Raw genomic sequence first — 504,024 nt, forward strand, 5'->3', positions numbered from 1 at the left:
GGCCATCTGCGACCGCGAGAACCGCGGGAGCATCCAACCAACCTGAGGAGAAAACGCGCAGAACAGGAGCCACGGACGAGCAGCGGGCCAGAACAAGCCCCCTCTACGGGCCCACCGCAGGAAGCAGCAAGTGCAGAGAAACGCACTCTGGAATCCGGAAGAAGCGGCACACGACAACAGAAGCAGACACGGGAGGCACGAACCATCGCCGTCGTCTCAGTCGATGAGCACGGAAAGCTCAAACATGAAACATGGGTCAGTCGACGTGAAGCGGCAAGCATTGAGCTGCCAGCGCAAGAAGTCAAGGTACTCGAAGCATCATTCATCGAGTCAGGAAACAAGTTTGCGTACTACGAAGGTACGCCGAAAAATGCAACAACGGGAAAGATCCCAGACGACTACAAGGGTCACCCGGCATTCACAGCAAAGCATCTTACAGGGCTACCTGATCACGGACCTTGGGACCACGAGATCAAACTCAAGGAAGGAGCCCAGTTGAAGTTCTTCAAGGTGTACCACACCAACGAAAAGCAAGATGCAGAGTTGAGGAGTTATCTCGAAAAGAATCTCGAGATCGGACACATCAGACCATCAACATCTCCAGCAGGCTACCCAGTCCTCTTCGTTCCAAAGAAGGATGGGAAGCTCAGGATGTGTGTGGACTACCGACAGTTGAACAACGAGACGGTGAAGAACCGCTACCCATTGCCACTGATCGCGAGGCTTCGAGATCAGCTGTCAGGGGCACAATACTACACCCGCCTCGACCTCCCAACTGCCTACGCCCACATCCGCATCAAGGAAGGAGATGAGTGGAAGACGGCTTTCCGAACACCCTACGGGCACTACGAATACCTCGTCATGCCATTCGGATTGACCAACGCACCAGCAACGTTTCAAGCCGCCATCGACCACGCAATCCGACATTGCCTCGACAAATTCGCAGTCTGTTATTTGGACGACATTCTCATCTACTCCAAGACACTCGAGGAGCACAAGGAACACGTGCGGCAGGTGCTGGACGCACTGCACGAGCACAAGTTGTCAGTCAACAAGGACAAGAGCGAGTTCCATGTCAAGAAGACAGTGTTTCTGGGTTACGAGATCTCCCCAGGGTGGGTCAAGATCGAACCCGAGAAATTGGAAGCTGTCAGGACGTGGCCGACACCGACGAACGCCACCGAGGTCAGAGGATTCATCGGATTCGCCAACTTTGTCAGGATGTTCATCAAAAACTTTGGCGACATCGCGAGACCCCTACACGAACTTACGAAAAAGGATGCCACATTCCAGTGGAAACAGGAGCACGACCAGGCCTTCCAACGAATCCGCGACGCAATAATCGCCGATCCAGTGCTTATGCTGCCTGACCCCAGCACACCATTCGAAGTCGAAGCCGACGCCTCGGACTTCGCGATCGGAGGACAGCTTGGTCAGAGGGACAAGGACGGCAAGCTTCACCCGGTTGCGTTTTTCTCCAAGAAGCTCGAAGGACCAAGGCTCAACTACCCGATCCACGACAAGGAGCTCCTCGCAATTATCGAAGCATTTCAGGAATGGAGACCATATCTCAGCGGTACGACACACGAAGTTCAGGTGTACACAGACCACAAGAACCTACGATATTTCACCACCACCAAGGTGCTGAACGGACGACAAACTCGATGGGCAGAATTCCTGTCCGAATTTAACTTCACGATCCACTACAAGAAAGGCTCAGAGAACGCACGAGCAGACGCCTTGAGTAGGAGAGCGGATCACCACGACAACGCATCTGAAGCCTCACCACCATTGCTACATCAACAGACAGACGGATCGCTACGGCACGCTTCCCAACCGACTGAAGACTACGAGATCGCAGCGCTTCAGCAGCAGTCGGAAGATCCCGAAGTCAGGCCTCTGCAACCGTTTATAGAATGTTGTGCGGCCTTCAGAGAACAACGACTGGAACGAGATTTCCAAGGAATCATCGCGGACGACCAGCGCGAAGCATGGCAAGAAGAGCCAGAATCCAAGATCGCAGGATTGCGACTTGAAGGAACGAGACTCTGGTACCACGACAAGGCCTACGTCAGGCCCAGCGACCAGAAGGAGCTCATTCGAAAGATCCACGAGTCGAGACTCGGAGGACACATGGGAATCAGCAAAACAATCGCAAAAATCAAGCAGAACTATGACTTCCCAGGAATCAAGCAAGCGACAGAAGAAGTCCTGGCAGAATGTGACCTCTGCGGACGAAGCAAACCAGGACGACACAAGCCATACGGGTTATTGCAACCATTACCAGTCGCAGAAAGACCATGGAGCTCGGTGACGATGGACTTCATCACCAAGCTTCCGACATCCAAGGACTCAGCGACGGAAACGAAGTACGACAGCATCCTCACAGTGGTGGATAGACTCACCAAATGGAGCTACTTCCTTCCCTACAAGGAGTCATGGTCGGCAGAACAACTCGCAGACGTGATCTACCGCAACGTCACCTCGGTCCATGGATGGCCGGAGGAATGGATCACGGACAGAGACACGAAATTCGCATCAAAGTTTTGGCAAGCTCTGATGACGAAGCTGGGCACGAGAAGTAAGCTTTCGACAGCTTACCACCCACAGACAGACGGACAGACGGAGCGACTCAACCAGATCGTCGAACAATACCTGAGGGTGTACGTCAACTTCCAACAGGACGACTGGGTCGAGCTGTTGCCGACAGCGCAACTCGCCTACAACACCACTGTCACAGAGACCACGAAGGTCACGCCATTCTTCGCGAATTACGGCTTTGAAGCAGATTTGCGACAAGGGCCCGATGTTTCGGTGCCCAGAGCGGCAGTCAAAGCCGACAGAATGAGCTCGCTGCATGCGATGCTCAAGGAAGAGCTCGAGTTCGTAAGGACACGAATGAAGAAGTTCTACGACAAGAACAGGCTCGAGGGACCTCGCCTAGAAGAGGGGGGCAAAGTTTACCTCATTTCTCGAAATCTTCGCACGAAGCGACCAAGCAGGAAGCTCGATTTTCGCAAAATCGGACCGTTCAAAATCGACAAAAAGATTTCGGAGAACAACTACGCACTCGCGTTACCCTCAACAATGCGACTACGGACCAACGTTTTCCACGTCTCACTGCTGGAACCAGCACCCAAGAACGCACGGCTAAACAAAGGCGTCGAGGCAGAAGACGAGGAGGAACTCTGGGACGTCGAAGAAATCCTGGATTCGCGCATCACGAAGGGACGAATCGAGTATTTGGTCAAATGGGCAGGTTTCGGACCCGAAGACAATTCATGGCAACCTGCTACAAACTTTAACTGCCCCGAGGAGTTGAAGGATTTCCACCGGAGGAACCCGGACCGACCAAAGGAAACCCCACGGACAAATCAACACCGGCAAGGAAAGGGTCGCCAAAAGAAAAACTAGTACGGTCAGCGAGGGAACAAGGGAGGACGGAGGGGGGACGCACTCTTGCCCCCAAGAAGGGTCAGAAGAGGGGACGGCGGGAACACGCGACGCGGCGGCCTCACGACGCTCTTGTTCAGCCAACACCTCACCCTCCTTGCGGAACATACGAAGGGCCTCCGCCTCCAAGGCCTCGCGCTGGCGACGAAGACGATCCACCTTGGCCAGAGCCGCGCCTAGAGCACGATCGGCCTCACGCTGCTCCTCATCCAATTGACGTTTCCGGGCCACCACACGCTGAATAGACGACTCGTCGTACCCAAAGCAATCGCAAGACCGACTAAGGACGGCGGCGCAGTTGGTGCAAGTATCGTCGCCTTCGGGAACCCGGCAATCGGGGAGTTTCTTATCTTCGCAGCGAGAACAACGAACCATTTCAACGGCAAGGGCGCTGAGTTGCTTAGCACGGTGGCGGCGACGCTCAGTGCTGGATTTTTGGGAACGATTCTTTCGCACACGATTAGCAGGCATGCTGGGCGATGGTGAGGGAAGGAAGCGGGACACTTACCAGGAACAGAATTAAAAAGGCTGTTGGCGCTACTCAAGAAAATTTGGCAAAGGGACGAGTCGCCGGGACGTCGACCTCAGGGGAGGGGCATCGTGTCACGGTTATGGCCGCATGCAGCCGGCCGGCGGGGTACGCTGGCAGTACCCCGGTCCAATCATTGCGTACGAACGCACAGCCAATGAAGGAACAGTCCCGTTGCTCATAAAGGGCCGTGCCAAGGGAATGAGCAGGTGCTCATTCTGCTCGTTAAGGGAACTGTGAGCACCCTGAGCACCTTGTGCTCAGGATGCTCAGAGCTGAGGCCCTGAGCACTTTGAGCACCCTTAGATAGCTAGTATATAGTCACTCGTTCTGGAGAGCTCTGGGAGTTCTCCAGTTAGCAATCACAACTACAGTTCGCTACAAGCTCGCAAGCCTACTGTTGAGACAAGTCTATTGTTGTGCACCCTTTGGCTGCACCGAACCTAAGCATCCTTTGCAGAGATTACCTTCACCGAAGCTGAACCCTAACAGGATAGGATCCTGGAGTAGGTTCGTCACACCCAGCCATCATCGCTGAAGACACTGGGGAACAGGAGTGGCTCATCGACGAGATCCTCGAAGCAAGACAAAGAGGGAGGGGCCACCAAGTGCTGGTTAAGTGGGCAGGTTATGTCCAACCAACCTGGGAGCCATTGAGCGCCTTCCTAGACACGGCAGCGCTGGACAAGTATGAGGCAGGGCACGGGAAGATCACGCAGGACCTTGATGAGGATCAAGATAGAAAATACCCGATCGAAGAAATCCTCGAGGTTAGGAGGAGAGGGAGGGGTAAACAACTCCTAGTCAAATGGACAGGCTATTCACAGCCTACATGGGAACCCCTAGCGAACTTCTTGGAAACGGATGCTCTAGCCAGGTTCGAGGCTGCTCATGGGAAGGTTAGGGACTGACAAAACCTCGAGGAGGAGGGGAGGAGGGGGGTAATGTAACGGGCTGTGCCCGAGGTGGGCCTCGGTAACCCTCGGCCAGCTCACGGACAAGCACGGTCCACCGAACCCCTGGATGAAGCTATTCCCAGTTGCCCCACAGCGCACCGAACATTCTAGCAATGCGCTCGGGCCATCGCGCTCGCGATCATAAAGCAGCCCCACGAGCTGCCAGACTCTCTCATCTTTCCTTTTCTTCTTCAAGCTTAGTGTACTCGTAGAGTCGTCACCAGTTAGTTGCAATATACTCCTGGGACCGTTACACACGTTGGGATACCCGACGTACGACTTGGTGGGCGAAATGGCGATGTTTCTGTCACAAAACAGCTTGAACAGGCGGCTGAGGTGCTTCAGGTGCTCCTCGGCGTTGTCGGAGTAGATCACAATATCGTCGATAAACGCGCAGGCGTAATCCTGATGCGGTTTCAACAGCTGATCCATTATCCGCTGGACGTGCGCGGGCGAGTTGCGGTACCTCATCAAGCATACCTTCGGCTGTTCCAGTCCGCGTGGGCTGATCAGGGTAAATCGGTCTTGATGCGCTGGATGTACGCCGAATTGATAGAAAAACGCTGTTGCGTCAATTGCCGTAATATACCGTTTACCGCGCAGCTTGTTGATAATTTCCGCCTGTAAAGGGAGAGGGTAATTGTCTGGCGATTCAAACCACGCAAATCGATGACCACACGCCCTTTAACCTTCCCCTTAACCGTTCGCCAAACCACGAAGAGTTACCTCGCCCACAACGGGTACAGGCCCTTATACAGCTCTAGCGCGGTTGGTAGTAGTGGTTGGCCGAAATACTCACGGTGTTAATTAACGGGCTCTCTGCCCGCCTGTCCCTCTCGATTCCCTTAGCCCGGGGACCTGGACCAGGACTTCAGCGGTCGGGTCAGCGTTGCTCCGTCGCAGCTAAACTCTCGCCAAGAATGCCGAGGTAAGGGGCTCATCGGGATGGTCTTACACCAGCCCCTGTTACGAGCTGCCCTTTTTAGCAATGGACTGCGCAAAGCATGGTATCTAGTGGAGCAACATGTCCCATTTCACATCGTCGCTGTCACATTTCCAAATCTTACTGAGGGAAATCTCGTCGCCCCAACTATCCGGTCTTACCACAGAACACTCGTTGACCGAGAACAAAATGAGACAACACCTGAAGTGCCGGGTATATGAAGATGGCACACACCCTCAATCTTCCGAACACTCCAGACCACTCGGGGCCGCATTAACTCTCACACCAAAACCTACCACTCGCGATGAAACTCCCTTCCATCATCTTCGCGGCGGCCACCGCGCTCTTGGTGCCCAACACCTTTGCTCTCAGCCCCACCAACTGCAACACCGCGGACAAGTCGCGCACTGGCTCCGACTTTGTCCTCGTTGAACAACCGGATAACGCGAACGTCGCATCGCTGTCCAAAAAGCTGAAGAAGGTCTCCGTGGCTGACGTCTTCAACGATGGCAACCACAAGATGACGACCGACAGCGCAGGCCGCAAGCTGTGGGAGAAAAAGACGGGCTTCAACGACTTGGACACGGAGAAATGGGTGCCTCAGGGCATCTCCTCCACTGCCGATGCAAGCGAGGGCGGCACTGTTGGTGGCAAAGACGGTTGGATCGTGAGCTGGCACCGCAACGACGACAAGAGTGCGCGGGTAACCTTTGTCGACCGCGCAAACGACAAGTACCGCCACGCACTTCTGGTTTACCCCCACGCGGCCGACAACTTCCGCGAGGTCCCCATCCACGCCGGCGGCATCATGTGGTACGGCGACAAGTTGTGGGTGGTGGATACCAAGAACGGCATCCGTGTTTTCGACATGGCCAACATCTGGCAGGTCGAGACGGGCGACCCCGTAGGCAAAGCTGGAAGTAAATACACGGCAGCAGGATACAAATACGTCATTCCCCAGATCAGGCTCGTTTCCCCCTGCCCCTTTGACATGAAACGCCGCTGACGGTTTCTTCAACGCATTTAGATGGTACAAATGGTCTTCCTCATTCCCATTCCGCTTCTCCTACATGGCGCTAGACCGCACCCAGGATCAGCACACCATTCTGGTAGGCGAGTACCAGCCCAACACGACGGTCCCGGTGCGAATGACCAAGTACCCTCTTGATGAGTCGACCGGACGCCTCAAGATGAGCGGCAAGACAGCCAAGGCTACGTGGGCCTACTGTGTCGGCATCGAGCGCATGCAAGGCGCCGTGTCAGCGAACGGCAAGATCTACATCTCGCGGAGTAACGGCAAGAGCAACGGCGACATGTGGGGTTGGGTCCCCGGCAAAGCTGCGTACAAGAACGCCGGCTTCTTCCCTCAGAGCCCGGAGGATCTGAGCTACGATAAGCGAAGAAACGGCCGGGTTTACGGTCTGACGGAAGTCAAGGGCAAGAGGTACATCATCGACTCTGACGCCAAGAAGGTCAAGTTCTCATAGAAGGGTTCGGTTATTGACTCGTCGTTGAGTGATTGTAACTTAATAGCTTGTATCAAACAAAATATTACATTCTCTCGTTTACTGAGCGACTTTATATTGACAATGAAGTCGGCATTAAACTTTCGCTCACTACTGCTAGAATCCCTCTAAGTAACAGGTCCTGGAACAAGTGACGCGAGCCGCACTATCTGGAACGCCTGCTGGAGGTGAGTTGGTAACGCGCCGGGGGGGGGGGGGGGGGATGGGGAGGGCCAGAATAGTGAGCGAACCGCCCTAGCCGGTCTCCGCTGTGCTGTGGCGGCAGGCCGGATTTCTAGGCACCGGCATGCTGATGGAGAGGGGATGGCTCGTGTTGTGCTTTGGCATGTCCATAGGCCAAGTCGATGATAATGTATGCAAGGGTGTGAGAAAAGATGTATATGCGAGACTGTAGGCGGGTCCAGGGACATCTCGGCAACGGCACTTGGGTCTCCCAAGTAACTTCGTCCATAGGATATGCGAAGTATTGTTACATGTTAGATACATCCGGCTCAGGTCCCGAGAGATGATGTCTAAGGAATAGAATCCCAGGATGCGGTTGTCTGGACCTTCAGGATTCCCCACTAAGACGGCAAGACGGGCCGAATTTGCAACAGGTAGCTCGTGAAGCGTCAAGTATCAGCCAACAGGGTAAGGGGACAGCGCCCCTTCATCGAGGGCGCGGATGCAAGAGGGGCTTCCGTTGCCCATCATGCTTTGGCGGCAGGCTCTGGACTTCGAGCTTCCAATCTCTGCCCATTCCCAGTGGCTGGCGTACCTGCCGCGTCAATTAAATACAATAAGGCCTGCAGCCGAGAGCTGCAGGACCAGAAGGATTTTTGTCATCGACTTGCTTCGGCTTTCGACCCGGGCCGAAGATGGACATGGTCGGCGAAGGCTGTCGGGACGCTCGGCGTTGCTCGCTCACCGAGGGATGCACGCCATTTCCTGTTTGGCGGTTGCGAGTCAAGCGAACAGCGGCGGAAGAATGGGCATCCCAGCCTATGCGTCATTCTTCCGCTCAAAAGTCGGAGCTTTTCTTGCGCGGCAGGGTGCCGAGTTCGGGACAAGTGTTCGGGACAAGTCCAGCCAACCAAGAAAGAGTCTTTCATATCAAATGGTTGCGACGTTGTCGGGTTGTAACCGTTCATCGCCACGGAGGAGACGAAAACCCGGTTGCGAACCGTTCCTCATGACTGCATGTCTTCTTCCGCATGGTTCTACCGGGCCCTGATCAGTATCTCTTGGTCTTGGGCTGACCGGCTGCAGCCTTCACCAAGTTGGGAGTTGCCTTGGCGACTTGGCTGCAACCACCTCCCGTTGCGGCCACGAGGAAAGGTGGTAGGGTCTAGAAACACCCTGCGTGTAGGAGCCGTTGGTGGTAATGTAGGATCAGCTGCATGTCTAGATTGGGGTTTGAACCGATGCGACAGGAAGGCTGGTGCCGATGACTTGTCCTGCAGCTCAGGAATCGGCGAAATTGCCATGCAGAATGTTGGGGGAACCAACAATCGGCGGATCGGGATGAACGTGTTGAGTTTCTCGCTGATCCTACGACATGAGAAGCAGACCGCTTCTCTCGTCTGTTTTCCGGTTGCCGCGCTGCCTCGCTTGTGTGCCAATCCCGGGTTTGGCGAGAATTGGCTTAGATTGAATGCCCCTCTTTCCGCCCCATTGGCTTGCTGGAGTGGCATTGGCGAACTCGGTGACAGAAGCTTAGGGCTGGGAAGCGGTTCGCATATTGCCGCAGTGTGACATCGCGGCGCGGGAAGCAAGCCGGAAATGCATGAGATATTGCCCCTATCAGCCGCTATCGGTCGCCGCAACCACGACATCGGACAACTCGAGAGTAGGATCGCGGTCCATGAGATGAATGATAGGAATTTTAATCCTAGCCGCCGGGTGTGGGGGGACATGTTCACTATCTTGGGTGGTGCTACTCTTCACTAGGCAGAGAGGGCAAGACAATCTGCCTGTTTTGGGTGATAGGACCATTGTGAGATGTACCGGGAATTAGATATATGCTCCAAACAAATCAACGCCGCGATCGGATCCTGCGCCTGGAGCAACCTGGATCAAGTAGGTTTAATCATGGGAGGATTAAGGAATCAAGCCATGGTCGCAAGCTTGTAAAAAGAAAACCATCATAAACCCCTTGCCCATGAACCAAGAGGCGACTTAGCCGCAACACACGGTGGCCTCCTTTGACGCGCTGGTTTGCTGCCCACTACCCATCTGTTAATAAGCGTGGCTCAGGTGGCAAGGATGGGGAACACGTACCCGCCCAGCGGTTCCCAGTGGAAGATGAAGCTGCCAATATATGCCCCGAGGAAGATGCAAATGATGATGTAGCCGTTGTAGTACATGGCAAGCCTGGAACCAGTCAGCATGCAAGACTTTTGGAGCAGTTAAGGCAATGGTAAACATGGCAACGAGGAGCACCCACAGCATAACAAAGTAAGCAACAGCGAACTGCACCATGTGAAGCAGCGCACGGATGGCCTGCTCGAAAAAGGTTGGTCGGTACCCCTTGTCTACGAAGGGGGCGCAGTTGGGGGCCGGGCTCCCGTCATCGGATCCGGCTTTTGATGACCTTGCGGCGGCGGGAAGCGACTTGAGGTGCTTGTTGATAAGGAAGCGGTCGTATTCCTTAACAGCGCGGCGCAACATCTCGAGCGAGATGACGAGCAATACTACGCCAATGCAAGAGCCGGCAAAGACTCCATTTGACGTGATCTTCCAAGACGATGCGAGGAAGCAAGAGTCGATGGTGTTCCAGTTCCAAAGCATCTATAACTGGTTCGTTAGCGCTTGGTAAAACAGTGCGCCGTTAGGTCGGGCAACCGACGGAAATCTTGCAACCGTTTCCGCTCCCCATACCGCCCATGCCACCCGTGCTGGCGCCTGTGGCAGCGGCAGCAGCGGCCGATGTCGTTGTTGCCCCCATGGCAATTCCACCATGGTCCATGCCGTCCATGTCGAAATTGGGTCCGGGGAGCGAGTCGAGTGTGAGGGTTCCTGGGATTGAAGAGCAAGGATATGTGGTGCTATCAATGGGGTTGTCGTTGAATGGCCGCGTCAATTGGGAGTGGCACACAAGGCTGGATATAATACTCGGTGAAAAACAGAAACGAAAAAGAACGGGAAGGAGTGTTTCCAGAGGCGCGGATCGGTGGTTTAAAACCCGGGATTGTGCACTGCCAGGTGGAACCAGAAAACTGCAGCAGCTAAGAGGCAAGGCCCTTTCTCGAACGACTGATGCCTTCTCTCTTGATGCGTGTCTTACACCTGCCGTGCCATGCAAGAACGGCGTGGGATGCCTTGGCAAAGAACTGAAAATGGAAAATGGGCTCGCTGGGAAGCTCGTGTCGGTCGTCCCTGCCGCATGGGAAACAAATAGTCGAGCCAATTGCGGGCATTTGAGCAGATTGTGGCGGCGCACAAGATTCGCTCTCCCATCTGCAACCAGCGGCCGGCACCTTGTCGGCTGTTGGGTTTGTTGGGCGGGTCCCGCTGACCATCCAACTTTGCTTCCCTCGTTTCCAGGTTGCTTTGGTTGGCGGCACCGCCTTGGATCGCCGCTGGTGAGACACCGGCACTGCAAAACATCCAAAACACGTATGTGGCAGTCCCTGATAAGACACCATAAGGCGAGCAAACTTGAATACGAATAATGAAGTTGGCGAGCTGCGGCTAAACCGCAAGGTATGCTATCTTCAGCTGGCGACACCGTAGCCAAGTAATTAACTGCCTGGGTGTATGAACAAAGGAACTTTCCCAAAATGAATGCCTTGAGCCCCCAACTCCAGCCTGACTACCCTTGTATGCCCGTCCAAACCCCACCCCCCATTCCTTTTCACCAATGCGTTCTTCCCTGGTGTTGGTGCAAGATAACTGGCTCAAAACAGCGCTATCCCCGACTCCTCTGGGATAGCGTTGAAAAAAGATAAGCTCGGTTCAAGAAATCCGATCCTCTCAAGTCAAATCCAGTGCTCGTCATGCGACCCCAAAATCCCCGGCCCTTCAGACACCACGAGGCCAAAACAGCGACAAGACCCACCGTAGCCTTCCAAACCAGGACCTGTGGCTCGCCGAGCCGGACTGTTTCTCCCCAGAAGGCATGCTGCCCGTGTTGCGCCGGACCACGGCAGCGACAACGGCGCCGGCCTTGTCCGAAAAGGTTGTACGCTTCTGAAGCTTTCCGGGTGTGGGAGGAACATCATGCTTTAACTCCTCTCCCGCCATGACGGTCACCGTAATAGTCACCGAAGTCTTCTTTGCGGCAACCGCCTGCACCGCCTGTTCGGGGACAGTAGGTACAGTAGGCCTGGTCGGCTCGGTAGAGTCAATGGCGACAGGAGTAGCTGTCCTCTCGAGGGCAAAGTGCGCTCTCCCGCTCTGGGCTCCAACCAGCCCGCCCGTCATGTTCCCCGCCGACAGCGCTGCCCTCACGAGCTTGGCTTTGCTTACGAGAATTACGTCGCTGTCGGCCAGCTGCACGACCGAGTTGTGCCATGGCGTGGGGATATGGAGCAGGTCGAGCGAGGTCATGAGCTCGCCGTCCGCCGACAAGGCCTCGACAGCTCTGACCTGGGACGGGTCGAAGAGCTGGATGCCGAACTTGGGGCCGGCGTTGTTGTGTCTGCCGCGGAGGTGAGCGAATTAGCGGGGTTTAGCGGGTCGGGGTGGTCCTGAGCCAGGGTAGGACTTACGCGTGGATGGATAGTCGGACGTGGTTCGGGAAAAGCATCTCCACCAGGTTGGAATATGCTTGGTTGCGCTGTTGCCGAGTTAGTGCCCGTGCAGACCGGTAGTACTCGAGGAAGGACCTACCAGAATCATCTCAAAGGCTACTTTGGAGGATAACTTCTTCTGCTGCGACTTGCTCTTGTTCTGGGTATGGGGGTGGTGCTCCAGGTCCTCCAGCATGAACCGCGAGAAACCACGATAAAGTGCCGTGATGGCTGGGTCCTTTGAGTCAATCTTGGCTCGGACTGCTCCCTTTCGCGGTCCGCATCCCGCCATCAGGATCCGCCGGCACAGCTCTGCCTCCTCGGTCACCTTGGTGTTGACATGATGGTCGATAGCGGGGATGTTGAGTCGCCGGGTGAGGTTGGAGAGCCCCTCCTCTGCACCGACAGTCGCGAGCTGGAACAGGTCGACAAGGGACTTGAAGCCAACGCGGTTGGAATTACCCATACGGGTACCAACAGCATGGTTCATTGCCTTCAACTTCTCGCCATACGCATCGACATCGGCATCGTTGACGCCGATGCAGTCACTGAAGACGTGGCCGTCGCTAATCACCCACATCTTGGCACCCGGCTCGTACACCCGTTCGACGGCCTCGACAAATCCGTGAAGGCGCTCAAGGGCAAGCTCCTCCCCCAGGTCCGGATCAGACCCGGTTACCTTGTCGCCGTTGGACGACTTGCAGGGAAAGGCAGGCAGGCAAAGCTCAATGGGGGCGTTCTGGGTTGTGAAATGGCGGACACGCTCGGTGAAGTAACCCCGCCCGCCCAACGCCCACCTATCGTCCTTGCCCTGATACCTGAGGTAGCTGTCAAAGAGGTCTACAATCTGCTCTGTCACCAGATCGCTTTCCGTTGTCCGTGAGAGCCGGGAGCGTATGCAAAGGTCCGCTTGGTCGAGGATCAACTGCACAAAGAACTCCTCAAACGCCATGTCGTTGGAATGGGGCAGCTGACTGTTGACCATGACGGCGTTGTTGTTGTGCTGGGCCGCCTGACGGTTTTGGTAAATCCTGACATTCGAATCTTGAAGCGGCTGGGAACCGGACTGAATTGCGTTCCAGTTGTCATGAACCCATTGCTGGCGAGGGCCGGTGCTGTGCAGGAGCCTCCCGTCCCTGCTTTGGAGGAAAGAACCTTGGAAACGATGGTAGAATGATTGTCCTTCGTTAGAAAACTCCATGGTAACGGTTGTGAGGTTGCTGAGAAAGCTCGGTGTGCGCCGCTGGAGTATGGCAAGGCAAAAGATATTATGATTAAGTGATATTAAATAGAGGTTTGAAGGTGATGGTATGAATGGAAGTAAATGCCTTTGAGAAACCGTCCATGTGCCGCACTTCTATACCCGGGTGAGCATCCGGTCTGGTATCTTGGGCACCCTCACAGCCCCCACGCAGACTGGGTGTGTCTGGATGAAGGATTCAAGGACGGAGCCAGTGCCGGCAAGGAAACCGCTGGCACGAGCCCTCACTCATGGCCCGGAGAGGAATATTGGTCTGCGGTCTACCAAAGGGGCTGGAGCCGGGCTGGCGCCTGCCCTGTCCTTCCATGTTGCGCGACTCGGTAATCAGACGAGCACCAGCGAAGTCTTGGCCCCTGGCAGTGTATACCTAAAGAAAGCCGCCGTGAGTGCTGTTTCGATGTCTTTGCGTCGAGCATTGCTGCAAGCGGCCTTGTCAGCCATGCTGTTGGACGCACTGCCGCTACTGCGACTCCCATTCGCCCATCCTCCGGGCCACCCCAAATAAAGTTTGACCCTAGTCAGTTCAAGAAGGGCTGAGCATCAGTCCCGGGTTCCCGTGGCGAGTGCTACGCTATTCTTAGTGGGCCTACCCGCGCCAAGGATTTCATCCTGTGTCCACTGTTTCCTTGACAGGTTCGACAGGGGGAACTCGGACAGGGTCGTCTTGCACATCTTGGCGCCGCCGTGCCGACCCGGTTGGCGGTTGGAGGGTGGCTGTGGGTCGGTACATCCCTGACCCGCGGTGACAACGAACCCTTCCTCGGCGTCGTACCGGGTACAATGTGAGACGATGGGCAGCAGTGGCTTGGCCAGCCCCCGAAAGGATGCAACGATGCAGCCGGGCCGGTTGACAACACCAACCGCACATGGCGCAATCTGTGCTCATCGAGATTTAGGGCGGCCGAACAGTGGCGGCATCCTGGACACATGCACCTGCGTCTGACTGATACGAACGACAGCGCCGAATCCAAGAATTTGGGCCCCAAACCGAGGTCAGCACAACAGGTCTGGCCAATCCCGGCTTCCACATCTCGAGGGTTGGCCGACTCGGATGGGGCTGAACTCTGAAGAATGGACTTCCAGGTAGTGCACGTGGGTTTGGGGAGAGGACCACGCTATCCAACTGATCTTTATCGAGCTTAGATCTGCGGGGACTGTACCTATCTCTGGAGTGGTTACGGAACCGAGATTTAGCTGCGATTCCTTTCAGAGCTCGCAATTCGCACCCCATAGCACATGTCCCGAACAAATGGAATTTCAATGGCAGGGGACACAAACCCGACGCGGTGAGTCTGTGGCTGCAACCTGTTGACTAACGGCATCGTACTCGGGTAGTAGGCACCGACTGTCTATCCATCTGCATCAAGCTGACGATCGATAAAAAGCTCGGTCAGAGATTCCTAGAGGTGACACGCCTACCACGTCATGCACCGAAAATATCACAGCTTTGCGTTGGTTCCAAAATGGGACGTTGCCCTCGTTATTATTTGTGATCTAGCTTGTGGGAACTCTCTAATCTCACTCTGGGTCAACCATCCATCCAAGGTCGCGCTTATTCGCCGCCCTCGCTCACTCTAGCAAGAATCCTTCTTCCGCTTTGAAAGTACGAGTCTCAGTGCCCGGGGATATAGAGGCCCGGCCTAATACCCGAATCTCGTTAACAACGCTAGACCGCTGAAGACATACTCAAGCAACGAGGCGGAGTGACTTACGGGTGTCTTTCTATCAACCCAAGTCGGGTCCAATGTCCAACTCCAATCTAGGATAAGGGTAGCCAACGTGATTCTCATCTGCAGCATGGCAAATTTCTCGCCTAGGCATGCACGCCGACCACCGTGAAAGCTAATGAACTCAGCTCTCGCTCTCCGTAGCCGATACTGCTTCTGAATGGCGACCGTCGAGTCTCCCCATCGGCCTGGGTCAAACTCGTCGGCCCGTGGCCCCCAAACAGCCGAATCCCTGTTGGTCGAGTAGCAATTGTAACCCACATACGTTCCCTTGGGTATAACAATTTCGCCGCCTAACAAAACGTTCTCAGCTGCCTTGCGATTAACCAGCTGTCCGATCGGTGGGAACAGCCGTAGACTCTCATAAATCACCGACGTCAAAAAAGGCATCTCTTGGAGAACGTCCGGGTCTAAGTGGGACCGGTCCAGTCCGCTGCTCTGGAGCTCGGTGAAAAGCGCAGCTTGTGCCTCCTGCATGGCCTGTCAGCTGCTGCTGATGGATCCTTAATTGGAATTACCGGGAACCTACCGGGTGTTTTGCCAAGAGGTACAGCGTCGAGATCATGCACAGCTGCGGATTCTCTTGGCCCGCCACGAAGGCAACGGTGAGATTGTCGAGGAGTTGTTTTTCGTCCCACAGCCCGGACTCTCTTGCAGCCAACATCCGCTGCCCGAGGCCGTCAGAAGTCGGGGCTGAAGCCGGTAGGCTGAGGCTGCGCTCCTGGCTCTCTATGAGGGCACGTTTGAGCTCGTTCTTGAACGTGTCTACCACCTGCCGCGCCCTGGTGCGGCTCGGGAACGGGAACCTGTCGAGAACCGGGAAGTTCATGAAAATGGGCTTAAAGATCTCGCGCTTTACGGCACTCTGCAAGAGGTTGATGGGCGCGTTGGCCGACGTCAGAGCCTAGTGACTGGTCAGCGTTGTTTTCTCAACCCGTTTCGCGTCGAAGTCTTACGTCGAGATTGGTTTGCAGCACCACCTCAGAGCAGTTGGCTACCGAGTACCGTTGCAAGAGCTCTTGCACCGAAACACCCCCGTTCCCTGCTCGGAGCTGGGCCTCCTTGAGAAGGCCGCATAAGCGGTCTGCGTTTTGGGCGATCTTCTCGGCCTCGAAGTTCCTCTGTAGCCCGGGCTTGACGACGGATTGGTAGGCTTTCCACACCTCTCCGTGGCTGGAAATGATGTTGTCCCCTAGAAAGTCGGCAAGGACACTGTGCGGGATTTTCTTTTGGTTTCCACTCTTCTGATAAATGCTCTCGTCCTTGAATATCTCAGCGACGTAGGAGGGTTTGTGCACCAAGATGTTCCACTGGGCTCCGAAGAACAGCTTCACGGCGCCATGGGTCTTGAGCGGCCGTTCGATGTACTTGCGGAAAATATCTGATTGGTCAACATCCTTGAAGAAAGGTAAAAGGGCAACCCAAAAAGGAACGGCGGGAATGTTGGTTGGGTATTTTGGCGGTAGGAGGAAGACAAAGTAAATGAGGGCCATAAATAAGGCTGCCAGGATGGCTACTTCGGCCACAAAGACGAGCATCTTGGACCACCTGCTGTTACGATGCGCTGGTCGCGACCGTCACGATTGATCTTGACAGCCCGGTTGTGAACAAATAATTGCCCGTGTCGAATTTGGTCAGGAAACTAAGGTACCTATGGGGATGCCCAAATGGTGGGACGTTTATATCTCGAACCATGTCGCGGAGGCAAGACCGATTCGACGCCGGGAACCTTTGCTCGAGTGCTCACAGCAATTGTGTACCTTATGCAGGTCAGGACCCAGCCGCGGGTCGAGGCCAAGGGGTTTGTCGGCCAGAGCCCACTTCCAGGGGGTGTCTGTAGCTAACCGTTGCGCCGAAAATAGCGACGGAAATACCCAGCACAGTGGCTCGTGCAAAGATGGAGGTGGCCGGGCACCACTTCCAAATTGTCCAGTCCCTGTGTGCGCCAAGAAACAGTCGTCAAGAGCCCGAGTCATGGCCACAGGGGGGCAGGGTTATTGGAGAAGGGACGACGGATGCGGGCGGGATCTTGCTGTGCCCCCCAACACACGGGGTGGATGAATCCTTTCGCCATGAAGCTAGCCCTGGGCAAGTTTAAGTTCTCATGAGGATTTCAGGGTGGAGCATTGGACACCGCCTCATCGGCCTTTGTTGGAGTCCACGGTGGCTGTCAAACCAAAATGCAGCCTAGGCCACCTACCTTATACTTGAGTATCGTTGCTCGTCCCATCTCAAAACTAACCCTCGTCAAGAAGTATTCTTAGTTCCTTTGCGCGCAGATACGAGCAGATACGAGCAGATTTCGTTGTTTCCTTCGCCTCGCTTGACTAATCCTAATTCAACGCAATCGCCCCCCAGTAACTAATCCCTGGGACGCTGACCGCGGATCTGCGTTCTCTGGTACCACACAGGGTCGCTGCAGCTGCCAATCGAGCCCGATTTGTTCAGTGTTGGCTGCACTGCCAACGGGGTCTCACGTATCCGAACGTGGACGGCTGACTCTACCGAAGTCCCTTGAGAGAGGTACATGTACATGTACATGCATCGACCCATCAACCACTTATACCCACCACCATGGCCGACACCGACCGAACGCCTTTGGTGCCGCATGCAGAACCACCCGCACAAATAAATATTCCCGAAAACCCGCTTTCACTGAAGCTATCTGAGAAGCTTAGGCGAGAACACGCCGAAACCAACGCCGTCAAGCAGCCAATGCTTCCTACTAGTACGCCGACGCCGCCGGGGCAACCGGACCCGGAGAAAGGTGCAGACCCAGAGAAGGGCCCGGGTGGCCCCCCGCCTCCGTATTCTGCCTTTGTACCATGGCGACGTCGCTTCATCCTCATCGTTATCACGGTGGCGGGCTTTTTCGGACCATTGGCAGGTGGCATCTATCTTCCGGCTTTGCCAGTGTTGGAGCATGAGTTCCAAGCTAGCGCAACCGCCATCAACATCACCGTGTCGGTGTTTATGTTGACTTTTGCCTTTGGGGTGAGAAAGACAATATATCCTAACTTCTTTCGCGTGCATGGTCTAACAACCACTTGGTTTAGCCCCTTTTCTGGTCGAGTTTTGCGGATTGGAAGGGGCGTCGACCCTTATATCTCATCTCTATCGCCGTCTACATCGGCTCGAATATCTTGCTCGCCGCTGTTCCGGCCAACTACGGAGCGCTAGTGTTTTTACGCATCGTGCAAGCTTTTGGCTCCTCCGCTGTCGTCTCCATGGGGGCGGGCTCGGTTGCTGATGTATGTACGCCCGTGCCTCACCTGCAGAATACCACTCCCTAACGTGACTTAAGACCACCGAACCAAAGGGCCGAGCATTCGCGATGTCCATCTTTCTTACAGGCCCTCAGTGCGGCCCGGTCCTCGGTCCCGTTCTCGGTGGTGCCCTGGCAGAAGTTGACTGGAGGTGGATATTTGGGTTTCTCGGTGTGTTATCCCTGACTGTCTGCTTGTTTCCTGCTCAAGCTCTTGAGGCTAACACTACAATTGCGTACCAGCCATCTCCGGGTTCGCCCTCTGGCTCGTCATTCTCTTCGCACTCCCCGAGACGCTCCGCGCCCGCGTTGGCAACGGCGCTATCTACGAGAACCGTGGCTTCTTCTTCTGGCCGCCTCAGCTGTCATCTCCTCTAGCCCCATCCTGGGCGCGCGGCCCACCACCACCCAAGCCGACTCTCAAAGGATACTGGCGCCTGTTTGTTTACCCTCCCATAGGGATCGTTACCATAAACACGGCCCTGCTTTACTCTACCTATTTTGCCATCGCCGTCCAGCTGCCAACAGAACTTGCGGTACGATATCACTGGTCGTCTGCCGCTGTCGGCGCGGGTTTCCTCGCTGTAGGTGTCGCCATGATCGTTGGATCTCTCTGCGGCGGCCGCTTCTCGGACTGGCGCCGCGCAAGGGCCGCAAAAGCGGCGCCTGATGGCAAGGTCGATCCCGAGTTCCGACTAGCCGATCAAATCTGGGGCGTGCTAGTGTGCGTTGCCGGCTGCGTCATGTATGGGTGGCTGATACAGTTTTCGTGCCATCCGGCGGCGGTGCTATTTGCGACCTTTTTGAGTGAGTTCCATCTCAAGCGCCGGAATTCACGCTGCATCGGACCAATGCTGATCTTTCTTTTCTCAGCTGGCTTCGGCATGAACTGGGTCTTTATCACAACCACCGCGTTCCTTACCGAGTGCGTAGCCCAACAGGCTGCCGGCGCCTTCGCCCTGGGCAACATGCTACGTAACCCTGGCGCCGCCATTGCAGCAGTCATTATTCCCACCCTGGTGTCCAAAATGGGGAGCGGGTGGTGCTTCACCGGGTTAGCAATCCTAGACCTTGTCGTGGTTGGGTCGGCGGTTATCGGTAAGTGCATCATTGCGGTAGCTCTGCTGTGGAAAAGGAGTTATAGGTTACTAATTCTTCCCTTAGTTTTGCGAATTAAGTGCCCCGGGTGGAGGGCTGCTAGGGCTGCCAAGATGAAGGCAGCTGGTGGCAAGCCGAAGTGATCCAACCATAGGTACCTAGCCCCAGGGCCTGATTCATTACCAGATGGAAAGCTCCGACAGGCACTTTAGCCGTTGATGACCTTAGAGCTACTGAGAGGCTTAAAAGGCGTGGCCTCGCGGCATTACGCCAGGGTCCAGCGGTTACCGCGCCGCGTTTATGCTGCAAAAACCACCCACCACAGGGGGGACCTATAGTTCCAGCAGCGATGGCGAACATTGCCGGAGATGGAACAAGCCACATATGTTAGTGGCGTGAAGCAACGTACGAACCCTTTGGAGGTTCTTCAATGAGCGTGTGGTGGTGAAAGTTCGCCTTGGTGTATTTGGGCAAGAGGAATGCAAATCGCAGAAGAAAGGCCCTCTCTGCTTTCAGGCAGGGCGCGGGTTGTAATATAACAAATTAATGTTTTTACCTTGGCTAAGATTTATAATTTAATTCAAAGGGGAATACTCATTATATCAACTTGAACCATGCTACCTCCTAACCCCCTCTTTTGGGGCCTGGATAATCAGTTCTTCTATGCTACTGATGCCAGCCAATGCAGACCGAGCTACTTATGGTCAAGGTTTCATGTTCCCTGAACCACCGGGAGGCACCAGCCAAACCTGCGTTAATACCGAGGTATGTATCGAAACACCTACCAAGGTAGGTACATAGTTACAGAACCCAGCGAACGGAGGCAACACACCTATAAAATCACAAACATGCATGCGTACGTCCGCCTGTGGGCAATAACTAGGAACCCGCCGAGGTCCGTCACTTTATCATCGAGCGTATAGACTTTTAAGGGTGACTCATAATATCGCCTACGTGTACCTAATGAAAGTATCCGGGATCCATAGCGACCTGTCGTTGCAGAATCGCTGTGGGCATTCCTAGCCTGCTGTCAAGAATGTAGCCGAAGGAAGATGAAAGATCTTGAGAGACCGCTGTCATGTGATGCCGCTGTATTATATACGAGCTTGTCTTTGAGAGACAAATTGGCACGGTTTACTGTTCTAGGCAGCCCGGCCGCTATACCACCTCGCCCATGGAAGCGGAGAGATTGGAATCCTTGGTAAAGCTGTGTAAGAAGGAAGAGGCCGGTATATCGAGGAATCCAGCCACCACACTATAACCCCCCGCCCCGCGGAGATAAGTAGGCAAAAGGATCCCTTGACAAGTGTACTGCAATCCTCCCGGGTTATTTCCGCCAAAACTCCAAGATAAGGCAGAGTTTAGGTGCTTTCGAGAGTCATGCCCACTTCTAGGTTGTCGGTCTAGAAGGCGTCCGTTGTTACGCCGATGCCTAGACTGAGTCGCCAAGTCATAGAACGCAAGGAACCATTGTAGATTGAACGAAGGGTTAGAAGAGAATCAATCGACAGGTGTGCTCGGCTTGGCTGCGTAACCGAAAGGCGAAGTAGCCGTGCGCGAGGGCTCCAGTGCTGTCGTCATGACTGCCTTCAGGCCCTACTTTCTCGAGCACGACAAGACACAACTTCGCCACCCCCCTCAAATCCAAACGAGACGATACTCGCTTAGTATGTCCTCATATCCTATCACCTTATCACCCTAACGATGGAAGCTCAGGCAGGTTGGGCTTTGACCTTTTGTGGCGGACGCAGTGCTCAGTGCATGACCAGAAGTTTGTTTTATAACCGGGCCCTTGAGTTGTTAAACGTTTAATTAGCCTTCGAGGCTAGTAAATACGATTGAGTAACGGGCTATGAATCCCCGCGGCACGCCGTCCCTCGGACATGCCAATACACTGTGACAATTATGGACATGTCTCACCTGGGTCGCGGGGGAAAGCACTCCACGGAAGAAGGCGAGCTGCAGCTACAGCTCTCCCTGGTGGACTGTGGAGGTGCAGCAGGCCGCCCGGGAGGCCAGGAGAGCCGAGAGGTTGGCGAAGGAGACTAGGGCAGAGTACTGTTGGGAGGAGCTCAGCGAAAGGCTCAAGGACCTCGCCAGAACAACGCGCGAAGCACGGACGAGGGCTTGGAGAAACAGCCTACAGGAAGCAAGCGAGGCAAAGAAGCCCGATCAGATGTGGAGCTTGGAAAGATGGGCTAGGCTGCGGAGCTTTTTGCCGCCAGAACCACCGAGGCTGCCGGAATTTAAGGACTCTTCCGGACAGGTAACGGCTAAACGCACGACCAAAAGGCCAGCGCGCTGGCCGAGAGGTTCTTCCCGGACCCACCGGCCAACCTGACGGACGTGGAAGACCAAGCCTTTTTGGGCAGCTGGAACCCGGGCTTCGACGTTGTACAAGCAGTGACGCCGACCGAGATCACGGAAGCGATAGGAAGAGCAAGCCCCTGGAAGGCGCCAGGCGAGGATTTGCTCCCGATGGGCCTTCTGAAGGCGTGCGGAGCACCGTTAGCTGAAGTGCTGGCCCTTCTGGCGACAAGGTGTCTGGAGCTAGGATGGTTTCCGAACCGTTTCAAGAGGGCGAAGACTGTAGTACTACCGAAACCAGGAAAGGCTCCGCCGGTGTATCAGACCCCGGGGGGATACAGGCCCATTGCTCTGCTGCCAACCCTAGGGAAGGTAATAGAGTCAGTGGTCGCCAGGAAGGTCACTCAAACTGCAGAAGTCAACGGCCTCTTACCAGATGAACAAATGGGGAACAGAGCACACCGCTCCACAGAGCTGGCTGTCCGGCTAGTAGCAGCCCAGGTCCAGGAGGCGTGGAGACAGAAGGGTGCGGCGTCCCTATTGCAACTGGACATCTCAGGAGCCTTTGACACGGTCAACCACACCCGACTGCTAGCAACTTTGCGAGAAATGGGCTACCCGAGGTGGCTGGTCCTCTGGACGAGAGACTGGTTGACTGGTCGAGAGGCCACCCTTCTTTTCGACGGCAAGACGGCGGCACCGACGGCAATTCGGGCAGGGGTCCCCCAAGACTCACCCCTTTCCCCTGTTCTCTTCATCCTCTATATTTCCTCATTATACAAGCAGCTAAAAGACGAGCACCCTCACTTGGCTATAACGGGGTTTGCGGATGACACCAACCTCCTGGTGTTTGGTCGAAACCCCGAGGCCAATGTCCGGCAACTGGAGGCGGCGTGGGAAACATGCATGCGATGGGCGGACAGTCGGGGGATGAAGTTCGCCCCGGAAAAGAGCGAACTGATCCATTTCAACAAGGGACGACGGCAGTGGACAAACCAGCTGGAACTCACTAACCCAGGGGGAGGCACCAGCCCCGTCAGACCGAAGGAGTCTGCCAGGTTCCTGGGAGTCTGGCTGGACCGGAAGCTCAACTGGAAAGCCCACCTTGCGGCGGTGGAGAAGAAGCTGAGGACCCAGAGCTATGCCCTGTCGAGGCTAGCGGCATCGACGTGGGGACTAGGGCTAGCCAAAGCGCGAGAGGTGTACACAAAGTGCATCCGGTCAGCGCTGGCCTATGGCGCATCGTCGTTCCACATTCCCACGGATGTGGGAGGCGAACCGGTGAAGAAAGGCATCACCAAGGCCCTCGGGAAGGCCCAGAACAAGAGCCTGAGGATTGTGGCGGGAGCCTTTAAGTCTACCCCCATCCGTAACCTCGAGACAGAGACGTGGGTACCACCATTGGACTTATACCTAAACAAACGGCTTGCAGATTTCGAAAACCGACTCCAACAACCCAATATGGACGACGGCCAAGGCGGCAAGAAGACGGCGGGGAGCGTTATCCTTACCGCCTGCCGCAAGATACAGCAGAGACTCAACTCGAGGAGGGGCAACAGGGGCCGACCGCGAACCTTGAGACCTCAAGGGCCCACGGCGGTAGAGAGAGCCGCGGGCACGATCATGCGCTGGACGGGGGGAACCATAGACACGGACAAGGCAGTAGAAGAGGCCTGGAGAGCGAGGTGGTTAAAGGAACGGGACGGCAGAGCAATCACCAGGCCGGCGGACGACTTTGACCATCAGCGGGAGACGCTATTCCGGAACGAAACCCTAAGGAGGCATGACGGTCTCAGCAAGGCGAAAAGCTCACTGCTCATTCAAATCCGGACGGGAGCAATAGGCTTACGGGACTACTTGTTTACACGCGAAGTCCCGGAGGTTCTGACGCCTGCCTGCGAGTGTGGCGAGGGACGAGAGACTGCCGAACACCTGGTAGTGTGGTGTTTGGCCCCACCGTTGACTCGAAGATGGGAGAACTCTGGAATTCGGACACGACGGGACTTTTACTCAGTTCTACACGGTATCAATCCCACGACTGCACGGCTTGCGAGGAGGATCCTCGACTGGCTGATGGACTCGGGGAGGCTGCCGATGTACAGCTTGGCCAGGAGGCTCGAGCTGGGAACGGCGGCCTGAAGCGCCCCCGTTCGGAGGCTAGGAGGCCTCCTCTCTTTGTATACGTAGACTCGCCAGAACGCATCGTTCCTTGATTGTTGGTAGGGGTTTTTCACCCGGCCCGGGAGGGCACGGTTTTCCTGTACACTAAATAGCAGAGGGTCCGGCACGCCCTAGGGCATAGCGGAGTATGAATAATAATTATACTCTAACTGTGGTCCCCGCCCGGTTGGATTATACGTGGTCTGTTGATGACCTCGTCCTCTGGACAAAGTGAGTTTCCCCGGCTACCCGCGCCCGGCAGTTCTAACCCATATTTGCATAGTATCGAGGCTAACTGCGTCCTTTTTGGGGCTTGTATCCCCTGCCTCTTCCCTCTCGTTGAAAAGATATTTGGTGCGTCGGCACTCAGTGGCAGAGCACCACGACACCAAAACCAAGACCAAGGTGGCACCGCCATTACCATCGGATCCTCACCCAAAAAGCGGAGGCAACCCAGGGACCCCTTGGGCCTCTCGCAGCTTGCTACTCAGGACAACAAGAACAAGAACAACGTTATAGAGCAGCGCACACTCCATATTAGCACTACAGAGCTCCGGGCAGAGGACACAGACCAGACAGTTAATAATACTGAACACGGACAGCAGGACCGGGAAGGACATCATGAGGGAGGAGGGGGTCTGCGCCAACCACAACCATCACGCTTCCGCCAGCGATGGCAAGAGGGCAGGCGGATAGAGAGGGAATAGGGGTTAGCACAAAATGTGCCAACTGAAAAGCGTTGTTAGATACTTCGTACAATGGGTTCCTTTCTACCGTCTTCTCGCCTTTTTAATATCCTCTGCCGTAGCTGTCAAATCCAGGGGTTGGGCCATTGCACGTGGGCCGCTTCGCTCCCACGTGTCGATCCTCTGGCGATCATTGACTGTTGGCGGAGATTGGCAGGTTGCAATTTGCCCCACGACCTTGGATGACCAATGATGGGACCCGGTCCCGAAAGCGGAAGGTAACAGCGCATGGGAATCCCACAATCGAGAGATATCAACGCGTGTCGAGCGCTGTGAGAGGTCCGATTTAACCCTTGTTTGTTTTGCCAGCGCCGAACCATCAATGTCTGGGAACAGGAAGAAAAGGAAACGAGAGATAGAGGGAAGAAAATGAGAGGCAGAGGGAGAGAAACAGGAGAGTTACAAATAGGGCAGCCCAATGGAAGTCGAGGTTTTTGAAACCTCCTTGTTTTCCGTACGAATTACACAGATTCGTTTCCCAGTGTTCGCCAAGGTAAAAAGTTCACAGCAGACAAGGGGGGGTGCCGCTGGGACCCGCCCCAGCGACACGGGTCTACGAACCTGGAAGGCGGCAAGCGGCAAATCCATTTGTGAGATCCGAAAGTCGATATATGAACGGGACCGCCTCTGTGGTTACACTGCAGACCAGGACGAACTTGTCTCTGGAGCCACCAACAGTGCCACGTCAAGGCCAGGCGATCTGCTCGCGACATCCAGTGAGCGCTTTACATCTGACGACCTTTGCGCGGCGGAAACCATCATGGCCATGAAGTTTGTTTTTGCCGCTGCCTGCCTCCTCGGCACGGCCTTCGCCGGTCAGGAAGACCACCTCGTCAGCCGAAAGCTGAACAAGCGTTTCATCGACGATGCTGGCAACTACAACATCTCATTTTACCACATCAACGATGTGCACGCGCACCTGGATGAATTCTCGTCGTCTGGCACCGACTGCACAAAGCCGGAGCGTGGCTGTTTTGGAGGCTATGCGCGGATCAAGACGGTGCTAAAGGAGACGCGCCCGTCGCATCCGGACTCTCTACTGCTCAACGTGGGCGACGAGTTCCAAGGCACCATGTTCTTCTCCTTTTACGGTGGGGAGAAGATTGCCGAGACCCTTAACCAGATTGGCTTCGACGCAATGACACTGGGCAACCATGAGTTTGATCGGGGCGATGACCACCTCGGCGAGTTCCTCCAGAACCTCACCTTCCCCATCGTGAGCGCCAACATCGTCTCGGACCACGCGGTCCTCAACCGCACCATCAAGCCGTTCCACATCTTTCCGCAGTACGACCTTGCCGTCATTGGCGTCACGACCGAGACCACACCGGGCATTTCCTCGCCTGGTAAGGGCACCAAATTTACTGACCCGGTTGCGGCGGTGCAAAACACCATCGACCTGATCCACGCAACAACCAATATCACTCGCCTCGCCGCCATTACTCACATTGGCTACGATGAGGACCAGCGCCTAGCGCGGGAGACCACGGGCCTGCATTTCATAATGGGCGGGCATAGCCACACCCCCCTTGGAGACTTTGACGGCGCGGTCGGCCCGTACCCGACCATCGTGGAGAACAAGGACGGCGACGAAGTGTTCATTGTGACGGCGTATCGTTGGGGCGAGTATCTGGGCTACATTGATGTGACCTACGACTCCCAGGGTAAGGTGCTGGCATACCACGGCGCCCCAATTCACCTCACCAACACGACGGCGCAGGACGAAGACCTGCAGGAGCAGATTGACGAGTGGCGTGGTCCGTTTGAAGAATATGCGAAGGAGGAGGTCGGTTTCACCAACGTGGTCCTCGACCAGTCCACGTGCCAGCAAAAGGAATGCCTGCTGGGCGATTTTGTCGCGGAGTAAGTACCTACTATGCCCAGCGAAAAGGCGAAAGTACCCATGCTAAAACGCGCAGTGCATTGCTCACCTATCGCATCAACGCCACCACGCCAGAGGAGACCGCACCCGCCTTCGCCCTGATCAATGCGGGCGGCGTCAGGGCCACGATCGACGAGGGGCCCATCACCCGTGGCGAAGTTCTCACGGCCTTCCCCTTTAGCAATGCGGTGGTTGAAGTGACGCTCTCGGGAGAAAGGCTGTGGACGGTCTTGGAGGGCATCATCGCCCGCGTCAATGTGGACAACGGGAAGGCGGTCACGTCTTACCTACAGGTCTCCCGCGGTATTCGCATCGAATATGGGCCGGCTTCAAAGAACAGCACGAGTAATGTGCTCGTGGCTGTTACGATTGGGGATAAGCCCCTGGACAAAACGGCCGAGTACAAGGTTGTCACCGTGGACTTTGTGGCTGGCGGCGGAGACAACATGTTCGACCCTCCGTTTGAGGATCTAGTGATCCTAGACACCATGGATGAGGTCCTAGTGAGGCATATTGAGTCTACATCGCCCATTGACATCGCATTGGATGGGCGGTTGACGGAGGTGAGCCGGTGCAAGGTGGGGAAGGCTTTGAGAATGGCGAAGGCGCGAAAGGTGAAGCGAAACTAGGAACATATTTCGCTGTTGAATTTTTAGAGATAGATCGTAATGCTATAATTAATCTAGTTCCTTGCCCCATTCCTCATCACATATCAACGTCCTTGTCTATCTCATTGCCTGACGAGAAGAGCAGTCGCATTGGCCATCATAGTTGGATCGTTGAGCAACTGCACGGCCAAATGAGCCAACCCACGAGCAACGACCTCCGTCCGGGTGTAGCTATATTCGGTTCCAGCAACATCGTGGAAGTCCGGTTCATGGTTGAACGCACACTCGCCGTCCGGGGCGCAGATGTTGAAATTTGGATGAAAAACGACCTTCTCGGCGCCCAGGAGTGCATGCGTGTTTGGATCGACGACGGCGTTTTGCACACAGCCCGCGTCGCTAGACGCAGGCGCGAAGGTCGAAATAGGCCAATCCGTCTGCGAACCGAAGTCGGGCGACTTCATTAGGTCAATGAAGAGGGAGGGTATGAAGGACGTCACCTCGAGGGCAGGGTAGACGGTGTCGGTGTCGATGGCTTCTGCCTTGTCGCCGATGGCCGTTTTGACGGCATTGAGAACAGAGCTAATATCGTGCGTGAATCGTGAGCGAATGTCAAAGATGATGCCGAGGGCTCCTAGGGTCGTGTTCCCTGGAAGATAGAACGAGATATCAGGTTGCCCAGAGAGGACGCGGAAAGTCTCGATGGTTAATACGAGTGGGCCCTTGGTGCTCTCCGAGGCGTGGCCGCCAGGGCCGATGGCCGTCAGGTTGACGCCGCCGTCGGCATCGTATGCTGCAGTGAAGGAGACTTCAGGGTAGGTGCTATCGAGGATCGATGACACAGTTTGCCGAACCGCCTCGACCGACGATCCGTTGATTCCCAGCGATATCTCGCCTTGCACCACATTGCACTCAAACATGCCCACCTCCTCGACCGGAACGACAGATGATGATGTCCCCGGCAGCCCTCCAGCGGCCAGGTCGCGAACAGAAACAAGCGCATCGTATGCCTTCCGAACCGCCTCATGATGGGTGGCGGCTCGGAAGTCAGAAAGCGCGTTGATGCGCGCGTTCATAGGCTGCACCGCGTTGGAATTTGTCGGATGTGCCATGAACCAAACATCCGCCTCCTCAAACGCATTCGCTTGCTGCAGTTGACACTTGCCCGCTCCGTTTTCTTCGTCGGGGGTCCCGAGGACTACGACACGGGCGGGGATCTTGAGGTTGATGAGGGCCTCCCGCGCCATGCTCGCGGCTGCCAAACCATTGAGCAAGATCTGATTATGACCGCATGCGTGGCCGATCCCTACGAGGGCATCATACTCAGCCATAAAGCCGATGACGGGTAGCTTCTCGTTAGGTGACGTGGCGGGTGTGCGGAACTCGAACTCCAGTTTCCAAGCTGTTGGCATACCAAAAGCATGTGGCGTTACCTCCCATTCGCCCGGCCGGACCTTGGTAAAGTAGTCGACGACAAGGTCGTGGGCATGGTGTTCGTCGAGTCCGATCTCAGGGTTCTTCCAGACGTCCACTGAAATTGCTTTAAGACCGGGGAAGATGTTCGCCGAGGCAGCCTTCAGATAAGAGGAGAGGGCCGACACATCGGCGGCTACGACGAGGCCACCGGTGTATGCCACGAAAGCCGGCATGGAAAGCAGAGAGGTGCGCATGGTCGCGGTTGCAGTTGGAAGGTCGAACACTGGCTTCCAGCTGCTCTAGAAAGTTAGATACCCAAGTGAATAACATTCCTTCGATCGACTTTAATACTCAAAAGTAACAGGAAACCCTTGCCCATCTTTACCTGCCCACATTCAAGAAAAAGACACCCCGACTATGCCCGGGCCATCCGGGACTACCGACTCGCTCAAAGCGTTGTAAGCAACCCTGTTAGTATCTAGTTGGTACCCTGGGAAATTTGCCGATGAGGGAATAGTGCTGAGGCCGGATGATCCATTATACGAACCACGCCTATAGCGATGGCTGCTCGCAGTCAGCACCCAGAAGCGTTATCCACCCAGCGTTGCCACCTTTACCGGGATCAGCATCTGTCGAGGGGGCAGTAATACTTTCTAATACCCTACCTCATCTGTCAACTGGCTAAAAGTTTATGTCGACAACATTGAATGTTATGCTAAGAGTGTCTAACCCTGCGACATGACCTATGGCATCATTATGGCGAAAGAGTAAAGGCACCTTGCCCCTCCGCTACAGCTGAACAACCGTGGCTGCCTTGAGGCTGTAATCACCCAATGTGACTTTAAACAGCCTTCTCCTTCTCAACGTGCTCGACCGTCTCACCAGACGCCCTTTTTTCACTAGAGTGCGTGAACGGGTCGATTTTCGTTGTCGCGAATTTCCTCGCCGGTACCCGCTGCTCAAAGAGCAGGTCTAACTCGGCATATGTTCGGCCCTTCGGCTCCGGTAACCTGAAGAACACCCAGACGGCGGACAGCAAACATGAACCTGCCCAAAAGAATGCTGTTCGAGCTCCCCAGTTCCACGCGGTAGAGCTAAGTTGGTAGTTGGTCATGACGTTGACAAATATGTTGCTGGCGTTGTATCCTGCGCGCGCCAGCACGATGGTTTTGGCCTTGAGTCGCGTCGATGACAACTCAGAAACGAGGGAGTACGTGACGGGGCCAACGGCGAAGTCATAGACAAAGGTGAAGACAATCAACATCGCACCGATGGCCCACACCGATGCCTTGGTGTTTCCAAACGACAGGCAGCCGACGATGATGAGTAGAGTAAGCTGTGCACATAGCCCACTAAAGTGGATCGTTCTGCGGCCGACTCGAGACATGAGGAACCAGGAGCCGATGGTCCCGATAATGCCCAGCGCATACTGGCAGAGCGAAAGGGTAAAAGAGTTGCTGGCATCCATCCCGGCTTGGGTGCTATCAAAATGGTCAGCAAGGATGAACGTAACAGTTCAATGAGGGGGCAAAGTCCACTCACAGAAAGTAAGCAAAATAGCCCATCAGGTTTTGCCCTCCCAATGTCTGAACGAGCCAAATACCGACGACAATCTCAGTCCGGCGGAGGTCGATACCCTGGAAACAATCACGGAACCGAACGCCCTCCTTCGCCCTTTTTTCAAGTTCGTTGGTATGCTCAATCATGGCGATGGTCTCATCGGCATCGAAGCCGGGCTGGTTGCGCGAGGTTAAGCGCAACAAAGACTTCTTCGCTTCCTCCCTTCTCCCGTGTCTGATGTACCACCAAGGAGACCTGTAAAAATAAATCATCAGTATCTACCCAATTGAGAATAGGGACGGGGAAAGAAACTCACTCAGGGGCGAAGATCATTCCGGCAAGAATGGGGACGGGCCATACCCACTGCACGGCAAAGGGAATCTTGTAGGCGTAGTCGTCGTTCCGCTCGACCGACCCTTTGTTGACGGCAACGGCGAAAAACTGTCCAATGACCCAGCACAGGTTGATGAAAGTGGTGAGGACCGGGCGAAGTGGCAGAGGTGCAACCTCAGAGGCATACGCAGCTGTCACGCTCTGGAAAGCCCCCCACGGAATACCTGAGGGCGTACCGTTAGTTAATATTACGCGTGCATCTGGGGAGGGGTTGAGTTGCTGAGCTTACCACACAGGACTTCGCCGACCACCAAGACTTGGACGTTGGGGGCGAAGAACAAGACAAAAATGAAACAAATCATCAATATCAATGATCCAATGGTGGTCATTTTGTAACCGTAACGATCCGAAGTCCATCCGGCGAAGATGAGACCCAAGATCTCCCCTGCTCTGGCGCCGTTTGACAAGCCGGACTGCCACGCCGCCGAGATGACATATTTTCCCGCCGCCACGTCATATTGACCGAATTTCTTGTTGAAAACAGGCGAGGCGTAGAGGTTCCCAAGCAGAGCGAGGTCATAACCTTCCATGATAATGGTGGACGAGACCAACACCGACCATCCAATGGCTTTCGGGTAAAGCTTGATAGCCTGGAAGAGTGACATCTGATGTTCCTTATCCGACGCATGCTTTGCCTCGACGGCCACGACGCCGTGGTCGCGCGGAGTAGGCACACCGGTCTCATCTTCCGGGAGCGCACCGCCCGGAAGTGGTGATTGCTTGATATCCGTCATGTTGCTGACAACGGTTGAACACGAAAGGACGAGGGCCAAAAAGGTTGATCGAACGGCGAAAGGAGATATCCGAAAACTTGGAACCGTGGAAATGGGCGGGATATTTATCCCTGGGCAGTGTAATGGGATGTCTGTGAGTGTTCATGGCCCAGTCCGCAACTGGCTAAGTAAAGTGTGCTCGGCAACGGAGCAATCAGGGGTGGAATAACCTGCGGGGTTTGGTCAGTCGGGTGTTCTTGTCACTTGGAGCATCACCATAGACAGAATCGACTTAAGTTAGCGTACCAACCCCAGGAAAACGGTCCATCCCCACACCCGGGCATGCGGTTTCTGGGGAACAATCGGCTTTTCACACTCGATTGTGGCCACCGTTGTGACAGCCCTGGCCCGACTTCCACTGGGGAAAGCCTGTCGAATGAACCTGGGGGGGAGAAAAAAAAGGGTGGACTCGGCCGCTTGGCATTGATGCCGTTGCCGAAATACAGGGGCGTCGGAGGCATAGGCGGAGTTTGTTGCACGCCATTGGCCAAAGAAATCTGGGGAACAAGAGAGATGGTGGATTTTCTCTTTTCGTTTTCTTCATCCCTTCTTGTCGTGCCTTCGTTCTACTCATGGAGATCTGATTTTACCCACAGGAACTTCTTTCTCCCACGTGCTTGTACCCTTGCCTGAGTCCAGGCCGTGTCTTACAAAGAAACGGGGCCAGGAGTGAGGCTGTCCCTGTGAAGCCCACGACCTGTGCACTGGGACAAGGGTGTCGGAACCGCACCAACCGTGGGTGCCGGACCTGCCTGCCCGCCCACCTTGCCCTGGGTACGCCTGCGGGGCTGATTCGCGAGGCCAGCCTTGGGGGATGGATATCAACCTCGGTCGCCGCTGTAGGCAGTCCTCTGTCCCCTTTCGGTGATCCGGAGACAATTTCCTTCCCAGCACCTGCTTTTTGTTGGAACGGTGGCCAGTGACACCCCCAAATCGCTTGCTCCGTAATCATGGGTTCTAATATTTTTCATCACCCAAATGGTTGGGTCGGCAAAACGCCTTGGTGGAAGGACGCTGTCTTCTATCAAGTTTACCCGGCAAGCTTCAAAGACTCCAATGGCGACGGGTGGGGAGACATCCCTGGCCTGATCTCGAAAATCGACTATCTTCACCAACTTGGCGTTGACGTCGTCTGGTTGTCTCCAATGTTCGAGAGCCCCCAAAAAGACATGGGATACGACATATCGGACTACCAGGCGGTTTACCCACGATACGGGACTCTCGAAGACGTTGATCAGCTCATTGAAGCCTGTCACAGGCGCGGCATGAAGCTTATCCTGGATCTCGTAGTGAACCACACGTCAGACCAGCACCCGTGGTTCAGTGAGTCCCGGTCGTCCAAAACCAACCCCAAACGCGACTGGTACTTCTGGAAGCCGGCCAGGTACGACAGCGCCGGTAACCGCCACCCGCCGACCAACTGGCGCGGGTATTTCGCCGGCTCAACATGGACCTGGGATGAGCAAACGCAGGAATACTACCTGAACCTCTACGGCCCTTTCCAGCCCGATCTCAACTGGGAGAATGCCGACTGTCGTGCGGCCATCTATGAGGAGGCCATGCGTTTCTGGCTGGATCGGGGGATCGACGGGTTCCGCATCGACACGGTGAATAAATATTCCAAGCGCATCGACTTCCCAGACGCGCCCGTGACCTGCCCGGACGTGCCGCATCAGCCAGCGCCGGAGATGTGGTGCAACGGACCGCGAATCCATGAGTTTATCCATGAGATGCAGACGCAGGTTCTTGGGCCATACAAAGCTGTCTCCGTCGGCGAACTTTCCAACACGCCCTTGCCGGGGCAGGTACTGCCATACGTATCGGCCGCGGCGCGCGAGCTGGACATGGTGTTCGAGTTCAGCATGATCCGCTTGGGAACCGGCAACTTGTTTCACGGCAAGTACATCTACCAGCCGTTCCCGCTGTCGGTCCTCAAGCGCCATGTCGCGACGTGGCAGACCTTCATCGAGGGGACCGACGGCTGGCACACCGTCTTCTGTGAGAATCACGACAATGGGCGGGCTGTGTCGCGGTTCGGGGACGACAGCACACCGAAGTTGTGGGAGGCTAGTGCCAAGGCGATCGCATTGTGGCAAGTCACCTTGACGGGTACGCTGTTCTTGTATCAGGGTCAAGAAATCGGCATGAGAAACATGCCTGCCAACTGGGGCATCGAGGAGTACAAAGATGTGGAAAGCTTAGGTTTTTATAACGAAGCAGTCGAGTCTGGTGACGGCAAGCGCATTCGGGACACGCTCCATGGTTTGCGGATATTAGCCAGGGACCATTCGAGGGTACCGTTCCAGTGGGACGACTCCCCTAACGCCGGATTTACGGGCGCCGGCGTCACGCCCTGGATGAAGGTGCATGATCAGTATCGCGAGCTGAACGTTGCCAATCAGCTCAAAGACTCCGAATCTGTTTTGGGCTTTTATCGAAAGGCATTGGGCCTTCGCAAGGAGCATGCGGACATCTTCATCCACGGGGCGTTTCAGCTCCTGGCCCCGGAAGACGAGAGTCTCTTCATGTATGTCAAGGAAAGTGACTCGGAAGTCAACATTGGCGGGGGAGGGGCAAAAAGAAAGGCTGTAATAGTGATGAACTTCACTAGCCATGCCCAGCAACACCCCGACGTCAGTGTCGCGCTGGGGTGTCGCGCGGGGGAGGAGCACTTGCTTGTGAGCACTCTCAGGTCCGGACAGTCAGCGCCGGCGAGCAACGAGCTGAGACCCTGGGAAGGAAGAGTGTATCTCAACTTCAAACCATGATGGGGAGTAGATAGGGAAATGGGAGAGCGGGAAGGGGCTAGATGTAGATAACTACCAAGTACCTTACACAGCCACGTAACTAGAAGCCCGGATCTTACGATGAAACCAGGCGTTGACACTGCGTGCGTTCCGTCACGTTGTCGACGGGGCTTGGCAGATCCGACGAGTGGAGTGCGTTTTCCCGCAAAAGGTTAGATGGCCCCAAGGTTCCCGCTCTCCGCATTTTGCCCCAGCACTGCTGCAACTCGGCGTGACTTCATCCAGGCACCGGTTTCACAGACCACGGAATGAGCAGCTCGCCCAGGGACGCAACCGCATTAAGAATGGGTACTGTCTCGCGGCCAAAGCGGGCACAGGTCTCGAAAGCATGCCAGAGATGCAAGAGGCTACAAAAGGGCTGCAGCGAATCTCGGCCATGCCAGCGATGCACGCGAGTTGGCCTGGAGGCGGAATGTGTTCGAAACGAGGGACATCTGCAGCAACAGGTCGTGGACGGGAACTGGTCAATCCCGCAGCTACCAGTAAGCCTCTCGCCGGAAGCCGTTCACGCCACTCCGATGGCGACACTGCCGCAGAGGCGAAGCTTGCCCCCCGCCTCTGTTGTCGGGTACTGCTTCCGTCGCTTTTTTGCCGAGCTGCATCCGACTATCCCCATTCTGAGTCCCGAGTATGTTGAGTCGGTGGCGGCCGAGGCGGAATCACTGGGAGGGGTTGAGGCTCAATGTCTCATCACGGCTGTCTGTGCGGTCGTCTTGATACAAGTCGAGGAACCGAGCCAGCACATGTTCGAAGCTGACGGGATCCCACACTCCAACAGAAAGCTCGGGGAGCTCCTTTTCGAGGACGCGATGATGGCTCGCAACCACATGTCTTCGGGATTCAACCCTAGCCTGGAGCGGGTCCTCGCAACCTTCTTCCTTTACGCCGGCCATGCGTCCCTCTTCCACCACAGCCAGGGGTTCTACTTCCTCCGAGAAGCGGCCACCATGTGGCTTGTGTTGCGCATCAACGAAAGCGATATCCTCAGGCGGAGACTGGCCGACAGGCTCTTTTGGGTAATCTTGGTGTCGGAGCGCTCGCACGGAATACGATATCGTCGACCTGTCACGCTACAGGTCACCTCGTCGGGACCCGACCTTGACGGCGGTGCCGAGGCGGATGCAACCATATCTGGCCTGAAACGGTTGGTTGCTTTATTTCGTCCGCTGGATACGGTCTTTTTTGCCCTGCTCAACCAAGAAGACACTGTGTTCTTGCCGGGGCTCCTGTCCCCGTTAGAGGCTGTCCAGGTCGCTATCCGCGGCGCCCTCGAACCGCGGCACGCGGACGTGCTTTGTGAAACGCAGCTCGCCAACCTCAAGGTAACTCAGCTCTGGCTGTTAGTTACCTTGTGGCAACTGCGTCTGCGTCTCGGGTTGTTGGTAGAGGGGCACGGGGTGCCAGGCCACCTGACGTTTCGCTATCCGGTCGAGGTCGGCGAGGAGTTGGCTGGCGTCATCCGGGCCATGTCGCTCGGGAGCATTAGGATACACGGTGTCGGTATCAACGAGAAGATTTTCGATGTTGCCTGCGCGATGATAGATGTACTTTCGCGCGTGCCGGCAACGGATAAGAGTGGAACGGGGTTGGAGAACATCGGGTACTTCAGAGAGCTTATCCGTGAACTTCCTGGGGGAGTCTCGACGTACGGTGCGCTCCTAGACAAGCATATCAGTAACACACTCCCAACACTACTGGAAAGCCCTGGGATAGCGGGGTAAATGTAAAGAAGAATAAAAGAGTCTAATGTTGTAAATTCGTACCTTGCCGGCCACAGAAATGCTAAAGTCTCTCTGTATTTTATAAGGCGGCGACTCTTTCTGGCTCCGAGCACAAGGCGGTCTTCGGTGTGGGAATCGACGAAGTGGAAGGTGTCAATGGGGGGAGGGTTCATTCGGATCTTGATGCGGCGTGTCGCTGACAATTCCGCCTGGATGTGCGAAGATGGTAAGGAGGGATGGATGGGGATGGGCGGGAGTGGGCCCCCCAGCGGGGTTCCAGACACGGCCGGGTGCCAAGGCATTTCCAGATCTAATCTCGTCATCGCACCACCTTTGCTTTTCCAACTTTCTGCCTGTCTCATAAATCGAGTTGGGCATTTATCGCGTCAATTTCTAACTACGCGTGCTTCCAAGTGCCAAAACCACCGGCTTACAACTTCGGTCCCGAAGATCCAGGCTGCGCGACATCGTAACGGTCGAGGTTCATCACCTTGTTCCACGCCGCGACAAAGTCCTTAACGAACCTGTCTTGCCCACTCGAACTGCCATAGACCTCGGAGAGGGCCCGCAGTTCCGCGTGCGCACCGAAAATGAGGTCGGCCCGCGTGCCAGTCCACTTCTTCTCGCCCGTCTTGCGATCATTGCCCTCGAACACCTCGCCGTCGACCGACTTCCACGCCGTACCCATATCCAGCAGGTTGACGAAATAGTCGTTGGTCAGTTTACCGGGTCGCGTGGTGAAGACGCCGTTGGAGGACCCGTCGTAGTTGGCGCCGAGCACCCGCAGGCCACCGACTAGTACGGTCAACTCGGGCGGTGTCAGGGTTAGAAGATGCGCACGGTCAACCAGGAATTCCTCGGTCGACACACGCGACGTCCCCCGGCCATAGCTGCGGAAACCGTCGATATGCGGCTCGAGATGCGCGAACGACTCGACTTCGGTCTGCTCTTGCGACGCGTCGGTACGGCCGGGGGTGAAGGGGACCGGGACACCAGCGGCTTGCTCCAGTGCCGCCACACCACCGAGCACAATTAGATCCGCCAGGGACACCTTCTTGGGCTCGTTAGCGCCATTGAACTTGGCCTGCACACCTTCGAGCGCCTTCAGAACCTCAGCTAGCTGTGGCGGGTTGTTGACCTTCCAGTCCTTCTGCGGCGCCAGACGGATGCGGGCGCCGTTGGCACCACCGCGCTTGTCCCCGCCGCGGAAAGTCGAGGCAGACGCCCAGGCGGTCGAGATGAGCTTAGCAGGCGCGAGGCCAGTGGCCAGGATGTCGCGCTTGAGGGCGGTGACGTCCTGGTCGTCGACAAGCGGGTGGTTAACCGCGGGGACGGGGTCCTCCCAGATGAGCACTTCGGATGGGATCTCGGGGCCAAGCCAGCGTGAGCGCGGACCTAGGTCGCGGTGTAGAAGCTTGAACCAGGCGCGCGCGAACACGTCGGCGAACTGGTCGGGGTTCTCTAGGAAACGGCGCGAGATCTTCTCGTATTCCGGGTCCTTCCGCAACGCCAGATCCGTCGTGAGCATGCGAGGCAAGTGCTTCTTGTTGGGGTCAAAGGCGTCAGGGATGAACGGCTCAGTGTCCTTGGCGACCCATTGGTTGGCGCCCGCGGGGCTCTTGGTTAGCTCCCATTCGAACTTGAAGAGGTACTCGAAGAAGTTGTGGGTCCACTTGGTCGGTTCCTTGGTCCAGATGACCTCGAGGCCGCTGGTGATGGTGTCCGGCCCCTTGCCCGTCGCATGCTTGTTGCTCCAGCCGAGGCCCTGCTGCTCCAAGGGAGCAGCTTCCGGCTCCTTGCCGACGTTGACCGCGGGAGCAGCGCCGTGTGTCTTGCCAAAAGTGTGGCCGCCGGCGATCAGTGCGACCGTCTCCTCATCGTTCATGGCCATGCGGCCAAAGGTGGTACGGATGTCCCTGCCTGCCGCCACAGGGTCGGGAACGCCGTCGGGCCCCTCGGGATTGACATAGATGAGACCCATGTGTGCGGCGGCGAGCGGCGTTTCGAGATTGCGTGAGTGAATGTCCCGATGACCCTTCTTCGACTCGTCACCATCCACGACACCCTGCCCGGCGACACCCTCATTGCCCTCGCCGTAGCGGGCCTCGTTGCCGAGCCATGTCTTCTCACTGCCCCAGTAGGCCGACTCATCCGCCTCCCAGGTGTCAGGGCGGCCGGCCGCGAAACCAAACGTTTTGAAGCCCATAGATTCGAGGGCGACGTTGCCCGTCAAGAGAAGCAGGTCGGCCCACGAGATCTTGTCGCCGTACTTTTGCTTGACAGGCCATAGGAGGCGGCGCGCCTTGTCGAGACTGACGTTGTCCGGCCAGCTGTTCAGCGGCGCGAACCGCTGTTGGCCTTGGCTGCCGCCGCCACGGCCATCGGTGACACGGTAGGTGCCAGCACTATGCCACGCCATGCGGATGAAAAGACCACCATAGTGGCCGAAGTCCGCCGGCCACCAATCCTGGGAATCGGTCATGACCGCCTTGATATCCTCCTTCAGCGCTTTGTAGTCGAGCGACTTGAAGGCGGCGGCGTAGTCAAACTCCTTGTTGTACGGGGTCGACGCAGGCTGATGTTGGCGGAGGATGTTGAGGCGCAGCTGGTTGGGCCACCAGTCGCTGTTCCTGGTACCACCGCCAGCGACGTTGGCATGGTTGACAGGGCACTCACCCATGGTGGCGGTTGGTAAGTAGTGGTGTTATAGTGGACGAAGGAAGTTTGGCACTAGGTACCGGAGGTGTATGTGGCTGGAAGATATACAAGCCAGTTGGGGAGAGGGAAGCAAGGACGAGAATGGGCAACGAGAGGCGACAGATAAATACCAGGTATCTTCGGAGGGGCCCGATGGGCATCTGGGAACGGTACCTGACCAAGCAGAGTACCCCGCTCCCGGACAAGTAATACCGCTGTCACGCCAACCCCGCATCCATGAGGGGCAAGATCGCGACATCCATCTCCTTCCCGCGTCCATGCCGCCCGCATCCGGCCTCACATGGTTCGACAACAAACTCCATGGGCCACCTCCATAACGGTTCCGCGACTGCCGGCATCGATCGATGGGCAAACCAGAGTAGTCGTCACATAACGCGAATATGTGTGGCTGATTCATCCCACATGGCACTGGGGAGTCAACAGATGTTGATGCACCCCCCTTGTGAGGGGGCATTCTTTGAGACGGTTACAACCGGGCAGTTGTGTTGCGTGGCTCTTTAATGTACCCCACTTGATTGGCCACCGCCCGAGTGCGCCGTGCTCGGAGCTTCGGAGATGCGAATCGCCTTCGAAGGCCATTTCAAGTCGTCTTGGGGCTTTTGTTTCGATGACCAGGCCCAATCCGGGCCCTCATCGTCTAGAGTGGGGAAGGAAGATCTCGCTGCCCGGTGTTCCCAGTTCCATTTCGCCATGCCGCGACCAGACCCCACACGGTCTGGTTTTCGGTGGAGACTGGAAGCACGCAAGTACCTTGATGGCAATGGTTCTCTCTCCGTCGACCCTCCGGTGTCACATGTCACAAGATCCTTCGGCTGCCGCAACCGACCCCATATCCTATACCAAGACTCCCGAGCGCTTGTTAGCTCCTGATGTGTGCAGGTCTCGGGCTTCATGAATGCCCAGTGCTCAGGAGACCGCGTCACTAAACGACTCAAGGTCTCGATGCGGCTCTTATAACCACTATGGTTCATCGGATAATGACTCGCCCACGTGGCTCGGAGCTCAGACGAAGATATGCAATGGCTCAGACGAGATTCCACACCAATAAACTAACAGATGCTCGAGCTGAGCATAGTGAAGCAGTTTTCAATTATAATTTTACATTATCCAGTCGAGACTTCCACCGAATCTCGGAGAATACTTAGAAACTACCTCGACTTTTTAACGCATAGTCGGCGGCATTTCTAGCCGTGCATCAGAGGGTGAACAGTCGGTTGTTAAAGGGTTACATACCTAGGTACCTAGGTAGGTATCTAAACCCCGTTTAGGGAGGCTCAAACGGAAACCGGCTCCCATTAGGGGTCCTATCTGGAATGGACTGGAGTGTTGGTATACCTCACCACCTACAATGGGGACTGTCGTTTGTTGCCAGGTCAACGAGCATCTCAAACACTGGCATTTTTGTGGGCGACATCGTCGACCTGTAGGTTCCTAAGACGAAAGGCAGCGCAAGGGGCACTTGCAGAATGCCAGGCTACATGTAACCAGTACATCGGTGTATACATATTATTACAAGGCCAGCTTCCTCCTACCTATCTACCCATTATTATCCATCTATCGCTACTCTAAACACACACTTGGCCAACGTTCTAATCCAAATTTTGTGCCTCGCACATTTTGCGGTACATCCCCCCTAGCGCAATTAGCTCCTCGTGCGTGCCCTTTTCCACGATCTTGCCCCCGTGGAACACACAAATCACGTCGGCATCTTTGATGGTCGAGAGCCGATGCGCCACTGCGATAGTGATGCGGTCCCCGGCCTTGGCCGCCTCAGCCAGCGCATTCTGGACAATCTTCTCGCTCTCCGTATCTAATGCACTCGTTGCCTCGTCTAGTAGCAGGATCTTGGGATCTCGGACCAGTGAGCGGGCAATGGCAATGCGCTGGCGCTGGCCGCCAGAGAGCTGTGTGCCGTTGGAGCCCGCCGCAGTAGCCAGCCCATCCGGGAGCGATGACACAAACTCCCAGGCGTTGGCAGCACGGAGAGCTGCTTCGATCTGCGAGTCTGGGACTGTGGGACCTGTGTTGGCCGTGTAGAGTGCCGATGTGTCGACTGTCGGGTCGTCGATGCCGAGGGCAATATTCTCCCGAATGGAGCCCTGGAAGAGGGTGGGTTCCTGTTGAACAAGGGACACGATACGACGATAGAGCTTTGGGTTGAGTTCGCTGAGGATATCGCCGTCGATATGGATGTTGCCCGTGGACGGATCATAAAAGCGCTCCAACATGGCAACAACAGTAGATTTGCCGCAGCCGGACGCACCGACAACGGCTGCAAACTGGCCCTTTTTGATCTGCGGAGGTCAGCTGGGGTTAAATCGGCGTTCCCCTACGGTCAATCTTACCTCTAGGTCGACCCCTCGGAGCACCACGGCGTCTGGCCGTAAGGGGTACGAAAACCGGATATTGTCCAATGCGATGGGCCCACCAGACTTCGGGCCGTTGTCGCGGTTCTGGTCTGTCTCCCTCACCGACGGCTGTAGCTCGGAGAGCCAGAAGATGTAATTTGCCGCGTTCTTTCCCTTGGTAATGCCTGGGCACAGTTAGCGGTTTGGCGGGCCAGCCCCCCTCAGCTTGAGGCAAATAACTAACTTGTGGAGAACTGGAACATCTGCGCGGTCGCTTGCCCACAGAAAAACACGCCCATAAAGGCGACGAAGAAGTTGTACATCGATGTTTCGTTGAAAGCCATAAGACGGCAGCCATACCTGTATCAAGAGTCAGATAGAGAAACACGGCCATTGCAGAGGAGGTAGAGTGACATACCAGAACCCCAAAGCCATGAACCAATACTCGATGGACTGTGTCAGAGCAAAACAGATCATCACCCTCGTCAGGGGCTTAACCGTGTCTGCTACTGCACGATCCAGCTCAGCCGTGTACCGGGCAAGAACACGATCTTCGATGGCCAGGGAAGAAACTGTGCGGATGGCGGTGATGGCTTCAGAGGCAATCGATGCGCTAACAGAGCTTTTCTTGGAACTGTCGTGGTCCATCTTCATGTCCAACCGAATCTTGAGCCACCCAGCACCGAGCAGTGGAGGCAACCCGCCGAAGACGACCACCAAACCTAGTTTCCAGCTGTGAACAATACCCAATATGCTGCAGGCCGCAACATTGAGCACGGCAATGACGATGAGGCCGACGTTAAACCCCATTAACTCGAATACAGACTGAGGATTCGAGTCGACCCGGCTCGCCAGGGCGCCGGTGTTGTTGTCGGGACGGTCGAAGAATTGAAGATCCTGACGCAAAATGTCGTTGAAGGTCTGCCTGCGGAGGTTGTGGGAGAGGGTCTGTTGAAGAGATTAGTGTGTTTCCCTGTGGCCATCAAGAAGGGGGGGGGGGGGCATGCCTGCGCGACGACGTTCACTGACCAACCCAGAATAAAGTAGAAGACGAGACAGCCTGCTGCTAAAACGATGAACATGGATGCAAAGAAGTTGCCGCGCTCCTTCAAGGCCTCGCCTTCCAAAGTGAACACGTCCATCATCCTGGAAAGTAGAATCGCCTGGCCAGGAAATATGCCAGCTACAATGGATCCTTCGTCAGTGGAAGTCACTTTTTAACACGCGGCGGACAAGAACAAACTCACCGGCGGCGACGCAGCATGCCAGGACGGAAAGATACCACAGCCTCAGCTCTGGGCTGTACTTGATGAGGCGGATGATTACCGCGATCAAGCCTAGGTTTTTGTGGTCATCAAAGTTGCCACGATCCTTCTGGGTGTCTAGGCGGGCTTGGTCTTCAGTGGCGTATCGGGTCATGGTTTTGGTAAGCTCGGCAGGGTGACCTCCTTCATCACCGGCCGTGCCCTCCTCTTCGGCGTCCGACGAGGAGCTAGCAGAGCCAACAGCCAAGTCCTGAATGCTAACGAGCCGAGCGTAAGTGCCGTTATGGGCAATCAATCCCTCGTGTGTCCCCTGCTCGACGATGCGGCCTTTAGACATGACGACGATGTTGTCTGCCTTGCGAATTGTGGCTAGTTTATGGGCAATCACAATGGTCGTGCGTCCCTCGGCCGCGCGGTCTAGTGCTTGTTGTACAATTCCTTCGGCGTGGGGATCAAGGGCGCTTGTCGCTTCATCGAGAAGCAGGACCTTGGGGCGTGAGATGATGCTGCGGGCGATAGCTACCCGTTGCTTCTGCCCCCCAGACAGAAGGCTTCCGCGCTGGCCGATATCGGTATCATATCCGTTTGGTAACGCGGAAATGAAATCATGAGCAAATGCCGTCGTAGCTGCTTCCTGCACCTGGACCATCTGTTCCTCTCGGCTGGCATTTTCCCAGGGTGTACCGACGAGGCCATAGGCAATGTTGTCAAAGACGGACCCCTGAAACAAGATTGGATCCTGGGACACGTTAGGGGACAACGGGATGGGGTTGGCGGGGGAGGGGGAACTTACTTGCTGGACAAGTCGGACATTGTTCCGAAGCCAGTTCAAGTTCAGGTTGTCGATGGGCCGTCCATCTAGCTTAATGGTCCCCGAGGAGGGGGTGTACCATCGCTCGATCAAACCGACGATGGTGCTTTTTCCAGAACCACTTTGTCCCTGGTGAAGTCAGCACTGCTACGTGCTGATTCGTTTATCAAGCTCCTGCACTTACCACTAGGGCTGTTACCTTGCCGGCAGGAACCGTAAGGGAGAAGTTATCCAAGACTGTGGTGCCAGGACGAGTAGGATAGGCAAATGTGACATCCTCCAGCTCGACCAGGCCGGTAATGTCCGACGGTTGTTCACCGGACTTGTCGAACGGGTCGATGGCCGACTGCCTGTCTATAAGCTTGAAAAGCGAAGCGGCAGAGGCAGCTGCGCGAGTGAAGTCGATAGAGTAGGGCGCCAACATAGTGATTTGGATGGAGCCAATGGCGACAGACAGAAGCACACTATTACACGATTAGGACGGGAGCTAAGTAACAGCAACGTGAAGGGCGCCATGAACTCACGTGAAGATCTGGCCGGAGGAGTTAATCTCGCCTCTCGCGAGCATTTGAACGCCCTGCCAAAAAGCAAGGCCGAACCCCAGGTAAATTATGGTGTACTCGATCGAGAACAGGGCGCCAAAAAGGGGCGAAATCTTGTCCCCCACCTTGTGTGCCTCAGACAGATAGCCATCGAACTTGGCCACGAGCCTACTCCGCATCTCGAAAGCATGAACTGTGCGGGCACTGGCAAGGACGCCTTCGGCGAAAGAGTTGGCCTGGGCATGCAGATCAAGGATCTTGGTCTCGTGGCCGGCTTGGATGGTGGCGACCACCCCCATGGTGAGGATATTGGCTGGAGCAATGCATAACGTGATCAGTGTGAGCTTCCATTGCGTAGCGAAGGCAACAGCGAATGCAGTGACGAAAGCGGCCAGTCCTTGAAACGTCAGGCCGAGCTTCTCCGAGATGCCGCCCTGGATAAGTCGACCGTTGGATGTAGCTTGTGTGGCGATGGAACCCCCGGTGCCAAAGTCAAAGTAGGCTACTTCCTGACTGAGAGCGGATCTCACATAAGCATGGCGGATATTGCGCACGATTCGGTGGCTAACGTAGGTCAGGAGGGTGTTATATATGTACGAGAGGGCGAATCTGCCAATTCCGAGGTAGACAAAATAGAGGCTAACAATGCTTGAGTTAGTAGTCTTTCATTGTTTCTCCTGGTAGATGGGACATAACGCGAGGAAAAGTCATACGCGAGTTCCGCGACATCGTCGAGAAATACGTCGCTGGATGTTTTCCCAGAGGCGTAGTCCGTGATGACAGTCACAAATGCGCCAAAAATCAGGTTTTGCAGCGCAATGCCGGCGCCAGAAGCAATGGCGGCGAAGATGGCGATGCCCTGGAGGGTGTACTCAAGAGCGCCGGCGTAGTGGAAGATACGCTGTGCTGCAAGGTCAGCCCCGTCCATATAGTACTCTCAGCGTTCCCAGTTGTTGAGTCGCCATACCTTGTATGCTCCCCAGCCGCCATCTCCCTCCTTTTTCTCCTCGCTTGGGGGCTCGGTCGCAGACTGAGTAGTCGAGTCCTTCTCTGTGTGGTCGAGCTCTTTGTCGGCGTCGATGTTGACAGCCATAATGGCAAGACTGCAAGAGCAGTGTGTGGAAAGAGAAGAGGACGCTCACGCGGGTACCAAGCGAGGCGAGGAGAAAAGGATGAAATAGAGTTACTATATAGGTGCTGCGTCAGACGACGCAAGGTTTACTTTAAAGTTTTGGGTGGATCAAATGGTTCGCTTCCAGATGAACAGGATCCAGCCAGCATACTTGGCGCCAAGTGTGCCATCGCTTCGAGACGCGTAGATTGCGTGCTGGGTCGTGAAGAGCTGGGCAAGACGGGCAAGGAGTTGACCCGATTTCGACGCCGGTGGCCTTGGTGGGTGCCGTAGCTGCTGCAGCTGCACCGTTGAGAGCACCCCGAGGAGCCCTGATGATACGCTGGAGATTCCGGGCGCCTTGTTTCGTGAGTCATTCGCCGGAAGCCAAGCCGTGTCTTCTGTCGGAAATCCAGCTCACCTCTTCCAACAATTCACGAACAACCATCACGGAGACTTCCTGCTGTGAAGCAAACCCCCTGGTTCCCCATTTCTTGGGCCCACAATTGCGGCTCCAAGGGGTCCATGCCAGGTGCGCGGCCTCCTTGCCGAGTCGGACCCCGCGCGTTCCGCGGCATCCGTCTTCTTCCCTTCCGTTCTTTTCCCGTTGAAGAGCCGCCGGCACTGACCACAGGTTTTGGAATTCGGCCACCGAGTTCATTGCAGCCCTTTCAGCTAACCCCGAATCGGCTGATATGCCGGATTGGAGCAGTGGTCCTACAGCGCCCACAATGGAGGACGCGACGGACGGAGCCGAGTCGCAGTCGCCGCCTCCCGCGGGCCCTTCTCAGACCCCTGTCCCCAGGGCTGCAAGTGAACCCTTCCCGCCTTGATGGATGTGCCAAGACAAGCTGAGGAAGACCAGAACTGACCAGCTCGTGATGCGCAGTGTGACGCCTGCCGGGCACGCAAGGTAAGTTTTCTGTTCTCCTCAGCTGCCAACGTGCCAATGGGTTGAACTAAAGAGACACGATAGATCCGCTGCAACAGAGAGTCTCCTTGTGCCCACTGCCTGCATGCCCGGATAGAGTGCACTCACTCTGGAAACAAGCCACGTGAGAAGCGAAGCAGGATTCTGTTGACCCATCAGTAGTGAGTTTCGAAGTTCCGATACCTCTCAAGTCCCAACACCTCGTTCGGTGATGTGTCCGCTATATGTAGCATCTCACATATAGTAACGCGGCTGCGTAGTGAAAAGAAGATTGACCAGATCGACCGTCGTCTGGACGGCGTGGTTCGGCTCCTCGAGGAGCTCAATACACAGCGGTCTCAAGCATCGCCTGTGCTTACAGTACCGGCAAAAGTATCGGTAGCATCGGCCCCGGGCACTGTTGATTCCTCCAGTCCATCCAGCTATGGTGGCCGTAGTAACCAGACCCAAGTCACCGGGACCATGGTTGAGGGGGAGTCTTCCTTGACGGCTCAGTCGGTCTTCGCCAACGATCTGCTTCAAAAGGTTGCGAGCCGAGATTCCAGGCCTGAGATGCATGAGAGGATAGAAGCCCTTCGACACTTGGTCGAAACCTTGAAGAAGCAGCCCGCAGCGAATGAGATGAAGTACCCAAACGCTAAGCCTATGCGGCCACCGGCCCTCGAGGGGTGCGAGCTGCCGCCAATTGATGCGACTCTACAGGTCATCAAGCTTGCCAGATGTGGGTAACTTGCAGTGGCCCGCCCAAGTCGCCACATGTAATGCTAATTCTTCTTGTCCGAGATCCCAGCCAACAAGCAGCTCGGCGTGGCCTGGTTTTTTCAGATGTTCGGCATGGATCGCTTTCCGGAGCTCTGTGTTGGTGTTCACATGGCCGAGGAATATAATGCGGCCCAATTCCTCACTGTGAACATCACGCTGCATTTCTTGTTCCACACCTACGGTTCTTTACTTCCGGAAAAGGCCGAGGAATATTTCCGTCTGTCCCGCCTTTGCGCCGTCAACACCGAGACGGCTCTATCCAACCTGCCTTTGCATTTGCCGGCCACGGACGATGTCATCATCGCCCTATCGTTTGGGGTACGGATACTGCGTGACAATCCGAACCCTACTCGATGTCCCCCGACTGACGCTTTGGCTAGGCGTATTATGCCATCGAGCTTGCGAAGCCTTCTTTGGCCTGGATCTTGTCGTCTAAGGCATCTGACTTATGTCAGTCCCTCGGCTATCACCGGAGTGCGACATTTATCCATGAGTCCCCGGAGAATGCCCAGTGCAAGCAATTTCTCTTCTGGGGCGTATACACTATTGATAAGGGCCTGGCACTTCGCTTGGGACGGTCATCGACGATACAAGATTACGATGTCACCGTACCTAGCCCAGGGGAGGATGCGGTCCCAGTCTCCAGCGATTTCCCCTTAGCATCCTTCTTTGGTCTGTGGGTGATTGGATCTAAAATTCACGGCCAGATCTACGAGCTGCTATATTGCCCCGACGCTATCGCACAATCAGACGCCATCCGGAAATCCCGCGCGCAGTCGTTGCTAGATCAACTGGGGGATCTTGATACACTGACCCGCGACGCCACGGTGAGGATACCTACTCGAACGATTCATGTCGAATGACCCCCCCTGGCCTCACTACCTACCTACTAATTTCACCTCTCTATAGGCAAAATGGGGTCAGTTCTCTCGAGCAACCGCCGGCGAGGAGACAACCGACTTTTTTATTTTGTCAGATCTTGTTCTCCGGCTTTCGACTCGAACCTTGATTCACCGAGCTGTCCCCAACCCCCCGGGCTCTCCGACAACTTTCACGGAGCAGTGTGTCCAGACGGCCAGAGAGACGCTCAGCCGCCATCAAGAGTGCATGGCCGTGGTGGAAAGGAATCCCGTTGGTCTCTTCTCAACATACATGAACTGGTATGTACGCCCTCAAGCAACGTACAATGCACGCACTAACCATGTACCAGGACGATTCTTTTCGCTCCGTTCGTCCCATTCATAGTCCTCTTCTGTCAAGTAATCGAAGCCAGGGATAGAACGGATCTTTCTCGACTTGATGCGTTTGTCGCCTCTCTGCAGCCGCACACCGCAGTTTCAGAGGCCGTGGACAGACTCCATCGCCTTTTTCACGTCCTTCACAGCGTTGCATCACAGTACCTTGAGTCCCAGACAGGAGCTGGTAGAGATGACCAACAGGCGAGTACGGTAGACAACTGTCTAGCCGCCCTCGGGTTTCCATCCCAGCCAGTATCAGGGTTCCAGGAAGCGTCGTACCCAGTGGGGAGTACTGCAGGCGGTGGCGATTCGGCCTTCCAGAGGGGCGTCAATCCGATGATCTGGATGGGGAATGGGGCCCAGCTCGAGGATTGGTTTTACAACAATGAGCAGATGATGAACATATTGGAGGACGGATTCCCAGAAGGTGGCGGTTGGGCAACTGGTTAAGGCCTTTTGTCCAGTCAAGCGCCTGGGAAAGCGCAAGAAGGTGAGATAGCCGAGCTATGAACGTCAGGGTTTAGGGTAGGTAGTGACAAGCTCGCCCCGCCTGTTGCTTGCAGGGCTAGAGGCAAGCCAACCACGACATAATAGCTCTCTCCATTGACCCCTTGTCGTATCCCACCGCCGAGTCCAAGGCCACTTGAACGTGAACTTCGCCCTTGCACTCCGCCAGTACCATATTCTTGCCTTCAAACTCCCGGTAGTCGGTGTCTCTGCCGGCAATCACAGTTTCTGCTCGGACATGGGCCTTGGCAAACACACGACAGCAATCCAACAAGATCTCCGACGTACCGGCAGTGACCATCACCTTCTGGACCAAACCGTCTGGACCCCGGGCGAAGACACGGTTCCACACATCATCTGACCCTTTACCACCGCACAGGTCTGTCCATATTTCGTTCTCTTTCCCCTGAAACGCGGCCATAAATTTGCCCACCTGCGCGCGGTCGAGGTAGTCCTTCCGGCCGTTGATCTCATAAGAGTCGAAATTCCCTGCTTTTGGCGGTAGCCTTACAAACGGACTCACGAACAAGGCAGCCCGGAGCTTGTCGTTAAGCTTTACCGGGGCCGCATAAGGCGATGGCTGCACCACATGGGCAAGCAGCGCCCCAACAAGCTGTCCACCCGCGCTGTCCCCCGCTAGCACAAGTTCGTTCGGACGCAGACCTCTTTCCTCCAGGAGGTATCGGAGTGCCGCAATGCATTGGACGAGCTGCGCCGGGTACGGGTACTCCGGAGCAAGTGAGTACTCGAGAATAGCGGCCTGCTTGGCCCCGCAGGCTGTGGCGCACCGCATGATGAACGGCATGTGGGCTGGGCCGCGGAGTGGGTTGACGAAGCCGCCGCCGTGGAAGTAGAGGAGCGTCGAGCCGTTTCCATCATCGTTTACCGAGGCGGGTGTGAGGAAGTGGAGAGTTGGGTCCGGTATTTCGCCCTGGGTGGCATTACGGGTTATGGTGGTGGCATCAAGAGTGATGGATTTATGCGGAATGCCCTGCTTGGTAGCATATCGAACGATTGCCTCGCTGGTTGGGACCCGTCGGACCAGCCAGCGGAGATAACGGGTTGGGAAACTGGCCCTCTGGGCTTGTAGAAATGCGAGAGCAAGCCGTTGGCGCCAGTGGAGCTCCTTCGTCTTGCGGAAGATGAAGAAGCCAAGCAATCGGACAGCTAAAAAATAAAATTGGCATGTGAATTCACGATTGTTATCACGGGGTTGTGGTTACCGAAGAGCGGGAACAACCCAAACAAAGCCACACGGTCCCATATCGACAACTCCCCAGTCGCTGTAGAAGGATTCTTCGTGCCCATGTTGTCCCGTATTTTGGTTGGTGCCGCGAAGATGTGGCTTTCCTCAGCAATTGATGCATTCGGCGCTTTTGTTCTCGAGAAATCAGGGGTACTTGTTAGCGCGAGCCAGGTGCCGAGGTGAGAGGAGCGGGGCTCCGGCTGAAGTGGAGTGTGAAGGCTAGACTTGTCTTTCGAGGCAGGTAATAACTAGAGCATATTTTGGATTTGTATTGTCAAATGCTCTCTAGAAATGTTCAGACGATTGTAAAAGGCTGTTCCTCAAGCCCCACCATGCGTCATAAGAGCCCCTGAATTGATGCCAAACATGCTGTGCTATAATATCAGTGTCAGACCGTTGAAACCCACCATGGAGCGGAGGACTTCACCATACGTAGGTACCTAGGTAGTTAACGCGCCAGAACCGGCCCTGGGCTCAGAGTTACCAATCCATAACCGAACAAGCACTTTAGCCAGCCCGAGCACCCCGCCATTCCCAACCGAAGCCTCGAAACCATGCCCATGGATAACAGCCCGAGACCAACCTTTTCGTCTCAGTTAACCAGATTTACCCCCGTTTCCCGAATAAAGACAACTACGACGTCCCAATCCGTACTTCGCTACTTACCTACCTAGTGTACTTTACCTACCAGCCTACCTAGCCTTGCTAGGCTCCTAGGCAAGGGCAAGACAAGGAAACACGGAGCCATGACGATGTATACACAAACACCCCCTGTCGAAAATCCCGTTAGCCAAGGACGCTTGTCGAACAACCTAGGAACCTGGGCAGGGATGAATTGACGTTAACCAGCCCCACCCGGCACTGCCGGCTCTTGTTTGCGGTGGTGAGCCGGGAACTTCAACAAGTCGCGCACCGTCCAACGAGAGCGAACACCCTTGCAGGGATCACGGATTGCCTTTCAGATGCCGCTTCGCCCGATTCGTTCTGCCTTTCCGGCTTGCCCTGAACCCGCTTTTGTTAAAGCCAGCAAGAAGTTGGAAGAATGCCATGGTTCAGCATGGTTATTTTGGGAAATGGAGTCTCAGTGCCGCTTCTGGGGTTCAGTGCAACATCGCACTCCGCCGCCCAGGTTCTCCGCCCCATGCTCTTTGCCGATCAATTTCGTACCGCAAGTTAATACGAGATCTGACGGCATCTCACAGGAAGACAGCCGAGCTCCTCCTCAACAATACGAAGTAACGTGGCATTCTCACCAAACACGTAGCACATAGCCTGAATCCGTTGCATCAGCGAATCCGCCAACAAGCTGGGCGCGCTGCGGATGGAATCGTGGAGGATGATTCATCGGTGGGGGCAAGGGGGTTGAGGCCAGGCTATATAAAGAGACAACAATGCCCTCAGCAGGTTCTCTAGGTAGTTAGCCACACCATCACTCTTAATATCGCCGACTACCGCTATCAACCCAAGACCGAATAAAAACCACCCTTCAACCGTCAACATGCACTTCAACACTGTCTTCCTCGGCCTCGTTGCCGGCGCCAGCACGGCTTTCGCCGCCCCGGCTCTCAACTCGCGCTCCGGCGCTGTCTCTGCGATGGCTGAGGTCCCCGAATGGACGATCGAGTCTTTCACCCGGACCTGCAACGAGGATGACACCTCGTGCGATATCTCGTTCGGCATCAACACGCAAACCGCTCCCGTCACCGCCTGCTCCTACACCGTCACTGGGGCGCCCGCCAGCCAAGCTTCCACAACCGACATCAAATGCGGCGCTTACACCCTGAGCTCCAACTGGAGTGGCCAATGGGGCGTCGAGAACGGGTTCACGACCTGGTCGCTCATTGATTGGGACAGCCGCCTCATCACCTGGCCTGCGTACGCCGACCACGAGCTTGTGAACGGGGAGGCCGTCACTCCCGACAAGAGCTACGCTCCCCAGACCTTGGCCTAGATACCTCGCTCCGGATTGAGTGTGCGACTGATGAATAATGGGATGGAGAAATGCGGATTGACTGCGTCGGAATGATGGTTATCACAAATGGGCATACTGTTATCCTAGACATCGAGTAATATTAATTTCGTTTACTCACCACTGTGGTTGACTTGTCTTGCTTCTATTGACGGTATTCAGTTGGAAGTCTGAACTCGCTGAATTGCGTGGTGGGTCTGAGCCTGGAAAATGGCGGTGGAGAGGAGAGGTTGGTTTTCTCGCCCCTAGTATGGTTGCCTAGAGTTTACGGTTTTCGTCTCGACAACAACCTCCAGCAAACGCCGCCACGTCCTTAATCCCGGCCCGCATTTTGTGGAAACACGGAAGCTGAAGACCGAAACAGCACGATGTGCAGTCCCCAAGACGTCGGACAACAGGCAGCCAAGCCATTTTGTTGGTTGTTCCCAACCAACGCCACCATGGAAAAACATTGATTGGTGCATCTCATTGATTTCAAGCGCAAAGGTTTGAGTCGTGGTTAGGCAGCGATGCCCCAAACGGTTGATCAAGCGGAGAGAGCATCACATGGGCGTCGTTGAGTTGTCGGGCCTGCCCTTAAATAAAAGTGTTTTTTTGGGCCAGGAGAACCTACCTAATCTGTTCGACGAACCTCAGAACCTGCACCCCTCTCTCTTCGATAACAAACATCGATTTCCATTCTTGCTTCCCCCCCAAGCCCCAACTCCGCATATCACCATGGAATCCGCACGCCTTGAAACCGCCAACGGCAAGATAACTTCGCTTCTTGAGACGGTCTCTCACGCGCTTGCCGACCAGGCGGATCAGAGTGTTTTCGCCTTGGGTGGGAAGATCGATCTCGGTACAGTCACCAAGGCGTTGTCTAATGCATCCGAGACAAGCCCCCTCGTCATCCGCTGGGACTCGGGCGATACCGACCACTGCCGCAAGGTCTCATTACCAGTGATTGAAAGCGATGCAGATTCCCAGGCAGTGCTTGCCAAGCTTCTGGAAGACTCGGAACCGGCCACGTATGGTGTCGGCAGCGAAGCGGTCTTGGATGAGACCTACCGAAAAGCAGGCAAGATGAACGCAGCCAGGTTCTCAACTAATTTCAACCCATACGAACATGGCGTGATCGATGCCATCGCCCAAGCGCTGACCCATAACGACCACCGTGGCATCAGGGCAGAACTCTACAATCTGAATGTGAGCTGAACTCCCAGGCGCCCCAGGCTCAAGCTGACAGTCACTGGATTTACTCCGGCCCTTCGGGCAAATTCAAAGCCCACGTCGACACGCCCCGCTCTGAGAAACAAATGGGATCACTTGTTGTGTGTTTCCCGCATCCACACCAAGGTAGTCACTCGTCCTTCCGAACCCGTAGTACGCCACCAGGACCTCGCTAATCCCATCTACTCAAGGTGGCCAGTTGGCCGTGAGGCACGGCGGACGCGAGGTGATGTTTGACTGGGCGTCAGAGACTGCCTCAGCCGTTCAGTGGGGTGCTTTCTTCTCTGATTGCGAGCACGAAGTCTTGGAGGTGACCGACGGACACCGGTTGACCCTGGCTTATAATCTCTACTGGACTACGTTTGGGCCAGCATCGATGGCCGACGGTCTCAATATCCTCGAGCCGGATTCTCTCCATTTCTTTGGCGCAATCCGGGAGCTGTTGCAATGCCCCGACTTTCTTCCAAAAGGCAAGTGGCATTCCGCGCTCAGCTTCAGACAACTGATTTTAGTTTATTCGAACTGACTGTTTATAGGGGGTCTGCTGGGGTTCACTTGCACTCACTCCTATCCTCACACTTCCGACTCATCCACCACTACCCTGCAACACACCTTGAAAGGCCTTGACATGCTCGTGTACCAGGCCCTAAAGCGCCTCACTGGTTCCGTGAAAGTGACACATGCCCTCGATGATCACGAATTCCAGGATGATCGGATGGGACACTCGGATGAGGAAAACGAACGCGCAGCCACGGGCGCAACACAACCTTCCTATGCAAGCCTCGCTACCATTGGAACTTCCATCCGGGGCCCCATCGCCTTGGATGGTCCCAGAGATGACTATCCGGATCCTGAGAATCTGCACTACGGCGGTTACTACGCCAACGGCAAATACAGGAGAGGTGACGCGGCGTTTACTCGGGATCACGTCACATGGCTTAACCACCATCCCCAAAAGACAACGCCTCGAGAACTTGCCGTTGCATTTCTGACTGTAAGTGCAATTCCCAAATGCATGATCGACTACGGTTTACACAGACGCTAATGGTTTGCAAAGTATGGGAACGAGCCTGGAATGGATGTGTACTACTCATCAGCGGTTATTGTTGCCGACTTTCGCAAATCATCGACGCCCGAGATCATCGAGGGCAGCGAAGCAAGCAAGCCGGGCGAGCCCACCAATGCCACAGAGGCGGCTGAGTAAGACCACATCAGCGAAATGGACACATGTTGGAGTACTGTGCACAACCGGCACGCGTGATGGATGAGACTACGGTTCGGCGGTTCGCAAGGAAGTCTCTCTTGGCGATGGCGAGATGTCTGGCCAGTTAGCTACTGTCGAACGTATTGGGGACCAACTATTACTTCCAGTCGCGTCGGTGTTTGTTAGGTACCCAGAAAATCTACACGTACCGGAAGAAATAGTTGAACTACGCCCCATCACAGCAGTGGAATTGAGCTCCGCCATCAGCATTTTGGTGTGTCCGGCGTGACACAAATTAACGGCGCAACCAATGCTCAGCCCTATGGTTGCAATTAGGCTACAGCCCGGTTGGCCTTTGTTATTTTTAACCATCAGCTTGCTCGGCCGCGTTTCCGAAGAGACAGGGGAATCGGCGTCATTGTTCGATACTAATACACCACCGACGACCACCTCATCCCCGCTGCCCACATGTGCTTGTCCCGACCTCTGGGCCACTGCATGGAAAGGTCGCCGCAATGCGAGCGCCGGACATCCGCACTCCGATACCTCCTTCGTGGCATACGACCTAGGTACCGAATATGACACTGATGTCTCGCAAATTCTTTTTCTTGCTCGTCGTTGGGGCAATCCCGGCTGCCGCAGCACCATACAATGCCACTGTTCTGCTCACCCAACTCAACTCTACCCTTAATGGCCGGGTTCAACTTTCTAAGCCACTCGCAGCGCCGTGTTTTTCCGAGCCAAGCGGCGCTTCTTGCCTCGCGGTGAAGAAGCAACTCAAGGCGCCACTGGGGTTTTACCACAGCAACAAGTATCAGGGGTTTCAGTACATGCAAGGCGAAGCATGCCTTGCCGATCCGAACGATCAATGCCTCCTCGAACCGGGTACACTCGACACCCCTGGCAACGCTTCCTGTAACCAGGGACTAGTCTCGTCTCTCTACGTCGAGATTAACGAGGCTACTGACGTGCCGAAAATATTCGAATACGCACGAAAGTCAGGTACAACCTTATCCATCAAAAACAGCGGCCACGATTATGTCATGCGCAGCAGCCGACGTGGCTCACTAGCAATCTGGACTAGGGGGCTGCAAGGGAAAAGGTTCCATGCGTCATTTACCCCCGCGGGCTGTCCGAACAGGCACCAAACAACGGCCATCACGTTTGGGGCGGGCGTAAACACCGACGAGGCAGTCACCTTTGCTCACAATAACGGCTTCGTCTTTGACGGGGGTAGCGCCAGTACCATTGGTGTTTCAGGCGGGTGGCTCCTCAACGGCGGCCACAGCGTGCTCTCCAACAATATCGGTCTGGCCGTGGACCGTGTGGTTCAGTTGACTATTGCTACTGCGGACGGGGAGATTCGAATTGCCAACCAGTGCCAAAACTCGGAGCTGTTTTGGGCCCTCCGTGGTGGCGGTAGCGGTTCCTTCGGCGTCGTACTTAACTCCACGTTCCGAGTCGATCCAGAGACCCGTATCACGGCTGCTATTCTGGGATTTGAAGCCAACCCGGATGTCCAAAAACGGTTCGTTGAGATCCTTGCGGAGAACATGCCAAGCTGGGCCCTGGAAGGTTGGGGCGGTCCCGTAGGGCCAAACCTCGCAATTCTCGTCAACCCTCGCAGCGATATGGACGTTTCAACGGCGGGAAAGACACTCGCCCCTTTGGTGGCACACACTTTGGCACAGCATGGAAAGGCGGCTATCACATCATACAACAGTTATTATGACTTCTACAAAGCCGTTATCAACGGCACTCATGCCGCCATAGTCCCTGTGAGTGTGGCTGTCATGGTTACCAGCCGGGTTGTCCCCGAAACCGTCTTCGTCAACGATACAGCGCGAGCGAGTATGGTTGATGCAATTATGGGTTTGCAGAAGTCGGGATTGGTTGTATCCATGTTGTCAACTATGCCATTTCTCTACGGCCGCCGCCAGGCCCAACGGAAGACATCGGTCCATCCGGCATGGTATCGCTCTGTATGGTCTGTGATCGCTTATGCCATGTGGAACGCCGATAGCTCTTTTGAAGAAAGGCAGAAGACAGTCACACTGTTGCAAAAAGGGACTCAAAGTCTGAAGCAACTCGCCCCTGAGGGATGCACCTACGCCAATGAGGGTTATGCTTGGCTTGGGGGCTGGTCGCAAGAGTTCTGGGGCGAAAACTACGGTGCTCTGTTGGAACTCAAGAAACGCTATGATCCATACCGACTTTTGAGTTGCTGGCATTGTGTGGGATGGGACGAATCACACCCGAACTACGAGTGCATCTCCGGGCTGACTCCGAGGGACGATTGATTGATGATATTTGTAGCATGGATCGCGCTGTATGATACCTGGTAGGAGGGTACCAGATATGATACCGTGGACTTTTCTTTCTACATTTAGAGTTTCAGTAACCACGGCCGAGCCACATGTGTTCGGAATCACCAACCCCATATCCGTCGCTCAATCGTATACACGTAGCCACATAGGGCATCTCGGCCCTAGGAAACACAGTATATTGACAGCTGCTACGTTGCCTGAGAAAATCATCAATCGCCCTTAACCCTGCGCTTTCGGAACAAGACATGTGCTTTCATGTCTGGTGCCAAAGACCCATTAGGCATCGAAAACCGCTTGGGCTTCTGCGCTCCCGGTGGCAACTTAATATCGTAGTTCATTAGTAGATGAGAAAGCACAATCTTGAGTGTGTTTCCAGCAAAAGCCCTTCCAGGACATGCTTGCAGGCCATCCCCCCATCCCGGGGAATCTGCTCCGAGACTGGTAAACTGGTGCATGTCTTCTTGGCCGGGCTGCTTTCGAAGCTTCAAGAAACGCATCGGGTCAAAGGTGTGAGGGTCTCTCCACAGGGCCTTGGATATCCCAATGTGATACGCATCGACACATATGAGAGACCCAGCCGGAAGCCTTGGTCCAACAGACAGCTGAACCGGCTGCTTAAGCCTTCGGAAGAGCGTCACTGTGCCAATTGTTAGCCGGAGTGCCGAAGCTGCAAGTAAACGTCACTCACAGTAGCCAAAGGGGTTAACGCGGGATGACTCGCGCATGACACTGTCAAGCTTCTTCAGCTCCCCAAGGCTTGTCCGGGGTAGCCGGCCATCCACCATGTTGTGGGATACTTCTGCTCGGAGTTCCTCTATCAAGGCAGGTCGAATCACCAGTTCAGATAATATCATGTACAGCGTCCCCGCCATGGAAGGTGTCGACTCGAATGAAGCCACGATTAAATCGTGTGCCACCTGTCCCGGGGTAGCCTCGTCGGGCTTGTATCGTGACAGCAGCCACTTGGTCATTGGGAAGCTTCCGTCGGCTTTTGCTGGGATGAAGGTCTTGTCACCATTATCCACGACAGAGCCGTGGCTCCTGAGTTCGTTTCGTATTATGGGTCGCAAAAGCCACTTCATGTAATAGTAAAAACACCATGCCGGGGTAAACACAATTGGCGAGACCACGAGACGAATGATGCTGGGGACGGCGTGGGAGGCAAATATGGCGCCCATAATTGCAATGACGAACCGCTGTATTGCCTTCAACCATCTAAAATCCATCCCGAGCTTTGGGCCGACGAGTCCGGTGGCGTTGGTGATGGCGATTAGGTCGATGGAGGTTTGGAATAGGGGCAAGGTTTTCCACTCCGAACATGGGCCTACCGCCAGTTCAAACGCCCGTCGCGCATGCTGTTGCCGCTCTTGGACTTGTGACGGAACAGCTCTGGCCAGGTCTACCCCGATCGTTTTGTAAAGACTGCTCGACTCATAACCGAGAAACCGCCACCCTTGAAAGAAGACGTGCGTAAACCACTCAATCATGGATGCCTGTGATGCCGGAAGACGTTTGACCTCGTCGAAGCTGGACGACGGGTAAACGACGTATTCATAACCGGAATATGCGAGAATGTATGGAGAGTCGGGATAGCGTCGTGCGCCTTCTTTTAGCAACGCTGCGTAGTCCCATCGGTGAACACCCTTTGGCCGCTCCAAAACGGGCAATCCATGACGGCGAATTGAAGTAAATCGTAAAATAACTTTGTCCAAGACGATAAGTGCACTGAAGGCTGCCACGGCTAAGACGACAAATTGTATTGTTTTGCTGGGGTGGTTTTCCCAGCCCTGCCAGCCCATTCTGACGTCGTGCCAGGCCTTTCGTATTGTTAACAGAGCCAGTTCAGACCTGCTGAGTCGAAGCATGGCCATGGATTCCCGGATCACCCTGTATTGTTCAGAGATTTCGGCATACTTTTCTGCCACTGTTTGCCACATTGTGAGATACTAGTTGTCCCAAGGAAGTCTGGATAGTTGACTAGGTAGAGAGCGAGCGATTATTGGAAAGCGCTAAATATTGGCCATTTGCTGTTGTTGTCAACCGGTCTCGCCCGTGCGTAACCTCAAAGTACAGAACAATCCCCGTCCCAGCTTGCTACAACGTGGAAGCGGTTGTTTGTGCTCCGAGGGCACCTCGGAAACCGCTCCGAGTGGATAACAAATACACCGGCCTTTCGTCTGCCCCCTGGCACGCCAAACATTGGGAAACTTACCTTGACTTTCCATATGTACCTCGAGTGAAAGGTACACCTAGCTTTACTTTTTGCTGACATTTCCGAAATGTGGAAATTACTTCTCGCCCTGGTGGCACTCGTCTTGCCGGGCACCGCTGCTCTTGAATCTGGTGGTTCGGCGGGGCAACAGCCGATCGACCGAGTCTCCGTTAACGATGAGACAAGGTGCAAGGTCAGCCATGTGATGAGATATGACATGGCGAGGAAACGGAACCCTGTATTCTTTTCCACCAGCCCCCTGGATGACCTGGAACAGCCCAGTATCGAGCCGATGAACTCGACGGCTGGGGAACAGTGGGAATTTGACGGGGTCTCGGAAGATGGCATGCAGGCATTCGTCTTTGGGTTCTACCGAGATCCCAACTTCTCCTTCTTCGGAGCTGGCAATTTACGCGTGTACGCCGAATTTGCGTTTGCCAATGGATCTCGTTATGCGATAGTTGACTATGCTGAGGAGTCGACCATCGAGTCTTGTCGGCACACAGGGACGCGCGGGATTTGGAAAACTGACGACTGGGCTTACATGTTTGAGATCTCAGCCGACATGTCGCAAACGAAGATCACCGTTACCAACCCAGAGGCCGAGATCACAGTTCTGATGGCGTCTATTTCGTCTCCACGGTATGCTGACGGCAAGCCGTGGCCATCCGCCAATGCTAGTTTGCTTACGGTACCTCACTTTTACTGGACCGAGCCTGTCCCTGTGGCCGAAGTGGCCGTCGATGCCACGATCCACGGCGAGGCGTTGTCATGGTCGGGAATGGGCGGGCATGAGCGTCTTTGGGGGGCTTTCAACTGGTTTACATGTCTCAACAGCCTCCTAGTGGCTCGTTTACGCGCCGGGCCATTTGCACTTTCCTTTCTGGAGTTTGGCTCAGGGCGGCAACAAGACCTTCTTGTCCCATCCATCGTCCTGGCCGAGAACGGGAAGCATATCTTCGGGACTCGGAGGACAAAGAAGTCTGACACGGAGGATTATGTTCAGGTTCGAAAATTGTATGCAGGCCAGGGGATTACCACCGAAGCACTGGAGGATAAGGTCACCGGCATGGAGCTGGTATTGGTGTCGCCAAGCCGCAACCTTCGGTGGGGATTTGTTCTCACGCACAAAAACCTAGCATTTGAGTATAACTTGGGAAGCGGCCGTGGAGGTACTGCTTACGCCGGTATGGCGGTGGGTGGCGTGACCGGGGAAACCGAGTTCACAGGGCCGGCATTTTCTGAGATTATGAAGTTTCCGGCGCGATCTATGCTCTTGAGCAAGAATTTCGTCTGCTGAATGATATCCTAATACCTATGGTCTCTAAGGCTCAATTTGAGGAAGCGCTGCTCGACTCCCCACCATCCTTTATGTGGTACACAAGCTTTTCTCCCGAGACAGTTCCTTTCCTGAGAATGTCGACTCCTTCTAGTATTGCACCAAACCCGACCTTTTCCCCCACCCTCGCGGGGTGAGGCTCGAGATCACCGTTGTTCAAGAGCCGTTGCGCACACATGAACCAGTCTCTAGCAAAGAGGCGTAGCTCTGGCCTTGCCTTTATGGTATAAGGTGCTTTCCAATTAACGTTCTTGCCGAGAAGGGCCGGACCGAGTATCCAGTCCGGCTTGATTCTCTTTCTGGTGTGCAACTGCTCTGGGTAGGGCTCGAGCGTCGTGTAGCGCCCACCTGCACGGCCTATTGCCGCGTAGCAATATTGCATGCTTGACGCGTCACAGTGGCAGTCAAGAGCGGAATCCAGAGCATTCTTTGTGTACGCCCTGATGTCGGCGGCACTGCTTGGGTCGTGATAGTCAAATGCCTTCTCGGCACCACGGCTCTCGACTAGGGCAAAGTTCTTTGGCGAGCATGTGGTGATGGGTATTAAACCGGCCCTGTCTCGGTCAGTTACACGACAACAGTCATCATGATCGATGGCCACTTACTTGCGTGCTAACTGGATTGCAAGCGTGCCTGACGCGGTGCTGCCGCCATAGACTAGAATATACTGTGGCGTCGTCGCCGGAGAGTCTGGATGTCCGGGTACCTTTAGGGACTGGAATAGGGCATAACCGATGGTGGCAACACCAATGCTGAGGGTTGCGCCAGAGTCGAAGGATATGCCGTCGGGGAGCCTCAGGGCACAGTCGGCAGTGGCACCGACATATTCTGCAAATGCTCCAATCCGGGGAGTCGCGGGATTCATAGGTGTGATGGCGGCGCAAACCCGGTCACCGACAGCGAACTTGCTGGGGGGGACGGCAGAGCCAACTGCAACAACAACTCCCGAGCAATCACTGCCAGCTACAGCACCCTCCACTGCCATAGCCCCAGTGAGCTTAACATCCACGGGATTGACCGCCACAGCTACTGTCCTTACAAGGAGCATATCAGGCTCTACTTCCGGGAGGGGGACGCCATGAGCAACCGCCAGATTCCCCAAACTGTCAGCAATAATTGCTGTTTGGCTATCTGGAAGTGGCATTTCCTTTTCTGTTGCTTTTGAGACTGACACGGAGTATGAGCCGGAGGCACAGATTACAAGACTCCAGAACTAGTATTGTCAAATTATTCGAGTCATGTTTCCGATATTATCATCACGGCGCGGTTACTTGCAAAGTAAGCATGCCTTGCAACTAAGCATGCCTTGATTACACAATGCCGGCTGGTTGTCTCCCATATCCGCTTCGGGGTCGGGATCGGGATCGGGGTCGGAACCGGGGTGGGGCCGGTGGCGTCCGATATCCTAGTCGTGTCCTATCGGATGTCACTGTGCGACCCGCGGTCGGGGTTTGAATACTGTGTAAGCTAAACTGCTTTGGTCGCATCAAGGAATAAATAGTTATTTAGCTAAAGGGTAAGCCGATCGCAGGTCGAGATCTCAGCAGGGAGCATCGAGCCATTGGGGAAAGTGTGTACATATTGCCTCCCTGAATAAAGTGCTGGTCGAGGGACACGTACGTGTACATGCATACATACACGTCCCTGCTACTGTGCTCCATTCCCGCCCACGAACGAAAGAGGAAGAATCGCCGGTTGTTTGCGGCGTTCGAAATTGGCTCATGTGCTGCAGGCTGTGGTTGGATGGCATATTCCGTTGTGACACGGTCAAAAGTGACAGAAGTGAGTGAAAACGAGCACCATGTAAAAACGGGACGCGACTGCCCCGCATTTGGTCAGGAAACACCTTCCTGTGTTGGTTGCCTAGGGCTCTTGTTTGGCGAGTCCCTTGCTGGGACGAACCTGGAAGTTAATGCGCCCGTCCCAATGAAACGGAAGGAGGAATGCTTGATGGGCCAGTGACGGTCACGCACCCTGTGCCACCACCACAAAAGTGAAGGCAATCTGGGTGCCATGGCTTTTCCTCGGTTGCCAGAGGTTTGCATCTGGCACATACACACAACATTGGACCCAACCCGCACTCCACAGAAAGCCGTCCACACCTCCCGAGTCCCGACCGCACACCAAGCTGCAGGATTTCCACGCTAACTGAACCCAACGATGTCCTCTCCGAAAGAGCTCTGGTGGGCAGCACGCAATCCCCCAGCTGACCCTCAAAACCTCGACTTCAAAGACAAGGCAGTTCTCGTTACGGGCGCCAACTCGGGTCTCGGCCATGCTGCCGCCATCAAATACGCCGCCCTCGGCGCCAACCCCCTCATCTTGGCTGTACGATCACAACAGAAAGGAGAAGAAGCCAAGGCCGACATCATCCGTGCTACAAAATGCTCTCTCGATATCTTCGTGATCGAGATCCTCGAGTTGACAACTTTTGCGTCGGTCAGAGAATTTGCCGACCGCGTCAACACCCGAGTACCCCAACTCCACGTGGTCCAGCTCGCCGCCGGAATCTCAACGCCAGGTTTTGAGAAAAGCCCCGATGGCTACGAGATGGGGCTGCAGGTGAATGTGCTCTCGACAACCCTTTTGGCGTTATTGCTATTGCCAAAGCTGCGGGAGACTGCGGTTGCCACCGCTGCCGCCCCGGATGGCTTCATCCCACACATGTCCTTCGTCAACAGCATTGCGCACCTCGAAGTCAAGCCTGAATGGATTGCCGATGGGGAGACCTTGCTACAGCGGATACAAAACGAATCCAAGTTTGACAAAGTGAGCCAATACTATTTGATCAAGCTTGCTGGTATGTTTGTCCTGCGTGGACTCGTTGAAAGGGTTGGGAGCGAGAGGTTGGTGATCAACGCCACCTGTCCCGGCATGTGCAAAACCAACATGGGCCGCAACCACCCGCTCGTCGAGCGTATTTTCATGGCCATCTTCTACGTCTTCCTGGGCCGTTCGGCAGAGCAGGGAAGTCGGTCCATGGTTAGTGCCACCGGTCTGGGTCCCGAAAGCCATGGAAAGTTTTGGGTAAATGACAAGTACCTCCCGTAAGTGTTCTTTCACATTGAACCGGCTCATACTATTCTAATTGTTGCCCCAGACCGAGTCAGTTCATGGAGAGTGAACGTGGCAACGAACTGTACCGAGAGACATGGAGCGAAATTTTGAGCATTCTCCGTAGTCACGTTGGCCCGGATACCATTTAGGGAGTGACAAGGAGAAGTGTATCATCTACCTCGGGTTGTAGGGCATGAGAGAATATTTAGTTTGAAGCTTGAAAATTGGCAATGCCAAACGCTAGTCAAATTCATTCTTGGCTCCGTGACTTGTGTTGACGGTTCCACACACTTCTAAGACAAAAGGCTTTACACCTGCGCAACGATCAAATCTGCGTAGACTACCTAATTCTTCTCCTTGAACAGCAAAGAAAGTCCAGTATTGGGCATGATATTGTGGTGCCGCTCAATGTTTGCTGGCCGGCTGTCCACACCCTCGGGATACTTGAACTCGTAACGCGTCAGAAGCCGTATGAACATCAGCTTCATGACGTCCTGGGCTAAGAATCGACCCGGGCAGGCGTGTAAGCCGCTCCCAAATGGGAGCATGTCTTCTGAGATTGACGCAAAATGGAACTTGTTCGGGTCGATCTGCTCTCTCTTCCGTAGAAACCGCTTCGCGTCGAAGGTCTCAGCGTTCTCATGCAGGTCAGGGTCGAGGCCGATCAGCTCGTTTGGCATCGCGATTTGAGTACCGGCTGGTAGGTGAAGACCATCCTTGAACGTGAAATCCTCTACTGCCATTCGCTGAAGCGTCACTGTATCTCGAGTTAGAGCGAAGCCCTAGAACAGAAATGCCTTCCACTTACGCTGCTGCAACGTGTGCACTCGCTGACTCTCCTTCATAAAGCTGTCCATGATGCGAAGCGCGGCAAGAGATTGACGCGTCCAGCTGCCATATTGTTTCAAGACCTTGGAGATCTCCTCCTGGATTTCTACCAGACATTCAGGCCGATCCATCAAGTCATAAAGAATCGAGAGAGCGGTGGCGGCGCTGCTGTGAATCGACGCAATCGTAATGATGAACTCATCTTGGGCAAGTTTATCCGGGGTCAGAGTCGAGCCGGTAGAATGGTATGCGTCAAGAATCCACTGGATACCATCTTCGTGTTTCACCTTTTCTCCTTTTCCCCGTGCTTTGTACTCGGCTTTTCTCGTCTCCAGGATCGGCCGCAGGAGGTTCCCGGCCCGTTTCCGGTACCTGTAAACGTCTTTGACGTCCCCATCAAAGTACTTTGCCAGCCAGCGAGTCCAAGGATGGTACCGAGCTCGAACGCCATGGGATGCCTTGAAGGCGCTGTTGGTGAAACCAAGAATGATATCCTGCCACTCTTGATTGTCACAGAGCTCAGGCCCAACCAGGGACCGCGCAGTAATGCGAGAGAACACGTTAAGTAGGAACTGGTATGTGACAACTGGAGTCCAGTCTGGTAAATGTTAGCACATGGGGACACTCATGGCTGAGGTTGAGATGGAGACGGGGGTACCTTTACACGGTGGCATCAGTTCCTTGTAGGCTCCAATGCACTTGTCGTTCATGTCGGGTATCAACTCGGCTGTAAAAGCTTTAGGTTCCACGTTTGCGTTGGAGCTGGGAAGTACAAACTTAGCGCCTTGGTTACATCGTGTCGAACCACAAGGATGGCTTCATCCGTCATCTTGGGGCCTCCGATATCATTGATGATGGTTGACTAAAGGCATTAGTCACGCTTTTGTCCGGGAAGTAACAGGGCACCTACTTTCTCGAGCGACAGGGGGAAGCTCAACTTGGTTTGTGGAGCGCTCCTGACCTCCTCTAGGTATTTAGGAGGTAGGATGACGAGCGGACTTTGGAAGTCAACATGGTTGAGCATCGAAAAGGGCTTGCCTTGTTTGATATACTGTTTCAGCGTTAGAGACACTGGATTCACTTTGTTATCGCTGAACATAGCCACCCACCTCGGCGTAACCCTTTCTCATTAAACTCCGTGTGTCGTTGAGATATCTGAGCAACGAGTTGTCGCCCTCAAATTGAAGATAAGGTATGTCAAGCTTCGGACCCGATGCCCGCGCTCTCAATACTAGCCATGCAGCCACCGCAACAAGGACGGTGGAGACAAGAGCTACGGACATGATATCCGAGTACCGTTTGGTGCAGTGTATCCCAGTATTCGAGTTATGGCGAGTCGAAAATTGCGACTGACTTGGCAGTGCAGCGCCCGTTCGCAAAGTTAAGTGAGGATGGGGACGGCGCCGGCGTTCACAACCAGCTTCTTCAGAAACTGGAGATACCAGTACCTTGAGCGCCAAGGGGTCACGGCTCGCAGCTGAAGTAAATGTTGGCTCACTACTTGGCCGAAATGTGCCGTGACACAGTGTGGTGACACGGACGGCGCAGCATCCCAATGGTGCGCGTTCAGACGCAAACAGCAGCCACAATTGCAACCAAATTATGAGTCCTCCCCTCCGATTGGGCCTGACTTTAGGAGGTTGCAGTTGTATTACCATGTTTAAAGGGGCGCCTGCACGTTGGTGCCTTGGGGGGGTGGCGTGGCTGGAGTCATTCTTGATCAACATGGGGTGTTGTGTCCGGCCAATGAACAAATGCAATCGAAAGTCTCTGCGAGGGGTTCACATTGTTGGTGTTGTGAGAGGTACCGGTCGTAACACGCCAGCAGTAATTCCGTTCCTCCAATAGTAAAGAGGGCTCTCGGGGACACTGGCTATCTCCCTGGGAGTTGATAAGCCAGTTGTGTAGTCGGCGGTTGCAGCGACACTAGAAAATTGGCCTGTGGTGTAGTAGTAACATCAGCGGTGCGGTCGGGTTGTTAAAACTGAGATGCGGCGGTCCCCGGTCTGCGTATACCGTGGCCCGGCCTCATCAAGGCCCCTGGTTCGAAAGTGGGAAGTACCACTCGTTTCGTTTTGTTATTTTATATATTTTCAACGTTTTTTTTTATTTTGAGCGAGTCGAGGAAAAGTCGTATTAAAAATCGCCATGTTCAGCACCTGCTCGTTAAGCTAGCCCTTAGGAACGGGGCTCAGGGGAACCGCACCCACCCTCGAAGAGACGGGAGTTATCATATCAACTACCATGGAGACTGTTAACTAACCAGGCTCAAGGACCTTGCCAGAACAACGCGCGAAGCACGGACGAGGGCTTGGAGGAACAACCTGCAGGAAGCAAGCGAGGCAAAGAAGCCCGATCAGATGTGGAGCTTGGAAAGATGGGCCAGGCTACGGAGCTTTTTGCCGCCGGAACCACCGAGACTACCGGCATTCAAGGACTCGTCCGGGAAGGTAACGGCCGAAACGCACGACCAGAAGGCTAACGCACTGGCCGAGAGGTTCTTCCCGGATCCACCGGCCAACCTAACGGATGTGGAAGATCAAACCTTTTTGGGCAGCTGGAACCCGGGCTTCGACGTTGTACAAGCAGTGACGCCGACCGAGATTACGGAAGCGATAGGAAGAGCAAGCCCCTGGAAGGCGCCAGGCGAGGATTTGCTCCCGATGGGCCTTCTGAAGGCGTGCGGAGCACCGTTAGCTGAAGTGCTGGCCCTTCTGGCGACAAGGTGTCTGGAGCTAGGATGGTTCCCGAACCGTTTCAAGAGGGCGAAGACTGTAGTACTACCGAAACCAGGAAAGGCTCCGCCGGTGTATCAGACCCCGGGGGGATACAGGCCCATTGCTCTGCTGCCAACCCTAGGGAAGGTAATAGAGTCAGTGGTCGCCAGGAAGGTCACTCAAACTGCAGAAGTCAACGGCCTCTTACCAGATGAACAAATGGGGAACAGAGCACACCGCTCCACAGAGCTGGCTGTCCGGCTAGTAGTAGCCCAGGTCCAGGAGGCGTGGAGACAGAAGGGTGCGGCGTCCCTATTGCAACTGGACATCTCAGGAGCCTTTGACACGGTCAACCATACCCGACTGCTAGCAACTTTGCGAGAAATGGGCTACCCGAGGTGGCTGGTCCTCTGGACGAGAGACTGGTTGACGGGTCGAGAGGCCACCCTTCTTTTCGACGGCAAGACGGCGGCACCGACGGCAATTCGGGCAGGGGTCCCCCAAGGCTCACCCCTTTCCCCTGTTCTCTTCATCCTCTATATTTCCTCATTATACAAGCAGCTAAAAGACGAGCACCCTCACTTGGCTATAACGGGGTTTGCGGATGACACCAACCTCCTGGTGTTTGGTCGAAACCCCGAGGCCAATGTCCGGCAACTGGAGGCGGCGTGGGAAACATGCATGCGATGGGCGGACAGTCGGGGGATGAAGTTCGCCCCGGAAAAGAGCGAACTGATCCATTTCAACAAGGGACGACGGCAGTGGACAAACCAGCTGGAACTCACTAACCCAGGGGGAGGCACCAGCCCCGTCAGACCGAAGGAGTCTGCCAGGTTCCTGGGAGTCTGGCTGGACCGGAAGCTCAACTGGAAAGCCCACCTTGCGGCGGTGGAGAAGAAGCTGAGGACCCAGAGCTATGCCCTGTCGAGGCTAGCGGCATCGACGTGGGGACTGGGTCTAGCCAAAGCGCGAGAAGTGTACACAAAGTGCATCCGGTCAGCGCTGGCCTATGGCGCATCGTCGTTCCACATTCCCACGGATGTGGGAGGCGAACCGGTGAAGAAAGGCATCACCAAGGCCCTCGGGAAGACCCAGAACAAGAGCCTGAGGATTGTGGCGGGAGCCTTTAAGTCTACCCCCATCCGTAACCTCGAGACAGAGACGTGGGTACCACCGTTGGACTTATACCTAAACAAACGGCTTGCAGATTTCGAAAACTGTCACGGTTATGGCCGCATGCAGCCGGCCGGCGGGGTACGCTGGCAGTACCCCGGTCCAATCATTGCGTACGAACGCACAGCCAATGAAGGAACAGTCCCGTTGCTCATAAAGGGCCGTGCCAAGGGAATGAGCAGGTGCTCATTCTGCTCGTTAAGGGAACTGTGAGCACCCTGAGCACCTTGTGCTCAGGATGCTCAGAGCTGAGGCCCTGAGCACTTTGAGCACCCTTAGATAGCTAGTATATAGTCACTCGTTCTGGAGAGCTCTGGGAGTTCTCCAGTTAGCAATCACAACTACAGTTCGCTACAAGCTCGCAAGCCTACTGTTGAGACAAGTCTATTGTTGTGCACCCTTTGGCTGCACCGAACCTAAGCATCCTTTGCAGAGATTACCTTCACCGAAGCTGAACCCTAACAGGATAGGATCCTGGAGTAGGTTCGTCACAAAAACCGACTCCAACAACCCGATCTGGACGACGGCCAAGGCGGCAAAAAGACGGCGGGGAGCGTTATCCTTACCGCCTGCCGCAAGATACAGCAGAGACTCAGCTCGAGGAGGGGCAACAGGGGCCGACCGCGAACCTTGAGACCTCAAGGGCCCACGGCGGTAGAGAGAGCCGCGGGCACGATTATGCGCTGGACGGGGGGAACCATAGACACGGACAAGGCAGTAGAAGAGGCCTGGAGAGCGAGGTGGTCAAAGGAACGGGACGGCAGAGCAATCACCAGGCCGGCGGACGACTTTGACCATCAGCGGGAGACGCTATTCCGGAACGAAACCCTAAGGAGGCATGACGGTCTCAGCAAGGCGAAAAGCTCACTGCTCATTCAAATCCGGACGGGAGCAATAGGCTTACGGGACTACTTGTTTACACGGGAAGTCCCGGAGGTTCTGACGCCTGCCTGCGAGTGTGGCGAGGGACGAGAGACTGCCGAACACCTGGTAGTGTGGTGTTTAGCCCCACCGTTGACTCGAAGATGGGAGAGAACTGGAATTCGGACACGAGGGGACTTTTACTCAGTTCTACACGGTATCAATCCCACGACTGTACGGCTTGCGAGGAGGATCCTCGACTGGCTGATGGACTCGGGGAGGCTGCCGATGTACAGCTTGGCCAGGAGGCTCGAGCTGGAAACGGCGGCCTGAAGCGCCCCCGTTCGGAGGCCAGGAGGCCTCCTCTCTTTGTATACGTTGACTCACCAGAACGCATCGTTCCTTGATTGTTGGTAGGGGTTTTTCACCCGGCCCGGGAGGGCACGGTTTTCCTGTACACTAAATAGCAGAGGGTCCGGCACGCCCTAGGGCATAGCGGAGTATGAATAATAATGTTAACTAACCACAATATAGCTACCTAAGCTGCCCCCAGCAATCGCGGGAATAGGACACCCCCTCCCGTTGTGGAGCGTTCGAGATACAAAGCCAATAAGGGATCCATGCCCGCGGCTGTTGCGAGTTGTATCCATTCAGAGATTGACACAACCCTGAATGGTTCTCCGTTTCGCCGTCCCAGAATTGACTCAGCGTCATCTGTCGCAATTTCAATCTCTCCCGATTCGTGAAGATACTGAACTTTGGATTCCTGCTTTCCAATGCTTCTGCACATTTCCTCAATGATCATCTGAGCTGTAGTTTCGACCGAGACGAAGTCAAAGTAACCCCCCTTCGCACCCAAGTCGGGCAGTGCATTGGTCTGCCGGGCATATTGAAGGAGGTTGCTCATGAGATCGGTTTTGGAAGTGCCTGATCCCGTGATACTGCTGGGGCGATGTATCCAGACGGGGAGGCCAAAGTCATTGCTCGCATTCTCGAGGTAGACTTCGGATACCCATTTTGAGGCCGTGTAGCCGTCCGCTTCCTGTGACGGAGGATATTGCCGGACCGAACCCGGCCTAAAGATGCTCTGTCCGACCAGCCGCCCAACTGTAGCTGATGAAACGAAGTGGAGTGGAATATTCCGAGGGACACAAAAACGGACGAGTTCCTTTGTTGAAGCCACGTTGATTAACCGAAGACTGGGATATGACTTGAGGAATGACACGTCTGCTCCAACATGCAGGACAACGTTCGCGGTAGAGAAGATCTCCCGGGTCGAATCTTCGCGAAGTCCTAGCTGACGGTCCCCGAGATCTCCAAAGTGCAACGAAACTTTGGTGTTTGTGAAAAGGCTTGGTAACCGTTCCTTGGTATGTCTCACAGCGATGCAATGTATTCGCGTAATTCGCATGTCCGCAATAAGTTGACGGAGGAGTTCTTGGCCTAAAAAGCCAGTTGATCCTGTGAGAACAACTGTGCTGGGAGACGTCAAGTTCCCGGTAGCATGACCAACGGGCCTCCCTACTGCCAATTCGACGACGTCCGCTGAGAGCTGGGTCTCATGACCCCAGTCGATGGGTTGATCTTGCGATTCGCGCGAGGCTCCTGATTGACGGTCGAGAAGCATGGCCATTTGACCAAGCGTCGCTGATTCAAACAGACGATAAATGGGCACTGTGATATGGAGGCGCTCATTAATCAACTTTTGTAAGTCCACCACCGCGAGGGAGTTGCCTCCCGCCTGAAAAAAGTCGGAGTCACTGTGAATTCTTCGGTGCCGTGTAACCTCGTTTGGTATGACTTCTCTCCACAAGCCCAACAGAACCTGCTCCGTTTTGTTGAGGCTGTTAGCCTCCCCTGTCTGGTTATAGGCCGACGATGCCTTGATGAGGATCAAGTCCACCGCTGCTCGGTCAATCTTGCCTGAGATCATGGTTGGGAGTTGGTCGATGACGAGAGTCATGGCGGGGCGCATGTAGAGTGGAAGAGGTAGCTCGTCTGGGAGATTGGCCAAGTAATCATCAGGGGCGGGACCAGCGTCATCGCCAGACAACACCACGAAGGCCACAAGAAACTCTACCCCTGTTTCTGAATCCTCTCTCCGAGATACCACCGACTGAGCCACATGAGGTGACATGGCCTCTATTATGGTGTTTTCAATGTCGACCAGATCAATCCTAACCCCTCGGAGTTTGGTTTGAGTGCTGCCGCCGATCCTGCCATGTAGGAGTAACCCGCCGTTGGGGCTCAGTCGCCCACGATCTCCGGAGGGGTGAAGTGTAACCCAGTGTCGAGACTTTTGGAACTCCGTGGTCCATTGGTTAACAACAAATGCTTTGACGCCCTCCTCTGCCTGATTCAGGTAACCCGCTGCTACTCCAGCGCCGCCGATGAGAATTTGCCCAGGAACGCCAGCAGGGACTGGCTGAAAATCATCGTCAACGACAACCAACCTATAATTGGGCAGGACCGACATCTCCAGATTGGAATCGAGGCTTTTGTGGAAGTCTACCACCCTATCTGCGCATCCGATGGAAGCCTCTGTTGGTCCATAACAGTTTATCAGCTGGAGGTCCGCCTTGGCTAGAGACTTGAATACTCCTAGAAGCGAATTGGTCAGGGGTTCGCCCCCAGTCATGGCGCACCGCCATTGTGAGTCACGTAGTTGCTCAGTGCCATGTTTAGCCCAAGAAAGGTACTCGGTCGGTGTTGCGAATGTCATGGTAACACCTTGCGAGGCAACAAGGTCGCACAGAGCTGTGGGGTCCCGCCGTTTGGTAACGTCCGGGATGACGAGGGTCCCGCCGTAGCAAAGACTGGCGAAGATTTGAAGAATGGAAATGTCGAAGGAGTAGGCCGATTGTTGGAGAACGGTTAGCTCGCCTTCGGTGACTCCCCATCTAGGGAGCGTAAACTCGAAGAAGTTTTGGTAAGAATGGTGCCGAATAACCACACCCTTGGGAAGGCCTGTGGAACCGCTGGTATATGTGATGATGGCTTCGTCGTGTGCCTTGGCTTGGTTTGGCACAAGGGTGTCGTTAGGATGTTGTAAGTTGGAAAGGGTTGACACTTCCAAGATCAGTGCCTTTGAATTCCACACAAGTCCGCTCTGTCCGAAGGTCGATCCATCGACGAGGACAACCTGAGGGATGCAGTCTTGAAGTAATAAGGACAGCCGGCCAATGCCAACGTTGAGGTCCAAGGGCACGCAAGCCGCTCCCGTGCGGAGAACGGCAAGCAAGGAGCACACCCATGCCGTGCCAGGTACCTGGAAAATGCCCACACGAGACCCCTTTTGTACTCCTCGGGCTGCCAACTCACTGGCAATACTGTGGACCTTACGAACCATGTCTGCATATGTGAGGCTTTCTCCGGCGCCATCAGTCAACGCCACTTTGTTGGTGTGCGCTTTTATCATATCGTCAATGCGGTCCACAACTGTTGGTGGCCATCGAGAATCAACCTCAGGGCCATGTCCTTGTGAGATTCCTAACTTGACGTCCTTCTCGGTATGAAGAGGCGGCCAGCAGATCCTAGCTGCAGGGTTATGGGCGAAGGCTTGAAGGAGGTTGAGGTAACTGTTCTGCACCGCTGCGGCACCATCACTGTCGTATAAATCCGCATTGACGGCAACAGTGATGAGACTCCCCCGATCATTACTGTCCACGATGTCCAAGCTAACATCGTAGGCATTCCGGCCGCCCGATACTAATTCGCCCTGAACTTCACATCCGCAGAACGTGGTCGTCTCTTGGATATTCTGGCGGTAGTTCAAAAACGTCTGGAACAATGGCGTGTGGGTAACGGACCGCGGGATGTCCAGCTCGCCAAGGAGCACATCAAAAGGAACACGAGAATTTGTGTAGGCGTTCTCAATAGTCTTTCGGGCATTTAGCAACGCTTTTGCGAAGCTGACATCTGGTGTTTGCCGGAACCGTAGGGGGAGGAGGTTGAGAAAGAGGCCGAGGCTGCGCGTGGTATCGAGATCCTTCCGATTACCATCCGCCACGCCGATACAAAGGTCCTTTGCGAAGGTGTTTGTATAACGAGCGAGCAGCACAGCAAAGACGGCGGCGAAGAAGTGGAACGGTTTGACCTTAAAATGCCGACAGATTTGGAGGATCTGCGACTGCAAAACTTCGTCCAGCCGAGTTCTGACCGAGTATGTCCGAAAGGAGGGCGTGAAAAGACGAGTGTGTCTGTGGGAGACAAATAGTGGGGGTAGAGGTTCGGGGATGGTTGCAAACTGCTGCTTCCAATAGTCGATTTCCTGGGACCATGATCCGTTACGGTACTGTTGTATCTGCCTGAGTGAATAGTCCGGGTATTGGAGAACATCCGATGAAGCTGTGTTCAGGGCACCGCTAAATGCTTTTTCTAGGTCCGAAAAGAAGATTTGGAATCCAATGCCATCTAATATGATGTGATGGTAGCCGAAGATGAGTCGGTGAGCTGTTTCCGAAAAGGAAAGCAGCGCTATGCGGAGCGTTTCTCCCTTTGACACATCGTACACATGTCTCTCAAATTCCTGCACTATTTCCTCGAGCTGGCGCTCTGTCTGAATGGCCGCAGTCTCTAGATGGGGAACCATTGTTGGAAGAATCCCCTGCATATGATCCTTAGTGACTTTGTCGGTGTAGAACGCGGTGCGGAGAGCTTCGTGTCGTTGTCCGACAATTTGAACAGCATTCGTCAACCTTTCGATATCGATGCGACCCTGAAGTTGAACCACCGATGTGATGTTGAATGTGCTGGGATCTTCAGCGAAGGATTGAAGAAACCAAAATCTCGACTGCGCAAAGGAGAGCGGAACCGTTCGTTCGAACATGACCCTCCCGTTCTCGAGTTGAGAGCCTTTGCCTTCCAAGCTTGTATCAAAAGGTTCTGGGGCGTCTTGAAACTCCCGGTTTTGATTATCCGTTTTGGGCGTCATCGTAGGGGAAGGGGGAGTTGTTGCGGTGTTGCTACTTGGGACGGAGGTGGGTGGGCCGCTGGGAGATGATAGCTCGCTTAGTTCTTGGTCCATGGCTGAAGGTTCTGTGATAAGGGTCGTTGAGGTTTCCAATGATAGGTTTTGGGCAACCAAAATGATTTCCCGAACGGAAGGGGCATTGAGCAGTTTCAATATGGGGATCTCCACGTCGAGTTCTGTGCGGAACCAGGACTGGATATCGAGGGCGACGAGTGAATCGATGCCAAGTTCGTCAGGACTTAATTCTAGAATCAACTTTTCTTCGTCGAAACCTAGGATAGTTTGCAGCTTGTTGATGATACCGTCTGTTGCTTGTCAGATAATGGACTGTCAGGAGATTTCTAGGGACTTACTTTTCAGGATTTCGAATTGTTGCTCGCCCGTGGTGGCTGTCGATAGGCGAGATTTCACTGACACACTTGATCGATCCGTACCAAACACAGCATGTTTGTCCGACCCTGTTACCAGATGATGAAACATTGGATTTCTCGCCCACTTTGCCGGGGAGTCTTTAACAGTGTTCTCGAGCCTCAACCCGGTTGAGATTTCGAATGCATCGCCGGAATCTGGCGGACTTGCAAGAACCCCTTCCGCAAAGATCTCGTGGAAATCCGGCTCTGATAGGAAGGAGTACCCGGCCTGATATAATGCCCGCTGTTTTTCGGGGGTCAGCTCACGGGTTATGTACCCAACGCCGACCACGGCGCCCAGATGGATCACTGAAGCAGCAAGGCCCCGCCTCCGCCTCTGCGCGGCTAGGCTGGTCATGAAGGCGTTGGCCGCGGAGTAGGCGCCCTGCCCGGCATTTCCGGCCAAGTAAGCGACTGAAGAGAGGAATACAAAAAAGTCCAAGGAAGGGTCGTCGAAGATCTGATCAAGATGAATACTTCCCTCAACTTTTGGTTTCGTGACTTCTTGCCAGTGGTTGATCGTGAGCTCTGGGAAAATCGCATCTCGCAACACCATGGCCCCTTGGACGACGCCGGCGATAGGCGGCATCGATCCGGTTATTCTCCGGTACACGTTCTGGACGGACCGACTGTCTGTGATGTCTCTGTATCCATGTCAGTTTGATCACGGATCTGAGCCCCTGTAACGTGCGGCGTTACTCACCCATCAAACAATCTCACATTGCATCCCAAGGTGGCCATGGACTTCACCCAACCCCCTTCAATGACAGGGGTCCGGCTGGAGATAGCAATATGCCTGGCGCCGTGTTCCGCCATCCACTTGCAAAGTGACTTTCCCAGGCTGCTTTTGAGACCCACAAGCCAATAGGATTTGTCGGGACGGAAGGCGACCGACTTGCTACTTGGCTGTACTTGGATTTGTGGAGGGGCATCGGACTGCCAGGACACGATAGGCACTCTGTTGGTCGGCATGCGATGTGCTGTGATATCCTGAAGAGTTATGTTGAAGGCATCGGAGGACGTCCATGTCGGCAGCTTCATTGCCTGGTATCCCATCCATGCGGAGCCAAGGTTGTCCGCAACTTGTCGGATGAGGTGTGGTGAGATGTCGGACCGGGCGAAGGCTTCAGTCAGCCCGGGAAGGGGTATTTGTTGGCAATCCGTCGGCAAACATGCCCAGATTGTAGCACCAAGCTCCGTGTTCTCGCCCATGTCCAAAAATATTCCAATGGTCGGTGGAAGTACACGTTTCATCGACCTTTTTGTGTCGAATGGATGGATAAACACCCAAGGGCTCCCAATATTCCCAATCGCCCGGTCAGTGGTGATGAGACCCAAGTCAATACCTCGCGTAGCAGCGATCGTTGCTAAGACATCCCCAAGGTACCGAGGCGGGCTAACGATGAGAATTCCCTTGCCGTCAATTGCCCTGTCGAGGATGGATCGGGCATTGAGTTGTGTATGTAAGGCAAGCAGACAAACGAGCGCCTGATCCATGTCGTTCGGAGCCGGCATTGTCCACGCCGACGGCACCGAGATAGTTGATTTCAGCGAATTCGACAATGCCAACACTCGCTGCCCTGTTTCCGAGAGCCCAACTGAGAGGAAGAAGGCCGAGCCTGCCGTCCACACAGGTTTCATGGCCGAATGAGTAAGCAGAATTTGCCCCCCGAACGCGGAGGCCATCGTCTTCACTTCTTCGACGTGAAATTCCTTGTCCCTACTCACGATACCGAGTGTGCTTTTGGCCGGCGCCGCTTTGGTCAGTTGCCGCCGCACAGAGTTGTACCTTGCATTCCGAGCCTTTGCAAGCCGCATCCGCGGTACCATAACTTGACCATCTCGTACTGTCAACTCCGGTTCAATATGCCAGAGAAAGTCAGCCGGAAGATTCATGCTTTCCCAAAGGCCGTATGCTTCAAGCTGTAAAAGCTTGGTTGCGATTACCTGGCTGTCGATATCCGCTTCTCGTTCGAAGTTAATAACCTGCATCCTGACATGGGGTAGTTCAAGCGCGAGTGTCCTTTGGAGGCCGACGAACATCGCTTTGTTGGGGTTGGTCTCTTGAGCGCCGGCTGTCACCCAGATGGCTATTTTGCTGCGGCTGAAGATGGTTTGCAGGGCCGATAAATCACAACCTTTGAAGTCCCGGAATATCGACACTGCTCCTAGATCGACCATACAGACTACGGTAGATGATAGGGGAACGTTTGCGGTTCCTATTTCATGGAGTGACGGTATCAGATCGACGGTGTTGTAATGCTTGCCGGCGGTCTCGGCCAGTGCCCTCGATGTTGTATGCTCTCCAACTATGATGACGGAACCAAATCCATCTGATTTGAGCGTCGGACTCAGGGGTTCGATGAGAAGCACTACTCGGTCGTCCACAGCTTGTGTGATCATTAACGAGAGAGGAACTGGAAGATCTTTGCTGTGGGAAGCGATGGTGCGGATGCTGGAAAAGCCTGACTTGCGCATAAGATCTCCCCAGGCTGGGATGGGGACGCATGGGGAGAGTTTCCGATCATCCTCGTCTCCAAGCCACCAACCGGGCATGCCTCCAAATATGAGCCCCAATCTCAATGGAGTATTGTCTGTCACCTCTAGTATGATGAGGTAGCCGCCAGGTCGGAGGAGCCTTCTGACATTGGACATGGTGGTCAGAAGGTTACGCGTGGCATGCAGCACCAGCGATGCTACCACCACGTCATAGGCCATTTCGGTAAATCCTTGGTCTGAAACCGGCTTCTCGATGTCGAGGGTCCTGAACATCATTTTCGTTTGATGGGAGGCAAATTGTGCCCGAGCTTCAGGGAAAAAGCCGCTGGAAATGTCGGTGAATGTATACGACTCAATAGCGTGCCCAACAGCCGAGAGGACCGAGGTTGTGGCAGCTCCAGTACCAGCACCTAATCGCGTGTGTCAGCGCGAAGGCTCTGTACAAGCCCAGGGGGGAACTAAACCTACCAATTTCCAAAATGTTGAGGTTAGCAAATCTGTGAGATATATGGTGCATCACACGACTTATCTCCACGAGATATTCCCTCATACCCAAGGCATCTTGGTAGTACTTTCGCAGGAGACCGTTGTTTGTGATGGTTTCGAGAAGGTTCAATTCTCCACGAAGGGCCTTGGGTAAACCTTCACCGACAACCCGAAGAATCTCTAAGTCCGTGTTGGTCGTATGCCTAACATAACATTTGATAAGTAAATTAGCTTGCGGGGCAGGTAGTTCATGTTGTCTCACTTCTGTGCGAGGAGAGAAATACCATCTTCTGTATCCCCGTTCCACTCCCGTCTAACCCACGGGTGTTTGCCACCATTGACACTTTCCAAGCAGTAGTCCGCGTAGTCCAGAAGACGGAGGTGATTCCATGGCAACCCGTTTCTGCTTTCGGCTGGAAAGAGTGCTGCTAACTTTCGAAGATAGAAGTAGGCAACTCTTTCCAACAACAGAGCCAAATCTCGGTAGCTTTGGCAGACAGCGCCGCTCCAATGAGTCTGTAAACCTTGAAGTGTTTCTGGGCCCCAGGATGTTTCAATAAAGAGATTCACATCGTTGTCCAGCGATGGGGGATCCAATGCTACACCGTGAAGACCCTGAAGTTGGAAAATGATACCATTGCCATAGGATGCCTGAATATCAACGTCTCCAACAAACTCCCCGCCGTGGCGAGAGTCGGCGGATGCAGCAAAGGGGAAGGAAGGGTCGGACTGATGAGAGTCTGCCTGCCAGCCGGCCATCGTTACCCTTATCAAGTCGATTTTGATAGGTAGATATACCGAGCGAAGTCTCCCATCACCTGGGTAGCTGTACGCAAGTAGAACAGCCTGCAAAGCACAGTCTAAAACACCAGGATGAGCTATTGCAAATCCATCCTTTCTGGCATCGGGCGGAAATGCGATAGAACCAACCGCCTGGTTCAACTTTCTGCGGGTACCCTTCATGCTTCGGAAGGCTCCTTCGTAACCGTAGCCTTTCTCGCTTGCCCAGTCGTAGAATCTCTCCGGGTTGACGGCCACAAACTCGCCTATGTGTTGGTCCGGATTGGGGACCGGAAGAGACTTCACTGGCCCATGTCGGATCACCCGAATCCTGCCTCTCGCGTTTTCCACCATCTGGTTCGACCTTTTTTCAACAGCCTCAGAGCGGAAGATAAACTCTGCATCCAGCCGTTCGGGATCATCCCCAAGTATTTTGAGAGACAATGCCGTCTCGATTGACGTTTCATTGTCAGGGAACATCATGGCTTTGCCGATGTGAATATCGGCAAGTTCAACCAGTTCATTTTCCTCGGGGTAAAGTTGGGCAATGGCCTCCAGCACAGAGGAAATGTAAGCGGCGGCCGGGAAAACGACCTGGCCTTGGATTCTATGATGTGAGAGCCACGGTTGTTGTCGAGGGCTCAAGTAGTTCCTAAACTTGATCTCCTGCATAGTCCCATCAGGGCATATGGTCCCGAGCAAGGGATGCGGCACATCCCCGCTCTTTAGGAAAGCCTTCGTATACCGCGTCTCATGCCAATATTGGCGATCATGGTCCCACGCGTATGGTGGAAGGCTCTTGAGGACCTTCGGCTGTGCCGCGAATGTACCGTGGACAGATGATTCGAACGCGGCGAAATCGACGGCGGAATCACCGATGATTTTCCAGAGTGATCCCAGACATTCCGCAAGAGCCAGGGCATCGTGCTGATTACGAACCAGGGTCGAGATGTATGGGACGTCGTGCCCCGCGATTTCTCGTAGGGTCTCGGTTGTCGGACGCTGTAGAGCTGGGTGTGGTCCAACCTCTACAACGGCATCAAAGGGACCATAGAGACCCGTTGCATACTCAGTAGCCTGTAAGAAGCGCACCGGTTTGACCATGTTATCGGCCCAGTAGCTGTGAGCCAGAGAGTCCAAACCGATCCTGTCAGCCGGTTCTTTTATCACGGTCGAAATCCAAACCGGGCGATTTCTTGGGGGCTTTTGGACGGATATCTGGGCCGCTTCGAGCGCTTTTGTGTATGGACCAGCAAATTGTTTCATGCGGGGCGAGTGATAGGCTTGGTTGACTTGAAGGACCCGAGCAAACTTTTGTTCGTCTTCCAGAATCTCCTTGGCGTCCTGAACGGCATCCGAATCTCCAGAAAGAGTGACACTCGAGGTGGAGTTGTAAGCTGCTATAGTGATTTTGCCGTGCAACGAAGGCAGCTCGCAAAGCTCTTGGGCGTCCCGGTGGGAAGTGCCAACCGCCAACATTTGGCCTGAAACACTATTCATGTCAAGGAAAAACCCTCGGTAATAAGCGATTCGGATCGCAGACTCGGCCGTGAGATACCCAGCCGCATAAGCTGCGGCAATCTCCCCCGACGAGTGCCCAACGACTGCTGTGAATTTGACCTTGGCAGCCATGAGCAAGTCGACGAGTGCCACTTGCACAGCAGTGCAAAGTGGTTGTGAGATGGCAGCATCCCCCAAACGAGAACTTTCGCGATCTTTGAACAACTCCTCGCATAACCTCCAGCTGGGGGCGTGGTGGGGAGGTAGCGAGTCTAGGGATGCTTGAAGCTTTTGGAAGCAGTTTTGAACAAGTACTGAACCTTTGTAAATCTGCATCCCCATTGTCGCCCATTGTGCTCCCTGCCCGGTAAAAATGGCCAGAATGGAACCGGAAACTCGTGGGTGAGTGTGGGAGTTGAACGGTGTCTCCAGAGCTGCTGCTTTTCTCAACTTCTTCTCGAGTTCGTCTGTTGTTAATGCTGCGAAGGAGGCCCTCGTTAACAGCGTTGACCTTCGAACATTCAAAGTCCATGACAAGTCTCGCAGTATTACTGAAGAGTTGTCCCTGACGAAATCGGCATAGGCAATAAGGTGGGCCCGGAGGGACTTCTCGGACGCGGCAGAAAAGTTGAATGGTGACATCAGAGTGATCTCAGCCTGTGAGCTCCGTACCGATGTGTGAACGGGGATGAATTGCTCCAGAATGGCATGGGAATTTGTTCCCCCAAAACCAAAACTATTTACGCTAGCCCTCCGTGGTCCGCTTGATACCGGCGGCCAGGTTTGGGCCGCCTGAAGGATCTGCAAGTTGCTGTAGAAGGGCCTGACTGTTGGGCTGAGTTCGTTTAGCAGCATGTTGGGAGGTAGAACTCCATGTTGCAACGCAAGAGACGCCTTCATAACCCCAGCAACACCAGCAGCACTTTCTGCGTGGCCGAGTACTGTTTTGATGGAGCCCACGTAGAGCGGTTGTGATCCGCTGTGCTGGTGACTGGCTTGACCGAAAACGGCTTTGTTGATGGCCTCGGCTTCGATTGGGTCCCCAGCAGGTGTCCCTGTGCAACAGTAGCCCGTCAGCGTTGAATATGATCCCCAGCAAAGGAATGGGTGCCACAAACCAGTCCCGTGAGCTTCAAAATACTGTGGCCGTTCAGAGGACCGTGAAAGATCGAGGCCGGATCTTGCATATGTTGTCTTGATAAGTTCGATCTGAGCCTCCGCGCTTGGCATGGTTATGCCTTTTGTTTTCCCATCCTGGTTGACGCCAGTCTCCCTGACAAGGCATTCGATGAAATCACCATCACTTACGGCCCGGGATAACCTTTTGAGGACAAGGACTGCCACCCCCTCTCCACGCCCGTAACCATCCGCATCTTTATCCCACATGCGGCTTCGGCCACTTGGGCTAAAGAGCTTGAGTTTTGTCCCCGCAATGTACTGCTCGGGACTCAACAACAGGTTGGACCCGCCAACAAGGGCGCAGTCCGACTCACCGCTTCTCAAGCTTTGGACTGCTAAATGCAAGGCCACGAGACTTGACGAACAAGCAGTATCGATGGTCATGGACGGCCCGTGCAGGTCGAAGACGAAGGAAACCCGGTTGGAGATGATGCTTCTCGCGGTGCCCGAGGCAAAGTATTGCGGGACGTTTTGAAGGTCCCTCCCAATGATATTGGAATAATCCTCGGTCATGAGCCCAATGAACACACCGGTCCGTGAGCCTTTTATCTTGGGTAGCGGGATGCCGGCGTCCTCGAGGGCGTTGTACGTTGTTTCGAGCAAGAGACGCTGTTGTGGGTCGACGGCATCGGCCTCCAGGGGTTTAATGCCAAAGAATGGTGCGTCGAAGCTGTGAGGATCCTGTGTGAGAAAATATGAATGGCGGACTGTGAATGAGTCAATATCATACGCATACGGGCTTGGATCTTTCATATTGTATTTTAGAAGCCTCTTACCGTTTATCGTCCCGCTGTGGTTCATATCAGGATGGTAAAATTTGCTGGCATTGAAGCGGCTTTGCGGGATCTCGCTCAGAACATCTCGAGGCTGGCGCAGCAGATCCCATAACTCCGATGAGGAGGAAACTCCGCCTGGGAACTTGCAAGCACTGCCGATGATGGCGATAGGCTCGAGAGCTCGATCCCGAGGATCCGTATCATCGAGTGACATGTTTGCAATGGGGTCTACTACGAAATTGGGTTGGTGATAGAGAGGAGTAACGCCGCCGATACAACAACTGTATGGGGTGTGGACCACGCAGCCCAGAAATTGAATAAGACGAAGGCCGTGCCCCTAACGATACCATCCCACAGAGCGACTTTCGTTAATGTTTACTATACCTAGGGATGCAGGAAATCCTCTGCTCACTGCCAGCCTAATCGGAGTTGACATCGGAAGAGCAACCAATCGGCCTGCTCTGTTGAGATAGAATGAAGACACCGGCTGTTTCTGGAGGCCCCACCATGGTCATCCATCGCGCGCATCGTTTGCTTGATTCTCTCTCTCCTTGGCTCGTGAACAAGTTAATAACCATGCATCACTTTTTTCGAAACAGCTTTTTCGATTTCGAAGCAATCCGCCTCCTTGGAACGGCGAGGTATGGAGGTGCCGAGGTCGCCGAGTTCCTCGACGCGGTTGGGCAAATCCAGCAGAACAACGCCGAAAGTTGGGGGGCCGCATGGTTGGAACAGGCACGTCATACCGAAGAGATCGCACGGGAAGCCGAGGCCCATGGACAAAGGGCGGCCGCACGAATGGCCTACCTACGAGCTTCCAACTACACACGTGCCAGCGCGTATATGTTGACAAGCGACGGGTCCGGTGCATCCAACCCTCACATCGTGTCGAGATTACAGAAGACAGCGAGCCTGTTTCGGAAAGCTACTCGACTTTTCGACGGGCCGGTTCATGAGTTGAAAATCCCCTTCGGCGACGATACCTTACCGGGATATCTGTATCTCCCTCCGGGGCCTTGCCGACTTCCCGGTGGAACCCCCCTCGTGGTCAACCTCGTGGGGGCGGATTCGATTCAGGAGGAGATTTACTACACGTTTCCAGCTGCAGGACCGGAGTTGGGTTACGCTGTCTTTACGTTTGAAGGTCCGGGGCAGGGCCTGACCCTCCACGAACATGGGATCCCGATGCGCCCTGATTGGGAAGTCGTGACGGATGCCGCCATGAACTATCTTATGTCCTACGCGGAAGAGCACAGGGGGCTGGATCTCGATTGGGACCGCGTTGCCATCGCCGGCGCTTCTCTCGGCGGATACTTTGCGCTTCGTTCGGCTGCGAGCGTCCGGTTTAGCGCCTGTGTCGCGGTCGATCCGCTGTACGACCTGTACGAATTCGCGACGAAACATGTTTCGAAGCGTTTCTTTGACCTTTGGGACAAGGGTTGGATTTCGGACTGGTTTGTTGACACCTTCATCGGCCTCGGCACTCAGTTGTCCTTCCAGACTCGGTGGGAGATCTTGACAAGTGCCAAGTTCCTTGGAGCAACGACACCAACCGATCTCCTCCGGACGATGCGGCGGTACACGCTTCGTGACCATCTCGACCGGATAAAGTGTCCGGTCCTAGTAAGTGGCGCGGCGGACTCTTTGTACCTGGACGCTGAGGACCATACGGCAGTTCTGTTCCGGGGGCTCACCCACCCTGCCAAGGAGATTTGGGTTGCGCGGAAACCGGGTGAAGGCAGCCTGCAGGCCAAGGTTGGTGCAATGGCACTTTGCAACCAACGTGCGTTCCTCTTTCTTGACAAACATTTTGGCGTCAAGCGGGGGTTGGCCGCAACAATTCGAGAGAATTCGTGAGCATGCCATGAGCAAGCCAAGAAAATGAATGTTACGATTAGCTTGCCTCGCACGGAATGTCAGTCCGCAGCAGCCAACATCGAATAATGATACGTGGAACCCGACAATTCTTACCATCATTGCCATCCTGGGCTTAATATCGTGCCGCCCCGCTCGTTAGGGTCCTCCTAATTCGCAAAGAGTACTTCGCTGTGAACTGAAGGCAAGTCCAACGGCCCAGCCCAGCTTCGACCCACACCACCGTAATATCTGCAACTTTTCGGGTTGGGAACAGTGTGAGAAGCCGGTCGAATGAGCTTCTCCAGCACTTCGTGGACCAGCCCTGTGCCGTACGATCGGCGTGCATTTTACGGCTGGCTCCAGTGTGACGTCCGTCCGCTTATTTCATGTGCAACCACTCCCCAAACTCGCCCGCTGCTGGTTCGTGGCATCCAAACGCTCTCCCCTTATCACAGGCTGCCATTATAGTTCCAGGATGTTATTCCTGGGATGAGAAGCGCAGCGGTGCAACGTCTAACGCAAGGAGCTTGGTAGACACTGGCCCCTGCGGCCGTGAACATGCAGGGAGACCATTGCATTGCATGGGCGGTGACTGTGGCGCGGCAGGCCGCCGGGCGCTCGCTGAGAGTGTCCTCGGGAGTGAGGTTCCAACCGGCCAAAGGCCCCCAAGGTGAACGCGGTAACACGACTGACCATCACATTAGCCAAGTCCCGGCCGTAATCTCAACATTGAAGACTGGCTCCATCTTCTATCTCTGTCCACCATATTCAAGATCATCGGATGTCGTCCTGGGCTGTCAAACTTGAAGCCATTGAGGTGAGGAAAAGTATACGGGGGTATGGAAAAGTCGCGGCATTCTCGAAAGTTTGCCTGCGAGCGCTGCCGAAATTACAAGCTAAGGTGAAGGACCCCGCTCTGAACCCCTGATCTTGAGCCTCCTGAGCTACCTTACTCATCTCATAACCGCCTCAGATGTGAGCGCAGTGGTGCTTCTCCTCGCGGGAATAGCTGTGATCGCTGTCTCCGGACGGGTGCCATGTGCGTTGCTGCAAACAAGACGGCGGAGCCACGCTCCTTGCAACCGTATGCTTCTCCCCGACCTTCGTTTGGTGGAGATTTGGGAACCATCGCGGTCAGGACTCCGCATGCGGCCGCTGTTTCGCTCCCACCCACCGACCGACAACAAGAGACATCAGCAGCTTATATCGAGGTTGAAGGTTTTACCGGTGACTTGGAGGCAATCGACCCAGCCCTCGGCAATACCGTGAGTACCATCCGTGCAAACGCCACACCAAAGCCACTCCCACTCACCCCTACTCATCCCACACCCCTTTCTTACCGACATGCATGAATGCTGACGCAAAGTAGACCCGCCGTCAATCGTCGCTCGGATTTTCACTGTCAAATTTCACCTTTCCCGGCAATACCCAGGAGTCTTCGCATACCCCCAAGCAGGTAGAGCGTAGGGGAAGCAACACTGGGAGTTTGCCGTCCATGTTTGGCGATATGGCCGAGTTGGGAAACTCGGCTGCTGCCGGTGTCCTCCCGTCACCTGCCAGTTTCGACGCACCGCTGACTACGCGGCCCAAACTAAATACACACCGAGAGGCTTTCGAGCTTGGCGCAAGGCTGGCTGACGACTCTGCTGCCCTCACAGAAGGCCAATGTCAGCATCCTGTCACAACGGCCGTCGAGAGGGCACTGGGGGCAACGTCCCAACTCTGTGAAATCCTTCAATGCCTAGCACAGCAAGACGAACCATCTGCTAGAGACACAAACAGCCAGGCGGCTGCGCAGATGGATATGAATGTTTTGGCAAACCCGTTCCTACTTCAAACAGCACCTAGCCGGGCGGAACAGGTAGAGGCATTGCAGCGTAGCGGCGAGAATCCAGGGCAAACGGGGATATCCATTGGTGGCAATGTTTCAACAAGAACGACGCCTCAGCGCAGAGCTCCCGATATATTGCTCGTCACGACGCTAGTAACGGCCTATATCCTTTTAACACGCAACTGGCGGTGTATATTTTCGATTCTTCTCGAACAGCTTGAGTCAGCGTCAGGCGACACGATACGCGCTGGTACTTTGGAGCTCCCAGATGTGCAAATGGGAGGGTTCCAAATCCGCAGCAATCCTACTATCCAGATCCTAGTCCTGCTGGAGTTGACATCCGGTATGCTGTACACAATCGAGACAGCACTGGGACTTACCTACCCGACAAGCTGTTCAGGCGGGAGAGTGAGAGACGATGGCTTAAACTGTTGGGCCGCACTCATCGACCCAGTTGCGGTGTCAGTTCGGGAAACTCTTATGTCCCAGGAGAGGGTACGCACTGGCAGGGAAGAGAGCGCTGGGGGGCTCTCGCTGAGACAAGCCATGGAAAGAATAAAGAGACAACTGGACAAGAATTAGGGACCTGGGTGAGGTATTAGTAGGTAGGTGTCAAAGAACGCACCCAATGGGAAATGGGGTACCCACGCAGTTAACGGAGAAAGGTAACACGGGCAAGGGACTCTCACGTGTTGATCTTACATGCCCGAAATGTCAAATGGATGGGAGGCTGCACGTGGGTAGTTCTTCTACTTGGTATTATTCTACTTCCATATTATCTCAAACTGGCAAGAGGAACGATATATTACGAGCTTGCATGACTGACCTGCCAAGTGATCAATCGGTGGGTGGGTGGACCGCTCTCCGTACCTTACTTTAATGGTGGACCAACCATCAGAATCTTTGTTCCCCAGGGCGGCACGGCAGGGCAACAGCCTCGACCTTCTGGTCTGACGAGCTCAAGCTGAAACGCAGGCAATCATGATGCTGTATTTCGTCCTTGTGGACCCTTGATTTATCTGCCTCGATGGACACCGGTTCCCTTCCTTCTACTGTGCTGCATCTGATTACCATGTCTCCTGGGATTGAGTGCTAAATCTCTCGCGTGGCATGGGGTTGCATCTGGCCCTGAATGCAGGCCGGGAAGGGGGGGCTGAATCCAATTCCGTGTTGGTTGAGACAATCCAGCTTGCGGACTGTCCGGGGCGGTGTCACTCGGAATTCATGCTGTGTATCCAATCTATCAAGCCCGATTGGCGTTTTCGATGTCCGCCAACCGGAGGAGGGGCTGTGCCGCACGCTTCAACATTAAGCGTTACCACACCTCTCCCGTCGTGGCCGTGGGCGTTTGGGGAACACTTGGGGAACACTGACATGGCCGGTGGAGGGCCCAGGCAGAGCAACCTTTTACTGCAGTTCAAACGGACGGCTCAAAGCCAAGATGATGGCAAATTCGAGCCAAATTCCCGGACAGCGCCGCAACACGGCAGCATGCGGAGACGAGGTTTACCACACCTCGCAGGTCCTTTCAGCGGCAATTCGCATTGCTCAAGGCTAACTTGAGACTTACAACTGCCTCACCCATGCTGAGCAGAGCCATACATAAGGTCCAACTCAACCTCCGGTGTGTGGCAGCCCCGCCGTCATCCGTCCAAGCCCCAGATTCCCCAGAATCTCCACAATGTCGACCGTGCCGGCGCCGCAGCCGAATCCCAACGATCCGGGCATTGGCCCCGTGATCTACGGCGTGTCATGGACCTTCACTATGCTCGCCCTCTTCACGGTTTGCTTGCGCTTCTATGTTCGACGCGCGAGCTCCCGTTTCTTTGCCCTTGAGGATTGGGTCATGGCGTTGGCTCTCGCCCTCCAGCTTGTCTATCAGTCTATTCTCCACATCATGTGTACCTACGGCCTGGGAAAGACAGGAGCCAACATCACCCCTGACGAGCTTTTGCATACCCGGAGGTGGATGTGGATTTCGTCACCTATTGCGAACAGCGTTTCGATCTTTGCCAGGTTGTCTGCCATGATACTCCTGGTTAAAATCTTCGGCACCACACACCAGTGGTTCAAATGGTTTTTGATCGGGTTTAGCACCATCATGGTGATCCTTGGCATCATGTCGCCCATTTTTCTGTTCGCCCAAGTGACCCCGACGTCGGCGCTCTGGGATGTCAACGTCGTGGGTCAATACCGGTTCACCCCTTACGTGCAGTACTACACCTCCTTCACTCTTCAGCGCAAGTGCCCCTCTCTCTTTCTCTAAACCACATCTTGCTGACCTCGGCTGTAGTCGTTTTCACCATCACCGACCTCACCTACGTGCTCTTTCCAGTCTGCATCTTGTGGAACCTCAGGATGCCCACACATCAAAAGATCGGGCTCATCCTGGTTATGTCTTTGTCGCTCATTACTATGGGCGCTGCCCTGATCAAGGTGGTGTTGGTCATTATCCAGCTCACCAACGCGCCTGCGGTGGGCCACGGCAATTTGGCCTACTTCAACGGCCTATATAACCTTTGCACCGGGGTTGAGCAGTGTCTCGTCATCATCATGGGCTGCATCCCGGTGCTGCGGTCCATCGCCAAACTCAGCTTCATCAGCACCATCAGCTCCTCATTCAAGCGGAGCAAGTCCAGCATCTCCTCAGGATACTATTTTGGTCATCGCAACGATTCACACGATTCGAACATGACACCTCGGTTGCGGAGGTCCGATGACGGCGAGCACTCGGTGAGGTGCGATGCCGGGGGCGGGGCGAATCAGGAGGGTGAATATATACAACGGGTTGATGGGTACAGCGTGACATACGGGGAACGCGTGCGCGAGAAGGTCTAGTTGGCTCACTTTGGCTGTATTCTTTTGCTTCCACAACCATTCATTTGCCTGCCTTGAGTAGGGCTGCAGGTCTCTTCTTGGTCGAATGTCGCCCAAGGAGAATGATGATTATTTCATGGTATGATGGTGCCTCCAATGGCAGCTCACATCGTGCCAGTCCGCGCTCCGTCAACGTCATGTGGTGGCTTAGTCCACCAGGGCTCAGGCTCAACCCACCAGCCCCAGTCATCGAAGATGAGAAGGGTGCGAGAGATTGAGGAACACGTTCAAGAACAAGCTAAATTTCAGCTCCGTGACAAGTTCAGTTAGTGAATGCCCAGACGGGCTTGCGAGAGGACGACCCAAATTCTTGGCGAAGGCTTCATGCTTGCGTCACCCCCTGAGAAATCGGGTGGGAATTGAGCCGACGGAAGTCATCCTCGCCCCACCACCACCCCTTTGATGGGTCACCAGGAATGTTGTGGCTTTCGCACAGCTGCACGGATAAAGAGGTTTGATGTGAAAAGCCGCTGTGTGCCATCCTATCGCACTCGCACTCGGCTGTGGTGAGGGATGGCGTTGACGAGTCGGTCCCAAATTCAAATTCCAGAATAGCATAGCAACGTTGGTAGCATACGAAAAAGCCTCGAGGCTCTGAACTGAAATTCGTATAAATGGTTTGAGAGCAATGTTAAAAGTTCCAGCTTGTTCTTCAATATCACTGCATTCATCTTGATCTCCCAATACCAAACACACTACACACCCTAACAAACCTTTCAACATGACGACCGATCGACCCCCCGCAAACGCCTTCGTTGCCGCAGCCCGGAAAGTGTATGGCCCTGTCGGCTTCACTAAAGGGTACAACTTCATTTTGTTCTTTATCTTTTGCGGGGCATTCCTGGGCTTCACTCTTGCTCGGTTGCAGTTTCTTGCCCTTGACACAACCTGCATCTCAGGCAAAGACTCAGAAAAGCCTCTCGACTGTTATTATTACACCGAGGGCTCCATCGACAGAATCGGCATCCTTCTGCACCTCGCAACGATTCTCCCTGCGTCACTCCTCACTTGCCTCCAGTTTGTGCCTATCATTCGCCGCACCTTCGTACTTTTCCATCGCATCAATGGGTACCTCATCATCACCCTGACCCTCGTGTCAACCGCAGGCGTTCTCATGCTGGCGCGAAATGCAGTTGGGGGCTGGATGGATGTTCAGATGGGTGTCGGGGTTTTGTCCATCGCCTTCCTCTCCTCACTGGCACTCGCCTTGTACAATATTAAGCGCCTGCAAATTGAGCAACACAGGGCATGGATGCTGAGAGCTTGGTTTTATGTAAGTCAGCATGCTCAACAACGCCGAGGCGAATTCTAACTTCTCAAGGCTGGTTCCATCATCACGATGCGACTGATCCTCATCATATCTGTAATCATCATCAGTGATGACGGATACCTGGTCCCGATGTCCTGCGACAAGGTTTTTAACCTGACAGGTTCACAAAACAAGACTCTCCAACAGCACCCTGACTGTGAGGCGTACTTCTCCGGCCAGAATCCCAACAAGGCCGTCCTTGTGTCCGCAACTATGGACGGGAACGGGAGTAATGCAATGGCCGTGTTGAGTCTTGGTTTTGGGGCTGCGTTTTGGCTTGCCTTTGCCATACATGCTGTCGGGGTGGAGATCTACGTGAGTAATCGAGAACATCATTGAGCACCAGCAATTATCGCTGACGCAATGTTACAGCTACACCTTACTCCGGCCGAAGCAACCCGTTTACGGAACGTATCGTATCAACGACAACTCGAGGCCGGCATGAAGAACCCTGGCCGCGCGGGTCTTACTGCGGATAGGATTGGCGATTCAGCGCTGTGGGAACCCAACGGTCAACAGCACTCGGCTGACAAGGTCGAGGGCGCTAAATGAGGAGGTATAACTGGCACATCCCAACTACGCTAGAGCATGGCTTGGTCTGCACGAGCACGGATATGGGTACTTAGATAATTGCACGGCTGGGGATGAGGGTGAGAAGCAGGGGGGTAAGGAGGTTAATAAACTTGTATTTTGGGCCCCGCGCCACCAAATCGAAATTCATCTACTTTCCATGGAGAAATCCCAGGGATTCGAATTGTCCTTCCTTCCCGACACCAACGGCAAATTCTTTCCACTCGTCCAACAATTGTCCAGCCTTGTCATTTTCCAACTTCAACACCCCCCAGGAATCCGGTCCGAGTGGCACCCGTAGAGGAATAGCTTTCCCAGAAGCTAGAATCGTGTACATGGCTCTGGCCACAGCATCCGCATCAGCCCAATTCTTTGACGCCTCCGGGTCATCCATGTATTGGTCGAGAATCCGTGCGGGCGTATCCGGGGCGCTGTACGCCGGATGTGGCTTGATCTGGATCATACCGCGGCTCAGGTAGTCTGTCTTCACACCGCCAGGTTCGATAAGACAAAAATGTATGTTCCACTCTGGCCGCACTTCCTTTGACACGGACTCGGTGAAGCCCTCGACGGCGAACTTGGCGGCGTGGTAAAAAGCATTTCCAGGGAACCCGGCGCGGCCTCCCATGGAGGATACGTTAAGCACAACGCCGCCTGGTGGCCCATTGAGCGGGTTAACCTCGCGCATCACACGCATCGCATGCCGCGTAACGTGTACCGTCCCCCAAAACATGGTGTCGACTAGATGGCGAGCGGCATCTTCAGTTGCGTTCTCCGTGTCCCCACGCAACGAGTATCCGGCATTGTTGACAGCCACATCCAAGCGGTGGAAATGAGACAAGGCAGTTGCGATGGCATCATCAATAGATTGGCGTGATGTGACATCGACGATGAGTTTGACGACACGAGAGTCATTATCAGGCAAGTATGCCAAATCGCCGAGCTTTCGAGCGGTGGCAGCAACACGACCACCCTCGGAGAGGACAAGCTGTGCAAGAGCTTTTCCGATGCCAGATGAACATCCCGTTACTAGTGTTGGTTGGTCAACAGTGAGACTCCACCACAGCACTTCAAGAGCGACCAATGTGTACGCGCGGTACTTACTGAACCAGACTGCCGCTTCAGGAAGTCGGTACGCTTGTTGGAGAGATCCTTCCATTCTGTGACAGGTAAAATTCAACACAATAAAAACAATATTGTCGCAGTAGAGGCAAGAGAATGGTAGGCACATGAGGTTGGACGGAAAAAATGGCTCCCTTTTATAAAGGAGTTAAGGAACATGGCTAGCTAACTCCGGTCTCCTCAAACTCCGGCAAATGCTACCAACAGGGCAGTTGATATGTGTAATCAGCATAACCAAAACAAGGAACATGCTCTTGATCCTCCTACTCCACAGAATGGTACCTAGGTATCCACACTAGCACATTCCTTCATTGGCAACACGTCGACGGCACGGCCCTGGAATCGTGGAGTGTTTCTTTAAGCCTATTCACTCGTGTCAGCACGTCCCTGCGAAAGCCACTCCACAGGTTGAACTCACGCCAAGGCAATAGTAAACACTCCAGCAGTTGTGAGTGCCATCGTCATAAAGCTGGTGATTGTTGTCGCGGTAGCAGTTGAAACCGTGGAAGCTGTTCTGGCCAGGGCTGCCCATGTTGATCTGTGTCAGCCTCCTCTCCACGATTTTGGGGTGCCACCAGGTTCCTAGACCTACCCGGCATATTGCCCAACGCTATAACCACCAGCGCCGCTTTGGATTTTGGAGGTGAAGAAGGTGTTGGTCGGGAAAGTGCAGGTGATGGAGGAGCCTTCCCACGTCTTCCAGCCACCAGCTCCCGGGTTCGTCACATAGCATTGATTGGAGCTCGAAGGCACAACATTTTGGCTAGCTTGAGAATCGTCGGCGTAGTAAATCATCTTGGAGTAAGGGATGTCGCCAAGGGGCGAGCGCTGGTAACAGTTGGCGAGGTGGACTCCCTCGCCACTCCGCTTGTCGACTACCCCAGCGTTGGCCCCGAGGGCGAGGAACATGAAGGAAGCAAGGGCGTTCAACTGCATCTTGACGATAAGTGACAGATAATGAGCGAGGTGGATCAAATAAGCCCAGAGGAGAAGAGATCTTTGGTATCAAAGGACTAGACTCTGCAAGGGAGATACGGTGGCCATATTATATAATGTTGAGGTCTGATAATATTTGCTTAAATGCTGCTGCGATTCATCTGATGTACCCAACCACTGAAAAAGTGAATATTAATCGGACCCTCGCTAAGGAGCCAGTCGACTACGATTTTCGAGCCGCCAACACGAACGTGGGAACGGTTTAAGGGGGCTGAATAAGGACGTCCGGGAAATGTCAGCGCAATGTGACCTTTTTCGGTCTTTCGCCTAGGCAACAGCCAATATTCAGTCAGCCCTCTGCATGAGAAGGTGCACAAGCGCAAACGGACACAGACTAGTACTCCTAGTCCGTCTGACACCCTCCGTAAACAAGTCCACAGACAGGCCACGGAGCGATCATTAGGTCAACCGTCTGGCACGCGCGCGCGCGTTGGCTCCATTCTAATTTGTAGTTTTCTACCCCTTCATCCTCAGACTAATTAATCATCTTAAGCAAAACAAACAACCCCCTAGCCTGTTGGTGCCCAACCATACACGGTGATCAAATTCTCGAGCGGCATCGTTACTCGTCGTTTATACGTAGGTACCTATGTACTCATCCCCTTTCCCGTAGTCACCCAGATTTGAGGCGAATTAGCCCGCAAGTGGGTATATCTTCTTATTTGGCAGCGGCAGCAAAACTTTTAATCGCCTCAACAATTTTCTCTAATGCTTCATGTTTGGGCCCGGATCCAGGTTCGATTTGGCACAGGCAATTTGACGACCCCCATGTTGAGGTAGCACAGTCTCCAGAGAAGGGGTTGCCATCGATGAGCTGCCAAATATAGGTAGTTTTGGCTCAATAATAACGTACCTAAGCTTTGCATCAGGGCGTATCCAACTACATGTAGGAGACGAGGCGGTAGTAATGGTGTTAGCTAGAGAACCAATCGTCGTGGCCAGATGCTGGCATGGTCGGACAACAACCCGGTCTTCCAGGCTGGGCTGACAGACTAGAATTGAGGAAAGTGTGTTAAGGTACCGAGCTGAGAGCTGTTGGGGCTGCAGCAAGACATACTACGAGTTGTTACTACCTGTAAAGCGGAGAGGACTACTGTGGTCCGGAAGGTACCTAGGTACCCAGGTAGTTGTCGATTGGATTCCCAGTGTATTAACGAAGGCAAAATTCCCCTACAACACAACTTGATTATTGCTGTTTTCTTCCTGCTTTTCTTCCTTCCATTCCTCATTTTATCCCCTATTAATTTCTTAGTGTGGTTTTCTCAGCTCACAAACTTGTGTTTGAACTTGTTACTCGCGATGTCTCCATCCGTCCCAGCTTGTTCTTAGCCACAAGGTGCAGTCGAATAAACTTGTATATTTTTCGGATTACGCTGGAAAAACCCTTGATTTACCAATATTTTTCCAGTTTCCGTTCTATTTAATGTTTCATTGGCCCTTAAACCTTGGTGGCTGAACCACCTCTCCAGCTGCCCAGGCTCCCAGGATACCGAGCATTGGTTCAAGGCCAGGTTGCATTGGTTATCAGTCCTGCGTGGTCAAAACCTGTGTTCAACATTCGCTTGATAGGTAAAATACGGGCCTCCCCGCACACCCTGCATCCGCGGAGGAGATCGGCCCGATCCTATTCGGCAGTGCTCAGATATTTGCTGCATCCTGCACTTGGTGCGTGGCATCAGAAGTCATGAGATCGGACCGCACAAAAGGATTAGTCTTGGTACTTTCAACATGGATCTTTACTCTTCCATCACTCTTTTGTTTTGCCGTGTCGAAATTATAGTACAAGATACAACGCGATGGAATTATTCCTTGTAGCGTACGAGGCTAGGGGGCTGTTGGTTTCTGTTGGCCTAGCGGTCTACCTAGTCTACAAAGTCTGGGTCTACCGTCGACTCAGCGCCTTTAAAGGTCCGTTTAGCTCGGGGTGGTCTGAGACATGGAACTCGGCCACTACAGTTAGCAATAACGCGCATGTTAAGCATAAGGAAGTATGTGACAAGTACGGTACGCAGCGTCCCCGTGTTTACCGCGATGGGCCAGTGTGACTGACGAGCCGTCCAGGGCCCATCTCTCGAATTGGTCCGAACGACTTGATTACCGACTCTATGGAGCTCGTCACTCACATGAGCGCCGCCCGTTCTCCCTATACACGGACTGTCTGGTTTGCGCGGGCGACGCGGACCAAACCGGGGGAAGACCATCTGTTTAGTGAGACCAACGAGAGCGTTCACACCCGTAGGCGGCAGCAAATGGCCCTGGGAGTAAGTCCAAACCACACACAACTATCTTCCGAATAAAGACTTGATACCGGGCTAAACAGTCCCCGAATAGTACTCGGGAAAGGAGAACCTTGAACTTGAGGGTACGATCGATGTGTACATCGGAAAACTGATACACCTGATTCGATCCAAGTACCTATCCACCCCAGAGCTCGCACAACCGTTCGACTTCGGCAAGAAAGTCCAATACCTCGCCGTCGACGTGATCAACGCCATTGGCCTCGGGGTACCCCTCGGCGACCTTGACACGGATAGCGACCAGTACCGATACATCGAGACGACCGAAGTGGGATTCAAGATCGGGAAAATGGCCCTCGCCCTCGGCCTTCTCCCGGTCATACAAAGCCCCTGGGTCATGCGCCTCCTGGCACCGTTGGGGGAGGACGGGCTCCGCTTCGGCTGGCCGCTGCGGCACGCGCGGGCGCGCATCGACGAGCGGCTCCAGCAGGAGACGGAGACGCGGTCCGACATGCTGGCGTCCTTTGTGCGCCACGGCCTGACCCGCGACCAGCTCGTCAACGAATCCATGCTGCAGCTGATCGCCGGCTCCGACACCACCTCCACCTCCATCCGCGCCTTGTTCCTGTACCTGCTGACCCACCGCCGCGTGTATGCGACCCTGCAGGCTGAGGTCGATGCCGCGGTGGCAGATGGTACGGCCCCGCCTGCCCCGGGTGTCATCTCGGAGGCGGGGGCGAGGAGCTTGCCGTACCTGCAGGCGTGCATCAAGGAGGGGATGCGTATACGTCCGCCTGCTGGGGCCCTGGTCCCCAAGAGAGTGCCGGACGGGGGAGACACGGTCTTGATGGATGGGAAACCGGTGTTTTTGTCGGGTGGGACGAACATTGGTGTGTCGATGTTTGCCTTGCAGCTGAATAAGGGGATCTTTGGTGATGATGCGGAGGAGTTTCGCCCTGAGCGGTGGCTGGTCGAGAAGGACGAGAAGAAGTTGGCTACCATGCACCGCGTGCACGAGCTGATCTTTGGCTACGGTAAGTATCAGTGTCTCGGGAAGTCGATCGCATTGATGGAGGTCAATAAGGCGGTTTTTGAGGTACGTCACATCATCTTCAACCTCTGGATAAGGGTGCAGAGCTGACAGGTCGGCAGTTGGTGCGAAACTTCGACATGTCTTTGGCGAGGCCGGACAAGCCGTGGGAAGAAGAGAACTCGTTGGGGGTCTTTACCCAGCGGAATATGCTTGTGACTGCGATCGACAGACTTGGGGATGTGAAGAGCTAAATGGTTTCGGGGGTTGTAATCTTTTCGCCGAGATGGGAATCTTGGAAAAGCCTTCGGACTAGGTTGTAAGTAGAAAGCGGATGACAGGTCTACGAGAGGTACATGTAGCTATGAATGAGGTGGCTTGGAGGACGTAGTTGGGTTGCACTTTTCGTCTTCTATTATTTAACATGCTCTAGACAAAACTTATATCCATCAAGGCAAGCAGGTCAACAGGCTTTGCAACTTCTTCAACACCACAGCCTGCTTCTCCGCCGGAGCCGTCGTCTTGTCGTTGGCATCTCCCACGCTGACCGAAATGTAGCAGCCATCCGTGTCCACGACAGACGTCTCGGTAGGCAGACGCGTCTCTCCACACTGTTCTGTATCCGGAGACGAGAACAGGCCGACGTTGATCCGGCTCAGAACCCACTTGAACTGGCTCGCCTCAGTGCACTGGCCCTCGACCTTGGGGAAGTTCACGTTAAGGAAAACGTCCTCAGGTAGGTACGGCTTGCCGCTCGCGATGACGGCATTGGTGAGCGTCGTGGCCAGCTCTGCGTACACCTTGCTGCGCTGGGCCTCGGGGCTGGCGTACGACAGTGTGCCGTCGGACGCACCGGAGAAGGCGAGGGCAGGAATCTTCTCGTTCTTGGCCGCGTAGACGGCGGCACCGACAGTGCCGGAGAAATGCACGGCCAGGTACAAGTTGCTGCCGACGTTGGGGCCCGACACGGCCAGTTCTGGGGCTTCCCCGTTCCAGAGCTGCGGGCCGATGGTGTCGATGCCGTACCGCATCGACGTGACAGGGAAGGAGTTGACCCAGTTCAGACGCGGCGAGGCCGCATCACGTCCAATGGGACCGCTGTTGGCAGGGCAGCTGTCATACTGGCATGCCGTGGACCTAGGGCTAGGCTCGATATCGAGCGAACCTGCCGGCGTTAGCTCCATGTCCGCCATAAGCAATGACGACTCGTAAATTCTGAAAGCTTACTCGTTCCGGATTTGTTCTCGGCAGGCGCAGACAGGACGGCGTCGTGTCCCGAGGCAATCAAAGCATTATGAAACGACCGGGCGTACTGCTCGGCCCAACCATCATCATTGGCCTGGATGATGCGGATGCCGTGGGCGCCAATCGCGGGCAGCAGCGCAAGAAGAGTCTCGACGCGCATCGTGATGGTAATCTCTGGCCCCTGGTGGATCGAGGACTGCCGTAGTGTGGCTATCTCGGACAAAAAAAGTTCTTTGGGCGTCAGGCTTTATACGAGGAAGACATCGCGACAGGGCAGGTGGTGTTGACGAGAGAGAGGGCGGCGGCATTGATCATTTCGACCATCGTGACCAATCACCTCCCGAATCCCACCCGTGCTCCTGATGCTGAAACCTACGCAGCCACCGCTGGCAGCTCAGCGCATGACCTTCCGCTTTTGATTCGGCCAATCCAACCCACGTGCCTGACACTGTGGGTAATGAGGTCGCCGACGCGTTCAGGGGCACTCCGCCGCGCGTTGTATTCGGTGGCGAAAATGGGGCAACGACCGACCCGCCGAACCGACGCAGACACCGCTTTCACATGCTAAATTCCCGACGAAGGGTAAGGAGAAGCAGAGTTACTTCGTAATGTAAACGCAAAATGCATCGCAAGCCTCGGAGTGAATGTGGATACAATGAGTGACATCCGCCCTATAAGAGTGAGGAAATGTCTTGGATGCGGATAAGGGTCTCGTTTCTCCCTAGTGGCAGGCAGGGTTACGGATCTGGAGCTTCACAGTTCACCTGCTTCCCCCACGAAAGACAGTCACTTATTCTGCTGTTCCCCACCCCGCTTCACAACAATGATCTAATTAGTGTGATCTCAACGTCGTTTAATAACCACCCCCTGCCTCTCTCTTCATGACTGGGGAAAAAAGCCACGATTCCGTGTGTTGTGTTTTGGGAATATCTGTTGAGAGGTTGAGCTCCCCGAACTACACCAGACGATAAAACTCTCCGTGTTGTTAAAAGCCAAGGAACGGAAAGCGAGAACAAAACTCCCGTCTCACCCTGTACAAAAGAAAGCTCGCTAGGTCGTTTTCAGCACAATCCAAACTGTATCGCTTCGAAGGCTAACAGTGCTCTAGCAGTTGCAGTTGTGGGTCTGCGGATCGACACCGGATCTGTTGCCGTTGCTCCAAGTCACAAAGCCGCCGCGACTGTCCTGATTGTTGCCACGGCAGTTGTCAATAAGCCAGATTTCAGCGTTGACACACTCAGAAAGCAGGTCGCCCTCGTTGATGTTCCTCTGCTTAGTATAGTGTATCATCATGGGGTCACCGGCAGAGTTGGACCCAGGGCGTTGGTAAACTCTGGTCAGCCCTAACGCAGTGTTTTCTACACGGTCATTATTAGCGCCCGGCAGGTATAAAGAAAGAAGAAAACTGACTGAGGTAGAAGCACGCTTCTACTACGCTGTCCTTCAGGACCGCCTGCTCGGCCCAAGAACCGCTTCCGTTGCAAGACTTTGACTGACGCATCTCAACCACGGGAGGGTGGGGAGCGAGACGGGTCATAGCATCGGCCCAAACCGCGTTGTCAATGTCGGTCATATTGCTCCTCGATCCATCTGCATTGACAACTCCGTGCCAAACGATCGGCGTATTGGCGTGGATCTCCTCCAAGACGCTGACAAATTCAGGCTCAAGAGGGGTAACCTGGGGGGCTGCGTGGGCGCCCAGCAGCAGTGGCCCGAGACCAACAAGAAACACGAGTCCAACGAGCATCTTGTTTTACTCCGGTGGAAGGAGAAGTAAAGATTTGGGACAAGGGTGTCAAGGCGAGTACTGAAGCGAACAATGAGTAGTGAGAGGACGAGGTTTGAGTCGAGGAGGAATATTGGCATTTATCCAAAACCTTAGCCACAATGTAGCTTTCCAGTTTGTTCACCCTAGACAACCCGCGCCTGATACTAGTCGTAACCATCACAACGTAGCATATCTAGCAAAAGATCACGAAAGAGAGACTCACAGGCTGTGGCTGGTCCAGCCTCCATAGCATGGGTAGCTACGCCCGTTTGCAGAAGTCAGAGATTCCATACGTCAGGACTACCTACTGACGTTGTGGCCTTTTGTCGCGAAGCCAGGCGCTTAGCTATGGCGCCAGGGACTTGCGTAGCGTTGCGACTCTCAGTTCCCAGCGGTGGGAAATTATCCAGGATGGGTTGGAATCATTAGATCGGTAAACATGTATATTTATCGCAAGCCGGCAAGCGAGATGGCTCGAGGAAACGCCCTGGTGAAGACGTGCATAGATACATGATGAACTTCTCTTCCCTCTTACAACAGGGGAGAGTCGCCCGTATTCGGACCTGGACTCTTGGCTAATTCGCGGTGATTCTAGGAACAAATCCCCAGAGCTTCCCTGGTCTTCCTCTACTCAACGCCTAACAATGCCCAGGTCTAGCAGAGGTTAGATGGCGAGGGAAAGAGGGGGAACGGTGACTCAAAGCGGAATGGTCACCAGTCCGTGACCAAAACCTGCTTGTCATGACCAGACGTGTAAGATATCCCAAGTGGGTGACTTGCAGGTGCTAGGGATAGCCAGGGTGTGACACGTTGCTGTAATTGACTACCTCACGGGCATCAATCTGCACGAACTATAGAAGGTGAGTGGCCATCTTACGAGCTACCTATGTATGTCCGGGGGGTAAGGGCCAAATGATGTGACAGCAACTTGACAAATTGACCACAACACCCATATGGAGGATAAGGGGGGGGGCTGAATGGACTCGCGTGCATATCTACCATGCCCAACGGTAGGATGCTAACAGCTGTGAGTGGTGTCGACGATAGTCTGGAGGGGCGGTGCAAGAGAATGAAGCCGCAAATGGCAAAGCTGGTTCCCCAAGCAATATGTGACTGCATGAGCATGCACCCCTTGTGCAGGAAACACAGAGCAGGACGTGTAGGAGCGATTCGATGGAGGAAGCCCATAGGACACATGAACTAGGTAGGTATGTATGCAATGAAACACTCGGGCTTCTAATATTGAGTGCATACATGAGCTGAAAATACGCGTCGATGCAACACGAAACTGAATGTCTGCACTTCACGGCCCCGAAACTCACATATTCCAACCACCTTGTCACACTGCAGAGAGCGACTGCAGGGAGCGGGGTAACGATTGTTATACGGGCAGTGGTGGTGGTGGTCCGGGAAGACTCGGATTGGCAAGCTGAAGCCACGCCAGTCAAGATAAGACTCTGTGTGGCTTTGAAGAGGGGAAACAACATTATATATCTGATGGAACTTCGGTAGCCAGTCTGTGATAGCCCTGACAAACCACATATTCATCGTCAGCATTGACGGCTCAACCGACCGAAGAACAGCTCTCCAGCTTTACCTTATCCGAGAACTAGCTAAGGTCTCTATCTAGCCTGGAGACTGAAACATGTCGACTCCAGCTGTCCAGTTTCTTCCCAGAACGGCCATCGCCGCATTCGCTCTGAGCACGAGCGAAATATACACGTATGCTCAGGGCTCCAACAAGAAGCTCGTTCAAGTTTCTGGGAGCGTCTCCGATGCCAAATATAGCTCAGATGACTATTCCAGCATCAATGTGTCAGGAATGACAACTGCAAAGCTCTTCACCCCTCTGGCGGCAGCTTTCTACCATCACAAGTCGTCCAATGTTGACAGAGTGAGCAACACCCCCTCCCCGCTTATTTCAGATCTCAAGATCAACCAACCTAGTGAAGCGTTATGTATTCTACGTTGACGACAACAACCTTCTCCGCGACGTTTACTTCGAGTCCAACAAGTGGCACCTCGGAAACCTCTCGGATCAGAACTGCATCTGTGCCCCTTACTCGAAACTCGCAGCAATCCGACTCGTAAACCCCGGCGGCTACAATTTTGTCACAGTTTACTACCAAATCATAGGCGATAATGGAGACATCAAGGAGGTCAGCCTGAACAACGGGACGTGGGCCAAGGGTCAGCCGGATCTGGATGACCCCCCTCTCTGCGGCACCTCGCTGTCCGCTGTTTCAGCCGAGCCGGGCATCGAGTCGACGTCAAGCTCGACGAGCGACACAGACAAGGGCAGGCTTCCGGTCATGTTCTTCCAGTACAATACCCTCGGCCTCGGGTCTTCCCAGGATGCCATTGGTAATTTGATCTCGGCCCCCTTGTACCTAGACCGGAAACAGATAGCTGATTACCTCTTCGCAGCCTACTCCAGATGGCCAATCGACGACAACAGCAAATCGCTGTCGAGCCACGCGGCCCTCGCCGCTGTCGATGACGGGACCAACCTTTGGGCCTTCTACACGTCGGATGACAACCAGGTACAGCGTGTCCGGATCGACAAGGACGCGAAGTTGACGCAGCCGACAGCCGTGGCCCTTGATATGAAGCCGATGCCGGGCAGCCCGCTGGAAGCTGTGTTGGTCACGGACAGCAACAACGACTACATCGTCCTCTTCTACCTCCTTCACTACGCTGCTAGCGACGATGTGCCCACCCGCACCGATATCTACGCCACTGCCCTGTCCAAAACCTTGACAGCCGACGCCGATACCTGGTCCACTTCGAGCCGGGTGCTGCTTACGGGCTGAGACTAGGAGTGTGGTTTCAAGGTGACAACCCGCAGGTTGAGGTACTGAGGGTTTACTCTTGAAAGTGCGACGTTGAGTTAGAAGTAGGCTTCGATATCGAACATCTGGTGGCTGTCCCATTCTCTGGCGGATACACGATAAACTAACCGCTTAGCATCGTGGGGAATGACCATAGTCTTTTTAGCAAAAGTCTTGTTATTATGCATCCACAAATTTGCATTGCCTGTTTTTCCTGGCGTGATCAGGTACTCAAGGTAACTAGCAAACGGTGGGTCCATTGCGGCTCGGCTTTCGTTGCCAGGAGGCACATTCGTGGCACGGGACCCATGAGAAGGGCCGGGATATCCCGACTTAATGGGACCCTCTGCCTGCTGCGGTGAGCCCGCATACTTCCGGTCAGTCTCCCATCGGGCCAATCAATCTCTGAAAAAAAACTAAAAAACTAGTTGGTGGCTGACTCCTTTTTCGGGGACGTGAAACAAACTCTGATATTGGCCAACGACTCTATCACCTTGCCCGATGGCCAGCCGGGCCCCGGCCACAGGCCAATAAGAGCGACCCCTTGTTTCATGCCTCTCACTGACAATAAGTTGGGAAGCTGTGCCACCAAATCGGAAACGGGGCCCGGCCATCAAAGAGTTCACAATGACAGGATCAAGTGTCATCAAGCCCAGATCTATAATAACCAGGGCCCATATCGTGTAGTAGACCATGAGTTCCCACAGTTCCCCCAACTAATACCGGATCAAGTACGACCCGTTCCTCTCTTTTATAGGTTACATTCCGCTCCAATAATCACAAGAGCGCCAAGCTAATATGCGTGTATTCCTTGTCCAAACGGCCCATGGTCTGAACGCTCCCTCGGGAGGATACAGATCCAACCTTGGCTTCATCCGTCAACTGGGCGCTTACGGGCACACGGTTGCCCAGACATGCTACGCCTGGGACGACGAAGTGGAGGCAGGAGCGGCAAAGGCGAGGGCAAAGCGGGTGGATCCGGAGGTTCAGCGCCTACCCAACGTTGACCTTGGTCAAGATCCCAAAACTGGGGTCAAGCGGCGACTCCGTGTCACCAAGTTCGTTGACGAAAACCGAATTCTTAACATTGTCATCTCGCGGGCGTTGTGGGAGTTGTATCCCCACGCGGAGCAGGTGGCAGACCACAGGGCATATCTGGAGGTGGGCGCCCTTGCAACTTTCACTGCCAGCAGAATGGGTTTACTTTTCGATGCTAATCTGTTCTCGGTGCACAGCATAACCTTGCGAGCCCCCGTTTGGCAGCCCTCGTGAACTTGTGGTCGAGCCAGATCGCAGACTTCAAGCCCTCGCACGTTGTCTTCAACGACGGCCTTACAATGAGAATCACCCAGCATATGCTGCAGCCCGGGAGTCCATACTCACATATGAAGTTTAAAAGGGTGTGTGTAGTCCACTCTGCAGAGCAGCTCCCCTTTGGGCCCTTCTGCGGCAGCCTCTCTGGACACTGTCTGTCCGCGCCGGCCGAGGACAAAATGCTGAGAGGACTCGACGGGATATGGACCGTGTCGCGTGGTATCCAGGACTACGCGATGAAGCATGGCAACCTGAAGACGACCTTCTTTGTTCACGCGACTTGGACATATCTCGAGGGTGGCAGCATCCCAATGCGTCGGAACAACGTCGACAAAACCGAGGTTGGCCTGGTCAACGCTTGTGCACTCAAGGGCCTCCCTATCTTCATCGAGTTGGCCAAGAGGATGCCGCATATCAAATTTGTCACTTGGAAGAGCTGGGGTACCAAACAATGGCATCTCGACCAGCTTCAGCAGCTGCCAAACGTCAAGTAAGCCTCAGAATCAGTCGCACCAATGACCTCCAAACAACTCTAACCGTCTTCAACAGGGTGGAGCCTTCAACAACAGACACGGAGCGGGATATCTGGGACAGGATCAAGGTTCTCCTCGTGCCCTCGGTGTGGAACGAAGCATGGGGGGCCGTCATCACCGAAGCGCAACTCCGCGGAATCCCCGTGATTGCGTCTGACGCAGGGGGCATTCCCGAGGCTAAGATTGACCTCCCTTACCTCGTCCCTGTGAAGATGGTGACGGGCGAGGTGGACGCCAAGACCGGCGACTATGTTGTCCCTCCCCAGGACATTGCGCCCTGGGAGCACGCGCTCGCCAGGCTGATGGCCAAGGACACGACCGAGTACGAAGAGCTGTCTGACTACACGGCGCGGAAAACGGTGCAGTGGATCCGGGGCCTTGATCAGCGGGCTCAGGAGAAGTGGCTGCTCAAGATGTGAGATGCCTGTTGCACGAGATGTGAGGACTCAGAACAGTGGTGAAGGAAAATGGCGGGGATCTCCAGGGGCAGGGCACAGATCTTATTGTTAGAAGGATATTCCACGGGACTGGGAAGGATGTTAAACAACAGCTGTGACCAGTGGGATCATTTTCGAGATGATGTCAAATGGGGGCGTTTTTGGGCGAGAAAGCTGGAACAAAACACGATATAACTGACTTGGTTAATTTGATAACCTGATATTGGATCTGTGACTGAACACTGCCGGTTAGCTTTACATCTATAATTATAATGAAGCTTCTAGAATGTTAATTCGACAGGGATGAACTCGGCAGTCGGAATTCCAGCCGTGATCTTCCCATGCCACAAGCTTGACACCACAGATTGGCCCCTCTGTCAAGCGCAGAGCCTCCATCGTACTGGACACGTGTTTTCAAGGTAGTAATAAATAACATATTAAGCAAGGATCGGATTGGGAAAGTGAGAGGATGGTTGGTGTTCGGCAATTAGCCTGTAGGGGGTCATGCACCCAAGATCTGGGGCTCGGGAGTTGCCCGGCCTGAATAGCCGGATGGCAAACTCCAAACCAAACATGCCGACGACATTTTAAATACGGCCATCTGGCCATCGTGGTTCTTGGCTTGATCCAATTCTCGTAAGTTTCACGAGTAACCCGCTAGTTATTACGCCTGTGCGAGGCATCATCACCAACCATTCACTTACTCGCTTACTTACCTACACCTTGAACCCCAGCCCCAACACCCAAGCCCAACTCACACTACGATAAACGGGAACAAACAAACAATAAACCCTCCCCCCCAAAATGCGCCCCTCCCTCCTCCTCACCCTCCCCCTCGCCCACCTCGCCCACGCCGCCATCAACTGGGACGTCTACGAGCACGGCGTGGTGCCCAGCTTCCAATGGTCGCGGCCCTTCCCCGAGGACGGCACCGACCCGGGCGGCTTCCAGGTGCTGTGCCGGCACGCGGCGTCGTTTGCCGCGCGCATGTACAAGCTGCGGGACCTGGCGGAGGCGCCCCCCTCCGGGCTGGCGCCGTGGCGCGGCGGGATTGAGGCTTTCCTGAAGGGGAGGGAGTATGTGGGTAGTTGGGATGGGGTGGATCATAAGGGGGAGGATAGGGAGTTGGTGGTGATGGAGTGGGGGGATGTGCCGGAGGGGGTGAGGGCGTGGATTGAGGAGCAGAAGGCGGATGAGAGTGAGGCGAATGAGAAGAAGTGGTTGTTTGGTGTGTTTGACAAGCCGGAGGAGAAGGTGGCGGGGGGTGGGGAGGCGGAGAGTGGAAGGGAGGGGCAACAGGAGGCGGGGAAGGCGTCAGAGGTGGCGAGCGGGGGTAAGATCGTCGTGTTTCCGGCGGGGGCTCTCTACGAGATTCTGCCGTTGTGGGTGGCCAAGGGGAGCGGTTGCGAACGTAAGGATGACCTTGTGTGGCTGACTGGGAGAGGATGAGGCTAACAGTGTAGGCGACCTCAACAACCTGGCCAAGTACAAGCCCCGAGCTGGAGAGGATCACTCGGTGCTCGCGTGGCCCGTCGATCATACCAAACCCCAGCGCGACCTCGGCAAACGCGACATCACGTTTAAGATCGAGGCTCTCTCGGTCGTGGAGACAGAGGAAGGAAAAAAGTCGCGGCTAATGTGGGAGAAGATGCACAGGACCATCAAGAGAAACGAGCGGCGGCAGCAACGGGAGGAGCGCCAGAAGGCCAAAGAGGAGATCAAAAACGGGTGGGTGAGGGATGAGCTATAGCGAGGGAAATCCTCGTTTCGTGTTGATGATTAAGCGTTCTATATCCAAGACTATTTCCTCTATCCTGTTTCTATCCTGCCTACCCAAAACGTACCAGTCTCTATCGGTCATACGGGGACGGTTTCGTTCTTCGTCGCAGAGGGAGGGCTGGGTTCGCCGGTCCCTTCCATACGCGCCGCCCGCTCCTCTACCGTCAGCTCGCTCTCGGCCTTACCGAGTTTGATGGTGGCAAAGATGATAAGGACGACGGCGGAACAGGCGGTGGCAAACCAGAATGCCACTTTGTGACCCTCGGTGCCGCCCCTGTTTTCATCTTCCGACACGGCCAGGTCAGCAAGGCCGAGGAAGAAGCTGATACCGACGAATAATAAAGTGTTGATCAGGGCTCCGGCAATGCCCTGCCTCTCACGGGCCACGTTGGTCGTGATGAAGACGTTGGTGACAAGGAAGGTGATATCGATACCGATGGTGGATCCAATCATGGCTGGGAAGATGAAGGCCCAGTAGTTTGCGTCGATGGGCGCAAAAGCAAAGAGGAGACAAGTGACGATATAGCCACATGCCGAGATGATGAGCAGGATCCGGCCTGGGAGCAGATGCAGGGTGAAGCCGCCGACCGTGGCAAGGATGATACCGCCAGCAGCCATAGGGGCAAACCAGACGGCCGTCTGGAGGGCCGAAGCACCCATAAAGTCACCGATACTAGGAAATGCGTTAGCTTTCATGGAGTGGGGACCGGGGGAGGGTGGCCGTCTTACTGGAAACTGGCGTAGAACAGAAATATGCCAAACACGCCGTAGGCAAAGAACAGGGCAATGGACATGCGACCCATGTACTTAGGCTTGAACAAGTCAAACGGCAACAACGGCTGCTCGGCAACCCAGCCCTCGACGTAGACGGCGGTGGCGAGCAGCAACAATCCCAACACAAACGTGACCAGGATGTAAGGGGTCCTCCAACCGTCGGGTGCGTGAGCGCCATCGGTGATGGCGAAAGTTGTCAGAATCAATCCGGGCACGGTGGTTGCCACGCCCCAATAATCCATCTTGATATGGGCGTTTTCGGCGCGGGTCTGGGCCCGGTCACGCGGGATAGTGATGAAGGAGCACACGGACACAAGAAAGGTGACGATGGAGCCGAGCCAGAAGTACCATCTCCATGACAGATACTCGCTCGTGGCACCTCCGGTGATAATTCCCAAGAAGAACCCGATGGGTGCAAATGCACCCCACAAGCTGAAGACGAGGTTCTTTCGTGGCCCGGGGCGGTAGGTCTTGCCGAGCAGCATGATACTTGTGGGCAAGAAGGCGGCGGGTCCCAAGCCACCCAAAGCGCGAGTTACGATGAGCATCTGGTAATTGACGCTAAATCCCGAGATGAAAGTCCAGATGAAAAACCAGACGATGCCGGCATTAAAGAGGATGTAGGCGCCGTGAATGTCGGCGAGGCGGCCAAAGGGGAGAAGGAAGGAGCCGGTGACCAAGGAAAAGACACTGGCGGGCCAGGTCTGTGAACCCTTGGGGATGTCGAGGGCCTTGGAGACATTGGGGAGGATAATGTTGAATCCCGAGATGAAGAATTCCTGGGTAGGTTGGTCAGCGTTGTGTAAGGGAATGAAAGTGGAAGGGGAAACCCACAGCCATAAACATGGAAACTAGCAAGGAGCTGCAAAAGAGAATCTCATGGACTGCATTCTTGAAGACGGCGGGCCTCTGACGGCCGAGTTGATCGAGGTCGATGGCATCAACCTCCGGGTCCGGACTCGGAATGTCGGTATCTGTTCGGTCATTGTCATCGGATCCGGAGAGAGGGCCAGTAGTGATGCTTTCTACGTCCTTGCGGGTCATGACGCAGGCGCTGCAAGGTGGCGTTAAAGGGAGCGTGTTATTGTGAAGAATGATCAATGATTAGCCCATACTCTCGTGGTTGAGGTTGATATTGTTGTTGATGGGAAGCTTCGGTTTTAAGCCAAAGGCGAAACTGCACTGCTGCAGCAATGGGATTAGTCACGGGTTTCATTTTTTGGATGAAGCGGCGCCTTGTCGAGATCCAGACCCTGCAGCCGTTGATGTTTTGGTGCCATTCTTGGTTAGCGCTGCAGAGCATGGCGAACTCAGGGATCCGCATTGGTCCCATCCGATCTGGGGGTGGCCAAAATAGGAACCATTCTGAATCAATCGGAGAAATATCGATCTGTATCAACAACGTCAACCCGGGAAACGGAGCCGATCCCGCAGGCTGATAAGCAGATGTTCTCGACTCATACCTGCGGATTGCATTTGTCACGCAGGCACGGCCTCAGCTTCTTGAATCAAAAGACAAGTTGATAGATATTCGATTCGTAAGCTGAGGTCTGGGGCGAATGCAGGGTGTGCGATTTAAGTACCGCTTTGAGCCTAGCGCCTCCGGAGTGCCAAAACCGGCGCCGGTGCTTGCCGAAAACAGTGGGGAAGCGGATGCCATTGCCTTCGATTTCGGAGCCGTCAGTTTCCAACACCAACACCAGTGTCACGACTGCAATCCGTACCTACCTTACAGGTACCCATTAAATGCCAGGGAATGAAGACGCCGTCCAAACACCCAACACCTCGATGCAAGGGCTTGAGCCGCTTGACCGTGCACCGGTAGCCGCAAAGCCCCGGGCCTGCCACAACTGCCGTCGCCGCCGTCTCCGATGCGACCGCTCCTTCCCGTCTTGTCGCAAGTGCTCCATCTCCGGTGAGAACTGTCTTGGCTATGGCACCCTATTGCGGTGGGCCAATGCACCGGCTGTCCGCGGAAAGCTAGTGGGACAGTTGGCCGTGACCAAGACCGGGAAGCTAGGACCGAAGCCGGTTTCAGTTCCACCTCGGGCTGTAATCCTAAAGTCAACACTCTTCCTCCATCCATCGCTTCTTGACCCTCTGTTGGATGGTTTAAACCGTCGAAACAGACACTATGTCCACCATTGTAAGCAAACCAGACGAAAACGCTAGGCGTCCTGTTACGTCCCGTAACCCCTGCTCACATCCACAGTCGCCACTGCAGTGTGTCGAGACCTGGTGTCCTTCGATCAGCATGACTGCAACCCTTTCCGCGCCGTCGTCCCTTTACTGTACGAATTTGACTTCCTCAAGGCCGTCATCGTAGCCACAGGGGCCATGCATCTTGCCGCCCTTCATGGCTACCAAAACCTGCCCGAACGGCCTGAGCTGGTCGACGCCCTGGTGGCCAAAGGCAAAGCCATCCGTCTTCTTCGGTCTGCCGTCGACAAAATGACGCCTGAGAACCAAGCCATGGTCCTAGCCGCCACCGTCTTTCTTATCAATCTAGATCTGATCGACTCCGGCAAGGGGGGCTGGCAAGTTCACATGGAAGCTGCCAGTGCTCTCATGTCGTCACTCCGCCATCCAGCCCATGGGCAGCTGGATCAGGGACTCATGGCCTGCGTCGATGCCATCGCTGCCGATTGCCTAACCTATCGAGTCTTCGGGTCAGCCATTAGCGGGGTAACCCTGACATCCTGGGCCGAGCACGACCCGTCCGAGTTCTTGTCCATCCTGAAGCGCGCCGAGGCATTCAGCTACCACTGCTGCCCTCCAGAAATTCTTCACATCCTTCTCTCGGCAAGCAGCTTATGCAGCCGAAGCGACCACAGCCGAGTCGAGGAAGACGCCCTCTCCCTGATTCACCAGGCCCGATCTCTAAACCTCGTCGAGTGGGTGCAAAACATCCATGGCCTCTCGACTGACGATGACCTCGACATCCGCCTTAGCATCGCGCTCGCCCACCGCGCCACGGCGTGTTTGTACATCCTTCTCGCTGTTCCAGAAGTCATTCCCTTCCCCTCGTCCGTCGTTATCCTCATCGAGGAAGTCCTGGGCTATCTAGCGGCCGTGCCCATCGATCATATTCACTTAAAGGGGACGGTTTGGCCGACATTTGTCGTCGGCGCCCAGACCGACGACCCGATGCAGCGCGCCTGGTGCATCGCGCGGATGGAGGCTGTGTGGACAACAAGCCCGTGGATATGTCCGTGGGGTTATATCCGGACCGCCATGCAGATGTTGCACAGTCTGTGGGATGCCAGGGACCGGGAGCCCGCCAGAGAGGGGAGGCAAAACTGGTTACTCGAGTTGAAGAGTATGCGGGAGAAATGCTTGATCGTATGAGGAATATTTCATCTAGATGTTTTTGCCTCGTTCAAAACCCATCCAACACTTTATTTGTGTTCTTCAACTTCGGTCAGTGTCCTTCATGGGCACCCAACAACCTCGCCCCCTGAGTTGTCGTCCCGCAGCTTCCCCGCATGTCACCACGCCAGACCCTGACCCCAATTCTCGCTTCCTGGCCCGGCCACAACCGCCATGAGCTCTCTCCACTGCTGAAACAAAACATCGCCGCCGCCATCACCCAGCCAAACTTGGTGTGTCACGGCCTACCCCAATCCCGGCACCAAGTGCATCTGTCAAGGTTGTCCAACACCGGGAAATTGCTCCGGGCCGCAGTTCCAGGCACCGTGGCCATTGCACAAGTCCGCCCGACGATGACGAGCCCAGCGGCTGTTGCCGTGCTCCGTCATCTGACAGGTGTCTTGGCCATTGCCCCACCAGTTCGCATGCAGCCATAACAACCAGTAGTAGTTAACGGCCGCCGGTTGATATTGCTGCCGCTGCTCCTCTGGACTCCTGCTAGGGATGCGAACTTTCAGCACTTCTTTGTGTGGCGCTGGAAGAAGGAACACCCTCAAGAGAAGCCCGCCAGGCTGTGAGCCCGCGCCATGTTCTCATTCCCGTTCCAATTCTCTGCTCTCGAGGCCCTATATCTGATGACCCAGCAATCCACCCCCCAGCGTTGTCCGCATGACAGCTTAGCACCACACGAACCCCCTGAGCAGCAACCCCACGGCTTGCCCCGCCAATGTGCACACATCCCGCGCCCCCCTCTCGTTCCAGCCCCGGCCCCTAGCCCCGCGGCAACCCGGCGTCAGCACCCACCCCCTCGGGTCGCGCGACCCTCCCCAACTCCCACGATGCCCACCCTCCCAACGGCAGTCGACAGTCACACAGTCCCAATCCTGCCGCCGCACAACTTACCCAGACCCCACCAAAATGGGCAGGTCCGCGACAACAGCCTAGCCGATGCAGACCCAAAATGTACGATGACAACCGTACGCCATCGCCGGTGCACTGCCGGTGTGCTGCTTGCTGGCCGTGTTTCTGGTAAGGGTTCTTCTGCCTTTTCTGGCGCCGCCGCCGGTGTGGTCTATTTGCGTGTGTAGTGGGAAAGGGTCGTCCTCGGTCGGGCAGCGGAGGGGAGGGGTTCTGAGGTGTTGCGGTCGGACTCGCACTCGCATTCGCACTCGCACTTGCACCCGACTGAGGCGGCTTAACTTGGGGTTGGGTTCGTTCCGGTGGTGGCAAGGAGAGTTCTGGCGGGGCTCACAATTGGTAGTAGGTTGAGTGCTGTGATTGGTTTGGTTCCCGAGTTTACCTTCGGGAGGAAGGGTCAAGAGCCATGGTTAGGGAGGGGTGTTAGATGTATAGCTCCTACACAGGAGACACGCAGCGTTAGAGAGGTAGAGAAACACGCAACAGGTTCAAAGTATTATAAGCTCTATGCACGGAGGAGGCAGGAGGGCATGCTAGAGGCACCCTTGTAGTAACGGTCGATTCGGTGCAAACCAACACCGTTCTAACTACCCCCTTCGACAGCCGAGCAAAACAACAGACGCCCTCCCAAGCAAAAGCGAAAGGACACCGCAGCAAAAGTGATGCGACCCTCCTCCTCCCCGAACGTTGCCCACAGCCAGAATCGAACTGACGACCTTGTCATGATCCAGAAATACTAGTGACACGCTCTACCACTGAGCCATGCGGGCATCTGATGAATGATGGATGGATGAGATACGCTGCCCACAGCCAGAATCGAACTGACGACCTTGTCATGGCCTAGGTTTACTAGTGACACGCTCTACCACTGAGCCATGCGGGCTTTGATAGAGCGCGAGAGAGGTATTGGCAGTGATGTGGTGGGGACACGGGTGGAGGTCGTGGTTAGGGCTGGTCCTAAGCGGGTCTGGTGGGCGGGCTGCGGCTCCGAGGCTAATTTGGGATGTGGGCCCCGGGCGGGTGCGGCGGGGGAGGACGGGAACCGAACAGCTAGGACGGTCCGGGATAAGGGTGTTGCGCGGGGAGAGGGAGGGAGCGCGTCACCGGTGCGCTGGCTCCGGTCGCCGTCCGCGGTGGACCTCCTCGTCGTCCCATCTGCAACGGTGTGGATGCCGTTCTCCAGGCTGGACGCGGGTCCGATACCCCCTGTGATGCCGGTGCCCCTCGTCACGCTCCTCCTCCCTTGTCAGATCTACCCTCCTGCTTCTCGACCTGACTTCCTCTGTCCGTGGCGTTGCTCTGCTCCTCGTCGCGCCCTTCTCGGTTCGACGGTCCACTTCATTCACCCCACCCCTTTCCCTAAAGCCGTCCACTCGTCTCTCCCTCGGCGTGTCCCTCTCCCTGGTCTCCATCCGTCCCTCCCTCCTTGTGCTCTGCTGCCGGCTCCGCATACCCTGTTCCAATCCCGGGTGCAGATTCTTCATATTGTGAATGCTAGCCTGCATGTTCGCGAGCGATCCGCTTAAGCGGTCCGCATCCGCCACCAGCGCGTCCCGGACCATGCAGTCGCGGTGCGATGGCGGCGGTGCAGAGTGGGCCAGCCGCCTGATCGAGTCGGACGCGCCCTGCAGCTCCTGGGTGACACTGTCCAGGGCGGCGGACAGCTCTGGGTCGACCGCGCCGGCGCCGGCTTTCTTGTCCCGGGCGCCCCCCGGTTCGCCGGAAACGGACCGGGTGCCGGCCTGCGCGGCAGCCGCAGCGGCAGCCGCCTTTTTCTTGGCTTCCTTCCGGCGCCGGATGAGGGCGCGGATGCCAAAAGCGAAGACGCCGACCGCGAGTTGGCTGACGAGAGCGTGCATGTCACCGCTGTCGCTGCGAGGCAAATCGCGGCTGCTGCCGCGTTTGCTGGCGGAGGAGGGCTCCCGGGGCTTGCTGCGACTGGATTTGCGCTGGGAACTTTGGGATCGGGGTTTGGAAGAGGCCTTTTGCTCGCTAAGCTTCTTTAGCGAGTAGGAAAGGACTGCGCGGCCGAGCTGGTGGAGAATCTCGGGGGGCACCTTTGAGTCTTTCTTCCCCCCTGATGACCCGGGCCGCGGTGAGCGGCGGGAGGATGGCATTTCGAATGTTGGGTGCGTGGTCAGTATTATTCGCTAGGCTCTTGACTTGGATGATGAGGAGATCCAAGGGAACAAATGCGACGAGCTAGGAAAAACAATCTCGGGATGAATGGGTTCAAGGGTGCCAGTGAAGCGGACTGAACTGCGTCCCAGACTTTATTCTGCCCTCCATATCGCTTCGTTCTTCCACGCGATGCGCACAACTCGTGGGTATGAGGTGTGACGGTTATCCGATCAGTCAAGTTCATCGCGTGACCAGGTGACCGAGACAACACCGCCACTACAACCACCCCGCAGATTGACCCATGTGCCCTGTGTCCAACCTTTTGTCAAGCTTGTCAACCACCCGCTCAAATCGCAATAAAATCGCAATAGGCCACAGCACGTGTCGACTAGGTTTCCCTTTCGTGTCGTCGTTGGTTAACTTGTCCTGAGTCACTGCAGGCGTCAGCTTCAGGCAGTTCCCAACAACTCAGCGCACAACGAAATCAGACTTACAGGATGGACAGCTCAATCACACCCTTTATCTTGGCATGCATGGTAATCTCAATGTCCAGGTCCATGTCCAATCTGACTGCAAGAGCACCGCGGCGGTCCGGGTGGTTCTGTGGTGTTATCGCCTCGTCTGGCCGTCGGGTAACCTGGGCATCTCGAGACGGCCTTTGCGCAAGCTGCCGGTGGCGGCTGAGGCTCCGGGTTCTCGGAAGGCCTACATCCTGTTCCTCTAATACTTGATCGTCTTCCGTCTGAGTCCCGCTTTCCACGACCGAGTCACTTGCTCGGCGTTGTCCCATCTCCGGTCGTTTGGAGGAACGTTCAGGCATTGTATTCTTGGATAACGACGTGGGTGATCTCGCGCAATCCGTCAATAGGTCTTCGTTTTATCGTAAGATCGTTTGCTATCGAAAGATCGCTGGTTATCGAGTGGAAAGTCTGAACGTGGTTAGGCGAAAGACAGAAGCGAGGGTTGGCATCGATGGTCCGTGACGCGATCGGCCGATGATGGCGACAATAGGGCCACTGGACATGACGAAGGATGGAGCATTGTCCTTGTGGCATGACATCACCCTGATCTGGGGGCCGATCAGGATCTAGATCCAAATGTCGAGCTAACGTGTTAGCCCAACCATTCCCGCTCAACCCGCAACTAATGTTTTCCCCGTCACTAGCCAGCAGGGACGATGCAACGATTTGCGCGGATTGGGAAACGAAAGGCCGACACCAAGACAAGTGCTCTATTGTCAATATGCCAGGCCTCGACCCGACCCGACAACTTGGTATTCCAACCGCCGACTAACGGGTGTAGCTTGTGTGTATGGCCGGAGCTCTTCTCCCTCCTTTGTCGCCAGTGTAATTTTCCTCTTGCCCTGACTCGCTCGTCCCTAAGCACTTCCTGCGGCGGCCGCGGCGGCCGCGGCGGCTTTCTCCTTGGCGAGTCTCCCCATCTTCTCGACCGCCTGTGTCAAGGTCGGCAGGTTCGCGCCTTGTATCGTAATATTGCCGTTGACGGCGACCTGCTTCCCTTCTTTGAAGAACATGAAGGTGGGCATGGCGGCGACTTGGTACTTCTTGGCAACGGACGCGACCTTGTCGACATCCACCTTAGCGAAGGCGAGGTAACCGGGGATGGAAAATGTCGAGGCCATCCTGAGGAAGTGCGGCGCAATCGTCTTGCAAGGCCCGCACCAATCGGCGTAGAAATCGACGATGACGTATCTCGTAGTCGCCAAGAGCGAGTCGAATTCGCTGTGCGACGCAACATGGATGGGTTCGGCCATGATGGGCGGCGATGTCGGGATGGGACTGTGTCAGAATGGGTGCGAAGCGATGCAGGCTCGCAGGGTGCACTGCGATGGATTAGGGAGATGGGAGGGGCAACTTTAGCAAGGGCTTCGGGGCATTTCCAGGAGGGGCAAGTTGAGCAATCCTCCGACCCCCCACCCAAAGACCCTAACCCTACCAATTGGCCCCTGGATGGAACAACATTCAGAAGCAACAACAACATCAACAAGGAATTTCTACAGTGGAAACCCTCCGAAGGAATCCCAAGTGATCAGGCTCTCTTCACCGCTCTCGTCAAGATGAACTCGGCCCAAGCCAGGTCTGGAACCATCAACCATCAGACCGCTCTGCGTACACTGTGCAAGGGGTGAGGTGAAAATCGGAGGCAGTCCCAGCAATCTGGTTACATGACCAGGGTATTATCTCGGTACCAAGCCCTTTGCTGGCGGTGAAGAAGATCTTCGAGGCGTTTGTTGATCAGCGAAAAAAGAGAAGGGCTAAAGGCCGCCACCAACACCCAAACCAGGTGAGGAAATGTGAGTGCAAGGAAGCGAACATGGGACCTAGTGCCCAAAAGGGTGTCCCAATTCCATTCCCAAACGGTGGGTACCTGGCGCACTTGAGGCAGGGGCGTACCTGCATGTCTTGTGACATGGTACAGGTCAGGGCGCACGCATGGCAGCCCAATGCCCCAATGGCATGGCGGCTCTGCTCACCGCAGCTCGGCTGACTACCTACCGAGCGCTAGTGGAAATACAGGGCCACCGCCCAGGCACACATGGAACCCAGACATTGTAATTCCCAGGTCTTCCACAGTTTGAGAAAGTCCGATCTGAACCAGAAAAGCAAAAGGCACCCAAGATCCTGGATCCTGGATCTACCCGTGCCATGAGGTGAACAACCAGCATGTTAAGAGTGGATCTCTGGATCCTTTCTCCTGCTCGGGTCAGGCAACCTGCAGGAAAGCCTGAAAGCTTGAACAACCGGAAAACATAAACCCCCCCTGCCATCCTTGCCACTTACACCGTGCCAGTCAAACCAGCATCTCTCAGGGACTGGCATCAAAGCACCATGTCAAACCCACGCCTTCCTCCTAGCCTCGTACCCCCCTCTGCCTCCTTCCTTACACGGGTATGGTCGGCAATGGTGGGCCGAAAAGGCAGAGCCGAAAGGGTGCGCTAGCGAGTCAGAGCAGGCTTCAGTCCGAACTATGACGGTCAATGACGATAAAGCAGCTAGCAAAGGGCGGGAAGGAACGATCAGGGTGTTGGGCGGTGAAAATTTGAAGATTCTGGCACACAAAGTGAAAACCCTTTTTGTTTCCATGCAAACCCAAACACTCTTTTCCTTTCCACCACCACTTCTTTCCCCCTTTCGTTCATCCATTCCTGTTCTCCATTTCCCAGCTCAACCATTCCAGCCAACTTACACAACAACTTTCCAATCAAGTGTCTGATCAAGTTCATCATGACTTCTCCTATCGACCCCCACACCAAGTGCTATTCGCACATCAACGGCACCGCCAATGAGCTCAACGACCGCCTTGCCGTCACTGAGCTCTGCAAGGGCTGGCCTGTCTATCGCGATGCCTCCGAGTGGCAGAACTACCGCGACCTCTTTACCGAGGATGCCACCGTCTGGACCAGTAAGTCTGATCTGACATTTCCCCAAGTCAAGCACACTCCCGCTGACCACTCCCACCTTCAATCAGCCTGGAGCGGCCCCCAGCATGTCGACGACTTCATTGCTATCTCCAAGGCCGGCAAGGAGAAAGGCGTTTTCATCATGCACCGTGAGTGCGGCACTCTGGTCGAGCTGGCCAGCAACAACAACCGGGCCATCGGCAAGATGAAGGCCACCATCACACACCGCTTCAAGTTCGACCCCACCACTGGTGGCAATGGTGCTTCCTCCGACACTGAGACCGCCGAGTTCGACGTTGATTGCGACTGTCGCTTCATCTTCTTCTGCGAGAAGAACGCTGAGACCGGGCAGTGGAAGGCCAAGTACGTCAAGCTGTTCTACGAGAAGGACAAGGTCGTCCCCACCGATGGCCGCACTGCTCCCGTCTTCTCCAAGGAGGAGCTGGAGAAGATCCCCACCGGCTACAAGTACCTCGGTGCTGCTCAGGCTCGCCTTGGTTACCAGATTGACCTCGATCTTCCCACTGCTGGTGGCGAGCTGTTCACCCGCATGTACGGAGAAATGGAGAAGTGGCTGGATGGGAAGTCGGTCGACCTCTTCTGGGAACACAAGTAAGAACCACATACCACATGGCTTGGGAGTTCGGGATGGGCAAGGACAACGGAAAAATGGCGAATGGCATGACTTCGGTGACTCACATAGAGCTGAATCATCTCTGTTTTAATAATTAATCACTTCTCTGCTCTCTGCACTACGTACCCAGTCAAGCGTTAAGCGAGTGTTCTTTTCCATGGTCCCAGATCCACATCCTTCACATGGAACAACGTGGTTTGACAAGGATCTCACTGTGGCACCACACCTTCTGGACCTTCTGTGACACCACAGCCCTGTCGTGGGAACCCCTAACCCAGTGACAGGGCTTGCTTTTGGCACAGATTGCAGCCGTTGCCCAAGTTGTGGGCCAACCATTGAAATCAACAATCAACCACTGTGGTACATCAATTGCTTTGGGCTAACATTCTTAATCTCGATCATATTCAACATCTGCACTGAGGACTCGCTGCATGTGTACATACAGGATCAGAAAGCAGCAGCATCAAAGACATTTGCAGTCGAATGCTGACCTGGCATCAACCCATCCGAGCCACAAGAATTAGCCACGAGTTCCAAATTCGATGGGAAATAAATGTAAAAGTGGCCACTGAGTTGGTTGATGTTGGCCCTGAACCACGGACAACTCATGATATTTATGACCCGATTTCTAATCCCACCCCTTTCAAACAACACAACCGCCTCGCCCACCCAAAAACAATCACACACCTTTTCGACATATTTCCGTCTAATTACCCCGGCAATGCTGGCACAAACCACCCCGGACTTCAACGACAACACCCATGTACCTACATGCATGGCCTGCAACCATAATGCATGTTCATGCCCATACATACAGCCACACCGCCTTCAACCCCAAGTCCAACCCCCCCTGATAAACCCGGCGCAGAAAGACGTGGCCACCTCCGTTCCATTGATTCCGCAGCCATATGTACCAGTCGGCATGGTGCTAGTATGTCCACGGAAAACGAACAAGACCGGAGCGAAAGCGTCCGTCGCCGCCAGCCCCCGTGCATCCCGAAGACCCGAAAGGCCCCAGGCTTTGCCTTGTTGGGATGCCACGACGATGCTAAGAGCCCCATAACCGCGATGGATTGCTCACCTGGCCCACTTCGCCGGATGCTCTTCAAGTGAGGAGGGCACACGTGGGGATTATCGAAGTCGACGCGAGCTCAGACCCCGAGCATCGCCGTGTTGATGCTCGGGGGTTGGTGTTTTCTCGTTTGTTTGACGCAGCCAATGGTGACGTACCCGTCGGCTAATTGGGGGAGCCAGAAAGGCGGTCTCAGGTCACGACTTTGATTCGTCGGCGAGTTGACCACTGGGAAGCAAGCCGTGGAAAAAGGCCCATCCAGAATGCAAGGGTGGTGAAGCTAAACTGCTACTGGTGGCCCTGATGGTGGGCCGGAGGGTGGACCACAACTTCACTTCGCTTCAGGGCGTTGAACGCAGCCTCGAGTTCAGGGCGAAGCAAGGCTCGATCGAGCACACATGAAACCACAGCAACACCAAAAGAACAAGACGTAAACGTAAACACCAACATCATCGTATTACACCATTACTCCTATCCCCCATTACATAACCCGACCCCCATTACATGCTACCCGTATCCGCCTCCCTGAGAATGCACCCCCATCGCTGTACATGCTCCTATCCCATCCCCCTTGCGCGCTTCCTCCTCTCCCATGTCATGAATCGACAATGGTACCATCGCCCATCACGACAAAGAGGCTGTGCGCCCAAGACAAGTCTAAACGAAAAATGCAAAAACCGTTACATGATGTCCTTGTACAGGCGGGGCCCACGGGGGGTAATCCCATCATCAGTCATAAAACCAAAGCCAACCCAAAAAGCATCGCTTGAAAAACAGATGTATGCAAACAAAAAGACAAAATAAAAAGTGAAATGATAGACAGGAGAAAAAAGAGAAAACATTTTTGCAAACAATACCACCCAAATGAAGACAAACTGAGAAAATGACGTAATGCCGATTAAGGAAGAAGGAATGCTTCGGGGAAAGTGTTGAACCAGAACAGTAAACGAAACAGGGGAAAAGACAATCGAGCCAGCCCGAAGCACAAAATCTTCCTTCCTTTCTTTGCTGGTCCCCTCCAGGCGATGCGTAAACCCGGGGCGCGCGGGCGGTTACGAAGCCCCGCGCAGATATGGCCGTTTCCAAATCGTGGGCCTCTCCGACTCGAGGTTCCGTGGCGTCCCGTTAGATGGTCTTTTATGTTCCAAATCGGGACGAAGACGCAACCGAATCCATAGAGGTCCGCGGGGTCGAATTGGCGCTTGAGTTCGGGGTCGTGGTGGCGCTGCCGGACAGGGACTTTCTCAGTTTAAAATCGCACCGCCTGATAAGTTGCCTGTTTTGTCGTCCAAAAGCCCCGTTAGTGGTTGATAATCACCGAGGAGGGGGAGGGTCCTGAGAACGGGTGTCGGGGGGCGAAGGGGCGAGGGGGCGAGGGGGGGCGGGGCCGGGGGAGGGGGGTCTCAGATGGCAGCAGCGATCTGGAGCATGACTGACAGAGCGCCCCTGTCGCCGGGGTTCCGCACGACCATGAGGTGTTTGTCCTTTTTGCTCCTACCGCTGCTGCTGTCGCGGTCCTTCTCCTTTTTCTGCGGGGACGACGTGCGGGATCGGCTGGCGCGGCGGGAAGCGGAAGCGAGCTGGTCGACACGTTGTTGGAGGTCGACGACCTGTCCGGTAGCGGTGTTGTAGGATTGGGTTACGCTGTTAAGCGACTCTTGAAGGCTGTTGACCTGTTGCTGAGTGGCGCCGAGCTGGACGGACAGGGCAGTGTTCCCCGCGGTGAGTGTGTTGATCTCGTCGATGCGGCGCGTGATTTCCTGCCCTTTGGCTTCAAGGTCGGCACGGAGGGCCGCAGCAGTGGCGTCGGGGTCTTTGGAGAGCTCAGATTGCAGTTGCGTGATCTGGTCTTCGAGCGAGGAAACCTTGCCCTCCAGGTCAGAATTGGCCGCCTGTAGCGGAGGAAGCTTGCCTGCCTCAGCCTCGACTTCTGCAATCTTGGCTTTGAGGGAGGCAGCCTCCTTCTCAAGATCGGCCACCTTGCTCTCTGTGACTACCCTCTCGGTGAACAGACCAGGGATCTTGTCGGCTTCGCCCTGAAGCGCGGTGACCTTACCACGAAGCTCGGTGATTGTGGCTTCGGACTCCGAGATCTTGCCCTCCAGCTCTACCACTTTGCCGACAAGTTCTGCCTTGGCGCTTTCCAATGCAGGGATCTTTGCAGCTTCGGCGTCTGCGGCAGCCTGCGCGGCAGCCTTTTCGGCCATGAGCTTGGTGATCTCAACCTGCGCGGTGGTGAGCGCGCCACTGACTCCAGCCATCTCCTTCGCCAAGTCGAGTTTCTGACTGGCAATGGAAATGTTGGCATCTTTGGCGCCGGCGAGGTCGGTGCTGAGAGTGTGGATCTGTGCCTGCATCTCGGTCTTTTCGGCGTCGAGGCCCTCAATCTGCTTTTGTAGATCGGCCTTGTCGGATTCGAGGCCCTCGATCTGGATCTTGAGGTTGGCTGCTACGGCCTTGGATGTCGAAAATTCCTCCTCAAGAATAGCGATGGTCGCGTTGAGGTCCGATGTAGACGCCGTAAAAACATCTACCTGGGTGTTGAGCGTGGCAATCTGTCCTTCGGCTGCATCAAGCTTGGCTTGAACCTCAACCTTTTCCTGCTCGACGCGCGCCTTGGCCGTCTCAAGCTCGACCTTTTGCTGCTCCAACTCAATGGCCCTCTTCTTTGCAGCCGCGTGTTCCTCCTCGAGTTCCTCCCGAAGCGCCTTCTTCTCCTGCTTGGCGGCATCCCTGATCTTTTGTTGTTCCTCCTCGGCAGCCTTCCTCTCCTGCTTGGCGGTATCCCTGAGCTTTTGCTGTTCCTCCTCGGCAGCCTTCAGTTCATCCTTGGTAGCAGTTACACGAGCAGTCAAGACACCCATCTCGGTTTGCAACTTCTCGCGGTTGGCAAGCAACTCGGCAATTTCCTTGTCCTTGTTGTCGCGCTGCTCCTGGAGGGCGTCCCTGCTGGTTTCGAGAGCGGCAATCTGGTGGGTCAGGAGCTCCTCTTGGTGCTTGCGGTCACCCTGGAGCTTCGTGTAGTCCTTCTGCAGCGCCGCAAACTGCTCCCCGACCTTGTCTTTGGATGCCTGGGTTTCCTCGCGGTCCTTCTCGGTCTCCTCGATCATGGCCTTCTGCAGCTCCATCGTGGACTTGTATTCGTCAAACACTTGCCGAGTGGCGTCGAGCTTCCCTTGAAGGTCCTTCTTGCTGGCGCGCTCGGCATCCCGCTCCTTCTCGACCTCCACGAGCATGGCCTTTTGTAAGTCGAAATTGCTGCGGAACTCGTCAAAAACGGCCGTTTGCTTCTCCAGCATGACGAGTACCTGCTCCCTACTTCTACGCTCGGTGTTGCGTTCCTTCTCAAGCGCCGCCTTCTCCCGGTCGAGCGTAGTGAGGCGAGTAGAGTTGTCGTCAAGCTCCCTCCTCAGCTTCGCCTCGCTCTCACGCAGCGTCTCCCTGTCGGCCTCGAGCAGGTCGATCCTGTGCATCATGCTGCGCTCCATCTCCTGCTGGTAGCGCTCAAGCTCGCGGGTGTACCGAGACTCGGGGGTCTCGGCAGTGAGGGGGAGCATCTTGAGCTGGACTGACCGGCTGCCGCTCTTGACAACAGTGCGCTCCGTTTCGGAGGGCGGTGGCGCCCGAATAGTAAGGCGTGGCTTGGCCTTGCGGACAGGCGTTATTATCGAGCTGGCGACGCTTTCGGAGCCGATGACGCTGGGTGTGAAGCGGACAGAGGGCGTCGGCTTGGCGACGGCCTCAGTAGGTGTCACATCGCTGGCGCCGGAATCCGAGGGCGATGAGATGATGGTTGTTGCTTCCGTGGTGGAGGACAAGTCAGACATCTCCGACACGGCAGACTCCGTCTCGGGGTCGGTGCTGTGGTAGAGCTTGTCATGGCGGTCGTACGAACCGCGGCGGCCATGGCGCCTGTTGTCGGGTGTATACTGGGAGCTCAGGACCGAGCGGACTGGGGGCACATGGTAGACGGATGGGGTGTTCGGCGAGGAACCCCTCGAGGGTCTCAAACTAATGACTCCTTGACGTTCGGCGGGGATCCCTGGGAACTTGGCCTTGAGGACCTTCCTGGGTAGGGCACTCGAATTGGAGGGGACAGGTTGTGGCAATGACGATGATGCAGCAGACGACGACGCAGCAGACGACGACACAACGGACGACGACGCAGCGGACGACGACACAACGGACGACGATACAACAGACGACGACCCCAGCTCAGAGTCGCTCCCTACGCCGTGGAAGTTGGATGATGTGACGGAGGTGTCAGAGTTGCGGCGTGGCCTGGTCGACGGCCGAACAGTCTTCCTCAAGATGGATTTGACGGGCTGCTCCCTCTCGCTATCATGCTCACGTTGCCTCTCCGGCTCCCACTGGGGCCATTCGGCGGGGCGCCCGGAGGACCGGGTCTCGGAGCCTGGGGTCACGGTGCCCCCTACCCTCGGTCGAAGGTATTGTCGTTCCCTCTCCATCGAGGCAAGACTGTGGTGTTGTGATGTCGTGATGTGGACTAGTGATATTGTGCTGTTGATGTCTTCCAGATGTTGTCTGTGCTCTGTTTGTCTCTCTTTGAGTGTCTCTCTCTGAGTGTCTCTTTCTCTCTGAGTTCTCTCTTCTTAGGAGACTCAAGTCGCTATCGGGTTGTGGTAATGGTGTGGCTTTGGAATAATGTTGACACGGGCGGGCATTTCGGGTGGAATTCTCGAGCTTTAGGGCGAGAATTGTATTTGTTGTGCGCACGAGACGAGCAGACAGGGCGTGTGATGCAGTTCGGGAAGTAGACGAGACAAAGCGGGCTAGGGCGTGCAGCAGAGCATGGTTTTGATGCCAGCACGGGCGGGGGGCATACAGTGGAGAGAGCCGCAGGAGAGCAACACCGGGACTGGCACTGAGTGGCTCTAGCCAGGGCTGTGAGAAACCGGGCGTCTCGCTTGTGTGTGACCTCACCGTCTTGGCCGGCCCTGCAACTACATGAGTCACTCTCAATCTGGCTAGACAGCCTCGCGAAGTGCTGGATGAGGAAAAATCGGAGGGCTGGCATTGGGCATGGACACGGTGAGACGTCGAATCGGGTCGGGCCTCGGAGCGCGTTTTTTTGTGTTTGCACTGGCAACTTGCAGGGCGCCTCATTGGAAAAAAACAGGGCAGGGCAGGGCAGGGCAGAGCAAGCGGAACCACTCAAGCGAGACCTGATGCGCCTAATGTGCTGGAACAGTGGAAAGGAAAGGCCTCAACAGGAGGATCTGGGAATCAGGCGTTCGCAGGGGACAGGCATTGCGTGCGTGCACTCGCACATACTCGGCATCTGCGAGGGTTGATTCAGTTGCCACCCATTGCCAAATCACCAGTGGCGGACTGACAGGGTCGTCTGACGAGCAACTTCGAGGAGTTGGGTGGTGAGGGGGGTTGGTCTGTGGCTGGCTGCCTCGCGTGTTCGAGTTGTCATTCGCAGCGGCGGCAGCGCCCAAAGCCAGAGAAGAGGCGGCGATTGACGAGATTGACGAGATTGACAGGGGCCACGGCCAAGGCTGGCTCAGGCTGGCAATCGAAGAATTCTCTTCAAACCGGTCAAGCTGTGAGGCCGTCAAACCGGGAAGGCGCTGTCAATGAGGCCCGGCCCCGGGGCGTTGGCTGGCGATGGCTCCTTCCGTCCATCACGACCCGAAATAAGCGTCAGCGGCTCCGTGTGTTGAATGCGGGAAGGAACGGGGCCGCCGACCAAGCCAATGAGAGGGGTTGCTGAGTGACATCAACCCCGCTTTCGGGCATCGTTAGGCCACGACATGCCTCGACGTGGTCTTTCACAATTCGCGATTTTCCAACTTCGTGCCTTCCAAAAGCCCCGGTCCGCATACAACTGGACCGCAACAGTCACGCGTTGCTGCCATTTGCTGGAAATCTCTCCTCTGCAAGCCATGGCGAGGCAATTGGCACCTGGGCTTGCACCCTCCTCAGCTGGATCTTCATTGGGGCTTGGGGACCCAACTGCCCGCTGTGACAATGCCGACACACCCATTCCATCGCCGACTGGACTCCAGGTTGCCCAATGGCCCCTAGGCACCATCCCATCACGGACCATCACGCACAATCACCAGCTTCAGAACTTGGAACAGGCCCAGGCTCGCGGTTCTTGAGCCGTTCCTGGGTGCCGCCGCCAATGCACGACTCGCATGCTCAACTCGTCATTCCTACTACCACCGGCGTCAGGAAACACCGAAGCAGAACAGGCCTACGACTCGCCGAGACACGGTGGGCCCCGGTGAGAGACAAGTCAAACAGCCACTTTGGCCGAGCCAGTCAAAAGCGGAACGCGCAATCGCTCGGAGGTAGCGGCTAGACATGGTCAGACACGGTCAGTCATAATAAGCAGCCTCGACCTGCACACTCCGCCATGGTTTGTCTTTTTCCGCCATCGTGTTACCCGTGGTTGCTGCCCAAGCTTGCAAAAGCCCCCTCTCCGGGTCACGGGCTGAGGGGAGGCAACCGATCCCTCCGGCTCCGAGACGCGTTTGGTAAAGACACTCCCAGCCCCGGGACACATCGGCCACCCGGCCCCGGCCCCGCCTATTCTTGGCAGTCCACTAACGGCACAAACCCAGCGGGCCGGCCCTTGTCTGTCCCTGTCCCCTCTCGCTGGAAGAGTCTCGAACTCACTTGCTCCGGATGTGCAGGCCTAGTCCCCACCTTCATAGCGAACGCACGGTCATACCGCCGTTACTCCTCCTCCGCCCCCGTTGTTGTTTGCCTGTCTGCAAGTCAGATTTCAAACATTGTTCCACTCGGCGGTTGGCTAGTGTCCAGGGACGGCTGCCGTTCTATTTGGACGCTGGTATCCGCCATAGCTGCAACAGCCTAGAATAGGAAGCCAGTGGATTGGTAAATACGCGATTTTGAATCTCATAGGCGGGCATTTTGTTCCCAGCACGGACGCGCAACAAATCGAATCGAGTTTCGCGCACAACAGCCAGGCCCCCTGTCTCCACCTCAGGCGGTGAAAGTGCTTGGTTCCGTCCGTCTCCTCCAGACACGTATAATAGGCCCCCGTCCTCCTCAACAGATTGCTTGCGTCTCTCGTGTTTGGACCGAGACACCCCCGCTACCTGCGCCCCGCCGCATCTGCCTGCAAGCTCTTGTCAGGAAGGGTCGATTTATCCGCAAACCGAGGCCAGGACGGCTTGGCTTGGACGCATAGCCGCATGGATGAGAAGCGTCAGATGGAGTCAGGGCAGACTACGTGGACACATCGCCAGTTCAGTCGAGTCAAACCGCTTCCTGGGCGGGGTGGCAAAGTCACGTCAGCTTCTCCTCATGCGGCTCAAGGACGGATGGCTGGGAGCAGGAGCCTATAGATGGCGGGGCCAAGTGAGGGGCTTCTTGACCGGTCGGCGGTGTCAGATCAGGGACAGCCACATGGAGGGCTACGCTAGCGGCGGATGTGGTGCATGACCCGACGATCGATCATGATCTCTGATGAGCCTATCGCCCATCACGAGATGCGAGATGGTGTTGGGATAGATTTCATGCTGTCCGTGCCAACACAGAGCTCAAAAGCAGTGGCACTGCGTTCCGTGTCACAGGATCATGTCCTCGGCGCTCCGGTGGCTTGGATCCAAAAACACTGTCAAAGCCTCGTAACGATGGCTGCTCACAGAGCCACAGGTGGCCGAGTTGGATCTTACACGCGGGACCGTAAGATGGCCTCCTCGAAAGCAGAATCCCTCGGGTTTGTTGTCTGTTGCGAAATGTGTCCCCGCCTCTGGGGTTGGTTCCCCCTCCGTCGCTGTTCGGGTTGTTGCTTTCTCCACCAATACCAACCCGGCGGAAATCGCATGATCGAGTGGAAACCCCAACACGTATCCCGGCCGAAAGCAAGCTCCCACATCTAGAAGAGTCTCCTCCGGCCGGCTATAGCACTCGGCCTGTCTCGGCTCATTCCGTGCGGTCTGTAACACCGGGGCAGCGGAGACGGCTTTCAGCAGCAGCCGAGACTCGAGGCGGTCCGAGATCAGACCAGACTCGGGAGGCTGGGCAGTTCGTTATCAGACCGCCTAGCCCTTGGTCGTAGCTGTGTGTTGTCAAATTGTGTTGATCTCGGAAGCTTCCGGTCGATGTCAATGACCCAGGTCTTGAGTCCATGCAGTCCGACAATCTATCAAGATTGCATGATGAAGAGAATCTGACGAGTCAGGATTCTTGAGAACTCTGAGCGCATCGAAATGTTTGCTGAGTAATGTCCCTCGAGGTCGAATAGCAATCTTGTATAACACCCCAGAATAGACAATGCAGATTTGCCGGCGTGAGTTGTTCAGATTCGGTCAGATTAACGGCCCGTTTGTTTGCTTACTCTACATGAAGCCCATCGTTTTCAACGTGCAAGAGATCGGCGTCCGTACTTTGATTGCCAGCGAAATACCTAATCATTGTGTTTATAGAAGAATGACATCCATTATGCCTCGCGACTAACACCTCCTGCCCATCCCGTGACCTCATTGGCCTCTGTGACGACCTCTACGCCTCGAGGGCTTTTGTACTCGGTATCTCCAATCGGCATTGCCGTCATCCAACGAATCATGAGGCACGCATCGGGAGTGGGCTCGGAGCCCTTGAAGCTAAGGAGCCTAGACTGGCGAATCCCCAGATGTTGACCGTCGTAATGGATCTGAGTAATACGGGCTTGGATGTTGTGCCGGAACGAAAAGATGAGGACCTGTCTCCTTCGTCAGCAACAGCCCAATAAAATACCCCAGCTTTGGCAATGGAGACCTGCCGGCGTGAGTTGCCCAGGTCCGGGTAGAATACTAGCAAGAGGGTGGTTGGCTTACAGGGAATGTGTCGTGGTTGCGATATTGCCCATGGCGAAGCTGATGCTGAAGCAGGCAGATTGCGACATGAAGCTCGCTTCTTAGGACACTGTCTCCCATTGGGTCCTCCGAGTCCGTGACGCCGCAGGCGATATGTGGACGACTTCTAGCTTCGCCTTTCAAAACGAATGGATGAGCTGGAAAATAGGTGTAGGCGGATGCAGACCCAAAACCAACTCTCAGTGGCTCCGTGCAGCACGGAAGGTTAAACCGCCTCCTAGAGACATCCCAATCTGATTTACCAAGAACACCTCGTACCCCAGGTCTCCGGAATTTCAGTCCTCCCCGTGCCAGACACCATTCCAGGTTATGAAAGGCTTCGGGTTCTGCACTACACAAGAGGGGCATTCCGTCAGGGTAGGCTGGCTCTGGGTAGTCTCTCACGTCGCACCCAGTCCTCCATGGCACGCTTTCGCAAGTCTTGTTGTCGGCGGTTTGGTCCACCTCGTCTCGCGAACAGCGCGGGCGAAAATAGAGCGGGCCGAAATCGACAGTGGCTTCGTCGGCGTCAAGCGGCGCGAGCCTCCGAACAGAAAGTTGGGCGAGATCTTCCTCTGAGAGTACAGCGCAATCCATACCCGTAAGGCGTTCTTCCAAGTTGCAAACATGGGCCAACTGCTCCTGTTGGATATGCTGTCGGCCTTCCTCCGGCGTAGACAGAGGCTTGGTTAGCGGGATGTCGTTTAGTAACAGTAAAGGAGCCATGGCGGTTGCTGGTGCCGTGTGAATGCTGAATGCGGGAAGGGCAGCCTGGGTCGTTCTTGTTTTGACGAGTCACAGTGTTAGGTATTTATTTTGCAGTTTGTTCCCACCGAGGACTACCCGCAAGTTGCCAAGCAACCGTTGACAGCAACAATTTTATCTATGACTGAGGTGAACTAGAAATAAAAAGAAAGAAAAGAAAAAAAGATGAAAGAAAGAAAGAAACATGAAAAACAAAAACTGAAAAGAAAATCTTACATGCGAAGAGACCTGGCCCGTGTGTAAAAAATGATAAGAATCAGTTATAGACGAAGTATTAGAACGGAAATCTCAATATCTAAAACACCTTATCGTTTTAGGTCTAGGTAAGCTCACACTGCTATGAAGATGCCGATTTGCAACATCATGAGGTTATCTTTTCTGCCGCTTTTTCCCTTTAAGTGATCTTCTACGGTTGTTTATATATCGGTTCTAGTTCCCCAAACAGCGCCCCGCTGGGGTCTTGTATCTGGCCTCGCTCCATGCCCATGACCAAGCAATTTCTAACTCGGTGGAATATGTAGAATGCATTATTGGTGGGTGTCATCGGGGCTTCAGCAGCCCATATTTAGAAACCCGTTGTCTTGCAGTTTCCACGCGGTAACTGCAGGGCTGAACACGTCCACCTTTACGGAGATAGTTACGGGCGTGCTTTCTTTAGCCCGACGGGAAGGTTTTTCTCGGAGACGTAGTTCCGATTCACTGTCTTTGGTTTGGAACTTCAGATCGGAGGAGATCCTCATCCCTGAAGCCCATATCACTTCAGCTTTGCTGCGGCGAATGAGGAATCCATTCGGCCATTCACCGGACTTCTTGCCATTCAATCTCACCCGATTTGTAAGCCCCAAGGGATGGCTTCACCTTTTGGTTGGCCAGTGTCATGCTGAGAGAATGGCGTGGACGGAGGTAGCCGTTAGTACGAGCCTCGTAGAGATTCCGCCCAACATGGGAACGCCATACCAAACTATCAGCTTTATTACACAAAATTGTGACAATAATCGAGTGTTGCGAGCGCCATGTTCACAATAATCTAATATTAAGTTAATCTATTAATCTTTCATAACTCACATCATCCTCTGTTTTCTGGTTGAGGGTTGGTGCACGTAACAGATGTCGGCAGCTCCTACCTGCATGCCGCCCTTGATACCAACGATCGACTCGGACTTGCGGCGTCTGATATTGGCCCTTGATGGAGCTTATTCGTCTGGCCAGGGGATCTTTACGGCCTCACCTGAGTTTTCAGGCCTCTACTAGCCAGCGAGGGAGAGTATCAGGACGGTGACATGCTACTGGTGGTTCCTTCACCGGCCGAGGCGCTCGCCGACAAGCCCCGGAGGCGGCGGTTGGAGAGCAACTCTACAACCCCCGGCGACACAGCTTGTCTGTCGAGATTACGAGAACACCCACAAGTCATACTAAAGGGATTCGTGCACATCTTGCCCTGTTCAGGCTGTGCCCAGGCTTCCCACCTGCATCGCCAGTCATGTGTCTCAATGGCACGACTACCTGAGCAAAAGAACAAAGAGCACAGGGCGAAAAAGCTATACTAACCAAGCCACAAGGTTGATAGCAGTGCGTCAGACGGGGAGGAAGGATTCCGATTCGTCGGGGCGGCCGCTGGATGGACCTGGAAGGGCCATAACCTGTGCATTCACAACGCTGTGAGGTCTCAAGCATTCACAACGCTGTGAGGTCTCAAGGTCGCAGGGGGATGTCGACGGTTTGGTCTGACATGGGAAGACGGAGTGCCCGGGTGCATTGATGAGCTGACTTGAAGATGCAAGAAAGCTGGGTGTTGGTTCTTCATTGGCTCTGGGAAAGGTCACATAAGAGATGGATAACTCAGCCTGGGCCGTGTGAGGAGTAGCGGCGGGGACGCAAGGGCGAGGGAGGGTGAGGGCTGCACGGAAAGGAGGCAACTTTGATCGACATAACCGAAAGCGCTTCTGCGTTTCGGACGGGGTAACATTCCAGATTGGTGGTTTGGATATCAGAGGATATATTCGTATCGAAGCATGGGTGGCTTGGTGGGGCTGGCACGGGACTGAATGGGGTGTAAGTTGCAAAAGAATGGTACCGCTGGCTCGGAGTTTGTGAATGTGCGACAGACTCAGCGGCTGAGCGCAGGCGAGTTGTTTCGGGTTTGCGGCCAACGGGATTCTGTTGTTGTTGGCGGCGACCTTGGCTTCGCGGCTGTCAGGTGGCATGGAAGAATTCCAATGTTAGACGGGGCGCCTCATTTGGGTGGCCGGACTTTTCGGCCGCGGCGAGATGGACGCCTCGAGGTTTCTCCGGACACATGGAGGCGAGGTGCCATGGGATTCCGATCCCGCCCTCCGAACTCAGCCGGAATGATGCCGGGCCGTGAGTGGGGTGCCGCGCAGTCGTCATTTGGTGGTTCGTTTCCTGCCCCATTGGGGTGGGAGGGGCACAGCAAGAACATGGCTGCTCGCGCTGGGATGCGCGCACATACGAAGGACGCAGTTGGTGATGACGTCCCGCAGGCGGCAGGCGGATTCATGGGGTCGCTGTGCCGTTTTGTTGCATGTGCATCCCCAAGTTTCCTCTAAAAACGGCAAGTAGTGAGACGTCTCAGGAGCAGCAATTAACCTTGGGTAGCTCGGTAGGAAGCAACCTCAGATGTTCAGGTGCTCATATGCTCAGGTGCTCAGGTGCTCAGGTACCAGTGAAGGTAACTATCAGTTAACAAGGAGTTGCAAGACACCAGCGAGCTTGCTCAGAATGTCTGTCCGATTCCTCCACGCAAATGGGGCGGCGACGACTCGCCGATGCGAAGGTTGATCGGGCTCCGGACTGTAACTCTGATCACCCGACGGGTCGTCAGAGCTAGAGTGGCGGGTGATGGCGGAGAAGCACAAAGGTTGCAGCCATGGGGTGACGGCGATACAAGGAACCGAGGGGCAATCCCCGTGGATCGGAGAATGCGTCGTGTCTCGCGACCCATGATTCGCCTTCGTTTGTCAAATAAAATGGAGAAGGCGACTAGCCGTGTGGAAGACCGCCTGTTTGTGACTCGGAGCGGGGGGCGCGGGTGAGGGCGAGGGCGAGGGCGCGGGTGCAGGCGCAACAGCCATCGCGCCTTCATTGATTTTCGTGCTGCGACAGTGTCAGGGCTGGCTGTCAGCAGTTGGGTTTGGTTTGTGGTTTTGTTGGCCCGCCTGGGCGGCATGTGTGGAGGGATCAGGGCGTCTCAGGCAGCCCGTCGTTTTTGGGTATTTGCTGTGTCTGATTGGTCCGCAAAAACACCCATGTGGGTTCCAATGAAGCACGGCTCGTGCAGTTCTGGGCTCGCCGAGACTGGCAATTTCGACACTGTGTGGCGTTCCATGTGGGAGCTTGAAAGTGGAAACGGAGGAAGGCAAGCTCCATCCAAAGCCAACAACTTCCGTTTCCGATAACCATGTGTTACTGATACGGATTATAGCCCGTTACCTCTCAAGCGCGCAACACGCGGCGACGATGAGATAAATCCAGAGTCTCTCTTGATCTTGGGGAACAAGAATGACGGAGTGGAGGAGCAGCTTAAGGCGTTGAGAATTGAATATCAAAGTCAAGCTTCGGCTCGGTTAAACGGCGGTCGGCCGCTGATGTGGGTTCAGCCATGGTTCCTGGCCTGATTGGCTTGAGTTGAGTGGGGAGAATTCCGTTTATCGTTTGCTCAAGCAGGAACGATAGTTATGAGACGTGAACACTCTTGTCAAAGCACTGCAGGCGGCAGCCCCTCCACCTGCACCATATCTCGATCGGAGTGGGCTTGGGAGATCAACATCCAGAGATCAACGTCCAGAAATCTCGACTGCATCGCTTCGTGGCACTGTTCGCTTTTCATCGATCAGACAAAAAGTCGGAATGCAGATGCTTGGAGATGACAACGTCGTCCTGCGCCTCACCAGCCTCGGCAATCCCCTTGTCCTGGAGCTTTGCTCGCCTGGGACATGCTCCGGTCTCCCACCCAATGAGTGTGAGCTCTGCTCCTTGCCGCATCACGCAAAGCTCAGTCAACACAGCCTGGAGTCTCGCTGAATTGATGACGCTGGGACAAGCCATGCAGCAATCTAGCAATCTGGTTTAATTCCGACGATATGCCAATCCCGGCAAAACTCTGGAAACTCGTTTCTCCACCAGGAAAGGCACCGGTGATTCTCTAATCGCTACTTCGTACTTCGGAATCGCTCCTTTTCGGTCGCTTGCAACGCGAAAGGTCACACCGCAAAAAAATAGCAGCGGTTGTGAACTATTCCCACCGTCCGAACCCTGATAGGTTTTAATCACGCCCACTTCGGACGACCTTCCGTTGACCGCTGTCATTGACCGACCTTCGATTACGTCCTATTATATTCGGGACTTTCTCATCCCCACTATCGGACCACACTGCACGACTGCCTGCCTATCTTTGCGACATGCACGCTGCCTGGTGATGGATTGAACGCGGGTTGCAGCAGGAATCAAGTCTCGACGCGGCGGGTTCCATTGTGGGGCGTCAACTGTGACGCTTGAACGCCTGAACTTCAGTCAACCAGCCAGCCAGGCCAACAGTCAACCAACCAATCAGCCAACCAGGTTCGCAAGGTTGGAGGGAGCGCGAGGATGCAAGCCGGTTGGTGATCAGTCGAGGGCTCTCAACGGACGGGGGCGTGGCACCATTGCCAGACGGTGGTGGCCTGCTGTTTGACATCCATCTGTGCCACAAGTTTGTGTGTCTCTTCTGACCGACGGTGTTTTTGCTCCAAAGGGGACAGGGTGACAGGGCCACTATCAGCGGTCGTATTCTCCTGCACGAGGGTGCGCTAACATTAGTCCGTTTTTTCCCTTGGTCGATCGACGCACGACACATGCTCGAAGGAGACTGGGCATGTCATTCCAGCGAGCCATTTTTTGGCCCTTCTCGAGGCTCGAGGTTCCAGAACTGGTTTTTCAATCTCAGCCGCCGCAAAGGACGGCCCCTGAACCGCAAGCCGAACCCAATCAAGGCTCCGAGGGCGGGTCCGCGAATGAGCAAGCTCCGCACACAAGCGAGCAATTCGAGCATCTCTCCAAGGCCGCCGAGACCTCAAGCCCCAGCCTTGCTCAAGCGCTGAGCACATGGCGTTGCCCCACGGCGACCCCCGCTTCGTTATTCGTCGCAGGCTCACGGCGTCCGCGACGACAGCATGCAACTCACAGCCTGTTTGGGACCGGGGCCCGAGGGAGCATCTTGGAGAGCTTCGTATGTCCCAGCGGCGCAGATTCCATGTCGAGCCATTTCGTATGCCGTGTGTCCCGCAAAAACTTTATCCTTGCTCGGGTTTCGTTGTTTGCATTTCCCTGCTGGAGCTCCCTCTCTCGAGCATGCCCAAGCCGCACGGAACGGCGTCATGCTGGGAGACCGACGGCTACGAAGTTGTTCACGAGAGCCTGACCAACCGCATTAGAGAGATGTCCCCTGAAGAAGCGGCTGGGCACCTGGGCCGCGCGGATCCTGTTTGTCAGATTTCGCACTGTATGCCCCCGTCTTTTTGCTGCTGGATTCCTGATGGGGCGCTCTGGAATGGGGATAGGCGTTTGGGCTTGTCCCACACCAGATGGTTGGTGTGGTGGGCCCAAGGTGCGCCCGAATCCGACACTTCAGGCAAGTCGGTTGACATGGAGAAATGATCACGGCCTTCGCACAACGAAGGCAGGGGTTTGCTGTGCGACGCCCGGGTGACGAAGGGCCACCACCGGGGCAAAAGCCTGAATGTTCCCGGTGCTTCCGCCTCGGGCTCCGGGGACCCACAGCGGATTTGGACAGGTTGCGAACTGAGATTGCGCCTTCACTGGCCTTTGACCTCTCACACGACTGACCCGCTTGACTGCATGCCGTCTTTTTAGATGGTGTGTTTCTCCCATTTTCTTCAGACCTTCACACCTGCTCCACCAGGCTCCCGATCCGAAAACTGACAGGCAGGATGCGGGGTTGATGACAAGAGTCAGCGCAACCTTCTTTTGCCACACATGAAGCGTCACCTCCGTGGCTTGACACTTTTTCTGGCCTGGGTCGCATTCGCGAAAGATGACGGGATCGCCTGCTCACCGGCGAGGTTGATTCCGACCCCTCCTTCTGCTGGAGGCGGTTGACGTGCCACAGTCAAGGCAGAGCAAACGCTTGTTCTCCTCAGAGCGGCCGGGGCGGGTTGAAGGGAGAGCCACCGGACTCCTGGCGTACCGTGTCAGTCTCAGCTTGGTGAGGGCTTGGGCCATTGGCCATCCATGCCCGTCCTGCGTACGTCCGTATCATTCGTTCTCCTAGCTGGATCGACCAAATCCGTGTCAGTTTGTTTCTCCTGGCAAACAGCTGGATGATCATTGCACCCAGGACAATCCGGCTCAGGCATGAGATGGGTTTCAGGTGACCGCCGCCCCGAATGTGAGGTGGCTCCGACGACACAACCGAGATCACGAGTTGCTCAGCTGCTGTCCCTGTCCAGCGCCGCTATACTGGGTGGTCGTTAACTCGTTAGTTAGTTAGTTGCTCGCCCACTGCACTGGCGACGACTTTTTCCTTCCCGAGAGCCCTTGACCGTTTCGGGTGCGCCTCCCCGCACTGTCCAGTTGTCAGCCCCTGTGTTTCTCTCCCAGCCGAGAACGGCCGGCAGGGGGCGGGGCTTGAGGAGACCAACAGTGAATCTCCAGTGGAGGGTTTGCTGTGCACGACGTTTCCGCCTTTCCGCGGTTTGACAAGGCCGGTTACGATCAGAAAAAGGCTTCACCTCCGGGCTGGGTGGATTGGATTGGCCGGGCAAAGAGAGGGATGGGGGTCTTGGGTTTGGGCGAGCTGTTCCATTGCTGGGTAGCGAAAGAGGGAAGCACGGCCGCACTGTGCGGCATGATCCAATCCACTCTCGGGGCCGGAAACGTCTCCAAGGGATCCTGCGCCCTGCAGCATCCCACGGCCGGCGGGATTGCTGTGCAATCGTTAGTGTCAGCCATGCGGCGCCTTGTTCCGTTGCGACCTTCCAAAGGCCGCCCAAGCCCGGGCCAAACCAAACATAGTTTCGCAAGCTGCACTTGCTCGGCGGGATCAGCTTCCAACAAGGAACCGAAGTTTTGGCTGGTTCGCTTTTACCAAACCGCATTGGGTAGAGGTCGGTCTCAGCAATGAGACGCCCGCAGTTCCGTTCCCATTCTTTGGCCCCCCCTTTTCCCCCGCAGCTCCCAAGGGATGGACGGCAGAGACATCAACCAGGGCAGCCAAGCCCGAGACGACGCAGATTGACGAGCGCCCCCCTCGGCCGGATCCATGAAGGGGGCGGCTGACGATTGACACTTGGGGTTGCGTGTCTGCGTGTTTTGTGCTGGTGGGAAGAGGTGTGTGAGAGAGTTCAAGGTTCGGAGGGCCAAGGTACCTTGGAAGCAAAGGAAATGGACAAATCCAATCCAACCCACCCCCGAGCCACCCCACGACGCAAACCATCACTCTTTCGGCGCACTATGGAATCAATGTACGCAACACTGTGCAGCATAGCACCCCTGTAATTGCTCCGTTTTTTGAGCGACAAAAGGGTTTTGGTTTCTTGATCCCTGCCGGGCCATTTTCTTACTCGGGACAATCTCACAATCTCACTGCTCAGCAGAAGTGCTTTGCAACTTGCTGCCCCCTTGAAAAGGGTCCCACCGAGGGATGGCGAACGCCGACCCAAGCCATAAAATATGGAGACGAGTGTTTTACTTGTACACAGGACCTTCGGCAACTGCGGCGGGGGGTGTGGACTTTGTTGGGAAACCCACACGGCAGCAGAAATGTCCTTGGTTTCTGGTCTTGGTCTTGGTCTTGTCTGGGGCCGCCCTGGCGTCACCTGTTTCGGCGCAGTTTTGTTGGAAAAAAATGAAATGCTGTTTTGTGTTTTTGTGTTTTTGTGGCAATGCAATGAGGGTGCGATGCGGTGGTGACGACAAAGCAGCCCGCTTGTTATTTGCCTGGACGAATAACTTACTCACGATGGTGCGGGGGTTGATGGCGGCGAGAGAAAGCGCTTTTTGCTTGCTTTGCCTCAAGGCAAATCCCGGGCTTTTCTTGGCTATTCGCTCTCATTCTCGGCGGCGGCACAAGGAAGGGAAAGCTAGCTAACTTAGCACGCCCTGGCCGACGACCCAGCAAATGGAGTTTAGTGGCGAGCGTGCCAATCCCGAGATAGATCCCAAAGAGGCGCACAGCAGCACAGGAAAGGCGGCTGGGCGGGCGAGATAAAAAAGAAAACGGAGCTAGACCGCAAGTGTGTTGGCTTGCATGGGCCCGCCGTGCCCGCTCAATCTTGCAGAGGAATCACAGGAAGGACAGGAAGGACAGAAAGGCCCCGTAAAAGAGAGTGCTGCGCAGTCAGCCAAGAATCTATTGGCTGGGATGGTCCTCTGTGGGTCGGGTTGGTGCATCTGGGAGGCCGGCAATCCTGCACGTCCCTCCGTCCCAGGTACCGTTCAGCAACACGATGACCGCGGCGGCACGGTGACCCACCCTTGCACTGCACCCAGACAACGACATCGACCAGGGACAAAGTAAATTAGCAGCATTTGCGGCGACCGGGACTAAGACGCAGCAACACACCACCCTCCGCAACCGCCTCACATGGATGGCCATTGCCAGGTATGGATGTTTTCAACTGCCTGGGGGTCCTCTCCCCCATTCATGACCTACCTCCATGACTCTTGCCATCGTTGCCATCGTTGCCATCGTTGCCTTTCCTCCATCTCGTCGTCGCCGTTATCGCCATCGCGCCCGCCACCTCCTCCCTCCCCCTCCTCCCTTGGTGACCTCAACGATCCGATCTGCCCGTGGAGCATCCCTCCTTGACCCCTCGTGGCCACCACCCCCGTTGCGTGCCCCATTGAAGGGTCCTCAGCGGAGACTACCCTGATACGATACGACACCCGAGCCTAGCCTGCGGTTACGGCTACGTCGACCCCCAATTCCTGACAAAGACAACAAAGCCCCTCGAGGGCCGAGAAAGCTCTTGGGAAGGCTGAACAGCTTCATCATTGTTGCTGGTGTGGAAGCTGGAATCCCTTGCCTTTCACCTCTCTCGAAGCCGAACTCCAGTGCCCTGTCTCTCCTCCCCACCACGATAAGAAGCCGGGCATGTAGAAGGAAAGAACGATTTTGGATTTTGGCCAAAGCTCTTGAAGCACTGAAGATCGTGGTGGGCAGCTGTGCCAGTGCAGGAAGGAGCGAGGGCCACGCCAACGCCGACGCCAATCCGGAATTCACTGGAGTGCCGATTTTTGTGCGCAGGCTTCACCTGCCTCTGCCCCTCACAAACCGCCATCCCGTCGAAAACTGACAATCGAATTCGCCCGTTTGCGTTTCGTCACCGACCTCAACCCCTCCAAGTCGCCCTCAAAACACCCAACCCCTACTACTGACCAGACGTTCCTCTTCCATGACTTGAACTCCGGACCTCTTCCTCAAATTACAGCGTCCACGACGCTCATCATCTTTCTCTTTTCCCCCACGACCCCTCTACGCGGACTCCCGAGACGAAGATGGCGACGACATACGAAGTGCCGCACATGCCGGCGTGCGAGAACTACCTATTGCACCACCCCTCCGCCTACACTCCCACAATGCTGCAAGCTGATCGCCGGCGGCCGGCTTTGAACGAACGACCAGTGCCAAACGAGCAGGTCTTTAACCTCAGCTCGCGATGCCCCGCACCTCTCGCCAGCCAAAGTCAGACTACTAAACCACCACCAGCCTTCTCTCGATCCGCCGCGCCCTCAACTGCGTCGTCCTCCACGCTCTGCTCGACGTCAGTACCAGAATATACCCAGCGATCCGACAAGATGCGGCAGTCTCAGCGCCCAACGCCGCCCGTTGGAACCTCACCCGCCGAGAGCTTAGCGAAATCGAAGATGACACAACACAGCATGAACATTCCGGAACGGATAAGCCCGAGCGGGGGTAGTATTTCGGACTTCATGGCCGAGCTGGCGGCGCTCTTCTGGTTTGAGTCGACAAAACTGCTGGAGAAGGTGGAAGGGCTGGACAAGCTGGCTCCAGGAGCACCGGTCCCGCCGCTCGCTCCGACGGCGGCCGCGAGCCAGCATTTCAAGAAGTGGGTTTCGACAGTTCTGGCGACCACCCAGGTCACACAAAACGTCGTGATCCTCGCCCTGCTTTACATCCACCGGTTGAAGAAGGCGAATCCCACGGTCAGGGGCCGCCCGGGAAGCGAGTACCGACTGTTGACGGTAGCTCTGATGCTCGGCAACAAGTTCTTGGACGACAACACCTACACGAACAAGACCTGGGCCGACGTCTCCAACATCTCGGTCAACGAAATCCACGTCATGGAGGTCGAGTTCTTGAGTAACATGCGGTACAGCCTCCTGGTCTCCGCCGAGGAATGGGAGCAGTGGCTCGACAAACTGACCCAGTTTTGGTCGTACCTGGAGCGAGCGCAGCAGACCGTGTCTCCCACACCGTCTCCGCTCCTGATCCCATCGCCATCCCACCGGAACTTTGTTTCGCCCCTGCATTCACCAACCGCGACGTTGGCCCCCGGCTTGGCATCGACGACGCATTCCTTCGCCTTGCAGTCGCCTAATTTGGCTCCCATGACGAACGGCAGTCAGAATTGGCTAGCCTCGTATGGTAGCGGCAACGCAATCTCGCCATTGGAGTTGAAGCCCCAACCGTACCTGCACCGGAAGCGGAGTTTCCCCGAAGACGACTCGGTCGAGCCCCCGGCCAAGCGCACCAGTCGGGCCCCAGTCGGACAGGGGCAGCTCCCGTCGCAGGCACCAGCGCAGTACTCTTCAACAGCTTCTCAGGCACAATTCAGCCGTCACAACCTGGGAAATGTGGCTCCTACGCAGCCACGGCCAGTGTCCGGCCTGCCCCAGGATCACAGCCGGCAGCATCTGCCCAGCTTGACGCTGAACACAGCTCAGGCAACCGATATGCCAGTCACGCAGGCCCAAGCATACGCTACTTCAACGTATGCACCGCAGCAGGCTCAGGCTCAGCTTTCACTGCCGCCTCTTGCGTCTGGCGTCCGAGCCATGTCGATGGTGTTCCCGACCACCACATATGCTCCGCCACCATCCCTGCCTGCCACGTGCGGGGCGATGACGCCTACCGCGAGCTTCCCGCCTCTAAATTACGGAACCCCGACGAAGCGACTGTCTCCCCAGAACACGCTGGTGGGCTACCCGAGCTCGTCTCCGCTCGTCATGGGCAACGGCGGCGCCAGCGGACTGCACACCCCGATCTCGCACTCACCCTCCATCTACCTTCAGCAGCGCAACAGCCCGTACAAGCCCGTACGACATGTCAATACGCTGCTCTACCCGCCACCGTCGGCGTTCCTGCAGCAATACCACCTGCCGAACCCGGTGTTGCCCAACCAGATGCACTACCAGCCGCTCGGGAAGCGCAACGAGTACCGCACCGGTATCGTCCCCGAGTTTCTAGATGGCGCTCACCGGCTCGCCGGCTACGCCGTCCCGCAGATGCTGCCGAACCCGCACCCGCACGCCCACCAATCCCGGGGCCAGTATTTGCCCTTCACCCCACGGGCCGGGGCTCCGTACCCGGGCCAGTACTAGGAGTCAACCGCCTGACCCTCGAAGTACTCTTGTCTGTTTGAGTCTTGAGACTTAGTTCTGTACTACTAAAACTCTTTTTTGCGAATTTTTGCGATGCATCTGCATAACCTGGCGTTTAATATCGGTGTTGACTGTGTCTTTTGGGAGGCGAGAATTGTATTATAGCTCACATGGGGTTCATGGGTCTGTGGCGTTTGGTGTCCCGCGACGGGATGGGGATACAGGTCACTTCGCATTCGGGTTTCGATGAAGACGGAGTGGTTGTCCCACCGTCGGGAGTTATGACTGCAAGGGCTTCGGTTTTTTGTTGGCTCTTCATTAGAGGGGCATGCATTCACGAGGGCAGGGTCAGAGGCTTCGAGCTAGTCAGCATTGAGCGAAGTTGAACCAAGCGTTTGATAGCGAACCTGGAGTTTACGGGATGGAACGTCCCCTTTCATGTGGTAATATTGAGAAAACAAGCTTCGAAATGCTAGCGAAGATGTCTGCTTGGGCAGCAATATCCTGCCCCCAATCTCACTTGGTTCCTCCATCCCAGTGCTTGTTTATCCAGTCCCAGTTACATTCACTGAGGGCATACCACCAGAGCAATGTCATCTCGGTGCCCTCAACCCCGGCAAACCGACCTGCATATCACAAACTTTTGGTATGCCCACACTTTCCCACGCCCCATCGCCCATCCACCGGTCAACTCTCAACAGAACCGGCGCCCTGCATGCAAACGGCCGCCGGAAAAAGAAAAGAAGCCTAACCTCCCGGTCGTCCAGCACTTGTAAGTTACAGAGGACCTTAAGCCTGGTCGCAAGTGTATGTTCCACCCTTTGATGCTCGCAGACGTACAATCAATCATCAACCTCATCGCATCTCCCTTCGTCCTTCTTCGTTCCAGGACACACAATCATCACCCTTATCGCATCCCCCTTCGTCCTGCTTCGTTTCACGCCAATTAGACAAACCGTTTCAAGAGCCGACCATCCCTTCCCTTCGCCGTTTGCGGCCCCGTCCCGCCATTGGAAGTCAATGAGTCCTGCTAGCGGGTATTTGTTTCGAGTTTTACAAAACCCCATGGCCAGCCTCAGCAACCCGTGGCGGACAAGTTTCTTCTGGTGGTGCAGAGGGTATGCCGAGACCTGGTCATGAATGATATGTGGGAAACATCCGATACTTCAAAAGCATCAAGCCTGTCGAGAACCCGTCAACATGGGCAAAACCCGCAGCGTCGCCAGACTAATGTTAAGAGCTCTCCAAGCCATCAAAGTTTATTTCTTCAAAGTTTTATTCCGTCTGTAACCGGCCTATGCGGACTGGGTATATACACACCACACCACTCACCAACATCCAACGCTCAAATGCACCCATTCAACCCACCAAGTTAGCCTCCCCAACACTATAACCATGCCACAGACGCCATGCCGCGCAGATGCCGCGTGAAATGCTGTCGTAGATCGTTGAACCTGCTGAACCTGCTGAACCTGTTGAACCTGTTGAACCAGATGAACCTCCCCTGCAGCGCGCGCCATGATGTACCCCGGAACAACTGAGCCACCAACTCCGCCACCAAACCCAAAATGTAACTGAACATGGCATTATCATGATGCATCATCATCATCAACACCCACCCGCCCAAAAGCCCAACAATGTAGAACGCCGCTCTCCCCCCGTCCCATCTAATCTCAGCCAACCCTTCCCTCCCCAAATGCACCTGCACATGCACACCTCCCCCTTACCTCCAACAAACACCAACCTAACAAACACCCTCCCCATACCACCCACCCACACACACTCAACTTAGTTACCCCCCCTCCGCATCAAAACCCCCGTCATATCCAACCTCACCATCGGCCGCTCAATCTCCAAACTCCGACTCGGCACCAGCCTGCCCCCGGGCGTGCGCGGGTTCGCCACATTGACCCGCCCGCCGCGGTGCAGCCTCGCCTGCCCATCCTCCTCATCGTCTTCCTCTTCTTCCTCATCCGACTCCGCATCTCCATCCCCTGCCGCCGCATCCACACCCGAATTACCATCAGCATCGGTCGGTGGGAAGCGCAGCGTACTAAACGGATCCACCTCGGCCGCGCGCGCGTCCGCCACCACCACGGGGGTGTCAACCGCCGAGGAGGAGGACGGGTCGGATGCAGGTGTGGGTTCGTTGTCGGCTGTGTCCGGGCCGATGGTGTTGGTGTCGCTCTCGTTGTCGCTCTCGGCAGCGGTGACTTCTTGCGCCTGGCCTTGGATCGGAATTTGGGTGGTGGCGGTGGGTTCGCCGGTGGTGGTGGCGGTGCCAGCGTTCGCTGAGGCGGGGGGTGTGATGCCTAGCCCGGTGCTGTCTGTGTCGCCGTCAACGTCGCCTTCGTAGGCGGCGAGCCGGGCGAAGTAGTCCGCGAGGCCGTCGACGCTCGGCGTGCCGACGATAATGTCGTAGTGTGGTGGGGGCGTTTGGAGAGGTAGGGTGGGTGGTGGTTGGTCGGCGTCGAAGGCTGGGGGGTTGTGCGACGGGTGGCGGAGGAGGTGGATGGGCCGTTCGGGGTCGACGGGGGTGAGGGAGGTTTCTGGGCGGGCGCCGTGCGAGCTACCCTGCCGTCCGTTGGCTCTCGCGTTGGCAGCGGCAGCCTGGAGGTGGGCTGCTTGCGGCAGGCTCGGGAGGCCTGACGGAAGGGGGAAGTTGAGGCGTAGGCGGTGCCCGTTGAGGCTGATGGTGTCCTCTTCAACCATGGTCAGGGGCCGGGATAACGCTGCCGCGCCCGCGTCCAGTGGGTGGGCGTCAGGGCAGCCGCACGACATCTGTTGTCGTTGCTCGGGGACCGGCCGGTCGCTGCCGCAGTAACGCGGGAGCGCTGTGTTTGCCTGGGTGGCGCGGCAGTCGAGAACGGTGAAGGGGCTGTCGATGCTAATCTCGAAATGGCGGCGGCGCTTCCCTGTGGGATCGTCGGGGTCTGCCCGAGAGATGCGCATGACGAGCTGGGAGGGTTAGCGTCTGGTTTAAAAGAGTCATTGTGTGTGTCAGCCTACCTTGATCCAATGGAAGACATTGACATTCTTCCAACTGCAGTCGGGGTGCAGCCGAAGCGTCTTGTCGCGCGTCATCATGTCACATGTCGGAAGTTGAACGTTCATCTCGATCTCGGTGCTGCCCCAGAAGCTTTCGAGCCCGAGGTCGAGATCGCCTAAAAGATTGTCGCTCGGCTCAGGCAACGGTTGGGCGACGCCGCGGTTCCGAGAGGCATCCCTCATCCTGCGTCGTGCTGCCATCCGCCGAGCATCCTCTCGCTGATCGGGGGCGAGCTCGCCGCCGCTGACCACGCGAATATCGCTCTCCGAGTACCGCTTATCAAGCGGCTTGCCAGCGGCTTTCTCGAGCAGCAGGATTTTGCGACCGGCGTCCTTACGCGTCACATGGCGGTTGTTGGTCCAGTACTCGATGCTTTCCGTTACATACACCTTGAGCTTGTGAACCTGCACCTTGGCCAGCGGCGTGAGTTTGAAGGCAATGGGTATCCTGCCTCCGATAGGGAAGCTCTTGCCGGAGATGATGATGTCGTAGTGCAGCTGGTCCTCCCAGTGCCGGCTGATCGAGATGGGCTCGACCGTCTCAAGCGACATTTGGTCCGGCAAACGAACAATCGACACCTCTTTCGAGCCGTGGAGGTTGGGCTTGAAGGCGCCCGCGCGCTCCACGGCAGCCTCAAGGTCCCATCGGACCGACCCATACGGCAGTTTTGCGGTTTCCAGCTGGCTGTGGTCGAGGGGAAGCTCGAAAGAGTATTCGTAGGTACCCGGGCGGAACACCTTGTACCCTTTTGCCTGGACCGGGTTGATATGGGGGGAATCGCCCTTACCAAAGCTCCGCGAGTTGACGGACTGCAACGAGAGCTTCTTGTACTCTTTGGCGGTAAGGGTGTTGTTGCGACCCTTGCCGAGGATGGGGAGAGCTCCGCTGGAGGCGGTTGGCTGTAGAGCGCCCATCAGGCCAGTGGCCTTGTGAACATAGGTACACTGGCTGCCGTACTCGGTATCCCACATCTCTTGGTTCATGGCCCGGAAGAAGACGAGTGATTGGGTGCGGAGGGTCTGCTCCTCGAACAAGTCTGTCTTCGCCGGGGGGATGCCCTCGGGCCAATTTGTCCTGGCCTTGCCGACTAGTGTCAACGAGACAGACTTGATCTTGACGTTCTTGGACACATTTAGCTGCAGCTTCCCGCGAAGGAGGGCGCTGGTGGTTTGGGCTCCGCGCCGCGTGTTGCTATCGTGGTCGAAGCCGGTCAGGAAAACGTTGGGCTCGGCCAAGAGAATGGAACATGATACGCCGCTACCTGATGCAACCGGCTTTTGGACCTCGGAGACAGACGAGCTCATCATGGTTTTTGCCGAACGTATCGACATCATGTTATTCCGGCTCGTCGACGTGGCGGCCGTGGTTGCGGCGCGGGGCCGGGGAACAGCGGCACCAGTCATCATGGCGGACGGCTCGGCGACTGGTTCTTCAACAACGATCGGCTCTAGAGGTGCTGGTTCGAGCCGAGATAGCCTGCGAGCGAAACTGATGAAGCTGGACGGTCTCGACTCTGTCCTCGGGGTTCGGGTTGGGGTTGCGGATACGGTGGGTGCCGGTTTCGGGGTGCTGGAGAAGGCGGCGAATATCTTGTCGATGACCCTGCCGACCTTTTCGCTGCCCGGTGGTAGGGATCGCAGAGATCGTAGAGATCGCCTCTTCTCTTGGTTTTCCCTGCGCCGCTCTTCCTCCCTCCTTCGCACCTTCTCTTCCCTCTTCCTTTCTTTTGCTTCCTCCCTCTTCCTCTTCCTTTCGTCTCGTTTCTCGTGCCGTGTCGCTTTGCGCCCGGACGGTTTAGGGGGCCGGAGGTCGTGCGGCACAAAGCCAGAGGGGTATGAGAGGATGTTGATCGAGTGCGGGCGACACTGGCGGGACTGGATCAACGGACGTGGGAACCCGCGCTCTGGCTGTCGGCGCGGCTCGTAGTAGACGGAGCCGTCAATAGAGCTGTAGAGTGGCTGGGGTCGCAGACGGTCGTATAATGGATCTACAGAAGACATGGCGGCCCGGTCAGAACGGAATCCCGACAAGTGTGGTATGATATGCAGGTGACAATGGATGCCGTGAGTTAGGGATAGGCAGGGCTGCACCAGGGACCAGAAGGGGCGGACAAGGAAGAGTAAGGGTGAAGAGTGTGTAAATGATGGGACGGATTGGGAAGACAAGCAACCGCGCAGCACACACAACCACCAGGCATAAAGGAATTGGACATGTCCTCAACGTCGAACACACCGAGTCCGGAGACGGCGCTGAAGGCGGAGACTGGCTGGAGCGTGTGGCCTGCGAGATAGTCATGTTGGCGAGAAATGACATGCAATGCGCCCATGGTCGCTGATGAGGCGCTCGGTGGGCCAGACTGGCGACGGTCCCGATGCAGAGCCATAATGAACAGGCATGGTGGTGGTTGCGGTTGCGTCAAAGGGGCAAGGGCATGGCCGGTTGGGGTATGGGGATCGAGACTGACTCGAGAGGGAAAGGGTACCGGTGCGTTGGGGAACGGGTTGGGATGGAAACGGCGAGCTGGTGGGGGGGAGAACAACGGATGCGGTCCGTGAGCACGCACCTTGGACACTTGAATCATATCAGCCCCATTATTATTATTTCTTCCGATCTCCAAATATGCGCCGTGGTATGGTTCGCTTTGTGGTGTTTTTGTACCTGGCTTTGTGTCTCGGGAGCACCAGGGCCTCGAAGCGTCGTGGGATGGAAGGTTTGGTCTAGAACACAAGAGGGTGGAATGTGCGGCGGGTTGGTCGAGAGATATATCAAAGAGCCAACGTCGAGGTCGGTATTACGGGTCGGGTCGTTTTACCGTGCCAGTTCGATGCGGCGCAGGAGATCTGGATCGATTGAGCTCCCTGCTTCCGCGTGCGGCGTGTCAGATTTGCGGGATCTCGAGGATGTCGAGCTCGGCTTGTGGTTCGATCGGTGGTGGTATCAAAGAGCGCTTTCGTCTGGAGTAGCTCGTGAACGGTTGGCACTGCTGTGGCTCGGAGCAAAACGTTTGCGGAATGCGCTAAAGTTGGGAACTATACTAGGTAAGTCGCTGGCGGTGAATTGCTCGCAGTCAATGCGGCAGGCAAAAAAGTCTCAAGTATCCATGATCAGATCGAGGTCCTCAGATGCTGGCTCCTGTTGACCTATCCGCAGTGAGGAAATAGCAAGAAATGGCAATTCGGATGCGTGATCTGCAGCTGCAGGGGAGTGGTGATGTCTTCCTGGACAGCGGACCCCTGCACGCAGCCTGCCACTTCCATGGCGGGGATTGAGGGGTGGCACTGGCAGCCAATCGCAGCTCGTCTGGTGACCGCTGGCCCGCGAGACCACCTGCCCGCTGAGCCATTCATCAGTGGCGGCCCATGCCGAACATCCAGGACCTCTCCTTCTCCTCGGAAGCGCTCCAAAAAGAGTTCCAGCCAGCCGGGTTCTCCGAGCAAGCGGGAAGCAGGCAGTGTAAAATTAAACAACACACAACACAGTATTCGTCACTCCCTTGACTCCCTGTCCTTTCTTTGGCTGACGAACATACCCAATGCGGATGTTGCTCCAACTGCGCCGCATCACAAGCGCTGGCTGCTTGATCCAGCCCTGGGCGAAACGCCGTTCGGCCCGCAGGCTTTTCTTGAGACGCACCAACTTCAAGGCACAGCAACAGCGCCAAGTCTCCACGTGGTTTGCCGAGATCTGACTTCGGGCGAATCATGGTGTTTCAATTAACACACCGTTGGCCTGTTTTCAAAGGCTGTTCCGGTGTCGCCGTAAACCCGACCCAAGTACGACAGGACCGATCAAATCTCCAATCCGTGAGCTGCCAGGAGGACCCTTCTGCGTGCATGATAGCGGCGACGATCCAGAACATGCCTCGCGTATTTTCGCAGACTTCCCTCATGTGGCGTATCTGGATCAGCCATGGGGCGATGATTCTAACGTACACACAAGTACTCCAGCGTACATGTATGAAGTACACCCTAAGGCTTGGGATTTTGAATACAATGGCATGTGAAGGATCTGCTGCACGGTACTTGTTATTTGATGCAGTGTGAGGGCGTCCGGATCCCCGGAGAGCGCTGAAGAAGCAGGCGCGGGGTTGCGGGGCAAGCTCGGCAAAAACAGAGGGGGCAAAACACGTCATAGGCGGGGCTCGCGTTCTTCGCTTTAACAAGTTTTTGATGCATCACTTTCACCGCCTCCGCCGCCACTCCGAGTCACGGGAGATCCCGATTCTTCGAAATTTCCGAACCCGAAGAGGTGGTACGCCAGGGGCAAGATGGGTTTGTGTTTCTGGCCGCGGAGATAACTCAATTCCCATACTATAACCGCAAGATGAAAGAGGAGGGACTGTAGGAGAAATGTCATGGGCACATGCAATCGATGCAATTGAAGTTGACCAAAATCATCAGCCTTAACAACGCCGCCTTATTCCTGTGTTTGAGCTCAAGACTGCGATCAAAACAAACGGCTAAATAAGACTCACTATCACAATCAATGCCGCGCCACACGTGTGACGGGCGCTAACATGCTAGGCTTCCTCTCCTCTTTAACCGCCTATTCTTCTATTCTCATCAGCCATGAACTCTCTCAGAGTTCCAGGCGGTCACCGGGTAGCTGTACAATTGTGGACCGCTTCCGTCTCCCAGTTAGCAAAACAGTAGTGCCCATTCTTTTCACCGGGGAAGCAAACCCCAAAGGGAACTAACAGGTATATGGTCTTGCAAATAGAATCTCACTTCGCAGTTCACCCTGGGCATGACATAAGTGTAGTTGAGCACATAACCAACCAGTCCATCGACATATCTGATCTTGAAAATCCTCCCTAGCACCCTTGGGTTAGTCTGAGCTCCGTCGAAGTTACCGACCAACGGCCCGGGCTCCACTTACGGGGGCAACGGCACTCACGCCGGCATTAGCTCTAGCCTTCCGGGGCTTGGCTTTGGTCCTCCCAACAAGGCCATTCGTTGCCCGGAAGCCTGTGTCAAGGGGGCCAACGGGGGAGCACATATTTAATACACATTAAGCGTTTCGGGGCGCGAGGTTAGGCCCGGCGTACGGGAGTCTTTCTCCGAGCGGCCTCGTAGATCTCCACGGCCCGGTCCACCAGGCGCCAGACTGCCCTCCAAGGTGGGATCAAAGGGATGAGAAATATTTACTATTGATTTTATGTGGTCTCCCACAAGCCCTTCACCTCCTTAACTATCATCGTATGTAACATCATCGACGTTGAACAGCCCTTACCCCTAACCATGTCAACACTACCCAACATCCCCACCCGCCAACTCGGCCGAGATGGCCCTACCATCCCCATCTTAGGTCTCGGCCTCATGGGTTTGAGCTGTGGGTCTCTCACTCTAATCAACCTGTCCACGTCGTCACCAATATTGACACACTTTCTAGCTTTCTATGGGACACCACCTCCGGATGAGGAACGCTTCAAACTTCTCGACCGAGCTCACGAGCTCGGCTGTGTGCACTGGGATTCGGCCGCCTTGTACGGGGACAGCGAGGATTTACTGGGCAAGTGGTTCGAGCGGACCGGAAAGCGGAAGGATGTGCGTGTTCCCCAAGGTCCCGGTCACCAGCGTCGAACTAACAGCCTCTAGATTTTCTTGGCCACCAAGTTCGGTAACTACGTCAGGCCCGATGGTGGTCGCGAGTTTAGAAATGACCCAGAGTTCATCCGCGGCGCCGTGAAGGAGGCGTTGAGGCGTCTGAAGACGGATTACATTGACTTGCTATACTGGTAAGCCAACATCTCGGGGCCAACGTGGCCCACCAAAAGCATATCTAGCAGATACTGACAGAACCAAACAACAGCCACCGCATCAGCGGCAAGACCCCCATCGAAGATGTGATCGAAACCCTCAAGGAGTTTGTCGAGTACGTTCCCACCTCACCCCCCACAACTAGGTACCTTATCCCTCCAAACCCTCCCCATCTAACCAACCACCCTTCACCTCCAGCTCCGGCCAAGTCCGCTCCATCGGCCTCTCCGAATGCGGCGCCGACACCCTCCGCCGCGCCGCGCGCATCCTGCCCATCCGCGCCTACCAGATCGAATACAGCCCCTTCTCCATGGACATCGAACAACCCGGCCCCCCACTCCCAGGAAGCAGCAACAACGACCCCAGCCTCAGCCTCCTGCAAACCTGCCGCGACCTCGGCATCGCCGTCGTCGCCTACTGCCCGCTCGGGCGCGGGATGCTCACGGGGCGATACACGTCGCGCGACGACTTCGCCGAGGGCGATTTCCGGCGCGCGGTGCCGCGGTTCTCGGCCGAGAACTTCCCGCGCAACATGGAGCTGGTGCGCGAGATGGAGCGGGTGGCGGCACGGAAGGGGTGCTCGTCGGGACAGCTGACGCTGGCGTGGCTGATGCGTCAGGAGGGGGTGTTTCCGATCCCGGGGACGAAGAGGGTGGGGTTTTTGGAGGAGAATTGGGGGGCGAATGGGGTGTTTGAGGGGTTGGAGGGGGGGGAGAAGAGGGAGATCCGGGAGGCGGTGGAGAGGGCCGAGGTGTGGGGGACGAGGTACCCCGAGGCGATGATGGGGGGGTTGGTGAAGGATACGCCGGCGAGGGAGTAGTTGCTGGAGCGGGGTGAAAGAAAGGGGACGTTGGCTTGTAGGATGTCGGGACGTCTGCTCGCCTCAATGTCTAGGGTGTGTGTTTTATAGCAATTCGAGCTGGCGTGGTCCCCAATCGGCTCTTAGCCATAAACCCACTTCCCCCTTCTTCGTCAATGTTGTAGATTTCCGGGCTTACAAACGTTCCTGGGTTTGGCCCTCGTCATCTGGAGATGCTCTGGGAGGACTAAGGCCGCTTTGGGACTCCGAGAGTCCGAGAAGAGTGACGTCTCAGGCAGCCTCGGTGGCAACCATCGGGGAGCATGTAATTCAGCAACTGTTGTATAGCACTTGCGTAGGCATCAGCGAGCGCGCGGCCCTAGGCTTAATGGCGATAATTCCTCAAACTCCGGGCATGGTGTTGATCTCCGAAACAGGTTGGGCAATTTAGGTACTCCTTCACAGCCTAGGAATGGCTAAACACAAATTGCTAGCCTTTTACTTGATAAAATTGCATGAGGTTGTCTGAATCTTTTGTGATCACCTAATCAACAAAGTAAGAGAAACTGATTATTAATATTGAAGCTGAATGATAACTGAAAGGCATTGCTACTCTACCTTCTTAACCGATGCAAGTGGACCGCCGGATGAGTAAGGGGCTGCATCGAACTCGTCGCCACTGATTGTGACGTCTTCAATCCGCCGACCTTGGATTGGGCGATCCGGCCCGTTACCGGAAATCGACGACGTCGTCGTCGCTGCGGCGGTCGCCATTGGTTGACCAAGTTCGCACTTGTCTCAAACCATGTGTGTCCTGCTCTCGGGTACTCCATCTTCCCGAAGGAGATACCGGAAACCCCTCCACAAAGAGCATCTGAACGCGGGAGATCTCAAGCCACTGATAGCCAACTTTGAGTGCTTCTTCATTGGCTATCACGGTGATACAGACAGTTAAATAGAACCCCGTCCCCAAAGCTATCCCAAGCTTGATTTCTCCGACACCCATCTTGGTACCTACCTATCTAAACAGCCTCAACCTTTATCCTCTCTCAGCAACAAATCACCTAACAAAACCATCATGTCCTCACTCCCCAAGACCTTCAGGAAGGCCGCCTTCACGGGCCAGGGATCTCGCCTTAGCATCGAGGATGCCCAGCTGCAGCTCCCCGGCAAGAATGAGGTGCTCGTAAAGGTCGAGGCCTGCGGTGTTTGCCATTCCGACACTTTTGTTCAGGGGAACGCCTACGGTATTGGCTTGTGAGTGCCGGTTCCCGTCCAGGGCTGCCCAGCCCTCAGGAGGCCATCCGTTACTAATCCAGCATTCCCCCCTAGCCCCTTGACGCCCGGCCACGAGGTCATTGGCCGTGTCGCGGCTGTCGGCGAGGATGTTGTGGCGTGGAAGGTTGGTGACCGTATCGGAGGGGGCTGGCACGGCGGTCACGATGGTGGGTTCGGATTGCTTCAATGATATGGAATCATCATCAGTTCACGGCTAACCAACGTTGTGGTGAAGGCACTTGCGGAGCCTGCAAGAAGAGCCTTTTCCAGATGTGCGAAAACGAGGCCATCAACGGAGTCACCAGGAATGGCGGGTGTAAGTTCATACGAATACGCCGCACTCAGGGGTAGCACTTGACTAATGACCCACAGACGCGGAATACGTGCTCATCCGCTCCGAAGCGGGCGTCAAAGTCCCTGACGACGTCGACGCCGCCAGCTACGCGCCCCTGCTCTGCGCCGGCGTGACTGTGTTCAACTCGATGCGGCAGATGAACATCCCGCCCGGCGAGACGGTGGCCATCCAGGGGCTCGGCGGCCTGGGCCACCTCGGCGTGCAGTACGCCAACAAGTTCGGCTTCCGCACCGTGGCCGTCTCACGCGGCGCCGACAAGGAGGCCTTTGCCCGCAAGCTGGGCGCTCATGAGTACATCGATACGACCAAGGTTCAGGCCGGGGCCGCGCTGAAGGAGCTTGGTGGGGCGGCCATGATCGTGACGACGAGCCCGAACGCGGAGCAGATCCCGGAGCTGCTGCAGGGGCTGGCGCCGAAGGGGAAGTTGTTGATCGTTTCCCGTGAGTGCAAGATTCGCTTTTTATACTGGCATCTCTGTTGGGAGCGCGGCATGGATAGGATTCACTGACGGTTGGGGACAGTTCCGGGCGAGGTGCCGTTCAACATCACACCGATGGTGAGGCCACTCTAAGACAAGTATTGCAGCGTCGTGGAAGGTTATGCTAACGGTTTCGCAGATCCAAAAGGGGCTGTCCATCCACGCTTGGCCCGCTGGACATGCAACTGATATGGAGGACGCTATCAAGTTCGCCCAGCTGCAGGACATCGGCTGCATGATCGAGAAGTTCCCGTTGGAGAAAGCCAACGAGGCTTATGGTGAGTGTTTGTCCATGTTCTCCATATTTGCTCTGGATTAACTCTGATCTCTGCAGATGCTATGCTCAGCGGCAAGGTCCGCTTTAGGGCAGTCCTCACCTTTGAGTAGGGGGTTCACAAAGGGATTTCGAACCCGATACCTTAGTTGGGTACACATACTAGGGTGTACTGTGGCAGATAGCAAGACTGAGCTTGAGCTGAGATGCACATCGTGATGTCGGCTGGCAAGTAGCTACCTACCTAACGTACCTACATACCGAGGCAGTTATGGAATGTTGATTTTGATCATGAGTCGCTGGGAGTTGAGGCTTGAGGAACAACCGACTCATGTTTGAAAAAAAAAAAAAAAATGAAGGAAAAGGATTCGACACTTGTCAGTGCTAGGATTACATGTAACTACCGGTTCTTTTGTCCCAACCAACATCAATTCCACGCATCTCGAGCGACTCATAGAAACCGAAGAAAAGAAAAGAGAATCAAGGTAACTTCTTTGCTTCTGGATGATGTTTTAACGACAAGTCGAGCATCGAGATACAGGATTACTACTTCCGGCTTTTCCCCCCCAACTCCAGGGAAAACCAAAGTCAGAAGGTTCAGCACGGGAAGTGCAAAAACAAGCAAATACGAGGCTTGGGTTGGCTGCCTTGGCGTGGCCCGATACCCGAGATCACGAGCGGCAGGGGACTGAAAATCGCTTGAAGGGGAGTTGCGCAAATTACGGGTTTTTTGTTTGTGAGCAAACGAGTGAGTAATCACCTGTGAAATACAGTTAGATGGGAATGGAAAGGCGGTGGGAAAAGAGAGTGAAGAAAATCAGAAACACCGGGAGAGAGGTTCCGTCAACCACAAAAAAGCATCTCGAATCTGCTTCCCCTTTCGGCTTTTCAAGATGGAAACAGCTTGGATGCCGCAGATCGCATCAAAACAAATTCAACCCAATCGTGATGTGCTATGCCGCATCAGGCTATTTAGGCGAGACAGTTTCGATGGCCCCCTGTGAGCCTGTTCCGCAGATGATGGGGGCACGGGAAGGCGCTGAGTGGCTCGTGTTGTGCCAACTCGGAAACCCTTGGCTGGGCGGCTCCGCCGCTCTCCTTTTTCCACAGCAACGCATCCCCCAAGCCTCGTTCCGTCGCACACCAACAGCCGAGCAACCAGCCAGACGGACAGGCCCGGGATCATGGCCAGACAGCCCTGAGCCTTGAATGACGACTCGTTGATGCATCCCACTCGTTGATCCCCACCTTCGCCGAATACCAATTATTATTCTCGGTTCGGCGCGACACATTCGCTCGCCCTCCTTCGCATAGCCATCGCATCATCGGGGCCTGCTCTTCGACGTCCAGCTTCGCCCGGTTTCGCACCAACACACCGTGGGCCGCAACACCACCGAATATCGCCCGACAAGGGACACCGCCCCCCCGAACATTCTACCCTTTCGACGGCGGGGTTAGACCGACCCAACCTCCGCAATCATGGGCTTCGGTGACTTCACCGGCCTCTGCCGCATGGCACCGCTGCCCCTCTGCTCCTCCGTGGGCCCGATAACATCGATCGCAAGCGGCGTGGGGATAGAGCCGGATTGCTACGCGCGGAACATTGAGGTGGCCAATACCATTATCTTCCAGGGTGCCGCGAGCGCCATGCACATCATTGCATTGGTCATGACGGTGGTCATGATCTTGCATGTGCGGGGGAAGTTTACAGCAGTTGGTACGTTTTTGCTGTCTCCAGATATCTAGTTATGGGTTTCTTGGGAAGGACCGGTACTGACAAATGGTTCGCTCGACAGGCCGAAAGGAGATTACCACCTTCTTCTACCTCTACATGCTGCTCACTTTCCTATCCCTCTGCGTCGACGCCGGCGTAGTACCCCCGGGCTCGGCGCCATACCCGTACTTTGTTGCCGTGCAGGCGGGGCTTGCCTCGGCCACGGTGACGTGCCTGATGATCAACGGCTTTGTCGGGTTCCAGCTGTACGAGGACGGCACGCCGCTCTCGCTCTGGATGATGCGGCTCTGCTCGGTCGCCGCCTTCGTCATCTCGTTCCTCGTGGCCCTGGCCACGTTTAAGACATGGGCCGGGCTGGGACCCACCAACACCATCGGGCTGTTCGTGGTGCTGTATCTGCTCAACGCGGTCCAGCTCTTCGTCTACGTGGTGCTGCAGGTCCTGTTGGTGATGCGCACGCTGCACGACCGCTGGCCCCTGGGCGACATTGCCTTTGGCATGTTCTTCTTCGTCGCCGGCCAGGTCATCCTGTACGCCGCCAGCGCGCCCATCTGCAAGGCTATCAGCCACTACCTGGACGGGCTGTTCTTCGCGACCACGTGCAACCTGCTCGCCGTCATGATGGTGTACAAGTACTGGGACTCGATCACTAAGGAGGATCTGGAGTTCTCGGTCGGCACGCGCATGAACAACTGGGAGGTTAAGGACCTGCTGCCCGAGGAGGACCGCCGGGCCACCGTCTACCACGACGACCCGTACGGCCAGTCGACGGCGTACGATAACTCGTACTCGCCCAGCCCGAACCGGCATTCGAGGTATTAAGCGCCGGTTTGAAACGGTGAGACGGTCGCCAAGGGGTTGGGGGGCGGCGTTGCTGGCACTATCACCGGGATTCGTCCGTTGAAGGGTTAGCGTGGGGGCCGAAGCCTGTGCCGCAGTCTGTTGGTGGTAGGGATGCGATGCAGTGCCATGATACTTTCTATTTTGTCTCATTCGGTATCAGCGAGTTGGGCGCTTCTTTTCTGGCGTTGGGTTGGGTGTTTTGAGACGGACATAAAATGGTCTCTCTGAGATGAGTGGCGGTCATCAGCGGGGATAAAGTTCAAAGGCGTGGGCCTCGACAATGACATTCGGTAATACACAGCTTTGGACGCATTTTCCCATCCTTTTTATTGTATAGCCGTATACGCTAGTTAGTCTACACTAATATTTCCACCATCGTGATGAGTTCAGGGCGTGTGGGCGAGTAGTGTGGCGAGGTAATGGTTTCAAACTTAACTGGAATCAGTGCATGAGAGAAAGATCCTCACAGGATCAGGTCAGCCACGTACCAACTTTATTTTGTGTCCTGGACAGAACATCTACACCAGGTAGCTTGCAGATGGACGCCCCTATTTTTGACCGCAGCTCAAGCAAGGAACTTCTGGGATCCAAGTTCCCACTTTTCGACCCCAACGGCATCCATGGAGGCCGCGGCGCTGCTAGATGTAACCGACTGAAATCAGCTTGCTCCTCGCATCCGTTCAATTCAAAATCTGACGCCTCATTGGAACAGCGAACTCGGTGCCGCTGAAAATCGGTATTCTGTGCGACCCCATATGCCCGTACCCAACTAGGTCGCTCAGCCTCTTCTGGTGTGTATGCACCTAACCTACCTTACCTAGGTAGGTACATGTCTCGGCGTTTGTATATACCTCTGAAAGTTGTGGGCTTGCAAACAGTCCGAAATCCACCGGTCTGGGCCATCCATCCATTCTCAGCTCCCATCCTTTCCAGGGTGGGCGTCGACCGGGGATACCAACTGAATCAATTTCCTTCACCACCAACCTTCGAATTTCCTGACCTACGGGCCTAGGTAGCTGCGTTATCCCCTTTCACTTCCTTTGTGGACCGAGCAACCAACCGGCACTGTTTATTTCCAAAACTTTCAGTGACTACCTCGTGGCGCGTCACGAATTTCAGTTGAGCCAAGTTTCATGTCAGTAAATTCAACCTCGGAACTGAAACATTACAAACGTTGGCCAGGGTAGGTTTTTGCATTTCCTTTTGATCTGAGCATTCGCTGTTGATTAAATTAGCCACCTGCTGATCGTGACAGGGTCACCTCGAAGCACGCGATTAGGCCGTTTGCGAGAGGACAGACTACCAGTTTGGCAGTTTCGGGCTACCACTGAGCTCTTCCCAAAGAATTCAATCCCACCTATCCGGGCTACCATCGCGATACCACGTGTACGCCGGTCCTCCCTAGCGTTCCCGGCACAACCCGGGGTTTCAGCAGGTCGACCGTCACGTCGCTCAGCCGCGACGAGTGATCGCTCACATCGCTCATCGCGAATCACTGCACTCATCAAGTCCGACAGTCTCCCGCCTTTCGGACATCTCCATCATTCGCGCGTCACTTTCGCGTTGATTCACCGCTTCTTCAATTATTTGCATCTATCGCGCCTGTTTTTTTAAATCGAGACGTGGCCTCTCTTTTACGCCCTCCGCGCCTGCCTGGGCACCTGCCGAGCGCACCGAATCAAATCTCCGTCGGTGGCACTAGGTCGGTTCCTATTTTCTCGGCAGACACTGGCAGGCTTTTTTCCAGGACCTATGGAACCCCGCGCTGACTGAGGAAGCAAAAACACAGCCATCCTTTTTCAATGAATCATCTTACTTCAGACTTCGGATCCCCAATCCGTCGCTGACCGAGCCTACCTTGGAACCCTACCGGTGTATCCGCACGGCACCGACTACCTTGGCCTAGTCATCTCATCCATCCCCGTCTTACTTCAAGGTTTCATTCCCGCTATCTGCTATCCGACTATTCACTCACCATCATCGCCATCATCACATCACCATCAAACGTTGCCACCATGGCACCGGTAACAGCATCCTCCGCGCCAGCGGCATCAGCACACTCTGCATCATCGCAACCCAACTGGAAACCCACCCCCACCGCCACCGCCGCCACCACCACCACAACCAGCACCCCAACCTCAGCAACCACACAAACCACCACCGCCGCCCCGTTACCCGCAACCCCAGCCCGCGCCCCACCGCCATCATCATCAACAGCAGCAGCGGACCCCTCCCCCTGGCCGCAAATCGAGCAAAACTACTTCACCTCGATGCGGCAGCAGCGCGCGCACGAGGACACGGCGCTCGCATCCGCCCACCGCGCCCGCGTCGCGCCCCTGCGCCAGCACCTGCTCGACACCTTCAAGGCCCAGGAGGACCTGCTGCGGCAGCTGCACGCGCTGCGCGCCGAGTGCGATGCCGGCCAGGCGGAGCTGGACAAGGTGGAGAGGGCGTTTGAGGCGGAGCAGAGGGAGAGGGCGGTCAGGAGGGGGCGGGAGGATGAGGAGCGGAGGGGGTGGTTTGAGAGGTATAGACGGGGGGGGTTGGCGTATCGTGGTGGGGGGGAGGGGGAGGTGGAGGGGGAGGCTGGGGATGGGGGTGGGCAGGGTCAGGTTGAGGGGGATGGGGGGAGTCGGGGGAAGGGTGAGGATGAGGCCGAGGGGATAAGGCGTGATGAGGGTGAGAGACGGGATGAAGGTGCGGCGCGCGACGAGGGCGAGCGTGGTTCTGAAGACAATGCAAAGCGGGCGCCGGAGAGCGAGCAGCCCGGTGAGGCCGCGGGTGAAGGGAAATCAACCGACACCAACGCTAATGGCCACGGAAAAGATCAGTCCGCCGAGGCAGACCAGCAGACCCCGTACGCCCCGGCTGTCAAGAATGGGCAAGAAGAGAAGACGCCGGCTGTGGAGATGACGGTTACCGCGGAGCCCCCTAACGGAGAACCCGAGGAATCACGGGCTGCCGATGAGAGCACTGCATCTGGTACGGCGGCCTTGAGTGGGCAACAAGAACAACCCCAAGTCGTGGAGAAAGACATGCCCGACGTGGGCACACTCGGCACCGACGAGCAACCCGAAAACCCCACGGCGGAGAACAACGCGACGGAAACGGCACCCGCTGATGGCGATACGGAGATGGGCGGCGTGGAGGCTGAACGCAGCGAACTGCCTGAGGACGAACGCCCGCCAACAGCTGACCGCGATCCTGGTGTTGAGTTGCCTAAACCGGGCCAACAGATCCACACGCCAGCACCGACGACGAGCCACGAGGCGAGCAGCGCTGAGGAAACCCAGCAGCCCGCTGCACAGGCCGAAATCCCCGAGAACCAGACCGTTGTGCCCAGGCCCACCGCGGAGGATGTTGAGATGGCCGATGTTCAAGCAGCGCCCGCGAACGCCGCGGCTGAGGGCAACCATGAACTTCAGTCCCCCTTGGAGATGTCTCACCCGGCACCCACATACCCCTCTTCATCATCTTATCTGAGCTCGCGCGACACTACCCCGGAGCTGGGTACCCCCGTATCCATGACCGGGGGCGCTATCCCGCCGGCAACGCCAGGCGAAACCACCGCTTCAGATCTCGTTGACGTGCTGGACGAGGCAGGCGACCTGATCGGGCGGCTCCGGGCGTCTGGCACCGGGAACTCTGTCATGGACCGCTTTTCGCGGTTCCCAATCAAGCGGCCGGCTCGGATTCGCCCGGGCCGAAAGTTCACCGCTGACGATCTGGATGCCCTTCCCCGCCCCCCACCGGGTGATGCTCGGCCTAACAAGTTCCTCAGCTTCTTCGTCCAGGCTATGGGTGAGGTGCAGGCACGGCCGTGCCAGGACTGCTCTTCGAATCACGGGCCGTTCCAGGGCTGTGTCATGGTCGGTGGTGACCCGGATTTTGCGCGGTGCGGCAACTGCGAGTGGAATAAGCGAGGCTGTCACGGCAACAGCGTGGAGCGCCCCTCTAGCTCGCGGCACAGTAACTCGACCAAGTCCCCTCTGAAGTCGCCCGGCAAGCCGCAGACACTTGGCACCAGCTTCACGGCTGCTAATAAAGCATCAGCGAGTTATGAAGAGGACCGGACAGGCGGAGACGACGCTGACCACTCGGACACCGGGATAGGTAGCAAGGAGACCGCCCCCAAAAAAGCGCCGCGGAAGTCCCTTCCGGGTAGCAGGAAGCCAACGGCGCCATCGACCCCCGCGGCTAAAACTGCAGAGACCGACGATCTCCCCGAGATCAACAAGGAGGTGCTGTGCCTTAAGCACGACGGGGTTGTCTTCACCGACCCGCCTATGATGCGCGGCGTGCCCCTGGCCAAGATCTCTCCCGAGCATCCGTATTGGGAGCCTGAATGGAAACCGATTGAGGAGCTTGTTGAACCGGTCCGGCAAAAGCATCAAGAGAAGTACGACCAACTCGACCAGGCGGGCTCGACACACCGCGACAAGCACCTGGCGAACCGAGATGCGAAGAGGGGCCGAACTGTACTCAAGTTTCTAGAGGAGGGCGAGTTACACCCGTACCAGTTGGTCGGGAAGAAGTGGATCAACTATCGGATTACGAACTACGACACGCTATTCCGGCTGGCGCAGTTGCTCACAGAAGAGCTGCCCCGGATGGGCCTGGACGTCTCACCGTCGGAATGGCTCCGCCACCGACTGCATGAGCTGTATATGGAGAAGGGCGACAAGTTCGACGTGGCAAGCTGGATAGGAAAGGCGTACCACGATCGGAAGATTGAGCAGCTCCGGATAAAGAATGGCTTTCCCCGCGTCGGCAGACCGCCGGCACACGCGACCAGGGCTGCGGAAGCCAGCAGCAGCACTAAGAAGGCCCCGCGGTCGCTCAAGCGCAAGGACCCGCACCAGACGCCGGAGTCGACGCCGATCAAGTTGAAGATACCCAGCGCAAGCAAGGCATCGGTATCACCGACCGAAACGCCGGCATCAGCATCAGCGTCAGCAGCCTCGGCTTCGGCCTCAGCAACGGCGACGGCAACAGCAACAGCAGCAAGCGCAGCAAGTGGGCAGCAAAAGCCGAAAAGGATCAAGATCATCACGAGCCAGCCCGAGTCCACCAACGAAACCCCATCGTCCGGCAAGCCTAAGATCATCCTCAACAGCCCGTTCCCGCCGTCAGCAACAGGCGAGAAGAAGGCAGCGGCGCACGGCAAGGAGGCCAAAGACGAAGACAAGTCCACAGGGCTCGAGTACGACGGCTACACCTCGAGCGACTCGATCAGCGAGGACCGGCTGCACCCCAACGACTGGCGGCTGCACCAGGTCAAGACGCGGTCGTTCGCGACGCACCCGGGGGTGACGCAGTACTGGCACTGGGTGACGGAGAAGCAGGGCGACAAGAAGGTGATTGAGCACCAGGTACTCGAGTCGGTCCAGCCTATCAAGTGGTCTGTCTTCAAGAAGCCCTACAACTTCCACCTCAAGCTCGGCGACATCCAGGAGGTCTCGTTTGCCCGCGCAAGCAATAAGGTGGTTGTTTCGCATAAGAAGGGCCGTGATGGTAGGGACCTGGGTCCGCGCGGGCATGTCATGGCCCAGTTTAAGCGGGATCGTACCAAGAGGCGGTTTTTGACCTTCTTGAGCCGCGAGAGGGGCGTCAAGATTGCTGAGGTCAACAGGTATGTATTCCATCTTTCTTTACTCTACTGTTGCGCTCTTGAGCTGTGTTTTGCTGACTATCGCCGCAGGGAGGAGATGGAAACCATGTGGAACTCATTGTCCCCCGAGACGCTACCCGGCCCGGACTCAGATTAGATTGGTTGTCTGGTGCCGCAGAGCAACGGCTAGCTGAGCAGTATGACTATGGCGAGGATGGGAAAGTTGTGGGAAGTGAGCTAAGGCCGGGTTTCAAAGGAAAGGGTCGGGGAGGAAAATGTGATGCGGTGCGTTCGACAAGGCAGTTTTGGTTTCGCATAGCCAGTTTTCACCTGCATGCTTTCTTTTGTAGCCTTTCGTTGTTTTTCTTGGTCTTGTTTTTCTCTCTTGATATCTGATGCTATGGTCTGCTACCGGCATTGGCTTCAGGTCGCTCTCATTGCTTTCCATTGGGGTTTGAGGGAGGGAACGGCTTCATCGGGGCTTCGGATTTTCCTTGCTGATTCGGGGGAAGTATGTTGGGTTTGCGTCGTATTTTAATCAGTGGGCCTCGGGCGAGCAATATTGCCTTAGCGGTGAGCTTAATTGAACTGGTTATGTGTCAATAATGCATTGCCGCCGCCTTGTGTTTACTTGGGTGCTTAGAAGCAACTAAATACACACACCACTGGAGTTTGGGAATACCCCACCGAACCTTCAGGGGCTTTCAGCGGGCAGTCAGGGGCAATGTCTTGGCAGGAAGTGAATGAAGGCGGTGAGAGGATTACCTCGGCAGAATCCCGGAAGATGCCGCCAAAATTTCCAAAGCCGCAGTTGACAACCTCGATTGCGCCGCAGCGAAGCCTATCACTCCACGAAGAACCCAGACCCCCGATATCCCACACCACGGCAACGGCAGCCCGACGTCGCCCACCACCAAGATGCTGTACGAAATGATTGGCATTGTGCGTACCCGCCCACCCAACGAACAAGCGAAGATCGAACCCCCCCGCTAACACTCCCCCTCCTGCACCAAGGTCCGCCCGGGCAACCTCAAGGAAGTAAAAGAGTAAGCCGCCCCCTCCCCCATCCCTTCTCCCTCCCGCCCTCACCCCATAACCCACTCAACCACTAACCACCCGCCCCCTCCCCCACCAGAATCGTCCTCACCGCCGGCCAACTGATCCTCCGCCAGGGCGGCGTCATCCGCGACGTCGCCAACTGGGGCGTCTTCCACCTGCCGCGCGCCGTCTCGCTCAACCAGACCCGGCACGTGCGCGGCCACTATTTCGTGCTGCGCTACGATGCCGGCGTCGCCACACACCAGGACGTGGCCCGTACCCTGCGCGTCGATCCCCGGGTGATTCGGTCGGGTGGGGTGAAGTTGGGGGATGGGAAGCTGGAGACGTTGAGTCGGTTTGGGGCGGTGGAGTGGAAGAATTTGGAGTGAGTGGGCTGGTTGAGTTTCTGGGGTTGATCGGGATGGGGATGGAGGCTGGAGATGGGCGTTGTTGTTGTGTATATGGGTGGTGGTTGGAAGGGATAGGGGATGGGCGGGATACGACGGACGTGAGCAACGGACGGACCAACACGCGGCAGGCACTGTTCACGCCGTGGTCCGCCTCGGCGAGGGGTTACACGGAGGGCACTGTCGGTCAGGGAAGGAAGGCGGGCGATATCAAGTGCCGGACAGCTCCCACGGCTACGGCAGTAGTGTGTTGCGCTGCATGCCACAACCCGCAGCTCACCACAAGTGCCGGGCGGCGGGCGAAGGACTGTACGATACATGCTGTACCAGACATCATAGGCATGCGCAGACGAGACATGACCACTCGGTTCTCGCACGGAGGAGTACAGCGGGATGTAAAATACATGACATAAATAACGACATTTCCACAACTACCTGACATACACCACACCGCAGCTGCACTGACAACATGGTACTGGCAGTGACTGGCTCATCTCCAAGTTGCATCAACAACACCATGCCCAATAATACGAGATCTCGGCCCTACTCAGCGTGGCAATGCCGCACCGGTCCGATTCGGGGCCATCAAAAAGCAACAAAAACGCACCGCAGCCGACCAGTCGAACCAGCTCTCCGCCGTTGAGCGTGACCCTCGCCCCGGGGCCCCCTGACGTAACGTGGTATCGCTCTGACCACAACCCCGCCAATGGGGCGTCGTTAACCACTGATTCCGCACGTCAGTCAACCATGACTGATCTAACATCCTGTCGCTCATAAGCCGAGGGAGAAGAGAGCCAAGAGATTTGCATGTACAAGTCTTAAATTCTAGTCCTGTATGCAAGCCGGCCGAGCAATGCAATGCAATGCATGCCCCTAAACCCTCGCTGTAGTAAACGCCTGGGAGTACAGGTACATTATCTGAATGCCACCCGGGGCGACCCGGCCTCCCGCCTTAAGCAGAGGGGGCGCGCCCCTGTTCCTATCCCCCATGCATGCCGTAGCAGCAGTATCTATCTGCCAGCTACGGGCTGTCTAGATACAGGCACGCCGCAGAAAACCACCAGAAACCCTACCGCCTTCAGTCCGCCTCCATGACGTCCACGGGTTCCGTCTCCTTCACGACGCCCTTCTCCCGGCACCACAACACAAAGTCGTCGATGATGCCCGGCCAGGCCTGCTCCTCGGACCAGAAGCCCAACGTCTCGTCCTTCATGGTCTTGATGGCGAAGAGGCGGGTCTGGGTCCAGAGGTCCTTGCTAACCGTCCGCTTGTACTCGACCTCCTCCTCGCCGTCCTCGTTTGTCTTGACGACGCCGTACTTCTCCCGCAGGTACGCCGTCCACTGCTCCAGCCAGTTGACGTGCGCCGACCGCCACGGGTTGCTGTGGGGCTCGTACAGGCCTTCCCAGAAGCTGACGGCGACGGCCATGCCGACGGCCTTCTGCGGCGGCTCGCGGCCGACCTGGAAGGCGAAGTCGTAGAGGGTCTTGAAGTAGTCGTCGTCGGCCATGGCCTGGGCGACGCGGCCGCGCACGTACTGCTGTTGGCCGTCCCAGTCGGGCGTGACCCGCATGCTGCTGTTAGCGTGACTGCTGGTCTCGGCGATGACGCGCGCCCAGCCGTCGACGAAGCCCGACCGCGTGATGGTGCCGATGGACTCGGCCTTGACGATCTCGAGCACTACGAAGAGCTCGTAGTTGGCCATGTTGACCTCGAGGCGCTCGAGGTAGGCCATGGACTGCTCGGCGCCGATCTCGGAAATCGGTTCTGAGCTCCGCGCCTTCTCCTCCTCTAGTGGATGGTGAGTTTTCTGGTCGTGGTGTCGAGGTTGGATGTGGCGGGGCTTACCTGGAATGAGATCATCGAAAAACTTGTTCAGCTGCGCTCTCACTGTTGTGTCCGCCTTATTACTGCTGCCGCCATGATTCTGATTGTCGTTATAATATCTGCAAGGAGCACTGTTGTCAGCTTCCCGGCCCGACTTGAAGCGTAAACGACGAAACAGCTTTGTGAGAGTAGACATTAAGCGACGTGACGTGGGGTCGGACCTTGCCGCCCTTGAGTAGGGTTTGTCTTTGGTCGACTTGGCGGCCTTCTTCTCCTTTGCAGATTTTGGCATTGTGGGTGACTTGGTGGCAGGCGACTGTGCTTCTGATGCCGCCTTTCCTTTTCCCCTGCCCGTGGCTTTCATACGGTCTCGTATTGTGAGCCCGGAGGAATGTGGTGATGATGAATGTGGAGGAGGCACTAGCGTTGCGTCACTGCTGTCCGTCTCGGTCGACCCTTGGAGGTGGGGTGGCGTTGACTCTGGCCTTTTATTGAAACAAGAATTGAAGAAGCGGCGCATCATGTTGTTCGCCGGAACAGACGCTGCATCCAGTGCAGTCATGTGCCAAGTAAAAATAATATTGAACAGCAAAATAAAACAGAAATGGAAAGAACGATGTCCCGAGTATAATGAGATGAAATGAACAATGGGTTCAGCGGGAAGGTGCGGATAAACAAGATGGGGCAATCTAGTTCCACTAGGAGGCTGTTTGAAAGACAATGGAGGAAAGAACCCGACTTTCCGGCAACAGGAGAACCGCGTTGAAGGAGACGAAAAGGCAACCGAGAGAAGCAAGGGATGTCTGGCTCTGGCCACGACGTGCTATATGAGACATGGTGTCGTAATGCCGATCTCATCTTCCAGAACGCTTCCACCGCGGCCCTTGCACAGGGTTGTGCGGGACACAGACGCCCCGGAGATGGCTCGGCCGGAGACACCCCGTCTCAGCCGCCGCCGGCCCACTCGGGGTGTGGGGGAGAAGAGGGAACTCTGCCACTCTGTCGAGGGCGGAGGCTACGAAAGGGTAGGAGAACGAGCGGGAAAATACCAACTTACTGGTTCAACGCGGCATCCAGGTTGTAATTATTGTTCCTCAGGTACTGTCGCATTTCGTCCAACAGTCAGCGTGTGTCATGCAAGGCAAGGATCGCAGGCCCATCGGTATCGGGCCGAAAGAGCACCCCATCGGCCATGCGGTGCGAGAGAGCGCGACGGTAGTGGTATTCGGGAGCACTGCGCGGGGCAGCAAAAGAAAAAGGGGGACAAGAAAATGAAAATAAAAAGCGAGAGATCACCCACTGCTTGCGCGCTGTCCCTGTTCGCTTTTGTTACCGCTACGAACTGCTCGGCGGCTTGGGTTCGCCTCGTCGAGGTCGCCGGCATTTTGACGGGATCCTTCGAATGACGGTACTTCGTAGGGCTAAACAACCGCGGGACGGCGTCGTTAACGATAAGGTAGGTAAGCAGAGAATAGAATAGGTTCAGTCGGAGCGGTCCGAGCCGGTTCGCGGGCGGTTCTTGTGACTCGCAAGATTAGGTCGTGGTTTGGACTTTAGGACTTTAGGTTTCCTGCCAAGGCTGGTTTTCTTGGGCAGAAGAAGAAGTCGGTGTTGGTTGCGGTCGAATCGGGTTGCGGGACACGCGATGGGTGGCGGGCCAGGTGCTCCTCTCTCTGCGCGGGGCTGTCAGGTTGGGTTGGAGCGGGGCGAGGCTAAATGACGCGAGATGAGGACGCCAGCCTCGCGTCGGAGTCGTCGACCGTCGGGTCCTTTTTAATGTTTGGGGGGAGGATGGATATCAGTCGGGCTCGTCCTCTGGACCAACCAGAATGTTCTAGAGCTGGAGAAAGCTATGCAGGCGCGAGGCTGAACAATGTCATGGCGGGGGTTGCAGCAGCCATCTGGAGACGGGCCTGGGGGCGTGGGCCAGAGCTGGACACCGAGATGCAGGCTTGGCATCGCTGGCGGGAAAGTCGTCCAGTTGGTGTTTTGTTTTGGGCTTGCACGATTTTATTACATCTCGAAAAGCTTAGCAAAAACCAAAACATAGGACGGTCTACTGATGGGTCTAGATCTCAAAGCGAACGGCTTGACTATTACCCAGGGTATCGCAATCTCAAACATCCAGCTGCCAAAGGTATCCACTCCTATGTACAGGACAATTTGAATGGAAGAAGGAGAAGAAACGCCGCCAATGATGATACAATAGCGTCCGTATCAAGAAGAAACATGCTGCCGCCGCATCAACCCTCGCCACCAACCCCAACCCCCTCCTTCAAAGGCCTGTTTCGGAAAGGCCCTCCTCAAGCTAATCACCGAGCGGCATCCCCTCGAGGCCGTCCAGCAGGCGGCGCCAGTTGTCGGCCAACAGCTCCGAGTACTTGACCCGCTCCTGGGCCCAGTCCTGGTTCCACCGCGAGACGTTGTACTGGGTGTGCTGGAAGTAGCTCAGCTCATCTCGCACGCACTCCTGGACGAAGACAGACCGGTTGTGCTGGTTGACGATCGACTCCTTGTCCTGTTTTTGTGGTTACCGTTGTTAGTATTAATACGTAAAGGCGCGGCAGTAGTGCGTGGAAGACGTAAGGAGTTGCTCCGGTCCTACCTTGATAATCGCCTCCACGACCTTCTCCACCTCCCCCGGCTTCACCAAGCCCTCGGGTTTCGCCCGCAACGCCGACAGCTTCGCCTCGTTCGACGCAATACGCTTCTCGAGGGAGGGGATATTATCCTTGTCGAGGCGCTCGCGGCGGTCAAAGAGGTCGCGCAGGCTGACGAGGGCGTCGCGCTGGCGCTTGAGGTCCTCGAGCACGCCGCCCTCCCAGGCGCGCGCCTCGTCCTCGATCAGGCTCTGCGCGGTGCGCAGGTGGCGGCTCATGGCCTGCAGGCCGTCGTTGAGCAGCGGCACGTCGTTGGTGTCGGTCGCGTAGGTGTCGGCGCTCGCCTCCGTCAGCGACACGAGCGAGAGCGCCACGCGCGCGTGGTCCGCCGCCACGCCCTCGGACCGCTTGACCAGCCGGTCCATGAGGTTGCACACGGTGATGTACAGCTCGGCGCTGCGCTTCACGCCGGCGCGGGTGCGCGCGAAGAGCTCTTCGAGCGTCGGCGGCAGGGAGTCTTCGAGACCGGGAGGGAGGGGCCGGCCGGCGAATTCGTCTTGCACCGAGATGGTCGCTTGCTTGCGCCAGACGGCGAGTTCCTGGAGATGCAAGTTGTCAGCCGCTATCCGCGCGTCGAGCTTGGATTGAATCCACTTACAGTTGGGACCGTGAGGAACATGATGACGAGTTGTTCCTGGCCAAGCACGGGATGTCGGACGAGCGTGTTGAGGAACCTTGCCAGGCCGCGGCGCCTTTTTTCTATGAAGGCCCCATCGTTGGATAGGTGGTTGCCGTTGACTGGGACTTGTTAGAGGAAGGAGATTACGCATACTAGGATAGGAGTGAACCCACCAGCAACCCTCTTCGGCGGCAACAATGGCAGCACCCGGAAGGGGTACCGTTTGTGCAGGCAGTCCAGCAGCCACACAAAATCGCTGTACCGGCGAACGACCTTGCTTCCCCTCCTCGAACTGGTTACCTCGTAGTTGTGGTGCTGGAAAAAGAACACGCCCTCCTTCTCAGGCATTAATGTCACCAGGACGTGCTCTTCCACAGCCGCGCCGTTCCGACCTCCGCCGATGGTTCTGTTGATGGCTGGCGTGGGGGGCTGGACGCCGGTCGCCTCCTGGGCGATTGCGCTAGGGGGGATGCCGCCAAACGGAGCCGTGGGATTGGACGGCGGCGCGTTGAACTCGGCGGCGGCCGGTGGGTTGGGGTCGAGATACCCCCACGCAGTAGGCGCTTCCGTAACCGAGCCAGCACCTGACGGAGGGACGCTGGTTGTAAAGGTGGACGTGGTCCGGCGCGGCAACGTTGCCTGGGGGCTGGTTCCAAAACCACCCCCGTTCAAAGGGCCAGCCGATGCAGACCTGTCGTGGCCATTCGGTCGCGGCAGCTCGGGGCCGTGGCTGTGGTTCCTGTGCAGGTCGGGGCTATTCCACGGGTCTTCGGGGTAGTCCATGGATGGGTTTCTGGCGCTGCGGTGCCGTGCCGGAGAGGCGGGCTCGGGGGCTCTCGGAGGTGTCGCGGTTCGTTGCGGTGGCTTCGCGGCCAGTTCCTCGATGTGTGGTAGGGCCGGTCTATTCTCGATGAGGCCGTGAAGTGTTGGCTGGGGAAGATCTGGGGATTGGCGCAGCCAGGTTAGCGCCGATAAGGTAACACCTACAAACCAGGGCCCACTCGAGCATTCGGATGCACGGCCGGATCTTGAAGCGGACGAGGGAGCTTGCAGGTGGTTCCGGTAAGGTGGCTCGTGCAATGAGCGCAGGCGCATGGAACTCGAGATAAAATATGGATGAGAGCGGGGAATAGATGTGTGTGTTTACTCACCCCGGCGTCGCTCGTCTACCCCATCGAGACTAACTCCTTCGCCTTCTTGCGCGAGGCCAATCAGGGCGAGCAGCACATTGAATTGATTCCTGTCCAGAGACACTTCGTCGCCGCTGCCGCCCTGCGCAACGATGGCCATTATTCGCGCTTGGGCGTCGGCGCCGAGCTTTGCGGCGGCCAGGGTCCTCGCAACTCCCCCCGCGGTGATGCGCCCTTCGCTGCCATCCTCGGCGACAACCTTGTCAAAGACCACAATGTAGGTATCGGGCACGTCGGAAGAGGGGAGAAGGCGGCGAATAACGTCGGCGCGGGTTTGCTGTCTACGGGGCGGCGGCATGTCCCATGGCGAGTCGGAACCGGGATCGTCGTCGGCGAACAAGGCTGAAGTGGTGGACTTGGTCATTGGCGGCTCGTGGTCAAACAGTGAGGATCTGCTATTGGGGAAGTTGCTCGATCGCAGGTCGGGCGACTCATCTGACGGCGAGCTGCCGAAGAGGGACATGTTGTCGTCCATTATCAATTGGCGATTGGGCTTTGGGAGTTTGGTTGGGGCGATAAGTCTTGTGCTAGAACGATCGCCGCGATGTGCCGTTTCGCGCGACACAGCGGGGGTTGCGGCAGCGGGCGGCTATCCAAGGGTTCCGGTGCGGAGGGGTGTTGCGACGATGCGCACGTCGGGTCGTGCAAGGCGCAGAACAGACAATAGCGAAGACAAAGGGGATGGGAGGATGGACGAAAAACAGTCCAACAGTTTATCAACGCAAGAACGAGACCAAGCAACCAAACGCTTCAAACTTGGGAGTCGTCGGAGATGTCGTCAGCGCGCGGGAAGGCAGGCGAAGGGGGCTGGAGTCAGAAGATGGAACGGCTCCAAACCCCAACAGACAGGGGTAGCTTGCAATTGGAGAAGAAGCGCTCGGGCCCCCATCCCCATGCAGGAACGAGCCAGGGACCGACCGACCGAGCACAACTCTAAGCTGGGAGACTTAATAGTTACAGTGCGATTTGTTTGTACATTGCTGTCTTCCACTCCTTGAGCGTCACCGGCTTTCTCATCTGCTCTAGTGCCACGCTCAAACTGGCCCCCGTCACTGTCCCAGTTCCATGACCACCAGAGTAAGATGCAGTGCAGGTCAAAAACGGAGAACAAGGTGTGCCCTGAAATTTAGAACAACCTCGCTGCCTGCTCGGCGGCCTTCTCCTTAGACTTGGGCTTGCTCGTGATGGCCGTCTTTCCCGGGACCTTGAAGTACAAACTGGGAGACTCTCCCGGCTGCAGCGTATGGCTCAAGTATCCCCTGTGGGCCGGGTCCCGGTAATACTCGATATCCTCACGACCTGTCGGGTCGGGCAAGCGGAAGTAGTGCTTCTTGGTCGTCCTCGCCTTCTCCAACACAGCCTCGACGTGCTCCGGCCCAACAGGTAGCGGCTTGTCCGTACTGACACTGTGTCCGTTGACCAACCGCTTGAGCGAATCTTTCGTGTAGAACCTCGTCGTGATCTTGCCGCCGGCATCCTCGACCGCCTTGATAGCAGAGGCAGACGCCCGGGATACCATGATATCAATTGGCGTCTTTAGCGTCTCTCCGCCGCGAGCGAGTAGCTTTATCCCATCCTTTATCGAGCTACCGATAACGCCCGATCTAATGATTTCGCGGGGGGTGATGGGTTTCTCTGGGTCGAGGCGGCCGGCATCGATCCAGGCCTGGAGTCGGTCGAGGTTCAGCTCCATCATTACAGGCGCACGGCTATATCAATGTGTAAGTAGACTGTTTTCTATGGAGGGGACAGGCTAAACGTACTGGTTCACGAAGCCCATCTTGCCATGGCTGAAAATCAGGGCGGTTTGACCACCCTGGAACCACGGGTTTAGTTTACCACGTTGACCCGTACCCTTGTGACCACGACCAGACGTCTTTCCGTAGCCGGACGAGGGACCGCGACCCTTCCGAATGCGCTTGTTGTAGGCGCCCTTGTTATCGGAGATGCTGGCGAGGATGGATGCGCTTCGTGTCTGCACGGAGAGGGCGGCAAAGAGGGAGACCAAGCTCGTTGGTCTCGCAGAGGCCTCAATCGCTGCAGTGCAGCATCGCGCCGCCTGCGCAAGTGGTAATCTGGGGGGCATGGTTGGGTTTGTGGTTGGAGGGGCAAGTCGGGTCTGGAGGTCGCGGCTCCATCAAAATTTAGATGGCGGCATATCGCACGCATTGGGCCGAACGAAGCACATTGGCCCGTGCACTGAGTGCAATTGCTGAAATCGAGCACAGGCCATCCAAATCTGGCGCATCTGATCTGACGGCTATCCATCCATGTGCCATCTCACTGGCAGCTCCCTGGCAGTAAAAATGAGCCGAGAGAAATGACTTCATCGACCCAGGTAAGGTAGCTAATAACTAGCCAAATACTAAACAACAGCAGCAGGCCAGCAAGATGTTGAAGGTGCTACATACCTACCTACCTTACTTGAAGCGAATGAGAAATCCCCACGGCGGCCGACACCCGTAGCATATAGCCCATGATGGCGGTGCTCATGGGATATGTTAGATTGTAGATGTTTCGGTTGATAATTCATTACCTTTCGATATCCTATGCTCGTGCTAGTAATCTATGACGTATATGTACGCGACTCCGCTCCTTTTTAATGAGGCTGCTCCTGCCCAATGCTCGCGACTTTCTCTCACTCGCCCATTCTTTCCTTTTCAACATCGTTTCATCCAAAACTTTCGTTTCCAATTATCGCGGTACGACGCTGGCGGCGCGGCCGGAAGACATAAACTCAAATCAATTGTTCTTAGTTCCACCTTACTCATAACCATGATCATAACAATCCCACGGTATCATATGCATAGCTTCGCAATCTCTGACGACGACGACAACGACCAATGGTTCAGTATTGAGGTTCAACTCAACATGGCTATCCTCAAAGTCTTGGTATCACTATCAGACTTTTGCAATTCGCCCAAACAAACCTGGAAGTTTCGACAGAGTCACGCGGTTCTTCGTGCCAAGTACAACGGTGATAGTACTTGGCTCAAACACGTACCACTTTCCACTTGCTTCGATTGGGTTGTATTCGCATGTGTCGATGCTTTCAGCAAAGCCTTGCCTACTCTACGACCACTCGAGATTGAAAAGCTCACCCTCGGTCACTTCTTAGTCGCCACAAATTATTTGGAGTGTCGTCTCCACGCGATCAACGACCTCCTAGGTCCAGGGAGAGTCAAGCGTGTGGAAATGGATGAGCATCTCCCCCCCGCCGCGAGCCCTGAGAACCCTTGGACCACCGCCTTCCCGTCTTACACCCCCGACGAGGTGGCAGTCATTGTCAAAAAAGAGGACCAACCCTTCAACTGGTCGCCAGAACGGGTCCGTATCGGCCAGCAAGATCTCTATTTCAGAGAGAGCATAAACCCAGATGACGAAAATGTGAAGTGGCAAGTCAAGACGCACGAACAAATTGCCCGGGGTGACTTCAGATTTGATGTACCAACCTGCCGCCTCCACGGAGTCGTCCGGAACGCGAGGGGCCAGCTTATGGGCTTGCTATTATATCCCGGTAAGAAATCAGATGATCCCCTCACGTTTTTCTCGGGCATACCATGTCTAATGTTGAGAAGAAACGGTGGGCCCAATCAACAAAGAATAAATTGCGTGTTCTGCACCTGGCCGGCATTCTCTGGCAAGACGCCAAACCTGATAATGTTCTCATGAAAGTCGATGGAGATACCTGGGTCAATGAGTGTCGGGGCAACCGAACCAAAGGTTGGACGGTGGCGGGGGTTTGCAACTGGAAGGCTTTGGGCGATTCCTGAAGTTCATGGGAAACGATGGGATGGCATTTACTTTACTAAGGCATGACACCGAGCTGCACATACACCCCCAGAAGATGGGTCATTAAATAACATTAGTCCCATGTCTTATCCTGCCAGTCACCTCGTGGCGTTCAGGGGCCCAGGGCTCTTTGTCGCATTCCTCTTCACTGAATTGGGGGAGGGGGACCGGGGCTTCTCCCTATAATAAAGCGATAGCATGTGATCAACCTCAGGTCCTTGCTCCGAAACTCGCGTTTAACGCCTTCGATCAACAACTGAACCTGCGGTTCTGTGTAGGACCACACTCTGGTAAAGAGGGCCGGGGTATGTGAGGCAACCGACATTTGCATGTGAAGCTGCTCGAAGCGGCCGAGTTCCTTGAGCGCTGGATCCTTGGCCCAGGGCCCGATAGGAATCTGTGAACACAGTCAAGCAGTCAGTCGGTTGATCTGTACGCAGGACACTCCTCGTTGAAACAAAGGTGACGCCAAAACTGGACTCACCCGGATCGTCTTCTCCACCACATCCTCAAACCCGGCATCAATCATCCACTGCTTATGCTTCCTCGCCACGTTAATCGTCTTCCCAAACATGGTACTCGCCCCATCCAACTTCTCCACCCACTCCCTCGTCCACGGCGCCCTCTCATAACTATCATCATCACTAAAAATCCACGCATCATACTCCTGCATCTCACACCAACCCCCGGGCTTCAAGTTCTGCCGCACCTGGCGATAGAAATCCGGCCAGCCATCATTCGCCACCGTCCCCGACAGCGCCCGGCCGTGGATGTAATCGAAGGCCTCGTCGTCGCGGTAGGTCCACTCGTCCTCGTAGTCGTCCACGTGGAACCGGCAGTTGCCCGGCACCCACTCGGGCTGGATTGGTGACAGGTCCACCCCAAACACCGACGCCCGCGGGAACTGGTCCGCCATGTCGATCGCCCAGATCCCCGTGCCGCAGCCGAGGTCGAGGATCCGGAAGTCGGACCCGCTGGTACTGCCGCTGCTGGTGGTGGTGGTGGTGGCGGTGGTGGTGCGTTCGCCTGGTTGGGGGATGTGGAGGGGGGCGGTGTAGAGGGCGCCCTGCAGGAGGAGCCGCCAGATGTGGTGCTGCAGGTCGAGGCGCTCCTGCTCGGCGTCGTCGTTGGGTAGGACGTATTGGCCGGATCGGTAGGCGTGGTAGCGCCGCCCGTTCTCGTAGACGTAACTGGTGATGGAGGAGGTTATGGAGCCGGTGCGGCTCGACCCGGCTAGAGAGCCGTAGGCCGAGTCGCCGTCTGAGTTGTCATCGTCGTCGATGTCGTGCTGTGGGAGGGGGTGGAGGGGGTTTTGTTTAGCGGGATCGTTTCATGATAGGGCCGGTTCTTGGGGGAAGGGGTTCGTGGGTTCTGCTTTTGGTCGGGCTGTCTTGTGCTGGGAGGGTTAACCTACGTCGACTTGTAATGGTACGGGAATAACGTCTTGTTGTTGTTCCTCTTCCGGGTGACCATGTTCATGTCCCTGTGCCACCCCTGACTCCAGTCCTGGCGACGTCGTCCCCCGACGGGCTTGAGGTTCGCTCGTCGTGGGATCGTTAGAGTTGGGGGATGATGCCATGGTTTTTTGATTGTCCACCCCCCGGTTCCTGGCCGAGATCTGTTGACGTCGTGTGCTTCCAGGGATGAGAAGTGGGATGGACCCGGTTGATATGGGCCTGGGGACCGGGGTGGCCAAACCAAGCCTCTGGGTCTCCATCTTAACCAATACTGGGTTCGCTAGGCCAGAACAATCCGAATCCCGCCGAGCTATCCCGAGTCCATGTCGTCCCACCGTCGTACTGTCGCACCCGCCATGCCCGAATGAGAAACGTGTTCCGGGCCCGAGAGATCCGACCCTAGCCCCTATCTTAAGAACAGAAAGCAGGGGTCTGAGGGTATTGGAACGTCCAAACCTAGACTGGGGCAAGAACCCATCAAGGAGGAAAATGAGGGGCTTCCTCGTGGGAGTGGGGCTGGTTGTGCCAGCTCATGGGACGAGATGATGGCCGAGGTGCGCTTTCCCACCTGTGTGCTTATCTCCTCGTAGCACGTACTGTGTGTAGGACTCGGGCCGGTGGTTACATGCATCTATGTTTCAGCTCGTGTAGTTTAACTGGAGCAAGCACAACTTGCGTCGTCTTACAGAGGGCAAATCCAGAACCATGGCGTCACCATTCCACAACACCAACGGCAACACCACCGCCACCAGCGCCAGCAACACCAAGAAACTTGTGGTGGTGGTGGGGGCGACGGGCAACCAGGGCGGCTCTGTAGCCCGGCGCTTTCTCCAAGATTCTCGGTATGCAGTCCGTGGTTTGACGCGCGACCCGTCATCGGCGGCAGCCAAAGAACTGGCGGCACTCGGTGTCGAGGTGGTGCGCGCCGACCTCGACGACGTCGACTCTCTCAAGACGGCTTTCGCAGGCGCCAACATCATCTTCAGCGTCACCAACTACTGGGAGCCCTTCTTCCGACCCGGCGGCCGGGCCAAGGCACAGGAACTCGGCATTACCTGCAGACGGTATGCCTATGATGTGGAGTATCAGCAGGGGAAGAACATTGCCGACGCCGCGGCGACGGTGGTAGATTCACTGGAAGAGAACGGCCTCCTGGCGTCGACGCTGAGCCATGCCGCCAGGTGCAGCAACGGCAAATTCAAGGACTTGTACCACTACGACGCAAAGGCCGATATCTTTCCGGACTACGTTGCGGCGACGCATCCCCAACTAGCGGCCAAGTTGTCTTGCATCCAGACGGGCTTCTTCACGACGAGCCACCGTATCTTGCCGGGGGCGTATTTCAAAAAGGTCAGTCCCCAACCGAATGAGAATGAATAGTTGCTGATTGGGACTGCTGCAACTGCTTAGCTCGACGACGGCACCTTTGAGATGTGCTTCCCCTGCAACGCAGACAAGCCCATCCCGCACCTGGATGTCAACGCCGACACGGGCAACTTTGTCTACGCCGTGCACCAGATGCCCCCGGGCAAGCACTACATGGCCGGCGAGTACCTCAGCTGGTCCGAGTTTGCACAGGTCTGGGCCAGGGTCACGGGTGCCACCATCCGCTACCGGGAGATCAGCTTCGACGAGATGGTGAAACAGGTGCCCGACCGTGATCTCGGCATCGAGGTGGGCTTGATGTTTGAGTACAGCTCGGAGCCGGGTTACGACGGTGGGATGGACGTGCTGAAGGCCGAAGATCTACGCAAAGTTAGTCCTCTTCCCCTACATGCAGCCTCTGTGTTTGTGTCTTTTGCTGACTCGGGTTGTCTCACTTCTACCTAGGCTGGGATCGACTGCCCCATGCTGACTGTGGAGGAGTCGCTGGCGCGGCAAGAGTGGGCGGCGGTATTGAACGGGTGATGGAAGTTCCTGAATACGTTGGGCAGCGGGTAGTAGCTTCCGGTATTCTTGATATTATAAAGCCAGGTCTAGGTAACCTCGGCAATGTGGCTTCCTTGTGTCCTGTTTATTACTTCCATTTTTTTGCTGGCCCCTCATATGGCATTGCATCGCCCAGTGCTCCTACTCGAGTCAACAAGCCTCTCTACCGTGGCTAGCAGCATCTCAAGTTCTTTCCCTTGCGCATTTTCAACCCGTTAATACAACCTTTCTTTTCTCTCTTGATTTCATTATCGAAGATTCAACCCTCCTTCAGTGCCTGTCATCGCTAGTCGCAGTTCGTTTCGGAATATCTCTAGCAACGGTTATCAGATATACGCGACCATGACTCCGTCAAAAGTTCAAGGCATTAAAGATCACCATCCAACCGATAACGCCTACGCAACTATAGGAGTAGCCCCTACCGCAAGCCACCCAAGCATCTTCACAAATTACTACGAATGGTTTCTGGAGGACCCTTCAAGAATGGTCGCGGGTCGTCCTCCGCCAGATGCAGATGCGTCTGTTTGGAAGGTGCATGAGCATTAAGCATACCTATTCCCTCCCTCCCACTTCTTGTCGACAAGCACATAATACTCACTATTAGGTGTCTTTCTTTTATAGGTCTAGCATACCTACGAGATGATACGCAACCCGCTGAACCGCTATAAATACGACACAATGATTGCAAACCAGATGGATGTGCTCCAGAACTATAGAAGGAGGCTGCGACGGCACGTGCTGCAGCTTAACAACGCGGTAGTAACGGCTCAGAGCAATCACGGGGAGGCAGTGAGAACGATGGAAGCAGCCAGGGTGGTTAGTCTTGATGTGCTGGCCCAATTCAGGGTCCCACCCCCGGTACCGGTAGCATACGAATTTGTCTCCGGAGAGGAGTATGCCGCCGCCGTTGGCTCCTTGCCCTGTTTTGCGTCGTGCCAGGCGTTGGAGGAGTACGCCTTGTGGTGGTACGCCCGGGATGAAGAGCACCGGGCAAGGAGCAACGCGTCCCTGACGAGTAACGATTTGGAAGTTAGCCGGATCAGAAGGGACAGGGCAGTCAAGCAGCTCACGGCCATCGACAAAAGAATCAACAACCTTATCAAAGAGCAAAACTCTCAAAGATTATCCATACTGTCTGAGGCCGGCTACAGCGCGGAGAATTACCGTGACATCGAGGCCGACGGAAAGAAGGCAGGTATTCTGGCCGCATTGAAGTGGCTTGAGGGGATAGTCGGTTTCACCACAACAGCTCCCGATGCGGGCGGGGGCCACGCGTCTCCGGGTGCTCTAGGGGGCGGATGCAAGGAATGACTCGCTCAAGCGGTAGTAGTATATTAGTAGGCGAGCAGCGTCAATCGAATACCATCTGTTTGCCTGACGTGTTTCATCGTTCCGATTATGCATGGATGGCGAGACGACGTTCGATGGAAGGATGAAGGCGGACAACGAAATGACGAAGGTGGAATAACTATGTCGTGATGTATAACTACATGGATTATGCTCCCTTCGAGCGCCAGGGGAGCATGTCTGCCGTTGCAAGACTACGTAACCTGGCTAATTATTGGTTAAACAAGATGACAGCTCCCCTGTTACCCGACGTGGCCCCCTACTTTTGTAAGCGCTAGTAACACCAAGTAAACACAACGGACGAATCTGAGCAAGGTAACTGGTAAAGGAATGAGGCACGGATAAAGGGAGGGAGATATAGTACCGGCGACTTCCTGGCACAGCCGGCCGGCCAGCGCTGCACCATAACTCTTTCCAACCGATGCCAAATGGAATTCCCTCATCGGGACCCTTTGGGAGAAAAAAGCCACTGAAAGCTCGGGCAGCGGGAGGGCGGGTCATCTCGCATCCCGGCAGCCACCCGGCCCCAGGGGTTGACGTAGTGGGTGCCAACGCGATGAGGTCATTCGACTCATTCTGAGCAACGCCACTGAGAGTTAAGGATTCTCTCGATCCATCAGATGACGGCCAGTTGCCTGGACCCCCTGGTTACATTAAGGGCGGGGAGTTTTTCCTTTTGTAACCGAGTTGTGCCGCACCTCTGACTTCTCAAGGCTGTGTTGGGGAGCATGGGAAAGACAGGGGGGGCACGGGGGGGGGGGGGGATCGGGGAAGCTCTGGTCGAATACCGGAAACTTAGTTGCGTGAAGCCTGCATTAGTCCACCACCTTGTTGAAGCCAAGGCAGCCTCTGGAGCCAAGAATCAACCGATGAATCAACGGGGTCTTCCCACAACGAACAGCGTCTGCCTACCTATCGTCAATGTTAAACCCTGCTCAGCCCTCCAGCGGTTAAGCAGTCTGGTTACATTGCGCCTAGAAACATCCCAGCCGGCATTGGCGAAAGTCTCCGTGGTCCACCCGAGCCCTCCTGTTGCGGGAGGTAGGGGGAGGGGGGCCTTGTATCCTCGAACCTCAGCCCCCAGTTTCGAGTTCTTGACAAACTACCCATTCGAGCCATGGCGGGCTCTCGGTGTTTCCAAGGATCCCGGCACTTTATATGAATGCAACATTGTACATAATATGGTACGACGGTGGCCGCGTGGCGTATAGGGTTACTACCCGTTGCACTGCGTGCACCATTCGTTATAAAACGCACAACCACCCACCTCTTAACCGTCCTTTTTCTAGGTTATCTTCAGCAGTCGTCCGCTTCTGCGACGCGAAGCACCATTGACAACCACTTTTGCAAAGCCCGAGTCTCTGCAGTAACACCGCCCGCCATGTTGCTCGACACAGCCGTCCAGAACCTCCCCCAGGTCCTCCGGATCCTCCTCGTCGCCGTCCCAGTTCTCGTAGGTCCATCCACTCCAGTCGCCCCCCTCCTCCCCCCACGCCCCCACGCTCAATACCTCCCTCACCACCTCCCTCACACCACCTCCCTCACACCGCCTCCCTCACACCACCTCCCATCTCCTCCCCTAACCCAACCCCAACATGAAGCCCACCAACCACGCCCCCATCACAACCCCTCAACGCAACCCCCAACTAACCCCCACCCCCCACCCCCCAGACAACAGCCTATCTCCTCCTCCTCGCCCTCTACAACCTCTTCCTACACCCCCTACGCCGGTACCCAGGCCCCCTCCTCTCCCGCGCCCTGCCCATCCCCCACGCCCTGCGCATCGCCTCCGGCAGCGGCCCCCTGCAGGTGCACGCGCTGCACGAGAAGTACGGCCCCGTGGTGCGCATCGGCCCGCGCCACCTGTCCTACACCGACCCGCGCGCGTGGAAGGATATTTTCGGGCACCGGGCGGGGGACCATATCGCGCTAAGGGAGAATGGCAAGAGTGATATGTTCTATCGGAAGCAGCTCATTGACCGGGATGGGATGGATGCGCCGAATATTTTGGATGCGGATCGCGAGGAGCATTCCAGGTTGAGGAGGGCCGTGGCGGCCGGGTTTAGTGACCGCTCGATGAGGGAGCATGAACCGATTATTATGAAGTATGTGGATCAGTTGATGGGGGGGTTGAGGCGGAAGACGGAGATGGGCGAGGAGGTGGATATGGTCAAGTGGTATAACTGGACCACGTTTGATGTGATTGGGGATTTGGTGTTTGCGGAGTCGTTTGGGTGTCTTAAGGATGAGACGACGCATCCGTTTGTGGATATGGTGACGGGGTCGGTTTCGGAGGCGGCGACTTTTGTGGCCATGAAGTATGCTGGCATGGGATATGTCCCTGGGTTTAAGTGGACGCTGAACAAGTTGGTCAAGTGGGCTGCTTGGGACTCGTTCAAGAAGATGATGATTATGATGGAGAAGAAGCTGCGGCATCGGCTGGAAATGGACCAGGAGCGGAATGACCTGTTCGAGGGGTTGATGAGCAAACGGGAGGAATGGGTGAGTAACCCCGTGTCTTACCTGCTTTGACTAGGCCTTGCCTTCGCGGTCTGGCCAAGAGAGAGAGATGTTGGGCTGACCAGGGATTTGATAGAACCTCGATCTGCAACGCCTGCAATCCAACGCCACCCTTATCGCCGCCGCCGGGTCCGAGACGACAGCCAGTCTGATGGCAGGCGTCACCTTCCACCTCTTGCAGAACCCCGAGGCCCTGGAGAAGCTGAACAAGGAAGTGCGGTCCGCATTCAAGAGCGCCGATGAGATCACCATCGCTTCGGTTTCCCGGCTGCCTTACCTCCTAGCCTGTCTGAACGAGGGGCTCCGCCGCTACCCCCCGGCTGTCAGCAACCTCCCGCGTGATGTGCACGAGGGAGGCGAGATGATCGCGGGCGAATGGGTTCACGAGAACGTAAGCGAGCAGCAGCGATTTGGAACTTGGCAGAGCGGTGCGATGCTGACATATGAATGCTAGACCATCGTCGAGATCCAGCAGTACGCCATCAACCACAGCTCCCAGCACTGGCGCGACCCCTTCGCCTTCCGCCCCGAGCGGTGGCTGAACAAAATCGATGCCGACCTTGGCGAAGCTAAGGAGCGGGACGAGAAGGATATCGATGGTGACCGGCTCGACGCCATGCAGACCTTTAGTGTTGGTCCGAGGAACTGCGTCGGGAGGAAGTGAGTTGCATCTCTCATCCACCCCCCTTCCCCGTAAACTGAGATCTTGCTAACCCGGCTAGCCTCGCATATGCCGAAATGAGAGTCGTCATTGCGCGCATGGTGTTTGAGTTTGACATGGAGCTCTCGGAGCGGAGCAAGAACTGGCTGAAGGAGGCCAAGGTATACACCATCTGGAAGAAGACGGAGCTTTTCTTGCGCCTCACGCCGGTGAAGAGGTAAAAGAGATTGGGGTGATAGTTGCATGAGCAGGATTATTTTTGTGTAACAATAGGTAGTACAAGCCTTAGCGGCTCAACACATGTGGGGGATATTATCATACAAGCATCGGGAATTCCACAGGGTATCTAGCCGGATTTCCATCTAGTTCTTTTTTCCCGATGTCTTCTTTTCAAACTCTGCGGTCTTGGCCTCAGCCCGCTTGAACCCGGGCTCCTCCTCAAGGCGTTTCAGATATGCCCATAGCTTCGGGAACTTATCCTTCATTGTCCCCTCACCCTTGCCCACGTCGCGCGCGTCCAGTGCCAGTTGTAGCGGGAAGGCCAGGAGGATGTCGGCAGTCGTCAGGTGCGAGCCGCATAGATACTGCCCGTTTCCGGGAGACGATTCCAGCCGCGACTCAAGGAAACCAAGGTGTTTGACCATTTCTGGGATGACAAAAGCTTCAAACAACTTGTCGACGACGCTGGATGTGATGGGGCGGATGAAGAAGGGGATCTTGGGCCCTTTAAGGACTACCGCGCGCCATTTTTAGCAAGTCACGACTACTCGGCTGGAAAACTGGTCTCACTTACTCAACAATATGAGCGACACTAAGATAGGCGGCATCAGACTGCCCTCGGGGTAGTGCAGGAAGTATTGGTAGCGCATCCACGCCTCTGTCTCGGCCCCAGGCTGGCCCTCATGCGCGTCGAGGTATTTCTTGGGGGAAAGGGATGTCGCGCGTCCAAAATTCTCCGTTAGATATGTTGCGATTGCGCCGCTCTCGGCAAGGATGATTTGCTTTTCCTTGGTTGGATCCGTGGGGTCTGGCAGCTTGATGCTGAGGACTGGCGACTTCCCTAAGGGGTGAAGCTTTTCAAGCTCAGGGGGAGCTTGCATGTCTTCATTACGGTAGAAGACCTTGATATCGTACTCGAGGTTGAGTTCCTCGAGCAGCCAGGCGATGCGTTGTGCTCGAGATTCATTGAGCCTGAATGGGCCATGTTAGTGTCCAGGATTGGTTGATTTTAGTCAACACCGTGAACACTGACCAGTAAAGTGTGATCTTGGGCTGTGCAGCCTGGGTTGGCGTATTATCTTGAGAAGCCATTGCGTTCAATGTGTGTTGTTGATGAGGAAAAACAAACCTAAATGGGTAAGCACCAGACGTCAGAGGGGGCCCGGGCGATATGCAGTGTCAGACTTGAGGATTGGAATTCAAATATGCAAGGATATTCCTCCCTGCTGACATTTGTGAGAGAAATGCACTCGTTATTTATCTTCCGAAGTAGGTCGGTTCATTCCGGCCATTTCAGTGGCGGCTCAGTCGGGAATTCGCGGACTCGGATTCGCTTGAGTCCTGTCAGCAAGCCCGAGCGTGATTGGTTTCAAAACCCGTGAATCCCAAAGGATGGGCCGTTGACTCATGGTCCGGGACTCCGGGTGTAACCTAGCGGAAAGATTTGGAATCAGGTTCAGAATCCCAAGCCCAGCTGAGTTCCCCAGCACCATCTGGCCCACCGCGTTTTGGGGGCATCGCAGGATGGGGCCCAGAACGAGCACGAGCACGAGCACGAGTGCGCCGGTGGCAGGGCTGGAATACCGCATGGCTGGCTCACCCGTGCTTACCATGTCGTCGTTGCCAAACACATACCTACCAAGTTATCTGTACTGGATTTCTTATAGAATTACCACAATGACCGTTTCTGGGTAAGCTAAGGTCCATGGCAGTAATGGTAAAATCCAAGTCGGTATGGGTTTGGTGCCACCGGTGCGGAGAAGCTGGCATTGTTGTAAATTAATGGGATTAGACGTTATTTGGGTGTTTCGACTTCTTGATACCTTGAAATGCTTTGTAATGCGTCTAATAATCTTCGAGGTAGGTTCCATTTCGGGCCAACCATGTCAATATTCATGATTTTCACAAGTACCTAGGTAGGTAAACTTCAGCTTCCTCAGCTTGTTGAGGAGAACCAAGTGTGACTTCAGCTTTCTTGGCTCTCCCCTCATGAAAGCGAATTGTTCCCCCTCGCCTTTGGAGAATGGAGAGAAGCGTCCCTTTTTCACCTGCGGCAACAATAAATGCAGAGACTTTTATGAAGCGGCCAATACGCAGCCGCCAAAGCCCAAATCTTTCCTCAATAAAGTTACCTATTCTCGGTGACACGGCGGTCTAGTTTTCGCAGTCAGCCATGCAGTTAAAATCCCACACAATACCCACCGTTCATGTTATGTCTTTACAAGTGTTTGCCAGCCTTGGACTGTTCTGAGAGAAGGTGTTTAAAATCGGAATGGGTTAGATGCCTTGCAGGTCCTTTCATGATTCAGGGGGTGCCTATTAGGATCTTTGGGTAGTTGGACATCTTGGACATTCCCTACCTGCACCATACCAAATAAGATACCTCCCCGAGATGCCGAGTCCCTTGCAACAGCCATTGGAAAGCAGGCAAAATCGATAAAGCTCGTACGTGCACCTATCATTGGACGGGAAGGGGTTCAACTTGAGAGAGATGGGTTACACGACTTGACCCGCCCCTCCAAACCACGGCGAGCCGCAGTCAAAGTCCCAGAGCCTCGCCATGACGCCTGGCGTTCGATTTTCCCCCTCCCCTCTCCCCTCTCGGCCATCGTGCTGCTGCTGCTGAGCCCCCAACTCCCCCAGTTCGAAACCCACATCGTACACACAACCACACACCCCACCCTCCCACCACCTCCAAACAAACAGACTGCACGAAACCTCCACCAACATGGTCCGCGAGTTCGAAATCCCACTCAGCGACGCCAACCTCGAAGACGCGCAATTCCGGCTCGACAACGAGCGCGACGAGAACGGCCAGCCCATCCCCCACCGCGAATGGACCACAGGCATCGACCGCACCGGCTCGGCCGCGCGCATGGCCGTCAAGGGCCGCATGCCCCTTGTCGCGCACGGCTTCGACGCCCCCGCTCCCCCCGGCAGCAAAACGCCGGCCACGCCGTTGACGCTGGTCGTCTTCGCGTGGAGCACCGAGCGGCTGCGGCTCGACCGGCGGTTCCGCGAGGTCACGCTGGAGGTGTCGTTCGCGGCGCATGGGAGTCGTCGGGATGCGGAGCCGGAGGCGCGGCGTTTGAGGGAGAAGGGGGTCGGGCGCCAGTACTGGGACCCGGAGGTGCTTGCTGTTGCGCCCGAGGGCACGGCGTGGTATCACCGGACGACGCATAAGGTGGTGGAGAAGGACGGGGTGGATTTCAGTGTGAACTTTACGTTTGGGGGGGTTGTTGCCGTGGGGCCGAGGGTCTACTGGGAGCGTGGCGATGCCATGAATAGGACGGATGCGATTCAGCTGTCGGGGAGTATGGCGATGGTGGGCCCCGGGCATACCAGGCCTAATGCGGTGCGGTGGGTGATGCTGGAGAATGAGTCGCAGGAGAGTGGCGTGCCTGCTTTCTTGCGCACGGCAGTTCTGCTGAGGCGGCGGCCAAAGGATAATGGGCAGTTTCTGGGCACAGTGAAGGTCTCGTATAAGGTGTCGCCGTTGCATGATTTTAAGGAGACGCTATTCAAGGCGGTGGGCAAGTTGCCGGTTGATACGCCCATTGTTTTTGACCCCAAGGTGGCGACGACGGTCCCGCCTCATGTTGACTTAGCACGCCTAGGTGCATTCGATGTGGGAAAGGAGTTCCAGTTGGTTTCGCTGGAGCCGTTGCCAGCTGCTACGGAGGCTGCGGAGGCTCCTGATTCTGTTACCGTGGAAGCTGCTGAGACCGAGATGTTGGCTACCTAAATAGCTTCCTACCTGTAGTACCTATCTAGCTGTCTAACCACCATCCTATTTCCGACATGCTTAGCTCTCCGCGGGAACCTTTCAGACCACCCCAGCCTAACGCAGTGATCACACTGGGTCAGGTAATCCACTTCGTACAGAGCTTCACCACAGTCTCAATGGTATTGCCTTCCTTGAACAGCCGAGTTGCATCCACCCACTTTGAATCCTTCCCTTTGAGCTTCTCGAAGACTTCGTGCATGTTCTTCGGGTTCGCAATCCGACTGGAGCCGCCCTTTCCGAGCTGCTTCTCAAAACAACACAGGACCAGCGCGGCGAGACCCGAGGCGAGAGCTGTCGCTGCGGAGCTTCCCTTTCGCTTCCCCAGCCCCTCGATCTCCTCGCCCGGAAACAGGTACTCGACTTGCGAGGGGTCCACAGACGTAGAAGCCGCACCGTTTTCCCTCGCGGACCCCACGGCCTTCACGTGCTTCGTGTCTGCCCTCGCCGGGTAGAGCTCCAGGTCACTCCCGTACTGGCCTTGGTCCGCGGCCGCGCAGTACATGATAATTCCCTTTCTGGCAGCCTCCTGGATCTTGCTGTCGAGCATGGCAATTTGCTCTTTGTTTGCGTCCACCTTCACCAGGCTCCAGCTCATTGAGATGATGTGCACATTTCGCCGAATTGCCCAATCTACCGCCTGATAATCGGGGTTCAGGACGTGGTTAGCGTACAGGGAATGAGAATGGGCACCGAGGGATGAGGGTGGGGGGTGGAGTTACATACATTTGCAGCGTTCTCAGCTGTCGATCTCTCTCCCAGCCGTTCTACCCTCTCCTTGTCGGTCCAATCACCCAGCTTGGCCACGTACAACTCTATTTTGGGGCACAGCCTGTGTATCAACTTGGCCATCTCGGTGCCGTGTCCGGCCGCAGATTTGTAAAAGGGGTAACGCTTGCTTCCTGGCTCTAGGACCGGCCAACCCTCTGGACCAAACATATCTGTGAAGATGTCCTGGTTGGCATCTACACCGTCGTCGATCAAAGCTACCTTGACTCGGAAATCCGTCTCGTCTCCGCGGCCACCGTCATACGGGAGCTTGCTGACAAACTCGTCGACGCTATCAAGCCATCGGTGCGTCCTAAGTAATAGAGCGCCCGGTTAGTAGTGGTGTGACGAGTCCAGGGTTTCGGAGTTTTCTTGTCCTCTTTTTTGGGGGGGAGGGGGGCTGCACGTACGTAGGTGAGTCTCTTTCATCAACCTCTTCCAATGCGATCTCTGCATCGTCAACTGTCTTCTTTTTGGGAGGGTCATCCATGGCCACCATAAGCTTAAAATTGGATGCCACGCTGCCGTGGCTCAGCGGAAAGAAGGTGTGATGGTGGCCCTGAAGTGACTTCCCCTGTAAAGGAGGGTACGGGCTTGGCTCGAAGATAGCTGTAGTTAGGTCCTCCATCGTTGAGATGTGGCTCTTTCGCTTGTTTCCAGGGAACTTGATAGACTGCATTCGTGTGTTGAGCCAGTCTGCCACCTCGTGATCCAGCTGTCGGCATTCCTTCGCCGTGGATTCGATCGTGGTTCTGTACCTTTCCATAATCTTCTGAGCCTTATCCAGGTTCTGGGCCAGATAGCCCTCCTCCTCTTCATATACGTCGATCTCCTCTGCTAGCTCGACATCTGACCCAGTATCCGCAATCTGCTCGTCTTTGATCCCCAGCCTGTGAACCTCGTTGCGCTCCGCCCTGAGTTCGGCCAAATGTTCCCGGACACTCTGAAGCTCTCGACTTTCTCTCTCGTGTTGGGTTTCTTCATATACCAGATGGTGTCTGGAGGTCTCCATCTTGCATTGGAGAACCCGCCTAACCCTCGAATCAGCAATGTTTCGCTTTAGCCTTGTGTCGAACGATTGGATGCTCTCGAAGTATTGCTCGTAACTCTCACAGCCCTTTCATAAATAGAGACAAGTGTCAGTATTGTGGATGAAACCACATGCGCGATAGAAGCAAGCCCGGGGCCCGTCTCACCCAGGGTGCCCGTAAATGGAGAGTCGTCATCTATAGTGTAAATAACGAGAGAGCACTTGGTTAGCTCGAGGAATTCTTGAGGCTTATATTGGAAACACCCACCTTATGCAAGTGACAGAGGCCGTCAGTTGCTGACCAACCTTGGAGGACGGCATTCCTGCTGCTGGAGTACAGCCATAGCTCGGCAACCCTTGGAGCCGCGGCGAGGACCGTGTGGGCTGATAAATCTTCTTTCCTCCAGTCAAGGTACCTAACATCAAAGTCACGTATGCAGTCCGCGATTACTTCGTCGCTGCAGGGCCTGCCCGCGTCATCTGTGACCGTCAGCTTCAGGATTTTCTCTACCCCCTTGTCTGCGAGCATCTCGAAGACGCCGCGCATGGCATCCATGTCTTCTTCCCACAGTGTACGAGATAGATTCCTGAATTCTTGCTGGCTCTCTTCAAGCGACCTGTGCGCCGTCTTCGGCTCTTGTGGCCCAGGCTTCGTGACAGGGACGATGAGATCGACCAGCGACATGATCTTGGGGGGTTTCAAAAAGCCATAGCCTTTCTGTTCCCCCATCCCGAGGGCGTGACCTGGCCGAAAGTTTGGATCCTTGTAGTTCTTGTCTGGGTAGGGCCAAAACAGGCCATGTCAGTTCAAATTACCTAATATCTTGACTCCACGTGCCGGTAGGTAGGGAGGTAGGTAATTAGAAAAGCGGGAAACTTACCGCCGACCTTCCCAAAGAAACACTCGCACGCCTTTTCAAAACCCCCGAGCGTAAAGGCGCCTTCGAATAAATACCTTTCCACCTCTGCGGCAATGCTGTCAGATGGAACGGGCTTCGGACATTCTTCTGTTGGCTCGTCAGGTCCCTCCGATCCTCCGTCCTCCGCCTTCAGGGAAGCCTTGGTGTGGCCGCCGAGCAGCTGGTCTGGCTTTGGCTTTTCCGTCTTCGTACCGAACTGTAAGCCACCAGGCAGGGGGGCGTTGTCGGTTCTGGGCTGGGGAAATAACTTCATCCCATCCTCTTTTACTCCAGGAATCGACTGCATGGTCCTCCCCTGGGTTCCGGCGTCAGCATTTCCATGGCTTGTTGCATATGCTTTGGTAGCGAGGTAATATCGGTAAGGCGAGTCGTTTTCTGAATTTGTTATGGTTAAGGCACTCGGGGCCTTTTGGATCAAGTCTTTGACCAGTTGGAGCACCCGCTCTCGCTTCTTCCACATCTGGTGTTCGGCCTCGGAACACTTTGGGCATGTCTCCTGCTCCTTGCAGCGGGCCTCTGCAGTCATGTTCCTCTCGTATGCCACGGCATCGTGCAAGGCGGTATTATTCTGGACACTGCCCTTTTGTTCGGAACGGCGCTGCCGCAAGAGCGTCCTTGGGTCTGAGAGCAGCACCAGGTTGTTGGCGATCTCGAGCTGCCCGACCACGGCGATATGGACACACGTCTCTCCAAAGGAGTTGGTAATGTCGAGCACCTTCTTGACCATAGCATCGCCAGCGCTTTTGCACATCCGGTTTGCAAGTTGCTCGAAAGTGAAGTGCTGATCAGGCTCAGCGTCGCTCGCCATAGTCAAAGCCTTATGCAAGGCGGTATCTTCCTTCCTATCTTTTGCCAGCAGCAGATCGGGCTCAAGTTGTAACGAGAGCTGGACCAAGGCCAGCGAAGCCTCGAGATTCCAGGATTGATCGCCACTCTTGGTGCCGTGATCTGCCCGCCACAGAACCCAGTGAAGGATGGTCCAATTGTCGTCCCGCAAGCATGGTCGGGCCGCCTCCTTGATTTCCGGTTGGTTAGGCCACTCGTTACCGGCCTTCTTGATTTTCTCGAGAAGGTTTACACGTTGCTCGTCCAACGATCGGGTCAGGGCCTTGGCACCCCTCATCCTCCTTTGACGCTGTCCTGGGTGATGCCATGGAAAAGGTTCCGGCCGTTCACTGTCATTGGGTTTGATTGGCGACGCCTGGAAAACCATGCTGGTACTTGACAACGTGGGCTGGTCCTTTCCAGGGTCGGCTGAAGGTTGGATTCTCATGAGGTCGTGTTGCGCACTTTGGAGGTTGAAATGTTGGTTATCTTTCGTAGTGTCATGCTACTTGAACAGGATGGACTGTGAGGCGGGGGGATGGGCAGCCTGGACTAAAAGGGCATGGATGTGTTACAGGAGATGCTCTGGCGCAGGTCGGTCCGATGTCCTATCCGTTCCGACAGGTTCCCTCAGAGAAGCCAATTCCCGTTTTGGGATCCGCGACAGGATCGTTCCCGCGTTGGCTGCACCCAATAGCGAATGGGAGATAATTGTCAAGAATTATTTGCTGCGTGGAGGTGGCACGGGTGCCGCTCCAAGGGCCTCTCATGCGCCCGGACCTGATATTGGGCTTTGTACTACACACCTTTCTGATTCTCTCCGAATGCATGTGGTATTATGCATGACTCCGCAGAGCCTTGTCAAATACTGGAAATCAGGCCTCAAATCCCCTGGCAGCCCGAGTTTGACTTCCCCCGCTCACCAGCAATTCTCAGAAAGTGCAACACGGCCATCTTGTTATCTTAGATTTGTAAACCTGTTCACCTCCTTCGAGTTTCCCAATGGGCCTATCAGACGATGAGGATGGCTCCGGTAGCCAGCTCAGCTGGGATCCCTCTGCCCGCCGCAGTCGAACTCGTCTGTTTTCGCGGCGGCGGTTGAACCGCAACAATGAAGACCGTGACAAGGAAACAACCGTCCTGGATCCACTGATCGACTTCAAGGAACCGGAAGACAGAGTTGGACCACAGCCGGTCGCTCGCTTCGATCAGGACCTGCCAACGGTTTCTCCTCCTTGCAGGGTTGCGTGCGTCACCCCCTAAACACTCACAATATGGCTCATTGGATAGTGGTGAATGGCACCAGACCAGATGTCTAGGGTGTTTATCGCGTGTGCTAACAGATATTTCTAAAGCCTGGTCAACGTCAGCGGTTTGAATGGGCTGGAAGCTGGCTTCGACTATGATAATCTCGCTCATCTTACATCCGTAGAAGCCCTCAGAAAGACGATCGCCACGGCTCTCGACATCGACAAGATAAGCTTTAGGTTTAGGGATGACAGGATCTTGGGTGAAACGGCCACCAAAGACGCGATAGGGAGCCTGGCAGTTGAATTATTGGATCATGTAGCGCGGTCAGTGAACTTTACGACCGAGGATGAAGAAGTAAGTCCAACGTAAACTCACAGCCGCCGCGGACTGACATACCCTGCAGCAGCCCGAAGACATAGTGGTTATCTTTGTAGCTCGTGACTTGGGTGGCTCGGTGCTAAAGCAGGTCCGTAATTTTGCTGGCTCCAAATCTGGGTTACCTGTGATGGCATTCTAAGCCCAACCGGGGCATACTAGGCTCTGCTTGAAGCATCACAGAACTCAAAATACCTGCACGTGTTGCAGAGAACAGCTCTTCTGGTATGTTTATACTCATCTTTCCCTCTTTGCCCGCCCGCCTGAAACTAGCTGTGGCCGATAAAACTGACAAACCATCGTACCAGGTCTTTGCTGGAACACCTCAACGTTGCGGCCAGGATTGTTCATGGACTCATATGCTCTCGAAGCTATTCTACGAACGGTCCACTGCCTTGGACGGCCCTTGGCTCCCACAGCAACTCCAACATCTGTCCGCTTTTCACGAAGACTTGACAGTGAAGTTCAGAACCCTTCTTGAGACGGGCGATTTCGAGCTACTCAGCATTTACCAGGAGCCGCCAGGGCTAGCCACATACGAACTGGTTAGCTCCCTTTTTGCTTCCGCTGGGCCGCTGACTCACTGACCCCGAACCTTACCTAGCTTGTCCCGGAAGCTGCTGCCACGCTGAGCCAGCCGAGAGAAGTACGAATTGGTCTCCACAGGTCTTACCAGTCGTTGGCGGAATTCCGTGATCTCATTACGCAGACGGCTTTTGCAAACAAAGTCCAGGACGTCCGAAGCAGTGCGTGCTCTTTCCTTCTTTACCTGAGCTTATAGCAGCTCCCCACAATCCCTTGCTTGGTGCCTGGGTACGCGTGCTGGGTATGTATGTACCTTCACCAGCACTAACTGCCACTTTTATAGAGCGGCAACCCGAGTATCAGTTGTTTATCAAGCTCCTTTCAAATCACGGGCTTAGCATACCGGCTCGCCACTACAACTATTCGAGACCGGCATTTAGAAACTTTTGCGACTGGCTGCTTCTGGACAGTGCCTTTGCCCCTTGGGTGGACACCGAATTTTCTCTCGAGCTACTCCCTGAGGATTCCGTGGAGCGTGCAGGAACGCTCATTGCAAAGAATGTTATGGTTCTGGAGGTGGGCGAAGCTATCAATGACACCGCAATCCTCGCTGGCTCGCTTGTCGCCTCGATGAGAAGCAAGAGAGCATTGGCAGTCGACCATTTCATCACTCTGGCACACCACCATCCTCAGGCCCTAACTCTGACTAAACCCCAGTTGATGGCCTCTTTGTGTCACCAGATTCTCACCCACAGCCCGCGACTCCTTAACCATATCGGGCAATGGCTTAAACTTGCCCGAGAGGCCCTCCAGAGCCACAATTTCCACTGGAAGGAGGCCGTGTTGTGGCAAATTCTCAAGAGACTGTTCAGCAGCAAATCTCTGCGCCACGTCTGCATCATCATCCATCAGCCGCCGGAGGCGAAGTTCTCCCGGCCCTTCCTGGACCTGCTCACCGACGTCGATAGTTTGTTGGAGACAACCAACATACATTGTAAGATATTGGTGGTCCGGGCCATCTCCTCGAGCAAGGGCCCGCCCCAACGGTGGCCCGTACTGCAAAAAGTCATCAGCCACGGCGACGAAGGTGCTAGAGCGGCCCTCGAGATGGACTTTACCGAGGAGTGGCGCATACATTCGCATAGCGGCCCGGATCCGACCGCACTGCGGGCGAGGGCGGTCAGCGTCCTTCTCCGAGACGGACTTGAACTCGGAAAGGCCCGACTCCTCGCGAACTTGATAGCGAAACACACGTTGTTGTCATTGGAGCTACTAGTGAACACGTCCTTAGGTTGGGAGACAGACGATGGGTTGGCGTCTCTGATCTCCGACCTGATACCCAAAACCTTCAGGGCTTGGGTGGGCACTGGACTCTTATGGATGACCCACGCTGCAAGACCCCTGACCCGGATCGAGTTGGAAGCCGCGCTAAGCCTTGCGTTTGACTCATGCCGGAACTCAACCGCAGCGCCACTACCTTTGTGTTTGGTGGACATATTCGCGGATTTCTTGTGCGGCCTTGTAGAAGTTGACGCCACCGGTGTTGTTTTCTCAACGTGCCCTTACATTTGCGGACGTGTTCTCACCCACATCCGGCTGGGCCAGGATGAACCCAAGCTCTTTCTGGAGACACAGCCAAATATAGGGGCCCCCGATGGGCAGGCTGAGCTGGCTCTTCATTGCCTCCGTTACCTAAGCCAGGATGGTGACTCGATGGAGCAGCCCGCGGCACCGCTATGTCGATATGCCGTAGAACATTGGCTCTCTCACCTCAACCTATCTGAGGACACCACTGTCATCGCTTCTGTCATGGCCGACTTTGTCCTATCAGATCAGGATCGGGCCGGTCGATGGATACAACAACGGGCTCTCTACTGGGCGTCCCATGACGCGGTGGCGTGGCGAGAGCTAGAAGCTTCAAATCTCGCACCCCCAAGCCTAGAAGAGTTGGTTAGCGAGTTTTCTTACCAAAGCGCTCACGGCTCAACGGGAATGATGGAGATAATCGACCTAGCATTTGAGGCTAGCGCCCTTCGAACTGTCCGGGGCCGGCAGATGTGGCATGCCCTAGCGCTGGCTGCAGCCCAGACAGGGAAGTTGGATGCACTCCGCGTACTCGACGGGAGAGGGCACTTGGACGGGGACGGCATCCTGGATGCCATATACGAGTCTGGATCCAGAGATGCGTTGCGCGGCCTCGTGCAAATCAAGCCCGCTTGGGTACGCAAGAATATCCACAAACTCGTACAGCATGCGGTACGGTCTGGGGACCTTGATCTCGTAGAGAGCCTCCAGTACGAGTTTGGCCCCTCCTTCAGCTCTGCCAACTACGAACCGCCTTTGATCCACGACCTGGCTGCGAACGGGCAAATTGTTCCCTCTGACCGCTTGTGGGAGGGGCTCAAGTCTGGGGTTGAGTACCAGTCCCCCGCGGGGCAAACGATTCTGCATGTGGCTGCCAGCTCTGGTCATGTCGATCTGTTAGCCAAGCTCTTGGTGGCAATATCGGAGCCAGCGCTTCGCATTAACCACCACGACGCGTTAGGCTTAACCGCGTTGCATTTGGGGACAGCGAGAGGTCACGTTGGTGCCGTGGAGCAACTCCTTGCTGCCGGCGCCCAAGTTGATCCCCCTGACAAGTTTGGGCAGACTCCCCTGCACATGGCGAGTGCCGGCGGTTATGTCGAGACGGTTCGGGCCCTAATTGGACGCGGCGCATCCATAGGCTTCAGAGACGACGAGGGGAAAACGCCGCTCCATCTAGCCTTGGAAGACAGTCACCTTGACGTGTCGATCGTTCTTCTTGACAAGCTAGTATCGTGCCCGGAACAACGGCGTTCCGTAGATCTCGATGCCGCCGCCAAGGGAAGCCTTACGCCGCTGACACTGGCTGTGAGGAATAGCCTGCTCCCAGCAGTGAGGAGCCTACTCCGTCTCGGAGCGGGCGTTAACACGGCCAATACCAACCAGGATAACATAACTCCGCTACACGCGGCGGTTAAGCATGGCTCGTACGAAGTCGTAGAGGAACTGTTGGGAGCGGAGGGCATCGAGGTCAACGCCCGCGATGACCAAAATATAACACCTCTTCACTTGGCGGCCGAGCTGGACCGTCCCCGCGTGATACGGAGCTTGCTGGACAAGGGAGCAGACGCTAGTGTTCAGGATTGGCGCGGACTGACGCCCCTTTCGGTTGCATGTCTTCCGGGCAATGCCTCTGCAGTGAAGATGCTGCTTCCGTCTGTCCCTCGCGACCAGCTCGGGCTCCCCTATTATTGGGCTTCGAGGTCGGGTAACGAAGAGGTATTAGGCCTCGTCTTGGATGCGGGCGTCGACAAGAATTCAAAGTGGAGTATTGACGGCGCAATACATCATGCGTCCTTCTGCTCGGAGCCCAGGCTCCTGAGGCTACTTCTTGTCCGGCGCGTCGACCTAGAGGTGCGCGACAACAACGGGGCGACTGCATTGATGCGCGCTGTCGAGCAAGATGCGCGTGAGTGTGTCAAGCTTCTGGTCGACGCAGGCGCGAGCGTATCTTCGGAGGATGGGAAAGGTCACACAGTTTGGTTCCGCGCGGCATCCATGAACCGTCTAGAGTGCTTTCGGATATTGCTCCGTTCGTGCTATAGTATGGAGTTCAAGGTACCAACCGGCAAGTCGGTCAGCTATGAAACAGTAGTGGATATGGCCCTGGCCGAGTTTAAACCCGAGATCTTTCGGATGCTGGTTGACCACCTCTCAACCCTGTCGCCGCAGTTCTCGCTATCACCAAGCCCAGACATGGTGGTGCGGTTGGTGTCGCAAGACTGCGATGTGGAAAATATCCGGACCCTACTAGAAAAGGCCAGTCACTGGGACCCCAACGAGGAGGTTGGCCGCCGCGGGACGATGCTTCACTATGCCGCGTATTTCGGAAGACTCCATCTAACAGAAGTTCTCATACAATCCGATCGCGTGGACGTGAACAAACGTAACGACGAATATGGTACGCCCTTGGAAACCGCCGTCCGCGAGCCAGACAGCCCTTCCTGCATAGAGATTGTGCAGAAACTGCTGGACAAGGGGGCCCTCACCTCCATCGGAAGTTCTTACTTCGGCTCGCCTCTACACGCGGCCGCGGCCACACCCAATTACATCTGGATGGACGGAGTAGAGGACCGGTACCTCACCATGGCGCGGTATATTCTGCAGCGCGACCCGGCAGCGATCAACCTTACGGCCGGTTACTTTGGGACGCCTTTGGCTGCGGCGTTGGATCGCGGGACGGAAGCCATGATCACCGAGCTTCTAAATCACTCACCAAGCCTCGTCATTATAGCAAGTATCGTTGGTACCGTTCTCCATGCTCTCGCACGGAGGAAAGAAGCAGTCGGAGGCCTGGTCCCCACCTTGGAGATGTTGTTGGACCGGGCAGCCCCGGGGGTCACGCCCGCAACACCAGACGCGGTCGGGCGTTTACCGATCCACCTAGCGGCGGTTGCAGATAACGAAGCCTTCATCTCGCTCCTGACCACACCCGAAGTAACCCTCCTTTCTAGGGCTGTGGGAGGACGACACGCACTGCACTTCGCTGCAGGGTCAGGTTCGATGAGCGTTGCTGCGGAGCTCCTCGTTCGGCACCCGGAGGCGATTGATGACGTCGACGACGACGGCTGGACCCCCCTGCACTGGGCATGCCGCCAGGACTCCGTGCCCATGGTGGAACTGCTGCTTGAAAACGGGGCGGACAAACACCGCAAGACGAAACGCGGTTGGCAGCCCATCGACGTTGCCATGTATCACGGCTTCCACGACGACATCGTTGAGCTCGTTAGGGTCAGCCCAGAGACCCCAGAGAAGCCCCCGCCGCCGCTACTGGCGGGCGAACAAGAGAGGTCGCCACCGAATGCCGCTGCGTTGGCGATGACGGGAGAGTACCTGTCGTATCATTGCGACAACTGCGTATTGGTGAGTACTTACTTTTCTTCCTACCAGCGATAGGCAGATTCACCATCATCCCGGTGTTCTTGGAATCTGGCGCCAGTTATCCTCTAGGGATTTATATGCCTGTCTCGGGTGTAAAGTTGCTAATTGCGTGACGCTGGCCACCCCTTAGGACATCTACGGGCCGCGATATTGTTGTACGTGCCACGGCCTGGACCTCTGCTTCAAGTGCTTCCGGCTCACGTCGCAACACCTTTTTACGGGCCATCACTTCGAGTTGTTCGATATGCTCGGGAACAGATTGTCGGCAGCGGGAGAAGAGGACACGGATGGACATTAACAATGTGCGACGTTTGGTGTGAAACACTTATAATAGGCAGGCAGGGAGATACTCAACTTATACCGTGTGTGCGAGCAGGGGACAGAGGATTGGAACGGGAGCCACAACTGATCACAAGAGCCGCCGCTGGTGATTATGTGCAAGGCGTGAAATATGTTCCAGTTGACTTCCATACGAATACAAGATGTCACATCCAACACACCGCTTGGGGGTGCCGACAATTAGTTACGACGTAGGGCTGTTGAAGCGGTCGTTCGGGACAATTCCAGAACCAAGCCTGGTCAGCCCCTTGGCAAGCAATCCAATTAATTCACGGAGCCACTCACTCCCCAAAAGAACCAACTGAAAATCCCGGTGGACCAACGCTGCAAACCCCTGAACTGCGCGAGGATCGCCAGCCAGTAAAATTACCCAGCAGCACTCCCGTTTGGACCCCACGATCGCCACCGTTGCATCCGGGCAGATGCACCCGACGCTGGAAAGATGTGAATAGCTGGCTGCAGTGAGCGGGGATGGGAATGGCAGGGCTGAACGGCCCACGCAAGCCAAGCTGTCTTGTGATGGAACGCTGAACAGTGTCTGTCAGACAAGGCGGAACGGAGAACATGGCAGCGAAACCCCTCCTCCCTCCTCCCCATGATCGGGTCACCGTGCGGATTGTGCAACTTGTGCACGCGTGCGTCGGCAGATTCCTGGGCGGCGGAAATCCCCATTCCCCCAGTTAACTAGTAGGTAACTCCCTAAATTACCTCGGACTGCGCCCATCCCATCCATCCTCCATCCCCGTCGTGCGCTCTCCTCCACAACAATAACATCCCCCTTCCCGGGCCATCCTGTCCTATCCACGGCACAGTCAGCGCCACGAGAACCACACCCTCCAGTCCGACTCGAATCCGCTTCCCCAGACTCGACCAACCGACCGACCGAATCCTCCAAACCCCTCAGCGATCCATCTCCCGATCCACCACGACCCCTCTCCCCCTTTGAACGATGCACCTCGACCCAACCCCTCTCCCACCCGCCCTCAACCACATCCTCGAATCCATCACGCGCGTCTCCGCCCTCGTCCAACCCGCCTTCGGCCTCGCACCACCCTCACAATCCCCCTATCACACCCACCACCACAACCGACAGCAGCAGGGGGAAGGGCAGGGACAAGCCGACACCACCACCTCCAATATTTCCCCCGACGGCGTCGCCAACCCCAACAGCCGGCAGGAACGCGGCCACAAGCGTGTGGTGCGCGTGCGCTACGACCTGAACCATGCGCGGTCGCTGGTGGAGCAGCTGAAGGGAGTGTTTTGTGCCGATGCCGGTGAAGGGGGCAGGTGGAATGGGATAGACCGCGGGCGGAAGGGGTTGGTGGAGATGCGGCAGGTGGCGGCGGTGTTGGGGGCTGGGGCGCTGGTGTTGTACTGCTTAGAGGGGGCGTTGGTGGAGTTGGGGCGGTTGTATGACGTGGAGGAGGGGGTTAAGAGGGGGGTGGGGGCTGGTGTTTCTCGGGGGCGGGAGGGGAAGGACAAGGAGGAGAAGGAAAAGGATGTGGATGTGGTGAGGTGGATGAGGCATGAGAGGAGGGGGGAGGTGTGGGATTTGATGAAGGGGGTGAAGGACTTTGGGACGGCCGTTTGGTTCTTGTTGACCATCTTCGAGAGGTAAGTTCTGGGGAAGGGGGTGATGGGTTGAGCGGTGCGGTGGGATGATACTGACAGTTTGGTAGTCCATCGTCCGACGAAGCTGCGATGGGCCGAGCGAACCTTTCGACGGCGGTGGCTGATATTATGGTCAAGGACAACGCGCTGTCGAAAATGATCCACAAATTATACCCGGACTTGAATCCAAGATTGAGCAGTTTGGAGACAGCAGGTGTCTCGACCATGGGCGGCTCGTCCCTTGGAGTAGATACACTTAGATCCAATAGCGGTGCTGTGGTCTTCGGCTCTGCTAGTACCTCTGACAACGCGGCCATCACTTACGATATCGACGACAGTGGGGATTCCGACTCCGACTCCGAGCCCGGGATAGACACCCCTACATCATCCGTGTTTCCTATCTCGGAACCAGACGAAGAAGGACCGGAACTAGGTTACCAGTTAACTCTGGCCGCCATCCTCAACCCCAGTGTCGTCCGCGTGCCGGTCGCCATGTCCGTAAACCCGAATCCCTATAAGTCACGGCCATGGCGCATCACAAACGAACATCCCCCATCCTCCCTCAACTTGAGCTCCCTCCGGGTCCTGACCGTGTCAACCGCCGGCATCGACATCTCTCCACTCCCGGAAGACATCGACACCTCGCTCCCGCCAAGCGCCCCTAACAAAACCCTCTCCGCCGATGCCGTCTTCCAACTCCCCGACATCACCGACGAGATCGTGCTTGACTTCTTCCGCCGCGCGCTGCATGTCTCGCGCTTCGCGGCGCGGTTCGAGAACGGGAAGTTCCCGTACACGGGGTGTGGCGGTCGCTCAACCGAAGAGGAGGACAAGCTGGGGGGGCTCTTGCCGCGGCAGCTACGCGAGCTGTGTACGGATCTCTACGATGAGCTTGTCAGACGGAATGTGGAGGACCAGAACAAGGGCCGGAGGGAGAGCGCGGACAAGGCACAGTTTGTGGAGCCAGAGGGATTCAATGCTAAGAGGAGGCGTGCGAGGGAGAAGTTGGCCGACATGGAAGACGAGCATCTGGTTAAGTTTATTGCACTGGCGCTGAGGGAACTCAATAGGCGGTGCGGTGCGAATGAGTATGATGGCTCGCGGGCCGCCGAATGCCGCGCCGCTGCCGCCCTAAAGCTGGAGGGAGTATTGGGTGATCAGGCGGAGCATCTCCGGGGATGAAGGCGGATTTGGACCAAATGTTGGCCAAAAATGGGTTTCAAGCGTTGTGGACACTATAAAAGGTTACGGGAAGGGATGGATTTGGTTGAGACTGGCTTTCTTGGGTAATTACTGGGGATCCTTACTGACCTCGATTGACATATTATTGATACTACTCGATAGACTCGACAGTGACTTTACCATAATCGACTTGCCTACTAGTATGGTGGTTGTTTGTCCACTCTTCTGGCACGGAAACCCCTTACGACCATGGCCCCTGAATCACACCACGACTGCCACCCACCACAACACACAACTGAGAGAAACGTAACAGGGACTGGAAGGAAAGACTTGGCCAGTGTTCCTGGTAATCACTCGTCACGGTGGCGTGATTGTGTGCTCCTCGTATGGTGATCACCGCTCCATGGCGAGAACGCCCCCCGAGTGACATCATGCCACCCGTGCTCAATCATAAACCTTGGGACTCCTTCAATGCTTACCTTCCACCTCCTATCTACCTACCACAGGACGCTCACCGCTTTTCTAGCATCTTCAAGCGTAAGTGCAATTAGCACAACAACCTTCAACAACATCAATCCCAACAACAACAACAACCCCATCAAAATGGCCGCCACCCTCCTCCCCCACCACGCCCAAACACCGCACTCCATCCGCGAGTACGCCGGGCTCGCGCGCCCCCCACACCTGACCCGCCTCGAAAGCGCCACGCACAAAACGGGCCACGTCGAGCCCCTCAGCATCGACGTCGAGGACTCCCCCGAAGGCGGCTTCGTCCCGGGCTTCCTGCACCTCCCGCCCGACTTCTTCACCAACCCGCCCGCCGACGCCTCCCCCGCCGACGCCACCCCACGCACCGCCCGCCTGCTGGCCACCCTCCCGCCGCACCACCACCGCACCGCCGCCATCCTGCTCTCGGGCGCCGGCGGTGGGCTGGCCGGGCCCAGCTCGATTTACTTGTCGCTGGCGTGTAAGCTAGCGACGCTGGGGCGTGGGATCCCGGCGTTGCGGTTGGATTATCGGTATCCTGGGCGGAGGGAGCAGTGTGTGGCGGATGTGAGGGCGGCAATGGCGTTTTTGAGGGATATGTATGGTTTGGATCGGTTTGTGTTGGTGGGTTGGTCGTTTGGTGGGGCGGTGGTGTTTACGGCGGCGGAGGAGGATCCGAGGGTGGTGGGGTGTGCGACGGTGGCGAGCCAGGCGGCGGAGGCGGAGGGGATTCAGAAGTTGAGGCCGAGGCCGGTGTTGTTGATGCATGGGAGTGGGGATAATACGTTGGATGTGGGCTGCTCGCAGAGGTTGTTTCATATGTATGGGGCGGGGGATCGCATGTTGGAGGTGTTTGAGGGGGATAATCACTCGCTGAGCAAGAATGCGGACGAGGCGGAGGTGATGCTGTGTGAGTTTGTTGCGAGGTGTGCTGGGGTGAGGGTGGATGCGCAGGATAGGAAGGATGTGGTGGGCGCGGAGCTGGTAGAGGAGGGGGAGCGGCATGGCCTGATGGAGAAGGGAGGTGATCTGAGAGCGCCGGAGCGGGAGGACTAACTTGATCGAAGGTGCATGGTGTTGTACGATGTCTGTGATTCATTGCGGTGAGCTGCGTGTAAATTGTAAGTGAAAAGTATGCACATTATATCGTAAGTGTGGAAGACCCAGAGGGATTCAGGGGTTCAGGGGCTTTAGCCGCAGGGACAGACTGAACATAGGACCACCAAATGTAACTTTATTTTCAACGCCACAGCCAGTACATGTAACTCACTTTTATTTACTTTTAAGCATTCCACTATCTTCAACGGTGAATTGTTCGCCACCTTCTACTTGGCGCCTACCAGAACTGCCGGCGGCGCTAGGGAATTAAGAAAACCCACCATTCCGACGCCAAAGCCGAGGGCCAGGGGATGCGGGGAAACGGGGCCGGGCACCGCGGCGTTCCACTTCCCCAGACCTATGCTGAGCTTGAATCGCCGGCCTCCGGGTAGATCTGCGCATTCCGGAACGGGTGAGGCGGTGCCTCGGGTACATGACAATCGCGACTCGCGAGTTCCTGAGTCAGCGCCAGCGACGGCGACAAAATGACCTTAAGAAGCGGTTAGGATCCGTGTTTCACGTCCCGACGTCCCTTCCGAAACCACACCACTCCACACCACCGGCACCATGACACCCGAAGCCGAGAAAGTCGACGTCCTCATCTGCGGCAGCGGCTCGGCCGGCCTGTGTGCCGCCGTCTGGCTCGCCCGCTTTGGCATCAACTACAAGATCCTCGAGCGGCGCGACGGCCCGCTCAAGGTTGGCCAGGCCGACGGCGTGCAGACCCGGACGGTCGAGATCTTCGACAGCTTCGGCATCGCCGAGGACCTGCTCAAAGAGGCGTACCATGTGCTGGAGGTGGCCTTTTGGTCGCCCGACCCGGATGCTGGGGGGATTAGGAGGACGAGGTATGCGGCGGACAAGGAGACGACGATCAGCCACCAGCCGCATGTCATTCTGAACCAGGCGCGGTTGAACGCGTTGATGATGGGGACTCTGGGGGCGGCGCCGCCGGTGGAGTATCAGTGTGAGGTTAAGGGGTTGGAGGTGGACAGCGCTGCGGCGAAGGACCCGGATGCGTATCCGGTGAGGGTGAGCGCGGTACACAATGGGAAAGAGAAGATTTATCAGGCCAAATACGTGTTGGTAGGTAATCCCCTATCGTGATCCCCCCAGGTACACAGCCTAACATGCCCAGGGCTGCGACGGCGCGCACAGCATCATCCGCAAGTCGCTCGGCTTCAAGATGGTGGGCGACAGCACCGACGCCGTCTGGGGCGTGATGGACATCTACCCACGCACCGACTTCCCCGACATCCGCAAGAAATGCGTCATCAACTCGGCCGCCGGCAGCATCCTCATCGTGCCGCGCGAGGGCGACGCCATGGTCCGCTTCTACACCGAGCTCCCCGCGGGCGCCAAGGTCGGCGACATCAGCCTCGACAGCCTGCAGAACCACGCGCGCAAGGTGTTCCACCCGTACACGGTCGACTTTGCCGAGACCTTCTGGTGGTCGGCGTACGCCATCGGCCAGCGCCGCGCCGACTTCTTCCACCGCGACCACCGCGTGTTCCTGACGGGCGACGCCTGCCACACCCACTCGCCTAAGGCGGGGCAGGGCATGAACGTTAGCCTGCAGGACGGGCATAATATTGGTTGGAAGCTGGGCATGGTGCTCAAGGGGCTGGCGCGCCCCGAGCTGGTCGAGACGTATGTGCTGGAGCGGGAGCGCACGGCGACGGAGTTGATTGAGTTTGATCGTGGGTTTACGAAGTTGTTTAACTCTAAGTACCGTGAGGAGAATCACGTGTCGCCGCAGCAGGTTGCTGAGCAGTTCGTCAAGGCGGGGAGGTATACCGCTGGGCAGGCGGTGCGCTACGATCCTTCGGCTGTTACGGCGATCAGTGAGCGCGACAGGGAAGTTGTGTCCAAGGTGACGGTCGGCATGGCGTTTCCGAGCGCGCAGGTTGTGCGGTTCTGCGACGCCAAGGCCATGCAGTTGGTAAAGGGGCTGCCGGCGAACGGGAGGTGGTATGTTGTGGTGTTTGCGGGGGATGTGTCGAAGCCGGAGATAGCGGCGCGACTGGAGAAGGCTAGTTGTTCAACAGTAGCAGGTAAAGCTGTTCGGCTAACCGTATCTCAGGTTTCTCAAGCATTGGAACAAGCCGCTCTGCGGTTTACGCCGCCAGGGGCTTACCCAGATAGCGTTATCGACCGGGTTTTGGTAATTGCGTCGGACAGGGCAAAGGTCGAACAGGAAGAGATTCCGATTTTTTTCACACCTGTAACGGGGACGAGGGGAATGAAATGTAGGTTTCTCAATGCATTCCCAGCGACTATGGGTCGACCACTAACTCGGGCGCGTTGGTTGGTAGGTCTAACGAAAGTGTACGCCGACGAAGAGAGTTACAACTCCGGGCATGGACATGCATATGATGCTTATGGAGTCAACCCCGAGGAAGGCGCACTAGTTGTTGTGCGGCCGGATCACTGTGAGTTGCGCTCTCGCGGTACGTCGACGATGTATGCTAACGATGGGCCAGATGTTGCAAAAGTTGCTACTTTGGGCGAGGTTGATTCGATACAACACTTTTTCGAGGGCTTTCTAATCCAGAGCGGGATCTAAACTGGAAGGAAATATCTCCTTGCCAGCTCAAACATGAAATCGAGCTTTGTTCTGGCATGTCCGTCTGCTCTCTCCTTATTCGTTATTCTGACATCTCAACACGTTGATCCCTTCCTGTGATGGCAAAGGCACCTCCACGTTTTGTGATGACTTCAGCTTCGCTTCTGCCTAATCTTCAAGCCGCCCCTAGCTATGGAGTTGCCAGAATGTGGCCCCTTTGAGCATAGCGGAGGCTGAGTCTTTAACACGGCGCAGCACAGTCACACCTGATGCTCACGCATTGTTTTGTTTACTTTTGCTCACTTCCACCAATGACCAATTAAGGTACGAACTATCTTCTATCATTGGCCTTATCACCCTTGGCTTGGATTAGAAATGGGGTGTCGATGGATACCTAATTTGGACAGGGGGTAGCACGGATATAGACTACTTTTGTCCTAGTCTAGAGGCCCTGTTATGTGTTCAGGAGATAGGTACGCAAGCTCTGGCGGCATTTTACTAATCTCAATGTAGGTAAACGACTGGACCGCAACGCCCCGGATTCCCCGAGTGATGAATTGATCAGCTTGGATCAAGCTCGAGTCAGCTTCTCGAATCATATCGACAAATTCCCGGGGATTCGGGTATTTGCTATTCTTAATTCCGATCCTGTCAGCTTACGTCCGCTAACCGCCTGCCTGCCAAGCCGGTGGCCGGGGAGTTTTTGCATGAAGACCGGGATTAGACGGGCGCAACAAGGTCTGTGGATCTCCTGGATCACAAATGTATTGGGAGAGATCCAAGTTGTCGACATAGGGTTGCTTTTAGGCGGTGCAACTGTCAGCCGAGCTCCGCAATGAAAGGCCCAGGCATGGTTTATCGAACGCGTATGGGTGGTGTGGTTCGGAGGAACTCGAGGTGGCATTGCGTGTTCTCCACAGCGCATCATGAATATAAAACCTCAGCCAGGCCATAGGTTGCTGTGTACTATTGTTTTATATCTCCCATCTCTCATCTCTCATCTCTCATCTCTCTCAACACTGCAACATTGCAAACCAGACACTACCCTACTCTCAATTAACCACCCAACACACCAACCTTCACCATGACTGACAGGCCGTTCCCCCAGCAGACTCAGCTGCACACCGTGGCTGAGCACCGCGCTGCTGTCCTGACGTACCCCGCCAACTTGCGGGAAGCTCTTCGTCAGGCCAAGGAGGATCCTAAGAAGACGCTGCTTGGTGTCGCACAGGGCATCCCCAGTGTTTTTGTCACAAAGGTTATGGCCTCCGCCAAGCCCGATTTTATCTGGATGGACGTTGAGCACGCCATTTTTGACCGCTCGACCCTCTACGAGTAAGTGCACCATCGTCTGGAGGAAGTATTTACAACGGTTCTGACCCCACCCAGCTGCATCCATGCCGCGCAACATCACTCCGAGGGTAAGACGCTGGTCGTGTGTCGTGTCCCCAAGCACGACGAGGTCAGCTTATCAACTGCGCTCGACGCCGGTTGCGCCGGTTTCGTGATCCCCCACACCGAAACCGTCCAGGACATCAAGGACAAGGTCAAGGACATCTTCTACCGTGAGTAACACCGCCTTTGCAACATCCACTTTTGCCATTCTGGCATTGATCACCAAATTAACAACCACCCCCCAGCACCCCTCGGCCAACGCTCCTTCAGCCCCTGGACCTTCACCCCGGGCATCTCCAACCAGTCGCTCTACGCCAACGACGCGTGGAACATGAAGAACTCCAACAACCACATCTGCATCATCGCGCAGATCGAGAGCGTCAAGGGCCTCGAGAACATCGAGGAGATCGCGGCCATGCCCGAGGTGGACGCGCTCATGTTCGGCCCCGGCGACTACAGCGCCGACGCCGGCATCGACTTCCAGCTCGGCGCCCCGCCCCCGCAGGCCTTCATCGACGCCATGACCAAGTTTGTCTCGACGGCGCACAAGTACGGCAAGCCGTTGTTTGGGTGAGTTTTGAGCCTTTTTTTCTGGTTAGGTACATACCTACGGTACGGTGCCGTTGCTAACTTATTTGACAGTGCTGCCCAAGGCCCCGCCATGATCCCGCTCATGCTCCAGCAGGGCTACACCGGCCTGGCGGTGACGTTTGATGTTTGGGGCATGGCCAACATGGTGAAGGACGGCATGGACGAGGCGCGCGCCGTGATTGTGAAGAATGTGGATGAGACTGCTGCTGCGGCCAAGGCGAACGGCTCGAATGGTACCGCCGAGGTGCCCACCCGGGAGGCGCCTTCGTCGTAGAGGAGCACCGGAAGTTATAGACGATACCCTCAGCTCGGTTGTACGATTAGTTAGATCTTAGAAGAGAAGCGTTGTATTTTACTAGAGCTTTACGCTACAATCTGCATACATAAGTGTATGGAATCGTGGTCTGTGGTCCTCCACCCCTGCATGTGTTTGTCCGTTCTACGGCTTTTGGCGCTAGATAGCGAGATACCAGAGAATTGAACTAGGCATGCCTCAAGTCCCTTGTATTTCGATACTACTCATGTTGGTAAGATGCTCATGCATTTTCAGCTATCACTTTCAGGATCCTCTTCCTCCACTCCGAGAGCAGCCTTTAATTCCAACATCCACTGGCGTATCGGCTTTTTGCCCTCCTGCAATTCTCTGTAGAACTTCCTGAATGGCTCTGGCAGAAGGTCGGCATCCAGAAACCCGTCAGCGTCAACGTAAAGCTGTATATAGGCAATCATGGCCATGCCGAAGGAACCGACACGCTTCCCTTGGTCCCGTGCATAGAGTCGCATGTAAGCCTCCAAAAGAGCATGAGACCTGAGAGCGACGACGGCATCTGTGGCCGACTTGAAAACGCCAGCCCCTCGACCTGGTCGCTAGGGCGGGAAAACAAATTGATCGGACGCCAGGGCAAAATACGGCGGAAGGTCGGCTGAGCTGGCCGGAAACAATATCGAGTCATCCAAGCGTGGAAGAAACCAGAGAGTGTCGGATTGGAAGTAGAGGCCAGCCGTAACTTCCAGACCGTCGTCGAGATGGGCGTGGAATACTGGAGGCTGCGAGTGCCGTTCGTTGGAGGTGGCGGGGCATGATTGGGGGTCTGGGCAAGGCACGAGGCCCTTGCATTGAGCGAGGGCCTCCGCCCCGGCTTTCAAGCAGTCATCTGAAATCACAAAGTCGATCGACTTGTACACACAGTTAGTTGTTGATGTTTTGGATTTCGTGGCTGGGGTTCGGGGTTTGGGGGTGCTAGGTACTTACGCCGACGATGGAAGGTACACCGTGGAGACCGAGCAGGCAGTGACCCCACAAGACGCAGGGCACCTGGGCCGTGTTGAGAGCCCGCGCAAGAGACGCTACGAAGGGTTGCGAAAGGGTAGGCATGTTGAATTTGGACTTTGCCGTCTTCGTAAAGTCAGACCGGCGAAGGCTTGAAATAGCTTACCTACGACAAAGTTGCAAGACGGACCAATTTCATGTCACAAAGGGGGTGGGTTTCACGGGTTAGCGCATCAAAGTATGAGTTTATTGGGTAAGATAGGTAGGTACATATATATAAGGTACCTAGGTACCTAAGTATCCATTCGTGCCCGCCCCCATTGCCAACCCAAGTCAGTTAACATTTCCAAACAACGACCTCCGCTTCGCGCTTCGCCCAGGACCAAACCCTGTCATCTTGCAGCCGACATGTCAACGTCCGCATCCGCATCCGCATCCGCATTTCACTATTTCCCTGCATTACCCCCCGAGCTTCGCTTCCTGATCTGGGAAGCTGCCCTCTCTGCCCCGTCTGTCTGGGCCGCTGTTCGCGTACCCCGCCCTGCCTCTAACAGGAAGAAGAGCGTGTTCAACATGGCCTTCGTCGGAACCGCGCCACCTACTGTAGCCCTCTCCTGCAAAGAGGCCTGGCGCCTGCTGAAACAATCTTATCCTGAGCGAATTCACGGCCCGGGTGGTTCAACTGCAAAGACCCGCCCTTATTGGGTTAACCTGCACCACACGGTTGTCTACCTGGGCAGCCCCGTGGACGCCGTAGCGATCCTGGCAAGCTTCGATGCCGACGCCTTGTCTAAATTTCAGCATGTTGCTTTGGTCTGGAACACCAACATCGCCCACTTCGGCGCAGTCGCGAGAGCGTGCCAGCGCCTGGCGACCACTTGCCCCGCTCTCTGTACCATCATTGTCGAATTTTATAGGAGAGTATCTGCTCGGGACAGCGTTAAACCTCTTGAGAAACCCCTGACTCCAGAGAGCGCCGCCTACTACGCTGGAATCCCTGCCTATACGGGGCCTCAGTTGGATGGCCAACTGCGACATCCGAGATATTTCCGTGACCAACTGCTGCGGCTCTTTGGCGCCTCGCCGCCCAGGCTGCATTTCCTCGCCCCGGATGCCGTCCAGGGGCTGCCATAAATACTAAGTAGGGAAGTCAACTATTTGCGACCCCTCCGATCGGCGTGCCATTGACGATTGGGTATGCCAAACCTCCTCCTCAGCTGAAGGCAACCACCACGTGCAAGGCAGCCGCGGCAGGACAAATTAAACCCCGTCTCTTTATACCTGAGTAAAAAGGGTTAGAGGAACGCCAAAAGGATCCCACGACGGCTTTGTTCATCGTCGTGGCCGAGGAAAGGGATTACTCGCTGAGGCTATATCCACGCGAGGTGAGTAAGGTACCAACCCCTCTGGCCACCTGCCTACTGGGTGCATGGATCGGATTACCAGATTAACCGGTCGATGACCCGTCCATAGTCGGATATGCATTGCGACCGCTGCGATGAGACCAACTCCGAGGATTGGTTCCAGAGAAATGACCCCCGAAACTTTCTGAATTTGGACTCCGAGTTTGGCTTCAAATGTATCGCGTCGGAACGGACAGTACAAAGATGCGTGTAGCCGTAATGATAACCTCTTGGCCTGCTGCAGTGGTGAAGTGCTTGGGGAGATGGGATGAAGCCGGATCTGGAGCGTGACTATCGATGAAAGGTTCAAAGATCCTCACAAGAAACACAGAGGGCCATCCACTCCCCAGTCATTTTGACATGGCATTTTTGAAAACCAAGCTATGTTATGTGGACATCCTCGTTGTCATTCGGTTCTTACGGTCACTCATAACATCCACAACATCGAATCCCGTCCGCACTGGCTTGCCAACCAAATGGTTAGCGCCGAAACTCGAACAAGATCAGAAATGGGATGGATGCCTTAGATTTGGATATTACCTAGTTACAAATTCCTCAGCTATCTTCTACACATCTTGGCGGGGTCGGCCGTAGCAACATCCCCTGGAAGTGAAGACACCTGCCGCCCCTGACGTCCATTGACACTTCTGGACATGGTAGTGTTCTTCTGCCCTCGTATAGTATCCTAGGCATACAGCGGGCTATTCTTTTGGCTTAGTGGGAAAGTCGACGTCGGGGAACCAGCGGTCGACATTATATTCTCCGCGCCCAGAAAAGCTGAATTCATTACCCATACTTTGTGTCTGGGAGCGGCACTGTTCCTTTCCGTTCGTCCACGCCATCAAACACCAACTCCAGCCGGCCATCGACCGCCCTGACGCGGACCGTTTGCCGGTGCACGTCGAGGTTCCAGACCCCAGCGCCCGTGTTGCGGAACACGGCCGGAGGCGCCGAGTTCAGCGCCAGGGCGGCCACCTCCGGGGGGGACCCCCACACCGCCGGCGACCATTTCGTCCTGAGAGAGATCGCCACATGCGCCACCACCACGGCCACGTATGTCCCGAGCACTACCATCACAACTAACTGCGTCTTCCCGGACGCGGAATAGGCGTACCCCTTGGCTTTGACCTCCAGCGTGAATCGGCTATTGCCCGTCGTGTTGGTCGGGTCGTGGAATGCCTGCCCCCCTTTCCCGACGCCGCCGCCACGGGGCAGGATCTCGGAAGTCCAACCACCGCCGCGCCAGAGGTTCACCGGGTTGACCGGGTCCTTCAGCAGATCCCAGCGGACTCCCGCGTGGTAGTTGGTTCTCGCAATGCCGTTCGCGATGAGCGTCGTCAGGATGTTCTCGATGATGATCTCGCCGTACCCCGGTATGGCCGGCCCGGACCCGTTCCACATCCCGGCTGAGCCCAGAATCTGCGCGAGCGCGCTTGAACTTGTGGAAGGGTCGGGAGGGTTGAGATAGCGCGCCCAGGCAGGGTCGATCGCTATGGGTCGTTAGGCTTCGTTGAAGATGCCGCTGTTGGTGTAATTTTGCGGCCAGCCGTTCACGACCTTCATATTGCTTGCCCGGGTTTCCGTCGCGGTGTCCCCCAGCGCAGCGGTAATGCTGCAGCCGTAGAGGCTCGCTGCCGGGGAATTCCCGTCTCTCGGGATGGCGACAACGGCTGATATGGAAGCGTTGACGCGCTCAAGCAAAGCTGGGTCGCCGATCCAGAAAATCGACGGGAGGCTACCAGCGCCTGCGCTTGCATTCAACACCAGGCCCAAGTCGTCTCTGAGCGCTGCGAAGCTCGCGAAGCCGTCATCGTAGGACAGGCTCTGTGCCTCCATAGCATGCTCAACCAGGCCAACGACCCTGGGAATGCTGCTGAGTACAGGAAGCTGGACTCCGGGAGCGGTCGGGCTACTTGACTCGCACCTTGCGAACACCATAGGTTGTTTGGTAAAGACATTGAAGATCACATCCAAATTGTGCCGCAGGCGTGACCGTTCTATACGGGCGGCCCTGATCCATAAGCGGAGCAACTCGGCGGCGGCGTCTGCAACAGGAGCAAGCGCAACGGAACTGAGCGTATAGGCATCACGGTATAGCAACTCATTCTGGGTGTTGGCTGGCCCCCTGACCTTGGAGTTCAGGACTCTCTGGGAGTACCGGCTAGACACCTGTACGAAGTCGGGCATCGTTCCCATTGGAGCTACCTGCCCCAGTACGAGAAGTAGAGCTGCCTGAGTGTCTGCCAATCCCCCGCGGGGCAGGTCAGATCGCTTGTATCGGTTAGACAGTGGGAGATGCTGGCCGAGGCGTTCATAGTGGTGGGATAGAGTTCGTCGAGACTCCTGTCGATCCAGAACGACGTCCCCCCAGCTGGCCACTCCTCGGGCCTGGGCTGCATAAGGATGGCTGAAGAGGGACCGACAGTGAAACCAAGAAGAGTGCATAGGACGATCAGCGAGACTAGCGACGCCATCTTCTTCCTGCTCTGCCATTTGTGGGCCACGATACCCCATAGGTCCCGGGACCAAAGATAGCTCATGTCGTGGAACTAGCTAAGAGAAAGAATGGCGGCAAAAGGAACGCCGTCTCCGAACACGAGTTCCTTCCGGATGTACGTGACAAGAATCGATGTGAGCGAGAAGAGCATCCAAAGTTCGTGCACCTTCGCCGCGAACTGCAGGGCGGCCAGCTTCTGGTCATCCTGGTCCTCCCAGCCCGCCAGCTCCCCACCGATGTAGTGAGACGCCCCGTTGAAGGCGAGGAGCAGCACGGCAGCGGCAGCAGGGACGATGTGTATCACACTTCGCAGCAGCACCATGCGCCTTCGTCTGTGCATGACGACTTTCTTCAACTCTTTGCCGTCGGTATCCCCTTTGAATAGTCTGCCGACGAGGAATAGGCCCGAAAGCCCAACATTGTAGCAAAAGTGTCACAGCTTGCTGTGACTTCCGCCGTCCGACTTGGGTACAGAGGAATCTCGGGATGGAGGCTCGGTTGTCTCTTGAGATGGTGGTTGGTCGGAGTTGAGGGAAGGAGGAATGGTGTTACTACTAGTCGTTTGGTGCGGCAATGCAAGATGCTGCTGGGACAGCACGGCAAGCTTTCTGGCGTAGGATTGGCCATCGTTTCAGCGTCAGGGGTCCATAGGTACGGATCTATTGCTTCAAATTGTGCGTCGTTGATGTGTACCTCTCAGATCTGAACCGAGTTCAGACAGAGAAGAGGACAGTGCCATAACTATATTCAGCAGCCAAAAGAAACATGGGCTAGCGCGGAAGGGGGCTCTTGAGTGCGAACTGGATTTAGGTTGGGAGCACCAGAGGTACCTAGTTTCCCTTGAATAACGCGGTTCCTCATCAACGGCCAGGCTGCTGTGCCACTGCAAATGCGGCGATGGACAACAACCGTTCACGTCTTCTCCGACGGCTAATTGCTGTTAAAACCCTTTTAAACTTCCAATCAGTTGACAGCCGCACCGCCATAAGCGACGTGGCTGCAGCAAAGCTGAGCGTCTATGTCTCACCATCTACCTCGAACCCATTGTGGCTTCAGCTAAAGCAACTTGGCGTCTATCAGAGCGACTACTTCTCCGGCAACTAAAGGTAACTAGCCGCCGATAAGCCCAGACGGGGTGCTCCTTTTGCATGTATTTCCGCTGGAGGGCGGCGAGTCCATGGAGTGGTATGCGGTGGTCATTTTCGAGCAAGTCGTCGCCATTCGCAACCAAGCCCTTGCTAAAGACCTTTGCGTCACAGTAGTAGATCGCCTACATGCTGAAAGCGGTGCCGCAGATCAAGATGAAACTATGTTGTATGTACATGGATTCATTGGTAAAGTCTCTTCCTTCTTTTCCTTTATCTTTGCCCGTTTCCGGGTCGTAGAGGCTAGGGTCATTTTATACAAATCTCAAGGTCTCAAACTCAATTGGAGAGCCTTGGCCCTACATTTCGCTGAGCCCCTGGGTATATCTTCTCACGCTGCCATCTGACCATGCTCCTTGGCTCCAGGGGAATGGATGGCTGCGTCACGGTCTGGGTCTGTGAAGAATGCATGTGCAGGTTGGAAACCGAGGAAAATGGAACCAGGGGCCACTGGCCATCCATCCAAGCATGGCTGTAGCGCTGTCTGACAAAGCTGGAATTCGGGATTTGGAGACTCGAGGCAGACTCGTCCCGGTGATGGACGTGTCTGGTGGTCCCATTTTCCCATTTTCCCATTTCCCCATTTTCCACCCGCCAACCGTGACTGCGTGGGCTCTGAGATTCTCGAGAATGCCGCATCACGTTCTTGATCGCTGAACGGTTTTTTTTGTTACCTCGTGACGTGCATGGCTGGCTGTATGGCGCCCATTTTTCTCTATGGAGTTACGAGAGCGAATCGTGAGCTTCGCAGGGGAGTGATAAAAGACTGGGAGCGTGAATGGCGTGACCGTGAGCTTGGAACGGCAGGATCTTCCGGATTCGAACGCGCATCAACTGTTCGGTGGCTGTAAAGCAGCGACAGCTTCAACGAAATGCCCTATTGTGGCTCGTCCGATGATTCGCGCTTTCTGTTCAGCCCCGCCTTTGCTCTCTCGCCTACGGAGCCTCAAAATACGAACGGAACTCGACCGTGAGCAGTCAGACTGTCTTCTCAAACAAATACAGCAACAGACCTATCGGCTCAAACATGGATGGTCTGGACAAATGTCGCGATGGACTTAAATGGGATGACGGGGGTTTTGATCTGAAGCCACGCTGGGCACGAGAGCCCCAGCTTGATGCTGTGACCCAACTTTGCCGAAGGGTTCTAGGTCTCGCGCGTGACGACCACTGTCATGTCACTTTTCATGCAGAGGGTGCGTTCAACAAGCTATATCTGGTCGACGGCCCTCGTGGCAAGTGTTTGCTCCGTGTGTCGCTGCCTGTCGACCCAGCTCACAAAACCCGCGGCGAGTCGACGACGCTACGCTGGATCCGCCGCATGACCCTTGTACCGGTTCCCAAGGTCATCGCCTTCGACGACTCTCGAGATAACGAAATCGGGTTTGAGTGGATCCTTATGGAGCTTATGCCGGGCGTTTCGGCGTATGCGCGTTGGCGGAAGATGTCGATGGCCGACAAAACCCGGCTTGTCGAGCAGATTGTAGATTTCCAGAGCCAGCTCTTTCGCCGCAGCATCGAGGATGCAAAGTTCCAGTCCATCGGAACCCTTTTCTCCGAAAACAGGCCGGCCGATATCGCTGCCGAGCCGGCCGTCTTCGACCCCAAGCCCGGCCGGCTCGTCTCCCGCTTCTTCTGGGGCGACCACTTCCAGTACGACGTCCCGCGAGGGCCTTTCCCGTCGAGCTACGACTGGCTGAGCACCTACCTCGGCATCATCTGCCAGGAGCAAACCGACATCCTCCAAAACGACGATGATGAAGACGTCCGCGAGGACGCCGAGTCGTCCTTGCAAGTGGCGACCAAGCTGACAGCCCTGCTGCCCAAGATCTTCCCGCCCCTGCAACACCCCGCGGAGCGCACCGTTCTCTGGCACGACGACCTCTCACTCAGCAATATCCTCGTCGACGCCGATGGCACCGATGACGCCAAGGTCACGGCCATCCTGGACTGGGAGTGCGTCTCGTGCCAACCGCTGTGGGCCGCGACCGAGATGCCCGAGTTCCTGCTCGGTCCGACGCGCGAGGCGGAGCCGGTCCGGGACGGGTATGCGGACGATGATGGTGATGAGGATGTGGGTGTGAGGGCCGATGATGGCCTGGACAACGAGGGCAAGACGGAGCTGTACTGGATCCACCGGATGGAGTATGACATGACGCGGCTGCGCAAGGTTTATAAGGAGAGGATGGAGCAGCTGGTGCCGTGGTGGGAGATGGAAGTGCGGTACGGGGCGCTGAAGCTGGACTTTTTGGGGGCTGTCGCACGGTGTGCTGCGGGCTGGCATCTCAAGGGGGTGTGAGGTGGATTGAGGCTGTCGAGGGGGGCAAGTACCCGCGTCTGATGGGCGTGCTTGACCCAAACTGGAACGGGTAGGGGTTGTATCTCAACAGTGTCCGGAGGTTCATGTCGTCTTGAACCTGCCGCATCCACATAAAGAGTGATAGAACAACTGGAGTGGATAGAAAGGCCCGCAGAAAGGAAAGTGCTCGGCGGGCGAGAGTGATACACTCGTGACTCGATGAGACAGCCCCGCTGTTTGAGCTCGTTTTGGAGAGCTTGGGACAAATCGTGGATGATAAGCTTGCTGATATCAACATTGACATAGGCAGCCTTTAAGCTTTTGATTGTCACTTGATCAGGTACATGTATTCTTCATCTTCTCTTCGTGACGTATCGCATTATCCTTTTAGCAGACTTAAATCTGTGGATAACAATAGAGGTCGACGGTAATTGTCAACAGGAACGCACAGGTGCTTGGCTAACGCTGAGAGGAGTGGTGCCCTCGAGGCTCGGGGGGCCTGAGACTTGATATGACACTCTTCATGGATAGCCCCTGAAGTGAATTTCTCGCCACACGGGAAGACACGCTTCGTATCCGTCCATCCGCATGGCTGCGTCTGCCGACAGCCTCGTTGCCGACCAACGAGGCCGCCTTGTTTTGTCTGCCTGCCCTCTTGGCGCCGGCCACGTTGGCTGGCCGCCGAGGGAGGGGGCTACAAACGCATCGATTGGATCAAAAGCGCGTTACACAGCCCGACAGTTGGTTCCCGTTGAATGGAGGCTGCTGCCGAGGCTGAACAGTGAAGACTCGAAGGCAACACTCGGTCGTGGGCCTCAACCACAAACGGACGCAGAACAATGCCATCACACATGCACCCATAGTTGACGTCCCCCAAGACTCGTCCTTCAACCTCCATGCGGCTTTGGAATTTTGGATTCTATACATGCCAAGATCCACCGATTTCCCTAGGAAGCTAGATCACCTTTGTTGTTGCACGCGTTGAGTCATTGTGAACATCCATCCGCCTCCTGCAACGCCATCTAAGCTCAACAGCAGCGTTTTCTCCAACCACCATGGCTCCCAAACAGGGTGTGTGCCCGCTGCTGCTCAACGATAGAGTATGTCCCGGTCGAGGCAAAGACTGCCCGTACTCACATAAAATGTCCGCTATTCGGTGGTGGAAAGCGACCGCAGGACAGGGACGGTGCGCTTTTGGCGCAGATTGCTCATATCTCTTTACCGGCAACTGCCTCTGGTCCCACACAGCAAAGGATCGGGCAGCGGTGGACAGGTTACGCAGACGGCGGACGGCCAAGGTGTCCAGCGGACTCGTTCACTTGGAGTCCCTAGCCATTCTGCCCATCGGCATCGATGCTGAGCCTTCCCGCATTACACATGTGCAAGAACTGGCGAGTTTCAACAAGGTCGCAGATGGAGAGATTGTCGTACCAGGTCCGTTTGTCTTCCTTGTGCATCGACGCCCGTCTCTGCGGCATGTCATGTAGAGTACACAGCTGACGGCTCGTGATGCAGGTGCTCCCCCACGTTTCACACCCCTGACGCAGCCGCTGCAAATGAAGGCCGACTCGTACAACAAAACCATCCCCACCCGTTACCCCCAATACGAATACATCTTTGAGCCGCTTCTGCGGTCGGTTGAAGTGATGCAGCCAGGACTGGATATCTTCAGTGCAACCGACGTGATCAGCAACGTCAGCAACCTCCGCAAGCTCTTCGACGTCATCTGTAACAGGTCCTGGGGCACCGAGCGCTGCGATCTCGACATCAGGGAAAACACTCTGCTTCTCTCCCGCTGGAACAGAGACCCCAACCTGTCCTTGAGTCTCGGCTGCGGCTCCGGGTTCGAAAAGGAGACGTGTCGTTACCCCCCGGAGGAAGATCCCGTCCTACAACGCAGCCTAAGCCACCACCGTGTCCTGTCGTACCGTTTCGCCGACCTGCAGCTCGTGGTACAAGGCGAAGTGGACGCCTACCACTGCGCGTGCGACCACACCACCCCGTCGCCCGATCTCATCTCCACCACCCCCCGAACCGACGCCACTCCGACCCCGGCCCGCGGTCCCCCAGCTGGCGACGCCACCGCCGCACCTCCTCCAAACCCTCCGCCCTTGGCCCCTCCCCCTCCCTCGCCTTCGCCGCCCTCGCCCTCGACGACCCCGGCGACAGCCCCAGCTTCACACCCCCCTGCCCCGTCACCCACCCGAGCCCGACCCTCCGCGTGCACCACACGGGGCGCACCATCCCCGCGCCGTGCCTCGTCGAGATCAAGACGCGCAACGCCCGCTCCCCGGCGCTGTCCACCAACGAGGCGCAGTTGTACTTCTCGCAGCGCGCGAAGCTGTATCTGGCCCGCCATGAGCAGGGCTTGTTCACGCCGGGGCCGGAGTTGAGTGTGCGGAAGATGGACGGGGAGTTGAGGGAGTGGGAGGCCGAGGCGCAGCAGCAGGTGACGTTGGGGAAGTTGGCGGGGTTGTTGAGGGTGGTGAGGGATAGGGTCAGGGTGTTGAGGGGGCAGGGGGTGGAGAGGGTGAGTTTGGTGTGTGAGTGTGATGGGACGGGGAGTGAGCAGGGGGTGAGTGTGAGGTTGTGTGAGCGGGTGGAGGGAGAGGGGGGTGCGTTGTTGCCGCCGGTGGTGTAGCGAGGAAGCGCCTTGTGGCCGCCGGTGGTGTCGATCGTGAGGAGGATGTGCTTTCATATGTTTGTTCATCTTGGGGGTCTCGCAAATTTGGAGTTTGAGGGGTGTAATCATGTTAATAATCTAGCGTTTCCTGTCGTCCAGTATCATCTAAACCCGAATCGTCTATCTAAACAAGCCAACCCCAACTACACCCGAACTTCCCCTAATACGTAAGAATCGCCGCCTTCCCAACCCACTCCCTCCCCTCCTTATCCAAGCACTCCTCAAACATCCACTTACCGACATCCTCCCGACTGATCGTATATCCCACCGCCTCCTTCTCCCGCACCCCCTTCACGGGATCCTCCACACCCACACGCACCAACCCCTCCGTAGCCGAGCCACTCGTATAAAAGCTCCCCCTCACCAACGTCCACTCCACCTCCCCCTTCCCCCCCGCCGCCACCACCAACCTCTCCATCTTTTTTTTATCTACATGCGGCGTATGCAACAGCACCTTATACAACCCCGCCAACAAAATCGGCACATCCCGCGCCACCTCCGAAATCCCCGTCGAGCTGACCGCCACCAGCCGCGGAACCTTCCCCCCAACCCTCTCCTCCTTTACGGCCCTCAAAGCCCCCAACAGCACCTCCATCCCCTTCTCACACACATGCGCATCCGACATCCCCCGCAGCGTCGGCCGTGCGCCGATGGAGCTGACAATGATATCCACGCCGCCGGATGGGGCAGTAGAGGGGTGGGTCAGGCAGGCGTGCAGGTCGGAGGGGTTGTGCGCGTTGCCGGTGATGATGTGTAGGTTGGGTGGTAGGGTGGTGGTGTTACTGTTACTGGTGGTGGTGGTGTTGAGCTGGGCGGTGAGGTTGGCGGGGGTCCGGCAGAGAGCGATGCAGGTGTGGCCGGCGGCGAGGGAGCGGCGGAGCGCGGAGAGGCCGACGCCGCCGGTGGCGCCGAGGAAGAGGATTGTTTTTTTGGTGGCCATGATGTTTGTTGGTGTGGTGTTGGTGTTGTGCTAGTTGAGGTGTTGGGATGGAAAATGGACGTTAGTGTTGGGAGAGTTGTGGTGCAAATCGTGGCTTATGGTTTTGCTGTTAGGTATCTGTTCTTATTATGATGCTGGCGATGCTCGTACTGTCGGTGATGCTGTTTCTACTTTGAGATATGTTGTTTTTGTTGTTGTACTACAGTAAATGCTGTCCTCCAAAGAGAGACTGAAACCCTCCCGGATGGGGGACGAAGCCCCTTTTAAAGACCATCATCGGCGTCGTCGGCGGTGACGCGGATCGGACCAACATTCAAAGAAATCTGTCCATTTCCCATAACCATAGCGCCGATGGCGGCCTATGTCGTCAAATCTGGCCGAGTTCGACCTCCGAATCTTTGAATCTTCGGCGGTTTGCCAAGGAGTTCCTCCGCCTGTCCCCGGCCCTCCCCACCGTGGCTTTTTCAAGACATGGCTATTGGACGCCATGGTCTTTCCGGGGCCGACTTGGCAGACGCCACAGGACCAAAGGATCTGCGGGACACGCACGCAATCGATCTTGCCTCGCCCGTCTCGGGGCAGGGGTTGTCCGTCCCCAAGATCCCCTGCAGTGCCACGAGTGCCTGCGTCGTCTTGGTCGTCACCGTTACCCCTCCTGGGCCTCCCCTAACCCTCAGACTTCAAAACCAAGCCCCCTGACCCCTTTTAGGATGGTCTATTCTGGCACACGAGTCTCGCTTCTCCGCGTGTTTTTTTTGGCGGCGAGCGGCAGGGCTTCCGCGAGTGGGCATTTCCTGCATTCGACCGTGTTTGTCCCCAGTCAAATCTCCCCCAGCCACTTTGATTCGCCGCCCGGAATCCTCACGCGGAGCCCTTCAGAGACCAACAGCATCCATCCTGGACCTCTAAGGACTCCAGAACCGGCCGTCCAGCCCTATGCAGCAAAGTGGATTGCCTGTTTGGCCTTCCCGCAGAAAAACCCCTGCAGCCTTTGACTCCACGCCATCGAGTCGAAGGGGGTTCGAGGGGGGGTTCGAGGGGTTCGAGGTTCGAGGGGGTGATGGTTAGCGTGGAATGCGCGTGGTGGGATGCGCCCTGACGCCCTTAGTCATGTCCAGGTTGCCCGAGGTCATGTCCAAATGCGCCCGTCTCCCCGCGTGCTCTGACCTCCCTCCCCCGGTTCATTCCCTCCATTGCATAGTATCACCAACTGACCCTGGGAAGCCTCCCTGCTGCGTGTTGGACTCAGGTTGGTTCGTTGGCGACCACGCTCGGTTCCGACAGCTTGGGAGTGCGATGCTGTCCATGCCGATGCTCATGCCGCTGCCCATGTCCGATAAGATGAGTCTGCGGCACTGTGGCACCAATCTTTCCCCGCCAATCAACCCACGGATCTCCTCGGCAAGTGAGGTGGGTCATGAGGCTATGCTCGGGAAGCCGTGGCACTCGAGATAACGGCCCACGCAGGTGTGGAAGCCACGGATGCGCAATGCTCGCCCGGTTCGGGAGTCGGGATCCTTAAAATGGACATTTTGGACGTTTGTCGAGTCAAAGTTTGGCCAACTGGCATGCCGACGAAGTGCGGTGTCTTAGCCCTGGAAACTGACCATTCGAGAGAAGCTTTCTGATTTGGGAAGCTAGTGAGAGTACTAATAGTACCCTAGACACGGACGACTATGTACGGCCAACGGTGACTGCACGCATCACGCCATCCTTGCGCGAGTGCAGATGCTATTGCGGATACTAATAACAGTTGAGATGGCTGATCATAATGGAAGTCCAATTTTTTACTCCTCAGCCAAAGCCACCATCCTATTCTTGTCGTTACTTCCCATTCCCCTCCCTCCCTCCCCCCCCCCCCCCCCCTACACGGCCCACGGGTGGTTGGATCGATAGTACGGCCGGCAGTGCTATCGCTTGCATGAGGCTAACCTCGAAGTCTCGAACCCCAAATCACACCTCCAAATAGTCCTCGTGCCAATCACCATGCCTCATTTTCGTGCTGGGGAAATTGCCAATTTTGATCACGCTCATGTGTACCACTCCCACGGGTCCCAGCTATATCCGTACAATAGACTTACGCCCTTATGTGGGGGGATAAAACACCCGGCCATACCGTGACCGTCGGACGCTGTTGGGGGCTTTGTTTGTACGACTTCAGCTCACCACACCTGCGCCAAGGTTTCTTTTCCTCTGCCCGCGTCTTCCTTGCGCCGCAGTCATGCAGGTAACAAACAACCATGACGGTCTTTCTTCTCACCTTTGGACTTCAAAACCACGGGACTCCTCCGAAAACACGCGGCTGCGGTCACGGCAACGGTGTCAACTTGCATACCTCACAGCAACCTCTAGAAAATCAACCATATAATGTCCGTCACCGTGCTCAGCTCGCAGCCGCGGGTATCATATCATTCGCTTACATGGCCGGAACCACCATTCTTACCATTCCCCAGCCTTGCCTCCGCCACGCTCCGGAACCTCAGCGCCCTTGAAGGGAGCCAAACCACCAACAAACACACACCACGAAGCGGCAGCATGAGACTAACACGCCCCTCCGAAACCCGCAGGTTCGGGTTGCTGCAAATAGCCGGGGAGGTCCACCACATCCCCGAACACGGCCGAACCATTAGCGGCGAGGCCGGCCCCCTTGTGGACGCCGGCGGGGAGGCCAAGACGGACTACTATTCCGGGGGGGCGCTGGACGCCATCCTCTCCGACATGGTGATCGTGGTGCCCTGCAAGGACGAGGAGCTGTCCGTCATCCGGGGCGTCATCTCGGCCATCCCGGCCCCCTGCCTGGTCATCCTGGTCTCCAACTGCCCGCGGGGGGGCGACGCCGACGAGTACGCCCAGCAGGTGGCCATGGTCAAGGCGTTTGGCGGCGAGCGGCGGCTGCTGCTGGCCATCCACCAGAAGGACGCCGCCGCCGCCGCCGCGTTCAAGGAGGCCGGCATGCCCGAGCTGTGCGGAGCCGACGGGACGATACGCGACGGCAAGGGGGAGGGCATCATTCTTGGTGTGGCCCTGGCCGCGGCGTTATGTCCGGGGCGGCGTTATGTTGGGTTTGTCGACGCGGACAACTTCCGTGCCGGGTCGGTGAATGAGTACTGCCTGGCGTTTGCGGCGGGGTTTGCCATGTCCCCTTCGTCCCGCGACCGAGAGGATACCATGGTTCGGTTGAAGTGGGCTTCCAAGCCGAAGCTGCGCGATAATGGGCGTGTTGAGCTTGTGAAGGAGGGAAGGTGCTCCAGGATCGTCAACTCCTGGCTGAATAAGCTGTTTGCTTCGGGCGACAAGCATGGGACGGAGGCTAGAAACACCAATTTTATCACGACGGGTAACGCCGGCGAACATGCCATGACAATGGGGCTTGCTCTGAAGTTGAGGATGGCGGCTGGGTACGCCATCGAGCCGTATCACTTTGTTGACTTGCTGGAGCGAGCCCATTTGTCTGTTTCTCGAGTCGCCCATGGGAGTACGGGCTACGCTAAGAGCCAGCCGCGCCCCCTGGACAGGCCCGTCAGAGTTGTCCAAATCCGGACCCTTAGCCCTCATTACCACCGTGAAACGGATAATGACCACATCCGGCGTATGTGGGCGGCTGGGCTTGGCTCCGTCTTCCACGGCCTGGCGACTCACCGCTCCCGACCGGGGTCAGATGACGGCGGGATTTTGAAACTGCGACAGGAGTTACAGGACTTTGCTGTCGAGCAGCGCAACGTCGATGCCACAACTGGGGAGCTCCCGAGGCCGAGAATTTACTCGGCCTTGGAAGACATTGACTTGAGGAAGTTCCGCAGGATTATAGAGCCCAGCACGGGTAAAGGGTCGTTGAGAGTGTTTGGGTTTTCCGGCGACAAGTAGGCCTAGGTAGTTACTCTCTTCGGCTTTTGTTTCTTTTGTTTATCAGCATAGCATCGGTTGATTCACTTCAGGATTCGCTTCCATTCTCGGTAGAAAGGGAACGCCGTCGCAAGACATTTTTCATTCAGATGCACCTTAGATAGGATATTAATCTGGCCACATGAATCCGCTCAACGGTTCCAGATTTTAAGTCACTTGCATGGCCTGTTGTTAGAGTGTTGGAAACATACTGAGCCAGTTCATGGTGGGAACAGCTAGGGGTATTGGGGAGGCGGGATGCCTAGTTTTCTAGAGCTAGACGTCACAGGAGGGGTTTTGTCGCGATTGCTTGACCAGAGCGAGTATCCCGCCTTTGTAGAAGCTGAACATCACTGCTGGATTTTGCGAAAAAGCAACGATACTAACAACACACAACCTTCTATAATATTAGCCGCACAACTCGGTTGGATTCCCACAGACCCGAGACGCAGCCGTTTTGCCCGAGAAGACAAAGAATGAAGTTCAGACCATCATAATTGTATTAACTGCCGTACATTTAAAGTGTCATACTCTCACAGCCGACGGAATGGACACTCGACAGACCACCCTAGACTCACTAGCGCCTTCTTCCCTCCCACTCACCGTCCTACTCGGCCTCACAGCGTTCTATTTATCGAAGCAGCCAGCAACCAACCTCTCGATGTCTCCGACAATCAACGGGGAAATCGGGTTCCCCGAGTTGGTCAAGGGGTGCGGTGTCGGCAGCACCTCTGACAGGCTGCCACCATCACAGTACAACCTCGTCTTCGACGAAGAGGGCGACCTTTGGATAAAGGTGAGCGTAGGCGATGGCAATAAGCCCGATGGAGAGAAGATACTAGGATTGAACGACAACGACAGCGACAGCGACAGCGACAGTGATTTCGACTTCTACTGCGACTGCGACCACGACCGTGACAACGACAGCTATGGCGACGGCTATCGCGATGGCTATAAGGACGGCTATGACGAAGGCCATAGCGTCGGCCACCGCGATGGCCATAAGGCCTGGGAATATAATAGAAAGGAGATACTGGTAGGTTCCGGCTACGACAACGGTTATAAAGACGGCCTTAACGACGGCTATAGCAACGGCTATAACGACGGCTATAGCAACGGCTATAACGACGGCTCTAGCCACGGCGTCGACGCCGGTGACAGCAAGTGCACAGATTTAGAAACGACGTTCCGGTTCAGGGTTTGCTCCCGAGCCATGCGACGGGCCTCAGCCGTCTGGAGCGCCATGCTATTCGGACCCTGGCGGGAGGGGAAGCCTGTGGACGGTGGAGAATGGGTCGTGACCCTCGATGAGGACCAACCGTTGCCCGTAGCCTTTCTGCTAGCCATCATCCACGGGCGGTCAAGCCTGGTGCCGACGTGGGATGTAAAGACCCCCGGCGCTCGCGCGGCCATCTCCAGCATCCTCTCCACGGCCGACAAGTATGATGTAGTGTGCTTGCTTCGACCCTTCGTCTCTGTCTTCATACCACTCGCCGCGGTGGACGGCCCAGTCGTCAAATACGACAAACTCGGGACTCTGCACGCCCTGAACATCGCTTGGCACCTAGGGGCCGCCAAGCTGGTGGTAGCAGTTCTCCAGCAAATCTTCTTCTCACTTTCGGAGGACAAGCTGAGCGACCTGCTCACCTACGCGCAGGGCTGCCCGAGCATGGGGATGACTGTGGAGCTTTGGGAGCTTCTGGGCGTGGTAAGAACCCATCGGGAGACAGCGATACAGAGCCTCCTCGACTACGTCTACGAGAAAGCAAAGCCCCGCGACAACAGCCACATCGAGTGGAACTGCAAGAAAACCGTGCTTGGAGGGCCGGCACTAACGGCCGCTGACGGAGACAAACTACCATTTCTGGACCCGGTAGCTACTAGGGAGCTGCAAGAATTCCGCGAAATGCAGCGCCGTCAGTGCGACTCTTTGATGGCTTCTCAGATCTTATACCGCCTGAAGACCTCATATAAGGGCTGGGAGACCGTCCCAAAACAAGCTAAGGAGGTTGGCGAGCCCGCTGGTATGCTCATGGGCAGAGTTAGCCATTCTTTGGATTTGCAGTGTTCTTGGGGCTGGTCTCCCCACCACGCGGTTTTCCTCCAGGGCCACATGGACTGCCTCGGCGGCGTCCACAGTGAATTTAAGAACTTCAAGTCCGGAGGCGAGTTTCGCAACCGCTGGGAAATCCGGCTCGAGCCGAGACCATTCGAGTTGCTACGTAACCGGGGTGAGCTACTAGGGCCAAGAGAGGCCCTAGCTACCTATTACAAATTACAAAAAGCCGGGAAGTGTAAAGACTGCCGCAGACCTTAGGTAACTTCACTTACCTATGCCACACCCCACGAGAGGTGGGCAATGTAGTATATCTAGATACTTTACAATCGTCAAGCATCAAACATGGGATTTATTTAACTACCTACCTAGCCAGCTCAAATAATTCTACTCGGCATGAATTTTGTGCCATTCCCAGTGCCATGACAACGTAAATATCCAGCAGCCACCTGCAACTTGATCTACACTACCTAAGGTAGGTATATAGCGGGACACCACTGCCGCTGGTTGATACCATTTCAGATGATAATATCTCCAACCACCTTCCGGGCAGAATGTATGTCATCTTGATATTAATGAAGACGCTAATCTGTAGGTGGCGCCCTTTTCGCCCCGTCCCCCAGCCATCAGGTCACAGGGATCGTTTCGGCCAACCTCTCATGGATATTTCCCTCGCCAGCGATTCAGAGGGGTAATCTGTACCGATCTATCCACCGTCCGATTTCGGGAATAAAACAAGGGCTGGTTGCTGGGGGGAGCCGGTAGTTTGCCAAGCAACCCCGCTGTCACCCTTGAGGTGGTATCGAAGGTGAGAGCTGACACCCCAACGCGGCCCCCAGTCATCCGGCAACATCACGACATGATCACTTGATTCTCGCTAGTTGGTTCGCTTTTACTTCAGGCCGAGCTCGTTGGCGTTACGTGCCGAATATTGGTTCTCCAGTTTCTAAATGTCTCACTCTCAACCATCACCCTCGGCGGTGTTTGCCAGCTTACCCGAGCTTGTGCGCTGTCTGGCCGAACAGGTGGGTGTGCTGCTCCTGATCATCGGCGATACATTAAACACACCCCCTTTATCATGTTGGGCTAGGTTGGCTCACTCATCACTCTCTAGATCTGTAGCACCCGGGAGTTTACGACACTCTGCCTTGTTAACAAGACCTTCAACGCTGCCATCACGCCTGTCCTGTACCGGCAGCTCACCATCAGCGGGAGCACCGGACATGGCGCTGTCAGCCTGCAGCTCGCACTCGCCAGCACCAAGAAATATGACCATGTCCGAGAGCTCCTTGTCCGCGGTTCCGGCAACCGCGGTAGTTCTGATTTCCAGAGCCTTGTTTCGCAGCTCTTACCTAGCTTGTCGCGATTAAGGACATTCACGCAAGTCTTCCAAACACGCACCATATTAGCCCGGGGCTGAGGACTAACATTCGGCAATATAGATGGCGTGGCGGTTCCAACCCGCTACCGGTGGCCGTCCTTAGCGCCCTCCACAAATCAAGCCCAGCCATCAAGGCCATCCACATTGACTTCCCCAATGACATGGGCCAAAGGCTGGGTTACAGCGATTTCCCACCGCCTCCGGATGTGCAACTAGAGCAGCGCAGGCTTTATGAGAGGCCCGACCTGACCGTCTTTTCGTGCCTCGAGGAATTGACACTGAACAATCTCCACGAAGAGCTGCCTTGGTGGAGGGCACAAGTTGCCCAAGTGCTCCGAAACTCACCGCGTCTCCGGGCGCTAGAGCTATCGCTTGCGGACCAGACACTTGAACACTACAATAAAAGGAACGAGAGAGAGAAATTTGAAGGTTTTTTTGACCAGCTGTGCGACGACTACGGCAAAACTGGGGCCGTGCCGCTGCGCCTCCGGTCACTGCATCTCGGCAACGCTGTGTATCCGTACAGTCTCGACTCTCTACAGAGGCTTACCGATCTCCACTTTCTCGAGCGAGTCCACATCGAGAACGTCGGGGTGTGGCACGGCGGGGTTATCATCAGCATGTACGACGATGGTGACGATAGCGGCATTATCTTTGACGCCTTTGGGCCCGCCCATTGCCCTAACCTACGTGATCTCAGCGTTGCTGGCTACCGAAAAGACGTGCACAGATTCCTGGCTGCTCTAGATCCTCCCTCCGCCAGAAGACTGGCCATCTTGTGCCCGGACATGACCACTGGCTATGAGCCGGCCGCCCTTCTCCGACCTAACCCGATATATCCCTCCCTCCCGCTACATGTGCGTATGCTCGAGATGGAGCTGCGGCGCAATCAGATTCGGCTATTCGATAACGACGGCCGGCTCTTGAACCACGATGAGATCCCCTCCGCCAAACAAGTGCTTGAGGACCTGGTGTCGGGAGATGACGGCACGCTAGAAGGGCTTGCCGTCCACCTGACCGAGAGCCCAGGACCCAAGATTGGTTTTGACGAGTTGGATCTTCTTACCAATGCTCTTCAAAAGCTGGATAATCTTACCCAGCTCGCAGTCAATATCAACGATGAAAAGCGTGTCAAACGCGAAGCTGCAAACAAGGTTGTTCGAGTGCTCGCCACAGCACCTCCGCGTCTCCGCTACATTAGGCTGTACTCGTGGTATTGGAGAGTGTGGCGGGCAGCAGGCGACACCAAGGTTAGGTTAGAGGAGCTGGATATCTCTGAGGTTGAACACGTGGAACTCCTTCAGGGGCTGCCGACGTGGGAGCCCGGATCTTTTTAGGCAAGGCCTGAGATGCTTAGGTACCTAGTACACACGCAAAGGTAGCATCACGGTTGGTTGGTTGAACTAGATGAGCTCGAGCAGTACCACGTAAAATGCAAACAAGTTGGCTTAGCTAGATGCTTATCCCTGCTGACGCCGTGGCCGCAAACTGATGCACATATCTCAACGCCCCCTTAACAACCCTAAACTCAAACACCGTCGGCGCGCCCCCCAACCTCCCATCCCTCGCCAGCACACTCACAGACCCCACCGACTCATCCACCACAAACTGCCTCTCCGTAATCCCCACCCCCTCCTCACCACCACCACCCACCTCCAACCCCACCTCACAACTCTCCCCCTCCCCCACAGCCGTATACACACTCCCCTCCAACCTTGCGCACGGCCGGCCCCAAACCACCACCGTCCCATTCCCATCACCACTCCCCTCACCTCCATTCCCCTCACCCCCCAAAACCCCCAAATACCCCCCTGCCACCCCCTCCAAAACCCCCCTCCCATCCTGCTCCCCCCTCCCCAACGCCCTCCACTCCTCCCCGCCCACCAACCCCTCCAACACCGCCCCGTCCAGCCCCACAGGCATCTTCCAGTCGCCTTCTGTTGCGGTTATTGTGTTCAGTTGTCGTACGATGGCGCCTTGGTTGGGGGTGTAGGTGTAGTGGATTTGGGCGCCGAGGAGGAGGATTCTCTCTGTCCTTTTGTTTTTGGGATGGGGGTGGGGGTGAGGGTTGGGGTTGGTGGTGTTGGTGGTGGTGGTGGTTGTGGGGGTGGGAGTGGTGGGGTAGGCGACGGCTTTGATGAAGGCGGCGCAGCGATCTTGGTCGATGATGCTGTGCGTGACGGAGAGAGTTAGGGGTACTGTGAAGAGGGTGGTGGTGATGGTGTTGTTGGTAGTGGTGGTGGTGGTGTCGGTGTGGGCGGGGTCCGCGGAGGCCGGGAGCGGGAAGGGGAGGGGGGTGCCGTTGAGGGTGTACACTAGCTCGGGAGAGGAGAAGACGACGGGGGTGGTGGTCGTGGAGGATAGGCCGGCGGCGAGGGCTTCGAGGACGGAGTCCGTTGCTGAGCGCAGCGTGGCCCATTGGCAGCGTTGTTGCTGGGCGTGGACGGATGGGGGCAGGAGGGTGAGGGCGAGGGGTAGGAGGAGGAGATACATTGTGGCTGGGGAGGTCGCGGCCTCGGGCTCTGGTGCCGGTGCTGGCGGTGAGAGTGGTGATCGCGGATGGGTGTTGCGGTGTGGGAATGGTGGGAGCAGTGGTTATGGTGTGGCCTCGCACGGTGGCTGCACCGCGGGTACGTGGTCCTCCTGTTGTTGCTGTTGTCGGGCCCGGTGTCTCGGAGGCGGCCACTGCGAGCCAAAGATGTTTTCCATGTAGGAAGCTGGCGGCAAGGGATCGCGGATCTTGTACCTTTTTGGCGGCAGATGCGCGCTTCTCGAAGCATTCTCGCCTTCTGGCGTTTGCATCTGCCGCGGGTCTCACATATTGCCCTGCACGACCCCGCCGGCAGCTCGACCGTTGCGCGTCTCACCCGGACCCGCGGATTGTCCGGGTCCCCAGCCCGCAGTATTATCCAGATATTGTCGGCAAGCTTGTGCAACGACGCAATCGGCATACGTACCGTAACGTACGCCGATGGTTTAGCCGCGGTTGGGCTTGGCTAGCCTCTTCAAGACGCCACGGCGGTTTGAGAAGGTGCATGAGTTTCTGGTGTTTCTGGAAGACTTCCTAATACAGCTGCTTGCGGATGATGCGAATGCGGTCGGCGGGGATCAGGTGTGATGGCGACAAATGGCTGGTGGAAGATACCCCTGACCCCTGAGTAAGTTGGATGGACCTCCTGATCCCGTCATAACTCACCCGCAGCAAGCAGCAAGCAACCCTCCCTCACCGATGTCCATGTTTTCTGAGCGGGATGATGCTGCAAGTCCATCACAAGCCACCGGCAGTCGCAGTCGTAGTGACATGTCGGTTGGTTCGTCGTCGGCGGTTAATGGACCAATCCGATGGCTGCTTTCCGCAACAACGGCCGCAACAACGCCAATGAGCCTCGGGGTGACTGTTTATTGCCGTTGGTCACTTTTTTCATCTTCTTCTTCATTCAACCCAAAATCTCCTGGATCCAACATGTCGAGTGTGGATTCGATTCAGGAGGGAGCTCGAGCTGTTATTTCCCCGGGTTGAACTTGATAAAAGTCAAGTAACTTAGCCACACTGCCACCCCAAATCCATTGGCGGAGAACGTCCGAAAACCGCATGCGCGGGCCGCATAGAGAGGCCGGACTAACTACCTTGGTATCCGCACCACCAAGAAGCGACCACAGACGGGCCAAATCTCGGTCACAGAGCCGGATCTTGATTCTTGGGGGTGCTAGCACCGATGTTGGTTGTGGGAGGCGAAGGCGCAGCCCCGACTCGAGCGATCTCCTGCTGCAAGAAAGCCAACAGCACCCACAGTGCCTCGAAAACGGGTCTAGGCAGAGTGAGGCAGGACAACGCCCTCCGGTCTTGAAGGACCGACCGTGAGTGAGCCTAATCTCGGTTGGTGATGGGGTCATGATCTCACAGAGCCATCGGTGAAGTCCGATGTCCCCGGTTGAGATTTGGAAGCGGTGATGTATCACTTGTGTGTGTCTGGGCATGATAGTTTGAGAGCGTGGGAGTGGAAGCGGATACCGTTCACCGTTCCTGCATGCATAACATCGATGCGAGTACCATGCATAAGGGATCGTGCGAAACACGGACGGGCATGCGGGTGCGGACTAGCGGCGGAGAGCATTGTGGCGTTCAGTGCAGCACTTGAGCAGGTTTAGCCCCAGCTTCCGAGCGGTCTGATGGTACTCTAGGCATGTTACCCATGTTGCAGGTACGTATCGTGGAGTCAGAGAGGGTAGGGCTGAACATGAACATGGGACGATCGACGCATGGGTGTTGGAAACCTGGGGAACCGTCATCTAAGAAACGGGAAGCCATCGGCTATTGGCCAATCCCTCTCTGAACTAAGGTGTATCGTCCGAGGCATCCCGGCAAGGCGGAGCAGGTAGGTATTGAGTGCCTCGAGTGCAAGGCGACCGTGGGTGGCGGCCGACAAGAGTGGTGAAGGGGGGAGAGTGTGGGAGGAAGCTGCAAGGTGCAACCCCCAGCCACTGACTAGGAAATGATGGACATACGATGGTACCGCAGACCGCCAATGAGTAAAACATTGCTAGTTCATCTTCATCCCCGCGTGTTGATCTTCTAGAACACCTTTTCCAAGTGCAGGGTCGGGTATGTGCCAATCAGGGGGTGCCGGACTGGCGAAAATGGGGCCGGCGGTTATTTAGACGCACTGCGTCTGTTCACAGCGCACCAACACATGGTGGCCCAATTGGGGGGCCTGGCAGGGGAACCCGGTCGAGGTTGGCAGTGAAGAGGCCTTCCGCTTTCCGGTGGTGTGTATGAGCAGTTGCCGTGTTGGCAAATGTTGATCTAAGCTTCTTACTCCTTAGCTCCAACGAGACCTACACCACCCCTGCTCCCGCCGCAGCAGAGAGATCGAGCGGGCTTTGTTCCCATAGGACAATGGACGAGCACCATCCCTTACCTTTCACATGCTTAGGGGTTGACATAGCAGGAGTGGAGCCGGATGAATGGGGTATGGTGCTGTATTTCCTGCCCTTGACCGGGGCGTCGAAGAACCCCCTAGCACCCCCATCCCGGCCGTCTGGTTTTCATCGGTCAGGGGCATTGCCGAATGTGTGGCCCCCAGAAGGCGTCCACCCGCAGCTTGAGTGAAGTCACCTGTCGTTCACTCTCGGTGTCTTCCCTTCTGGTACCACTGCCAGTTGGGTCATTCGCCTGAGCCTCCGCCGCCCTGATCGGCCGAGGCGCACTCTTGGTTCATTCTCTTGACTCGGTCGGTATCCTGTCTATGTCGGTATCAGGTTATAAAGCTGCCCCAACCTCATCCAAGTTGACTCGACCTTCTTTCACCACCACCGTTCACCAGAGCAATCACTACCCCCTGCCGACCAACCTGCCCACACGTCATCGTTTCGAGACCTATCCCCTTTACATCCCAGATACCATCCAAGAAAGAGTCAACATCCCGTCGTCCACAATGTGCGGTTGGGAAGAGATCATCTACACTTGTGACCGCAGACACAGCAAGCTGCGGAGGACCAAGTACTCGTGTGATGTCTACAGACGATACGTCTATGGCTTCTGCGAGTTCGACGAGCGGTACGACCGCCGCCGGGTCTCCCAATACCACTCCAGCGGGATGTGCGACGAGTGCAACGCCATCTTCCAATACGTCAACTTCGACTAAGACCAACCCACTACGCCGTTTGCCACGGCAAACCACCGGCCTCTTCGATCACCTCGACCGATTTGTACACACTCTCACGCGGTACGTCGCCAGCATCACAACCAATGTCTGCCATGCTTTTCTAACCACATCGGCAACAGGCGCCGCCTTGTATTAGTACACGATTCAGATCCTTCCATAGAAGGCGCCACGCTGTAACACCACCCGGATAGGGGAGGGAACTCGGCGTTTTCAGCGCCGGACGGGGCTTTTTTAGGGCGTGTCTTTCCTTTGTTTTCTTGGAGTTTATCTTTGGAGAGAGAGGTACGATAGATTTCACAACGGTCATAGCTACCATGGTTCGCCATGGACAGCTGGAGGAATAGATTTGGGCGAGCATCACTGCACTGGAGAGGGATGGTTCAGGTTGCGTTCTAGTTGGATGTTTGTTTCGCACAGGTTTTATTAGTGTCGTGTCCGATAGACTTCACTTCTTGTTACAATAAATAGGGGTATTTTTTTCACTTTCTGTTATTACACCATAACCGCTAGTGACGGCTACATCATCGATCTCGTAATGATTACGACTATCGAAGCATAAATGACGCTCCTTTTTTCTCCTCCTAACATTCTCGCAATGTATGGCCAGTTCTGCACCTGATTGTCCCCGCAACTTCGCCACCCATGGCGTTGTTGCATGTCCATATCTCTGCTCGGACCAACAAACTTTTCGGCGCGCCCCGGAGACCAGGATATCGCTCCGGCCCCGCACGGGGAAGTGGATCCCCCGGACTCGGGCTCCGTGTCATCCCGGGCATCTTCGGCTTCCTCTCGGCGCTTCTCTCGCAACATGATCAATGTCATGATGCAGCAGCATGGCCATTCTCAGGCCATTTTGAAGAAGCGGTATCTAAAGAAGAACCAACAACACCAATACGTAAGTAGATTGGTGACCGGCTCAGAATTGCCAAATGCGGCAACACGGCCAATCAGCAACCCGGGAATCCCCAGAATGGCCGGCAAGGTGCCGAAACACCATCAAAGCCACCTGTGCCGCGCCCCAGCATCAACTTTGGATTCGCCTAACTCGCGAACAGCCGCAGCATGGGACGGCTGAAATGGTGCGGCCAAGACTCATTGAACTCAACGTTGATCCCTGAAAGCCTGTTCGCGTCATACCTATCAAGCCTCGCGACCACCACTCGAAATACTTGACTGTACTTCTGCGGCCGGTGGTTCGGCTGGGGCGGCCGATTTGGCAGCCACTCTCTTAAAATGCACTGTGAGGCGTGCAGGCCGGCGTGTTTGCCGTGCCCCCAACAGCCCAATGGCGCTTGTGCGCTTGAGCGCGTTTAAGCGCCCAAGCCGAGCTGATCACTGATCACTACCACCACCAGCTGCAGAGCTTGCAGACAAGACGCTCTCGGGGCCACCGAGACATGGTATCTCCAGCGCAGAGGTCCCCGGAATGGTTGACATGTGATGGGATGGGGGGCATGATGCAGGGCATCTTCTCCAGAGTTCCCAAGACGAGCATCTTGCATGTGTGCTTGTCGCCAGCTCAGCCAGCCAACGGCGGCATGAACCCTGCACATAGAAGCAGGACAGAACATTCCATGACCCCGAACACGAGGGGGTTGTTGCATCATGCATCAAGCATACACCTACGATGGTGACTTAGACCGAGCTAAACCCTTCCAGTTCCGCCGACTGCCAAAAACAGAAACCCCGGCCGGGCAAACCCAAACCACGGCCGACATGGGAAGGCTGAGCAAAGCCGCAAAAGCTCCGGCGGCGGAGCGGCGGAGAACCACAGCGCCATGCTGCACCCCGCCTCCCCCCCGAGCGCCACTCGATATCCAAGGTTACCATCCCGATTTCGTGAACCACCTTCTCCGATATCGCACACCGCGGCCCGTTCTCATGACCACTGTGCACCGAGGATGGGGAGGCACTGCCCACGCGGCAGGATGGCCCCCAGACCGCAACGAGGACCGCGGTGGGTGATAGCGGGGTTCGCCGACGACGCGGAATCGGAGATGTGATGGGAATGTCGGATGGGATGGGGGTGCGTTGGCAATCCTGCTGTTACTGCGTATCGGGTAGATATCCGTGATTGACGGGAAGGGGGGAGGATAAGTGAGTTCCGATGTGATTTGGACGTTGTGCCGCTCGTTTGGTGTTGTTCCGTTCCGCTACTGGGGATATACGACACACGTTCGGCGGAGAGTGCGGATTCTGGTCACCGAGGATGGTATTACTGGGCCTGGGGAGGGGACGTATGTCCCGAGAGTGTCCTTATTTTGAAGGATGCACGGCTCGTTGGGACAAGCGGTGTGGACAAAGTATTGGTCTAGCCGGGCGCTACCTTAGTTACGCTGTTGGTACCGAGACTGAGTGAAGATTGGGTGATATACGGGTCGTGTGAGGGGAAAGGAACGAAATGTTAAGGGGCTTAAATTAGGGCGGAGGAGGAGCTGTGGCAAGCTACGACAAGCCCTACGCGGCGGCGGTGGCCCTTCCACGGCGGCGGCGACCCCTACACAGTGACGGTGATTGCCACGCGTTGACTTCAATCCCTCCGCGGCGACGGCAATACCTAAGCTTCTGTTCGTATCTCTATCTCAAGAGGTTCCCTCAACTGGCGCTTCGGCCGTCGGTCATCAGATGCCAGCGACGATCCGGACGCAGTAGTTTTCCTAGGGCGCTTGCCGGTCTCTTCGGCAGAGGGCTCAGGAGCACCAGATCGTATAAATCTCACACTCTCGGTTGGCAGTGATGAAAGAGAAGATGCAATTTCGCCCTTTACAACCTGCGGTGGCTGCGGTAATTGCTGCCCTGGGACGAGGCCAGGCTTCGGTGCTGCTTCGCGGCACTGCCTTGCGGTGTTACGAAATGCTGGGTCAATTATCAGCATCTCGTTGGCTAGAAAGTCGGCTAGAACCGAGTCGTTCTCGAGCTGCAGCTTTTCGACGATGGCTAGGCACCACCCGGGGCCTTCCGCCAAGCTTAGGTCTGGGAGGCCAAAGGCGAATTCGTAAACCATGACCCCGAGGGACCATATGTCGACAGCGGTCGTGTAAGGCTCTCTGTTATCCCGCCGAATAGTCGCGTTGGCTTGGATTTCGGGTGCGAGGTAGAGCTCGGTTCCGCACTGCGTTCGCAGCTCGTGGCCATCCTTGGAGTGGCCAAAGTCGGCAAGTTTGGTATGAATAGAATCGGCAGTGCGGTGCTGGACAAGGATATTGGCCGGCTTGATGTCGCGGTGGATAATGGGCGGGTCGAGTTCGTGAAGATAGGATAAGGCTGCGAGACCTTGGTCCAGGATCATGAGTACTTCATTCGGAGAGAATTTGAGCGTTCTGTTCTGCCAGTGCAAAGTCCTTCCCGGAACATATTCCAGATCTAAGGTGGGTAGAAATGACGAGAAGTCGTCGGCGAGCAAACGCACGATATTCTCCTTACTGCACGTTAGCACTCAGGGTTTGCTACGTGGCTAGGAGTCAAGGCTGTGGCCGCTTACATGCGAGATTCTGCGCAATAATCGGGCCTCTTGTCTCCACCTCTCGATGTCGCAGTGCGCGCCATCCGCCGGTTGCTTGCGGGCATAATCGACACCGGTACTCACGTTGGAAAGGCGCGTCACAATGGCAAAAGAGCCCTGACCGAGTGTCTTGCGCCTCAACCAGATAGCGCCTTCGCTGGGTGTTTGGATGCCCGTATCAACACCGGCGGTCGATTCGCCGCCATCAAGGCCGAGGCCCGTCAGCGGGAGCTGCTGGGGGTCCACGGGGGCGCCCGTTAGCGGGAGCTGCCGGGGGTCGACGGGGGCACCCGAACCATTCCGAAACTCTGCCACTCTGGCTCGGTAATCGTCAGAGTGGTGGTCGCGTGGTGGAACGACGGCCCAGAAACAGAGGTTGTCGTGCAGGTAAATCAGGATTTCCTGCCGGCCATCGGGGCGGTCGGTGAAATCAGTGCCGCTGAGGATCCAGGTAAAGTGACGACGTTTTTCACGTCCTTTACCTTGATAGGAGACTGATGTGCCATCTACCCGCTTCCCCGCAGTTGTCCCTATATCGCGTACGTCCTTTAGCACGAGACGGTCGTGCCCGTCGAAGCAAATGAGACACTGGAAGCCACTGATGCCCTTCAATTTCTGGGCTTTAGGCAAGCGGATGTCGCAACCTTCAGCAGTCCCCAGTGTAAAACCAGACCGCTGCTTCCGGGGTTGGTTAAATCTTAGCCGAAGGCCAGGATGCGCCGCCCAGCCAGGTTGCTGCTTCTCAGCAGCGCTATCTTCGTCAGGCTCAGGCGTTTGGGACCAATCGCACTGCGACTGACTTGGACTGCCGGGCGCGTCGGCCGGCCCAAGTTGTTCGGGGACGTAAAATGGAGCATTGTGGGCCATTCGGACTGTCATATCGGCGAAATCCAAGTCCCTATCCACCGTATTCACGGGGTATAAAGTAACGATGATATTGGGGTCGTCCATCTTGTCGTCGAGAAGGGGGAAATTCGCCGGAAAAAAAAGAGAAAAGAAAAAGAAACTCAGATAAAAAGAATATGAATAAGAAGAAATCAAACAGAACAAGACCGATAATTGATAGATGAATACAAAAGAAAACAAGTCAACGAACAAACACCCGAGCGAAAAAGGAAAGAAGAGCTCAGTTAATTAATGGATCGTTAGGCACCCTTGCAGCAAGGGGGGTCTCGCGTCAGCACGTGATCTCGTTTAACAACCGCCTGATGGTGTCCGTCGTTGTCCGCGTCAAAAAAAAACAAAAAAAAAAAACAATTAAGCCAACTACCTAATTGGCTTAGGTAAGAGAACCATGCCCCCAAAACTCTTGCTTGCGGGCGAGGTTGCCGAATTTACGGATGCCGAGCTTGATCAGTACCTCGAAGCAAGTCGCTTGCCGAACGGCGACCGCATGGTCGAAGTCGAAGACCCAGACAATCTTCCCGAGTCTTTCATCCAACGCCTGCGGTTCGAACGAATCTATGCACCCCTCTTGCATGCTGAACCGGACTAATTCGGGAAACAATTTATCAGTGAACGCGCCCGTCCCCAGACCTTCAAGCCCGTCGACCTCGACCAGGTCTCGGCCCGCCTTCTCCAACCAGAGCCGACACGCCGTCGCTCCTCTTCAACCTCAAGCTCGTCGACATCATGCTCGGTAACATCGGAAGAATTATATGAAGAGGGCTTCGAAATGGAGAAAAAGGCTTATCACGAACTCGCCAGCGATGGCGGCCGGCCCTTCTACCCCATCGAGCTGCTCCCAGATCTTTCTCGCCATCCCGAGCAACACCCCGAAATCCTACGCTATTGGAGTCCGCCGTCGAAATATTTTTGGCACATCTTCACGAAACAAAAGATGGATTGGCAGTTCTTCCGTGACTTCCAAAAAGCAAACAGATATGGGTGGAAGGGACAAATGGCCCGGTACCAGACGCGAATGTTGAGATTCCTGGAAAAATACTCGATACAGCCGCCGTCATTTGAATTTAAGGAAGACTGGACGGGACAGGATAGGCTTACGGACTGGATTGAATACGCCTGCTATACATGCTTCGTCATGCGCATGCGGAAATGGGATCCGCTTGGGTACGAGCTGAAGGTCGCGCAGTTAGGCTGGATCACGGATCAGATACCTCTCATCCAGGCTGAAATGAGACAGGAGGCGACTGTTGGCACCAACAGTGTCAAGCGCAACCGGACGGAGGATGACGAAGTGGACGGTGGAGAGCCGTTAACCAAAAAGCAGAAGGCTCTCGATGGCGGGGGAACTGCCACAAACTGCCAGCCATTGGAAACGGTCTCTGCATCCCCGCCGTCCCCCGATGCAGCTCCTTCCGAGGGCCCCCAATCTATCTCACCTGCGCTAGGGCCCAGACCAGAACCTTGAAAGCGCGAAAAGCGGCGAACGGCCGCGGCTACGAACAACCTGGCCCAGATACCGGCTGAGCGCCCAAATTCAAGTCTTTGGGCTGTTGATCGCGCCATGTAACTTCACCGCAGCTCACTACGCCGTAACAAAAGGACAGCCACGTGAGAGAGAGCGTTTTATCCGAAGCGATCCTTAGAGAAGCCCACGGATCAAGACGGTCGTCTGCAACCCGATGTCTCCGCGGCAAAACGGACGAGATGGCCGCTACCCGGTGAAGAAGGGGGCAGGTATGATTGACAGGCGTCACAGTAAGTGTCATGTACAAACCAGGGATTCTTGAGTGGCACCCTGACGCCGGTCTTTGCGTATGTAACCGGAGGAGCCGGAAGGACGAGAAGGAGTTCAAGGAGACCACTAGGTCTCTTCAACGCGGCTGACCAGTCGATTCTTGAGACCCATCTATCATACATAGACAACCGCCCTAGTAAGAACCTAAGCCTGACATGTCTCTTGGTAGTGTCGAGTCACAACCACAGACGAGCGCCGATTAGCAGTTTCCAGAACCCTAGGCTAAGAGCCTAGATAAAAACCGGATGCCGCAACTCTTCACCGCGCCCCTCTCTTCATCCCCTCCAGCCCTCCGATCCACGTACCAACCGTACCCCACCCTTGTGAAAGAAGCGCGATGTCCTATTCTCCAGCCTCCTTCCCGTGCTTCACATCCACATCGCACCCGTCCGCCGCGACCCCACCGCTCTACAAATCGCTACTTTACTCGGGCGTCCCCCCCAGCTGCGCCCCGCGCCCCTCCCCCTCCCGCTGTCGCCTCAACGGCCACCGCTGGCCCATCTGCCTCTCCCAAAGCACGCGATCAATCCGCCCCTCCTTGAGCGCCGCCCCATCCCCGGCATACTTGAACGTCTTCCCCTCCACCATGCGAGTGCTGCTGCCGCCCTGACTCTGGTCGGTGAAGTGGATCGTGCAATCCGTCAAGACGTAGGCGTTCGGCTCGTAATAGCCCAGCTTGTACGCCTCCTCGGCGGACTGGATGTGGTATGTGTAGCCGTCGACGACGGCGGCTGGGTTGCTGCTGTCGATCAGCATGCGGTAGTCGCCCCAGGTGGTGAGCTCGTGGTGGTGGATTTGGGCGGGGTGGAGGGGAGTTGGTGGGGAATCGAGGCCGAGGACGCCTTGGAGGATGTGTGGTTTTGTGAGCGTGCCGTAGAAGAAGTAGTAGATGGGTTGGAAGGGCGGGGGGTTGGGGTTGTGAAGGGGTGGGGCGGCTTGGTTTGTTGGCTGGTCTGGAACTGCCACCGCCTTGCGTGTTGGGGGTTTCTGGGAGAGCGGCGTTGGAGGGAGAGGCGGAGGCGGAGGAGGTGGCGGGGGTGGGGGGCCGTTTTTATGGAGAGAGCCAGGCTCCAAAGGAGGTTTGTGGGATTCTTCCATGAGTGAAATGGAATACTGAGTTGGGTTGGGTTGATTTGCGTGCCGGGCGCCGTTGTTATGCGGTAGTGTAATATGTAAAGGTTGCTAGGTATTCTTGAGAAGGCAGTTCAAGTGCTCAAGTTCATGGGGTTGAGAATGGTCGGTTGGTTAGGCAACAGAGGTGGCCAGGATGGGACAAACAAATTTCGTCTCCAATCACATTTCGAGGTAGTGAGTTGACCCAAGGCTAAAACTCAATACAATCTTACCTGGGAGATACTGGTATTGGATGAAAATGGAGTATCATTGTTATAAAATCTCCTCGTCACGTTCGTTAAATAGGTAGGTATCAAGCAAGGGCTACGCCCTCAACAGGCAACTTGGACGCACCAGAACGAGCTGCACAAAGTCGTTTCCCCCGAGGACAAGATATTCAAACGAGAAGATGAACACAAGCTCCCAGGCGGCGGAACGAAGTGGAACCTGTTTGGGCACGCAACAATACATGTAGATTATCTTATTTCTAGCGTTAAAATCTCACCGACTCGCTCACCATCTCTACTCCAAGAATACGAGTCATAGTAGAGAAAGCGTCGCCATCCCACCCTTTTCATATCCTTTCTCCCGCCCAAACTCTCTCTTACTCCCCTACGCCTTGATCGTCACAGCAAACACCCCCTGGCCGGCCCCAACATAAGCCACATTCTTATCGCCCTCGGCACGGCCAAAGGCACACGACGTCGAGCCTGTGATAGTCCCCACACTAGTAGGCGTGCCCACAGCCGGGTCGACCTCGACCAGCGAATTCCGGCCGTTTGTCGCGATATAGATCTTGCCATTCGGCCCAAAGCACAAATCATCCCCCATCAAGTTGGTCCACAGCGTGGTGTAGGCGCCGGTGGCCTTGGCCGTGGCCGGGTCGACGGCGACCTTGTGAAAGCTGTTGCGGAAGATGTTGGTGTACCACACGACGCCGTCGCGGTACTTGATGCCGTCGATGCCGAAGGGGATGCCGCCCGAGGGGGCCATGCTCGCGTCTTGGAGTGCGATGGCGTACGCGCCCGTGTTGACGTCCAGCTTGAACACGGCGCCCTTGCCCGCGTCGGCGACGAGGACGGATGAGTTGTCGAACACGGCTAGGCCGTTGAGGTTGTTGGCTTCGGTGATGGTCTTGATGAGGCTGGATTTCGGGGGGGTGCTGGTGAAGTCGACTTTGTAGATGCCCTTGCCGCCGATGACGGCGAAGATGTCCGGCGCGTACTCGCCGATGCCGGATAGGCCCGTGGCGCCCGAGACGCTGAGCGCCGTGGTGGAGGTCTTGGCTACGGGGTCGATCGAGTAGAGGTTGGCTGAGTTCATGTTGGTTGCGAGGATCTGGCCGTTGGAGCGGACTGCCACATTCTCGACCGAGCTGAGCCGGACGACTTGCGTGGCGCTCTGGCGGGGGGTGACGGCGGCTGCGTTGGCCAAGGCCGCGAGGAAGGGGAGGACGGCCAGCATGGTGTCGATCTTGGTGTTGTTGGAGTTGCTAGGACGGCGGAGGGAGACTAGAGTTAGGGATGGTGGTCAGGCCGGAAACCGCCGTTTGGACCGTGAGGAAGCCATGGCGCCTTTTTCAACAGCTAGCTCGAGCTAGGGACCTAGAGTGATAGCCCCTGCCGCGATGGCTTCACTACGCATGACGCCAGATGGTGGTATAAATACCTCTTGGCGTCTCCTCGTGAGAAATTAGGGTGACGGCGCCTAAATATTTCGTTGGTGGTGAAGGCTGCTGATTTGGGGCAGCCCCTGGTTGGTAATCTGGCTAATCACAAACGTTGTTCTCTATGGCCGAATAAGGCAATAGACCAGGGCGGCTCTATCCGAGGACGTTATATTCCGGGGCCAGTAATGTAGCCCGACTGCGGGGAATGCCTGGTCCCCTTGTCTCCGATGGCCGTCCAAGAAACGTGGTTGTGGAGCCATGTCGGCAGTGAGGAAGTCGAAGGAAGAAGATGCTTAGGCCGAGACCATGCGGCTGTGCCTCTGATCTTGGAGGACGCCCTTGGCGGAAGAGATGCGGCCCAAGGATCACAAATCCCGGATCGGGAATCACACAGGATTGGAGGATGCTCGTTTCAGTTTCATCGGGTTTACTAAACCTCCAGCTCTCGAAGCCAGAGAGGGACTAAAGATTACTTATTATACGACCCATAATCCTGTTTCTGCGATACGGGGGTACTCTCCAGCTCCGCGTGCGTCGCCCCCGTATCTGACACCTCCTGGGGACTCGTGGGCAGGCCCTTCTCGGGCGTATAACCCTCTATCTCCACGCCGCCGGCAACATACACCGCCCCCATCTGCCCCGGCAACGTTGGGTCCGGATACTGAGCGGGCGCGCCTCCCGACCTAAGTAGCGTCGTCGAGTGCAGCTTGAACCCCGTCCCGCCCCCGCCCTCTTCCCCCTCCGCCGCCCTCCTCCTCCTCCTCCCCAACCAAAACCCCAGCGTCCCCACCCCCGCCGCACCCACCACAGCCCCAATAACCGCGCCCGCGATCCACGCCCTCGACGACGAGGTCTCCGCTTCCCCCGGCTGCTCCCCCCCACCTCCCCCATCCGAAGTAATCGCCGCCGGCGGCCCCCCCGGCGTCGTCGCCGTGGTCATCCCCGTACTCCCCGTCGGCTCCGGCCCCTCAGAAGGCGGCGGCGACGTCGTCATCCAACCCGGCACATTGCGGTAGATGGTGCTAGCACTCCAGGACTTGGCGCAGTTGTAGACGAGCCAGCTCTCGGAGGCGGCCGAGTAGGCGTCGTAGACGGTCATGGTGTAGCACTCGCGGTCGAGGCCGCACGACCAGCGGCCGCCGAACCGGTTGGTGGGCGTGCCCTTGGTGCAGGCCGTCGGGAAGTTGCAGTTGCCGCCGATGCTGCAGCAGCCGGCGAAGGTGCTGGAGAGGGCGAAGATGGAGCTCGTGTCGCAGCTGATGGTCTCGATGGCGGCTGTGGTTGGGGTTGGGGGGTTAGAGCTGGGGTTGGGTTGGGTTGGGGGAAGGGTGGGGGGAGGAGGTTGAGTTGTCCCCTACCCCCCTCCCCTTTAGTTTTTAGGTGAGGCTGTTACGCACCGGGTGCGGTTGGGTTTAGGTAGAGACCCTGGAAGTTGGCGGGGCCATCTGACGCTGGTGTTTGGGCCAGGGTGCGGCCATTGAGGCCTTGTGATAATAACAGAAGTAAACAGGTCAGGTTCCAGATGGGACGACAAGAAAAACACCCTGCGCGGGCCCCCATAGTGAAAGCCAACTTCCCGTGAACAGCTGGCTCGCTAGTCTCGTCTGTATATCATGAAAGGGAAAGTTGGGATGCCACTCGGAAGCTCAAAGGATCAAAATCATGATGGGTCGGCGGTATCTTGAGCGGAGTATATACAAAATACGAATCAGGAACTGTCAGTGGGGAAGAAGGAAGGTATCACAACCAGAAATAGAGATCATGGGCCCCAAGGATCGGCGCGCCGCGTCGCCTGGGATTCGGGAACAGAACTCAAAGCGGGCCAAGGCCCGATGCCTCTTTAATACGGGCCAGTGAGGGCTGTATGTTGTTTGTACAGATTAGGTGAAACGAAGTCTTCGTTAGTCTCCCGGGCGAGGAGGGGGCACAAATGAGACGCAGCAGCTGTTGCTGTCCGTTGTGGCGTCGAATCCACCCGTCCAGTGTGTGAACGTCAACCTCATCGAGAAAATGCCCCGGGCGGCACAGATAGCAGCTGTAACCTAAGCCACGCAGCCAACCACCAATCCCCCCTGTGGGACCCGGATCCCTTAGTGCCCTTCCCTGCGAGGTTCTCGGTGGTGCAACCTTAAACGGCAATCTGCCGTGCAACCTTTATGGGGGATCCGTCCAGTCCTCGAGGCTTATCCTGTTGACACTTTTTGACAGGTTCGATACGGGAGAACGGATTGGAGAACGCATCGACGATCATGCCGCCGATCGAATGCTTCACGAGCTGACGCGAGCACTAATGACGGAACCGCCTCTCCAACGGGATGGCAGTTCTTGTTGTCGGATGCAAGTTGTCGTATTTCGTATATTTGCCAGTGTATCCCGACTGTCCGACCACCTGAACGGTCGGGAAACGGTTTCTGTCATGTCAATGGTCCACTGCTGTGTCTCAAATCCCAGCCGCACCTCCGCCCGCGAATTCGACTCAGCGGCGGCCCCTGTCCCACGATCAGCTGGAAACGAAGCACGTCAAAAGACACTAACTTGGTAAAAAGACGTCAAGCCCGATGAGGGGTATCAACCGAGTCGGACCAGAGAGATGCAAACTCCGGGTGCAACAACCGCTCGAATCAGCACCCCCTTCTTCACTTCGACCCTTTCTCGGCCTTTCCCCTTTGGCGCATGCATGGCGGGTTCCCAACCAACATTCCCTTGCCGCAACCTTGCAGCACCTAACGCCCCCAAATTCGGGTAAGGCCCCGCCCGCTGCCCGCCCGTGCGAAAGAAACAAGGTTCTGAAAGAGACAAGGGGAAAGAAGAGCCGGGCAGTGAACCCACCACATTCGATGCCAGTCGACAGCGGTGGTGGACAAGATGCGCAAGTTGAAGTACGAATAAATAAATACGCCAAAATTCAGGGCGCCCCTTTTCGGATATAATCATAAATAAATACAGAACAAGATGGCGGCTGTAACTCAGCAGCGTTTTGCTTTCGCGACCCCGCCCCAAGAAACTGGAAAACCGAAACCCACAACGCCTGCTTGGAAGCCACCAAAAAGTCAAATCCCGAAACAAAAAGGAACACCCCCTTGGAAAAGAACGCTCTTCCCATGCACCGCCGCTCCCCCACATGGTATTTGTACAGGAAGAAACCAGTCCGAAAATAGAACACCCCAAAAAGACAAAAAGAAATGGCAACCCCTTCACCCTCAATCAAGAAGCTGCCTCCTGTGAAGTCAAGACCGACGTCTGGAACGTCAACGACATGCCCATCCCGCTGCCGCCCGCCTCATCATACCCAAGATGTCCATGATGATGGCCGTGCGAGCAGTACTCCCTCTCCAGCCCCTCGAGATACCCCGGGCTGTGGTGCCGCACGGACGAGGTTAGCAGGTGCAAGCCGCGGCACTGGCTGGCCACGCCTTGGCTGACCAGGTTGTTGATGGAGCGCTCGCTGCCGTCAAACACGTCGTAGGGGAAGATGACGGAGCGCTCGCTGACCAGCTTGCTCTGGTCGAAGGCGCCCTGCTCCAGCAGCAGGACGGCGCACCGCAGGTACCGGGCCTCCATGTGGATGTCGGAGCGGACGTCGGTCCGCTGGATGGCGAATTTCACCAGCTGCAGCGGCGTGTTGCCGCAGTTGTTGAACACGTTGACCGACGCCCCCTTGGCGCAGAGATATTGCACAGCGGGGACGAGTCCGAACTCGGATGCGTAGTGGAGCGCCGTGTTGCCCTCGGTGTCGCGCTTCCCGAGGTAGCCCTGCATGTCGAAGTCGGTCACTTTGGCGGCGGCGTCGAAGATGGTTTCCAGCTTGGCGGTTAGTTCGGTATCCGACAGCCCCGCCCTACCCGCGGCAGCACGCCGGAGGAGTTTCATGACGGGCGTGCGACGGACGCTTTGGGCGTTGCTGTCGTTGGGGTCGGCAGTGCCGAGGCCAAGGATCGGAACTTCGGTCGGGTGGATCGAGATGGAGCTATCGGAGCCGATAGTGGACGTATCGGCGGTTGAGGGGGCTTTGCCCTCGGGGGAGAACTCGGGGAGGTAGCGGCGGATGAACTCTACTTCATCACCGAAGATGCGGTGGAGCTTTGGTGCGGACTTTTCCAGGTTCCGCCGGATGCTGTGCCATAGCCGCTCGCCGTTGGCCGACTTGTTCGCCACGAGGAACCGGGCGGCGCCGTAACCGACCTCCCTAAACACGTAGTACAAAGTCTCGATGGGGAACTCCTTCTTGGCGACGAAGTGGTGCAGGAACGTGTGCTTATCCACGTCCCTGTGGCAGAAATCGAAACCGCGTGACCGCAGGGTTCGGATAAGGTTGAGAAAAGATACCGGCCGCATGTGCGGGTTCTCGGGCGGGTCAAAGACGTGGAGGAACGTCTCGCCGCGGTGGTTGACGAGTTGGACCTCGTCGGTGCGCTTAAGGATCATGAGCAGGATGGAGACGCGGGCACCCCACCTCGCCGCCACATGGAGCAGCGAGTTGCCATACTTGTCAACCATGTTAGCTTCCTCCTCCGTAACGCGAAAGTGCGTAAAGTCATGGCCCTCCGTCTTTTGGGCGTCGATCGCCTTGGACAACCGTTCGTGGACACAGCCGGGCGGGCCACGGCCAACATGGGCCGCGCAACACATCCGGACCAGCGCGGCGTTGAGGTCCTCAGTGGTGGGGTTGACAGTCGAATACTTGGACTTGAACAAGCCACCCATAGCCGGCGTGCCGTTCCCCTTGGTCGGTTTCCGTGGCTTCTCTTGGAGCATGGTCAAGAACTCCTCACGCGTCATCTTACTCAGCGCCGTGTTGGCGCCGGATGCGTTCACATTCGCACCCTTCGAGGATGCCGAGGAAGAGGAGCGTGCCAGGCTGGAGATCCCAGACGAGATACTCGAGAGAACCGAGGCCCATGACCTACGCTTCGCAGACTTTGTTGACGGGGTCGTCGAGGAGGCTCGGGAGGGTGACTTGTCCCGGAGGTAGGTGTCGGAGCAGCCGGTGCTGATAGCCTGCGGCGTTGACCCGGCGGACGAGGATTGTTTGACCGTAGACGGGCTATCGGTGCTCGGGCTGTTGGCGTATAATACGGGCTGCTGCTCGACGTGGGGTTGATCGATGGACATCCGAGTCCCCGGCACGTCGAGCAAATCGTACCCGAACGGATTCCGCGGTTGTGTCTCGCGTCGCCGACGGACTTTCCGGTTCTTAATCCTCCGCTCCGCCCTCAGCGACCTCAAGAATCGCACGCGCACCAACATGGTCGCGAGATCGCGGGGCCTCCAATCATCGATCCTGCGGTCCGGGAGGAGGTTCTTCAGGTGCTTGTGCGAGTTGCGCTGCCTTTAATCGTGCCAAATCAATCAGCAATCGTTGCGCCGACACGTGGGAATAGGGAGGCGGGCGCTATGCGCGCCCTCGTGGGGGGGGGGGGTTGCGCACCTTGGATCAAACGAACCATCTTTGAGGCGTTCAAGGATGCGGACAAGGGGCAGGCGTTCGCTCTGGGTGCAGACATAAAGACGCAACAATTTCTTCTGCTTGCCGGGCGGCCATGGCTTCTCGCGTCTCCCCCGCCGGGGAGCAGGCGGTGAAACAGCACTGCTGGTGGTAGCCACGAGTTCCATCATCAGATCTCAGTCCACTCCGACAATGCGGAGCGCAGATAGCGGTTCGTCTCGAATGGGGTCGGGTCGTGTCAAACGGTTTCGAAGCGCGGGCAACTCCTGGAGGACGTCGGCGGGTGTTCGACAGGCATTTGCTGTTTGTCGACGAGCGGCCATTCAAGGACTCGTCCGATCGGGGAATATTATCGAATATCGACGGTGATTATTATCGGAGACTGCGTGGTGGCATGGTGGCATGGCTGCGGGTTGACGTGAGGCTTTCGGGAGCGGCAGCTGTTTTAAGAGGTCAGCTCCGGGGCCAAACAGTGGTTTCACTGGTTTGGCTGGCTTCTTTTCGCGGGGGCCCTCGCCTTCCCCAATTGGTTCTAGAAGGTGTCGGCGGCCAATCGCCAGGCACCAGGCAACCCGCTCCAACCGGCTCCCACTCGTTCCTCCAGCTCGCCTACCCCGGAAGCAATCCCCAGACCCTGGGTCGCAATTTCCATGCAAAAAGGATGAACAAGCCCTGCTGCTGCTGCCCCGGGCGAGCTTGGGAGTTTCCCTCCTTCCCTCCCGTCTTGTGACGGTCCGAGCGGGCGGCCGTTGCGACGGTGTTACTGTGTAAGAAAGGGATCAAAGGCCTATCGGGAGTCATCACCGGGAAACATAAAATAGGTACTCAATCACTGGGTACCTAAACACAACGCTTCCCTGTTTTGTTTCTGGTGGTCTTCAGGTCTTTCCCGTATCCCATCGGGGACGGTAGTCGACGCACAGTATGCATAGATTTTTGTTTAACTAGTGATTTCATGATTCCACCGGCTAGTTGAGACCGGGAATGGGAACAACTGCCGGGACCATTCGGGGTCTGGTTGAGACCCTCCCTTGCTCCCGTGCCGGACCCAACTGCAAAAAGGGGAAAAGGCAGGAGGGAGGTCCCCGCCTAGCCCGCCCAGCCCACCCAGCCCACCCAGCGCCCCGCAGAAAGCTGCTAGGCGTGCTAAAAGCAACCGAGAATGGTGCAGACTCGCGAGGGGAACATGACGGCAAGTCCGTTGCCCCAGATCCAGATCGCAACGCACCCCCCTTTCCAGGCTGGCTCGGGGCGAGAGATGAAGGAGGGAAAACAATGAGGGTGGTGTTCGGTAAACCCTCGACACACCAGGGTCCTGCCAGCTGCCCGATGGATCTCTCGACGGGGGCCTCTGCGCAGGCTGTCCAATGATAGACACCAAAATGCATTGCTGCGCCCCACATTGCCTGAGCGCAACGCACCGGATCTCTTGCATTGGTCCGTTGTGCGGCTTCTTCCCATTCCAGTTCCCTTTTCGGCATGGGCCGAGTCTCGGCAAGAGCAGCATATTCTGGTTCTCACCACTGCGGCTAACGTTTTGGAGACGGAATGACCCGCATGAATTCCCCCAGCAGCAGAACAAGTTGCAACGCTATTCGGGGATTTTTGTTCTTCTTTTGTTTTGTGGGCAGCCGGATCAGCGCCGATTGTCCCATCTTCTCCATCATCTCGGATCATCCCGATCGTTTTGTGCATTTTAGGAGTCCTCCGCTGCTTCCAGGAATCCAGAGTTGTGGGCTTGTGGGGACAGCTGCTGCCGGCAACCGACAGATGCCAAGCTGGATCGGCCTCTCGATGGTACCTTCTTGTCACTCATCCTCGGCCTGCACTGGTGCAGAAATTGTGCTTGCTTCAGTTTGAGACAACCGGAAGTGGTTCCATTGCGACGGGAAGGATTTGAAGATTGCAAAGTTCCATTTTTACATATTTATATATTTACATCAACCTGGATTCTCTCAAGAAGGAAGAACTCCCTTGGTCCCTATTCGTCGATCTCACGACAATACGAAATACAAACAATGTAGCGGCAGCCTCAAACGCCACGCTCCATGCGGGCGCGCGCGGCGTCGCGGACTAAAAGAACGAAGGAATGTCATTTCCACGCTAGCAAAGCCGACGTCACTCAACACACTGCGGCCACGTTCTTCTTACTGTCCGAGACTCAAGAACTACTGCAAGCCACTTTTCTGCCACTCGGCTTTTGTTCCGAAACAGACCCCGAACGAACCATTCGGTGCGTAACACGACATCTTGATTGAACCGATTAAACGGTAATGTGTGTAAGGAGCCGACGCTAAAGTTGGCAGTTGACGGTTGACGGTTGACAGTTGACGGTTGACGGTTGACGGTTGACGGTTGACGGTTGACGGTTGACGGTTGACGGTTGACGGTTGACGGTTGACGGTTGACGGTTGACGGTTGACGGTTGACAGTCGACGTTGATAGTCAACGTTGGCGAAGCTTGAGGGTCTCGCCATTCCTCAAGCCAACACGAACAACCAAAAGTTTCCGGTTTGGGTTGGTGGAGTCTCGTCCTCATCATGCTGGGCTGAGTGCTGTGTTTATCAGCTGGGTGGTTCCAGCATGACACATCTGTCGTCCTGGGGATCTCTCGACGGCTGTACCCTGTTTTTTTTTTTTCTCAGATACGAGGCCGATTCCACACCATACGGCAACGGGCATCGCATTCGCACGCGAGCGCCGCCAGAACAAGCATGGACCATGTGAAACTCGCCGGATACGGCGTGGCTCGGGGGCAATTGACTCGCGCGCTGCCAGAACCATATCAACCACCTCAAAATTTGCGCCGAGAAACTAAAAATGCAGTGAGGACTTGCGCATGAGATGGTGACGGCACGTAGATGGCCTTCACCCTTGTATCGCTCCCGGCCATGTTCTACCATGCAACGATCGATCAAGGCGCAGGTACCGCTGCCAGGGCTGGAACGATACGGTAGTGGAGATGTCTGGCTTTTCTCGCATGGCGATGGTGGAGTCGCAACGTTTGATGCCGGACCGCCGGGACACAGATCTCGTATTGGGTCTCGCCCGTTTCCTTGATAAAGCTTGTTCGCACTCTTGACGCCGGCCCTTTCTCCCGGTCTTGTCACAACCACACTCGCTTCTTGTCACTCGCTCATCGTCAAACCGGACGTCACACTCGTTAAACACACAAGTATCAAATCCTAGATCTTAGTCAAACCAAAACAGAGACCGCCAAAATGCGTGCCCAATTCGCCACCCTCCTGGCCCTCGCCGCCCCCCTCTACGCTATCAAGATCACCTCTCCTTCCAAGAACGATGTGGTTGACCCCTCCAAGGGCGTCACTGTCAAGTGGTCCACCGTCAACACCGACCCGTCCAAGGCCCACCTCGTGCTAGTCAACATGGCCTCCGGCCACATCCCCTTCAGCAAGGACCTGGGCGAGGTCGACCTGTCCACCGGCAGCTTCAAGGTTTCGGAGAAGGACGTGCCCTCCGACGAGGGTTTCCAGTTCAACTTCGAGAGCACCGAGACCCAGAACACGGGCATCCTCGCCCAGTCGGAGCAGTTCGAGGTCAAGTCGTCGGCCTCGGACAGCGACGATGACGAGGAGAAGTCGTCCTCTTCGGCCTCCGCCTCCGCCTCCGCCTCGACCTCCGCGACGGCGTCGGCGTCGTCGTCTTCTGTGACCCTCACCACCACCATCAGGACCCTGACCCAGACCTTCACCAGCACCGGTTCCGACACTACGGTCACCGGCACCACCGTAACCACTTCTACTGGTACCCCCACCGGCAACAGCGGCACTCAGACCGAGTCCGCCACCTCCAGCACCAGCGAAGGCGCTGCCGCCCCGACCGGCATGGTTGTCCAGGGTGGCAGCCTGCTTGCCCTGGTTGCTGGTGTCGCCGCCGTCCTTGCTTAGATTATGGACTCAGACGGGGTAGTGTAGGATATTGAAGGGACTACATGCAAGTGGGCACAGGTTCGGAACTTTTGGAGGGTGGTAATATTGGACGTCGTATCTTCACGTCACGGTGATAGAGAGATGGGTAGACAGGATTGGAAAAATAGAAGTCTGTGTTAATAATAGTTAGAACGCCTCTTCTCAATTATCGTCGAGCACCGTCCTGTCAAACAGTCGTCTATGAGATTCGAACACAAAATGATGATACCCACGCTTACCAATGTTACTTGGTACTGTACCGCCTATCAACATCCCCGCCTGTCTTGGCTGTTACCATAGCCATGGCTGTGGTTGTTCAACCCTTCAGGGGTGTATTGCATGTTTACAGTGCGCGACTCACGTGTCTCAGTCATCAGGTACCAGTGTGTCGGTGACCAATACTGCATATATAGATCTAGATTACGGTCCTTATTCTTCGACAGGGTTGTGATTAGTCCTGGCTCCCAAGCCACACTAACCACGAGCCCGAAACCCCGAGAGCATAAGCAAACATGATCGGCCAGCCGGGTATCAAGCATATTCCCTAGACGGGGAAACCCCCGACGAACGTCGGGCCATACCTCATTCGAGAGCCAACGCCTCCCCGGCTTTCTTCTCCTTGGCCTGGCCGCATCCTGTTCAGTGGTTTTGTTTGCCTTGCCTAATTCGGTGCCAGACAATGGTTGGTCGGCCCGACAATTGTATCCCATGTCTCGGTCTCCCCGGAGTCACAGGGGTATGGCGTCGTAGCGGCCAGACCGGACCGCGCTCCGTCGCATTCCCTAATACCGAACCATATCGTTAAACTATGAATCCAGTGTGGTGGTTAGCGCAACAGACTATTGACCCCAAATATTGGTCATTGCTGGACTCAAGGGTCGAAAAGGTCCTAAAACATCATGTGGGGATGGTGAGCTTGCTCTCCGTGCCAATAATTCTTACTTCTGCTCCTTGGGGGGTGAGTTCAAGGCAAGCGATACATATTTCACAAGTATACTGAAGGAAATCGTGTTGGGAAGACAGAAACTACGTTTTATTTTGTCTAACAAGATAGCTTGGAACAATTCGAATGCGGTAGCAGGTTGCGATAATACCCAAGAAGGTGAAGCCAATGTAGTTCGAAAACACTGACACAACCTCACTTGGGTGCTGCAACCATCACTCAACTTTGGCTTTGGCTTTGCCACCCAAAAAGCCAGTAACTCGCTTGCTCGTCCCGGTAGCTCCCGTCTCAACAACCACAGGCAGCCCCTTCCCCGAGACCGACGCACGCGGTTGGCCATCCACATCAAACTTGTCCCTCCCCGTGACAGCGCAATCTTCATCCTCTCCAACCCTCTCCACCACCCCCTCCTCAACCCCATAATCCCTCTCCAACACCCGCCGCTTGCTCGTCCCGGTAGCTCCCGTCTCAACAACCACAGGCAGCCCCTTCCCCGAGACCGACGCACGCGGTTGGCCATCCACATCAAACTTGTCCCTCCCCGTGACAGCGCAATCTTCATCCTCTCCAACCCTCTCCACCACCCCCTCCTCAACCCCATAATCCCTCTCCAACACCCGCCGCCTATACAGCGTACTCTTCAGCGGATCCAGCCTCTGCAACGGAAAACTCTCTCGCGGCGTCACATCCCGCACCTCCCACTGCTCCCACTCGCTGCCGGAAGCCATCCCACTCGACCCCCCAAACGCCGACGAGAGCCGATCCCAGCCGCCGTCGTCGGTCCCGGCTGCGGATGCGGACCCCATGCCGTCGGTCCCGGCTGCGGATGCGGACCCCATGCCGTCGGTGGCGATGGGGTGCCGGGCGGGTTCTTCCCGGTGGTGGGGGTCGTTGAAGGTAGTGTGTGAGACGGCGAGTTGGGTGTCACGGTTATGGCCGCATGCAGGGTCCCGATGGGGGCGCACGGGAAGCGTCCCCAGCCAATCATTAAGAATGGGTCCCAGACCAATCAGGAGAGGAACGGGGGGAACGGCTACCGTTCCCAAGGTTCCTATAAGGGAACGAGAGGAACGACCACCGTTCCTCGCGTTCCCCAAGGAAGAGGTACGAAGATACCTAGGATCTAGATAGTATATAGTCGCTCGTCCTGGAGAGCTCTGGGAGTTCTCCAGTTAGCAATCACAACTACAGTCCGCTACAAGCTCACAAGCCTACTGTTGAAACAAGTCTATTGTTGTGCACCCTTTGGCTGCACCGAACCGAAGCATCCTTTGCAAGATTACCTTCACTGAACCCTAACAGGATAGGATCCTGGAGTAGGTTCGTCACATTGGGTCGCGTCGGGGTCGCAGTGGCCGGAGAGGGCGTCGGAGCCCGAGGAGAGGGCGTGGTGGTTGGGGTTGAGGCAGGTGAAGCTGTAGTTGACGAGGTTGAAGGGGGTTTCGGAGAAGGGGTTGGTTTGGGGGTGGGGGTTTTCTGGTGCCGAGTGGAAGGAGGCTGCTGGTGAGTCGAGCGGGGAGGCGAAGGGGTCGGATTGGGATGGTGTGGAAAAGGGGTCGGATCCGAGCGGGCTGGCAAAGGGGTCGGTGTCGAGCGGACTGCAGAAAGAATCGTTGAATGAGTCGTCGGAATAGTAGTCGTCCGAGAAGCAGTCGTCTGCGCTGTCCATCCTTGCGGCGAGTGTGTTTGTAGTACGTAGACTAGATAGGAGGGAAGAAAAGTGTGGTGACGGCTGTTGAAAGACGCACCCTATCAGCCACAATGTTATCTATCCCTTATATAACATGAGTCGTAGCTGTCTACTCGTATGTACAATGCCATTGTTGGGGTTTGAACAACGTCCGCTTCCCGCTTGTCTAAGCATAAAGGAACACAAACTGGAATGCCGACCCGTTTTTTGGCAAAGGGAGCACGGTTAGCGACTCAACCCACCCAGACGCTTTCTCGAAGTTTATTGCGAGCTATGGAATCGCAGAGACAGCCTATGAAATTGCGCGCATAGGCCATAGGGTTCTGCTTGAACACCTTTGGCTTCAACTGCCGCCGGGAGATCTTCAAGGTGCTGAAGCCGACAACACCGATCCCAGTTAAATTCATCTGCTTACCGAAAGAGCAGGTTGATCCAAGCCATTACCCCTTAATCATCATTTTCCAAAGACATCACAAGCCCATGATTCTCCCATCTAACATCAGATATTCACCGATCCCCAGGGATGCTCAGTGCCACCCAGGTGGAGCCAGGGCCATGTGCCTCCCCTTGCCATTAAAGGTCGCTGTCTGCGATAGGGTCACCCTCTCCTTCGAAGTCTCGTGCACTTTCCGAGCCCACGCAGGTGCCATTCGGGCATTGTATTGAGACCACAGCCGAGGCAGGATCTGGGCGTCCTGGGCGTAGTACAGTTTGATGGCATCGCAGAGCGGGCGCTTTGCGAAGACAGTGTAGCTGCCGTCGTAGTCTGGAGCGAATAACTTGACGCCGGCATCCTTCACGGCCTTCCAGGTAATCAACTCCGCTGCCGGCAGACACGCATCTCTCTCGATACATTTCGACAAACCAGTGATGTATTTTTTGGAGAAGGTGCGTGTTGCAAGCTCCATCAGCTGAAGGTCCTGGATTCGCGCAAGGCGGATGTTAAAGTGGCTGTACAATGCGTCCGAGTCGTTCCGGACATCGAAAAAGACCTTGGGGATCCCATCACACTCAAGTAGCTCCCTAAGGGTGCGGCCATTTCCCCCACACGTGGAGAAGGCCGTGTGCTGAAGAGTATGGACATCGACGAGGTACGTTCGACTGCTTGGCAGAACATGAAGTTGGAGAATGGAGACACTTCCGTGCCTCGAGAGATTTTCGCCCTCGAGGTCGAAGTAGAGCGAAGGTGGTTCAGTCGGCAACCCGTCCAGGGTGTCCAACATCTTCGAGAGCTTGGCGGTTGTGTCGACCATGTCGATCATGTCGGCAGCCGGGGTGTCATCAAAATTGATGCTCTGCAGAGACTCGGTGACAGCAGCGACTAGATCGTCTCTAGCACTGTCCGCCTCAGCCGCAATGGAATCTATGATTGTTAGGCTATTTGACTCCTGGTGCCCGCTAGAAAATCGCTACCAGGATTGAAACCACTTACGACTCGTTGAAGATGACATGAAGAGCGTCGAGAATGTCCCGTGGGTGCCTTGCTTGGTTGTTCTTTTCATGAGCGGTAGTGAAGAAACGCAAGTTCATTCCCGGACGGGCGACACCCTCCCCCTAAAAGGTCCGCTTTTAGGGCCAAACTGTACGGGCAGGCTTCATGCAAGCGAGCAAACAACCAGGAATCGACCATGCTGCGCGCCGCCGCATCTTGTATCAAGCCCGAGGGGTTGCAGGTGACTGCTGCACCTGCCCGCGACACATGCCCCAATCAGCTGGTCCCACGCGTCTGTGTGTACCACTCTGTGCTTTACTGCCGGAGCCGTGCAGCTTGTGAAGGACCACCGTCGTGTGTGTGGTGTGTGTGATGTGTGTGGTGTGTCTCTCTGCATAAAGGATAGAATTAGACCACAACTCTAGGCCGCAGTCTTAGATGGCATGCCCGGGCCGACGCGTTGGTCCGGCATGACAAATGACTGGTCCTCGCTCTCACTGGGAGGGAGCCTGGTGCATACGGGCTGAAAATATCATGCACGTTCATGTGCCAACTCTCCTGTGGTACATGAAATCTTGTTAGAGTTCCCCTTTTCCGCCGAGGCAGACTCTGTGGGTGGGTGGGTCGGTGTATTTCTGCTACATTACTATGACGATGTAGTGTGGAGTTAAAAAGCAGCTATTCCCGCTTCTAGTAACGCTACTGCCTGTTCCTTAGTCGCAAAGGACTTGTGGCACGCACCACTACTCTTCTCAACTAGAACCTTTGTGTCCCTGGCCTCTCAGTCTCCGGTTGATAGAGATGGTATCCTCGCCGACGTCTTACCCGTAGGTCTGCTGGATGCCGGTCTCCCGGCCCCTCGCAACGCCATAGAATGCAGGCAGGCCACAGTCAGGATTCGACGGTGATCTCGGCTTAGGGGCCGTCCGCTGGGCCCTAGTCGAAGTGGAATGTCGTATACCCGGCGGCTTCCAAGTAGGTTTTGGCCGCCTCAAATGCCGCAAAGCCTTTGTAGCGGTTCCTACTACACCCATTGACGGGGGCGTGGACCGAGGCCCTGTTATAGACGTGGTATCTGGTTAACATCTCGTCTTCATTGCTGGCGGCCGGCATTTCCTTACTAACATTGGGAGACCATCTCGGGAGTACTTGGATTCTGTCAGTTTCAGTGTATGATCTACACGTGTCAACATAGCCGCTATGTACCCTGAGGTCCCTATGATGCCCTAAATAAGGCCGTCTTTTGTTCGGGGAGGAAGTTACTTATGCTCACAATTGTACAATAATGATAACAGTACAGAGGTTTCAGTTGTTGTCAACATAGAATAATTCTAGAGTACAAGGATTGCGGAGGGGGTAAGAGTGCGTTGTGTATCAAAACTGGAGTATACGGATTTCAGGGTTAATTAGTTGTTGTTGTTGTTTGTGTCAACGCCGTTTATTCCAGTGGTTATTGTCTGTTGTGTCATTCTAGATTATAATTACTTCCTCCAATAGTACTAACTTATCTCCAGAACGATTCCTCGGATGGCATTGCTGCTCCTCAGTCCCAACCTCTACTGCCCCTGAAGGCCCCGCTGAGCATACTTCCACACATCCACCTCACCAATCATCAACTTCAACAGATACCTCTCCCAGTATCCCACCAACGGCTCCTCCGGTAGCGCCAACATCTGCGGCACCCGCGTCTGGCCCTCCCCATCAACCTTGCCATCCCACACCCACCGCCACAAATGATCCTCCTCTCCCACCGGATACATCACATCCAAAGGATACTCCCCACCCCTCCCAACATTATCCTCTCCCCTCCCCAACCTAACCTCTCTCGGCCCCATCTCCAAACCAACCCTAACCGCCCTATCCTCCTCCTCCCCCAACGCCGCCCCCCTCTCCAACCTCCACCCCCCCTTCCCCTTCTTCCCACTCCCATTACCCACCCCAACCCCATTACCCCCCTTCCCATCCCCCCACCCCGTCAACGCCTCACACCCCCACACCCCCCCCTCATCCAACCCCAGCCCCCCACAAACCACCCTGACCCGCACACACGCATGCACCCGCTCGGACGTGCCCACCAACGGTTCCGCCGTGTCCTCGTTGGTCGTCTCGTCCACGCGCAGCACACGGCCCGGGCGCCGCACCGTCTTGCCGGCCAGTGTGGTCAGGCTGCTGGTGGGGGCGCGGATCGTGCCGAGGGACCAGGGGCGCGCGCCGTGTTGGAGGAGGTGCAGCGGGTTGGGGTTGTTGGGGGTGTTGTGGGTGTTGTGGGTGTTGGGGGTGTTGTGGGTGTTGTGGGTGTTGGGGGTGGTGGTGGGAGTTGCGTGGAGGGGGTTGAAGCAGGTTAGGGGGTGGGAGGGGCCGGTGCGGAGCGTGCATTCTTGGCTGTCGCGGGTGGAGGGGAGGGGGGGAGGGGGGGTGAAGATTTCGGGGTGGGCCCAGGGGAGGGGGCCGTGCTGGGTGGTTGTTGTGGTGGTGGGTTTGGGTTTGAGGGAGGTGGTAGAGGCGCGTTTGTTTCCGCGAAGGACCTTGCTGAGGGAGCGTTTGAGGGAGTCGATTGGGATTTTTGGGATGGGGGGCAAGAAGGGCTTGCCGTTGCCGCTGCCGCCTGGGGCGTAGGGGAAAGGATGAGCGGCGGAGAAGCGGAGGGTGTCGTGGAAGAAGGCGGTCAGGCGGGGGAAGTTGAACTCGAGACCGAGGGTTGAGAGCTGGTCGCACATCCCTGGAAGGAGAGATGGTTAGTTGGCTATGGCCCGAGAAGTGGGAAACGGCGGGGCACTTACAAGCCAGGGTGATGTCGGATATCTGTTGATCGTGCCAACCACCACCGACGTTGCCGTGATTTCCCGGGAACCAGACCTGCTTTAGATTCGTGGGGCTTCCGGGGAGGCGCTCCCACAACGACGGGCGAAATGCATACCGCGGCTCGTCGAGGGCGAGCGCCTGGAATGCGTTCTCTACCTTGCTGGAGATTTGGGTGTTGGTGAAGGTCCATGTGCAGGGTATGTTAGTGTCTTCCTCATTACACCTCAGGGGTAAGGACACTTATTGGTCGGCGGACCCGCGAACACCGATCACAGGGGCAGGCGGTATCCCAAGTGTGCCCACAGTATCCCAGACAGCGAGAGCCTTGATTTTGATTTCGGTGACACCATCGTGGTATGTGTCGCGTGTGTATCTCAACTGCGCTGGCTTAGCAAGAGACTCCGACTTCGCCGGACGCGGGAACTAACCTCTCTCAAGCCCTGCTTGTACTTGCGCATACGGGCGTTCTCCCATTCGATCTTGGCTTGGCCATGTGAGCCATCATACTTAGGCAGACCGGGGACAACGTAATAGTCGGCGTGACGGCCCGTGTTGCCCATGTTCTCGTAGTCGTCGAAGATAGCATAAAAATGGTCGTGGCCTTGAGGGGTGAGCAGACCGATGGAAGCGATTAGATCCGCGACAGAGCGGGCTGTGAAGGCGCCTCGGGAAAACCCTATCAATACGATGGCATCACCGTCAACGTAGTTGGCGCAGATAAAGTTATACACCTCGCGGATATCCTGTGGCTGTCAGAATTCGTTGCGGGCAAGGGATAGCCAGGGGACGCACCTGATCCAAACCCATGCCGAACGCACCGCCCATGAAGCGGTCGATGGGGTTGGCAGTGCCGACACCGGGGAAGTAGTTGATGACTTGGTGTGTGCCATCACTGCATGTCCGACGAAAAACACGCGAGATACGGGTGACATTGGATGGTGGTTCGCTTCTTTCGTCAGCGAAGTCATCGGGCTGAGCCGTGCAGAAATTGCTCACCCCTTTGAGCCTAATGAGTCCATCCATGTCCCGTCGCAGCACAAAATAAGGCGTTTTGGCCGACCAGGCCGGGTTATACTGGGGTGCTCTGGGTCTAAGGGGCTTGCCATTGTGAAGGCTCTATTAAGCGTTGAAGTTTCTGTTCCTCAGCTGTCTTCGTTGTCGTCGTTTTTGTCTGCTCTCCACGTTGCAACGGCAAGTTCGGCAACACAAACGAGAAAAAACAATGGGACCGTGTCCGATCGACAAGCGAGGGCCGGTGGTCTTAAATGGCTCGCATGAAGCCTCGTCGCTGCCTCGTTGGCCGCCTCATGACCGCCCTTCTGCAGGTGGTCAGCGATAAACTCGGTGCCAGCACCATTTCGGCTGGTCCCTTACTCGGGTCCGGGATGAGAGGCGGCAGAGATCAACAAGACATCACGCTAAGGGCCCATTGGGCTTAGACGTTCGGCTTCAGCTCTTGGCGAGCCAAGCCCAAGACAATGACGAAAATCGAGAGCCAAGGGGATGGCATCGTGGCGTCGGGAGCTCGGCTCGCCGCGCAGCTTGTGCTGTGCTGAAGCAATGTGACGGCCAATGAGGGAGGTGCTGGGTGACAACAAGGTTACATTTAGAGGGGGGCACAAGATGTCGATCGGGAAAGTCGTACAGAGATCCTCGGAGCCTTCGCCCTGCTCATATTGACTGTCAGGGCAAGCAGTCAGCAAACTACAAGTAAGCCCGTGATCTGACCCAAATCCTGCCGAGGATAAATGGGGGTCATATCGACATACCCCAACGACCCAACCTCAAGCAGCGCATAATGTGTTATTCGGGGAATTTGACTGTAGCTCGCCTTTGATGTGACCGAACTGATAGGTACTGCTCCTCATTATGGGTACGACAAGCACCGCATGCACAGCAATGTGTCAAGGCCTGCAAGGGGCGTGTATATGGCGGCTGCAAGCTGAAGGTTAACCCAGGCATCGCAGCTGAGCCCAGCTCAATATATTGCCAGAGCGCTGGAAGTACGCGCATCTGGACGTTGAATGTGAAAAGAAGTAGAAGTTTAGGTAGTTAGGTAGTGAGTGGCGGATAGTGAGTGGCGGATAGTGAGTGGTGGATTCACTGCATCATAATGTATATATATATTATTCATACTCCGCTATGCCCTAGGGCGTGCCGGACCCTCTGCTATTTAGTGTACAGGAAAACCGTGCCCTCCCGGGCCGGGTGAAAAACCCCTACCAACAATCAAGGAACGATGCGTTCTGGTGAGTCTACGTATACAAAGAGAGGAGGCCTCCTGGCCTCCGAACGGGGGCGCTTCAGGCCGCCGTTTCCAGCTCGAGCCTCCTGGCCAAGCTGTACATCGGCAGCCTCCCCGAGTCCATCAGCCAGTCGAGGATCCTCCTCGCCAGCCGTGCAGTCGTGGGATTGATACCGTGTAGAACTGAGTAAAAGTCCCGTCGTGTCCGAATTCCAGTTCTCTCCCATCTTCGAGTCAACGGTGGGGCCAAACACCACACTACCAGGTGTTCGGCAGTCTCTCGTCCCTCGCCGCACTCGCAGGCAGGCGTCAGAACCTCCGGGACTTCCCGTGTAAACAAGTAGTCCCGTAAGCCTATTGCTCCCGTCCGGATTTGAATGAGCAGTGAGCTTTTCGCCTTGCTGAGACCGTCATGCCTCCTTAGGGTTTCGTTCCGGAATAGCGTCTCCCGCTGATGGTCAAAGTCGTCCGCCGGCCTGGTGATTGCTCTGCCGTCCCGTTCCTTTAACCACCTCGCTCTCCAGGCCTCTTCTACTGCCTTGTCCGTGTCTATGGTTCCCCCCGTCCAGCGCATGATCGTGCCCGCGGCTCTCTCTACCGCCGTGGGCCCTTGAGGTCTCAAGGTTCGCGGTCGGCCCCTGTTGCCCCTCCTCGAGTTGAGTCTCTGCTGTATCTTGCGGCAGGCGGTAAGGATAACGCTCCCCGCCGTCTTCTTGCCGCCCCGGCCGTCGTCCAGATTGGGTTGTTGGAGTCGGTTTTCGAAATCTGCAAGCCGTTTGTTTAGGTATAAGTCCAATGGTGGTACCCACGTCTCTGTCTCGAGGTTACGGATGGGGGTAGACTTAAAGGCTCCCGCCACAATCCTCAGGCTCTTGTTCTGGGCCTTCCCGAGGGCCTTGGTGATGCCTTTCTTCACCGGTTCGCCTCCCACATCCGTGGGAATGTGGAACGACGATGCGCCATAGGCCAGCGCTGACCGGATGCACTTTGTGTACACCTCTCGCGCTTTGGCTAGCCCCAGTCCCCACGTCGATGCCGCTAGCCTCGACAGGGCATAGCTCTGGGTCCTCAGCTTCTTCTCCACCGCCGCAAGGTGGGCTTTCCAGTTGAGCTTCCGGTCCAGCCAGACTCCCAGGAACCTGGCAGACTCCTTCGGTCTGACGGGGCTGGTGCCTCCCCCTGGGTTAGTGAGTTCCAGCTGGTTTGTCCACTGCCTGCATCATAATGTGGATGACGAAAAGGGTCGTCTGTTCTCCGCGTCCACGGTTTCCAAGTTCCAGGCGCCACCCCCACACCGGGAACGCAACCGGACGTATATTAGTGGCCGGGATGGCGCTGTCCGGGGAATGAAACACAACCGGCGTTCCGGGATATGCTTATCCGGACAACACCCTTCACATGCTTCCAGGCTCCCCTTATAAGCCACCGGTCTCGTCTCTTCCATCCTTTTGGCTCGCCACCAGTATTTGGGTAATAAAGACAACATGGCACCACCGGTGAAACTCCCTACTCGAAAGCTGGGCAGAGACGGCCCCGAGATCACGGCCATCGGCTTCGGCCTCATGGGCCTCAGCACGGCGTACGGCTCAGTGGGGTGAGTTAGACAGCTGCACTCTCTCCATCTATGCGATATTGGCTAACCCAACCCTGCACCCTGCAGCTCCGACGAAGACCGGCTCAAAGTACTCGACCGGGCCTGGGAGCTGGGCTGCACCAACTGGGACTCGGCCGACATGTACGGCGACAGTGAGGACCTGCTGGGCAAGTGGTTTGCGCGGCACCCGGAGCGCCGCGACGATATTTTCCTGGCCACCAAGTTCGGGCTCACGGTGGGGATTCGTGAAGATGGGAGCCGCGGGCTGTTGATCGACAGCTCGCCCGAGTACTGCCGGCAGCAGTGCGAGAAGAGTCTGAAAAGGTTGGGGGTGTCATGCGTTGATCTGTATTACATCCACCGCGTGGACAATAAGACGCCGATCGAGAAGACTATGGCGGAGTTGGTCAAACTACAGCAGTATGTACATGTCACCCCCTTTCATCTCCCCCTTTCCTCCCCCCTTTCCTTCCCCCTTTCCTCTCCCCCCTTTTCCTTGCCCTACCAAGCCCAAACTAACATCAACCCCCCACCCCCACAGAGAAAACAAAATCAAACATATCGGCATATCCGCCTGCTCCGCCGCCACCCTGCACCGCGCGAGGGCCATCGCCCCCCTCGCCGCCTATCAAGTGGAGTACTCTCCCTGGGCGCTGGAGATCGAGGGCCCCGAGAGCGACCACACGCTGCGCGCCTGCCGCGAGCTGGGCATATCGGTGTTTGCGTACGCGCCGCTAGGGCGCGGCATCATGACAGGCCGGCTACGTTCGCCCAACGATTTCGAGCCGGGGGACCTGCGCAGGCTGATGCCGCGGTTTAGTAAGGAGAATTTTGCGAAGAATTTGTTGTTGGTGGAGCGGTTTGGGGAGATGGCGCGGCGGAAGGGCTGCTCGCCGGGGCAGTTGACGATGGCGTGGTTGATGGCGCAGGGGGAGGATGTGATTCCGATTCCGGGGACGAAGAATTTGAGGTATTTGGAGGAGAATGTTGGCGCGGTGGGTGTTAGTGTGGATGGGGAGGAGGAGAAGGAGATTAGGGGGTGGCTTGAGGAGGTGGGCATCGCTGGGATCCGGGTGCCGCCGGGGTTGTTGGATGAGTTTAATGATACGCCCGCGCTCTGAGTGTCGAATACAAGCGTATACTAATTAAGTCTGACGGTTTTGTCGGCTTGAGCAGACGGCTTCGGCTTGGAAACTATGCTCTCAAAATCGATCAGTATCACGCCCCCAACTTCCTCGTTCCATAGAAGGTTGACCGGCAGGATATCGCCGTGGACCAAGCCACCCTCCCGACGGCGCTTGTAGCTTTCCCGCTGGAAGATTCGCCTTTTCCGACTAATAACTTTGGTATCTCAATCCGTCCGAGGCCTTCTACGTAGAACAAACCAAGCATCACTCGGAGCTCACATGCAATGGCGAGGGCATGGGGGATTGGGAATCCTAAAACGGCACCTACAGGTAGAAATCACTTGCGGGCTTGTAAAAACAGGAATCGGGTTCAGAATCTTTCGCATGGTTCGCACAGTGAAGTCAGGAACAAAGTACCATGTGCAAAGATATGCAATTTGATGACTTGTATGCCGTATTAAAAACAGAGGTCAAGAAGTTGCCATGATAATTCACCAATGTGGAGACTGAAATTGAGATACCTAGTTAAAACTGAGAAAAAGGTCAAGAAAACAAAAGAAAAAAGAAACTCCTATATCCCCTATCCAGAAGCACCCAAAGTTCCAAACCACCCGTAAAGAAAGTCGTAACCCGTTATCCTTACTTGGTCTCAATTCACAAAACCCTCCTCACATACCCCTTAAACAGTAACCAAACCCAACATCAACGGCTCGCCGTAAGGTCCCCGCCCTTGGAGTTGATAACAAACCCCTGAGCCGCCATGAACTGACTAAACCCAACCTTCTTCGCCTCCCCAAACCAAGCCAAAGTGTCCATAGTCGGCAGAGCCCGCAGCTCCTCATCCTCCTCCACCACACGCGCCAGCTCCTCCACAGGCAGCCTGTGCTGCGCCTCATGCTTCACCACCTCCACCACGCCACTCCCATCCCCCTCACCGGCAGCGGCAGCGGCGACACCACAGCTCGCAAAGATGCTCGCCGCCATATCCTCCGCCACCTTCTCCACCGGCGTGACGTCCACATTGCCACTAATCACAGACAGGTCCGGCCGCGCCCCAACCCGGCGCGCGATAGTCACCAGCTCCTCCAGCAGCGCGGCAGTAGCTGCCGCCGTCGAGTCATCCCCCGCCTCCTTCTCCCCCTCTTCCTCATCACCACCACGCGCAGCAGCAACCGGCAGCGGACGGTGCAGGTAGGCACGGAGGCCATGCGCGGCCGCCGTGTTGCGCAGGACCTGCTCGGCGGCCCACTTGCTGGCGATGTAGCCATCGCTGCCGTTGGTGGGGGGCAACGCGGTGGCGGCGTCATACTTGACCACGGCGCCGGACGAGACGAAGTGCAGGGGCGCGCGGCCGGCGAGGAGCGCGAAGCGGGCGAGCTCGCGGGCGCTGTGGACGTTGACGGCGCGGAGGGACTCGTAGGGCTCGAAGAAGGAGCGGTTGGCGGCGCAGTGCACGATGGCGGAGACCGGGCCGCCGTTGGTGGCGGCGGTGGTGGAGGAGAGTTGGTTGAGGGTGGGCTGGGAGAGGTCCGCTTGGATGAGCTGGACTTTGGGGTCGGTGAAGACTTCGTGGGCGGATGTGGCGGCGGTTGCGTCTCGGACTAGGCAGCTGACTGTGCCGACCTGGGGGTCGGCCACCAGGCGAGCGAGAAGATGCCGGCCTAGATAGCCGGTTGCGCCGGAAAGGACAATCTTCAAGGGGGTTGCCTCTGCGTCAGTGTTGGCACCGTCTGCGGCGCTGCTGGGGGGGATAACCAGCTCAGGGGCTGAGGTCTCTGCCGTCCAGTCTAGGGATTGCGTGATGCGCGACTCGACGACCTTGGTCATGGCACCCAGGGTGTTGCCGTTCATCAGCTCTGCCAGACGGGGCGCCGAGCGGAACTCGGCCTTGATGAGTGCCCGGAGCTTCACCAGGAGGATGGACGTGCCGCCGGCCTCGAAGAAGCCCGTCTCGGGGGTGAGCGCCGCTTGGATACCGTGGGGGATGACCTTGCGCCACAGCGCGGCCAGTCTCGCCTCGGCGGTCAGCTCGGTGGCGACTGTGGCCGGCTCGGTCTTATCCGGAAGCGAGAGGGCCTGGATCGCGGCGCGGTCAAACTTGCCGTGCTTGGTCAGGGGGATATTGTCGATGGGCACGACCACGGTGGGCTGCATGTAAGACGGGAGTGGGAGCCCCGATTCGAGGCGTTGGATGAGGCCGGGGCGGCGGTCTTGTGGGACCTCGGGCCCGAACACGACGTGCGCCGCCAGGAACCGGCCCTCTCCCTCACCACGGACTGTGACGATGGCGTGTGAGAGCGTACCTTCTGCGGCTGTGAGGAGCACCGCTTCCACCTCCTGCGGCTCGACGCGGAACCCGCGGAGCTTGACTTGGTTGTCACCGGCAATACGGCCGACAATGTGGACAGTACCGTTCTCTCGGAGGACGCCGAGGTCGCCGGTGCGGTACCATGTCCCGGTCTCAGCCAAAGACGGGTGGATGTTGGCGCCAGAGATGAAGCTGTTCTGGGTCACGCCGGGAGAGGGCAGATAGCCGCGAGCCACGCCCGGTCCACCGACGCAGACCTCACCCGCGACACCCACTGGCGCCGCCTGCAGCCGCTTATCAACAATGGCCATCCGGTAGTTGGGCAACACGGACCCAACCGGGACTGGGTACTCCAACTTGGGGTCGCTGTGCTTGACCTCTCCCCTGGTGACGGCCACGGTAACCTCGGTCGGACCGTAGACGTTGAAGAGCCGTACCGCGGGGGCTTGTTCACTCGCAAGATCGGCAAACTGGTCAATCAGTCCACGGTGAAGGTGCTCTCCGCCGGCAAACGCTGCTTGCCACGCCTGGCAACGGGCCAGGTTCTCGCGCGCGTAGCTGAACCACGTGTTGTACTCGGACGGCGTGGCCAGGGTGTAGGTGACACCGTGCTCGGCCATCAGCGTGGTGATAGATTCCGGGTCTCCCCGCTTGTCGGCGGGCACCACCACGAGGCAGCCGCCGTGAGCGAGCGCGGCAAAGGTCTGGTCGAGTGACATGTCAAAGCTGTAGATGCTCTGCTGGAGGACTACGCTGGCCAGGGAGGACACGTCGCAGGAGCGAGAGTGTCCTTCGACCTGGGCGCGCAAGTTCTCGTGCGTCAGCAGGACTCCCTTGGGCTGTCCGCTCGTGCCACTGGTGAACAGCATGATAGCAGTCGAGTCGGGCTTTGCCTGGTTGGGAACGGCGCCAGACTGGGCCTCGCCCCCCGACAAGTCGGAAACGACGATCTTCACGGCCTCGGGGAGGTTGAGTCCGTCGGTCTGGTCGGATGTGCTCGCGTCAGTGAGCAAGAAGCCCGGTTTGGCAAGCTCTGCGATGGTGGCGAGGCGGTCCATGGAGCTGCGGAGATCAAGGGGCACGTAGGTCGCGCCGACTCTCATGATGGCCAGCAGAGAGCAGATCCAGTCGGCGGATGGGGTCTGGAAGACGCCGACAGCTGCACCGTCGCCTGCGCCAGCAGAAACGAGGCTGGCTGCGATCACCTGTACGCGGTCCGCCATCTGCTCATATGTTAGGTTGCTACCGAGACCATCCTTCAAGGCCGGCGCGGATCCGTGGGCCTCGACAATCTGATCGATGCGGTGGGACAGAGTGAGAGGCCACTCAACTACAGTTTCCGGTCCTGTAAAACATCGCACATGTTAGTCTCTCTCTAGTTCTCCCGCAACATCACACCTGGAAACTACAGTAACCCTTCCTCTCACCTTTACCGGCCTCGAGGCCCAACTCAATATCCCGAGGAGCATAGGCCGGCAGGTCGGCAGCTTCGCAGTCGACACCCGCCGCGAAGGTCTCAAGCACATTCACAAACGACCGCATCAGGAGCTCGGTGCTTTCCTGGGTGTACATGCCGGCCGAAAGACGGAGGGACAGCCTCGACTCGCCCTTGGGGTTGTCGGTGACGCCCAGCGTGAAGTCATAGCCAGTGCCCGCGTCCAGCCACGACTCGTCGCTGAGCTTGCAGCCTCCAAACGTCGACCGCTCGTGGACGACCTGGTTGTAGTTGAAGAAGAGCTGGAAGACGGGCGAGTGGGTGCTGACGCGCGGGATCTTGAGCTCGTCGAGGACGACACCCCAGGGCACGTTCGACCGCTGGAGGGCGCCGTACGCGGCGTCGCGCGCTCCCTGGATGAGGTTGCTGACCTTGGTGCTCTGGCCGCCGCGCTTGAAGTGGACGGGGAGCAGGTTCAGGAAGAGACCCAGGCTTCCGATGAAACGCCGGTCGAGGCGGTTAGCGTCCGCGATCCCCACGAAGAAGTCGTCCGTCTCGGGGAGCAGGCGGAGCACAAGGCCCTGGATGGCGGCGAGGTAGAGGTGGAACATGGTCGATCGGTTTGTCCGGGCAACTTGTCTGAGTTTGGAAACGAGCTCCGGCTGGAGCGTCGCCTTGACCTCGAACTGCGCAAACTCGCTCACGGCCGGTCGCGTGGGAGACTTGGCAAAGGGGAAGGGCGAGATGGGCGGGCGACTGGTATCAATGATGCCGCGGAGTTCATCGAGCGTGCTCTTCATCCCTCCTGTCTTCTGCAGGTCGATCTGTGCCTGGGTAGCGGCCCGGAACTGGTTCTCGGGGCCAAGAGGGGCCAACGGCTTCCCCGAGTAGGCTGCTTCCAGATCAACGAACAGCACGCTGAAGCTGTAGCCATCCCAAGAAATGTGGTGGCCTCCGGCAAGCAGGAAGTGCGTGTTGTCATCCACCGTCAGGAGGTGAATCTTGGCCGCCTCCCACGAGCCGAGGTCCCATTCGTGGCTGTGCATCTTGTTCAACTCGTCGTACGCATCAGACTCCGCTGCAAGACGCTTGTGCACAAGACGGACGGGAGAGTCGGCCTCGAGGATGCCCTGCATGGCGACTCTGCCGCCCTCCTCTTCGGACGCAAAGTACCTAGTCCTCAAGGCCTCGTGGCGGCGACCCAGCGTTTGCACAGCTCTCTCAAGCCGGGCGACGTCCATGTGCCCGGTGAGCTTGAACATGACTGTCATGTTGAAGGTCGACTTGTCTGTGAGGTAGTCCTGCAGGAACCAGAACCCTCTTTGGCTGTGCGACATGGGGAGTGTCTGTTCCTTTTCGGTACGCGCGGCGGAGGTTGAAGAAGGCTTCTCATGGTCAAGAGAAAGCTCGCTCGAGGTATCGACCGGAGTCCCAGGCTCGGTTGACTGAGTCTCCGGCGTCCGCACTAGCTCTGCGCTGCGCGTGGGACTCATATCGCCGGGGGTTGTCGACTCGGAAGAGGATGAGGTCAAGGATGACACAGAGGCCCGGAGGTTTTCCACGTTCGGCGGCGGAGGTGTGACCGATTGAGGCTTCGGCTTCGGCTTCACTTCGACCTCCTTCATGCTATCCGCTGCCCCAGTGCTAGGGAGGGTGCTCAGGTCCATGATGGAAACCGGCATGCGGCCCACCGCCTCGACGAGCAGGTCGCCGATGGTGCTGCCGCCGAGAATCTTGAGGGTCGGAATATCCACCTCCATCTCGTTCAGGAACCACGAGCGGACTTCGACGGCCATCAAGGAGTCCATGCCTTGCTCGACGAGAGAGAGGTTCTCGTGGACAGCATCGTCCTGTGCAATCATCAGGATGCGCTTGAGCCGGAAGATGAAGGATGCTACGTGCAGAAGCTGCGTTAGCATCGGTTGTCATAAGCAAAACAAAGAATACAAATCGACACTTACCCTTGATCACCTCCATGGCCTCAGCCTGACTCTTCACCTCTGGCAGCTGGACACGGACGGGCAGCGTCACTCGGGGCCTGCCCGACTTGTCGCCAGCACCAGCCCGTTGCATGATGAAGTGGCCAAACTTGACATCGTCACGGAACTGGGCCTTAGCGTCGGTATCCGCGTAGATGGGCACCAACCCGGCCGCGATATCGGCAACCTCGTCGCAGTCCGGCCGACCAACGCGAATAGCCTCGGCAAACTGCTGCTGAACATCCTGCTCCGAGACGTTCTTGGTCCCCAACTTGATGAAGTACTCGCTAGTGAGCGCTTCGGTGCGCTCCACGAAACCGACACCCATGACGGAGCCCAGGGCGATGGCGGAGCCAGCCAGACCACGCCGTTTGCGGTGCAGGGCGACGGCCGTCATGTACATGTTGGCGGCGACGTAGTTGCTCTGGCCGCTGTTGCCGGTGACGCACACCAGCGAGGAGAAGACGACGAAGAAGTCCAGCGGGGTGTTGTAGAACAGGGTGTCGAGGTTCCGCGTGCCGGCCACCTTGGGCTCGAGCACCTTGGTCAGCACCTCAAACGACAGCCGCTCAAATAGCGAGTCCTCCAAGACCATGGCCCCCATCGCCACACCCCCGACAGGAGGCAGCATCTCCACCATCTGCCGGTGGCACTCGAACACAGCCTCCTTGCTCGTCACATCAAGCGGCAGCACCTCCACCCTCGCGCCCATACTCTCAACAAACGCGAGGAAACCCGGGTTCAGCGGCTTGGGCCGGCGACTCGAGAGCACCACATACTTGGCGCCGTGCTCGATCATCCACTTGCAGATGCCCTGGCCCATATTGCCCGCCATGCCCACCAACCAGTACGTCCGATCCGCGCGGAAGATAGCACCCTCGTCAATAGCCTCCACCCTAACCGAAACCGGCCCCGCGGACCACTCCACCACCGTCAGCGGCGCCCCAAACACCGCCTTACCCTGCACATCCCGCAGCGCCAGCACCTCAGGACCACCAACCTCTCCCAAACCACCACCCTGCACAGCACTCCAAGCCCCCACCAACGCCTCAGTCACGCTCTCGGCAGCCAGCCAAGCGGGCGTCTCGGCCGCGGTGCCGAAGACGTCGGCGGCGGCGAGCGACGCGCACGCCGCAGGCAGGCACTTGGCGATGAGCCGGCCCGCGGGCGCGGTGCGCGGGGCCTGGGAGAGGTCGACGAAAGCCGAGAGGCGGGAGGGGAGGAGTTTCTTGACGGCGCGGGTGGAGAGTTTGCTGTGCACGCGGTGCCAGGTGGTGTTGTTGTTGCTGGTGGTGGTGGTGATCACAACCTCGATCTGGGCCGCTGCGGCCTGCTGGGTGAGGGCGGCGGCGACGAGGGCGTCGGGCTCGTGCACCAGGATGGCGCTGCCGGGTTGGGCGAGGGAGAGGATGGTGGAGGCGGCCAGGTGGGCGGCGACGGCGGCGATGGCCGTTGCGGGGTTGGCGGAGGAGGGCAGGGGGACGGTCCAGCCCGCGGGGATGGTGGGCCGGGACTCGGCTGTGTGCGTCGCGGCCAGGACCGCCTTGCCGGTGGCTTCGTCGGTGCCCGCGCAGAGGAACACGCGCGCGTTGCAGGGGAGATTGATGGCCTGAAGCAGGATGTGGGAGACAGAGACGGTGACGGTGCTGGCGGTGGTTGCCGGGGAGGTGGAGGACGGGGCTGGGGGTGGCAGGCGCAGCGGTGACGGGGCCCGGAGGTCGTAGGATTGGCCGTCATCAAGGCTGACAAGAAGAACGGACGTCTTCTGGGGGTCGACCGACTTCATGAGCGTGCGGCGAGCGGTGTTGTAGCGGTCGTTCGCCTCGACGAACTTGTAGAGGCGCGGGATGAGTCGCTTGCCGGACTCGATGGTCACCTCGGGCTCAGCCGACCACAGGATGTCGCTGTCCTTGGCCTCCTTTGCCCACTTCTTCAGGGCTGCTGTGCGGACAAACTCCTCGGCGATCAACTCCGGGGTCTTCGCGTCGAGCACGTCCAAGTCGAGCACCTGCAGCGAGACGTTGGGATACTCGTACTTCACAACGCGGCAGAGACCATGGCTCATGAACGACAGCGGCTCCTCTGCCCTCGCCCTGCGTGTCACCCACAAGACTGTGCCCGCGGAACGCCAGAGCGCCTTAAGACCCTCCAGCTTCGCGGGGGAGATGGCTGCAAACAAAGGCTCGTCTAGTTCGGTGAGGGACAATACAGCGCTCCCGGGCACCATAGCGTTATCGTCGAGGCTTTCGACGGCGTTGACAACGTCGATCTGTTCGAACCGTGACCGCAGAAACACTTTGAGACCGCGGATCGCCCGCCTCACGGCAAGCGTCTGGCCACCCAAGATGACAAGCCGTGGCGCAGGGGTTTCGGGAGCACTCTCGAGAGGGGCCCGGAGCAGTTCGATGCGCTCATCAACTGCCTGGGCAGCGAAGACGGTATACGGGTTCAGCCTGTGGGTCGGGGGTGTATCCGTGTCGATTCCGCCGAAGCCGGAATCGACCAGGAGTTCATCCCATTCCGACAAGCTCAACGCCGGCCCAGTGCCCGCCCACCAGCTCGGCAAGCTACCCATGGTAAGACCGGCGGCGAGGTTGTCGTTGCTGGTCCGTTCCAATGTAATCAAATAGCCTCCGGGCTTCAACAGACGGCGAGCGTTCAAGATGACTTCGTCCGCCTGCGTGGTGCCGTTGAGGACATTGGAGGCAAACACGACGTCGTAGTATCCCTCGGTAAACCCTTGGGCTGCAGGGGCCTGCTCAATGTCGTAGGTGCGGAAGATCATGCGGTTGGAATATTCCCGGAAACGCTCCTGGGCCGCCTCGAACGAATCCTCAGATGCGTCGGTGTAGGTGTAGGTAGAGAAGGCGGCACCAAGGGCATGGAGAACATAGCCCGTAGAATCACCTTTCCCGGCTCCTATCTCGAGGACATTGGCGTGCGGGTAGCGGTGACCAATTTGAGCCACCATGCGCGACAGCTGGCGGTTGGCGGCGTTCCGACCGAAGTCGGGAAGATCATCCTGCACCATGTGCTCGAGAATGCTTGATCCGGACCGCACGGCATCTGGGAGGCTCGCACCAACAGTTTCCAGGAGTCGAAGGTCTGTTCGTTGAGGGTTCCTGATACATTGTTAGCACAGCGAGGTGAATCTTCAAATCAGAGGGTTGTACGTACTTGGCAAGAAGAGCACTGATCGCTTCCTCGGTGTCGTTGGCATACTTTGCTGAAACCGAGGCGTTTCTTCCGCTCTTCACCAACTCAACCGCACGTTCAGCCCAGCCGAGCAGCTGCTGGTAGTGAGGCAACGCGCTGGCCTTCTCCTCCGGCGTTATGGCGTCAAGCAGGCGGCGGAGGTAGTAGAAAGCCACCCTCTCGGCCGTGATAGCATGCTCGACGTCTTCCGCGGACACGGCGCCGTCAGCCGAGGCCGCGAGTTCGCCGTCGGGCTGGTCGACGCGGTACTCAAACCGGGAGAAGAGAGGGGTGTCATCCTCGGGCCGGCCCGGGGTGAGCGGCATGAGCTCGAGGCTTTCGATCTGCACGAAGGTGTGGGCGTCGTCCTGCGAGAACATGTTGACATCGACCGTGGTCCGGGCATCCTTGTAACTCGTGACCACGGACTCCCAAGGGAAGATCTCGGAGCCCTGGCTGCTGCCAGCGATGGAAAAGTGCGGGTTGATGGTGAGGCGCTTGATCCGGGCCGGGATGTAGACGGCCCAGAGGCGGCCGTCTCCAGGACAGCTGAAGGCCGCACAGGAAGCCTGGAATGCGGTGTCCAGCAGGCCGGGATGGATGAGAAGCTGTTGGTCCTCCCAGCTCGAGCCGGATTGGTTCTCAATAGTTCCGATAGCGTACCCGGTCCTACGGTCGATGGACCGCACGCCGCGGAAAGGCGGCGCGTAGCCATAGCCGAGATTGTCGAACTGTTCATAAAAGCGGTCCACTTCAATGTGGCTCAGGTTCCAGTCTTCCTTCTGCACGAAGGGAAGCTGGTCCGCACTCGGCTCCCCGAACACGGCCGTAATGATTCCCTGAGCGTTGAGCAGCAGGGGCTTCTGGGCATCATGGACAGGGCCGGAGGAGCAAGAGAAGCTCGCTTGAATGCTCTGGTCATCGCGCTTGTTCACGCTGACAGAGAAGACGATCTCAATGTTGGAAGCGTCGTCGTTGAAGGCAATACCGCGGTCAATAGAGAGGTCCTCAAGGGTAACCAGGGAGATGCTCAGCCCGTTACCGGCGGCGACGGCCGTGATGGCCTCCACCGCCATGGCCACGAAGGCCGCAGCGGGAACCACAATCTGGTCCTGAAGCTTATGGCCACTGAGCCAGGACAATTCCTTGGGCTTCAGAACGTTACGCCACCGGATTTCACGCGGCGTCTCCTGGTCGGCTTGGCGTTTACCAAGGAGTGGGTGCGGCGGCGCGAGAGCCGAAGCGGCATAGGCACCCGAGACGCGGGTCATGGCCCAGGACGGCCTGGAGTGGTCGAACGGATACTTGGGCAGGTCTGGGAGGAAGCGGCGCGCGCCGAGCTCAGTGCCTGAGACGGCGGCCTCGAAGACGTCGAACAGGACGGACCGTGGACCAAGCTTGGACCAGACGAACCCAAGGGTTTCCGCCATGCAGGTGACGTCGTTACCTCCCCGAGCAAGAGTTCCGGAATAAGGAACCTTGCTTCCCGCTTCTTCCAGCGTGCCCAGGCAGGGTCCCTTCAGCGCCGGATGGGGTCCGACTTCGAGAGCCACGTCAAAGGCACCGCCATGTGTCGCGGCCGCAGTCACAGCCGGAGCGAAGCGCACCATGCCGGTCAGGTTCTCCACCCAGTATTGCGGGCTGAGATCACCGGCCGTCATGGCGCGGCCTCCGTGGACGGAGGAATACCACGTCGGTGCATCCTCAGCAGGAGGCTCGGCCGGAGCGTTGGCCACGGCGGCCTCGAGGGCGGCGAGGTAGGGAGCGGCGCACGGAATCATGTGCGCAGAGTGGTAGGCGACGCTGACCTTCAACCGGCGGGCAAATTTGCCCTCCTCCTTCAGGGCGTCAACAGCCTCCACGATAGCGTCTTCGTCACCCGAGATAGTGACGCTCGACGACGAGTTGTACGCCGCAACCTGGAGTCTGCCGTCAAATGCCTCTTGCCGGCAGAACTCGGCGGCCTCTTCCAACGAGGCTCCGACAGCCATCATGGCACCGGGCTGCCCTCGGGGGGACTGGGCAAACTTGGAATACAGCCCGCGGTAGTAAGCGACACGGATCGCGTCATGGGCCGTGATGAATCCGGCGGCGTACGCGGCGGCAATCTCACCTAGGAGCATGGGTCAGTATGCATGTTTGGAATAAGTTGGAAAGGGGGGGGGGGGGGGGGGGGTTACCTGATGAGTGGCCCACCACAGCCGAGAACTTGATACCGGCGGCGCGGAGCAAGTCAACCAGCACGATCTGCACGGCGGTGCACAGGGGCTGCGACAGGGCGGCTTCGCTGATTCTGGAGCTCGCAGCATCGGCAAGCAGCTCTTCGCGTAGCGTCGTTGCCGGACGGTCATCCACGGGCAGAGATTTCAGGGAGCTGTCAAGCTCCTCCAGGCGGCTCGCGGCAAAGGGCGACGTTTCAATCAGCATGGCCCCCATGCGCGGCCACTGGGCGCCCTGGCCCGTGAAGATGCCGAGCAGGCGCGGGTTGGTAACGCTGCCGTGCTTGGTGCTGAGCTGGTCGGAACGTTCCGGCGCGAGGAGTTGTGTCAGCTTCGCGGCGGCCTCTTCCTTTGTTGACGCCGTTATGAAGGCACGATGGGCAAGCGTCGAGCGTCTCTCCTGCAGGGTATGAGCAAAGTCTTGCAGTGACACTTCCGGATGGGCCCGGAGATAGTCAACGTATGACGATAGGAGGCCACGAAGCGAGCTCTCGCTCGCTGCGGAGATGGTTATGGGGGCGAATAGACTGGCCGGAGGTGGCGTCGTAGGGGCATTCAGAGTGTTGTCATAGGATTCTACGATGGCGTGTGCATTTGTGCCGCCGAAGCCTGTTTGTAAAAGAACAATGTCAGTTTCATGCTCCCCGGATTTGAAGAAATGAAAGGGGTATTACTGACCGAAGCTGTTGATACTCGCCCTGCGTGGCTGCCCCGGGAGGAGTTCGGGCCATGGCTTCGCCACAGTGGGAACTTCCAAACCATCATAAAACGGCTTGATCTTGGGGTTAAGCCCAGTGAAGTGCAGGTTTGGAGGGATCATGCCGTTCTGTAGAGCCTGAGACGTGCCAACAAGACTGGCCAAACCCGCGGTGCCCTCGGTATGGCCGATGATGGTTTTGATAGACCCAACGTACAGCTTCTCGCCGTCCGAAGCGCCCCGGGGATAGAAGGCCTTTGAGATCGCCTCGGCTTCCTGGGGGTCTCCGGCAGGAGTTCCGGTGCCGTGGGCATGGAAGAACTGCGGACGGTCTTCAGGCTTGTTCAGATCAAGACCGGCGCGGGCGTACGTGTCCCGGATGAGAGCAGCTTGCGCTATTGCACTGGGTAGGGTCAGCCCGGGGGTCTTGCCGTCTTGGTTGACACCTGTGGCACGGATGATGCATTCGATGTGGTCATGATCCCGGATTGCGGCGGACAGCGGCTTGAGGATAACGGAGGCGACCCCTTCTCCGCGAGCATAGCCGTCCGCGCTCTGATCCCACATCCTGCTTCTACCATTCGGCGAGAGCATTTGTAGGTTGCTCTCGGCAACATACATGGCTAACCAGAACAATCCAGACGGTCAGCCAAAATCCAAGCATCAAATCGTTTCCCCGAAGAAAACTTACCCGGGCTAAGAAGTAGGTTAGCTCCTGCGGCGACGGCTATTTCGGACTCGCCATTGCGCAAGGACTGGATAGCCAAGTGGACGGCCACCATACTCGACGAACAGGCAGTGTCGATGGTCATGGACGGCCCATGCCAGTCGAAGCAGTAAGACAGGCGATTCGACATGACACTGCGGCTTACCCCTGTGGCAGTATATTTGGGGAGGGCCTCTAGATCCCTGTAGACCAAGCCGGTCCAGTCGTCTCCCATCAGGCCGACCATGACGGCGGTGGAAGACCCCCGCAGACCCTCAATGGTGTGGCCAGCTGAGCATAGTGAATCGTAGACCGTCTCCATGAGCATTCTCTGCTGTGGGTCGATGGCCTCGATCTCGGCGGCCGAGATGTTGAAAAAGGCGCCATCAAAGTTGGCCGGGTCGTCGTCCAGGAGGTACGAAGACTGAACGTTGGTGGTCCCGTGATGGTTGTTGTCTGGGTGAAAGAAGGCTGCCGGGTCAAAACGCCGGGCTCGGTCAATCTTTTCTCGGAGTACATCTCGTGGCTCGCGTAGCAGATCCCACAGCTTGGACGGTGTATCCGAGCCGCCGGGGAAGCGACAGGCGCTGCCGATGATGGCAATAGGCTCCTGGTGATCAGGGTTGGCCATGTTAAAAATGGCTTTGGAATAAACGGAAGCAGTCGAGAACATGAGGAGTTGATGGGGAGGAAGGGAAGCGGACCAAGAATCAGGGTCCTTGATAAGCTGTTAAACTTCAGATATTAAAGGGGATGCAGGAAGGGTGTATCCGGCGTGGGTAGTGAGGACAGGACTGGCAGCAGCATACCTTATTATAGCCATCACATGGAGACAACTGGAGAGACGACTATCGAGCATTCTGTTCAGACTGTTCTACATAGGCGCCATAGTTCGCCATCCACGGTCCATCTTCCCCAAGCGGATTGGTCTAATCCGTAGGTTGCTTTGCAACTTGCTGAGCTGGCCCCACCGAGTCGGCCCGGGCGCTAACTTCGGTGTGGGAAGTTTGAAGCTGGCTATGACGCACAAGGTCTCCGTAGTTAGAACCTGGCGTCAACGTGTACGATGTCTCCCCCATGGGCCCGACATCCGGATGTCGTCTTCTGAAGATCCTCTTGGCAGGACTCAGCTCAGCTGTGTTGAGGACCTGTTGCAGGCGCGTCCGTCAGGCATGCATAGACGATCTAAACCTCCAAGAGCACCTCATTGTGATCCGTATTTGGAGGGGGGGACAGGCATGCACGGCGTGCAGCAGCGGATCGTGACCGGCCCGCTCCTGTGGCGATCCGGGAGCGATCATGACCCTCCGACCCTTGTCAGGCCGCGGCAGCTAAGCGTTTAAGGTTAATGATCCCTGTTTTTCCCTCAGCTTCCTTTCCCAGTCAAGCTCTGACCAAGTCTGGGCCTGTGGCCGGCCAACGGACCAATTGTGGATGGGTGAGCTTCCGTGCAAAACTCCAAGACAATGCCCACTAGAAGGGGGGATGCCAATCGTGATTGTCACATTGTGATCAAGCTGGCTCTGGAGTCTGGCCCACGCTCCCTCACCGCTTTTCTAGCGAAATGATTCCAAGCAAAGCTTGAACTACCTACCTAAGCCAGGATGTGACAGACGTGCAGCGTGCCCAACCAAGTTGGCTTGGCGGCCGAGGTCACCAGTGATCCAGCCTTGATCGGCCTGGAGTCTGGAGATAGTGACGAGGTTTGTTTGTGATTGAATGTTGTCATGAGGGGTGGTGTCTTGAGTCGAGCTTCGACGAGTCCCGCACCCCCACCGAGGGTAGCCCAGGTTGACCAAATAAGAAAGGAAAAAAGCGAGCGACACTGCTGCACGAAGGTCGCGATCCGGCAATCACCGAAACATGCCAACAACTCCTGAACCAAGATGACTCCACCGAGCGCAGATCGCCAGCGAGAGGCAGGAGGGTGCGGTAATTGTTGGTTTTTTTTTTTACTGTGTTTGGTAGTAAAAAGGTACCTAGTCGGGGAGATGGGTTGAGTCGATCTCGACTCTCGAGAAGTGTAAACAGATAGGTACCTACTGTGTAGTTGCGCAGTGGTACCGAGTAAATAAAACTGCAAAAGTGGTGTGTGGTAAGTGGTTTTTTCCCTCGAGATCTGAGATTGTCGAGGGAAGAGCACAAAGATGTCTTGCACAGTGCCGCACGGTGTGAGTTGTTTCGAGCTGTTCAACAGAAGGACCTCTGTGCTTCGTACCCTAGGCACCTGCCTCCCTCATACTTACAGCCCGGCCCCCAGGAGTTGCTGGGTTGCTGCTGGCTTCCTGCTTCCTTCCTGCTGCCTTCCATGAACAGCAATAAACCAAACACGCAGGAAGGCACGAAATAATGGCTTCTACCAGGCCCATCTTTCCTCCAACTCGGGAGCGCAACACCATTCCAGAGCCAGGGCCCGAGGCAAGTTTTCTAATTCCCTAATTCTTTAATTCTCCACTTCTCCAGTTCTCCGGTTTCTCTTTACAAGTAATTCCAATTACATGTAGTAAACTAGTAATCTTGCATGCATGTACCTGCTGAATGGATTTTCCCTTCTAACAAACTGCATTGGAACAGGGCGTGATTAAAGATTCATTCACGCTACCGACTCTCCTCGTCTTCGGAGGTCTCGCCCAAGCCGCCGTGTCGCTCGTCCTCCCTTCCCGCTACGCACTCGTGCCGCTGGCCTTCCTTCTGGGCCGCGCCGTGATTCTCACCGCCCGGGACCTTGCGTCACCAGCTGCGGTGGCCTCCCGGAAAGGCACAGTACCGGGCCGCGTTTCGGCCCACCTTCCGAACGTCAGCTACGACCCCCAGCGGTCCGAAAAAGCATCGCCGTTCAGTCCAACCCCGGCGGATAAGGGAGTGGTCGTGCTGCACCTCGGTGCGCGGTACAACCACCCCCTGGGCATGCTGGGGCCTGGGGCCCAGGAGTTCACCCAGCAGTTTCTGGCCTGCTCCCAGGAGGTGGTGGACCATGCGAAGGAGTATGGCTGCATTAGCTCGACCATGTGGCGCGGCGACGAGGCCTCCTCCAACAACACCGTCCTGGCTATCTTCTACTTCCGGGATATGGAGGGCTTGGACCGCTTCTCCCACGGCCCCCTCCACAAAAAGGCCTGGAACTGGTACAACAGCCAGTTCGTCAAAAAGTGGGGGTACTCGCACATCGGCATCTACCACGAGGCCTTCTGGGCGCCGGCTGGTGCTTACGAGAGCATCTACGTCAACATGCCCCGCGTGCTGATGGGCGCGGGCGATGCCAGCATCAAGAACGAGGCGACGGGGGAGGAAGAATGGGTGCGTACCGTGGTGGACGCGTCGACGCCAGTGTGGCGCACCCAGCACTCACGGTTGGGGAAGCGGATCAAACAGATAGAGGAGGCGGCGGCAGGCATTTGAGAAGGCCTGCTGAACCTGAAGTTAGTGGCACCGCCAACTGTGGCTTGTGAGAGAGACGATTGCTTGTCCTCCATCAATAGCTATGGAAAGATTGGGGCTAGATTGCTTTGTAGAAGCGGCTTGAGTATCCTGGGATGAAAATGGAGTAGACTGGCACGAACAGCAGGTTCGAATTGTGAGCTAATTACGGCTTAACCTATTGTACGGATATACATGGATTTAATTCAATGATTTATTCTTCCTTCCCTTTATCATGTGCTCTCCCGTTTCTCCTTGACATTTTGAGCGTACCTTAGTTTGTCTCTCAATCACGAATAAGATTATTAATTGACTACATGTGGTTAGGTATTAAGGTATTAATGAGACTGACAAATCTGACTTTTTTGTTTTTTTTTCTTTTCTTTTTTTCTTTTTCTTTTTCTTTGGGTTGATTTGCTGCGCTAAACGCGGAAACAAATAAAAACAACTAAACAATTCCAAGTGGAAGCCATCGTCATTGGAAACTTGGCTTGCACGATTGGCAAGCTGTGAGTTGTCGGGGCAGAGTGTCGGTCAGTCGTCCGAGCATGTGCTTGCCGATCCATGTCTCGCAATGTCTGAAGCGACTACCCCTTTTGTTTCTTTCAGCTGCCCCCAAGTACGCCACAACAACAGCAACCCCCCACCCGTTATCTGCCATGTTGCCAGCCATCCAACTATCCCATGTCTATTTGATGTGAGAAACAAACGGCCGCAGCTCCCAAAACTTGCCGTTCTTCTTCACACCGCACCGCACCGCTGTAGCCTGTCCTCTACAATGGCCGAAACAATACGTCAGAGGGGCCCTGAAAGCAGACATGCCCAACCCAGTGATGGGGGCAGCGCCGTCGGCGCCATGTCCGAGAACGGCCGCCCAAGAGAGAGCAAACTGAAGCGTGCAGCCTATGCGCTGCCGCTTCTCGGTCTTGGCTACGCTGCCACGCGGATCATGAACGTGGAACCTGCCGTGGAATGGGCCAAGTCACTCGGCCAGGCCCGTGGCATCTTGGAGCTGCCCTCCGGTTCCGTGCGCGTACTCACCTCATTCTACGGGCTTACGGGCCTAGATAACTTCCTCACCGTCGCCAACGCCTTCTTCTTACCATCCACCTACAACGCCGACCCCACCTCCCGCCGGCAGCTTACTGCGTTTCTGACCGACGGCGCTGTGTTCCTGACCATCTGGATCTTTGAGTCGGCCCGCCACGCGACGAGATGGACCCCTTCCCGATGGTAAGCATTGCACTACCCCCTCCTACCTACATGTATGCCATCATCATCATGTCCCCCTGTCCCAAGAATATACACACTCCACCACGACCTCCACACCATCTCACACACGGGCACTAACTCCCTCCCCCTTCCTCCCTCCCTCCCAGGCCCAACATCTTCATCACACTAGGCCAAGCCCTCGGGATCGGCCCAGTCTCTGTACTCTACTGCTTCACGCACTACGTAGCCTCCCCGCTCGACAGCACCATCACCCCCTCCAAGAACACCAACACCACCCCAACCCCAACCAACACCCCGAATCAATGGAATCAAAAGCAAAACCCAAAGCAAAAACAAAAGCACCGCCCCAACCCCGCCGCCCTCCCCGCCGTGCTCCTGACCTACCTCCTACCCTTCTATCTCACCCTGGCCTGGCCCGACCGCCCCGCCCGCCAGTCGCTGCTGTATGCCTGGCAGCTGCACCCGCTGTGGCTGTCTGTCGGGCTGCGGGCGGGGGGGCGGGTTGTTGAGGATGTAAGGGCGAAGTATGGGGTTGAGAGTGGGAAGGAGGAGAAGGTGAGGGAGGAGGAGGAGGAGGACCGGGCGGTGGTGAGGTGGTCGGTGGGGGTGGCGGCGGCGCTGGGGGCGGGCGTGTGGTGGTGGAGTCTGGCGCAGTTTGGGTTTGGGAAGGTGTTTGTGCCGGCGGGGCTGGTGCTGCCGAGTGATGGGGTGAGGGATTTGACGGGGTATACGGCGGAGTTTCTGCGGTGGGATCAGGTGTTTGCGGCTGGGTCGCATCTGGCGTGGATGGCGTACCTGTTTTGGGATCTCAAGGCGGCGGGGATGCTGAGGGAGGGGTGGCTTAAGGTTGTGGGCCTAGGTTTGGCCAGTGTGCCGCTTGTTGGGCCTGGGGCGACGGTCGGCTTGGGCTGGCTGTTTAGAGAGCATATTTTGGCTACGAGGACGCGCAAGGAGGCGGTGAACTGACTTTTAGGCGTGCTGGGTGGATGTTGCGTGGGGGTATGATGTGGGTGGTTGGTGAGGAAACGAGACGAAATTCAAGAAGAGCAGGCTGCTAAGGATAACGACTGGTTTGATGATGATGAATGCAAAAGGGGATGAGCCATGTTTTGATAGCCTTTTATTGTGTGTGGCTGTTGAGCTGAGGTCCCCTTAAGACTAAATATCAAAGTAGATTATGTGGTGTCTGTAATTCTATATGATGTGTACGAATTTAAGATAATTATACCAGGTACCTTTACAGCCAATATTATATCCCTTCCGAGAATTGAAACCTCCATACCAACAGCTCGTCGCTAGGGATGATCGTTGTTCGAGACGTACCTCGTTTATAAATCAGGTACAGACCTTGCTATTTTAACCGCCGAGCTGCCGTGATAACGGTGTGGACTGCATATCACACTGTATGCCCTGTACGCCAAGGTCAAAAGACAGCTTCAACCTAGGGTTACTTGCGACATTGGTGCTTTGCTGCCTAAACGAACGAAAGATATATCCCTCCTCAGTGTCACGAATATGCCAACAGGTGGGACCACGGGGCGCAGGACGCCCGGACCAATCGGTTGGAAAACCAATCAGGGAGCTAGGGAAGTGATCAGGGTGATCAGTGAGCTCAGCATGCCAAGTCCAGGCTGGACAGACTGAGCACACTGATCACTAAGACCTCACGCCAATCAAAGCACGAAGGAGGGCTCAGTAGGAACAAAGAGACCAGTGAGCTCGGTGCCCACTGATCTCCTCAGATAGACTGAGCACACTGGTCACCCTAGAATCAGACATGTATATAGTCACCCATCCTGGAGAGCTCTGGGAGTTCTCCAGTTAGCAATCACAACTACAGTTCGCTACAAGCTCGCAAGCCTACTGTTGAGACAAGTCTATTGTTGTGCACCCTTTGGCTGCACCGAACCTAAGCATCCTCGAGAGATTACCTTCAACGAAGCTGAACCCTAACAGGATAGGATCCTGGAGTAGGTTCGTCACACTCAGTTGCCCAGTTGGCTCGCGACAGTGACACCACTGATGACCTACCAAGCCACCACTATGGCAACCACCTCGAACATGTTTTTATACTCGCTCACAATCCAACCGCCTACCGCCATCACCCAAGCCATCGTCGGCCTATTCTCGGTCACCAAAGAGCAGCAGATTCTCACGGCTTCAGGCTCCCGGCTCACACTCCTTTGCCAAGATGCGAACTTGGGCAGGTTATCACCGCTGATCACGCAGGACTTGTTTGGCACCATCAGATCTATTGCCGCATTCCGTCTCGCCGGAAGCGCCAAGGGTAAGTAGATGGCCCTATCTAACCAGTCATGTCATCCCTGATTCCCAAGCTAATGCCACCACCAACCAGACTACATCCTCCTGGCCACGGATTCAGGTCGCATCGCTGTGCTCGAGTATCTTGCCGCTCAGAACCGCTTTTCCCGCGTCCAGCTCGAGACCTTCGGCAGGTCTGGCATTTGCCGTGTGGTGCCAGGTCAGTAACTGGCTGCAGATCCCAAGGGCCGAGCCTGTCTCATCGCCTCCATCGAAAAGAGCAAGCTCGTGTACGTGCTCAACCGCAATGCCGAGGCCGAACTCACCATATCCTCGCCTCTCGAGGCCCACAAAAGCGGCACGCTTGTATTCTCCTTGGTAGCGCTCGATGTGGGATACTCGAACCCCGTGTTTGCATCTCTCGAAACAGATTACTCAGGCCTGGACCAGAATGATCCATCCCGTCAACATCCGGATGTCGAGCTCGTCTATTACGAACTGGACCTGGGCCTGAATCACATTGTCCGGAAATGGTCCGAGCCCGTGGATCCAACTTCGTCGTTGCTCTTCCAAGTTCCCGGCGGCAATGACGGCCCAAGTGGTGTGTTGGGAAGAAAGTATCGCATACCGGCACTCCAACCAAGCCTCGTCGGTTTGCGTACCTATTCCCAGACGTCGGGGCGCCACAGAGGATCCCCAGCGGAAGCGCACCATCGTGTCTGGGGTCATGCACAAGTTGAAGAACAGTCCCGAGGCATTCTTTTTTCTGCTACAAACCGAAGACGGTGACCTATTCAAGGCAACGTTGGGTATGCAGGAAGATGACACGGGAAATCTGACCGGGGAGGTGAACTGTATCAGACTTAGGTACTTTGATACAGTCCCCGTGGCGAAGAGTCTCTGCATCCTCAAAAGTGGGTTTCTGTTTGTTGCCAGCGAGTTTGGGAATCACCACCTCTATCAGTTCGAGAAGCTCGGAGACGGGCAAGTCGAATTCAGTAGCGATAAAGACGTCGCTCCTGTCTTTTTCGACCCGCAGCCTTCGGGAAATCTTAGTTTGGTGGAAACCATCGAGTCCATGAACCCCATCTTAGCCTCCGACGTTGTCAATCTGAGGGAAGAGGATGATGCGCCGCAGATCTACTCAGCGTGTGGCAGTGGCGCAAGGAGCTACTTTCGGATTCTGAAACATGGGTTGGAGGTTAATGAGATTGTGGCCTCTGAACTTCCGGGAACAGTCTCAGCCGTCTGGACGGCAAAGCTTACCAACCAGGACAAACACGATACGTACATCATCCTATCCTCATCCACCGATACGCTGATCTTGAGCATCGGGGAAGAAGTAAAGCAGGTGAACGATTCCGGGTTTCTCACATCGGTTGGCACCCTCGCTATCCAACAAATAGGGAACGACAGTCTAGTTCAAGTTCACCCAAAGGGCATTCGCCATATCCGCAGCAGCGGTCAGATCATCGAGTGGCCTGTCCCACAACATCGCTCTATAGTAGCTGCTGCCACGAACCAACGGCAAGTCGCTGTCGCTCTGAGCTCGGGAGAGATCGTCTATTTCGAACTCGACGATGCGGATGGGTCGCTTGCCGAGTATGACAGGAGAGAGGAGATGTCTGGGACCGTAACTTGTCTCGGGCTCGGTCAGGTCCCAAACGGCCGCCTGCGGAGTTCCTTCTTAGCTGTCGGATGCGACGATCGTACCATTAGAATCCTCAGCTTGGATCCGGAATCGACGCTTGAGAGTAGGTCGGTGCAGGCTTTAACGGCGACGCCCTCGTCCTTAGCAATCACACAGATGGAGGACTCTTCACTGGGTCGCTCAAACTCTTTGGGCATGGCGAAAACGACATATCTACACATCGGCCTACATTCCGGCGTCTATCTCCGAACGGTTCTGGAGGAAACCACGGGTTCATTGACGGACACCGAACACAAGTTTCTCGGCGTCAAGCCTGTTAGGCTCTTTCCAGTTACAGTCCAGCAGAAACCATGTGTCTTGGCCCTCAGTTCCAAGTCCTGGATGGGCTATGTTGACCCGACAAGAGGCTTTATGGTGACCCCGCTTAGCTACGAGAATCTGGACTGGGGATGGAGCTTCAGTAGCGAGCAGTGTGAAGAGGGTATTATTGGGGTCCACGGAAACCACCTTCGGTAAGTCCTCTATCTCCGGGCTTTCCTGCTTCCTCCATCACTGGCCGACTCGCGAGGTGGCAGAATATTCTCAGTCGAAAGCCTGTATGACAACCTGACGCACAAGTCGGTACCGCTCACCTACACGCCACGGCACCTAGTCAAGCACCCAAACCAACCGTATTTCTATACGATTGAATCCGAAAACAACACCCTCGCACCCGAGCTGCGTGCGCAGTTGGTAGCTGCAGATACCACAGCGCCAGGCGGGGATGTGAATGAGCCAGGCCATGTTGCAGAGACACTCCCGCCCGAACAGTTTGGGTACCCCCGTGGACAGGGTCGATGGGCCTCTTGCATAAACATTATCGACCCGATCGGCGAAAAGGTCCTCCAGACTATCCATTTCCAAGAGAATGAAGCTGCTACGAGCTTGGCGGTAGTGCCATTTACGAGCCAAGGCGACGAGTCCTTTTTGGTTGTTGGTACAGGGAAGGACATGGTGTTGAATCCCCGACGGTCTTCCGGGGGTTACATTTACGTCTACCGATTTCACGAGGACGGCCGGGACCTCGAGTTCATTCACAAAACTAAGACGACAGAACCGCCAACAGCGCTGGCAGCCTTTCGAGGCCAGCTGGCTGCGGGGATTGGCAAAACGCTGTTGATTTACGATCTGGGCCTGAAGCAACTGCTTCGAAAGGCCCAAGCCAACGACGTGACGCCGGGCCTGATTGTTTCGTTACAGACACAAGGCAACCGCATTGCCCTTGGCGACGTGCAACACGGCGTGGCTATGGTGACATACAGGGCCGAGTCCAACCAACTCATCCCCTTTGTCGACGACACAATCGCGCGATGGACAACCTGCATGACCATGATCGACTACGACTCAGTAGCGGGCGGCGATAAGTTTGGCAACTTTTGGGTCGTATGAACTCCCCAGCAAACCAGCCTCGAAGCCGACGACCCAGGGGCTCACCACCTCCCACACGCCCGCGAGCACCTCCACGGCGCCCCGCACCGCCTCGATTTAACAGCACACTTCCACACCCAGGACATCCCGACGCGTATCACCAAGACCCACCTCGTCGTCGGCGGGCAGGAGGTTCTCGTGTGGAGCGGCTTCCGGGGTACCATCGGCGTGTTCATTCCGTTTGTGACGCGCGAGGATGCCGACTTTTTCCTGGCGCTGGAGCAGCACATGCGCGGCGAGGAACCGTCGCTGTTCGGCCGCGACCATGTAGCGTATCGCGGGTACTATGTGCCGGCGAAGGGGGTTATTGATGGGGATCTCTGTGAGCGATATAGGCTGTTACCTGGGGATAAGAAGCAGAGGATCGCGGCGGAGCTGGATCGCTCGGTGAGGGAGGTGGGGAGGAAGATCTCGGTGCGTTACGCTCAGCTGTCCTTCATCGGGTTCTCTTTCAAATCAAGTGCCTCGCTAACGAGAGAGCCACAGGACGCACGGAGTCGATCTGCCTTTTAGTGGTTGGGTTGCGAAGGAGTTGTGGAGGACGCCTGAAGGCGGTGAGGGTGGAGGAGAGGGAGGGGTGCCATCCGTCCGTGTTTAGGGTCGCAATAGTTACTAACACTCCCTAGTTGACCAAAAGATGGCCTGGGTATATCTACTCAGATTAGCTTCGCAAGGGGCCATTGTTGTAGCGATAGCCTATTCAATTTTGGTTTTGAAGGATGTTTGGAGTGTGGTATTATAACCGCGTTTGAGCGTTTGTTAAGTTAACTGAAACAACGCTTAATAAACGGAACTCAACAGGAACTCAAGCTCCCAATGCTTCATTGCCGAAACATGGACTTAAATCTCATGGTGAGGGCGGGGATCGTCCGATCAGGGATACACAGGCACAAGGCTGAGGGTGGTGCCACCATATGAGACCATATCTCTCCACCAACCCAACTTCTCCGCGGCCCAGTACGCCCCCCTTAGTTCGCAGCTAGCACCACTCAGCTCTTGGAATTCTCGACTGCCTCCTCGGCCGACTTCTGTAGCAATTTGCGTGCCCGATCGGCGGCAATATCGCACATGGCCTAGGCATCGAAGCACATTAGTTTCCCGCCCCATCAGCCACCAACACGACCAAATCGTCAAGAGCGAAGACTCGATATAAAAAGCCAGACGCAAAAACGAACTCACCTCAATAATCGCCCTCTCCTCAGCCCTCACATCGCCCCTCTCAGTCCTCTCCCTCATATCCCTCAACACCTCCCCCCTCGGCCGCCCATTCACCCACAGCACATACCGCAACCCCGGAAACCTTTCCTCATACTCCCGATTCAACCGCCCCAACTCCTCCTCCCCCTCCCCCCCACCCCCAACCAAATGCCCCTGCTCCCCCTCACTCAACACACTCAACCCCCCCACCCCACCACCAACCCCACCTCCCACATTCCCCTTCTTCTCCCCCAACCGCGGATGACTCCCCAACACCCCATACAGCCTCCCCCTCCCCTCCTCATCCCCCACCACCTGGCCCGCCACCTCCAGCAGCTGCGCGCGTAGCGTGGCGATCAGGTCGGGGTAGGAGGCGAAGGACAGCGTGCGCATGGTGGGCAGGGCCAGGGCGTGCAGGTCGGCGGAGGGCTCGAAGAGCAGGTCGAGGGTGGCGGTTAGGGCGGTGGGGGAGAGGGTGGGGAGGGAGGTGATGGCGGGGAGGAAGGGGGTTGCGGTGGGGTTGAGGGGGGGGATTGTTGCTGGGGCCGTGTCGGCTGGAGGGGGGTTGGTGGTGGATGCGGCGGTCATGGTGAGGGTTGGTTGAGTTGTGGTTGTATTGTGTTGGGTTGAGTGAGTCGTGCTGTTGGGTTGGGTTGGGTTGGGTTGTGTTGTCAGGTCGGTTGGGAGGTTGGGAAATAAAAAGACGCAAGATCAAACAGCACCTCTTAAAAAGTGTGTGGAGGAATGGGGACGAGATAAACTTAAAATAAAACCCAGGGCAATCGCATCGTCTTATCTCTCCATCTCGAGGGGTCGCGTGGGGTTGTGGGGTCTGTGTGTGCCTGCAAGCCCCGCCAGGGATACGCCATGCAGAGTGACGTGACCTCAACCCCTGAACCCAAGCTGAATCTAAACAGGGCAGACACGAGGCGGCGAGGTCCGTGTTACACAGCTCGGACATCACAACAACACACCGACATGGATAGCTGTTTTTATTTTCGGCCGTGTATGTTCTGCCTCTCTGCTCTGCTTCTGTCTGTCTTTCTCTCAAAGCCATCTTTTTTTTCTCGCAACACCCAATACCCTCCTCCACTCTCAAGCGCAACACCCCAGACCACTGCTCAACAAGGAAATACACCACGCTCCCCATGCAAAAGCCAAGACTGCCAAACGCGCATAAAATCAGATTGCCTGCCTCCATCCGCCGTGATGCCGCTGATACAAGTAAATATCCTCCCTCCCATCCGCAGCCCCGATGCCGTCAAACTCCAACCCACCAAGACAAGACACGACGAACCAGTAGATACCTACCCTCGCAAAACATGGTTCCGCAAATACCCACCCAGCCATATATCCTTCCCGCCAAAGCCCCATTACCCTCCACCGTGCATAATCCCACTCAAGCAAGTGAACACTCAGTCCAACCCGCCAAGCAAATACCCTCCTCCCACCAGCCCAATGCAACCCCCTCGCCAGCTTCAACTTTAACGAGTTCAGTAAACAACAACGATAAATACCACCACTCAACCCCCACCCCCCCACGGAATCCCATCCAAATCATCCATATAATCCTCAAAACAATCCGCTCCTCCCAACCCATCCCCATCCTCACCCTCCTCACCACCCCCCTCCCCATGATCCTTCCCAGCACCCCCACCCCCACCCCCAAAAATAACACTAAAATCCGCATACACGCCCCCACCCCCCTCCCCCTCCCCCTCCCCATCCTCATCCTCGTCATCATACCCATACCGACTCTCCAGCTCCGACGTGGGAAAGGCCATGCCGTCGTCCGAGAAGGACTCGTCGTACAGCGGCTCGATGTCTTCGAGCGGGATCAGCGGGCGGGTGACGCGCAGTTCGGGCGAGCGGAGAGGGCGGAGCGTGGGGGAGGGGATGCGCAGGCAGGTTTTGGGTGCGTGATGGTGGTGGTGGTGGGGGTGGGGGTGCCCGTTGGCGGGGCCCGTGTGGGTGGGGTGTTGGTGGATGTGGATCGGGCCGTTGCCGTGGTTGTGGTGGTTGCCGGGGCGGAAGTTTGGGTGCGGTTGTGGGGCTCCGGGTGGCGGTGGTCGCCGGTGAGGCGGTGCGTGGGCGGGGTGGTTGTTGGGGCTGGGCGAGGTGATGAGGTAGCGCCCACCGACAAAGGCCGTTGTTGAGCCGTGGCTCTGCTGGAAAACGGCGGTTTTGGCGGCGAGGTCCGGGACGGGCATGTTGGCGCGCTCCGCGGCTGTGGCATATACCCGACTGCGGAGGCTGTTGAGCAGGGCTGCGCGATGGAGCCAGGTTGACGGGTTGGGCTGCTGCGGAGGGGACGGGGCCTGGGGCGAAGCGACCACAGCGCTGTTGAGACGCCGCGCCGACATGATGGCCGTCAGTTTGAGGAACCGTTTGTCGCCGGAAGCGACCGCCTCCCGGTTGAGGATATGGGTCGCGGGGAGAGAGAACGGCTGCGACAGGCGCGAGGTGATGAGATGGCGGAGGAGCCGCCGCTTCTTGTATGTCGTTGACGACGTTCCGGGGCCATCGATGTCCGTATCCGGCCGGCGGCGTTTGAGGCAAGACCCGGAGTGTGAAGCGGGCGCTGCTAGGGGAAAGGTCACAACCGCCTCTTTGGAGGCGGCGAGTCGGGGGAAGGTTAGGGATGGGTCCAGCGTCGAAGGGAAGAGGGATACATCTCTCCTGGTGGGAGTGGCCGGGGTAGATGCCCCAGGTGCGGTCCGCGCCGGCGAGCCCGGAGGTGTGGGCTTCACCTTGAGCTTCAGCTCGGGACGAGCTGGGCTTTGGCTTCCCGACCTGCTCCCTTTTGAGATCTCCAACAGTCTATCACCCAAGCCGGAGATAGTAGCCGTCTGCAAGAGCGCCGCTTCGAGCTCGGCGCGGTGCCCGTCCTCGAACTGGGCGTCCCCAAAGTGCCATGGTCCGTACTGTTCGAGACTCTGGCCGAGATGCTCGAGTTGGACACCCATGTCAGTCTTCTCTTAACCTGCTAACCAAGCAAAAACCCAGTCGAAATCCTCCTGATACTAGGGGTGATCCTCGGTGTCGGCTTAGCGCATATTCAGCGGTTCCGGAGGCCAAGAACCGGGCAGTGGGGTGATAAGTCCAAAGCGGAAAGATTCCTTAGGACACGGGAAGGTAGGGGTGAATGAAGCATGCCGAAGTTGATTGGGGGCGTTGCTCCAGACGGAAAGCCGGGATGAGGTGAGCGGACGGTCCGTCACCTCAATGGAAGCCGTGAAAGAATAACTAGTTACTAAGGCTGGCAGTAGAAGAGGCTTTGTTACCCACGTCTCGACCGGCGAAGGACGCGGGGGTTCCAGGCAGTCGGGAAGGGGCGCGTGGAGGAAAGAGGCAAGCAGAGTGGGATGGGAAACGAGCGCGTGCTCTCAGCCCAAGATGTATTTATTGGGAATGGGGGGGCAGCAGATGGGGAACCAGCCGGCCGGTGTCAAGTGGAGAAGTCGACGATCTGGTTTGAGGGGCGGAACCTGGGGGAGAATGCTCCTCCAAAGACCACTAGCAGGGCGCTAGCGTGGGTGACGTCCAAGGGTGCCCAGTCAGAGGCAGGGTTGCATGGCAGCTGGTCCCAAGAAAGGAAATTCTGGGGATGGAGGTGGGAACTTTCTGGGGTCGAAGGCGAAGGGAAGCTGTGCTGACTGGTTGGGCGGGTTGGTGGCGTAGGAGGAGCTGGACGCCGGGGGCAGGCATTCGCAGTTGGTGTTCGTCCAGTTGGACGACGACAGTGACAGACTGGGAAATCTGGGCTCGGGACTGGACGAGCTCGACAAGGTAGCGGGGAACGGCACTGAACGGGCAGCGGCGGGCGTCGGATGATGAAAAGTGGAAGGGGCCGAAATGCGGAGAGAATGTGCCAAGCCGGCAGAGCAGATTGAGAGCCTCACTGAAGATCGTCAGAAGACTTGCATTGCAGTCCACTCGAACTCGGCAGAAACAATGGTACTTTGTACTTTGTCGATGATGGGGCTTGGAGTGCACGAGTCCTTGTGGGAGGGACGGAAACCCAATGTCACACAATACACTGTTTCATGGCCATAAAAACAGCAAATTGGAAAGAATCAGTAACAAATGAGCGGCAACAGTTGGCCAAAAAGGTCACCGAAAGGGAAGCAACCACTCGTTGAATTGGCTTGGCGTAATCCCAAGGCCAGTTCTTTGCTTTTCTGCTCGAGGAAAAAGCCTCGTGTGCAGTGGTGCGCTTCTGGCAGGAACAGCCTGGATCCCTGCCCCCCAAGGGCCCTGGCTCCACCCGCAAACCGCCCTAAACCTGGAACTGCTTGGTCCATGCACGATGCCCAAATTGTCACAAATTCGCCTCTGGTTCTTTCCCACGAGGAATTTCCCCTTTTCAGCTCTTCGCCTTTGAGAACATTTTTTGTTTAAACTTCTCAGCCAAACTCGTGTGATGGCTGACTGCAGACGGTTACCGGGAAGCCTTCGCCACCCCTGCCGACGCCGTTCAGCGACACGTGGATCACGTTAGTTATTCCCGGCCGAACCAGAATGTTGGGTTCGCCTCGATGCTGAAATGTTGCGCGGAACTTTCCGCCCCCTGAGGAATTGTCCCCAGATCTGCTCGGCTCGAGCTTTGCGGGGAAAGAACGAGCGGGACCACAACAGGGACCACACAGCTGGACTCCACAGGCAGCAGCAGGGCCTCCGCGGAGCTGAAATGAGAGCTCGGACCACAGGTCCCCGCTATGGATGCTGTGTTGTCCTCAGCGAAGCGAAAGGGTGTTGTTGATTGAGTTCATTCGCAGTTCTTAGGTCCCTCTTTCCTGCCGGTTGAGGGCTGCGGGTTGCGACGGCTCTTGTGGCTGCAAGAAGGAGGAAGATGGCCGAGACCGGTCAAGCCCAACTTGGATAAAATAGACTCGGGTTGCAGGGCCAATTCCCTTCTTCAAAACGTGCCGATTCGAGGGCCGGTGGTCACACACTCGCTAAGATCAGCCACTCACCAGGCGCCGCCTAGTTGACAGTCGTGCGCCGCGTGACCCCCCGGAAACGCAACACCCTCGTACTTGGTACGTCAGACCACTTCCCAAACGGCACAACCGCAGAACGAAGGGGCCTGGCTCGCCAACCGTTCTTGCGGCAATTGTTGCACCCGAACGCCATCGGGCAGCAATCTGGACTCAATGTTTCAGAGCGCTAGAGTGGTTGTGGTTGTGGCGTCGTTCCATCGTCATTTTCAAGACTCAATGGAAAGCTGAGTGGCTACTGTGTATGCCAGCGGTGAGTGGTTGAATTGTGACCATTCACGCCACGCTTAGTTAACTGGGTGGCCGATGGTTACGAGATACTGCGAGGACGATGACTGGCCTCGACATTCAGTTCCCCGGGTTGCTCATGAGGAGCCGAAACCGATGAAATAGAAAGGCGATGAGCGTCTTTATTCCGGCCGCTGCATCAAATTGTATGTCTCTCAATGTTTTTGTTGTATTCGTAAAGAGAAATGACAACACTTCAATATCCCCCCTATTGCAGCACATCATGGTCGTTGGCATGTCTGCAACTGACATCCTCCATGTTTCACTTTTGAATTAGCACACCTTCTAGACCCTGTCTATAGTTTCTTCTCCCAATGCGTGAGGTTTATCAAACAATGTAGAGCCAATACGCAGGAAGCAGCCCCAATTAAGCAAATTTAAGATGGGCTGTTTCACGTCTCGGCCATTGATTTAACTCCATCGAAACATTTTGTGCAGGCGAGCACATTGAAAACTCCGAACCATCGGAAGATAATCCATTATTCATGCGTTTCTAGGCAGTGAACCTGAAGCTTCTCGTTGTCTTCCATGACTAGAATAGCACCGCCCCGCGCTGCTCCCAAGCAACAGCATCCCGAGGGTGCCGGTAACCGGAAAACCAGGGATGACACGGCTTGGATCCATGCGAGCGGGCTGCAGCCAGGACAGAACCCCGCTTGTCGTTGCAGTAAAGTAACGGGCGGACCCAAAAGCTCGTGAAACCGTTCCATCAAAGAGAGGAGTTCCATGTTTCTCCAATCAAGCAAATTGTCGAGAGTCTGGTTGAGGCTCACATTTTCCACCACTCACGACTGGGTTAAAATTCTCATGTTGCAGTTGTCCAACCCTCCTTTTCGGATGACGGCCGGGGTTCAACTGGGACCGTGGGGGCCGCGTCTGGGGAAGCTGACCCCCACTATCAAGGATTTTAGATGAGTGGGGCTAAGAGTGTGGGGGTTTCTGCTCCACCACACGAGCCGATGGAGGCTTGGCTCAAACAAAAAAGCAACCTCCACCAACATCGACCAGCTCATTGGACTTAAAATAGCGACTGAAGCCCAGGAGGAAAAAAATTGTTTCGTCCTGCAGAGAGAAAATCACATCTCCGATATCGCGGGTGTCCAGCATCATGCAGGACTCCAAGAGACTCTGATCGCCGTCTTGACCTGCCGGATATAGCCCCCGAATCGGTGGCATCCAAAGCCAAGCAAAGAAAGGTGTGCAAGTGCAAATTCTCGAAATTGATGGGAAACCCACCGCTGCTTTCACAGCCAGCCAGGTTGTTAACAAGTCGTTGGTGTTGCACGACTTCGTACCTGGGACCGCCGGGACCATCACGTGGATGCCTCGGCACAAGATGGAGCCTGGCGCCGTCCATAGCCGGAAATACCGAAGTGGATCCCCGGGCTGACGGCTCTCAACCAGCCTCAACAACAAGCATTGTTGTTGACTTTCGGCCGGGTGAAGTGATCCGGGGTCGATATACACAGTAGGCAACGCTTGTTTCCTGTTTCGAGGTTTCCATTCTCTCAACCTCGCTCAGTCGGTCATTACTGAGACTCATTCTTTTGCCACGCGTAACTTGGGGCGATTGCCGTCAGCCAAAACTCAGGGGCTACTTGGCGCGGAGTACGGCGCTCACCGGGAGGACTCGTCGGGAAGGCCACTTCAATTCACGCAAGTCTCCGTGAACGTAGAAAGGCACGTCATTGCCACGTGCAAATAGCCACAATCACAATGCCCTCAGACATAGGGCCGCCGCTCCCCCTGCAGGAGGCGTTGGAGCTGGTCAAGCTCCCGTCAGTCGGCGAAGCCCGGCGATTCATGGGGACAAGAGCGGCCTACCTCCCGGGATCCGATTTCGACATGGAGGATTCGCCCACCTTCCACAAGGCTGCGTTTGGCGGCCATGTGTATGCCCAAGCCGCGCTGGCCGCCGCCCGCACGTGGCGGGAGCTGGAAGACGAAAAGGGGGCAACGCCCGCTCAGCGCCTCGATCTTCACGTATGTCTCACCACCACCCTCCCCCACCCAACCACAATACATGGGTACTAACCCCCACCTCTCCCCAGACAATCCACGGCTACTTCACGCGGGCCGGCATCCCCACCCGCCCCTTCCTCTACACCGTGACCCCGCTCACCTCCTCGCGCACCTTCAGCACCCTCTCCATCACCGCCCACCAGCCCTCCCAACCTAGCACCAACCCCCTCGGCGACCACTTCCCGCCCACCCAGGACTCTACCCTCCCGCTCTCCCCGCCCTGCTTCACCGCGCTCTGCTCCTTCAAGCTCCCCGCCCCGCACAGCCAAGGCGTCTCCACGCAGGAACCGCCGCCGCAGGAGCGCTTTGCCGAGATCTTGAACTCCCGCCCGCCGGGCGCGTGGCCGCCCGCGCCGCCGGTGGACATCACCGGGATCGTGGAGGTGGCGGGCGCGGATCAGGAGGGGCGGTTCCCCGTGGCGGAGATGCGCAAGGTGGAGATGGGGGCGTGGAATGCGGGGCGGGCGGTGCATGAGCGGAGGGAGCTGTTGCTGTATCGGTTGAGGCGGCCGTTGGGGGCGGCGGAGGCGAGTGCGCATGTGGCGGCGCATGCGTACGTCGCGGATCGGAATGGGTTGCTGGTGGTGGGGAATCATGTGGGGTTTGGGCATGCGTTTGGGAGGGCGGCGAGTTTGAGTTATAGTTTTGTGGTGCATGTGAATGGGGAGGAGGTGGTTATGAGGGAGGGGGAGGATCAGTGGTGGGTGCAGGAGATGTGGTTTCCGCGCGCGGCGGCGGGGAGGGGGGTGGTGGAGAGTAAGATTTGGAGTCCGCAAGGTGTGCATGTCGCGACGGAGTATCAGGATGGGTTGGTGCAGGGGATTGGGTTGGGGAAATTGTAGGTTTGGGCGAGGGCCCGTTGAGAGGCGGCTGGGGGTGTATGTTATCCCGATGCGCAAGGGGAATGGGTGGATGTGTGGTGTGTTGTGCTTCGATCAATAGAGTAATGGTGCGCGACCTGCCGCCTGTACAATATAACAGTGGTTTCCGCAGTCAGTTTTCAACGGAGGACCACCACCTAACTGGGTAGCTCAGCGGTTAGGCGGTGGCCCTCGGCCCACGGGCCAGCTAGTTCACCATCCTCAATATCCCGGCCGTAAGGGGAGGCTCTTGGTTCGAATCATGATGCTACCGTGGGTTTTTCTGGAAGGTATCGGGCCGCCGATAGAGTCCTCCACCGCAGAAATAATCACGCAGCCTGCATTGGCCCGACGGGGCATCACCGGGCTGCAACTGGGCACGAAGTAAACCCCCCGGGGGTTTCATAGCCGGCTACCTCCCTTCGACCGGCGAAGGGGGTTAGCCGGCGAGCTTTTGCTTTTCGGGCCAATGATCTGTGGTAGGAAAGGATAATCTCGATCTTCTTAAAGTCTGTTTTTTTTTTAAAAAAAAAAAAAAGGAATACCAATTCTTATAAAGAACAAATAAATAAACTCACAAGTCCTCATCGGTCTTGTTGTCAAAAGTGGATATCACGTGCCATGTCACATGCAATTTAGCCCAAAACAGCAAGCACCTGCAGCTCGGCTGCTCTGTGCTTCGGGTTGGGCCAAGCAAGTCAGACCATTTCTCAAAACCCGTCGAACCGGCCTCAACCCCTTCCCCAAACCACCCCGACCAATTGACCCGCCACACCACCGACACCATGTTCCTGCAGCGTTCTGCCGTGGCCGTCGCGCGCCGCGCCGCCGTGTCCGCCCCGGCCCTCCGTCGCAGCATCGCCACCACCGCCGTGCGCCGTAAGTGTGCTGCTGCTGCCGAAAAAACAAACCCTCCCGGGCCAAGCGGGCAGGGGGGGGAGCTCCAAAATGTCGCAGGCCTGTGTGCTGCGTTGTTGTCCCGAGCTCCCCCACGCCACCCAATTGAGCCCCGCGACATACCGATGGATGGACTGACGGTCTTGGATGCGTAGGCAACGCCGTTCCCGACCAGCCCAAGATCAAGACTCTCAGCGGTAAGGATATCTCTTGTTTGGGGTGCATGTTGCGTCATGGGTCGAGGGAGCTTCTGACGTCAGTCGATTGGCGTCGGAGTGGGATGTGATGTGATACAAGGGGATGGAATGGCAGGATGGTCGCGGTGGAAGTCATGGTCGGATTCTACGGTCAGACGGCTGACGACTGTCGCAGAGATCAAGTCGGATGAGGACCTTATCGGCCCCGGCGCCCGCGTCGGCACCGTCCCCACCGACATCGAGCAGGCCACCGGTCTCGAGCGTCTCGAAATCCTCGGAAAGATGGAGGGCGTCGACATCTTCGACATGCGCCCGTTGGACGCCTCGCGCCTCGGTAAGCAAACCGCCACTCCTCCGGGGCGTGGGTGCGGGGTTGGCTAACAAGCGGGGCAGGCACACTCCAGAACCCCGTCATGGTCCGCTCCGCCGGCGAGGAGCAGTACGCCGGTTGCACCGGTGTTCCGGCCGACTCCCACAACGTCATCTGGCTGACGGTCAGTGCCTCCGGCCCTATCACGGCCTCTCCCTCCCCGGGAAAGAAGGCGCCGCTAACAGTACACCGCAACCTACAGATGACCCGCGAGCGCCCCGTTGAGCGGTGCCCCGAATGCGGCAGCGTCTACAAGATGGAGTACGTTGGCCCGGAGGATGATCACCACCACTACCACAACCCCTACGGCCTCGAGGAGCCCAAGACCTTCGCCAACTACGTCAAGCCCGAGTACTGGTAAACAGTGGTTTACTGGACAGAGAAGCGGCATCGAGATTAGGGGGCGGGGATGGCACTGGAATTGTAGAATATCCGGACAGCAGATGAGGTTGTATAGAGGACTTTTCTTCTATGTCTTGCCGTTGATGCAATTTCCGGATCAATCTCAGGGCATGGCAGATTTGAGTGGACGCTGTGCGCTTCCCCGATATGCTACCTCGGCTCCGTTGCTTGAGACAATCCAGGCGTTGTGCCGGCCAAACTGGAAACCCCCAACTAGTGAATGGCAAACATGCCTCCGCTTACATGTCTGAAGCCCCGGGGACCCGTCTTCTCGACGCGGTCACGCGACTCATTGAGCTTGTCCCCCGACACTGCGAGCTTTTTTTCCGGGCTTGGGATGAAGTCTTAGAAGCGTTCGGCGTTCGTAGTGAAGACCTAATCTCCCGCATGAGGACTCAGGCACAGAAGCCAATGGCTGTAATGTGTTCATAAGCAATGGCCTGTTCCCCGGGGCGATCATCATTAGGTGCTGTATGAACGCCTTTGGGGCACCAATGCCGAGTTCCTTCGTCTCCGAGGCCTCGACTGATGGGTGGGCGTAGTGTAATCCAAATCGCGCCGACGTGTTCTTAGCCCTCGTCGTCGCCAAAACTGAGCTTAACCTTCTTGGCCTTCTTCTTTGGCTTTGACTTTGCTCCAGCGGCGGGATCGTCCTTCTTTTCTGTCGTACTGGTGTTGCCTGCCTTTGGCCGACTGCTCTTATCGCTCTTGCCGTGCTTGTCCTCTAAATCATCCTCCTCAGCCTCGGCGCCAATTATTTTGCCAATCTTCCTCTTCTTGCGCTGGCCGCCAATATCCGCCAACTTCTCCACCTTCGCGCTCGCCTCCTCAGCTAGTGTATCTTCGGCAGGGCTGGCGTCTGGCTGCGGGTTCTCTGCCGACTCCTTCTCCTTGACGCTACCATCGGCGCCGACCGTGACGTCGACGGCATTGCCCTGGTCGTCCACCACCAGCGGCGCGTCCTCAGCCTCGGCGCTGCCGGATCGCGGTTTGATGGCCCGACGCCTTCCCGCGAGGATCGGATCGGGCCCGTCGCGGTCGGCCCCGGACGGGTGTTCCCCGCGCAGGCGCGCGAGGAAGGGCGGCAGCGTCGTGTTGTACTGCAGGTTCTTGGCCGAGATCTTCTGCGACATGCTGGGTGGTTCGTATGGGGTGGTTGTGGTTGTGGTTGTTTCCCGGTTGGTGGTTTGGCTTCGAGATTGGGAATCCCGAGGGTGTCAGGTGTGCAGGTTCGAGGCAAGCACCCGAGTGGAACGCGGAAGGCGGGCAGCGGTTTTGACGCGGTGGTGTAGCACAACGCGTGCTGTGTCTCTGGGTTTAGCTGGGAAGCTTGTCAACTAAGAATTTCTCCTGGTATGGATGCACCTGCAATTGTTCGCATGTGCATACAGTAAGTAGCGTTACCTCAGCAGCACATTGACGGTGGTGCAGATGTCGGGAAGGGAAGATGCAACGGAAATCTGGGCGGGAAGTGGGGCCGGGCTGACCAAGCAGAAGGGGGAATGCCAGCCGTTGGGTGGTAGCCCTGGCCGCATGCCTGAGGTTCGCGCCATCTTCCATGGGGCCTTCCCTGTGCGTCATTGCAACGGCGCCTTCTCTTAGGGCGACCTAGTGTAGTCGACGCAGACGCACCTTCTACTGTGTAAATCGAACCAAAGGCTCACCATTTCCCATCCCTCTTTTCGTGTCTTACTTCACATCCTCTTCCGAGTCCCAGGCTGCAGTCTGAGGACCTCGGAAGGACCTCGTCAGTCGTCACTGACAACAGCTCACCCCCGATTCAAGCGGCCGTTTTTCTCGGCCACTCCATCAACTTTTTTTATCCTCATTTTGCGCGTTTTCCGCCAGCCTTCTCAACCACCTCATCGGCCACTTCATCAACACGCTGCTCTTAAGAGCCGCACTGACCGACACAGGCCTAAATCCCTGCATCTCGGGCTTCACCGGTACTAGCGCGCTGGTATCTTGTTTTCCCTGTTTTTTCTGTCACGACCAACTACCAATTGCAGTCCATAGCTTAGACAGGGACTTTTGTCTTCTCAAACAAAAGCCCCTAGGCAACAATCCAAATACAGCAACAGCGAAAACCAAATCAGACTTTTAGGAATATGCGGGGTGAGTCGTCATGTCAATCCGCCCGCTCTGTGTGACCTCCAGTTCATCGGCTCCCTTGGAGTGAATATGGCCAACCAACCGGATGAGGCCCCTCACGGTTCACGACTTGGGTTAAGAATTGAAGCCAGTCGCGGAAGCTGTGACCTGCAGACGGTGCCCTTGTTGAGCAGGGTCTTCCCGGCTCCCTATGTCCCAGCTTGTCGGGTCATTTGTTCGATTCAAAGAGCGGAGAGCCCTGCCCTGGAGCCGCATGTCATTTCTCGGCCTCAGATGATGCAGTCTGCAGAGATAGCCGGCGATGGGATCCGTCGGCTAGGGCCGAATGCTTCGGCATGTGCCATGCGGCCAGGCGCAGCACCTCAACCGGTTTCCGTTGTCCTGCCCCTCTTGTATGGTCGGGCGTCGACAGTCGCGAGCGCGACCAGTCTTATCAAGCGGCCACCCCCCTTCACAGCCGCGGAACCCCTCCCCGACAGCCCCCAATCGTCGTAACACCTCGACTCGCACCGGCCCTTAGAACCCCAAAAATCTAGCGGTGAGCGAACGATGACAGGGGGTTTGGCATACGGCTGCTCGAACGGCTGGAGTAGAGCCTCTCCACCTGTTCGCCTGGTTGATTTCCCGGTCTCGGTTCGGCACCCGAGTCACACAGGCTCCAAATAGCCTCGCGCCTTGAGAAGTTGGTTTGTGTGTTCCCCCCCGATTGGGTATCGCGTGGCACGCCTTGCCACGGTGGCTGCAAGTTTCATAGCTTTCCATGGCCTTCAACACTCACCTCCTTCAAGGCGAGATATCAGGCAGAAGAGGGCTCGGGTAGCGGTAGCCGTCATGTTTATGTACCGAATACATTGGCTCGCCGGCTTCCCCATCGTGACTATAAGAGTCATAAACCACTCCCGCTTGAGATGGGTCCGCTCCCTCAAACACTCAAGCACTCAAGCACTCAAGCACTCATCCCTAGAGTTGTCTGTAGACTGCCCTTATCCTCAAACGCCCTTTCACATTTCTCTCTCACACTACGCGCCTCTCGTGCTACTCATATCAACATCCCAAAGGTGCGCGCTGTATCTCTGAGCATCATGCCGAGTGCGGATAAGGCCAAACGTGATTGGGCCCGCCACCGAGAGAAGATCACAAAGCTATGGTCGGAAGATGGCAAGGAACTTCCGGAAGTCATGGAGATAATGGCCAGGGACCATGGCTTTACGGCAAGGTAGGTGTTCTCCTCGCTACTAGGTACTTTATCTTTCGGTACCTTGGCTGACCGTTTATGAAGCGATAAGGGGTATAAGAGACAATTCAAAAATTGGCGCCTGGACCACAAAAATGTCAAGGAAGAGGAGTCGATGGCAATTCTCGGAATTGTCAAGAGACGCAATAAGGCTACGTTCTTCAAGCACTACGGCAAGCTTGTCAAACGGGGGAACGTCCGCCGGTTTCTGAGGCGGCAAAAGAAGGACAATCCCAATTTTTCACCTGACATGCGAGGTATGTTCCGTCAACTAGGTTCCTAGCTTGTTCCCTCCCACAGGATGAGCTAACTCGTGAGCTCAACAGCGGCAACTCCTCCCAACATCACATACGGAACGCCAGAGCCCGATATGTCAAAGTACACACTAACACCAGCGGTCCTGGACTATTCCCCTCACCAAATGTCAAGCGGGGAAGAACAAGCATCGATGGGTAACACCCCCGGATCGCATTCTTTCGATGGAGATATAAGCTCCCAAGCCGGCACCGCCCCGTGGGAGGCATCCCCTGAGTCCTTCTCTGGGCCCAATGCTGATTTCCACCCGAGCGCTGAACAATCAAGCCAGGCCAACATGCCTGCTGACTTTCAGCACACACTATCTGGGCGCCAACAATCATATGGATTGCACGCCTTCCCGCAGACCAATGCGAGTCCCAGATTCGCCCACCAATCATGGGGAGAGCCTACCGAGCCTCCGTCTCATGCGTATCACGCCCCCGGATATGCGCAGCCTTGGGTCCCTCACCCACAGCCGCTGCAGCCGCTACAGCAGGCTATGCACTCGCTTAACCCCGGCTCGAATGCGTTGGACTTCCCGAACCACTGCAGCCCGGGCCTGGGCTACGGAGTGATGGGCGCTACCCGGTTCGATAATGCAAACCTAGGTCAAACAATCATCGGGATTCCCGGAGCGCCGCCGAAGGACATGCTACTGTATGGCGCCGTTGTCAGCGGCGATATCAACCGCGCGGGGGCCCTGTTACTGGATGAGGCGGACCCAAATTTTGCGGCCCATGGCGGCGTCACTCTTCTTCACTGTGCGGCTTATCAAAAGAATGTCGACATGGTCAAGCTGCTAGTAGGCTATTGTGCTAACTTCGAGGCCAAAACGGACAAGGGCCAGTCCGTCTTTTTCTTCGCCGTTTCTGGCCAAGGACAATCGGGCTACATCGACATGCCTGATTACGGCATTCCGACTCAAATGGGAAATGGCCTTCACACAGATGGGGACGCATTGCGGACCATTGGTGCGCTCTTTGAATGCGCGGCTCGTCTTAGGATTCCGCACATCAATGTTGATAAATCGGATAAGGATGGTGTGACTCCGCTGATGGTTGCCGCTGGAGAAGGCTTTCTAGAGACGGCGACCATGCTGCTCGGACACGGGGCCCAGCCTGACCAGCAAGACCACGCTAACCACACTGCGCTCAAGCACGCAGCTGCGAATGGCCACCGCGATATAGTCCGTTTCCTATTGACAGCGGGCTCCGCCGCCTCATACCCTGACGTTTCCCACATTCTGGAGCTGGCCGGCAAGAACATCACCGGAGGCCGTCTCCATGGTGGGGGTGCGCAAAGGAGCTCCCGGGGGCGCCGTTATGATCCTGCCGAGATGCTCATTGCGGAGGAAATAGTGTGGCAGTGCCGCCAGCTCGGCGTGTTGGACCAGCTGCTCAGTCTGGCCAAGCAGAACGGCTACACTGGCGTCCTCGAGTGCCTGCGGCGTGCCATGGCGCAGCCTCGCTCGGGGGGCTCTCGCGCTGCTGGGCCTTGAAAGCCCTAAAAGAGTTAAGACACCCACCCTCCGATGAAAGCTCGTCCTTTAGAACGTGGCCGCGCCGCAGGGCCGCCGAGTAGCCGTGCAGCTTCCCGCGGTGCCATATGAGAAGAAGAAGACGCCATTCAGTTTCGTTTGTCACTACTCCCCCGTCTTGGTTTAATGACAAACGAAAAGGCATAATATTGTGACATCCAGGTATGTCCTCAACCCTCTGCTCACATTACAGCAACCCATTTCGAACGAGGAGACAAATTGCTAATAACTATCATTCAGCTCAACTTCTTTTGGGGGCTGGGTGAAACAGACTGGAGAACTAGGTGCTAAAGGGTGGCTGGAGACGGTTTCGAAGAGCATGATGGATGGATTTCCTTTGTTGAGATTTGATGAATTTCTATTAGTCCGAGTCACTGAATTTTCACTATGTTATGCCCTGCTTGATTGGTGCTTTGTGAAACAAGTGTATCAAGGTCAAATAAGGGGCATCATAAAGGTCGTCCACACACTCCTTACTTGTGTTCTTTTCGTCAACCAATTGCATTGTTGTATCATCTAGCTTAATTTTGTGGGAGATACTCATCCAAGGGTTCAACACCAGGGGAAACTATCTCTCAGACAACCCCCTACTCTACCACACCCCACAATATCAGCCCTATTCATCACCATACTCGGGAACAGGATCCGTCACGTCCCACTCCTGCAGCAAAAGCCGTCCTGTCATCCCATCCAGCATATGCAGCGTCCCCGCAATCCCATCCACCTCACCCTCCCTCCCAGCCAGCTGCGCCGCACGCCGCGCCGCACGCCGCGCCCTCCACTTCTCCGCCGCCTCCTCATGCCTGCGCTGCAACCCCCCGTTATACCCCATCGACCCCAACCTCCTCACCTTCTCCTTAAACCACTCGGCCTCCTCCACCGCCCGCAAAACCACCAACCAATCCCTCTCCCCCTCCATCCCCTCCGGCCACCCCCGCTTGTCATCATACAGCCCCTCGCGCACCAGCGCCCACACCGCCCCATCCATCCGATTCTTCACCACCTCCAGCACGCACGCCGTCTGCGCCTCCACATCCCCCCCAAACGGATACTCCCCGGGCACGGGGCCCCCGAAACACCCGTACTCCTCGGCTTGCATGTCGGCCGCCGCGGGACACAGGTACACCCGCCCGTCGGCCCGCGCCCGGCCCCCCGTCAGGTTGGTGAAGAGCTGCTGGAACATGCGCGCAAAGTCGGCGATGCTGCGGCCCTGCAACGCGTCGACGAGCGTGTATCCCCCCGCGAGGCAGTACCAGATTTGGGTTTGGAGCAGGTTGGGGGTGTCCTGGTGGGGTTGGTAGAGGGGTTCGAGGAGGCGGTCGAGGATGGTCTCGCGCGCGGAGGGGTCGTGGAAGAGGAGCGTTTCGAGGGCGTCTTCGACCATGACCGGGTGGGGGTTGGCGGTGGTGCGGATTTCGGGGAACATTTGGTTGGGGTTGAAGAGCGCGCGGCAGATGCGCGAGCCGGGGGCGTCCGGGGGGACTAGCGGGGGGTTGGTGGCGGTGAGGAGGGTGGTGTAGGTGTGGTGGACGTGGTTCATGAGGGTCTTTTCGCAGCGCTCGCAGAGCTCGGAGGAGACGTGGTGGATGCGCGAGAGCACCGCGAGCATCTCGAAGCGGAACGTGTGGTAGGCTGGGTCGTAGTCGGTTACGCTTGCTTGGGCGGGGGTGCGCGTGGGCATGGTAGCGATGGTGGCAGGCCATTGGGGCCTTGGGCTGATAGGGGGAGAGACCTCCATGGCGTCGTTGGCGTTGTTGTCCTGCATAGTGCGGTGCGTCACGTACTGGGGAAGTGTGAGTAAAAGGCCGAGATAAGGAAGAGAGCTTATATGCAACTGTAGTATGAGCATAGAGGTATGTTCGTCGACCTTGTTCATGAAACATTGGACTGACCGAACAATCTGGGGGCATGTTTACTTATTGCCTAATTAGGAAATCTTCCAGGGGCAAACACCGGGCCTTGAACAAAGCCTATTGTCTAGCCACAAAGCAAAAGTTGAGGCAACAAAAGCCAAAGGTTGGCTATGGAGAAAGAGGTGGTTAGCACAGATCCGTTTCCATGAAGCACAAGCGTGTGGTTGTTGTCAGCAGCTTATTCTTGACGACTTTCGAACGCGCGTTTCCCTGCCCGCATCTCATATCTTCAACATCATAACCCGTGATGCTTGCTACACAAAGATCCTCATATTACAAAAAGTGCAACCAAAAACTCCGCTGCTATCAGGCTTCGTTGTAGTAGGTACCCTGTACCGGGAAGTGCGCCGGGAACGCCTACAGAACTGGTGGGTGCGGCAGTCCGGGGGAGTTCAAATGTCGGTGGTATGATTGCCGATGTCCTAGTTTCGGGCACCTCAGTTGGACTGTTACTGGACGGGGGTGTTGTTAAGGCGGCTTGTTGGCCGGACTAGTGGTGCAGGAGTTAATTGGTGATACATTCCCAAACACAACATGCAATTTTCGAATTGAAACATACAGTTAAGAAGGCTCTTGCGCCAGGGCAGGAACTGTACACGGCCCACGACGAAACATTTGCGGGACGACGGAAACATTCCTCGTCGAGGGACTGACAGATGGCCTCCACAGCCACAATGTCGAGATCACAGCGGCAACTGCTAACCAGGGACTCGGCGGTCGCGCAGTTGCCCATTGTGTATGACCAACTTCTGCACATGGTGTTGGCATCTCCACATGCCTTAAAGGAGTAGATCTCGGTGGCGAGGGTTGGCGTAGGTGTCGTAATATGCTCTGTAGTTCTGGTTCTGCAGATTTTATTCCAAATGGAGATCTGCTTCTCCCCGCTCTCATCATACTCGTCGGTCAAAGCGCAGTTACGCATCTCGGCCTTGCATCTATCCCGCGTGGCAGTTAGACAAATGAGCTCCAGGAACGTTGGCTACAGCCCACCGGGGACCAATAAAATAGTGAGGGTAATACTTGCAGAACCATTAACGAGTATTGATCTTGGTTGCAGTAGCAGGAGTAGTCCGGGGGGTTCCTGGCGGTGACTTGCGGCCCGCAGCTGCTCATCATACTCATTTGTGATAGGCAATAGTGGAAGGACTGGTTTGGGTCCAAGCATGGGCTGTACGCGGTGTCTTGCGCAAAGACATGCTTAGAGAAGAAGGATAATAGCAGCAGCGGAAGACAAGATACTACTGCAGCAGCCCGAATGGCCCGAACGACGCCCATCATGTCAGGATGGAGCAAGAATACCAGCCCAAGACTAGAGGAGCCGGAGTGTGGAATAGACTCTACTTAACTAGAAGTGACGGTACAAAACAGAGAGGGAGAGAGACCCGAGCGATAATGAGATGAACGGCATAGCTGAATCGATCCCTACTGTGTAAGCCCTAACAACAAGGACTAGGGTATGCATACCCCTGAAGCCCAAGCGGATGGTGGTGGCTGGGGCTTGTCAGTTGTCAGTTGTCACCTTGCTCGACCCAGGAAAAATGTCTGTCAATCCCGGCCAGCCAATAGGGCCTCCCGAAGGGGTCAAGCTGGAAATTAAGCTCTCTCTCCCAGAAAAAATATTGTATTATCTCATTGGTCAAGCATCATCTTCTTCGTGACAGTGGAGGGTGGCCGCTGTCAGCGATCGGCAACAAATCCCCCAAAGTGCTCAGCTTGGTATGAATCGGTCGACGCTTTGGGTCAAACTAAGGTACCTTCGCTGAGCCCATCACATATGCTGCGTGCATCACCTCGTTATTCTAGAATAATAGAAAGTGATAACCACCATCGACACATTCCACCCTGATTCACGCCGCTCATACCCTGAGATCGTCCCTCCCCCTCCCCCTGAGTCTATCCTCAGTCACTCCGGAGATATGGGCGTCATTAAATCGTCGCCGAGACGGTGGGAGTATCTAGCGGCGCGGGATCCGTGGTTCTCTGCCTTGGTCGCGGTACATCTCACCGTCATCATCACCATCGCCGTCCTCGCTCACATCTCCGGTCGTCACCAAGGCATTGCCACTCTCCCGGATAGCTCCCTCTCTGACTCGGGTAGAATATGGACGCTCCCGCTACTGTGGACGTCAGTTCCGACCCTTGTCATGACCCTCCTCGCCCTCGCCGTGTCGTCCACTGTCTACGCCGTCCGAGACAGGCAACCCTTCGCCGACATGACCCTCAACGACGGCTCCACGCTCGACAAAATGCTCCTGCTCGACTACCGCACCACATTCGGAGCATTCCAATGGATCAAGGCCGCCCGCAACCGCCACTGGCCTCTCAGCCTATCCCTCCTATCCACCATCCTCCTCTCCGTCGCCGTGCCCCCCCTCTCCGCCCGCCTCTTCACCAAACAACTCATCAACCGCTCAACACCCACCCCCCTCCCCATCACCCACCGCCTCAACCTCTCCATCCTCTCCCCCGCCTCCCAAGCCCTCCCCAACGCCCCCTCCATCGACTGGAAAGTCCTCCTCGACCTCTCCGCCGCCATCACCCTCTTCAACGCCACCCCCTCCGCCTGGTCCGACACCTCCTACGCCTACGAACACTTCCGCCTCCCCCCACCCCCCTCTGCCACCACCACCAGCGCCAACCCCCCTCCCCTCATCCACGCCCCGGTAACCGCCTACACCGCCGACGCCGACTGCCGCCCCGTGCACAACTTCACCGCGGCCCGCAGCGCGCAGCGGGGTGTCTTCTCGCTGCGCGGCAGCGACCGCGGCTGTGTGTTTGCGCTGGAGCAGGCCACGCTCAATGCGGAGCCGATTGTGCTCGGGACGTATGTGGTGCGGCGGTGTGGGCTGGCGGCGGGGCGGGGGCGGGTGGTTGTTGTTAGTGGGAGGGGGAGTGGGGGGTTGGAGGGGGAGGGGGGGAATGGGGAGGGGGGGGATGGGGTTGTTAGGGGGTTGAGGGTGTTTGCGTGTATGACGGGGTATTTGAGCGTGGAGGGGGTGTTGACGGTGAGGGGGGGTGGGGATGGGAGGGTGCCGGAGATGGTGGCGTTTCGGCCGACGGGGGAGGTGGGTGTTGCGACGGGGGTGGGGGCTGGCGCGTGGAGTGCGCACGAGGAGGCGATCCTAGACGTGCTGGCGTTTAATCCGAATGGGCGGTGGCTGACGAGCGGGTTTGGGGGGTTGGTGCTCTCTCGTGCGGTGGCTAAGAAATATGGGCTGGCGGCGGTGCTGGACCCGGCGGTGGTGATTGATGTGCCCGAACAGGACGAGCTGATTGCCGCGGTGAGGGTTGTCTTGCGGCAGGTTCATATCGCTGCCGTGGCGAATGTCTTTATGCGCCCGGTCGAGGAGAGTGTCGATGACGGCCTGGCCAACATGGGGTCTGCGTCGTGGTCTGAGCCGCGGCTGGTGGTTGTACCCTGGGCCGCGGCCGTAGTCCTCGCCCTGTTGTGCGTGTCTCTGCTTTGCTGTCTTTGGTCGTGGGTCTATGTCCGCTGCCACCCTACTATCTTGTCAGAGGAGCCTACGGGGGCTGCTGGGCCACCTCGCCGTGTGGTATCCCACCTTGATAAGCGAGCACTTGCAACCGGTCGACCAGATGATGAAGGATGCGTTTGATGTTGGGCCAGAGGGTATGGTGGCGGGGTGGACGGCTTGAAGGAGGATTGGAATACTGATACGGCTTGTTGCGTTGCCATGGACGACGAGGAGGGCAATGCGGTACTGGTAGTGTCGGGTCTTGACAAAAGAATCACGGCTTCCGAGTCTGAGGGGGATGGGTGTTGATGGAAAAGAAGTCAAGACGATGAATCTAATCCAACTTTTGCTTTCACTTCACCTGTATAGGCGGTCTAAGATGAATCCAACAACCTAAAGCTAACCGATAACCTACCTTGGCCATCACATCCACACCAAATAACCTCATCATCGTGTCCACCGTTATCAACCTAAACATGCTTCATACTCGGTAAGTGAGCCGCAAACCGGAAAAGGGAATGCTTTACAATTACTTCATCGGCTAATGTAGTACTTCGTAACCACTCGCCACCGTCTACGGCGTCTCCTTGGGGTTCTATTCATAGGTTTGCCGCCCTCGGGCTTTAAGCTGGGCTGACAGATAGCAGAGAGTTGCAAACATACCAGCCAACTCAAAGGAGAAAGCCATCAAACAAACTCAGACAGCCTCTGCCTAGGATGCGATCTTTCTTCCGAAAGCGTCGACTAAAAGTGTCACTCGGTCGCCTTGATATCGACATCCCCGACCCAGGCTAGCTGGGACCTAGTCGGCTAGTCACTACCATCGTCAAGCGATCAATGAGAAACGGAGAGCTTAAAGGTGTTTAGTATATGTATGCAACCTGGGGCTGAAACCATCGGTTGAACAGGCCCAAGCGAGAGAGTCTGGGTACTACTATGACACCAGGCCCTTTCCAGAACGTGCTAATCGTTTCCAAGTACCTGCTACGTCCCCCAGCTTTTGCGTGACCGCCGGCTCTACTATAATACGTTCATTGTCTCACAGCAAATAAAATTAGCGGCTGGCCTTGTCTTACGCTCCCTTGACCAGCATCAGCCACATTGCGAATGGAGGACGCGGGCTTATTGTCCGTTCGAGGCTGGACGGCAAGGGAATGGAAACTCGGATGTCGATGGTCAAGTCAAAGTAGCTCTATGAACGGTAGAAAGTATAAAAGGGGGAGCTAAAGTTGGTACAGATACTGCAGAATCAACACTCCATCTTGAACGGGATAACAACAAAACAATTAAGACCCAGAATCCTTGCGAGTAATCATCCAAAAGCACACCGACAAGCAAAATGCCGCGATATACTTCCACGCACCACTGCATGAAATGCAAGACGACGTCAAAGAGCATGTCTAGGGCGGGACATTGCCAAAAACACCAATGGACCTGTGTCAATGGCCACAAGGAATGGTTTCAACTGAAGACGCAGGCGTGCGAGAGATGTGGAGCGGAATATGAGGACTATGGCTGCTACCGGTGCGGGCGTGTAAGTCGATGGCGAGAAAGAGTTTGCAATACATGATAGAAGCTAACAAACGGAAAACAGTAAATACCACTCGGTTCCATCAGGTCATTCCCAGCCATCTTGACAGACTCTCTCCTCCATCCTTATCCACGCCAAGTCCTAAAATTCAAGCCTCCCAATCGGTTTCCATAGTCGATGGCATCTCACACCTCTCTTTCCGCGGTCGTATCGGAAGGCAAGGGCTCGCCTGTCTCGGTGTACAGTTCGGGGGTGTAATCGAGTCGGCCCGAGTAGGCAAGCCCTGTGCCATCTCGGAGGTCTTGCAAGTAATAGGTCGCAGTATGGATAAGATCCTTTTCTGAAAACTTGATCATCATGAATGAGTGCTGAAAATCTCTCAAGATGAAGTTCTTTCCGTTCATGGACGCGATGAATGTTGACCGTGCATCCGAAGTGGGCAGTGCTTCATAAATTGCTTTGACAAAATGGGCGCGTAGGATGGCGTTCTCGGCGTAGAGTTCTTTGAACCAATGTACATCCTGGATGAAGATGGGGTACTCGTAGAGGAAGTGGAGAGGCCCTGTGTAGGCATACTCGAAGTCGATCAGGCCGACGAGTCTGGGCCCTGAGCCACCCTCTTCGGCTTCGAGAAAGAGCATGTTTTGTCCGTCGAAGTCGGCGTGGATCAGGCAAAAGGGTGGCTGGAGATATGCGGCGTGGCGATGGAGGGCAAGGAACCGCCCAAGTTCTTCTTGGATTTGGCCGAAGAGACCCTTGAGCTCGGGCGTTTCGACTGATTCGGCGGGTACGAAGGATCGCAGATATTCTTCGACCGACTGGAACGGGCCCTTGGGGTGTTCAAGACAGGGGCTGATGAGAGGCCCAACACCAGGCTCCGCGTGATGCAGAGATCCGATCCGGTCAAACTTGAGTGAAGCAAGTTGGGCAATAACCGAAGCGACTTGCGAGAGAGCCGATTTCTTGCCTTCCAGGGACAGGTCATCCCACATTAGGCGCAGCTGGCGTCCAGGCATCTTCTCCATGAGCACAAACGGCGCGCCGACATTGTTGTCCGGCTCCAAATCGTGATAGTAGATTTCGGGGACCGGGATCTCGGTGAAGCGCTTGAGGTACCTGGCCGTGGCAATTTCGCTGAGTGACTTGGCCGAGCTGCTGTCTCCACGGGTAAATCGTGCAATGCAGCAAAAGCCTGGGTTTGCGAGGGACCTGGGGGCTGTCGTGGCTTCCTGAAACTGAAGCGTGAAATCTCATGGCTGGCTCCTCGGGTCAGCTTCTTGGCCGTGATGCACTTGGTGTTGAGGGCGACACTGGCACAGCCCATCAGCTTGTCAAGATCAAGCTCAAGCTCGGGCGGTTCATCCGAATCGTAGGATTCGTCGGTGCTGGAATACGAGGACATGGCGTGCCGTTTGTGACTTTTCTCTAGTCAAGCCGAAGCTGTGAGTGTTGGTGTGGCGATGGTGAAAAGGGTGAAGGGCTCCCGGTGAAAGTTATCTTCCGAGTGGTTGCAATCTGGGTCATTCGGGCAATGGATCAAACAGTCGCCCGGGCAGTCGGCGCTTGCTTCTCATGAAATGTGGCTGCGGATCGGTGGGTGTTTGCGCCAACCCCCTTTGTCCAGGCCTGGCAACAAACAACACCCTGTGCCAATTTTGGCGACATATTGCAGTGGTATTGGCCTTTGAGTTGTAGCTGAGATTAACGGCAAAAATCCTCAAGACTTCCAGATATTAATTAGATGTCAAAGTTGACTTCTCCTTTTCTCCTTTTCTCCTTTTCTCCTTTTTCTTTACAAAGTCACAAACAAGCCAAACCCAAGAGACCTCTAGGCTCCAGTCCGGTCATTCCTCACTCATTGAACTAAGGCCCCCCCAACACCTACTCCCTCCTCCCAACCCAGCCCTTTCCTTTCTCTCCTCCCCGTCCCCCCACTCCATACATCACGCAGATCACACCACATCACACATACCCACAACCACCACACCGCCAAAATCACCGCCTCTCTCCCATCACCTGCGTCGGCACCACCGGCTTCTACATCTAATATCAAGTTGGATAGCTGGGGAGGCAGAACCGGTTATTTGGGATGGCCTGGTGCGAACACGAGAGTCCAGATGTCGGCCTGATTCTAAATTTATGCTGGTGAGGTCGCTGGCTTGGTTGCTTGATTCATGATGAAGCGTTTCGCGTTGCGTGTAACATGTGGCTGGAAACTTACCCTGGGCGGCGCTTAGCCTTCGGACATTCCTGGTTTTGTGGTTGGGGTGGCCGTTTCACATAGATACACTGCTCACCATGGCCCTGTTCCATCCGAGTGCCGGTAGTTCTGTTTCGCCATGGTTGTGGGTTTCCTGCCGGCCGGACCGGGCGGCTCGAGGTCGAGGGTCATCTCAGAACACCTAGTTCACACCTTACCTCCCATCATTTGAGGTGGGGAGCAGCGCATTTTCACCAATGGATGTCCATGGAAGCATGTAGGTAGCAAGGTTTCTTCAATTCGTCTCATCTCTGTTTAGGTGACTTTACTCTAATATTCGGAAAATTCCGGCTCCCTGGTGAGAGGTGCATACTGCGAGGCGGCCTCCCCCCTAAACCGCTCTTTCATCCATTGCTGGCAAATCTTATGACAGTCTTCCCACTCGTGCGGTAGCCAGCCGTCGAAATTGCCGAAAAACACGCCCCAGTAGAGTTGTATGGGATTTGGCGGAAGCTTCATGAGCTGGTACGGGTGCTTGCCATCGCGAGAGAGCTCGAATACCGCAGCTATATTGTAGTCGACAATAACAGGCTGTGGCAGGGGCAGGCTGTTGGGTCCCGATGGCGACGAGGTTAGACTGGGCCGTAGAACGACGTTGCGCGAGGCTAGATCCCGCTGGTCGACGCCTGCGTGCCACAATCTCACGGCGCTATCCAGCACTGCAGCGAAAATATCGAGACGATCTAGTTCGCTATAGCGTGAGAGTAGGGCTGCATCACGGCAAATGTCCCGAATACTGGGGCCCTTGATGTTCTCCATAAGCACTAAGCGGACAGACCGCTGTACCTTCTTTCCTGCGTGGGTGACGGGTAAGGTAAAGGTCCAAGCACCAAAATACTTTGGGGCAGACAAGCCCTGACGGCCGCTCTTGCGCATTCCCTCGAGATGGTCGAGTGCGGCGGCCTCGTGGGTATAGTGAACGTCAGCATTAAAGGAGACATCTTCAGCCTCGTGTGCCGCAAACTTGGACTCGAAGGAGTAGTAGAGCGGATCAAAGATCTTTGCGACAAACCCCTCAGGTTCTTGCGGGCAAGAGCTCGGATCGACTGAGCAAACGACTAACTGAGCGCCCCGCCCGTCGCCCACGGCTAGGGGCTTGAGGATGGTGAGGGTGGCCGTGGCGGCGTGAGGTGAGGGCATAGTGTTTTGGCGTTCAAGGGGAGGGTAAGCCAGAACAAGCTCAGTCTGCGTGACTGTCTTAAGGTCCACGTCACTTCGGTCTTGCCATACTCCCGGGCCATAACGGGGAGTGCCAAAGGGTGGAGGAGGGGTGTGAGGCTTGATTTCCACGGCAAAGCCCGCCCGATACGGACACATTGGCTTGTCAGGATCCGGTGGTGGACTCCAGAAGTGTGGAAAAGGGTTGGAAGACGGGGCAAATTGTCGTGGCGCCATCCCGATGGGTACGACAGGCAAAACCGGTGCATGATTCGGTGAGGGCGTCGGCGAGGGCGTCCATGAGGAGTTTGGTGAAGAGTTTGATGAAAGCATCTTGACGACAGAATGCGATGTGGTGTGATGCAGTCGATGTGGTGAGATGGGATGCGATTCATGTGAGTGTTCAGGGAAGGTGGAGGGTCGAAAACTGCCCTTCCATTCATTGCCTTTTTCATTGAGTGTTTGGGTTTGGGTTTGGGTTCGGGGTAAAGTGGGGGGGGTAAGGCAGGGCGTTCTGCGGTAGAAGAAAAGAGAATGGCCAATATAAGTGGAAAAGCTAAAATGATAATAAAAGAACAATATGATTTGAAAGAAAAATAAGAGAAAAGACAAAAAGAGAAAAGGATATTGGATAGATAATTCAGATTGATAACATGAAGAAAAGAAAAAGAGGAAAAAGAAAGAAAGAAAGAGGAGAATATAAACCAGAAATAAAGTAACCTGATCTAGAGAAAATTGAAAGAGAAACAAAGTTGGTCTAATCTTAACTCCCTCACTGAATCCACCTATCTCATTGTCTCTATTGAAAAGAGTAAGCTTGTATCCGCCCTCAACCACTAAGGCGTAATGTTATACGCTCGAACGAGAATCCCGAGGAGGCAGGCCCGCATTTTGTAAGACTCGTTGAATGGGATTATCTCAATCTCCGAGGTTGCGGTCGTGATGTTCTTGATAGCGGCCCTGAACTCGGACCTGCAGACCACGCCGTTGCTTGTCAATAGCGATAATTCCTGGTTCACGGGGTGAAGCAGGTGCAGGGCCAAGGATCGGACAACATCGCCTTCGCTTGCGTGGGACACGACTCGCCTCGTGATATGATGAAGCTTGGCGAAATATATTCGAGGTCCTCGTCCCCAAAAGGCACATGCAAAAGATCATCATGGCCTTCGACTTACAATGGACTTTAATCAAGCTACTTGCCAAGTACATGGGGGTGGGGCCGAGGCATTATCCCATCCAAGGGGAACAAGAAGCCGCTACGCAGTTCATCAAGACACCCAGGATTACCGAGAAAACCTGTTCACAGACGTTCGGTACATGGCCGCCGCTTGTCAGCCACCGTGACCCTTGGCCGAAAACGTCTCAAAACGAGAAGTACGTTGCTCAGGTAAAGACACACATTAAACATTTTCAGTCCTTCCCAAGATTCTCTGTCCATCCCAAAATCTTCTGTCCATCCCAAGATTTGCTGTCCATCCCAACTGGAAGAGTTGCTGTCCTTGCCCCTTGCAACGAATACACACAACACACAACACAACATACACTTACACCAGCTACCTTTTTTCTCACACATCCTTCCTTGCGCCAGGCAACAACAAGTCCAATCCCAGACTCTACATCGCAGTGTCCTCAACGGTCCAACCCAACCCAGTACCCACCTCCAACCTTCCACAAACAGACAGTCAACTCCACTAGCCACCGATACTGTATGTACATACATACCAACAACAGCCGTCAGCTACCACCACTAGATCGGACCATACGACATGATCAAGTTTATGTACACATTGTATGCATCTCATACACAAGATCCATTAACAGCAACGCAAAGCAAAGTGAGGACTGAGGCCATTAACTACTGTCGCCCCCCACCCCCCACCCAGCTTCCACAACGACAGCGCCCTCGGCAGGCCGGACAGACAGGCAAGACACAACATGAGCAAACAAGCACACAGCAAGGTACATACATAGGTACATACATACATACACAGACACAATGCAAAACAACTGAAAAGAAACCAGCGACTCTAGTGTGTGTGTGTGTGGTATGATATGGTATCAAAGTGAATACAAGAAGCTCCAAAAAGAAAAACAGACGTTAGGTAGGTGTTACGCCAGCTCCCGCTCAAGAAAGGCATACCATACCGCTTCGACCGACCGACCAACCGTCCGACCGACATTAGGCCATTACCCCCCAATTAGATCAGACCGAACGCACATCAGATCAGATCCGTCCAACTAAATCAACTCAACGCAGATAGCAGCATATAGATCGGTTTCAAACATGCACGCACATATGCAACCCCCCTTCCCTCCACATCTCACATCCAAAACTGACGCACTCACTCACACTCTCACGCACTCACGCACTCGCCACCTCACAGCAAAAGCAGCGCCGCAAACCCAATCACCACCGCAAACGCACTCCCCCCCAGCGTGCGGTCCACCACCCGAACGCCGTTATTCGAGTTATTGCCGCCGTCGCTCGAGCCCTGCGAGCCGCAGTGCTGGGTAAAGCCGGTGGCCTCGCACGCGGGGGCGTCGTTGCTGCCGGAGCCGCCGCCGTTGTTGCCGGTTCCGCTGCCGCCGCTGTTGCCGGAGCCGGAGCCCGGGTTGTTGGCGCCGGGGACCTGGCCGGGCGGGTTGACGCCGCCGCCGGGGACGGAGTGGGCGGCGGAGGACTGGGAGGGGTCGCCGGACGAGGTGCCGTCGCCCTTGTTCATGTTGGTGCCGGTGCCGAGGAAGCTCTTGAGGATGTGGGGCTTGTCGCTGTCGACGACCGTGTTGTTGGTGGCGGCGATGTTGTTGTAGTAGTACGACTTGCCCTTGTTGGTGCCGGGCGCCGTGTCCGTCTTGTAGCACTCGACCGAGATCTCGGCGAAGGTGGCGAAGTAGTAGCCAAAGTCCTTGATCTCATCGCTGTTCCAGTCGATGGGTCCGCCAGCCCAGTCGACGGTGCCCTTGGCATTGGATTCCAGACCACCGGGCCAGATGGAGATCTGCACACGCGACGGGGTCTGCGGGAACGCCCACTGGTTCGAGGTGGCGTTCCATGTCTCGGACCTTTTCTTAGTGCGTCCAAGCTTGCCATCCACGATCCACTTAATTTCGTCGGGAGTCCACTCGATTTCGTAGTCGTGAAATTCGTCGTATGAGTTGCCGTCCAAAGTAACGTTGCCGCCGTTGACGTCTATGTAAGGTCAGCACAAGATGCAAACAGAATACAGCGGGAGAGCTCACAGTCGGGAATGCCCTGGAAGTAGTAGTTGGTCTGGGAGGTGTGCAGATCCACGCCCACCCACTCGTAGTCGATCTCGTCCTTGACGTCGCTGAACAGAATAAAGGCCGTCACTACGCCGGCACCGCGGGACGTCTTCATTCGTGCCGTGACCTTGCCGTACCACATGTAGGTGGTTGTGGCCAAAACGGTGCCGACCGACTTGGGCGGCATGGTCAACAGGACGTTACCGTTGTACAGGAGCGGCTCGCCCTGGCCCACCCAGTCCACCTTGCTCGAGTCGCCGAGGTACTCGCTGATGTCCTTGTACCGGTCGAGGGAATCCATCTTGTAGACCTTATCCTCGCACACCGGGGCGGGCACACACGAGTCGAGCGAGAACGACATGCGTGGGTCGCAACCCCCGAGGCAGAAGGCACCAACACCGCATTGGTTGTATTCTGCAGGTTGCCGGTGTCAGTGATGTGGTTTCGGCAGGTGAAACAGTGCTCTTGCAGCTCGAGGTTACTCACGAGAACAGCAGGGTGCTTCCTTGGGGCATTTTTTGTCGAGGGAGCACGACGGGGGGTCGACGGCCAGCACGGCGGTCGCGCCAAGGAGGGCAGCGCCCAACGAGAGGAGAGCGCGAACCATGGTGACTTGGGATCGAGTAGACGTTCAAGTCAAGTTGAAGTTGCGCACTCCGAACTTCCGTCCTAGAGGCTCAACGAATGCTGAGACCGGTTGGATCCACTCTTTCCGGTTGCGGTTTCGTGGTTGATGTGTTGGAATGCAAAAAGGCCGGGTCGGTAAAAGAAGCCGGGTTTATTAATAACCAAAATCCCGTTACTTGACTGCCGTATCAAGTACACCGAATCGGCCGGGAAGATGCGTCGAATGGGTTCGAGAGGTTGAAACGATGGGGTAGTGTTACTGGTGGATGGAGCTCACGTTGTGCGGTGGTCCCTGCAGCTGCGCGTTTCTCTCCCAATTATTTTTTAAAACGAATGGACAAGCGGCCTTATCAGGTCCCTCTGAACGAGGCGAAGGATCCTGATAAACGGCCGGCACGGTAAAACGAAGGTTGCTCTCGGGGAGAGTGGGCTCTTGACAAGGCCCTGATGTCGAATGGTCGGGTTGGAAGGAAAGGAGAAGAGAGCACGGAGGAAGCGGCGCGATTGCGAGGGGGGGTCAATTTTAGCAGATGGAGCTCTCTCCTTGCTGGGCGCAGGCCGGGGGTGGGGAGCAGCCAATATCCCAAAACGGAAACCACACACCACCAGCACCGGCTCCCGGGGCATTTGGGCCGTTCGGGGATGGTTCTTGGCTAAAATCAGGAAAACGGCGCCCATGCCGAGACGCAGAAGAGTGGGGATTACAACCTCCTTTTCTCGTGTTGTAATCCGCGACTCGACGCCACAGGACAATCAACGCAGAAAGGTTCGTTGCGCCTCAAATCCTACAGAAGCATTGATGATTGCCTGTGGTGCGGCTTTCCGTAAGCCATCTGCAACCAAAGATCGCACCGCATCAGTCCTCGGTGCGACAATGTACTAGTTAATGCGATTTTGTTCGGCACTCTCGAAGTTTACGCACTTTGCACGGAAAACCAAGCGCCGCCTTGCGGTTTCCAGAGGTTCTATTCCCCAGATTGCCCAACGGCACGCCTTTCCTTTTTGGGGGCCCACAGACGAACATGCGGGGGCTTTGCTGTTCCAGAACCCAACGACTCAATCCCTCCCTAAGTGGGCCGCTTGGAGATGCCCTCCTTGCATTGGCTCGAGATTGGACTTTTGCATGCATGACCCCTCTCGTATTCTTGCCATGGAAATCTGACAGACACGAAACCGTTGACTTATCTTCTCTGTGGAATGGGATATTTGGTTGGTGACCGTGAACGACAATTGAACATGGACGTCAGCGGCAACTCTACTTGCCCGGAGCCCGCATGCGTTCGTCCTCTGCGTTATATTAGAGATTCTCCCTGCTTTGGGATGTCTCGGACAAAACATGGTCTACATGGCAGTTAACTACCTACCTACCTAGTTACGCAGAATCCAGGTCGTCAGACAGAACGGTACACTAGGCCAACACGGAGAGGACGGCAAATACTACTAAAAACGGGTTCTGGTGTTGGGGAGAAGGACGCAGGGTAACATCGATTGCAGCCCACCTGAATCTACGGCGGCTACTTTGTATGAGCCCACCACTCACAGCCAAACAGAAATACGCTTCCTGAGATCATGTAGAAATATTTTCAATTCTTGTCTTGCGACGGGAAGGTTTCATTAACAACCTCTGAAGAAACCATACAAGAACGACTACCACCGACAAATCGTAGCCGTTTCATCGTAACCCAGCTATGGCCAGCCTACCAAACCCAGCCGGCTTGACCAAGGGAGTAGCCGACATCCGAATAGACCGTGAACCCAGTCGTCAGAAGGAAAAGGAACGCCGCCTTCTCGCCAACTGATTCGTCCTTCCCTTGAGCCAGGGAACTTGCTGGGAATCGACCCCCCGGGGATCGTCCCCGAGTGCGAAACCCGTTAACAGAAACCAAATCCAGAGAGGATGGGAAACATGGCCGAGCACATGACCTCAGCCAAAACCACCCGACATTAAAGTCCATGAGATGAGAAAGTACATGACCTGACGTTAGCTTCCATGAGAGGCAAAGCTTTGTCAAGCGAAGCTACGTGCAGCAGCGAATAAACAGCCGTGCTTGATGTCGGCAAAGAGGGGCGACCACCTCCGGGAGAAGTCCGAACTAATGTACTCGAAACTCGAAGTGCGCTCGCAGCAAAGGTATCATACGCCATTTGGGGAACCTCGCAAGACGAAGTGACAGCAGGGGCATTATCTGCCTTTCTGCGCGGGGAACAGATCTAGACGGGCTGGTTAGCTTCCATTGCCGAGATTGTGACAGGGTTCCTAATTATTCTTACCGGGGAAATGCTCCTTCGCGAATTGTTCGCAGGCCTTGGCTGGCTTGCCGACCTTCTGCCCGATGGTCTTCCACTTGTTATTTTCGTAGTCCTTGATGGCCGAAAACAACGCCGCTTTCTAAGGAACAAGTTAGTTCGTGAGATGGTGTTGGGGGTGGGGGGTGGGGGGAAACGCCGGGCGACACGTACCTCATCCTCGGCAAACTCGGCGTAATGCATGTCTTTGTACCAATGCTTCTTTACACTGCCCTCGGTCCGCGCTGGGAATGTCTAGGGATCCTGTTAGCTACTAGTTTAGAATTCCGTCGCGCAAAAGGTCACTTACCTTGGCAATTTCAGCCCAGCTGTTGCCCGCATCACGCATTTGCTTCAGCCGAAGCTCTTCCGCGGGTGTCCACGGGGTATTGGTCCGGCTCTTCTTTGCAGGAGGCGGAGCCGGGGCATCGTCGGTGGAGGTTGCCACGGCCGCAGGTGGTGCTGGGACCGGAGCGGGGGCTGGGGCCGGAGCAGACTGCTGTGGGGGCGGTTGCTGCTGCGGATGCTGTTGGTGCTGTGGGTGTTGAGCATGCTGGGCATGTTGTGGGTGATGCACCGGTTGCGGGTGTTGCTGGTGTTGCTGTGGCTGTGGCTGCTGCTGCTGTTGCTGCTGATGCGCCTGTTGCTGAGCAGGAGGTTGAGCGACCTGGGAGGGTGCCATAGGCGCAGTCTGCGCTGTTTGTTGCGACGGCTGCTGTTGCGGTTGACCAGGCTGAGGAGCCGTCATATGCTGAGGGGGATGTTGGGATGGGTGCTGGGGAGCGTGCTGGGCGTGCTGAGGAGCATGTTGTGGTGCGTGCTGAGGAGCCAACTGAGGGGCATGTTGAGGGGCATGTTGGGGAACGTGCTGGGGAGCATGTTGAGGTTGATGCTGAGGAGCATGTTGCGGCGCGTGCTGTGGAGCATGGGCCGGCGGGTTAGCACCTGGTGCCGGGCGTTTCCTACGTCCCGACGGCACGGGTGCGGGAGCCGGGGCTTGTTGTTTTTGAGGTGGTGGGGCCTGGGCCTGGGCCTGCTGAGCATGGGCCTGCTGGGCGTGAGGCTGCACCGGCGGGGCAGCGTGGTGCTGCTGTTGCGCATGCTGTTGAGCATGCTGCTGCTGATGGTGCGGATGTTGTGGCTGCGGCGCCTGGGGTGGTTGTGTGGGGTATGCTCGATATTCCACAGGTTGGTCGCGCCGAGCCATGTCGGACTGTTGTGGCTGCTGCTGCGGCTGCTGCTGTTGTTGGGTAGGCGGCTGCTGCTGCTGCTGCGGTTGCTGCGGTTGCTGCTGTTGTTGAGCGCCGTAAGGCGATTGACTGTACCAAGCGGCATGGTTAGCAAAGGCATTCGGCGTCTGAGGCGACTGCTGGTGCTGCAGCGCGGGCATCGGCGGTATCGCTGTCGTCTGCAGCGGACGCCATGATGAAACGTTGTTTGCTGTCCGCTGTTTCTTCATCACAAGGTTCTGTGTCTGGAACTGCCTGGGCGTAAAAGCACCAGGGGTGGGACGGCGACAGCCAAGCGGAGCCGCGGCTTTGATATAGCCAGGGGCAGACAGGAAGCGAGGCTAAAGGGCTAGAAAACAGGAGGGATGATGCTTTGAATCTCTGATGTTGTTCTCGAATTCTCCCCACGTGGTAGATCTGCTCTGGGTCCAAAGTGTGCAGGACGTGCTGGGGAGGGAGGAGTACATCGGGTACATAAATGTGGGAGGGGTTGGGACGGGAAGGTTGGGGCGGGTTTTCAGATACGAAAAGGTACAAGGGAACAAGGTACTTACTGGATGTCGTTGGGGTGGTTGGTGGAGTTGGAGTAGAGGTACTCCTGCATAGGAGAAATCGTCCACTGATGCATGGTCTGGGATTGTGCGCCAAAACAAGTTGTCAGCGATTAATATCCTTCAGAAGCAATAAAGAAGTCGACCTAGAGCCCATAAAATGGTGCCAGAAATAATTCGACAAAGAATAAAGAAAGTGCAGGTGAAAAAGGACGCCTCGACGGGTCCGCGTTGCGAGGATTGAGTGTGTTTGGTACGCGGTACCCGTCAATCCTTCAGCCGCGCGACAGGCCGCCGCCGGCTTGACCGGTTGCGTGAGCGGTTTGCGGGTTTGCGGTGCAGCGGGCAGCAGCAAAAGCAGGCGACTGCGTGTCCCATGCAGCAGAAGCACGCGTCAACTCGAGCGCACGCATCGGTCGCGCACAGGCGAATTTGCGAACATCGATGGATGTCGATGGTATATTATGAATGCGAATGCTGGGGAAGATGGGACGAACGGTACAAGGTGGGTGGTACTTACGGGCCGGTTGAGCGAAACTCACGGATGCATCAATCCAAGCGGGCAACACGCTTTTGTTGTGGTGGTGGTAGAAAAAGTACTCGTGAGTGACCCGCGGGCGGCGACTGGGGACGCAGCGTCAGGACATGCGGGCACAAGTACCTTGACCAGCGGCGGAAAAGGTGTCGGGGAATCGGGGGCTGGGGCTGGGGGTGGAGAGAACCTGGGAGGATTCTGTGACCTCAGAGCGCAGCGCGGCCCTGGGGTGGATCGGGTTTTGTGCGAAGACCAGAGCGGGGATGGTGACTTTCGCGGCCAAAACCTTTTTGTCACTGGACCGGGGGCTGCAAGCCACATGCAGGTGCCGAAATATCGTCTCCGGGCCGGCAACACTCTTTTGACGGACCGTCAACGCGTGTTCAATGAGCCAAGCTTCAGCGCTTGTGTCACCAGCCAACAGATAATGACCGTTGGACCTCGAATGCCTGTTCTTGTTGTTGAATCTTGCTTCTTCGGGGTGGTTCTGTGATTCTGAGCTGCGCGGGTCGACGCAGAGGGCGTCGGCAAACCTGCACAATCCTTGGCGACGCCGTCAGCCCCTCAAAGTGGCACTCGCGTTTGTGATTGCCGTCGAAAAGATTGGACGGTGACAAGCAGATGGCGGGGAGGCGTCATGCGCGCGTGGAGGACTTCTCCAATCGCAGGAAAGCTGCTCCTTTGAGGCGGTGACTGTGCTCGAGGCGATGTCGAAGCGGCAGATGAAAGACGCGGAGTGTACTCTGTAAGGAGTTGAAAGAGACCAGAGCGACTATGAGACAATCATCCCATGTTGAGGCTTTGATGCCTTCGCTTCATCACATGTACTTGGCTCGAAAGTCACGTCAGGTCTTGGCTGGCTTGATGTGCCCGTTGTGGTGGGGCCAGCAAGGTGCAGCTTCCTCCAATTCAGTTAGCTTAAGCGGGGCACCCTGAGGTCGTCGACCGCATTCGGACGGTCCATGGATATCGCCAATCGATTCGAGCATTGCAAAAGAAAAAGTCAGGAATATTTGTTCAAAGTCTTTTTTCAACAATTCCCCTCTTTATCCTAACTCGGCCGTTTCTTGAAAGCCATAACCGTTGAAATCAGGTACTTGAGCATACCAAACTCGAAGTAGCAAAACCCAGCACCGTCTTTGACCACCAAGTATCACAGCATGTACCTTCCCTGCTTCCTGGCTTTCCTGGCTGGCTTGGCCGTTGCACTGGGCTCGGGTACTGCACCGTGCCCCGCATTCGCATTAGCGGGGTCGGTGGGTGGGCAGCAGCACAGAACGGGCAGCCAGCCACTAAGCAGAAACAGCAAAGAAGAAAATGCATTGATGGGCTCCCAAGCCAGGCGCCAGGGCAGCCCAGGGAGGTACCCAAGCTTGAGCTACCTGTAGGTAAATTATCCCTGGCCGTTGGTGATGACTCTGACTTTCCGGCCCAAGTGGATTACCGACCATCCCCCCAATCAAGCCATTGGCCCGTGGAACGAGACATCAGCAAACACAATTACCGCCGAGGTACTTGATTCGAGCGGCTTACTGATGTACCGCGCCTGGCTACATAAATCTTCGAGTGCATCACGTCAATCGACCTGCAGCTCGGCCGGGGCTCTCTCGGCCGGCAAGGTCGGTTAAGGTGGAAACCTGGATCGCGGGCCGGCTCACGCCGCGGTCCTCAACTAAGTTATTCGGTACTCCGGACTCGAGTCAGCAACAAACCCCCACGACCACTCAGTGTGGTTATACTCGACGACGTCATTGTGGAACAAATGCGCGAGGGTTGTGAAAAGAAACGCGGCCAGTGCAGAGGGAGTATCTCGACGCCGTAACTGCCTACCTAACCACCCGTGGGGAATTACCCTGTATCGCCGAGTCGGTGGGGGCTGGCTGTGCTCTGTTGGTGAGTCGATGCCCCCATCCGATGGCCGTTTGGCATTCATAACCGAGGCTGCTTAAGGCGCCACACGTATGGTCTAGCGCGCGGCTTAACTCGACCCGGGGAGAGTAATTTCGCTTCGAGATGGGTGCGCGCAGAGGATGATGATTCAAGGTGAACACAAACACCACTTGCAACAGCAGGCGCGATTCGTTGTTTGGACCATAAAACCAGGTTCAGGACCGGCTTGTCGCCGCACATCTCGGAAAGCAAGTCGGCTGCAGGGGACCGGCCCGGCAGAGGGCGTTGCCGGGACAGGGTAGCTCTTCATACCATGCGTTGACTGGTGGAAGTCGATGCCGCCGTTGTTATTCTCCTCCTCCCTTGACCCCAGATCCGTGTTGCTCTCGGAGAGAAAATCGTTGGCGGTAAGGCGTTGCAGGGCACTGGCACTGACCCTTGGCGCGCATCCCCTTCGTCCTTCCGGAGGAGAAGCGAGATTTGGCGAGCCCTACTACCTATGTAGGGTTTTATGTCAGTGTTTTATCAACAGGGGAATTTGTGAGACGCCATCGATGCCGAGGGAGGAAGAGCTTCTGCGCAAAACGAGCAGCCCGTTTTGCCAAACACACGCACACACGACACACCAGCAAGCCGCTCGATGACGCAGCATGTTCATGCTGTCTTACCAAGCTCTGTGGCGGGGGACTTTTGCCTGAAACAGCACCAGTTCCAGCATGTCAACATGGAGTTTGAGACGGGGCGCGCTTCTTGCAGAAAGATGGTGCGGCCTGCGGTCTGTGTGTCCTGCGGCTCACCTTTCTTCGGCCGGGCTGGCTGATTCGCTTATCGGTCACATCCAATGATCAGAACCCTGGTTCCTGGCTTCCCCGGATCTGGGCTTCCCTTCCCCTGTTGGGCTTGGCGGCTTGACCATCTGGACTTCGGCATCGTCAAGATGTAAGGAGTGGTATGAAGTAGGGGCAATAAAACATCACCCTTCCGCTGTCAGTTGTATTTACACTTATGCGGGTCGAGCTTCCGGACCATCCCGCACTCATGCTTGCCCATCATAAGATGTCGAGGTGTGGCGACCGGGCCATCACCGGCGCACACAATGTATCCATCCATATCGGGCGGTGATCGGTTGGTTTGAACAGTGTGTTGAGCCTTATGCAAAGTTGCAAATCCTCGGAAGTGATCATGGTAAATAAGCCCTTTGTTCGTGGTCCGCCCTGTCGCCCATTGTTATCGTGGGGCTTAAGGTCGTTCCAGAAGAGAAGGTACCATTCCGTGGTAGTTAACGGTTCGATGGAACTAGCCCAAAGGTTGGGCCTGGGCTTCGACTCCACCTACAACGGTTGAAACTTAGAAAAGAGCGAGACCGCCATGTTTCCGTGCGTGTCACTCGTTTTGTGAGGCTCTATATCATGCCTACCTTCCCGGCAGTTGTCGTTACCTGGACGTGGATGATCGCAGCGGGAAACAGGTTCGGGGTAAACACCAGCGGAAAACCTCTATCTCCATGATTGCTAAGGGCGAGGGCAAATAAAGAACTGAAATCCATCCATGGCGGCATTAGGATGAATGTGTTATCACATCTTACGACAAGACCTGGCTGAGCTTGGCCTCAACAGGCCAAACAAGTGAAATAAATCTAGTAAACGATTTTATGATAAAGCACTACGCGGGGTATCCTCCAGCCTGGGCAACGGCATGGCGGAAAACCTGGTTGTTGGGGTGTTCGAGACTCACGAAGACCCCACCCACCATTGAGACCACCAACGGCTTGGTGTTGCGATTGTAAAGCAAATATACTCCATTCAGAGACAAGATCGCAGCCGGTGAGTATCATATCAGACGTGACCAGGCAGAGATCCGCGGATCGTGTTCATGCTGATGTGCGATCTTTCGGACGACACCCCTGATCCCCCGCGGAGCGATCCTGCGCGCAGCACGAGGATCGAGCGCAGCGCACTGTTCGGACGGCGGACCAGATGATCGAGAGATGAGATGGACTCATGATGGTCATCTAGAAGGCTTCTCCCGGAAAAAAAAGGAACGGACTTCCGGATGGATAGTTAATCGATGCCCTAGTTACCCGGCTAAGTCAATGCGGCATTGCGCAGATCCCTAAACTTAGGAGATGTTGTTGACGTTGAGAAGACAGGCACCATGTGCTGCTTGGAGGGGGCAGCTTGGTTGCACAAGAAACAAGCCCAACGGTCGAGCACTCGCCATGACGTTGGCCCTATTTTCGAAGATGCATACCATGGTACGCGGGATTCGACCCCCGACCCGGGTACCGTGAGGGCATCAGTCAGTCTGGCGCCTCGACCCTCGCCAGCAATCTTGGCTCGAGGCCGCAGATGGGGTCAAGTGGGTCGATTGAGTTCCGTCACGCGCCTGGGCCCTAAAATATGAATGTGACAGGTCCATCGTCACACCGGACATGCTGGACAGTGGCGACACTGTTTTGCAGCAGCCGTCAAGGCTTGCTGGGGGCTATCATCGGAATCGACCGGGTGGCGGGCGACTAATAAGAAGTGAAATAGGCCGTCGAAGGATTCCACCTGCTGTGAGCCTGCCGCCTCCCTGGGCGTTTGTAAGGGGGTCGTTTTACCGCCCTCATTCCCGCCATCGTCCCGTTCCCCAGAACGGCTCAGGGAGAAATCCTGTTTTTCCTCTGGAGGATCGGGTGAAGCACATCTTCAAACCAAACATATGCGGCACCGATGGAGTGAAAGTTCCGGCTTAAAGACCGTAGAATTAGCTGCAGTACTCTCTCGGGAAGAGACGGGCGAAAACGCGGGCTTGTGTCGTCTGATGCTCGAATATTAAAGTTCGGCTGCAGCGCCTCGTCTGGCAATCTTTCACTTGGGAGATGTTTCGGCCGTTTGTTTGCCGGTCCGGGGTTGGCTGGCCGGGTCTCGTTGCCGGGTCTCGCTGCCGGGTCTGGCGAAGCAGGCGAACGATGTGGCCCGCAAGGCACAGCATCATCGCAGAGGAATAAGAGAATGGATGGTTGTGGTGGGGTGGCTGTGGGTCGGCCTGGACTTCGTGTGGGGAGGCCCGATTTGGCAAGGCCTGAGACACGGCTGAGGATGGCCAACGGTTGGCGAGTTTTAGGGGCCCTCCACCACGGCCGGAACAGATCGAAGCCTTGAAGCAGGGGGAGTACAGGGGCATGTTCCCTGCACAGTTTCTTCGTATGATCGGTTGGAGTTGTCTTTCGACCACCAGTTCTAGGTGCTGAGGTGCTGCTGTTGTTTTTGTTGCCACTGTTCCTCGATCGGAGGTGGCCGGCCTGCGTTTAGAGTTTTGTCGCGTGAAAGTCCTGTGACCAGAAGGCAGTTATGCGCCGCTTCTGGGTTTCTCGATCTGGGGTTCGGTTAGCAGGCCCGAGGAGGTCGTTGCGGTCGTAACTGGCGGTGTCTGTCTGCATGAAGAAGTTTTCCTGCGCCGCCCGTCGAGGGCATTTGCGTGGCCGCTTCAGAGAGCGCGTGGAGCCGCCGGCCACACGCGCCGACCCGAAGGCGTCTCCATGTCTGCACCTACACGCCGAGACTATCTCCATCGCACAGTTCCATCAGTCTGCTACTCGACAACCCCACAAGCGAATTGCCGGGTTCCCGGGCGGAACGAGCCTTCCCAGCATGTGCAGAGATTTTTTCGGTGTTGTCGGTTGTCGCTTACCGACTAACGGTCTCGACAATTGGGTAGAAACATCGCCATGTTTCAACCGCAGAGATGTCAAACCAAACGAATGGAGTGGATGCAGCTGCTCGAGTCCACTGAGGAAAGGGTATCAAGCGCGGGGCAGCGGGTCCCCTACTTGCGTACAGAGCCTCAGGGCTGCGAGAGTGGGGTATTATGGGGCATCATAGCCAATCATGAACGTCGGGCAAGCACCAGGGCGGTTCTGTTACACTTGGCAGGGGCGACCAACAATGGACCTCGTGTCAAACGTTGGACACAGACCTCTTTCCCGCAACGAAAAACTGACTGAAACCTGTACCTCGAAACGACCTCGAAACTACCTCGACGCGACTCGGCAGATGGTGAATTGGATACCTTTTTCGCACAAATTCGTGGCGATATTCAGTGGAGCAATGCGTACCGAGAAGTCGCTTTCTTGTCCCTCCGAACTTTGCCTCCCGATGCTCGCGATCCCCTCCTGCAGTTCTCTGCATTCAAGATGACTGCAAATCGATGGACCCCAAGGCGGCAAACGAAAATGCTTGACCCGGACACGCTCCTCGATAACCATCCCCGCGCGTGGCGAGTCTGCCTCGAACCTGGCCGAATTCGGTCTGTTGCAGCCCCCATACAGAACACAAGACTGGCGGGGGAGTCAGGCCATAACGACAACAAACACGGCGCCTCCCGTGGATGGCGGATGGCGGATGGCTGTTGGCTGTTGGCGGTTGGCGGACTGCTCCCAATAATTGACTGCTGTCGGTTGCGGTTCTTTGCCTCGAGCTTGAGTCAGGCGTCGATATTCCGACTCGTTGCTCCAGCACGGAAACGGGCAGATCTCGTATCTCGACAAGACTCGTTCCTGGCAACAAGCGTTGTCCTTGTGCCGCTGCGGGAGATGTCCAGAAGTTTTGTTCTATCCATTCTGGGCAAGAGCATGACTTGTGTCAGACCCCTTTCGCCCGGAACTGCTCTCAACCGGGCATCTCTGCCTTGGCTGGTGGGTTGACAGGGGCCGAGCGTGATGGCGCATGCTCGTTTCGATTATCCAGAACTGTCGTCTGTTGTTGGGATGATCGCGGCTCCGTCTCCATCTGCGATTCACAAGCAACGTCGAACACAACGCCTGCGCGCAACTCGCTTGCGAACCTGCCCACATGCTAACTAGATTAGCATCATGCCGAGACTTCGCCAACTGAAAACGCTTTGCCATCACCAGCGCCTTGCGTGCGCAGTGCTGACCCGGCCTGGCCTGGCAGGGCCGTTCCGTGGGCCGTGGCACCCCTCCCCTGCACAACTCAACACTCCAGTGTAACCACCATCCCGGCCCCCTCCCCCCCAAAAACGTCTCCACAAAGGTCTGTAACAGGCCGCAGGCCTGGGGTGTGCCCGCCCCCCTGGTCCGCCCTGCGGGACTGGATGAGCCTCATGCCGGACGTCATGCAACCATAACTGCATTATTATCCATTGTCTCTCTTCCCTCCCCCACCGAGGCCCTCTTTTGCCTCTTCTACTCTATCTTCCCTACCTACCCACCAAGGCCGTCTGTGGATATTCCAAACCTATCACTACGCTGTTGCGTGTGTCCCTTTCTTTTCTTTTCTATTTCTCTTCCCGCAGCTGACGTTGTCACTCTTTCACAACTCTTTACCAACTAGCTTGGCTGCCCACATTCTTTTAGGGGAGAAATACTTCGATTCTTGAACCGTATAATCTGGTCTATTATACTTGTCTTATTCGCTTGGTCGAACTTTCATCGAGTAACCCCTCGAAACATCTCGGCTCGTTTGTGTGTCTGGTTCTCTTCCTCGACGACAGGTCTCTCGCTTCCTTCCAACGTGCGCTCACGATATCTCTCCCGGCATTGTTGAAAGGCTGCCAATCCTCGAGTCCTTCATCTGTTCGACGACTCACACCACAACGAGACGACTTCGATTCTTACAGCAGCTAGTTCTGCTCGTTCTTTTTGCGAACAACCATTTGTTACGACTTGCCTTCTTTCGACCGATTCGACGGGGTATTTGGGAAATAGTTGGGACAACAGACACCTGGAAACTGGGTCAGGATGTCTCCGGCGATGCAGATGACAGGGCAGCACGCCCCGTACACACCTAGATCAGACGCCATGGATCGTCACGATTATGGCATTACGAAGAGTAGGAAGACGGCCTCCACAGGCGGTGGACGAGCGTGGAGTGAAGATGAGGTAAGCAGCACGCCTCGTTGACCATGCCGTCGCCAGAAGAGTGTGAGCGTTAACAACCGCCGCGTATAGGAAGCTTATCTTCTCCAAACACGAATGCAAAAGATGCCATATAAGCACATCGCCGCCTACCTGAAGAAGACGGAGCTCGCATGTCGCCTTCATTACCACCAACTCAGCCACGGCAGCAACCGGCGCAAGCGGACCACTTCCATGTCATCGGGTTCCTCAAACAGCCACTCTCCGGTTCTGCACACCTCGATACCCTCACCGATTCACGAGCATGGTGGCGCGCCTAGTCGGTCCGTTTCCCCTCCCGATTCGGCGTATAGCGCAATAAGTCCGGGCGGCATCCAGCTCCCCAGCATCATGTCAGCAACCGCTTCCACCAGCACCTCGCCACGCCTCCCCACCATCCTCCCTAAACCCGCCTCCATGAGTCTCGCCATGTCGTCCATGAACAGCTCCAACTCCACTGGCACCTCCCCAACCGCATCGCGCGGCTACCCCACCCCCCTCCACGACACCCACCCACCCAACATGGCGCCCATGAACCCAACCGGGTACCGCAGCGGCGCGCCCAACCCCCCCGCGCGCGGCACCACCACCGGCCCGCACCACCACGGCCCCGGCCCCGGTCCCCTCCGCCTCGACTGCTCCGCGCTGCCCCCCCCTCCCTCCACCAACGGCCTCCCCGCCCCGCCCGGCTTCGCCGCAAGCCACCCCGTGGACATGGCCCGCCTCACCGCCGTCTACAACGCCCACCGCGCCTCCTTCTGGGCCGCCGTCGCCGCCGACTACGGCCCCGGCGCCAACCCCCTCGTCCTCGAACAGGCCTGGCGCGGCACCTCCCCCGCCACCGCCCCCGGGTGCCCCCCGTCGGGCAGCAGCGCCAGCGCCGCCGCGAGCATGGGCATCGCTGCGCAGACGCCGATTACGCCCGTGGGTAGTCCCGATGATCAGATCTACTCGGCGGGGGTGGCGCATCATCATCATCATGCGGCTGGGCATGGACATGGGCAGCACATGCACCATGGACATGGTGGTGGTCATGGTGGCAAGCCGGATAAGACGAGGATTAGCGCCATTTTGGGGATTGATGCGAACCCGAGGAGTCCGAGTGAGAGGGAGATGGTGAGGAGGATTGAGGAGGAGAGGGGGGCGGTGGGGGTGGGGATGGCTTGATTTGTGTGTCGAGAGAAAGAGAGAGAGAGTGTGTGTGTGTGGTGGGTTTCTTCTTCTTCTTCTTCTTGCCTGTGTTGTGTGTCGTGTCGTGTCGTGTTCTCTTCTTGTCAATCGTTTGTGGTCTGTGTTTTTTTGTGAGTGGTGGTTTGTGGTTCGGGTTGGGTGGCTTGGCTTGGCTGGGGGTGGGTGGGACGGACGGACAGGGGAAACACAACGTGATGTGATGTCTTTGAACCTGCGATGGGTCAAAATGATGGAGATGAAGGGTATGGTTCCTTTTTGGTCATGTTTTATGTTTTTATGCTGTTTTTTGCGTCTTGGCTTATCTTTGGTGTTTATATCGTGTCCCCTGTTATGTTTTCTTCTCACTTCGCTGTACGCAAAGTTTACCCTCCCTCCTCTTGTTGTTGAGTTTTGTTGCCCCTTGGTGGTTTTTGCTGTCGGCCGCTGGAGGAGGGCTGGACGGGATGGGATGATGGATGAAACCACGACATCAACAACTGGGAAATGAACGACGATGCATGAGCACATCTTGGTATGGTGTTGCGAATCCATGATCCATGTCCTTTCTTTCCCTCTCCTCTCTTGGTAGCCGAAAGGTCACATCACATGGGTTTTTAGCGATATGGGGGGATTGGCTTGGGAGGATAGGAACGGCATTCCGGATGGCAGGCGGTGGTCGGGGCGGACATGGGAGGGCGGCATCGTCGTGGTGGGTCAGGGATATAGCGTGCTACGGTGCTACTGGTATGGTAGTAGACTTGCGTGTTGATAGCAATACCATTTTCCAACCTACCCCAAGCGTGCGATATCTACCGGTCCGGTTGAGGTTACCTTTTCCTGCAGCTCGGTTGGGAACACAGATGGATGGATGGCGCGAGGTTGCGTATCTGACCAGACCATTGCATTGGAAATGCATGCAGCTATGACGCATTGCTCCCTGCATCCGCGGCCCTTGTCGGGCAAAGGCAGTGCATCCCGGTTCAGAAACAAAAAGTAGCAGACAGTGGCTTTTCGTTGTCCACTCGGAAGGTGCGCAGTTGCAGTTGCAGGAAACACCCGGGCTGGGCCGCTCCTGCTCAGGAAACTTCGAGTTGTACTTTGCATGCAGAGAGACAGGCTCGGCTTCCCCGAAAATGCAAAACGCAAAATGCAAAAATTGAAACCGGACTGCTGCCTAACTTGGGAATGGAATGGCCCGAGTCCCTTCTTTGTTTCCTTGCGTTGGCCGTCAAGGTTCTTTTCTGAATTTATTTTGGTGGGCTCGGACACTCGACAAACTTGACAAACTCGGCAAACCTGGGCTGAGGCACAATGCCATGGGCGACAGCAACAAGATGACAGGAATGCTTCAACAACACCCCCATGTCGCATCTCTCCCGTGTTGCAATAACGATGCACCATGGCTCGGCTCCTGTCTCTTGGGCCCGCTTGTGAGAATAACCGGACCCATCGCCGTGCGCCGTGCCGCCCCGACCAGATCTTGCTTAGCCGTGCTGTTCGAAGAGGGCTGAACCTACCGATAAGGCACACACACTGCGTTGGCACTCGGTACTTCATACACAGGTATGTAAGGTACTTCAGGTATGTACCCAATGTTAGCTTTTAGCACGTCTTCCTTCGCCATTGGGCTTCCAAGTTGCGGAGTTTATTATAACCTCGGAACTGGGAAGCTCCCTTTTACTACCCCGCAGCCCACAATTGGCAGGCAACTCGAGTTTTCCTGGTTACCGCCTCACGATCCCCAAAACAAGGTGTAGTGACAGTGAAAAGGGCCAAGCAAGTTGCGACACTCGGCCCTGTGGTGGTACCCCTCCAGGGACTGATAAAGCTAAAAGGATTTGACGTCCCTCAACTCCACCATCAATGCACTCTCTCTGCAGGCCGAGCTTGCCCCTTGCCTACCACGTGTGGTGCATATGGGCTTGCATCCATCGCTGACTCTTCTCCCTGGTCCATCTGTGGTCCATCTGTGATGAAGATGCCGCTGGCTCGGCTTCCGCTTGGGCAATGCTGCTGCTGCAAGCCGCTGCTGCAAGCTGCAGTGCACGGCCGACGCCGGCCACCCGGCGCATTCCGCCTGGTCCGTCTCGGAGTTTGGGCGAACATTTCCACGACCGACCCTATTCCCCGTCCCGTTCTGAGATCATCCTGCCATCCTGCAATCTGCGCCTTTCTAGCCTGCCGCGGGGGAGAGGACCAGCTTGACCAGCAAGCCGATCACCAAGCTGTTCCCCAGCAGCTGACCCTCTGATCGGACCGTTACCGGCGCCCATCAACTGCCCGCGTTACTGCGTTGGCCCCAAGTGGGACTTCCACAGGGATTGCTCGATTTCCAGCCGGATTCTAGCGGCCTCCACAAGCCGGACAGCCAATCCCGGCAAAACGATTGCGGTGACGGGCAGCGGTCAAGGTTTCGTCGTGTGTCGTCAGGGTTTGCTCACCGAAAACATTGGTCCCGAGAGAACAGATGGAGCTCGTCATCCGGGGCTCGGTTGTGCTGAGGGGAGTCCTCCTCTCTTTTGCTAGCGGTTCCTGGTCAAGCGTCGCCCTCCACTTCCTGCCATGTGAGGAGGCCAAAGCCACTAGGAGTGCAGACACCAGTGTTCGCCCAGAGGAAATTCTCGCGGTATCCCCGGCTGTGGTATATCTGCCACCGCATTGCCCGTCCCGCTAAGACACCTGCCAACTTTCCCCCTTTCACCCCAACGGCTTACATCGGGCTTACATCGGGCTTTTCTCGTCACTGACATTTGTTTGCCCATATCTACTTTGTTGTCGCTCACCCGTGTGTTTGCCATATCTGCTTTGTCGTCACTCGCCCCTGTCCGGTATATCCTGCCCATAAATCCGTGCTTGACCAACGTAGCTGACGGGCTCAGTCCTCAACATCATCTCATCATCTCATCAACATCTTCTGAATATATCCTCAACATCTGATCAGCATGGCGCCTCACGCAGACGAAACCCCGTCGGGCCGTAATAGTGGCGAGAATGAGCACGGCAACGGTCATAGTGGTGACCGGAACCTGCCCAAAACGGGCGACTACCTCCAATTCGAGTCCCTCCCGCCCGGCGGCCCGCTCAACCGCTGGTCCCAGGTGTTGACGAGAGGCCATGATTTCCCAGGCGCCCAGGTGAGTACCTTATTTTTGGAAGGGCACATCCCAGGTCCGATGGGTTGAACCTGGCCGAGGATGCCTCGAGGGCTTCCGGCTGTGGCGACGATAGCCTGCCGAGAACCCTTCAGGGGTAAAGGGGCATGTGATGTGTTTTTTGGTATTATGCTGCGTTGAGGGACGAGCTGACAGTTATGGCGCCTATCTTAGGCCATGCTTTACGCTGCAGGTGTCCCCGACAGGGACATGATGAAGAACGCGCCCCATGTAGGTATCGCAACCGTGTGGTGGGAGGGGAATCCGTGCAAGTAAGTGCCATAAATGCCTCGCTCTATCACGGGACGAAGCTAACCGAAAGCTGCTAGCACTCATTGTAAGAGATGATCCCCAACTGTTGTCGTTAAGTGCATTTGCTGAACCAGGAGTTAGTGCTCGAGCTGGGCACCATTGTAAAGAAGTCCGTCGAGCAGCAAAAAATGCTTGCATGGCAGTATAACACCATCGGCGTTTCTGATGGCATCACAATGGGCGGAGACGGTGAGTAAACAACCCTCCCCCTTACCCTTGAGCAGGGGTACGGCTTTTACCGTATGATGGCTCACGCCAGGACAGGCATGAAGTTCTCGCTCCAGTCGAGAGAAATTATCGCAGACAGCATCGAAACGGTTACCTGTGCCCAACGGCATGATGCCAACATCAGCATCCCGGGCTGCGATAAGAACATGCCAGGCGTCGTGATGGCGGCTGCGCGCCACAACCGGCCATTCCTCATGATCTACGGCGGTACCATTCGTAAGGGCCACTCCACCCTCCTCGACAAGCAGATCAACATCTCGACATGCTACGAAGCCGCTGGCGCTTTCGCCTACAACCGCCTGGAGGCCAAGTGCAAGAAACCCTCGGGCGCCAACGCGACCCCGAGCGACGTCATGGAGGACATCGAGCGGCATGCATGCCCTGGCGCGGGCGCTTGCGGCGGCATGTACACAGCCAACACCATGGCCACAGCCATCGAGGCCATGGGCTTGACTTTGCCGGGGTCCTCATCCTTCCCAGCCACGTCCCCCGAAAAACGCCGGGAGTGCGAGCGCGCTGCCGAGGCCATCCGCACCTGCATGGAGAAAGACATCCGGGCGCGCGACCTCATGACACGTAGGGCCTTTGAGAACGCTCTCGTTGTTACCATTGTCCTCGGCGGCAGCACCAACGCGGTCCTCCACTTCCTCGCTATGGCCAACTCAGCCGACGTCCCCCTCACCCTCGAAGACATCGACCGCACCTCCAACCGCACCCCCTTCCTCGCCGACCTAGCCCCCTCCGGCCGCTACTACATGGAAGACCTCTACGACGTCGGCGGCACCCCCGCCGTCCTCAAAATGCTCATCGCCGCCAACCTCATCGACGGCACCATCCCCACCGTCACGGGCAAAACCCTCGCCGAAAACGTGCAATCCTGGCCCTCCCTCCCCCCCACCCAAACCATCCTCCGCCCACTCTCCAACCCCATCAAACCCACCGGCCACATCCGCGTCCTGCACGGCAACTTCTCCCCCGGCGGCGCCGTCGCCAAAATCACCGGCAAAGAAGGCCTCTCCTTCACCGGCGCCGTCCGCGTCTTCAACAAGGAACAGGCCCTCAGCGACGCCCTCGCCCAAAACACCATCCGCCCCGACGCCGGCAACCTCGTCCTCGTCGTCCGCTACGAGGGCCCCAAGGGCGGGCCGGGCATGCCCGAGCAGCTGAAGGCGAGCGCGGCGATCATGGGCGCCGGGCTGACCAACGTTGCGCTAGTGACGGACGGGCGGTATAGTGGCGCCAGCCATGGATTTATTGTCGGGCATGTGGTGCCGGAGGCGGCGGTGGGCGGGCCGATTGCGCTGGTGGAGGATGGGGATGTGGTCACCATTGATGCGGTCAGCAATCGGATTGATGTGGTGGAGATTCCGGGGGTGGGGGCCGGGGAGGAAGTGGTGGGGAAGGAGTTTGAGCGGCGGAGGAGGGCGTGGACGCCGCCGAAGATGAAGCCGACGCGTGGCGTGCTGGCGAAGTATGCAAGGCTGGTGGGGGATGCGAGTCATGGGGCTGTGACGGATGTGGGGGGGTCGGCGTGGTGAGGGCGGGTGGTAGGGACGGGGGGAGGGTGGGTGTTGGCGGGTTGGGGGATAAGACTGTTTCTGTATGGTACGGGGCCTAAACAAAGGAGAAGAAAAAGAGAAAAGGAGGCTTGGGGCCAAACATGGTATGGTTTACGGATGTATCAGGTTGGTTGATGGCGGCGATAGACGGGGGTTGGTTTGGTTTGGTTGGGAACGGCTCGAGCAAATAGATTGGATTGGCATTAGAGCCGCAGTTTTTCGTTTATATCTTGGCCAAGTTGCTGCATGTCGGCTGGGTGAGATGTGAGACTTTGCAGGTGGGAGGGCTGTCTAAAACGAGGAGAGCAAGGTATCAACAGAACGTAGACATCAACTCTCGTAGACATCTGACATACAGACATCTGCGCACAGCAACAACTCTATTATGTACATACCACCGCAAAACCAAACTAGAACCCAAAGAACAACACCAAGCAGCAGGAGCATCAGCCAGTAAGGGATTAAAATTCCATACGTATCCATCTATTCCCAACGCACTAAGCTCTCCGATCATAACAACAATGATAATGGCAATATCCCTTCCCGTTACACGCCACCCATAGACACACACGCACGCACGCACACTGACGACGACACGCCACTAACACGCCACCCTGAATACCAAACAAACAAAGCAAGCAAGCAAGCTATTACCAACAGCCGCGCCGCACGCAGCGCAGCGCAGGACAGGGCGATGATATCCTATCCTATGTCCATCCGTATTGCTCCCCCACACTACCACCACCACTACACCACGCATTCATACACTCCACCACGGCCATAATTGTACGTATATGACGAATAACCTTAATAACCTCACGGGCTGGCCCACCCACCAGCGACATCGACCCACTCGGCAAGACAGCTCCCCTCCTTGCCCTCGACGTCCACGATATCCGTGTCGCAGCGGCAGCGGCAGCCGACGCCGTTCTCCTTGGGGGAGTCGTACTCCTCCCAGTACTGGTCCTCCTCGAGGCGCTCGCGCTCGTTGAGCGTCGTCTTCTCGAGCCAGGGCTGGCGCGGCAGCTGGCGCGTGGGCGCGTTGGCCGGGCAGTGCTGGATGGTGGTGTGGCGGTAGCCGAAGTCGCGGAAGTAGTGGATGTCGCGCGGGGCGAGCAGCGCGCCGGCCGCGAGGGAGTGGATCGGGGCGTCTCCCCACTGTTGAGGGCTTTGTTAGTATCGACCGTTTCGAGAGTGAGGACAGGGGGGTAAGAGGGTTGGCAAACGTACCCGCTCCATCCAGAAACCGCCGCTGCGGTCCATCATCTGGAAGAAATCCTCGTACTCCTTGCTCCGGAAAAAGTCGAGCCGGGCAATCTCAAAGTTGGACCAGAAGTGGCACATGTTGTACGACTCGCCCTCCATGCCCTCGGGGTCGACGTTGGGCAGGCGGGCCTGCTCGTTCTCTGGCACCTTCTCCTTCTTCTTCTCGGGCTGCGGCTCGACAAACATCTCCCACAGACCCTGCGAGGAGATGTTGTTGAGGCGCTTGTAGGCCGAGGCGTAGCGGAAAATGTTGGGGACTGTCTCGCGCAGTTCTTTGACGGCAATGGTGAAGCCGTACGTCTTGTTATGCTCGATCATCTGGAGGAAGGGGTCACTGCGGGCAAGTCAGTGGGCGAGCGGGGACGAAATGAGGAAAATGAGGCCGTACTAGGTGATGTCGCAGAAGTACTTGATCTCGGGCTCCAACCGCCAGTACCACTCGTATTTCGCCAGAAGCGGGTGCTTGTAGAAGAAACTGCGCTAGTTAGCATCCGAGGGGGCGCACGGGGAAGCCGGGGCGACGTACCCCGAGTAGAAGCGGCACATGAAATGGTAGCTTTCCATGCCGCCGTACATGATAGCGTTGTCGCCTTGCTTGTTGACGCCCTCCTTGGCGACCTTAGGGTCGATCCAGTCGGGGTATCCCCACATGTCCGGACCGACCTTGCCAAACTCGACGGTGGCGGAGGTGTAGTTCTTGACGGTATCGATGAAGGTCTGGTTGAAGTCGCCGTCGTTGAGGAAGACATAAGGGTAGTTGTACCAGCGGTTGAAGTGGCGCTCAATCGACTTCATTGACTGGATCACGCCGTCGAGCTCCTTGTTCCGGGCGAGCACAACGAAGGCGGCATTGGCGCGGGGCTTGCTGGTGTCGGGCTCGAGGCAGCCCGTGACGAACACTTTGTCGTGTTTCTCGCTGATTTTTCTGCAAAGTCTTCGTCAGCATGGCTATTGCGCAACGGCGGAGGCAGAGGCAGACGAACCTTATCGCCGGCGGTGCGCCGGCGGGCATTAGTATCCTCCCCGATGAACTGGGGTGCCGGACAAACAGCACCAGGATAAGGATGACAACGATGCAGGGAAAGAGAATGACCACCCCCAGCGGCACCGAGATGGTCGAACTGCCCCTTAACCTCAGCGGGCGTCTGAGGTAGGCGAAGCGCGATGCGAGGGTCCTCCGCGGCCGCAGCTTGTCCTTTTCGTCTGAGAAGGGGAGGGGAGGGCGCCTCGCCGGGATGAATCTCCCAGCTCGGCGGAGGAGATCCATGATGATGGATTCCGGCGGAGAGCCAGGTGGTGCCGAGTTATTAGATCGGCCAATGCAGGTCTATCTGTTGTCGCGATGGCGGATGCCGATATTATTGATGGAGAACGGAAGCATCCGTTGTCGCCGGGTGTCGTTTCGTGTTGTCGCTAACTGGCAAAAAGCCAGGCCGCTTCGATTCGTTTCGCTCGTCGATTAAAAAGGCTGTATGCAATAAAACCCCCGGTTCCGTCGAAAGCAATTGAGCTCAAGGCATCGACGCGAAAAGCGAGCGGCAGGGAAAGGAATCTCTCCCTTTGGATGCAAGGCTCCGAAGGTTCTGTTGTCGCTGGGACCTTCCGTTGGGTGAAGCAAGCAAGCAAGCAAGCAAGCCAGCAAGCAAACCCGGAGGATGGGGACACGGGGGCGAGGCGAGACTCGAGTGGGCCAAGACCGCCTGCGTCTTCGAAGGGCCAAACACCTAGTCGAAACGGTCGAACCGTGTCAGGCGAAGACCAAACCAAGATGGCTTGGGGCTGGGCGACATGGACGGGTTTGGTGTTTTGAGGAATCCAACCCGTTCAGAGATGGGGATCGGGAAAAAGGTGAACTCGAAACTGCAAGCAAGTGCACAAATTTAGCGGATCCAGCCAAATGCGTCTTCGTCTGTCTGACTCTCGGTTCCGCTGGCACGCACGCACGCTTGGTTTGCAGCAGAAGAAATATTGGCGCCAGAGATTATGCCACCTAAAGCGGTACGTATATTCTTGGCGCCCCTGGGCCAGACCGTCTGGGCATGATTAGCGGTTGGGGGCTTTTTCGCCTGCTGGCAGCCTCCTGGCGAACAGCTGGCGACGGTTGCACTGCCTTGATTTTCGCGATTTTCGCGGAGCTGGCTGTTTCCAGTTTCCTCCGCACCTGCCTGAGTTGCAGGGTGGCAGCGACGATCAACTCCTTCCATTTCGTGTTTTCGAAGCCTGCAGCAAAATGCAGGAAAGAAAAAAGGCACGGCTAAAAATATTACTTGGCACCTCCAATGCCCCTTTCCACTTGCCTCTGTGCCTTTTCAACGTATCCACCAAACAAAGACGTCCCGTGCAAGCCCATTTCCTGAGCCTCCCAGTCTTGCCAGTATACCCAACTGCGAAAGAGACAAAGCTGTTTCATGTGTTCTATTACCAATCATTGACGTCATCCCGTCGCTGGGAATAAGGCTTCTTTTCAATTTGACAAAACCTCAAGGCGTGGTGGCAGAGTGGTCTAATGCGCAAGACTAGAAATCTTGTTCCTTCGGGAGCGTCTGTTCGAATCAGGCCCACGTCGAAGACAAAGTTATTCTTTTGTCAGTGTCTCTTTTTCCTTTTTGTTCCTCTCTGCTTTTCCATTCCTCCTGCTTGACTGCATACTTCATCTATCTACAACTCGTCATCCGGTATGAATCTTCTCGGGGATGTGCCTGCATCAAAACACTACCTGGTCCTGTCCCCAAGCCTGGACCGACCTGAGCTGGGAAGAACATTGCACTAGATAACTCTAGACATGAGAAACCGCCGCAATGTCACACATCTTATCTCTAGCTCCTTCGACTCTGCAAGTTCACTGTTGGGCAATATCCTGTGAACCCTCACCCGCCCCCGGTTCATATCACACAATTGCCGGCCTCGCCTAAGATATGCCGCGTTATGGGTCCAGGGCCCGGCCAAGTGACCGAGTCGGACTCATACAGCGACGTTATTGGCCGTGGCGCTCTCATGTCGTTAATATCCCTCGTACATGCCCTATATCGACACATGTTGATCAACGCGAACACATTTCCCCTTTGAGTGATATCGTCTTCCACCATTGGCCATGGCGTCAGCGATCTATGCAGGGAGAAAAATGACGTACAGCCCAGACTTAGACGAAGCCTCTATTAAGTGCCGCACCGGAATGGAATTCCATGATTGGTTGTCTGTTGAGGATTCAATATCTCGAAGCTGACGTTACGACTTCGGCGGCAGTTGGACCGGGCTTAGTATAACGGCTAGGGGGGTGGCCAATCTAGCTTGAATTTGAAGTCAGTTTCGAGAAGGCCATTCAAATAGAAAGCCACCCTAGACCCGGGTTGAAGGGTGAAGTGTGCATCTGTGACCGTTCACTATCTTCAGAAACCCCGGGACCTCAAAATCGCCGTCAGCCTCAGCTAGTATACCAGTATGCGAGGAATCCAGAACGCCGTGGGCCTGTCCCTGCTTGCTGGGGCTTTGGCAGGGCCCGTCTATAAGAAATGGGAGTATAACGCGTAAGGAACAGACGTGCCTCTCTCCCTGCCATATCTGATGATAGATCTAGCATTCGCAACCCGGCCTACCCCCTCGACGTGGTCGACAAACTCGAACAGTCCATCATGCCCAAGATCGAGTCCTGGATGGTTAAGCGGGCCGGCACGTCCAACAACTGCACGCTCGAAAATGCCGCTGTCAGGCGGGAGTGGTATGTTGATGCGGCATCTTTTACGTATAGAAGGGTGGCACTGACAACCCAACAGGAGCGACCTCTCAGCGGACGAGCGTAAGGAATACATCAGCGCTGTTCTCTGCCTCCAGTCCAAACCCGCCAAGGCGCCCAAGGACAAGGTCCCCGGCGCCCTGAGCAGGTTCGACGACTTTGTCGCGACGCATATGACCATGGCGGGTATGCTGCATAGCCCAAACAACTTGTTTGCCGCTCACCGGTACTTCATCTATGCCTATGAGAAGGCATTGCGTGAGGAGTGCGGGTACAAGGGATACCAACCGGTAACTGCCCTTAATGGTATAAACAGGCGAAGGAGAATACTAACGCCGCCAGTACATGAACTACGACCGCTACGTCGACGACCCCATCAACTCGCCCATGTTCGACGGCAGCGACACCAGCATGGGCGGCAACGGTGCCCCGACCACCTACGACGGTGTTGCTCAGCCATTCCCGAGGCCCTACAACATGATACCGTCTGCCGGTGGCGGCGGCTGTGTCACCGAGGGTCCCTTCAAAGAGTCCGTCCCCCCGGGGGCCCCGTTCCCATCCCACTCCCTACCCACCCTCGTCACCGCTAACAACCACGCGTAACACAGCATGGTGGTCTCGCTCGGCCCCAAGTCGACCATCGTGCGCGACATCCCCGCCAACCCGCGGGCAGACGGGCTCGGCAGCAACCCGCGGTGCCTGCGGCGTGATGTCAACAAGTACTCGGCGGCGGGGGCGCGGGCCAACTACACGTACAGCGCCATCATGGACAACGCCGACATTGACAAGTTCTACAACCGCTACCTGGGCATGCCTCAGCTGAAGGGCGACGTCAACCCGTGGGGAATCCACAGTGCAGGGCATTATATTATCGGTGGTGACCCCGGCGGTGTAAGTCTTGTTTTGTTTTGTTTTTGCCGTTCCCCCCTTTTCCCTTTTCCGCAGACCCCCTTCCACACCCCCTTCCACATCCCCCTTTCTCGCCCTACTTCCTACCCCCCCCCCCCCCCCCCCATAGCCCAAGCAACCAACCACAACCACCCTCCACCCCCATTAACGAACCCCTCCCCCAAACCACAGGATTTCTACTGCTCCCCCGGCGACCCCGCCTTCTACTTCCACCACGGCATGCTGGACCGCGTCTGGTGGATCTGGCAGATGCAGGACCCCGACAACCGCGTGCACGCCATCCCCGGCGCCGGCGCCATGGACATGAACATGACGCTGGCCATGGACGTGGACATGGGCCAGCCGGCCAACGTGCGGAAGACCAAGCGCGCGGATATTCGTGACGCGGTGGTGGATCTGGGGTGGACGGCGCCGGCGGTGAGGTTGGTGGATTTGAATGAGCAGATGGGGGGGTTGGGAGGGGAGTTTTGTTATATTTATGTTTGAGTTGGTGGGGGGGGGGTTTTGGGGAGAGGGGGGAGGGGAGGAGAAATCGAACTAGAGGTCATTGGATAGGTACTGTAAAAGGCGAATTGGGTGTCGCTGATTTTTTAGTTAACTTTTTTAAGGACTACGGGTCAGCCTATGACGTACGTGGCTTGGCAGGATGCGACTGTCACAGGAAGGTACTCAGTGAGCGATCTCCCACCGGGGCGAAGAGCGACCTAGAAGGAGATTGACATAATTTTGTCCCCTATCCTAACCGAGATCTAAAACGACTTCTTTTATTTTGAGACATCCGGTGGAAGATTTTGTCTTTTCCAGATGCCTGGTGCGGCGCGCGGTGGTTCAAACGTCATCGACGTCATGAGAGGCGATTCCGGAACTCCAGGAGCGGGACAACGCCGCCCCCAGCGAAAGAAGGTGAAGACGAGAAGGGCGATAGAGTCAAAGCTACAAGAAGATATGGACTGGGAAGAGGAAAGCAACATTGAGAAAATGCCGAGAAATCACAAGAATCGCACCATCCGGGTTGCAGCAGCCGATGAGGCGAGGGACGAGACCCGAGAATCAGAACAAACCGTGGATCATGACTTTAACAACAAATTGAACATCATGAAAGCAGAAATTCAGACGGAATTCAAAAAACTTAAGGACCATATGGCAGAGGAGATCGCCAAAATGACGGCCCAGCTGACTCAAGAGCTGGCACAGGCGCGAGAGGAGCTCACTCAAGCCCGCAGTGAGCTCGAGCACACCAAAATACAGCTACACACCATGACTAGAGCTCAGGAGACCCCATCGTGTCGACCGACGTATGCAGACATCGCCCGACGGACCCCTCTGGTCAGCATTCCCACCCCGCCGACCTCCACCGGTCGGCCGGCGACACCGGAACCAGCGTTCTGCACAGTGGACATGTCAAGGGTTCCGGAGGATCATGCCAGTGAAGCTACACCAGTAGCGCTTCGCAAGCTCATTGAGCATGAGATGCGTGCGCCTGGCGACCAACCCAGCTGGCGCTGTGTTGCCGTCACAAGAGATAGAGGAAGCACCAATTGTCTTAGGGTCATCAGTAGGAACGAAGGGGAATTGAAGAAGATCAAAGACATCGTCGAAGCAAAGAAAACGCCGGGTGCGAGAGTCCTTCGAGATCAGCTGTACCCGATCAAAGTCGACAATGTCAACCGTATGGCTGTCCTCGACCGTGAGAGCAAGGTCCTTCCTGGGACCGCGGAAGTCCTGGGCCAGGAAAACGACGTGCAGATTGCCAAGATAGCTTGGCTGAGTCGAAAGGACACTGCAAAAGCGTATGGATCCATGGTAGTGTATGTCACGAAACTCGGCGACGCCAAGAGACTCCTCAATGAAGGCTTCTTCTACGCCGGAGGAGAATCAGGGTATACGGGGGTGTTCGAACGTCGGATGCGGCCGGACCAGTGCTACAACTGCCAGCAGATCGGCCACAAAGCGTTCCAGTACAGAAACCGTCAAGTGTGCGCCAAGTGCGGCAAGGACGGTCACCACCATCGCAGCTGCAGCGAAGTGGTTGCCAAATGCATCCTATGCGGCGGCCCACATGAATCATTTAGCAGAAGTTGCCAGAGGCTCTACCCATCTCGTCATGAGTAGAACACTCCGCCTAATCCAGCTTAATGTGAGAAAGCAAGGTGTGGTGCACGAAAGCTTGATGAACGACAAGGACATTCAGAACGCAACAGTCTTGGCCATCCAGGAGCCTCAAGCACATAGGATTCATGGCCGACTCTTCACAACCCCCATGGGACATCACAAGTGGATCAAGATGGTTCCCTCGACTTGGAGGGAAGGCAGATGGGCAGTTCGAAGCATGCTTTGGGTGAACAAGGACGTGGAGGCGGAACAGGTACCGATAGGGTCACCGGACATGACAGCAGCAATCTTAAGGCTCCCCGGTCGGCGAGTCTTGGTAGCATCGGTCTACGTACCAAACCAGGACCCTCAAGCTCTACGGGAGACGTGCGACAATTTACGCAACACAATCATGGATGCAAGACGAGACGCGGGCACGACGGTAGACGTGGTAATTGCCGGAGACTTCAACCGGCACGACCAGCTGTGGGGAGGAGACGATGTATCTGTGGAAATACAAGGAGAGGCAGATCGTATCATCGACCTGATGAACGAGTTCGCCCTTCGCAGTCTGCTTCGACGGGGCACAAAGACATGGCATGTCGGGGATTACAACGCGACCATCGACCTGGTCCTGGCGTCTGCCGAGCTGGCGGAAACAACAGTCAAGTGTGCGATCCACAGGACGGAACACGGATCGGATCACCGTGCGATTGAGACGGTCTTTGACACCTTGGTCCCAGTACCAAAGGAACGGGACCGGCTTCTGCTCAAGAATGCACCTTGGAAGGAAATCAAAACCGGGATTGCGAGGGCACTAGACGCCACCCCTTCGGGAGGCACTGTACAGCAGCAGACAGACCGACTAATGTCGGCGGTCTTGGAGACGGTCCAAACCCTGACACCGAAAGCGAAACCATCGCCATACGCCAAGCGGTGGTGGACAACCGACCTTACACAACTGCGTCGCATTTACACATACTGGAGGAACCGTGCTCGGACCGAACGACGAGCCGGGCGACCCTTGGTGGACTTGGAGGAAATGGCGAAAGCGGCTGCGAAACAGTACCACGACGCTATCCGGCAACAGAAGAAGAAACACTGGGACGACTTTCTTGAAGACAATAGCAATATCTGGAAGGCTGCCAAATACCTAAAGTCTAGCGACGACATAGCGTTCGGGAAGGTGCCACAGCTCGTCAGAGCAGACGGAACAGCCACGGCCGACCACAGAGAACAGGAAGAAGAACTCCTAACCACCTTCTTTCCTCCCCTTCCAGAGAGGATTGAAGATGAAGGTGCTAGACCGCAGCGAGCTCCCGTAGCAATGCCGCCGATCACCATGGAAGAGGTAGAGCGACAACTATTCGCAGCCAAATCTTGGAAAGCACCTGGGGAGGACGGCTTACCGGCGATAGTCTGGAAGCAGACTTGGCCAGTGGTCAAGCACCGTGTTCTCGCACTATTTCGAGCATCTCTGGAGCATAGCACACTGCCCAGTCAATGGCGACACGCCAAGATCATACCGCTTAAGAAGCCCGGCAAGGACGACTACAGTGTTGCCAAAGCCTGGAGACCGATTTCACTTCTAGCAACGCTCGGCAAGCTGCTGGAGTCGGTCGTCGCCGAAAGGATCTCACATGCGGTTGAGACATATGGGCTCCTCCCGACCAACCACTTCGGAGCGCGCAAGCAACGATCGGCGGAGCAAGCGCTCATACTCCTCCAGGAACAGATTTACACCGCCTGGAGAGGTCGAAAGGTAGCAAGTCTGATCAGCTTTGACGTGAAAGGGGCCTACAATGGGGTCTGCAAGGAAAGACTTCTTCAGCGGATGAAGGCACGAGGCATCCCAGACGAGCTGCTTCAATGGACAAACGCCTTCTGCTCGGAGCGCACAGCCACAATTCAAGTCAATGGATATACATCCGAGGTTCAAAGCCTACCTCAGGCTGGTCTACCTCAAGGCTCTCCCCTATCTCCGATCTTATTCCTCTTCTTCAACGCGGACCTGGTACAACGACGAATCGACAGCCGCGGTGGTGCGATAGCCTTCGTGGATGACTTTACAGCGTGGATCACGGGACCTACGGCGCAGAGCAACCGAGAAGGCATAGAAACCATCATCAGGGACGCCCTAGACTGGGAGACAAGGAGTGGTGCGACCTTCAATGTCCAGAAGACAGCAATCATACACTTCACTCGCAAAATCTATAAGACCGACGCACAACCATTCACGATCAAGGGGCAGATTGTCAAGCCTCAAGACCATGTCAAGGTCCTTGGCGTGCTCATGGACACAAAACTAAAGTACAAAGAACACATTTGGAGGGCTGCGTCCAAAGGCTTGGAAGCAGCGATGGAACTGAAACGCCTCCGAGGTCTATCCCCATCAACGGCGCGGCAGCTGTTTACATGCACAGTTGCCCCCGTGGTAGACTACGCCTCCAATGTGTGGATGCACGCATGCAAGAATAAACTCGCAGGACCCATCAACAGGATCCAGAGAATGGCGGCGCAAGCGATCGTGGGGACCTTCCTCACAGTGGCAACGAGCGTAGCGGAAGCAGAAGCTCACATTGCCAGCGCACAAGATCGGTTCTGGAGACGGGCCATCAAACTATGGACCGACATTCACACCCTGCCATACACCAACCCATTACGCAGAAACACGTCTCAAATGCGAAAGTTCAGGAAAAGCCACCGCTCGCCACTCTACCAGGTGGCAGACGCACTCAAAGACATCGCAATGGACGAGCTGGAAACCATTAACCCGTTCACATTGACACCTTGGGAGAACCGTGTACAAACTGTCACCAACAAGCCGACGACAACACGCCGGAATGCCGACTACGATATTATATGCATCGCCGTAAGCAGCTCGGCGCGAAACGCCCTGGTGGGAGTTGGCGGAGCTGCGACGCTGCCGCCATCTGTATACGGCACCCCAAAACTTGGGACCTTCTCCTCTACGCTTGGCTCGAGGTCGGAACAAAATCCATACTCTGGGGAACTTGCGGCCATCGAACGAGCGTTAGGCACACTGCCAACGGTTAGATCTAGCCGCATCGAGCTCTCAACACGCAACAAAGCGGCTGTTCTCGCGATCCGACACGCTCGACGACAGTCTGGGCAACGGCACATCTGCCATATATACCAATCAATCAGAGAACTACGCAGGAACGGAAACACAGTATCAATACGATGGTTCCCTGCGAGAGAAGAAAACAAGCTTTGGGAAATCGCCAAGGGGAACGCCAAACATGCCACTCGACAGGGCGCCGCTCCAGAAGTACAAATGCCCAGGATGCGGTCGACAACCCTCAACGTAGCACGGTCCAAGAGAGGCAGCAGCAATCACCTGCCAGACAAAGTCGGAGCTCATTCCAAGCGAGTCGACGCAGCACTACCAGGGAAACACACCCAACTGCTGTACGATCATCTATCTCACAAGGAGGCTGCCAAACTTGCCCAGCTCAGAACAGGCATGGCAAGGCTCAACGGTTACCTCCACCGAATCGGAGTAGCACCGTCAGACCAGTGCGCATGTGGACAAGCAAAAGAGACAGTGGACCACTTCCTATTCCGATGCACAAAATGGACAGCATACCGAAGAAAGATGCTCGAATGTACAGACACTCAGAGAAGCAATATTTCCTTCTATCTAGGAGGGAAATCGCCGTCGGACAAGAACGACTGGACTCCTGACATGGCAGCCGTTCGCGCAACCATACGGTTCGCAATGGCGACGGGCCGACTCGACACGAACGAACCACAGGCCGACTAAATCACCTAACCCACCACACCCGACAACACCGACCCCCTCACCTCGTGACACAAATAGCAGGCACCGCTTCAGCCGCCGAAGATAGGACGTTGAACACTTGGAGAATCGCCTTCAAGCCAGCCTACTAACAGCCCTACTAAACCCACGAGAATCCGCAGAGAAATGGTAACTGTCGAAATATGAACTAGAATGAACTTTACGGGCTTCAAAGAGATTAGGACATATCTTGGGAAATGTATCGTCAGATTGTAATAGTTGCCCTTTCGGTTGACCCGCCGGGCGTTAATAAACTACCTACCTACCAACTACACGGCCAGCCAACGAATAGGTAATTCTAGCACCGCAATACAACCCCCAAGATGCCTACACTATTAAACGCAGAACTCCAGGGTTCAACAGAATCACCTCCGTAGCAGAGATCAGCGCTCCCTGCAAAATGATACAGATGACCTCGGTGGCCACGGCGAATCCCATCCCGTCGATGCCCCCGAAATAGCAGTCGAGAACGCCGAGCAGCAAGCCGGTAATGAAAAGAATGAAATAGCCCTGCAAGAAAAGGGCGGCGGAGTAAGGATGAAGACCAATCCAATACGTTATTCTGAGCCTGTCTGAAAACTTGGACAGGTAGTGACACGCGCTGTTGGCGACGGAAGTGAGCATTCTGCCGAGCCAGCCCAGGCACTGCCGGGTCTGGTTGGATAGGGCGGTCAAACGGACCCAGAACTTCCCCGGCGAGACCCTCTTCAACGCCTTTACTATTCTCCGAGTAGTGTGGTCCAGCGCTTCCTTGGTCCAGCCAAAGTATACGCCACCAATGATCCTCTCGCCCATGCAAAACACGAGTAAACCCCTCCAAATATGATACAGCACAAACAAAACCATTAAATACATTATCCCGCTCCCGCCCCCAAACCAATTCACGACGGAATCGGCACCTCGCCCACCGCAATCCACTCCCCCTCCCCCCCACTCCCATCCAACCTCACCTCCACCACCTTCCCACCCCTCTGAAAGAAGCACCTCCTCTCCTCCCTCGCCTCCTCCACCCCCACCGCCTTCTCCGCCGCATTATACGGCGACGACCCCATCGTCAGACACGCAATATCCGTATCCTTGTCCGCGCCCCTCAGCGCCACCGGCGCCGCCGTCTTCCACGCCACGTCGTCCCCCTCCGACCCGGACCCGGCCGCCGAGTCCGTGTACAGCACGCTGATCTGCCCGCTATCCCCACCGCCGAGGTAGAGCACGTAGGTATCGACGCGGCGGTCGGTGTCCCCCGCGCGCGCGACGGAGAAGGCGGCGATGGGGGCCTGGGCGGGGAGGACTATGTCCGGGAGGGTGGTGGGCCAGGGCTGGTGGAAGGTGGCGGAGCGGTTGGGGTGGTTGAGGTCGGTGATGTGGACGGCGAGCTTGGAGGAGGTCTTGTCCTGATAGAAGACGGCGTAGCCGGGCTTGACGGCGATGGTGGCGAAGTCGGTGGCCGTGGGCACGATGGCCAGCCGCGAGTAGGCCGCCGGGGCGATGTCGAGCTCGTTGTTGTCCCATTGGGAGGTCGGGCGGAAGGTGCCGCCGCTGAGGAGGTTGCGTACGTGGTGCAGCGTGCCGGCGCCGTCTTGGTAGAGCGTCCAGGGCCAGTAGGCGCCGAGGTTGCTGCCGAGGCCGGTGTAGATGTCCATGTCGTTGACGCTGTCTTCGTGGACGTTGGGGGTCTCTTGGTCGTTGAGGCTGACGCCGAGGAGGCGGGACTTGACGCCCGTGTAGAAGAGTTCGACCATGGGCTGGGAGAGGGGGTTAGTGCCGGGGGTTGGGGGAGGTGGGGAGAGGAACTGACTTGGTAGAAATCGCCCCAGATGATTGTGGAGGCGGCGAGGCGACTGCCGGCTATGGCATAGGAGTTGATCTTGACTGGTTCCGCCCAGCACGTGGACTCCTTGTCGGTGGTGCGGAGGCTCTTGTCGCACCGTACATACTGCAGCTCGTCCTTTTGGTCTTGGAAGAAGAGGTACGTGTCAGAACTGCCGTCTGGTTTCCTCCACCCTGTTACGGCCAGCCCTGACCCCTTCCGAATCGGTGTTGTAGTTGTTGTGTTTTTGGGTGCCGGGTCGTCGGCTGTGTCTGAGCCCCCTGAACTTCCCGAGTTGTTCCCACCAGTGCCCGAGTTGTTTCCACCATTGCTTCCCGAGTTCTGGTCCCCCTGCGATGCTGATGTGTCCGTTGACGAGGAGTTCGCCGCCCTGCTACCGAATACGCCCCCCAAAACGGCGCCCAGAATGACAAGAACGGCAATAACCCCTCCGATAATGAGCCACAACCGCTTCCGTGATTTGCCCGCCGTGGAAGGTGTGGCAGGCGTGGAATGCGGATGTGAACCGGGCGACGGGTAGTGCTCTGGGTCTACCGAGTAGGCGTACGAATATGGTGTGGCCGCTTCCTTGGCGCTATGGATGTACTCACTGCTCGCGACTTGAGGAAGGGATTGGTCATAGTAACTGGAAACATGCTGCTGGTTGTTGACCACCTCAAGAGCCGGCTGGTCCATTACTTCGAGCCCGGGCTGCCCCTCGAGAGAGTGGTGGGGGAGCGCCATGACCGCGACTGGATTCCGCACGCAGCAGCACGCAGCAGCACGCTTGAGAATGGCCGTCTCAGTCACGGTGAGAGTGAAGGCGAGACCAACGTTGATCACAGAATCCTGGTGGAGTTGGCTCGTGAATGGGTTTTGGGGAATGGCTGGGGGTAAATGCACGGTTCTTGGTAATAGACTTCGGTTAACTCACGCCCATTTGTCAGGCGCGTCAGGGTCAGGGGGGAGGATGAGCCCCCCCCTTGGACATCACCAATGGGAGGGTGAAGCGTGAGATGCCAGGGGCGCTAACAGGGGATCGAATCCTCACAGCTTGGATACCCGCAATATGGCCCCCAATTAAGGCCCGATTCGATTAGATCTTACACGCGGTGCCATTAATATCCCGCTTCTTTTCAGCCCTGGCGGCTGTACGACAGCGCCATGAAGAAGGATGCAACATGATCCCCAGTCTCGGGTCCAGACCTCGAACAAGAAGCTCGGCCGTTGAGTTGACCATCGACTATCACGTTTACTTCTTCATGCAGCCACTTTGATCTCGTAAACGACAACACCTTATGCCACGGAGGTACCGACGAAACCAGAGGTTATGCTCTCAGACGGCGCGGGCGCGTTTCATCACCGGAATCTCCGAGTTGGGGTTCCTCGCCCCAGCTGCTGGGGTGGCAATGGCGCCGGAAATGGCCGCAGCGAGGATGATAAGAGAACAGAAGGCGGCCATGATAGCGATACAAGATGAATGAACAAGCTGGGATGATAGATGATTTGGGCTTTCTAAGCACTGACTGCAAATAACTGGCAACTACATGTACATTAAGCAGCCCAACCAACCTGTTCGAGTATGGCGGGATCTCAAACTGCCTCACCGTCCTGCTGCAAGAGGCAGAGGTACCTATACGAGGTGTTGCGGCAGCCTCCGCACCCAGAATTGCATGGTACCAAGGCCCCGTCGTAGAGAGGGCAGGTTCCGCGGTATTCGGTGGGTTGATCATTGGGTGGGTTGCGAGAGGGTTATCCACGGGGAGTGAAAGTTCAAAGGAGTAGGTTTGATTTCTCTCCCATGTGAGTAATTAGGAGGATGATGAATGTATAGAGTACGACGACTTAGACTTGAACCACCGAACGTACCGTACACTTTCAGCAACCACCAACTAACCCCCTACTTCTTCCCCCCATCCCACACCCAAACGCCATCACACTTCAACTTCCTCCTCGTCCTATACCAGCACCCCCCAACCCCACTCGGACAATTAATCAACAGCGTATCATCATGCACACACCTCTGATACCACCCCTTCGGCTCATACACCCGCGCCCCCTCCCTCGTCGCACACACCCTCCACCCCCCATCATACCCGCCCCCCTCCTCACCACACCCATACATATTCTGCCCCATATTATTCCCCATCCCCGACCCCGCCACATGCTCCCCCTTCAGCGAGCAATGCGTGCCGACGGCACCCAGGTGCGATCCCCGGAACAGCTGGATCCAGTAGAAGGCTGCATTGTCGCGGCACCCGCGGAATCGGCCCAGGTCGAGCTGGCTGACGGATTCCAGCACGCCGAGGAACTCGCCGGTGGGCTCCTCGATGGGTTGGGGTTGCGGTTGCGGTTGTGGGTTGGGCGGCGACGGGCGGGGGGTTGGTGAGGGGGTGGGGTCCGGGCAGACGAGGGAGGTGCCACAGTTGGTGCGTCCGCCGCCGCCGAAGCAGACGGTTGCTGTGGAGAGGGGGCGGGGGCATTCGGTGAGGTTGGGGAGGGTTGGGCTGCCGGGGGTGGGAGTCGGGGTCGCGCAGATGACTTGGTTGTTGCAGACGAGGCGTCCGCCGCTGCCGGCGCAGGTGAGGGTGGTTGTGGGGTATTCGTGGCCGGTGCAGGTTGGGGCGGGGAGGGAGGGGAGATCGGGGGAGGCGGTTGTCACCACCACCGGGGGCTCGCGGGAGATGGTGGCCGAGGCGGTGGGCTGGGGGGTGTGGGCGGGGTCTTGCGGGTCGAAGAAGCCTGGTGGTGTGCCGGCCGGGTTGGCTTCGCAGTAGAATCCGGAGCAGAGGGTGCCGCAGTTTGAGAGGCAGGTTGGTGATGGCGCGCCGACCTTGTAGGTTATGACGCCGTCGGCTGCGCCGGGTTCGTTGGCGGAGCCGCCTGGGGGGTTTATCACCAGCTGGCACTCCCCGCCGGCCTGCCGCTTGGAGATGGCACCGGGGGCAACGCAGCTCGGGGGGTGCGAACCGAAGCGGCGCAGCTTGATGAAGTCGTCTTTAAGTTCCGGCGGGCAACCGGGGAGGCCAGGGTTGACTACACAATTGCCGTTTCTTGTCTCGCCGTTCCAGAGGAAGGGGATCTGCTCGTCCCAGGGCCGGTCCGCGTCCCAAGTGTCGCGATCGTCTTCGTCAGTATCGTCGTGTTCCACGGGATACATCTCATACGTGAGCGGTCGGTGCATGAAGTGCACGAGGGCTTTGACGGCTGCCGGGGACTTTAGCTGCTTTCCCCGCGGATCGTTCTCTGGGAAGAGGCCTCTCCAGTATGCAATGGTGCCGGAAACCAAGGGAGTGGCTGAACGGCAAACGATTAGCACCAATGTCGCAGGTGGCGAGGGAGAAGGAATACTTACCAAATGAGGCGCCACTATCCGAATCATATTCATTATCGGTAAGGGGTTTCGGTACAAGAACATTGAATCCCGGGGCCATCGCTATCCACGGCCTGTAGGGGTTGTCTGGGGAGATAACCGAGTTCTTGTCGACGGCGCTAACCACGATGAGGTTGTCGATCCGGTCGCCTGGAGGCGCGTTGGGGTCGGCCCATCTCGCAAAGAGGCCAGCAACCGAGCCCTTGACCTTGGGGTCTTGGAAATGGTTGTGGGCGGCCGCGACCAGCACGACATCTAGACTGTCCAGCTTCTTCAAAAGTTTGACTAGCGCGGGCCATGGATGTTAGCAGACACGTATCGAAGTCATCTAACAAGGTATCTAGTAATAACTTACACAGCATGTCGTACCAGATTTGGGGGTACTCATCGACCGTGTATGACCCAAGCGACAAATTCACAATCTGTTTGCCTCTCCTATCAGGATTTCGCAGAACATGGTTGAGCGTATAGGTGAGACCGGCTATATATCCCTCGTCAACGATCTTGTCCAGGTCATTGCTTGGTGTACCAGGAGAGGAGCGGGCGAGGATTAGCTGGGCATGTCTCGCCAGGCCGAGGCGCTCGCCGGCGAGTTTGGCGGCCACCACGGTACCGTGGTAGGTGCTCAGGGGACCCGAATGTAGGGGCCCGAAGTCTACGGCGCCAAGCTGCACAAAATCGGTGATCTGGAATTCCTGCCATGATTGAAGTCATACCGTTAGCGACCTGAGGGTAGTCATGGGTAGGAGGGGGATAATAATGGAAGGGAGTTGAGGCTCACCTCATGAAGGTCATTAACGGCATACTCGACAACGTAGATGTCTTGGTCATCGCCAAAGCTTTCGTGCACCGTATATTTGTATTTGTTTCCATGGAGAAAGTCGGTGTACCATCCCATCCGCCAGTCCTCCCCCGGTGGGACAGACATGAGTGAATGCTCCCAAGTCGTATCCCAAAAGGACTGGCGGCCACCCTCTGCTTGCTGTCTAGCCATCAGGGTTGCGTTGCAGTTGTTCCGTTTCCAAATCGGATTGGGGCGTGGCCTGTTTGGGATGCCTTTTTTTCTCGCGTTCATGGCCCGGATTGAGTACATGCCGGCGATCTAGCGCAAGTGAGCCATGTCAGTGTTTGTTCGCCCCTCTCCTCCAAAGAAAGACCGAGAACGGGAAGCTCACCCCTAACTGAGCCTTATCGGCCCAGATATCATCGAAAATGTCCATGGCCAGCTCACGAACGAAGAAAAACGAGGTAAAGTCGTTGCTGACGCCATCGCTGGCGGTGACGGGCTTCGTCCTGGTCATCAACGAGGCGCCATCTTGCATCGTCATGTCAAGGCGCAAGAGGAGGTCCAAGACACTTTCCGGGTTGGCCGGGATGATAATAACATCGTCAACGTAGACGGGAGGGCAGACGGGATCGGGGTCAACCCTCGGCTGCAGGGGCTGCGCCTCGGGTCCCGACATGGACGTGGGCGTGGCCTCGGCCCGGGCAACGATGCCGCTCGTGATGGTTGACCTGGAGCACCTCACTGTCGTGGTCGTCTCCCAGTCGTCGTCCTCGACCTTGCAGCCCATGATGGTGGTGCATGTGGTCCGGGTGTGGGTCGAGGTGGTGGTCCTGTCTTGGGTCGTCTTGATCTCCAGCGTCGTGGTGGTCGCACAGAGATCGGCCCTCTGGGTCGTGCACTGGCCTGGCTTGACGGTAGGATAGGTGAGTTTGTTATCCCATCCAATGGTGATTGGCGGCCACGGCCAAGGAAGCTCGCCCGTCACCGTGATCCCTGGCGGGAACCGGATAGGGGGCGGCGGGCCAGGTGGGCCAGGTGGGTAGATGCCCGGGGGAAAGTTCCAACGCCAGCCACCCAGTTTGATACTGGGCCAGTCGATGCAGATAAAAAAGAACCACAGGTTGCAACTCGACTTCTTCTCTCTGTCATTGCTGTCATCCTCCTCCTCCCAAGTAAGCTCGCCCTCGGGCCAGGTGGTGTAGGTCGGGAGAGGGCCGTCCGTGGTGCGTGTCCCCGTCCCCGTGAATAGCGTGCACCCGAGCGCAAAGCTCACGGTGCTCTCTCCCTCGACTCCTACCGTCTTGGTTGGCGCACAATCTCGAGCCATTGTGGTTGCGGCCCCGGGACAGTCGGTAAGCGTGACATAGGCACCATACTCTGCGATGTACTGCACCGCATAATTCGCTGTGCAGAGAAGAACCATGGGCGGTTGAGTGTAAGGTGGTTCCGTCCAAGTCGATGGCGGTCCGACTGACACGGTCCCTGGCGGCCATGAAACAGACGGAGTACTGCTGATGTCCACCGGGCCGTGGGCGACGTGCGGCCAGGGCGGGAAAATGACTGCTCGCGCTGAAGTTTGCCCAGCACCGTTTGTAACGGTGACCGTCGAAGGGGGGATCACGAGACTGGCCGATGGCTTGAAAGTCCCAGCCGTCTGGCCATTTGTGATCTCGACATTAGATTGGGGTAACGTGTCGATGACAAGAGACTGTACCACGACGGTGATGGTAGTGGTCGTGGCGCGGAATGTACCGCCGACACTGGACCCGACCTCGAGCGAGGTCGTGAAGGGGGGCACTGAGATGGTGGTTGTGCCCGCCAGGGGGATCGGCGGCAGAACCAAGACGCATGGGGGCGGGCATTGGGCTGCGGCGCCGCTCTCGTACACGGCAGGGTCGAGATAAACAACGTTGAGGTCAGTGCATGAGCCGCTCTGGCAACCAGGTCCGCAATGGGTTGGCGTGTTGCCGCACCAACCAGTGGACGAACAGCAGTCGCCCGACGGCCAGTTACCGCAGATGGCATGGTTCGCCCCAGCACCGCATGAGCCGTCGGTCGTCACGGCACCCTGAATACACTTTCCACTGACGCAGCCCGAGCCGCAGTGGCCTTCGGTCGAGCCGCACCATCCAGTGGCCGAGCAGCAGTCGCCAAATCCGCTCCCCTCGCAGACGGTGCCTCCGTTCTTGGGGCCACAGCTTCCGTCGGTCGAGAGCGGCGGGTTGTCGCTCGCCCCCGTGTTGAAATCCACACTCCAGGCCATGGTGCCACCAAAGCCGAGGTTGTTTGCAAAGGCCTTCTTCATAGCTACGGTTTCCTCGTCGTCGTAGCCGATCCACTGGTCATCCCAGACCAGCTCCTTCATCATGGCGCCCTGGAGTAGGCGTGGTGTCAACCCCTTCTCTTCGATGAGGCCCCTGACTTCGTCCAGGGACATGACGCCCGCCGCGTTTGTGCACTTTCCGGGCTTGCTAGGCCCCTTAAACTCGCACCCGAGTGTATTACAGCTGGGAGTTTGGAGCGTATATCCGCGGCCGTACCAGGCGACACCAAAGTTGATCTTGGAGAAGTCCAACTCGGCGTATGCAAGCGGGATAGTGTTGTTGTATATCTCGCGCACGTCGGCCTGGCCCCTGACTATAGAACCCAGGGCCTTGACGTCGGCGCCCCAGAAGCCATGGAGATCGTAGGCCATAAAGCCCATGTGGTCCACATAGGGCTCTAGGCCCTTGACATCGAAATACCGCAGGTACCAGTAGTCGGGCGCCAGCGTCAGGCTAATACCGTACGAGGTCCCATATGCGGCGCGCATTTCCCGTAGCAACGAGACGAAGTTGACGATATCTTCTGGGCGACCGCCACGCTCTTTGGCAACGGGATACTCCCAGTCCAAGTCGACTCCTTGGAAGCCATAGATGTCCATGAAGGTGCGGACAGATGAGATGAAGGCGGCTCGGCGTGCTGTGGTTGAGCACAGATCGCTCCAAGTCGTGTGGGTGGCTGTAGTGTTGTCGCTGAAGTCGTAGCCGCCCACTGCAATCCAGGTTTGGAGGTTGGGCCCTTTCAGTGCCGTGAACTCGGCCATGAGCTGGATGTCGTCGGCATGGGCGGCCACAATGTGAAAGGTCTGCGGGTCGATGGATGCGAAGGCGTAGTAAAGATGGGTGTACTGCTCTTTTTTGATCTGAGACGGCGAAACGCGGTTGCTGTGTCCCACAATGTCAGTCATATGTTTATTCCCTAAACACAAGTATCGAGAGCCGTTCGGGAGCAAGCTTAAGTTGCAGCGTCGGGAGTCACTATACTCCGAGTCCCGAGACCCTAAAGGCGGAATAAATTATTATTATTATTCATACTCCGCTATGCCCTAGGGCGTGCCGGACCCTCTGCTATTTAGTGTACAGGAAAACCGTGCCCTCCCGGGCCGGGTGAAAAAACCCTACCAACAATCAAGGAACGATGCGTTCTGGTGAGTCTACGTATACAAAGAGAGGAGGCCTCCTGGCCTCCGAACGGGGGCGCTTCAGGCCGCCGTTTCCAGCTCGAGCCTCCTGGCCAAGCTGTACATCGGCAGCCTCCCCGAGTCCATCAGCCAGTCGAGGATCCTCCTCGCCAGCCGTGCAGTCGTGGGATTGATACCGTGTAGAACTGAGTAAAAGTCCCGTCGTGTCCGAATTCCAGTTCTCTCCCATCTTCGAGTCAACGGTGGGGCCAAACACCACACTACCAGGTGTTCGGCAGTCTCTCGTCCCTCGCCACACTCGCAGGCAGGCGTCAGAACCTCCGGGACTTCCCGTGTAAACAAGTAGTCCCGTAAGCCTATTGCTCCCGTCCGGATTTGAATGAGCAGTGAGCTTTTCGCCTTGCTGAGACCGTCATGCCTCCTTAGGGTTTCGTTCCGGAATAGCGTCTCCCGCTGATGGTCAAAGTCGTCCGCCGGCCTGGTGATTGCTCTGCCGTCCCGTTCCTTTAACCACCTCGCTCTCCAGGCCTCTTCTACTGCCTTGTCCGTGTCTATGGTTCCCCCCGTCCAGCGCATGATCGTGCCCGCGGCTCTCTCTACCGCCGTGGGCCCTTGAGGTCTCAAGGTTCGCGATCGGCCCCTGTTGCCCCTCCTCGAGTTGAGTCTCTGCTGTATCTTGCGGCAGGCGGTAAGGATAACGCTCCCCGCCGTCTTCCTGCCGCCTTGGCCGTCGTCCAGATTGGGTTGTTGGAGTCGGTTTTCGAAATCTGCAAGCCGTTTGTTTAGGTATAAGTCCAATGGTGGTACCCACGTCTCTGTCTCGAGGTTACGGATGGGGGTAGACTTAAAGGCTCCCGCCACAATCCTCAGGCTCTTGTTCTGGGCCTTCCCGAGGGCCTTGGTGATGCCTTTCTTCACCGGTTCGCCTCCCACATCCGTGGGAATGTGGAACGACGATGCGCCATAGGCCAGCGCTGACCGGATGCACTTTGTGTACACTTCTCGCGCTTTGGCTAGACCCAGTCCCCACGTCGATGCCGCTAGCCTCGACAGGGCATAGCTCTGGGTCCTCAGCTTCTTCTCCACCGCCGCAAGGTGGGCTTTCCAGTTGAGCTTCCGGTCCAGCCAGACTCCCAGGAACCTGGCAGACTCCTTCGGTCTGACGGGGCTGGTGCCTCCCCCTGGGTTAGTGAGTTCCAGCTGGTTTGTCCACTGCCGTCGTCCCTTGTTGAAATGGATCAGTTCGCTCTTTTCCGGGGCAAACTTCATCCCCCGACTGTCCGCCCAACGCATGCATGTTTCCCACGCCGCCTCCAGTTGCCGGACATTGGCCTCGGGGTTTCGACCAAACACCAGGAGGTTGGTGTCATCCGCAAACCCCGTTATAGCCAAGTGAGGGTGCTCGTCTTTTAGCTGCTTGTATAATGAGGAAATATAGAGGATGAAGAGAACAGGGGAAAGGGGTGAGCCTTGGGGGACCCCTGCCCGAATTGCCGTCGGTGCCGCCGTCTTGCCGTCGAAAAGAAGGGTGGCCTCTCGACCAGTCAACCAGTCTCTCGTCCAGAGGACCAGCCACCTCGGGTAGCCCATTTCTCGCAAAGTTGCTAGCAGTCGGGTGTGGTTGACCGTGTCAAAGGCTCCTGAGATGTCCAGTTGCAATAGGGACGCCGCACCCTTCTGTCTCCACGCCTCCTGGACCTGGGCTACTACTAGCCGGACAGCCAGCTCTGTGGAGCGGTGTGCTCTGTTCCCCATTTGTTCATCTGGTAAGAGGCCGTTGACTTCTGCAGTTTGAGTGACCTTCCTGGCGACCACTGACTCTATTACCTTCCCTAGGGTTGGCAGCAGAGCAATGGGCCTGTATCCCCCCGGGGTCTGATACACCGGCGGAGCCTTTCCTGGTTTCGGTAGTACTACAGTCTTCGCCCTCTTGAAACGGTTCGGGAACCATCCTAGCTCCAGACATGTCATGAAATCGGCCACGAGACGGGCCGAGCGGGGCGCAGCGGGGCTGCGCCAGCCAATCATTTACAACGACCCAGGAGGTAGATGATGGTAGACGGGCTATCATGGGCTACCAGGTAGACCATGGTAGACGGGCTACCTTAGACTATCAGCATGCAACATGCAAACTCAGATAGTATATAGTCATTCGTTCTGGAGAGCTCTGGGAGTTCTCCAGTTAGCAATCACAACTACAGTTCGCTACAAGCTCGCAAGCCGACTGTTGAGACAAGTCTATTGTTGTGCACCCTTTGGCTGCACCGAACCTAAGCATCCTTTGCAGAGATTACCTTCACCGAAGCTGAACCCTAACAGGATAGGATCCTGGAGTAGGTTCGTCACACGTTGCTAACTCCCTTTAACTCTGTTACAGTTCAGGATTGAAGGTCAAACGGCACTATGTCCAACCCGGCCAGACCCACGCCCGACTCCGACGACGAAGAGGTCGATAACAACGACCTCAAGCAAGAACTCGAGGGGGTCAAGGCCCTGATCGAGGGCATCTCCAAGCAACTTGACACTGCCGCCAACGCCGCCAAGGTCGAGACTGCATTCACCGACTTGGCAGCCAAGGTCAACCAGCTGAGAACCAAGGACGTGTCGCCCAGAAGGGGCCAGGACCATCTCAAGGTTGCCAAGCCGCCCAAGTTCGATGGCACCAAGAGAGACGAGCTCCAGGGGTTCCTGACGCAACTTCGGTCCTACTTCCGGTTCAACTCATTCAGCGAAGAGGCCGACAAAGTGCTCTTTGCAGCAACCTACCTAGAGGGTAGGGCCCTCGAGTGGTTTGAGCCCACTCAGCGGGACTATCTCGAGCGTATTGAGGACGAACGCAAGAAAGAGACCAACAAGATCTTCGAGGCGTTTGTCAACTTCGAAGACGCCATCACGCAAGTCTTTGGGATCTTCGACAAACGATCCCAGGCAGAGTCCAAACTCATCAAGCTTCGACAACAAAAGTCAGCAGCCGTCTACGCATCTGAATTCCGCCAACAGGCGTTCCGAGTCCAGTGGGGAGAAGACGCCCTGAAGAGACGCTTCTACGACGGGCTCAAGGACGATGTCAAGGACGAGCTGATCAAGGAAGAACGTGACACGCTGACGCTCGACACCTACATGGCACGCGCCATCGCCATCGACAACCGTCAGTATGAAAGACGACAGGAGCGCACCGGCAAGAAGGACGCAGCTTACCACAAGGCTAACGACAAGAAGAAACGCCAGTACAAGAGCACCTCTTCTGGCACCCACTCAGGACCCATGGACGTCGACGCGATCCAAGGAGCAGGAAGAAAAAACAGCGCCAAGGACAAATCAGGCATCACGTGCTATAATTGCGGCAAGAAGGGCCACTTCAAGCGCGACTGCCGCAGCAAAAAAGAATGGCGACCCGTTCCGGGAAAGGAAGCCGCCACCATCGACGAGCTCAAGAAGGAAGTCCGATTCCGAGAGGTCGCAGCGGCCAGCTACACTCAAGACGACCTCGAAGATGACATTGACCAAGCCCTCGAACGAATCGACGAATCAACAGACTCGGATGAAGGAAATCCCGAGGAAGACGTCGACCAGATCCCCGAGCACGAGTATGCGCTCTGCTTGTGGCACGACGAGAGGGGGGAAATCGCACCCCCGCCTCACATCGCAATAACCACAGACAATTGGGGACTCAATCTAGTCCAGGAAGACAACGGACTCTGGCGCACCAGAAGGGATACAGCGGAGATCCCAGGCTCCAATCTAACTTTTCTACGAAGCCGAGTCCTGGACCTGCGAGAAAGGGTATTCCAGCTCAAGGAAGAAAAGAAGGAACTCGAAGCAACCCTTGAAAGAAGGAACGCCGAACACCAGCGCCTCCTTGCGGAAGTAGACATGCTCAGGGACGAAGCACTGTCGACTACGCGAGAACAGCAGCAGGCAGGGGAAGCTTTCGACAGAATGGCCCAAGCAGTGCAAGGACTGCACGACGACGTCCAACAAACTAACAGGGAGGGCGTAACGGATCACCTCCCATGGGACGGGCCGTCGTCGGACTTCGGCGAAATCCACATGGACAGGGTCTGCTTCCCACACTACGCCTATCATGAGGCACAGAGACAAAGGAAAACCCAAGGGCACGACGCCCAGGATTGGGACGACTACTGGTCCCGGCATCAATACCTCAGCAGAGGGAAACCGACCTCAGACCTAGAGACGGCAGGACTGAGAGGGGTGAACGGGAGGTTCCAACTTATGGAGGAGGATCACCCACGAATGGATCCCCACCGAAGGGACCACGCCCACCTACCATGGTTCCAGTGTGTAGCACACGAATGTCGCTATCACTTCCAGACCAAATTCCAGTCAAACCACTGGCCCGTCAGGCCACGAAACGAACGCGGCGAACCGGCGCCCACGACTTGGGTCTACGACCACGGGAGCGCCCCCGCAGCACTACTCTGGAAGGTAGACATGATCCCAGACGGCAGGCTCAGGTTCAGCCCTAAGAACGCCTGGCCGGAAGGATGCAACGACCCCCGCTGGACGAGTCACTGCGAACAGGCGGATTGCCTAGTACACGCAGACGCCAAATTGGAGGAGCACGCGCGATTACAGGCGCAACGCAATCAACCTCGACCCACGCGAACGCAGCGGCGCGAGAACAGACAGCCAATGGAGCCACAGATGATGCAATGGCTCCAGGAGCACCAAACGATCGACGCCGCAAGCCAAGGTGCGGATAGGGACGCCTTGATGTACCACGAGAGCTTGGGAAACGGCTCAGGGCCCTCCGAGGGGCCCGACGATCTCTAAATCCACAACAACGGAAACAGGCCGCGCAGTACAGGAAGAACTGGCGCAAACAAAAGCCTTACATCGATCTCCCAGCAGACGAATACGAAGTAGCTGCTGTACGAAACACCAAGCCGGACAACAGGCTCTGGATCACAGCGCGATGGGGAAAATGCGAAGCCCTCGCGTTGGTAGATGGAGGAGCGCAGATGAACCTTATCTCGCCCACATTTGTGAATCAACTCAGAATCCCATGGAGGATCAAGAAGAAAGAATACATCGTCAAAGGACCATTCGACACACAATGGGCGCGACGAGAGACAGAACCACTCGACATGGAGGTGGAAGGGAAAACCACCCAAGTGGTATTCGACATCGTGGACATGGGACCAGAGAAAGATATGATTCTCGGACGCCCATGGCACAAGGACTACGACCCAGACATCAGTTGGAAGGGGGATGGCCATCTGCGACCGCGAGAACCGCGGGAGCATCCAACCGACTTGATGAGAGAACGCGCAGAACAGGAGCCACGGATGAGCAGAGGGTCAGGACGAACCCCCTCTACGGGCCCACCGCGGGAAGCAGCAAGTGCAGAGAAACGCACTCTGGAATCCGGAAGAAGCGGCACACGACAACAGAAGCAGACACGGGAGGCACGAATCATCGCCGTCGTCTCAGTCGACGAGCACGGGAAGCTCAAACACGAAACATGGGTCAACCGGAAAGAAGCAGCAAGCATTGAGCTGCCAGCACAAGAAGTCAAAGTACTCGAAGCATCATTTATCGAGTCAGGAAGCAAGTTCGCGTACTATGAAGGCGCACCGAAAAATGCAACAACGGGGAAGATCCCAGATGACTACAAGGGGCACCCGGCATTCACAGCAAAGCATCTTACAGGGCTACCTGATCACGGACCTTGGGACCACGAGATCAAACTCAAGGAAGGAGCCCAGTTGAAGTTCTTCAAGGTGTACCACACCAACGAGAAGCAAGATGCAGAGTTGAGGAGTTATCTCGAAAAGAACCTCGAGATCGGACACATCAGACCATCGACATCTCCAGCAGGCTACCCAGTCCTCTTCGTTCCAAAAAAAGATGGGAAGCTCAGGATGTGTGTGGACTACCGACAGTTGAACAACGAGACGGTGAAGAACCGCTACCCATTGCCACTGATCGCGAGGCTTCGAGATCAGCTGTCAGGGGCACAATACTACACTCGCCTCGACCTTCCAACTGCCTACGCCCACATCCGCATCAAGGAAGGAGATGAGTGGAAGACGGCTTTCCGAACACCCTACGGGCACTACGAATACCTCGTCATGCCATTCGGATTAACCAACGCACCAGCGACATTTCAAGCCGCCATCGACCACGCAATTCGACATTGCCTCGATAAATTCGCAGTCTGTTATTTGGATGACATTCTCATCTACTCCAAGACACTCGAAGAACACAAGGAACACGTGCGGCAGGTGCTGGACGCACTGCACGAGCACAAGTTGTCAGTCAACAAGGACAAGAGCGAGTTTCATGTCAAGAAGACAGTGTTTCTGGGTTACGAGATCTCCCCAGGGTGGGTCAAGATCGAACCCGAGAAACTGGAAGCTGTCAGGGCGTGGCCGACACCAACGAACGCCACCGAGGTCAGAGGATTCATCGGATTCGCCAACTTTGTCAGAATGTTCATCAAAAACTTTGGCGACATCGCGAGACCCCTACACGAACTCACAAAAAAAGATGCCACATTCCAGTGGAAGCAGGAGCACGAGCAGGCTTTCCAACGAATCCGCGACGCGATAATCGCCGATCCAGTACTCATGCTGCCTGACCCCAGCACACCATTCGAAGTCGAAGCCGACGCCTCGGACTTCGCGATCGGAGGACAGCTTGGTCAGAGGGACAAGGACGGCAAGCTTCACCCAGTTGCGTTCTTCTCCAAGAAACTCGAAGGACCAAGGCTCAACTACCCGATCCACGACAAGGAGCTTCTCGCAATTATCGAAGCATTTCAGGAATGGAGGCCATATCTCAGCGGCACAACACACGAAGTTCAGGTGTACACGGACCACAAGAACCTACGATACTTCACCACCACGAAGGTGCTGAACGGACGACAAACTCGATGGGCAGAATTCCTGTCCGAATTCAACTTCACGATCCACTACAAGAAAGGCTCGGAAAACGCACGAGCGGACGCCTTGAGTAGGAGAGCAGATCACCACGACAACACATCTGAAGCCTCACCACCATTGCTACATCAGCAGACAGACGGATCGCTACGGCACGCTTCCCAACCGACTGAAGACTACGAGATCGCAGCGCTTCAGCAGCAGTCGGAAGATCCCGAAGTCAGGCCTCTGCAACCGTTTATAGAATGTTGTGCGGCCTTCAGAGAACAACGACTGGAACGAGATTTCCAAGGAATCATCGCGGACGACCAGCGCGAAGCATGGCAAGAAGAGCCAGAATCCAAGATCGCAGGATTGCGACTTGAAGGAACGAGACTCTGGTACCACGACAAGGCCTACGTCAGGCCCAGCGACCAGAAGGAGCTCATTCGAAAGATCCACGAGTCGAGACTCGGAGGACACATGGGAATCAGCAAAACAATCGCAAAAATCAAGCAGAACTATGACTTCCCAGGAATCAAGCAAGCGACAGAAGAAGTCCTGGCAGAATGTGACCTCTGCGGACGAAGCAAACCAGGACGACACAAGCCATACGGGTTATTGCAACCATTACCAGTCGCAGAAAGACCATGGAGCTCGGTGACGATGGACTTCATCACCAAGCTTCCGACATCCAAGGACTCAGCGACGGAAACGAAGTACGACAGCATCCTCGCAGTGGTGGATAGACTCACCAAATGGAGCTACTTCCTTCCCTACAAGGAGTCATGGTCGGCAGAACAACTCGCAGACGTGATCTACCGCAACGTCACCTCGGTCCATGGATGGCCGGAGGAATGGATCACGGACAGAGACACGAAATTCGCATCAAAGTTTTGGCAAGCTCTGATGACGAAGCTGGGCACGAGAAGTAAGCTTTCGACAGCTTACCACCCACAGACAGACGGACAGACGGAGCGACTCAACCAGATCGTCGAACAATACCTGAGGGTGTACGTCAACTTCCAACAGGACGACTGGGTCGAGCTGTTGCCGACAGCGCAACTCGCCTACAACACCACTGTCACAGAGACCACGAAGGTCACGCCATTCTTCGCGAATTACGGCTTTGAAGCAGATTTGCGACAAGGGCCCGATGTTTCGGTGCCCAGAGCGGCAGTCAAAGCCGACAGAATGAGCTCGCTGCATGCGATGCTCAAGGAAGAGCTCGAGTTCGTAAGGACACGAATGAAGAAGTTCTACGACAAGAACAGGCTCGAGGGACCTCGCCTAGAAGAGGGGGGCAAAGTTTACCTCATTTCTCGAAATCTTCGCACGAAGCGACCAAGCAGGAAGCTCGATTTTCGCAAAATCGGACCGTTCAAAATCGACAAAAAGATTTCGGAGAATAACTACGCACTCGCGCTACCCTCAACAATGCGACTACGGACCAACGTTTTCCACGTCTCACTTCTGGAACCAGCACCCAAGAACGCGAGACTCGACAAGGGTGTCGAAGCAGAAGACGAAGAGGAACTCTGGGATGTCGAAGAAATTCTGGATTCACGCATCACAAAGGGACGGATCGAGTACTTGGTCAAATGGCTAGGGTTCGGTCCCGAAGACAATTCATGGCAACCCGCTACAAACTTCAACTGCCCCGAGGAATTGAAGGACTTCCATCGGAGGAACCCAGACCGACCGAAGGAACCCCTTCCGGCAAATCGACCCCGGCGAGGGAAGGACCGTCCAAGGAAAAACTAAGGAACGGTCAGCATAGGCAGGAAAAAGAGACAAGAGGAACGACGTACTTCCGCGCCCAGGTGAGCGGGTCAGCATCGCCAGACGGGATCCCGATGGCCTCCCAGTCCAGTACCCCGAACCCGCCTGCCTGTTGCGCCAGACCTACCGCCGCTTGCAGAGGAGACATAGGGACAGGAGACGGGGGATCTTCCTCCGTCTCCAGGCGCTCCATTCCGCGACGAAACACCTCCGCGCCACGATCGCGCAACAACTTTTGTTGAGCACGCAAACGGGACAAGCGACTCAAAGACTCGGCAAGCGCCCGCTCCGCCGCCTCTATATCCTTCGCTACTTTCTCCTGCTCGGACAGATTCGATAGAACTACAGAAACGTTAGCACGAACACAACACACGACTGCACGGCACTCACGAGTATCGGCCACGTTGGGGCCACTACACTTCTTGCCCATACGCACGCAGTTCGAACACTTCCTCCCGTCCTCCATCATCACGCACCGCTTCCGAGGTTTCGCATCCCAGCAGCGTTGGCAAGGCATGGCCAATTCGTGACCCAAACGATCAATCTCTGATGCAAGAACGGCGCGTTCGCGCTGGATGTCGCGACGAGCACTAATCAAACGATTAGCCATGACAAGAATGAAGGGGAGTTGGGAACTCACAATAGGAAGGGAAGGTTGGCGCGTATTGAGGGAATAAGCAGTCTCTTGGGACAAGAGACCTCGAGGAGGGGCATCGTGTCATGAAATCGGCCACGAGACGGGCCGAGCGGGGCGCAGCGGGGCTGCGCCAGCCAATCATTTACAACGACCCAGGAGGTAGATGATGGTAGACGGGCTATCATGGGCTACCAGGTAGACCATGGTAGACGGGCTACCTTAGACTATCAGCATGCAACATGCAAACTCAGATAGTATATAGTCATTCGTTCTGGAGAGCTCTGGGAGTTCTCCAGTTAGCAATCACAACTACAGTTCGCTACAAGCTCGCAAGCCGACTGTTGAGACAAGTCTATTGTTGTGCACCCTTTGGCTGCACCGAACCTAAGCATCCTTTGCAGAGATTACCTTCACCGAAGCTGAACCCTAACAGGATAGGATCCTGGAGTAGGTTCGTCACAAGACACCTTGTCGCCAGAAGGGCCAGCACTTCAGCTAACGGTGCTCCGCACGCCTTCAGAAGGCCCATCGGGAGCAAATCCTCGCCTGGCGCCTTCCAGGGGCTTGCTCTTCCTATCGCTTCCGTGATCTCGGTCGGCGTCACTGCTTGTACAACGTCGAAGCCCGGGTTCCAGCTGCCCAAAAAGGTTTGATCTTCCACATCCGTTAGGTTGGCCGGTGGATCCGGGAAGAACCTCTCGGCCAGTGCGCTAGCCTTCTGGTCGTGCGTTTCGGCCGTTACCTGCCCGGACGAGTCCTTGAATGCCGGTAGTCTCGGTGGTTCCGGCGGCAAAAAGCTCCGCAGCCTAGCCCATCTTTCCAAGCTCCACATCTGATCGGGCTTCTTTGCCTCGCTTGCTTCCTGCAGGTTGTTCCTCCAAGCCCTCGTCCGTGCTTCGCGCGTTGTTTTGGCAAGGTCCTTGAGCCTTTCGCCGAGCTCCTCCCAGCAGTACTCTGTCCGCGTCTCCTTCGCCAGCCTCTCGGCTTTCCTGGCCTTCCGGGCGGCCTACTGCACTTCCACTGTCCACCAAGGAGAGCTGTAGCCACAGCTCGCCTTCCTCCTTGGAGTGCTTTCCCCCGCGACCCAGGTGAGCCACTCGACCAGGCTGCCGAAAGCTTTATCAAGACCCTCGACTGTTCGGGTCCTGGCCAGCAGCCCGTCCGGTCCCGGGTCTGTAAGTCCCATGGCCTTGCATAGCAGCTCTGATTCAGCCTTCACCCTCTCCCTGTCCATCTTCTTCCAGGCCCAGCCATCCGGTTGGGTTGGTCTCGGCCCATGCCCTTCCCCGACCTCGAGCACTTGTGGGTAGTGGTCTGACTTTCCACGGCATTCTTCCCCGTAGTATACTGAGGCGGAATAAACAACTACTGATTCGACGTACCAGGCTCTGTTTCTGATGTTCCATGACTGGTAGTAGCCGATGGTCCGACCATTTGTCGAGCCAGACGTGTAGCCATACTCCGTAGGGCGAATGACTTCACATTTTCCGAATCCTGCCTGGCAGGGAGACCATTGGTCCGGTCCGATACAGTGGTCAGCAGACGAGCCGCACCAACCCCCTATTCTTGCCAACATGCGTCAGTCGTTATGGTCACCGCAACACACAAGCGAAGAACTACTGACCCCACGAACAGCACAAGTCCAACCCACACTTGACGGCTCCTCCGTCTGAGTGGATGCCACACATGGCTTTGGCATCGCAGTTACTCATGCAGCCGGTGCCGCAAAAGTCCGGACCATAGCCGCAGATCCCCTGAGGGCCACAGCAACTAGAAGGCGGTAGAAAGTCCGGTCAGCAAAAAATGCCATGGTCCGTGAGATCAAATAACCTTACCTGTCGTCGGCGCACGTGCCGGTCGGGCACAACAGCGCTCCTAAACCGGGGGGATCGACTTGACGGCGGAAGACGCTGGCCATGCCGTGGCGAGGGGAGACGGGGGGTGGGCCGGCCCCCACGGCTACTTCGGTCGTGGCATTGCTTCGGAGCTTTGTGTACTCGACCAGAGGGTCGAGGCCCGCATCGGCATGCGGGTTTTGGTGCGTGATGGAGGGTGGTCGTGCGGATACATGTACCAGGCCGCCTCCGAGCAGACAAGCCGTCAGGTACGATGAAAGAGTGACTAGGCGCACCATGATGGGCAATGCGGGATGCGCAGCCCAAGCTTGACGATGCTCCGATGGAGGTGACGCAGGTGAGCCCTGGACGAAAACGACCGCGCCATCGCGCCCTTTATAGCAGAAAGCAGCGCCATCACGGCTGCCCCTTTCCCCTAGCGCCTTGCCAGGCTAGACGGCTCGGTTGGCAATGGCCGAGCAGGAATCGACCTAGGCCCTTGGCAAGACGTTGGCGCGCGTCCCGGCATTCCGTCCCTGGACCTGCCAGGCCCTGGTCATCGACTCATCGCGTGGTGGTGAGGGTGGAATCACGGGCTGAAGAAGCCGCACACGGGGTCCTGCGGCGCCACATTTCAAGCCATTGATTGGGACATCTAGCGGGCTTCTCGGCGTCCATATCCTCAGGTAGTATCGAATGGGTGCCTATCCATGTTGATATCGCGTCAAATACATGTAGTTGGTCGGACTAGTGCTCGTCCTGGGACAAAACCCGCGAGTTTGCGGGTCGATCTCAAGGGTCAGAGTTTCAATCCGTGTCTTTAGGGTCAAGAATCTACACTAGCGCGGCTTGGTGTTTGTTCGGGGACCACTCTTGGAGTCTTTCTTACACAGCATCTCGGCTGATCCACAGGCACGACCCGCGTGTGCAGAGCCAAGGTTCATAGGGCTTACTGGGATCGGGTTTGAGCCAACCATTCGTTAGAGAAATTACTGATCCTGGTATTCTACGCGGAGCCGAGTTCACTTCAGCTGCCCAAGCTCAGCCAAGTCCCGCTACCGTCCAGGCAGCCGTAAACAAGACCAAGTGACCAACGAACGTCGACTATACGGTACGGGCGAGTTGCTAGCCGTAGATGGAGATAAAAACGGTTCCTGAAATTTGCGAGGTGCTGCCAGTGACGTGATGTTTCTGTCAAGAAGGTTGGTGTTGTGGTTGTGGTCAGGAGAACTACATGCACCGAGTGAAACGGGGGTGAAGTTGAACGGGCTGGTAAACTCAGGGTGTCGTGACTTACCTCGCCTTTCCAGTCTTCTAGCCCTCATGTTCCCGACGACGTGCCACACAGAGACGAGGCTTTTCTGGAACACCTTTTCAATAGCGTGTGGTTGGGCATGGTAACACAAGGGGAAATGGTCTCGCACCCAAGTTTCAGTACAGAATATCGTGTCGAGGGTAGTTTCGGAAGGGTGTCTGACAATGGTTAAGCTCACCTGCGGTTCCGCTCACAATCATGGCCCGGGGCGAGGAGTCTGAAAGCCCTGTGTCTTTACAAGGCAACGCTAGTTAGGTACCTAGTGTTTGGTGTATGCCGCAGCAGACACGAAGGAGTTGAAAGACTCTTGCGCCCTGGCTTTCTGAAAGCGAATTTTCGTTGAAGGTATCTAACTTAACACGGCGTATACCGCGTTATTTGGGCGATACCTGTTATTGTTGGATTATGAATACGAGTTGCAAACGACTGTCGACGACTCATCCTAGGCTCCTCTCTAGAGACGAACCACCCTGCGTAATTGATAGACGTGGTGCTGTGCTTGACCATCATTGAAATAAGGCGTTGTGGGTGCAATTATTCAAATGGGTTCGGTTCAAATCCACGGGTGCTTAGCGGATACTAGACACAATGAAGCCTTACCTGAAGGATAATGTTGCTTCCCTTTCTCCACAAGACTCTATGTTTCTCGTCCGTTTTGAACTGAAATAGATCCGCAGAGGATTTAGAAAAGCCGGGAATACGAATGCTACCATATCAATACTAGAAGGAAAGGGCCTGGAACCCGGAACTCGTAATTACCGGAAGGGAGAAGGAAACGGGGCTTGATACAGTGGGACATAGCAGGCCACGCAAGCTGTTGGTTTTCAGCCCGCTTAGCACTCGTGTATAACATTATAAGTGGTCAAATACAGGTATTTCATGTTGGTTCCCGCCGTAGCTACCGATATGGGCGGCAACGTTGCGTGGCAGATACGAGGTGGTATTGTACTACGCAGGTCTTTAGCCGCCGGGGAGGTAAACCGCGGTGATGATCCTTTTTCATATATCTGCTCAGTAATGCCATCTCAAAATAGAACTACTTAAGCCCTACCCAAACCTACCTTTATCAGCCCTGGGCCATTTCAGCCACCCAAGCCAGCATCACAACTCGACCACTGGACCGCAACCCAACACCAGCATCACTACCACAACCACCACCACCGCAACAACAACAACAAAAAACCACCACCACCATGCTCAACCCCACCACCCCCCTCCTTCTCCTCCTCACAACAGCAGCAACCCTCACGACCGCCCTCCCCCCCCTCCCCACCCTCCTCACCCCGTGGCAAATCACCTCCCTAGGCACCCACTCCCCCTCGGGCCGCCCCGCGGGGCACCCCTACTCCCGGCTCGCCTTCTCCATCCACGACCCCAACACCATCACGGTGGGCACGACGCCCTACGGCAACGCGACCTTCCCGCCGCTGTCGGCCAACTGCACCGTGACATGGATGTCGTACGGGCCGGACCCGCGCGAGGCAGGGTTGGTGACGGCGTGCGATGATGGCGGGGAGCTGAAGGGGCGGTGGACGTTTGAGGTGCTGGAGGGGGAGGGGGAGGGGGGCGGGTCGGCGACGGCGGATTTTGGGGTAAGGGTTAGCTTGGAGGAGACGGTGGTTTTGGGGACGGGGGCCGCGCTGAGCTTGAGGTTTGTGGGTGAGGCGGCGTTTCGCGTGGGCGGGAATATGGCGGGGACGTGTGGTGGGAGTGGGGTGTGTAATTGGGGGTTGAGGAAGGAGAGTGCGCCCGTGTTGGTGAAGCAGGAGTTGGTGGCGATGGAGTGTGTGGTGGGGGATTGTGATAAGCAGTGGGATAAGTGAGGGGGAAGAGGGAGTGGAGGGGTAGGGGGTGGTGATGGGATTCGGGGAGGTTAGAGAAAATAAGGTGACTTGTATATGGAGCTGTAGCTGCGACAGGAGGTATATGATTCAATATGGTACTCAATCCGTGTAAGCCATTGCAGATACGGCGCCCTTTTGTTAATGAGGGCCACCCCGCTTCTGTCGAGTGGGGTGGTGAGGTGACTCAAGAATCGCGTCAATGGCTTATAAAGCAATCTCACGCCGTCAGTCCATCACGCAACGCATCTCTACTCACCTACCATCTCTACTTACCTCCTCTGTCCGGTCAAAGTGTCTTCAGGCTTGACCCTGCCCCATAATTGACCTGGCATCCCAAGAACCCCGACAATGGCAGACCTAAGGCTCGACTTCGTCACCCTCGACGTCTTCACCGACACGCGGTACCTAGGCAACCCGCTCGCGGTAGTCCTCGTCCCACCCGCCCTCCAGTCCCGCCTCGACCAGGCCACCAAGCAGCGCATCGCGCGCGAGTTCAACCTCTCCGAGACCGTCTTCCTGCACACGCTCCCCAACGAGCCCAACCCATCCACCACCCGGCAAATCGACATCTTCACCCCCAAGAAGGAGCTCCCCTTCGCCGGCCACCCCACCATCGGCTCCTCCTACCTCATCCTACACCACCTCGGCTGGAGCCACATCGACACGCTGCAGACCAAGGCCGGGCCGATCCGCATCGAGGCGCTAGCTGGCAACACGGGGGGCCGCATCCGCGCGGCGATCCCGCACGCGGTGCACATCCACCAGCACACGCTGGGCAGCCTGCTCAGCGCCCCCTCCACGGCGTCGGCGACGGTCAAGGCCGTGGAGCAGGGCCTGTCGCCGCACGCGGATATCCGCGCGGCTGAGCTGGGCGCGCCTGTTGTTAGTATCGTTCGTGGGATGAGTTTTGTGCTGGTGAGGTTGGAGAGTTTGGAGCAGCTGGGGTGTGCGCCGCCGGTGGCGGATATTGATTTTGGGGGGATTGGGTTGTTGGATGAGGGGGAGTGGCGTGAGAGTCATACTTCGAGGTATTACTATGTTTTGGGAGATGAGGAGGGGGCTGCGGGTGAGGATGGGAGGACTGGTGTCCGGACGAGGTTGCTGCGGATGGGGTACGAGGATCCTGCCACTGGCAGCGCGGCGTGCACGCTGGCGAGTTATCTTGCTCTCAAATCGGGGGTGGTCGACAGGGAGGCATGTTTTGCGATTACGCAGGGCGTGGAGATGGGGAGGAGGAGTGATATTGCTGTGGATGTGTCTGTCCAGAAGCTCGGTTCATCGGGAGAGATCGGGGTCAAGGAAGTTCATCTTGGTGGAACGGCCGTGGTTGTTATGAACGGCAGTCTCTCAGTGTAAGCCAGGGAAGATAAGTGAATGACTTGAGTCGCTCGAGTTGAGACTGGCTGTACTAAAAGTCGGCTACGAGGCATGGATTCTTGAAACTCAGGAGGAGACACTCGGGGCAGAGATGAATGATTTATTGTGTAAGGGTTGACTGAAGTTAAAGTTGGGCAGAGATGTTGATTGCGTGGACTCATCAATTGACGACTTTGAGAACACTTTTTGCCAAACTCACGGTTTTTACAGCTATTTGGCATTTCAATCCAGTTCTTTTTCAGAGAGCTGATTGGCTGCCTGTTTGCATGTGGGACCACCAGGCTTGGCTCGTGCCTCGATGCGCGACAGGTTGCCAGCCGCCAAAAAGTTGGGGAGCTCCTTTGGAAGTCGCATTCAACAACAGACCCATCCAACCACTTCGTCAGAGGAACAGCACCAGACCTCAAGATGTTGTGTGCACGTATGTTTATAACTTGCCCAGTCATGTGCTAGGTGTCGTGAATGCTGACAATTGATGCAGTCTCAGGCGAGGTCCCAGAGGAGCCCGTAGTGTCGCGGAAGACAGGTCCGTCGCATCACCCATCGGCCGTTGCCCATCGCAAACTCTAGATGGGAGTGTCTTATCGTCATACTAACTTGACACCATAGGCACCGTGTTCGAGAAGCGGCTCATCCTCAAGTACATCGAAGAGAACGGGAAGGAGCCCGGCACCGACGAAGAGCTCGACCCCGAAGACCTGCTGGCCGTCAAGACGAGTCGCGTGGTCCGGCCCCGCCCGCCAAACTTCACATCCCTGCCGTCGCTGCTCAAGGCCTTCCAGGACGAGTGGGATGCGCTGGTGCTCGAGACATACAACACGAGGGAACAGCTGTCGCGGACCAGGGAGGAACTCGCCACCGCCCTCTACCAGCACGATGCAGCGGTCCGCGTCATTGCGCGGCTGACCAGGGAGCGAGACGAGGCTCGCGAGGCTCTGTCCAATGTCACCGTTGCGCAAGGAGTAGCGGGGCCTGCGAATGGCGATGCTATGGCTGTTGACAACGAGAGCCTGCCGGAGCACCTGGTGGAACACGTGAACGAGTTGCAGCAACAGTGCGTCGCCCAGATTTCACACTGACCACAACCCGGTGCTGACACATGCCGCAGATTAACCAAGGGCCGAAAGAAGCGCCCCGTTCCCAAGGGCTGGGCCAATTCAGACGACGTGGCCGCCCTCCAGCAAGTCGCCTACACCGATCTGACTGTCTCCCAAGCATCCTCCCTCGATACCGAATCCGAGTACGCGGCGATTGGCGGTCTGGATGGGAAGCTTGATATCTACTCGATCCAGGGCAACACGGTGGAGAGGACGCTCGAGATTGGCGAGCCAGTGACGGCCACGGCCTGGACTGGGAGCAAGGTCATCCTGGCCACGGCGAAGGGGTCTGTTAAGGTGTTCGACAACGGTAGCGAGACGGCCTCGTTCCAAGCACACGCCGGCCCAGCGACGGGCCTCTCCGTACATCCGGGCGGGCGGATTCTTGCTTCTGTTGGCGTGGACAAGAGCTTCGTATTCTACGATCTGGAGTCGCTGGAACAGGTGTCTCGGTGCTACACCGATGCTTGTACGTCTTTTTGTGTCCTCCCCTTCCCCCAATTTTACATTTGCTAACCTTTGCAGCTCTCACCGCCTGCGCATTCCACCCCGACGGGAAACTCTTTGCTGCCGGGACACAGTCAGGGGATATCAAGGTCTTCCAGTCCGACACCGGCGAGCAGGCGGAAAGCTTCAACCTCGGCACGCCAGTGCAGACGGTTGTCTTCTCTGAGAATGGCTTCTGGTTTGCGGCGGCGGGCAAGGGCCAGTCGACGACCACCATTTTCGATCTGCGGAAATCGGGGCCGGCAGCCCAGGTCAAGGAGCTGCAGACGGGCGATGCTCAGGACCTGGCATGGGACTACACAGGCCAGTACCTGGCGACGGCTGGATCCACGGGGGTCACGGTGCAGATGTACTCGAAGGGCTCCAAGTCGTGGTCTGAGCCGCTCCGCACCAGCACGCCTGCTACTGCGCTCCGATGGGGTGCCGAGGCCAAGTCCCTGGTCACGGTGAGCAAGGAGGGCGTGGTTTCCGTGCTTGGGGCTAAGGAATGACGGGACGGAAGAACCGAGCGAGAAGTTCACGGAATGGGTGTGAGGGAATGGGTCTAAGCGAGGCTGTAACATAGATGTTTTTGTCCTGGCGCCTGAAAATGTGATACCTGCATTGGAAGAAGCTTGAGGACGCGAGTCATTTACTTGTTGTTATTTGTGGGCTCTTTGTCTAAATTAGGTTCCCTGGTTTTCTGTGCGGTCCACAGGCAGAAGTACCTTGAGTTAATTACCTTCCTTGTCACCTGACTCAGTTGGGTTGTTGCTTGATCAGGCCGTGCCACGCAGTTGCCCACATATGGTGAAATTCCCTCGTGGGCCCGGAGCCTTGTGCTGCTCGGAACATTCGTAATCTGCCGGTAGCCGCCAGGGGGGGGGCAGAAGCGGCGAATCCCGGCCACCACCGAACGTCCGAGGCCACAGCTGACAACATTCCTTGACTCGCTCTAAACAAAAGGGAAACGTCACTTCTCCTCAAAGGCTGCACTTAGCGCCTGAAAACCCTGCAACGCATTTCGTTCCCGTTCACAATACTTTGTACCGCCTTTTGGTTTTAATCCTCGAACTTGCTAGGTTTAAATCCCACGCACCCTCCCTCGAGGTCCACGATTCCCACGACGAACGATCATCCCTAAGAAGCAAGGGCAGCGCCCCAACTACGATATCCCGCTCGTCGTCATCGCGTTCAATAGACCCAGATACATAAGTGGTGGAATGTGCTCTCGGCTTCCGCGGCAGTAAGCGACGATTCGATTGGAACACGAGCGAGCGAGGCAGAAATGGACAACCGCGACCACCGCCCCATAGACTTGGAAGAGTTGCTGTCTGATCCTCTCGAACCCGCCCCGCCTCACCCCGCGAGCGACTTTTCGAGCTGGCCTGCTGAGTCCTCGCCGGCGCCGGGCGGCGACGAGGGAATGGAGGCCGACGGCTCCGAGATGGTGTTATCGGACGAGGATTTTGATGATGAAGGGCAAAGCGAGGAGGACTATGATGGACGCGACGAAGACGAGGAGGAGGAGGAGGAATCCGATCCCGGCGAGGAACTCGAGGACGCGTTCCTGGCGGATGGTGGGGAGGACGATTTGGGAAGGGACGGCGGTTTTGGGAGCGATTTTGAGTTTGAGTTTGAACCTTGGGCGGCTGGGGAAGATTCGGAAGAAGAAATGTCGGACCACCAACTTTCCCCCGCAGCCAGGGAAAACCGCCAACAGATTGTGGACCTTATTTCCGGTTATCACGGCCGTCTCGAAGACGAGGACGAGGGGCTTTTCGTCGACCAAGGGCCTGGTTTTCTCCCGCCCCTCGAGGAGATCCTCTCTAACGTCAGACGGAACCACGCACGAGCCCTCGATCTGGTGACCGAACTGCATTCTGAGGTGCGCAATCTTGGCTACGGGAGGGCACCTCGCAATTTGCGCAATTTACGCGAGAACCATCGCCATCACCCATACGCCGTACCGCAAGATCCCGACGTGGAGCGTGTCGGAATGAACGAGCACCGAGGCGGCAGCCACTTGCGCGATGAGCTGGTCGAGGTCGAGGTGCGCCCGGCGCGGGCGGTGGGGCGGAATAGGCCTTCTCCTCAAGCGCCGCCCGAAGTTATCGATTTGACCGGGGACCCCGATTCACCAGAAGAGCCACGCGCTAATGGGCCTCCCCGAGGCAGTGCTGCGAACGGTTTTCAAGGCCACATGCCTGGAAGGAACCCGCGGCGCCGATTGTCATTGAACCAGCGCACGCCCTCTCTTTCGCGCAGCGACGGTAGCCTTCTGGGGAACCAGGCTGACGTTATCGATCTCACTTTGGACGATTCCCCGGCCCCAGCCCCGGCCCTTCCACAACTGCCAATACCACTGCCTCGGCGCAACAACCCTGGAAACCCCCACCATCGCCATCACCACAATCAACATCGCCGTCGCCAACCCGCCCGCGCTCAACCCATCGAGCTTGATCACGAAGAAGGAATTAGTGCTAGATTCGCCGGTTTATTTAGGAGAGACTTTTTGAGTTTTGATCTGATCCAGCGCCTTGGTTTTGGTCGCCCGCACGACGTCGAGGTACAAGTTATCGGCGGAGGTCGGCCCAATATGGACAACCCGCTCGGAGGAAACATTCCCAATCTCGATTATCGCGTCAACGGCAACGGTGCCGCGCCCAAGCCCGACCACGTTCCGCCCCCGCCAGCCCGCGAGGGCTTCACTCGCGACACCGGCAACGACGATAATGTCATCATCTGCCCCAGTTGCGAGACGGAATTAAAGTACGATCCGGATGCCGGCATCGACGATAGCTCGCGACCCGCCAAGAAGATCCGCACAAGGAAGGATCACGAAGAGCACCACTTTTGGGCGCTCAAGGATTGCGGCCATGTAAGTTTGTTTGATGACCTGGCGGTTGATCCATCCATCGCCTGCACTTCTTTTTTTTTTTTTTTTTTGTCTTACTGACCCGGCCGTCTTCCTCCGAAAAGGTCTACTGCAGGAATTGTTACGAGAACCGCGGCGTCCGCAAGCCCACGAGCAAGACACCGATGACGCGCTTTCGCCGCGATCCGGACAGTGCCCGCAAGAATCTCTGCGCGGTCGACGGCTGCCCGAGCGAGGTTAACAACAAGTCGAATTGGGTCGGCCTGTTCCTTTGAGTCGCTCGCAGGGGGCTTTTCCTTGGAGTCGCTCGCCTGGGACCTGCTCTGTGGTTTGTGGCAAGGGGCCACGTTCGAGTTTGCATGGGAGGGTTATTTCGGTAGCTGAGCCCGTATATGAGCTTAGAGGATAAGAGTGAGCGTTTCTGGCAGCGCGGTTGGTATTCTGGCTTTTTTTCCCTTCTTTTTCCGTTTTTTTCCCTTTGTCTTGGTTGCCGGCTGATCCTGCATGCCGAACCTGGTGTGTTTTACATCGAGTTGAGTCGGGGCGTGTTGGAACGCGTTCGGCTCGCATCACGGAAGGCCTCTGTTTATACAGCATGGCTGGGCGTTGGGTTAGCTGCTGTGGATGGGAAAGCATGGCTAGGATTATTAGAGGCGTTTTTTCTGTTGGTAGATTTGTGTGTTTTGCACCATTCCCCCTATTGTTGTCTTATCTTCTGCCGTCCAAAGGACCTGTTGCCTTCATCTGACCCTGGTTTGCCTGCGGGACGGGGGCCTGGTGACGGGCGTGGGCTGGGCTGGTACATGGAGACTGGCAGCGATGGGGGAGCGGGCGGTTCCCGGTGTGCATAGGACAAGCTGGACAGCGGTATAGGGATGGATACCCCATTTGTGAGAGGAGCTGACCGCTCAACAGCGGCCAGGCGAGAAGTTATATTGCATTGCATCTGTCCTGTTGGTTTGCCCGTGCTGCAGCTGTGATTCCGTGACGGCCCATGAGAAAAAAACGCCAAAAGTCAACCTTCCAAATGCCAAATATGCCCTGCGTGCCCGTTTCGTGGACCCCGACGTCTCCATCAGCACACAGCACCGCAGACCACCTTACCCATGTCCCCATCCAGCACACCTTACCCACGGCCCCATTCAACGCACCACCTTACCCACCCCATTCGCTCCCACGGCCCGACTCCCATCAAGAAACGACATACCCCCGCCTACCACGCCTTTCCGCCCCCGCGTTCCTCTCCCTCAAGTTCGGCAGCGTGATGTACTGCTCCGGGTCCTGCGGCAGCAGCTGCTTAAAGATGGGTTGCGACCCGACCGACCGTTTCTGCAACTTATCCTCCATCAACTGATGCAGCCGCTTCGTCGTCAAGAACTGCCCACCCCCCACCGGCCCCCCCGCTCCCCCACCAACCACCCCCTTCCCTTCCGCACCCGAACCCACCCCCACCCCCGCCGCATCCGCCGACGCCGCCCTCGACCGCGACCTCGACCCCGACCCGGACCCCGTCCTCCCCCCCACCCTCACCCCCACCACCGTCGCCGCCGCCCCCGCCGCCGTCTCACTCTTGGCCGTCACCAACCCCGGCGGCACCACCGGCACCGGCGGCACCCACTCATCCAGCACCTCGCACAGCGCCGCCGTCATGTCGTCGCTGGTGCTGGACTCGAACCCACACGCCGCAAACAGGTGCTTGGTGTACGCCTCGGCGCCGGGCGGCGGCTGCCAGGAGAGGTGCCGCAGCCCGGCGCCGCCCGCCGCGCAGCAGTCGAGGATCAGGAAGACGTCGCAGGGGGCGGAGAGGATGGGTGTTCGGAGGTGGTCCCATTTGAGGGTGGAGACGGGGCGGTAGCGCTCGCTGGGGGGGGGTTAGTTTTGTGTTGGAGGGGGTGATGGTGGATGGGATGGGAAGGGTTGGGGGCTGGGAGTGGAGGGGGAAGGGGGAGGGCAAAGGGAAGGAAAGAGGAGGAAAGGAGGACGGGAACGCACTATTTCTTAAGTAGTTCCTGGTACTTGTCTCGCCGGCCGTGCGTGGTGCACGCGTCGCCACTGAGCAGAGCCGCGTAGAGTTCCGCCGCCGCCGCCTTGGACCACTCGGCGTTCTCGGGATGGTCGTGACTGTCCGTTGTCAATACCCGTCCATAAGCCACCCGCAAGAGCACCGACCTGCTAAACACCAGCTCATTGTCGTCGTCCATCGCCCCGTGGCCGTGGTAATACACCATCAGCAGCGTGTCATCCGCCGCGTACCGGCAGAACTGCTTCAGCTTGGCCTTGAGGCTCTCCACGGACCGGTGCATCGGGATCAGAAACTCGTGCACGGTGTACCCGTAGCTCTCCAGCGTCGCGCGCAGCCGGGCCGTCTCTTCCTCCAACGAGACATAATCGGCGGCCGGCGGTGCCGTGTAGTCCTCGGCGCGGAGGTCGTGGAACGACCACGTCAGGAGCAGGGCGTGGACCTGGTTGTACTGGGGTTTGATGCCGCGGAATTTGCTGCTGCTGTTAGATCATCCGTCCGGGCCATAAACCCCAAAAACAACCCGACCCAACCGGCAGTCGGTCATCCAGTAAAGGAAGATAAAGTAACTCACGAAGCCGTTCTCCCCCCCACCGCAGAACTGACCGTCTTCCTGCCCGTCTTGACTCTCTCCCAGCTTTCACTCCTCCTGCGCCGCCTATGCCCCGACGGCACCCTCGGATTCGGTAACTTCTCCCTCACACTCCCCACTCCAAACCTCAACTCCTCCCCTCCCACACCCCCACCATCCGAACCCTGCCTCGCATCCACCGTCGCCACAACCTGATACCCCCTCTCATACCGATCCCTCCCAATCCCCACCGCCGAAACCGCCCTCTCCCTCTCCCTCTCCCTCTCCACCGACCCCGGCCGTGACCTCGACCCGGGCCTCGACCCCCCCAAAGGCGGAACAGCAGCAGCACTAACAGCAGCACCAACAGCAACAGCCGCAGCAGGCGGCCACCCATCCCCCAACCCCACCCGCTCATGCCGATAATACCCCCCCACCGCCCCCACACCCACACCCACACCCGCATCCGAACTCAGCTGCCGACGATGCAGCAGCTGCCGATGCCGCGGCGCGGCCGGCACCCGTGGCAGCACACCTGCACTACCCCCCCACCCCCCACCTCCACCTATCCCACCCGCACCCTCCCCATCCTCGTCATCCGCGGCCCCGTCCTCCTCCCCCGACTCAGGCCCATACGACGACGAATCCGAAAACCCACCCCCACCCATACCCATACCCCCCCCACCACCATGCGCCAACCGCCCCAACGACAGGGAGCGCGCACGCAGATGGTGCTGCTGGCGTTGGCCATGGTCGTGGTCGTGCTGGTAGTGCGAGCGCGGGTGGTAGTGTGGCAGATCACGGTCACAGTCACGGTCACGGTCATCGCGGTCGTGGTGGTCGAGTCGCAGGCGCTGCTTGAGGGATTCGTGCTGGAGGTGGTCGGTGGGGAGGGGCAGGCCGGCGGAGTGGGAGGGTTTGAGGGCGGGGCGGAGGGGGTGGGGGTGGGGGTGGGGGTGTGTGTGGTGGGTGTGGGTGGGGAGGTGGTGAGGGGGGGAGTTGTGGTGGTTGTTGTGGTGGTAGGGGGAGTGGGAGTGGGAATGGGAATGGGAGTTGTGGTGGTGGTCGCGGTGACGGGGGGGCCGGATGCGTACGCGGTCGCGGTCGCGGTCGCGGTGGGTGCGGCTGGGGGCGATGTCGCTGTGGTGGGGGAGGTCCCAGTCGTAGGTGATGAGGGGTCGGGCGGTTGGGGTGGGTGTGGTGGTGGTTGCTGTTGTGGTTGTTGCCGTTGACCAGGGGCGGAACTCGAGGTCGCCGTAGCCGATCACGCTGGCGGGGGCTGCGGACCGTCGGCGGGGGCGGCCGAGGGTGGCGCGTGAGTAGTGGTCTGTTGTTTCGACATCGTTGTCGTCGTCGTCGTCGATCCCGATGAAGGTGCGCGTGTCCCAGAAGCTGCGGCCGCCCGTGTAGTCGTACTCGTAAGCGTGGTGAGGGCGGTCGAAGCGGCTCATTTCAGGCTCTCTCCGCTTCAGCTTGCTCCGCCGGGTTGGGATGGGCGTTGTGTGTGTTTTTCCCCGTCTGTCGTCTGTGTGTGCCTGACTGAAAGACGCAAAGGAAAGATGGTGGTGTTACCGCTGGCGAAGGTGACAGGGATAAATCGAGAATGCGGGGAGGGTCTGCAGGGCGGAGAGAGGCACTCTAAAGTGTCTCGTGTCTCGTGTCTCGGGTCTCGTGTGAGAAGGGGGAAAACCGTTAGGCCTCCAAAGTCACAGCCAAAGTCTGGGGCTGACGCACCATGGGAATGACAGGCCGCATTCCGCCGCCCTGGATTCCCGCTCCCGCTCGCCTGAGATTTCCGCATTGCATTTCAGGCCGGCAGGGGTTCGTCGGGCCACAAGGTCCCAAGCCACCGTCGGCCGCATTCCCGCCATGCGCGTCTGGCCGCTCTGGCCTTCAGGGGCCCATTTCTGCCCAATCATGCGTGCTTGGCACCCAAACTTGTGCGCAGCGTCGTGGTGTGGTGAGGCACACTTGGGGTGCACAGAGGCACAGAGCAACATGGCCACGAGTTTACAGGGAGGGAGTCATGGGTATTGTGTCTTTTGGTGAATATGGCTGCTAACTATACGAGATTCCATCTCCTGCGTTAACTCGCCTGACAAACTGCAGCTTGTTACGAATACCAAGAAATAATAACCTGGTTATATTCAGGGGTTGGTGATATCCTAAGACCTCAGGGTTAGGGCTGCATTAAGCAAAACGGCCCAACGACATGCAAACCAAGCGTCGTCGTCGATCCCAGTCGCCGTAAACATCTATCTCATCCTCGTTCATCATGTATGCATAACGTCTTAGCTCGTGGCCGTAACGAGGTCGTCAAAGTCTATCAAGTCAAGCTCTGGGTCGCCGTAGTCGGTCTCCTGAGAAACCGTGATTGTGGGTTCAACCGGGCCCTTCTTGGCCGGGTCCGGCGGTGGTTCGCGCCCATCGTGGCGCTTTCTCTCCTCTTCTTGGTGGGTTTTTTTGCTCCTGTTGAGAGCTAACATCACTTCAACCTCATCACTAGAGCCAAAGAACCTGGGCTTCTCTCGCATGGGAGGGCGTGGTTGGACATCTGTGGGTGGTGTGTCCTTTGCGTCTGGGTTGGCCGGACAGCGAGATGCCCCAGACCTGCTGCCCTGCCGTGACTGCTTATCCGCAAGCGAATAGTTAGACTCTAAACAATCACCTGCTTGCTCACATACAGGCTGCCGTAGCTTGTCCCCATTAACGGGGGGTGGGGGTTGTTTCAGCCCGGGGGTGGGAGGCTTCGGGCGGGGTCGGGGTGTCGTGTGCGGCTGAGCCGGTGTTCGTGGAGCGTGATTTGACAACCGGGACGGGCCCTGTCCGGCCACAGGTGGGCGCCGGAACGGGGGTGGTTTGTTGCTGCTCCCGAGATCTCCGGCCTTGCTGGGAGTTGTCGTGGGCTCCTCGACATCTCGCAGGTCCTGGGAGGAAAAGAGCAGATCTTGAGTAGAGATGAATGGAATTGCGAGAGCCTCGCTCGGTTTCATGGCTTTGGCCGGTACCACCTTCGTAGGACGCGGAGGCGGTGCCATCGGTGTGCGTACACGAGCAACCTGCCGCGTTATCTGCCGTGGGCGGTCACTCTTGAAATCGGCCATGCAAGGTTGCTGTCTGGGGGTAGGCTTCGCTGGCTGGACAGCGGCAGGCGGGTCCCCTTGTAGCTCTCTTGCTTCCTGGGTCAGGCTCGGGCATAGGTCGTCTATGTGAGACATGATGAAGAGCTGGGTGCTCGTGGGGGGCGCCGAGTAGAAGTCGTCCCGAGTGTCCCGTGGCGACGGCTTCGAGAGAGGGGTGGGGGTAGCTGGTCGCGAATGCGTAGCTGAACTACGGAGATGTGGAGGGAGAAATTGAGGCTGCTGTCCTCCTGCGCCAGGGTTCCGCGGTCTGGGCTGTTTGAAGGCGGGAGCTGTCGCCGGTGACTGGCGTTGAGGAGCAGCTCGCGAGGGTTTATGTGGCAGGGCGAACTTGGAAGCGCTGTCAGCGCCAGATATTGGCCGAAGTCGATTCGGGGCATTGGTGGTTTCCTGCAACACTTTTCGAGCCGATGGAGGCTGGGCCGGTGCAGGTTTCGGAGGACGCTGTTGTTGCGGCGGGCGGGCTGCATGAGGTTGGAGGTTTGGCGTTTGAGCTGGCTTGTTGATGGGCGTTCTGTTTGGCGGCGGGTCAGGCGTTCTTATCTTGGCCTTTTCGGGACATGGCGTGCTCTGGTTCGGCGTTCCCAGCCGAGAGGGCCGAGCAGCCGGGGGTTTTTTGCATGTCTTCGCAGCGAGAGGCTCATCAGTGGCCTTTGGGGGGTCTGTGTGAGCCAGAGTCCCAGGTTGGCTGGATCCTGAACCGAGCTTTGAGCCATCCGCACTTGTCTTCCTCCCATGCGTCTTTTTCTCCGCAAGCCCTTTCATCTCTTCCAATTTCGGTGTCTCCAGGGGCTTCTTCTTAGGTGCCGGGTCTTTTCCGTTGTCACCCCCGGTGACTCCCTTGCCGACTCGCTCTCCCGGAGATGCAGAGCCACCGGGTGTCGATGCTTGTCCATCTTGAAGAGCATCCTTCGCCCCCAGCTGCTCGGCTCTCTTGGTAGGCATATCCACCTCCTTGACCTCTACCTTCACTACCGTGTTCTTTTTGCCCTCCTCCATTCCATCCCCCAGCCGCCGCCTCTTAACCTCACTTATTATCCCTGCTGTTTTCCCAGGCGGTATATTCTCATCCACCACCACCTCCTCCTCCCGCACAACCCCCAACCCCACCCTCTCCCCCGCCCCATCCCGCTTCCTCCCCACCCCATTCCCCCTCACAAACCTCGAAATGGTATCCTGACTCGCGCGGGGCTCGACCAGCGGCAGGCCCTTCCTCCTCTTGTCCTCCAGCATGCGCTGCTCCTTCTCCTTTTTCTTGTCGCGCAGGGCGCGGGCGCGGGTGGTCTGGCGGTCGCGGTCCAGCTCGCGGCGGATGCGGTCCTGCTCCTCGCGCTCGACGCGGCGCTGCTCGGCGCGCGACAGCCGCGGCCCGCGCGTCGCTTCGCGGTACAGCTTCTGGGCTTGCTTGGACGTCATCGGCGGCTTGCTCTCGGGCCCGGTCGTCGGTCGCCCCATCAGCCCCTGCATCCCTAGCGGGTTGGGCACCATGGTGAAGGTGTGCTGGTGGTGGTGTCGGGGGGCCATGGTGGCATTTTTGGGGGGGGGGGTGTTGTGGCTGCTACTGTCGGTGGTGGTGCGGGTGGTGTTGGTTGGGTGTCGGGGTGTGTTGTTGGGTAGTGTTCTCGGGCGGCAGGGTCGGGGTTTGGGTGCGGCCGGTACTCGAGTTGGTCGATGGAAATGTTGGGTTCATCAACCGCCGGCGGGTCCCGTCGTGGACATTGCATCCACCAAGTCGGTTTGGTTTCGGTTGACGCGTTGGAGGCGCGTGACAAGTTGACAAGCACCGCAGGTTCACAGGCAACAGGCAAGTGGATCGATGGAGGGGCATTTCTCAGCCCTAACCCTGGTAAGTCGGATCACGAAGTCACATGCTTTTGATCCTGCTATGCAAGGCAGTGCATCGGTTCTAACTTGCAGCCCTAACCCCAAACCAAAAACAACTCCACGCACAGGACCTGACCTCGCAAAACCGCCAGCTTCACGACCCGGTTGATGAGGCAGCTCGTGGAGCGGTAGGCACCCAAGTACCCACTTCTCCGGCGCCGGGCGACCGACATGGCAACATCGCATTACATTCCCCAAGCATCAGAATACCCAAGCCCCGATCCGGCGGTCCCCGGGCGTGTGTGTCAATGAGTGAGTGAGTGATGGTGTCACCTTGGTAATACCCAAGTATCAGGTGCTGTGAATTGCTTCCAGATCGCTTCGTGGAATCGGTGGCACCGTGGCACTCTCGGCACTCTCACAGTCTCAGTCTCACCCTGCGCAATGGCGCATGTCAAAAGATGGAAACGGTCAATCCTGTTTTCCGGTTTGGGTCCGTACATGTACCGACCAGGGCCCAGAGCTGCAGCCAGGCGGCCGTCCCCGAGGGCCCGCATAATATCGGACATACTCTCAGTACCTCTCTTGGGTACCTTGCCGGCTGGGGCGGGTCTGTGTTTCTCCGTCCATATCCGGCCATCTCCGTCCAGATACGATCCTGGTGTCTCACCATGACGGACTTCCAGTCCAAGATTCCAACTCGTCAGTGATCCTTTGCAGAGGCTCGGGCCCGGTGTGGTGACCGAACCGACGGCCGCTTCCGCTTCCGATAGGGCGACTGTTTTGCTCCCTAACGTTGGCTACTTCATCATGCCGCTCCAAGCACCGCAAGGAGTTGGTGTTTTTGGGAAGGCCTTTCGGTGTTAACGACCGATCTTGAAAGTCTCCGATAATCAGATGGCCCCCACGGCCCTTCCTCTGCACGACAGTACACAGTATGCAAGCTGACCGAGAGTCTGGGACACGGCAGGTCTGGATCTCAGCCGCCGCCCTTGCCGATCTTGCACCCATGCTGCCGATTCAACGTCTATTTGCACCGCAGGCTGAGCCGCCTCCTGCAGGGGGTGCATGATGCATGACCATGCATATCTCTCCTCACCACAGGACTACCGGCCTCTGTTTGGCTGTCTGATGAAGCCTGAAGAAAAAACAAGAGCAGCTCGCCAACCCGCACCAGCCAAGGTAGCCCACCTGCACCTCTCATTCAACGAAAGAAATGATGCGTCGGAGAGCAATCCCGTCACGTCACGGTCACGCTGCATAGACGAGCTTTGGGCAGAAACAGACTGACTGCCTGGCATGTTGCTGCCGCTCCATGTCCCGGAATAGATTGCTCGAACGGAGGTGACGCGGCATACTTTCCAATATTCCGGCGGAAGCCATTTCACGGCCTACTACTTTTGTGATATTGAATGCAGTCTCCCGTCTAATCAAACCAGGTGAGCGGCGGCGGTGTGCAGCTCCACACACACCACCAGACCACCGCCATTTCCAACAACACAGGCTCGACAGGTCAGCCGATTCAACCTCTCAATCCCGATTTCTCAGCTTGCAAACGGCCCCTGGCGCGCCCCCCTCCCCACACACATACATACACGGACCGAAAGGGATCACCCAATACGAGGCGCTGCAGATCGCCGTCACACCAGGCACGGCAGAACCGGCCACGCCGGCGTCAATAGTGTTTTCCGCCGTCGGCGCGTCGCCGGCCCGGTCCAGTTTTTTCTTTTTTCTTTTTTTTCTTTTGGTCACGTCACAGGGGCAGCCGCGATGATCCAAACAGCGGCAGATTCCCGGCTTGCGCGGCGGCCGCAGGGCCATTTCCCGTGCCCTTGCCCCTTGCCCCTTGCGCATGTGTGTGCTGGTCACCACCGGGCTTGTGGAGGTACATCCTGTCATCGGGCTTGTGCAGATCTTGCAGAGTGGCGTGGCGTTTTCACGCCATTCTGTGATATGATGCACGCTGTGGGAAGCTGAAGGGAGGAGGCTTGGGGGGGGGTTGGGGGGGTCAGTTGCCTGCACAGTCCGGCCTGCCGCATTATCACGGCCCAGAACCCTGCGTTGTTTGCTTCCTTCCCGTCTCCTTCCACGCGCCCCATTCGCTTTTGGTCCAGAGGACCTGCCTGGGGAGATGGGAGGGCTGGAATTAGTGGAAATGTGACGGGCACCTTGCTCAGTGAGGGAAGCCGAGCCTTCTGGGCGGCTCACTGCACCGCGCCGCTCGCCGTTTCTCGGTCAGTTTTGGGGTAGACGGAGACAAGAATGGTGATGCAACGGGGGGGCCGTCATGGTGGATGCGCCACACCAAATCGCGATATGCGCAGATTGTCGGCCGATTGGGGCGGCGGAGGGGTTCATGGCAACAGGTGTTGTACCGGACAGAGAACTGAGTTCACTTGGAAGGAAGGCGGTGCTCAGTGGTCATTTTTCTTTCTGCTATAGATGTTGCTCACATGAATTGATGAAAGGTGACAAAAGGAACCGTCAGTCATTTGCATGGAGCATCTTCAGCCGAGTTGTCGATGGCATGGCCGTCCGTGGCTTGCGGCTCGCCGTCCTTGCGCCCCTCGACGAGCGGCTGTGGCTTTTGCTGCTCTTTCATCCGCTGTTCTTCAAGGTACTTGCGTTCGTTCTCTTCTCTCACGTCGAACGGAATCAGCTCCCAGCCTTTCTCAAAGCCGGGATAGACGTACTCTCGCGCTTCCTCACCCCCGAATGTCCAAGGCGTGACGACACACATTTTGGTCTGTAGAGTGAATTGGGTGTTTTGCGTGACGCCCTTCAGACCGTTGGCAACGAGCATGGGTTGGTTGACCAGTTGAACGGGACGGTGGAAGCGCTCGTCTGGGTGTTTGGATGGAACCTCACAGGGGTTGTTCAATTCCATCCACACCGGGTTGTAGGGGAAGTCGAACATCTTGCCCGCGTGGGGTCCGATGGGGGTGAACCTCAGCGTATAACCTCCGTTCATGCCGTGAATAAAATACTGCGCATGGCATGCCGATTTAAGTAGGTTTCTAATGGCTACGTCGAAGTGGTCGACCGCACTGGAGACGTCACCAGCACCACAGGGGTCCCCATCGGAAGCACCGTCCGGCATCTTGTCTCGGCGAATGGTGAGGCGACTGATGGATCGTTTAAAGTGCGCCACCAACTCGGCTTGCTCGAAGACCTCCATATCCGCAAGCCCTACTCGGACAAGGTGCTCGGTAATGCGATTCCACACTTGGAGCTGGTGGCGGTAGACGGCATCGTGTGTGGTGGCATCGCGGGCACGAAGAACTGGATGGCGTGTTAGCGTTGTTTGTCGCATCCCAAGGGCTAGGGGACAACGTACCATCGAGGTCCCGTCGTAGAGCCCGGACATGCTCCCACACCGGTGAACGGAGTTTGAGTGTGCCGTCTTGTTGGTTGCCGGCAAAGGAGAACACATAGTCGTCCAGATAGTGCCATATCCAGGCTTGAGGCATGACTTTCTTGTGATCAAGAAAGTCGGACTCCCAGAGCTGCTTGGCAACCGGGGACCAGCTGGCCTGCTCAGCCGGCTTTGGGCTTCGGGATCCAGGCTTTGCCACGGTAGGAGGCCCCATTTTTGAAGGCGTTCCCCTAGCAGCCACGCCTGCGTCCTCAACAGTTGCCAGGAACCCGCCGTGTCCAGACGCTCCGCACTAGGCCCATTGATGTACTCCTCAGCAGCATGTTGATCGAGGATCCAGGCCATGCCCCTTTTGCAACAAGAGGCGACACAGTCCGGGTGAGGACCGGGGGGAGGGCCGAAGAGGGGGGGGGGGCGGCGAAGAATCTTCAGACTCAGAACTGTCTGAGGAAGGAGACGTGCGCTTTTGACGCTTGATCTGAAACATTGCGGAATTCTGGAAGGGATGGTTGGTCGTAACTAAGGGGTGATGTGGGTCAGATGGCAAAAAGGAGCAATATTGTCAAGAGAGCGGATGGCATTCCATAGAGAGTGAACAGAGAGCAAGTACGCGGGTCTTATGGTTGTGGATCGATGTTCCAGGAACGACAGAGGAATAAAGATGCGAGGGTGGCGCCGGCCAGCGTTACAAAGTCACCGCACAAAGCACGGAAACGGGGGCCGCCACTCCAAGCCACGCACAGTGTCCGACTTTTCACTGGCAAGCTCTCCGTTTTTAGTATGAGGTACTACCGTGTGAGAGATACCAAAAAAAAGCTGGAGTATACGTCGGTGATCTACGGACCAACGACCATATACCCAGGTGCCGTCTCTTGGTTGGTACTTTCCGCTCGAACATGCCATGTATCTTCTTTGCATTTACTTTCTGTCCAAGTGCGAGGCACCCCCTTGTGGGCATTTTTTTGATTCATTGGCGCTTGCCTCGTCTCAAGCATCTGTCACCTCCCGCCGCGCCTCGGCACCATGGGTCGCCGGCAGACACGTCAGTATTGCCGGGCTTCATTGCCGGATTGACCGACTGCACGGTGAATCACGTTCGGGCAGCAAGGCCACCTGAAAGTTTCGTGCGGCCAGATGGAGATAGGCAGACAGCAACATTCTTGCCCTCTTCTGTGCTCGTGCTTCCTGCTCTCATTTTGGTCCAGGCAGAGTCACTTGAGGGGGACAGCGGTGCAGCACTGGACATCAACGTTCCCGTTTTGTCACCGAGTGTTTATCTTCGCTTGGCTGGATTTATTGCTGCTCTGGCCTGGCATTCGTATTTCTCCTTCACACTCCTATCCTGTCTATACCGCATTCGCTTTCGCCGCCGACCGCTGAAGTTTTGCTCGACCGTCACGTCCTCAACCAAGCCATGGACCCCCCCATGGGCATTTCGATTGGGATCGATATCGGGGTTTCGTAAGTCCAACCAATGCACAAAAGAAAACCACAAAGCCCCCTCCAGCCTTTCGTCAAACAAGACAAGAGCGGCGGGGGGATTTGGAGCTTCTCGCTGACGACGTTCACATCATTTAGGACTTAGGACGAGTGGTGTTTCGTACTGCTTCGTGGACCGCTTCGGTAAAGCTGAAGGGCCGCCGGCCTCCGTGCCGTTACTCGCCGCCCAAGCACATCTGCAGCCAACAATCCTGTCGAAACAACACAACGTCTGGGGCACGGATGCTAAGCAGTACGACGACAAGCTGACCTTGCTCAAGCTTGCACTGCTTGAAAACGAATTGGAGGGCGAGCCAGAACACATCAGGGCTGTCCAACAGGAGCTTAACAAGATTTCAGCCACCGGTTATGATGCGATCACCATTCTGGCAGATTACATTGGCATGATGTGGGCGGACGCTAGAAGCAAGATACAGCAAGCCGTAGCGTTTCGCCTCGGAGGCCAGAACGTTGGTCTAAAGTCGAGCCTCATTTTCAGCATCCCGGCTGTCTGGAGCGAGAGAGCCGCCGAGCGGATGCAGAAAGCCATCGTCAAGTCCGGAATCACCGTGGACGCCAGCTTTATAGACCTGGTTCTTGAGCCCGAGGCCGCAGCCTTGGCCGTTCTCCCAGGTCTCTCGAAATTAAAGGTGGGTGCGGTGCTATTGACCGTCCATAGCCAGCCACGCCGACCATCGGTGGCTGTTGTCAAGGCGTCTCGGCCGTGATACTAACACACTGCCGCAATAGAATGGTAAAGCCGTTGTGATCGCCGACCTTGGTGGAGGCACTGTGGTAAGTCTGGGCCCCTCGGGATGTTCATGACAGCCCCTCGGCTGGCCTTGGGCGCCGATACCCTAACTCGGTAGCAGGACTTTATCTCCTACACCCTCTCTCCCACCACGGCACGCCGCTTCAACCAGTGTGTTGCAGCAGAAGGCCGGCTCCTTGGCGACATGTTCATGAAAAGCGCGTTGCGTTCCTTCATTGCCGAGAAGGTCGAAGGCAAGCTCAGGATCGACATTGCAAGCCTCCATCAAGCCGGGTTCGAAGCTCAGGTCAAAAAGGTGTGGCGCAACGCGTGCGCTTTTGAGAAGGGGGCTGAGGATCTGCGCGAGTGGTCCTGCCCAGTCGTCACCAACCGACAAGATGGTACCGAGATGCCTGCGGTTACTATCGATGGGTGAGCCTATCCTCGTGTGCCTGGCATCCCTAGCATCCACTAACCACACCATCCACGGCCCCAGCTCCGACATTGTAGCCACTTTCCGGTCCATCACCAAGGGTATCCTGGCGCTCACACACAGTCAAATTGAAGCCGCCGAGGAAAGGCAGGGGTCGCCTCAGGTATGTCAAGTCTACTGTCCTCCATCTTCTTGCTGGGTTTATCCTGACTCTGCTGTCATTTCCAGGGCATCGTCGTTGTAGGCGGATTCGGACTTAACAGCTTCCTGAAGGAAGAGCTGCGAATCAACTTCGACAAGCTCGTCAACTTCACAGACGACGCTGGGTACGTCAGCCCTTGACGCAATTATCTCAATTTGGGGCGTCATGGCGATAAGCTTGACTGCCTTGGTGTTCCCCCGCTAACGATGGCGTCGTTTGCAGACTACTCGCGGTGAAGAACGGCGCAGCCATGTACGGCGTGGCAAAGATGGCCGGCGAGAGTGCTGCCAACCAACAGGACGACCCTGTCGAGGGGTCCGCCCGCATCGACTCTCGCATGACCCGGAGAAGCTACGGCGTTTGGGCCGGCACTGGGCCCAAGGATATCGTGCATTGGTTCATTTCCAAGGTACGTCGGGTCTTGTCTGTTCAGGGACGCCACGGCATCTCCCCCTCTCTCCTAGCTGGACTTCGTCGGCCGGAGTCTTGTGCTAATTTGTGCTGTGTTGATTGGTTTAGAATCAGACCGTGGGCGACCACCATGACCCTATCATTTTGCCCCTCGCCGCCTTCAATGCAAGGATCGACCGCGATCAGCCCTGTGCTCCAATCTACAGCTGCGGGCGTAAAGTGACGGGGTTGAGGAGCATCACGAGCGACATCAAGGTTTACAAGAACCCTTACCAAATCAGGTGCCTCAATCCTCGTGCCGTTGACGGCGTCGAGTCGTTGCACCTCCGGCCATGGTTGAATGATCGCCAGGAAATCGAATTCGAGGTGCAGGACGATTTGAAGGGATTTTTTACAGTAGAGAAGCTGAAGTAACCGCCATGTCCGCAGCGCCCTGCCCGCTTCAGAGCTTGGTGAGAGGGATGGTCATCCGGTTATGTCGGCGGGGAGAGATGGCGGGACGAGATGGCGGGACGGTCATGCAATGGTAAAAGGTCGGGGAGTTGGGCTTTGATGGGAAAGGGTCAGCAGTTTGAGAACACGCCCAGGCAGCCAGGTAGGTAGTTCCCCTCTTTCACACCAACCCATTTCTCTTCGCCTTGCCGTTGCCTCTTGCCCTGGTCCAGTGTCTGGGAGGTGAGCATGTCGGATGTTTTTTTGTCATGTCACCACTCGTCGTTCATCTTCTGTAAGACAAGCCAAATCATCCATCTATCATTATGTTTACTATTACTGCCTAGTTACCTATGCGAAGTTCGATAACGTGGTCCACCCCCAAGCGGCGCACACCCCCAAGCGGCGCATCTTTTTACGCGACACACCTTCCTATCTTCTACACAACTTTTCTCCCCAACCAAAAATGGCAATCCCTTCTAAAGAAAGCCAGATAATCTTGGCGATTGAAGCCATCCGGCAAGATAAAAAGCTTAGCCGTCGGAAAGCCGCGACAATCTACAATGTGCCTGAAAGTACTCTCCGCTACAGAATGAACGGACGAACGCCAAAGCTAGAGTCGCGTCCTGCAGCCCATAGATTGACAATCACCGAGGAAGAAGCAGTTGTCCATTACATACTAGACCTAGATACGCGAGGATTCGCGCCCCAATACGCTGGTGTTGAAGATATGGCCAATTTGCTACTCGCGCAACGCGACGGCGGACGTGTCGGTAAGCACTGGGCCGAAAAGTTCGTCAAGCGACAACCAAAACTCAAGACGCGTTTCAATCGCGCATACGACTTTCAGAGAGCCCTCTGCGAAGATCCAGAGCTTATTGGTGCGTGGTTCAAGCTTGTGCACAACATGAGAGCGAAGTACGGCATTGCCCGTCACCAGGGAAGCTCGCCGACGCAAATTCTCACTGCTGTCGACCAGCTTGCGAAGGGGACGCAGGCGTTGGCGCACTCGGTTGCCCTAATGACGGGTGAGATACGTACCTTACAGAAGGCAAATGAGGCACTGAGCAAGCGGCGAAGGGCCAAAAAAACACGTGTGCGTCTTGGAGGATCACTTACTGTAGGAGATGCACGTGATCTATTAAGCCAGAGAGAGGTGCAGGAACAGGTAGAGCGTGAAACGCGGGAAAATCGTGGTCGGCGGGCTCGAACAGAGACGGCTCCACGGCGTTGTAGCAAGTGTGGAAAGCCTGGGCACAATGCGCGCACGTGTCAGGGAGATGTGGTAATGTCTGATGTATATAACTCTGTATAGTTTCGGTGTATTATAGGCGTTGTGGTGGTGTAATTAATGTTTCTTGTCGTGTGGTTGTGGAAAAGTGCGCCGCTTGGGGGTGGACCACGTTATCCCTGATTTCATCCACTATTCTCCATCATACAAAAAAAGACAACATCCATTCTTCCTATAACTTTCCCCACACCAGCAGTAACCAACGCCTTCAAGAAACCCACATTTTCAAACCTCCAGCCGCCTCCTCACAGCCGCAGCCATCAGCAAAACCGTCTTCCCCACCTTACTCAACCCCCTGGAGATCAACCACCCTAGCCAGCAGGTGCCCCTGCTAAGTCCCAGTGCCACCCGCCCGGGGTAGGAGGTCCAGGATTCCGACACCTTCTTGATGAGCGCCCAGCCGAGGTCGGGGCCAGAGCCAGACGCAGCGGTGGCTTGCTGCCGTTTGTTCCGGTCCCCAAACCACTCGTGATTGGCGATCTGGTCAAGCGTCGCCCGGTCCTCGGGTCGCCACCGGAAGATCTTCATCAGGAGATCGAGCAGCTGGTCGACCTCGTCCATCGGCATTGTATACGTGAACTGTTCTTTGTAATCGAAGGTGCCCTGCTCAAACCGGGTGATGAACCCAGGCATCCGGCCGGGGTCAGCGGCCGCCAGGTCGGCGATCTTGTCGGCTTCTGGTTGCGTGATGAACGTGGCGCACGGTGACCGCATACAGAAACCGAGTAGATTGGGGTGGCCGCGCTCTTTAAGTCGTTCCTTGCGGGATGCCTCTTCGTATCGTGTGGGAACCGTGACCATGACCGACTCGTCTTTCCAGCTGTCGCCGTCGCCTAGGGGATTGCCCTCCTCGTCCCGTGCGTTGACGAACTCGTTATTCAAATCTTTCCAGAGGCTACGGTAGGGTGCCTGAAGCGGGCCTATGATGCGTTCCATCGTCTGCAATGCTTGCATCGGACTGCGGTCATCGAAGGGCTCCAGGCCGGTCCGAACCTTGGTCAGGGCGACGCCTAGAGCCCAAATGTCACGGTGAATACCCAGTCCGTCGTGCCAGCCGAAGATCTCCTCGGGCGCCTTGTATGCTGGGGGGATGATGCCATTACTCTCGGCTGGGGCCTGGGTGACGGGGTATGAAACACCAAAGTCAATGACGGCGATTTGGGACGAGCAGACTCCCTCACGGAATGAAATATGGGCGGGCTTGACAAGGTATCGTGGAATGCCTGGCTCAAGATCGACTTGGGGTCCCTTGACATGTTGGATCTGGATCGTCTCGGGCTCGCCTAGCAGCTCCAAGATGGCTTCCTCTTCCCATTCGTCAACCCCATCAGCCAGCCGAAACAGGACGTTGTGGGGCCGGAAGTCGCCGTGGCAAAGCCCATGTGAGTGTATAAACTTCATAGCCATGACTAGCCGGAAGCAGACGTCTTTCATGAGCTCGGGTACATGGGAATACCTTCTGGCGGCTGTCAGAAGCCTGGGGCCGAGTAAGGGTAGCACAAAGCACAAATGGCGCCCGTTTGACCCTTCAATCCAGAAGTGTTCGAGTGGCAGTTGGACTCCGTTGGCCGCCAAAACTTCCGGACTGATACCGCCGAAGAGTTCGAGAGTTTTCATGTCAGGGCAGTCCAGAGTCGACGCGCACGCTGCTATGATCTTGACAGCGCGCCACTTCTTGGACACCTTGTCGTGGCAGAGCCAGACAGTTGCGAACCCGCCGTAACCGAGTTTGTGAACCACTCGGAATCGCCCACCGTCGCCCAGGACATCCCCGAGAAGGACGGGGTGAAATCCGCCGTCCTCATAATAATTCATATGATCCTCGATATTTGGGTTGTCAATATCTTGGTGTGACAGGACAAGCCTGTAATTGCACAAGTATTCCATGGGGGCATCCTCATCATCAGTGTCGAGGGCGCTTTCTGTCAAGGCCTCGTCGGCGAGGCCAGTCGCCAAGCCGGACTCGGAAGTAGCGTTCGTCGTCGCGTTGCTAGCCGCCACGATGTTGTCGGCGGGGTTGGATACATGTACCGAGCTTGACTCGGAAGAGGTGTTTGTCGTCGTGGTGTTGTCCATTTCTGCTTTGGGCGCAATCCCGGTTGAATACAATTAAAAGGAGTGATAGAAACAGAGTCTCTAATGAGTCCAAAGGAGCCTGCCTGACCGTGCTTGTCGATCAGTTTTGTTATCTGAGAAGATCCTGGCTGGAAAGAGAATCGTGAAAAGCCTACTGAGCTTTAATTAATATTCATTTCCATTTCATGTGCGTCAGGTCCTGGTCTCGGGCTGCAGGGATCCCGTTGTGAGTACAATTTGAACAGGTGGTGTTGTAGAAGGGAACAGCGCAAGATTTATATTCTGTCCTGAAATTGCCACTATTTGTTTGTTCTGCTAACTTCATCTTTGTCCCAACTGCTTTCATGCCCAATAAAAGGTCGCCAGGAGAAGAAAGCGGGATTTCAAAACATGCTGCCTTTATAGAAAGCAATCTAGCCAATATTAATACAACTAAGCTGTCCTCTGTGCTGGTGGAAGCAACTGGGTCCTGGACGTTGACACTGTAATTGTGTGCTTAGGTACATTAGACACCTCTTATTAGAGTATGCAATGCGAACTTACTTCCGAACTTCCCTTCATTATTCCTCTGTGGGAGACTTTCTTTCTGCTGTGTTATTTTAGGAGGATTATTTATATTAGAACAACCGCATTGTTCACAACCTATGGAAACAGATAAAGGATAGATGAGTCCATGCCACCAAGGTTATCAATGCCAAAATTACGACAATATATACAATCGCTCCGCTCCGCTCCCGTGAACTATTGACGCACCATAACCGGACTCTCTAGTAGAAATCCTCCTTTGAATACCAAGTATCCTTTCGAAGACCCTAGACTTTGTCAATCACCAGCAACTAAAGTCCAAGATACGCCTTGCCTTTTGTTAACCGCTGCTCACAGTCTTCCTCTCTTCTGGCAGATATTATAGGCCTGTTCTAACAGGAATAGCACGCCAGTTAACAACACCAACGACTGGCACAATGTCCAGCAATAGAGGGAGCTACTTCAGCAAAGGCCAGGGTGACAGTTGGGGCAACCCCTCCGGTCCCCGTCGCCATACTCAACATAGGCGCCTCACGCAACTGCGGGGTGGCAATGCTAACCCCCAAGCGCAGAATCTCCACCCATCCCAGATGGTCAATCCTGGGAAAGCGTTTGTCCGAGGTATGAGCCTCCAAGGTTGTGGGATTGGCTTCGGCAATAACAAATTCTATCACCAAACCGGCAAGGGCACTCTCGAAGACCCGATGGTGGCCTGGCTTTATGACGAGCAAGAAGTCGATTACCAAAGCAGACAGGCTCATATCAACATTGCCCGCAGCGTTGCCAAAGCTAACAGGTTCCAGTGCGTCCTCATACGCAAGTCAATACACGACAGAGAATGCACCTACAACACGTATGGCAGACGCAATACCTTCCTCACGTCCAACGGCAAGATCCAGAGCGTCACTACTAAATCTGACAACCACATGACGGTGTGGATGGGCGAACATGCGGGGAGGATTTTGGTGGGTGGCCATATCTACCTCGTCGAGACCATGGATCCCTATACGGGCAATATCTATCCGTCGCCTATGACTGACCCCGGGAAGCAGCGGAACAGAGCCCTCATCCAGCCGGGCCGGGGATTGGTCTCGGAAGAGTTTTGGCTGGCTCCGGACACTTGGGAGAGATGCTGATAGGAAAGGAGGAAATGAGCGCCATCGACTCCTTCTCCCTTTGCACCCATCATCATGATAACGAGTAGTTTTGATCATTTCCCTTGGTTTGCTTACGCTGCATGGCCGGAGTTCTGAGATACCCAGGCTGCGTCTTCTTGGGGTCTAAATTACTTCCGGTAAACTCTTTAAATATGAGGCTAACTATCATGGAATTATCGAGTAGAGTTATGCCACTGAATGTGAAAAGGCAACGTGAATACGGAAACACTTGGAAGTAGGATCCTCTGAAATCAGACTTGATATCGTGTAAATGATGAAAAGACCATAACCTTCGTGACTGACATTTAGGGGTTCGTGTAATGAAGACCAAACCTTGAAGGACAAGGGGGGTTGCGGTCCTTTGGTAGGAATTGTAAGGTACTAAACTCAGTCAACCACAACTCACTCTCCATTGCAAGTGTCTTTCATCGCTGTTTGACGGGAACCAAAGATGGAATGAAGACAAACCAGGGCCAGCCAGCCCGTTATGCCCCTCCCTCCCTTCCCGGATCGCCAGGTCCGGAACGGTGCGGCAACTTGGACTGCCGGCAAGCGAACATGAGCACCGTCTCGTTACTGCGTACAGTGTACAGTACGGCATTGAGATGAGACGCCACAATAGCCTTGCCCATAAATATAGCTACCCCCACGCAAACCTCCGACTCTCCCTGTGTTCATTGGCCCCTGACCCGGGATTTCGGAGTACGCTCCCCGATAACGGGAGACTGTGTCGTCGAGATAAGGCCGGCCAAAAGGGAAAGTTCCCCCCGGAGATTATTGCTTTTTGTGACGTGACCTGCGTGATGGGCCGAGTGGCAATTCCAATATCTCGGATCACGGATTTTACACGGACATGGCTGCAGTGATGCCAGATGGGATTCTCAGTTCGCGCCGCCGCTCATGCCCCCTTTCGCTCGTTCAGCTCAGCCCCGTCGGTTCAGCTCGGTTCCGATCCCCGTGTTAAACCAGTTCAAGCCGGCCGGAACAGGGTTCGCGCTTGGCTCTGACGAAGTCGAGCTGAGGTGGATCAGAATGTATTATGATCAAAGCAAGGGATGCGGTGCGGTTCTGACTCCTGAGGCAAGCAAGGGAGCCAGACAAACAATCTCACCATCATGGTGGTCCAGCTGTGCCTGTCTTCGTCGGCTCCCACCATGGCCTCGCCGTGGCATCATGCAAGCACAGATGCGGAAACAAGTCCAGACTTGGCAGACAACAGTGCAAGCATTTCCAGCCAAGCCGGCATTGGGATTGGTCCGGAAGGGGGCGTCAGATCCGGGGATGGAAGGCCAACCTGCCACTGCTTTCCACACAGTGTTCGCGCTAGTTAACGAGCAAACAAGCCAACGCTCCAAAACCTTCCAAACTAAAAAAAAAAGAGCCCCAAACCCAAAACCCACCGACTTGGCATCCAAGAGAAACGTTGTGTGCCGGGACAGGGAAGCCCCCTGTCAATCGGTGGTTCGATATTGAACCGCCAGCCACAGGGGCCCGGTTTTCCCTCGACCCTTGTTGCTCCAGATCGAGCCCATCTCGATCGAGGGGGCCGAGCATTGGCACAGACATGTGGGGGGCAGGAACCAGAAACGCAGGGATGGGAAGAGGGGGGAGGGGGGACGGCGGTGGCTTCTCGAAACAATCGAAACAAAGACGACGGAGAATTGTTTGGTAGCGTCCCCCGGTATTTTATCATGCCGTGTCTTGGGAGGCGGGCGAGGGAGAATTGGGCTTGCTTTTTTTTTCTCTCTTTCGACAGTACCTACCTAATTTCTCCGGCATCTGCATGGAAGGTTGTATTCATACCTCGGGTTGAATCCGAACTTCGGACTTCCATTTCAGGGTCAAGGTGCGGAGTTTCCGAAATTCCGATGCCAAAAAACTAGAGGGAAGGCGCAGATAGGCAACAGAATTGGATCTACACTTTGTAGGATCAAAGATTCGGGCTTCTGTTCCATCGCTCGAAGCTGATCGACAGAAGGTTGGAGTTAAAGCTAGCGGCATGGTGGGGGCTTTCCCAACTGGCGGCCCGATTGTCCCTTGGTACATACCTGGGTATTTATGGAGGATGCTCAGAGGGCAGAGCGTAGGCCAAACCCTATTTGCGACGGCGCGCATTTAGTGCGCGGAATGGAGCCAGCCCAGACAGGAATTGTCCGTGCTCCTGGGCACCTGCCAGAGGCGTCGACCGAGCGACATTCATGCAGTGCCGAGGGTAAGCAGAGCATTCGGAAACCAACCGATGTTCGTATCGATATCGTTCTGGGCATTGTTGTCTTTTCTTTGGCTCCGGTGGGGGAGCATGGCACGATAACAAGTTGTTGGCTGCGGGCTGTTGGGGGGAGTTTGTTGCGAGATGAAAGAGGACTGACCCCGCCGGTGGTTGCATTTCCAGGGTTATTTCCAGGGCTTCTTGGTGACATCAATGGAAGTTTCGTCGGCCGCCAACGGGACCACAGTTCGGCGTGCACCGGCTCCGGAGCAGCGCGCCATTCTCCCTTGGATGCACTGGACACTGGGCACAATGGATGGATGGAATTCTCCGTTTTAATTTATACAGCGACATAAGAGCATGAACAGGGCACTGCACGCACGTTTCACCGCGCTCAGTTAAGCGTTGAGTCCCTGCCAGTTTATGTACATACCGTACCTTACATTTGGTACGACCAATACAACCACGAAACCGAACCCGCCCAGACCCAGACGCACCACTCTTGGAACCGCCCGAACATGGGAGCCCCGAACCAGAAACCCATCCTCATCATCGGCGCCGGTCTCAGCGGCCTTCTCCTGGCCCAGTACCTGCGCAAGACCGGCAGCGTCGTGCCCGTCCTCCTCTTCGAGCGGGATGCCGACCTGACCACCCGCGGACTCGGCTGGGGACTGACCCTGCACTGGTCGCTCCCCGCCCTGCGCGCCTTGCTGCCAGAGGACCTGTTTAACCGGCTGCCGGAGGCCTACGTCGACCGGGCTGCCGTCGAGGAGGGCCGGCCGTCCACCTTCCCCTTCTTCGACCTCAGCACGGGCGAGCTCAAGGCCAAGACGCCCAACGCCTCCGTGTCGCAGCGCATTAGAGTGACGCGCGACCGGTTGCGTCGGTTGCTGGCCACGGGGCTGGATATCCAGGCATGTGACCCTCGTTTTCTGTCGTGCAAAGTGAAACAAAGGGTGAGCTGACCTGTTGTCGGTCCTTTTTTTGGCATTGCAACAGTGGGGCAAGGCAGTCAACAATGTTGAGACCGCCCAGGACGGAACCGTCACAGCGACCTTTGATGATGGCACGTCTTATGAGGGCAGCCTCGTTGTCGCCTGTGATGGTGGCAGCTCTCGCATCCGCGCGTTGTTGTTTCCAGAGCAGCAAAAATACCATATCCCTGTGAGGTTGCTAGGCGTTAAGATCGACTGCACTCCAGAAGAAATTGAGCCGTTGCGGAAACTAGACCCCTTCTTTCTTCAGGGAGCGGCATCTCAAAACGACTCGTTTGTGTATATCAGTGGTAAGTTTTACTCCACCCGCTTGTTGTCCTGTGCTGTGCAACCCCTCCAAAAACTGACATGGATGGCAATTGGAAGTTCTCGATGCCCCCAACAACACCCCAGAAGGCAATGGCGGCAAATACACCTGCCAGATGGTCTTCTCCTGGCCGGTCCGCGAGGGTTTCTTCAACGAGGCAGCGCCCATCGCTAGCCCAGAAACACCCGAGGGCCGCATCGCATTAATCAAAAGGTTTGCCGAAACATGGGCAGAGCCATTCCGATCTCTCGCCCTCAGCATCCCCGCCGGCACCGAAGTCAAGTCGCTCGAGCTTTACGATTGGCCGCCGCCCAAGGGCCTGCGCACCACAGGCCATGTGGCCCTGGCGGGGGATGCGCTGCACCCGATGGCCATGTGTAAGTGTTTTTTTATTTTCCTCACCAAAAATAGAATAAAATAAAATAAAACGACAACTAACAATCCCCAGACCGCGGCGAAGGCGCCAACCACGCCATCCAAGACGTGCTCGACCTCGCCGAACTGGTAATCCCCCAGTTCCAATCCATCGACACCACCACCGCGGACACCCTCCGCACCGCGCTGGACCGTTACGAAACCAAAGTAGTGGCTCGCACGCGCCCGGCCGTCTTGGCGTCGCGCCAGGCGTGCTTGGACGCGCACCGGTGGAGCCGCATCACCGAAACCAGCCCGCTGCTGACCCGGCGGCGGATGGATTTGGAGTTTGACGAGACGGATCTGGAATGATGAAGATGACCAGGAATGCGCGCAGCTAGACGGGGGATGGGGTTTAGTCCCGGAGCGCTGGGACCGTCGTTGCGTTGGGTCGTGGTGTGCGTGCGCCGGACGGCAAAGAAGAAGGGATCGGCGGCGCCGCGGCGGAGTGTCGGGACGCGGTGATCGCCGATCGGGGCTATCTGGGACAGGGGTGTACTTTAACCAGCGCGCCTTACTGGAAGGGGAATGGGTGCGAAAAAGAAGGTCGAGGCGATCGTTTCCACCTTGTCCACTTGGTCGGAGCTTGTTTTGGCTTCGGAGTTTTGAGAAGGTGAACGTCGGACTGAGCCAGGCAAATTATTTTTATTTTGTCTTCGATTGTGGTCGCATCATCGTGAAAAGTATCGGACAGTGTCGTGAAAATAGATATGTACATGTACACATTTCGGGCGCCGGCCCCAGCAGGAAAACAAGACCCCAAGAAAAGCAACCCCCCCCGCCCTGTAAGCCCAGTAGTCCCAGTCCATTACGCCGCCCGCCCTCTGTCACGCCGCCCTGTTGAAGCTAATTGGAATCTAATCGATGTGTAACGTGAGTGAACGCCAAGACACTGCAAGCGCACGCCCATGCAAGCCCGCTCGCCCGCCAGCCAGCCCGTGGATGACGCCTGTCTCAGTCGACCCGCACGCTGTACGTAACCGACTTCATGATGGTGTTCTCGGGTGCATTCTCGGTGCTCGATTTGAGGATGTTCTCTTCGCTGCCGGTGCTCTGGCCTTGGGCGGTGGCGAAGGTGCCCTTGACCTGGCTGGAGATGCTGCTGAGCTTGTAGGCTTCGCCCGACTTGCCGATCTTGCGCGCCCCGCTGCCGTAGTTGTTGCCGCTTCCGGAGTATTTGGTCGTGTACTGCTTGGCCTTGCGCAGGAAGATCGGCGCGAGGAATGGTAGCGAAGAGACCACGTTCTAAGTGAAGGCGGAGCGTAAGCGTGAGACAACTGCACGGTGACCGAGCGAGAGCGGGGGTTCTGAGACATGTGCAGGAAAAAGCGGAACTTACCCCGACGTTGAACTCAATCACACCCCACAGAATGAGCATGGTCGAGTTGCCGTCGCCATACTGGATCCTGTCGATCTGCAGATACCGGAAGACCGAGCACAGCGTCGTAAAGAGACCCAACAGGAAAATGACAATGAGACCAATCTTCTTGCCCATGTTGACCTTAAGCTGCAGAAGCACGGGGATCGGAATGACGGCCACCACCACATCGGACACGATCGTCACGATGGCATAGGCTGTGAATGAGGGACCGGGTGCAAGGCACGTGCCGGGTGTCAACGGGTCCCATGATTTGTGTACCTAGACGTCGTACAATGTCAGCAGCTGGCCACACTAATGTGATGTGATTCCGAAGCGTGGAGTCTCGGGCTCCGACTTACCGGATTGCACGCCAAAATCAAGGTCAGCGCACATCCCAAGTGCCCGGCCACGACGGCCACAATGGCGACCCAAACCACTCGGCGGTAGATGATGTGGTTGGTCCCTTTGAAAAGTCGGAGGTAGCTGATCAACAGTGCCACCTTGAAGAAGCTGATGCCTATCTGGTAGATCGGTCGGCCGGCATAGTTGGAACGGGTGTAAGGGATGAGGTTCTCTTTTGGCCGCAGCTTAAGCGGGAGCCCCAGGCCATACTTCGTTTCTGAAGTTGCGAACTCCGTTAGTCAAAGCCGGGTTTGAAGCGGGTGCAATATTGGTAGTGCAGCGGAGTTGGGGGCGATATGCACGTACGGACAATGCACAGTAGCGAATAAATCAGGGCAAATGCCATTGACAACATCGCCATCCAGTCATCGGCCGCCAACCCGTGGTTCTTGTGCCTGATCCAGACCCGTGCCATCACGATTGCAATCGAAAATGCCGAGAGAACAGTGCAAATGGCGACAATGGTGCGCCATTCCGAGATGGCATCGACCTCGACCGTTGCGTTGTCGACCCAAACCATGTTGGCGAATACAGTCGGGTCAAGCGAGAAATCGGTGCGGTCGTCAAGACCCGAGGGGGCGGTGCGGTGGATCTAGTTGAGTTGCAGGATCGAGTGGGAGATGCGTTGGGAACGGGGAACTGGGGAACGACTGGGGAAAAAGGAATCTCGAGAGCTGATCGGCAAGCACCGCAGCTGGAAGAAGGTGGGCGGGCTCGTGGGAAAAGTGTGAACGGATTCGGCGGGAGATCAACACTGCGAGTCAACGTGGGGACCATGGAAAGTCATCAAGTTTAAACCTGGGGGCTCAGGCCCAAATCTTGCCGCCTCGTGGTAGTTCAAGGAATGGGAATACTCGCGAGCAGATCCAGAAAAAAGAATATCAAGGGTCCCATTGTCCCATCCAAACCGCCCAGGGGGTAATGAGATGTGTGATGAGACAGGAAGGCGACCGAGCCGTGAGTACCCTGACAACCTACATCACCGAGAGTGCGGGAAAAATGGAAAAATGTTCTCAGCATCGTTCCATCGAAGCCCTGCTGCTGCCCTTGCCCGCCCTTGCTGCATGCTGTGTGCCGCCGAGGCTTGGGAAACCAATCGCGGAGCCTGCATCACGCACCTCCACTTTCCTCCTCCGTCCCGGGAGCCTTAACCTCGAACTCGAGCCTCGAGTGGCTGCATCAACAGCTGCGAGAGACCCCCTGATCATATTGTTCGCAGCAGCCTGGTCCTGGGCGGGTTCGGTCAATGCAAGGCGTATCCGTCCTGCGTACCAAGTCCTGTGTGTCTCGCAGGAAGCCACCCCAGGGGTCTGAAAACCCAGGTAGCCAAAAAGCGGCATATCGGGGGCCGTCGGCTCAAGTTGAACCTCTCTCCGAGATGATAGGCTGGCATTGGTGCAAGCGGCAGGTTCGCGGCCATATTCGGGACCTGGTCTTTTTGCTACGATATCTCGGCCTTCCAGTGCTGTGCCGTCTGGGCGCAGCAGGTGCGGACGGGGATGCCTTTCCGACAAGGGAGGAAACAACAGAGCCAGTCTCGCGGCTTCCTGTTGTGGTGGTTTAGGTGGGGGGGTGAGGCAGGGGTCGGGAACACCCTGGAAGGCAAGAGCCATGCAAGGGTGGGGTTGCACCATCTCCACCCTGGTCAGTTCGACCTGAACAGTGAATTCCGCGACGCCCCTTGCCCTCTCACACTGTCTCTGTGTCCTGATCGTGCTTCGTGCTCCAGACCCCGGGCCCATGATTTGTGTTTTGGTTACAGCCATTTCCAGATCTGTCCCGTTATCGACTTTGTTGCATCGCAAGGGGTTCTTTTGTGGTACTTTGTGTTGTGAGTTAGGAAAGTGGCCCCCAACACCCTGGCTGAAATCACCATGGCTCGCTCGTCGGGGCAAGAACCAACAGCATATGCGCGTCGCCTCGGCATCTTTTGCCTTCCCTCCTTTAAACTTGCGCTGCTGGTGCCTGCATTCGGCCCACGTTTCATCACTTTTTATGATGGTGGTTGATCTTCTCCTTCCCTTCTGAATTTTTCCTTCGTTTCTCCCGTGTTCCCTCCGGCACTGCAACCCGTGGCACCTGGCCAACTCTGCCGATCTCCTTCCCAGCCGTTCCCGTCCCCGGGTCTGTCAGTCTTTGGTTTTGTCTGACCGAGATCTCCTTCTTACTGTGCCCCCGGCTCCCGCCCCTCGTCCTCCCTTCCCGTCCGTCCGTCCGTCTTGTCTTCAAATTGATTGTTGGCTTCCCTCCCGCGAGGTCATTGCGCTCTCTCTCGGTTCCTAAACTTTCACCCGCCCGCCATGTCGACGACTTCGGACAAAAACAGCGCAAAGGACCGAGTCGACGTCAATGAGACGGTGCGCGACGGTGCTTCAGGCGAGCTGGATACTGCCTGGAAGTACCTCGACGCCAATCGGGATGCTGATACCAGCGAGCCAATTGATCTCGCGGCCCTGCGCCGCAAGATCGACTGGCATATCGTGCCTTTGATGTTCCTGTGTTACACGCTGCAGTTTCTCGACAAGGTCATCCTCAACGTAAGAGGCTGATCCGATTTCCCATCCACCCCACAGGGCGGCGGCTAATCCTGTATCACCTGCACGCAGTATGCCAATGTGATGGGCCTGCAGAAGGACCTGAATATGGGGGGCAACGACTTCTCGAACGTCGCAACCTTCCTCTTCGTCGGTCTCTTGGTCTTTGAGATTCCCAACAGTGAGACACCCGTCGATCCCATCGGGATGGTGTCACCACGGTGCTGACCGTTCGTGCTTCTAGTCTACTTCCTTCAAGCTGTCCCTGCCGCCAAATGGCTCGGTCTGAATGTCATCCTTTGGGGCACGGCCACCGCGTGCGGTGCTGCTGCCACCAGCTACCAGACGCTTCTTGTCTCGCGTGTCTTCTTGGGTATCTTCGAGGCCACCATTGCCCCGTCGCTGATGCTGATTAGCAGCCAGTGGTATACCAAGTCTGAGCAGGCTCCGCGCTTCTCGTTCTGGTACACTGGCTTGGGAATCGGGCAGATCGTCGGCGGCCTGGTGTCGTATGGCTTCCAGCACATTGGCGAAGGATCCCGTCTCGCCGGTTGGCGGATCATGTTTGTCGTCCTTGGAGTGGTCACCGTGGTCGTCGGGGCCTGCGTCGTCCTCTTCCTTCCTGACACACCGATGAAGGCGAAATGGCTGTCCAGCAACGAGAAGGTGGCTCTGCTGAAGCATGTCAGTGTCAACCAGACCGGGATCGAGAACCGCAAGTTCCGCGGGAAGGAGATTGTCGAGGCCCTGATGGACCCCCAGATCTACTTGTTGCTTCTCTCCGTTGTTTTGGCGAGTACCTGCCCACAAACGCCCGAGTCACTGCAACTTGCTAACTCATATATTTTTTTAGCTGTCCGTTTCCAGCGGTGTTGTCACAACCTACTCCGCCACCCTCATCCGTGGCCTTCAGTATGATTCTAAGCAATCTGCTCTGATGAACACGCCATCGGGCGCCGTCAGCATTTTCTTCACGCTGTTTGTTGGATTCGGTATCCGCCTGCAGTCCCACCGCTGGGCTTTCATTATTGCTTGCATCATCCCTGCGTAAGTGACGGACTCGGCCAGCAATTCCATGGGACTCATCGACTAACTTGACACAAGAATCATTGGCGGCGCGTTGATGTCCTTCCTCCCGGTCACCAACAGGGCCGGCTGCCTGGCTGGCATCTACCTTGTCAACGCCGTCGTTGCACCGCTCGCCATCTTCTACAACGTAAGGACTGCCATTGTTTCCCTGTCGCGGTAGTTTGGTTATTAACATGCTTTACAGTGGACCGTGGCCAATATCGGAGGCGGCACCAAGCGTGCCTTCGCTGCCGCGCTCATCAGCGGTTCGTTCTCACTTGGTAACATCATTGGCCCCCAGACCTTCCAGGCCAAAGATAAACCGGAGTACCGCCCTGCGAAGATTGCTGTCATGGGCACCCAGGCGGGTTGCGCCTTGACCACCTTCCTCCTTTTCCTGTACTACGTCTGGCAGAACAAGAAGCGCACGTCTGAAGGTGAGCAGGAGGAGGCCTACATGTCGCCCGAGGCGTGGGCCAACATGACGGACAAGGAGAACAAGAAGTTCCGGTACGCGTATTAAGCGTGCTGGGACAGCGTATTGGATTGGTCAATTATTGGATATTTCGAAAAGCACCGGGCGGCGTTCTCTTTGCATGGCTTCCCAGCTGCCATAACCCGGTCACCGGCGTGTATATTCCTACCATATAATAGATTCCATATAGCATCTCTGGTAATGATGAATTTGGCAAGGATCTCTCGATATCAGAAAGATAAAAGCAATACAGATAATGCAGTGGGTAGTATTTGACACGGCCCACTTGAAACGGTTGTTGCACAGTATAAGTGGCCAGTCGTTTCGAAACCAAGGTCCTACATGTCGTTCGTTGTATGTGCCCCGATGAGCGAGTTCCTGGGTCGGCTTGTTTTTGGATCATGCCGAACCTGAGACAGGAGTGCCAACGGTGATTCTTGTGCTTCTTGTGCTTCTTCCTGCAACCCCGTTTTAGCCTCTGGTTCATATCAGAATAGCTTGTTGATAGTGAGAGTGGTACAGAGATGCGGCACTTACCGGACCGGGACTGCTCATCCTTCCCGCTGGCACGGTTCAATCCTTTCGAACGCAACCCTGTAATCCCGGGTCTAACGCGGGCCTTTGCCGGACAGATCGTTTTGTGTGCGACACAACACACACAGAAGGGAACGCAAAGAAGTGGATGTAACCACACCCTTTTTCTTGCAGCAGGGCATGGTGGCATGCCAGTGGGTGGGGTGGGGTTGGATGTTACGTCTTGGGATGGGGTGATTGGTGTTTGGGGGGCGTGGGTGGTTTGGCGAGTGGTCGGTTGGTCGGCGAGTGGTTGACGAGTGGTCGGCTCGGTCGGTTGCGAGATTTGAATTCGTTGATCGCTCGTGTCTCGCTTGGGGTTGGGTTGGGGGTTTGGTGTGATGCGGGTTTATTCTACCCACACATAAAAAATTCTGTTGTCTGCTTAGAAAGGTCCAGAACTTGGTTATGAGGGCAAGGAGCGGTAGCCTTGAACAGCAACGAAGACTAAAAGTTGTTGTTTTTGTAGGGAAGGCGAAAGCGTGAATCTCGACGTGGTACTGTTAGTAGTTGACTCGTTTGAAGCCCGTGAAGCAAGATAGAATAGCCCGGGCGACCAACCCAACCACCGGGCCTAGTCTAACTGAAGACCTCACATTTCTCAAATAGCCATTTGGGAGGCGGCCAAATACAGTGTTTCCGACGTTGTCGGCGTTGGATGGGCCCTCATTGTCGGGGACTCAGGCCTCAGAGTCGCCGTACCGAGCGGCACTCTGGAAGAGCTCTCTCCATTCCTCAGCTGGTACCTAGGGAGGTATTGACTTTGCCTAAGCTGTCTGGATACGAATCAACGATAGGCTCCTCCAGTTCACAGTCGCAGAGACGACGAGTCGTGGGTTGGCACCATGACTCTGAGTCTCCCCTGGATAGCTAGATACCGCTTTCTTCGTCCGTTAGGTGGACTATCCCATAACACATGCGATTTGAGTTTGACGCGAGATTCAAGCATCTAATCAACTGCCCGTACAGTGCTTGGCCGCTTTGTGGTTTATTTGCCAACGCCGTCGTGGGACTTTGGGTCATGGGGATTAATATCCCTTTTCCGCCTTTGTCGTTTTGGGCCCGCTGACAGCTGTGGCATGTGGCACAGAGTTCCGCAGGTACGTACGAGACATGCAAGCTGCCAAACTGGGTGTCACGCATCACGAGCAAAGCTTTCCATGATAAGCGCTCCTTACCGCTGGGGAAGAAGGTAAATAGTCGATCGATGGAAGCGTGTTGTTGTGGGGGTTTGGTAGGGTGTTTGAGATGGGAGAGGAGGTGTTCGTCACGGAGCGGGTTCATCGTTGAACGTTGAGTTGGTGGAAAGGGGTAGGTCCTAATAAAGTAGGGAGCATTTGCTACCCAGATGTGCGTTTGTGGTAACGTTGGGTTATCACTTTCTCTCTACTCATATTGCGAGGCTTTCAAGAACTCAAAGGGATTAAGTCAGTGTTAGGAGCATGGGGGAGAACAAGGGCATTTCAACACAGGCTAGAGTGTCACCATTGTGGTTGCATCTCTTTCGTTCTGTTACACTGACGGCTAGATGAACTTGCTTAGTAGGACTAAGTCTAGCAATTTTCGTACCTGGGTAGCACAATCAATGCTGACACTTGCGATCGTCCGATCTAGCCGTTTCGATCGAGTTTCAGTTCACGTTAGACCAGAACGAGGACATAGACACAACTTAAGCATCCGAGACGGACAAGATCAGATCAAGGAGCGGAGAATGGTATTCAGGAAATAACTAACATTCTACACTATCTATTTTGCGCCTTACTCGTAGTTACAAGTGTTTTACACTAACCTAATTCCAACTCGAAGCAAACCCCACCACCCATAGCATCCCTCCTGTTAGCCTTCCACCCAACAACCCAGAATTAACTACTCCACCGGGGTCCCAACCTTCTTCTCCTCTTCAACCACATCACCGGTTTCATCCGCTTTTGGCTGCGGCTTCTTGACGCTCAACCACTCCAGCGTAGCCGTACCCAAGACGGTCAAACAGGTCACGATCAACCCAACCCGAAACACCTCCCGCAGCGCCTCGTTATACTGCACCAGCACCTCCCCACGCACCGCCCGCGGCAACGCCTCCAGCAGCGCCGTCACACCCCCCGACGTCACCAACCCAACCTCAAACCCCGGAAACCCCTCCAGCCGCCGCACCAACTCATTCGTAAACACATTCTGTCCCACCGACACAAACACCGTCGACCCAACCAACGACCCAAAAAACACCAGCGCCATCCCCATCGCCACATCCCCCTGCGGCAGCGCCGCCTGCACCGCCAGATTCGGCGCCTGGAAACACGTCCCCAACCCCAGCCCATACACGACCTGAAACCCAATCCACGCCCCAGCCCCCGACCCAACCCGCAGCGTCGTCAACAGCCCCGCCCCCACCGCCGCCACGCACGACCCCACGATCGCCAGCGGCGTGTAGTAGCCGACGCGCGCGTTGACAAACCCGCCCACCACCGACCCCACCACGGTGGCCAGCATGACGGGCAGCAGGCGGATGCCCGAGTCGACGGGCGAGGACCCCGCGATGGCTTGGAACCAGATCGGCAGGAAGTAGATGAAGAGGTAGTTGCCCGAGTTGAGGCAGATGGTGGCCCAGAGGGCGGAGACCACGCTGCGTTGGCGGATGATCCGGCCCGGGATGGTGGCGGTGGCGGGGAGGGTCGCTTGGATGGTGATGTAGGTGATGAGGAGGGCGGAGGCGAGGGTGAGGAGGGCGATGATCCGGCCGTCGTTCCACTGGGGAGGGGGGTGGGGGGTTAGTATTGTTGGGGGCTGGCGAGAGGGCTTGGAGGGGTGATAGGGAAGAAGTGAAAAAGGGGGAGGGGGGAGGGAAGGAGGGGGGCCAGTGACTTACAGGATATGTTGGACCACCCCACTGCAGTGCCAGCAAAAGACATACTACCCCCGGCACGAGGACCGACGTCCCGAGGAGATCGAGCTGCAGGATCTTTTGGGTCAGGGGTAGCTTTGTCGACTCGCGATCGGGGACCTTGAGGTACAGAGCGATCACCACCATGGCCACGCCGCCGATGGGGAGGTTGATGTAGAAGCACCATCGCCAGGTCACATTGGAAGTAAATGCGCCCCCAATCAGCGGGCCCACGATGGAAGCAATGCCGAACAGGGCGCCGAACAGGCCCTGGATCTTGGGCCGTTGGTGGAGCGGGACGATGTAGATGATGGAGACAATCTGGGATGCGGTGGTCAGCATAGTATCGGTAATTAGGTAGAGACCGGTTTAGAGAAGACTCACGGTTCCGGCGAAGAGGCCCGCAGCACCAACTCCGCAAATGGCTCGCCCGACAATAAATACCACCGAACTGGGAGCCGCGCCGCTGATGGCGGAGCCAATCTCGAAGAGCAGGATGCTGACAAGAAACACGGCCCTGACGGAGAAGACGGTGTAGATCTTGCCAAACAGCAGCTGGAAAGCACAGGATGTGAGGAGGTATGAGCTGCCATACCAGCCGACGTCGTTGAGTGAGCTGAACTCATCGGAGATGGCGGGTATGGCCTAGTGCATCATTAGCATGGACCTATGACTGACAATGTAGGGCGAGAGTGCTGGTGTTAGTTCATACCGTCGAGATAATCGTTCTATCTAGGGAGACTAGGAACATGCTGAGCAGGACTGAGGCTATTAGGAGGATCTTGGTGGCCTTATCCAGCTCAACCAGCTGCTCGCCCTCCGCTTTGGGGGTTTCTAGATTAGAACCATCGGATGCATCGCGGGCGTGTCCCGAGTCTAACGACTCCTCGGGTTTTGAGTCGGGCTTGCTGGGTGTGGGCGTGGAAGGGCGAGCCGCCATGGCGACTGGTAGGTGTGCTTTTTCCTTTTACACGATGAGGGTTGGATTGGTTAATGATGTTGCTTCGTATAGCAACAGTTCTTACGGATACTTGTCGAAGGAAAAGCGTCCTGGAAGTTGTGCTCTTTGGTGATTACACTGGGCTTGGCTCTGGGTCTGGCATTTTTAAAGTATCTATTGGGAACACAGCTCGGGGTTTTCACTCCTAAACATTTTCATTATCCGGGTTTCTGTGAACACGAAATCGGGAGTGGTGTTGATTCTCGGGAGTTTCTAACACCCGAGTCCAAGTGGAGGCTGCTCGGGGAAAGCTAAGTCCCGAGACTACGTCAGCAAAGGACCGATCCGACAGATGGAATACCCCTACTTTGGCGACTTGAGTGGGGTTTATCATTTTCTTTCCTGTGTTTGGCCAGCCCGACTGAGAAGTAATCAACCCGAATAGTTCATTCTCAACCGGAAAGCGTTGGTGTACGAAGTAAGGAGGGAAGGTCAACACTACAAACCACCACCGCGTGGAGCCTGTTGTCAGGTCAGCTCGCCCCTTATTGGTCCAGTCCTCACTCTCGGGGTTGGAACAAGCTTTGCCAAGGCTCTCGGGAACTGCAAACTCCCTATCCCAGTCTTGAACTCTTCTTGTACGACTCTTGGACGGCTGATGACATCAAAGCATGCCGATGGACCACCGGGCCGCACCGCAGTCGGGCCGCGTTGCGGGGAAAGCGCAGCGTGTGTTGGCTTGCCAATTATGCCAGCAGCGCAAGGTCAAGTGTGACCGCAAGTTCCCTTGCGCGAACTGCATCCGCGGGGGCACCCCATGTGTCCCCGCTACCCTTGTCCCACGCCAACGACGTCGCAGGTTCCCCGAGCGCGACCTTCTCGCTCGCATCCGTCATTACGAAACCCTGCTCCGCCAACACAATGTCCCCTTTGACCCGTTACACCCGCCTGCAGCCAATTGTGCCGCCACTGAGACCACAGGCGACTCGTCTCCCATCGATACCGCCACCCCTGATACTCCGCGCACCACTCATTCTGAGGCGGTCAATCAGGAGAAGGCCACCAAACCAAGGACCACGTTTGTCACACTATCTTGGTGTTTACGGCTTACTTAGCTGCTGGAGCTAATGGTTGGCTGTCTCTAGGAATCTCTGGCATGCCTTAAGCCAAAACGTAAATCGATATACACCGCCCACCCTAAGAAGTAATAGGCTAATGTTGCTATCAAGAAACCAGAGACGGAGGACGGCAGTGAGGACGGCCTAGACGATGATCAGCGAGATAGCCGGTTTCTACGCGACGACGATGACATGGGCGACGTCATCAACAATGTGTGGGATCGCACCTACAACAACGCTCCGGAAAGCAGCCACCATCTTCTCTTTGGCTCGCCCGCCAGCGCAATTTCCCTCACTACTATGCACCCCGACCAAGGGAAAATTTTCCGGCTCTGGCAGATCTACCTGGACAACGTGAACCCCTTGTTGAAAGTCACGCACACACCCAGCCTCCAGGGGCGCATCATCGACGTTATCAGCGACCTTTCGAACGTCAGCCCGCCGTTGGAGGCTCTCATGTTCAGTATTTACTGTACCGCTATCCTGAGCTTGGACGAGGAGCAATGCCAGACTCTGTTTGGGTCACCAAGGAAGGATCTCCTGGCCGGCTACCAGTTCGCTTGCCAACAAGCACTGCTCAACTCTAATCTTCTGCAATCGAGCGATCACGACTGTCTCGTGGCTTTCTTTCTTTATCTGGTAACCCCTTTCTTAGAGCACGCACTCCGTGGCGTCGTAGTTCTAACTTACTCGACCAGGTATCTTTGAAGCCCGGCGTGGACCCTCGGTCGCTGTCCTCCATGCTGGCCGTCGCCATCCACATGGCGCAACGCCTGGGCTACCACAAAGAGTTCACCAACGAAACCCGCCTCGTCCTCGAAGCCGAGATGCGCCGCCGATTATGGTGGGCCCTCGTGATCTTCAACAGCCGCATCTGCGAAACGTACAACTACCGGACCGGCATCATGTCCCCAACCTGGAACTGCCACACGCCGCTCAACCTCAACGACTTCGAACTCCTCCCAGACATGAAAACAACCCCCGCCGTGCACGAGAAACCCACCGAAGCCTTGTTCATCCTCGTCCGCAGCCAGCTCAGCAACATCCTCCGCCACTGCGCCTTCCACCTCGACTTCACCGACCCGCATCTCGCCGCCCTCACCGAAGCCAAACACCTCACCCCCATGAACCCCTCACAGGAGGAAGGAAAAGAAAACGACCCCCTCCTCCCCATGCACCAAACCCTCACCCGCGCCCTCACCCCCTGCGACCCCACCATCCCCCTGCACTTCACCACCATCTGGACCGCACGCGCGTTCGTCGCCCGCAGCCGTCTGCTCGAGCACTGCGCCCGCCGGGCTGGTGCGCAAACCTCCTCCTCGGAGCCCAGACAGACCCCGCACAGCGAGCAGGCCGGGGAAGGTGTGATCCCGCATGCGCTCGCCATGCTCCGCTGTGATACCTGTTTGATGGCGTCGCCGCTGACCAGGGGGTTCCGGTGGCATGTGGTGTCGCATTTTCCGTTTTTGGCGTATATCGCGCTGGCGGGGGCTGTTACCACGACTGGGGGTGGGGGTGGCGGTGGTGGGGTTGGGACAGCGGAGGGGGGGTGGGAGGATGAAGTGTGGGAGGCTATGAGCGAGAATTATGAGGCGAGGGGGATGGATGCGCAGGTTGTGGGGGGGGGGTATGAGCCGGTGTTTGGGCTGTTTGCGGGGGTGGTGTTGAGGGCGTGGGAGGCGGTGGTGAAGCGCGGGGGTGGGGGTGGGGGGAGGGAGGTGCCGCGGATTGTGAGGGATATTCAGGGGAAGATGGCGTTGATGAGGGGGGAGGGGCGGTTGGGTTATGGTGGGGTTGGTGGGAAAGGGGGAATGCGGCCTGAGACTGAGGGGGGTTCGATGGCTTGTGTGGTACCGTCGATAGAGATTGAGAAGGGGTTCGGTGGGCAGGCGTTTATGGGAGCCAGTGGTGATAGCTATGTTATTGATATGATCTCGGGGCAGGGTGGGTTGGGGTTTATGGAGATGGACCCGCTGTGGTCCACGGCGGATTGGGGGTTGATGTGAGTGCGTTGGTGAGATCCGATTACAAAACAAGGTTCGGGCTATGTAAGATCTTGAATATCATCTCCAATCTTAGATATCAGAAGCCCCTGAAGTCCCTCAACTTGGCGAGTTGTAAATGCTGAAGTGTCTGCTACCCCTGAGATGGTCACATAGAACAACATCAACAACATGAACGGAATCACCACAGAGAAACTTATTTTGAAACCAGTTCAAATTCCTATGGCACTACCAGTAGCACTCAAAGGTACTAGTACTCGCCCATCCAAGGCGAGGCATTACCTGCCGCCCCAGACTAGCCGAGCACGGGCGGGCAGCAACCGACCCAGCGGTGTGACCATTACCATCCCCATCCCCATCCATCCATCCACTATCCACCCACCCCCTTACTTCTTCCCCACCGCCTTCTTCTTCGTCGTAGTAGTAGTCGTCGACGCACCACCACCACCGCCACCCTTGCCCTCGTCATCCTTCTTCTTCTTCTCCTCCTCCTTGCGCTGGCGCTGGCGGAGCTTCTTGGCGCGGCGGTCGGCGCGGCGCTTGTTGTTGGCCGCCTCGTTGTCGGCACGCGGCAGCACCACGGACCCGCCGTTGGGCCGCCAGTGCAGCACGTACCACGAGTTCTGCGCGCGCAGCGTCGCGTTGGTCAGGCGCACCGTCACGTGCGGCGTCGTGTCGGGGTCGGCCGGGCTGGTGGTCGGGTGCAGGCCGTTGCTGGGGGGGTGGGTTAGTGGACTGGTTGGAGGGGGGGGGGGGGGGGATGTAGAAGCTGGGAAGAGAGTGGTGGTTGAAGAAGTAAAGGGTAGAGTAGAGGGCAACAGAGAACATGTCGAAATGGAACTTACAGAACCTCGGCCTGGTCAAAGGTGATGCCGTGGTGTGTCGCGTTGGCGGCGACGGCGGCCCAGGCAGCAAATGCAGTGCCATAGACGCGCTGGAAGTTGGCATCGCAGTCGCGGTTGTAGCCGACACGGAGAGGCATTGTAGCGGTTGTAGGTATGGAAAAGTAAGATAAATAAGTAGGAAAGCTGTTGAGTTGATGGTTTGATGTCGAACTCAACTCTGAACTACCGAAGCAGATGTCCTCCTTTATACATGATTCTATCTCATGTTCCGATGTATCATGATTACCGTCTCAAAGGTCAGCACGGCACCGCGTGCTCGGCTGCCTGTGGTCTCATCTCAGGAGGCCATATTGGGTCCGTTGGCGTATGGTCGACGGGCTCAGCAACATCTAGCTAACAGCCAGTGACCGAAACTGAAACTCCACGAAACCAGTTCGGTGGAGTGGACTCCAGTTAGCAGCAGCCTCAGCGGTCCGGATACCCCACGGCCCGTGAGCAGTTTGGTCCACTTGTAGGGACGACTTCTATCAATAGGTCTTTACCGTAGTGGAAGCCTCATAATCGACCCACATGCAAAGACCTAGATGACGTCTATGGGGGGCTGGATTGTGGTCGTGTAACTGGGATGTTTGAAGTAATCCACCCAAGGAAACATACTATTACTCCATACAACTATCCACAGGATTCCTCGGGGCGTTTGGGCAGCAGGCTGAAACGGTGAAACCCGAACTCCAGAGTGCGGCCCTGATTAAGCTTGGTGTTACTTACTAGTGCCATTGAGAGTGAGTGTAAACCAGCAGATGAAACTAGGGCTTAGACCCCTAAACGTGCTAGTGAAGGCAACCAGCTGATTGTCGCACCTATCGCACTCGTCATCTGGTCACCCCATGCTATCGTCGGATTTTGATGGAGAAAATCAGAACCGGGTGGTTGGAACCGAGGTCCCGTGGGAAGGAACCGATCAACCTTGGTAGTTACCTCGCGTGGAAGTGGAGTGGAAATCGGGATGGATCACAAAAAAAAAAAGAAAACCTGAAAGTTATGGGACGGTTGACTGCCTTGGCCGAGCTTGGCTGCACCTGCCGAACTGCCCTGAGTTGCCTCAGGTGCCTTTGCCTCTTCCTAGACTAGCCTTGGCTGCCTTGCCCCTTCCTTTCATAGAGAATTGCTTACCCGTGGATCCCCAAGCGTGGGACTTGCCGTAGGGCTGAAGTCGATCAGACCCACTCTCGGCTAGGCATCCTTCGATTCGGCGGGTTGTGGATTTTAGGTTGTCGTGCAGTGAAAACTTGAAACTGCCAAGTTTTGCCTGTCCCGTTCTGGCAATGGCGTCGTGCGTTGTGTTATGTTGTACGGATTACGGTTGTACTCGAACTGTGAAGCACTTCATGAAACCCACGTGATAAATTGCCATTCGTGGGAAGACCAAGGTCTGATTTGCGGCCTTCATTCCTCCCTTCGCACATTGTTTTTGAAAACCTGCTCAGGTGAACAGAACGATTCAACACGCACTGCGCCAAGCACTCGCCCACTGCCCAATCGCATCGACTCCCCAGCGGAACTCCAACCATGGACGACCTCTCGTGCTTCAAGCCGTCCAACCTTCTGCATTCCCAGGAACGAATGACGCGCTATCGTCCGGGCGGCTTCCATCCTGTCAAGCTCGGCGACACATTCAGTAACGGTCGCTACAAGGTCTATCACAAACTGGGTTGGGGCGGCTTCTCGACCGTCTGGCTCGCGAGAGATCAATCGTATGTTGCGATAGCCCCTGAGTTAAACGCAGCCGGGTCACTGACACCAGGCATCATCAGTTCGAATCGATGGGTCTCCCTCAAGATCACCGCAGCCAGGGACGCCAATGTCTCACGAGAGCTAACAATACATCAAAAGTTGCGCCAAGCCCGCGCAGCCAACGGCGTCGTGCAGCTGCTCGACTCTTTCGTTCACACGGGGCCTAACGGGAATCACCAATGCTTGGTTTTCGAGCTCCTTGGGCCCGCTGTGGAGACTGTGGTCCTTGACTACGCCCAGGGCGAGGACCATCTCGACCCCGAGACAATCATTGGCATCACCAGGCAGCTCCTGGAAGCCTTATCGGCCATGCACCGGGCAGGCTATGCACATGGAGGTTTGTTGCCCCCGCCGGTTTTGTCCAGTTTCAGTGATGAAATATTGACTTGGATCGTGATAGATGTCAGCGGGGCCAACATGGCTTTCACCACGGCCCGGCTGGCCACACTGTCCCCCAGCGCCCTATTCAAGATTATCGGGACACCAAAAACGGAGAAGCTCGTGCGCCTCGACGGGAAGCCCCTCGCCCCTGGGATGCCGGAGCAGTTGGTCGAAAAGACCGGATGGGAGGACTGGATCGACGAAGACGAGGAAGACGTCCGGCTTATTGACTTTGGCGAAGCTTTCCCGCACACCGCGCCACCTACCAAGCTTGCCGAGCCGGGTGGCCTACAGGCCCCTGAGGGGATATTTACGGGGAAGTTTGACTACAGGGTCGACCTGTGGCGGGCGGGCTGCACGGTAAGGTTCCCCTGGGGACTGTTGTTCCAGTATTGTACGACCAGGGTCTGACGTAATACGGCCAGATATACTCGTTGGTGACGGCCTCGAGGCCATTCCAGTACCTCGGCGACATGGACGTGCTGGTGGCGCAGATGATACACTTTGTCGAGGACCTACCGGCCGAGTGGCGCCCTCATTGGGAGCGCATGAAGCAGACCACCGGGAGGCCATGGAACGACATTCCAGGTATGATCAAATGTCATTTCCCAGTAAAGGGGACGATCTAACGAGAGAACAATTCTAGCTGTAATGCCGTCACAGTCCAAACTGGAGGAGAGATTTACACGGCATGCCACAGACCCAAGTTTGAGGCCTCTGCTGTCCATTATTAAGGGGCTCATGCGGTTCCGACCCCAGGACCGAATCTCTGCGGACGAGGCGCTGGTCCTGTTGGACGGACCTGGGCCCTCTAAGAAGCTGGAGCCTGAGCCGAAGCCGAAGGTGACAGCAAAGCCAAAGGCAACCTCAACGCCGTTGAAGGCGACACCGGTGAAGAAGGCGACCACAACGTCGGGGGCAACGTCGACGTCGAAGAAGGTACAGGCATCGAGAACGACACCAATTGCAAAAACGGCATCAGCGGTGACAGCGACGGCAACGGCAACGGCAACGGTTAAGCAAACAACAAAGGCAACAAAGGGAGGAATTGCGAAGAAGTAGAACATATCGAGCCTCTGCCGGTAATATCCAAGCCCGCAATCTGAAATGCTCTTGGTTTGCCGAGTTGGATGAACAACAGTGGCATTCTTGAAATATTTCCAAGGACAGAACAATACAATACCATGTTGGCACAAAGATGCAGACAAGAAATCGTCAGTTTCTTTGTTACTCATCAAGCTATGGAATCCCCGCCGCTGCCCAACCTCGCCCTCGGGCGGCATTCCCTCGGGATTCGGGATCCCGCTTTCGATAAATTTTGACGCCCCACTCTGGCAACTCCGAAGGACTCCTCCGCCCCCCAAACAGGCAACCATGAACCCGTCATGGGTTGACGATCCCGTTCGGGAATACCGCTCTGCCAGCCGGAACCAGCCTTGTCAGGTGACCGTGGTAGCATCGCATCTTGCTCTCCTCCTCCTCCTCGGAGAAGACCAAGTGTCGGGTGACACTGGCGGTGTTATGAAACAGTAGCATATCCGGGTATGGCACGGGTGTATTTGGGAAATGATATGATGTGGCCTGTAGCCTAATGTATAGTGTGCCCTCCCGGCCGGCCGTGCGTGGTGTTTCAGGCCGTGTTGCATGGTGGTGGGATACATCCCGAGGAATTGGAACCCACGCCCGCGGAGTCGGAGCCGGGAAGTGTGTGTGCCCTCAAGTCTTGTGTGTGTGTCTGTGAAACTGGACCCCGGAAGGGGTAGTGGTGTGGCACACCAGCTGGCGTGCGGGATGTTTTGTTTGGCTCGGAGAGTTTTGGGGTTTGTCCTAGGTGGCTTCTGGTTTCCGGTGTGGCTTTTGGGTGGGCGAGCCATGTTACGTCGTACAACAGGTGACCAGTGATTGAATCGAGTGTCCGAGGTGTGGCTGGTTGAGATCGTGAAGATCTAGGGTGGTAGGGGCGAGGAGGACGGAGGTGGGATGGATCAACGAGGACGGCACACGGCCAAGTCTAGCCAAAGTAGTAGATTGTGGCGCACAGCTGATCATAATATCATGGCATCATTAAAACTCTACTGCTAGCCAGCGTCTACCCTCTATCATATCACAACCGCTCACTGAGCATCTCTAGCGACAAGATCTCCTCCGGTCTAAGGCTCAGCCCATCCGGGATGTGCACCCGTCCACGTCTAATCACAATCTCCCCGCCGCGCCCACTCATCACCGACACCGTCTGCACCAGCTCCCCCCCAACCTCAGGCTCGCCCCCAGAGGAACTCCCACTCGACTCCTCATCACGGGGCTTCCCCTGGGCGAGCCCCGGACCCCCACCATCATCACCCCCCTTCTCCCCCTCCCCCTCCCCCTCCCCATCCCCAGCACCCCCTTTCCTCCCCCTCCAATACCCCCCCGTCTCCCCCGGACTCCACCAATAATACGGAAACCTTCTCTGCACATTATTCACCAACATGGCCACCACCACCATCAAACAACACCCCAACACCAACGGACACACCAAAAACCACCCCATGCCCGCCACGCGATCATCCAACACCGCCATCAACGCGGTCGCGCCCGCGGGCGGGTGCACCGTTCCCGTGAGGGCCATGAGCGCGGTGGCGCACGCGCAGGCCAGCGACGCGCCCAGCCAGCGCACGGCTTCGAAGTGTGGGGAGAGGGCGAGCAGCTTGCAGATGGCGATGCCGACGAGGGCGGAGATGAGTTGGCCGAGGATGGCGTTGCGGGGTTGGGCGAGGGGGGACTCGATGGCGTAGAATTTGAGGACGGCGGCTGCGCCCTGGGGGGGTGGGTTAGTTGGGGGGTTGGAGGGAGGGAAAGGGGGAGGGGTTCATTTTGTTTGGAGGGGAAGGGAGTTGGAGAAACGAGGGGAAAGACATACAAAACTCCCAATGATGGTGGGCACGCCCTGGGCTTGGAACGACGGCACGGCCAGCACCACGGCACCGACGATGGCCAAACTCGCAAACACACCGATGACAGCCCAGAATATCATGATCAGGTTGCCCAAGGGGCGCGCCGGCGCGTGGGTGCGGTACCCGAAGAAATGGGCGATGGGGGCGGGCATCATGGGCAGGGCGGACGGCGCGAGGAAGGGGTTGAGGTGCTTGTCGATGTCGAAGTGCCAGCGGGACAGCCCCCGCCGGGGCTGGTCGGGCGGTATCATGGCGGTACTCTCGTCTCCCTTTTCGTTGTGTGTCCAAGGTGTATTTGCAAAAAGAAAGGGTAGTGATGTTGGAAGCGTCGAAAGGTCGATGCCGTGTCTAGGACATTAGGGTGCGTCGTTGCGGGCTGTCCGGTTGAGGTGCCGAGGTGGGATGTCGACCTGGATATCGGGGCTGCGGATGCCCGATGCGGATGCCCGGGGAACTGGTGGAAATGCCGAATAGGGACCAAGTATGTACAAGAACACCTAAATTAAAGGCCGTGGATGCCAAGTAACGGCAAGAACGATAGAACAATGCTGCCGAGGGTCGAGGGTCCAGAGGGTGCTGCTGTTTCCTCAAGCGAAGCGAATGGTCGCCGAATCTTCTTCTGCCCTTCCACCAGAGGGAACCTGAACCAACCCCAAAAGATGGGAATCGACAAAAGGAATGGGAATTTGCTGTTTAAATATGGCTTGGCCCCGGCATCTCGATTTAACCCCGAACAATGGCCTAAGCCCGTTCATGGATGTTGCCATCCGGCGGCGCGGTGGCACGACCAACATCGAAGTGGCTCAGTGGCAGGAGCTTCGGGTGCGCCCTCACGCCCTGTGGGTGTCACTGGGTTGACGACGAGGTGCGTGCCCCGGCTTGCCAGGAAACAGCCAAAACTCGTGACAAAGGCTCTGCAGCTGTGAGCCAACGGCAGCCCCAGGATTTACGTCAGATTTGCTAAGAGAAATTCCCGATCTGGTATAGCGTCGGGAAGAGTGCAGCGCCAGGAACCTTGGCTCGCTTGGGGCGCAGAGGCCCCTGGAGCGTCGGAATGTGTGAGGAAGGTAGATTTCCGCGGAGAAAACTCGCTGCTTCTTTTCTTGACCGTTTCATGCCGTCGTTGCGGCCCCTTGCGCGGGAAAAAGAGGCTGAAGATGGCCTTTTGGAAGGCACGGGGAGCATGCAAGATCTCGATCGTTCCCGGTTGGTGGGCTGGATCCACTCATCATCAACCATTGGCAGCGAGAATTTTAATTTTTATTCTGGCAGGCACTTCCATTTTTTGCACTCTCAGCACTTGCCTGCCGGATCGGGCCTGCTTGCTCTCCCACATTCCCGCGTCGATCCTGATGCACGCGACCATGGCATGGCCTGGGAATGCGGAGCGGCCGCGCACTGCCGCTCGCACTGGAACCATTCCACAAAAGCTTGACTTTCCAGGCGGGAAATGACTTCCGAGGACCTTGATGGGTTCAGGCTCAGGTTCAGGCTTTTTGTTTGTTTGTATTTCCGACTCACCGCTCGCATTTTTCTCGCCATTTCCCACACTTTTTGGAATATCCCAATACCAATCAGTCACTGGGGTTGAGACATGCAGAGCTTCATCAGGCCGCTGATTCGTCGGGGTTGCGGCAACACGGGCATGCTCGGTAAGGTGGGCTCTATGCAGTCCACGCCGAAACGCGAGAAATTTCGCGAGGGGAGCGGGCTCGAGGCGGGTTACAGTAAGAATTCCGAAGAAAAAACTCCCCGATCCCTGACACAGCGCCCTTCGTTGCGCCGAGTGAGACGCCGCCTGTGTTACGTCAATGAGGGCGGCGTTGGTGGACTCGGAGGATTGGGTTCCTAAGTGCCTACATGTACCAAACAACCTCGTCACCCCGGAATTGGTTATAAGGTAGGCATCCCGGTGCATCCGGACTGAACACGACACTGGGCAAATAGGGCGCCAAACCGAACGGCTCACCTTGCAACGTGAATTAGGGTGCCGACATCATGACGAATAGCGCCACAATGAGTCACTTTTTAGTTCTCTCCCGGCATCGTGAAGCCGAGGAGAAGTTCCGTCTCTGGATAGCAAGATCTGGTGCGCATTTTAAGATTTACGTACCAGGCTGCTGAGACTTGACCACGATAGTGACGCGGCTCAGACGGACAATATCCGACACCCGTCGGTCAGTTTTTACTCGGGATGACGGCCGGAACTACCCTTTCTTTCTTCAACGGATGTTTCGAGGATGGCAGGTTCTGCAGGACCCTATGACAACCGGCGTGGGACATGAAGTGATTAACAAGAGCAGTGTTTTGCTTCTCTGGTCTACCACCTGCGGTAACTAACCTCACACAAAGGGCAACAGTCCCATCCATATATCCCGAGTCCACACCTCACCGAACCCGAAGCTGCCCGGCCTGGAACGTCTCATCCCGCGATTGCTTCAAGAACGGCAACAATGCCGTCCCTCCGGTGCCGGTCAGCTCTCCACCAGCCGTTGGCGCCGGCCGTCTCCCTTCCGGCGCCCCCGTGCCCGTTAACCTCGACGAGGCCGTCGCTAAATTCACCCCCTGGTTCGGGTTCGGCTGTCTTGATGGAATGATGATATACCGCGTCACCATCTGCAGATGCTTGTTCCTGAACTCGGCCAACGCCCTCGTCGCCCCCTCAAACGCCTCCCGAACCGCCATCAGCTCCTCCTTCGACCCCCCCGTCCCATCCGCTACCAAGTCCCCCACCGCCTTCCTCATCCCCCCCGGATACCTCACCGCCACATCCTCCAAAAACCGCCGATGCGGCTCCGGCATGTACCTTCTCACCTCCTGATGAAAGCTCTCCCCCCCAACCTTCGCCGACGACGCCACCGAATCCGGACTGCTATTCCCCATCGCCTTATGCTCCACGCCCAGCACCACATCCAAAAACTGCACCAGCGAACTCTGCCCATTACTCCCCCCCCTCAACTGCCGCCACTCCCCCACCCCCTCCCCCCCATCATAAAACACCCCCCTCGGCAGCCCCGCCGCCGCCATATTCTTACTCCCCGCCAAAAACGGCCTAATCCGATGATAAAACACCATCGGATCGCACCGCTCATCCATCCTGTCCAACAACCCCCCCAGCTCCCCAATCCCCGCCGCCAGCTCCCCCAGCCCGTCCGCCACCACTTCAGCCCCACACTTCCCCACACGCGCGGAAGTGGCTGCCTCTAGCGTGCGCAGCATCGCGGGCACGAGGTAGGCGCCGCGCGCTTCCATGGCCACCGAGACCATGTAGAACCAGGACTCGTCGGGGGTGCCGGTGAAGGTGTGCAGGGCGGTGAGGGCGTCGAGGTTGGTAGGGGCGGAGGGGGGGGAGGGGGAGGCGGGGGAGGCGGGGGAGGTGGTGTTGAGGGGGTGTTGTTGGTGGAAGTTCCAGAGGTTGACGCAGGCGTAGGTGGCCACGGGGGGCATGCCGAGGTGGGTGGTGATGGTGAGGAGGGGGGTTGTTAAGGGGGGTGGGAGGATCTGGGCGGTTGCACGTGTTAGTGGGAGGTGGTTTTGGGGTTGAGGGGGGAGAGTGGCGGAGGGGAGAGAAGGAGGGTATGGTATGGGAAGGGGGGGTGAGAAAGGACTCGGGAACGCACCTCGGCTGCTGTCTCGCCGCCCCAGATGTAGCCGTGTGTGAGAAAGGCTAGAACGACACAAGCTCGTCGCCATTCCGGCTCTGTTGTGAGCCGGTCGGTTGAGAGGACGGGGAGTTGGTCCACCTGTTGGCGTAGTGTTTGCTCTGCGATGGAGGTGGAGAGGGTTTCGACGAGAGACTCCCAGGGGGCGTAGTATGGGTCTGGCAGCCTCCTCAGCGGCGGCTCCTCTGGGAGGAAGCCGTTAGAAGTGACAGCATAGTCTTGTAGTGATAGCGGTGATGTGTCCGTGTGGACGCCCTTGCTAGGGAATACTGGGGTTTCTAAGGGTGACATCGCGATTTGTGATGACCCACGAACAGAGAAAGGGCGTGAAGTCCAGGACTGATACAATTTGCGATGGATGTGTCTGAGTTCAAAGATACACAACATGAAGGTGGGAGAATCATGTCCAGACGAGAACCTTGGCTGAGCTTGGGTTTAGAAGTATTCAACATCACCGCCAAGTTATCCGCTCCGTGACGTGCTTGTCTTCCGCTGTTTACCGCCATGTTGGACCGGTCATCCGCCGTTGTTTGATGTCATATCCGCACGTGGCCTTGGACGGGGGTGTAAACGGGATTGCCCAGCAAGGATCTATCTACCTTAGCGGGGTTATGGGGGGTTGAATAAGGCTTGCGCAGGGCTTGTTAGGTGGCATATCCTGCTGGGTTTATGAGTCTATTAATCAGAGAGTGGCTTGCGCAGGAAGAAAGTACCTTGCTGGCAAAAAGTACCTTGCAGATGGGGCCCTATAATGTACGCTACCTACCCAGTGGACTGACAAGGCGCAGCATGAATGGCTAGCACGGAGGCGGAAGGCGGAAGACGGAACGGTTGTGAGTGGATGCGAAGAGTGGGTTCCGGTGTTAGCCGCGGCCCACCCAGAGAGCAACACTGGAGTCGGGCTCGGGGCTCAGGGGTAGTAAACAGAGGATGATGGTGTGTTATAAAGTATCTCAACAGTGGGAAGTCGGAAGGCAGCTTGGTATCTTGGAGCAATACATGCAATCCTCGTTCTCTATTACACAATGGACACAGAATACCCATCCTTCGTCGAGACCCTCCGGGCTGGGCAGAAACCAGAGTTTCCGGCCCACGCAAAGACTATCCAATATGCAAGAGAGCTTGATGCTCACGATAAGTTGAGTCACCTTCGAGGCAACTTCAACATTCCAACCAAAGGCTCTTTACGGAAAAGGGCCCTCGATGGCGCGGTAGCGGGTATGTGAGCCCCCGATCACGTCAAGACCGTCTTAGTGTCTGACTGATGCGTTAGGGGAAACGAAAGAACCAAAAGCGCACAACGGTGTCAGCCCTGTTACAAAGCCAAACTGTACCACGAATGGCAACTTGAAGAATGACGAAGCCTCCATTTACTTTGTCGGCAACTCGCTCGGCGCCCAGCCAAAATGCATTCGGCAGTACATCGATGCCCATCTCGAGACATGGGCATCCATCGGTGTCAACGGCCACTTCACCTCGTTCGACAACTCGCCCCTGGCATACTGGCAAGACATGGCGGCGGCCTGCGCAGCCCAATCGGTTGACCTCGTCGGCGCCAAGTCCGCCAGCGAGATCATCTACATGAACACCCTAACTGTGAACCTGCACCTGATGATGGCAAGCTTCTACCGCCCAACCGCCAAGCGCCACAAGATCATCGCCGAATGGAAGCCCTTCCCCAGCGACTCCGTACGTCCCCTCCTCCCATCCACCCATCCCCTAACCACCAAACACCAAACACCAAACACCACACTAACCCCCCTCCCCCCTCTAGTACGCGATCGCCTCCCAACTGCACTGGCACGGCCTCACCCCCGCAACCTCCCTCATCGAAATCCACCCCCCCCACCCCAACCCCACCTCCTCCTCCTCCCTCACCCTCCCCACGTCCCACATCCTCGCCACCATCGACGCGCACGCCGACAGCACCGCCCTGCTGCTCCTCCCCGGCATCCAGTACTACACGGGCCAGCTGTTCGACATCGCACGCATCACCCAGCATGCGCGCGCGCGCGGGATAGTGGTGGGCTGGGACCTGGCGCATGCGGTGGGGAACGTGGAGCTGGAGTTGCATGCGTGGGGAGTGGATTTTGCGGTGTGGTGCACGTATAAGTATTTGAATGCGGGGCCCGGGGCGGTGGGGGGGGTGTTTGTGCATGGGAGGCATCATGCTCTTCTTCGGGGTGGTGGTGGTGGTGGGGATGTGGCTGGGGGTGGTGTGAATGGGGAGGGGGAGGGGGATGGGATGGGGCTGGGGTATAGGCACCGGCTGGCGGGTTGGTATGGGGCGGATAAGGCTGTGCGGTTTGAGATGGAGAAGGTGTTTTGGCCGGCGGAGGGCGCGGCGGGGTGGCAGGTGTCGAATCCTAGTGTGGTGGATCTTGCGTGTGTAAGGGCGACGCTGGGTATGTTTGAGCGCGTGGGGATGCGGGCGTTGAGGGATAAGGCGGTGCTGTTGACGGGGTATTTGGAGTGGTTGCTGTTGGGGCTGCTGGCGGACGGGATGGGTGAGGGGAAGGATGGGGAGGCCGCGTTTAGGATTATCACGCCGGGGAATCCGGTAGAGAGAGGGTCGCAGCTGAGTTTGTTGTTGAGAGGGGGTTTGTTGGAGAAGGTGAGTCAAGAGTTAGCTGATGGGGGGGTTGTGGTGGATGTGAGGAAACCGGACGTCATTCGGGTGGCACCGGTTCCTATGTATTGCAGGTTCGAAGACGTTTGGGGGTTCATCATGGTGTTCAAGAGGGCGCTCGACAAGTGTACATGATAGCATCACAAAATGATAGACCCGAGAATAATTGTACAATCATAATACCGTGCCCGGGCTGACTGTTCCCTCCCTGCCACCACCCCCTTCCCCAACTCAGTCTTTCTCTCCATTACTCCGTGCCCTGGGGAAAGGTTTCAATAAACACCCCCAGCTTCCACCGTGAATCAAGCCTCCCCTCGTATCGGGTCCAGGGCGACTGTGGCTCATCCTTCGTTGTTTGGCGTTGTAACCCAGATCCTCAAAATACAATATACCATGTGAAAAATCATTGTTCTCTTGACCGCGGCGTTTAACACAAAGCCTTGTTCCAAGGTAAGTGATGTGCGTGGCTGTCCGTCTTCAGGGGAGATCTGGGAGGCGAAGAGTTGCTCAAGGCCTGGACTACCACTGCCTTTGATGAGACGGCACCATGGCACACTGTCGGTCAATGTATGTGTTCCGGATTTCGGTACCAATCCAAACATCACAATTGTCGTGCGCTGGTCTTCGGTCCCGAATCCCGACTCCTCGGCTGAAAACTTGAGGCGAATACGAGCCACCCCGGCCGTTATTGGCATCTCCGGTGTCAGTGAATCAGAGTCGTTCCTAGGGCCCCAGGATACCTTGTGAGAGCCGCAATCCCACTGGTTACCGGGGAATACATCCATGACCGAGATCGAAATATTTGAGCCTTGGTCTGCGAGAGGGACCAACCAGAACGGGTCACGAAAGAGGCTTCCAAACGTCATCGGCCGGATATTGAACTGTTTCGGGGGGTTCTCAAACTCCTCATCGTCCACACCAAGGGGCCGACAAGTAGTCAAGTTTATTGTCACACGCTGCACCGGGAAGCTTTCCCTCGTGGCCCCTGGGTCTTAACTCTGTTGTCAGCCCTTGGGAATCCAACAAGTGGCTGCCGGTTATTCGGTAAGAAGCGCGATAACCAGCAACGCTAACACTTACGGAGTAGACCTTTGACCGTAGCCATTAGCTTTAGAGGACCGTCCACAGGCGCGGAAGGGGACCTGTCTATTTCTAGGCCGAACCGACTGATGGTTGTAGTGTTCAGCGCGGCCTCGGCCAAATGGGACTGATAGGTGTAGAGAGAAGTCTGTGAGACAACGCCGGGGTATAGAGTCCGGCAGTAATACTCCGGGTGTTCGGGGTCCTGAAGCAACAGCAAGGTTGGAAAGGTCCCCGGGACTGGCCCGATTTCGCATTGGAGGATAACCTCGTAATCGACAAGACCTCCATCTGGGGCTCCAGGTTTTAGGACGGCCGTGAACTCAGTCATGAGACTTGTAAAATTGATCGGTCCTAGTCCTCCCCCGCTCGCCCACGAGCTGAGAGAGGACGTGATATTCCCCGACAGGGAAAAGCAGCTGGGTGAGGATGCGTAACAGCTGAGGGCAGATGTAGGCATAGCGGTCTTGGCCATGTGCTCGAGTGGGTGCAAGCGAGTCACACTTGGCTCGCAATACCACGCTAGGATGGATTGGTCGTGTGTGACCTTGCTAATTTCCTGCTGAAGACGGAGGAATGCCTTGTTTCCTTCACCATAAAGAAGTGGCATGTTGACGTCAAAGAGCCCCATCATACAGTAAGCCTCATCTTCTCGCCGGGTCGTTTTCCGATTCGAGGCCCAATACATTTTTTTAGCCACGCTCATCTCACTGAGACGGGCCTCGTGGGATAAGACGCGCTCATCCACGAGGCTTGCGCGGGATATCGTTGGGATGAGGTTGGGGTCACATTTATCCCCGAGATAACCCCAGTCTGCTGCATAGAACTCCACCCGGCGGGGGGCGATGAGCTCCTGTAACGTCCAGCCGCGAGTGAACCATCTGCTGTCACCGATCTGACTCGGGCTTTCCACGTCACTCAGGTATGCATAGCACACCCTGGCTTGTCCGTACCACCTGTACATGGAATTGATGGCCTCGGACAGTTCGGCACTGCTGGATTTGTCGATGCAGCAGGTATCGATCCAGATGTACTCGTACTTTTGCTTTGCCGCGAGATGGCACGCACCCTCCAGCTTGGCGAAGCCCTTTTTTGCTCGGGCCTTGCCGAGGTCGGTCATATCGGAAAAGAGGACCTCTTCCTTCTCCCAAGTATGTGAGAGGATGGCATATCCGGGGGGGAAAGTGTCAAAAAATTCCTCTAGCTGGAGGGTACACGTGTTGACTAGTCGCATGGTAACGATCTTGAGATAGGAGCTGTATTGGGTTCTTATGGCGTCGATGATGGGATCCAGGAAAGAGAGGTGGTGCTGTAGTCGTTCTTATAGTAGCTGTAATGCCTGTTGTATGAATGCTGCTCGCTCGTCCACTTTGAAGAGTTGGACTGAACCGTATTTCCCCGCACATGTAAAAGGAGGGGAAGTTAAAATGTCTTGGGTTGTGCGAGGTCTCAATGTTTCTCCGCCGGATTGGTTCGTAAGGTACTACTATCGTCCTCGTGTAAGGTACCAAGGTACATAGGTACCAACCACGTTCTTTAGTAAGATATGAAGGCCTCGATTCGGGGGAATAGAGTTTTGTGTTGTGCTTCTTGAACAAGTAAAGTAACGTGGGGCTAAGAAGCGACGGATTATAAGGGTCTGCGTGACATGGGACAAAGCATTACTTCGGACTCGGGTTGTTCACGCCACGCTACATGTCGTTTCTCTAGCTGCCTAGTAGTCGACAGTTATTATTATTCATCGATGCAGACCCATTAGACATATGACTGTGACAGCCCGGGCCGTGACAGCCACGGTCCCTGCCTTTTCACCCGGCTGTGCGACCTAGAGTGTTGAAAGAAAATATACACTTTTGTGACATTAGTGATCTCTGAACAGCGGTGTTTAGTACACAGCCGTGTTTGAGGGTGTGGTCTGTGTGGCTATTCGTCTTCGGCGGCGATCTTGGAGGCGAAGAGCTGAATCAAGGAACCTGACTAGCCCCCCTGGTGGGTAGTCAGATCGCCGATTCAGTAAGTCTAACGAGAATAGTCATGCCAGCCAAAGTTGCCGCGCCCATATGATTAAGGTGTGGCTCGTATGCCAGAGCCCCTCGCTTGTCGGTAATGGCCTCCTTTCGTCATTGCGAAATGACAGATCAGCTGTCACTTGGCCGCTGTTCCACCCCATCCCCTTCCTGGGAACTGCGCTCCTCCAAGTACTCCAAAAGTATCACCAATTTGACCTAAAGGTCAACTTGACGCTGGAAAAGCCTTAACATGTCGGACAGTCCAGATGTCGGCAGACCTTCCAACGGACAGGTCATTTCACAGCCGGACGGGTTCAAGTTCACCGACGCTGATTCTAGATATGGGGATGACTACCGCAACAGGCTCACGCCGGCGAAGCAAGCAGATCCGCCATTGGGCATCCTCGCCGCATTAGAAGGAAAATGTTTCCGAGGACCGGGGATCAACATGATCTTCCGTCCCAACAATGGCCCACCTCCTGGCACCGACTTCCCCCACCCCGTCAACCCTCCGCCCCCAGATGGCACGAGCGACAACGTCCTCGAGATCAACTTGTACGAGGAGACACTAAGCTTTTCAAAGGGCGTTGGAAGGGTCCCCAACCGCGGATCGCAGAAGCAGCCCGACATCGACCTCAACGCCATCATGTACCTGCAGTCCATCAACGATGTGACGAACCCCGACACGGGCGGCGCCGACGGCACGCCTGTTTCAATCCACATCGAGAACGGCATGTTCATGCACGTCCCCAGCAGCGACGTAAACCCGCAGATCGGCACGACCATCGGGAGATGCGGCACCATCCCCCATGCTGTGGCCATCCACCTGCAGGGCTTCGCGCCCTCCTCGCCATCCACGCACAAGGCCGGGCCTCCTCACATCCCTTCCACCAGCACAACACCGTTCCAGACCAACAGTCCAAGCACCAAAGTCACCTTTCCCTCGCTCATGGCCGCCAACCAGGACACGCCCCGCATCCCACAGGACCTGACAAACTTCATACAACAGGGCACCATCACGCAGTCGATCCTCAACGACCCAACCACCATCCTCCGCGCCGCCAACAAAGCACGCAACATCCTCGCCACATCCACCCTCCAAATGTCCTCCACCCCCACCGCAGGCATCCAAACCGGCGGCGGCGTCCTCGGCAGCGCCTTCCTCAACGGCGCCGCAACCCCCCCAAGCCCAACCAGCAGCCCCAACGCAAAGCCCCTCTCCGTCGACTTCACCCTGTGGATCGAGACGGTCGAGTACGCCATCCCAATCCCGGTGTTCAGCCCCGCTCCCGCTCATGGCCCGCTGGAGGTGCTGCACCAGGCCATCAAGTTTGTCGTGCACCCGCCGCAGAGGGCTGTGCGCGAGCCGATGGTGCTGAGGGTGCGGACCGTGGAGCTGCAGTACCTGCAGGTGGTGCTGCTCGAGTTTGATGGATTGTCGTGGCCGCACCCGAGCTGCGCGACGCTGAGGCCGGAGTGGGTGGTCGTGCCGCGGGAGCATGAGGGTTGGGGGTAGAGAGGTGTGAGGTGTGAGGTGTTGGGGGGGGGGGGGGGCAAAAGTTGAGGTGTGATGGGTGGCTGGCGCTTACTGAAGGCGAGTTTGTTCACATAATCTAGGTAGTTGGGTAAGGTTGTTCTGGGATGAACTCTAAAGAATGGTAGTGTTGCATCATAGGTGGTGGATTGTGACCGGAAGCACGCGTTCCGTGAGAGTTTTCAGGAGGCGCAGGTGCGAAATGTCCTCCTTTCTATCCTTCACGATCGATCAGATTGCAACAGAATGATATTACGACATCTTGAAAGCTCTGTATAGTGGCCTGTGCGGTTCCCGGCCCTGGTCGAAGAATAACAGAAGGGTGGCGTGAAAAGTCCAACCTTCACCCGCAGGAGGATAAGGCTTGTATGTGATTGGGACATCCATGACATCCACGGAGGAAAGTGGAGGCCGAACAAGCTCAGTCGGGGTTGTATCGTGCCAGCCACTGGATGGGTGCACCCCGACATCAGTCCGGTTAAGGCGGCCGGGGCATTGCCAGAGAAGGCGGTGTTGGAGAAGAGGAGATAATCCGGCGGACATACATCCCTCAGCATTACCCAAGCTGGCCATATTGACGGTAGTATCAAGTGAGAGAGGTATGTACATTTGAGAGAGGTAGTGTTACCAAGTTCGTGTGACTTCATGGTGACTGAGGGCTCGACGGTAGCACACTATCACTATGATGAGGTACATGTATTCTACACATCCGCCCGGCCCCCTCGCCCCCCCCCCCCTCCCTCCCTTCCCTCCCTCCCCTCCCTCTATCCCTCCCTCCATCCCTCCCTTCTATCCCTCCATCCCCTACCTCTATGCCTCCCTCCCTCCTATCCCTCCCTCCATCTCCTCCCTCCCTCCCTCCCTTCCCTCGACCCCACTTCCCTTCTTCATCATCATGTTCTAGTTACTGATGGCAGCTCAAGCCTGAGGGTAGAAACCGGAGACGAGGTATCTCACAGACCAAACCATCCACTTCCCCTCATGCTTCCGTCACACACTGCGCACAGCCCAGTCCCGGCTTACGGTGATGTGTCTGTCTGCGTTGACGTCACCAGGATCGGTGGCTGCGAGGGGCTCGGCGCAGATGTTGGCGGGCTCCATGTCGTCGTCGAGCCGTTCAGGGTCAACTGCCCGCGGGTAGAGATCTGTATGAGTTTGCGGCGCCCAAGGGTTCTGCTCTCCGATGAGCTGCTCCTCCCTCTCCTCGGTCTTGCTGCTAGGATGAGAGTCCTGGGCGGTTTGGCGGCGAACCATCTTGAGGATGGCCAGTCTAATGAGTGGGAGGCAGGCGCTCACGACGCCAAGCGTGGGTTCCAGCACGGAATAGATGGCGCCCGGCGTGACTGTGTACGTCATGTCGGTCAGATCCCAATTGTGAAGCCAGATGATCCTCAACAGTGAGATAATGCAGATCCTGGACGTGAGTATGTTAGAGGTGGAACAATAAGCAAGCAAAAAGGAAGGGAGGGGAAAAGAGACAGAGAAGAGGGGTGGGGGGTGCTTGAAGAAAGACTTACACCGCTCCCAAGCTGAACATTCCGATGACGCCCAACCGCCTCCGCAGCGACATGCGGAGCCCCCAGAGCATGGGCATGGGCATGGCAACCACAAAACGTCAATAACGAGGTTTGTGATGCCCGAACGAGGTATGCTATGTTCTGTCCCTCACAAGTGCCGGCGATTGACTTGTCCCAGTTGAATTGGACAGGTTTGCACAGCACGAAGGTCTCGAGTAAAACCGAGATGAAGAATGCCGAGGTCGCCACCATGGTGGCGTAGCAAAGCAGAAGAAATCGGTAGCTGGGGAACAGGGAAGTGTACAACGACAAAATCGAAATTTTGACGCAGGTGTTGGCGGCCGCCCAGAGGAGTTGCGCTGGCACGAAGAACTGTGTTTGATGACCTCGTGCTTAGTTGTCTTCTCAATCTCCATCGCCGCCCACCTCACAGTATTGAAGGATGAAGGTACCTTGAAATAAAGCGGAAAGATAGCTGGGTTGGTCGCCAGGATATAGTCGGCATGCAGTCCCAGACCTGCCGCAAATCCGGCAGCGAGGAAAACAGAAACGGCACCCGCCGCGAGCACCATTGCAACGCAAGCCATGTAGTCGTGAAGGGCCATGCGGCGGCACTGAATATTCTTTGACCATAGTCGTAGCGCTAGGGCAACGATGGACAGAAACGTCGCGATGAACGACACCACGGCCAGTTGAATTGCGCCTGGGGGCAGGGCCATTGTTCTTCTTCGTTTCTTTCCGTCGTTGCTTAGGTTTATCGGGGGTGCGAAAGTAAAAGGCAGGAGCTGAAGAACGAGGTAGGTTTAAGGGGATCTTCGACCGTGATGGTTCTGGAACAGCGTATGTCGAACGGCCACTGATATTTATGTCACTTGGGACTCGTGGCGCAGTGAAGTTGAGGGACCCAGGGGGGAAGGGGATGATGTCTCGGTGAGAGTGTACGTTTAGGTACCTCTGCAAATGGTGCATGTAAGGATCAGTACTACAGCGTCGTTGGTGATACCTGGGCGGTAGTGTCACTTCAGCTTGCGGCCGGCATTTGACCAATTACCCATCCAGGTACGTATCTCATCTTGTTAATTCCCGATGAGTTCTCAGGGCAACTTCTGTCGTACTGAATCTCGGCTGCACCTATCGACGGGAAGGGCCCGGCGTTGCATGAAACGGTCAAGTCCGCCCCTTCGCCGGGAGGGCCCGGGGGTTTCTCAGAGAACCTGGAACGGCAAAGCAAACAGGCCCAAGAGCCACAGCGGATACAACTTCCACGTGAACGCATCCCCAAGCTTAGTCCTGTCTCTGTCTCTAAACAGATTCGCGACAAGAAGCGCAGCCGGCGCCCATACGCCCATCCCGGCCTCACAGATCCCAAGACCAATCACCCAATACCAACACAACACGGCAGTCCAGATGGCAAAGCCGGCGTCAGCCACCACCTGTATCCCTGATTGCAATGGGTACCGTTCTGCGCCCAGTAGCCTTGCCGCCCTCGAGGTCCCGGAAGTCTTGAGTATGACAGAGTATCTACCGTCGTGGTGATGGCCGCGGCCAGGATGGCCAGCCACCGGGCTGCCTCGCCCCGTCCCGAAAGCACGGAATAGCCCGTCGCCGCCCCGAAGGGTCCGGGGAGAAAGCAGCCGAAGCCAAGGCCATGCAGAAGGTTTTCGGTGAACGGGTGAGGCGCATCTTCTAATTTCTTGTACCACGCAAACATTGAAAGTACGGTCTCAAGTACCCACGGACCAAGCCCGCCCGTCGCGCCCATGCATAGCATGACTGCAGTGGCTTGCATCGGTGTTCTCCGGCCAGACGGCAGCGGTCTCCAAGGTTTATTCCGGGCATCCTTGGCAACCGTCGATGGGCGGGGTTGATTGTGAAGGTTGAAGAGGAAAAGGTTGCACCACGACCAGGGTACCATTCTCGGGGTTGCCGCGAGGATCTGCGTCCAAGATGATGAGGGACCCATGGCGAGGCTGGCTGCTGCCCGACCATGGAGGGGCCGAACAAGACGCCCGTGGCGATTATTTTCTTGAGATTGTTGCTGGTGAGGAAGGCCGTCTTGGCGTGGTCGACTACGATGGACGTGGCCATGGTCCGGGTCACCCTTTCAAGCGCAAGAAAACCTTGTATAAAAGGCAGTCACAGTTCTAGAGAAAGTACCTTGGCGTGAAGATGCTTGCAATGGTGTTGAGCAGAGGTCAACATTGAAGCCCTGTCGGACTATTCGCACTGTTCAAGAGCCTGAAGCGCTCATTTTGTTGAAGCCGGTCCCTTCCAAGCCGTTCCTCCCCCCCAGCCGTTTCTTTCCCCAAGCCGTTAACAGTTTTTCAGACTCGGCATGCGGCCGTAAGGTATTCAACGATGGGACGAAGGCACGAAGTTGCGGAGTCGCACCTTACCGCCCCATGCAGAGTGTGAAAAATTAAGCAGGGGAGGCTGACGGTGTGCATTGTACATACACCCCTTCCCTCGAGCCGATAGCCAACCGCTCCTGCCTTCGAAAGCGGTTACTCTCCACCTTCGAGGAAGGAACGGTTTCAACAAAATACGCCGTTCAAGTTTCGTGAACCGAAGAGAGAGGGCTCGTTGCCCGCTTTGCACCGCCAAGCACACTTCCTCCCAAATTCGCAGCTCCTAAACATGGGCCAGCTGCACAGACAGAGTGAGTTGTTCTGCGGCTGTCGAGATTGCCGTGTAACCGACACTTGCAGCGCTGCAGGCAGGTACCAATGTTGCGTATCTCGTTGGTGCCGTGGCAGCGCGATCTGATTGCTAAACTAACATTCCGGTATTGGGAGGTGGCGAGTTTCTTGCGTAACAGCTGAGATTAGTGTTTGTTGCTTCCCATCTGGAGTCCCAAGCCTCTCCCCAGAGTCACCTGTCCACTGCGCAAAGTCCGCCGCATGTGGGCTGCTGTGTGACTGTTGTTGGGGCCCGGACGAATCGATAACCATTGACCCGTTTCAACTGCAGGCGGATCCAGAGTAGGTCCAGTCGGTAAACCGCCATGGCCTACCCTGCAGGAAGTCCAGTACTGATTGACAAGATGCACTTTGGGAGCCGACCGCATTCTCGGCCGAGTCTGGCGGGTCCGCGTTTCGCCGATACTGACGGGACGCACGAGGGAGAAACGACCCGGCCCCCTGCGCAGGACGGTGAGTACCTACAGGACGTGGCTGGAAGCCGCACTCCCCGTTCCCCCTCCCCGCACCCGCAGCAGCCTTTCAAGGTCATTCCCCAGGGCGCTTCGACAACCGTCACGAAGCATATTGGTCTGTGGACACGGGGCCGCTAAGAGCCAACCAGCAAACGAAAAGGAACAAGCTGAACCACGTTCCCTTCTTGTCTACCGCCGCACCTTGCCATCCATCCATCAACTCGCCAATTCCTGAAATTGAACATGACTGCCACTACTGCATCGTTCGACTATGAAATTCTCGGTGGCGGTACCGTCGGCCTCGTGGTGCCCTCTCTCTCGTCTCTCGGAAAGCCCGCGCTATCGGGTCCTCGTACTTGAGGCGGTCGTGCACTGGACAATAGCGCTGACACCCGCGTGCAAATCCCGGCCTTGTGCTCTGCAGTAATGTCATATCACGGACGCCGACTTGGGTTTCCACACCGAACCACAGCCCCGACTCAACGGGAGAGAAGTTGCCATCAACCAGGACAAGGCGCTGGGTCGAGTGCCACCAAGACGCCCGTCTTTGTCCCACCAGCAAGGAGCCTAGTGGACGCCTGGGAGACATGAGGCAACCAGGGCTTGAAGTTGACACCTACCCACCCGTGTCGGCCCGAGGCCAACAAGAGCTGCGCGATCTTCCGAGGAGTAACCCCCTCCCCGACGAGAGCAGCACCACCACGACCAGCCAGTTGTTGCCGCGCATGCGCTACACAGCATCGCCAAGAAAATGCGGCTGGGGCCCCAAACCTGTCAGGGGCTCAGGGACCTACCTAAACATCACATCACAGACGCCCCCGCGCGTCCGATCCCCACAGCCCCCCTCCCCGTCCTACGGCGCCAGCAATACCAGCGAGGCAGATTCCTCACCATCATCAGCACCACACACCATCAAAACCCCCTCCCCCGCGGCAACGTGCAGTGCACCTGCAATCCCACAACCCCCTCACCGACCCGACCCGACCCGACCATCAACCCGCGCTTACCCACCCACCCCTGGCACCCCGCGCGACGAGGAAAAAGTCCCTCGCGCCGCACCTCCTGCACATCGGAACCGCCGCGGCTAGCGCACCGCCTGCAGCAGACAGCAGCAGCAGCCGGTGGCGCGTCGGGACCGGGCCTGGGCCGCGCATAATACCCAATTCTGGCAGACAGGCTTGGATGGCGCTTAATTAGCTAAACGGTTACGTGCGCACCACGGGCATGCCGACGTGGCATGATGCATCCTGCGGGGAGTCGTGCGGATGCTAGCCCGGGAGCGTTGAGCGGTGGTGGGATGCGTGCGGGTGCGGTGCTGGTGGTGAGTGAGTGAGTAAGGCGGATTTGCAGGCGAGCGACGGTGCATGTGTTTGTGTGGAGAGGGCCGTGCATTGCATCTGGTCACTCACTGGTGAGGAGGGGTGGTGAAAGAGGGGGGGACGGGCTGGGGTCTGGAGGAAGGAGATGACCTGCAATATGCAAAGGGGGAGGGGGGGAAACATTTCTGCTTTGTGGGTGAGATGAAATTGCTCCTGGGAAATGGTCAAGATGAGAGCTGTGTGGTGGACTTGACTGGCGCTGGGTCACGGACTCACGGACCTGCTTAGGCGGTGACATCGTGTTTCTAACCCCCCGTGGAGGTACTTAGGTTTCAGATCCACCCGGGTCGGTCTATAAGGGACACTTAAGCAGGTATCCATGATTGAAGATTCACAAATGTGGCCTGGCCGTTTCATTGTTTTGTTGCCTGAGCTGTGCCTCCTTGCCCCTTTCCGAGCCGGCTTCGCTTGGCGCCGACCCAAGAGACAGACCACACTTGGCGACAATGAGTATCAAAAACTCGCACTCTCACCAGATAATTGCGCTTTCATCACATAGCGTCTACTTTCCTCACTCAGAATTTCCAATAACCGCCCACTATCGCTTACCATGTCGTCACGCACCCAACGCCCCCCTGCTCCGCCTCCGGCTGCCGCTCCCAAGAAGACTCGCAAAGTGGCTGACTCTAAGGTCGCCCAAGCCAACACCGGAGCCAGCACCGGAGCCAGTACCGAAAAGGCCCAAGCTAGCAAGGACAAAGTCAGCAAAACAGCCAAAGCCCAAACTAGCACCGCAAGCGATGAAGGCACAGGCTGTGCCTTTCTTTATGGTACGTAGAAGCTACCCACCCCTCCTCCATGTGGTTGACGCTGACAAATTCCACGTGATAGGCACACTGGTATGGCATTGAGCCTGTCATCATGGCTCCGCACTCTAGATCCCAAGCAGGACGCTACTGACCAACCACCACCGCGTAGATGATGCCCGAGGTCTTCTACAAAACCATATACGGAACCACAGACCCCCCCGAGGCAACCCGCAAACTCCATCCCTTCCAACCGGCCATGCTCGACGGCTACCAGCGTCTCCGCGTCATGGACGTTGTCTACCCGGGCATCATCCCGCTCAAGGGCCGCAAGGTCTATGGCACTCTCGTGTCGGGGCTCACCAAGGCCCACATCCAGAAGCTGGACAGATATGAGGGCGACCAGTACGACCGCAAGTCTGTCACTGTGAACCTGGTCAAGAGGCTTGGAGGCGGGAACCTCGCTGATGCTGGCAAGGCGGTGGCCGACGTTTATGTCTTCAAGTTCCCGCAGGAGCTTGACACGACGGATTGGTAAGCAACCCTGCTTTCTAGTTCCAGCACTGAGTATCTCCTCGCTTTTTGTTGGGGTGGGGGGGGTCTTGGAATGGGCACGGGACAGTACCCAGACTAACAAAACAATCGTTTAGGGATCCGGTGGAGTTCCGCCGTGAGTACATGGCGGACTGGACGCGTTGAGTTACAGCAGGAACAAAGGCAAGCGATGTTGCCACAGCGCTATTGAAGCTTAGGGGTAACATTGGTATTTTAAACCGTCACAAGAGTAACTTGCATATTGGAGGCCGACCTTTAAGAGCACTGGGGTAAAGGGGGACAAACGAAGTACAATATTGTGAATAAGAAGAAACTAAATCCGTATTGGGTAACGCTGAAATGGGCAACGAAGTGAAGTAATGTAGCAGCGACTTGGCAAGCAAAGGGATAAGGGAGGGCAGGGGGGAGGCAGAGAGTACAACAAGGAAACAATGAAAAGGAGTGCTGCCTGTATTCATACCAGACGGCGGGCGCGGCGGGACCGTACAAGGAGGCGAATCTAACGAAGTACCATCCCCGATTCGGAAGGCCGCCATTTCCGGATGCAGCGACAGCATGCTCTACATCACAAGCGAAAGTCCGAGTCCATACTCGAGTCCCCATCACTATCGCTACTGTCGTCCGACGACGCCTGCCCGCCCTCATCCGTCGGCTGCGGTGGGAGACCGAGTCCCAGCTCGGAGATATCGCGGTCCCGTTCCCCGACATGGATGCAGCTGCTATTCCTATCGTAGTAGAGGGGCAGGCTCAGGACACTCTTGGTGGCAAAATGGAGCGGCACAGTTTCGTTTCGCCGCCACAGCTGCTCGAGCTCGAGCGTCATGCGGTCGTCAGAGCCGTGCAGCGCAAGGCGAAACATCAAGGGCCCTTGTTTGCGCTTGCCGAGGTAGACGAGGTCGTAGGTCCGGCTTGCTGGGACGCGGAGGGTTTCTTGTTCGTCGTCGGGCAGGCTGGAGAAGAAGGGATCGCAGATTAGGCGGAACTCGTCGCTGCTCCTGGCGGAGTATTCGACCGTGTACTGGCCGTCCTGTTTGTATGGGGCACCATGGCAGTTAGCCTTTGCCTTTCCATTTTGAGAGAGAGAGAAGGAGAGAGCCTGGAAAGACGGTGCAGTCATATACCTACTCGGTAGGTCAACTTACCGTATCCAACAACAATTTGCCCCAGTCATCCCATTCTCTGGGTTCCGTCTTTGGTTTGCCTTGCTCCCGCGCTTGTCGCATTTGTATACCAATGGCGGCCCCTCGCCGAAAGAACTGCTCGACTGTGAGGGTCTCGCTCACAAGGTAGGCTGCAGCCATTGCGACCTTGGCTGAACTGTGAGATGAGGAGCTAATGTTAGAGCAGATGCTGTGGATGAAGGGAACCGGGCGGTTGCTCGGGCACGGAAAAGGGAAGTAATCACTCACTCATATGCAATAGGGACATTGAACTCATCGGTGAAAACCGTAGACACCCCTTTTACTTCGCAGAGGGATAGCAGGCGTGATTTCACGGCCGGGTTGCGGGCCGTGCCGCCCGAAATAACGACGAGAGGCCGTTCGACGATGCCTAGTTCCATCCTCTCGACAAGGCGCGATATCTCCCGTCCGGCAGTACGGAGCGGTCCATGGAGACCTCTCCTCCAGGCGTCCTCCATGTCTGTCAAGCTCATGTTCAGTCGCCAGGTCCCGCTGCCGTCGGGCCGGGAAACGTTCATTCCGATCGGCCTGCGCGAGGCCGCCCGCTTGTTTTTCTGGCCTCGGAACAACATGAGAATGCCATCGAGTTCATGTGGAGGTATGGGAACCTTTGTGTCCATGTCTCGGGAGTACTGGTCGGAAAACCACTGGACGACGTGGTATTCCCACTGCTCGGATCCGCCGCCAGCACCTGCACAGGGGTCTTGATATCAGCAACGGTGGTAAATGGCAATAAAGGTTGGCGTGTGCCTTACCAAAAGGACTACCGACCCTGAAAAAGCCGTTTCCGTCTGGACGATCGTGGTCGTGAGCAACGCCAAAGAGACAGCCGTTCTGTTTGGACACCAATGGCATTAGCTCATTTACAACTCGTTCAAGAGTGGGAAAGTGGCGTCTGAGACTTACCATGTTGTGGCCTCCAAAGTCGAGGAAGAGAACAGCATTGTGCTGGTTGCCTGGATCGAGTTCGTGGCCATGGTGCTTGTACAGATATCTCGACAGCGCCTCTGTCTCAGTGAAGAAGTGGATTTGCCCTGCGTTAGGCATATCAAACACCTCCATAACGAGACTCCGGTAGACAGCCTCAAACTCGAGGTCCCATTGCACCGGTATGGTAAGGCCAATCCTGACGATGCGGAGGCCATGTTCGCGGCACAGGGCGTAGGCGGCATCTCGGAGAACGGAGAGCAGTGCTATCAGGCCCCTGCGGAGCTGGGCACGGAATGCTGGGTCGTCTTTCCTGTTGGTCAGGTGGTGGACCGAGGGATATTGCTCCAGCAGCTTGTCCGACGCATTCGCGAGAGGATAAAAGACATATTTTGCAGAAACGCATTGCCGACTGGGGAACTCGTCGTCGGTGAAATAGACGTCCTCGGAGACGTCATCAAAGACGTAGAGGGCTGAGGGAAAATCACAGGGTGTGTGAGGGCCTGTGAGGACGTGATACGTTCTGTTCTCGACAACGATCTGCTTCGTGGTGCCCAGTATCCGGATACAGGCGCGGCTGCGGTGGCTGCCTATGTCTATGCCCAGACAGCTGTAGGTCAACCCTATGTTAGTAACGGTAAGAGAATTACAATATGATGGGGCGACAGATTGGGCAGATGAAATTGATAGGATTAAGAGGAGCTGAACTCACGCATCATCGAGACTTTTGGAGGTCTCTTGACCATGGCGGCTCATAGGTTGACTTGGAGAACTCCAGCTTGCGGGAGGCATCTTTCGAGGCTAGGGGATCGAATAATGCCGGGAATAGCAAGGCTGTGCTGACGACTCAAATTTCAACGTTGAGCTGATCAAGAGGGTCAGGCGTGCGGGCAACCAGTCGATGCTGGCTCGATGCGGTTTTGAGGCGAAATACTGGGATATCCAAGTATCATGGTTCAAAGGAGGGGAGAAAATAAATCATGGCACGTACAAAACACACGCGGGAGGCTTGGCACTGCCTGCAAAAAGCAAAGCTGCCCGGCATCGATATTGGTCCGAAGTTGGTTGGGGCAGGGGAGCGCGCAGCCTTGCGCGTCGACACGCCACATGACAAGCGATCGGCGAGCATCCGATTGACTGATTCATCCAAGGGCATTCTTGACCTCGTCGATTGGTTATTACCGATCCCCTTCGTGTTGTGTATTTCACTGGACGTACGCGACTACCACCTACTATTGATCCTATTCCGCAACGCGACGCGGCGACATCATGGAATCCATGTCGCCGCCAGGCCGTGACGCGCCCGTTTCCGATGCATCATATGCACCTCTACCCCCTCCCCCCCCGGCAACTTCCGATCTGGTCCTCGAGGCCGTGCTGAAAGCAAGGTTGGAAGAAATAGAGCAACAACGAGATGACGAGAGCGCAGCGATGAGCGACAGGCTCCATGCTCTAGTCAAGTTATACAAGAGGAGGGACCAGTCCTTAGTCGACCGGTACACTGAGTACTTGGAACAGGCTTCCCGCCTCCCCCCTGCCGCCAGCGTACGGCCCTGGCTAAAGCCCTGCCGCGGGGTTGTTGACCATGAGATCTTCTATGAGGCAGGGGTGATTGTCAAATTCTGCCCTGACCCAAGCCGACATCTTCTGCGCGGAGACGATACCGATGAAGAGACTGAAGCCCCCCAGCTATCAGAGAAGACTGCCACAAAGAATCCAAGGAGTTCGCCGAGAGCCCCGTCGTTTTCACCGCTTTCCAGTCTCGGTTGCTCGCCCGAGCCCACGCCCAAACCCACACCCAAGCCAGCTTCCCGTCCCTCCGAGCCACAGCCCCGTAAGCGCACCAAACGGCCGCCGTCGCCAGACGAGTTGGCACTGGATTCGACCCCGTCTTCCTCTGTCGGTTCTACCAGCCAAAGGGCGGATGGGTCTCTGTCTCGGACGTCACACATACAGCCAAGCCGCAAGCCGTTACCCACCTACAAGCCGTTATCCACCCACAAACGCCGGAAGCAGACCAGCCACCGCGTCTCGGCAACCATTATGACGACTCCTATCACCGCTACCACGGCACAGACATCACCGCCACCGGCATCCTCATCGCCCCTATCCTCACCGTCCCCCCCATCAACAACAGGAAGCACCCCACCCCAAGCCAAGCCCACCCCCATTCCCATCCCCATTCCCGCCACCCTCAACTCAAACGCAGACCCCGACCCAACCTCAGCCTCAGAGGTAGCGAACTCAGACTCAGACTCATCCTCATCCTCAGCCTCAGCCACAGCCTCAAACCCCAACCTCACCCCAACCACCAAAACAAACCCACCCCCCCCAAAACCCAACACAACCAAAACCAAAACCAAACCCCAAAACACCATCAACCAGCGTCGTGGTGGGAGCAGTGGCAGCAGCCTGCCCCCTCCCCTTCCCGCTCCCAGCCCATCCTGCCTCGAGTGCCGGCGGCGCAAGGTGCGGTGCTCGCGCGACAGGCCGCGGTGTGAGTTGTGCTCACGCTTTGGGCGGGATTGTGCGTATCCTGGGGTTTGAGGGATGGGTGGGTTGAGGGATGGGTATTTGGGTTGGGGTGGTGGGTGGCGGGTGGTGTGTTGTGTGGGAGTAGGTACTTGGGGGGGCTGAGTTGCATGGGAGGGGGAGGCGGCTGTGAAGTGATGGGGGATGGAGGGTTGGCTCTCTTCTTCTTTCAATGTGCGCGGGATGGGCTGGACTTGTCCACCAACGTTGGTTGGTACATACCTACCTACTCGGTTTGGCTGGTTGGGGGGTTGGTAAGGCTGTTGGCGGATTCGGGGATCAGGGGATGGAGAGAGGCGGTGAGCATCCATTTGTTACCTAATATTAGCGATGGGTTGGGGTTTGAAGAAAGAAGCCAAGGAATCGGGGAGATAAAGAGACGAATAATGGCTGGCCTGGGTTAGTCGGAAACGTAACTTCCGACTTAGTAGAGAGAATGGGTTGTGTTATGCTATATGTGCACCGGGTGGTCGATCTATCTACAGGTAGCATATCAAACTGCCCGCCTTACTGCAAAGACAGGCTGGATCTGGAAATGGTCAAGTCTGCGTTGGATAAGCGGTTCTCGCAGCCTGCTCTTGGCAGTCTCCCCGATCTTCTCATACAGAGCCTTGTCACTCACGTCCTCGTTTCCGCCGTGAAAGTCAAACGCTTCATTGTCTTTGTTCCAAAAGAATGATGGTCCTTCTGTGCCCTCCAGCTCCCATCGCCACGGCCCCGGAATGCTCCCAAAATCCGGCTGTGGACCTATCACAACGAGAAGAACCCGGAAGCCATCGTACCACATCTCCAATTCCGGTATCCAACTGATGGCTTCGCTCTCAAAAAAGAAAGCCTCAGATATAGCAATCTTCACCAGTTCCGAATCAAGGTCGACATTTTGGTCGAGGAGGTCGGGCTCGAACATTCGATCTGTGGGTTCGCGGCAGAATTCCTCCCATTTATCGCGCGTGACGTATAACGCATCGAGCTCGGGGTTGAAAGGGCGTACGAACAGGGGTCTGTCATCTGTTGGAAGCTGAATCTTGATGCCCTGAGAAAGAATTGAGTCAACCTAAATACATTGAACTATAACCAGAACCCCCACCCGGACACATGGGTTGCTGTTCAAACCAACCCCGAGGACCAAGATGAAGCGCTGTACTCACCTGCTCCTTCAGCCAGCCTAGCGCGACTCTGCGGGCCTCGTGATTGACAAAACAAAGCGGCAGGTCAAACGGGTGGTCATGGCCCAATCGATCGGTGAGAAAATCGAAGCCCAATTGATCCCTGCCGGCGATGTAACCGGGGTCGCCCTTTACTAGTGGCCGCGGAACCCAACAGCCCTTTCCTCGAAAAAAAAAGAGAGTGAGGCTGGGGGTTTCCGGTAGGGCGTTGTGCCAAATTTGATCGCGCAGCTCAAAAGGAAGGGCCGGGAAGGAGGGGAACGCTGCTGTCGTTGTCATGATTGGTGATCAATTGCCCCGGTCGCATATGCTTGGTGTTGGTGTGCCGAAAGGAGGAAAACGGCAGAAATGAAGCTGTCCGGGAAAGTGGCGAAGTGCTCCAGGAAGGGAGCAAAGAAGAGCGGAAACACCGTTGTTGCCCTGATTGTTTGCTTCCAATGTTGCTTGGTCCGTGTTATCGACAGAGGGAGATTGAGGTGTGGGTTCCAGGCTTCCAAAGTCCGATTGGGGGAGCGGCAAGGACCAAGTCCTGAATAAGCTGTCGGCTCCGCGAAGTATCCAGCGTCGGTTGCGAATGATGCGTCACGGGTTACACCTCGTGACCTTGGACGACCTTGGTACTTGCCTACGTGGAGCTTTCCAGTTTCACCCACCTTCCCGTAACTGCTTAACAGCCCATCCGAGACAATCCGGTCTTTCCTTCTTCCCGTCGGACCGATGTAGTCTGGTAGGACTTGAAGTAACGCAGGTACATGTAATTTAGCTGACATCCAATCTATTCTAGGACTGGAGTCTTGCCCGTTTAGTTTGCGTGATTTAGTTTGTGTGATGGTGATGTGTGTCCCGATTTTGCCGTCACCGTACTCCTAAGTGTCGCCAGCGGTGGTACTGTCATCGTCGTCGTCGTCACCCTCATCTTCACGCTTCGGGATCTTGGGATCGGCTGCAACGTTGGTAACGGCCCGGGGCTGCGTATACGTACACATGGTTTCCGTCCTGGTTGTATGACGGTCACTTAGCCAGACAGCTCAATATTTATTTCCACAAAGTGTCACACGAATACACGCCCAGAGGAGACTCATGGTACCGAGAAATCTGTCAGTGCAGAGCAATTCTAAGTACCATAAATACCTTGACGAGATGGCACAAGGACACCTGGGAAAACCACCAGACAAGCAACAAGTACCGAAGAACACAACCCCCGCTCAACAGCCACCTGCCCATAACAATGTACAAGCTTAATCCCTTCCTCTTCGCGGTCGTCGCGCTCTTTGCCTTTGGCGCCATTGCCGATGTGACGGGGAAGTTCAACATTGTGTCCAAGTACAAGGTCGAAAAGGTTGACAAGGACGGCAAGAAGAGGACCGAGGTGGAGCGCAACACCGTGTTGTACCAGAAGAAGGGCCTCAAGAGCGACAGAACACTGGACAGGATGGTTGCCGATTTTGGTCAGTGGTCTGATGGCGAATTCAGGTGTTATAAGGCCAATATCGGGAGCATGTACAATGTCGAGGCCACCGCCGTCTTTAGCAACAAGGACAAGTCCGTGGCCGCCAACACTAGGGCGAAGCGAATAATCAACAACCACGCGAACGTGGAATAGAGCCGTGTGATGCTTGGCATTTTGAGCCAACTGCCGAGGCACAGGGTGCGAAGCGCGAGGGGACCTTCCTTGTGGAAACTGGGGGTGGAAGGGGGGGGGTGGAACCCGCAGGTGTGGGGAAACGGGCGAAGATGGGTAAAGCCAGATTGTGTTTGATGGGAAGGTGGTTGGAGGGCTCTGTTACATGTATGTTTGGGTCGCAACTTTGCTCGGAGGTGGGTAGGGGGAAGGGGGGAGGGGGAGGGGGTGAGGGCAATTTAGGCCCTGCTACCAACTCTCTTTTGGACACATATTGAGTCTCTTACTTCTGGTTTGTTGACTCTCTGCCTGGATCGACTTGGGATAACAGACAATCTTGTTGACGGTGGAAGTAGAGCCAATGTCTATCTGCTTAACCAACCTTCTTTGGATTTGGATTCAGGTCATCAAGACTTCTGACCCCCGCTGGGGTTACTTGCAAACTTGCCAGCCCACGCCGTAGACCGATTACCGCTCTTTGGGTCATCCTCCTTTCCTTTCTTTCTCTTGAAGGATGGTAACATGGCGAGGCCAACGCCCTTTTGCCCACCCCTGTTGTCACGCCCCTGCCTGCCCCCAGCAGAGCTATCCTCATGCGGATCCAGAGCGACGTCCACACTCGTGTCGACACTCGCCCCGCCATCCTCAGAACTACTGGCCGCAGTCGGTTCATTAGCCTTTCTGCGCCATCGCCACGGTAGCAGCCCAGAAACAATCATAGTCGCGCCCCTCGACCGCTTTGGTTCTTGCGTCCTCCGTCTGCGCAATGGCCCCTCCGGCATCTGCCAGCTTTCCTCCGTCCCCGATGCAAGACTGTCCCGCTGCGTACTAGGTCGAATGGAATTCTCCTTTGCCGCACCCCCTCCTTCCTCATGCTCCCCAAATCCGTCCCCAAAGACCTTTTCCTTCCCACCTCCTGAATCCTTCGACGCCCAATATGATACTTCCCTCGCCGGCAACAGTGCCGACAACCATGACGGCGCGACGCTGTCGAGCGGCTTCAAAATATGGTCATCCACAAAGTACGAGACCAACGTCCGCGCCCGACGTAGAGGGTAATCCAGCCTGATCGTCGGGTCGAACCTCGGCGGCGGGACCCACCGCGGCGCAAATTCTTGGTCACCCCAGCTGGTCAGCGACTGCACGCTGGGCGGCCGGTTATGGGCGTAGCCGTCATTATAACCGCCGTCACCACCATCACCGCCATCACCAGCGTAATCACTGCCACCCCCGTAACCGTCACCACCACCGTCACCACTACCATCATCATCACCACCCAATCCGGCAGCACCCCCATCCACACCCCCATCCCGCTCCACCCCATCCCCCTCCACCCCAACCCCAGATGTCGACCCCGACCCCGACCCCAACCCCGACCCAGCCCCCGACTCAGACGAAGGCGGACCCAAGCCCCCAAACGGATCTACGATGCGCACCCTGACACGGTAGTAGCGCCAGCGCCAGAGGTTGCGCACCAGGGGGATGTGCGCGTGGAAGTGCCAGCGGCCGAAGAGCGGCGCGTACTTTTGGCGTTTCGGGTCCAGGGTGCTGCGGCTGTGGGGGCCGTGGTGGTGGTGGTGGTGGTGGTTGTGGTAGTGGGGTGGAGGGGCCAGGTGGGGGCCGTTGTTGGGGTTATGGGTGGGGAAGCTGGAGCTGCTGGTGGTGATGAATGTGTTGGTGTTGCTGTTGGTTTTGATGTCGGAGTCGGAGTCGGAGTCGGAGTCGTGGTGGTGGTGTTGGTGGGGGGGGTTGTTGGGGTCGAAATTGGGGTCTAGGACCACAGCTCGGGGAGGCTTGGTGGTGCCGCCGAAGTATTGAGTGTAGATTTGGGATATGCGGTTGATGTAGAAGCCGAAGAAGGCTACGAGGACGATGGTGCCCAGGGAGAGGCCGACTGGGAATGGGGGTGGTTAGTGGGTTTGGTGGTGCTGTGGCTGGGAGGGAGCGGAAGGGGGAGGGAGCATACAAAGGAGACCCATGACGTCTCTCAAGGGCCAGTTTACCTCTCCTGTCTCTGCGTTGTGGGGGAAGGCGTCTATTTGGATGGCGAACACGCTGGACATGAAGGAGAGGGGCAGCTATTGCAATGTAAGCGTCGTCTTAGGCATTTTATTTGATGTGCCTTCTTAGGGTATTACTTACAAACAAGACGGTGACGGCGGTGAAGACAAGCGTAATCTATATCGGGATTCTGGTTAGTCGTTCCTTTCCCGTCCGGATGGCACGGTCTCTCCTTACATTGCTCTGGCGCTGCGTGTGCTCTGATCCCTCGCGAGCAAACCTAGCTTCCCAGGCATTGGCCTATTTTTGCCGGTGACTGAGTAGCCCGTTGATCTAAGAGCTGGTTAGATCTCTCTCGCTTCTCCTTTTGGTTGTCCCCGACTAGGAAGACGGTAAACGGCAGAGTATAACTCACCTCTATCCGAACCTTCTCCGCGTACGTGGTCATTTCCCTGATGGTGGTAATGTTGGACTCGACGAGATGCAAATTTTCCTCGGCCTGGTTACGGGCCTTTGGGCGCTGGTATTGGGCTCGTTCATCGGCAAACCGGACATTTCGTCCCACTTTTGGCCTGCCCCCTTCCCTATGCAGAGCTGAATGGAGACGCATTCTCTCTCGGTGCAGATCTGAAGACCCACCCTCATTATCCTCGAAGAATGGATAACCCAACGGCGCTGACTCTGGGGTATTGCTTTCCACAATGTCACTCTCGTCGTCCGCCCGGTTCCGATTCTGCCCGTTATCCTTGGACATGAGCTTGGCAAATGTCTTGAGGGCATCCCTCTGCCGAAGGAAGACCTCGTGAATCGTCTTGAGCTCGTCTTGTATGTCCATAATCTCCGCCAGTAGACGTGTCTCGGTGGTGAACTGGAAGAGGTCGTTGGTCAAAATTGCCCTTCTTTGCACGTCGATTCCATCCTGATTCAGATTCCTGACCAGGCCTTTGAACTTTTCGAATTGTGAAGCTTGACGTTCCGCCTGCACATACGTAGGTACACACGTCAGTTTGTACCTGGCAACGCGGAGGAAAAACGAAGCTTTCCCACTCACAACAAGTGTAATACTTGACTGGAAGCATTCAATAAGTGTAACGCCGAGAGGGCCAAGCCGGTTTAAAAAGTCGACACTAGGTCGGATGATGGAGTTGGCGAGATCCGTGCAATCCTTGATCAACGGTCGGTCGTCATTGTCCATCAGTTCCCGCCGCATAATGTGTCGCACGAGGTTGTAATCTTCAGTCGAGTCCCACGTGTCCAGGAGGCTCGTAATCACGGTTTGCTCATCCTCGAGAATCCAGAGCCAGAGCTGGGCGACCATCAATACCGGCAGATGCCCTCCGTCGCGTCGGCGCCTTGGTGGCTCTAACATGCGGTCTCGCATATCCTTGTCCACTTTGTCCAGCTCTTTTTTGGTCCACCTGGACATGACTTGGGTATTGTCACGCCTCTCGGTGTCGTCCAACATGTGGTAAGTGAATTGGTCCAGGGTCCGGCGGCAATGCAACGGGCGGTCAGGGAAGTAGGCGCCTATCAAGAGCGCAGTTTCATCATTACCAAAAGACTTTTGCCCTTTCATTGCCGCGGTCAACTTCTTGCGGTTCCTGTGGGTTTCATAACCGAATACGGGTATCTTGATCAGGCACAACGGTCAGCTGCTGCCTTGGGCCCATACCTGTCATCGTACCAACTTACAAACAAGGCCGTCACCGTTTTTTTGTGGGTGCCAATCCCATCACCGGATGTGTTACTGAATATCGAGGGCGAGGGAACGGGGGTGGGCCCATTTTCAGGATGAGGTACGTAGGTCTGTAACTGTCAGGAATGATGACTACACAGGGAAAGACATCGGAGCATCGAGCGTACCTGCTTGTATCTAAGGGCACCGGGGATGATGTGCCGGTTAAACGGCGCCGTCCCTGAGATAGACATCAACACTGACTGCGTTGGGAAAGCTGGGAGATTCAGGGGGTGGGTCGGATGAAACGAACCTAGGTGGCGTCGGGGAGCAGTAGATTTGTCGAGGCGACGTAGTTGCTCGGAAAAGAGATGCTAAGAGCGGTGTCCTCGGGTTAACCATAATGACTCTGGCGTTATATCTCCCCGTAGCGGTCACTAACGAATGGCCATAGCTCCTGCATGGTACTGTTAGCGTATCTGGCCTTGCAGTTCCTGACGGCTGTCCGAGGGACAGTTCACGGCAGTGCTCACTCACGTTGTTGGCAGGGAGGTAAACCCAGCGGCATGTTGCTCGCTTGTCGTCATCGCGGCGGAGATTCCTTTCGAACAACCTGCCCATCCCGCGCAAGTGGTCATAAACTACTGCGTATACATTCTGTCTCTGGAACTCGAGGAAGTCACTGGTGCCATCGTTGGAAATGTAGAACTGGGCGAGCGTAGCGCTCATCCTCAAGCAAACGTCCTCTTGCATCGCAGTGAGTCGGAACCTCGCGGGAAAGATTTCCTCAGGCTGTGCCGCTCGCGCACCGTTGAGCAGGAACTTGTTGTTCTCTCTCAGGTCCAGGACCTACTGATGGTTAGCCGCAGATCTGTGAACTGAAATATAATACCATGCCGAATTGCCATCGGAGTCCTTGATCTCCTCGTCGTATTGATTTTCGGCCATGGCAGAGAGCAGCTTCTCTATCATCCTCATGTATGAGGGCTTTTCGGCCTCTATCCTCCTGGGCTCACACTTAAGAACACGAAAGATGACTGCGTGAAGCGGAGTCGCACCGTTTCCATCCTTCTCAATCACGAGGCTAGGACGGGCGGTGACCAGGCGGGCCACGGCCGCATCGTTATCGCGCTGAACTGCGATGTGAAGTACACTGCGTTTCTTAGCGTCTTTGACCCCGAGATTGTACCTTTGATCAATACAATGTATTAGGAGTTCTTCAGAGTCCCAGAACCTCGAGGCGATGAGCACGAGGCACCGTCTGAGCTGGCCCACGAAAGAGAGGTAATTGGGGTCAACCGGCCCTCTGAATCTGGACGGCAACCGGCCGATCGAATGTTTGGCTGGGGGTAAGTCTGTGAGCATCACAAAGTCTACGCCAGCTGCCAGCAAGGATACACCCTACGCGTGTCAGTTCAGATGCACGGTCACAATGGGAAAGGAGAAGGGGGGGGGGGGCGGGTTGTGAGTACCAACATTCGGGTTCGGTATTTGAGCTTGGTTATAAAACCAAACCACCGGCACCTCGTGTTCCTTGACCACAGAATGAAAATCTTCCCATAAACCCCAGCTATCGATCGCCTTTGACTCCAAAATAGCCCTGAGCTTATTCGCGCGAGTGGAGTTTCCTGGTGCTGGAAAGGTTGGAAGCAGCGCGGTTGGAAGCGGCGCAGTTGGAGGAGGCGCGGTTGGGCCGGGCACGGTGCTCAACTTCTCTGTCTTTGGCTTCTCTTTCAGGATGGGGCTTGGAGGGTCGAAGAATAACACAGTGGGTTGCCAATAGGGCTGGTGTGCCACAGCCGGGGAAATAAGGCGAATGAACTGTTGAACGATGAGGCACCCAAAGCCTGTGGCGACGAAGACCTGAGGGCAGTAGCGGGCTATTTGTTGGACCACCGATGACATGAGAGCTTCCGCTGTTTCACGAAGGTATTTGTCGTAATCAGCCTTTCTCCTGGCTGGGTTGTCAACGAATTGTGTTGTTTCGAGAGGCTTGTAGTCAAACCCCCAGACTTCTGCTTGTTGTACATCGTAGGGGAGCATCGTCCGGTCGGTTAGCCAGTTCCCGGATTTCCCACCCTTGTCCTTTTCTGAGGGTGGCTTTGACCCCTTCGCAGAAGACGGCCGGTTCGAGTGACGAGAGGTTCGGTCATCGGCATCGGGTTTCTTGCCAACCGTATCGCCCGCCGAAGAAACCCCGAGTTGTTGCGGAGTCAGGGGCCGGCGTCCTCTTTGCGCGTCTTCAGAGGCGGTATTGTCGCCGCCGTCATCCCTTCTCTTCCCTTTGTCCACCGGCGTTGGGTCCTCGGGCGGGGTGGTAGGAAGCTGTTCGGGCGCCTTGACATCTATCGTGTCCATCCACCCCCTGAATGCGACCCCTGGCGTGTCCCTCGCGCTCTGCACGGGAGTTGCTTTCTTCTAGGGCCTTCAATCCAGCCCTGAAAGATGCTGCGCCCTTTGGAGGGGCCTGAAAACCGGCCTGGGCAGCTCCCGAAGTTGTGTCTGCTGAAGCCGGTGGTTGTGTCGATGAGGCACCAGGCCGCCGAGCATAAGCCTTGTCGGCGGTGTAGGCCCATGCTGTTGCCAATGGCTGGCCAATGTCAGGGATCGCGACGATCGTGAAGTTGGGGGGCAGAGACAGCGGCGCAGAGAGCTTCACAAGTTTGGGACGCTCAGGCGGGTTGGCCTCGAGTTTCGCGGGCCCAGCTTTCCCTATTTCGGCTGTCTTTTTCTGGTCACCATCGTGAGCTAGTTTGCTGTTGTCCAGCCCCGAGGCTTCAGGTCGTTGCGAAGTTGGTGCAGTGGAAGGCGGTTGTTTCAGTCGTGTAGACCCAGTCTTATTCTTGACATCGATAACTCGTTTACGCCATGCCGGCCCGAGCACCGGCGTCTGTGGCGTCTGTGATTGCTGCGCTGCACGAGGGACATTGGTTTGAGATTGGGTCCCTGGCTCTTGGTTGGGCTCCATGCGCAGAGCCGTTGTTTCCAACTTCAATGGCCTGACTTGGGGCCCGCCAGTGGGCTTAGCTGAGGGGAGGCGACTGGGAGGCGTGTTTTCGGGGTCGGGGTCAAGTGATCGCGTTTCCAAGCTGGCGTCCAGGGTCGACGGGTCGAGACCCGACTCCAACACCTCCGTCGGTGGCAGCCCTGGCGGGCCAGGGGTCTCCTCTTGTCCGGCTGACCCCGGCGGCGGTAGAGAGGCCATTGTTCTTGGGGGTGGGACTGGCCCTCAAGTCGTGGCGTGTGGCAGTTGATGGTTGAGGCAGAAGTCTGGGAAAAGAAGAAGAAAGAGGAGTTCAAAACTTCACCCAAGGCTCGTTGCTCATTCTCGCGTCGGCGATCACTTCCCCGGGTCCCCACCTGCATGGGCTCTAGCGTAGCATCTATGTCTCGAGTGTGGTTGTTGGTTCTGCATGGCGCGTATCGATGGCTGCCATTGGCTTCGTCAACATGCAGCTGAAATTGTACCATCAAGCGAGCCAAATCGAGTGCCCTGGGCTTGGCACGCATGGCCCCCTTGTGCTTGTAGGCAGACTTGATCAAGACTCGACGAGTCCGCTGGCCACAACGGCCACTGTGTGGTTGGTATTGTAAAGCCATAACAGTCTAATACCTATTTTACGTGGCATTCCTCCTCATTCCTCGATCACAAGCTCCCTCGGGCGGAGTCCATGGCTCCCCTGGCCATCAGTAAACTGACTGCCCACATAAGCGAGCTCAACCTGTCTCTCCGTTGCCTCAGCACCGGCATGCTCGCCCCGGCTTAATTCGACGCTCTTTAACTTGCAGCCCGACCCAGCAGTCGCGGCAGCCGAAGCTAAGGCGCTTGAGACTACAGTTCTCCAAACTGCTATTTTAAAGGTCAGGTCAACTATGTTCTCACAGGAAGGTAGTCGATTGACGCGTGGGTTGCAGGCTTACAGTTAACGCCAGCATCCATTGTGTGCGCGGGATTTATCGCGTGGCTGAGCATCAACTGGAGTTGTTGGTCGTTAGCTACGGTAAGTATTACCCCGGCGTCAGGCGTCAAAGCAAAAGACCACGTTGATTACGTCGCCTTAATTCGTGAGTACCTTACCTTGGGTTTGATGGAATGCGGAAAAGGGAGCAGTGATGGCTGGGCAAAGAGCTGAAATATACTACGACAATGACAATCAGAAGGAAAGGGACGGCGATTTATATCTGTTTCGTGGATGCTGCACATGCATGCTGCACATGTGTGTACGCATAAGGTAGAACCGCCGCGATCCCGCTCTTAGATATTGTTTCTTCCGTTAACTATGCGTCCCCATAACAAATGGTATCCTCTCAGAGCCTCCATCCGGCACTTTGTATATCTGTAGGTAGCTAGTCGCCGTGGCCGTGCTGCCAACACAAGGATTCATGGAATCATGGCAAACATTGATTGTAGGGCTTTCGACTCTTCGAGATGCATCTAACTTTGTCATTGGGTCCAAATGTGAAATCAGCCTTACGTTCAAGTCTTGGGGGGGTACTCCGACAAGCTCCCTGTGCCAACAACTGACGTTTACAACTATGGGCTAAGCCCGCCCTCTCGCATCGCGCAAAAGATTCAATTATTACATGTAGGTTAGGTAGGTACCTACATACCTCTGTGCAACCTCAACCACAGGGGTGGCTGTGCGAATAACTACATACCACTAAATTGGCTTAGCGTGCGCATAGGGGAACGCCTCATCCCCTGGTCGTCCGCCGAGGCTTATCTTCGTCAGCCCTTGCTTCTGAACCGCATGTTGGCGTCGGGCTCTTCCGCGTGCGATAGATGACGCTTTGTCTCTACGAATTTGAAATCATCATATTCACCGGGAGGAACTTGAGGTTATAGCGGGACACTACCAAGGCCTTCATTCTCCTGGTTGCGTATTTCCTGCCAGACGTATGCTACAATGCAGTGAATGCACACCAGGTGCGTTCACCATACGCTTGGGTATAAATGACTGCCAGCTCATTGAGACAAACCCGGGCTAATAAAACATGGCGCTGCAGACACTCTCCAAGCACGTACCATGCCGAACCCGAACCCAGAGTCCGGGGGTCCCCCTCGAAGCACAGGACCGCCGTGTCCTTCTCGGCTTGGCAGCGAGTGGTCGGAGTGGATATCCGGGGCCCAGGGTGAGCCATATTATGCGTACGTTTCTCAGTATAACCCAGCTATTGTTCCCAGGTGTATGCGCCGTAATGGGGCGCTTGGCCGTTTGCATGTGGACCAGGTGACTGACTCGGGCTCCAGAGGATCGCGGTTTGGGCCGCCTAGCAACCTGACCTTCTCGCCAAAGTCGGTATTCATGCCGGGGCGAGGTGCGTCGACATCATCAGTCCGCAGCGCCGGCGCGTCACCAATCATGTTTCGGGGTCATGGACTCGGAATATCACACTGCACGTTGCCGGAGGGTAATTTAAGCCTTGCCTCACACCAACTTCCGTGGTTACCGGTTGCTGGACAACCCACCACCACAACCAGTACATGTAACTGCACTGAAAAGCCTGACACCACCCGCGGCTTAGTAGGAACCTGGAAGAACACCGAACGTGACTCTGTCGAGCCCAGGCGCGGTGCCCAAAGGATCCATGTTCCGTATTTAGGACGGCTATCGAAGCTGCCGTGGTACATGTAATGAAAGCGACCAACGGAACGGCGTCTCCAGCCGCCACCCCTGACATGGACGGGTACCGCGGGACTACCTGCAACTTGGAGGCGAATCTAGAGGTACACGAACAAAACCACCAACCTCAAACTGCCACGCGATTTACTTCCCCAGCTTCTGTACTTTCCGCGAACAGCGCCGACAGCGGCTCTGTATCAGCCCTGGACGTGCCTCTGTGGCCCCGCTCATCACATGCAAACACCCCGACCTCAGATGCGGGAACCTCGTCCTTCTTGGCCGAAGATATGCTGCTCGGCTTTTGTGATATGCCGTTGGCAAGAACACAATTGGAGTGTGACGAAGTGACTACGTCCAGTGATGCGTATCTTGGTAACGGGCTGAAGGATGGGACCGGCTTCGTGGAAAGCCATATCCCCTCCACCATATATATACCCTTGTTCCCCTCGTGGTCTTGAATTTCACGATAGCGTTAACGGGGCAATAACCGCATAGGAACAATGTACCATCTCACTGGCAACTGAACAAATGGCAGGAGGCTGTGGACGACTGGGAGCGCCTTTTGGTCTTCAACAATTTGCTACCGAGGTGATAGCAGAGTGTCAAGGCCGCCGTGGGGATAGTGAGGACGCCGACGACGAAATTGGAACGGCTCAGCGGCCTGCCGATAACGACAGGGAACAACATGGTCAGGAAGACACCCGCAGTCCCAGAACAACCGGAGCAAGCTCAACGAATAACCAGACAACACATACCGTAGGACAATCATTCACAGGCCATTCAGCCAAAAGACCAAGAAGCAATGACGATAGGGACAACGAAGACAGCCGGTTTCCAAAAAGGCGAGACGCCAAGCAGCTACCAGACAGCGATGCGAGTCCGAACAAATTCTACGCCTACCAATACCACAAGCGCAACCCCTAGCAAAGCCCATTCTGCGGTATGCCCCACGGATCGAAACGGGATTTTAACTGGAATAGCGTTTCTCGTGTGAAGTTCGTCCCTGTCTCCGTTGTATCATAGTCTGTCTATGTCTTGTTAGTTCACTGGTTGACAGCATTCATTGGACCACAGACAGCATCTGCTCGAAAGCCACGGGTTAGACCATCACTGCCGGAACTGCTGGAAAGCATACAAGAAAGTTCAAGACGCCGAAAGCTGCCACAAAATAAGGAAGTGCGTACAGCGAACCGCTCCGCCGAAGCATTGGCTATCTGAAACACAAATCGCACACCTGAAAGCCGAAAGAGTCACCAGCCAGAGCGACGAGGCCTGGTATCGAATCGCCGACATCCTGTTCGGCAGTGAGCGAGACTATAGCCCGGAAGGTTTCCGCGCCGAACACACACCGTGTAAGTGAGTAGGTGGAGTTGTTTTCGCACCTCCTAACTAACCTGCCAGACCACGACCAGGTAAACCATGTCAAGCGGTTCCCAGAGGAGCCCAGTCCCTACAGAAGCCCCGACAGCATGTGGACCCCGATCAGTGACTCGACCAACCCTCCCGGATCGACCCCCATGCCAGGGGATCAGAACGTTGCGCCAGCGATAGATTCGGCCGAAGACGGAGCATCTGCGCTAGCTACAGACTCTCTGCCCTACCAAGAAGCGCGAGAAGATTACAATCAACCAGGCCCCGAAGCTGCCATCACGGGGATTAACGAAAACGCAGGGCCGGTGGTGGACCACCCGGAGATGGTTGCTGTTCCCACGTGCACCCCCGCCCACGACTACCCGCCACCGCCAGAGACAGGTTTCTTCCTGCCAGCGCCGCCGCTGCTGTATGAAACACCACACCAGGACTTCGAAGCAGCCGCAATGGGCGGCCTGGAGCAGTTCTTCGACCTCGAACCCGCCGTCGCCACCGACCCTACCACTACCTCAACGCCCGCCTACAACCCCGACATGGCCCTACACCACCCCACCGCCATCATCACCGCCGCCGCCAACCACCCGCCACCACCAACCTGCACCTGCGGCTACACCCCGTGGTGCGTGTGCCGGCTGAAGAAGCGCGTGGCCGACCTGCGCCGCGAGAACGAGACGATGCGGGGTGCGCTGGGCGGGCTGCGGCAGATGCTGGACGGGCATGAGGAGTGGTTGCTGGGTGTGGAGGAGCAGGGAATGCTGCCGGGTGAGGTGGTGGGAGGGTTGTGGGAGTGGCTGGATCAGGTTGGGGGGGTGGTTAGTGGGGGTGGGGATGGGAGTGGGAGTGGTAGTGGTATGGGGTGGCGGTGATGTTGGTGAGCCCGGCTTCAGACATGGGGCGGCTAGAAGTTGTGTGTGCCCCTGGTTGCACTCAGTACGATGGATGTATGGACCGCGCCCACGCGTGGAACCCTACTTGAGCTCAGCAACACCGCCAAACCACCACATACGACCATACCTGCCAGAAAACACGGGATCCCGTCCGCTCTCCCCTAGTTAAACTCGCAAGGGCCGGATCAGTAGTTGGGTCGGTGACGACCAGCGAATCCCCGGTGTTGTATGTTTTTCTTGTTTTTTCCACATCGAGTCTCTCTCAATCGCATTCGCCGTGTTAATCGAGTCTTTCTTGATGCTTTCTGATGTCAAATTCCTGCGACTCTACCATTCACTGTTTTCGGGTAGGTACCTCACTTTGCGATATCGACATTACACCAACTTTCTGGGGCGAGTTCATCGCCATGCGCGTTGCCCCACTATCTCTTCAGCGCAGCTATTTCAGAACTTTCAGCCCGCTCAAGGGTGCTTTTTCTCCACGACATGCATCTCTCAAAGCTCTCTCTCTACATTCCCAAGACCCTATAGACTCCACCACCCTGGCGCTTTAAAAATGAGCGAATTTGATTCCGGCGATGATCTTTTCGACGGTCTAGATATGGACCAGATACTCGCCAGCCAACCGCCAGCTTCCACGGGCAACTTGAAACGGACGTGCGACCGCGAAACCGAGGCCAACGACCGCGACAACCGGCTCAAAAAACAACGGAACAATGGCCGCGATATCATCAACCAGAATCTCTTTCCCGATGATGGCGTCTTGAAAGAACTGCAACCTGAGAATTTGGCTCAGATGGAGGTCGCCCAGAAGTTGCTGACCGAGACATTCGGGTATTCATCATTTCGTCACGAGCAAGCGGGCGCCATTGGACGGATCCTCGCTGGCGCAAACGTCTTGACTGTGTTCCCAACCGGCGCGGGGAAGTCCCTCTGTTATCAGGTCCGTCCGCCTCGCAACCCATCTCCCAAATATCTTGATTCGTCCCCTGACACGTAATCAGATCCCTGCCACTGCCTTCCCGCAACTGGATTTGCAGGATGCTTCGAGGAAGCCCGGCGAGCATGGCATTACCATTGTTGTCTCGCCGCTCATCGCCCTGATGAAGGATCAAGTTGATGCCCTCAAGAGAAAGAAGGTGCCTGCCGAGTGCATCGACTCGACAAAAACCTGGGAACAGCAACAGGAGATCTACGCCGCCCTGCGAGAAGGGAAACTGCGTATCCTGTATTGTGCCCCAGAGAGACTGAACAACGAAGGCTTTGTCGCAACGATGCGCCACGTCAGGGGCGGTGTGCGCCTCTTGGCCGTCGACGAGGCTCACTGTATCTCGGAATGGGGACACTCGTTCAGGCCCGAGTATCTCAAAGTTGCCCGCTTCGCCGACGAGATCGCGGCCGAAAGGGTCATTTGTCTTACGGCCACGGCGACTCCCAAGGTCGTCGACGATATTTGCAACGCCTTCAAAATCCCGGCAGAAGGCGTGTTCCGCACATCGGCCTATCGGCCGAACTTGAACCTCCACGCCCGGGCCGTGAAGACCAAGCACGACAAGTATCCGCTCCTTTTCCAGTTCTTGAACGAAAACCCAGGACCAACACTGGTCTACGTCACTCTCCAGCAGCAGTCAGTCCTGCTAGCGGCTGATCTGCGAGAACACGGGTTTGATGCCGAGGCATTCCATGCCGGCATGAAGGTGGATGCAAAGACAGAAGTCCAGGACAAGTTCTTGGCCAACCGCATCCGTATCGTCGTGGCAACGATTGCCTTTGGCATGGGCATCGACAAGCCCGACATCCGCAACATCGTCCACTTCGATCTGTCCAGCACCATTGAAGAGTACTGCCAGCAGGTGGGCCGCGCCGGGCGGGACGGGAACACCGCCAACTGCATGTTCTACATCTGCCCCGACGACCGGTACATCCGCGAGAACTTTGCGCGCGGCGACCTCCCCTCGCGCAAATCCCTCAAGGGGCTGCTGGTTGACATCTTTGGCGAAAACGCGGCTAAACCTGTGGGCGACACCTTCAAGACCAGCCACTACGTGCAATCGCGAGATTACGACATTCGCCAGAGTCCTCTCGCCATCATCTACGCGGCGCTGGAGCTGCGCTTCGGGCTCATCCGCGCCATCACTCCCGAGTACAGCGAGTACAAGTTCACCGCAACTCCGTCATACTTCGCCCGGATGAAAACGGACCGCTCCCCCGTCGGCAAAGCCATCTACGCCAACGCAACCAAGAAGAGCATACTCCACCACGTCGACCTCACCGCCATCATCTCCCGCACGGGCCTCCCCCGCACCGACCTCGTCCGCGCGCTCAACGAACTACACGACACAGGCCTCATCGAGCTCAAAGCCGGCGGCATCGAGCAGAAATACCGCATCCTGCAACCCCTCCCGCGCCCGGACACCCCCGCCCTCGCCGCCCTCGTCGACGACCTGCACGCCGACCTCGCCCGCCGCGAGGCTGACGCCCTGCGCCGCACCCAGCAGGTCGAGGACCTGGTCACGGGCGACCGGTGCTTGGCGCTCGCGCTGGCGCAGCATTTTGGTATGGGTCTGCCTGATGGGAAGAGTCAGTGTGGTCATTGCTCGCATTGCCTGACGGGGAGGCGGGTGGTGATGCCGCCGAAGCAGGTGAGAGAGCCGGATCTCGCGGGGATTAGGAGGATCTTGGCTGCGTGTGATGTTAGGGATGATCCGAGGTTTTTGGCGAGGATTGCGTTTGGCATCAAGAGTCCGAGGGTGATTCGGTTGAAGATGCATAACCATCCGGTGTTTATGACGCTGGCCGATCATGATTTTGAGGTGAGTTTGTGCTGCTTTGTGCGATGTCCTGCTGGGGGTTTGGAGAGTTGTGCTGATCGTTGCTTTGACTGTAGACTCTGATACGGGAATTTGAAAAGGCGTGTGACGGAGTTGCTGAGTGACTGGGCGGAGGTAAGAGCTGGTGAGGGTATAGAATTGCATTCTGTACGGAAAAGGGTTCAGTCGGATTGAAGGTAAACAAAGGTGCTAGATTCAGTGTAGCCAAGAGGTGCACAACAATGATTTGTCTCAACAGTAGGCTTCTCGGTTCTGAGCTTGTAGCTAGCTGTAGTTGCGATTGCTAACTGGAGAAGTCCCAGAGCTCTCTAGAACTATTGACCATACAAAGTACTATCTAAGGCCTGTGTGCTTAGTGTGGTCAGTCCTTCAAGATCAGCGACCACACATATCGCTCTAAATGGCAAACTTAGTCCAAGAAACACAAACTCGCAGAAATGAAGAGGTAAGCTACTATCGAGCGAGCTATGTAACCGGACGGGAGTTCGAGCCGGGCTAAGCACATACATAGGAATTTAGTACCTCCCTCAAGCTGGGTGCCACCCAGATCCAGGGGCAACAACTAAACAACAAACTCTTTGTTCCTTTTTCTTCCACCCAGCAAAGCCCGCTCAATACCAGGGCACTTACCATTGAGCCACAATATGAGGGCCATGAGCCGGGTACGGGATGCACGCAATTAACGAGATCGGCACGTTGACTCCCTGTTTTGCTTCTCGAACACTTCACTCGGTCATTTTTCTACCCCGCGCACCAAAGATCGAGCAAATGGTGGGCAAGAGCACACTGACCGGAAAACCCGTGGACACAGGGGAATAAGGTACGGGACGGGAACGCAATAAGTCGAAGGCATTTAGTTGGCCTGAGATTACCGATATCTGCAACCAATCTTGGACAAGAGAGGTGCAGTGGTAGCAGCAGGTAAAACAACAATATGAAGGTAATATAATTTAGACAACGGGAGTCAGCGCCACAGTAACGGCATATAGAAGACGGGAGCTAATGATATGTCCTTCTCCCTCAAAACCGAGAACACCCCCTGGGGCCCTTCTTGTTCGAGTTTGTAGTGGGGTGAACAAGCTCTCTGCGTCTCCCTCAAAGGCTGACATCGAACATAAACGCATTTTGCCAACAATGCAGTGGAAAGCTCTTGCCCTAGCTCTCCTTGTCAAGCATGGCGCCGGCCAGGGATTCCCGGTGCCCTCTGGGATACCAGCCATGCTGCGTTTCCAATGCTCACACCTCGTCATCGAACGCCTAGACCCGCTCGTCAGCCCCGGCTCGATCCCATCGCCCCATCTCCACCAGATCGTTGGCGGCAACTCGTTCAACGCGACCATGGACCCGAGCACGCACGATCTGGTCAAGGGCTCCACATGCACCAGCTGCACCTTCACCGAAGACTTCTCCAACTACTGGACCGCGGTCCTCTATTTCCGCGCCCGAAACGGCACCTACAAGCGGGTGCCGCAGCTCCCCAACCTCGGCCTCGGCGGCAACGGCGGCGTGACCGTCTACTACATCCCGCCACACGACGGCAAGACCAAGGTCACCGCCTTCAAGCCGGGGTTCCGCATGCTCGTGGGCGACGCCGCCCTGACCGCGCCCGGCCAGGACCCCAAGGTCTGCCACCGCTGCATGCCCAAGGAGGGGGACAACAGCAACCTGAACTGCGCCGCGCCGGACACGCAGACCCTGCCCGCGAAGCCGTGTGTGGGTGGTATCCGTTCGGTGATTACCTTCCCCACGTGCTGGGACGGCGTGAATACCGATACCCCGAACCATAAGAGCCATGTTGCCTATCCGACCAAGGGGACTTTTGATACCAACCAGGATGGTGGTCCCTGCCCGGAAACACATCCGGTAAAGATCCCGCAGGTCATGCTGGAGACTATTTGGGATGTAGGCATACCTGATTCTTAAACCTGCCCCGTCCCTTGACGACCACTACGATAGCTTTCTCGATCCTACGAAGGGGCCTGGGTGGCTTTTGTTGCTGACTTGCATACAGACCACCCCCTTCAACGACGAAGAGCTCTGGCCCGAGGATGGCTCGCAGCCATTTGTCTGGAGCACTAACGACAAGTAAGTTCCTCGTTTTTACCAGATGCAGCTGGGGGTCTTAGAGCGGGTTCTGACAAAAGGCCCGCAGGGATGGCTACACCCAACACGGTGACTACGTATTTGGCTGGAAGGACGACTCGCTCCAACGCGCGATGGATGCCCGCTGCACGGGAGATGTCTGTGAGGTACTGGAGAACCAAACCTTCGAGGAGTCGATAAAATGCACCCTCCCGCAGACTGTCGAGGATGATGTCAATGGATGTAAGTCGAATTCCCGCCGAAAACCAGTCTTCTAGGGTGATAAATGTCTAATCATCTCACAGGGGTTGCGAATATCCCCGGTCAAAACATGGCTGACTGAGCGTGGTATGAGGGTGTTGAATGTCTTGGTGATTGGCCAGGTCGGACAGATGAGCGTTGGGGGTTGGATTTCAGCAGACAGCTCCGTCTTACAACTTAATGGCAGGTATTTCTTCGTTGTAATCTTCAAGGATTAGGACATGACTTCCATCTGCAACAGTGGAGCTGTTGAAAGGACGACGTGATGACTCTGTACTACTAACACCATTTTGATCGCAAACTCAACGCCGTCATAAGCTCGTACCAACCAACTACCGCATTACGCTCCGTACTGCAGGTCGCAAATCTCCACCTAAGAATCATCGCCGGGAAGATAAACAGACATCTGCAAACCACCAGAATACGGCACCTCAGTCGTCTTGAAGCCATTCGCCGGGTCGTGGATATAGTCCAGATACTCCCCATACAAGGACCTAACCATCGTCGTGTTGTCGGCCAGCACAATTGCGCCCTTCTTCAGCCGGGGCTGGACGATCTTGAGCGTAGGGAGCGCCATCGGAGTCCAAACTGTGTCATGTCAGTCCAGTCTCAACTCGAGCCTACACAAACAAAACAACAAGAAACTCACTATCGAGCAGCAAAAAGTCCACTTCCTCCGGCATACCATCCCCCTTCAACGTCTCCAACAAATCCCCCTCCCTCAACTCAATCAGCCCCTCCACCTCCTCCCCCGCCTCCGCCCAATGCTCCCTCGCGCGCGCCGCCTTGGTCGGCTCCTTCTCCGTCGCCACCACCCTCCCCCTCACGGGCAGCCCCTCCCCCCTGGCCTTGCTGTCCTCCACATTCTGCCCCACCGCCAGCGCCAAATAAATCGTCGAAACCCCAAAGCTCGTCCCCGCCTCGACGATGTTCAGCGCCCCCGACGAGCGCGCCAGCAGGTACACGAAGTGGCACTTGTCTTCTTCGAGCGCCACGAACTTGTCGCGCATGTGGTCGTCGGCGGTGGCGGCCCAGGTCGTGGAGAAGAGGTAGAAGGCGAGCGTGCGCTTGAGGTAGAACCAGGATTGGGAGAGGGTGTTTTCTTGGGCGGCGGAGGCGGCATGCAGGCGTTTGAGGAGCGCGTGGATGCGGGGGGTGGTGGGGATGGCGAGGGTGGCGGCGGTGGGGGGCATGGTGGGTGGTTGGTGGTTGATAAGGGTGTGGTGTTGTTGGTTTGGGAGGGGTGGAATGGATTGTTGGGAGATTACTGGAGGATGCTGGGAGAAGGAAGGGTCTTGGTTTGTCTAAGGGAACGGTTTCGCCCAATATGTCTGTCCGAACCGCCACTGCATTGTTGACTCACAACCTTAACCGCTCATGAATCGCGGACGAAAGAAAGCCCGTGCATTGTGCGATCCATGCCCTTTGGGGCCTTGTATTATTCCAGTCCCACAACACGCCCTTGTAACGACCTCGAGTGCAGGGCATCAACCGAGAGTCAGAGGTGAGGGGTTGGTGGTGGCGCTCGGCCGTGGTCATCGTATCTCCGCGCTGAGGCCGAACGAGCATTGCATTGTACCAGTGGGAGTCACATTCCGGTGGTAGTCCGTCACTAAATTAGGTAACTATTACCCCCATCCAATCCACTTTTCCCGTGTCCCCTTCATTGAGTGCCAATATCACAATTCAGAGAGGGGATAACACTGGACTTTGGGTGATAGATTATTTGTCATATTGTTCTAGTTGAGACGTTGTGAGACTGAAACATTGAAGATATTTGATTGTGGATGAAATTGAAAGGTGACCCGCCCTAGGAATCGTCAGAGGCTCGCTTCATCGCCTGGTGGGAAGACAAGAGTAAGGAGAGACTCTGGGCCTCGAGGAAGTTGAAAGGCAGGGCGGTATTTACAATGATGAAGGAAGAGTGAAAACATAGCTAAGACTCTAGCATCATCGGGGTTGACGTCTATTTAACAGTTCGCGCCCTTCCCCCTATTAAGGGGTGGATGGGTGGAGGTGGGGTATACAAGACCGCGGGCGTCGGCTCGACTGAGCCGCATTTCCTTCCGGTTTTAGAATAGCCTCCAAGAGACTAGTAAATGCCCGGTATGGCGTTTTTGATTACTGATGCCCAAGACTCAAGGAGATGGGCGCTAGCCCCGGGGTATGAATCAGCAACCACAGGGATAAGGGCCAACACGAGAGATCTGCTTCCGGGTATTGGCCCGAGTCCTACGCTGCCGCCCTCTTGTTTCCATTCATGTTGCCCAGTGTTGTAGGCATGTAAAATACGAAAAACTCTTGTTGAGGTGCCTAGAAAGGGGCAACAAAGTGTAACTAATAGCGTAACCAATTCGGTAGGTGATATCACACTCCTGAATAAGCTCTAGTTCATGAATTGGCAAGGGAATACGAGATTAGAAATGTATATTTAAGGTCCAGATAAACCGCCGCTTGGAGTTGAACCCCCGGTTCTTGACATCCAGGGCTACATTCACCTATCACACGATGGTTTCTACTCGGGCGGCGTCCACGCTTTTCGCTACTGTGGCCTTTGCCATAACAGCCCATGCTCGTCCTTCCTCAACTAAGTTGACCCATGAGACGCGGGATACTACCCACGGCCAATGGACTAATGTCGGCCATGCGGCCCCAGACACGCCCCTGACTCTACGCATTGGCTTAAAGCAGCGTAATTTGGAACGCGCTGAAGAGTTCATGCACGCCATCTCGAACCCCCGATCCGAGACCTATGCCCAGCACTGGTCGCCCGCTCAGGTTGCTGAGGTATTTGCCCCTAGCAACGATGCCATCACCGAAACCGAGCAGTGGCTTGCCAGCGAGGGCATTGCCAGTGACGACATCTCGAAGACGACCGGCCGCAACTGGATCAAGATTACCACCACGGTGGCCAAGGCTGAATCTTTGCTCGATACTTCCTACGGCGTCTACGAGAACGCCGGTGGAGCTCGCCTGATCGCCTGCGAGTCTTACAGCCTCCCGGCTGCCATTCAAGGACACATTGATCTAGTGGCGCCCACGATTCAATTCGATGAGAGGGAGGCCATTGTTACCACCCGCGGACTCAAGAAGCGCGAGGAAGCCATCGCTCTCAAGTTCAAGAAGCTTCCTCATGGCTATGGCAAGGCCAATCCGTTGAAGAACTGTAGCGAGGTTACGACACCGGCATGCCTGCGAGCTTTGTAAGTGCTTGTCGTTGGATCCATGCGATTATTGTACTAACTTTGACAGGTACGACATTCCCGAAACCGTTCAGCCCGTGGAGGGCAACAGCTTTGGCATCGTCGAGTTTGCCCCCCAGAGCTACAACCAGGATGACTTGGACACATTCTTCTCCGTTTACGGCAACGGTATCATTGCCAACGGGACCTCGCCCATCTTCAACGGCATCAACGGTGGTTACCTATCCACCGAGTCCGGCTCCGGAATCCGCGGCGAATCCAACCTCGACCTGTGCTACGCCATGTCACTCACCTACCCCCAGAACGTAACTCTGTATCAAGTCGGCGACAGCGTCGCGTGGAACCCGGCCACGAACAACAACTTCCTCGACGCCATCGACGGGTCCTACTGCGCGAGCGGCGGCGGCGACGACCCGGTCTGGGACGGCGTGTACCCGCATGACGCCATCACCCCGGGGGCATACACGGGCGAGCCCATGTGCGGCGTGTATAACGCGACCAAGGTCATCTCGGTGTCGTACGGCAGCAACGAGAATGCCCGGCCGGCCAACTACCGCGCCCGCGAGTGCGCCGAGTATATGAAGCTCGGTCTGATGGGCGTGACCGTCTTATTCTCCTCTGGCGACACTGGCGTTGCTGGCCTCAGGAGCCAATGCGTCAAGCCCGATGGGTCGTACACCCCTGTGGCGGCGGACTACGGCGAATTTAACCCGAGTTCGCACCCCCACCCCATTTCTCACTTCTGCACAGTCAAGCCAAGCTAACAAGCAACAGTGTTCCCCGGCACCTGCCCTTGGATCACCTCGGTCGGCGGCGCCGCTCTGCCCGCGGGCAAACCGGTTGGCACGCCCGAAGTAGCCTCGTACGACTTCGGCTCCGGCGGCGGCTTCAGCAACCTCTTCTCTCTCCCCTCCTACCAGGCGGACGCCATCAAGGGGTACTACGCGCAACACGACCCCGGCTACAACTCGTCGCGCTACAACAACACGCAGCAGGCGCGCGGCTACCCGGACGTTGCGCTGGCGTCGCAGGACTACATCACGGGCATCGATGGCGGCTTTATGGCCTTTTCGGGCACGTCGGCGTCGGCGCCTACGTTGGGGGCTATGATCACGCTGATTAATGGTGAGCGGCTGAAGGTTGGTAAGGGGCCCGTGGGGTTCATCAACCCTGTGCTGTATGCCCACCCGGAGGTGTTCCAAGACATTGTAGAGGGAAATAACCCGGGCTGTGGTACCAAGGGGTTCAGTGCGGTTGAGGGGTGGGATCCGGTGACGGGGTTGGGGGCACCCAACTATGAGAAGTTGAAGGCCGTGTTCCTGGCGCTGCCTTGATTGTGGAAGCGAACAATAACGACCCTAAGTTCGGGAGATTGAAGCAATGAATCATGTAGCCCAGATGGCCGTAACATGGAGTCCTGTAGATAGATTAAGACCTATTTCGTTAAGTGAGTATTTGGGTGCGCCGTATCTGAAATGTAGGTAGGCCAAGCTTGCCTTTGGGCCTAAGCAATGGTTTCTTTAACAAAGGAAATCTGTAAAGGAGCGTAATGATCCCATCCCACCGTCGTCCAGCCACTACCCCTTTCTCCTCCTATTCCACCATCACACCATCACTAGTAGATACCTCCCCACCTCCTCCCCCTTCAAAAAGGCAACCCCGTCCCCCTCCCCCCTTCATCCTCCGACTCCACCCCACCACCCACCAACCGCTGATACCTATCCCCCGTCCTCCCCCCATCACCATCACCATTCCCACCATCACCACCACTCCCCTCCCTCCACCACGCCAACCCCTTCCCCTTCCCCTTCCCCATCCCCATCCCATCCCACCCTCCCACTCCCCCAGCGCGCGACCTCCGCGTAACAAACGACAGCCACCCTCCCTCCACCGCCTCCCTCACCCTCTCCCTCGCCACCCCCCAATTCACCACCACCACAAACACCAGCGCGGCCATCGCCGCCACAATCGACGACGCAAGCATGTAGCGGGCGGGCGTGAACTGGGGGATGGAAAGGGGTGGTGCGGCGGATGGGGGTTCGGTGGGGTTGGGGATGGGCGGGTAGTGCGTGGGGTGGAGGAGGAGGGCGGTGAGCGTGAAGGGGAGGAAGGTTACGGCGATGGTGAGGAGCGCGTTGCTGGTTTGGGTGGTGGTGTGCGTTGTGCGGGTGGAGAGCTGTGGGTAAGGGGGGGGTGGTTAGTTTTTGGGGTTTGTGAAAAGGGGGTGGGGAGATGATAGGGGTATTGGGGTGGTGGGTATATGGGATGGGGATGGGGATGGGAACGGGAATGGGGAGACTTACGCGGGTAGTGAGGGATTGGAGGGCGGATGCTTGGTAGGTCAGGGAGGACTTCAGGGTGCGTAGATCGTGAATGGCGGTTTCGATATTGCGGATGGGGGATGGCGCTTCCGCCGGTGCGTTGTCAAGGTCGAAGTAGGCGAGGTCGCTCTCCTTGAACCGCTCCCAGGCCGAAATCGTACTCGCCAAGCCCTGGGTGAGGTGCTCGAGTGTTTCCATCGCCTGGTCAGAAATCCGTTGTGCGCGGCGGTTGTTGCCGTTCGTGGTCTGGGATGGGAGGTTAGGAACCAGGGGTGCGGTCCGTCAGTCATCGTGGATGGGACTCACGTCGCCCTTTAGCGCTTTTAGAACCTGCCGCCCAGCATTCTCCCACTCCTCCTTCACCTCCAGCATGCAAGACTCCATCACTGTCAAGAAATACTCCCTCGCATCCCACACGGCACTGTCAGCCATGTGGCGACCGCAAGTCAATGGATCCATGACAGCCCCTCCCTGCGTCGACTGGTAGGATCGGACATCATGTCTACTCTCGCCGTCGTCGTGATACGTGTCAAAGAAGCCGTACGCGGTCCAGTGGCGGTTGTCGACGCCCATGATCATGCAGGAGATCTGCGCTTCGTGGAGATATGTTTGGGTGCTGCGGGTTCGGTTGAGGAAGCCCACGTTTTGCGTGCCCCTCAGCGGCCCGTTGCTGCCGTAACGTCTGTCGAGTGACGGGCTGCTGCCCTGCCTCCATGCAAAGAATGGGAGGTGAAATGAGAGCTGAAAGCCATGATTTCCGGGCTGGCGGGGCGTTAATAAAATGAAATATGGTTGGAGGAACGGGGCCCATACCTGGAGGTTTACATCCATGCCGGACTGGAAACCTAGATGCCTGTACACGAAGTCTCTCAGGGGCAGGGTCTGCCTCTCAGAAGCCGTGGACGCAAGGGCCAGGGTGCTCGCAGGATCGAGGTTGGTAACATAACTAACGAAGTTAAGTCAGCATTATCAGATCAGGAGTAAGGTTATGGGCGCTTCTTACACTGAACGCTTCCTATGAGACAGCTCGTCATCCTTCGCCTCGGTGTCAATCAGTTGAGGGACTGGCCTCTGATCGTCTTATTAGCCCCGCCCATCAAACATGTATCAGGAATGACCTACCGCTACCAAAGCCTCATAAAGCTGGCCCTGGGTAAGGAACCGCATGCCGTTCATCGGGGAATGGGGACTCGTAGGTGACGGCTCATTGAAGATGGCAACCGCTTCAGACCCAACTTCCTGCCCAGTCGATAGCGCTTCAAAGCTCGCTGGAGCGCAAAAGTCCCGGATCTCGTCGTAGATGTACCGGACCGACGGGCTGTCCGCGTCTTGCACAAAAGCCCGAATGATCCTCTCCGCTTTGCTCGTCTTATCATCCCCTTGCATCTCGGACAAGGCCAGGCAGTACGGCATATTGTCGGACGCGTCGTTGGCGGCACTGTTATTCTCAAACACCTTCGGCCAAAGCGACGGGGCGACGTACGGCTCTCTCGCCTCCTTACCAGACCGCCTGCCCCTGCGACTGCTCTGCCCCTGAGACCTGCCGGCATCAGAATCCTCCTCATCGGCCGACTCCTCCACGAAGGTGTCCTCGAGCTCGTCCACCTCCGACCCTAGCAATGCGCGGCGGAATTCGGAGATGTGGTTGCCGCCCGTGGTGTACGCGATGAACGAGATGGCAGGTGACGACGGCAGCAGATCCCAGACGGCTAGCGGCAGCTCAAGGAGCAGCACCGTCCCGAAGCTGGGAAAGATGGCGGATATCTGGATATTCTTGGCCCCCTCTGGCGCGTCGAGCAGCCAGTGCCTCCACTTCTCGGCATCGATGTGCTGGTCTCGGAGGCGACAGGTTAGCAGGATCCCGGGACCTTCCGTGATGATGTCGGTGTTGCCGGTTGGGGGGTTGAGCTGGATGAGAGACTCTTCGGATTGACTTTGGCTTCGAGGTGGAAGAGGGGTGAGGACGATTGTCTTGGGCTTCCTCGAGAGGAAGGAGTGGACAGGGGTTCGTCGACGGGGTCGTTCAAACATCGGCTGTCCGGTGCGGCGGTCCACCTGAACGATGGAGTAGGAGTCGTCGGTAAACGAGATGTTTGGCGTCCAGACTTGCAGTCGGTTGATGAGCCTTCTGTGAAGTTCGACCATGGAGAGCCAGTCGGTGGTGTGGGCGGCGTGGGCGAGCTCCTGGACAAGAGAGGCGGTAAAAGAATCGTTGTCCCCTTCACTTTGGCTTACATCGAAGCCGCCTGCTGCTAGGGTCTCAACTACTCCGTTCCCAATAAATGTGTCCCGGGCCTCGTAGACATGGAGGCAGTCGTGTAGGAGGAGGACATCGCAGTCGATCTCCCCGAGGAACGAGTGCAGAATGGATGACTGTATTGCAGGCGAGTCTCGGCTCCGACTGGCCTTGTGTTAGTTATGGTAATGGGGAAGCAGAGTGAAAAGCTTAAGGCTTACTTGGCTGCCCATACTGGGCTACCACCGGGCTGTTCGCCTGCGCGGGCGTGCCCACCGTAGTACAATATAAGGAGATTCCCTTCCTGGCCGTGAGCATCTACCAAGTCGGCAACTTTCCGCGATACTTCAACGGCCGAACGCCTGGATGGAATCTTCCAGTATTCGGTGTCGTAGTGGTACAAACCCCTGAATACTGACTCCAGGTTCCTTACTTCGGTCTCCACGCCAAGATCATCCTTGTCCCAGGTCATGAGCAGGACCTTGACCTTCCTGTACCGTGTGGAAAACCGGTCCGGCCATGCCGCCGATACGGCGTTTGTGAGGTGTGATAGGAAGGACGAGAAGTCGGCCATGTGAAAACCGGCCAAGGAGGTGTCGTGCGTGGTGGTCTTGACGGAGGAGTCCATGATGAGACCTTGGGAATGCGCTAATCGTACAAAGAGAGAACAGATAATTAGTGTACAAAAGGCTAAAAACATGCTGAACGCATCTCGATGCTTCCAAACAGGTACCGATCATGCTTTGAGAGGTGGTGGCCATCCGTATATCAGGCACTTGACGCGGCCATGGCGCCCAATCATGCCCTGATGCCCCTGTTGACAGGAGGATCCAACGTGGAGACGGCCATTGGGCGGAACAAATTCCAAGGCGAACTCTCGTTTATTTTCTGAGGGTTGTTGGCACCAAAAAAATGCGACTCGCGCTTGTGTCAGTCTGATCCGGGCTGACGGGTGACGTGTCTCGACAAAAAGAGGTCGGTTGGCTCGTGATGGCTTGGGCGGGCAAGGCGCCTCGTGTCAAGCCCCTACTGAACAGCTAAAAATTGACATTCTGTTCTGGGCGTCAGTGGTGATTGGGTAGTGGAGGGCATCACCCCAGTTATCGTGGCGGGTGCATGGCCGCCGGCCACTCACGACAAGACCCATTGATGTCCGGGTTGGGCAATGAACGACTCGATGGTTCTCGGAATCGTCAAAGCCATATAGCTTACGCAGCATGCTAATCAAATGTGCCTGGTTGATGTGTTTCGTCTGGCTCGCTTATCGGCGCCTCCAGGGAAAACCGGGTACAGACAGGAACAGAAGAATCGGAGCCCAACAACTCGTGAGCCACAACCAATCGTACTTCAAAGCAGCATGCAAAAGAAGCGACCCTCCCAGGTTTCCTCACAAATACACTGTCCCCCGGGTTTATCCAGGCAATCTAGACGATACTGTCGCCACATCGGTAGTATTTCAACCTCGTTCGATCATCGTTTAATTCTGGGAGATGATTAACCAAGTTAGGTATTTACCAACCGAGGAACCGGAGTGTGCCCGTACCAGGCGGAAACAAAATCACCAATAACGGTAGTTGTTAACCAATATACCGGTAATATTTTAAGCTATTTCACCAATTCTCGACCTTGATATGCTCCCTTCTTTAGTGTCATCAAGTCATTGACAGCTCCGGCGCTGCTAGACTAGGTACATTCCCTTCACTTCACCTCGATGATTGTGTTTGTCGAGGCATTCTTTTCTCCAGCTGGCCCAACTGCTACTTCGACCTCGGCTAATGAATTCCCAAGGTCATCGATGCGAGTGCCATATCGATTCGGCGCAAGCCTCGATTTCAGCGCAGCCTGCCAGAAGGAAAGGTCGTCGCCCTTCACACGTAACCCCCCGGGGAAGAAGACGGGGACCAGCGACGTTCCCACTGTGGGGTAAGTCTGCTCAAGCCTTTTGAGAACGGCTGCAACCCGCTTATCGCGGACCGTCTCGAGATGCTTAAGATGGATTCCAAGTGCACTCGGTTTACGGCTGGCGCCAGCCGCGTGGAGGTTCTGGATCCCCCCGATGAGGCCAACGCAGAGAAGATCTTGGATTGAGTCAGTTTGGATTCCACAGTACCCATGGGGGCAGATTCCCTTACACCATGAGTTCTCCTCCAGCCCGGCCACGATAACCAACAATACGATCCAGAATAGGGCGAGGACAGCGGACGCAACTCTCGTGGACATGGTCGGACTTGCCGTCCGGGTTCCTAGGGCTAGGATCTCCAAGTCAAGGCCGACACCCTTCTTTCCGAGAAGGACGACGGCGTGCCGGCTGCCGTTGCCCTGGGTGATGGTCACGGTGGCGCCACCTCTTTTGGGGCAGGACCACTTCTCCTCTTTCCACTGCGGCAGGGAGCCGTTGAGGAGGGCCAAAACCGTGCCCGCTACTGTCACCAGGAAAATGCCCCAGTCTCCGCTGACGATCCAAGGGACGGCAGAAACCACGACTTGGATGACGATGACGGCGATGCCGGAGAACCAGATCGTGTCGAGAGTAGGGACTCCGTGCGGGACGGGTGGGTTGTCGTCAACTTCGTACACGGTCACGCGGAGGGCTTCCCACTCGGGAGCTGGTGCGGCGGTGGCGTTAGGGTCTTGGTAAGCCGGCGGAGGACCTTTGTGGAGCTCCGCGGTTGAATTAGGGGGAACGTGGTTTTGCTCTTGCTTCATCTGGGTGTCAACGCGGTCATCCTCGTCTCGCAGGAGACGGCCAAGAATCCAGCTCTTGGTTGTCCTGCTGTGGTTGCTCACGGCACCGATGACCATGGTGTTGGTCATATCCGCTTCAGGCATGAGGCGGCCATCTGCCATCGGGTGTCAGTGGTAAGATATCATCTGAAGTGAGTAAGGTAGGTAGCTTCAACACACCGCCGAAGACCCTCAGCAGGGACGCAGCAGCGTAGGCCACCCAACCGAACGAGAAGGCGACGGGGGTGATGGCCCGTCCCGAGGTTTGCGCAATCGCTTTTTGCACGATGTCGGGCCCAAGCAACATCAGCACCGAGAGGATGTCGCTGGGGTTGCGCCATTGGTTCTCGAGGAATCCCGCCACTGTGGTTGGCTCATCACCGGCGGCATCGGCACGTGCGACCAGGAAATTGAGGAGACGGGATGAATTTTCGACGCTGAATGGGGCCATTTTTGCGGCTCGGCAAGATGCATGTACAAGAGTGGGAAATAAAATAAAAATGAAGAAGGCAGCGCTGGCGAAGAGAAAATGGGTTCGGAAGGAAGGAGGGTGAGCCCAGTGGGGGATTGGAGGGTGCCAATGCGCGAACCAAGAGGAAGCATGATAGGTTCGGGGAGGGAGAAGTTCAATGTCGTCCCAAGGCTGACTGAGCTCCCATGTTCCAATTGTGGCTGTTGTGCCTGTCAGCTTCTTTTAACTAGCGCGGACAGGGGCCAACTGTTATCCCCTTGCGGAGAGTGACGTGAACATGGTAACAATTGGCCCTGATCCACGTTAACGATGGCAACCTGGACCGCATCCATGGACCAAAGCTGTGTAGTGTACATCACACATGGATTCGCCACCCCCCATCATGGCTTTCTGCCTGCCGAGCCGGCCTCTAGTGTATGAGGTCGCCATGGTTGCTGACGTGGTGCCAATAAGTGTCACAGGTTTAAGCCTCAAAATTTGGTGGTGGTATCACTGCCTCCTGGCTGAATGTGTTGGAAAGTCCAAACAGCCATGTACAGGTACTTGTAAACAGGGGGTCAAATGTATTGCAAGGGAGGTCACTGTTCCTGACAACTAGAAGTGCGTGATTGAATTGTCTGATTGATTCCAGTATGTAGAAGGAGGGTATCTATACCTCCCTGAAAATCCTGCACTGGGCGCTTATTGTGGGCCCAGTGACCCCCAATTTCGTGGACCATTACTGAACGCCGCATTTACCCACGCGTTTTATTCAACAGAATGGCCAACCGCGCCAAGACAGAAAAAAGCTACCCCCCTGCCCCCTCCCAACCTGCGCTTGGGTCGCTTACCAAACAAAAAAGTTCATGAGGGAGTAAATAAACGCAAGGCTCTGGCCGTGGCGCCATGCTGCATACATGTATGTTACACAATCGACTGCGTGCGAAGTCCATTCGATATCCACGCCAGCCCTGGAAAATCGGGTGGAGCGGGGTATTTGCCTGCTTTGATTGACTGTTATCGGCAACGGCTTCATTGGCTTCAATTACAAGAAGACGGCCATGTTGAGAGGGGGAGCCCATCAGTCTCTCGCGGAGTCGCGCCGTCCATTCTAGAGGTACCAACCAGACCTTACCTAGGATTCGACCCGGGTTTTTTTTTCGTCGATCGGCCGTTTAAGAGCGACTTACAGATCCCCACGAGCCATCAGACACACATCATACCCGTTGACGCTCACCATGGAGTCAGTCCTGGTCGCGACACGGCCACCCGCCGCGGCCCCGCCCCTGGCCATGCCCAATGTCGGGGTTGTCCAGGAGGTCATTGCCCCTGACAAAAACCAGTCCAAACTAGACTTGACCACCATCGCCCGTGCCTTTGCCTATCACAAGATCTTGGCCATCGACAAGGTCGAGGCCATCGAGGATGTCTGCACTGATACTGAGAATGATTACGACGAGTTTGGGTCCGACGACAGCGAGTGGTCCGAGTTCGAATCCGACGATGACGACGTCAACGACGGCGACGGCGACAGCAACAACGACGACAAGGATGATGACGACGATAACGACGATTATGACCTCGACGATGATGATGATGACGATGATGATGTCGAACGCCATCTTGTGAAAACCACCTTCACCAGCACCCTGATCCTTGCTCCACCCCAGTCGGTTCAGGTTGCCAACGTGTGTGACAACTCTCGCTTCCGAAAGGGGCTCTGGGTTTCGAGCAAGAGTAAGCTTATCACCGCCTTTACCCGCTTGGAGATGGGCTTCCTGTCCCAGACCACCTGCATCGCGCGGGAGGCGCAACTCTATCCTTGCAGAAACACCGCCTGCGCCGAAATGAGGAAGAAAATGGAAACGATCGCTCCTGGATGCAAATGGACCCCCTTTCGGGACTGGGCCCTCGTCGCCATGAGTTGCCAGGCCGCCATGGATGACACCTATAAGGTCTCGCATGCCCATACCCATCTCGCCCGGGGTGTCGCATTGATCTGCTTGGCTCTGAAGAAGTGCCTCCACAAGCATCATCGGGGCAAACTCTTTCTCCCTTTCCTGGACGGAGACCGTGAGTACTCACACAGAATCGACCTGGCCACCGTCTCCAACCTTATTTACTGGATGGTGAGAATCCAGTCCCAACTGGGTATCGGTCCGCGCCGCTTCGGAAGATGGGACCATCAACTCCTCCCCTCGCACGTTACTCTTCCTTCCATTGAAACCGCCTCTGAATATGTCGAGAGGATGAACATTTGCAAGAATCGGCTCTGGAATCTTGTCAATGTTAGCGCCCGGAAGCAGAGCGACCTCCCCGACATTGTTTCGGCCTTGATTCCTTACCAAGAGAATCTCCGCCACAGCGGTCACCATTTCTGTACCCCCAACAAATGCCAATGGGCACAGATGGATAGTACCGGAGTCAAGCAGCTGCACAAGTGCAAACCAGCTGAAAAGGATGAAGCCCAGAGCCCCGGTCAGGAGTGCAAGCAGCTGCAGTATCCTGTTGAACTGCTCGAGACGGCCCTGGAGATGGGCAAGAGTACAGCTTGGCTCTGCAAATCGACTGCTCTTAGCGGCCCCAACGACCCCTACATCGCTATCTCCCATGTTTGGTCTGACGGCACGGGTGTGGGGGTCAAGAATGCCGGAACTGTCAACAAGTGCCTCATCCGCTTCTTTGATGGCATCGCTGCGGAGCTGAAGTGCAAGGCGGTCTGGTGGGACGCCATCTCGATCCCCAAGGAACCCAAGGCTCGCAGCAAGGCCCTCAACAAGATGCACGGAAACTACGCAAACGCTCAGTTTACTGTTGTCCACGATACATACCTCCTCAAGTTTCCCTGGAAGGAAGATGGCAGTCCGTGTCTTGCTCTTGTTCTCTCGACTTGGTTTACCCGTGGTTGGACAGCCCTGGAATTGTTCATGTCAAAGAAGGTTATTGTTCTCTTCAAAGACCCCGTGACTGGTGCACCAATCATGAAAGACCTCGACGACGACATTCTGGCGAAGAGCCCGAGCGTTGCTTCGTGTGCGCACTGGCTGGCGACCCGGCTGATCCAACGTCTCCGCCGGCCCATCGACAATGTCGGCGATCTGCTCGCTGTTCTCTCCCCGCGCAGCACATCGTGGGTCCGCGATCGCACCATCATCTCTGCCCTCTTGGCTGGAGTGCCCGACTGCGATTTCACCACAGGGGAGAGCATCATCGCGACCAAGGTCCTCGAATACCTGGGAAAGATCCCTTATACGTGCTTATTCCACGGGAAGCCTACCATGCGCGATAGGGGGGAGTACTCTTGGTGCGCAGCGACGTTGGACGATATGCCCGTGGACATCTCGACTGATCTCGGTGGCTCATCCGGCTCCAAGTCCAACGACTATCTCGAAATTGACGAGGCAGGCGCTGTCGAGGGCAAATGGCGCTGGCGCAAGCTAGGCAAGGATGACGACAAGAATCTCAGGCCATATGGAAATGATCTGGCCGCCGTAGTCAAAATCGAGACGGCCCTTCGCAGATGGAAGCGGTGTTTGTTGCTCCGACAGCCTTCCGATAAAGCGGAACTCGATGGGTCGCTCGCCCTCCTGGTCGTCCCAATCAGCCTCATTCGCTCGGAGGGCATATTGAAGTGTCGTTATGTTGGCGCTGTCGTTGAGTCCAAAACTCCCGCGAAACCCGAAGAAGGAGAAGAAGACATCCGTTACAGTTCCCAACCCTACGCCATCAGGATCGGTGGTAAAGATTCTGGGATCCTCGGGATGTTGGCTGATGAAGCAGAGGACCTGATGGACGAGTACTGCTGGCCCGATCCCAACTTTGCGGATGACGGCGATGAAGAGTCCATTCATGGCGACCAAAGTCCTGGCTGGAGCTCGGAACCGGCCGTGGCGGATGCTCCTCCCGACCATCTGCCGCAGTGGTTTAAGAACGTGCGGAGAGCGGCTGATGAGCCGCCTGCCGAGCTTATGGCTTCTCTTAGCCTTGAAGGCGCAACCCCCCCAACAATGGAAGCCAAACACCTCCTCTTCGCTTTGAAGTCCAAGAACGAGGAAGCTGCGCGCTATCTTGTTGCGAATGGCATCGAACTCCCTTCCATGAGCGCGGAGCAGATCCTGGAGAAACTAGGCGTCCAAGATCACAGCGATGACATCCTCGAATCAGTGCTTTGCCTCAAATTGCTCGCTGACATCTTGGCCGAAGCGGGTAATCTCCAACGTGCCATCGACCTGTACGAGGGAGTGATTCGATCGATCGAAAAGACTCCAGACGATGAACTTGGCGCAGATGGTCTGCTGCGTCTCTGCTACGCCAAATACTCGTTGGGCAAAGCCCTCCTCAACCACGACCCCGGCTACTCCTCGCACACCACCGAGAAGGTGCGCCAGCTCTTTGCTGGCATCATGGAATCTTTCAAGCAAAGGAACGTGAAGTGGGCCGAAGCCGAGAAACGAAAGCAAGCCAAGGTGGAAGGGGAAGGGCCACCGAAGCCGACGGAGGAGTTCGTTCCGCCGCCCTTGAAACGATCGAACACCGCAAACAGATTTGAAAAGGTCCAGGAGAATACTGAAGAGAAGGTGAACAACAATCAGATGAAGAGCGAACAGAGGTGGTACCGACTAGGGCTCAACACAGCTGCGGAGCTGACGCTCCTCGAAACGGCAGCATTTGACCTCAAGAGTGCGTCTGCGGTGTACAGTCTAGCGTTGAACCGATTTGGCTCTCACATTGACGGCAATGCTGGTTTTGAAGGTCTCTGGGAGCGGCGCCAAAGACAAATCTTCAACGACAAGAAACAGGCCGACGAGAGGTCCGCTAACCTTTACCATCGCGCCCTCAAGAGGTTCAACACCATGTTCCACAAGGAACATATCCTCATTGCCATCACATCTCTCCACCTCGGCATTAACTACACGTTGCGCGCGATGTTCTCCCAGGCCGAGGACCACTTGAAACGTGCTCTGGAGCTTTTCCAAGTTCAACTTTGTTGCCCTGAAAAACACATCCATGTGGAGAAGCACCCGATATTCGGACTGGCCCACTACTACCTTGGGCTCCTGTGTATAGCGCAAGGGAAATTTAAGCAAGCGCAGAGGCATCTGGAGAAGACCCAATCTGTTGTTTCGGGCTGGACAGGAGGTTCAGAGTCTCGCAACGCGGCCGCCGCCACTCTGGGCCTTTCGGCAACCTACGCCTTTGGCAACGCGGAACTTGGTCGCCGACGTCGGGACTTGGATAAAGCCGAAACATCATTTCAGTCGATGCTCCCAGGTTTGTTCGACGGCGACGGATCCGCACGCTTGGCATTTCAGGCACAGCTAGGACTGGCGCGGGTGCTTTTAGCCAGGGAGAGGACCGCCGATGCTATCTCGTCCTGCGAGCGGGCCATCCAGTCGACTTTTGGGCCTCTGGATAACCTGCCGGATGACCTTGATGTCTGTGAGGCCCTGGCATTTCTAGGGGGGGCGTATGAGGAGAATGAGAACTATCATTTGGCAGAGGCAAGGTTCAAAAGAGCATTGGACGGCTTTAAGGCCCTTCAGGGCGACAAGGACCCCAGCTATCTGCAGGTGGCTCGGCAATTGGGCGCAATCTACGGCAAGAGAAGCGACCGGGATCTAGCACGGGCAATGCTCACGGAAGCCTACGGGGGTCTTGCAGAGACAGTGGGGAGGTACCATCCCTCCACACTCAAGGCGAGCTGGCAGCTGGGGCGTTTGTGCCTGGACATGAGAGACTTGCCCGCAGCATCCGAAGCTTGCGATCGAGCCTACACTGGGTTCCGCAAAATCGCGGCTGGCAAAGAGACTCGCCCCATCGCGGAAACCGCACAGACGCTCGGTGACGTCTACTTCGAGCAGGCCAAGCTGAGCAAGGCGAAAGACATGTATAGCGCGGCTTTCACTGCCTTCAAGGGCATGGCCACAGCGGGGAGCACCAAGTCCGGCGAAGACAAGGGTACCAAGGCCAAGACCAAAGACACCACGAACACCGATAGCAAGGAGCCACCCATCACAGACAAGGCAACTTTGCTGGCGTCCCTCGAGGTTGCCAAGGTCTGCGCCCTCGTCCGACACATCGAACTCGCCGAGAAGCATTTCAAGATTGCCGTCGACGGCTTCAGCGCTTCCAAACGACCTGGCGTAGGGTCGGCGTTGGCCGGACTCGATGCTCAGCTTAAGCTGGCTATCTTCTATCGCGAACAGAAACGCTTGGAGGAAAGCTGGGAGCTCCTCAACGGAACCCGCCATGGGCTTCTCAGCCTGCTGAGCAGGGAGCAGCCAGAGCCCAAGATAAAGCAGGTCAGGGTCCAGATTCTGCAGACGGATCTTGCCCGAAGCGAAGTGTTGCTCGACTACAAGATCAAGAGAGATGCAGATCAGCACAAGAGTGTTGAGGAAACGGATTGCCAGTCTGGTGAGCTTCCGGGAATGGAAGCTGAGGATCTGCATATCCCTAATATACAGACCATGATTGAGGGGGCACAGCAAGGCCTCTTAGATCTGCTTGGGGAAAATGACCCACTGTCACTTCACGCCACGACCGTGCTGGGAGACTTCTACATGAATACGAAACAGGACGACGACAATAACAGATCCACCTTGGAAACTTCCAACAGTGGAGAACTACAAGGTGGGGAAGAAGATTTGTCGGAGAATACCAGGGGTTCGAAAGGCGAGGCCCTGGTGCTCAAGGTTCTCGACACGTACGAGAAGACCCTCTGCATCGCGCGTGGGCACCCCAAAAAGCTCCGTGTCATCGAAATGCTCATCGCGTACTACACGGAGAAACAACAGACCGAGGGGTTGGAGAAGATGAAAGGCCAGCTGTGGGTTGACCTCAAGGAGGCCTATGGTGTTGATGTTGCGGCCGTGATCATGGACCTAAAGAACGTGAGGCGACCGGTTCGAGAGGATCGGGAATTTTATTCAGACGTCGACGACGACTCTGATTCCGACTCCGACCCGGACGACGACGCTGAAGTTGCTGAAGATAACGATGACGAGGATGATGAGGACGACGACCTGAGTTCTTGGGACTCCGATTCGAGCGACGCCAGTGCCGAGGATGAGGCCGGTGGCGGGTTGCGACTCTGGGAGAAGAAGACATACCAGGATCTGCTAAGGCAGGCGGTCATAATGATCAAAGAGAAAGCGGTAGCGGTAGGAGAAGATAGGGGCTGGTTGCAAATCCGTGAGGAAAAGAGATACCAGGACGTGCTAAAACGGGCGGTGGTGATGATGAAAGAGAAAGGGGTAGCGAGAGGAGGAGATGGTAATGAAGGAGAAGGAGAAGGAGATGGGGACGGAGAAGATAGCTGCGAAGGAGAGGATGGTAGCCGGTCACGACTTTGGGACAAGAAGGCATACCAGGATGTGCTAAGGGAGGCGATTATCATGATGAAAGAGAAAGTTGTAGCGAGAGAAGAAGATGGTTGCGAGAGAGGAGGAGAAGATGTTTATAGAGAAGATGGTGATGGAGAAGATGGCCCCGAAGGAGAGGATATTGGGCGGTTGCGACTTCGGGAGAAGCTGCCAGGGCTCGCTCAGAAGGCGATAATGATGATAGAAGAGAAAGCGGTAGGGAGAGGAGAAGATGGTAACGAAGGAGAAGGAGAAGATGTTGATGAAGAAGATGGTGGTGGAGAAGACGGTGACGGAGAAGATAGCTCCGAAGGAGAAGATAGTGGCCGGTTGCGAATGCAGGACAAGATACCGGGGATAGCTAAGAAAGCGTTGATGGTGATGAAAGGGAAAGCGGTAGCGAGAGGTGAAGATGACTGCGAAGCAGAAGGAGAAGATGGTGACCGAGAAGATGACCCCGATGGAGAAGATGGCTCCGATGGAGAAGATGGCTCCGAAGGAGAAGATAGTGGCCGGTTGCAAATTCAGAAGAAGATACCAGGGTTGGCGAAGAAAGCGATGATGATAATGAAGGAAAAAGCGGTAGAGAGAGAAGAGGATGGCGGCCGGTTGCGAATGCGGGGGGAGAGGATATCAGGCTGGCTAAGAAAGCGATGATTGTGTATCTTAATGCAAGGGTAACAAGGCCTATATAGTTACTATATGGCAAAGCCTAGCCTGACATAGTGAATGTGTAAAAGATCCCCCCTTTTCTACATAACAAGCCCACTATACATACATACCGACCTCCTAAGGGGTTGCCTAGACACGCTTATATCGCAACCAGCTGAAAGCCGCAGCGAGGACAACTTGGAAAGCAAATAGGATGCTTATCGACAGTGTGCGTTGGAGAACGAGGCTCAGCGACTGGACTATTGTCCATGTTTGGGCCGATACGAGAGCAACAAGGGATGTAAAGATGGAAAGCTACAGGCTTCAAATCAGCTCATCAGAATGAGAAGAAATCATTCGCGAAATTGAAGGAATGTCGTTAGATTAAGGACACGGATGGAAACCGGCAAGGGGATCTACCTTTCCGTCCTCATGTGGTTGTACACGATGCCTCTGATGGATATCCGTCACAAAAGCCTTTCTCTGTTGCGGTAGCACCGATTCCACTTCTCCATCATATTCGTAACGTTCGGTTGTCTGGTCCCGGACCGTGAGCCCTACGCCACACAATTCAGCTCTGGTACCCTCCTAACGAGTGCGCTTGAGCGTGGGGATCACGGATTAGAGGAGGATGAGACGCGAGCCGCCAGTATTTGCGCACTACCGCACGCGGATGCAGCCAATATCCCAACGCCTTGTATATCCACCTGCTGCTTGTGATAACTAGGTAGTACCTAGTAGGTGCTCTGCTGAGCGGCTGGCTCATTGGGTAAACAACGGGAAACGCCTGGTCGCAGGTGGATCTGGTAAACCCAGTCCCAGGGGAGGATATCTCGGTGGTTCCGTTTCCGGGCTACATTCTCTTTCTTGTCTTTCAATATACGACCGGATATGAGCTCGTTGGAAATGGGGGATCCCGGGGACCCTGATGACGTGTGCCGTGGCCGAGAAGCCTGGGGGACACCGGCATCTTCATGCGACGATGTAACCTAGCGCGGGCGACCGCGGCTAAACGGTCTCATATTTACCTTGGTATTGCACCTGTATGCGGGTGGGTCCCTGCTGTTTCAGACGGCACTTCGGGAGATCAACAGGCGGGTAACTTGAAGGGATGCGTGAGGAGGCGGTCTGGTCATTGGTGGGAAGTTGGCAGCGCTTGGCTAGTGCCAGGTGCCAGGCTCGAACATAGATGATCTCCATAGAGAGATACCAGGTTCGGCAATCTCGGAGGAAGGATTGCTTTGCGGGTATAAAGTGTGGATAGGGGACGCACCAGAAGCAGGGCCGTTTGTGGGGATCGTGCGTGTTCACACGGAAAAGAAAGCTGGCCTTGGTTGAATCGAGAAGGGATGGGCGATATGAAATTATATAGTTAAGGCTGGCGGAATCTCCTTGCGGGTGTCGTCTAGCGGCCGCCGTTCTAGCGCTCCTGCTTTCTCAGCCCTTTATCATTCCTGGGTAAGATGGGTTTATCTTGGGGGGCGTCATTAGCCTTGTTCCTGGCCACTGGGGTAGCAGGCAACCCAGTTCTACGACCACGCCAAATATCATGGCCGGAACCGGTCCCGGCAGCCTCGATCGGACCTCTTGACTGGTCTTCGATACAACCCCCGGTGTCACGACGGTCCGCCAACAAATTCGCCTCCGTCAAAGCTACCGCTGCAAATGCCCCTCCCCTAACCGTCGACTGGCGTAACCGCGATGGCCTCAACTACATCACCACGGCACAAGACCAAGGTGTCTGCAACAGCTGCTGGGCTTTTGCCGCGGCAGCCCTGATCGAGTCCATGGTGCGCATTGAGCACGGGGTATGGAGCAAGCGCAGCGAGGCCGACGTGCACGACGGAGTGGGGGCGTCATGCCCGAGCGTCGGTAACGCCGAGGAGACCCTTGCGTGGGTGTCTGGACAAGGCCCCGAGTTCCTCAAGGACCCGACAAAACCGCGGCCGGGCATCGCCGACTGGCCGTGCGACCCGTACGAGGCGACGCTGCATCCTTACGAGCACTGTGCGGACCGGAACGGGAGGACGACGCACATTCCGTATTTCCAGTCATTGGGAATGATCGAGGACCAGAAGAGGTGGCTGGATGAGTACGGACCGCTGATCGTTACGTTTATCCTTTACAAGGACTTTGGATCATGGAAGCCGACAACCGAAGGCAGCGTGTACAAGTGGGATGGGGTATCCGAATCAACGGGCAACCATCTGACGATCGTCGTGGGGTATGATGATGATAAGCAGGCATGGATCATGAAGAATTCCTGGGGTCCGAGCTGGGGCGAGAGCGGATTTGTTTACTTTGCGTGAGTTACCCCTGAGTTGAGGTTGTTTGACTCCAACCACTACTAGATGGATGCTAACGTCATGGCTAGCTACGACCAAGCCAACATTGATAACTGGACCAAATACGGCGTTGCCAATGTTAACCCGGATCCATGGACTCGCAGGCGGCACCAGAGCGGAAGCATGCTTCAGTCGGGCAACGGCGACACGCACCGGAACTTTGAGCTGCTCGTGAGAGAGCCCACCGGATTGGGTTTTGCTCACGTTTCACGCGATAGTAACACCACGACATGGAGCAAGGTCTCCGAGATCGAAGGGAGCAGCCTCAGCGGCCAGCCAGCAATCCTCGGGACCTCCTTCAACCGGGATTTCCATGCGGTCGGTGTCGACAAGGATCAGACTTTGCGGCAGTGGGCGTATAGCCAGTCGGCAAAGAAGTGGTCGTCTGTTTCGACCATCGAAGGGAAGGACATTGATGGTTTCCCTGGTCTGGCGCAGAGTGATGGCACTCAGTTGGTCATGGTTGTCAAGCATGCCGACGGAACCTTGAACGAAGTAAGGCACGCTAGCTTTCATGACTCCAACGTCGAATACTGACAGTACAAGTGGCAACAACCCCCGAACAGCACCACATGGACCCTTGCCAACTCTCCTATCGCGAGCGACATTGCTCAGAGCGGACCCTCCCTCGTCCAATCGAACGTTGCCCTCAACATCTACGACCCCCAAACCATCTCGCGTGGCAACCTTTACACCGTGGCCACCCGCGCCGACGGCAAGCTGCAACTGTTCTGGCGCGGTGGCGAGGACACGGGAAAGTGGGCAGCCAGTGAAGTGTTTGGCACGGGCATCCCTCTGGACACGCCCCCGGTTATGATTCAGGACTACATCAACACAGCCAACGAGAAGAGCATGGGCGGTTTCCAGCTTGCTGTTGCTGTCGACGGAAGTGTACAGCACTGGGAAAGACTAAACGGCGACCTTGACCGGGAACCGCCGGTGGAGGGTGAGCAGGGGAAATGGAAGTTGACTGAGACCGTTGGGTCCGGGGTGAAACATGTCTGGGCGTTGGTCCATGGGAGCCACGACCACAAGATCCATATGATGACAGAGGGAGAGGATGGGCAGTTATCATACTGGGAAAGAGATGGCAAGTGGGCCGAGGTTGAGAAGCTACCCGCGTTGAGTGATGCAAGCTGGCCTACTTCAGACCCAGTAACCGGGGGCTAAGTTGGGGGACGGGTAGGGGGATAACGGAATACAGGAACGGGAGACAACCTCCTGGCAGCGATATCCACCCTTATATTATGTTAAAATACCATTTCGCTTTAATCCAAACTTTAAACAGTTGCCCGGTACCATGCACTGCCAGGATGAGTTCCCCTGACTTTTAAATGACTGTATCTATTCTCTCTGCCCTTTGTGCCAGTGTTTATCTCCACACTTCTGATATTTGTCTATAACTTTGCCTTCACCCTCTTTAACCCCTCAGCCACTCCTTTCTTATCCCCCTGCAGCGCAGCCAGCATCACCTCATCAGCCCCAGGAATAACCATCTCAAATATCGTCCCCTCCCCTCCGACAACCGCATACTCAAAATAACCACACCTCGCAATCGGCCTCGTCTTCCTCACATCCAACCTCCCCCTCCCATCCAGCGCCCACTCCGCAATATGCACCCCCACCACCCTCCCAATCACCACATCCACGCTCCCCACCGGCCCATGCCCAGGCAACCTCACCGTCGAATGATACACACACTCAAACTTGACCGGACTAGCCTTCACCATCGGCACCGGATTCCCCATCCCCCCACCATCACCCCCATCCCCATCCCCATCCCCCGGCAACACGCTACTAAACTCCTTCTCCAACCCCGCCACCTCAAACTCATCCACCCCATACCCCACCGGCCTTGCCGTCGCATTGACCGCCTCCCGCAACGCATACGTCGCCAGGCTCCACGCGAACTTGCCCGTGGCCTCCACGTTGCGCACCGTGTCCTTGCGGGCGCCGCCGCCGGAGTGGGTCGTCTGGTTGGCGGAGAAGAGCACGTAGGGGGGGTCGAAGGTGAGGGGCGCGAACTGGCTGTAGGGGGCCAGGTTGTGGGACGGTTGCGGGTTGGGGTGTTGGGGGGTCGGCGCGGGGAGGGGGGAGGTGGTGGAGATCCAGCCGATGGGGCGCGGGATTACGCAGGCTTTGAAGGGGTCGTAGGGGAGGTTGTGGGGGGTTTTGCCGGGTTGGTAGAACATTGTGTCGTTTTTCTTTTGTTTTTGTTTTTTTTTGGCGGGGTTGGAGGTGGTGATGGGTTTATGGGGGGTTGGTCGGAAGGATGCCGGTGTTGGGGGTGGCCTGCTGGTGGTATGTGGTCGTCGTCGTCTGTGTGGTTGCACGTGCGAGGTAGCACGGCTGTTCAAGGTATGACGGGAAGTTCAGACTGAGATTGTGACGCAAAGCTGTGACGCAGGTCTCGGAGTTGGAGGAGACCGGACGATGAGCGCTTCCCCACATAATAACTTTGCAATCCCGTCTGTCGTCCCTTGGAGAACGTTTAATTGGGCAGCTGCTGCCCGAAGACGCGGGAGAGTAGCAGCAAGTAACCCCGTAACACTACGGAAAGTCCTATGATGCATACTGCCACCCTTTCATCCGTTTATATCGCGTATCCTCCCGCCAAGTCCATGATCCGATCGGGATCTACCTGGTCCCTGATCTGTCGAAGCCGCTTGGTGTTCTCCACCCCATACATCTTCTCCGCCGGCGTGTCGGCGAACACATAGTTCGAGTAGTCAAGGAATGTATCCTCGTAGATTCCCTCCTCCTTGGCAACCTGCTTTAGTCTTGCCAGCGATTGGCGTGCCGTGGCATACCACCACTCATCATCGCTTTCCTTCGCCCAGGCAAAGTACAGGTTGAGCTTGGGAGCGGGTTATTAATCTACCTGTTACGGGTTCAAGGGACGGATGTAGATGGGCGCTTACCGGAAGGAGAGAATCGGCATGTGGGAATGCACCCGGCTTTGCATGCTTGCCGTAGTCTATAAACGGTTCGATCTCATAACTGACCATCGTGCCGCCATGCAAAGCGGAGATCTTGCCAATGTCCTGGATTGTGAACAAGATCAGCATCTGACTATCTCTCTGCATTGACCCACGCCGCAGGTGTCCACTGGACGTAGTACCTACCTCCACCTCCTGCTTGACGGCTTCATTAAACCGATTGGTAAGTCTTGTCGTAGAGAAGCTACCGAACGTGCCTCGTGCGTTCAAGACGATTTCGGCTGGGAAACTGTTTATAAGCTTCTTGTACGACTTCTTGCCCGTGTTGTCGAGAGTGGTCAGCATCCCATCAAACATGTCGAATATTTCCGGCTTTTCTGGCCCGTCATAGAAAAACAGCGTCAAGGAAGTTACCCCGAGGCCGCTACCATCAAAAGTTGTGATGATCTGTGCCTTCGGGTCCTTGCTCTCTTCGAAAAAGCGTTGGGTTGCGTTCAAAAGTGCAGGAATTTGACTTGAGGGGTACGCGCGGAGACCACCCTGGACGGCATCAGCATTGCTATGTGCTGCGATATTGAGTGGCGGGACTTTTGTTACTTACCCATACTTGGGCCGGTTGCGGGTGAGTATAAAACTCGGCTGAGGTGACAATCCCGTACCGATTCAGGCCGCCCCGCAGTGCGAAAAAGAGATCTTGGTTCTGGTCATCCGAGGCGATAGTGACTGTGCCATTCTAGAGTTCTTGTCAGCTGGTCATACGGTGATTACGGATGGTTGGAGTTAAGCTGACCGGAAGCACCATGTTGAAAGACTTCACTGTGTCGCAAGTGAGACCTGGATATAACCGTCAGCAGCCACCCATCACCCTGTTCGCCGTTAAAATGAAGAGGGAAAAGGGGGTAAAGGGGGAGTCAAGTAGAAGGCGATATTGAAGATGAAAAAGGGCGAACCATATTGGTTTGTTTTCCTGTCCGTTGTCAGTACTGCGGGACTGAACTTCCAATCTTGTACCACATTGGGAACGTACCAGGAATATCCTCCACCCAGGGTGAACCCGCCAACGCCAGGCCCGGGAACTCGCCCACCCACAACACTGACCCCAGTACCATCTAGAGCGTCGTATACATCGGCCCATCCCTGGCCAAAGCCAAGGGTGACAATCTTCTTATCCTCAGATAGATCGACCTGGTTCAAACGCTTAAGCGTAATGTGTACACCAGTCGTGCTGGAGAACCCCGGGTTCGATGAATGGCCGCCCGAGTACACAGCAAAAGGGGTGCTAGATGCACCGACAATTTCCAATACCAGCGAAACGTCCTCGACGGAGCCAACCTCGACCACACAAGCTGCGTCACCATTTGAAGAGCGGAACCAGTGTTGGGTCGCGGTAGTGTAACGCAGAAATTGAACTAGATAGCTAACATGTCAGGCAGCCGGGCCGGACGAGTTGATAAGGGGATAGAAGACGAACTCGGATAGACCACCTCACTTGCCTCCGACAACTGACTTGCAATATCTTGACAGACATCGGTGTAATCCGGAGCGGCGTTGACATTACAAGCAAGTAGGACGGCACCCAACAGCGCTCGGAGACGGGCCATGGCTTCCAAAAATACCCGACTATCCGTCTGGCCAGGAGCTGATGATGAGATACTGCCACAAGATGAAACCAATGGGACTATAATGGAAACATCGCAGAAATTATATCCGCCTGGGCCTGGCACTTATAAGGTGCTGGCGCCCATCCCCTTGGTCGCATTCACTCTTCCGCTAGAGACCACACACTGCAACAAACCCGTAGGTTCCCTGCTTGTTACAAAAGCGCCAGCATTCAGCTGCCAGGTGATGCGGGCATGAGTGGTATGGAACCTGGGTATGGTCGTCTTGGGGCTGAACGCCTGCCGTATCAACCAATGGTGTAGAGGACCACAGCTGCCGGCATCTGGTTCTCGGCTCCCGAAGGAACCGCATCGAGGTCCATTGGCCCCCTAAAACAGGTTTCACGTGCAGCTCGCCCGACTAGTTTACTCTTCCGGGAACCTGCGCTAGCTGCGGTTAATCGGCATGCACCCGAAGGGCAGGCTAACATCCGGTTGGGGTTGCCTACAACGTCGCTACCACGGGGCCGCCATCTTTCCGATTGGCATGTTGTCTCCACAACTTGCGAGTCGGCTCGCAAGCACCTATCCAATTCGATACTAGGGGCGGTGGCATCATCGCGAGTCCTTCGCCCATACCGGCGCACTCGAACCAAAAAGACCAAACTAGAAACAAGAATAGGAAGTCAATGAAGGATAAAGTCAAGGAAATCAAGAAATAAGAAAGTAAAAAAAGAAAATTAAGAAAAGAGTGAGGGAAAGAAACCAAGTAAATAAATAAATAGTAGACGTTGAGTTTCCGATGCCCTTTTTTCCCTCCCCCTTTACCCCCCCCCCCCAACCGCCGAGCTCATCGGCATCTACACTCAGAGTTCTCCTCTTCCTTCCTACAACGTAACCGGACAGCTCAAAGCCCATACATTCTCAAACTCAACCAACCTACCCTTCACATTCCCCAAACCGTCCAACTCCCGGCCGCTCATACCCCTTTTCGAGATAGCCGCCTTCCTAAACCCGGCGCGCCCCACCCCCGCTCCCATCAAATAGCCAAAAACGGACATAAACGCGTTATCAGGATCGTCCACCACATCATGCACGGCCATGCCCGCGTCCCCCACCGATCCGATCAAGCGAAGCAGAGTGCGAGCCGTCGTCAGCCCCACCGCCCCAACCGCCTCCCCCACAAACGGAATCCAAAAGAGCAAACCCGTCAAGAACCCAAAAATAAACTCCTCCCTTTGCGCCTTGACAATATCATCCGCCGTGTCCACAATCCTCTTCATACTCGCGATCGCCTCCTCAGCCGCGAACGCCGGCAACGCCGTGGCATCCACCAAATCCGACGGCAGCATGAGCTCGTCCCACTGGGCAAACCGCCGCACGATGCGGAACCGCTCCAGCATGCCACTGACACGTGCAAACGAATCGCCGAGGATCTGCTTCGGGTTGTAGATGTCGATCTTAGCGTCGTCCGGCAGCGGGTACCCCCGGAACCAGTTATCCTGGCGGTCCTGGCACTTGAGCACGTCCTTGCCCGCGTACTGGCAGCCGTTGTTGGTGCGCATGTGTCGCTTGCCGAAGCGGACCCATGCCTGGTCAATGCCCCAGGTGTCGGCGAGGTCCCGGTAGAAGCCGGCGGGGTCGGTCAGGGTGAAGGTGGCGTTGGGGATGGGCGTGCGGTCGAGCATTTCGAGTGGGAATTGGAATTTGGGACACGCGGGCATGTCGACGGGGGGGGGGGGGGCGCAGTCGTAGTAGTCGCAAATGGTTTCCTGGCACTTGAAGTACTTGTCGACTTTGTCGCTGACCATGAAGGTATCGATCTGCTCGGGGATCTGGGTTTTGACGTATTTTTCGTAGACGCGAAACTTGTTGTCGTAGTCGTCGTCGATCAAATCTTTGTACTTGCGCAACGATCCTTCGAGTATGCCGACCTGTATGTCGACAAGGTACTGCTCGATGCAGTAGGCTGGCAGTCTGGACATCAAGTCCTGCAGTTCCTCAAGAGAGGAAGGGCTAGCAGCGGCGGTGCAAGAAATCCGATAATTGTCGTTAATCCACGTTTCATTTTCGGCGTAGTAGTCGCCGCCAGTCCCGCTGGGAAAGAAAAGGGTGAGTTACAGTGAACGGTGTGAAGGACCAACTTTAGAGACGCCATGATATTACTTACTCGTAAGACGCCTGCAGGTTGACGGCCCAATCTGTGGTGCCCGCAAAGTTGTACGAGTCATGGAACCGTTCCCGAGCCTTCTTGACATCGTAGTCCATGTAGGCCACCCACTCCGTGTCGTTGTACACCAGGACGTTGGATCCTTCCTTCTTCCAGTGCTTGTTGACTCTGCTCGGTGTGGTTGATTTCCTCAATCTCTGCGTTGGAGATGTAACCCGCGGCACCCGTACAACGCCCCTTCCGACCCTCGGATTGACGAGGCGAGCCGGTGAACTTGCACCCTTCTGAGTCAAATCCCGCCTGGTCCATCTTGAAGGACCGACCACAGCTGGCAACGCCGACAACAACTTTGTTGGATGGGGCCCCGGCTTTAGTGATGATCGAAAGGGCATCCTTGGTCTCGGTCTCGTTGACGTAGGACCGCAAACAGTTGCCAGTCTCGCAGCCGGGGAACGTGCACTTGTTGTTGTAATCCCACAGGTAGTAGTTCATACCATTCAGGGGGTCATCGCTGAGAATGTCGGGAGCCTGGGAATTATGATGTTAGTCATGCTTGGCGCTCAGGTTCTCATAGGAAAGAGTCCCTCGCTCCTGGATACTCCCAGTCCAGATCCATCCAGGTTGTATTCGTTCATAAAGGCCAGAAGGTTGTTCTTGAATGTCTCGCGAATGATCGGTTTGACCGCCCCCCCGAAGGATTGCATAAGTTCTCGGCATAGTACTGAAGTCCCAACCGCCGAATGAGATGATTTTCTTGATGCCCTTCATGCCCTTGAACAGCTCAAACTGTTCCTTGACATACGAGTCTGTAATCTCAACCTTCCAGTCGCCCGCTGTGACGTTTGCAAAGGCGGAATGGACATGTGTGAAGCTGTTGGTGTCAATCTGATCGACCCACATGTTTATGCACCCACGGTTGAAGTTCCAAGATTCATAGTACGGAATCCTGATTTTCTTTCTTGGGGGTGGCCCTTTGACGACGTCTCTGCCATAGTTCCTGATGCCTAGTCCTCCAAGTCAGCTGATGCCCCGTGGCCTCAATGGATGCCGAGTTGGGAAAACAAAAAACACTTACAGTCACTCTTTCCGGGAGCAGCAGTCCCGGGTGCGCAGGTTGCTGACTTGGAGATGACGCAAATGTCGGCAGTCGTTCCATACTGGCCCCAGGTGTTACAACAAACATTCAGTAGACATGGGTTGCCATTGAAGTCGCTGCCTGGCGGGGGTTGAGGCGTGCCGCCAACCTCGATCCCCTGGCGTTAGTTTAGTTTCCTTCGGGGTAGGTGTTGGAGGGGAAGGGGTTTCTTACCGTGGGTCCACACACGGCGTTCTTGGAGACAAGACATTGTCAGTCAACGATATGTAAAGGGAAAAGAGAAGGAGAAAGAAGAAGAAGAAGGAGAAGAAGAAAAAGAAGAACAGGGGGGGAATGAAGAACAGAAAAGGAGGAGAAAGAAAGGCAAGGGTTGACGAAGAAAGAAAGAAGAAGAAAAAGAAGGGGGCGGAGAAAGAAAGAGAAAGGTTGACGATTCAAGGACAGAGATATCAAAAAACTATAAGCGCACCTAACTCAAGCCGAAGGAGGGTATCACTCGTCAGCTATTAGGTCTCACCCTCCGCACTCCGTGTCCTGTCTTGTAGAACTCAAGACAACTCTCACGTTCTATGCTGACAATTCCTTCCCTTCTGCCACCATGAAGGTCTTCAACCTTTTTTTCGTCCTTTCTTACCTGCCCACTGTGTGGGCAGGCGGGTATCAGGGATGCCTCGAACGACTCCTCCTGTTTCAAGCTTACCAGATTGACGAACTCAACGACGAAAAAGACAGAACAATCGGCTTCAAGTGCACCAAGTGGAATGATGGGAAGAAAGTGTGCGACGGCCCTTATCAACCATGTCGACCGGCGAGAAAGGGAGCCACCCGATGCAACTACGACGAGTTGATTGTTCACTTGGGCAAAGCACATGTGAGGAAAGGATGGTCCGTCCTGGACAGCGATAGAAAACTGGATGTCGACAAAACGGCTTTAGCAACGTTCAAATTATACGAATCCCGCCCAAAGCCCCCCAGCGCACCTCTGATTCCCAACTTCCAACCTTTCGTTGCCATGGTAGGCGACACGCACGAATGGAACGACTACGTCACCAAGCTCGGGGAGAAAGTCAATGATACGTGCAAGACCAAAAAGACAAAGGACAACGAACATCTCTGGGAGGCCTTCGACAGCACCAGTGAGAAGGTCAGGATTGCTCGCGCGGGAGACCATGGCCCACATCTCTAACAAGCGGCACACGAGACGTTGGGCGGTACGATGACAATTTACCAGCAAGACTTGGGCAAGAATCCCGTGACCGGAGAGATGTGGAAGACGGTGGATTGGAAAGAGACGGCTGTCAAAGCCAAGGCCAAGGGCGTCATGGATGCGGAGAAGAAGATTCAGGACTTTCTTAGTTTGTTCTACCTCGGTGAGCTGGCGAGGAAACACTACCAGGTCATCCACTCATACGAGCAGGTGGCGGATGCCAGTGTCGAATTTCGGAAGGGCAAAACTCTCTAAAGGATGGGTACCGGGAGGAGGAGATTGATCTGGCGGTAGATGTTTGTATGGCAGGTAGTAACATCTATGGTTGTATTTCCCCCAGGGGCTGGCCACTCGGATACTCGTACCCCTCTGCCGCCCATGCTTCCCTGAGTTCCTGGTCGACCATCTCATCCAACTCGACACTGTTCATCATCCGGCCATCGTATTTGTCAATGAGGAACACGTTTTCCTTCCCACACGGCCAATAGTGCTCCCACGAAGCCTGATGCCATGCCTCGATTCCATCCGCACAAATGACGTGGATTTCCTTGGTATTGGCAAAGTTTCGGATGTGTTTCGATTCAAAGTGGTAGAAATACTCAGACGAGTTCTCCCGCTCGAACTTCAGTCGCTCGATCAGACGTGCAATCGGCTTGAATGATTTCAGATAGCAGCGTGTGTCGATGAAGATCAGGTCGATCTCCAAGTTCAGCCAAGCATAGCGCGTCTCGTCGGGGGACAGCTCGGGGAAGGCTTGTTGGTAGAGACCGAGGTTTCGGGCTTCTCGGCAAGTTTGTAAGGTTGCTGGCACCGGTGTGGATGAGTCCAGGCGTGGGATAAAACGTGTGACTTGACTGGGGCGCCTCGCCCGGGCCTCGGCCTCCTTGGGGATCGGGTCTGGGTTCGGGACACGGATTTGTGTGTGGAGGACCCGAACATGAACGGTACGCGGCTCAACCGTCTGCTCCCAGACTCGAGCACGAAGCTCGAATGGGAGACGAGAGAACGGATGGAAAGTGGTCGTCATGTTGGCCATTCCGTTGCCGAGGTCTGTTGGTTCCCACTCGTCAAACAATGACTCGGCCGAGATTGTCATGTTGGTGAGTAGGAGGCTGGGACTTTGCTCGTGCAACGGAAAGGCGGGTTGAAAGATTGGGCTTTAGTTTTAAGTATAAATGGCAACTTTGGGTCGGTTTTGTGAAATATAAATAGCTATGGTATCGACCGCAAAGAAGAGAACAGCGGCGTGGCCTTTGGGCGACGTTCCCTACCCGAGGCAGGTCCAAGGTACACAGTACGCGGGGTCGGCTTTCGGCGGTTTGTCGGGGGGCCTGAAGGACTCTCGGGGCCTGAATTCGAGTGATGAATGGAGCAGGGAGCCCCCTGAATCGGTTGAGGTCTTTTTCTTTCGTCTTATCACCTGGCATAGAAAGGTACTTTTCACATTTAGTGTGACGCGCCGAGTCGTCGACCGTCAAATGCTTCTCGATCTGCAGCGTTACACACCGATCAACGGGGGGGGTCTTGGCTGTGGTGTAATTGGCGTAAATGTCGGGTCCGGCTGCATGTGCATGACTCCCCAGCTTGAGCATCAACGGTGGCGAGTCCCCCAAGGCATTGTGGTTGTGGGATCCAGACTGTCAAACACTAGAATCATGAATTTGGGCGACATGATGAGGCGAAGATGTAAAGTGATGATAATACCATCCGACCCGTGACTCCCCCGCGATCTTTCTGTCCCTTCCTCCCTCCCCTTCTCCGCTTCGTTGCGGACACTTCAGCTACCTGCCTACACTACCTGTCCAACTCCAGCATTCTTGCCACTGTCTCTTCTCTTTGGGACTATGGGGTCACGATACATTCAATAATTTGTTGTGATGGTGTCGTCTTATAAATACATGTAGCGTAGGAGAGTGTATCCGCCGTCCTCATCATTATCACCACTCCACAAAGCACATACTCGCTTTCCATTGACGTTGCAGCGTCATGGTGATGTTTGTCAACATCTTTAAGCCGCTAAAACCGCTCCAAGCACAAGGTAGATCACTGCTAGTGACCCAGCCCAGCCCGCCGTACTTGCCGAGTTTGCGTTCGGCAAAGGTTCGATTGTCCAACATGGCAGTCACAGATTAGACTCACCGTTAGACGTCCTGGCACACGACGATGACAGAAGCTTTGCCAACCCCTGGCACACCGATCATAAAGTGGCCCAGCATCCACGCGCGCAGGTCAATTCCAGGATTCCTTGAGAATAAAACTTGTAGATCGAAGTTGTGGTTCCCCTTCTTGAAGACGTTACGTTGCTCGTCTTGGGTTCTGGTATCGTCACTTCCATTCCGGTACCCCTTTTTCTACCTTAGGGCACTTCACAGCCCTCTCAAAAATCCCACTTTGCTTCCACAGGTGCGTCGTCGGTTTAACAATAAGGGCCTTGTGGAACCGCCCGCTATTGTGTGACGAAGCTGCGGCCGTGCCTCCTGATTCTTCACTTTCCGACCTCACCTGCCTCGGTCAAGTATGAATCAATCTTCAGAGATGACCAAGTACCCTGCGTGCCTACCAAAGGTGCTCTTCCAGGTGCAGAGCCAGAAAGACTTCGTCTGACAAAGACCCATCGCTAGAGCACGGCGAGAAAAAGGGGGGGTGTTCTGGGATCTTGTTGTCGCGTAATAATCGGGGACCGGTTTGCCCAAAGTCCTTCTGGGTGTGTACCTAGGTGCGTACGTAGGTACTTTGGAAAGTTTGGGAGGCTGACTGCCGGAGCAGCTGGTAATGGCGAATATGGCCAACGCCTACGTCAGAAGCTGGACGTAGCCCATGTTCTCATTGAAAGTTACTGTTTATCTGAGGACTGTTCACGTACATCAAATATTCGTGAATTATCTATCATCTATGAGGGGATCTGTCGAGATGAAAGACGTTGTTTATACCCATGCTGTACCGGTGATGAATACGATGATCTTGATTGGACATAAGGAGTCCTTTGGTTTAATGTTCAGTGCCATCTGGTTTCCCAGCTATCCTTTTCGATACCAGGGATAACTGATGCGGGCTCACTCCCATGCTTGTGTCTTATCCGCGAATCTAGGGTGAGTTAGGCGACCCGGGGTGAGCTCAGCGCATGGTTGACTGCGGCTTCATCGCCAAACCTTTTGCGGCCTTCCAACATGCTTTCCCACTAGGAATGCCTACCATGCGAGGGATTCTATTGCTAGTCGCCCTAAGACCTGACAAGAAGGGGTTCTCACCGGCAGTACCTTGTAAGCATTGGTATCTAACCCCGGCGGCTTCCCGATGCTCCCATCCCCTATCCCGCGTGAAAATGCGATTGTTGAACACAGCGACACTCGAAGTGGAGGATGGCTTTTTTGAAAAGAACACACCTCCTTACGCCATATTGTCGCACAGATGGGGCGACGAGGAAGTCATCCTCCAAGATCTCAGCGATCGCAGCGCCGCAATCCAAAAGACCGGATACAGAAAGCTTGAGGGGACATGCCGCCGTGCGCTGAAAGAAGGCTTCAAGTACGCCTGAATCGACAATTGCTGCATCGACAAGCTGAGCAGTGCCGAGCTCTCGGAAGCCATCAATTCCATGTTCCGCTGGTATCAAAATGCCGCTATCTGCTACGTCTACCTCTCCGACGTGGCCTCCGGTCTCACCAACCACAGCTTCGCCTTGCAATTTCGCAAGAGCAAGTGGTTCACACGGGGGTGGACTCTACAGGAGCTGATTGCGCCACGCCAGCTGACATTTCTCGCCTCTGACTAGAACTACCTGTCCGACAGAGCTGGCCTTTCCGATACCATATCCGACATCACCGGCATAAATCCAAAATTCCTAGGCAATGATAGACAAGCAGAAGCAAGGATTCAGTCACTCCTGGCGCAAGCGAGTGTTGCTGAGCGAATGAGCTGGGCGTCAGCACGGCAAACAACCCGTGTCGAAGACATCGCCTACAGTCCCCTCGGAATTTTCAGCGTCAACATGCCCCTGCTTTACGGTGAGGGCGAGAACGCATTTCTCCGCCTCCAGCACACCATCGCCGGACAATCCAGCGATCAGAGGCTGTTCGCATGGCGCCATCAACACCCCGACCCGGACAACAAGATCAGTGGAATCTTTGCCGCTTCACCTAACGCCTTTGCGAGCTCTGCAGATCTCGTCCCTTTTGACGACGGGAGTGACACTGCACAGTTCGGTTTGGACATCACCATCCCAATCCGGAACGGCACCGGGCTTCTCCAATGTCGACACCGCGACGACATCAACACCATCAGAACCATAGTCCTCCGCCGAGTCCGCGGAAAGGTCTACGCGCGTGTCGACACAGATCTTCTTGGTACCAAATTACAAAGCCTGGGATTGGTGGTCCAAAGAGACGGGGTATATCATTACCAGTGACAACATCCCGCAGTCCCCCGAGGATGATCTATAGTATAGTTTTCTAGATTTATCTCCGCTTTTACTGGTTGGTTAACCCAGCGAATAATACCTATATATCTTTACTAATTCCGATAACTTTCGACCAAAGGCGTATAGGCTTAAACCTACTATATCAAATCCTGCTTCTGGGGGTAAGGGTTTGGTATAATTACGCGGATGATATATAGTAACCCTCATATTCTAGAAGCCTGACGGTAAAGCTATCGGAGATACCCTTCCTATTCGCATTTACTTTCCCACAGGGAGTAGATTCACCTCTATATAATATTTTCCTTCCCCTTCATCCTGCAAGCCTTTATACCGCAGTAGGTATTAGGATCACCGTTAATCATCATTTTAGCAGGCCTCTCCTCTTCCTTAACTATTCTTAGAGGTTTTGTGTGGGCTAGGTCGGCTATGGGGAGTTTTGTGTGGCATTATATTCTTGCCAGAAACTTGACCAGTAGGACTATTGGAGCTAGCGAACTGGAAACTGTTGCTCAACAGGTGAAAAGGAGAATAGGGGTATGGGTGTAAGATAGATCCCCGTCACGAGTGGGCTGGATGTGATACTTGGTATCCCCCTTTTTCCTTCCCCAGTTACCCCCCCCCCCCGAGGCAACCTCCTTTCTCGGGTGTAATAACCATTCGGACTTCTGCCACCGCTTTGACTTCTTTTGGACAATCAGATTCGGATTTGCACCTCTCCCGGAGCCAGCCCCGGGCAGGCCGGACAAGTGGGTCTCAAACGGCCGGCCCCACATGCGGCCCGGCTGCTTCAAGGGTCGTCGTTGAATTTGTGATTATCAGAATATAACTTGGGACCAGCCACGAGAGAGACATTAACGCAAATTGGCTCGAGGTCAGTGTATGCATGGTAATCATGTTAAAGAAGCCTCACTCCCCGAGAACTCGGTCGTATGGTACAGTTTTAGGATAATGATCTTAGCATCCCCGGGCCGGGTGTGATTGGCCCCGATTCGGGCCAGCGCCGGGCATCACCCGAAACGGCCAACTCCCCAGGAACTGTCTGGTAAATTCCAAGAGCGGTAGTACAAAGTATTTGGGGTTATTGTGGAACCTCCCGCTTGTCGATCGGATTGTGTTCCGTGGCCCGGCCCGCACCTTGGTCGTTTTAACAACTAGGCGCGCGTCCCCGCGACCGTTCAAAGGCTTGTTTCAGTGGAGCAATAAGGTAGACCACCGAAACCGCTAAGATATCTCCATTGGGCAAAACTTGCCGCCTACTCGTCAAGAGAGACAACTATAAGATTGCCATGATATCCACCCCAGGGTTCGCTATCCCACATTCAAGAGCATCCACTCCACTCACCATCACCAGACGTTGACGACGAAGCTTAAACCGACCAAACGCCGTCAAACAAGCCAAACTCAGCGGCCAAACATCAAAAATGAAGTACACCATCGCCCTCTACTCCCTCCTCGCCGTCGCCTCGGCAGCCAGCCTGGCCAACAGGACCCCTGAATCCGCAGATGTCGTTGCCCGCCACGAGTCCCACTCCCACATGGGGCATGGCAAGAACGGAACTGAAGACGAGCCCGGCCTCGAGAAGCGGAGGCGCCGCTGCCGCAACAGATGCCCTGCCCGCGTGAACACCACGTCGGATGCTACCGCGCTCCTGAACTTGAACGTCGGCGTCTTGGTTGCAGGCGTGGCGGGTGCTGGGGTTGGTGCCGTTTTCCTTTATTAGATGGGCCGGTGCGGTTGATGCAGGGTTTCTTTCGCGGCATGGAGCAACATTTATTTTGGAAGGGGCCCATGCAATACCCAGGGTTGGCGGACACTGATTGTGTGTTTCGTTTCTGTTTTTCTTCTTATGTTTTTGCTTGATATTGGAAGCAGGTAGGATGGTCTAGCGGGGTTCACATGGTAGTAGGGGACATTGGTTTTGTATATCGGCCATGACTACGGCGCCAAGTACCTGAGATCATGGAGGATTTGCAATTTATGATCATATTCACTTGACATTGATCCAATGTTGATGACTCGGTCCAAAGCCACATGCGCCAAAATGGACCAGGAATCAGCACTCCTCCAATAGGTAATCAACAACACGATCGTTTCCACGTTTCCCCAAAGCACCATGGACGGCATGATAGGTAGTATTAACATATCGCCCTACTTTTACCTACTTGGTCACTGCAGATGTGCTGTTGAAAGCTAGCTGCGAAGCCCGCTACCCTATTTATCTACGAATTCTAAAGGTGAATATTCATGTCACAGCTGACGACGAATATGAGGGCATTCGAAAATTGACTTGTTTTCGTACCCGCACCTTCTGAGTTGACTAACGGTATTTGTCTAGGTACCTTGCGTCTTGATCGGAATGTGATATAAAGTAACATCCACTCTATTTAACATCGAGCATAACATAGACGTTTGTTAACTACCACGGTTTACGGAAACAACATGTGCTATGTTTGCGAGTGAGTCTCTTTTTGCCAACTGAAATAAGTTACTTGTAGTCATGTGTCTCAGGCAAGCCGCAAGTGATACCCCAGGTTCAATGTCAAGGAAACGACTGCCAAATAGTCTAATCACCTTAGGTACCAAAGTTGGCGGCAGCAGCAGCTATATCGTTGCCAAACGGTAGAGGGAACGGCGAGTATGAAAGGATAGGGAGCAGCATAAGAACGAAAACAAAAAGAAAACTCAAAAGATAAAAACATTCTTTGACAAAGACGAGATTCGAACTCGCGCGGTTTCCCACTGGTGGTAATAACCTAAAACCAGCGCCTTAACCACTCGGCCACTTTGCCATGCAAGAGATTATCACAGAATGCCCTTGAGGTAGGGGCATGCTCGGCGCGCGATGGTTTGTCTCGACAACACATAAAAAGCTTCCTTGGCAGGGCTTGGACCCCTTCGTCAGACACCATCCACATACCAGGTGGTCACCAATGATTCCAAGGACCGGCCGACCACAAAAATGGCCGAAGTCTGCCTCTCAGAGGACACAATCCGGCAGTCTCGGCACACCCGGACATCAAAGACGAGTCCATTTCTGGCAATGGGCCTTTGCTCGCCGAGAGGTGGGCCAACTGTCACCCACCCAGCACGACGTCAACCCTGGAAGCTAGCAGGGAATCGTGGGGTATGCAGCAGGTGTTGGGGGCGCTAAACGGTGGAATGTAACGGTACTACCGGGCCTTCCAATGGCAGATCTCCAACCTTAAATGAGGATCCTAACGTAACCGCTTACAAACCCCGATGCGGGGGATGGGAAAGGGCTGGGGGATGAAGTCAGACGGCAGCCAGAGACAGAAGGATTCCGGGCCGAGTCAACGTTGATGGGCAGCAATGCCAGCAAAATATGTCAGGACCAGAGGTCAGTGCAACCCATCTCGACCTGGCCTTCACATTGGGTGGCAATTTACGCGCGAGTAGGGTTAATGACGGCTAATATGGGCAAGGGCCCTCCTGACAGAGCGAGAAGCAAGTTGCCTGATCACCGGACTTCCGCAGCACGTGTGGCTGCCCACACTGCGAGATGACGGATCGAGCAGGAGATACGCCCTGTTGGCTATGGTGTTGTTCAGATCCCGGCTACCGGGACACAACTCACCTGCCTACACCGGAATGAGTACCGTAAAACTCCGGGGGCGTATCCGTGGGACTAATCGGGCGATCCATGGATGGGTGCTCCGTGGAACTCTCCGAGGGACTTTTTGGCAATCCAGGGGTGTGAGAATGACGCGTTGGTGCTCCGATGCTGAGTATTTATTTGAGTGATCATCACCCTTTAGAAGACGCCCCCCCAATGACCAAATCAACCCGCAACTGTCAGATCGACCTCGCCATCCTCACATCTCCAGCCATCACCCCCACCTCTCCCCCCAACTCAACCCACCAGCAACCCTACGATCCACAGACCGACCGCAACCTACCTCACACCCATCTACGCAAAGCACACACCTCCCAACACCACCCACAATGCGCACCGCCACGGCCCTCCTCCTGGCCCTAACCTCCCTCCTCCCCCCCACCGCCATCGCCTCCACCACCAGCAAAGACTTCACCGGCCTCGGCCAACTCCGCACCCTCTACATCGGCGCGGACCACGACGACCTGGGCTGCGTGACCAGCAGCGGGCAGTGGACGACCGACGAGTCGCAGTGCGGCCTCTTCTCGGTCGAGCCGCTGGCCAACGGCCAGTTCCAGCTGTTTGCGCCGCAGGCGGCGGCGGGGTGCGGGATTGATGTGGCGACGTTTCGGTGTGGGCGGGAGGTGAAGGGGGCGGTTTTTGGGGTGCGTATTTTGTCTCCCTCTCTTACTAATATTCCTGGGGGGGGGGGTGCTATCGGTCGGCTGTGTATTGCCGGCCGGCTGGTAATTGGAGTGTCATGGCTAATCTGATCGTGCTTGATAGACCTTTGGAACCTCGGGGCCTATTCCCGGGCGGCAGGTGTTGAGGTACGCGCAGTACGGCGTCCTGGCGACAAATGCGCCCGACAGCCCGCCTTCACCGAAGGATGCACCTCTGGATATGCACTTCTACAGTGGGAGTGAGAAGGGCAAGTGGGTGTGGCTGGGGTGGAAGCCGCTGTATCATGAGGATGAGGCGTAAGGGGTAGGCACTGGACCTCAACATTCACTTTCTCGCGCGCGACTTCATTCGCTTTCTCATACCCTCGTCAAATAGCTGTCAAATGAACATAACATAACAATCATCAATTCCATCGCAGTTTTTGTGTTCAGACTTCCTTGAACTCTTCCTTGAACTGAGGCCGCGTTGACCCCTAACCCCTGAACGCCTTCTCCAAATCCCCAATCACCATCTTCTTGGACTGCATCATCACCTCGGTCGCCCGTCCCGCCGCCGCCTTATCATCGCTCGCCATCATCCTCTTCAGCGCCGTCGGCACGACCTGCCACGACACGCCATACTTATCCGCCACCCAGCTGCACTGCTGCTTGGCCGGGTCGCCGCCCTCGGCCAGCTTGTCCCAGTAATGGTCGACCTCGTCCTGGTCGGCGCAGTCGATCTGGAAGGATATGGCCTCGTTGAAGCGGAAGTTTGGCCCGCCGTTGAGCCCGACGAAGCGGTGGCCGTCGAGCTCGAACTCGACGATGAGGACGGTGCCGGGCTCGTGGCGGTGGAGCTCTTGGCCGTTGGGCAGGTAGTGCTGGATGTGGGTGATCTTGGAGTTGGGGAAGATAGAGGTGTAGAAGTTGGCGGCTTCTTCGGCTTGGCCGTCGAACCAGAGGCAGGTCGTGAGTTGGAGCTTGCTGAGCGGCATTGTGAGGTATGGGAATGAAGGTCACAATGTGGAGATAGATCTGGCGGTGGTTCGAGCTTTTAGATTTGAGACGGGTGGGATGATGATGAAGCGAGTTCTGGGGATTATACGGGCAATGCTCGAGACAAAGGAGGTTCTTAAATGTTCAACAGTCTCCCTTGAATCAATGCCCTCCCATGTCTGCTATCGACCGAGTCCGGCGTTCGATCCCCTCCTCTTGGCAAGCCACTTTTAGGCATCCATCGGGATCGTGATTAGCACAGGCGCAAAGGAGAGGGCCTACCCCAGGCAGCGCGTTTGTGGCTGCTCGACGCGTCGACACAAAAGGAAAGAGGGATGCATCATGACGTCCTTGACACGTAAGTGGCGCGTTGTCAGGTGTGTTGATCAGTAATCAGGCCGCTTCTAAGTTCTGGCGAATTTCTTGTTTCCTTCGACAGAGACTGCTCCCTGGGGACCACCAAGCTCTTTAACAACTTACCGTAACTTTCGGTTTGCCAGCGACATCCGGAATCATGGCTGTAAACCTTATCCCAGGACATTGTTCGTGCATTGCCTCCCCCACTCACCTTTTATTCAGCATTATGGCACTCGTAGGAGTGAAGAGGTAGAAAGTCGAACCCAATATTAAGTAGGTATTAAGGGATCCACCTTCCTATGACTATCCTAGATCTCGAGCGCTACACGGTTGGACTCAAGTACCTCTGACACATGCCTATTCGACACCAATGCAGACATAGTACCCAAGGTACAGGTACTCGCACTGGCTTCCATAATTCGAGTTCCACTTGTAAAAGTTCTCCCCAAGGTCGAACTTGTCAATAATCACAGCGCAAGTGTCTCCCTCTTCAACCTGGTACCACTTGGTGCAGCCGCAGATGGGCCCTGGCTGGGTCGGCGACGGCGCCGTCGGGTTGCACGTGTCGACCGGCGGCGCCACACTGGTGGGAGTGGGCGCCCTCTCGGGGGCATCGACACAGTAGTACCACCCAGCATACAATCTGCTGCAGTCGTCTCCGACCGCCGGGTTCCACAGGAGAAAGTCGGGCCAAGTGAAGGTTCCAAAGGAGCTTGCGATGTTGACGCAAATGTCTCCGGACTTGGCCTCGTAGAACTGAGTGCATGAGTCGATCAGCCCGTACTGGGTCTGGGTCGGCTTGGGGGCCGCCGTGCTGCTGGGTACGGCTGTGGTCGTTGGGGTAGGGGGGATGCCGTAGTTGACTTCGATGCAGTACGAATTGCCGACCTTGATGCCGCTGCAGTCGGACTTGACACTCGGGTTCTACGAAGCAGAATTAGAAATGGTTCGTGTAGGATGACGGATTGACGCTGCTAATGGTACACACCCATTGGATAAAGTCTTCTTCCGAGATACCCCAAAACGACGCAAAGTGCGCGCAGTTGTCCGAGTCACTGCGAGCGGTGTCAAAGAAGGTGCAGTCTGCCGCCGTGTCGGGCTCAACTGGGCCTTCCCGGCCATCATCGCTGCCTTGCCGTTGTATCCTTTGACGCGTTGCAGCGGCTCCGGCGACCAGCAGCCCCTGAAGCAGAGGCAATGAGAGGCGCATGGTGGGCAACAGCGGAAGGGGTCTGAAATTAGGTATCCAACTGAGTCTTCTCGTTTATTACGGCTGGCGAGAAAGTCTCAATTTCTCAAAAGAAGGCGGCTGAGGGTTCGCTTTAATAGACGGTGAAATCAATGTCAACAAGGTTCGGTCTTTAGGCATATTGGACTCCTGCATTGATCTTGTGTCTGGGCGCACTTGCAGGCAGAACTCACTGAAATGAGGCTTACAGCCCCCAGGTTACGACTCAAGACGGCTTGAGTGCTCTCGTATAATATCGGTGTCCAATTACAGCGGGGCAAGCTGACGGTGAATGCGAGAAATTGGAAGCTCATTTCCGGCCCTGAGTGGTATTGGGATCAATATCCCAGTGTGCCAAGCAACGTGTGATGTCGCTCTGGCGAAGAAACAAAGAAATCTTTCTCCGAGGCCGGGGGGAACTTGATACTCAGCGTCCAAGTCGGAAACCTCAATACCGTCCCTCTTCATATTATATGTAAAGACTCAGTCAATTGGAACCCTAATCAGGTAGCATTCATATCCAGTTCTGACGAGCTGTGTCCACTTCTATTGGGGAACGAAATTCAAGACATAGTGAAAGGCTTACCTTCAAACATTCCATTAAGGAGATACCGCTAATGCTTTAAGCGCTGTGATCATGGATAAGTACGAATGGGTACCTACATGTACATACGAACGTGCACGCCCATTCCTCAAGCACACACCCCCTCACACACAAGGCCCGAATGTCAATTTACAGAGTCAATATAAGCTGATTAGGACCTCCCCAAATTCCAAAACCCTCTCTAACTAGCTCCAGGTTTGTTCAGCGTTACTGTGGCAACACAGCAGAAGCACAGCGGGGGCCATTTGTACTGATGCCTTTCCGCTGATACGTCTGCACCAAGGCACGCGACCTAGTGAGGGCATGGCGGAAGTAAGACGGTGGAAAGGGCGGAATCTAAATACCTGGGCGGGGTACGTTGTATTAGCTAGCTCGCTATGAGTTACAAAGGTGATTTCGGAGCGTGGGCCCAGTAATTTAAAATGTGCCGTGGGATTCCATACACAGGAGCGTTGAAGGGCGTTTGTGACGAACCTGTCCCAGGATCCTATCCTGTTAGGGGTCAGCTTCGTTGAAGATAATCTCTCGAGGATGCTTAGGTTCGGTGCAGCCAAAAGGTGCACAACAATAGACTTGTCTCAACAGTAGGCTTGCGAGCTTGTAGCGAACTGTAGTTGTGATTGCTAACTGGAGAACTCCCAGAGCTCTCCAGGACGAGTGACTATATACATACTGTTGTCACCGTCCACCCAAGGTGTTCACTGGTGACATTCCCATGTCGCTGGTGAACCGTCATTATCACCAGTGAGGTCCTTACTTCACTAGTGATAATCCCTTCTTGGCAGTGATTCCCCTTCGATTGGGTCCTTAAGCGATTGGCTGTCGGCGCGTCCCGCGCCTCCGCCTGCAGCCTCCCTGGCCGCCCTTATGGTCATTCATGACAGCGTTGGACTCTCGATGGCACTCAAAGTTCCCATGTCATGATAAGCTCATGGTTCCCACAGTCGATACCAAGTCAGGGAGCTCGCGGTCATTTGTTGGTGGACCGGCATATCAGGGCAGAGCATGAACAAAGCCAAAAGTTCAAGGGATCCAACGAGCAACGGGCTTTGATAATAACAGGCCTGTTGTTCAGCAAAGCGGGCAGTTTGGATAGAACAAGTCAGACGCGGTCACCATACAACTAACTACTACTACCTTCCATGCAATAAACTCGAATAACCCAAGGCTTCCCTCCCCTTCCACTGCATTTTTCCCATAGCGACCCAAAAATGGGCTTCATACGCCCGCTCGCAGCATGTCACAAATAATCAAATACGAGTTAGTTAGGTTATCTACTGGGGCTTTTATGGTACTGTGCGCTCATAACGTTACCTGTGCTGATTGTCCTCTGGATGGACTTCTCTCTCTGGTTTTTGGGGTTGGGCCTTTTCTTATCCTACTATCTGATGGACAACTTTACACCACATCAACTTTTCTGGGCTTACGCCATTACTGGCTTAACGTGGTGGGCTTGGAATACGTACCGCATGTATCTCGATATTGTTCCGGTCTTCGAGGGAAGGCCAGCGTTTACTTTCAAGCGCTGGTGTGCCCTCATAGTCCTAGCAAAAGTTGCCCCGATCGATGTCCTCAAGGCTTCCAGAGTTCGTGTCGGGGGGTTCTCCGGCCTCGGTTACCTTTCCGCGCTTCCCGGCAGACTCGGGAAGAGGCCAACGATCCGGCGAACTGCTACCATCGAGCAACTTAACCAGCGATCATCAGCCACACTCTTCCACCAAACCCGGGCACTTCTCAGGTCCTACGAAGCGCTGTACTCCGATCGCCTCCAGATCAAGCCGTCCTACCTCGAGCCCGCGGACGATTAGGAAGGCCTCTTTTGGGACATTGGGCACCGCCCTGCCGGTGTCATCCACCAGCCGGAAGAATGGGGCGGCGAGATCGCCCATGTCCACGTTGCGGACGGTTCCCTCCACGCCGTCTTGCACCCCGAAGATGTGAGGACAGTGATAGATGCCGGGTGGGGCGAACGACATCCGTTGTGCGCCAATGACAAGCGCTGGTTCAGGCTGTTATTTCACGGCTTCATGGAACAGCGGCTGCCCGTGCCCGGGGGGTTGGTCTTGGTGTATGCGCCGCGAGATGAGGGCGAGCTACAGGTCCTGCATGCCATCTTGGAAGCGGCGGTTTGGTATGCCACGCGGGGTGAACTGTACCCGGTAGGTTTCGCTGCCGAACACCCGAAGACAGAGAGCCAGAGTAAGGCTCAGCTCAGGGGTGACGCAATGTGCGAGCGCGGCGGCATTTCCATGCGGAACGCGCCCCAATCGGGGAGGGGGAGCTGTCTACATGTGTGCACATGCTCATATGCGGTGGCTGAAACATGGGAGGATTCCCCCAACGAGCTGCAGGAGATCACGTTGCCGGAGAGGGGCGGGGACCTGGCTCTCCTGAACCCCCATCGGGTATGGTCAACACCAGATCCTGCCACACCGTGGGGGCCGAACACGGAAACAAGCAGTCCGTTGTCCCCATTTGAGCCCCCCAGCTTTCCGAATTACACCTGGCTTGGTTACCCACCCGTTGAGAAGGCCAACCTGGCACAAGTGGAGGCAACTTCCGCCGCGGACAACGTCAACCAAGGTGAACCGGACTCTTCCAGGCTTTCTCCTCGACCATACTCTGGCAGAAGTCGGGGCGGCCCGACAGCTTCTCCACAATCATGCATTGACATCTTGGAAGGAGAGGCGACCGGCCTGTCACTGGCAGCCGAGCCTACGGGCGGGTTGGATCCGGAGAGTGCGGAGGGGCGTGTCCCTGCGATTGCGGTGGGACATCACTGGCTGCGATACGAGAAGAAAGTGCAAGAACAAGACGAGGTCATGATGGGGGACGATGATGCCTTTACAGAAGACGATTTCTTTTAACTGATAAAATTATAGGAATTATCTTGAGAAGATGTCGCTGGTGAAGCTTGTAATCAGGGGTAGACTCGGCCCTGCTCCATCGCATGGTGATTTCAACCAGCATTATTGCCAACATAGAAAGGAGTATAAGGTAAAAGCTGGCATAGATCTCGTTGATGACAGTTGTAGTTGGATATTTGCTAGAACGAAGGGGGGGATGCATATGCCCACACATCCCCTTCCCAAGTGAACCTGGCGATTGGGAGTTTTTCACCTTTACTGGGTTTCTATTTTTGTTTTCTCGAGTTTTTTCTGCATTACATAACTTTCCTTCTGTCCTTTTTCTGATTTACTGTGTTTTATTGTTCTTATTCGATTACCTCTTCCTTTTCTTTATGCGCAGTTTTTATCATTTTGCTCTTGTATTTTGTCACACTGGAGGGCGAAGACTGTAGTACTACCGAAACCAGGAAAGGCTCCGCCGGTGTATCAGACCCCGGGGGGATACAGGCCCATTGCTCTGCTGCCAACCCTAGGGAAGGTAATAGAGTCAGTGGTCGCCAGGAAGGTCACTCAAACTGCAGAAGTCAACGGCCTCGTACCAGATGAACAAATGGGGAACAGAGCACACCGCTCCACAGAGCTGGCTGTCCGGCTAGTAGTAGCCCAGGTCCAGGAGGCGTGGAGACAGAAGGGTGCGGCGTCCCTATTGCAACTGGACATCTCAGGAGCCTTTGACACGGTCAACCACACCCGACTGCTAGCAACTTTGCGAGAAATGGGCTACCCGAGGTGGCTGGTCCTCTGGACGAGAGACTGGTTGACTGGTCGAGAGGCCACCCTTCTTTTCGACGGCAAGACGGCGGCACCGACGGCAATTCGGGCAGGGGTCCCCCAAGGCTCACCCCTTTCCCCTGTTCTCTTCATCCTCTATATTTCCTCATTATACAAGCAGCTAAAAGACGAGCACCCTCACTTGGCTATAACGGGGTTTGCGGATGACACCAACCTCCTGGTGTTTGGTCGAAACCCCGAGGCCAATGTCCGGCAACTGGAGGCGGCGTGGGAAACATGCATGCGATGGGCGGACAGTCGGGGGATGAAGTTCGCCCCGGAAAAGAGCGAACTGGTCCATTTCAACAAGGGACGACGGCAGTGGACAAACCAGCTGGAACTCACTAACCCAGGGGGAGGCACCAGCCCCGTCAGACCGAAGGAGTCTGCCAGGTTCCTGGGAGTCTGGCTGGACCGGAAGCTCAACTGGAAAGCCCACCTTGCGGCGGTGGAGAAGAAGCTGAGGACCCAGAGCTATGCCCTGTCGAGGCTAGCGGCATCGACGTGGGGACTGGGGCTAGCCAAAGCGCGAGAGGTGTACACAAAGTGCATCCGGTCAGCGCTGGCCTATGGCGCATCGTCGTTCCACATTCCCACGGATGTGGGAGGCGAACCGGTGAAGAAAGGCATCACCAAGGCCCTCGGGAAGGCCCAGAACAAGAGCCTGAGGATTGTGGCGGGAGCCTTTAAGTCTACCCCCATCCGTAACCTCGAGACAGAGACGTGGGTACCACCATTGGACTTATACCTAAACAAACGGCTTGCAGATTTCGAAAACCGACTCCAACAACCCAATCTGGACGACGGCCAAGGCGGCAAGAAGACGGCGGGGAGCGTTATCCTTACCGCCTGCCGCAAGATACAGCAGAGACTCAACTCGAGGAGGGGCAACAGGGGCCGACCGCGAACCTTGAGACCTCAAGGGCCCACGGCGGTAGAGAGAGCCGCGGGCACGATCATGCGCTGGACGGGGGGAACCATAGACACGGACAAGGCAGTAGAAGAGGCCTGGAGAGCGAGGTGGTTAAAGGAACGGGACGGCAGAGCAATCACCAGGCCGGCGGACGACTTTGACCATCAGCGGGAGACGCTATTCCGGAACGAAACCCTAAGGAGGCATGACGGTCTCAGCAAGGCGAAAAGCTCACTGCTCATTCAAATCCGGACGGGAGCAATAGGCTTACGGGACTACTTGTTTACACGGGAAGTCCCGGAGGTTCTGACGCCTGCCTGCGAGTGTGGCGAGGGACGAGAGACTGCCGAACACCTGGTAGTGTGGTGTTTGGCCCCACCGTTGACTCGAAGATGGGAGAACTCTGGAATTCGGACACGACGGGACTTTTACTCAGTTCTACACGGTATCAATCCCACGACTGCACGGCTTGCGAGGAGGATCCTCGACTGGCTGATGGACTCGGGGAGGCTGCCGATGTACAGCTTGGCCAGGAGGCTCGAGCTGGGAACGGCGGCCTGAAGCGCCCCCGTTCGGAGGCTAGGAGGCCTCCTCTCTTTGTATACGTAGACTCGCCAGAACGCATCGTTCCTTGATTGTTGGTAGGGGTTTTTCACCCGGCCCGGGAGGGCACGGTCTTCCTGTACACTAAATAGCAGAGGGTCCGGCACGCCCTAGGGCATAGCGGAGTATGAATAATAATATTTTGTCACACTGAGCAAAACGACGTCCTTGCCCAGCAAAGGCCAGTGGCACCCTATCTACTACGACATATTTTCTCTTGGTTTCAGATTACCTACTGTTTCGACTCGGTTTATTTTGCTGGTTTACCCATGCTACTCTCAGCCGCAGTCTTGCGTGGCATTTTGGGTTCCTTCCGTATCATTTTCGTCTTCTAGCGGCCTTTGAACGCGCATGACGACAGAAAAGCCAGGGCGTGGTTTCAGCTCCGTGAAAATCCGAGTCAGACACGGGATAACATTGTATCCGTAGGCTGATAGCGGTTAGGCTCACGAGATGTTAGACCAAAAGTAGCAGGAGGGATGGCTTGGCGAGGATCGTTAATGTGTCATATCATAGTATTTTTTTATACGAGCGACGCGAGGGTCATAAGACGAATTTGGCCGTCTATAAAAGGTCAGACCGTTCTACCTCCCGTCCGGGGAGGATCATAGAAGCCACTTCTTTTCAATAGTATCAACGCAGAACCAACAAACCCACTCAACCCCAAATACACAACCATCATGGGCATCTTCCGAACCGATACCGATGGCGCCAGCCTCTTCTACCGTTACTACATCCCTTCTTCATCCCCCCACAGGCCTGCAACAGCCACGGCACGGCAGCCGCTAACGTTGGTCTTCCTCCACGGCTGGCCCATGTCCTCGCGCATGTTCGACCAGCTGATCGTCCCGCTGGTCGAAACGCACCGCTTCCCCGTC

At 56.2% G+C, this 504,024-nt stretch overlaps 178 protein-coding genes and 4 non-coding genes across 182 annotated transcripts in view; 92 read left to right on the forward strand and 90 right to left on the reverse strand.

Annotated features, from left to right (window-relative positions):
- The first annotated feature begins 5,794 nt into the window (after positions 1–5,794).
- F5144DRAFT_575465 (uncharacterized protein) lies at positions 5,795–7,718 on the forward strand. The gene is made up of 2 exons (XM_066789079.1): positions 5,795–6,847; positions 6,909–7,718. Exons 1-2 carry the CDS (start codon positions 6,186–6,188, stop codon positions 7,366–7,368), a joined length of 1,122 nt encoding a protein of 373 aa, XP_066640693.1. The 5' UTR covers positions 5,795–6,185; the 3' UTR covers positions 7,369–7,718.
- A 483-nt stretch (positions 7,719–8,201) lies between these two features.
- F5144DRAFT_265974 (uncharacterized protein) lies at positions 8,202–9,274 on the forward strand. Its single transcript, XM_066783584.1, has one exon. It carries the CDS (start codon positions 8,587–8,589, stop codon positions 9,139–9,141), a length of 555 nt encoding a protein of 184 aa, XP_066640694.1. The 5' UTR covers positions 8,202–8,586; the 3' UTR covers positions 9,142–9,274.
- A 290-nt stretch (positions 9,275–9,564) lies between these two features.
- On the reverse strand, positions 9,565–10,363 carry F5144DRAFT_493847 (Ctr copper transporter family-domain-containing protein; the record flags this gene model as incomplete). Its single annotated transcript, XM_066786001.1, has 4 exons — positions 9,565–9,613; positions 9,667–9,759; positions 9,833–10,176; positions 10,235–10,363. 4 exons carry the CDS (start codon positions 10,361–10,363, stop codon positions 9,565–9,567), a joined length of 615 nt encoding a protein of 204 aa, XP_066640695.1.
- A 1,046-nt stretch (positions 10,364–11,409) lies between these two features.
- On the reverse strand, positions 11,410–16,645 carry F5144DRAFT_493225 (Pyoverdine/dityrosine biosynthesis protein-domain-containing protein; the record flags this gene model as incomplete). Its single annotated transcript, XM_066785958.1, has 8 exons — positions 11,410–12,028; positions 12,099–12,136; positions 12,220–13,362; positions 13,475–13,476; positions 13,645–13,747; positions 15,063–15,578; positions 15,637–16,011; positions 16,064–16,645. The coding sequence occupies 8 exons, from the start codon at positions 16,643–16,645 to the stop codon at positions 11,410–11,412; spliced, it is 3,378 nt and encodes a 1,125-aa protein (XP_066640696.1).
- A 629-nt stretch (positions 16,646–17,274) lies between these two features.
- On the forward strand, positions 17,275–20,082 carry F5144DRAFT_575484 (major facilitator superfamily domain-containing protein). Its single transcript, XM_066789080.1, has 6 exons — positions 17,275–18,101; positions 18,164–18,358; positions 18,412–18,544; positions 18,616–19,179; positions 19,246–19,470; positions 19,537–20,082. Exons 1-6 carry the CDS (start codon positions 17,682–17,684, stop codon positions 19,611–19,613), a joined length of 1,614 nt encoding a protein of 537 aa, XP_066640697.1. The 5' UTR covers positions 17,275–17,681; the 3' UTR covers positions 19,614–20,082.
- Positions 20,083–24,029: 3,947 nt separating this feature from the next.
- Positions 24,030–24,778, forward strand: F5144DRAFT_575494 (uncharacterized protein). The gene is made up of 2 exons (XM_066789081.1): positions 24,030–24,168; positions 24,221–24,778. Exons 1-2 carry the CDS (start codon positions 24,086–24,088, stop codon positions 24,642–24,644), a joined length of 507 nt encoding a protein of 168 aa, XP_066640698.1. The 5' UTR covers positions 24,030–24,085; the 3' UTR covers positions 24,645–24,778.
- Positions 24,779–25,449: 671 nt separating this feature from the next.
- F5144DRAFT_494589 (Metallo-dependent phosphatase-like protein) lies at positions 25,450–27,194 on the forward strand (the record flags this gene model as incomplete). Its single annotated transcript, XM_066786042.1, has 2 exons — positions 25,450–26,546; positions 26,603–27,194. 2 exons carry the CDS (start codon positions 25,450–25,452, stop codon positions 27,192–27,194), a joined length of 1,689 nt encoding a protein of 562 aa, XP_066640699.1.
- Positions 27,195–27,295: 101 nt separating this feature from the next.
- F5144DRAFT_603593 (uncharacterized protein) lies at positions 27,296–28,840 on the reverse strand (the record flags this gene model as incomplete). The annotated part of the gene is made up of 1 exon (XM_066791292.1): positions 27,296–28,840. The coding sequence occupies one exon, from the start codon at positions 28,838–28,840 to the stop codon at positions 27,296–27,298; it is 1,545 nt and encodes a 514-aa protein (XP_066640700.1).
- A 587-nt stretch (positions 28,841–29,427) lies between these two features.
- F5144DRAFT_603594 (general substrate transporter) lies at positions 29,428–31,273 on the reverse strand (the record flags this gene model as incomplete). The annotated part of the gene is made up of 4 exons (XM_066791293.1): positions 29,428–30,067; positions 30,129–30,401; positions 30,463–30,703; positions 30,769–31,273. 4 exons carry the CDS (start codon positions 31,271–31,273, stop codon positions 29,428–29,430), a joined length of 1,659 nt encoding a protein of 552 aa, XP_066640701.1.
- Positions 31,274–32,103: 830 nt separating this feature from the next.
- F5144DRAFT_268355 (glycoside hydrolase superfamily) lies at positions 32,104–34,263 on the forward strand. The gene has a single exon (XM_066783587.1). It carries the CDS (start codon positions 32,263–32,265, stop codon positions 34,078–34,080), a length of 1,818 nt encoding a protein of 605 aa, XP_066640702.1. The 5' UTR covers positions 32,104–32,262; the 3' UTR covers positions 34,081–34,263.
- A 374-nt stretch (positions 34,264–34,637) lies between these two features.
- On the forward strand, positions 34,638–35,840 carry F5144DRAFT_593566 (uncharacterized protein; the record flags this gene model as incomplete). Its single annotated transcript, XM_066790470.1, has 1 exon — positions 34,638–35,840. One exon carries the CDS (start codon positions 34,638–34,640, stop codon positions 35,838–35,840), a length of 1,203 nt encoding a protein of 400 aa, XP_066640703.1.
- A 430-nt stretch (positions 35,841–36,270) lies between these two features.
- Positions 36,271–38,520, reverse strand: F5144DRAFT_492093 (bifunctional catalase/peroxidase; the record flags this gene model as incomplete). Its single annotated transcript, XM_066785900.1, has 1 exon — positions 36,271–38,520. One exon carries the CDS (start codon positions 38,518–38,520, stop codon positions 36,271–36,273), a length of 2,250 nt encoding a protein of 749 aa, XP_066640704.1.
- A 1,627-nt stretch (positions 38,521–40,147) lies between these two features.
- F5144DRAFT_593568 (P-loop containing nucleoside triphosphate hydrolase protein) lies at positions 40,148–44,617 on the reverse strand (the record flags this gene model as incomplete). Its single annotated transcript, XM_066790471.1, has 11 exons — positions 40,148–40,852; positions 40,904–41,091; positions 41,151–41,266; positions 41,325–41,854; positions 41,932–42,089; positions 42,154–42,609; positions 42,961–43,111; positions 43,167–43,446; positions 43,507–44,163; positions 44,238–44,425; positions 44,492–44,617. The coding sequence occupies 11 exons, from the start codon at positions 44,615–44,617 to the stop codon at positions 40,148–40,150; spliced, it is 3,555 nt and encodes a 1,184-aa protein (XP_066640705.1).
- An 899-nt stretch (positions 44,618–45,516) lies between these two features.
- On the forward strand, positions 45,517–48,016 carry F5144DRAFT_593569 (uncharacterized protein; the record flags this gene model as incomplete). Its single annotated transcript, XM_066790472.1, has 6 exons — positions 45,517–45,548; positions 45,797–46,287; positions 46,357–46,646; positions 46,709–47,155; positions 47,238–47,488; positions 47,713–48,016. 6 exons carry the CDS (start codon positions 45,517–45,519, stop codon positions 48,014–48,016), a joined length of 1,815 nt encoding a protein of 604 aa, XP_066640706.1.
- A 115-nt stretch (positions 48,017–48,131) lies between these two features.
- Positions 48,132–49,381, reverse strand: F5144DRAFT_603600 (Alpha/Beta hydrolase protein; the record flags this gene model as incomplete). Its single annotated transcript, XM_066791294.1, has 2 exons — positions 48,132–49,240; positions 49,297–49,381. 2 exons carry the CDS (start codon positions 49,379–49,381, stop codon positions 48,132–48,134), a joined length of 1,194 nt encoding a protein of 397 aa, XP_066640707.1.
- A 1,307-nt stretch (positions 49,382–50,688) lies between these two features.
- On the forward strand, positions 50,689–51,573 carry F5144DRAFT_269407 (uncharacterized protein). Its single transcript, XM_066783593.1, has one exon. The coding sequence runs from the start codon at positions 50,818–50,820 to the stop codon at positions 51,268–51,270; it is 453 nt and encodes a 150-aa protein (XP_066640708.1). The 5' UTR covers positions 50,689–50,817; the 3' UTR covers positions 51,271–51,573.
- On the forward strand, positions 51,567–54,085 carry F5144DRAFT_575515 (uncharacterized protein). The gene is made up of 5 exons (XM_066789082.1): positions 51,567–52,476; positions 52,524–52,626; positions 52,692–52,970; positions 53,037–53,494; positions 53,558–54,085. The coding sequence occupies exons 1-5, from the start codon at positions 51,835–51,837 to the stop codon at positions 53,702–53,704; spliced, it is 1,629 nt and encodes a 542-aa protein (XP_066640709.1). The 5' UTR covers positions 51,567–51,834; the 3' UTR covers positions 53,705–54,085.
- On the forward strand, positions 53,914–56,122 carry F5144DRAFT_268945 (uncharacterized protein). The gene has a single exon (XM_066783591.1). It carries the CDS (start codon positions 54,283–54,285, stop codon positions 56,002–56,004), a length of 1,722 nt encoding a protein of 573 aa, XP_066640710.1. The 5' UTR covers positions 53,914–54,282; the 3' UTR covers positions 56,005–56,122.
- On the reverse strand, positions 56,123–58,143 carry F5144DRAFT_268944 (cytochrome P450). Its single transcript, XM_066783590.1, has 2 exons — positions 56,720–58,143; positions 56,123–56,668 (listed from the first exon to the last, which is right to left on the reverse strand). Exons 1-2 carry the CDS (start codon positions 57,966–57,968, stop codon positions 56,241–56,243), a joined length of 1,677 nt encoding a protein of 558 aa, XP_066640711.1. The 5' UTR covers positions 57,969–58,143; the 3' UTR covers positions 56,123–56,240.
- On the forward strand, positions 58,104–59,038 carry F5144DRAFT_621558 (uncharacterized protein; the record flags this gene model as incomplete). Its single annotated transcript, XM_066792070.1, has 2 exons — positions 58,104–58,856; positions 58,925–59,038. Exons 1-2 carry the CDS (start codon positions 58,311–58,313, stop codon positions 59,036–59,038), a joined length of 660 nt encoding a protein of 219 aa, XP_066640712.1. The 5' UTR covers positions 58,104–58,310.
- Positions 59,039–59,558: 520 nt separating this feature from the next.
- Positions 59,559–60,967, reverse strand: F5144DRAFT_268942 (chaperonin 10-like protein). The gene is made up of 2 exons (XM_066783589.1): positions 60,188–60,967; positions 59,559–60,136 (listed from the first exon to the last, which is right to left on the reverse strand). The coding sequence occupies exons 1-2, from the start codon at positions 60,724–60,726 to the stop codon at positions 59,575–59,577; spliced, it is 1,101 nt and encodes a 366-aa protein (XP_066640713.1). The 5' UTR covers positions 60,727–60,967; the 3' UTR covers positions 59,559–59,574.
- A 775-nt stretch (positions 60,968–61,742) lies between these two features.
- F5144DRAFT_493720 (uncharacterized protein) lies at positions 61,743–62,633 on the forward strand (the record flags this gene model as incomplete). The annotated part of the gene is made up of 2 exons (XM_066785996.1): positions 61,743–62,351; positions 62,499–62,633. The coding sequence occupies 2 exons, from the start codon at positions 61,743–61,745 to the stop codon at positions 62,631–62,633; spliced, it is 744 nt and encodes a 247-aa protein (XP_066640714.1).
- A 350-nt stretch (positions 62,634–62,983) lies between these two features.
- On the reverse strand, positions 62,984–64,750 carry F5144DRAFT_494311 (cytochrome P450; the record flags this gene model as incomplete). The annotated part of the gene is made up of 5 exons (XM_066786025.1): positions 62,984–63,396; positions 63,448–64,065; positions 64,191–64,329; positions 64,378–64,518; positions 64,577–64,750. The coding sequence occupies 5 exons, from the start codon at positions 64,748–64,750 to the stop codon at positions 62,984–62,986; spliced, it is 1,485 nt and encodes a 494-aa protein (XP_066640715.1).
- A 4,006-nt stretch (positions 64,751–68,756) lies between these two features.
- On the reverse strand, positions 68,757–81,034 carry F5144DRAFT_494218 (uncharacterized protein; the record flags this gene model as incomplete). The annotated part of the gene is made up of 10 exons (XM_066786023.1): positions 68,757–73,501; positions 73,625–74,229; positions 74,304–74,441; positions 74,715–75,088; positions 75,329–76,509; positions 76,568–76,788; positions 76,908–79,516; positions 79,610–79,920; positions 79,984–80,751; positions 80,821–81,034. The coding sequence occupies 10 exons, from the start codon at positions 81,032–81,034 to the stop codon at positions 68,757–68,759; spliced, it is 11,166 nt and encodes a 3,721-aa protein (XP_066640716.1).
- Positions 81,035–82,041: 1,007 nt separating this feature from the next.
- On the forward strand, positions 82,042–85,090 carry F5144DRAFT_593582 (uncharacterized protein; the record flags this gene model as incomplete). The annotated part of the gene is made up of 4 exons (XM_066790473.1): positions 82,042–82,673; positions 83,172–83,207; positions 83,687–83,942; positions 84,047–85,090. 4 exons carry the CDS (start codon positions 82,042–82,044, stop codon positions 85,088–85,090), a joined length of 1,968 nt encoding a protein of 655 aa, XP_066640717.1.
- A 757-nt stretch (positions 85,091–85,847) lies between these two features.
- On the forward strand, positions 85,848–87,527 carry F5144DRAFT_270114 (uncharacterized protein). Its single transcript, XM_066783596.1, has 2 exons — positions 85,848–86,748; positions 86,802–87,527. Exons 1-2 carry the CDS (start codon positions 86,190–86,192, stop codon positions 87,344–87,346), a joined length of 1,104 nt encoding a protein of 367 aa, XP_066640718.1. The 5' UTR covers positions 85,848–86,189; the 3' UTR covers positions 87,347–87,527.
- Positions 87,528–88,038: 511 nt separating this feature from the next.
- F5144DRAFT_270111 (uncharacterized protein) lies at positions 88,039–89,331 on the forward strand. Its single transcript, XM_066783595.1, has 3 exons — positions 88,039–88,658; positions 88,707–89,009; positions 89,067–89,331. Exons 1-3 carry the CDS (start codon positions 88,107–88,109, stop codon positions 89,244–89,246), a joined length of 1,035 nt encoding a protein of 344 aa, XP_066640719.1. The 5' UTR covers positions 88,039–88,106; the 3' UTR covers positions 89,247–89,331.
- Positions 89,067–90,469, reverse strand: F5144DRAFT_270123 (short-chain dehydrogenase). The gene is made up of 2 exons (XM_066783597.1): positions 90,369–90,469; positions 89,067–90,293 (listed from the first exon to the last, which is right to left on the reverse strand). Exons 1-2 carry the CDS (start codon positions 90,421–90,423, stop codon positions 89,416–89,418), a joined length of 933 nt encoding a protein of 310 aa, XP_066640720.1. The 5' UTR covers positions 90,424–90,469; the 3' UTR covers positions 89,067–89,415.
- Positions 90,470–90,501: 32 nt separating this feature from the next.
- On the reverse strand, positions 90,502–91,480 carry F5144DRAFT_621567 (uncharacterized protein). The gene is made up of 3 exons (XM_066792071.1): positions 90,979–91,480; positions 90,805–90,910; positions 90,502–90,749 (listed from the first exon to the last, which is right to left on the reverse strand). The coding sequence occupies exons 1-3, from the start codon at positions 91,320–91,322 to the stop codon at positions 90,744–90,746; spliced, it is 456 nt and encodes a 151-aa protein (XP_066640721.1). The 5' UTR covers positions 91,323–91,480; the 3' UTR covers positions 90,502–90,743.
- A 1,523-nt stretch (positions 91,481–93,003) lies between these two features.
- On the forward strand, positions 93,004–95,052 carry F5144DRAFT_513733 (cytochrome P450). The gene is made up of 4 exons (XM_066786579.1): positions 93,004–93,386; positions 93,444–93,643; positions 93,714–94,715; positions 94,772–95,052. Exons 1-4 carry the CDS (start codon positions 93,179–93,181, stop codon positions 94,901–94,903), a joined length of 1,542 nt encoding a protein of 513 aa, XP_066640722.1. The 5' UTR covers positions 93,004–93,178; the 3' UTR covers positions 94,904–95,052.
- Positions 95,053–95,098: 46 nt separating this feature from the next.
- Positions 95,099–96,054, reverse strand: F5144DRAFT_494657 (survival protein sure-like phosphatase/nucleotidase; the record flags this gene model as incomplete). Its single annotated transcript, XM_066786047.1, has 2 exons — positions 95,099–95,814; positions 95,877–96,054. 2 exons carry the CDS (start codon positions 96,052–96,054, stop codon positions 95,099–95,101), a joined length of 894 nt encoding a protein of 297 aa, XP_066640723.1.
- A 944-nt stretch (positions 96,055–96,998) lies between these two features.
- Positions 96,999–97,431, reverse strand: F5144DRAFT_593589 (uncharacterized protein; the record flags this gene model as incomplete). Its single annotated transcript, XM_066790474.1, has 2 exons — positions 96,999–97,252; positions 97,305–97,431. 2 exons carry the CDS (start codon positions 97,429–97,431, stop codon positions 96,999–97,001), a joined length of 381 nt encoding a protein of 126 aa, XP_066640724.1.
- Positions 97,432–99,095: 1,664 nt separating this feature from the next.
- F5144DRAFT_270188 (uncharacterized protein) lies at positions 99,096–100,596 on the forward strand. Its single transcript, XM_066783598.1, has 3 exons — positions 99,096–99,556; positions 99,615–100,026; positions 100,090–100,596. Exons 1-3 carry the CDS (start codon positions 99,308–99,310, stop codon positions 100,473–100,475), a joined length of 1,047 nt encoding a protein of 348 aa, XP_066640725.1. The 5' UTR covers positions 99,096–99,307; the 3' UTR covers positions 100,476–100,596.
- Positions 100,597–100,835: 239 nt separating this feature from the next.
- Positions 100,836–103,091, forward strand: F5144DRAFT_270208 (uncharacterized protein). The gene is made up of 3 exons (XM_066783599.1): positions 100,836–101,654; positions 101,729–102,297; positions 102,357–103,091. Exons 1-3 carry the CDS (start codon positions 101,292–101,294, stop codon positions 102,757–102,759), a joined length of 1,335 nt encoding a protein of 444 aa, XP_066640726.1. The 5' UTR covers positions 100,836–101,291; the 3' UTR covers positions 102,760–103,091.
- A 490-nt stretch (positions 103,092–103,581) lies between these two features.
- Positions 103,582–104,527, forward strand: F5144DRAFT_651607 (uncharacterized protein; the record flags this gene model as incomplete). The annotated part of the gene is made up of 2 exons (XM_066793034.1): positions 103,582–104,188; positions 104,241–104,527. 2 exons carry the CDS (start codon positions 103,582–103,584, stop codon positions 104,525–104,527), a joined length of 894 nt encoding a protein of 297 aa, XP_066640727.1.
- On the reverse strand, positions 104,518–106,688 carry F5144DRAFT_270262 (major facilitator superfamily domain-containing protein). The gene is made up of 3 exons (XM_066783600.1): positions 106,165–106,688; positions 105,286–106,109; positions 104,518–105,229 (listed from the first exon to the last, which is right to left on the reverse strand). Exons 1-3 carry the CDS (start codon positions 106,372–106,374, stop codon positions 104,635–104,637), a joined length of 1,629 nt encoding a protein of 542 aa, XP_066640728.1. The 5' UTR covers positions 106,375–106,688; the 3' UTR covers positions 104,518–104,634.
- Positions 106,689–106,870: 182 nt separating this feature from the next.
- F5144DRAFT_270267 (fungal-specific transcription factor domain-containing protein) lies at positions 106,871–108,982 on the forward strand. Its single transcript, XM_066783601.1, has 2 exons — positions 106,871–107,476; positions 107,543–108,982. The coding sequence occupies exons 1-2, from the start codon at positions 107,077–107,079 to the stop codon at positions 108,676–108,678; spliced, it is 1,536 nt and encodes a 511-aa protein (XP_066640729.1). The 5' UTR covers positions 106,871–107,076; the 3' UTR covers positions 108,679–108,982.
- Positions 108,983–110,305: 1,323 nt separating this feature from the next.
- Positions 110,306–110,387, reverse strand: F5144DRAFT_t145. Its single transcript has one exon. It is a non-coding gene; the product is annotated as a tRNA-Thr (tRNA).
- Positions 110,388–110,418: 31 nt separating this feature from the next.
- Positions 110,419–110,500, reverse strand: F5144DRAFT_t144. The gene has a single exon. It is a non-coding gene; the product is annotated as a tRNA-Thr (tRNA).
- Positions 110,501–110,717: 217 nt separating this feature from the next.
- On the reverse strand, positions 110,718–111,734 carry F5144DRAFT_548815 (uncharacterized protein; the record flags this gene model as incomplete). Its single annotated transcript, XM_066787542.1, has 1 exon — positions 110,718–111,734. One exon carries the CDS (start codon positions 111,732–111,734, stop codon positions 110,718–110,720), a length of 1,017 nt encoding a protein of 338 aa, XP_066640730.1.
- Positions 111,735–111,968: 234 nt separating this feature from the next.
- On the reverse strand, positions 111,969–112,558 carry F5144DRAFT_548816 (uncharacterized protein; the record flags this gene model as incomplete). Its single annotated transcript, XM_066787543.1, has 2 exons — positions 111,969–112,014; positions 112,233–112,558. 2 exons carry the CDS (start codon positions 112,556–112,558, stop codon positions 111,969–111,971), a joined length of 372 nt encoding a protein of 123 aa, XP_066640731.1.
- Positions 112,559–113,116: 558 nt separating this feature from the next.
- On the reverse strand, positions 113,117–113,512 carry F5144DRAFT_492288 (thioredoxin-like protein; the record flags this gene model as incomplete). Its single annotated transcript, XM_066785908.1, has 1 exon — positions 113,117–113,512. The coding sequence occupies one exon, from the start codon at positions 113,510–113,512 to the stop codon at positions 113,117–113,119; it is 396 nt and encodes a 131-aa protein (XP_066640732.1).
- A 1,471-nt stretch (positions 113,513–114,983) lies between these two features.
- On the forward strand, positions 114,984–115,775 carry F5144DRAFT_494982 (uncharacterized protein; the record flags this gene model as incomplete). Its single annotated transcript, XM_066786073.1, has 2 exons — positions 114,984–115,161; positions 115,228–115,775. The coding sequence occupies 2 exons, from the start codon at positions 114,984–114,986 to the stop codon at positions 115,773–115,775; spliced, it is 726 nt and encodes a 241-aa protein (XP_066640733.1).
- A 2,461-nt stretch (positions 115,776–118,236) lies between these two features.
- On the reverse strand, positions 118,237–121,414 carry F5144DRAFT_270327 (uncharacterized protein). The gene has a single exon (XM_066783602.1). It carries the CDS (start codon positions 121,332–121,334, stop codon positions 118,269–118,271), a length of 3,066 nt encoding a protein of 1,021 aa, XP_066640734.1. The 5' UTR covers positions 121,335–121,414; the 3' UTR covers positions 118,237–118,268.
- Positions 121,415–125,162: 3,748 nt separating this feature from the next.
- On the reverse strand, positions 125,163–126,535 carry F5144DRAFT_270444 (uncharacterized protein). Its single transcript, XM_066783603.1, has 2 exons — positions 125,685–126,535; positions 125,163–125,569 (listed from the first exon to the last, which is right to left on the reverse strand). Exons 1-2 carry the CDS (start codon positions 126,426–126,428, stop codon positions 125,309–125,311), a joined length of 1,005 nt encoding a protein of 334 aa, XP_066640735.1. The 5' UTR covers positions 126,429–126,535; the 3' UTR covers positions 125,163–125,308.
- Positions 126,536–127,487: 952 nt separating this feature from the next.
- Positions 127,488–129,658, reverse strand: F5144DRAFT_575571 (uncharacterized protein). Its single transcript, XM_066789083.1, has one exon. It carries the CDS (start codon positions 128,669–128,671, stop codon positions 128,042–128,044), a length of 630 nt encoding a protein of 209 aa, XP_066640736.1. The 5' UTR covers positions 128,672–129,658; the 3' UTR covers positions 127,488–128,041.
- A 1,785-nt stretch (positions 129,659–131,443) lies between these two features.
- F5144DRAFT_270488 (uncharacterized protein) lies at positions 131,444–132,484 on the forward strand. Its single transcript, XM_066783606.1, has one exon. The coding sequence runs from the start codon at positions 131,568–131,570 to the stop codon at positions 132,117–132,119; it is 552 nt and encodes a 183-aa protein (XP_066640737.1). The 5' UTR covers positions 131,444–131,567; the 3' UTR covers positions 132,120–132,484.
- Positions 132,485–132,965: 481 nt separating this feature from the next.
- On the reverse strand, positions 132,966–134,020 carry F5144DRAFT_270469 (uncharacterized protein). Its single transcript, XM_066783604.1, has 3 exons — positions 133,570–134,020; positions 133,124–133,505; positions 132,966–133,047 (listed from the first exon to the last, which is right to left on the reverse strand). The coding sequence occupies exons 1-2, from the start codon at positions 133,915–133,917 to the stop codon at positions 133,197–133,199; spliced, it is 657 nt and encodes a 218-aa protein (XP_066640738.1). The 5' UTR covers positions 133,918–134,020; the 3' UTR covers positions 132,966–133,047; positions 133,124–133,196.
- Positions 133,853–134,660, forward strand: F5144DRAFT_270481 (uncharacterized protein). Its single transcript, XM_066783605.1, has one exon. The coding sequence runs from the start codon at positions 134,125–134,127 to the stop codon at positions 134,569–134,571; it is 447 nt and encodes a 148-aa protein (XP_066640739.1). The 5' UTR covers positions 133,853–134,124; the 3' UTR covers positions 134,572–134,660.
- Positions 134,661–136,349: 1,689 nt separating this feature from the next.
- On the forward strand, positions 136,350–138,047 carry F5144DRAFT_593598 (cyclin-domain-containing protein; the record flags this gene model as incomplete). Its single annotated transcript, XM_066790475.1, has 1 exon — positions 136,350–138,047. One exon carries the CDS (start codon positions 136,350–136,352, stop codon positions 138,045–138,047), a length of 1,698 nt encoding a protein of 565 aa, XP_066640740.1.
- Positions 138,048–139,813: 1,766 nt separating this feature from the next.
- On the reverse strand, positions 139,814–143,281 carry F5144DRAFT_270536 (uncharacterized protein). Its single transcript, XM_066783608.1, has 2 exons — positions 141,057–143,281; positions 139,814–141,005 (listed from the first exon to the last, which is right to left on the reverse strand). The coding sequence occupies exons 1-2, from the start codon at positions 143,094–143,096 to the stop codon at positions 139,836–139,838; spliced, it is 3,210 nt and encodes a 1,069-aa protein (XP_066640741.1). The 5' UTR covers positions 143,097–143,281; the 3' UTR covers positions 139,814–139,835.
- F5144DRAFT_270528 (uncharacterized protein) lies at positions 143,282–144,291 on the forward strand. The gene has a single exon (XM_066783607.1). The coding sequence runs from the start codon at positions 143,468–143,470 to the stop codon at positions 144,233–144,235; it is 768 nt and encodes a 255-aa protein (XP_066640742.1). The 5' UTR covers positions 143,282–143,467; the 3' UTR covers positions 144,236–144,291.
- Positions 144,292–146,336: 2,045 nt separating this feature from the next.
- F5144DRAFT_613265 (NADP-dependent oxidoreductase domain-containing protein) lies at positions 146,337–147,675 on the forward strand (the record flags this gene model as incomplete). The annotated part of the gene is made up of 5 exons (XM_066791741.1): positions 146,337–146,427; positions 146,488–146,642; positions 146,694–146,833; positions 146,908–146,970; positions 147,054–147,675. 5 exons carry the CDS (start codon positions 146,337–146,339, stop codon positions 147,673–147,675), a joined length of 1,071 nt encoding a protein of 356 aa, XP_066640743.1.
- Positions 147,676–148,610: 935 nt separating this feature from the next.
- On the forward strand, positions 148,611–150,272 carry F5144DRAFT_270573 (chaperonin 10-like protein). The gene is made up of 7 exons (XM_066783609.1): positions 148,611–148,911; positions 148,987–149,099; positions 149,168–149,248; positions 149,305–149,727; positions 149,809–149,843; positions 149,905–150,043; positions 150,100–150,272. Exons 1-7 carry the CDS (start codon positions 148,733–148,735, stop codon positions 150,150–150,152), a joined length of 1,023 nt encoding a protein of 340 aa, XP_066640744.1. The 5' UTR covers positions 148,611–148,732; the 3' UTR covers positions 150,153–150,272.
- Positions 150,273–151,425: 1,153 nt separating this feature from the next.
- Positions 151,426–152,831, forward strand: F5144DRAFT_270607 (chitin synthase export chaperone). The gene is made up of 2 exons (XM_066783610.1): positions 151,426–151,756; positions 151,836–152,831. Exons 1-2 carry the CDS (start codon positions 151,519–151,521, stop codon positions 152,594–152,596), a joined length of 999 nt encoding a protein of 332 aa, XP_066640745.1. The 5' UTR covers positions 151,426–151,518; the 3' UTR covers positions 152,597–152,831.
- A 1,546-nt stretch (positions 152,832–154,377) lies between these two features.
- F5144DRAFT_651627 (uncharacterized protein) lies at positions 154,378–158,385 on the forward strand (the record flags this gene model as incomplete). Its single annotated transcript, XM_066793035.1, has 2 exons — positions 154,378–158,249; positions 158,319–158,385. The coding sequence occupies exons 1-2, from the start codon at positions 154,633–154,635 to the stop codon at positions 158,383–158,385; spliced, it is 3,684 nt and encodes a 1,227-aa protein (XP_066640746.1). The 5' UTR covers positions 154,378–154,632.
- Positions 158,386–159,146: 761 nt separating this feature from the next.
- F5144DRAFT_603634 (mitochondrial 37S ribosomal protein bS6m) lies at positions 159,147–159,655 on the forward strand (the record flags this gene model as incomplete). The annotated part of the gene is made up of 3 exons (XM_066791295.1): positions 159,147–159,170; positions 159,243–159,274; positions 159,364–159,655. 3 exons carry the CDS (start codon positions 159,147–159,149, stop codon positions 159,653–159,655), a joined length of 348 nt encoding a protein of 115 aa, XP_066640747.1.
- A 781-nt stretch (positions 159,656–160,436) lies between these two features.
- Positions 160,437–161,792, reverse strand: F5144DRAFT_651655 (Cullin binding-domain-containing protein; the record flags this gene model as incomplete). Its single annotated transcript, XM_066793036.1, has 2 exons — positions 160,437–161,464; positions 161,522–161,792. 2 exons carry the CDS (start codon positions 161,790–161,792, stop codon positions 160,752–160,754), a joined length of 984 nt encoding a protein of 327 aa, XP_066640748.1. The 3' UTR covers positions 160,437–160,751.
- A 348-nt stretch (positions 161,793–162,140) lies between these two features.
- Positions 162,141–162,775, forward strand: F5144DRAFT_593605 (uncharacterized protein; the record flags this gene model as incomplete). The annotated part of the gene is made up of 3 exons (XM_066790476.1): positions 162,141–162,208; positions 162,272–162,471; positions 162,627–162,775. 3 exons carry the CDS (start codon positions 162,141–162,143, stop codon positions 162,773–162,775), a joined length of 417 nt encoding a protein of 138 aa, XP_066640749.1.
- Positions 162,776–163,808: 1,033 nt separating this feature from the next.
- On the reverse strand, positions 163,809–166,432 carry F5144DRAFT_548828 (uncharacterized protein; the record flags this gene model as incomplete). Its single annotated transcript, XM_066787544.1, has 6 exons — positions 163,809–164,018; positions 164,106–164,699; positions 164,759–164,898; positions 164,953–165,720; positions 165,767–165,850; positions 165,931–166,432. 6 exons carry the CDS (start codon positions 166,430–166,432, stop codon positions 163,809–163,811), a joined length of 2,298 nt encoding a protein of 765 aa, XP_066640750.1.
- A 527-nt stretch (positions 166,433–166,959) lies between these two features.
- Positions 166,960–168,206, reverse strand: F5144DRAFT_270665 (mitochondrial 54S ribosomal protein uL15m). The gene is made up of 2 exons (XM_066783612.1): positions 167,733–168,206; positions 166,960–167,678 (listed from the first exon to the last, which is right to left on the reverse strand). The coding sequence occupies exons 1-2, from the start codon at positions 168,053–168,055 to the stop codon at positions 167,096–167,098; spliced, it is 906 nt and encodes a 301-aa protein (XP_066640751.1). The 5' UTR covers positions 168,056–168,206; the 3' UTR covers positions 166,960–167,095.
- A 538-nt stretch (positions 168,207–168,744) lies between these two features.
- On the forward strand, positions 168,745–169,742 carry F5144DRAFT_593608 (uncharacterized protein; the record flags this gene model as incomplete). The annotated part of the gene is made up of 2 exons (XM_066790477.1): positions 168,745–169,486; positions 169,615–169,742. The coding sequence occupies 2 exons, from the start codon at positions 168,745–168,747 to the stop codon at positions 169,740–169,742; spliced, it is 870 nt and encodes a 289-aa protein (XP_066640752.1).
- A 164-nt stretch (positions 169,743–169,906) lies between these two features.
- F5144DRAFT_593609 (S-adenosyl-L-methionine-dependent methyltransferase) lies at positions 169,907–171,340 on the reverse strand (the record flags this gene model as incomplete). The annotated part of the gene is made up of 3 exons (XM_066790478.1): positions 169,907–170,158; positions 170,246–171,049; positions 171,176–171,340. 3 exons carry the CDS (start codon positions 171,338–171,340, stop codon positions 169,907–169,909), a joined length of 1,221 nt encoding a protein of 406 aa, XP_066640753.1.
- Positions 171,341–171,844: 504 nt separating this feature from the next.
- Positions 171,845–173,373, forward strand: F5144DRAFT_270942 (uncharacterized protein). Its single transcript, XM_066783614.1, has 3 exons — positions 171,845–172,568; positions 172,629–172,973; positions 173,049–173,373. The coding sequence occupies exons 1-3, from the start codon at positions 171,924–171,926 to the stop codon at positions 173,124–173,126; spliced, it is 1,068 nt and encodes a 355-aa protein (XP_066640754.1). The 5' UTR covers positions 171,845–171,923; the 3' UTR covers positions 173,127–173,373.
- A 235-nt stretch (positions 173,374–173,608) lies between these two features.
- F5144DRAFT_270945 (uncharacterized protein) lies at positions 173,609–174,574 on the forward strand. Its single transcript, XM_066783615.1, has one exon. It carries the CDS (start codon positions 173,787–173,789, stop codon positions 174,456–174,458), a length of 672 nt encoding a protein of 223 aa, XP_066640755.1. The 5' UTR covers positions 173,609–173,786; the 3' UTR covers positions 174,459–174,574.
- Positions 174,575–175,790: 1,216 nt separating this feature from the next.
- F5144DRAFT_270948 (cytochrome P450) lies at positions 175,791–178,060 on the forward strand. Its single transcript, XM_066783616.1, has 5 exons — positions 175,791–175,947; positions 176,166–176,996; positions 177,091–177,405; positions 177,469–177,674; positions 177,737–178,060. Exons 1-5 carry the CDS (start codon positions 175,876–175,878, stop codon positions 177,894–177,896), a joined length of 1,584 nt encoding a protein of 527 aa, XP_066640756.1. The 5' UTR covers positions 175,791–175,875; the 3' UTR covers positions 177,897–178,060.
- F5144DRAFT_271115 (glutathione S-transferase) lies at positions 177,753–179,092 on the reverse strand. Its single transcript, XM_066783617.1, has 3 exons — positions 178,928–179,092; positions 178,469–178,866; positions 177,753–178,408 (listed from the first exon to the last, which is right to left on the reverse strand). Exons 1-3 carry the CDS (start codon positions 178,984–178,986, stop codon positions 178,038–178,040), a joined length of 828 nt encoding a protein of 275 aa, XP_066640757.1. The 5' UTR covers positions 178,987–179,092; the 3' UTR covers positions 177,753–178,037.
- Positions 179,093–180,391: 1,299 nt separating this feature from the next.
- F5144DRAFT_613276 (uncharacterized protein) lies at positions 180,392–181,344 on the forward strand (the record flags this gene model as incomplete). The annotated part of the gene is made up of 2 exons (XM_066791742.1): positions 180,392–181,254; positions 181,317–181,344. Exons 1-2 carry the CDS (start codon positions 180,623–180,625, stop codon positions 181,342–181,344), a joined length of 660 nt encoding a protein of 219 aa, XP_066640758.1. The 5' UTR covers positions 180,392–180,622.
- Positions 181,345–181,608: 264 nt separating this feature from the next.
- On the reverse strand, positions 181,609–185,945 carry F5144DRAFT_534928 (uncharacterized protein). Its single transcript, XM_066787022.1, has 6 exons — positions 184,358–185,945; positions 183,745–184,253; positions 183,643–183,672; positions 182,857–183,563; positions 182,405–182,759; positions 181,609–182,318 (listed from the first exon to the last, which is right to left on the reverse strand). Exons 1-6 carry the CDS (start codon positions 185,667–185,669, stop codon positions 181,758–181,760), a joined length of 3,474 nt encoding a protein of 1,157 aa, XP_066640759.1. The 5' UTR covers positions 185,670–185,945; the 3' UTR covers positions 181,609–181,757.
- A 278-nt stretch (positions 185,946–186,223) lies between these two features.
- On the forward strand, positions 186,224–192,962 carry F5144DRAFT_651701 (uncharacterized protein; the record flags this gene model as incomplete). Its single annotated transcript, XM_066793037.1, has 27 exons — positions 186,224–186,468; positions 186,577–186,799; positions 186,876–186,938; positions 187,058–187,072; positions 187,219–187,392; positions 187,452–187,593; positions 187,716–189,592; positions 189,659–189,745; positions 189,779–189,795; positions 189,835–189,959; positions 189,996–190,011; positions 190,042–190,148; positions 190,188–190,484; positions 190,524–190,749; positions 190,780–190,865; positions 190,896–190,933; positions 190,970–191,050; positions 191,084–191,098; positions 191,129–191,185; positions 191,216–191,357; positions 191,391–191,521; positions 191,564–191,702; positions 191,736–191,825; positions 191,856–192,070; positions 192,113–192,147; positions 192,187–192,319; positions 192,468–192,962. 27 exons carry the CDS (start codon positions 186,224–186,226, stop codon positions 192,633–192,635), a joined length of 4,944 nt encoding a protein of 1,647 aa, XP_066640760.1. The 3' UTR covers positions 192,636–192,962.
- Positions 192,963–193,487: 525 nt separating this feature from the next.
- On the forward strand, positions 193,488–195,469 carry F5144DRAFT_651707 (uncharacterized protein; the record flags this gene model as incomplete). Its single annotated transcript, XM_066793038.1, has 2 exons — positions 193,488–194,290; positions 194,356–195,469. The coding sequence occupies exons 1-2, from the start codon at positions 193,626–193,628 to the stop codon at positions 195,467–195,469; spliced, it is 1,779 nt and encodes a 592-aa protein (XP_066640761.1). The 5' UTR covers positions 193,488–193,625.
- Positions 195,470–195,964: 495 nt separating this feature from the next.
- F5144DRAFT_575658 (Alpha/Beta hydrolase protein) lies at positions 195,965–197,248 on the forward strand. The gene has a single exon (XM_066789084.1). It carries the CDS (start codon positions 196,073–196,075, stop codon positions 197,009–197,011), a length of 939 nt encoding a protein of 312 aa, XP_066640762.1. The 5' UTR covers positions 195,965–196,072; the 3' UTR covers positions 197,012–197,248.
- F5144DRAFT_575661 (FAD binding domain-containing protein) lies at positions 197,249–199,976 on the forward strand. The gene is made up of 5 exons (XM_066789085.1): positions 197,249–198,139; positions 198,192–199,085; positions 199,137–199,302; positions 199,369–199,485; positions 199,537–199,976. The coding sequence occupies exons 1-5, from the start codon at positions 197,621–197,623 to the stop codon at positions 199,617–199,619; spliced, it is 1,779 nt and encodes a 592-aa protein (XP_066640763.1). The 5' UTR covers positions 197,249–197,620; the 3' UTR covers positions 199,620–199,976.
- Positions 199,977–200,210: 234 nt separating this feature from the next.
- On the forward strand, positions 200,211–201,986 carry F5144DRAFT_575663 (Pyruvate/Phosphoenolpyruvate kinase-like domain-containing protein). The gene is made up of 4 exons (XM_066789086.1): positions 200,211–200,954; positions 201,009–201,184; positions 201,260–201,584; positions 201,657–201,986. The coding sequence occupies exons 1-4, from the start codon at positions 200,704–200,706 to the stop codon at positions 201,877–201,879; spliced, it is 975 nt and encodes a 324-aa protein (XP_066640764.1). The 5' UTR covers positions 200,211–200,703; the 3' UTR covers positions 201,880–201,986.
- A 165-nt stretch (positions 201,987–202,151) lies between these two features.
- F5144DRAFT_534940 (uncharacterized protein) lies at positions 202,152–203,120 on the reverse strand (the record flags this gene model as incomplete). Its single annotated transcript, XM_066787023.1, is given in 3 exon segments — positions 202,152–202,472; positions 202,488–202,781; positions 202,858–203,120. 3 exon segments carry the CDS (start codon positions 202,978–202,980, stop codon positions 202,152–202,154), a joined length of 738 nt encoding a protein of 245 aa, XP_066640765.1. The 5' UTR covers positions 202,981–203,120.
- A 74-nt stretch (positions 203,121–203,194) lies between these two features.
- Positions 203,195–204,253, forward strand: F5144DRAFT_271469 (uncharacterized protein). Its single transcript, XM_066783619.1, has one exon. It carries the CDS (start codon positions 203,284–203,286, stop codon positions 204,007–204,009), a length of 726 nt encoding a protein of 241 aa, XP_066640766.1. The 5' UTR covers positions 203,195–203,283; the 3' UTR covers positions 204,010–204,253.
- An 811-nt stretch (positions 204,254–205,064) lies between these two features.
- F5144DRAFT_651715 (uncharacterized protein) lies at positions 205,065–207,201 on the reverse strand (the record flags this gene model as incomplete). The annotated part of the gene is made up of 4 exons (XM_066793039.1): positions 206,861–207,201; positions 206,484–206,827; positions 205,836–206,439; positions 205,065–205,697 (listed from the first exon to the last, which is right to left on the reverse strand). The coding sequence occupies exons 1-4, from the start codon at positions 207,113–207,115 to the stop codon at positions 205,065–205,067; spliced, it is 1,836 nt and encodes a 611-aa protein (XP_066640767.1). The 5' UTR covers positions 207,116–207,201.
- Positions 207,202–208,753: 1,552 nt separating this feature from the next.
- On the forward strand, positions 208,754–210,678 carry F5144DRAFT_271477 (phosphotransferase enzyme family-domain-containing protein). The gene has a single exon (XM_066783620.1). It carries the CDS (start codon positions 208,948–208,950, stop codon positions 210,217–210,219), a length of 1,272 nt encoding a protein of 423 aa, XP_066640768.1. The 5' UTR covers positions 208,754–208,947; the 3' UTR covers positions 210,220–210,678.
- A 596-nt stretch (positions 210,679–211,274) lies between these two features.
- Positions 211,275–213,266, forward strand: F5144DRAFT_651719 (uncharacterized protein; the record flags this gene model as incomplete). Its single annotated transcript, XM_066793040.1, has 4 exons — positions 211,275–211,319; positions 211,401–211,653; positions 211,735–212,221; positions 212,290–213,266. The coding sequence occupies 4 exons, from the start codon at positions 211,275–211,277 to the stop codon at positions 212,858–212,860; spliced, it is 1,356 nt and encodes a 451-aa protein (XP_066640769.1). The 3' UTR covers positions 212,861–213,266.
- On the reverse strand, positions 212,742–214,023 carry F5144DRAFT_651723 (uncharacterized protein). Its single transcript, XM_066793041.1, has one exon. The coding sequence runs from the start codon at positions 213,840–213,842 to the stop codon at positions 213,063–213,065; it is 780 nt and encodes a 259-aa protein (XP_066640770.1). The 5' UTR covers positions 213,843–214,023; the 3' UTR covers positions 212,742–213,062.
- Positions 214,024–214,575: 552 nt separating this feature from the next.
- On the forward strand, positions 214,576–215,636 carry F5144DRAFT_575672 (uncharacterized protein). The gene has a single exon (XM_066789087.1). It carries the CDS (start codon positions 214,917–214,919, stop codon positions 215,295–215,297), a length of 381 nt encoding a protein of 126 aa, XP_066640771.1. The 5' UTR covers positions 214,576–214,916; the 3' UTR covers positions 215,298–215,636.
- A 229-nt stretch (positions 215,637–215,865) lies between these two features.
- On the forward strand, positions 215,866–217,845 carry F5144DRAFT_651731 (uncharacterized protein; the record flags this gene model as incomplete). Its single annotated transcript, XM_066793042.1, has 2 exons — positions 215,866–217,317; positions 217,778–217,845. Exons 1-2 carry the CDS (start codon positions 216,210–216,212, stop codon positions 217,843–217,845), a joined length of 1,176 nt encoding a protein of 391 aa, XP_066640772.1. The 5' UTR covers positions 215,866–216,209.
- A 491-nt stretch (positions 217,846–218,336) lies between these two features.
- F5144DRAFT_651733 (uncharacterized protein) lies at positions 218,337–220,041 on the forward strand (the record flags this gene model as incomplete). The annotated part of the gene is made up of 1 exon (XM_066793043.1): positions 218,337–220,041. Exon 1 carries the CDS (start codon positions 218,386–218,388, stop codon positions 220,039–220,041), a length of 1,656 nt encoding a protein of 551 aa, XP_066640773.1. The 5' UTR covers positions 218,337–218,385.
- Positions 220,042–220,475: 434 nt separating this feature from the next.
- F5144DRAFT_575675 (uncharacterized protein) lies at positions 220,476–222,623 on the forward strand. Its single transcript, XM_066789088.1, has 3 exons — positions 220,476–220,805; positions 220,895–221,160; positions 221,223–222,623. Exons 1-3 carry the CDS (start codon positions 220,731–220,733, stop codon positions 222,496–222,498), a joined length of 1,617 nt encoding a protein of 538 aa, XP_066640774.1. The 5' UTR covers positions 220,476–220,730; the 3' UTR covers positions 222,499–222,623.
- F5144DRAFT_603659 (uncharacterized protein) lies at positions 222,614–223,654 on the reverse strand (the record flags this gene model as incomplete). The annotated part of the gene is made up of 1 exon (XM_066791296.1): positions 222,614–223,654. The coding sequence occupies one exon, from the start codon at positions 223,652–223,654 to the stop codon at positions 222,614–222,616; it is 1,041 nt and encodes a 346-aa protein (XP_066640775.1).
- Positions 223,655–226,312: 2,658 nt separating this feature from the next.
- On the forward strand, positions 226,313–227,293 carry F5144DRAFT_271541 (uncharacterized protein). Its single transcript, XM_066783621.1, has 2 exons — positions 226,313–226,887; positions 226,947–227,293. The coding sequence occupies exon 1, from the start codon at positions 226,408–226,410 to the stop codon at positions 226,804–226,806; it is 399 nt and encodes a 132-aa protein (XP_066640776.1). The 5' UTR covers positions 226,313–226,407; the 3' UTR covers positions 226,807–226,887; positions 226,947–227,293.
- A 1,795-nt stretch (positions 227,294–229,088) lies between these two features.
- F5144DRAFT_271548 (kinase-like domain-containing protein) lies at positions 229,089–231,543 on the reverse strand. Its single transcript, XM_066783622.1, has 2 exons — positions 230,309–231,543; positions 229,089–230,245 (listed from the first exon to the last, which is right to left on the reverse strand). The coding sequence occupies exons 1-2, from the start codon at positions 231,278–231,280 to the stop codon at positions 229,385–229,387; spliced, it is 1,833 nt and encodes a 610-aa protein (XP_066640777.1). The 5' UTR covers positions 231,281–231,543; the 3' UTR covers positions 229,089–229,384.
- A 27-nt stretch (positions 231,544–231,570) lies between these two features.
- On the forward strand, positions 231,571–232,974 carry F5144DRAFT_271580 (uncharacterized protein). Its single transcript, XM_066783624.1, has 2 exons — positions 231,571–231,778; positions 231,845–232,974. Exons 1-2 carry the CDS (start codon positions 231,624–231,626, stop codon positions 232,698–232,700), a joined length of 1,011 nt encoding a protein of 336 aa, XP_066640778.1. The 5' UTR covers positions 231,571–231,623; the 3' UTR covers positions 232,701–232,974.
- F5144DRAFT_271561 (uncharacterized protein) lies at positions 232,797–233,303 on the reverse strand. Its single transcript, XM_066783623.1, has one exon. It carries the CDS (start codon positions 233,150–233,152, stop codon positions 232,892–232,894), a length of 261 nt encoding a protein of 86 aa, XP_066640779.1. The 5' UTR covers positions 233,153–233,303; the 3' UTR covers positions 232,797–232,891.
- Positions 233,304–233,453: 150 nt separating this feature from the next.
- Positions 233,454–234,128, reverse strand: F5144DRAFT_603663 (uncharacterized protein; the record flags this gene model as incomplete). Its single annotated transcript, XM_066791297.1, has 1 exon — positions 233,454–234,128. One exon carries the CDS (start codon positions 234,126–234,128, stop codon positions 233,454–233,456), a length of 675 nt encoding a protein of 224 aa, XP_066640780.1.
- A 602-nt stretch (positions 234,129–234,730) lies between these two features.
- On the reverse strand, positions 234,731–235,607 carry F5144DRAFT_534954 (uncharacterized protein; the record flags this gene model as incomplete). Its single annotated transcript, XM_066787024.1, has 1 exon — positions 234,731–235,607. The coding sequence occupies one exon, from the start codon at positions 235,605–235,607 to the stop codon at positions 234,756–234,758; it is 852 nt and encodes a 283-aa protein (XP_066640781.1). The 3' UTR covers positions 234,731–234,755.
- A 674-nt stretch (positions 235,608–236,281) lies between these two features.
- F5144DRAFT_548854 (uncharacterized protein) lies at positions 236,282–237,372 on the reverse strand (the record flags this gene model as incomplete). The annotated part of the gene is made up of 2 exons (XM_066787545.1): positions 236,282–237,087; positions 237,210–237,372. The coding sequence occupies 2 exons, from the start codon at positions 237,370–237,372 to the stop codon at positions 236,282–236,284; spliced, it is 969 nt and encodes a 322-aa protein (XP_066640782.1).
- Positions 237,373–239,016: 1,644 nt separating this feature from the next.
- F5144DRAFT_493394 (uncharacterized protein) lies at positions 239,017–241,425 on the reverse strand (the record flags this gene model as incomplete). The annotated part of the gene is made up of 2 exons (XM_066785971.1): positions 239,017–241,141; positions 241,241–241,425. 2 exons carry the CDS (start codon positions 241,423–241,425, stop codon positions 239,017–239,019), a joined length of 2,310 nt encoding a protein of 769 aa, XP_066640783.1.
- A 290-nt stretch (positions 241,426–241,715) lies between these two features.
- On the reverse strand, positions 241,716–242,325 carry F5144DRAFT_575693 (uncharacterized protein). The gene has a single exon (XM_066789089.1). It carries the CDS (start codon positions 242,057–242,059, stop codon positions 241,868–241,870), a length of 192 nt encoding a protein of 63 aa, XP_066640784.1. The 5' UTR covers positions 242,060–242,325; the 3' UTR covers positions 241,716–241,867.
- Positions 242,326–244,320: 1,995 nt separating this feature from the next.
- Positions 244,321–245,297, forward strand: F5144DRAFT_271642 (Ser-Thr-rich glycosyl-phosphatidyl-inositol-anchored membrane family-domain-containing protein). The gene has a single exon (XM_066783625.1). The coding sequence runs from the start codon at positions 244,480–244,482 to the stop codon at positions 245,164–245,166; it is 687 nt and encodes a 228-aa protein (XP_066640785.1). The 5' UTR covers positions 244,321–244,479; the 3' UTR covers positions 245,167–245,297.
- A 908-nt stretch (positions 245,298–246,205) lies between these two features.
- F5144DRAFT_630730 (uncharacterized protein) lies at positions 246,206–247,890 on the reverse strand. The gene is made up of 2 exons (XM_066792427.1): positions 247,460–247,890; positions 246,206–247,163 (listed from the first exon to the last, which is right to left on the reverse strand). The coding sequence occupies exons 1-2, from the start codon at positions 247,797–247,799 to the stop codon at positions 246,346–246,348; spliced, it is 1,158 nt and encodes a 385-aa protein (XP_066640786.1). The 5' UTR covers positions 247,800–247,890; the 3' UTR covers positions 246,206–246,345.
- Positions 247,891–248,347: 457 nt separating this feature from the next.
- F5144DRAFT_603668 (ribonuclease H-like domain-containing protein) lies at positions 248,348–249,271 on the reverse strand (the record flags this gene model as incomplete). The annotated part of the gene is made up of 2 exons (XM_066791298.1): positions 248,348–249,183; positions 249,253–249,271. 2 exons carry the CDS (start codon positions 249,269–249,271, stop codon positions 248,348–248,350), a joined length of 855 nt encoding a protein of 284 aa, XP_066640787.1.
- A 1,396-nt stretch (positions 249,272–250,667) lies between these two features.
- On the reverse strand, positions 250,668–253,565 carry F5144DRAFT_513833 (uncharacterized protein). Its single transcript, XM_066786580.1, has 8 exons — positions 253,051–253,565; positions 252,847–253,000; positions 252,483–252,797; positions 252,299–252,432; positions 252,033–252,244; positions 251,778–251,971; positions 251,224–251,705; positions 250,668–251,175 (listed from the first exon to the last, which is right to left on the reverse strand). The coding sequence occupies exons 1-8, from the start codon at positions 253,158–253,160 to the stop codon at positions 250,809–250,811; spliced, it is 1,968 nt and encodes a 655-aa protein (XP_066640788.1). The 5' UTR covers positions 253,161–253,565; the 3' UTR covers positions 250,668–250,808.
- Positions 253,566–255,783: 2,218 nt separating this feature from the next.
- F5144DRAFT_534963 (NADP-dependent oxidoreductase domain-containing protein) lies at positions 255,784–257,014 on the forward strand (the record flags this gene model as incomplete). Its single annotated transcript, XM_066787025.1, has 3 exons — positions 255,784–255,893; positions 255,960–256,313; positions 256,435–257,014. 3 exons carry the CDS (start codon positions 255,784–255,786, stop codon positions 257,012–257,014), a joined length of 1,044 nt encoding a protein of 347 aa, XP_066640789.1.
- Positions 257,015–257,471: 457 nt separating this feature from the next.
- On the reverse strand, positions 257,472–270,327 carry F5144DRAFT_271714 (uncharacterized protein). The gene is made up of 7 exons (XM_066783627.1): positions 269,545–270,327; positions 268,835–269,476; positions 268,118–268,765; positions 265,920–268,050; positions 262,725–265,864; positions 260,756–262,657; positions 257,472–260,673 (listed from the first exon to the last, which is right to left on the reverse strand). Exons 1-7 carry the CDS (start codon positions 270,230–270,232, stop codon positions 257,723–257,725), a joined length of 12,102 nt encoding a protein of 4,033 aa, XP_066640790.1. The 5' UTR covers positions 270,233–270,327; the 3' UTR covers positions 257,472–257,722.
- A 1,364-nt stretch (positions 270,328–271,691) lies between these two features.
- On the forward strand, positions 271,692–273,204 carry F5144DRAFT_513840 (uncharacterized protein). The gene is made up of 2 exons (XM_066786581.1): positions 271,692–271,977; positions 272,134–273,204. Exons 1-2 carry the CDS (start codon positions 271,909–271,911, stop codon positions 272,956–272,958), a joined length of 894 nt encoding a protein of 297 aa, XP_066640791.1. The 5' UTR covers positions 271,692–271,908; the 3' UTR covers positions 272,959–273,204.
- Positions 273,205–273,624: 420 nt separating this feature from the next.
- F5144DRAFT_575712 (uncharacterized protein) lies at positions 273,625–275,394 on the forward strand. The gene is made up of 2 exons (XM_066789090.1): positions 273,625–274,209; positions 274,356–275,394. Exons 1-2 carry the CDS (start codon positions 273,755–273,757, stop codon positions 275,173–275,175), a joined length of 1,275 nt encoding a protein of 424 aa, XP_066640792.1. The 5' UTR covers positions 273,625–273,754; the 3' UTR covers positions 275,176–275,394.
- An 858-nt stretch (positions 275,395–276,252) lies between these two features.
- F5144DRAFT_603674 (CPSF A subunit region-domain-containing protein) lies at positions 276,253–280,102 on the forward strand (the record flags this gene model as incomplete). The annotated part of the gene is made up of 8 exons (XM_066791299.1): positions 276,253–276,496; positions 276,566–276,642; positions 276,718–277,088; positions 277,144–277,280; positions 277,353–278,634; positions 278,698–279,544; positions 279,617–280,003; positions 280,076–280,102. 8 exons carry the CDS (start codon positions 276,253–276,255, stop codon positions 280,100–280,102), a joined length of 3,372 nt encoding a protein of 1,123 aa, XP_066640793.1.
- A 126-nt stretch (positions 280,103–280,228) lies between these two features.
- On the reverse strand, positions 280,229–281,374 carry F5144DRAFT_651779 (OHCU decarboxylase-domain-containing protein; the record flags this gene model as incomplete). Its single annotated transcript, XM_066793044.1, has 2 exons — positions 280,229–280,662; positions 280,769–281,374. The coding sequence occupies 2 exons, from the start codon at positions 281,372–281,374 to the stop codon at positions 280,579–280,581; spliced, it is 690 nt and encodes a 229-aa protein (XP_066640794.1). The 3' UTR covers positions 280,229–280,578.
- A 389-nt stretch (positions 281,375–281,763) lies between these two features.
- On the forward strand, positions 281,764–282,405 carry F5144DRAFT_575722 (uncharacterized protein; the record flags this gene model as incomplete). Its single annotated transcript, XM_066789091.1, has 1 exon — positions 281,764–282,405. A coding segment is annotated over one exon (511 nt), but the record flags the coding sequence as incomplete, so codon positions are not given.
- F5144DRAFT_271769 (uncharacterized protein) lies at positions 282,149–283,951 on the reverse strand. The gene is made up of 2 exons (XM_066783629.1): positions 282,515–283,951; positions 282,149–282,388 (listed from the first exon to the last, which is right to left on the reverse strand). Exons 1-2 carry the CDS (start codon positions 283,750–283,752, stop codon positions 282,310–282,312), a joined length of 1,317 nt encoding a protein of 438 aa, XP_066640796.1. The 5' UTR covers positions 283,753–283,951; the 3' UTR covers positions 282,149–282,309.
- Positions 283,952–287,697: 3,746 nt separating this feature from the next.
- Positions 287,698–289,167, forward strand: F5144DRAFT_271798 (thioesterase-like superfamily-domain-containing protein). Its single transcript, XM_066783630.1, has 2 exons — positions 287,698–288,057; positions 288,126–289,167. The coding sequence occupies exons 1-2, from the start codon at positions 287,791–287,793 to the stop codon at positions 288,936–288,938; spliced, it is 1,080 nt and encodes a 359-aa protein (XP_066640797.1). The 5' UTR covers positions 287,698–287,790; the 3' UTR covers positions 288,939–289,167.
- A 574-nt stretch (positions 289,168–289,741) lies between these two features.
- On the forward strand, positions 289,742–290,781 carry F5144DRAFT_593637 (cytochrome c oxidase subunit VB-domain-containing protein; the record flags this gene model as incomplete). The annotated part of the gene is made up of 5 exons (XM_066790479.1): positions 289,742–289,835; positions 290,009–290,050; positions 290,226–290,384; positions 290,444–290,544; positions 290,623–290,781. The coding sequence occupies 5 exons, from the start codon at positions 289,742–289,744 to the stop codon at positions 290,779–290,781; spliced, it is 555 nt and encodes a 184-aa protein (XP_066640798.1).
- A 320-nt stretch (positions 290,782–291,101) lies between these two features.
- On the reverse strand, positions 291,102–292,047 carry F5144DRAFT_271845 (uncharacterized protein). The gene has a single exon (XM_066783631.1). The coding sequence runs from the start codon at positions 291,953–291,955 to the stop codon at positions 291,392–291,394; it is 564 nt and encodes a 187-aa protein (XP_066640799.1). The 5' UTR covers positions 291,956–292,047; the 3' UTR covers positions 291,102–291,391.
- Positions 292,048–294,016: 1,969 nt separating this feature from the next.
- On the forward strand, positions 294,017–295,963 carry F5144DRAFT_603680 (ankyrin repeat-containing domain protein; the record flags this gene model as incomplete). Its single annotated transcript, XM_066791300.1, has 3 exons — positions 294,017–294,150; positions 294,214–294,425; positions 294,495–295,963. 3 exons carry the CDS (start codon positions 294,017–294,019, stop codon positions 295,961–295,963), a joined length of 1,815 nt encoding a protein of 604 aa, XP_066640800.1.
- A 655-nt stretch (positions 295,964–296,618) lies between these two features.
- F5144DRAFT_548870 (uncharacterized protein) lies at positions 296,619–297,767 on the reverse strand (the record flags this gene model as incomplete). The annotated part of the gene is made up of 3 exons (XM_066787546.1): positions 296,619–296,680; positions 296,732–296,810; positions 296,853–297,767. The coding sequence occupies 3 exons, from the start codon at positions 297,765–297,767 to the stop codon at positions 296,619–296,621; spliced, it is 1,056 nt and encodes a 351-aa protein (XP_066640801.1).
- Positions 297,768–299,618: 1,851 nt separating this feature from the next.
- On the forward strand, positions 299,619–301,572 carry F5144DRAFT_630744 (uncharacterized protein; the record flags this gene model as incomplete). Its single annotated transcript, XM_066792428.1, has 2 exons — positions 299,619–301,363; positions 301,434–301,572. The coding sequence occupies exons 1-2, from the start codon at positions 299,832–299,834 to the stop codon at positions 301,570–301,572; spliced, it is 1,671 nt and encodes a 556-aa protein (XP_066640802.1). The 5' UTR covers positions 299,619–299,831.
- A 1,258-nt stretch (positions 301,573–302,830) lies between these two features.
- F5144DRAFT_593640 (kinase-like domain-containing protein) lies at positions 302,831–304,324 on the reverse strand (the record flags this gene model as incomplete). The annotated part of the gene is made up of 3 exons (XM_066790480.1): positions 302,831–302,909; positions 303,112–304,157; positions 304,232–304,324. 3 exons carry the CDS (start codon positions 304,322–304,324, stop codon positions 302,831–302,833), a joined length of 1,218 nt encoding a protein of 405 aa, XP_066640803.1.
- A 1,116-nt stretch (positions 304,325–305,440) lies between these two features.
- On the reverse strand, positions 305,441–306,812 carry F5144DRAFT_575739 (uncharacterized protein). Its single transcript, XM_066789092.1, has one exon. The coding sequence runs from the start codon at positions 306,671–306,673 to the stop codon at positions 305,453–305,455; it is 1,221 nt and encodes a 406-aa protein (XP_066640804.1). The 5' UTR covers positions 306,674–306,812; the 3' UTR covers positions 305,441–305,452.
- A 1,696-nt stretch (positions 306,813–308,508) lies between these two features.
- F5144DRAFT_651805 (concanavalin A-like lectin/glucanase domain-containing protein) lies at positions 308,509–310,211 on the reverse strand (the record flags this gene model as incomplete). Its single annotated transcript, XM_066793045.1, has 3 exons — positions 308,509–309,530; positions 309,581–310,018; positions 310,091–310,211. The coding sequence occupies 3 exons, from the start codon at positions 310,209–310,211 to the stop codon at positions 308,719–308,721; spliced, it is 1,371 nt and encodes a 456-aa protein (XP_066640805.1). The 3' UTR covers positions 308,509–308,718.
- A 2,292-nt stretch (positions 310,212–312,503) lies between these two features.
- Positions 312,504–312,944, reverse strand: F5144DRAFT_451625 (uncharacterized protein; the record flags this gene model as incomplete). Its single annotated transcript, XM_066784949.1, has 3 exons — positions 312,504–312,620; positions 312,692–312,772; positions 312,828–312,944. Coding segments are annotated over 3 exons (315 nt in total), but the record flags the coding sequence as incomplete, so codon positions are not given.
- Positions 312,945–314,835: 1,891 nt separating this feature from the next.
- On the reverse strand, positions 314,836–316,584 carry F5144DRAFT_593644 (uncharacterized protein; the record flags this gene model as incomplete). Its single annotated transcript, XM_066790481.1, has 4 exons — positions 314,836–314,867; positions 314,965–315,365; positions 316,408–316,519; positions 316,551–316,584. The coding sequence occupies 4 exons, from the start codon at positions 316,582–316,584 to the stop codon at positions 314,836–314,838; spliced, it is 579 nt and encodes a 192-aa protein (XP_066640807.1).
- A 5,881-nt stretch (positions 316,585–322,465) lies between these two features.
- F5144DRAFT_548876 (uncharacterized protein) lies at positions 322,466–323,788 on the forward strand (the record flags this gene model as incomplete). The annotated part of the gene is made up of 2 exons (XM_066787547.1): positions 322,466–322,606; positions 322,676–323,788. The coding sequence occupies 2 exons, from the start codon at positions 322,466–322,468 to the stop codon at positions 323,786–323,788; spliced, it is 1,254 nt and encodes a 417-aa protein (XP_066640808.1).
- A 1,901-nt stretch (positions 323,789–325,689) lies between these two features.
- F5144DRAFT_593646 (uncharacterized protein) lies at positions 325,690–326,064 on the reverse strand (the record flags this gene model as incomplete). Its single annotated transcript, XM_066790482.1, has 4 exons — positions 325,690–325,804; positions 325,846–325,877; positions 325,907–325,947; positions 325,989–326,064. The coding sequence occupies 4 exons, from the start codon at positions 326,062–326,064 to the stop codon at positions 325,690–325,692; spliced, it is 264 nt and encodes an 87-aa protein (XP_066640809.1).
- A 669-nt stretch (positions 326,065–326,733) lies between these two features.
- On the forward strand, positions 326,734–326,943 carry F5144DRAFT_454938 (uncharacterized protein; the record flags this gene model as incomplete). The annotated part of the gene is made up of 1 exon (XM_066784961.1): positions 326,734–326,943. A coding segment is annotated over one exon (210 nt), but the record flags the coding sequence as incomplete, so codon positions are not given.
- Positions 326,944–327,130: 187 nt separating this feature from the next.
- On the forward strand, positions 327,131–329,429 carry F5144DRAFT_272139 (dihydroxy-acid/6-phosphogluconate dehydratase). Its single transcript, XM_066783632.1, has 3 exons — positions 327,131–327,215; positions 327,273–327,280; positions 327,337–329,429. The coding sequence occupies exon 3, from the start codon at positions 327,498–327,500 to the stop codon at positions 329,019–329,021; it is 1,524 nt and encodes a 507-aa protein (XP_066640811.1). The 5' UTR covers positions 327,131–327,215; positions 327,273–327,280; positions 327,337–327,497; the 3' UTR covers positions 329,022–329,429.
- A 202-nt stretch (positions 329,430–329,631) lies between these two features.
- Positions 329,632–331,769, reverse strand: F5144DRAFT_272245 (glycosyltransferase family 15 protein). The gene is made up of 5 exons (XM_066783633.1): positions 331,292–331,769; positions 330,835–331,233; positions 330,697–330,783; positions 330,273–330,642; positions 329,632–330,200 (listed from the first exon to the last, which is right to left on the reverse strand). The coding sequence occupies exons 1-5, from the start codon at positions 331,573–331,575 to the stop codon at positions 329,859–329,861; spliced, it is 1,482 nt and encodes a 493-aa protein (XP_066640812.1). The 5' UTR covers positions 331,576–331,769; the 3' UTR covers positions 329,632–329,858.
- A 419-nt stretch (positions 331,770–332,188) lies between these two features.
- On the reverse strand, positions 332,189–332,512 carry F5144DRAFT_493622 (uncharacterized protein; the record flags this gene model as incomplete). The annotated part of the gene is made up of 1 exon (XM_066785987.1): positions 332,189–332,512. One exon carries the CDS (start codon positions 332,510–332,512, stop codon positions 332,189–332,191), a length of 324 nt encoding a protein of 107 aa, XP_066640813.1.
- Positions 332,513–332,792: 280 nt separating this feature from the next.
- Positions 332,793–332,874, forward strand: F5144DRAFT_t121. The gene has a single exon. It is a non-coding gene; the product is annotated as a tRNA-Ser (tRNA).
- Positions 332,875–333,616: 742 nt separating this feature from the next.
- On the forward strand, positions 333,617–335,599 carry F5144DRAFT_272307 (uncharacterized protein). The gene is made up of 7 exons (XM_066783634.1): positions 333,617–333,832; positions 333,883–334,023; positions 334,079–334,328; positions 334,381–334,568; positions 334,647–334,929; positions 335,119–335,502; positions 335,556–335,599. Exons 1-6 carry the CDS (start codon positions 333,747–333,749, stop codon positions 335,431–335,433), a joined length of 1,263 nt encoding a protein of 420 aa, XP_066640814.1. The 5' UTR covers positions 333,617–333,746; the 3' UTR covers positions 335,434–335,502; positions 335,556–335,599.
- A 5,466-nt stretch (positions 335,600–341,065) lies between these two features.
- F5144DRAFT_575781 (uncharacterized protein) lies at positions 341,066–341,794 on the reverse strand (the record flags this gene model as incomplete). Its single annotated transcript, XM_066789093.1, has 1 exon — positions 341,066–341,794. A coding segment is annotated over exon 1 (523 nt), but the record flags the coding sequence as incomplete, so codon positions are not given.
- F5144DRAFT_513876 (uncharacterized protein) lies at positions 341,749–343,671 on the reverse strand (the record flags this gene model as incomplete). The annotated part of the gene is made up of 2 exons (XM_066786582.1): positions 342,657–343,671; positions 341,749–342,603 (listed from the first exon to the last, which is right to left on the reverse strand). Coding segments are annotated over exons 1-2 (1,611 nt in total), but the record flags the coding sequence as incomplete, so codon positions are not given.
- Positions 343,672–343,753: 82 nt separating this feature from the next.
- On the reverse strand, positions 343,754–349,913 carry F5144DRAFT_613319 (uncharacterized protein; the record flags this gene model as incomplete). Its single annotated transcript, XM_066791743.1, has 7 exons — positions 343,754–344,194; positions 344,241–344,279; positions 344,792–345,965; positions 346,024–346,326; positions 346,397–346,736; positions 346,823–347,143; positions 347,217–349,913. The coding sequence occupies 7 exons, from the start codon at positions 349,911–349,913 to the stop codon at positions 344,005–344,007; spliced, it is 5,064 nt and encodes a 1,687-aa protein (XP_066640817.1). The 3' UTR covers positions 343,754–344,004.
- Positions 349,914–360,906: 10,993 nt separating this feature from the next.
- Positions 360,907–361,728, reverse strand: F5144DRAFT_613320 (uncharacterized protein; the record flags this gene model as incomplete). The annotated part of the gene is made up of 2 exons (XM_066791744.1): positions 360,907–361,364; positions 361,430–361,728. The coding sequence occupies 2 exons, from the start codon at positions 361,726–361,728 to the stop codon at positions 361,211–361,213; spliced, it is 453 nt and encodes a 150-aa protein (XP_066640818.1). The 3' UTR covers positions 360,907–361,210.
- Positions 361,729–363,603: 1,875 nt separating this feature from the next.
- F5144DRAFT_535014 (uncharacterized protein) lies at positions 363,604–364,567 on the forward strand (the record flags this gene model as incomplete). The annotated part of the gene is made up of 2 exons (XM_066787026.1): positions 363,604–364,395; positions 364,480–364,567. Exons 1-2 carry the CDS (start codon positions 363,938–363,940, stop codon positions 364,565–364,567), a joined length of 546 nt encoding a protein of 181 aa, XP_066640819.1. The 5' UTR covers positions 363,604–363,937.
- A 369-nt stretch (positions 364,568–364,936) lies between these two features.
- F5144DRAFT_494004 (uncharacterized protein) lies at positions 364,937–368,060 on the forward strand (the record flags this gene model as incomplete). Its single annotated transcript, XM_066786014.1, has 6 exons — positions 364,937–365,940; positions 366,283–366,386; positions 366,447–366,491; positions 366,575–367,019; positions 367,074–367,531; positions 367,588–368,060. The coding sequence occupies 6 exons, from the start codon at positions 364,937–364,939 to the stop codon at positions 368,058–368,060; spliced, it is 2,529 nt and encodes an 842-aa protein (XP_066640820.1).
- Positions 368,061–368,663: 603 nt separating this feature from the next.
- F5144DRAFT_272465 (uncharacterized protein) lies at positions 368,664–371,061 on the forward strand. The gene is made up of 2 exons (XM_066783635.1): positions 368,664–370,429; positions 370,531–371,061. Exons 1-2 carry the CDS (start codon positions 368,837–368,839, stop codon positions 370,699–370,701), a joined length of 1,764 nt encoding a protein of 587 aa, XP_066640821.1. The 5' UTR covers positions 368,664–368,836; the 3' UTR covers positions 370,702–371,061.
- A 1,060-nt stretch (positions 371,062–372,121) lies between these two features.
- F5144DRAFT_465135 (uncharacterized protein) lies at positions 372,122–374,468 on the reverse strand (the record flags this gene model as incomplete). Its single annotated transcript, XM_066784990.1, has 4 exons — positions 372,122–372,287; positions 372,596–372,928; positions 373,021–373,241; positions 374,112–374,468. Coding segments are annotated over 4 exons (1,077 nt in total), but the record flags the coding sequence as incomplete, so codon positions are not given.
- An 840-nt stretch (positions 374,469–375,308) lies between these two features.
- F5144DRAFT_593655 (uncharacterized protein) lies at positions 375,309–377,645 on the reverse strand (the record flags this gene model as incomplete). The annotated part of the gene is made up of 5 exons (XM_066790483.1): positions 375,309–375,496; positions 375,570–375,644; positions 375,698–376,324; positions 376,718–377,268; positions 377,320–377,645. 5 exons carry the CDS (start codon positions 377,643–377,645, stop codon positions 375,309–375,311), a joined length of 1,767 nt encoding a protein of 588 aa, XP_066640823.1.
- Positions 377,646–380,464: 2,819 nt separating this feature from the next.
- Positions 380,465–382,000, reverse strand: F5144DRAFT_575827 (uncharacterized protein). The gene is made up of 2 exons (XM_066789094.1): positions 381,319–382,000; positions 380,465–381,263 (listed from the first exon to the last, which is right to left on the reverse strand). The coding sequence occupies exons 1-2, from the start codon at positions 381,569–381,571 to the stop codon at positions 380,470–380,472; spliced, it is 1,047 nt and encodes a 348-aa protein (XP_066640824.1). The 5' UTR covers positions 381,572–382,000; the 3' UTR covers positions 380,465–380,469.
- Positions 382,001–382,771: 771 nt separating this feature from the next.
- On the forward strand, positions 382,772–385,047 carry F5144DRAFT_548888 (uncharacterized protein; the record flags this gene model as incomplete). Its single annotated transcript, XM_066787548.1, has 8 exons — positions 382,772–382,818; positions 382,943–383,486; positions 383,587–383,631; positions 383,709–384,019; positions 384,084–384,183; positions 384,249–384,346; positions 384,445–384,631; positions 384,742–385,047. 8 exons carry the CDS (start codon positions 382,772–382,774, stop codon positions 385,045–385,047), a joined length of 1,638 nt encoding a protein of 545 aa, XP_066640825.1.
- A 1,344-nt stretch (positions 385,048–386,391) lies between these two features.
- On the reverse strand, positions 386,392–388,432 carry F5144DRAFT_651917 (kinase-like domain-containing protein; the record flags this gene model as incomplete). Its single annotated transcript, XM_066793046.1, has 2 exons — positions 386,392–388,346; positions 388,398–388,432. 2 exons carry the CDS (start codon positions 388,430–388,432, stop codon positions 386,582–386,584), a joined length of 1,800 nt encoding a protein of 599 aa, XP_066640826.1. The 3' UTR covers positions 386,392–386,581.
- A 962-nt stretch (positions 388,433–389,394) lies between these two features.
- On the forward strand, positions 389,395–390,093 carry F5144DRAFT_548890 (uncharacterized protein; the record flags this gene model as incomplete). The annotated part of the gene is made up of 1 exon (XM_066787549.1): positions 389,395–390,093. One exon carries the CDS (start codon positions 389,395–389,397, stop codon positions 390,091–390,093), a length of 699 nt encoding a protein of 232 aa, XP_066640827.1.
- Positions 390,094–391,084: 991 nt separating this feature from the next.
- Positions 391,085–392,115, reverse strand: F5144DRAFT_593659 (uncharacterized protein; the record flags this gene model as incomplete). The annotated part of the gene is made up of 4 exons (XM_066790484.1): positions 391,085–391,131; positions 391,515–391,629; positions 391,733–391,846; positions 392,020–392,115. The coding sequence occupies 4 exons, from the start codon at positions 392,113–392,115 to the stop codon at positions 391,085–391,087; spliced, it is 372 nt and encodes a 123-aa protein (XP_066640828.1).
- A 726-nt stretch (positions 392,116–392,841) lies between these two features.
- F5144DRAFT_613328 (uncharacterized protein) lies at positions 392,842–394,658 on the forward strand (the record flags this gene model as incomplete). Its single annotated transcript, XM_066791745.1, has 4 exons — positions 392,842–393,279; positions 393,323–393,608; positions 393,685–394,002; positions 394,074–394,658. 4 exons carry the CDS (start codon positions 392,842–392,844, stop codon positions 394,349–394,351), a joined length of 1,320 nt encoding a protein of 439 aa, XP_066640829.1. The 3' UTR covers positions 394,352–394,658.
- A 335-nt stretch (positions 394,659–394,993) lies between these two features.
- On the reverse strand, positions 394,994–396,321 carry F5144DRAFT_593661 (uncharacterized protein; the record flags this gene model as incomplete). Its single annotated transcript, XM_066790485.1, has 4 exons — positions 394,994–395,284; positions 395,379–395,678; positions 395,759–396,018; positions 396,108–396,321. 4 exons carry the CDS (start codon positions 396,319–396,321, stop codon positions 394,994–394,996), a joined length of 1,065 nt encoding a protein of 354 aa, XP_066640830.1.
- A 493-nt stretch (positions 396,322–396,814) lies between these two features.
- On the reverse strand, positions 396,815–397,567 carry F5144DRAFT_593662 (uncharacterized protein; the record flags this gene model as incomplete). Its single annotated transcript, XM_066790486.1, has 2 exons — positions 396,815–397,065; positions 397,120–397,567. 2 exons carry the CDS (start codon positions 397,565–397,567, stop codon positions 396,815–396,817), a joined length of 699 nt encoding a protein of 232 aa, XP_066640831.1.
- A 534-nt stretch (positions 397,568–398,101) lies between these two features.
- On the forward strand, positions 398,102–399,926 carry F5144DRAFT_593663 (major facilitator superfamily domain-containing protein; the record flags this gene model as incomplete). Its single annotated transcript, XM_066790487.1, has 6 exons — positions 398,102–398,338; positions 398,408–398,516; positions 398,580–399,127; positions 399,189–399,382; positions 399,440–399,551; positions 399,609–399,926. The coding sequence occupies 6 exons, from the start codon at positions 398,102–398,104 to the stop codon at positions 399,924–399,926; spliced, it is 1,518 nt and encodes a 505-aa protein (XP_066640832.1).
- Positions 399,927–402,175: 2,249 nt separating this feature from the next.
- F5144DRAFT_535039 (major facilitator superfamily domain-containing protein) lies at positions 402,176–404,269 on the reverse strand (the record flags this gene model as incomplete). The annotated part of the gene is made up of 4 exons (XM_066787027.1): positions 402,176–403,196; positions 403,315–403,650; positions 403,714–403,974; positions 404,042–404,269. The coding sequence occupies 4 exons, from the start codon at positions 404,267–404,269 to the stop codon at positions 402,318–402,320; spliced, it is 1,704 nt and encodes a 567-aa protein (XP_066640833.1). The 3' UTR covers positions 402,176–402,317.
- Positions 404,270–404,899: 630 nt separating this feature from the next.
- Positions 404,900–407,478, forward strand: F5144DRAFT_630768 (uncharacterized protein). Its single transcript, XM_066792429.1, has 4 exons — positions 404,900–405,347; positions 405,415–405,442; positions 405,499–406,026; positions 406,086–407,478. The coding sequence occupies exons 1-4, from the start codon at positions 404,941–404,943 to the stop codon at positions 407,391–407,393; spliced, it is 2,271 nt and encodes a 756-aa protein (XP_066640834.1). The 5' UTR covers positions 404,900–404,940; the 3' UTR covers positions 407,394–407,478.
- A 176-nt stretch (positions 407,479–407,654) lies between these two features.
- F5144DRAFT_272955 (uncharacterized protein) lies at positions 407,655–408,784 on the reverse strand. The gene is made up of 2 exons (XM_066783638.1): positions 408,236–408,784; positions 407,655–408,104 (listed from the first exon to the last, which is right to left on the reverse strand). The coding sequence occupies exons 1-2, from the start codon at positions 408,370–408,372 to the stop codon at positions 407,777–407,779; spliced, it is 465 nt and encodes a 154-aa protein (XP_066640835.1). The 5' UTR covers positions 408,373–408,784; the 3' UTR covers positions 407,655–407,776.
- Positions 408,785–409,585: 801 nt separating this feature from the next.
- On the forward strand, positions 409,586–411,661 carry F5144DRAFT_272908 (kinase-like domain-containing protein). The gene is made up of 5 exons (XM_066783637.1): positions 409,586–409,989; positions 410,050–410,366; positions 410,430–410,770; positions 410,836–410,998; positions 411,057–411,661. Exons 1-5 carry the CDS (start codon positions 409,805–409,807, stop codon positions 411,470–411,472), a joined length of 1,422 nt encoding a protein of 473 aa, XP_066640836.1. The 5' UTR covers positions 409,586–409,804; the 3' UTR covers positions 411,473–411,661.
- Positions 411,662–412,399: 738 nt separating this feature from the next.
- On the reverse strand, positions 412,400–413,594 carry F5144DRAFT_651966 (HPP family-domain-containing protein; the record flags this gene model as incomplete). The annotated part of the gene is made up of 2 exons (XM_066793047.1): positions 412,400–413,207; positions 413,310–413,594. 2 exons carry the CDS (start codon positions 413,592–413,594, stop codon positions 412,515–412,517), a joined length of 978 nt encoding a protein of 325 aa, XP_066640837.1. The 3' UTR covers positions 412,400–412,514.
- Positions 413,595–415,731: 2,137 nt separating this feature from the next.
- On the reverse strand, positions 415,732–417,296 carry F5144DRAFT_593669 (Indoleamine 2,3-dioxygenase; the record flags this gene model as incomplete). Its single annotated transcript, XM_066790488.1, has 2 exons — positions 415,732–416,844; positions 416,964–417,296. 2 exons carry the CDS (start codon positions 417,294–417,296, stop codon positions 415,732–415,734), a joined length of 1,446 nt encoding a protein of 481 aa, XP_066640838.1.
- Positions 417,297–417,916: 620 nt separating this feature from the next.
- Positions 417,917–419,769, forward strand: F5144DRAFT_535052 (kynureninase 2; the record flags this gene model as incomplete). Its single annotated transcript, XM_066787028.1, has 3 exons — positions 417,917–418,223; positions 418,279–418,694; positions 418,780–419,769. The coding sequence occupies exons 1-3, from the start codon at positions 418,031–418,033 to the stop codon at positions 419,767–419,769; spliced, it is 1,599 nt and encodes a 532-aa protein (XP_066640839.1). The 5' UTR covers positions 417,917–418,030.
- Positions 419,750–422,295, reverse strand: F5144DRAFT_575892 (heterokaryon incompatibility protein-domain-containing protein). Its single transcript, XM_066789095.1, has 2 exons — positions 420,715–422,295; positions 419,750–420,625 (listed from the first exon to the last, which is right to left on the reverse strand). Exons 1-2 carry the CDS (start codon positions 421,946–421,948, stop codon positions 419,976–419,978), a joined length of 1,884 nt encoding a protein of 627 aa, XP_066640840.1. The 5' UTR covers positions 421,949–422,295; the 3' UTR covers positions 419,750–419,975.
- A 678-nt stretch (positions 422,296–422,973) lies between these two features.
- On the forward strand, positions 422,974–424,239 carry F5144DRAFT_548902 (uncharacterized protein; the record flags this gene model as incomplete). The annotated part of the gene is made up of 1 exon (XM_066787550.1): positions 422,974–424,239. The coding sequence occupies one exon, from the start codon at positions 422,974–422,976 to the stop codon at positions 424,237–424,239; it is 1,266 nt and encodes a 421-aa protein (XP_066640841.1).
- Positions 424,240–425,139: 900 nt separating this feature from the next.
- F5144DRAFT_575896 (uncharacterized protein) lies at positions 425,140–426,672 on the reverse strand. Its single transcript, XM_066789096.1, has 3 exons — positions 426,227–426,672; positions 425,775–426,146; positions 425,140–425,671 (listed from the first exon to the last, which is right to left on the reverse strand). The coding sequence occupies exons 1-3, from the start codon at positions 426,491–426,493 to the stop codon at positions 425,528–425,530; spliced, it is 783 nt and encodes a 260-aa protein (XP_066640842.1). The 5' UTR covers positions 426,494–426,672; the 3' UTR covers positions 425,140–425,527.
- Positions 426,673–426,882: 210 nt separating this feature from the next.
- Positions 426,883–427,730, reverse strand: F5144DRAFT_575897 (uncharacterized protein). Its single transcript, XM_066789097.1, has one exon. It carries the CDS (start codon positions 427,687–427,689, stop codon positions 427,150–427,152), a length of 540 nt encoding a protein of 179 aa, XP_066640843.1. The 5' UTR covers positions 427,690–427,730; the 3' UTR covers positions 426,883–427,149.
- Positions 427,731–427,946: 216 nt separating this feature from the next.
- Positions 427,947–430,371, forward strand: F5144DRAFT_575898 (uncharacterized protein). The gene has a single exon (XM_066789098.1). It carries the CDS (start codon positions 429,516–429,518, stop codon positions 430,014–430,016), a length of 501 nt encoding a protein of 166 aa, XP_066640844.1. The 5' UTR covers positions 427,947–429,515; the 3' UTR covers positions 430,017–430,371.
- A 486-nt stretch (positions 430,372–430,857) lies between these two features.
- Positions 430,858–431,752, forward strand: F5144DRAFT_603719 (AIG2-like family-domain-containing protein; the record flags this gene model as incomplete). Its single annotated transcript, XM_066791301.1, has 4 exons — positions 430,858–431,077; positions 431,139–431,146; positions 431,226–431,587; positions 431,704–431,752. 4 exons carry the CDS (start codon positions 430,858–430,860, stop codon positions 431,750–431,752), a joined length of 639 nt encoding a protein of 212 aa, XP_066640845.1.
- Positions 431,753–432,741: 989 nt separating this feature from the next.
- Positions 432,742–433,361, reverse strand: F5144DRAFT_492567 (uncharacterized protein; the record flags this gene model as incomplete). The annotated part of the gene is made up of 2 exons (XM_066785922.1): positions 432,742–432,925; positions 433,018–433,361. The coding sequence occupies 2 exons, from the start codon at positions 433,359–433,361 to the stop codon at positions 432,742–432,744; spliced, it is 528 nt and encodes a 175-aa protein (XP_066640846.1).
- A 16-nt stretch (positions 433,362–433,377) lies between these two features.
- On the reverse strand, positions 433,378–434,199 carry F5144DRAFT_493032 (uncharacterized protein; the record flags this gene model as incomplete). The annotated part of the gene is made up of 2 exons (XM_066785952.1): positions 433,378–433,623; positions 433,696–434,199. Coding segments are annotated over 2 exons (750 nt in total), but the record flags the coding sequence as incomplete, so codon positions are not given.
- Positions 434,200–434,824: 625 nt separating this feature from the next.
- F5144DRAFT_575900 (uncharacterized protein) lies at positions 434,825–436,314 on the forward strand. Its single transcript, XM_066789099.1, has one exon. It carries the CDS (start codon positions 434,986–434,988, stop codon positions 436,261–436,263), a length of 1,278 nt encoding a protein of 425 aa, XP_066640848.1. The 5' UTR covers positions 434,825–434,985; the 3' UTR covers positions 436,264–436,314.
- A 351-nt stretch (positions 436,315–436,665) lies between these two features.
- F5144DRAFT_575902 (uncharacterized protein) lies at positions 436,666–437,931 on the reverse strand. The gene is made up of 2 exons (XM_066789100.1): positions 437,397–437,931; positions 436,666–437,281 (listed from the first exon to the last, which is right to left on the reverse strand). Exons 1-2 carry the CDS (start codon positions 437,691–437,693, stop codon positions 436,742–436,744), a joined length of 837 nt encoding a protein of 278 aa, XP_066640849.1. The 5' UTR covers positions 437,694–437,931; the 3' UTR covers positions 436,666–436,741.
- Positions 437,932–439,287: 1,356 nt separating this feature from the next.
- On the reverse strand, positions 439,288–445,916 carry F5144DRAFT_651976 (uncharacterized protein; the record flags this gene model as incomplete). Its single annotated transcript, XM_066793048.1, has 14 exons — positions 439,288–440,929; positions 441,002–441,113; positions 441,178–441,213; positions 441,274–441,336; positions 441,452–442,015; positions 442,088–442,666; positions 442,729–442,842; positions 442,900–442,952; positions 443,025–443,085; positions 443,154–443,168; positions 443,249–443,560; positions 443,591–444,112; positions 444,188–445,056; positions 445,115–445,916. 14 exons carry the CDS (start codon positions 445,914–445,916, stop codon positions 439,443–439,445), a joined length of 5,589 nt encoding a protein of 1,862 aa, XP_066640850.1. The 3' UTR covers positions 439,288–439,442.
- A 1,822-nt stretch (positions 445,917–447,738) lies between these two features.
- On the forward strand, positions 447,739–450,616 carry F5144DRAFT_630779 (uncharacterized protein; the record flags this gene model as incomplete). Its single annotated transcript, XM_066792430.1, has 4 exons — positions 447,739–447,860; positions 447,963–448,030; positions 449,577–449,687; positions 449,737–450,616. The coding sequence occupies 4 exons, from the start codon at positions 447,739–447,741 to the stop codon at positions 450,570–450,572; spliced, it is 1,137 nt and encodes a 378-aa protein (XP_066640851.1). The 3' UTR covers positions 450,573–450,616.
- Positions 450,617–451,149: 533 nt separating this feature from the next.
- F5144DRAFT_492755 (P-loop containing nucleoside triphosphate hydrolase protein) lies at positions 451,150–453,528 on the forward strand (the record flags this gene model as incomplete). Its single annotated transcript, XM_066785940.1, has 3 exons — positions 451,150–451,536; positions 451,598–453,406; positions 453,481–453,528. The coding sequence occupies 3 exons, from the start codon at positions 451,150–451,152 to the stop codon at positions 453,526–453,528; spliced, it is 2,244 nt and encodes a 747-aa protein (XP_066640852.1).
- A 1,030-nt stretch (positions 453,529–454,558) lies between these two features.
- Positions 454,559–455,849, forward strand: F5144DRAFT_593675 (uncharacterized protein; the record flags this gene model as incomplete). Its single annotated transcript, XM_066790489.1, has 4 exons — positions 454,559–455,326; positions 455,436–455,509; positions 455,577–455,749; positions 455,812–455,849. 4 exons carry the CDS (start codon positions 454,559–454,561, stop codon positions 455,847–455,849), a joined length of 1,053 nt encoding a protein of 350 aa, XP_066640853.1.
- An 81-nt stretch (positions 455,850–455,930) lies between these two features.
- F5144DRAFT_513939 (uncharacterized protein) lies at positions 455,931–457,419 on the reverse strand. The gene is made up of 3 exons (XM_066786583.1): positions 456,670–457,419; positions 456,417–456,615; positions 455,931–456,355 (listed from the first exon to the last, which is right to left on the reverse strand). The coding sequence occupies exons 1-3, from the start codon at positions 456,958–456,960 to the stop codon at positions 456,141–456,143; spliced, it is 705 nt and encodes a 234-aa protein (XP_066640854.1). The 5' UTR covers positions 456,961–457,419; the 3' UTR covers positions 455,931–456,140.
- A 2,845-nt stretch (positions 457,420–460,264) lies between these two features.
- F5144DRAFT_593678 (uncharacterized protein) lies at positions 460,265–464,101 on the reverse strand (the record flags this gene model as incomplete). Its single annotated transcript, XM_066790490.1, has 7 exons — positions 460,265–460,387; positions 461,274–461,537; positions 461,598–462,053; positions 462,105–462,144; positions 462,295–462,362; positions 462,414–463,692; positions 463,749–464,101. The coding sequence occupies 7 exons, from the start codon at positions 464,099–464,101 to the stop codon at positions 460,265–460,267; spliced, it is 2,583 nt and encodes an 860-aa protein (XP_066640855.1).
- Positions 464,102–464,486: 385 nt separating this feature from the next.
- On the forward strand, positions 464,487–465,191 carry F5144DRAFT_273303 (uncharacterized protein). Its single transcript, XM_066783640.1, has 2 exons — positions 464,487–464,978; positions 465,035–465,191. The coding sequence occupies exons 1-2, from the start codon at positions 464,745–464,747 to the stop codon at positions 465,155–465,157; spliced, it is 357 nt and encodes a 118-aa protein (XP_066640856.1). The 5' UTR covers positions 464,487–464,744; the 3' UTR covers positions 465,158–465,191.
- Positions 465,192–466,913, reverse strand: F5144DRAFT_273344 (uncharacterized protein). The gene is made up of 3 exons (XM_066783641.1): positions 466,432–466,913; positions 465,660–466,367; positions 465,192–465,605 (listed from the first exon to the last, which is right to left on the reverse strand). Exons 1-3 carry the CDS (start codon positions 466,700–466,702, stop codon positions 465,226–465,228), a joined length of 1,359 nt encoding a protein of 452 aa, XP_066640857.1. The 5' UTR covers positions 466,703–466,913; the 3' UTR covers positions 465,192–465,225.
- A 679-nt stretch (positions 466,914–467,592) lies between these two features.
- On the forward strand, positions 467,593–474,823 carry F5144DRAFT_513952 (uncharacterized protein). The gene is made up of 4 exons (XM_066786584.1): positions 467,593–473,320; positions 473,378–473,761; positions 474,323–474,379; positions 474,566–474,823. Exons 1-4 carry the CDS (start codon positions 467,941–467,943, stop codon positions 474,721–474,723), a joined length of 5,979 nt encoding a protein of 1,992 aa, XP_066640858.1. The 5' UTR covers positions 467,593–467,940; the 3' UTR covers positions 474,724–474,823.
- Positions 474,824–475,680: 857 nt separating this feature from the next.
- On the forward strand, positions 475,681–478,232 carry F5144DRAFT_652032 (uncharacterized protein; the record flags this gene model as incomplete). The annotated part of the gene is made up of 3 exons (XM_066793049.1): positions 475,681–477,022; positions 477,092–477,557; positions 477,609–478,232. The coding sequence occupies exons 1-3, from the start codon at positions 476,181–476,183 to the stop codon at positions 478,230–478,232; spliced, it is 1,932 nt and encodes a 643-aa protein (XP_066640859.1). The 5' UTR covers positions 475,681–476,180.
- A 160-nt stretch (positions 478,233–478,392) lies between these two features.
- On the reverse strand, positions 478,393–481,993 carry F5144DRAFT_621651 (uncharacterized protein). Its single transcript, XM_066792072.1, has 7 exons — positions 481,473–481,993; positions 481,025–481,410; positions 480,603–480,734; positions 480,188–480,541; positions 479,984–480,106; positions 479,704–479,919; positions 478,393–479,266 (listed from the first exon to the last, which is right to left on the reverse strand). Exons 1-7 carry the CDS (start codon positions 481,600–481,602, stop codon positions 478,460–478,462), a joined length of 2,148 nt encoding a protein of 715 aa, XP_066640860.1. The 5' UTR covers positions 481,603–481,993; the 3' UTR covers positions 478,393–478,459.
- A 111-nt stretch (positions 481,994–482,104) lies between these two features.
- F5144DRAFT_613352 (uncharacterized protein) lies at positions 482,105–485,115 on the reverse strand (the record flags this gene model as incomplete). The annotated part of the gene is made up of 7 exons (XM_066791747.1): positions 482,105–482,265; positions 482,543–483,696; positions 483,770–483,935; positions 484,000–484,280; positions 484,572–484,773; positions 484,845–484,985; positions 485,079–485,115. 7 exons carry the CDS (start codon positions 485,113–485,115, stop codon positions 482,105–482,107), a joined length of 2,142 nt encoding a protein of 713 aa, XP_066640861.1.
- Positions 485,116–485,877: 762 nt separating this feature from the next.
- F5144DRAFT_603732 (uncharacterized protein) lies at positions 485,878–486,327 on the forward strand (the record flags this gene model as incomplete). Its single annotated transcript, XM_066791302.1, has 2 exons — positions 485,878–486,009; positions 486,067–486,327. 2 exons carry the CDS (start codon positions 485,878–485,880, stop codon positions 486,325–486,327), a joined length of 393 nt encoding a protein of 130 aa, XP_066640862.1.
- On the reverse strand, positions 486,206–487,551 carry F5144DRAFT_575961 (uncharacterized protein). The gene has a single exon (XM_066789101.1). The coding sequence runs from the start codon at positions 487,166–487,168 to the stop codon at positions 486,392–486,394; it is 777 nt and encodes a 258-aa protein (XP_066640863.1). The 5' UTR covers positions 487,169–487,551; the 3' UTR covers positions 486,206–486,391.
- Positions 487,552–489,394: 1,843 nt separating this feature from the next.
- F5144DRAFT_593683 (uncharacterized protein) lies at positions 489,395–491,040 on the forward strand (the record flags this gene model as incomplete). The annotated part of the gene is made up of 4 exons (XM_066790491.1): positions 489,395–489,597; positions 489,637–489,786; positions 489,862–490,274; positions 491,006–491,040. The coding sequence occupies 4 exons, from the start codon at positions 489,395–489,397 to the stop codon at positions 491,038–491,040; spliced, it is 801 nt and encodes a 266-aa protein (XP_066640864.1).
- A 749-nt stretch (positions 491,041–491,789) lies between these two features.
- On the forward strand, positions 491,790–492,483 carry F5144DRAFT_575962 (uncharacterized protein). Its single transcript, XM_066789102.1, has one exon. It carries the CDS (start codon positions 491,911–491,913, stop codon positions 492,208–492,210), a length of 300 nt encoding a protein of 99 aa, XP_066640865.1. The 5' UTR covers positions 491,790–491,910; the 3' UTR covers positions 492,211–492,483.
- Positions 492,484–493,193: 710 nt separating this feature from the next.
- On the reverse strand, positions 493,194–493,279 carry F5144DRAFT_t143. Its single transcript has one exon. It is a non-coding gene; the product is annotated as a tRNA-Leu (tRNA).
- Positions 493,280–494,353: 1,074 nt separating this feature from the next.
- Positions 494,354–495,173, forward strand: F5144DRAFT_273459 (uncharacterized protein). The gene is made up of 2 exons (XM_066783642.1): positions 494,354–494,768; positions 494,890–495,173. The coding sequence occupies exons 1-2, from the start codon at positions 494,454–494,456 to the stop codon at positions 495,085–495,087; spliced, it is 513 nt and encodes a 170-aa protein (XP_066640866.1). The 5' UTR covers positions 494,354–494,453; the 3' UTR covers positions 495,088–495,173.
- Positions 495,174–495,187: 14 nt separating this feature from the next.
- F5144DRAFT_575966 (3-demethylubiquinone-9 3-methyltransferase-domain-containing protein) lies at positions 495,188–496,064 on the reverse strand. The gene has a single exon (XM_066789103.1). The coding sequence runs from the start codon at positions 495,758–495,760 to the stop codon at positions 495,260–495,262; it is 501 nt and encodes a 166-aa protein (XP_066640867.1). The 5' UTR covers positions 495,761–496,064; the 3' UTR covers positions 495,188–495,259.
- Positions 496,065–496,380: 316 nt separating this feature from the next.
- F5144DRAFT_575967 (uncharacterized protein) lies at positions 496,381–497,523 on the reverse strand. Its single transcript, XM_066789104.1, has 2 exons — positions 497,107–497,523; positions 496,381–497,042 (listed from the first exon to the last, which is right to left on the reverse strand). Exons 1-2 carry the CDS (start codon positions 497,326–497,328, stop codon positions 496,476–496,478), a joined length of 789 nt encoding a protein of 262 aa, XP_066640868.1. The 5' UTR covers positions 497,329–497,523; the 3' UTR covers positions 496,381–496,475.
- A 1,896-nt stretch (positions 497,524–499,419) lies between these two features.
- On the forward strand, positions 499,420–500,817 carry F5144DRAFT_548923 (uncharacterized protein; the record flags this gene model as incomplete). The annotated part of the gene is made up of 2 exons (XM_066787551.1): positions 499,420–499,536; positions 499,810–500,817. 2 exons carry the CDS (start codon positions 499,420–499,422, stop codon positions 500,815–500,817), a joined length of 1,125 nt encoding a protein of 374 aa, XP_066640869.1.
- Positions 500,818–503,671: 2,854 nt separating this feature from the next.
- F5144DRAFT_273500 (Alpha/Beta hydrolase protein) overlaps positions 503,672–504,024 on the forward strand; it is a 1,368-nt gene continuing 1,015 nt past the window's right edge. The window contains exon 1 of the mRNA XM_066783643.1: positions 503,672–504,024. This exon is cut by the window's right edge and continues 661 nt beyond it. Within this exon, the coding sequence (XP_066640870.1) occupies positions 503,827–504,024 (198 nt within the window). The 5' untranslated portion in view covers positions 503,672–503,826.

The sequence above is a fragment of the Chaetomium tenue genome, assembly GCF_020726465.1.
Source record: "Chaetomium tenue strain MPI-SDFR-AT-0079 chromosome Unknown F5144scaffold_5, whole genome shotgun sequence".
Classification (NCBI taxonomy): Eukaryota; Fungi; Ascomycota; class Sordariomycetes; order Sordariales; family Chaetomiaceae; genus Chaetomium; species Chaetomium tenue.

Excerpts from the sequence above, each read along its gene's own strand:
- F5144DRAFT_575465 (XM_066789079.1), top strand. The coding sequence starts at position 6,186 with ATGAAACTCCCTTCCATCATCTTCGCGGCGGCCACCGCGCTCTTGGTG. Across the intron at positions 6,848-6,908 it reads TACGTCATTCCCCAGATCAG|ATGGTACAAATGGTCTTCCT; the intron begins GCTCGTTTCCCC and ends CAACGCATTTAG.
- F5144DRAFT_265974 (XM_066783584.1), top strand. The coding sequence starts at position 8,587 with ATGTCTTCTTCCGCATGGTTCTACCGGGCCCTGATCAGTATCTCTTGG.
- F5144DRAFT_575484 (XM_066789080.1), top strand. The coding sequence starts at position 17,682 with ATGGCCGACACCGACCGAACGCCTTTGGTGCCGCATGCAGAACCACCC. Across the intron at positions 18,102-18,163 it reads TGTTGACTTTTGCCTTTGGG|CCCCTTTTCTGGTCGAGTTT; the intron begins GTGAGAAAGACA and ends CACTTGGTTTAG. Across the intron at positions 18,359-18,411 it reads GGGCGGGCTCGGTTGCTGAT|ACCACCGAACCAAAGGGCCG; the intron begins GTATGTACGCCC and ends ACGTGACTTAAG.
- F5144DRAFT_575494 (XM_066789081.1), top strand. The coding sequence starts at position 24,086 with ATGAATAATAATTATACTCTAACTGTGGTCCCCGCCCGGTTGGATTAT. Across the intron at positions 24,169-24,220 it reads GACCTCGTCCTCTGGACAAA|TATCGAGGCTAACTGCGTCC; the intron begins GTGAGTTTCCCC and ends ATATTTGCATAG.
- F5144DRAFT_268355 (XM_066783587.1), top strand. The coding sequence starts at position 32,263 with ATGGGTTCTAATATTTTTCATCACCCAAATGGTTGGGTCGGCAAAACG.
- F5144DRAFT_269407 (XM_066783593.1), top strand. The coding sequence starts at position 50,818 with ATGCACTTCAACACTGTCTTCCTCGGCCTCGTTGCCGGCGCCAGCACG.
- F5144DRAFT_575515 (XM_066789082.1), top strand. The coding sequence starts at position 51,835 with ATGGGCGTCGTTGAGTTGTCGGGCCTGCCCTTAAATAAAAGTGTTTTT. Across the intron at positions 52,627-52,691 it reads TTTCCCGCATCCACACCAAG|GTGGCCAGTTGGCCGTGAGG; the intron begins GTAGTCACTCGT and ends CATCTACTCAAG. Across the intron at positions 52,971-53,036 it reads CCCCGACTTTCTTCCAAAAG|GGGGTCTGCTGGGGTTCACT; the intron begins GCAAGTGGCATT and ends GACTGTTTATAG.
- F5144DRAFT_268945 (XM_066783591.1), top strand. The coding sequence starts at position 54,283 with ATGACACTGATGTCTCGCAAATTCTTTTTCTTGCTCGTCGTTGGGGCA.
- F5144DRAFT_268944 (XM_066783590.1), bottom strand. The coding sequence starts at position 57,968 with ATGTGGCAAACAGTGGCAGAAAAGTATGCCGAAATCTCTGAACAATAC. Across the intron at positions 56,669-56,719 it reads CGTTAACCCCTTTGGCTACT|TGACGCTCTTCCGAAGGCTT; the intron begins GTGAGTGACGTT and ends CAATTGGCACAG.
- F5144DRAFT_268942 (XM_066783589.1), bottom strand. The coding sequence starts at position 60,726 with ATGCCACTTCCAGATAGCCAAACAGCAATTATTGCTGACAGTTTGGGG. Across the intron at positions 60,137-60,187 it reads GCAATCCAGTTAGCACGCAA|GGCCGGTTTAATACCCATCA; the intron begins GTAAGTGGCCAT and ends TGACCGAGACAG.
- F5144DRAFT_270114 (XM_066783596.1), top strand. The coding sequence starts at position 86,190 with ATGTCGACCGTGCCGGCGCCGCAGCCGAATCCCAACGATCCGGGCATT. Across the intron at positions 86,749-86,801 it reads CACCTCCTTCACTCTTCAGC|TCGTTTTCACCATCACCGAC; the intron begins GCAAGTGCCCCT and ends CCTCGGCTGTAG.
- F5144DRAFT_270111 (XM_066783595.1), top strand. The coding sequence starts at position 88,107 with ATGACGACCGATCGACCCCCCGCAAACGCCTTCGTTGCCGCAGCCCGG. Across the intron at positions 88,659-88,706 it reads TGCTGAGAGCTTGGTTTTAT|GCTGGTTCCATCATCACGAT; the intron begins GTAAGTCAGCAT and ends TAACTTCTCAAG. Across the intron at positions 89,010-89,066 it reads CTGTCGGGGTGGAGATCTAC|CTACACCTTACTCCGGCCGA; the intron begins GTGAGTAATCGA and ends GCAATGTTACAG.
- F5144DRAFT_270123 (XM_066783597.1), bottom strand. The coding sequence starts at position 90,423 with ATGGAAGGATCTCTCCAACAAGCGTACCGACTTCCTGAAGCGGCAGTC. Across the intron at positions 90,294-90,368 it reads TGAAGCGGCAGTCTGGTTCA|TAACGGGATGTTCATCTGGC; the intron begins GTAAGTACCGCG and ends AACCAACACTAG.
- F5144DRAFT_621567 (XM_066792071.1), bottom strand. The coding sequence starts at position 91,322 with ATGCAGTTGAACGCCCTTGCTTCCTTCATGTTCCTCGCCCTCGGGGCC. Across the intron at positions 90,911-90,978 it reads AGCGTTGGGCAATATGCCGG|CCCTGGCCAGAACAGCTTCC; the intron begins GTAGGTCTAGGA and ends CAACATGGGCAG.
- F5144DRAFT_513733 (XM_066786579.1), top strand. The coding sequence starts at position 93,179 with ATGGAATTATTCCTTGTAGCGTACGAGGCTAGGGGGCTGTTGGTTTCT. Across the intron at positions 93,387-93,443 it reads GGAAGTATGTGACAAGTACG|GGCCCATCTCTCGAATTGGT; the intron begins GTACGCAGCGTC and ends CGAGCCGTCCAG. Across the intron at positions 93,644-93,713 it reads GGCAGCAAATGGCCCTGGGA|TACTCGGGAAAGGAGAACCT; the intron begins GTAAGTCCAAAC and ends GTCCCCGAATAG.
- F5144DRAFT_270188 (XM_066783598.1), top strand. The coding sequence starts at position 99,308 with ATGTCGACTCCAGCTGTCCAGTTTCTTCCCAGAACGGCCATCGCCGCA. Across the intron at positions 99,557-99,614 it reads AGTCGTCCAATGTTGACAGA|CGTTATGTATTCTACGTTGA; the intron begins GTGAGCAACACC and ends AACCTAGTGAAG. Across the intron at positions 100,027-100,089 it reads GTCTTCCCAGGATGCCATTG|CCTACTCCAGATGGCCAATC; the intron begins GTAATTTGATCT and ends ACCTCTTCGCAG.
- F5144DRAFT_270208 (XM_066783599.1), top strand. The coding sequence starts at position 101,292 with ATGCGTGTATTCCTTGTCCAAACGGCCCATGGTCTGAACGCTCCCTCG. Across the intron at positions 101,655-101,728 it reads ACCACAGGGCATATCTGGAG|CATAACCTTGCGAGCCCCCG; the intron begins GTGGGCGCCCTT and ends CTCGGTGCACAG. Across the intron at positions 102,298-102,356 it reads CAGCAGCTGCCAAACGTCAA|GGTGGAGCCTTCAACAACAG; the intron begins GTAAGCCTCAGA and ends CGTCTTCAACAG.
- F5144DRAFT_270262 (XM_066783600.1), bottom strand. The coding sequence starts at position 106,374 with ATGACCCGCAAGGACGTAGAAAGCATCACTACTGGCCCTCTCTCCGGA. Across the intron at positions 106,110-106,164 it reads TAGTTTCCATGTTTATGGCT|GAATTCTTCATCTCGGGATT; the intron begins GTGGGTTTCCCC and ends CAACCTACCCAG. Across the intron at positions 105,230-105,285 it reads CTGTTCTACGCCAGTTTCCA|TATCGGTGACTTTATGGGTG; the intron begins GTAAGACGGCCA and ends CGCATTTCCTAG.
- F5144DRAFT_270267 (XM_066783601.1), top strand. The coding sequence starts at position 107,077 with ATGCCAGGGAATGAAGACGCCGTCCAAACACCCAACACCTCGATGCAA. Across the intron at positions 107,477-107,542 it reads CAGACACTATGTCCACCATT|TCGCCACTGCAGTGTGTCGA; the intron begins GTAAGCAAACCA and ends TCACATCCACAG.
- F5144DRAFT_270327 (XM_066783602.1), bottom strand. The coding sequence starts at position 121,334 with ATGGAGAGGGAACGACAATACCTTCGACCGAGGGTAGGGGGCACCGTG.
- F5144DRAFT_270444 (XM_066783603.1), bottom strand. The coding sequence starts at position 126,428 with ATGGCTCCTTTACTGTTACTAAACGACATCCCGCTAACCAAGCCTCTG. Across the intron at positions 125,570-125,684 it reads GCAACCACGACACATTCCCT|GTCCTCATCTTTTCGTTCCG; the intron begins GTAAGCCAACCA and ends CGAAGGAGACAG.
- F5144DRAFT_575571 (XM_066789083.1), bottom strand. The coding sequence starts at position 128,671 with ATGCCACCTGACAGCCGCGAAGCCAAGGTCGCCGCCAACAACAACAGA.
- F5144DRAFT_270488 (XM_066783606.1), top strand. The coding sequence starts at position 131,568 with ATGGCGTTGCCCCACGGCGACCCCCGCTTCGTTATTCGTCGCAGGCTC.
- F5144DRAFT_270469 (XM_066783604.1), bottom strand. The coding sequence starts at position 133,917 with ATGGTTTGCGTCGTGGGGTGGCTCGGGGGTGGGTTGGATTGGATTTGT. Across the intron at positions 133,506-133,569 it reads CCTCTACCCAATGCGGTTTG|CTTGCGAAACTATGTTTGGT; the intron begins GTAAAAGCGAAC and ends GAGCAAGTGCAG.
- F5144DRAFT_270481 (XM_066783605.1), top strand. The coding sequence starts at position 134,125 with ATGGCGAACGCCGACCCAAGCCATAAAATATGGAGACGAGTGTTTTAC.
- F5144DRAFT_270536 (XM_066783608.1), bottom strand. The coding sequence starts at position 143,096 with ATGTCTTCTGTAGATCCATTATACGACCGTCTGCGACCCCAGCCACTC. Across the intron at positions 141,006-141,056 it reads ATGTCTTCCATTGGATCAAG|CTCGTCATGCGCATCTCTCG; the intron begins GTAGGCTGACAC and ends TAACCCTCCCAG.
- F5144DRAFT_270528 (XM_066783607.1), top strand. The coding sequence starts at position 143,468 with ATGCAGAGCCATAATGAACAGGCATGGTGGTGGTTGCGGTTGCGTCAA.
- F5144DRAFT_270573 (XM_066783609.1), top strand. The coding sequence starts at position 148,733 with ATGTCCTCACTCCCCAAGACCTTCAGGAAGGCCGCCTTCACGGGCCAG. Across the intron at positions 149,100-149,167 it reads CTGGCACGGCGGTCACGATG|GCACTTGCGGAGCCTGCAAG; the intron begins GTGGGTTCGGAT and ends GTTGTGGTGAAG. Across the intron at positions 149,728-149,808 it reads GAAGTTGTTGATCGTTTCCC|TTCCGGGCGAGGTGCCGTTC; the intron begins GTGAGTGCAAGA and ends GGTTGGGGACAG.
- F5144DRAFT_270607 (XM_066783610.1), top strand. The coding sequence starts at position 151,519 with ATGGGCTTCGGTGACTTCACCGGCCTCTGCCGCATGGCACCGCTGCCC. Across the intron at positions 151,757-151,835 it reads GGGGAAGTTTACAGCAGTTG|GCCGAAAGGAGATTACCACC; the intron begins GTACGTTTTTGC and ends TTCGCTCGACAG.
- F5144DRAFT_270665 (XM_066783612.1), bottom strand. The coding sequence starts at position 168,055 with ATGCCCCCCAGATTACCACTTGCGCAGGCGGCGCGATGCTGCACTGCA. Across the intron at positions 167,679-167,732 it reads AAGATGGGCTTCGTGAACCA|CCGTGCGCCTGTAATGATGG; the intron begins GTACGTTTAGCC and ends ACATTGATATAG.
- F5144DRAFT_270942 (XM_066783614.1), top strand. The coding sequence starts at position 171,924 with ATGGCGTCACCATTCCACAACACCAACGGCAACACCACCGCCACCAGC. Across the intron at positions 172,569-172,628 it reads CGGGGGCGTATTTCAAAAAG|CTCGACGACGGCACCTTTGA; the intron begins GTCAGTCCCCAA and ends GCAACTGCTTAG. Across the intron at positions 172,974-173,048 it reads AGGCCGAAGATCTACGCAAA|GCTGGGATCGACTGCCCCAT; the intron begins GTTAGTCCTCTT and ends ACTTCTACCTAG.
- F5144DRAFT_270945 (XM_066783615.1), top strand. The coding sequence starts at position 173,787 with ATGATACGCAACCCGCTGAACCGCTATAAATACGACACAATGATTGCA.
- F5144DRAFT_270948 (XM_066783616.1), top strand. The coding sequence starts at position 175,876 with ATGTTGCTCGACACAGCCGTCCAGAACCTCCCCCAGGTCCTCCGGATC. Across the intron at positions 175,948-176,165 it reads TCGTCGCCGTCCCAGTTCTC|ACAACAGCCTATCTCCTCCT; the intron begins GTAGGTCCATCC and ends CCCACCCCCCAG. Across the intron at positions 177,675-177,736 it reads AGGAACTGCGTCGGGAGGAA|CCTCGCATATGCCGAAATGA; the intron begins GTGAGTTGCATC and ends TAACCCGGCTAG.
- F5144DRAFT_271115 (XM_066783617.1), bottom strand. The coding sequence starts at position 178,986 with ATGGCTTCTCAAGATAATACGCCAACCCAGGCTGCACAGCCCAAGATC. Across the intron at positions 178,867-178,927 it reads CCCAAGATCACACTTTACTG|GCTCAATGAATCTCGAGCAC; the intron begins GTCAGTGTTCAC and ends TGGCCCATTCAG. Across the intron at positions 178,409-178,468 it reads AGTGTCGCTCATATTGTTGA|TCCTTAAAGGGCCCAAGATC; the intron begins GTAAGTGAGACC and ends GGCGCGCGGTAG.
- F5144DRAFT_534928 (XM_066787022.1), bottom strand. The coding sequence starts at position 185,669 with ATGAGAATCCAACCTTCAGCCGACCCTGGAAAGGACCAGCCCACGTTG. Across the intron at positions 183,673-183,744 it reads GCCTCTGTCACTTGCATAAG|ATGACGACTCTCCATTTACG; the intron begins GTGGGTGTTTCC and ends TTTACACTATAG. Across the intron at positions 183,564-183,642 it reads TCCATTTACGGGCACCCTGG|GGCTGTGAGAGTTACGAGCA; the intron begins GTGAGACGGGCC and ends TATTTATGAAAG.
- F5144DRAFT_575658 (XM_066789084.1), top strand. The coding sequence starts at position 196,073 with ATGGCCGCCACCCTCCTCCCCCACCACGCCCAAACACCGCACTCCATC.
- F5144DRAFT_575661 (XM_066789085.1), top strand. The coding sequence starts at position 197,621 with ATGACACCCGAAGCCGAGAAAGTCGACGTCCTCATCTGCGGCAGCGGC. Across the intron at positions 198,140-198,191 it reads ATCAGGCCAAATACGTGTTG|GGCTGCGACGGCGCGCACAG; the intron begins GTAGGTAATCCC and ends TAACATGCCCAG. Across the intron at positions 199,086-199,136 it reads TAGCGGCGCGACTGGAGAAG|GTTTCTCAAGCATTGGAACA; the intron begins GCTAGTTGTTCA and ends ACCGTATCTCAG.
- F5144DRAFT_575663 (XM_066789086.1), top strand. The coding sequence starts at position 200,704 with ATGACTGACAGGCCGTTCCCCCAGCAGACTCAGCTGCACACCGTGGCT. Across the intron at positions 200,955-201,008 it reads GACCGCTCGACCCTCTACGA|CTGCATCCATGCCGCGCAAC; the intron begins GTAAGTGCACCA and ends GACCCCACCCAG. Across the intron at positions 201,585-201,656 it reads TACGGCAAGCCGTTGTTTGG|TGCTGCCCAAGGCCCCGCCA; the intron begins GTGAGTTTTGAG and ends CTTATTTGACAG.
- F5144DRAFT_271469 (XM_066783619.1), top strand. The coding sequence starts at position 203,284 with ATGTCAACGTCCGCATCCGCATCCGCATCCGCATTTCACTATTTCCCT.
- F5144DRAFT_271477 (XM_066783620.1), top strand. The coding sequence starts at position 208,948 with ATGGATGGTCTGGACAAATGTCGCGATGGACTTAAATGGGATGACGGG.
- F5144DRAFT_651723 (XM_066793041.1), bottom strand. The coding sequence starts at position 213,842 with ATGGCCACCAAAAAAACAATCCTCTTCCTCGGCGCCACCGGCGGCGTC.
- F5144DRAFT_575672 (XM_066789087.1), top strand. The coding sequence starts at position 214,917 with ATGCGCGTGGTGGGATGCGCCCTGACGCCCTTAGTCATGTCCAGGTTG.
- F5144DRAFT_575675 (XM_066789088.1), top strand. The coding sequence starts at position 220,731 with ATGTCTCACTCTCAACCATCACCCTCGGCGGTGTTTGCCAGCTTACCC. Across the intron at positions 220,806-220,894 it reads TGCGCTGTCTGGCCGAACAG|ATCTGTAGCACCCGGGAGTT; the intron begins GTGGGTGTGCTG and ends ATCACTCTCTAG. Across the intron at positions 221,161-221,222 it reads TCGCGATTAAGGACATTCAC|ATGGCGTGGCGGTTCCAACC; the intron begins GCAAGTCTTCCA and ends TCGGCAATATAG.
- F5144DRAFT_271541 (XM_066783621.1), top strand. The coding sequence starts at position 226,408 with ATGTCGGTATCAGGTTATAAAGCTGCCCCAACCTCATCCAAGTTGACT.
- F5144DRAFT_271548 (XM_066783622.1), bottom strand. The coding sequence starts at position 231,280 with ATGGACGACCCCAATATCATCGTTACTTTATACCCCGTGAATACGGTG. Across the intron at positions 230,246-230,308 it reads TATTGCGCAGAATCTCGCAT|GAGAATATCGTGCGTTTGCT; the intron begins GTAAGCGGCCAC and ends ACGTGCAGTAAG.
- F5144DRAFT_271580 (XM_066783624.1), top strand. The coding sequence starts at position 231,624 with ATGCCCCCAAAACTCTTGCTTGCGGGCGAGGTTGCCGAATTTACGGAT. Across the intron at positions 231,779-231,844 it reads TCTTTCATCCAACGCCTGCG|TGAACGCGCCCGTCCCCAGA; the intron begins GTTCGAACGAAT and ends ACAATTTATCAG.
- F5144DRAFT_271561 (XM_066783623.1), bottom strand. The coding sequence starts at position 233,152 with ATGTATGATAGATGGGTCTCAAGAATCGACTGGTCAGCCGCGTTGAAG.
- F5144DRAFT_575693 (XM_066789089.1), bottom strand. The coding sequence starts at position 242,059 with ATGACTCCCGATAGGCCTTTGATCCCTTTCTTACACAGTAACACCGTC.
- F5144DRAFT_271642 (XM_066783625.1), top strand. The coding sequence starts at position 244,480 with ATGCGTGCCCAATTCGCCACCCTCCTGGCCCTCGCCGCCCCCCTCTAC.
- F5144DRAFT_630730 (XM_066792427.1), bottom strand. The coding sequence starts at position 247,799 with ATGGACAGCGCAGACGACTGCTTCTCGGACGACTACTATTCCGACGAC. Across the intron at positions 247,164-247,459 it reads CGACCCCGACGCGACCCAAT|CCGTTCCCCCCGTTCCTCTC; the intron begins GTGACGAACCTA and ends TGGGAACGGTAG.
- F5144DRAFT_513833 (XM_066786580.1), bottom strand. The coding sequence starts at position 253,160 with ATGGCAAGCCCCTTAGACCCAGAGCACCCCAGTATAACCCGGCCTGGT. Across the intron at positions 253,001-253,050 it reads GACTCATTAGGCTCAAAGGG|CGAACCACCATCCAATGTCA; the intron begins GTGAGCAATTTC and ends TGACGAAAGAAG. Across the intron at positions 252,798-252,846 it reads TCGGCATGGGTTTGGATCAG|GATATCCGCGAGGTGTATAA; the intron begins GTGCGTCCCCTG and ends TGACAGCCACAG.
- F5144DRAFT_271714 (XM_066783627.1), bottom strand. The coding sequence starts at position 270,232 with ATGTTCTCGACTGCTTCCGTTTATTCCAAAGCCATTTTTAACATGGCC. Across the intron at positions 268,766-268,834 it reads GGCGAGTATCAACAGCTTCG|GCTTCGGCGGCACAAATGCA; the intron begins GTCAGTAATACC and ends TTTTACAAACAG. Across the intron at positions 268,051-268,117 it reads TGTGGTGGGCCACTCATCAG|GTGAGATTGCCGCCGCGTAC; the intron begins GTAACCCCCCCC and ends CCATGCTCCTAG.
- F5144DRAFT_513840 (XM_066786581.1), top strand. The coding sequence starts at position 271,909 with ATGGCTTCTACCAGGCCCATCTTTCCTCCAACTCGGGAGCGCAACACC. Across the intron at positions 271,978-272,133 it reads TTCCAGAGCCAGGGCCCGAG|GGCGTGATTAAAGATTCATT; the intron begins GCAAGTTTTCTA and ends GCATTGGAACAG.
- F5144DRAFT_575712 (XM_066789090.1), top strand. The coding sequence starts at position 273,755 with ATGGCCGAAACAATACGTCAGAGGGGCCCTGAAAGCAGACATGCCCAA. Across the intron at positions 274,210-274,355 it reads AGATGGACCCCTTCCCGATG|GCCCAACATCTTCATCACAC; the intron begins GTAAGCATTGCA and ends CCTCCCTCCCAG.
- F5144DRAFT_271769 (XM_066783629.1), bottom strand. The coding sequence starts at position 283,752 with ATGGGTGTCCAACTCGAGCATCTCGGCCAGAGTCTCGAACAGTACGGA. Across the intron at positions 282,389-282,514 it reads GGGTATGATGACGAGGATGA|GGATGGGTTGGGAGGAGCGG; the intron begins GGATGGGGAGGG and ends GGGTGAGGATGG.
- F5144DRAFT_271798 (XM_066783630.1), top strand. The coding sequence starts at position 287,791 with ATGCCCTCAGACATAGGGCCGCCGCTCCCCCTGCAGGAGGCGTTGGAG. Across the intron at positions 288,058-288,125 it reads CTCAGCGCCTCGATCTTCAC|ACAATCCACGGCTACTTCAC; the intron begins GTATGTCTCACC and ends ACCTCTCCCCAG.
- F5144DRAFT_271845 (XM_066783631.1), bottom strand. The coding sequence starts at position 291,955 with ATGTCGCAGAAGATCTCGGCCAAGAACCTGCAGTACAACACGACGCTG.
- F5144DRAFT_575739 (XM_066789092.1), bottom strand. The coding sequence starts at position 306,673 with ATGCTTTCATCAAACTCTTCACCAAACTCCTCATGGACGCCCTCGCCG.
- F5144DRAFT_272139 (XM_066783632.1), top strand. The coding sequence starts at position 327,498 with ATGATGGCTCACGCCAGGACAGGCATGAAGTTCTCGCTCCAGTCGAGA.
- F5144DRAFT_272245 (XM_066783633.1), bottom strand. The coding sequence starts at position 331,575 with ATGGATCTCCTCCGCCGAGCTGGGAGATTCATCCCGGCGAGGCGCCCT. Across the intron at positions 330,784-330,834 it reads ATGTGCCGCTTCTACTCGGG|TTTCTTCTACAAGCACCCGC; the intron begins GTACGTCGCCCC and ends TAACTAGCGCAG. Across the intron at positions 330,643-330,696 it reads TACTTCTGCGACATCACCTA|TGACCCCTTCCTCCAGATGA; the intron begins GTACGGCCTCAT and ends ACTTGCCCGCAG.
- F5144DRAFT_272307 (XM_066783634.1), top strand. The coding sequence starts at position 333,747 with ATGCGAGGAATCCAGAACGCCGTGGGCCTGTCCCTGCTTGCTGGGGCT. Across the intron at positions 333,833-333,882 it reads AAGAAATGGGAGTATAACGC|CATTCGCAACCCGGCCTACC; the intron begins GTAAGGAACAGA and ends TGATAGATCTAG. Across the intron at positions 334,569-334,646 it reads ACCGAGGGTCCCTTCAAAGA|CATGGTGGTCTCGCTCGGCC; the intron begins GTCCGTCCCCCC and ends CGCGTAACACAG.
- F5144DRAFT_272465 (XM_066783635.1), top strand. The coding sequence starts at position 368,837 with ATGGACAACCGCGACCACCGCCCCATAGACTTGGAAGAGTTGCTGTCT. Across the intron at positions 370,430-370,530 it reads CGCTCAAGGATTGCGGCCAT|GTCTACTGCAGGAATTGTTA; the intron begins GTAAGTTTGTTT and ends TCCTCCGAAAAG.
- F5144DRAFT_575827 (XM_066789094.1), bottom strand. The coding sequence starts at position 381,571 with ATGGGGCCTCCTACCGTGGCAAAGCCTGGATCCCGAAGCCCAAAGCCG. Across the intron at positions 381,264-381,318 it reads TCTACGACGGGACCTCGATG|TTCTTCGTGCCCGCGATGCC; the intron begins GTACGTTGTCCC and ends CACGCCATCCAG.
- F5144DRAFT_630768 (XM_066792429.1), top strand. The coding sequence starts at position 404,941 with ATGCCGATGGACCACCGGGCCGCACCGCAGTCGGGCCGCGTTGCGGGG. Across the intron at positions 405,443-405,498 it reads GGCATGCCTTAAGCCAAAAC|AAACCAGAGACGGAGGACGG; the intron begins GTAAATCGATAT and ends GTTGCTATCAAG. Across the intron at positions 406,027-406,085 it reads TGGCTTTCTTTCTTTATCTG|GTATCTTTGAAGCCCGGCGT; the intron begins GTAACCCCTTTC and ends TTACTCGACCAG.
- F5144DRAFT_272955 (XM_066783638.1), bottom strand. The coding sequence starts at position 408,372 with ATGCCTCTCCGTGTCGGCTACAACCGCGACTGCGATGCCAACTTCCAG. Across the intron at positions 408,105-408,235 it reads TTTGACCAGGCCGAGGTTCT|CAACGGCCTGCACCCGACCA; the intron begins GTAAGTTCCATT and ends CCACCCCCCCAG.
- F5144DRAFT_272908 (XM_066783637.1), top strand. The coding sequence starts at position 409,805 with ATGGACGACCTCTCGTGCTTCAAGCCGTCCAACCTTCTGCATTCCCAG. Across the intron at positions 409,990-410,049 it reads TGGCTCGCGAGAGATCAATC|TTCGAATCGATGGGTCTCCC; the intron begins GTATGTTGCGAT and ends AGGCATCATCAG. Across the intron at positions 410,771-410,835 it reads TGTGGCGGGCGGGCTGCACG|ATATACTCGTTGGTGACGGC; the intron begins GTAAGGTTCCCC and ends TAATACGGCCAG.
- F5144DRAFT_575892 (XM_066789095.1), bottom strand. The coding sequence starts at position 421,948 with ATGCGACTAGTCAACACGTGTACCCTCCAGCTAGAGGAATTTTTTGAC. Across the intron at positions 420,626-420,714 it reads TACGGTCAAAGGTCTACTCC|ACCCAGGGGCCACGAGGGAA; the intron begins GTAAGTGTTAGC and ends AACAGAGTTAAG.
- F5144DRAFT_575896 (XM_066789096.1), bottom strand. The coding sequence starts at position 426,493 with ATGGCCCTGCCCCCAGGCGCAATTCAACTGGCCGTGGTGTCGTTCATC. Across the intron at positions 426,147-426,226 it reads TCTTTCCGCTTTATTTCAAG|TTCTTCGTGCCAGCGCAACT; the intron begins GTACCTTCATCC and ends CATCAAACACAG. Across the intron at positions 425,672-425,774 it reads ATGTTCAGCTTGGGAGCGGT|GATCTGCATTATCTCACTGT; the intron begins GTAAGTCTTTCT and ends ACTCACGTCCAG.
- F5144DRAFT_575897 (XM_066789097.1), bottom strand. The coding sequence starts at position 427,689 with ATGGTACCCTGGTCGTGGTGCAACCTTTTCCTCTTCAACCTTCACAAT.
- F5144DRAFT_575898 (XM_066789098.1), top strand. The coding sequence starts at position 429,516 with ATGAGGCAACCAGGGCTTGAAGTTGACACCTACCCACCCGTGTCGGCC.
- F5144DRAFT_575900 (XM_066789099.1), top strand. The coding sequence starts at position 434,986 with ATGGAATCCATGTCGCCGCCAGGCCGTGACGCGCCCGTTTCCGATGCA.
- F5144DRAFT_575902 (XM_066789100.1), bottom strand. The coding sequence starts at position 437,693 with ATGACAACGACAGCAGCGTTCCCCTCCTTCCCGGCCCTTCCTTTTGAG. Across the intron at positions 437,282-437,396 it reads TAGGCTGGCTGAAGGAGCAG|GGCATCAAGATTCAGCTTCC; the intron begins GTGAGTACAGCG and ends ATTCTTTCTCAG.
- F5144DRAFT_513939 (XM_066786583.1), bottom strand. The coding sequence starts at position 456,960 with ATGCCCCCCACCGCCGCCACCCTCGCCATCCCCACCACCCCCCGCATC. Across the intron at positions 456,616-456,669 it reads AGGCGGGGACGAGCTTTGGG|GCCAGGGGGGAGGGGCTGCC; the intron begins GTTTCGACGATT and ends GAGGACAGCAAG. Across the intron at positions 456,356-456,416 it reads GGACTTTTTGCTGCTCGATA|TTTGGACTCCGATGGCGCTC; the intron begins GTGAGTTTCTTG and ends GACATGACACAG.
- F5144DRAFT_273303 (XM_066783640.1), top strand. The coding sequence starts at position 464,745 with ATGCTAATCAAATGTGCCTGGTTGATGTGTTTCGTCTGGCTCGCTTAT. Across the intron at positions 464,979-465,034 it reads ATACTGTCGCCACATCGGTA|GTATTTACCAACCGAGGAAC; the intron begins GTATTTCAACCT and ends TAACCAAGTTAG.
- F5144DRAFT_273344 (XM_066783641.1), bottom strand. The coding sequence starts at position 466,702 with ATGGCCCCATTCAGCGTCGAAAATTCATCCCGTCTCCTCAATTTCCTG. Across the intron at positions 466,368-466,431 it reads CCTGCTGAGGGTCTTCGGCG|ATGGCCGCCTCATGCCTGAA; the intron begins GTGTGTTGAAGC and ends ACCCGATGGCAG. Across the intron at positions 465,606-465,659 it reads GCTGGAGGAGAACTCATGGT|ATCTTCTCTGCGTTGGCCTC; the intron begins GTAAGGGAATCT and ends ACTCAATCCAAG.
- F5144DRAFT_513952 (XM_066786584.1), top strand. The coding sequence starts at position 467,941 with ATGGAGTCAGTCCTGGTCGCGACACGGCCACCCGCCGCGGCCCCGCCC. Across the intron at positions 473,321-473,377 it reads CACCTTGGAAACTTCCAACA|GCGAGGCCCTGGTGCTCAAG; the intron begins GTGGAGAACTAC and ends GGGGTTCGAAAG. Across the intron at positions 473,762-474,322 it reads CTCCGATTCGAGCGACGCCA|ATGTTGATGAAGAAGATGGT; the intron begins GTGCCGAGGATG and ends GAGAAGGAGAAG.
- F5144DRAFT_621651 (XM_066792072.1), bottom strand. The coding sequence starts at position 481,602 with ATGGCCCGTCTCCGAGCGCTGTTGGGTGCCGTCCTACTTGCTTGTAAT. Across the intron at positions 480,107-480,187 it reads CCGTCAAGCAGGAGGTGGAG|GACATTGGCAAGATCTCCGC; the intron begins GTAGGTACTACG and ends TTCACAATCCAG. Across the intron at positions 479,920-479,983 it reads ATGCCGATTCTCTCCTTCCG|CTCAACCTGTACTTTGCCTG; the intron begins GTAAGCGCCCAT and ends CCCGCTCCCAAG.
- F5144DRAFT_575961 (XM_066789101.1), bottom strand. The coding sequence starts at position 487,168 with ATGACAATCTCGGCCGAGTCATTGTTTGACGAGTGGGAACCAACAGAC.
- F5144DRAFT_575962 (XM_066789102.1), top strand. The coding sequence starts at position 491,911 with ATGAAGTACACCATCGCCCTCTACTCCCTCCTCGCCGTCGCCTCGGCA.
- F5144DRAFT_273459 (XM_066783642.1), top strand. The coding sequence starts at position 494,454 with ATGCGCACCGCCACGGCCCTCCTCCTGGCCCTAACCTCCCTCCTCCCC. Across the intron at positions 494,769-494,889 it reads TGAAGGGGGCGGTTTTTGGG|ACCTTTGGAACCTCGGGGCC; the intron begins GTGCGTATTTTG and ends CGTGCTTGATAG.
- F5144DRAFT_575966 (XM_066789103.1), bottom strand. The coding sequence starts at position 495,760 with ATGCCGCTCAGCAAGCTCCAACTCACGACCTGCCTCTGGTTCGACGGC.
- F5144DRAFT_575967 (XM_066789104.1), bottom strand. The coding sequence starts at position 497,328 with ATGCGCCTCTCATTGCCTCTGCTTCAGGGGCTGCTGGTCGCCGGAGCC. Across the intron at positions 497,043-497,106 it reads AAGAAGACTTTATCCAATGG|AACCCGAGTGTCAAGTCCGA; the intron begins GTGTGTACCATT and ends TCTGCTTCGTAG.